Source organism: Pleurodeles waltl, chromosome 3_1, assembly GCF_031143425.1.
Source record: "Pleurodeles waltl isolate 20211129_DDA chromosome 3_1, aPleWal1.hap1.20221129, whole genome shotgun sequence".
Lineage (NCBI taxonomy): Eukaryota > Metazoa > Chordata > Amphibia > Caudata > Salamandridae > Pleurodeles > Pleurodeles waltl.
This window is the reverse complement of record NC_090440.1, coordinates 1,634,509,357-1,635,086,072: the sequence shown is the minus strand read 5'-3', so window position 1 is coordinate 1,635,086,072 and position 576,716 is coordinate 1,634,509,357. Positions and strand designations below refer to the sequence as shown.

Genomic DNA, 576,716 nt, shown 5'->3' with positions numbered 1-576,716 from the left:
AATGCAAGCAGGCATAATCGCATAATTATTGGTAATTCCATGTTATAGAGTAAAGTGGACTCACCAAAAATTACTCTGATTACACTGGCATGTTAGCTAATTTCTCTTCTACCTGCAAACACTGGTGGTCTTAAATTTTGTACAGTTTCTTGACTTGAGTTTCACCTACATTTCTCAATTGTGCATATTATTTTCTTGAGCCTATTGACGACTTGGTATTCAATATTTATGGCTTTTGGTATTCATATTTTCTTATGTAATGTCTATTTCTTTTGAAAAGCACTATAACCCTGTCAGCTAAAATTGTATAAATATATAAATCATTGAGGGTTTGTGTTCTTTGAAAGTGGTGGGGCATACTAATTGCCCTGAATCCAGTGAGTGAGTGGGCTCATCGTTTTTTAGAAGGGTGTGGGGAGTTCTCTCTACACTAACCGAATTTTGGAAAAAATAGGATGAAATGGTATATGTATTTTAAAGCACAATTTTCACATAAATTTGCTCAAAAACCATAAGCTCTCATTAAATACTGAAGTACTCTCATAGTACACCAAGTCAATTAATCCAGACACTCCAGGAGAATTGGCCCCATTGTTTTATAAAATGTGCTGGATGCCCCCATATCCCAGAGGTGCTCCTTTAGGCCAATATATATATATACAATATGCCAGTGCCAGCATTTTGCTAATAACTGCATTGATATACCATGGATGAGCCATATATATACAGGGAGTGCAGAATTATTAGGCAAGTTGTATTTTTGAGGATTAATTTTATTATTGAACAACAACCATGTTCTCAATGAACCCAAAAAGCTCATTAATATCAAAGCTGAATATTTTTGGAAGTAGTTTCTAGATTGTTTTTAGTTTTAGCTATGTTAGGGGGATATCTGTGTGTGCAGGTGACTATTACTGTGCATAATTATTAGGCAACTTAACAAAAAAAAATATATACCCATTTCAATTATTTATTATTACCAGTGAAACCAATATAACATCTCAACATTCACAAATATACATTTCTGACATTCAAAAACAAAACAAAAACAAATCAGTGACCAATATAGCCACCTTTCTTTGCAAGGACACTCAAAAGCCTGCCATCCATGGATTCTGTCAGTGTTTTGATCTGTTCACCATCAACATTGCGTGCAGCAGCAACCACAGCCTCCCAGACACTGTTCAGAGAGGTGTACTGTTTTCCCTCCTTGTAAATCTCACATTTGATGATGGACCACAGGTTCTCAATGGGGTTCAGATCAGGTGAACAAGGAGGCCATGTCATTAGATTTCCTTCTTTTATACCCTTTCTTGCCAGCCACGCTGTGGAGTACTTGGACGTGTGTGATGGAGCATTGTCCTGCATGAAAATCATGTTTTTCTTGAAGGATGCAGACTTCTTCCTGTACCACTGCTTGAAGAAGGTGTCTTCCAGGAACTGGCAGTAGGACTGGGAGTTGAGCTTGACTCCATCCTCAACCCGAAAAGGCCCCACAAGCTCATCTTTGATGATACCAGCCCAAACCAGTACTCCACCTCCACCTTGCTGGCGTCTGAGTCGGACTGGAGCTCTCTGCCCTTTACCAATCCAGCCACGGGCCCATCCATCTGGCCCATCAAGACTCACTCTCATTTCATCAGTCCATAAAACCTTAGAAAAATCAGTCTTGAGATATTTCTTGGCCCAGTCTTGACGTTTCAGCTTGTGTGTCTTGTTCAGTGGTGGTCGTCTTTCAGCCTTTCTTACCTTGGCCATGTCTCTGAGTATTGCACACCTTGTGCTTTTGGGCACTCCAGTGATGTTGCAGCTCTGAAATATGGCCAAACTGGTGGCAAGTGGCATCGTGGCAGCTGCACGCTTGACTTTTCTCAGTTCATGGGCAGTTATTTTGCGCCTTGGTTTTTCCACACGCTTCTTGCGACCCTGTTGACTATTTTGAATGAAACGCTTGATTGTTCGATGATCACGCTTCAGAAGCTTTGCAATTTTAAGAGTGCTGCATCCCTCTGCAAGATATCTCACTATTTTTGACTTTTCTGAGCCTGTCAAGTCCTTCTTTTGACCCATTTTGCCAAAGAAAAGGAAGTTGCCTAATAATTATGCACACCTGATATAGGGTGTTGATGTCATTAGACCACACCCCTTCTCATTACAGAGATGCACATCACCTAATATGCTTAATTGGTAGTAGGCTTTCGAGCCTATACAGCTTGGAGTAAGACAACATGCATAAAGAGGATGATGTGGTCAAAATACTCATTTGCCTAATAATTCTGCACTCCCTGTACACGTATATCTAGTATATCATGGTTGCCTGACCCCTACCCCAGTAGGCTGTTCTTCTTAATGCCAAGACTTATCTCCAGTATTTTAGAGCCAGCATTTTGCCAGAGGTGTAGCATATGTCGAAATTCACCTCTTGTGTGTCAGTGCCAGCGTTTTGCCATTGGTGCTCATTATTCCCACAAATTGTTTGCAGTATGTCAGCACCACCATGTTGCCACAACAACGCTCTAAACGTTAAGAATTACCTCATGTCCCAGTGCAAGCATGTTGCTATGGGTACCCCATATGCCAACAATTACCTTGAGTGTGCCACGTTAACATTTTATCATAAGTTTCCCCTGTCAAGAAATACGTCCAGTATGCCAAGTGTGAGCATTTCACAATGGAGTCCCATATGCCGAAAATGTTATGTAATGTGCCCATGTCAGCATGTTGACCAGGTGCTGCCTCCTATGCCAAGATTTATGCCCAATATGCCAGAACTTTGCTTTGACTGCCTTCATAAGCCACAAATCACTGTTTAGTTTGCACAGGCCGTAGACAGACTCAAAAGCATACAACGCTCACCTAACCACTCTTACTCACGGCCACTTACATTCGCTTACCCATTCACACTTATTTTCACTCCCACTCATTCTCACTAACTCACTCTCCCTCACTCTAATCCCTTCACACTCCTTCATATTGCCTCCCACTCATTCTCACTCACTCACTCACTCACTCACAATCACTGTTAATGTCATTCATCTTCATCAGGCTCACTCTCTCATTTTCTGTTCATCTCACTTATTCTCACTCACTCATCCTCACCCACAGTTAAATATACTCCACTTATTTTCACTGACTCTACTTTCCCTCTCTCACAATCACTTACATACAGAGACCCACTTGCTCATATGTGCACTCTCTCACTCACTTATGCTCACTTACATTCATTCACTCACACTCATTATCACTCACACTCCCTCTTCCCATTCATTCCCATGTATTCTGTCACTCACACCCACTTGCATTCACTCTTACTTGCTTTCACACTCACTCGCCCATTCTAACTCCCTCTTACTCACTCATTCTCAGTTACACTATCACTTATTCTCACTCATTCTCCCTGTTATTCACTCAATCATACACAGGCATGCACTCACACATACAGAAGCTCTTACACACACCCTCTCACACAACACTTCAGAGTTTGATTACATACTTTCAGCTGCCTTCTTGGGCCTGCTTCATCTAATGGTGCTCAGTAGATCCTACCATTGCAAACAGCTTTCTCCTCTTAGGGCAGAGGAAGATGATGTAGTGAAATCCTTTTCGTTAGCGCCACCTTTTTAGTAGGTTTTAAGTAGTATCACCTGTACACTTCTCACGATGAGAAATAAGGGAAAAGGGAATATTAAATGAAAACCAGAGCTTAGTACAACAGAAGGGACAAAGCAGCCAATTGGGTTGTTTTATTATCATTGCATGGCTGCAGATTGTGTGTATGGTCTGAAACTGACATCCTCATGATTAGGGAACGACTGGAAAGGTACATTATGTACTGCAATGGAATAGACAATGCAAGTGATACATGTAAAGAAATGGCAAAATAAAACTTTTGGTGAACAGTCAGTGGAATTATTCTGAGTGTTATTAAGAAATTGACCTGGCTAATGAGAAACTGGAAGTCGAACCTTACTTTAGTCTTTCCAAGTAATCAATTGAATGAGATATGGCTTATTAGACTATGACCTAATGGTGGCAATATCACCTGCAATCCCTTATCATCTGAATTTATGGCACCAAGAATGAACAAGCATTTGTAATGCAATGGGTCTCGCGTTTGCTCGAGCTAGATCAATTAGCATTGTAAACTCCTAACCAGACTTTTCTTACCACATAAATTGAAAGTGAAAAGTAAAACAGTTTCACATAACTAACTGGACTTTTCTTGCCATATAAACTGAAAAGTAAAAGTTTCACATAAGCGAGCTGACGGCCGCCAGCAACGAAAAGCAGACACACAAAGGGAAATAAAAGTTCGCTCATAATGAAACATATCGGCAAAAGTGCAATTACCATGTAACCGGCAAAAGTGCAATTAACTATGTAACAGGGTCGATGTCATGCAGAGTGCTCGACTTCTGCCCAGCGAGATCGCACTGTGAAAAAAGAGAAAAAGTAGTCCCGAAACCGGACAGAAAACAGCGAGCCTCGTATGTTCTCAGTACTTGGTCACTGTGCTCGAGGAGGGCTAAACACCAAAAAGGTATGATGTATGCATGCCTTTCACTAATGAAAGCAAGCAGATTTTAAAAGGCAAGCCCACAAACCAAGGAAAGACACTGACATGACATGGGCGTGGTTTGAAGCCCAAAGAGAGATTACAACACGGGACAGAGGGCTTTGCGCTCGCCCCTAGAAAGAGGAAGCCTGCCAAAGAGGAAAGTGATCACACAAGTTTATGCTGTTAGTGGCTTCTGGGTGTTATCCACAATAATGTTACTTGCTGGATGAAAATCACCCAAGATTGGAATGTTTGAAAGGAAAGGGATTATTTCAAAAGTGATATGGGCATACAATATTTTTTGAAGGGGGAGGCACATACGGAACGTGCACAATAAGGGAGAAAGTCCACTGCTGTTTCAAACTGCCTTTGCTCTGGGTCCACTCTCACTGCCATGATACTGATTCCTAAAACCGTCCAACGCCCTTTTCTGAACTAAATTATCTAACCCTTGGATTAGAAGAAGACTTCCTGACTGGGCCATAAAATAGCGCAACACTGCAGCTTACTCAGGATCCAAAAAATAACTTGCACCATTGAATAGAAGCATTCCTTGCCAGTGGTATGAAATGAAATAGAAGAAACGTGTATTTTGCATAACGTCGGCAGCATTTCTTTATGCAACATGATATAGGTGGTCAGAACACTCCCTTTTTAGTCATCAACAACCTGAATTGCAATCTCGAGGGAACAAAATCCCCTGAAACTCGGAGTATAATGTGCAACGATTATTCATAGTGGCAGACAAGGAAGAAATGTTATAAGGGCATCGTCAGGGGCAGTAGGCGATATACAAATTAAATTGTTCTGTATTGCTGGAATGTGTGTTAAGGTTAAGAAATAAATACTCAATAGCATCACTTTTTGCACCCTAAATTTGTGTAACACATTCATAATTTGCATCTTAATTCTTTTTTATAATAAGGTAACATATGTGTTGGATTTATTTGATGTTTGGTAAATTGCAGATAACATTGCCTGAGCCTAAAGATATAAAGTTTCTGATAATGTTGTGCTGAGTTATTTACACATTGCCAGAAATGAAATCTTGCACTTGTTTGTAAATTAATGTCAGAAAAGTTTCTGAAACAACCACTTTGAAACCTCAGCTACTGCACAATTTAGGAAGCAATACTATCATTAAATTGTGTAAAATAAACATTTTTCATTTACAGGACTCATAAACTGCCTCACTGTGATATGGCACGCTATTTAACATCTTACCATAAACGTCTTCCTTCTCTGCTTTTTCTTCTTGTCAAATATGATTACGTGCTATTTCACATGTTTATTCCCCAATAGGAAAGCCTTTGTGAGGAGACGAAGGGGTATCGTGATAATACCTCTGTTACGAAAACACGGTACAAACATTTCATGTTACATTTTATTTGATATATTTAGAAACATGGCTATTTTCCTCTTGACGTTCCCAGGCAATTGTGCACTGTGGCACGAGACCGGTTAGCGGCTCATTAACACTAATGTGATCTCGTGGCGCCGGCCCATTGCTCACTGTGTTGTGCAATATCCATGCATTTTACTCCACAGCATCTGAGCATTAACAAGTCATTAACGCCTTCCTGTGTCAGGGGGATGCCGCTGTGCCCTTATGCACCGCTCTTGCCAACTGGGAAGTATGGTTAATGGAGGCTACTTCATAAATCCTGCAAGCGCCTAATCGTGCTTATCGGACGTTAGGGGACCAGAAGTACAAGCCACAAACTCGTTAGTGTTCAAAATGTATTTTTTGGTGATTTTCAATTTTTTTTCTCTCTTGTCAACTCTTCCGCAGTTATTTTTTGTACCTTATTTGTACCTCTATTACATAACAAAAGCTTTTGAGGAAAGGCATATTTGACGAGTAAAGCTGTAACATATTTAGGTGTCGAGGGACATTTTTTACCTGAGTAATGCATATTGCGATTTCAGCATTTAAATGCACTCGTGCTTTTGAATAGGCTGATGCTACAAGACATTACCACGGCATGATTTCCCTTGGAGGTAGTCATAGTGTTGGAATACATTACACATCTTGCGCATGTACGTCATTCTTTACTCTAAGCTATCACGAGAGTCGATGCATGAATCAATATCAATGATGAATAATGTTATTATGCCTGTCATGGACTCCATTGCAAGGCAAGAATGGGACCCAAAATCAGCGGCAAAAATGTTAAAACCCGTCGTGATCCCTTCATTCGCCATCTCTCTCCCTCTGTCCCCATCTAACTCTACTCTCTGCCTGTCTCTGTCTCTTGAAGCCCCCAGCCCCAGCACCCCCCCCCCCCCCCACCGCCCCCTTCGCCCATCGTGCCTGCTGGAATTACCTAAGGAAGCTGCAGAAAGTGACAACGGCCCCCTGCCATAGAAAGCGACCTCTAATGGCTCCAGCCCAGAGGGTGACATGCCCAGTAAAAACAAGCATTGGCACAGTTAAAAAGTCTGGTTTTAAAGAAATGTTGTATGATCACGAAAAGTATTACAAGTTAATATCATGAGAAGCAAAGAACTGTAGGATAATATTGATGTATGTTAAAAGGTCAGGCGACTGTTGCACTGTCAAACCAGACCTAAACATCCATGTAGGTGCTTGCCCTCCTCCCATCTGTGCTGCTGCCAGAGAAAAACACTGTGGGCGCGATTCACAAAGAACCTCCATAGTCCTGGTGGAGTCTTTGCACTTGTGGCTGAATCTCCGCAATGAGAAATGCAGTGCGGAGATTCCGCCACAAGTGCAGGGACTCCACTATGACTTCAGAGCTTCCGGCAGACTGCAGTGGTTCTTTGTGAATCGGGCCCCACGAGTCTATCAGAGGCGCTTTACTAGCATTCTAATGTCGTGTGTGTGCCCCTGAAAGTTCAATCGCAGGCGGCTGGATAAAAAAACAAAATGATCACAGCTGTTTGGAGGGTATGCAATTTTTTTGTGGAAACACACAACTTCTGCCCAACAAAAACATGCTCTCCTGGCTCCCAATATGTTGGCAGAGCCAAAGCTCCTCTCTTGTGATGCTCAAATGATTGGTGACAGCTGCGCTGTCAAGTCAGACCATAAAAACAGGCAGCCCATAGCCTCGATTATGAGGGAGTCCATTCATTCCAATAGCCCTCTAATTAAATCAAAAACCTCAGGGTGAACCACAAGGGGAACACTTGCAGGAATCAGCACAATTACACAAACATCATGTTAATTCCTCAACAAAATGTAATCCTTGTTATTTACCAGTTCACAGAATTAAAGGGAATTCTAAAAGCAGTAATTTCGGGACAGGGAGACAACAGAGATTATTCCGGAGCCTACGACAGAAGACAATCTGCCATTTTGTGCAGGTGACGTGTACCAGCACTCATTTCTTTGGACTACGATTTATTTTTCATCCTCAGATTTCTACCCAAGGGAAGTGACGAAAAGGAGGAGAAAGGTAAAAAGGAAATGGAAGATGAGCACAAGAAAAGAGTCACAAAGTGGGAAAGCAGGGATGAAAAAGGGCACACTGAAGTGATATAAAGACACAGGAGGTGTTAGGCAGCGGATAAAAGAAACACTAGATGGATTCGAGACTATGCAGACTTAGCATTTGATAACTTAGGCAACAGGTTGCTCAGCAAAAATATTTCGACCCCTGCACATTTAAAAAAAATGTAGTACTACCAGTACCCAAATTGTATGTTCAAACTGAACAGTCTCTACAGTTTAGACAGTGTCGGTGCTTCCTAAACTGACTCAACTGCCTAGGAAGCTACAGTCCTATACGGCCTCCTTTAAGCTCTTTAAAACCTCATTAGTGTCACCAATTGACACAATTATTTGTGACGCATTTAGACACCCACCAACTGTGTTTGCACTATAACTACAATTGGAGTGCTATTCTTGTCACCTATAACTATGCGCTTCGTGCTTTATGTAACCTTGAACTTTTATACCTCTAGCTAAAGTAGACACACATCATCATATAATGCAGGGTAGTAGTGGCAAGCTCATTAATTTTGAATACGTTTATATTGACTTTTTGAATTATTGATTTTTTTTAAATGATTTTTAGTTCTACAATGAACCTGTAACCACCCCTCAACTTTTCCTCCCCTCTTCAACCACCCATTCACCCCAATCCTTTCATACTATGACTTACACCCCCCCCCCTTCACCATTCTGTAATTCGTATTGTTTTACAGTTTAATTCGGGCTTATCAGTCCTAGAAATTTTAATTCACAGAGGACTTTGTCTGTCTTCATTTCTTATAATGTTAATACACTTTGTATTCTTCTCGGATATGTCAGACTCATATTCTCTTGGGAAAGTGTTTCGGAAAATCCATAACTTTTGCTTTGGTGGTTTTTACCATTTTTTCCATGCCTAGTACCCACCACAATTTCACCACCTGCATTGTTTCTTTTGGGATCACCGTGGTTCCCCAGCACCCCAGGATTGTTTGTGTTGCAGCCAGTAGCATATGTGATATGATTTTTACCTTTTACTGTTATGTAATAGGTATGCTTCCTAATGGAGGCTTCCCAGTGATATCACTTTTGGAAATTCTACTTTGTGGGTTCCTGACACTTTTAATTTTATATTGAGTGTCCTTTCCCAAACTCAGTGCTGTCTTGTATAAGACCACAATATCTGTGCCATTAGCCTACTTCTCCTCCACTATGTGGATCTCCCTGGATGAACACTTAATCTTGGTTCAGAAGAGTCTCCCCTCCAGCATCAAAAACTGTAGTGTAGGTTGTTACCTGCATGTCATCTAATTGTTTTGTGTTCAGTGCTACTCACAATTCATGTTCCCTGGCCCTTTGGAAAGGTAGGTTCTCCCTCTGCAATTTAGTAATTAATATTTATATATGTGTGAAATCGCGTGTCTCTCTTTGTCATATTACAAAATATATTTTTCAAAAGCATACAAGCCATTGTGTTGCTACCTCTTGAACCTGGAATTGCTGATGCCAGTGTTGGACCTTGATGTTTCTGTAGCACCTTTTTGTGAGATCTCCAATTCCTACATCGTCTCTTTAAAAGATTTAACCTCTCCTTTGCTGAAAACATATCTTAGGGTTCTGAAGCCCTCATTTATTCATTTTTGAAATTGTTGTCTATTTCTCACTTCAGCAAAGGCCACCAGCACGGTCAGGGCAGGTCCAGTTAGAACTGATCACCTTGAAGTCTTCAGGAAACCCCTCTTGTAGTGTGTTGTGTCTCTCTAGCTTGAACAAGTCAGTCAGCAACACTGGAGTCCACTTCTTTGTTCTGGATACAAGGCTCTTCTCAGGCCTCAGACAGTAGTTTCAATCCTCTTCTAATGTTTCTCAGGTCCAGTAGTGTTCTGAGGAAAGGATTTATGCCTGGTGTCTTCTTGTAGATGGGAGTGACTCCTGGCTCCTCCCTAAGCAAAACACTGTAGGCCAGATTGTCAGGGCTTACTCTACCCACTTTCGCAGCATTTCCTGTGTGATCTACTAAAAACAACCCCACACTGCCCTCCTTTGACTAAATCCAAGATGGCAAAATGCTTCTTCTCTTGTGCAGAGACTGGGTGCTCACTGTGTGCTCAATCCTAAGATATGACCTGGGAAGTAAGAAACCCCTTCGATGTAGTGACTTCAGACAAGTTTGGGTGAATCTCCCTCATTACTGGGATTGGAGTCTGGCCAGATTCTGTGGGTACACCATGCAAAAGATGGCAATTTCTTATCATAATAAATATTTACATTGTGCCTTAAAAGCTCAATCAATCAAGTACTTGTAAAGCACGGCTATTCACTCGTTAGGGTCTCAGGGCGCTTGGGGAGGAGGAGCAGTAAGTGAAGGTCATAGGGGATCAGGTGAACAGCCAAGTTTTGAGGTCCTTTTTGTATGTATGGGACAGTGGAGAGGGCAAGGTCGACTGAGCGGAGGTGCCTGGTGGGCATGTAGAAGTGGAGTCTTTGGTTGAGATATTCTGGTCTGGCGGTGTGGAGGGCATTGTATGCATGAATGTAATTCTCATGTCTATTGGGAGCCAGTGCAGGTCTCTCAGTAGGGCGGAGGTGTGGCTGTGTTTGGGGGCATTCCTGAAGAGATGGCTGGACGCGTTGTAGTCTTTTTCGTACCTTGGTGGTGGTTCTGATGTAGAGTGCATTGCCATAGTCCAAGCAGCTGCTGATGAGGGCCTGGGTGACTGTTCTTTTGGTTTTGGTAGGGATCCATTTGAAGATCTTCTGAAGCATGCGCATGGTGTTGAAACAGGCAGAGGAGACTGCGCTGACTTGATGGTTCATCAAGAGTGATGAGTCCAGAATGAATCCGAGGTTGCGGGTGTGGTCGGTGGGGGCCAGAACCCTTCCAAGGGCCGTGAGCCACCAGAAAATGTCTCACACTGAGGGGTTGTTGCCGATGATGAGGACTTCTGTTTTTTCAGTATTTAGCTTGAGGCAGCTCTCCTTCATCCAGGCGGCAACGCCTTCATTTTGTTGTGAAAGTTGGCTTTGGCTGTGTGCGGGTCGTTGGTAAGGGAGATGATTAGCTGTGTGTCATCAGCGTATGAGATGATGTTGAGTGTGTGGTGTCTGGCTATGGTAGCTAGAGGGGCCATGTAGAGGTTGAAGAGAGTGGGGCCCAGAGAGGAGACTTGTGGGAACCCGCAGATGATCTTGGTGGCCCATGAGTAGAAGGGGGGGAGTTGGACTTTTTTGGTTCTGTTGGAGAGGAAGGAGGTGATCTATTCTAGTGCCTCCTCTCAGATGCCGGCATCATGGAGACAAGTCTGGAGAGTGCGGTGCAAGATGGTGTTGAAGGCGGCGGACAGGTCGGGAAGGATGAGAGCCGCAGTCTCACCCCTGTCTAGAAGGATGCCAATCTCGTCTGTGGCGTCGAGGAGGGTGGTCTCGGAGCTGTGGTTGCTCCGGAAGCCAGACTGAGAGGGGTCAATGATGCAGAGTTTGATGTGTTTGGTGATTTGTCTCTTGACAGCCTTTTCGATGACTTTGGCTGGGAAGGGGAGTAGAGAGATGGGCCAGAAGTTCTTGAGGTCGTCTGGGTCTGCAGTTGGTTTCTTCAGTAAGGGCTTGATTTCGGCGTGTTTCCAAATTTCTGGGAAGGTGGGGGTTTAAGAGGAGTTTAATATTAAAATGAATTCCTTTGAACCATTACAGAAACTGCTCAATGGAATCATGCAAGCAGGGGTAGAGTTAAAAAAACATAGTGAGTTAGAGTGCATATACCAACTAGGCACCCTAACCCTTCCCCTATAATTGAAATTGCACAGAATGTCACATCAGTGTTCGACGCTGGGAATGTGTTTGCTTTAAGTTTCTAGTTTTCTAATGTGGGAGGTGCTTGCTTACTTAACAGTTGCTTACACTTGTCATTCTAGTTATTTTATATTGTTCAAAAGGGTCACAGTCATATCCAGAGCCACATTTCTCTTCCAACACAACCCGGGCATTCTCAGCAGGCATCATAGTGGTCTTTATATTTTGGACATTGGATTCTGTAGCATAACATATTGCCTAAGTAGATGAATGATTGTGGTTCTGCCCACACATTGTGGCTAGAATGAGACTCTCACTAGTCCAACCCTCACCTCTTCAAAAAAGCTAATGTAAAATCAGTTTAATACAATTAAAAGTGAATACAACAGTGTCTGGTTGAGTGCACACCAGCTGTAATAAAACTGGGGTTCATTCCAGTATATCACAAATAAATAAGAAAGCAGAACTCGAGGCTAGAATTGGGTGCTTGACACTATAGTAGCATGGAGTGTCAGAAAAAAAGTAAGAGGGAAAACTGAGAATTAATTAAATTAATCACAGACTACATTTAATTTACTTATGTGTTGTAGTTGACCTTTGTGGGGAGAAAATCTACTCCCCTTCTGTCCTTTGCATGGGCCATTCTTCAAGTAAGTAAGGGCATCCCTTTTCGCTGGTTTATGCTCCTATTAGAAAGAATGTTAGGAGTGGTGTGCTTGGCTGACTCATGTTTCAAAGAGAGGAAGAGAGTGTAGACTATACAAGTTGTGGTCTACATTTTTTACTCACCCTCTGTAGACATGGAGCAGGGGCAAGCAGGATCCCAGGGGCTCCTTTGGGAACCACCACAGGGAGGATACAGACACACACTACACCTACTGGTGTCCTGGCCCACCCCCTAGCGCCATAAAAGGCATCATCTGCTGCAGAGGCAAGTAGGTCTGCGTGAGGATACTCTTGGTTCTGCCCTTTCAGAGGAGTGATGCAAGTGCAGTCAGGGACAGCAACCACGCTAATGTTTACCCCAGAACCACCTCCAGCATTGTCAGTGGGTCTCTACAGTACATTCTCACGAGCTGTTAGGTGAATCAGTCTGTGACAGGGCACCAGGAAAAAGCGTCATGCAGTTACACACAAAAACCAGTAGTTGTATTGCAGAAAATAGTGCCCACCCGGTAACACAGGACCCTACCTTAATGAGCAGTGGCACAATGTCAGTCCCCTTAGCTCTCACACATTACAACATGGCGCATTGCCTTGAACATGGTTTATTCAAGCAAACGTTTCAGAGTTGATTTTCCCACTGCTTAATTTGTGCAAACTGTTGCAGGGGTGGGCACCAGCACTTTTTCAGAGGTCAGGATTTGGCCAAAAGCAAGAAAGAGAAAGGCAGGAAAGGGGGAAATGAGGAGGAACATGAAGATAGGAAAACAATGAAAAGGGAAAAAACAAGGATGAAAAAATAATTCGCAAGAGTGAGATACAGAGGCGATAGGTGAAAGGTGGTTGAAGAATAAAACATGAGGTGGAATCAAAATTAGGCAGACTTGGTATTCTGGGACCCTGGCATTAGACAGCGACGGGAGGGGGGGGGGGGTGGTAAAGCCCGTCACTTATTTTTCTTTAACAAATTAAGCACAAGATGTTTCAATGCTACGTTTTAAGTCCTCCTTTTAGATTTTGACTGCCCTACACCTTTTTATCATCAATGATTGCCTTCTTGAGGACGTTCGCTGTTTGCTGAGAACCACTACTTTCAACATGACCATAAGAACAATAAAATAGCATGAAGGGAGAAAATCGCCTTTTATATATAGGTTCCCTAAATCCAGAATGATGTAGTGTCACTGTCTGCGCTCTGACAACTTGACAAGTGTTCTGTGTTTGCCCTTTTTACTGAATCACCTTTCAAGTCACATCAGGTGATCTTGTCAGCTGCTGCACTGCCTGACAAAACACAGCCCGCACAATACCCAGAGCAAAGTAAATTGTTTTCACCATCAAACCAAATTGCAGCTATTGATTCAGCAAGGACATTGTCAGAAGGGTGGTTTAGGAGAAGCGCTGGAAGATGTATTTAGACCATATCCATCGGATATGTTTTCTGTAATATGTTAAGACAGGAGATAATTTGACTTCCAAAACCCAGTCCTGTTTTGAGGGTCCAAGAACACTGCACTAAATTACCTAAAACTAAAAGCCACAGACAGTTGCAGTGTGAAAATCAGCAGTGATGCACGAGTGGTAAAAAAAAACTTGTGCAGTGCAGATTTAGTACGTGAGGGACGCTGAGGGTGTCATACCTTCCCCTGTGCTACAAAACCCACCTAGTGGTGCTCAGCATGAGCTTTGAACTGGATGTAAAATCCTCAAGTACAAATTTCCATCCGAGGATGATCTCCCACGTGAAGATACATGAAATGTGTAATTTCACAGTAACCACACATACGTGTAGGACCACCACACCGTATTCTGCTTACCCTTTGTTTCTGCTGATTTAGTTTAGTGTTACCGCCCCATTATGCCGGTTTTTCACTGGTTGTATGGTGTTGTCTCTCAGCGAAACAAAGCGATTATTACTATGTAGTTCCAGCAACTTTTAGCGCAATACAGTTTTTGTGTGCGAAAGTTGGTCAACGTTGCCGTTTGCCCGCTTTTCACTGCCATGCATTGCGTGAGTAGGGGGCAGTGGTTTTAGTCTGTGTTTAGGTGTTGTGCTGTTGTACGAAAAAACACTGTTTGTGGGCTACACCAAATTGCTACAAAAAGTGTTAAGAACAAATGTTAAGCAGCTAACATGGTTTACTGAAGTGTTCTGATTTTATTTTAAGCTGAATGGATACTCTGAGTCGCATTACACAAAGTGCCCCAGGGCACAACGGGTGTGTATGGCCCCATTCTGTGCCCTGAGGTCCTTTGGCATTACAGAAAGCATTACAGTCCCTTGTGCAGCTCCTTCTGTAACACAGATCCTGCTGGCTCACCTGTAGTGCTGATACAATCTCAAGGGTGCATTCCTTCATTAGCAAGGGTGGGTCACCCCAATGCAGATGAGAAGACACTTTGCCCTGCACCAGCGCTGTATTATAAAAGAGGGCATGGGACAAAGAGGCTGTGAGGGGGTGGGGGAGGAAGCCATGGGGACGCCCTAGCTATCCTCTGCAAGCAGGTGTAGTCACTCACTGAGCCCACCTGCACAGGGGTCTCTATCCCTCTTTCAAATGCAGGTCCCAGTGATGCCTGCATTTTGCCATTATTTGTAAGAGAGCACACGGACCAGGTCTCCATCCTGTAAAAGATGCATAGCTGTGGAGGCCAGGGCAGTGAGATTTACTATTTTAACTACATGTCCACTTAGCTTGGTGCCATGTTGGTAGTCATTTAACTTGGGGCATATTCAATGCTGTTCCTTTTCTTAGACTCAAAGACAGGTTGCAAGTCATTAAGTATCTGGATGGGAATCAGGATTAAGGGGACTAATGTTTTCGTGCCTTATTCTATCCATATTCCACCAAGGAAGCATAGACGTTAATTAACTAAAAAAGGCAGGGGTAGCGGAAAGGACATCAAACACACTTTGACCAGTATGACATCACAGGAGGTGACATCATAGGACCCCAGTGTCTTGCCAGGACATGGGATAGAGAAAGCATGGAACAATACTGATACACAGTGTCAAATGTCTGTAATGCACTGAGGCCTGAACTGATTTTCTCTCCAAAGCACGGTGTCTTCTGCAAAATTTATATTTTTCTTTTCATCTATTTCAAAATTGTTTCTGTAAATGTTATCATCAGTGCCACTCACAAATGGACACCTGCACACGTCCATGTGCATAAACAGATGGCCAATTCAATTGTTTTTGTACAATTTTATTACAAAAAATATTTGAACATATACACCTGTCAGTACACATGTGTGTATGCACATGCAGACATGTTTTTATTTGTTTTTATGATAATGTTTTACAAAAACAATTTCTAAAGAAAACAAGCAATGGTAAAGGCAAAATGTCAGCAGTCGAAGTTATGAATATTGGCCTTATAAATGCTTGTTGATTTTTATAGTGTGCATTACTGACTACATACTCCTTGGGGACTTAAACTTCCACCTCGAGAACACCAACGACAACACCACCACCACCCTGCTTGACAACCTCTCCAACCTCGGCCTCAAGCAGCTCGTCACAACACCGACCCACTCTGCAGGACACACACTCGACCCTATTTTCTCTGCCAGCAAACACGTCTCCTTCAGCCACACCACCGAACTCCACTGGACAGATAACTGCTGCATCCACTCCTCCTTCAGGAAACCCACAACACACCATCACCCACAAAGGATTCCCCACCACAGATGGAACAAGGTCACCGAAGACCAACTAATCACTACCCTCTCCGGGAACCCACCCATCAACACCACTGACACTGACACAGCTGCCTGCAACTTCAGGCAATGGATCGACACCTGTGCCAACACTCTCGCCTGATCAAAAATCCCTCCAACAGACGCACCCACAGAAAGGCCTCCTGGTTTACCTCCGACCTCCATGAATCTAAGCAGACATGCCGTAGACTCAAAAAGAAGTGGTGCCATAATCAGACACTGGACAACCAAACAGCCTTCATAAACGCCACCCGCAGACACCACCAACTCATCCGAACCACCAAGAGAACCGCCTTCAAAGAACGCATCAACAACAATGCACACAGTCACAAGGAGCTCTTCAACATCGTGAAGGAACTCTCCAACCCCAGCTCTAATTCCAACGACATCCCGCCATCACAAGACCTCTGCGACTCCCTAGCGTCCTACTTCCACCGCAAGACCGCAGACATCCACAACAGCTTCAGCACTCAGAACCCCCCGGCAACCACCACCACCACCGACTCACCACCAACCAGCCTCCTGCTCTCCTTGACCCCCGTCAACATCAACGACACCATCAAAATCATGAACACCATCCACTCCGGCTCATCCTCCGACCCCTGCCCTCACTACATCCTCAACAAAGGAAGCTCTGTCATTGCACCCCAACTCCAGGAGATCATCAACAGCTCCTTTGAGTCCGCCACCTTCCCGGAGAGCTGGAAACATGCTGATATCAACGCCCTCCTCAAAAAACCCAAGGCAGACCCAAAGGACCTTAAGAACTTCTGGCCTATCTCCCTGCTCCCCTTCCCGGCAAAAGTGATTCGAAAAGGCTGTCAACAGACAACTGACCCTCTTGCTCGAGGAGTACAGTACTCTGGACCCTTCCCAATCCAGATTCCGCAGCAACCACAGCACCGAAACTGCCCTCATCGCTGCCAAAGACGACATTAGAACCATACTGGACAATGGCAAACCCACCCTCATCCTCCTGGACCTCTCAGCCGCGTTTGACACCGTCTGCCACCACACCCTGCACACACGCTTCAGCAATGCAGGAACCCGCAACAGAGCCTTGGACTGGGTCACCTCCTTTCTCACCAGCAGAACTCAGAAAGTCTGCCTCCCTCCATTCCGCTCTGAAGCCACCAAAATCATCTGCGGCGTACTCCAGGGTTCGTCCCTCAGCCTGACCCTCTTCAACATCTACATGGCTCCGCTCACTAACATCGCCTTATCTCACAACCTCAACATCATCTCATATGCCGATGACACCCAGCTGATTCTCTCCATCACCAAGGACTCCGCCAAGACCAACCTCCACTAAGGAATGAAGGCCATCGCCGAATGGATGAAGAACAGCTGCCTCAAACTCAAGTCCGACAAGACTGAGGTCCTCATCTTCGGCTCCACACCCTCTGCATGGGATGACTCCTGGTGGCCTGCCACTCTCGGATTCGCTCCGACTCCCACTGACCACGCATGCAACCTAGGATTCATCCTGGACTCCTCACTATCCATGACCCAGAAAGTCAACTCCATCTCCTCCTCCTGCTTCAACACCCTCCGCATGCTCCGAAAGATCTACAAATGGATCCCCATGGAAACCAGAAGAACAGTCACCCAAGACCTCTTAAGCAGCAAACTGGACTACGGCAATGCCCTCTATGCAGGAACTATGGCCAAACTCCAGAAAAGGCTGAAACGCATCCAGAACGACTCCACATGCCTCATCCTGGACATCCCCCACCACAGCCACATCAGAGGCACCTGAGAGACATGCACTGGCTCCCCATCAACAAGGGAATCACCTTCAAACTCCTCACCCACGCTCACAAAGCACTGCACAACACCGGACCAGAATACCTCAACAGATGGCTCTCCTTCTACACCCTGACCCGACAGCTCTGCTCCGCCGACCTCGCAACCATCCCACGCATCCACAGAACTACAACTGGCGGCAGATCATTCTCGCACCTCGCTGCCAAGACATGGAACACTCTTCCTACCCATCTGCATCAGACCAAGGACCTCCTTACCTTCAGGAGACCTCTCAAGACCTGGCTGTTCGAGTAGTAGCAGTGCCCCTCCCTCCCACTCCCTCTTCAGTGCCTTGAGACCCTCACAGCTGAGTAGTATGCTCTACAAATTCCTTGATTGATTGATTGAGTAGGAGCCAGGGCTACCAACAAGGACTCTTGTTCAAACATGGCCACAAAAATGCAAAATTTACATTTAGCAGAAAGAGGCACAGGATTCTCGAGTAAGAGATCAGTCAGGTGCCCTTATGGCATTATATCAGGAAAGATCTAGACCTTGCACTGCATGTGCACGTTAAAGCAGGCAGAACCCACTGTGATCGAGGAGCATAAAAACAACAAAGTGATGGAAGGAATGCTTGAATTAATCTCAGCCACTGGCAATTGCTTGGGGTCGCATTTCAGACCATTGTTTTTCACCGACTCTGTCATTCTAGACAGAGACCTGCATTAAACGAATCAGTCTTAGACCTTGTCCAATAGGAACAGTCCAGCCCAAACTGCTAAGCCATGTCCCCTTTAAATGGGTAAACCCAGGCTGGTCTCAACCTACTTAATTCTCATCAGTGAAGTGTAGCTTGAGTCCAATGACACAGTGCGCACAGGACACAAGTCTGGGCATACCTACCTCACTTAGGGAGTCTCCTGCAAAAATCCTAAGGGTATCCAAGGAGGCCAATGACCACAAGAGCAGTGTCATGGGTAGCAAGGGAAAGCCAGGGGAAGCAACTGCAACCTCTGACAACCCATAAACGATACCCAGGCTGAAGCAAGACCCTCTCCACCCTAACCTATCCAGTTTCCTGTGTAACCATTTGCATATTATGCCTCACTTATACCTTGTGAGACTCCTGTTTTGGAGTCCTCAGCATACCCAATCATTTCCATGCAGCACACTGTGACTTCCTTTCTCTCACTGATCCAGTTACCTCACAATGGGGATGATTCCGCTCCAATAAAAAAATCTTTCTAAAGTGCTTTAACTCTCTGTGAAGCTAAATTTGCACTACAATAAATGTATAACAAGTATTAAAAAAAGACCAGCTATGACCAGCAGATTGGGACATCATCAGTCATCAAATGTCATACTGTACACATTCCATTTTGAAGTTTATTATGATTGGATAAAAATATAAATCATAATTATTTAAGTAGCCTGCCCTTTAAACTGCTAAGGATCAGGAACCGCCTCCCCTAGAAAATCTCGAATACCTTTGTGTTTTGCTTATTTGTTTTTGCTCGGGTGTTTGTACTTGGCCCACTTCTATTTGCCTCAGCACCATAAAGCTTGTATGGTGTCTGTGTGTTTTATAATGAAATGGATGAATGTGTATACAGTTCTTGCATCCAACATGCTTTGCCAACTCTCCTGCATGGATAACGTGGACCATTTATACAGGAAGGCTGCAAGAGATTTTGCCACCATGGAGAGAGTTCTTCTCTCTGGCAAGAGGGCGGACTTTACTGACTGTGTTGGTAATTTGCATTTAGATTTAGTCTACCTGTTGTGACTATATGCAATTCCCTCATCCATTCTCCCCAGTAGAATGATAATATTGTGCACTTTTACCTCTTTCCCCTAGAGTTATTCAGCAATAATGTTGCGCATTTTTCCTCTGAAAAGTGCCTCTGTCATGGCGGTCGACTGGTAATTTTTTTTTGATTTTCAGAAACCTCCTTGGCCAGGTGTTTGTTTCTAAAAAACAAATGTCTCTGGTCAGCAGAGAGTTTCCTCCAAACCTACAGGGGACATTTTGCTTCTTTTCTTTCCTGGGTCCACGGACCACTCTTGGCAGACTCAGGCTTCCCTTAAACAATTTGAGCCTTCCAGTTCATGTCAGCCGTCTGCCCTGTGGTTGATTGGCGACTGGCTTTAGGTTTTCAACGGAGGAACCAGCTTAGGCTTTGCTGTCAGAAACTCAATCAATCCTCCAACTTTAAATGAGGTAGGGAAATCATGGGTTAGCACAACAGGACATGTACTGGCTTAGGGCACATGCTCTGCATCTATTAACCTCATAATGATACAAGATTTCACTGCGCCATTTTTGGTGTCATTTTTAACGCCTGCTCAGAGCAGGCTTTAAAATGACACAGCCATATTAACCTATGGGCCTCCTAGCACTTTGCTCCACTAGCATCAAAATATTTGACACTAGTGGAGAAAAGCGCCACAATAGCGTCAAAATGTTGACGCTACTGGCCTAACGTGCACCATGGTGCACCGTATTATATACATGGCGCACCCATGGTGTTGTTAGGTGGGGCATGGGCGATGCAAGAAAACTGGTGAAACCAGTGCTGATGCGCCAGTTTCTTGTAAATCTGCCTCTCAGTGCTACAGCGCAGAGTACTGATGAACAAGTTGAAATTCAGATGAAAAGGGAACTGAAAATTTCAGGTAAACTGGAAAATCCATGCAGATGGAACTAAAAAAGAAGACATGAAACTGGGAAATAACAGGTGGATCTTAGTATAACTGGTAAATATAAATAAAGCAGACAGACAGTGGAAACCGGAATGACAATCAAAGTAAACTAGAAATAACAGAAATATGATTGTCGAAATAATAGCTGCAAGGATCTGCCAGTGACAGGTGGATGGATGTAGAAATGATAACCAGGGAAGACTTGAATGGTTTACCTGCTCTTCAGAAGTGTATATATAATAAATTGTACTCTATGTTTCAGTAGTCAGGAGACCTACTGCTCTTAGAAACATTTTACAGCACCCTTTCAAACGAACCAGCGTGGCCAGCATACTTTCGTTTTCTTTTAGGAAGATGGTAGGTGATAAAATACCCCAAAAAGACATTCTGAAATTGCTCCCTCGGCCTTATTTAGATGCCATTACAGTAGGTGTACAGCTTTGCAACCAGAATTCTTTCTAATTGCCTATAAATGAATAATGTTAAACTCTGCTAATTTCTTGCTTCCGTTGTACATAAAAGGTGGCAGTTTTCACTGAAATGAGGTGGAGGACCCAAAACTAGGCAGTAAGGCAGTGCCTGAACAACTGAAAAACTTAGAACTTGTTCCCATTGCTGGCTCCAGGTAAAACAGTAACATTTCTTCTAATTCAAGCTTCCACATAAAAGGCCCTTTATTAGGCACTGTCCTTAGCTCTCTGTGGAATGTGCATTCACAATACATTCCTGCGGCTACACTAGGTCAGGCAATGAAACACATTACCCAACTTCCAGCATAAGGCACAGGAAGGCAAAGACTTTCTGTAACAGGAGCCAACTTATGAACCACCAAGGATGCGCATGCACTGGCTTTACCTAGGATTCATGCTTCAACATGGTCGTCCAGGCAGTTCTCTTTAAAGAGACCTTCAACCAATTCATGAACATCACTCGAACCACCCCACTCCAAAGAGAGTACCAGATACTACTCCTCAAGCATATGACCACATTATACCACCCTTGTTTGAGGCCTTTTCACATTCTACATCAAGACATGGTTTGTTGTTACCCCATCAGCAGCCCCACCAAGCTTGGATACTGGTCACTCTATAGCTAGGAATTAGCCATTTCTCTGAGTTACCCTGACTTAATGCAGATATCCAGGATTTGGGAAAGGAGGTGCATTTGAACTATATTTTAACACAAAGTGAAAATACCCTAAGGCACTATGGGGGTCATTCTGACCCCGGCGGTCATGGACCGCCGGGGCCAGGGTTGGCGGGAGCACCGCCAACAGGCTGGCGGTGCCCCGCAGGGCATTCTGACCGCAGCGGTTTGGCCGCGGTCAGATGCGGAAAACCGGCGGTCTCCCACCGGTTTTCCGCTGCCCTTTAGAATCCTCCATGGCGGTGCAGCTCGCTGCGCCGCCATGGGGATTCTGACAGCCCATACCGCCATCCTGTTCCTGGCGGTTCTCCCGGCATGGGCACTGCAGGGGCCCCCGTAAGAGGGCCCCACTTTGTATTTCAGTGTCTGCTTTGCAGACACTGAAATACGCGACGGGTGCCACTGCACCCGTCGCACCTTCCCACTCCGCCGGCTCAATTCTGAGCCGGCGTCCTCGTGGGAAGGCTCTTTTGCACTGGGCTGGCGGGCGGCCTTTTGGCGGCCGCCCACCAGCCCAGTGCAAAAGCCAGAATCACCGCAGCGGTCTTATGACCGCGGAGCGGTGTTCTGGAGGGGGGAACTCTGGCGGGCGGCCTCCGCCGCCCGTCAGGGTTAGAATCACCCCCTATGTTGAATAGAATTAGTGCATTTCTGCTATCTATCAATAATACAAAAAGTCCCAACATACATTTGACAAATATCAAAGCTGCAGATACATCTACTGCACCCTTAAATGAATGCAGGGGTTGAACACATTTCCTTGGGGTAGAGACTTGTGGGTATTTGGTGCTACATTTCACTGGCTAGCGAGCTAACCATCACTGCTCTATAAATTGTTGTCCCCAAGCAATCCTTTGGGATGGATAGCACCTACCCTGTCTGTGGGGGCTTTCAAGCAACCTGAGCAAGGCAGAGAAAGAGTGTAGAGAACTTTAAATTAGTAGCCATAACCTGCTCTCCAAGAGTGTACTCTGGGTCTACTGCACCCCTGCTTTTGAGGAACTTGTGGTTTTTCCCATAGGTGAGAGTTCTACCTCAGCTTAAGCTGATGGACCAGCATCCTCACAGACATGGGTAGCCAAACAGAAAGATAGCCTACGCCTGACCCACACAAATCAATCTCATTTTACACTCCTGTGACGGATGGAGTTTTGTGGGTAGCACTGCCGTTTGCATTGTACCCCCTTCTAAGCAGTGGCATGTGCAGTCAATGTAACCCGGCCGCATGAGAGAAATAAAAACATGCAAAGCCTTATAGCTTCTAGCAATATTCATGGAGGAAATCCCTGGCCGTGCTAGGATCTGAAGTCCAATGGCATTTTGTTCCTTTAACATTCACACTCGTCCCACCCTACCGGGACCCAATAAATGAAAATATGCAGAATATGTCTTGAGGTCAGCTCTCAAGAAATATTCAGCAGAAGTACATCTCCAATGTAGAAATTACTAATTATACTAAATTCCTTCACCTAATTGGTCCTTTCCCTGAGAGATGTAGTTATCATGATTAATACTAAGCCTCCCGCTAATCAATTTTTCTTTCCCTTTATGACTTCAGCTGCTAGGTGACACCTTAGAGGGAGAGAAATATATTGTAACATCAGAAGGCGCAAACTGTTAATTGTGAATGTGTAGATATTTCTGGTACAGTAGCACTAATCATAAGCAACGATTAAGCATCTCGTGCAGCTTGTGTATACAGCAGGCTGAGCGGTGAAATAGATCAATGCCTTTCATTGGTCTGCTGAGATGTGATCAGCTGTGAATTACTCCGTTCTATCTTCCGCACTCTGGAGTTTTTTTTCTTCTATGCAAGGCCAAATAAACACAGTTCGTTCACACATACGCCAGAGGACAGGCTGTAATCTTGTGCACAACTAAGCGTGATTGTACGTTTTTGGAAAAAGAAGCTGTGCAGCAAATTGATTACTGGGGAACTTTATCCGGAAATACACTCATCTGCTAAATATGAGCAATAAAAATATTTAATTAGTATAGATTTCTGTATTTTAGTAGCAATCTGTCTCTTTACAACATACATTCAATATTACTGGCACTTACCAGGGCTCTGCATTCCCTTTCAGCCCTTTCTTCACTCTGGTTGATACCAAGACTCTTCCCTTGGGGATTTTGTTTCTATGGAGAATGTAGGCACCTCGGACATAGAATCTAGTTATTGATCTGTTTCTTGAGATTTCAGTCCCAATATTTATTGTTATGTTTTCATAGGTTCTATTCTACAGTGCACTCCCCGCTGTCCCTTGACTTCAGTCCTGATAATGAATCCTTGTCGTTATCTTACGGTGGGAACCCCGACACACTAAGACTTATGGGCTACTATTGTGTCTGTTTTTGAGACACCATGATTAAAAGGAACTACTATCAATACCTCTCTAATATTGTGTAGCAGCCACAAGCGATTGTTGTTTTAAGTGCATATTTTTTTACACAAATAGCACGTGTGTGTGTGTTTTTTTCTTTTTTACAAGTAACGAGCCGTTTTCATTGTTTTTAGATAAGGAGCATCCCTGTTTGACATTCTAAATGTACATATTTGCCAATATGGAATTTCAGAATGTATTCATAATGGCAAGCATTACTTTTTTACCATTGTTTCCTTGTTTCCCCACAGGTACCCCTTAAGTATTTAGTGCACGTGACGTGATTTTTCACTCTCGAGGGAGCCACTGTACTTTTTTTTGGTGCATTGCTGAGGTTTTTCGAGTTACGAGGTCATCCCCCCACTTTCTCTGCATTTACACACAGGGAAGGCTGTGGCATGGTTTGTGCAAAGCTGAAAGGGAAGAGGAGTTAGTACTCAAATCATATCAGGGTTTATAAAGCGCAACTACTCACCCATAAGGGTCTCAAGGCGCTAAATGGTACTGGGAACATGCATTGGCGCCACCAGTCCACAAGAAATGCTATTTGGGCTAGAAAGGAAGGGGTGTGGGTGGCTTGGTGGGGGACACTCAGGCTGTACTCCTGCAGGTGAGGGGCCAAAAGGTACTATATACCTGCCTTTCCATGACCATGGTCAGCTGTGAGTGCTGCTGGGAGGAGCCACCACTCAGATGTTGAACCGCAGTCCCCAGTCTTCCTCCACCAAAGGCAGCTGGCGCGCTACCTTAAACACAGGCAGTGGTGTCTCAGCTTGGCCAGGCGTAGAAAGTGGAAAACATTACATGCTCTGCTTTCTATGTACCTCACTGGTGGGTGGGCAAAGTGCTCCTGCCAGCCTAAATGAGAGTAAGAACAACCAGCAGAGTAAAGGAAAAAGGATGTGCATAGCAGAAACGAGATGGGAGTGATGTGGGAGAGCGATGCACACATATGGGCAAATGGGGAAATAAAAACTAGAAGAGAGGGGAAATAGGGAATTAAGAGGAGCAAATAAAAAGTATACAGAGTACAGAGGCGGAATATAGTAGGAGAGGGGAACTGGAGAAAAGGAAAGTGCAAGAGGGGAAAAAGTGCAGGGGATAAAGAGGCACTGACAGTACTTAATTTGAGCTGGTGGTTGCAGGTGGGTGCACCAGCACCTATTTTTGAGGACTGGCACTTATTTTTCTGCATCAGGCAATTGCTGCGAGCAAAAGACACAGAAGGGAAAGACGGAGGAAGAGAAAAATGAAAAATCGTCACAAAGGGAGAAAGCAAAAAGCTGCAAGAGTGAGCTGAAGGTGTAGGGAGTGGCTGTAAATGAATTGAAGAGGCTCGAGATGGCTTTAGGATTACGCTGTCAGTACTCTGTGCTTGCACATTTAATTGTAGCAGCTGCATGTTTCAGAGGAGAGCTTTGGGCACTGGCATGTTTTGATTTACAAACTAACCACTGGGCATTTAGGAGGTTATTAGAGAGCCAGGGAAGGTGTGGATGGAATGATAGAAGGAGAGGCGACGGAGAAAAGCAAGTACTGATGAAAGGGACAGGTTTGAAGAGGGTGAAGACAGGTATGCAAGGGGGACCGAGGTCAGGAAAGAGACAAAGTAGGAGGAGAAGGAAATGAGAGAGAAGCAAGAAACAGCGACAAAGTTAACAATAGAGAGAGGGAGAAGAAAAAGGGGAGTAGGGAAAAGGAAAAGCACAGAGTAGGTAGGAAGGGAAACAGACGTGCAAGAGATGGAAAGAGGTGGCAGAGAGGGGGAAAGATGGAGTAGAAAAGGAGTCAGGAAGAGAGATTAGGAAGGGGGGAAAAGAGGCAAGAAAGAGGTGGCGTTTGGGAAGAGACTCTACAGCATGGAGTAGGTGAGAGGAAAGGGCAATAATGCTTAGAAAAGAGGCAGGAGAGCATAAAAGCAGGAGGAGTTAGAGGCACAAGAGCTGCAAGAAAGTGAGGTGAGGGTAGTGTGGTGTACCCAGAGGGGACTCGGTTTACTTGGCAAATGGGTACTCACAAACACTTTCCCTGGGGCTGAAACGTTTGGTCAGTGGTAAGACTGAGGGCCGCACTGATGTGAGCAGGTGGGTGGAGGGTGGACGAAGGTGGGTATAGTGAAAGCTAAGCATGTACATCTAGTGTCTGAATTGAATTGGACTAGGTGGAATCCGAAAACCCTGGATTACACCAGGCTTTCACGCTTGACCAATTTGTGTGATCCTAGGCAGTTGTTCTATTTGACTTCATCTCCTTTACCACATCTAAGAGGACCTTGAAATACATGACTTCAGAATGGGTGCTGTACAAAAACTTCTCTGTGCTCGATTTAATAATGTAGATGTACATGTATAATAGCTACACCTGCCACCCAAAAGGTGCAAATAACAAATGACTTGGCTTTTAGTTCACTATTGGCAACATTGTCAGGGTTGGAGGGAAGCATGAATATTTCTAAATTAAAGTCTGAAAACGATCACTTAAACAAAAAAAAAAGCTTTTTAATGCGCAGACAATCTGATTTCCTAGGTGAAACACTTCTGCATGGAATATAGTTTTTTAATTTTTAAGACACATTCATATTTTTACACGCTTGCTGCAAGATATATTTATAAATTGGTGTGTTCCTAAAGTTACACTGCAGTGCAGGACACTCTCAATTACTCCACTTCTTTAACTGCGATTAACCTTTAAATAAATGTTTGAACGTTTATTTAACATATTTTTAATGTTAGTGCTGAGATGAGTAAACACAACCAAGTGCTGCTGTTGACCAAGGGGCCACAGGTAAAGCTCAGGAGGGCAGCATACGGCCCCCGGGCCGTACTTTGAGTATCACTGACTTAGCAGCACAATGGCCTATGGCAACTTTGCTACACCGGCTTTTTAGTCTTTGATGTCTGATGTCTGCTACAGAAGACAGAAACGCTACACATTAGGGTAACCAATCATCGCTTGTTCTTCTGGTCTGTCTCACTTTTGTGTGCCTGTTCCACTGCTCTCAATGAGCTGCTGCGAGATGCCCAATATCCCCTCTTTTTGCCACTCATAGAGCAAGCAAGGGTGGAGAATTGGAGCTGCCACAGAGGCCACCTTGAGCAGCCTGGCAGGAAACCTGACCCACTCTTTCAAACCTACATAAGCGGTAAACAAGGTACCTCTCTACGGTACATTCAGCATTAGAAATGCAAATACCTAATGCTGCCACCAAGGTTAACAGTCCTGAATGAGTCCATGAAAACATCTTGTGGTCTTGTACTAGGAACTAGCACTTGGTGTTTATTTCTTTCATTCAGCTTCTTTAAAAGTGTTCACATGTTGTGAGTAGCAGACAGACGCACCGGGAGTCTATCATTTGTCCAAGATGCAACAGTTTTAAAAAATAGGAGCCCTGAACTTTTAATGCATTCATTACATCCTGCTTTAACGGCCCAATATTTACCTCTATATTGCATTTTGGTAAATATACCAGCAGACTGAGCACTGTGCCCTTAACCTGTAATTTCCAGTCTATTTTTTAACTACACACTTACTAACAACTTCTAGATGTATTCTAAGTACTCCCAATCTTGCCAAAGAACATCCAATGTATCCAAATAGGGAGGGCAGGATAAAAAGATAAGTCTCCTTGTTCCATAGTTTCCAACTATGCCAGTAAATTACAACTGGGGTGGCTGTGATTCACACTGCAAGGCCAAGGGACTAACCTTCCCAGTGAACTGTGACTGTGCGGTGTGAGCCATACTCAGATTTCGTGTACAGTGTTTATTTCCAGCATATTTAACTGAAGAGGTAAAGCTGAGATTAGATGTTGTGTTCTGGTTCCATGTCTAAAGCATAACCACTGGACCACATATGGTTCTGTTGTTGCCCACCCCAGTGACTTGCCCACTTTGTTAGGTGTCGTGTCAAGACGTCTTCATGGCATTGCTTCCCGTATTGAGCCTGTTTCTAAGCTCCTCCAATATTTTCATATAATGGAAAAAGTATAATTAGGTTGTGATGTTTTTTCTTTTGGGTCCTGTGGCAGTAGATGATTACTGCTGGATACTGACATTTATTATTGGTGTTTTGTTTTAAGGCATAAAACTATTTAATTTAATTTGATAACAGTGTTTTGTCTTTTGTAAATTTGTCTCCTAAGAGCTTAAAAAGAGCAAACAGTTATTCCTTGTGCCAGAAAATGGTAAAGAGTGTGTGACTAGTAATCAAACGCAGTAAGTTAAATATTTGGCCTGGGTATAACTTTTACGATGGCCTGATTTAGAGATGAGGGGCATGGAATGAAACCCCCAACATGCGTTCTCTGACTCATAGACGAGTGTCTCTATACATGCAAAGTGTCCTGTGAATTGATAATGTAAAGTTGGCCGCCCCACAGTGGAGAGATCTGTCATTTTAGTTTTAAGTCATAATGTTTCGTTCACTTTTATTACGGGGCTGGTACAGACCCCGCTACTGGTTAATTTGAGCCCTTGGTTGCAGATGGGCCCCAATTGCACTAATTCTTGGGGTCCGTCACTTACTTTTTCTCATTAGACATTGACACAGATCAAGAAAGAGAAAAACCCTAAAGGAGTAAAAGAGGAGGAAGATAAAGGGAGAAATACAGCGACACAGGGAGAAGGCAGGGATGAAAAAGAACCCACAAGAATGGAATAATGGGGGTGGGAGTGTTTAGTGGCAGAAGAAAGAGACATGAGGTGGAAAGAACGCTATCAGTCTTGCCATTCCAGCAATCCCGGCATGCATGAGCGCTGGCTGTGGGCTTCTGAGAAACACTTAGGGCACCAGCACTTATTGTTTTGCAAATTAAGCGCTGCAGCCTGCTCATCATCAACAAACATAAACGTGTCTGATGTCACATCCGATCAATAACTGCTGTGACAAAAAAAATACTGGAAAGGACTAACAGGACAACCTTGCAAACCTAAGACAAATGGATCCAAGCCCACATTTCAGGTGACTGTGGTCCCTTTTCTCTGCTGTCTTTCCTTAAACTAATTTCAGCTCAGACAGGCATAGAAACCATTTCAGTTTCTATTTCCGCTGGTCCCGGGTATTCTAAAGGGCTTAATGAATAATATTAGCAGGCTAAGGTCAGATGAACCAGCACAGCGCCTCTCTCCCTTTTCTATTTGCTGGGTTTAAACAATGGGCGCCGACACATTTTACCGCAGTTGCTCCACAAATTGATTTGCACAATTCATCACAGAGGCTGAGGCGAGGCCAAAGCAGTATTTAAAAAGAAACGAGACATATTCACTCCGGACTCGTCCTCCCATCTTAGAGAGCTGCTTATCTCTGTTTCTGCAGACACGCAGGCACACAAGGATGCGGAAAGGCTGCACCGGGGCAAGATTTATACAAGACTAATACATTTCAAGCATGTCAAGCAGTGAGCCCCATTCTGGTTACCTAGGTGATAAACTAAAGCGAAAATTGCACATAATTGTTGCTGATGTCACTGCCGCCATATTGTTTCCAAGGCGACAAGGTGGTTTGGAGTAATGGTGATGTCGTGATGTTTCATTTGTACGCTGGATGCGAAGCTTACTTCCTTTCCTGGGTGTGTTTTGTCAGAGGCGCATCGAAGACATCTGCGGCAAGTCTATATTAGCGGTGTATAGTCACAAACTGACGGTTCAGCATTAGCCAAGTGTGTGTCACAGGTATTCTGCCATGTGCAAAGCTGCATGCTAATGGCTTCCCATATTGTAATATGCAGGTCTAGAAGCAACAGCAGAACACAACGATGCATGACTTTTATGTAGCTTTTACTAAATGGTGAATAATGCTGAAAAATGACTCATAATGCTTGCTTCCAGCTTATTCACCGTGGACATCACTTTGCCATGCAGCCGGCCACACTTTATCACATCTGTCAAATTAATATACGTTAATACTTGTACTTCTTTCAAATTGTGGGAAGAACTGACACGGATCCAGAGGTCTGAAGTATAAAATGTTTTTGCGCGTGGCGGCTTGAGACTTTTCAAAGTAGTGGGGCATAACGTTTTTGGGTGAGTTCGACTTAGCCAGTGTAGTGAGCAAGCCGAACTGACATAAGGGAGGTTGAGGGGTTATATTTTGAAAGAGAGGCAAACAGTGCATGTTACTGAAGTGTGGCAATTATGCACTCTTCAATCTGAAGAGCGCATTTGTGGTAAAAATACATCTATTTGTATTGTTAATTTGCGGGTTACGTCTACGAAAAAAGAATGTCTGCAGCAAAAACCTTGATTCCTCACCTACATTTTTTTTGTATACCTAAATGTTGGAGCAAGTCAGACTGACCAATAGGGCAATCAGGCAATGCCTGATGGGCTGGTCTGACAGATGAGTGTGTGGGCCGGTTTATGGCCTAGTTAGCTGTTTTTTTTCTGTTGTTTTCCCTGATATTGCCACTTTTTAGGATGAAGCCTACCAGACAGCACAGCTGTCTAGTTTGTTAAAGACATCTTGGAGACATTCAGAAAGCTGACCTAGGAATCAATTCCACCCATTTCTTACCATTAGTTTTGTGATTTGTAGCTCATATTTTCTAGCTTTCTATTTGCTGGTTTTATTTGTTTTAGGCTGTCCAGCTTGAGTTCCACCCTTCTTTTGCCCAAACCTTGTTTTCTGTATTCTTCCACAATCTCGCTTTCTGTAAACAGGCCTTTAAAAGTTGCTCTTAATTGTCACATTTGCTGTGCATTCGAAGACAGAGGTCAAATGTTAAGCTCTTTTGTCCGAGGGAGCTTGGTGTTTACTTTTTGTTCTGTATCTTCAAAGTGAGAGAATTTGTGACAATCCTGCTGATTATCCAAGTAAGAGAAGAGGGTGTAGAATGTGTTTTTTTCTAGCACACAACAACAACAAAAAAACTGTGCTGATGTGTCAGAATATATCAGAATTAGTATAAATGAAGCAATTTTTTTGTAATTCTGAAGTGTGGTGGAAACACATATTAGAATACGATCAAAACATATAAATACACTAGCTGATGACATTTACACACTATCATTTGTGTGCAGCAAAACTGTATTTCAGTGCAAATGTAATGGTAATTTCAATTGAAAATGTAGTATGTAATAGCAGTGTGCTGCCACACCATGCATATTCCACACTACGCTTTCCACTCCTCTATGCCATGCCACTCTAATTGACACTCCACGCTAAGACATAACACTCCACTCTTCGCCCTTCCAACCTAAGACACTCTACAACATGCCATTCAACTCCATGGTACTCCAATCTACAACACTCATTCCATAACACAGCAAGCCACTCCACTCGACTCTATGCCCTGCCACTCCACACCACTTACCCACACCACTCTACCCCACTCCAATGTACCCCACTCCACTTTAATCTATCCCACTCCAATGTACCCCAATCTACCTCACCCCACTCCACGTCACTCCAATCTACTCCACTCCAATCTATGCTACTCCATTTCACCCAATCTACACCACTCCACCCCATGCTACTCCACTCAAACCTACCGCACTTCAATCTACCCCACTACAATCTACCCCACTCTAACCCAGTCTATCCCATTCCACTCAAATCTACCCCAATCCCCTCTACTAGAATCCAATCTACCCCACTCCACTGCAATCTACCTTCACTCCAATGTACCCCCTCCACTCTATCCCAATCTACCCCCCTCCACTCCAAGCGACTCCAATCAACCCAACTCCAATCTACTCCACTCCACTCCAATCTACCTTACTCCACTCAATCTAACCCAATCAACCCCACTCCAATCTACCCCACCCCAATCTACCTCACTTCACTCAAATCTACTACACTCTCCTCCAATCTAACCCACTCCACTCCAATACACCCCACTCCAATGTATTCCAATCCAACTCCTCTCCACTCTAACGTACCCCACTCCACTCCAGCCTACACCACTCCCGCACAATCTACCCTACTCCAATCTACCACAATCTAACCCACTCCAATCCACCCCACCCACACCATGGCACTTTTAGCCATGCTGAACAGCAGTCACATTGGTGTATATAATGGCTAAAACACACCTTGCCAAAGCCAATAGCACTCGCATAGGTGGTTTGCCAATGCTTATTTAACTTTATGCTTTGTAATGTAGGCCAATTCTATTTTGGTGCCTGGGCCTTTTTTGTCCTTTTATGACCCTGGAACAATTTACTCTAAATCCATATCTAGTGCCCTACCTGCTGCATTCTTTAACCCCTTCACTGCCAGGCCTTTTCCCCCTCAGGTGCCAGGCCTTCTTTTGGCTATTTGGGGCAGTTCATGCATAAGCCCTCATAACGTTGTATCCACATTAGCTACTCATGCCAAATTTGCATCCTTTGTTCCAACATCCTAGAGATTCTAGAGGTATTCAGAGTTTTTGGGTTCCCCTGGAGGAGACCAAGAAATCTGCCAAAATATAGCAAAAGATTTGTTTTTCTTAAAAAAAAAAGGGGGAAAAGGGCTGCAGAAGAAGGCTTGTGGTATTTTCCCTGAAAATGGCATAAACAAAGGGGTTGCAGTGCTACAATCATCAACGTCTTAGCTTCCAGGAACAGGCAGACTTGGATCACAGACCACATTTTTCAATTCTGGCATTTTACTGTGACATACCCCATTTCTACTATTTTTTGTGCTTTTAGCCTCCTTCCAGTTAGTGACAGAAATGGGGGTGAAACCAATGCTGGATCCCAAACAGCTAAACATTTTAGAAAAGTAGACAAAATTCTGAATTCAGCAAGGGGTCATTTGTATAGATCCTATAAGGTTTGCCTACAGAAAATAACAGCTGAAATAAAATAATATTGAAATTGAGGTAAAAAAACAGCCATTTCTCTCCACGTTTTACTCTGTAACTTTTTCCTGCAATGACAGATTTTCAAAAGCAACATACCGTTATGTCTGCTGGACTCTTCTGGTTTCAGGGATATATAGTGCTTGTAGGTTCATCAACACCCCTAGGTACTCAGAGCCAATAAAGAAGCTGCACCTTGCAATGGGTTTTTATTGTATACCGGGTTTACAGCAATTCATTTGGCGAAATATAAAGACTGAAAAATAGGTATCAAGGAATCCTTTGTATTTCCAAAATGGGCACAAGATTATGTATTGAAAAGCAGTGGTTATTTAAACATCTCTGAATTCTGGGGATCCCCATACTAGTATGTGAATTACAGGGCATTTCTCAAATAGTCACCTTTTCACACACTGTCTTACATATGGAAGGAAAAAATGTAGAGAAAGACAAAGAGCAATAACACTTGTTCTTCTATTCTGTGTTCCCCCATGTCTCCTGATAAAAATGTCATCTCACTTGTGTGGGTAGGCCTAACGCCCGCAACAGGAAACGCAACATGGACACATCACATTTTTACAGTGAAATCTGATGTCTTTTTTGGAAAGTGCCTAGCTGTAGGTTTTGGCCTTTAGCTCAGCCCGGCACCCAGGGAGACCCAGCACACCTATACATTTTTTAAAACTAAAAACCTAGAGGAATTCAGAATGGGGTGACTTGTGGGGCTCTCACCAGGCTCTGTTACCCAGAATTCTCTGCAAATCTCAACATTTGGCAAAAAAACACTCTTTCTTCACGTTTCGGTGACAGAATGTTCTGGAATCTTAGAGGAGCCACAAATTGCTTTCCACCCAGCATTCCCTCAAGTCTCCCGAAACAAACGGTACCTCACTTGTGTGGGTAGGCCTAATGCAAGCGACAGGAAATGCCCCAAAACACAACATGGGCACATCATATTTTCCAAATGAAAACAGACCTGTTTTTAGCAAAGTGCCTAACTGTGGATTTTGGCCTCTAGCTCAGCCAGCACCTAGGGAATCCTACCAAACCTGCACATTTCTGAAAACTAGACACCTAGGGAATCCAAGATGGGGTGACTTGTGGGGCTCTCACCAGGTTCTGTTACCCAGAATCCTTTGCAAACCTCAAAATTTTACAAAAAAAACACTTTTTCCTCACATTTCGGTGACAGAAAGTGCTGGAATCTGAGAGGAGCCACAAATTTCCTCCCACCCTGCATTCCCCCAAGTCTCCCGATAAAAATAATACCTCACTTGTGTGGGTAGGTCTAGTGCCCGTGGCAGGAAATGCCCCAAAACACAACGTGGACACATCACATTTTCCCTAAGGAAACTGACCTTTTTTTTTACAAAGTGTCTAGCTGTGGATTTTGGCCTCTAGCTCATCCGACACCTAGGAAAACCTAGCAAACCTGGACATTGGTGAAAACTAGACCTCGATGGGGAATCAATGATGGGGTAACTTATGGTTCTCTCACCAGGTTCTGTTACCCAGAATCCTTAGCAAACCTAAAATGTGGCACAACAACACTTTTTCCTCATATTTCAGTGCTGCAAAGTTCTGGAATCTGAGGGCAACCACAAACTTCCATCTACCCAGCGTTCCCCCAGGTCTCCCAATTAAATTGGTACCTCACTTGTGTGGCTAGGCCTAGTGCCCGTGACAGGAAATGCCCCAAAACACTATGTGGACACATCAACATATCAACCTGTTTTTGCGAGTGGCAGGGGGACCTGCATTTTTGGTCCTGGGCTTAGCAGCCATCTAGGGAAACCTACCAAACTCAAACATTTCTGAAAACTAGACACCCAAGGAAGTCCAGAGAGATGTGACTTGCATGAATCCCCCAGTGTTTTCTTACCCAGAATCCTCGGCAAACCTCACATTTAGCTAAAAAAACAAAATTTTCCCACATTTGTGTGTGGGATCACCAAAACAGCACACATTTTCTACCACCCAACGTTCCTGTCAGTCTCCTGGTAAAAATTATACCTCACTTGTGTAGGTGGGCCAAATGCCTGTGACAGGGAAGAGCCAAAAACATGTCAAAAATGAGGGGGAACCAAAGCGGGTCCAAGAGGGCAGATGGAAAAAAATCGGTTTCGGGCTGACAAGTGGAGCAAAATGTTTATCTTTATAGATGCGACAGTGCTGGGTGGTAGGAATTTTGTGGATTCCTGCAGATTCCGGAAGGTTCCATCACAAAAATGTGGGAAAAATGTGTGATTTCAAGCAAAGTTGGAGGTTTGCCGGGCTTTGTGGGTAAGAAACTGGTGCGGGGTGCATGTGAAGCACACAACCCTGGACTCACACAGATGTTTAGTTTTCAGATGTGTCTAGGTCTTGTAGATTTTTCTTCATGGCAGCGTCCCAAAGTCCAAAAAGTGTAGCCCTCACCATACCAAGTGGGACGATTTTGGGAGTTAGACAAGCTCTCGTGGCCCAAATGTAAACCAAAACCCCAAATAATCAAATGTCCTCTTACCTGTCGTGGGACAAGATATTTTAGTATGCAGAGGGAGTGCTGAAAGACTGTTACCCCCTTCATTTGGGGTGGGGGCAAAACCATGTCCATACTGGTTGGTAGTCACCACCCCACTATTTTTGTTTTAATTCCCTGACATCCAGTAGGCTTTTTGCCCTCCTCCCGTGAGATGGATTGAGGGTAATTGCCCCATCTGCCCACTGGTGGGCAGAACAACTTTGTCCCCATTTATTTGGGGTGGCGGTATGGCCATACCCCCACCCACTTTTTTGAAAAAAAGTATTCCCTGGTCTTTGGTGCGCTTTCTGCCCCCTTGGGGGCAGATGGGCCTTACAAAAATAGGCCGATCTGCCCCCAAAGGGGGGCAGAAATAGCCAACAGTAATGTGCCCCCATGGGGAGTGATCCTTGCCCAAGGAGCTGTCCCCCAAACAAAACACATACACACACATACACCAATCCTTGGCGCCTAAGTGATTTGTGCCCCTCCTTGGGGCAGATAGGCCTAATATAAATAGCAGAAATGGTCTAAAATAAATTTGCACCCCAGGGGAGCGACCCTTGCCTAAGGGGTTGCTCCCCATCTGTAAAAAAAAAAAAAAATCCCTGATGCCCAGTGGTTTCTGCCCCCCTTGGGGGCAGATCGGCCTAATTAAAATAGGCCAATTCTGCCCCCAAAGGGGGCAGAATTGGCCTAAAATAAATTCGCCCCCCAGGGGAGCGACCCTTGCCCATGGATTCACTCCCCTTGCGTGAAATTGGCACAAAACAAAATCCCTGGTGTCTAGTGGTTTCTGCCCCCACTGGGGGCACATGGTCCTAAGAAAAATAGGCCGATCTGAGCCCAAGGTAGGCAGAAATGGCCCAAAATAAAATTGCCCCAAGGGGAGCGACCCTTGCCTAAGGGGTCCCGACCGATCTGTAAAAAAAAATAATAATAAAAAAACCCTGGTGCCTAGTGGTTTCTTCCTCACTTGGGGGCAGGTCGGCCTAATTAAAATAGGCTGATCTGCCCCCAAGGGGGCAGAAATGACCAAAAACAAAATTGCCTCACCAGCGGAGCTACCCTTGCCTAAGGGGTTGCTCCCCTTGCGTGAAATTGACCTAAAACAAATCCCTGGTGTCTAGTGGTTTCTGCTCCCCTTGGGGGCAGATTGGCCTAATTACAATAGTCCAATATGCCCCCGGGGGAGCAGAAAAGGCCTTAAAAAAATGCCCCCCGGTGGAATGACCTTTGCCAAAGGGGTCTCTCCCCTTTATTGTAAATATATAAAAAAAACAATTCCCTGGTGTCTAGTGGCCATTTCTGCAGCCCAATTGCTTCACGATCGGGCTGCAGAAATGCTCAGAGAGACATCAAAAGAAAAGAAAAGCCTTTCCTTCCCTTTGACGCCTCTCCCGCCCCTAGCCCATGATCAGAAGAGAAATGCAAAAGCATTGCGATTCCCCTTCCATCCCTGCCCGTGGGAGTGGGGTGCAAGGCCCTCAGGGGGAGCTCTAGCACTTCCCCGAGGGCCTTTACCAGGACGAGATGGTTATGTCCCTTGCACCTGAGCGCCACGGGCGGGGACAAGACCACCTCGTTCTGGGCCCCTGAGGGGTTAATATTAGTGTGGCCTATAGAAACACTACATTTCCTAGCATTATAACATAGAGGTGAGACACACACTAAAGGCTTGAGCCAGATGTCTGGATGTGGCTCAGCTCGAGGTTCTCTAAAGCTCAAAATGAGCTAAGCCTTCATGTGCTTCGAGCTGTCACTCAGGCTCTAACCTCATATGCTAATAAGTATAGACCGAGCATTAGCCTTTGATGTAAAATGGGAGAAAGGGATCCCATTTAGTGACTGATTGCACAATGTGAAACCAAGTTGCATATCCATTATACCAAAACAGTGTGGTTCTAGACAAATGTGTTATTTCACTGTCATTTTTTTCTTCATTATCACATATGAAAGAACCTTCAAATATACGAGTTGAAGATGTGCGCTGCACAAAAATCTCTTGTGCTTGATTTAACAAATTACAAGGATGTTCTATGTATAATATGAATTCAGACCACATATGTAGTGTGCACATAACAAGTGAATTGCCTATTAGTTAACTAATGGCATTGTTGTAAGATGGTGTCCTAAATGGCCGTAGCAAGCCCAGGTTTTAAAGCTATCATTTTTTTTGTAAATGCTACTTACTGCAGTGGTATAATTTGATGTACTAAGGTGAAACGCCTCCACAAGTTAAAAAAAGTAGACTTTTTAGAAATTTTGATAAGCCACCTTGATGTGTTTTGCATGATTTATGTTGCATTGTAATAGCGCTTACTTTCCTCTGCGGATATTCATGTGTAACCTTTTTTCTACACACAACTGCTAAATGTAAGAGAGCCTAAAAAGTTGTTGAAAACCATGTAAGTGTGGGTTGGTGCTTTTCAATAGACATATTAGTTTTAGTGCTTCATGGTCACTTAGCTTAGTGGCACCAGTGGGTGGCCTTTGTTTATGTAAAATCTTTAAATCTATAGAGATTTCAGAAGCGCCTACTACTTCAGTTTTAGATTTACTGTCCCACGGTTCAGAAACACAGGGTACTCTCTGAGAGAGCCATAAGACATGACAACGTTTATACACAGCAGGTCCAGTGTTAGCTAACAGGGAGGGAAGAGGAATGAGGAGAGAGGACAGGATATGGAAGGCTGGAAGTTGGAAGACAGAGTGAGACAGGGGATGGAAGGATAAAAAAGAGAAGGAGGGGAAAATATAGAAAGAGTGGGGGAGAGAGCAGAGAGATATGGAAATATATTGGGAATGAGGAACGCAGAGAGAGAAATGAGAGAAAGGAGCGCAATATTGTGAAGGCCATGGCTTAGGGAGACAAATACAGAGAAATAGGAAATGTGTAAATGAGAGAGCAAAGAGAGTAAGAGGGAGCCGAAGAGAGCTATTGTGGGTGAGCATGAAATCGTATAAGATAGAACTGACAACTCTGCTGTCTAGGTGCTTTTCACTTGAGAGTCTCAAAGATGTCTTAGGAGGCTGGCTTCGCAGAAATCCAAAGGGATGCCCCAGATACTATTTTTTCAGGGACCACGTGGTTACAGGTAAAAAGCAATCAATACATAGTTTATGATAGTGTCCGCCAACTAAGATCTGAAGGCCATTCTGCTACAGTATTCTGCAACCACAGATACTGTAGACCAGTGGTTCTAAACCTTCGGACTTCTGGAACCCCCACCAATATTAAATCATAACTTTAATCCGAGGACCCCCACTCCTCAGTTCTGGATGTTGGGGACCTCCACCCAAGCAATTTCTACAATTTCAACCTCAAAACAACACACACAAATACAGAAACAAGTATACATTAAACAAATATACAAATTATTAAATATTTTATTTATTTCTCAAATAAATGAAGACAAATCAAAAAAGAAATGTTAATTGGAAGGTGGAAGATTTTCTAAATTTGCTTATCAATTATAAAAGATGAAGCGATTTGCTAGACTCCCCTATATTACTCTGGCATTTTTATTTCTAATGCATGCGCTCTTTTTGATGGCGCTTTAATTGAGGCCACCAGTTGTCTAAGTATATTCTGTTTGTAGTACTTGTGCTGCTCCCACAAATCAACCTCGGGATCACAATTTCATTTTTAGCCTCCAATTTCAAATTCCTTCACATTTATGGAGCATTTTAACATTTCCAATTTTACATTTTGCATCTTTATTTATAATTGACTTTGTTCATCTGCTAATACTATTCAATTCAATAAATAGTTGCGGATCCCCAGAAAAGGTTTCACAGACTCCCAGCAGACGCTCAGCAGTTCTTAAACTGTGGTGATTGAATCCCCCCCCCAAAAGGTCTGCATACCACAGGTTAACAGCTACTGCGGTAGACTGAGACCATTTATAACAACAATGGTACAGCAAAGGAAAGAATTTATAGGGTGATCTCAGTTACCAGGAACGGTTCTGCAGTGAAATGCTACATGCCAGAAAACAGCTTTTATGAAAGCTTTCATTCGCCAGAGGACCAGTTTCTTGGGTCCAATCAGGTCAAGTTTTCCTGGAAACTGACGGGAAGGAGGCTTTGCTTAACTTGGCATAGAATGCCTTGCCTTTCTTGAATTAAATCGAGTCTTGTAGTGTCTTCTCTGAGAGAACATTAGGACTAAACTAATCATCAAATAACTGATGTTGTTCTCTTCCTTGATGAAAAGAGAGACTCTTAAATTGATGAGAACAATCAAATGTAGTTAAGCAAAAAGTTTTTTAAAACTGTTTTTGTAAGTTTTGAACAAAGGATAATCGTCTTTTCTAATTCATTTTTGTTGCTCTTTTTAAATCTGTGTGAGTTAATTGTGGAGTATAATTTAATGAATTTCTCTGACATTTAACTATCAAAACAGATAAGGTTTGCTTTTAGAGTTTGATACAATGTAGACACAGAAACTTCTTCCTTCGGTAGAAACTGTAACCCTTGAGATCTGGGCCAAACTGATGCAAAAAGTTTCAGTCAGAAAGAGCTGATGAGCAACTAAACTACTTTTATTCACAGCAGACAAATACTGTGCAATTTCTGTGCACAAGGAAAGATTTCTTAAATCATGTTAAATTGTGGGGTGGCATGAGCTGAGGTGTGGACAAACGGTCTGAATGAAAGATCTCTTTTTCTTAGGTACACTTTACCACAAACTAAACAAGTGCCCGATTTCTGGAGCATAAGGGGAATATAGGCCAGAGGGTTTGTAACTAGAAATAGCCAGTATGTCAGTTTGGCTCAAGCAACCACAGGATTTCTGTTGATTCTGATGCAAACCCGTTTTTACGGAGCAGGAACTGCTGCCCCCAAGATACTTCATGGAGATTACTAAAAGTTCTCAACCTCAGTCAACATTCTTAAGGCAACCAACCAAGGAAGAAGTGACACACCAATAATTAAGATTAGCACAAGCAAGTGTCATTTTTAAAGCATGGCATATACCCAATAGCCTCTTGATGCCTTTAGGTTTCTGTCCTATAATCATCTAAAACAGTGTTGTCTACTCATAGCATGGTTTTAAAGGCTTTTCAATGCGAACTGCAAATTCAACATGCCCAACCCTCTCAAAACCACTTCCTATGAATATGTTGCGCAACGTGCTTGCTTCTTAAAAGTCATTTATCAGAGAAGCTCTCTGACCCCTGCTTACCATCTCCATTACTCGAGGCTCACAAGACTTACCAGCGTTTCCACTCCTGAACAAACCCTTGATGGCTGGCCCAACATCCAGGTACTTTTCATAAGCATGGTCATCTAAAAAGAAGTCTATTCCCATCTCCAAGAAAACATCAATAGCAATTATATTTTAAATCACCATCAATCAGACATGAGATCAGGCATCAGTACTGAAACAGCCATGCTACAGGAGGTAAACAGTGCCGTCCTGACCGAAGACAGAGATTGTCCTTGCCTCCTGACACTTCTGCAACTCTTGCCTGCCTTTAAAACTGTTCGCCATCCAACCATCTTCCACACCCTGACATCTCAAATGAGATTTACTGGCAATGTACTGAAATGGATTTTCTCCCACCTGCTTCCTGGCACTAGATTGTCCAGATGGGAACCTCAAGAAAACAGAAGTTCCTCATCACCTGAATTTATCCAACAGCTTCATCCCATCACTTATCATCTTCAACCGCTACATGGAGCCCCCTGGAGCCTGACTCATTGAAAATCACATCAAAATTCACCAAGACAATTACAAAATACAATTACAAAACACACCTTTACATAAAAGTCCCCTCTGTACATGACATTCAGCATTTAAAGCATTGCCTCCACCACATTCAAATATGACTGTCCACCACCTGAACTGCATTCATTTAATCAAGTCCAAAATCCTACTACTTTCCAACAACAACAAATAAGAACTAAACCTGGCTTAACAACATAAACTTAGGTAGCAAGCTCGTTTTCAAGGAACACCTCATCAAGAAGACCAGGGCAGCATGATAATAGCTATCCCCCTTCATAAAGTGAAACTGCTTGTCCCTTTAATTTAATTTGGACATCCCTTTTAATGTGATGCAACTCCACTGGATTCCTTTGCATGTCTGCATCACCTTCAAGATAAGCTTCATCACATACAAGTCCACCATGAACAGCACCCCTGCCCATCTTGCTGACAAACTCATGAGTTAAAGTAGCTCTCAACACCCACAGTCATGTCATTTTCAGACTGTAGAGGAGGAAATGTATGAAAGGAAATAGGAAACAGAACGTCTTTATCTATACAATCAGGATGTGGCACACCATCTTTGTGCCCTTCAGAACAGGCCCTTCTCTTCTCCACTTCGGGAAAAAGCTGAGGACTCATCACATCAAAGAACAATAAAGCTCAATATCTTAGGTTGTTTCTTTTACTTTACTAACGAAACGTCAGAAACAGCCTCATTTTGTGCGGTCACTCCAATTATTTCCGAATTGTACTGCTGTTTATAGACTATGCACACTGAGGAACTGCTCTTCAGTGCCTGGTGTAAGTGCTCTGCCCCCTAAAACATGTAGAAATTGGACAATTCCTTACTTGCTTACTTAACCTTCTTATACAGTCATAGTATATGGTGCAGACAATACATCTATGGCATTAAAAGTTAAATGCCACCTGTGGACTGCAGCACGTATTGTGACATCCACAAGTGTGACTAGGAAATCATGGTGTCAGGCCTACCAGAATAGCCTGGCTGCTGCAGTTTAAACCCGGTGGCTGACCTTTGATCACATCACTACTAACAGGAGAAAAACCTTCCTTTTAAATATCAATAAGTCACAGCTACGAAGGACACATGGTAGGGTACATAGCATTTAAAAATGGAGCGTGTAGATATCTAATGTCAATATGTCCCTGCAAAGACCAGCCCCCAAAAGGTATTTTCAGTGTGAAGGCCCTAACTGTCCTACAAGCAATCCAGAGTATAGATTAAATTATTAATTCTGTATCTTGGGGTTGGGACAGCTAGAAAAATAATTCAATGCTGAAGTTTGAGTTTTTATTAATATTTAAGAAAAATAACTTTTAGAAAGTTACCTTTTCCCTGCCTTAAACTACTGGAGGCTAATAACCTTAGCTTTACAGCACTTCGAGTGCTTCTCCTTAAGAGGTGTGAAAACTGCTCCCAAAGCAGAGACAATGCCCTGGACGTGGGGAGGTGTTTTCTTCTTATAGTAGGAAAACCAGTTGGGGTGGCACAAAACCTTAATTAACTTCAAAGGAGACTAGCCTGTCACAAGTAAATGTCAGGTAACACCTGGAAAGCCCAGCATTTGTCCCCCTAGTCAGGCTTGTACCAAACCCAGTAAGAAGAGAGCCATCCCAGAACTGGTTTTACATGACTAGAAATGGGAACTACTCATCACCCTAGCCATGCCCTTAGGTGGTCACACAAGTTCTGTGCAAGGGAAGAAGGGATCCCCATTTTATGTATTCTGTGAATAAGGGACACTGTGGGATTGTTTGCAGTAGAGCAAACAGATACTGCTGCAAAAGTAGATAGGGTTGCCCATGGGAATTTTTACCCAGTTGGTTAGGAAAGAGTCAGGAGTCCTCTTCACCCACTAGATGGTGCCAGGCATTATCATGGCACCAAGACACCATCCTCAGAACACTTTAGGGCTCACCAGAAGAATGACTGTGCCTGACAGGAGACTTGAACTGCCAGACCAGTTGTACCTAGGACATGGAGGTGAACACCAAAGGCCGTTTGGCTGACCTCCTGTGTGGCAACAAGGAGACAACAAGGTGTAAAAGGAATTTTACCTGAAATGTCCAGCTGAACTATAGCAACTGGACCTTGACTGGACACTGCTGTTTGTCTCTGCCTGTCTCTGCCTGACACTCTGAGAGTCTAAGTGTCTTCTCCTGTGGTCCTGGTGGCCTTAGAAGGGTACTTATAGGGTTGTTTGGGCCACAGAAGAAGGTTTGGAAACTTCTAACAAAATTCCCTCCAGCGCTTCAGTGGGAACCAGCAGTTCCGCGGGTTAATTTCAGCACGGTCCCACTCAGAAATCCTCACACCTCCAAAAAAACAACTAATTTCCATTCTGAGTTAGGAGTTAAAAAATCTTCCATAAGAAATCTGCAAAGCTCCAGAGTGGTAGCTGGATCAACTTGCTTCAGGTATATTGCCTTCAGTTCATAACAATGGCTAGTTTCAGCAGTGACCTGAGCAGGGAGGATTTTTCTTATTAAAAAATGACAGTCTATTTTTTCTTTGGAACATTGAAGAAATTTTAATAGCTACAAAAGCCATTTCCGAAATGGGCCTTAGAAACTTTATTGAAACATTTTGACTTTCAGACTTTCACTGGGACACGTCCACTTGGTATATCCGTTTTGGGCTCCACCACCATCAGCCTGAATTTGAACCTTGGTCCCAGTCAACCCGACCATACACAATCATTCACTTTATTTTTCTTGGCTTTTTCACTTAAACCTTTAAAAATTCATATACCATGTTCCTCTAATTGGATTTTTGTCATTACGGAATACTATTGCTTATTACATTCATATCTGCTTTTATAAATTGGAGTGGAATTTTATTGTGTTGTGCCTTTGATTTTTTAAATTGTTTTGGTACTTCTAAATGTTATTCGCATTTTGTTAAGTTAAGTCTGTCTCTGCTATATCTAACAGGGGTTAAGCTCATGTTTAAATTACTGAAACCTATGACAGGACCTAACAGATTAGTGACTTTATTACTTGTACTGGACAAACATCCACTGTAATTAATAATTTACTTTCGTACACTAAAATATCCCCCTTCCACTTTGTAAATTAATGTGAATCATAATTTTGGCCCCTGGTTCTGCACACTTAGTTAGGTGAGTGTTACACAAATACACATGTTGTAAAACACAATATTAAGGACATAAATATTGGGTGGCCAAAATATCCTTGCAAAAATATCTGCAACCAAAATATAAAGAAGATAGGTGCAAAGAGGTAGCTATAGATTTATTCTTAACTTCAAATCTATGCACCTTAAAAATATATATAAATATTTTTTAAGAACATATATGTTGAGTTATATTTAGTACACCTATTCTTCCCTATAGAAACGTAACTTCACAATATTTCTGTTCTTTATATTTTTGCCATGATATTCTGGCCATGAGATAATTTGAAGCAATATTCAGGCAAAATACCTCAAACACATGTACATACATTCATGCAAACCACCACTGAATTCTTCTGTGGGTGTTAAACATACAGTGTATAATTTGTAGAAGAATGAGTGCTGGTGCCAAAGCTCTGCTCAGAAGCCCATGGCAGGTGCAAATTAAAGGTTGGGGCATGGAATACCAAGACTACATAGCTTTAAAACTACCTGATTCTTCTTTAATCCACCCCCTGCCACTTTATCTTGCTCTTGTTTTTACCTTTTGCAACTTTTTTCCGTCTTTCTCTTCCTCTATCCTTATGTTTTGTTTGTTTTTCTATCTCTGTTCCCTGGAAACGTCCAGTCAGAAAAGAAGTAAGTGCTGGTCTCTAAAAATAAGGTCCGGTGGCCCCCACCAGCTCAAATTAGGCACTGTAATATATGTATATACTAAATTCTCCCTCTATGCTCTATAATATTTAGTTAAAGAATTTATCAAACATTGGCAAGCCATTGTTGGAGAAAGGCAACACGTGCAGGGAAATAAAATATTCACTTGCATGTAAGCAAGATTGCTGTATTCATAGTCACCTCCCTTCCATTTGCCAAACTTTCTCTGTCTTTCCCTGTTTACCATACAAATATGTATAATGTCATTGTGCTCTCCCCTTCGTTCTCTTCTGTTGTCTCTTCTACTTATTTCCTTCTCTTTAGCTCTGCATATTCTTTCTCTCTCCTTTCTTTCTCACTCTCCTGCTCTCTCCCTAGCACTTTCAGATATGCTATATTTATGTTGCTGTATTGTACTGTATTGCCATTTATATAGTGCTTTCCATATCCATTGTAAGGCCTAATGTTAGCCCTGGTCCTGTAACCTTAGCAATACGTATGCTATACAAATACACCTGTACAGTAGAAAGGGTATACCATTGAGATGGAGTACACTTCTCGTCAGCATAATGGTCCACCCGCTCAATTTAAAAGCGACAGACCATACTTTGGCAATTGTGGAGACTACTCCATCTCTGTTATGGCCAAACTTCTCTGAAGGCCCAAAGTAGTGAGGGCCATCGGAGAACTGGCTATATGTCCTTCCATCCAATTTAGATGGATATAGCGTTTTTTGTACTACCCATCATCACCAGGAAAACCTTGGAAGTGTGGGGCAGTAAAATCTTAAAATGCCCCTGTCGCCATGGGAGAAGACTCTCATAACAAGAGTGCTGGAAACTGCCCTTTCTGCAGGGCTATCCACAAATGTTTGCCTTCCTCCTGCTATCTTTTCTGACCCTCTTTTTGTTGGTTTTAGGACTCTGGGCACTTTACCACTGCTAATCAGTAATTTACCTGCAAGTCCCTCATAAAGTGGTATACCATATACCCAGGGCCTGTACATTAAATGCACCTAGTGGGCCTGCAGTGCTGATTGCGCCACCCACAGAAATAGCCTTTTAAACCTTCCTCAGGCCTGCCACTGCAGTGCCTGCATGTGCAGTTTACTGCCACCTTGACTTGGCATTTCAAACTACTTGCCAAGGCCTAAACTCCCCTTTTACTACACCTAAGTCACCCCTAAGGTAGGCCCCAAGTAGTACTATGGGCAGGGCTATTTCTGTGGTGTAAGCCAATCATACCAAGTGTTAGAGGAGACGAGACAACTGCTCCATGTTGAATAAAACTAGCGCGTGGTGAGTGCTGGTTTTTCTCCTTTTTCTTTGTGCCTAGTGAGCACTGTTACTTGCTCAGCTTAGCCCGTGTTGCGCACCTTTTCCCCAGTGAGGAGGGCACAGGCTTCAGGGGCTGTGTGCTTCCCCCGTCCTGGTGCCGCACTCTGCAAGCAGGAAGGACTACCGCAGCGCCGGGGGAAGCTCTGGTTCGTGTTGACGTTGCCTGGCAACTGCAGTCATCCTTGGAACATGAGGCTTACCCTCTGACCTAGCAGACGTCCGCTGCGAGGATTCTCCTCTCCGTGTTGAGGGACACGTGGTATCTATGCTCTGCAGCTGCCGAGGTGAGAAAGGAAGACTGCTGCCTCAAGAGCCCTGACATCAGAGAGGTATTGCTCTTGGAGCAGACGCACCGAGTGCCGGAAGGACATGGGCAGCAGCCTCACCTCCTTTTTTTTTGGATTCCAGATGTGGGGGACCCCATGAGGACTCGCAGCTACCCTCTGCAGTGTGTGGTGCCTTTCCCTCCTAGTGGGGATGGGACCTATGGGCAGGCGTCTAAGCACTTGGTATACCGGGTTGGTAATCCATGAGGCCTCAAAAGAGCTCCAACCTCATCAGATCATGGGCAAAGTATTTCATCCACATCTGAGGAGGACACCAAGGGGAAAGCGAGACTGCCTCCCAAGTTGTGAAGTACTTCTAGCGACTGCCTGTTGTATGAGCAGGATGGTTGTTCTAACTTACTGTATTCACACAAGCCTTGGGGAATTACTGCATAATCACTAATGTGAGTGCAGGTGTGCTGCACCCTATGTTTTGGTGGGGACATTTCAAGTATGGTTTTAGGATGATCCATGTACCCTTTACCCTGAAATAATCATTGCAATTTTTGCTCTATGCACAAGGTTATCCCTAATATGAAAACACCCACGCTGCTCATATAATTCATATGATTGTTGCAAAATGATTGCATTAGACATGAGTGCCTGTAATGTATTGCATTATTTACCCAGCATTTATGGTGACATGTGGTCATTTATGTACTTAGGGTGATAGCTAGGGATTTATGTGTTCCCTAACCAAACTGCTGCATGTTCATAAACTAATGTTAGAATTTATGTTGTTTAGGTGCTTGCACTGATAGGATAATGGGTACTATTCAGTAGTGGCATAAAATGCACAATACCTATGATGTATGTTGTCTATGGTATATATTTACAATTTAAGATACATATTTTTATATAATCCTGTGTGGAGTCTCTTTTGCGGTGCATTTATTGTGTCACTGGGGTGAGTGTGTTGTCTAAACGCTTTAGACATTGCCTCTGGGAATAGGCCTGACTGCTCTACCCTGAGCTGCCAGGGGGTGAGCCCAGGTTATCTTTGGAGTGTTACTTACTTGCCCTGACTAGAGTGGTGGGTTCTGCCTGGCTTATGTGCATACCATAGCCAACCCGAAACCCATTTCTAATAAAGGGGAGAATTGTTTTTATTTTATTTTCTTTCAGAAACAAAATCCCACTTTGGAGTTTTATTTTTGAAAGTTAAAAAAAAGCTTTGTATCTTTACCATACAGCTCTGTCATGTTTGAAGAAGCTATACGTCAACGTTACAAAGCAGTCACAGGAAGCACCTTGATGGCGCTTCCTGTAAATACTAGAAACGCCTGTCGGACTGACAGACATTTCTAAATTTGGCTGTCGGGACCTCCGCCAGAGAGATGAAGTAAAGTCAATCACCCTGATGGACAAAGGCCCAACTGCCTATTTTTAATTTGGGCCTTCAGTTCTTGAGTGAGTGTTAAATATATATGCATACACTAAATTCTGCCTCTACGTTCTAAAATATGATTTAGTGAAAGTATCTATCTTAGATGGGAAGCCATCAATAGAGAGGAGCAACATATGCAGCAAAAAATGCTCACTTTTATGTAACCAAAACACTGTTGTCTTTATAGTCCTCTCCCTTGCATTTTCCAAACTTTCTCTGTCTTTCCCTATTTCTTAACTTTCCAAATATATATTGTTCCTCTATGCTTTCTCCTTTATCTTCTGTTGTCTCTTCCACTCATTTCCCTCTCTTCAGCTCTGCTTTTTCTCTCTCTCCTCTCTTTCTTACGCTTCTGAACTCTCCCTGGCACTTTTAGCGCTGCTATTTTTATGTTGATGTATTGTAGTATATTGCCATTTATATGGTACCATCCATACCCTTTGCAAGGCCCAGTGTTAAAGTTGTTAACAAGTTGTGGATGGTTGGTGCCGCTTCTGGTCAAGGCTGTTCCTACAAACAGAGGGTTTTATGTCTGTTTGCATTTGGGGGGTGGACCGTCTTGATTGGATGAGAGTAGACCAGAGGGTGCACAGATGGAGGTGGACAGGGGAGGTGAATTCCTAGGTGGATTTGAGTTAGAATTGGGTCACAAGGAGTTCTTTGCTGGACTATTCTAGCTTGCTGTATTCAGTGTTCTGCTGCCTTTTTTTCCTATTTGGGTTCTCCTTGTCACATCTGCTGCTCTATCCATCTCTGTTGCCAGAGAGGCACTTTTCTGGTTTCACGGTTCTTCAATCGCTTATGAGATGGTGCTCCAAGTCTTAGACACCCTGGACCCAGAGATGGCAGCTTGGTCTGGATGACCTAAGTGTTTCCAATAGGCTGGCAGTTCTCCTTGTGGTGCCACACTTCTCTGCAGTTACCTCTTGGTACAGCAGGGTGCGGTGGCTTCAGTCTATCATGTGCAGGGTCCACCCCATCTACACGAAGGTCTCTTTAATAGGTGGGGGGGCCACTGATTGGGAGAACCACTGAATTATAACCAGGGACTCTGCGTTATGGTCGAGTCTCCGTTTGCTTAACTCTCGGGCAGTCTAAGATGGCTGAAGGCCTCTGCGGCAGATGTTTCTGCCTGCCCCTCTGTGTTGATTGGGAGGTGGGCAAAGGTGTGGCGGAAGGAAGACATGGGTACTGACCTGGATGCTGGAGTCTGCTGCCTTGTTCCTGTGGGGTTGTAAGGCTATTTCTGGTCATTGGCGTCTAGCAGATTTCAGCTGCACGACATTCCCAATCATCTGGATTGCTGGGGGAGGGATAACTGTAGTGCTTAGAGGTGGCTACATTGGAACCACTCATATCACACATCGCTTGTGGCCATAATGTCTGTGGCCAATCTGTCAATTATTTCAATTTGTCTATAAAGGATAAGTAGGAGTGCTGGAAGTGAAACAAAGGGGTTACATACATGGGAGACAACGGATGTAAAGGGCCAGTACATGCAACTTTCACTCCTAGCTACCTGAGTCGAATGAAAACGTTCGGAATAAGGCAAGAGAATTGCGCTGCTCCATCAGCAGAAATTCCACCTGCCTTGGTAAACAAAACACATTGACCTCTGCGAACAAGCTTCAGCCCGTGAGTGCACTGTTTAAAACACCCTACCCTACGTTTTCTATGCAGTCGTAGGCATTGCTGGCCTGCTTCAACAGTAGTCCCGAGCAAAAAGCTGACATTGTAAACTATTTCATATTTAATACCGATCATCCTCTAAGTTAATTGAAATTGTATAGTAGAGTTGTACAACCGGAAATTAAACGGTTGTTCAAAATGTTAATATTTACAGACAAGAAAAGGTCTCAGATTCCTTAGATCGCAGACTAGGCCGTCTTTCTGCAGCGTGCTGCCATATTTCAGTATTTTAATTCAAACCTGAGACGTCACTATTGGGTGGAAAGAACAGTTCTTCAAATGGTTTGAAATATGTTATTACATTTTTAGATATGCACGATAAACCTTTCAGTCAGTCCTGATTTGAGTCGATCACCATTCCTAGAATGTGATTACTCCAATTAGATTACACTAATGAAACATGTTCTTACTATCAATACACTGGCAGTTTAAAGGCGCCTTTGGATAAAGGCAAGAATGAAGGATAGAGGTGTTTTCAATGATCTCGCCCTTTCCAGCAGTACTAATCATCCCACTAGGCTGCAAAAGTTAAAGAACATCTTTGGCTCAAGAAACCTGTACAGAAAAACCCGGGTTCTCAAACATGCACATGATGAATATTTTTCTCCTTTTTAAACAACGTTTTTTTTCCTCATTTTGGAGGGGTATTTTGCAGTTATGAATCCTTTAACTATAAACAAATGAATCTTGAAATGTAGTTTGGATAACTAAAAAGTAAATCTTATGAGAAGTTCACTAACAAAACTTTAATTCTAATGCAAAAGAAGATGTGTTCAGAGTGAGAAAAATGTTAATATTCTTAAGAAATCCTTACCCAATACGTAGGTGGATGTTTCAATATCAGTTCGAGCAGGGCCACTTTTCGGCACATACAATGTGAAGAAGGCAAGAAGAAGTAAAAAACTTTGGGTACAGAAGTGAAGGGAATACCCGTGGTCTTATCAACTCGAATTCCCTTGTAGCCTGTATTCCCCTTAACTAGGTTTAGAGTCCTTCAGTCAATTAAAGCAAACCTATACCAACTGTGAAATTTGTTTGCCTACTTCTTACTTCTAACACGAGACCTGTGACTTGAAGATGCGCCATTAATTCTGCAGAAACTGCTGTTTTGATAGGAATCGCTAGTTAACTCGATATAGGAAAGTCTGAAGGGAACAGAAACTAGCCCATTTTTTACTGGATTCATAAAGTTGGGCACCACAATAACCTCATCCCAGAATGAACAGGTCACTAGAAATATGTTCTCAAAATGTGAAGGAGATGTAAAGGAAGTACTGCGTTTAAATTAAATTTTACATTTAACCAGTGAACTACAAACAGACAGGTGACCTGGCTTTCAAGATGGTGAGCCTGTGATGAATCACAGCCAAGGGAAATGTATTTGTCCAGCGCAATGATTTTAGAACTGGACATCCACAACTCATGCAAGAAGTATTCAGCCTTGTGGAACACATGTCTGACAAAGCCTCCAGATTGTTTGCACTGGACTTTTTTAAATTCCATAAGTGTTTCCAAATGAGAACGTAAAATCAGTCATCAGGGCTAACCCAAACCTTTTATCTAACCACACATTCCCGAGTAGTGTACCTTATGGTAGTCACTTAGAAACCTTTCTCTCTATTTATTCCATCTTTTTTATTTATTCATAGAGATTTATGGTTATACTATTTTCTCTGTACCTTTTACAGAGGACTTTTTAAGCATGATTTATCACATTGATACTGTTGTTGTATTTTTACAATTAAAATGTAATTGGTGAATATGTTCACAACTTCAGGTTTTTCATTCATCAATGATGAAACACATGTTTAATATTTGTTTGTTGTTGATGTCATCTTTCATTATTTTTGGTTTTATCCTAACACTGGAAACAATAATCTTAATATTCTCTTTACAATCGGACACTGTAGGTTCTTTATTTCTTTCTGTGTTATAATAAGGTTTGATTTGTTATGCACATTTCTCTGAAGATTGCCTTGCTGCTCATGACAGACAACCAAGTGTAAGCCAAGGTGGCACTCACAGAAATTAGTTTACCACTCTTTACTGAATTGTGGGTCACTGTATAACCGGTTCATTTCTTAAAATACCACTCTCAAACTTGAAGTACATATTATTATTTTGTTTTAAAAAGAAGTCTGTACCCATGATCATTATCATCCATGGCCGCCCATTGAATTTCCTGATTGGGTAGGGGATTCTGGAACACAATGCCCTGGATTCTGCTTGCAGCAGTTTGTCGAACACGTTTGAGACCTCTCCTCAAGTCCCTAAGATTTTGATCTCTATTTCACTTTGATCTCACTTTGCAGGCTATTGGAAAAGCATCAAGACACAGCTATGTAGTACAGAGCTCTTTGAATGTGTCTCTATCTCTCATTCAACAATAAACTCTCCTTGAACGTTTTTAATTTATTTTTCTCAGATAACAAAATTAGGTGTCTCCCAGCGAAGCAGGTGCATAAATCATAATCAATCGACTCATATTTATAAAGCACATCTAATCACCTGAGAGAGTATCCAGGCGCTGCGTTCCTGATGTGCTCAGTCGAAAAGCCACGCCTTGAGTCCCTTTCTCAATTCCTGTGCGGAGTGTGCTGTTCAGTGGTAGATGGGGACATCATTCCAGGGCTTGGCGGCAAGGTAGGAGAAGGAATGACCTCCAATGTAGCTGCAGCAGATGCGGGGAGTGTGTGCGAGGGAAGCGGAGCGCAGGTGTCTGGTGAGTTGCTGGAAGTTCAGGCGGTGGTTGATGTATGCTGCTCCTATGTTGTGGAGGTCCCTCTAGGTGTATGTATGCATCTTGAAGTAGCATCTTTTATGGATGGGGAGCCAGTGAAGGTTCCTGAGGTGAGGGGAGATGTAGGTCTGTTTGGGGAGATCAAGGATAAGTCTAGCGGCTGCATTCTGAATAATCTGGAGTCTCTTCAGGAGTTGTGTGGTGATTCCTGCGTACCGCGTGTTGCCATAGTCCAGGCGGCTGGTAACTAGGGTTTGAGTGATGGTTTCCCTGGTGTTGATGGGGAGTACTTTGAAGATATTTCGGAGGAGGCAGAGGGTGTGGAAGTAGGCGGAGGAGATTGTGTTGATCTGGCATGTCATGGTGAGTTTGCGAGCAAAATAAATAGCTTCAAAGAGAGTATTAACTACAATTGTAAAATGAAGGGTAGATTTTAACTGCAAAAAGAAAAAATATCATAAATGTGACAAACTAAAAAGTATTAAGACTATTTAACAGTTGAATGAGAATCACTTGAAATCTATTCACTACAAGGTAAGGATATATGCCCCATTTTACAGTTTCAAACTTTTTATGAAAAATTAAAGCTATAATTTGGCACGCCTGAATCCCCCTTGCATAATCAAGATGTGGGCTTTTAGTAGCTTGTGGGTGCCTGCACCAGTGGTGTAACGAAACTGGAGGGGGGCCACCTGCAAAGAGCAGAGAGGGGGCCCCCTCTGAACTCACTAAGGCCAGTTGCTGTGCTGAGGGGGCCCCCCTGGAGCTAGGTTGTCCTCCGTACTGCAGGGTCTGCAGGGGTCTTTGTTACACCCCTTGCCTGCACCGCTTTCATTAGCGTGTACTTTCACTGGGCAGCCCATTGGAGGCTGGGGTTGTGCCTCCAATCATTGGAAAGAAATGGACTGTCAGCAGTTTGCGCACTAACGCAATTAATTAAATACACTTCAGGCAGCGCAACATACAAAAATATGGAAGGAAATTTATCCACAGATTCATGTTACCATGCATGTGTTGCCCAACCCTTGGATGGGTAGCCACCCAAGATCTTCAGGACTGCAGGAAAGTAAAACAAAGCACCCATTTATGGGGTCCTTTGGACACCCTCATGAGCCAGGGCGTATGACACAACTACAGAGACAGTGACAAGCATTCCTGCTGTGATGTCAGAGTCCGTACAAAGGCACTAACAGCCTTACTTTAGAGGTCACAATAGGCCTCACTATGAGGATTGCATTATTGATTTAAGGGTCACTGAGCCTTCCATTGCTCTTCCCAACGGACCACAGGGATTGGTGCACTAAAAATGTGTCACCTTTCTGGACGTGAAAGATAGTGTATCCCTCAATGGCTTTTTGGTTAGGGTGTCTGCGTCTTTACTTTGGCAGAGTCACAGAGACATATCATTTCCTCATTTGCATGCTGCCACACCACCATGTAAGTGAAGTAACATCCCCTTTGCATTCTTCTGGACTTAAATGTGTGACCATAATGCGTACTGAAGAAGGCCCTTCCACACATCAAGAGCCTCTTCTGTAATGCGAGGGAGTATGACAGGCAGTCCCCGTGATGCGCAGGCCCCTGAGCTCCAGGGGGCCCCAACACTGCCGGCACTCTGCATGGGCAGAGGGCCCTTGGCCTGAAAGCTCTTGACTGGGTCTGGGGGGGATGGGGGACTCCATCTACTTTGCAGGGGTGTCCCTCTCGTTTCGTTACTCCACTGGTGACAGGAGGGCAGGGATGGGCACAAATGCCCTTTGTTCTCCCGAAAACATTTGCTAATATAGCCCCTGAGCTACTTTTTAGTTTGAGGGTCTTGAGCACAGGGAAGTATAGCCAGAATATGTGATAACCCATTAATGCTTGAAACATTACACGTCATTTAATTGACGTTCTTCCAACATGAAATGTATGAATTGAAGAATTAAGAGAACCAAGCAGCAGCTTTGGAATCGTTCATCTTAAAAATAGAACTAATTTGTAGCCGGAAATGTACTAAACAGACACAAATGTCAAGTCATCCAGTGCTTAAGTTTCAGAGGCTCAGCCAGTTGGAAGCACGGAGTCTTAAAATGTGTCTATATAGTATTTTCTCTTTTGTTGGCCACGTCTTCCGTCATTCGACTGCTCCCGACAGCAGGCTCTAGCCTTGTCGGCTGGAAACGTTCCACTCCAGCAAGACAAAATGGCACTTACTGTTCCTTAGCAATCTGCTCCTGCTCACGGGCAACAGCACTGTGAGCCGTTTTAATTTACCTTCAGACCTCATTCGCTAAAACTATTTCATGTGACTGTGCGAGTGGAATGTCTGTGTGTCCAGTCAGAGGCTGGAGAATACACGCAGCACATAAATCATACCATACCTGGGCGTAGTGCCCGGGATAGGTGCACCTCGCTGCGACTCGAGAATACAAGCAGCGGTACGTACAGGAGCGTTTATTCCTGAAAATACCTGGCGTGGTGGGAGCAACATCACAACCCGTTTGACCGCGTCGTAAGATGATCTGAATTGAGTTTCTATTTGGAAAGCATGCAAAAAACACACTGACACGAGGATGACCAATTAACTCAATGTTAGCCCCTCAACATCCTCCTACGGGAGAGGAAAGGGTGAAGGACAAAGAGTGTGGGTAGATTCCGTTTCATTACTGGTCAGTGCGACCCCTGATACCGCAGCTATTCTGCTGGATGGAGGATACGCCTGGCTCCAGTAAAAAACAAGCATTTGCAATGCAATGGGTCTCACGTTTGCTCGAGTTAGAGCTATTAGCTTTGTAAATTCCTAACTGGACGTTTCTTGCCACGTAAACTGAAAATAAAAAGTAAAACAGTTGACATAAGCAAGCTGATTCAAAGTGCCACGGCCGCCATGAGCATGAGCCTGAAGGAGAGACACAAAAGGAAAAGGAAGTTCGCTCGCAGTCAAACGTATCAGCAAAAGTGCAATTATCCATGTAACAGGGTCGATGGTCAAGAGAGTAACAAAACTGCCCCAAGGAGGGACAAACGTAAAGCATTTACCAATGATAACAAAGGATTTTTGAAAGGCAAGCCCATGAACAAGTGATAGTGATGGGCGTGCGGTGGGCATGGTTAAAAGCCCACAGGTAGTTTACAACACATCAGAGCGCTTGCGCGTTCGACCTAATGATGAATTGGTCCCAGTATAATTTGCCAACACCGGGACACAATTCAGCAGCGCCTGCCCATTGACTGTTTTCTACTTGCAGCACCAATGTAGAGGCAGTGAGGGTTTAAGAAAAAAAAAATCCAGCTGGAACCCAAAATAAACGTCAAACATAATGGGACTTCGGCCCTCCTTTTGTTTTCATTTTAACCGTGGCAGGAAGCTATCTGCAGCCTAACACCTAGATGCAGACAGATTGGGGAAAACGGAGGCACAAAGCTTGTCATCACTTCACAAGTACTTAAGAGAAACTAAGATTAGGAGGCAGGTTTTTTAATTTGTGCAACCCCTATATACAGGGTCACTGCAATTACGTGGCACTGGGGTATCAAATTATGCAGCATCATTGACTAAACTATGCTGCAAAAAAGGCAAATTATACAGCATAATGTTTCACATTTTTTTATAGTATTACTTTATTATTTTTTCATGTTTACACACACTAATATTGTCTGGGCAAAGATTTCATCTCATTAGTATCAGTTTAACAACCAAATACAAAATAATCAACTGAAAAATGACCAGTTAACCTTTGGGAAGAGCCTTGCATATTGCATGAACACATAAAATGTTTAGTTACTTTTTATCTGTTTGAGCTAGAAGCAATGTTTTTGGTTGAAATTTGCAGATTATGTAGCAGATGATAGATTTTGAGGCAAATACTGCAAATCCATAATTATGTGAAAAAGAAGCAGCCACAGAATCTCAGAATTTAAGTTGCCTTGCCTATATGTAAGAAATATGCATGTACTGTACAAATGTCAGATGTATCAGTATGTACACATATTTACATGAATAACAATTAAATAGCACTTGCAATTGTTTTTATTTAATACTTTTATAGTGCTACTTATTCCACTGTAGGATGTCAGAGCAATTTACATCACATGCAAACATTCTACATTAACAACAAATCATACAAATGTGTAGTGGAAATTAATTGATATGATGTTACATAAGACAAAAAGTGTTGCAAGATGTAGGAGTCACACATCATCTTTACTGGTAGGGGTTATATGCTAAGGCGGAAGAGCTGGAAGAAACCCAAATTCAGGCTTTAAAACATAACACAGTGCTTAGGGTTGTCCCTAAAACCCCTTTTTAGAAGCCTTGTAATAAGAAATTGAGAAAAAACTATAAGATTCTAAACCCTTCTCTTACAGTTTGCATACAGGTCCTGGTGCCAGTTCATAGCTGACTGTGCTATATTAGAAGAACTGCAATATATGACCTGCAAGTAACAAAAAGGATCTCTAGGTCAAAAACAGTGACCCACTCACCTATGTACATAGCATAATAATCTGTCATTTGTATTTTACCCAATGTGCTTTGCAGGAGGCACATTAGCCCTATATGCTACTTTGAGTCAAAACTGTGACTAAAAAGCACAGCTCTCCCAGCAAGTGTTTTACCACCAGTTATCTTACTATTATAATTATTCCCTGAGATTTACTGGGCACACAAAGCTCTCTGCAGCAGGTGCTTTAACCCCATAATATATTTTAAAATGCAGACTTTGCAATCAATTACGCCAAAACAAATTTTCTGTCACATTTTTCCTTGGTGACAATTTGTTTGTGACAGTTTTTTTTAAGTAAATGTATACGTTGACTATCACACTGCATTCATGAGCCAGCCCCTTGTGACTCCACCCCCCTTTTCATTGTCCACCTTGATCCCCAATTTATGGGTTCCCAGAGTAAAGTTTTTCAATTCCAGTACTATTACTGTTGATTGTTGATGGCTATGATTGTAAAACATGGAACAGCAAAAAAAAACATAACCTCTCCTTTTAACAAAATGGAAACTCATGTAGAGTTGAATAGAATGCAACCTGTGTCCTAAGATGTCTACTGTGTTCCAAATATGCTGAAGGAAGTAAGACCTCAGTTATGAGTCAATGGGAGTGGTTTACAATGGAGGGGATACTGTACTGCCCCGGCTGATTCTGAGTTACCACTGTGTTCCCTCACCTGCAATTACTAGGTGTGAGAATAGAGGACCTTATTTACAGGGTGTATAAATGCATCAGTTAAAACCACAAGGCTCTGGAGATGACAGAAGGCACAGGTGCAGCTTGGCCCCCACTCAGGTGCCTCCAACAGCAAAGGGGAGATTGTACACGTCCCACCCGCCTTTCTGCTGACTCGTTTCCCAACTCACAGCCCTAGCTCAAAAAACTGCTGCTTCCCTATGCTCACGTTTACACTTGCTTATGTCAGGTTGTAAATGTGACAGTTAAAATTCTCCAGATCTGGGAAAATATGATTTTGTTGACCTGCTAAACGTATGTTAGATCTGAAAGCCATAGGGAGGTCTTCCCTGACTTTTTGCCTGCCTCCCTTCATTTTTCTGATCTTGTTTTTGCTGGTTTTAGGACTCTGCACACATTACCACTGCTGACCAGTACTAAAGTGCTTGTGCTCTCTCTCCTAAACATGGCTCTTACCCAATTGGCATATTTAATTTACCTATAAGTCCCTAGAAAAATACAGGGCCTGTAAATTACATGCTACTAGTGGGCCTGCAGCACTCATTCCCCATCCCACATTTATAGACCCTTAGCCATTTCTCAGGCCAGCCATTGTAAAGCCTTTGTTTGTTCTGTATTTACTGCCACTTCGACTTGGCATTAAAAACCCTTTGACAAGCCTTAGAACACCCCTTTTATTACATAAAAGTCCCCCATAAGGTAGGCCCTATGTGACCCACAGGGCACGCTGTACTGTATTTAAAATGCAGGACATGTGCTTTTAGGTTTTACATGTCCTGGTAGTGAAAAACTCCCCAAAGTCGTTTTTAACTAAGGTGAGGCCCCTCATAGGCCAGCATTGGGAATTCCTTCATAAACATTTACGCTGTAATTCCTGATCTGAAAGGAGTAGCTACTTCATGCTTCATATCTTTGGAACGGTACTGATAAATCCTCTTTACTAGTAAGGTCAAATTTAATATTACTAGCCTAGAAATGCCACTTTTAGAAAGTGGACATTTCTCTGCACTTACTGTACTGTGTGCCTTACAGCCTTTCTCCAATACACGTCTGATAAGTGACAGCTCCACTTTGTGCATTACCGCCAGATAGCCACAGACATAGGAAGGTTAGTTGTGGTAGAGCACCCATCCACACACATCTGCATTTTGATGGCCCTTTCTGAGCTGGTCAGCAGGAAGGGGTCCCACTGCACTTCAAAGAGGTAGTAGCCTTACCCCACACAAAGGACTGATAACCCCCCCACGGAGGGTCTGGCAGACAGGACTGGGTTGAAAGGGATACTTCTGTAGTTCAAAACCACTCTTTGAAGTCTCCCCCACTTCAAAGACATTTATGGGTATAAGTACTGGGTCCATGACCCATCAAAATTGAACACTTCTGGACCTGGAACTGAACCCCGTCAGAAGAACTGCTATGCTGTCCAAAGGACTCAACTGGACTGTTTTCCTGCAAGGACTGCTCTACTGCTTATTGCTCTGCTGCCTACTGCTCTCTAACCAACTGGAAGAACCTTGCCTTCTCTCCAAAAGTGATCTCTAAGGACTTGCTGGCCTTCCCCCTGTTCTCCTCGAGGTGTTGGGACATCAAAGACATTGCTACTGGCTTCATCTCCTTCAACCCTGCCAAAGTCTTCCTACGAACATCTGCGTTCTGCTTTGAGAGACTCGAGCTTGCTGTATGGTGCCTGACCGTGGTGGGCTCAGCACCCTTCAATAAGCCAAGATCTTGTTAGTGGCCTTTTGGGCCGGACTTACATTTAGCACCACTGTGACAAGTGTGAACAACCATCCTGAGCTGTGTGTTGAGCAAGGGCACCACCGACTGGGTCTTGTACATCGCTGTAGCTGCACAGGTAACCCCCCTCAACACGGCCCAAACTTGCAGCCACGCTTGGTTGCCAAGCGACACTGGGAAGCCAATGTCGATCCCCAGCTTTAGGTGAAAGATCCTGAATGCCCCTGATGCTGCCTCCCCAGGGACCACACATGACTCCAATTCTGCTGGTATCTTTACTTGGACCCTCCCATTGAGGTATCTTGTAATCACTCCCGACGAGGGTGGCCCGAGCCCCGCAGCAGTGCACAGAGGTACTTTATGATTCTTTGGGACCAGGCCGTGTGGTCCACCCTTTCATTGAAGCACAGCTCTTGTCTTAATCCATTGAACTGTGATCACTCATGATCTAGTGAGCAGAACCTTATTGTTTTGAGGGAAAGCACTGCTTTTATCTTAATCCATTAAACAGTGGTACCTCATAATCTATTAATTGGAATATTTTATTTTGGTCTCCTGCTATATAGATAACTACTTTCTATTTTTCCAACCTGGTGTGGAGTCTTTTTATGTTGTGTTCAATGTGTTGCTGTGTGAGTTACTGCACGAATACTTTACACATTTTCTTCTAGGTTAAGCTTGCCTGCTCTGTGCCAAGCTACTAGAGGGGGAGCACAGGTTATTTTAGGTTGTGTTGTTACCTACCTTGTCTAGGGTTGTGGTCCCTACTTGGACAGGGTGCATACATCTGTCAACTAGAAACCACGGTCACTAACGCTGTTTCTACTTGGTTATTTTCTATTCCAGGAACATTAATTTGTGATGCTGGTACTAGGGGTAGAAATCTCAGCTGGGATCAGTATCTCAAGCCTCGGTATCTCTACCTGTTAATTCATGGCATCTTATAATAAGATTTTTACTGAGTACACGTTGAAACCCAACTCTAAAACAGGGCTTTCTGCTCTGCAGAGGTCTGTACATTCCATACCAGCTCCACTAGAAGAGGGTGTTGAACTGACCAGTGCCATTCTATGGCAGAGCTAGCACATCTGCTGATCTGTCGTGTAATATGATAAAAGAACAGTGATGTTAGATTGGTGTGCCTCTTTAACGGCACGTGGACAACACTGACATACAAGCAAACTACTTTAGATTATTGATAATTCTAGCTGAAAGCTAAAAGCAATTAGTCCTTTTTATTTTCAAAACTATGCTTTTTAAAATAAAAAATACAGGAAATACAAAGCTCATGCTCGCTGCATGGATTAAGGTATGGAAAATCGCTCCCTTTAAGAGATGAAGGTTGCTCAAGGGCAGCAGTGTCGCCCTGCAAGTGCACTCACGTCATGATCATCCCTGCACGCGGCTTCAGACATGCTCGATGCCTGATGTTGTAAATAGCGGGTGTAGAAGTGATCCTGCCTTCTAGAAAGGTTTTTTTTTTTTAAACTTGAGTGGCGGTTCCGCTGCCCAGACATTCACTGTCTCGTCACTAGCCCTCCACAATGGGTAATTAACCACCCTCACTTAGGAATCCATGGTTTAATGATGCATACTGGGCCCTCCTGTGCTCACACAGCACTCAGTGGCTGCTGCGAGCTGACACACTGAGCATGCCAATGTTTCTTTCCGCTCTTGTCTGTTGCATTGTCACGTGGCCTGAGCCACAGGAGAGAGGGGGCGGGGAAGCGAGCGTGGGGAGCATGTAGGAACCTGGCATTTCACAGTACCACCGTCATTTTTGTGAATGCTGTATGAGGATTCAGGGGGTTCTCACCACTTCTGATGGAGAGTTGTGATGCACCTGTAACTTTGAAATCAGCATTGTAAAAAATGTTTGGCAATGCTTCTAAGCACTCGTGTACTCATAAACTGAGTATCAAACTTGAAAGCACACATTTATGCCCATGAATATTGCTTAACCTCCTGTTTATCTGAAGTACAGCACCACATGTATAAATGCAATAAAACATGTAATAAAGCATGGATTGGCTGCATAAAATTTTCAAAGTTTGTCGTTGCTTTATAATTTCAGCATACAAACTGTAGAAAACAAAGCCTTCCTTCCAGCATTAACTAACGTACAGGTAAATGGAAATACAAAATAGAACTTTAGCAACCAATGCAGAGCCATTACTTAGCACTAGAGAGAAGATCGCGAGGGTGGTGTAAGAAGAGTGGGAAACGCTGTGAGGGCACAGGTGTAGGCCCTGGTGGCATTTTCACTAGTAATTAACAGCATTTCATGGCGCACTTTTCATGGCAAATGCCTGAAATGACACCTTACACCAGTGGTTCCCAACCTTTTGACTCCTGAGGACCCCCACTTAATCACTTCTTGAAGCTGGGGACCCCCAAGCAATTTGTACAATTTAAATTTCAAACATTAAAACAGTAATTCTCACAAAATACATAAACAAGTACACACCAAACAAATACTCAAATTGTTAATGATATAATTATTTTATATTGAAAAAATATGCAACAATCTAAACATTTTAATGGGAAGGTTGGTGCTGCATCTTGGCAACTAACCTTTCAATATTTGGTTTTGTTTAGGAAGGCCGAATCCTCAGGTCAGACTCTACATCTCCCAGGCCATTTCTGTTTTTATTTTTTAGGTATATAAGATCTGAGAAACCTTTTTTCACATAAATGTGGTTGGGAATGGAAATAAAACCACAAGAGCCTCTCATATCGCCATAGCCTTTCTGTCACATGTAATTAATTTGTTATATAGCACCTCTCATACCACTGTAGGGTGTTGGTGCACTTTACTGGGGTCTACAAGGTGCAGGATTTACATGTCATCAACACTGGGAGGCATGTTCTAAGAGGGCTTGGTCTGGAAAAGCACAAACTCATGTTTCAGAACATAACAGTGGTTAGCGTTGACTTTAATAATAAGAATGTATTTCTACAAAAGAAAACCCCTTTTTTTAGCAGCATAAGGATAATGAGAGACTGGGAAAAACAAACTTTCTAATTTGTGCCATGCAATTTGCATGCAGCTCTTTGATGGCAGTTCATAGCTCACTTTGCTATGTTATGATTGTAATTTATAAACTGCATAGTAACAAAACAATCGCTGTAACAAAAGCAGTAACCCACTGTGCTATGCACATAAAATAATGTTCTTTGCAACAGGCATATTAACCATCTGCGCTACCTTAGATGAGTCAAAACTGCCAGTAGACAAAACTCCCAACTTGCTCCAGCAGGTACATTGATCACCAGAGTTATCTTGACGCTTTTATGTTCTCTGGAAAGCTGCTGGTTGTACACTAAACGTTGAGGGCTTTTACATTGCTGCACAAATGAAAACACGCATGTGTTGCTGTTAGAGGCCCCAGCTGGAGAAGTGCCTTTCTCCCGGCCCAGGCCTGCGGACCCCCTAGGAATGTGTCACGGACCCCTGGGGGTCTGCGGACCACAGGTTGGGAACCTCTGCCTTACACCATGTCGTGTAATTTTCCACGTGTTTGGGGGGAAATCCTATCACAGTAGCATAGAAACAAGGCAAACAAACTAAATGCAAGTGGCTGCTGTAAACATCATGTGCAATTTAGCTATTTTTAGCACAAAATGCGAACTCTCGTCCTTTGTGCTAAAAATAGCACTAAAATACTGCTGCTGGCTTTGCTTTTTTGCATAATTCACACCTTATTTTCCCAAACTTTCATGTAGCTAGCCATTGGGAAATTACCTGAATTTCACACACCTCTGGGAGGTTTAGAACTAGAAAGTAAATGGTAGAAGGACTCAATGCAGAAACAATAAATCACTGTGCTAGCACAGGTGTTTTAATAAAAATTATTAATGAGTGTTTATGTATTTTGAATAATAAGATTATGTAGAACATGGAATAACGTAGAAAAATAATGCACACTTTTGAAAATGTGTTCACGAAGAATGGCCACTAATGTTAACGAAGTGTACTAATCATTGATTAATATTTATGGAATATTAATTATATGTTGGACTAATGCAGTAATATATCATATTAAGGGTTATGCTGGAAATCCACGCATCGTCCCCAGGGCGTCTGAAAACCCCGCAACCCGAAGAGGATCCACGACCAAGCACCGGAAATCGATGCACAGCCGTCTCTGCGTGAAAACTAAATGCCACATCGCCGTGTGTGGCCCGAGAAATCAACACACACCCCTTTGTTTCCATGCATCTCCTCATCTGCGGTCCTTTGCGGAGATTTTTTCATGCAAACCAGGTACTTTGTGCTTGAAAGAGACTTTGTTTGCTTTAAAAAGACTTAAGACACTTTATATCACTTTTCAGTGATGTCTCAACCTACACATATTGCATTTTAATCATTTTGACCTGCAGTTATCCAGATAAATATTATATATTTTTCTAAACACTGTGTGGTGTAATTTTGTGGTGCTATATTGTGTTATTGTATGATTTATTGCACAAATACTTTACACATTACCTTCTAAGTTAAGCCTGACTGCTCAGTGCCAAGTTGCCAGAGGGTGGGCACAGGATAATTTGGATTGTGTGCGACTTACCCTGACTAGAGTGAGGGTCCTTGCTTGGACAAGGGGTACCCTGACTGCCAACCAAAGACCACATTTCTAACACCGGCAATAACGGAGGAGAATGAGAAGGAAGGAAAGAAAGCTACTAGGAAAACTAATAAGAGTCCGTCCGAGAGTAAGGAGGCTGGAAAGTCTTCAACTGTAGAGGAGGAATCGGGCGATGATGAGTTCCTTACACAGTTATTGAGAAATTGACCACCACCATATATAGTACATGAGAGTGGCCAAGTACCAGTGTTGATCCAACAGACCCGACACAGGTTAGTGGGACAGCGAGTCTGGTGCAGGTTAATGCTAACCTGACACAGAATGTGGTGCAAAGTGGTCCTAATGTGTCTACTAGTCCTGTAGTGCAGACCCAGATGCAACCGCCACAGGTGCAGAGAATGTATCCTTTATGGAAACGACTTTGAACTTAGTGGTGCCAACAGAGCAGGTCTTCCCGAGACCAGTACTGGTTCAGACTGAGCTGACTCCGATTTGTTGCTCCAAGTCCAGCCGTAGGTAATGCCAAGATTTACACCAGTGACAGGGACACAGTGAGAGATGACTCTGATGATGAATCAGAATATGGGAGTTACTCTCCCACAGAGCGTAGGTGCCAGAGCAGCCCCAGATGCTATACCGCTACCTATTACTGTTGGTCCAGCAGTACCATTATTTGCACAAAAGAAACCGACTGTAGGTGAACAGGGAGCAATGTCTCAGAGCCTAATGAGAGGAGGACATAATGAACATGGTCAGGTAGTCTCTCCTGTGGGACAGACTTTTGCGGGATCAAGATCATTGCTAGCCCTTAGTCCATTTGTAGCACTTCCAGATACTGTGGCAGGGCCAAGCGTTGGTCAGAGGTTGAAATTATTGACACCGCAGACTCCGAATGCAGTTGTACAGCAGTTGCCCCCGGTTCAAGTGAATAACATTTCATTACAAGGACTGACAGCTCAGCTGCTGACTGAATGGTTAGACAAGCTGAATACTCCACAGAGTGCCCCTAAAGGAGAGGAGTATTCGAATTGTGCTAGGCTAAGCATGGAAGCAGGTGAACTAATTGAATGAACTATGGGGGTGAGTAGGTTAGAATCCTACACAGAGGCAGAGTTGAGACATCTGTGCCCAAAGATTACAAGAGAAGTGAGCAAGGTGCATCAGAGATTAGCAGATTTGGCAGAGAAATACGGCATAGAGATTGAGAAAACAAAGCACTTGAAAAGGAGTTACAGACTAGATTTTGAGGCGAAAGATTTTTAACACGTGAGATCTGCCGGAATGAAGGCACAACTTAAGGAATTGCTTCAAAGTGCTCAGACCTGGGGAGCATTAGACAAATGGGAAGGCAGATGGGTAAAGAAAAGAGGCAAGAAAAAAAAGGGATTCTTTAGAGCTGATTGAAAATGTGCAACAGGATAAAGATCCAGTAAAGATTTTACCAATGACAGAGATTCCAGGGGGAAATTGTGTTCATGTCCCTTGGAGCAGAAGTGACATTCTATTATTTACAAATGATTATCCAAAATTGAGAGAGAAGCCAGTAGAGTGGTATCAGCAGACATACAGGTTTGTGAAACTTGCTAAGTGTTTGTGGGAGGACTTGAACAATTTACTAGAGATAGTGGTTCCAGCAGATCGAGTGTAAGAGGAGTGTAGACTGGCCAACAAGTGAACCGGAGGGAGAGATAAGAATACAGGTGCACCGTCTCCTGAGGTAATGAAATATTACTATAAGGTGATTGAGTTTCTGAAATCAAGGATTTCGCCCAAGAATATTGATTGGCAGAGGATTGACAGGACAGCTCAGGAAGTAAAGTAGTTGATACATGCGCATTATGAGAGATTGTTGCAGGCATTCAAGCATCACAGTGGTACAGAGACAATTGAGGCGAAAGACATGCTACATTTTGTGTTCAGATTTGTTAAAGGATTGAGACCTGAAATTAGCCAGATGATTAAGAGCAATTTGATTTGCTGGCGAGCAAAGCCGATTGATGAGGTGTTACAGTATGTGAAATACTGTAGTGATGAGATTGAATTGAAGCAGAAATAGTTGAAAGAGAAGGTGATGGTGATGCAGATTAAAGCAGCTCAACAGGAGTGCAAGGGAAGTTTTCACAGCAATTGCCATAGCAGCAGCAGGGAAACATCATGTTTCAGCCTCAGATGAGAGGTAGAGGTCATGGAGACAATATGAATCGTGGTCCAGATTTGAATACTTCAGGGGTTCAAAATGATGTGCAGGGAATGAAGAAGCTATTGCCATGTCACATTTGCAGAGCCGTGGGACATTGGAAATGGGAGTGTCCAATGATGGTGCAGGTAGGTGTTGTTCAGCAGAGGAATTATATCAATTCATTTCAGAATGTGAGAGGACCAAAAGTAAGGGGTCCAAATCCAAATTTTCAGAATACTGTGAATCAAGTGCAGATTTTTCAGCCGATGCAGCAGGTGCAAATACCCTGTGCACAAGTGTCACAATTGCAGCCGATGCAGCAGCAGGTTCCCATGGTACCTAGAGAGCAAATTGAAATACCTCAAGCCCCAATGGAGCAACAGATGATGCTTACTCAACAGGTCACAAAACAGAGGCAAAACAGGAATAGTAATACAGTGCACCGATTCCCGTTACACAGTGAGAATGGAATAAATGATGAATAGACGAGTGATAGTTCAGATGAGGAGCCATGTTTTTCTTCCAACTTCCCTAGAAGTAGATCAAAGAGGCCCCTATGTGAAGGGAAAGGTTATGGGTCACAAAGTTTCATTCTTGGTAGACACAGGAGCTACACGCTCTACAGTGAGAAGTGCAGAAGTTCCAAACGTGTGCCGTTTCATGTAGAACAGTTCGGGTTGTGGGAGTAGCAAACCAGTATTTACAAACCCGATTACAGATCCAGTTCAAGTTGAGATTGGCAACTTTCAGGGATTGCATAAATTTGTAGTCTGTGATTCAAGTCCGGTATCCCTACTGGGAAGAGACTTGTTGTGTAAAACAAAGTGTTTGATTACTTACTCAAATTATGGAATTGAGATTCAGACGAATAGTGATGATGAAGAAGACCAAGCCTCAGAAATAGAATGTGAAACTACAAATGAGGAGTACCCTTTGATAAAAAAGTTCCCGATGTTTACAGTTAAAGAGTTCCATCCTGATTTGCAGGGAACAGTGAAGGTGGGGAATTTGACAGGAAAAGAAGTAGATTTGATAAAGGGAGTCGAGCCAGTCAAAGTTACTATAAAACCGAATGCAGTTTACCCTCAACGTCCGCAATACCACATGCTGCAAGATGTCCTGATGAAAGTAGCCCAAATAATTGCAGATTTTGTAAAGCAAGGAGTTTTGAAGGAAGTATTGAGCAGCCCATGTAATTCACCAATAGTGGGTTTGAAGAAGCCCTGTGGGAAGTTTCGAACTGTTCAAGATCTGAGAAAAATAAATGAGATTGTGGTCAAATGTTGTCCCGTGGTGCCAAACCCAGCTGTGATGATGTTCCAAATTCCATGTGATGCAGAGTGGTTCCCTGTCATCGATTTGTCACAAGCATTCTTTTCTGTGCCTCTTCATGCGGATAGCCAGTATCTTTTTTGTGTTAAATTCCTGGATCAAGTCTATTGCTGGTGCAGAATTCCTCAAGGGTATTCAGAGTCACCTTCCATATTCAATCAGAATTTGAAAAAGAATTTGGAGTCGTTGGAATTGACTTTCTAATCGACCTTGGTGCAGTACATTGATGACTTACTGATTGCGTCCAAAACAATAGACGAGTGCAAGTATGATATGATTGCCCTGTTGAATCACTTCGGAAAGGAATGGTCACTAAGTGTCTCCACTGAAATTACAGTACTGTCAGAAAGTAGTGAAGTACTTGGGTCACCAGAATGAGAAGGGTTCAAGAAAGATATCTAGAGGAAGAATTACAACGATATTGCAGAAAAGTCCCCAGACTACACAGAGAGACGTCGGGATGTTTTTGGGAATGGTGGGTTATTGTCACCAATGGATGCCAAATTTGTCAGTCATTTCAAGACCATTGCAGAAGCTGACTCTTAAGGAAGTCACTGATCCCATAGTGTTAGACCAGGATGAAATGAAAGCGCTCACTGAATTGAGAGAGAGTTTGTGCAGGGCTCCAGCGTTGGGTATGCCTGATTACACAAAGCCTTTCACATTGTTTTGTCATGAGCATAATGCATGTTCTTTGTCTGTCTTGACACAGGTCCATGGAGGTGTAAACCGCCCAGTAGCCTATTTTTCTGCTACTTTGAACCCGGTTGCAGCAACCTTACCGGGTTGTTTGCAAGCAGTTGCCACAGTTGGTCAAAGCCTTACAAAGTGTGAGGGCACTGTGATGGGATGTCCCCTGACTGTAATGGTCCCTCACTCTATTGAGATTCTACTGACAAGGACGAACACCCAATACTTGACTGGTGCGAGGTTGACTAGATATGAAACGAGTATTCTGGGTTCACCAAATGTATCATTAAAAAGATGTACAGTGCTGAACTCAGCAACCTTACTTAGGAGTGAAAATGCTGAAATTTAAAAAGAGGAAGATGAGGAAGATGTTGAACATGATTGTCCGGAAGTAACTGATCTGTGCATAAAACCATGACCTGACATTAGAGATACCCAATTGGAAGAAAATGGCCAAATTATCTTTGTTGATGGTTCTTGTCTGAGAGACAATACAGGGACACTGAGAGCAGGATATGCTGTGTGCACAATTACAGGTACGTTGGAAGCTTCTTGGCTTCGAGGAGTGTATTGTGCTCAAGTAGCAGAACGGGTAGCCCTTACTAGAGGTTGCCATGTTTCTGCTCAGCTAAAAGTTACAATCTATATGGATAGCCAGTATGGATTTGGAATAGTCCATGATTTTGGTCAATTGAGGTCACAAAGAGGTTTCCTGACCTCTTCTGGTTCACCAGTGAGAAATGGTGAGAGAATTAAGGAACTGTTACATGCTATTCAAATGCCTGAAAAGATTTCTCTGGTGAAATGCAGTGCACATTTGAAGTCGTATGACTATGTGTCGTTGGGAAATGGATATATGGATCAAGTTGCAAGGTTTTGCGCATTGCACTGTATACCGTTCAAAGACAAGTGGGAACTGTTACCTGAAGAAGATGAAACTTGTACAAGCTATGCATTGAAAATAATTGACACTTTGGAAGAATTACAATTGTTGCAGAATAATGCTGACAGCGAAAAAAAACGTCCATGGAGCAAAATGAAATGTGTGCAAAGATAAGATGAATTGTGGGTTTCTGAGGAGGGTCAGTTGCTTTTGTCAAATATCATGTTTTCTCAGATTGAAAGGTACTATCATGGTCAAGCCATTTTCGGGGGGGATGCCATGGTTTGTCTGTTCAAACATGATTGATTTAATCCAAAGTTTAGACAAGGTGCTGAAGCAGTTTGCCATTGTTGTGTCATTTGCCAACAACTAAACGCAGGGAAATGGACAGTGGTTAATTTGAGCCACACTGGAAGAGCGAGAGGTCCATTCAGCAGAATGCAAATTAATTTTATTGAGATGCCTGTGTGTGGAGGTTTGAGATATGTGCTGGTGATTGTATGCATCTTTAGTCACTGGATGAAGCATACCCTACATGAAGGAATGATAGTCTCACAGTAGCGAAACTATTGCTTAGGGAATTTATACCGCTTTTTGGGTTTCCAATCTCTTTAGAATCAGATAGGGGAAGTCACTTCAACAATGAAGTTATTAAATTACTGTGTGCAGCCTTCAAAATTGAGCAGAGGTTGCATTGTAGTTACTGCCCGAAGCATCAGGACTATGGAACAGATGAATAGTACCTTGAAGTCAAGAGTTGCAAAAATGTGAACAGCTATGAATTTGAAATGGCCTGACGCATTGCCCTTAGTGTTGATCTCAATTAAAAACATACCTGACAGGAAGACAGGATTGTTGCCACATGAAATCCTCATGAGGAGAGCAATGAGGTTACCAGTGGTGCCAGCAAATGCACTTGTCAACATTACAGTAGATATGGTGTTGGATTACTGCAAAGGTCTGGCTGATGTGGTCCGCTCTTTTTCTCAGCAGGTGGAGGCCACCACACTGCCACCGATTCATGACCCAGGGCACAACCAGAGAGCTGGGGACTGGGTTGCCATGCGAAAGCACATGAGAAAGACGTGTTTGGAGCCTCATTGGAAGAGACCATACCAAGTGATCTTGACAATTACTACAGCTGTAAAGTGTGCTGGAATTCTGAACTGGATTCATGCAAGTCACACAAAGAAAGTGGCATGTCCACTGGATCATGAAGAAGCGTTGTTGAGAGTACCAACAACAGTGAGACAAGTCTCAGGGCCGGAAGGAGAACAAAGGGGTACTTAGACCGGATCTGAGCTCGTTGAGGACCATTCAGTCACTCCTGTGAGAGACTAGGGAGGAGATCTCCAGGAGGGTGACAGAGAACCTATATCAATTGAAGCAGCAGGAGAGCCTAGTCAGAGGAGGTCTTTCCCAGAAGCAGATGATCTTGAGAGACAAAAGAGAAATTGCCAGACCCAGAAGGGGAAAGAGTGGAGGTGGATTAAAGTCAAAGTGATCTGACTCCTCCTGAACTGGTTGCAGGTCCGTCAAGAGAAAACACCACAGAACAAGGAAAAGGTTCAAGTTTCATTCTGAAGAGAATACTGACAAAGGGTCCACTGAAAGGAGATAAGTGTCCGGAATCACAATTGGAGAAAGGAAGAAGTAGACACCACAAGGAAAGAAGATCTAAGTGAAGGAGACCTGAATGATGATTGAAAATTGAAAAGAAAGAGAATAGCAAGTCAAATATGCACAAGTCCTGAATGGGGGTATGCAACTACAAACAAATGGCAGCAAGATTTTATATATTTTTGTTTTGATAGAGAAATTCAGTATTTTGGCACGTGAAGGAAGCAAATGAACGGAACTGTTGAAACAACCTGAGAGAACATTTTTGATATAGAGACTGTTGAAAGTAACCGGAAAAGACAATAATAACCTGATTTGACTTTTGAAACCTGATTTTGACAAAGCTGCTAACCGATATTTTACAAGGGTTCTTGGAAGTGAAACTGAACTGCTGAAAGAAGTGTTGGCTATTTTTTTTTTTTTTTGGCTGAAAGTTTTTCTGATTTCTTCTGCTTTCTGATTATTTACAGATCATGAACTGAATAACATTAGTCAACAAGGTAGGGATGATAGGCGCTGTAAATATATGAGCATTGGTTTGGCAATTATGTGTGTGATATTGTTTGTGATGTTGATTGTGGGTATGTCTGTTCTTGATAAGAGAGAAGCCAATCATGCTTCAGCTTTTGAGACAACTACTGCGCTAACGGCATTAGAAAAGTTTAGGTTAGATGACAGATATTTGCATGAGGATACTGATGCGCAGGGAGAATTTTCTTCTAATGTTTTTCTGTCACTTATTAAGTGAGTATGTTGAGACAATGGATGCAAATAATTGTTTTGTGTGTACGCAGATTCCTTCATCAGTCGAGGAAGGAGTTACTTATCATAGTTTGCTTCTAAACTACAGGATAAATTGTAGTCTGTTACTAACAAGATTTTATAACCAGGAGTACATCCAGTATTTTTATTTTAAATATGATGTTGTGTTTTGTTTGTTCCTATAATTAGGTATTGGGGTAGAGTAGCTAAAGATAATGACATAGTAATAGTTAGAGGGTTCTTTGAAACTACATTGACGATTGGCACAGCTTATGCACATAGAATAATTTGACATGCTTGCTTACACCTTTAGAGAAAAGCTTCTTAGATCACACAGATGACAGAAGAAAGGCATTAAAAGAGAAATTTGAAAAAAGACTTACAAGAATGATTATGCTTATAGTGCAAAGATTAGCTTTAGATGCACAACACGTAGGGAAACTTTGTATATATAAACCTAAATCGCGCACTGACACTTTATTTGTGGGAACGAGTGAATGTAGGCATGTGTTTTTGTTTCAGAGTAAACGGATATTTATGTTGAATGGACAAGACCCTGCAATTCCAGAGATTTACTACATCTGTGGACTTAATGCTTATTACCGTCTTCCAAGAGGATGGTATGGGGATAGTTTTCCCAAAGATTTATCAAATGTAGGATCTGAAAAAGTTTCTGAAAGCGACTGAATTCCATCATGAGAGACAAAGGAGGGAGTCCTCTTCTGCTATAGTGGGAGATATATTTGGAGCAGTGATTCCTTCAGTGGGAGTCATTCTGAATTTGATAAAGATTCTGAAGTTGTCTACTATTGTGGACAACATGCTGACAAATTTTTCAGGGGCCATACTCCTGATAGGTACTGAATTAGCTGCTGAGAGAGCTATGACTCTTCAAAATCGTCTTGCTTTAGACCTTTTCTTAGCGAATGATGGTGGAGTCTGTAGAATGATTAATTCTAGGCATTGCTGTTCGTATATTCAGGATAACAGTAAAGAGGTAAGAGACTTGCTTACTAATCTGACTAATGTAAGTGCTGATTTGAAAAAACTGAAAGTACCAGGTGTTTAGGAAAAGGTTGGCAAAGGGTTTGCTTCAGTGGGAAATTGGCTCAGCAACATTTGGAATGGAATTCTATTGAAAATACTACAAGGGATATTAATTGTTGTGGTTTGTCTATTGGGGATATGGGGATTATGCTAATTATGCAAAAGAATTAAAATGAAAAGGTCAAAGAATAATCAGAGGAGGGAAGAAAAGAAAAGGGAAAAGATTTACAGGGTAAATTCAAAGGGGAAACACAATTATGAAGAAATTGAATTGTAGAAGTTTTAGCTGATGTGAAAATTTGTGGGTAATAGTTAGTGTGATGACATATTTAGTCATCAGAGGAGGGATTGCAAGCACAAGTGTTTTAATAAAAATTATTAATGAGTTTTCATGTATTTTTTATAATAAGTTTATGTAGAACATGAAATAACCTACAAAAATAATGTACGCATTTGGAAATCGATCACAAAGAATGGCCACCAATGTTAATGAAGTGTACTAATCAATTATTAATACTTATGAAATATTGAATATATGTTGGACTAATGCAGTAATATGTCATATTAAGGGTTATGAATTTAGCTCTAGCTTTATTAATTGTAGGCCTTAACTTAGCGAGCGTCTTGGCCTATTTTGCCAGGCCTCATGAAAAGCTGTATTTCTTAGCGTTTAATAAAAATGCTGACCAAGAGAATTAAACTGTGAAATGTCTATTGTATTGTTTAAATGTGCTCATAACGGAAGCTTTTCATGTGAACCGACTACTCGGAGATAATGTTCTTGCTAATGTAACATTGTGTGTGTAATGTGTGCGAAACTGACTTTTACAGGACAAGAACAATGAAGATACTGACAAGAGTAGAAACTGCAACAATATTGTTACCTGACAAGCCGGATGATGAAGACATCACAAGATGAACCAATCAACAATATGAGAAAGGAGAAATATTAGAATTCATAGATTTGGGATAGTAGTTTTATTGGACAGTGTGAACATACGATTAACTGACCAATAGGGAATTAGGGGATAGTTTAAGTAACTTTAATATAACAACGCTGTACAGTGAGAAGACAGCCATTCTGCCCTTGCCTTCATGCGGTCACTCATTCTGAGAGAAGCCAGTTTACTGCCCATATTTTCCTTACTGAATGGTTATTACTTTCTTATGCGTCTTTACTAGAGATGTGCTTAACTTTAATGCTTAATGATCTTGCCCATTTAGTTTCTGATGCTGAAGCCTGATGGTTTGTTGATCGACTGATGTCCTGAGGACGAAGACTGATTCTGCTTTTTCTTTCTAGGTACCAACTGCGCTGTTTTGTTACAACCATAGTTAGATGTTTTTGCAAATTTGTGTTACTAAATTGTTTTGCATGAAGCCCAACATGCTGATGTTAGTCCGATGTTAGTTAAGAATCCCGATTAATCTACATGATTTTAGCATTGTTAATATAGGGAAATAAACATTCTAAACTTTTACCAAAGGTGAGGTTATTCATGACTGAAAGATCATGGTGCGTGACAATTACTGACTCCATTGATTATTGATTAATGAATTATTAATGATTATTGATTATTGTGTATTGATTATTGATTAAGTACTGGATCTATAGTAAGAACATCTTAACTGCAAGTCAAAAGGTTCATTGACCTATTCTTGTCCCCTTGTAAGTTTACTTATTAATGTCAGGCGCGCTAACAATTGTAACGGTTGAATCCTACTTATTCTACTTACATTTCACTAACAGGCGTATGCAGCCTTTTACTTTTCACTTTTGCAATGGATCTCGGAATACACTTCCTGGTGTCACCTGGTTTTGCTTCCTGTTTTTAGAAATGGAAGACTGCTCTCAAAATGGAGCAGAGCTGAAATTACAAACATGCTTCTTAAGACGTAAATACTTAGAAAACATTTTGGCACATACACATTATCCCATGACTGTTTTCAGGGTTAAAGTCAGATAATCCATTGTGAGTGTGCCAAATAATGCTTCATGCTGAAAATAACTAGTATATGATCTGAATATGATATGGCCAGGGGACAATGTTGGAGTAGTTTCTGCAGTAAACTCGATTCTTCCTGAAACTTTTTTGAAAAATAAATTTACTGGGACCATGTTAAAGGGAAAAATATATACGTGCCGGGTAACTCATCAAAGCGCGAATATTATTCATAGCTTACCAATCCAATCTGACACAAAGACAGGTGTAGAACAGGGGTGTTTTTTTCAGGGACTTACAAAGGCCAATCCTCTAGCTTTGATTAATATCCTTGTTACTGTCATTCTACGCATATTACAAATGTGATGTAAAGCGTGTCCTGTGCTGCAGAAATAGTCCCTTCACATGTGAAATACGTTATCTGTCTGAAGATGATAAGAATGGAAAATGGAACTAGGGCAAAAAGTTCCTGACTCAGGTCCTAGTGTGATGCCACATTGGGAATATGACCTATGTATACATGTATGCAACATCACTGGGTAATGCTCCTCGCCAGGCCGGCAGTGCAATACCTGACGGGCTCCCCACAAGGAGGAGCACTGAACCGTAGTGTTCTGATAGTTGCAGGTGGAAACTAACTATCTAGGGAAAAAAAAGTGCTATCGTTTGAGCACCTAAACCCAGTGGAGAGAACAAAAAGCTAAAGAATAAAATTGGTAAAGCAGCCCTACATATATCATCATTTTAATCAATAGTCAGGGATGGAACCAAGATTAAAAACAAGAGAAAGTAATATAATGAGTATCAATGCTCAATTACTTTCGGTGAGAAATCAATTCGGAGAAAAAACCTACTAGGAATCCTCCTTAAACAAGGTCAACATGTTTCGCGTCGTGTGGTCCCTGTGGATCCAATGACGCTTCATCAGGACCAAAATGTTAATACGCTCTTCTCCAATCAAACAAAAATAATACTCACAAAGTCGATTCGCTTACATAGTAGAGTAATAGGTTAAGTCACAGTCAGGTCGCCCTAGAAAACATAATTAGAAACACAGCACCAAATTGTGCCCAAAAGTGGTCATAAATAATTCATGCAAACATTGTGCAATCAATCCAAAAAGGAAAGTATAACAGAGAAATATGAAAAATTATGATGACTATAAGGTAGGCTTACCACCCCTGAGTCGGGAACAGGCTCCTTGGTAAGTACGTCCCCAAGACTCGGCTATCTGCTAGACATAGTAGGTAGGTATCATTAATACATGTGTCCATCAATAATCTGGTATGAGGGTCTCCAAATCATTAGTAATCAACAAGTTGTTCTAACTAAAAGTCTCTTCAAGTGTGGTATAAACTAGAAACGTAGAAGCCGTTGTCTGTTCATCTAGATAATATAATGTCAATATCGTGTGAAATTTAGAGATATACTCGACATTATTGTAAATAAACAGCCAGTAACCATCATTAGTCGAAACAATTTTCATTAGTTGAAAAAAATATCATTACAGAAATGCACAACTAAATCAAAAACACCTCAAATAGTATCTCAATCATAAAGACAGTGCCATTCTGCTTGTGATGGCACTGCACATTCTTTAAAATCATTTAGAGGGAAAGAGACTCGTAAAAGGGGGAAGGGGAGCGGGAGCTCAATCGAATTAGCGCGAGCGCGAGTGAGCCCCTGCGCGTAGTGCAAGGTATAAAAATCAAGACCTGCAAAGGGGTCTTTCAGTTAACTTACTGCGCGTGCCGAAGGTCCAAACTCTGGACCTACCCTCCGGGACGTCGAACCGCATATGGACGCGGTGAGATGTTCACGGAGTATTTCTATGTGGCGACGACCCGGAAGTCAGATGCGGGCTCGTCAAACAGAGGAAGTCTTCCCACATTCGTGGAAATGTAATAGAAATAAAAGAGGGCCTAAAAACTTGGCGGCCATCTTTAATGAGGAAAATTCACCGTCAATACTGAAAAACAACTGTACAGTCCTGTCGAGACACTCCAAACATCTGTTTGCATGGACAGAAAATATCCTTTGCTGAGATAAGTTACCTAAAAGGAAAACTCACTTTCAAAAGGGCATTCTGTTGGTCCATCTACATTTAAAAGTTCATAAGTCTTAAGTAAAAGCTGTAGGGACATATATTTCTTCAAGGTGCAATATCAACAAGGAGTAACAGTGTGTGTATCTGTTATTCAGTTAATATAAGAGATCTCACAGGCACCTCTGAGTACCTATCAGTATTGTAGTAAAGTCAGGATAAATACATGTAATTTATGCTAATGATGTCCAAGGAATGTCATCGTTGAGACCCCGTATGTTGGTTCCCAATTTGAACACCCATCTTTGTTCTGTCCTAAAAAGGTGTCCTGGATCATTGGATTTTATTTTAGATACTTCCAAGACTATCCACCAAAGGTCATCAGGGGAATGTTTTGCCGCTAGGTAATGTGTACTCAGTTTAGTAGTGATCCTACTACACCTGATGTTACTGCGGTGTTCATTAATACGGTTTTTAACCGGTCTGGTCGTCATGCCAATGTAGCGCAGATCACAAGGGCAAGTGATCATGTAGACACAATTCTTAGTGTTACAATTGGTATGTTTCTTAAGGTGCCATGTACCTATCGGATCTAGGTTTACTGATGTTAAATTCCTAGTAAACACACACACATTGCAATTCCCACACGGGTGATGTCCTACAACCGGAGGGAGCCCCCATAATGTCTTCTGGGTGTCAGTATTGGTTGGTGGTCGTGGACGGGTGTGAATAACCATATCCTTGATATTAGTTGACCGCTTAAACGCAAAAAGAGGTCGAGAGAGTTCATAACCTCCACTGGTCAAAATCGACCATTGTTTGTTAATCAATTTTTTGATTGAATTAGATAAGGGAGTGAAGGTAGAGACACAAGTAATTCTTGACTGGGGTATTTTATCAAAAGTGGTGAGTAGAGATTCTCTGTTATTATTTCTTGCCCGTTTACGTGCTTGGTTCACAATTCTGGAGGGATAATGGCGTTCCAGAAGTTTCTTTTGTAGAACATCTGCTTGATGGTCAAATTCAAGAGAGGAACTGCAGTTCCGTCTAAGTCGTAAAAATTGACCAACCGGTAGGTTATCTCGTAATGTTTTTGGGTGGTGGCCTCTTGCGGACCATTTCACTACTTGGATCAATACTCTTGATCCATTTCTTAGATTTACATCCACTGTTTCTGCTACACAATTACCTTTTCTCGACTTGATGATTACTATTCATAATGGTAAATTGACCACCTCTATCTACCATAAACCCACTGACCGGAACTCTCTATTACTATTTGAAAGCCACAGAATTGTGAACCAAGCACGTAAACGGGCAAGAAATAATAACAGAGAATCTCTACTCACCACTTTTGATAAAATACCCCAGTCAAGAATTACTTGTGTCTCTACCTTCACTCCCTTATCTAATTCAATCAAAAAATTGATTAACAAACGATGGTCGATTTTGACCAGTGGAGGTTATGAACTCTCTCGACCTCTTTTTGCGTTTAAGCGTCAACTAATATCAAGGATATGGTTATTCACACCCGTCCACGACCACCAACCAATACTGACACCCAGAAGACATTATGGGGGCTCCCTCCGGTTGTAGGACATCACCCGTGTGGGAATTGCAATGTGTGTGTGTTTACTAGGAATTTAACATCAGTAAACCTAGATCCGATAGGTACATGGCACCTTAAGAAACATACCAATTGTAACACTAAGAATTGTGTCTACATGATCACTTGCCCTTGTGATCTGCGCTACATTGGCATGACGACCAGACCGGTTAAAAACCGTATTAATGAACACCGCAGTAACATCAGGTGTAGTAGGATCACTACTAAACTGAGTACACATTACCTAGCGGCAAAACATTCCCCTGATGACCTTTGGTGGATAGTCTTGGAAGTATCTAAAATAAAATCCAATGATCCAGGACACCTTTTTAGGACAGAACAAAGATGGGTGTTCAAATTGGGAACCAACATACGGGGTCTCAACGATGACATTCCTTGGACATCATTAGCATAAATTACATGTATTTATCCTGACTTTACTACAATACTGATAGGTACTCAGAGGTGCCTGTGAGATCTCTTATATTAACTGAATAACAGATACACACACTGTTACTCCTTGTTGATATTGCACCTTGAAGAAATATATGTCCCTACAGCTTTTACTTAAGACTTATGAACTTTTAAATGTAGATGGACCAACAGAATGCCCTTTTGAAAGTGAGTTTTCCTTTTAGGTAACTTATCTCAGCAAAGGATATTTTCTGTCCATGCAAACAGATGTTTGGAGTGTCTCGACAGGACTGTACAGTTGTTTTTCAGTATTAACGGTGAATTTTCCTCATTAAAGATGGCCGCCAAGTTTTTAGGCCCTCTTTTATTTCTATTACATTTCCACGAATGTGGGAAGACTTCCTCTGTTTGACGAGCCCGCATCTGACTTCCGGGTCGTCGCCACATAGAAATACTCCGTGAACATCTCACCGCGTCCATATGCGGTTCGACGTCCCGGAGGGTAGGTCCAGAGTTTGGACCTTCGGCACGCGCAGTAAGTTAACTGAAAGACCCCTTTGCAGGTCTTGATTTTTATACCTTGCACTACGCGCAGGGGCTCACTCGCGCTCGCGCTAATTCGATTGAGCTCCCGCTCCCCTTCCCCCTTTTACGAGTCTTTTTCCCTCTAAATGATTTTAAAGAATGTGCAGTGCCATCACAAGCAGAATGGCACTGTCTTTATGATTGAGATACTATTTGAGGTGTTTTTGATTTAGTTGTGCATTTCTGTAATGATATTTTTTTCAACTAATGAAAATTGTTTCGACTAAGGATGGTTACTGGCTGTTTATTTACAATAATGTCGAGTATATCTCTAAATTTCACACGATATTGACATTATATTATCTAGATGAACAGACAACGGCTTCTACGTTTCTAGTTTATACCACACTTGAAGAGACTTTTAGTTAGAACAACTTGTTGATTACTAATGATTTGGAGACCCTCATACCAGATTATTGATGGACACATGTATTAATGATACCTACCTACTATGTCTAGCAGATAGCCGAGTCTTGGGGACGTACTTACCAAGGAGCCTGTTCCCGACTCAGGGGTGGTAAGCCTACCTTATAGTCATCATAATTTTTCATATTTCTCTGTTATACTTTCCTTTTTGGATTGATTGCACAATGTTTGCATGAATTATTTATGACCACTTTTGGGCACAATTTGGTGCTGTGTTTCTAATTATGTTTTCTAGGGCGACCTGACTGTGACTTAACCTATTACTCTACTATGTAAGCGAATCGACTTTGTGAGTATTATTTTTGTTTGATTGGAGAAGAGCGTATTAACATTTTGGTCCTGATGAAGCGTCATTGGATCCACAGGGACCACACGACGCGAAACATGTTGACCTTGTTTAAGGAGGCTTCCTAGTAGGTTTTTTCTCCGAATTGATTTCTCACCGAAAGTAATTGAGCATTGATACTCATTATATTACTTTCTCTTGTTTTTAATCTTGGTTCCATCCCTGACTATTGATTAAAATGATGATATATGTAGGGCTGCTTTACCAATTTTATTCTTTAGCTTTTTGTTCTCTCCACTGGGTTTAGGTGCTCAAATGATAGCACTTTTTTTTCCCTAGATAGTTAGTTTCCACCTGCAACTATCAGAACACTACGGTTCAGTGCTCCTCCTTGTGGGGAGCCCGTCAGGTATTGCACTGCCGGCCTGGCGAGGAGCATTACCCAGTAATGATGCCAGACATCTATTATGATGCTTGAGGGTCTTTGCTCCTGATTTTTCAGGTCACTCTACTTTTTCTTTTTCTTTCTCTTTTCTGTATGGAACAGTGTACTTCAGTTGTATTGCATTACTATAGGGAGAGTGTACACTGGACCAATCAATCTGCCGGTCCCTCCCCCCTTTTTACATTATACATGTATGCAACATCATTTGGTAAAATGTCTATTTGTCTACTGTGGTCCATTTATACATTTTATATGGGCTAAATGAACAAGGTAAATATTGATCTATTGAAGAACTACTCTGGAACTCTATGTCTTGCTATCAATTTTTGTAATCAATCAATTTATTTTATTTATGATAACGAACTCCCATGGAGGTCCACATAAAACACAATATGAATACAAGAGAGACCATAAAATATATAACCTATAAACGTCCCAAACAGTTTACATACCCCAGTTCAATCAAATTAATTTGCTAATATAATACAATTTTAAAAAACACCTAAAAAATCTAAAAAATCTATAGCAAAACAATGCATTTGGAGGGACATAAAAGGCCTGCAATACTTCTGATACAGTAAGTAGGGAGAGTTGGAGGCAGATTTGTTGTAACCATCTTCGACGATATGACAAGGCCAGCAAACAAAAAGAACACGGTTCAGGTCTTGGATACCATTTAGACAAAACTTACAGATCGGCAAGTATCCTTGTTATCTTGCCCATAATACATTGAGCAGAAGCAGCCCCTGCCGTAATAGGAGCCAGAATCGTCTAATCCCATGTGGTAGGTTTCAAATAAGATAGGGTTGCATTTCCTTCAGTGATACAGAATCTAATGTGGATTGGAAGCCCTGCCTGTGTGAACAGGCCTTTCTATCTAAGCAAAAGCTTACAAACCAAGTTGCTTGCTTAAGGTTGGTTTTTAACTTTAACGGAGAAAGTGTAAAGATAAGATCAGGATCTAAATGTAACAGGTCTAGGGCATGTGTAAAATTCCTGCCAATAGTATACTTTGCCCTATTGCCAGCCAAGATTTCTTTTTTTTAAATGTATAGTGCATTACTAACGTGGCGGGAGGCAGATTGAAGGAACATGGTACACCAGTGTCAGTAGCACTTGACATAACTAACTACAGGTGGATGGATGCAGTGAAGGCAATGGACCAGGCTTATAGAATTGTTGTGTGCTCTGAGAATGGAACCCATATATGGGTTGTTACCATGGTTGCAAAAATGCAAGGACTTTGTATAGAGCAGAGAAAGCTGAGAAGATCCAATGTACCTTAGAACAAGAGAGTGAGAAAGCTTGCAAAAAATTGGCCGTTGTGTATGGATTCCATTGTAAGCCATTAGCATGAATAAAGAATTAGATATTTGGTCAATGATTGGTGTTGTTTCACAGCAGTGAAAATTGTTTGTTTTACAGCTGTGACATAATGGCCCGTATTTATACTTTTTTTGTGCCGCATTTGCGTCGTTTATTGATGCAAAAACGGCGCAAACTTGCAAAATGCCATTGTATTTTGTAGGTTTGCGCCGTTTTGCGTCAAAAAGCGGCGCAAATACGGCGCTAAAAAAAGTATAAATACGGGCCAATATGTGTAGGTCTGCCTCACTAAGGAGCCTAGGGAGTTATTAGAATTACTAATGCTGAATCTAAGCATGCCATGGCTCCCTAGAGACTACAAGGAGGCAGTGACAAGGCAGAGGATGGACAGTCATTTCCATACCTTCTAAGTGCCAACAGACATAAGGGATGTTGTGGGAAGTAATTTGACATCACCAAAGTGCGTTGACCACTCCTGTAGAGGGACACAATATACCAGCATCTGATAAAGGAATTCCCTATGTTTCTGGCAGTGGCTCTAGTACAGCTGTTGTCAGCATTGACCCTATCCGCATTCACTCAAAGCAGGCATGGTGCTGACTGTGGCTCTGCCAAAGCTGCTTCATTTACAGAAATAATTCCTATGACAGATATGGGTATACTCTGCCCTCTGGAGGCTAGGGCTTTGCAATGAGTGGTGGAAGGAAGGCCCAGAGGAATGCGTGAGAGGGTGGCAAGATAGCAGATGTAGTGCACATTTTTTTTAGATGGAGTAGGAGATGGAGTAGGTGGTGGACACCAGATATTTTCTTTCTAAGTTTATGGGAGCGGAGGTGGTGTGGGAGGGTGTGGAAGGCCATGTTGTGCATAGCTATCCATGACACCCCTTCACAGCTGATCCACAGGGTCAATTTACATGTGTGGTATTCTTGGAGGTGAGTATACAATAGAAAGAATTGTAGTTGTCAATAATGGCAGGTTTTACCACATATGGCTTCCAAAAGACACCATAGACACCTCAAGCTTTGTTCGTGTTGTCTATGATGCCATTGAAATGCCTCTATGAAAATCAACATCTGTTGGTAACATCTACCCATCTATGATTGTATATGTTTTGGACTGAGAGACCTATCTCGATTGGATTACATCTACGCTATCAGACTCCACAAATAGAGATTACAAGTATAACACACTGAGGACTGGCAGGACACCAACCCCTGCTCTATACACAACCCAAATAATCATATTGGTTTTGTAAAGTATGGGTTATATTTTGACTGGTGTGATTCTAACTAGTTACTCTGCTGATCAAATCCTCCTTGCGGGCAACATCACACTTTAATAATGGATTTAAAAGGGATTACTTGAATTAGTGTTTGTTTGTTTTGGTTTTAATTTTGTATGGTTTTTTTTTTTATCTTGAGTTTGTTGTAGCCGACACCTGTGCGTGGAAGGCCGTCATTTTGGAAGGAGAGTGGTCAGAGGGCAATGTTATAGCTTGGAAGGCTCTGCTCCGAGCATTTGTACAGTCCCCAACTCCTATATGAACTGAGCAGATGTGTGTCCACACACTTTGATTGGTGTGATTTTAGCTACAGTCACACTGCTAAAAGAAAACGCCCTTTCTGAACAACATTGCACTTTAATGAGGTATTTAAGAGGGATTAATTTATATGGTGTTCTGTGTTGTTTGAATTATTTAGTTAAAGCCAACACCTACGTGTGGCAGGCAGATATTTTCAGAGGAGAGTGTTCAGAGAGCAGCATTCTAGCTTAGTAACTGCCACTCAGAGCATGCGTGCTGCCCTCATCTACCATATGAATAGAGCAGGAATGTGTGCCCTTGCAGCACATGTACCAAAAATCACACCAAAGCTAAGGCTGCCTGTGCCCATCCACGACCGGGCAGTACCCGGGACAGGAATGCTGCTTCCTGGAAAATCTAAACATCTGTCAGGTAAGCCTGAACCTCCTATAATTTGATATACTACAGTTATTTCTTTATATGCGACAACAAACCAATGGACAGTAATACGAAAGACAATCCATCCTAAGCCCCATAGCGAGTCTTAATAAGCAGAAATCACAACTATCCAAGATTCCCCAACCGAAAGTGGTGTTCAAAATGTACGTTCTCTCAAGAGCCACGCAACAGATCATATGATAATAGAACATAAATAGCTACCAACACTTGGCCCAATAGCAAAAAGTTTACATTTATCATGTATTAAAAGTTACCAAAAGTTATGAATAGAATTAATGAAATTATTTTTTGAAAGTTACATTTTTTATTTAAAAAGAGATTATTAAAATATATAGTATAAAATAAAATATTAGTAGTTATTTATAATTTTTTTTTTACATTTTATCAACGTTATTTATATATTTAAAAAGTCAAAATAAATGATTTTAATGTGACATAATTTCCTCTGAAGTTCTATTTTAAGTACTTAACCCCATTATTTTCTATGGAGGGTATAGGATTACCAGTGGTTGGCTGTGTGTAGCACTGGACTTCTCCAAGTCTGAGCTGGAGTACATTTACCACTGTTTTGAGTGCTTTTTTTCGCTGCAATAACAATAGACATGCAGTTTGTGAATAGCACAGAGCTTACTTTTTTGTGGGTGGGTGCATGTCCCTCCTATAAACCACTCGTTATTCCTCTCATTTTATACTAAGTATCTCCCATTTTCCAGCCAATCCCTCTGTTGCTTCCACATTTACTACCAAAACATAGAATTACATTTGCCATGATCTCTTCAGTCAGGACAGAGATGTCTGCATTGTAAAAATAGGAGAGTAGTATGTGAGAAGTACTACTGTGGTACTGTTAAACATACTAGAAAATGAAGTTTGTGAATAGGCACCTAAGTGTGTATGTTGAAAATAAACAATATTTATGCTAGGTACCAGAACGGAGCAATCCATATTAGCTTCAGATGAACTAGAATCCAATTGGGATTGAGCTTGCACCTTGATTCTGGTAGACCTATCAGGCGTATTTGATATTATTGACCACAAAATTATGATCACTCGATTAGCTTCAAAAGGTATAAGAAATATGGTCCTTAGTTATTTTTCTCTTTTGCTTAGAAACATCCCCAGAAGGTTAAACTTGAAAAATGTTGGTTGAAGCCTCTATCCCTTCAAGGCATAGTGGCACAAGGATCCACTTTGTCACCATATTAATGCAATGTCTATATTCAATCACTGAAGAAAGTTGTTCAAGCTAATGTTAGCAGCCTATATATGTGTGCTGAGGATACACAAATAATACTTCTGCTTGATTTTAATATTGAATGTATGTCTAAAAATAATATCTGGATGAATGAACATGAGTTAAAAATGAATCTAGAAAAAACGGAGGTTTTAGTAACTGACACTTTCCACCACCTATTGAATGGTATATTTTGATCTTCTAATTTAGGCAGATGCCCGTTGTAGAGAAGGTGGTTAAAAGCCCAGGAGTAAATACTGATAACAACCTACAAATGTAATCTCAGGTGATATCTGTGGTCTCTTCATGCACCTATCAACATCACTGCCTTAAGCATTTTACTGGATTTTCACCTATCAGCTGTAAGCAGGTTGTCATGGCCATGTTTGGATCATGTCTTGATATTTTGCAATTCAGTATATCTAGGGATGAAAAGGTCTCTCCTTTACCATCTGCAATTAATCAACATCATACCTGGAGTTTCTTCTAAAAGCCATGAGCAGAATTAACTAAAATCAAAGCATTTGCTTCCCATTATTCATTTTAAAAGAATTTCCCTTCTTCATAAGCATGGTGCCTCTTTCCTTGAGTAAAAACTCCCCAAAGTATTGCCCTTAATGAACTTATGATTGGGTAACACTTCTTGATGTTCCTCGTAGCAGAGAAGGCCCCACTTTTTGCTTACACCCTCACTCTGAAATAATCTTCCTCTTCATTTGTGCATGATATTCTCTCATTTTGTATTCAGAAAAAAAAAAAAATACAAATTTAGTTTATAAACTAACCCCTATTACACCAGTAAAAGGTTTCCAGTTCCAGAAGACCTCCTCGAGGTGATAGTATGCTTAGTAAAATCCCCTTAACATTAACAATATTTGTTATTAATTTACGAAAAAACTGCTTAATTTCACATCAACACCATGCCTGTTAAACATCACCTGACAAGTAAATATACGATTGACAGAGACCCTAGAAAATCAAGTTACTTTATGTTTCATTAGAAACGTATTTATACTTGACAGAAACAAATTACATAAGCATTGCCTGAGCCCAGAATGTATCTCACAGTTATTTGTATGGCCAAGCTTAGATGTGTGACAGTTCGAAACCCACATTCATGAGCCTTACAAAATGATGGGCTAGGATCCTCATTAGAGTGGCCAAAAATGGCCCAGATGTCCCCACCCTCAGAGTTACCATATCATTAACTTTTTAACTTTTGAGGTGTGGGAAATCGGGACCAGTCCAAGTTGGACCCAGGGGGCTCCCTTAGAAATGAGGAATAACCAGGAGAATCTGTAATTCTGGGTCTGGATTCCACTAGCAATTGCTAATTTTCCCACAGACATTTTGGCTGTTTTTAGCAGTTAAAATGTCTGCATGAAAATAAACAGATCTGGAGAAACACCTTGGATCTCATCTTCATGATGTGGCTGGTAACTGCTGTTACCAGTTCCATCACAATTAGGAGGCCGGTCATAATTGCAGTCTAAAATGACAACTTTGTCAGGTGAATATCAGGTCTCGGAGGCACTCTAGGATCAGGCAGGTCAATCCCAAGTACCCCCATGCATCACAGGCCTTTGGACGTCCCCAAGATCAAAACTGACCTGGCATCTGAAAATGTACTGCCAACTCCCCATGCTTGAATGTGACGCGAAAGAAAAAATAGAAGAGGGATGGGAGCACGGTGCCTCACATCACAGCACAGTTCACTGCTTTGTGTTGTGATAAATGCAGTACGAAGTTTGCGCTTACTTGAATATTAGCTGTTGTTTTTCACCAGAGTTGGTGCAGATAGTGCTGTACATCTCTAGACACGTGTTTCCAGATTTTGGGGGTCTTTCTGACCCTGGCGGTTGAAAACCGCCAGGGCAGAGTGCCGCGGAAGCACCGCCAACAGGCTGGCGGTGCTTCATGGGCAATTCTGACCTCGGCAGTAAAGCCGCGGTCATAAAAGGGCAACCGGCGGTTTCCCGCCGGTTTACCCCTGCCCCAAAGAATCCTCCATGGCGGCGCTGCTCGCAGCACCGCCATGGGGATTCCGACCCCCTTCCCGCCATCCTGGTCCTGGCGGTAAAAACCGCCAGGAACAGGATGGCGGGAACGGGTGTCGTGGGGACCCTGGGGGCCCCTGCACTGCCCATGCCACAGGCATGGGCAGTGCAGGGGCCCCCTAACAGGGCCCCATAATGATTTTCAGTGTCTGCCTAGCAGACACTGAAAATCGCGACGGGTGCCACTGCACCCGTCGCACCCCTTCAACTCCGCCGGCTCCATTCGGAGCCGGCTTCATTGTTGAAGGGGCTTTCCCGCTGGGCCGGCGGGCGGCCTTCTGGTGGTCGCCCGCCGGCCCAGCGGGAAAGTCAGAATGACCGCCGCGGTCATTTGACCGCAGTGCGGTCTTCTGGCGGTTCCCGCCATGCGGGCGGCTTCTGCCGCCCGCCGGGGTCGGAATGACCCCCTTTGTCTTTTATCAGTTGAGATCAAAAAACGAATTTCATCAGGGGTTGCTAAGAATGCTTGACACAGTCCTCTCAGGTATCAGTACCTCTTACTGGTGTACATGTGCATCTCTAAAATCTTGTCAGCTTGTTGGCTTAAGGGAGCCTTTTTAAACGGAAGGCAACTAGAAGCTCTAAACAATGCCAAGGAGGTGAGATCTGCCTGCCTGCACAGCCTAATTGTGCCAAGCCCCACTCATGTTTTTTTGGATTGGGGACTGTACTACCATTGCTGCAGAGATCTAGGCCCATTTCTTTACAGCATTTAAATACATCATTCACTTGAAGACTGGCATGAACATCCCTCCCAGTAAGTACGCAATATCTTCCCAGTTGATGTTAACCCAGTGGAGAAGCTGGCAGTGCTTAATTTGTAAAAGAATAATTGCCAGGGCCCAAAGATTTGCTCAGAAGCCTGCAGTTGGCACTATGAAAGGTTGGGGTGCTGATTAGCAATGCTTTTGAAACTTGATTCCTCCTCATGCCTCTTTAATCCAGAAGACCTACTCTGCTTCTTTATTCCACTCTTGCAAGTTCTTGCTTTCTCCCTTTGTCACTAGTTCTCTATCTATTTTCTCTTCTTTCCCCCTTTTGTGTTTTTCTCACTCTTGCTCTAGATTAGAATCTTTTAAGAAAACATAAGTGCTGGTCCCCAAAAATGATTGCAAGTGAGCCTCACCAGTAACAACCACCTCAATTTAAGCACTGAATGAATGGCACAGCCATGTGCGTGTAGTCCTGCTAAACAGGAGACATCCTGGAGAATGATGTGGACCTAAAGTCGAGCGAGATCCTGCATTTTGTGGATGACCTTGTGAAACATGGGCCATCTCCAAGCGAGGCAGTCCCGATGTAAAAAGAGACATACAAGTGGAACAGCCATTTTAGGGTTAGGCTCACATTCAAGCCCTGACAAAATAATCTTGAAAACAAGTGCTAAAATGAGTACCCATGACCTTCACATCTCACTCTGCCATATTTTAATTTACTCTGATGTATTTTCCTGCTTTGCCCAACATGTAATATATTTAGTTTTGACAATGGTGTGTTTCCCACACCTTTTTTATGGGACTATACACAACCCTAATACCAACCACAGCACTTAAACCCAAAACCGCCACTGCATAGCTCAACAAATTTAGGTTGCACCACCGATACTCTCCGCATCTTGAAATCTCATCTGAAAACACTCCTCTGATCCCATTAATTTATGCAAATGGCTTCTCTTTGAAAGTAAACCCTCTTGTCTGTGTACATGAATTGATATTCCGGAATATATTGTCACTTTATTTTTTTATGCGATTGCCAAGTGTTTTCAGACCAATTGTTTTTGCAAAACGACTATGCAAACATAACTATATCTTGGACTGTATTGTATTAATCTGTTCTGCATCAAGCAGGCGGCCGCAAAGACTAGAGACGTGCAAAAGTAATAAGCTCTTTTTATCTATAACTGGAATATAATGTGTCCCTCAGTGCTTCTGATACCTACACCCATAATTCTCTGCCTCCAATGCAGGGCTTTATCTCCTCTCTGCCACATTACTTATCCTGGCCATTAGTTTCTTTTCAAAATTTCATAGAGCTGCTAGCTGCGAAGATTGTATCTGTATGATGCAATACTTTTCATGAGATAGCATAACCCAGAGGATTTATGGCTGATTTAACTTCTAAGTGATTCACTCTAAAGGCAGTCAACACCGGAGAGCGTCCTGCTTTATGATAGGGCGAAGAAAGAGGAAGTTGGAAGTACGAGCAGCAGATGGGCGAGGTCATAAGTATCAAATCCCCAACTACCAACTTCCTTTCCTAACTTAGGCCCTTCCGCCGGCGATTTGAAAATATATTCCAAACAGATGACATGTTAACAGAATCATTTCATGCTTCGCTGTCTTCCCGGTATGATTTATCTCTATCTGGCGGCAGTGAGGTCCCAATCTGGGAGATTTATGAGGTGGTTTTCAGAATACATTCTGACAAGGAAACGGTGCATTATAGAGTAATAAACCATTGAGATTTACCTTGTGTTCTGGCGTTTTTGGCCAAATACTAGTTTTAGGGATCTGTCTGCAGTTTTTTCTCATACAACAATTAAATTCCTCACTATGACACTTAAGAATAAAGAGAAACATTATTATACTAAAATAGATCTTTATTAAAATGTCTCAGTGTACGACGTAGTTGTTCTTATTGCCACCTTTGCTTGAACTCTACAACTAAAAACTGACTTTTAATACGTAGTAGGCCTGCAAGCAAATTTAGGAATGTTTGTCATCTTCAGAGTCGTAGCCCCCACTCCTCCCATCATAGAACAAGCTTTTGCAACGCAATGGGTCTCAGGTTTGCTCAAATTACTGCTATTAGTGCTGTACATTCCTAACTGGGATTTTATTGCCACACAAACTGAAAATAAAAAGTAAAACGGTTGAGATAAGTGAGCTAATTCAAAGCGCCGCCATGAGCACGCAGAGAGAGACAAAAAGAAAAAGAGGTTCGCTGGCAGTCAAAGTTATGGCAAAAGTGCAATTATACATGTAACAGGGTCGATGGCCAACACGGTAACAAAACCGCCCTAAGGAGGGAGAAATGTAAATCAGTTACAAACGAAAACAAATGATTTTTTAAAGGAAAGGCCATGAACGAGTAATAGTGATGGGCACACGATGGGTGTAGTTATAAGCCCAAATACATACCAACATGTCGGAAAAGCAACGATTTCGCGCTGCTATGCTCGACCTAAAAATAATAACGTACGCAATCTAAAATACACTGTGCTGAGTGTTAAGACTTAGCTTATAATTACTCATTATGCCATATTTATAACATTTTTATATCATTCTTTCTTTCTCTCTTTTCTAGAGCCCTATTATATTTGACTTAAATCCTTTACTTTCTTGCAGTATATCCTTATCCAGACGCAGCCCGTCCTTTATGGCGGAGGGGCCACGCCCCCCCACCATTTGCCCCTCATAAAGAGTGTCTGTCAGGCTGAACAAAGGTCAGCCTGACAGACACTCTTCATGTTCAGGTCAGGCTGCCTGAGCTGAACTTTGCTGGGCTGAGGAGGTCACAGCTCCTATGGGCGTGACCTCCTCGGCTCAGCAAAGGTGCCTCGAGGCCCTACCCAGGGAGACAAGGAAAGCGTCACCCATCGACTTCGACCTGGGCGCTTCAGGTTTAAGCCCTGAAGTGCACAGGGCAAGTGTCAATCAGTGACACTTCGTCACAGAGTGGGGTGGGGTCAGCAGTCCCACTGACCCCATCCCACTCTGTGACGGGGCTGGGACTGCTGCCTTCCCTCATTGGCTGACCTAATGGAAGGCAGCAGTCCCAACCATCCTGGGACCTCCGAGGCTGGAGGTAAATGTGTGTGTGTATGTGTGTGTGATCTTTTAAAATTAATGTTTGGTGCGTGCGTGCACGTTTGAACGTTATGAGTGTTGTTAATGGATGTGCATGCATGCATGCGTGTGTGTGTGTGAAGGAATTAGTGTGTGTGTTTGATCTTTTAAAATGAATGTTTGGTGCATGCGTGCATGTTTGAATGTTTTGTGTGTTGTTAATGGATGTGTGTGCGTGCGTGTATGTGTGAAAGAATGGGTGTGTGTGTGTTGTGATCTTTTAAAATGAATGTTTGGTGCGTGTTTGCATCTTTGAATGTTATGAGTGTTGTTAATGGATGTGTGTGCATGTGTGTGTGTGTGAAAGAATGAGTGTGTGTGTGCTTCCCGCCCGGATCCCTCCCTCCTAAAGCTGCTGGCCGCCACTGTCCTTATCTTTAAAATGGACACAGTTACAGTTTCAGATCTTTCTCTTAATTACGAGGTGTTTTAAACATGTTTTTGCAATATGATCCTCTGTATTACATATTTTTATCTAAGAAAGATTTTTTCTTAAGCTTAAAAAAAGACACCATGCTAGCAAAGGCAATGATACCAAAAGTTGTGATGAAACAATGTTTCTGTGAGACAGTCAGCGGTATTCAGGCATATAGGAAACAGCAGCAACACACCATTCGGCAACTGAAAAGTGAAGAGACTGGTGAATTTGGCCTTGTGGTCATAAAGCTCCTTTGAGGAGGATTCAATAAAAATGTAGCTCCGTTTCAGCTCTGGCTTGAAAATGAAGTGGAAAAATGTTGTTTTACCCTCAACCTGAGTATTTTCTGTTACGCTCTTTTAATGTTTTTTATGGCCAGTGAAAGACACCTCTCGTATTGCGGCTGCTGCTGATCCTACTCCCCATACTGTAAGGGTAACATGAATATTTTTTTCATGCAAGCACAATCTAACGTAATTTCTGTTTGTTGGGTTTCACATATTTAACAGAAATTCTTATTTAGACTGAGTTAAATAACTTTTGCATACCTGAGGGAAACTGTGGAAAATGTCACATGAATACATTGAAAAATAAAAAATAAATACTAAATTTATATAATTAGAATTCAATAAAATAATTGTCAATTAATAAATGTTTTCCAATTACTAATTAATTAACTTCCCACACTATACCCCTACAAACCTACCAGCCCACACCTAAACTATAGCCTAAAGAATAAGTATTCCATATTTTCCATATTTAAAAGCAATTAAATAATTAACAATTAACAACTGAGTGTTCATTAATTATTACTTGATTACCCTCCCAGCCTAGCCCCTACAAACCTAGCAGCCCACAACTAAAATATAATTAAAATAAATAAGTATTCCATAATTAAATAATTTAAAATTCAATTAAATAATTAACAAATATTAATAATGGATTAAATTACCACCCTACACCCCTGCAAACCTAGCATCCCAAAACTAAAATATCAGTTAAATAAATCTGTATTCCATATATTACACAATTACAATTTAATTACAAATATGAATACATTATTAATCATTATTTTTTTAACTCCCCACCCTATACTTCTGCAAACCTTGCAGCCTGCTACTAAAGTGTAAGCCAAATAAATAAGTATTCCATAAAATACATAATTAAAATCAATCAAATAATTAACTAACAATTAATAAAGAAGTGTTCACTATTACTTAATTAACTTCCTACCATATACCCCTGTAAACCTTACAATATATACTGGAAATAAATCAATATTACAAAATGTATCTAATAAATATCAATCATTTAATTAAATAAAATGTATTAAATAATTCATAATTATTATTAACTAATTAGCTTCCCACCCTATTCCCCAATAAACCCAACAACCCGCTACAACATTATAAATTGCTATACAAATTAAATACATATTTCTAAATCACTTAAAACTACAAGCTATATTTAGTAAAATAACCTTCATATAAACAGCAGTAACATATAAAAAACGTAATATATCAATTAAAACTCATTCAAATAATTGAAAAACAAGATTTTAACCACAATCTTACTGAAATCGATATTAAAAACATCATTATTATTTTTAATGAGCTTACCTAAAAAAAATATCATCACAATATTTCTACGTCACAATATTTATTTTCATATATTTCTGCCACCCTACATTTTTAAATTGATATTTTGTCCAAACACCTCCATGCCAGAACTAGAGACATCCTCTGCTAAAAAATTCCATCATGCCGTGGGTCAGTGAGTTTTACTTCATTTTAGGTCATGTTGAATGATGTGAGGAAGATACACGTGTACAGGGATATACAGCACTTGCTGCACCTACGGAGGTGAAATACTCTTTTTTACTTTTTGAACGGACTATTAATTGACTGCATTTACCATGATGCTTTGGGGTTATACTTTGTTACTGGAGTGCAGGCAGTGTGCTCCCTCTCTTTGAAACAGTCTTTTGACGGCTCCCTTGAGCCACGGCTGACGAGCCTTGGGTGGCACCTGTGCACCATGAGCGGTACTTAAACCTGAGAAGATAATTGGCAGCATTCCAAGCAAGCCCATAGTCCATGCTGCTCCCTGCTGATGACGGGCTAAACCCAGGAACACGTGTACAGGGATATACAGCACTTGCTGCGCCTACTGAGGTGAAATACTCTTTTTACTTTTTGAATGGACTACGAATCAACTGCATTTACCATGATGCTTTGGGGTTGTACTTTGTTGCTGGAGTGCAGGCAGTGTGCTCCCTTTCTTTAAAACAAGGTTTTCGGACTTTGACTAACTTTTTGGGTGAAGGGAAAATGTTCACCCATCTCTCATGTTTGAAAGCATCACACAAGTCCACATGCCTGCAGAGCACTTTTCTGGACACAGGTGGGGACTCAAAGTCCCAGACTGCACAGGCCCAAGGAGGAGTGGCTGAAAACTGATGCCATCCACGAGTCATGCTGTAAAGCAGCTGGAGGTATCCACGGTGCAGGACGTGCATGCAGAGCACCTTTCTGGACACAGGAGGGGACTCAAAGTCCCAGACTGCTCTGGCCCAATGAGGAGGAGTCAGACACTGATGGCACCCGTGAGCCGCACTATAAAACACCAGGAGGTATCCAGCAGTGTGGGACGTGCCTGTAGAGCACTTTTCTGGATACAGGTCGAAGTGCCAGACTTCACAGACTCAAGGAGGAGGGGCCAGACACTGACGCCACCCACGAGCCACGCTATAAGGCGCCTGGAGGTGTCCTGTGGTGCAAGCCAGTCCGTCTGCTCCCGTCCATGTCTGGATGAGGCTGGGCTGGGCCACCCCCTTGATTGCTCACAAAGGCACTGTTGCTGTCTGTTTAAATTGTGACAACTTGTAGGCACCTTGTTGGGTGATGTGATATGGTGATGTGATATGCTCGTTTTCTGCATTAGAAGGCCACGTAGTGGCAGGGATGGGTGCCCTAATAGGAATTAATTGACCTACCCCCAGTGTGTTATGGAAAATGTTCCCCCTTAACAAAAGGCTTAGAAGAGTCAACTATCCAGCTAAAGAATTAGGTACTGCATTGGCTCAAGACCAGGTCATTATTTACAACTTCAGCAGCTGATCAAATTTTACTGACCCGTCGAGTAGGGTGGATTGGACCATCCAATAAGCTCTCTTCAGGAGATTGTGTTTTCATAAATTTTAGGCACCCCAGGCATGCTGGGAGGATTGTGCATGACAGCTCCTACAGCTGCTTCCAGGAAGGAAACGTTTCTCTTCTTCCCCCTGGCTTTTTTACAGGCATTTTGCACAGCATCCCCGTAGTCCTTCACTCTCTTGTTCCCTCCACTGTGGAGAAGCGGACTACTCATTTTACACTTACAAACAGATTTGATCCCCTGAACGAGTTACAGAATATAGACTGACTCACTCTGTTTACAGTACTGAGGGTGGATCTGGCCACTTCCATTGCCGTCTCAAATAGTAGAAGGGGGTTGGACAGAGGTGCTAGTGAGGATGATATAAACACTGCCATGTCTCAGCAAGGCTATGAATGGTATGTACAATAGTTTTATGGAACATTGCTGCATTGAAGAGCAAGTTAAACACATGGAATGGCTAGAATTTACCCTTACCTCACATATTATTTGTATCCAGGAAACATAGCTGGTGACCCCCCTCCATACTGAGCGCTTTTCCTCTCTGTTTAGCCCCGCTACCCCGTCTTCGGTAGGCCGGGTAAAGGGTGGCATTCAGATTTTGATCTCTAATCTATTACCTGTAATATCTAGAAGAACTGCTTCGTCCTCCCCGTATTATCCCTGTGTGTCATTGAGATTCAAGGGAGGGTATAAACTTGTTATCATTTACTACTATAACAATGTGTTCAATTCAACCCGGGCTGACGTAGTCAGAACCTTACAAGCTGAGCTTGATACATTCATGAGAAAGCCAAGCCAGCCTGCTTGATAATACGGGTCGGAGATTTTAACATACAAAGATGTTGCTTTTCTGATGGGAGGGTATGTAGATTTATCAACTGGGGTGATGAGGACGTTTTACATTTCCGACATAGTGTGTATGCAGATTCTTTGAATACTATGCTTTACAAACATGATTTACAGTTGCTGGGAGATTGCAATAGCTTGAGTTCCCCTCGAATACATATGTATCTGGGAGGGGGTAACCCCTCCACGATTGATCATATTATGATTTCTTCAACTATGGAACAGTATATCACCAGCGTTGGAGTCAGGCAAACAGTAATAAGTGATCATAACCCATTAGTACTAGCCATCTTTAAAAAAGTTAACAACATTTCAACCCCTAGTAACAGAGATTGAGCCCTCTAGACCGAGTGGGGTGCGCATCAAGTGGACGGGAATTTACCCTGCAGTCATATTACAGGACCTTATGACCCTAGCTTCGAATGAATTTAACATATGCTTAGCTCTTGAGGTGGATAATGATGTATTGGTGTTGGCCTTTGAACACGTTATTGTGGCCCTTAATTCCCTTTTGGTACAACTGGTGAAAAAAGACTCTGGTATAAGACTTGGTTGGTTCAACCAAGAATGCACACAGGCTTTAAAACAACTGAAGGTTGCCCTTCACCACACTGCTAGAGACTGGGCCACTGTCAGTTATTAAGGAAGCACTATAAAGAGTCCTTGCTTGCTAGGAAGGCAGAACTGAGGGAGGAGGCATGGGGAAACCTAGTTCAGGAGTAATACAAATGATTCAACACTGTTTTGGAAGACTGTTAATACTCCTCTCCTGAGGGATGTGCTTCATCCGACCCTTACGTCTTTTGTTCCATCGCAGGCCTGAATCGATCATTTTGGGAGAATCTTTGATTCAGAACACATTCTGAAGCCTAGTGCTCCTCTATGTGCTTCAAACAATGGGACGGGGTTGAGAGCCTTTTCTCCGTAAGCACTCAGCCTTTGGCTTTGGTTTTTAAAATAGAGGAAGTATTGGACACAATGAGCAAATGTACCAATGGGAAAGCCCCGGGACCAGATTGGGTTCCGGCCAATGCCTTCTTAGACTCAGTGGAATTGGGGGCCCCAATTTTAACTTGTGTTTTTAACGCCGAGCCAGAGGGATTTATTCCCTTCTCCTGGGCTAAGTCCATTATAAACCCAATTTTTAGGAAAGCCGATAAGGCTGATCCGAAATGCTAACATCCTATCTCCTTTCTGGATTCTTCAACCAAATTATTGGGCAGTGTTCTTCAAAAGGGTCCTTATGTCAAGGACCGGGTTAGGGTTGCAGAGCATGATGAATCTCTTTGTAGGTTTCATGAACACAAGGAAACTTAGAATAAATAAGACCAAAACATTTATATTGACATGTGAGAAGCCCTCTAAATAAATACGGTCATTTCACCTCAAAGGTGTTCAGATGGACAAGGTCAAGTCTTTTTCTTACCTCAGAGTTCTTTTTTACTGGCAAGTGTTCGTGGCCTGAGCCCACTCATACTACTCGACTGAAGATGAAAAGGGTCACTGACCAATGGACCACTACCTACCCTGAAAAATACCAAAACAAAAGGTTTCGGTTTTATTTTCAAAGTGCAGCTCGTTTTCCTTTAAGGAAAACGGGTTGCACTTTGAAAAAAAAAAACTGCTTTATTTAAAAGCACTCACGGACATGGTGGTCTGCTGTTCCCAGCAGGCCACCATCCCCGTGAGTGCCCTGACTCTCTATGGGGTCGCAAATTGCGACCCACCTCATTAATATTAATGAGGTGGGTCTTTGCGACCCCATAGCGAGTCGCAGACGGTGTCTGAGACACTGTTCTGCATAGCAAATTGCGAGTTGCAATTTGCCACCTACCTACATCTGGCACACAGTTTGCAATTCCCAATGGGGTCGCAAATTACCTCTCTCATCAATATTCATGAGGCAGGTCGCAATTTGCTACTCCATTGGGAATGGCTGCACTCACAGAGCTAGTGGCATGCTTGGGACAGCAAACCACCATATCTGTGATTGTTTTTAAAAAAAAAGCATATTTATTTTTCTAATGCAGCCCGTTTTCCCTTAAGGAAAACGGGATGCACTAAAAGAAAGTTTTCTTTTCATTTTTTCAGAGTAGGCAGTAATCCATCGGACCACTGCCTGCTCTGAAAAACGTTTTGCACCCCCATTCAAAAAGGGGAAGGGGTGCCTGGGAAACCCTCCTGTTTGCGAATGGTTACCACCAGCTTGAAGTTGGTGGTAACTGTGAATGTTTGGCAACCGCATTCACGGTAGCAAAACATTCATATATGCCAGTGCTATTTGATTTTAGGAAGGGATGCCCTAAACACGCCCCTTCCTAATACCGAATAACAAAAGCAAAATGCGATTCGGTAAGAAGTTACTGAATCACATTTTGCCTTTTGTACATGGCAGGATGCATTTGGCCGGTTGCAAACGGCCCGGTAAAATGGTCCGTACATTTGGCCCTTTATATGATATGGGCCTTCATGTAATAACTTGGGGCCAGATGTAGCAAGATATGCTTTTGCGAGTCTGAAATTGCGAGTCGGTGCGACTCGCAATTTCAGACTTGCAAAAGCATATGCAGAATGGTGTCTCAGACACCTTCTGCGACTCGCTATGGGGTCGCAGAAGGGTCAACTCATTAATATTAATGAGGTGGGTCGCTTTTTGCGACCCCATAGCGAGTCCCTGCACTCACAAGGATGGTGGTCTGCTGAAGTCAGCAGACCTCCATGTCTGTGACTGCTTTTTAAATAAAGCTGTTTTTTTTTTCATTTTGCAGCCCGTTTTCCTTAAAGGAAAACGAGTTGCAAAATGAAAAAAATACCGAAACCATTTGGTTTCGTTTTTTCAGAGTAGGCAGTGGTCCATAGGACCACTGCCTGCTCTGAAAAAATATTTTTGTCGACATAAACAAAGGGGAAGGGGTCCCATGGGGACCCCTTCCCTTTTGCGAATGAGTTACCACCAGTGTGACACTGGTGGTAACTGTGAGTTGCTTTGCGACCGCATTCGCGGTCACAAAGCAAGTCTGAATTGCGATGCGAGTCGCAAATAGGAAGGGAACACCCCTTCCTATTTGCGAGTCGCATTCCCAAATTGCGAGTAGGTACCGACTCGCAATTTTGGAATGAGTATCGTGGGAGGCCGTTTGCATGGCGCAAACTGTGTTTTTCGCAGTTTGCGACATGCAAACGGCTTTCTACATCTGGCACTATGTACAGAGAAGTTACAGACGGGTTGCAAACCTATAAAGAGAAACGGTATTTTCTTTGTAGACAAGAAGTAGTGGTAGGAAAAAATTATATTTAGCCACAGCAGAGTTGGCATTGAAAACAGCATCCAGAGTTTGCAATGAGATCGCACGAAACAATGTGATGTATTTGCACAAGAATACGCATATGAAGCTCATGAATGTTCCAGAGACCTAACCAAATGTAGGAAAGTAATCATGACTGGGACTCAGAATTTCAATTCAGTTTTCCCATTATTCATTTCATGAAATTAAGAAATATGCATTTTTTCCAATCTAAACAGTTGCAACAATTTTACAGATAAATGTTTTGAGGAAACACAAAAATTTGCAGCAAAAAAAGACTGTTAGTGATATTTTGTGGCGGATTCAATTTTTAGCAATTCTTCTCACATTAATGAACGTCTGACATTTTGAAGCAAACCTTATGACCGGAGTATGTACCAGGAATTGAAATGCACCTCGTGCACTGTACATTAAAGCATTTCACAAAAATAAAGCAATAAGTCGTATTTGCAGAATTGTATATATGGAAGTGAGTTAAAAAAGACCGCCCTGAAATATGCAGTCTGATGCTTGCTACTGCTATTGGTTTACAAGCTTTCAACTGTCTATTTTCACCCCATTTTTTTACAAAAATATTTTGCAGAAGAATAAGTCACAAACGCTATAAGTTTGTACTTTTGTACATTTTGCAGTAGCATCCCTATTGAAGGTTATAGCAATAATATTGGTAATTTATTTTAAAATTGTTTTTGTATCAGGTTTTCCAATGATTCAAACTCGTAAACACGAGCGAAGCAGGTGGAAGCAGAGGATCTTTACCTCCTGACAGAGTATTGCTAACTACAAAATCTGAGGACTCCTTCAACAACTAAAAATTTGTCATATGCCAAACTAATTCGAAAGAAAAGCTTACATCAACTGTGACTGGACAGAAGAGAGTTTGAGATACTGCAGAGTCTTCTGACAAAGTGACAACAACAAAACCAAGAGCCCATCCACTTAGAAGATCGATGGCTACCCCTCGTCCACCTCCACAACCGATCTGAAAGCAGGGGATCTTCAATTTGTTATCTGTAGTCTAGCCAGAACAAGGGTCAAAGGTATTGGCTTCCGCAAAGCCTCCCAAAAGGGTATATCCGAGAGAGCGGCTGTATGCAGCCCCCCTGTCAGGATAGCTGGGTACTCATCAGTCAGTTGAAATAATAATAAAAGCAGGCTACGATCAGAGAGGGTGCAACCTAAATACTCTGTGTGGGTTGCAAAGTGGCACAGGCCTCTAGAGTAGACATAACGATCCAAACTCATATGGACCTGATACATACTAGAATAGAATAAGTAGTCCCTGACCATGCTGTGCCGTGTGTGCCTTATGTCTTCCAGTTCCCAATTTGCCATCCAGTCTCTTAGACCCTCAGATGTCTTGTAGGAGAGCCCTCCTGGCAGCAGTGGGGTAGAACGATCCAAGGTGGTGTCTAGCATGCTGTTAAAGTCACCCCCAAGGAGAAGGCCCACCTGTCAACTGTCCCAGCTGCATTGCGAGTGACCTCAAGAGGGATGCGTGAACTTCATTCAGTGTGTATATACTTCCCAGCACCACCTGTCGCCCCCACAGTTGTCCCTCCATCAGGACATATGGTCCCTCCTTATCTATTTTGACAACCTGACTCACATGAGTGCCCCGAACAAGTTCAGAATATCTCGTGCCGTGCACATGCCCATGCCCCCTAACGGCAATGCAGCTGTTCCACCTCTACCTTTGTGAAATGTGTCTCCTGTAGCATGGTGATGTCTACTCCACGCCTATTGAGGTACATATGAAGTTTTTGTTGTTTCACCGCTGACCCCACTCCCTGATGTTCCACATCATGAACGTGATGCTATGTTGTGTATGGGCCATGGTGCATAGTTTAATATACATTGACGTTCTTAGAAACTAAAAAGGTCCTAGAACTGTTCACACTCCAGGTTTTTCAAAACGGCACCGCTCAGATACAAAGTATGTTTTCAGCTAAGTTTTGTAAAGGTTTGGTTTCCTGATCCCCAAAGGGATGCATATGTATTTCGTGTATACAGTGGATAAGGCAAATAAATAGGCTTGAAGAGCTCTCATAACCATTCATTGATTACTAGTGTAGGGTCTGATATAGTCAACACCACATTTTAGGTCTGGTGTTAGTCAACACCATTTGAGTGTACTAAAATTATATGTATTATACACTTATTTACAGGGCTTTCAGCTAGCCCACTTCATCCATTGGTCTGTTTTAGTGTTAATCAAATAGAATTGTGTCCACTACAATTTACAGCATGGGGCAATGTGTCAAGCCACTACAACCATCGGATAGCTTGAATGCAAGTGACGGCATTGTTCCCTTTCACACAGAGCACATCCACACACAGAGTAGTTCTCACCAGGGCCCTGGACCAGTATGCCAATGTACAATCAAAATACATTTTGCTTTTAGCAAATGTTTTATATTTGCAAGGACTTAGTGGCTCCCCAAAAAATAATGCTTTACATAAATCATGTTGAAACAAATCTTACTTGACAAAGTCAATGGGCTGGCAGCAGGTGCGTAGCTTCGGGGGCTGGTATTTGGGGTGTTACACTCCAGTGATAAATGTATTTTCTGATAATGAGTATGGTGGGGTGCTTGTCAGAGTTCACCTAGGATTTTTGCATGCACACACTGACAAAAACACACACATTCTCTCTCGTTTCTGTTTTGAGAGCCCTAAAAATACTATTTTACAAAATATTGTGTTTCTCTCACTTAGAACTCCAACCAATCAGCATTCCTCTCCCTTTTCAGTGCCTCTTAAGCCCCTCTCATGCACCCTGCTTGTCCTGTACTGTATGTTAGCATTATATGTCAGCGTGAATGTCGGGAAATCTGAAGCTCACACCACTCCAGTGTTCCTGACCATGCTACGCCACCTGGTCATGCTATACCCATCAGCTTTACCAATGCCTTTTTATCTTTTTAGTGACATTATAAAAACACAAGCAGAAGCTCGGAAATAGAAATACCGTAGGCGGGAAAGAAGATTTCATAGCACACGGTGTGTGATAATGTAAAAGCACAGTCAATCAGAAGTCGTTCGTCAAGTGCTAGAACAAGAAAACGTGCCAGAAAAGGCTCGAGTCCGATAGCGGAGATCTGCTGATTCTGGCGCAAACCACCTGTTCCTAAACGTCCTCTTCATGGTCACGTCTTTTACTGGACAGATAGTATCCCGCTGATTGTCATTCTGTCATAAGACTGTTTGGTTGGATCATTAAGAAAGAGATTCAAAGACAGCTGACCCTGGGAAAACGGTGTAATGTCAAAATATTTTTTAGCGCTGACCCACACTTATAGGGTTATATTCGAGCACCAGTTATAAGAAGAGGGCAATATCCACGTAACAATCGAACCACATTCTGCATGTAGTAATAAAAGTGGAAAGAATACAGATTTACAAATATTCACTAACAGTAAGCCTAAGCAACTCCAAGTCAAATGAGAAGACACACAAAACAGAGATATTTTTAAAAAACTACAGCCAGACGAGTTTCTTTGTAGATATTGTTTTTATGTTCAATTTAAGTTTCAAAACAGTAGGGAAGAAAGCCTTAGTTGAATCCACAACTAGTATGGTTGTCAGTTCTAGCCTTAGTGCTTGTGAAGTGGCCCACATTCTGGTATTTCCTGACTTGCATGTATGTTTCTCTTCCTCCTGCCGTCCTTCAGGTTCAGTACCACATCAGTTATGTGAGGGTTAGTTTTTTAGTGAGAGAGTTTAATGTTTTGTGTGTGTGGCTGACGGTGCGTAAGTGAAAGTGCTTTGCAGGGAGCAGGCCATGCACTGGAATCCATGTGTGTCTCCTGAAAGGTTCACTTGTTTCATTTGCATTACAATCGCCTTCCCAATCAGAAATATATAGAGTAGAGCAGTCCTAGTTGCTGCCAGGAAGGGGTCGGAGGCAGCGTACAAAGCGGGGTGCGTGATCCACCACTCCCGCCGGTCACCTCATCTCTTGTACTTCCCTACCCAACCAATCAGATGCTTCTTACACAGCATGAAAGAAGTGCAGCGATTGACCTGAGCGGGCAGAAATGCCGCTCAGGGAGGAAGTGGGACACTGTGCTTGGTCTCCACATAGCTGTTAAATACAGCCGGGTAGAGAGTTTCGAAGTGCGCATGTCAGTTTGGCCGGCCTCAGACAGCCTACAAGGGTGGAAAAATAAAGGGATGATAAAATTATTTTATCAGTGTGGTGATGCTCCTACGCCTAGAGCCTATACAATATAAAGCTGCATTCTTGCTACACTATCAGTATGGTCTTGTCTGTTTGCATAGCATATTACACACAAGTATAGGTTAGAAGCATTCAGCCAGTCCATCCAGCTCTTGGAACAATCGCAAGGTAAGCACTGGTGGGTATCACATCTATGGGTAGAAATGGGTTGCCTTAACAAGTAGGTACAAATGGGGACAGGTTATACATATTAACCAGATAAAAAATATACAAAGCTACTGCATGTGGAGCTGCTGTCAATCATATCAAAAGGCCACCCAAAATCACTAGCACTAGCGCCGTACTGCCCAAGAACTTTGATAGGTGCATCAGAAAAAAGCAAATAAACTAGATTAAAGACACAAACTCGCGAGCCTTTGAAAGTGCTACAATCCAATGTTTTTGTCTATAATTTTTATCAGTGTATTCAAACCACTTCAAGTTCCTCCAAAGCCTATCCAGCACGGCAAATCACTAGCTTGTTACAACCACTACTAAAGAGGTGTGATCTTCATAAAAACCTCCAAATCTGATGGTCACTTTGTTCACCATTGGAAACCTCCATGCCCTATCTGGCTACCAGTACACCTTAGAGAACCTGAATTTTGCCTTTGTCGCACTAACAAGATGCAGATATTTTTTTAGGTCTCAATTGCCACAATAGACCTATTGCATCTACATTACGGTGTGAGCTGTGGGTCAGTCCACTACAACCTTCAGCATAATGTTTTTTTGTTATTTTAGGCATTGTCTTCAGATATTCATCTATATATTAGCTATGCCTACAGGGTCTTAGCTAGGAGCACAGGCGATTGGATTCCTCACCTTAATATTTGCATTGTTTTTCTAGAGCTGTTTGTGTCTTCTTCCAGCTCCTATGAAGTACTTGCATTGCAATGCACGACAAACAATTTTCTCTCCTGCCTCATACTTGCTACTGCAGCTTCTGTGCCCCCACGCTCTCTCTTCCCACTTCCCACCCCCAGCAGGTCTGATGTTCTAACATCCCTCCCCTCTTCTTGCCCCACTTTCCTTCGTTGGCTTTTTTGTTTTTGTGAGGACCCAAAAGCAGTACACTGTGACTGGTCCACTCGCTTCTAGGCATCTACGTAGCACACTTTAGTTCTTTACTTTACTATTACAAAATAGGTGTAGGTCATCTAGAAATGCTATATTAAAAATAAATTATAACAAAAGAATTTCAAGATAGTGGTGCAATATGTGTGCATGCATGAACACTCTCAGGCGGCCGTCTTGCCATACTTTTTCCCAATGACAAAAAACATTACAAAAGTGCTTGCATTGATGGCCATTTTGGAAATAATTTTGTCATAAACTACAACAAAAGGATTTCCAAGATTGCTGTCCATGCTAATGTATACACACTGATGCACCAGCATCCACTGGATTTATTTTTGTTATACTTGATTATTGATTTGCTGTACTATAATGGATGAAAGCCATTTTCAAATGATAAATCAAGAAATAAGGTATGCATGATGCCAAAGCCAATCTCACTGCACCTGGATATTACAACTGTGACCAATTGACTTTACCAAAGTTTGTTACAATTTACTGTGTATAACTTTGGCCTCCATTAGCCTCTCTTTGATGGCTACTCTAATAAAGGTTCACATAAACATTTAGAACTAATTTCCTTCTATTTTCCATTACTGATTTTACTTAAACATTGTAGTAAGTTGGCAATATACTTTATTTATTGTCATCAATGTGATATGGTCTTATGCCCCTTCATCTTTTAACTATATGACTGTTTCAGGTGTTTGATATTGTAGCAGCTCAGTTCTACTTTCATATCCTTGAACTCAGCCCATGCTACCAAAGCATGAAACAAGAAAGCTTTAGGAGTCTCTGGTTTCACAGAGTGGGGCGACTTAGGGCCTGATTATGACTTTGGCGGATGGGATTACTCTGTCCCAAATGTGACTAATATCCCGCCTGCTGTGTTACGAGCTCCATAGGAAATAATGGACTCGTAATTCGGCGGGCGGGATATCCATCACATTTGAGACAGAGTAATACCCTCCGCCGAATTCATAATCAGGCCCTTAATGCCTTGTAGAAACTTTATGTATCACACTTAAGGGTTTATTTCAACAAATTGATTACTCAAGATTAGCCATGAAGCTACATGTTCCCTTTTAAAGAGATGTTTAGTTTTAGAGACTACCCAAGCTAGACAACATAATTTTAACACATGTACATGTTATTTCACACATTCTAATTCTATTAGAAAACATTCCATTTAATGACTTGTTTGATTCCTTACTGTGTTTCTTTTGATTTTCTGGATTTACATATTAAATTTGGTTGTTAAATCCTTCACAATAAATTAAAAACAAACATGAATCTCACACATATTTATTCTAAGATAGGGTTTATTAGGTTAGCCCAAAATGTATTTGGTATGAATAGACCACTATGTACTCAAATTACAAACTGGAAAAGCTGTATTGAATACCCTATGGTTTACCCTAAAAAGAACATTGATACACAATTTTATTCACATTCAACCACTTAGAACATAATCAGTGCAATCTGAACCAATCTCCATACAGTTAGGAGCCAATTTACAAAATTGGTATAATTTATGACAATCATAAGTCACATCTGCATCAGTTCTTAAGCATCATCCTGCAGTTCACAAGGGAACGGGACATAATTTAAGAACATCTGAAGTTTGATACACAAATAGCTGGTATTTAAAAAAAGAGTCACTCTGCAATGACTATGGATGAAAATGTTTTTAATTTATGCCATGCATAATTTTCACCAGTGGCTGAAACAACAGTTGTGAATCACCTTCTCTTCCCCACCCACCCTGTGAAAACGGTGTTGACAGCAATTCCTTACACATGGTCACCCACAATCGTGCAATCAACTTGCACACTTAACTTACCATTGGCCAAGGTGACCAGATTTGGGGTGCAAAGGATACGTAAATGTCCTTAATGTTAAGAGCTTAGGACTGAGTCACAGCATTCAAGAGACACTAAATTTATTCTCCCTTCACGTAACCATAATTTCATTAAGCACCTCTCATGAACAGTAGGTGCATGCATTTGAAGAATGTCACTGTTACATTGTGATGTATCATTTGTATCTCAGAAATTACCTTCAATAAATCTCAACTACTTGTCTTACGCACACAAGCATTGAATGTGCATAAATTGCATGCAGATCCAGGACATGCTTATTTTCCATGCACATGCATAAGGGGTGCACTCTTGAACTGTAGGTGTAAGATGTCATGTGTGCAATTATTAGGCAAAGGGTTTTTCAGGTTTCCAAGAGAATGTACAGGTATGGGCATTGTCATTTTGGGCTAAATGTCTATGCATTACTGCTACTGTGTCTTGGTGCATAGGCATGGATTTGATTAGCATGAATTACTGGAAAGTAGATGCACAACTCGCATGTCATAATATTTTACTGCTTTGTGCAGGGTATTTTATAATGAATTATTTTCTGCTGAATACATTTAGGATGGCATAACATTCATGAGATCCACATTTTGGTAAAATAACTTCACATAATTGTACACCACTTTGCAAATTGCAACAAATAAAAACTTAAGTAAGATGTGGGCTTTTTCAAACTTAAGAGACCAGTAAATCAGCCTCTGCATCTTGTAAGTGACTGAATAGCTTTCTTTAATTGTATACATCTACATAGTTTATTGTTGTACTAGTTTGTCATAATAAGAAAGGTCATTTTAAGTGTACAGCCATGTTCAGGGTACAGTTTTGTGTAGATTGGTCAAGGGGAGAACTTGTTGGGTGTGGATGTGTGCAAAGGTTGCCTTTCCAATTCAAACTGCCTGCCATGGTATAATATATAGAAGCTGTAACAATTAACAGTGCAGATGGCATGAAGCTAGGGACTGGACAGAGGAAGAGACCTGCTTAGGTTTGACTTATTAAATGACCTTAGAATCACCTTTACATCAAAAGTCTTTGAACAGAGAAGAAATATCCAACCAGTTTTGCAAGTTAAGTTTCTGACTTCATGGCTAATGGAGCTGCTAGAATCATGCTGCTGGAACCACGTTAATCTATAGCATAATATAATTTCTTTGGAATCTGATATTATCAGTAGGTTCGCATTAAAAAGTACTGAAGGGCCTGATTTAGAGCTTGACGGACACAGTAACAGCAGGTGGTAGCATACGCCTCCTTTCCTTTACTTTCCCTTCCAAATTTAGAGTTCACTGCTGGCCCTGTGGTGAACTCTATGACTTTGTGTGAACCACCATCGCTGTGGTTCAAACAAAGTCATTTAAAAGTTTTGTGTCCGGGGGTGTGGCCAACCAACATTGGCGTCCAGACTTGATTACCGGAGGCTCTGCATAAAACCCCCCACAGACACGTAAAATTGGTGTCTTGGTGGGGGCCTTTCGCCAGTCATGCCCCGGGGATGTAGTCTGAGGGCCGGAGCACGGGCCGGAAGGCCTGAGGCCTGCGTTCCCGCTGCGGCCCGGAGAGGAAGAGGGGTTCCACAGGCCAGGGACGCAACGGCCCCCACTGTGGACTGGCAGGGGGCCGGGAGTCTCCCCGGGAGCATCGGGCAGCCACGCAGAGCAGATGAGGCACGGCCGTGACCAGAGCGACGCAGGAGGCCGGGGCAGTTCCGGCAGGGGGAGAGAGCCGGGAACTGCTGGAGGTGCCCCAACAGGGAGTCGGAACACGGCCCCATAGAAAGGAGTGGAGGGGCGAAGACGAGGAGCATGCCAACAGGGTCTTGTTATAATCTACAAAATTGTAAATAGAGAAAATGTAGCCTCATAAGAAAATGTAAATAGTTATCGCAAATACATAGTCAAAATGACAGTAAGAAATATCTATATAATGTTTTAGAAATAAGAATGGTATCTTCCGTGGTTCCTTAGAATGTAGTGGATTTGGTACACCCGGGAGCTCACAGTAGAATGTTGAGAATGTAGGTTGACAGTGTGAGAAAAGACGGAGCTCGGGAAGCGTTGAATAAATAATGACTGAACCAGTCATCTTGATTCCACTTTTCTTTCAAGACGATTACAACATTTTAAGTGGCGACGAGGAAGAAAACCTGTGCAGGGGACAGAGAACGCTTCCTGCCCTTGATGGTGTAAATCTCTGTCTACGTGCCAGAGGAAATAAAAACTTAATTGAAGCTTAAACAGCTGTTCTGGATCGGGGTAAGCAGGATTTCATATTAGACTACTGATTCCAATAATCAGAAACAAACGCGTGTTTTGTGGAGGCGGCAGTGAGAGACAGAGACGTTGCTTTAATGTGCGAGTAAAGAACAGCTGAGAATTACATGAGTCACACACTGGCATTAACGGCATTTTGCTGATGCATACTGTACAACACTCGCAGAACACTCTTTATATGTGCGTGCGTCCGGCACTGAAGTGAACCGGCACCGACATTGGAACGCACGTCTCTTAACGGTAACAGAAATCGAAGAACTCTTAAACAAAACATGCATCGTAAATGAAGTGCCGGTATTGGAAAGCATTGTGACACACGAAAAGCGGCATTTGAAGTGAAGTTTGAAGTGTATGTACATTGGAGGAAGAGAATATCAAAGACAGCGAGTGTAAAACAGAACAGCACAACAGAAAGTTCAGCACAACAGAGAATCCTTTAGTTAAATAAACATATTAAACGAAGACAAAGGCAAAAAGAACGTACTGTGAAAAGTGAAACGATCCTAATCCTGTAACAAGCTCTGCCTGGGGGATCAGTGAGTATTCTGGAACATTTTCATACAATCACATGACAAATAAGGCGGAGTCTCGTACGCTGAATTGAAGAAACAACTAGACAGCAAAACTACATTTAACTGTAGGTGAAATCTCAGAACCATTTTAGGTAATATAACAGGAAGGCATCAATTGTATATTAAATATATTGGTTATTTACAAGCATAGAACTCCACGCGCACAATGGCAGCAGCAAGTATGACACAGCCACCTCCTTTCCTTAGTGAGTTGGATGAACCAAATCTTCCATGGAAAGAGTGGATAAAATTGTTTGACTCTTATTTAATTGCTATAGGAGGGGAAAGATTCACAGCATTGAGAAGACAACATATCTTACTTCATAATTTAGGCATCCAAGGACGGAAGGTATACAAGAGCCTCACAGATGTGGGTGTGGAGGAGGACAATGGTGGGGAAGTGTTAGACGATTATGAAAAAACAATAAGAAAATTAGAAAAACATTTTGGGCATAAAGTTAATGTTGTGTTAGAAAGACACAAGATTTTTGTAGAACTCAAGGCAAAGATGAAAAAGTTGCTAGTTATATTGCATGCCTTAGAGGACTATCCAACACATGTGAATTTGGTATCTTAGAAGACTCATTAATAAGAGATCAGTTAGTAAGATGTACTAACAACCTTAAAATACAGGAGAAATTACTAGTTCACAACCCAGCACTGAAAGAGGTAATTGATATAGCCAAGGGCATAGAACACACGGTCGAGTGCATGAAAATAATTAAACAAACCCCAAATATAGAAGAAGTAAAGGAGGTCAATATATGTTCTAAGCTAGAAGACAAGGAATTGGATTCAGAAAAGGGGAGTAGAATACATGAAATAGCAGTAAAAAGGAATATCGCCAACAACATAGATCTGGGGAAAAGTAAATATTTCAGGTGCTGTAATAATAGACACTTTGCTAACAACCGAATGTGCCCTGCTAGAAATTGTGTATGTAGGAGATGTGGCATCAGAGGACATTTCGCAAGAGTGTGTAAAAATGAGAAAAGTGAAAATAATGAAAAAAAAACAATTCACAAAATTGAAGACTCCCAAGAATTTAGAAACAAGTATGTGCTACAATTAAAAGATACAGATGAAGGAAAACAATGTGACAATTCATATCCTACATGTGATATTGACCTGGAAGGAGTGAAGGTAAAAGTGTATGCAGATTCCTGTTCCCCGTTTACATTCATGGAATATAGAATATACAAAAATTATTTCCAAGGAAAAGGGTACAAGCTACAACCTGCCGATATCTCTCTGGGTGGGTACAATGACGATCCCATTCCCTTAAAGGGTAAATTAGAGCTACAAATGACATTTAAAGACAGACAGACGAAAGGTAGTGTGTACTTTACTAACAGAGGATCAAACTTACTGCGATGGAAACACCAAAAAGAATTGGGTATCAAATTAGATCCTAATAGTGAAGAGCAGGTTTTAGCAGTGGCCAAATCCAAAGAAGGGGAAAAAGTGTGCGAGGAATTTCCCACATTGTTTAGTGATAAATTGGGATTATTGAAAGATTACCAACATTTGATAAAGGTGAAAGAGGGTACCATGCCGGTAGTTCACAAAGCCAGAACCATCCCATTCTTGATGAGAGAATCTTTAAAAATGGAGTTGGAGAAACTAGAAAAATTAGGAGTGATAGAACCCATAGAAAGCTCGTTATGGTTGGCTCCCATAGTCATTACTAAAAAACCGGGGGGCAGAGGAATAAGAGTATGTGTGGACTTGAAAGATCTTAACTCCAGTATATGGGTAGACATGTTTCCCCTGCCCAGAATAAGTGAAATGCTGAGCACCATGGGACCAGCCAAATTCTTCAGCGTGATAGATTTGTCATCAGCATATCACCAAGTAGAGCTTCACCCCTCATCCAGGTCACTTACCTCTTTTATCACCCCATATGGGGCTTTCAGATACTGCAGAATGCCATTTGGGTTGGATTCTGCTGCTGCAGTTTTTCAGCGTATTATGCAAAGAGTATTACAGGGCATAGATAAAGCATTGTGCTTCCAAGATGACATTCTGATATATGGGTCTACAAAAGAAGAACACGATTTCACCTTGAGAGAAGTTTTCAGAGCTTTAAAGAATTCGAGCATGACTATTCGAAGAGATAAGTGCCAGATAGGAGTGAAATCAGTCGAATATCTGGGGCACAAAATAACAAAGGATGGTGTAGAGCCAAAATATGATCTAGTTGTGGCCGTAACGGAAGCTCAAGCTCCCACCAGTATGCAAGAACTCAAGTCGTTCTTAGGATTGGCTGAGTACATGGCTAAATTTGCACACAACTTTGCTGATGTGACAGCCCCTTTGAGATCATTACTAAAAAAAAATGCCATATTTGATTGGGATTGGAATTGTCAGGAAGCGTTTAAAAAAATAAAAGAAGCTATAGTTAAATCGCCTAATTTGAAAACTTGATTTCAGGAAAAAAAACATAGTGACCACAGATGCTAGTGGAAAGGGGTTAGGATCTACCCTATCCCAGAGTGCAAACGGACAAGAGGATATAATAGCTTTTGCCTCAAGGTCTCTTTCAGTTGCGGAAGCAAATTATTCCACCATTGAAAGAGAGACACTAGCATGTTATTGGGCCATAAAACATTTTAAGTTTTTCCTATGGGGTTTGCCTTTTGTTATCAGAACAGATCACAAACCTCTTACAGGAATGTTCACTACAAAGGGGAGAGAGCGAGCTACCCCTCGAATTGCAAAATGGATACAAGCTTTAGAAAATTTGAATTTTAAAGTAGAATATGTTTAAGGAAAAAGAAACATAATTGCAGATTTTTTGTCCAGGTCACCTAGGAAGGTCGAAGTTGAGGAAGAGACAGACATATTGGAGCCAGTATTATTTGTAGACCTCGCTGGGTTAACGAAGAGCGAATGGAACGAAGGTATCAGGAATGACCCAGTTTTAACAAAGTTGAAAGAAATTATTATCAAGGGGTGGCCGGAAAGATCAAAAGACTTAGAGGAAGAGATGAAGGGGTATTGGGAAGTGAGATCAGAACTAAACATTCAAGATAACATGGTGATGAGAGGTGAGAGAATTGTACCACCCAGAGTATTGTGGGACAAGCTGGTTACGTTGGCACATGAAGGACATCTAGGGAGAAGCCTCACAAAAAGTAAATTAAGAGCCACTTACTGATTTCCAACAATGGACAAACTGGTAGAAACCAATGTAAAAGAGTGTATTAAATGTGCCACCAGTGACAAGATAAACATCACGAGAAAAGCACCACTGTCACCAGTAGAAGCCCCAAGCAGACCATGGGACAAGTTAGGACTGGATATTTTAGGTCCGTTAGACCAGGTGGGAGTTGGTGGAATTTTTTAACTTTTGTTGGTAGATTACCACTCACACTGGATAATGACCAAACCGGTAAACCAAATAACCACTAAAGAAGTGATAGCGTTCCTAACGGAGGCGTTCATGATTGAAGGAATTCCCAGTAACTTAATAACCGACAATGGGGTACAATTCACTTCAGATGCCATGAAGGAATTCCTAAAGAAAGTTGTTGTCTGTCATTTTAGAACAGCCTTGTATCATCCACAAGCGAATGGTTTAGTTGAGAGAACCAATAGGATGATCAAGGAGTGTTTGCAAATGGCCAAGGTGGCTCGGGAGTCGGGTGACATAGCCTTAAAACAATTGCTATGGTCATAACACACCACACCTAATTTAGTAACAGGTATTTCTCCTTTCACATCACTAAGAGGTAGGTTGCCAGGTACTAAATTAAACCCCAACTGGTTGGGAGGTGGAAAACCCCAAATCGTACAACATGAAGAGATAAAGGTCCGTATTCAGCAAAACCAAAGTAAAAACAAAAGCTGGTATGACAACAAATACGGCACCAAGAATAGGCACTGGAAAGTAGGGCAGTGGGTAAAAGTCAGACTACTGGGAAAAAACAAAAGAGATGGTAGTAGGTTTTCATGCCCCAAGAGAATTGTTGAAGTACAAAGAAATGTGGTCAAGTTGGAGGACGGCAGAGTATGGAGTATGGACAAACTGGCTGGCTGTGAAAGACCAAGGATGGATCACGGAAACTCACAAGAGGAGGAAGAAGAAGATGAGACCCTTGATCCTACAAGACAAGAGAGGGAAACGAGGAACAGAAGACACCCAGTGTGGTACATGGACTATATGCTCAATTATTAAGGAAGGGAGATATGTTATAATCTACAAAATTGTAAACAGAGAAAATGTAGCCTCATAAGAAAATGTAAATAGTTATCGCAAATACATAGTCAAAATGACAGTAAGAAATATCTATATAATGTTTTAGAAATAAGAATGGTATCTTCCGTGGTTCCTTAGAATCTAATTCTTAGTAATTCTTTTTCAAGCACACAAATACGTTTTTTTACATTTTGAAATAGATTGCTAGAGACAACAAGAGACAGCAGGCCCACCCAGCCTTTGCTCAATGATCTTTTCTATTTTTGCCCAGAAGGAAACATTTTCTCAGACCACATCTTGCAGCACAGAAGGCAGGTGGCTTATCTAGACACAACACCAAATTAAATAGGAACGATGCACAAAGGGACCTATGTATAGCAAAGCTGAGTGAGGAGTCCCCACACTCGAGGTGGAATCTCCTCCCGGTGTTCCCTCTGCTGTGCGCTGTGCGAAGATTTCACCCGAGTGTGAAGACTCTGCCACAAGTGTGGAGACCCCGCACTTGTAACTTTATTACACATAAGTCTCTCATAGGGCCCATGGTTTTTAACGCAAGTTGAAGCAGTACTCGAGCCCAGTTTGAAGTTGTAATACACACAGAGAAAGAAATACCTCTTCAGGAAGTGAACAAAATTGGACAGTGTTAAAGTAGAGGTGGGTGAGCCACTGGAAGCTCGAGCCCGGCTTGAGCCTTAAGCCTAGCTCTGGCTCAGCTGGAGGTCCTGTTGGAACCTCGAGTCCTTAACAAGCTGAACTTTCATGTGGCTTCTGCCTGCTTCTCTCTACCCAGGATGTGGCGTTATGGTCAGAACTGCTTACCTGAGAACTGGGGAACCAGGTTCGAGGCGCGCTGTTGGATCAACCTACTGCAATTCGGGGCATATCATTTAAACTCCCCAGGCATATAAACAATGCATTTGACCTTGTGTAATGTAACTGGTGCTCCTGTACAGCCTTCGGACTGAGTTTGCGCCATTTTTAAAAGCTACACCAAAGTGCACTAAGAGGTAAAAACTAAGCCTTAACATAAGTAAAAACAAATAGATGCCCTTTTACAGGCTGTCTGAACAAAGTAAAACCTGGATAAATCATGGCTTTTTCGCATTCATTGTGTGATCTTAGACAAACCAAAACGTATTTTTTTCTTCATTATTTCATATAAAAACACTTTCAAATATGTTTGTCCAGACTACCAGTTGTACAGTACTATAACTTTTAATAAGTATTTCTAAGGGCAGTGCTATAATGGGCTCTAATAATACCAAAACTTCAACATGTTAAAGAAATACCGTCTTTTTAAAGAGACTTTATCATATTTTATGTGATGTTTGTTGTATGATTTACATAGCAAATATTTTCCGTGCTCAGCTCATGCATGGGCTCTAAGATCTGCGCCAGACCCCTGGCTCGGCTCTGGCTCAGCTCTCCTTGTTAATCTGTTGGCTTGCCCATCTCTATGTCAGAGTCACTGTGTAAGTGATGCAATTGTCGCGTGGGCTCTCATTATTCTAAATGAGACTACTGGATTTCTAGGTAGCAGGATCTATAACGGTGTGGGGGACTGAGTCTGACCCACGTGTAAAGAACTCTGCACCCTAAATCCGGTTTTTGCTCCGGCTAACTAGCAGTGCCTCATTTCTCCCATGTGGAAGGAATGATTTGGCAGCCGAGCGCATGACATCTTTGGAACTTCTCAGGGAAGTCGTGGTTACTCAGATCCAAACCAACTCTCTTATTTCCAATATGATCTCATATACAAATGACAAAGACAGTATAAGTTTTATATTATGTTTTAATAAAACGACTGTATTTTAGATATTAAGGCGTGAGCCGCAATAACCAGAACGATACAACACAGTAGGATTGAAATAGTCACCAGGAGAGTAAAACATAAGAACAAAGCTATCATATTGTCTAACAGTTTCTACTCTCCCTCTGCTTCTTCTATTTAGAGCACAGCATGTTAAGCTTCTAGCTTGCCTATTAGAATCACTGTGGAGACATCAGCCCTCATACCTGAGCAAAGACCTGTGATCTTGGTTCAGCATCTGCAACGAGGCAGTCAGCGTCTAGTTGTGGTTCCCTGGTCGGAATCTCCCTCTTGCATGTATTGGGACAAGGAAGTGATTTTATAACTAACATGTCATCGTGATCACAAAATGTCCCTAGGCAGGAATGCCAAGTCTAAACTCTTACCACGTCTATCGGCAATGTACCAGACTGTATCCTTGACTGAAGCACAGAGTAAATATGTTATGGAGAACTCAAGTGCTGAAGTAGGCAAAACAGTGTGATATGAATAAAAAAACAACACCGTCGAACTTGCTATTTGAAAAATAACAGTACGAAGCCTAATAAAAAGCATGTAGAGCAAAGTGCACAGAGGCTCTAAGCTTTCCGCAAATGAATAAAATATATTCAGGGCAAAGTGCACAAAGGCCTAAAGCCTGAAGCTAAAGCGCAATGAATACGTAAAACTAACCACACTACACCCTCCCCTTGTCGGTAGCAAGTGGTTCCAATAATATAAAAGGATGCCCCAAATATAAACATTACCGAAAACAATTATTTCGACAAGGCGAGTAGACAACAAAGTCATAAATTTAGGTAACATGTGATCATAAAGCCAAATTCAATATAGTGTCAATTTCGTAAAAATCCAATCGTTAGATAGAAGCAATAGAACGCAGGAGTTCCTCCACTTCGATATATGTCAATATCGGAAGATCCACGCCACAAAGTACCATGGAGCAGGTGTGATCCAAAGCCCCAAAACCATTTATGGCGGCACCCCGTGTAGGGCCTATGAAAGAGACAATACCATCTTCCTCCAGGAAGGGAATCTCATAAACTGCCTCACGAAGCAAGTGCATCCGTAGTGCACAAGTCTGGGAATGAGCCCTAATCGGGAACATCAACAGATCAGCATCGACCATTGGAGGGCGCTGCAATGAGAGACAGAGAGCCAGTGCATGTTCAAACGAGCACCAAAGGCATCGAAACACGGGTTGCACACAATCCAAAACCGGTCTGAATGACAGAGACCAGTCACACTCCAAATATCCCAGGAGTGTCGCTCCAAAATGCTGCATCATGCGTTCACGACACAGCTGCGCTGACGGGAGCAGCAATACAGGATCTCGTTGTGACGGGACAGCCATTGCGAAAAAATAGCAACAACAGCAAGACTCCAGCCAATAAAGCCAAAGTAATCGGGAAACCCCCAAAAATGCTTCCGAAAATAGAATGTATAGCCGAAGGTATCAAACCGAATATGGAAGAGAAGGTATGGGCAAAACCAACACCAACGACTTTGAAAAAATGTGCAATACCAGCAGTGCTGGATGCATTAAATATACGTCCCACAAGTTCACCGAAGTGATTTGGAAAGTTAGTATTCAAAAGGGACTGTATCTCCGCCGATGACCTTGCCACCTGAAGTGCGTAGGTCTCGCTAGCAGAGGTAAGGGCCACATGCTTTTGAAACAATAAAGCTTTTAGCTGACTCAACTTGTCGAAATCAACCTTGGAAGTAGCAATATGAGGCCAGATGTCCGCTACCTCCCTAAATTGAGTGGGGGGAAACAACACATTCCCGCAGCACGTAACGGCCTTGTTGACAACGACGATGTAAACTATTCCGGCACGCATGCCACAGCAGCGTTCGCTGTTAAGAACAATGTAACTGCCGTTAGAAAGCACCTGGAAAGTGTTTTTAATAACCGGGACTGGAACTCCCTTCAGATAACAAGCTAAGTTAGCAATCGAAGCGTTACACGCCCCGTGCAAGGACAGCTGTTTACAAACCATTGAATGGCTGACAGAAGCTTCGCATTCGCTGCCGCTAAGAAAAACCTCCTTCAAACCATTAACACATCTGTACTGAAAGGGAAGGTCCCACACCTCGTGTATGTAACTGTCTCCCAATAGTTCATATCTACCCACCGGAATGTGCTTCAAACACGAAGTAAATTGCAAAGTAGAGATAGGCAAATTAATAACCCCATGAATCAACCACTCAGCTGACGGAATCTCAGCTACCGTGAAAGGCAGTTTCTCTAATTTCTCAATATTTAACATAACATATGTCGCTTCCTTTTTAGCCATCAGTTGTTGTTGATGAGTCAAATTAAAAGAGATAAAGATCTCTCTGGCACGAACGTGCTGCCATGGAACGCTACCCGCCTTCAAGGTCTGAAGAGTCCAACCAGCTGCATGATGGACCGCGTCTGACTCTGCCCATGATATAAAGAAGACATGTCCGATTTAATAATGTCAATGGCAGAGGAAACAATGCTGTCAATCGTGTAAACACGGTCAGAAAGGGTATGCATGCCATTATCAACAACAGACAAAGTCTGCATCAGATTTTCTTGATCAATCTGCCTCAACCGGGCTGCAGCCTCTTGTTGTGAAAGCTTCCAAATCTCATTATAAACCTCGTATAAGAACCTTTTCTTCCGTGGTACTTTGGGACCTGACAAAAACTCTTGTAAATCAGTATCATTAGACAGTAACGTGAGATGTGACTTAACTGCATCCAGCGTGGATGACTTCAACCATTGCTGACAAAGCTTCCCCACACTGTATGTAGTTATAATATCAGCATGTTCTGGTGAAACGTAACGAGGGTCTGCCCTACTAGTCCTGAACCCCCCTGAAGAGGTGACAAAACGTTGATGACACATATTAGTGTCTACAGGCCATAATAACCACCGCCTGGATGTAACGATGAAGTGTTAAGCGTACCATTCTGGACCCAATGTGTAAAGTCACTGAAAGTAGCATTCACATAGTGCTGCCAATTTTTTAATTTAGAAGCGACAGGTATACTAGGCGAAGTCAACTCCCTAATCGTCGCTAAGCCCAAACAGCTAGTCTGTTGTACTGTGTCATTGAGGAAAATCATCTGCACAGGGATAATACATGCTCTAAATAATGTGTCCCTGCCTCGCATTTGCCAATTTTTCGAACCCCAAACACTTTTCAAGTCAACAGTTTTAAACCAGTATTCATATCCCTCGACCGAAAGTTTAGATACAAACAACTTGGAATACAGTAATTTAGTATCGGTCAATAACATTTGCTTATTAGAATAGGGTGCAACTTTAAAATAGTAGGACTTAGCATCACGTGGATCATGCCCAGAAAAATATGCAAATTTATCATAATACGTTTTTGAACTCCCTTGTGGAGGAGTCGAGCAATGTTCCCATTGCACATAATTAAACATGGACTTGGGGCTACTAGCTTTATGAATAAAGTGGTGTCCATAATATTTGTAACAAAACATGTCACCATGATTATCTCTAAACTGGTAAGCATCATCATCGTCATAGACAGTATAATTTTGCAAATCCGTAAGCATAGAATCTACTGTCTTCACATCCCAATCATCAGAAACAATGCCAGGTATAACAATATCATTCATCGATAATTTGAGGACATACGGTATTTGAATCAATTCAGTGGGACCATATATATCAAACATTACTTTATCCCACACAATTCCATCCGGAACTGGTATAGCAGAAATGTTCACTGTGGACAAGTCTCTTCGAACCATATGAGACGAAAAATGCGGTTTTAACACAGTCTCCACGTGCTCAATGTCAGATCGATCAGGAAGAAAATGACCATGTATTATCAGAAAAAAAGTAACCACAAATCCCAACCATAATAAAATAGTCATCACGGCCAAAAACAGCCAAAAATAGTTCCAAGGAAAAACAAAATATGTGCTTTTAAGCCAACCCAGCAGCCGTCGTGGACCGTGGACAGAAGACATCGAGGACGAGGAGCCGGACACATCATTATCAGCGTCGTTGAAGCAGCCAGAAGCAGTTCTAGCAAAAGGTGCAACTGTGAACAAAGAAGCAGATGGAGGCTGTCGCCGTGGCACGCTATAAACCACATGTTCAGAAACGTCAGTAGAACGTACAGCAATTTGATCACAAGATTCCATATTAATCGCCGTCGGTGGAACAATCACAAGATCATCATCCACCCTCCCCAAGCTCGGAGAGGAAACAGTGTCGGTGAAAATCACCTGCAGCGGGACTTCCTCCCCAGTAGTGAGAGGGATTCCGGAACTACTGGGTGTCCCTCTTGGTCTGCTGTGCAGAATCGGCCACATGTTGTAACTTGACATTATCAATGGAAACAAAGCGATTTCCTTTGGCCCCTCGCAGCGGCGGTAAAATCACAGTTCTCGTGCCGCTCACCCCTAACACAGGGACAGGTTCTCGATAAGAAGGACCAAATTCTTTTTTAACTGCGACCTTTTCACGCACCAGATCCCCAATCCTGGGTATCCAACCAGTAGGTGTTACTGGCTCATCCTTAATCCTGAGGAGGCAGCACTGGCAGAAGAGTTATCTTCACGGACTTGTTGTAAATCCTGCAAAACAGTGACACGATAATTTATGTCAAAGGGCGTATCTGCCACCTCCACACCAGGACCATCTAGATCAGGAACATACATTTGTGTTCCAAACAGGCACTCATATGAAGTACGACCCCCCAGTGACCTTCTAGGCAAGTTATTAAGTGCTCTCTGTACTCTATATAGGTGGGCTAGCCAACCACGACCCGTACCTATAACTCTGGCCGTTAAGGACTGCTTTAAATCACGATTTAAACGCTCCACGACAGAATTTCCCTCGGGATGAAATGGAGACGAGAATTGGAGTTGGACCCCCAACGAAGCCATGGTGTCCCTGAATGCCTTAGAGGCAAAAGCAGGGCCCTGGTCCGAATGAAAAGCCGCAACTGCAAATATATCGACAAAGATGCGCAAATCTTTAATAACAGTGCGAGCGTCAGCCGAGCGTTGTGGCTATACCCATACAAATCTGGAGCACGAATCTACAGCAACCAATATATATTTGTATGCACTATCTGGTGTCAGCGGACCACAATGATCCAAGTACACACACTGTAAAGGTTTATTTGAAATCAGAAGGGGCGTCTGCTGCGGGCGTCTAGCCGACGACGCTTTAATCTGTTGACAAACGTCACAACAAAGGACATATTGCTTTGTCTCTTTATAGAGACCAGGCCACCAGTAACGAGCCTGTAAAAGTGAAATCGTGGCAGCCACACCAGCATGTGCAGAAGCCACCCCCTCATGTGCTGCAGAAATTAATCGAGGTCTCTCAATTTTATTGGGAATTTCACGTACACCAATGCCTGGAATTGTAACAGTAGCATTCAGCGCACCATTCAAGCAGTAACTATAGTTTGAAGGAAATCCTTTAGGAAAGGGCGTGCCAGCAGCCGTAGCCTTTATGGCAGCCGAAATTTCTGTGTCGGGTTTGGAACTCGAACGAGTCACTGCGGCCACAGTGGCGACAGCCACTGCCGATTTCGCGGCTTCATCAGCCAAAGTATTCCCAGCAACATGTATTCCAACGCGCTGGTGTCCAAGTGTATGTACAACATGGACATTAGGAAGCGTTTCCTTCAGATCCGCAACCTTACCCCACAACATTTTATGTTTAATGGTGTTGCCTTTAGAATCTCTGAACCCATTCATCTTCCAATCGTGTAAATATTCGTTGAAAGACTGCACACAGTAGTAGGAGTCACAGACCAGCAAGGTTAAAAGTGCCGGAACCGCGTCCTCCAACGCTAACAATAGAGCTTTGAGCTCAGCCAGCTGTGCCGTGCAATCTCCCAAGGTTTTAGTATAAGTATGTCGGGGGCAGAACACTTCCCCCTCCATAGTGCCGCTCACCACCGCACATGCAGCAGAATACTGTTGTTTAGTACCAACCGCTGGTTGCGCAGAGCCATCGGTATACATGACCACTTGATATTGGTCAATAGGCAACGTACCAGCAGGAACAGGGTATTCTATTTCGTATTGAAGAAATTGTTGAGTCTGCAGTTTAGGGTCAAATACATAATCTAAATCAGTGGCTGTCAAAGACGTAGCCCATTGTATCCATCGCGGGTGTAAAGCTTTAGAATTAGGAACACTTGCTTTTGTAACGGCCTCTAAAGCCGGAACTGGGGAAACGACAACAATGCGATGACCCTGGGCCAGCGGTCTTTCTTTAATAACAGCCATCTGTACTGCAGTGAGAATTTTCTCAGTTTGTGCAAAACGTTGCTCTGCAGCAGAATACAAGTGAGACTTGTATGCAATCGGGACTGTCTCCCCTTCATTAAAGGTGACATAAGTAAACCCAACAGCCCCAGGTATCACCCTGATGACTAAATGTGTCTTATTGTCCCGTGTGTGTAAGTGTTTAACTGCTAAGAGATCACTCTGTAACTCTCGCAGTATGTGTGTATGTTCAATCGTCCAAAATCTACTCGAAAAATTCGGGCGAATCAACTCGTATAAGGGTTTTATACGCGTCGCATATTCAGGAATGTAAGTTCTGCCAAAATTCAGAAACCCCAACAATGACTGGAGCTTCCGAACCGTATTAGGAGGCTGCAATAAAGCACATTTCTCCAAAAAATGTGGCGCTGGGCTCTTGCCCTCACTTGACAACTCATATCCCAGGAAAATGACGCTGAGGAAGGCAATCTGTGATTTCTTAAAATTAAACTTATAGCCAATATCAGCAAACCCCACAACAATGCGCGATACACGCCTTAGATGTTGCAGAATCTCATCATCTGTCAGATATATGTCATCAACATATGATAATGCTTCAGGGTCGAACTCATGCAGCATTTCAGTTACACGAGCCGAAAACAGTCCTGGGCTATTCTTATACCCCTGAGGCAAACAACAAAATTTCTTCTGAGAGCCAAACGCACTGAAACAGGTATAGTCCAGACTCTCGGGCGCTATATTTTGGCAGAAAAATCCATTCGAGATATCTAATGTTGTCTTGTATTTTTTACGCACTATATTATTCATAAGCGCTGCGCTGTGTGAATTCTGTATTGCATATGTGCCTGTATGACTATTCAAATGTCGGTAATCCACCACTATCCTATATGAATGGTCCGGTTTAGCAACCGGAAACAAGGGATTATTCATCGGCGAGACACAGGGCTCAATTACACCATGATACTCCAATTGTGTAAGAATCTTTTTAACCGATGCCCTTGCTTCAAATTTGATAGGATACTGCGGTTGTGGCTGAGGTTCGCCCTTTATCGGAATTACATGATAAGGTGATTGTCTGTCCCACCCCACGTTATTTCTATACAAGGCGGGAGCCTGTGCTAGAGCCCATGATTTACTATAGGACTCCGCTAGTTCTTTCGGAACAAGTGGTGAGAAGGAAGGAGTAATAACCTCCTCCCCAACCGGACAGTCGCGAACAAAGTCAGGCGGCCAATCTTGTTCGGCCAGCAGAACATCATATGATTTTACCACATGGTCCCAAAAAATGGCGTTTATAATACGGTCAATGTCCCCTTCCAATCGCAGAGTCACTTCACATACTCTATCAGGATCAGAGACTCGCATATCCGCCGTCTCGACTTGTATGAAGTCATCAGTTGCTTTCACCTCCAGATGCTCTAGAAGACTCCGGCGAACTATTGTGACCTCTGCCGCGCTGTCTAACAGTGCTAACGCCCATGTCTTGTTCGTCAAGAGAACTCTCTTCTTGAGCGGCATGTCTGACTGAGACAGCTGCCACTTTCTTCTTTTTAAATTGCTGTTTTTGTTACAGCGGTTTCTCTTCTTGTTTAATAGAAACCTCCGCTGAGCGTTGTGAATCCTGTCTCGGTTTCACGTACTCCGTCCTCCGCTCTGACCGCCCACCTCTCTCACTTCTCTTTTCCGAGGAGTCCTGAAAGGAACAAGATTGGCGTGTATCAGTATATTGATATCTATCAGGCGTCTTCAAAGTATCCCTATTCCTGAGATTATACTTATTCTGTGGGGTCTCCGGTTGCGGAGACTGCCCACCATCTTTCTTAGGTGTTTGCTGTTTCTTTTCCCAGCGCTTTTTCGAACCCTCAGGTTGTTGCTGTTTAGCATTGTCTTTATTATTTTTACCCTGTAACTGGGGTTTTTGTGGTCTAGCCCCCAGGCTATCACGACCAATACTAGAATATGTTTCCGCTATTATTCTCAGAAGCTCCCGCTCCTGATTAAGCAGCGGAACATCCCGAAGACGCATTCGCACTGCTAGTGCTACTGCCTCTCCTTTGAGATTACTCAAAATAATAGAAGAAACTGTGGCAAAATTGCCCAGCAACTGCATGCCCAAATCCAAGGCAGGGGCAGCCCCATATTCATCCTGAATCTGTTTAAGTACGTCCGGTAAATTAGCTAATGTCGGTGTACCGTGTGCCGTAGTGTACAGCGCGGCAAACACCGTGTCCCAGGTATTACAAAGGTCCACCGGAGGAACCATCCCGTACGGCAAACACATCGTCAAAATTCTATGTTTATCCTGAGGTCCCGTATGGGGAAATACTGCTTCCAGCGTATTAATTTTTTGCGCCAGCCAAAATGGAGTCTCCTCTCGCTTAGCCGGTACTTTACCCATAACTGAGTGCACAGTGGCCGGATTAATACCCGGAACCACAGCCTGTGGGTGCGATGGAGCAGCACGCGCTGCATTCGTATTTAGTGTCTGCATGACAAACTGAACTAATCGTCTATATGTAGCCGTTAATTCTGTATATAAACGACGAACTTCAACCACTGCCAATTGAGCAACCGCAGGATGTGATGTATATGTAGCCAATAAAGGCCAGGTAGGACCATCATTACTCAGTGGACCTAACCTAACTTGTGCTACTGAGTGTGGGAGGGCGCCATCAAGCCAATTATGGTGTTCTTGATAAGATAGAGGTATTTCTAAATAAGCGTAAGCCCTGTATTGTCCAGGGACATTCGCAACAGTGTATTCGTGAAAAGTATTTGTTCGCCCATCCACTGCTGGAAATCCGGCCCAAGAATAAAAAAGTTCCGTTCTATAGGCTGCGTGGGCGTCCACCACAAAAGTGACTGGACCCCCCTGGACTGTCAGTCCATGTGTCAACAGATGTCCCGTGAGCGGATGAAGCATATTAATTGCTATATTCACTACATTAGGATTCGCCATTTTATATAAAAAAAAAAAATAGCTTCAGGTCAGAGAAGGCACACCAATATCGGGGTATTTCCTTTCAAAGTTCAAGCTTGAACAACCAACCACTAAGCAACAGGAAGCACCTATGCCGTGGCGGCGGAAACCCTCAGCCCCACGGACGTCTCCGTATACGGAACTGAGGAGTCAAAATATATATGAGACCAAGAGAGTCAGTCGTACCTAATCATTAGAGCCAGACCAAACGTTGGCGGCGCCATGTCGCGTGGGCTCTCATTATTCTAAATGAGACTACTGGATTTCTAGGTAGCAGGATCTATAATGGTGTGGGGGACTGAGTCTGACCCACGTGTAAAGAACTCTGTCACCCTAAATCCGGTTTTTGCTCCGGCTAACTAGCAGTGCCTCATTTCTCCCATGTGGAAGGAATGATTTGGCAGCCGAGCGCATGACATCTTTGGAACTTCTCAGGGAAGTCGTGGTTACTCAGATCCAAACCAACTCTCTTATTTCCAATATGATCTCATATACAAATGACAAAGACAGTATAAGTTTTATATTATGTTTTAATAAAACGACTGTATTTTATATATTAAGGCGTGAGCCGCAATAACCAGAACGATAGAACACAGTAGGATTGAAATAGTCACCAGGAGAGTAAAACATAAGAACAAAGCTATCATATTGTCTAACAGTTTCTACTCTCCCTCTGCTTGTTCTATTTAGAGCACAGCATGTTAAGCTTCTAGCTTGCCTATTAGAATCACTGTGGAGACACCAGCCCTCATACCTGAGCAAAGACCTGTGATCTTGGTTCAGCATCTGCAACGAGGCAGTCAGCGTCTAGTTGTGGTTCCCTGGTCGGAATCTCCCTCTTGCGTGTATTGGGACAAGGAAGTGATTTTATAACTAACATGTCATTGTGATCACAAAATGTCCCTACGCAGGAATGCCAAGTCTAAACTCTTACCACGTCTATCGGCAATGTACCAGACTGTATCCTTGACTGAAGCACAGAGTAAATATGTTATGGAGAACTCCAGTGCTGAAGTAGGCAAAACAGTGTGATATGAATAAAAACACAACACAGTAGAACTGGCTATTTGAAAAATAACAGTACGAAGCCTAATAAAAAGCATGTAGAGCAAAGTGCACAGAGGCTCTAAGCTTTCCACAAATGAATAAAATATATTCAGGGCAAAGTGCACAAAGGCCTAAAGCCTGAAGCTAAAGCGCAATGAATACGTAAAACTAACCACAATACACAATCAGATGTGTGTGTTATGACTTTGCCCTTCAAAGGCAGGGCCAGACTGGCCGTAGAGGGCATTGGACATTTTCCCTGTGGGCTGGAAGGGTGGGGGATGATTTTTCAATGGTGGAGGCCGGTTTTGTTACTAGCAGCCAGTTTTGCAGCAGTACTGCAATATCAGCCCCCACTAGCAAAAGGACAAAAGCCTCAAGCCCAGCGGCAGCCGTAAAACCAAAGGCGGCATTATGACTCGGCAAACTGCCTGGTTTTTTGTGGCAGTCGCACTATCACAAAAACCCTGGCGGTAACACACCCGGTGACAGGAACCCCATTACTGAAGCCAGCACACGCACCGCACAGGTCCACACACATACAGACACCTGCAGACATCCACCCCTACTCACACTTCCTGACGCAAACCCCCACCCGACTGCACGCGCCCACACAAACACCCACACAAGCATGCACACAGACATGCACCCCCACCCGTCGGCATACATTCACATCCCCACCCCCTCCAAGCATGCATACATACATCCTCACACCTTCCTTGCACGCATACATACACCCCCACACCCTCCACACATGCATACATACACCCCCACACCTTCCACACACACATACATACAACTCCACACCCTCCAGGCACACATACATAAATCCTCACACCCTCCATGCACGCGTATATACACTCCCCCCTCACGCACATCCATTCCAATACAAACACATACAAGCACACACCAAACACATTCAAACACCAACCTCTCTTTCGGTCAGTCCACCTACCTGTCTGGGTGAGGTGGTCGTCCAGGAGGGGATGGCTGTTGGCGTTTCCACCGCCAGTGCCGCACCGGTCAGGCTGACAGTGTTGGATTTCCACCCATAAATGGGCGGAAATCCTTAGGTGAGTCCCACAGTGGCGGTTCCACACTGGCTGTCTTTGGGTGCCCGCGACGATAGTGGTCTTTCCAAACGACTGTCGAAGTCGTAATGAGGACCTGAATGTAGACTCACTGGTGCATAACATTTACTCTTTTGTGCTCCTTCACAGTAAAACACACAAAACACTGCAGGGGCATCAAACAATGATAGACAACCCTGTTAGCGCCACTTGCCAGACCTCACAAAGCATGCTTCTCACACACTACAGAGACTGGTTAATAAATAAAACGATAGTGGGTTTATTCCAGACAAAAAAATTAAATGTATGCTAAAATTCAAACTGCAGTCCAATTTTAGTCAAAGCGTTTATTATATGGGTTAAAGGGGGATTACGATACTTCACTCAGCATACAATACAGCCACCAATCATAATCAAAATGATACTGTATCCATGCATCCCAGAGCACAAAAGCATATGAAACAATGCACAGAGCGGGAGATTAAAAATCACTTTAAAAAGTGTTCTTACAGACTGAAAAGCGCTCTTACACAGCTTTTACGGCCTTGAACGTATCAAGTGTAACTGTGGTCGCCCAGTATTGTGCAAGTTTCTGCTTTGCAGTCAGAAACTGTAGAGCGATCATAGGAAGTCATCAGATGCTGAAGGAACATGCAAATGGCAAGCATGACCTCAAAAAGCAATTAAAAATCTGAAGATTTGTGTCACATTTGACAAGACTCTGAATGCTGAAGGGCGCCATGCCCTCATTGTGACAGCTGACTGTACTTTATGGAAGTAGACAAGTACAAATTTGTCTAAGTGGCACTTGTACTTGCATAATGCAACACTAGTACAATCTGCTGTGAGGGTCCAAAATGATAATGGCATTTTCTATCAAATTGTCACTAACTTCAAGCTTGACAAAATCACCCTAAAACTATACGGCCAAATTCCATCAATGTCACATGCTGAATCTTTTTTAGAAGTCTGTGCCTAGGTTGTTTGCAGCATTCAAGGCCTTGCTACATTACAACCACATACATGACAGCCCAAAACCAGTGTAGATTCTTGCAACTTATATACAAAGAAAAGGATTGGTAGTGGTGGTGAACACGGTGCACTTCCCAAACATTGTAAAAGTATGAAAATGATGTTAAGACCGTAGCAAAGAGCTGTGGTGCAATGCAGTTGAATAGGCTCCACTACCCCAGAGCGTATTGTGGTGTTCCGGAGAAACACCACATAAAGTAAGTTGCAGATAGCGCAGCACTCGAAAAGGTTCGTCAACAAACAAGTCCTTCAATTAGATTCAGTTATAGTAGGTTCTTTTATTCAAAGACATCGGCATACATCCATCAAAGAATCATCATACCATAGCCACAACCATCATATTCAATTGGAAGAACATTGTTGCAAATAGGCCGAGGATGATTCCAGCATTTAGACGTATAATTTTTACATCTACACGTAGGCCAAGGATGATTCCATCCTCCTCTGCCTATTGTCCGAAGCATGAGACTTACCATGGTCTCCTATTATTTCAATCCCTTCTTCACACTACCATGAAATAGCCACCTAATGTATGTTCTAGGCATTCTATGCCTACCTTGGATGCATATCTGGTACCTCTCAGACAGTGCTTACTTCTATAAGCCTTGAAAAAGTCACTTGTCTTGACGAAACATGTGTTGGCTTGCCTTTGCAACTATGTTCTTCCAATTGAATATGATGGTTGTGGTTATGGTACAATGATTCTTTGATAGACGTATGCCGATGTCTTCGAATAAAAGAACCTACTATTACTGAACTTAATTGAATGACTTGTTTGTTGACGAACCTTTTTGAGTGCTGTGGTATCTGCAACTAGATTCTTGCAACTGTCAACACTGTCTCTCAGATAATCTATATTACGGGCATATCGCTGATGCAGGGTCGAGGACGGTGTTGTCCTAAAGAATGGATGAGGCAATGTGTCCCTAAGGATACGATTCAAAGCATCATTTCAAGAAAAGTTTAAAAAAAAGATTTACTCAAATTGGGAGTTCAAGATCAGTAGCTTAAGAAAACCATGAAGGTTTATTAAAATATTAAAGTGCAATAGAGAAGCAGAAAATATGTGAATTTCAATAAATCAGTCATAGAAAATAGAAATGTATTGCCATAAAGTCTCTTAAAATTCTTAACTAAAATCATCCGATGTGCCAGAACAAATCTTGTTACATAGATAATGGAAAGACTCATGAATGAGTAGCTTGCAGTGAGTGAGCAGGAAGAACTTTGAAAATAAACTAAAGGCTTCCTACAGAATTCTTCAAAGAACAACATGTCAGCACAAAACAACAGTGCACCTTCTACTGTATGCAGTGTCAATGAGAAAGATAAACAAAGATGAATATTATGGATGCTCCACGTACAAAATGGAGTCATAGGGGGTTATTCTAACTTTGGAGGAGGTGTTAATCCGTCCCAAAAGTGACGGAAAAGTGACGGATTTACCACCAGCCGTATTACGAGTCCATTATATCCTATGGAACTCGTAATACGGCTGGTGGTATATCCGTCACTTTACCGTCACTTTTGGGACGGATTAACACTCCTCCAAAGTTAGAATAACCCCCATAGTCTGTTTGAGGCCTAGTGTGGCACATGGTAGAAAAACATAGTTCTGCACATTAGAGCAGCATTGTTTCAACTGCAAAAGGTTCATATTAATAGGGACATAGAATTCTAATTAAAAATAGCTGGTGGCCATTACCAACCACCCCGAATGTCACTGAAAGAGTGATACTCTCCAGAGTCAGGCACTATTGACTATGAAATAGTTTAATCATATAGATGACAGCCATATAAACCCTAAAAAGATTATGATTCTTTCTCTTGACCAAGGTTTAGTCAGAAAGAAAATAATCAAATTAAGTCAACATCTTATACAAGCCACTGATGAGGCGTATATACATATGTGCTTGCATTTCTGAAGGGAAAGATAGCTGCCTTCACAGATCCACAATTTATTGATGAAAGTATACCTAATAGGCGTAGATTTGGGTTCTGACCTCAAGCTCTTGAGGAACATGCATTATCAATTTTCCCTGGTGGATAAAAGGCAAATACACAGATGTTGTTGATGCAAGGTCTAGATATAACGTGGCATTGCTGCGATCTCTGATATGCAATTGAAAGGACTTCCTTCCTCTGCCTGTGCATACTGTCAGTATCACTTTCAGCTGTGTTTCTTGGCCATGCAGCTCCCCTATCTCCTTCACGATGCTGAGTGGCCATGCAGTCAGCAACAAGACATGCTTTCGTTTTTCCAGCTACTGAGGACCTGAGTCACAAAAATGTAGCAAATCTGCACTTGCAGATTAACATTTAAGTGTAGGTACAGATTTCCTCTTTTCTAGATTTCACAAATGTTTCCAGGAATATGCATCCAGCCACAGGTTACCATGTGTGTTTCTGGAACGGTCATGTGGCATGACATCCTCCACATTCCAGCATATCTGGCAATGATCTATTCCTATTACCACTGTGGAAAGGGGTTAATGAAAGCCACTTGCTGGAGTAAATATGCCCCCTTCCCAAGGTGTTGAAGGGAAGAAGATGAGTTTCTGAATGCTGACAAATGTCTATATTTGGGGGAATTCACAAACTTGAGTGGGATTATGGATTCAGAGACCTTCATACTTGTGCTGGATATCTCCACACACATATAAATGGGTTTACACCTGTCAGAAATCCCTCTGGTTTTAGGAATAAACAAATTTACCTTTGTAATTCAGGCTGTGAATATCTAAAGTTCATGTCTGGATATTAAAATTGGGCCTAGTAATCATGGTATTAAAAGATGCTATGAGTGAAGGCAAAGATATGAGTCCTACACAGTTTGGTTCTAAGCATCTATCATCACTGAATATCATTTGGTAGTCGCTCGTTTCCTTCCAGATACACAATGTGGTATTAAGTATATTTCAAAGGATCTCCAATTATTTCATGCCCATTGCCTCTCCTCTGCCCCACTCCACCCGCTGATGCATTGGACTCCCACTCCCATCGATACTGCATAAATATAATAGAATAACCATATTCTGTATTGCAGAGGAAAGTCCTATTGAAGTTATAGCACTAGGAAAGGACTTATTTTTTGCATTGCAGTTGATAGTATTTTTACCATGTCTGATGTGCTATCAACATAATAGAAATATCATCCTTTGCAGTGCAAATGAAAATATTTCTATTATACCGTCAGTGGTAGAGGCATAATACAGAATTATTGCAGAAGACAGTCTTATATTATGTCCATAGCCCAAAAGACATAACAGATGAACTATCAGCTGCAATGCAACTTATAGTCTTTTTGTTATGTGTGCTGCAATGCTTATATGGCATGGGGCAGAAGTAGGTAGTGGTCAACTGCATTAGAGGAGAGGGTGTATGATAATGCACAGCTCTCCATGGGCCTTCTCTTTTTCTCTGCACAATTAAAAGCCAAATGACCTGCACAACTAAGTGGGTCATTGTCTCCCTAAGGAAGAATATAAAAATAATAATTACAAATATATATAATTAAAAAGGTCTGGCCAAAATGGCCGCAGAATTAGCAAAAGTCCAAAAGGGTGAAACACCTGTTTGCCTGTCCTATACCATTGAGAAACGACTCTGTCTATCAAAAGTATGTACGAAGTAACGCTGCCTGTAGACTGTACAAATATTCTAATATTTAGCGTGCCCAGACCATTTTGTTCTATCTTCGTAATGGTATGACAACCCTTGTACAAAAGATGCAGGGAGCAGATGAACGTGGTAATGTATCTGCAGGCAATTGAAGAGTAGAAGTCCTTTATTCCAATTATATATTCTCATACAGCAGTAATATAATAATAACTCCCAGCTTGCTTCTCACTCTCCAGCTTCCAGTCCCCTTCTGCTTTTCTCCTCAATCTAGAATCCTCATCCTCTCACATTCTATTCTCTCCCTACAAGCCTATCACTACACATCTTCCCCCTTACACAACCTAATAATTAATAAACACATGTAAATCTAAACATATATTATTTTCAATTGCCCAATATCAAATTTATTCAATAATCACATTCATCACTTACTTAACCTTGCACGAATTTCCCATACTCCATTCTCTTCCATCATCCAACTTAACTACAGTTTAAAATACTTTTACCACTTTATGTGGCTTAGAAAGCTTACTCTCACCTTTCTTTATTGCGCCAAACCTTTTCACTGTCACCCAATCACCTACTTTTACCCCAATGTCCTTCACCTTTTTCCTAGTATTATAACTCAACTTGTTACGCTCCTGAAAATCCAACACTCTTGCTCTCATTCTTTCACGATCCACCCACACTCGTCTCTTATCATGCAACCACCAAGGTGATTTCTTCGTCGCTGGTTCCCTTCCTTTAAGACCAACAAATGGTGACACTCCTGTTACCGAATGCGGTGTAACCCTATGTGCCCACAACATCCTGTTCAATTCCTCGTTCCAATTTAGCCCACTTGCTAAAGAGAGTTAAATATTCTCCATAATAATTCGATTCACCCTCTCTACCAACCCATTAGCCTGTGGTCGGAACAATGCAACTTTCTCATGCTTAATTCCCAATCCAGTGAGGAACTCCATCATATTTGCTGACACTAATTGCACCCCATTATCTGTAACCAAAGTATTTGGGACACCTTCCTCCAAAAATGCTTCCTCAAGAAACTCTATAACATTGCTAGTTGTGATGTGCTTCATAGCGTTAATCATAAACCATTTACTATGGTGATCTACTAAAACTACGAGAAATCGATTCCTCCTACCAAGTTTATCCACCAGACCTATAAAATCTAAAGCCAACTTCTCCCATGGCCTTGCTGGAAATTGTACACAACCCAAAGGTGGCTGCCTGACAGTTCGAGCTTCATCACTATTTCCACACGCTACACATTCACTCACTATCCGCTCTACATACCTATACATTCCAGGCCACCAATAAAATTGTCTTGGTCTCCTCTTAGTCAAACTTCTCCCTAGATGACTTTCATGTACTATTTTTATTAATCTCATCCTCAATTTTTTAGGTGGAACAACTTTCCCACATCTCAGTACCCTTTCTCCATAAATACTTAGTTCATCTTTTACTTCTAGATATTGTTTCAAACTTTCATGTAAGCCACCACCACCTTGATCTGGACCACTTCTAAACTTTTTTAATTCATCATGGGCCAGATGTAGCAAAGGTTTGCGACTCGCAAATGGGCCGAATCGCAATGTGCGACAGTGCAAAATCGGAAATGGGATGCAAAAAGCCCATTTCCGACTCGCAAAAAGCGATGGGACCCGTTTGCGAGTCGCATCCCTTGCGACCCCCTTTTGCGACCCGCAAATAGCAAGTCGCAATTTGCGAGTCGCAAACCTTATGCAATTGCAACTCGCAAATTGCGACTAGTCGCAAAAAGCCCAGTTTGCATGTCCCATTTACCACTAACTCAGAGCAGGTGGTAACCATTACCAAATTATAAAAGGGGACCCAGAAGCCATCTGGGTTACTCAAGATGGCGGAGATATACCTGATAGCAGTGAGGAGGAGAGTCTACGCAGCCCAGCAGAGGAGGAGGAGGGGCCACAAACAGGAGAAGATATATAGAACCAGGCAGACTCTTTTTCAGCAAACTGAAGAGGAGATCTATGACAAATACCGCCTTAGCAGGGCAGCCATTCTAGAATTAATAGATTTACTCAAACCACAGCTAGAACACCAGACTCTGCGTGGCTGCGCCATTCCTACGCATGTGCAAGTACTATGCTCACTGCACCTCTTGGCCTCAGGGAGCTATCAGGGGGTCATTGCTGTGGCAGGTGGGGTATCCCAAAGTGCAGTGTCAAGGTTCCTCAGGGCCTTCCTAGATGCCTTAGTCATGCACATGTCTCACTTCATATACTTACCAAGGAATGAGGCAGAAATGAACAGCACCAAGCTGGACTTTTACCGCATTGCCCACTTTCCCCATGTCATAGGGTGTGTAGATGGGACACACATTCAAATATGCCCCCCTGCAGATCTGGAACACATTTTCCGCAACAGGAAGTGTACCCACTCACTCAACATACAGGTTGTGTGCGATGCCCATTATGTCATCACGGACATCGTAGCTACGTTTCCAGGCAGTACCCATGACTCATAAATTTTTAGGCATAGTGAGATACATCAACGCCTGGAACGTGGGGAATTCGGAGACGGTTACCTCCTAGGTAGAGCCACAGACACTTGCAGACATACACACAGGTCACTGTGCACGACTATCTGGACTTCCTAACAGTGTACTTTTGTGCCCAACAGGTGACAGTGCCTATGCTCTCCGGCCTTGGATCATGACTCCGTTTTTAACACCCAGAACTGAATCTGAGAGGCAATACAACAGTGCGCATAAGAGGACCAGGAACCTGATAGAGCGCACCTTCGGACTCCTGAAGGCAAGATTCAGATGCCTCCACCGCAGTGGAGGCGCCCTCCAATACACCCCCATTACCGCATTCAAAATTGTGGTTGCATGCGCCATCCTCCACAACATAGCCACCCGACGTGGGCTACCTCTCACCCCTGCAGACCCAGATCCTGATGATGAAGAGCAAGAACAACCACATCGCCATCATGGGGATAGGAGTCTAGCTAATCAAGGCAGACTGAGACGGGAACACATTGCAACACAATATTTTGGACGGTACGTGTCAACTCCCACCATACTCACCTATTAACCAAAAGATCCATTTGTTAAGTGGAACAAAAATAACTGTTTTATTACTGTAATTAAGAACTATATACAAGTAGAAATTGTCCATGGGCAGGAAAATGCCAACCAGTCATGTGGCACATTAACGCCATGTGCCACAGTTAATGGTCCTGGGTGTTATCTATGTTCTCCTGCCCCTCCTGCCAGCCTGGCTAGTCCCTGCTGCGTCCATGGTGCTCTGTCTACCACTCCTCAGCACCCTGCTGTCAGTGGCAGAGACACTGCTCACTGTTGAGCCCTCTTCACTGTCTTGGGGTGTTTCCCCTGTGGCCCTTGACATTTCCCGTGTCTCCATAAGTTCTATTATGTGGGTGAGACGTCCCAGGCCCCTGGCAACATCCCCAGCAAAATGGCCCATCTCTATTTGCAGCCCAACTGTCCTCCTCAACAGGCCTGTTGTATTAATGGCGAGCCTGCCGATCGATGTGGCCATCCTGTCCAGTCGTTGCATTATTTGGCGATCTCTGCGCCGCCCAGCCTCTGCCTGGGCCAGCAGTCCTCCCGCCAGTTCCCTAATGGCAAGGGCAATGTCCCCAGTGTTCTGGCACATCATGTCCATGCGTCTGTTGAGGTGCTGCATGCTTGCATGGTTGGTTCTCACAAAGCGGTGCAGCACACCACTAATCCTGCCCAAAATTCTGTTCTGCAGGCGCTGACCCCGCAGCAGATGTGCCTCACTGTTGGTTGGAGGAAGTCTCCTGGATGCAGACAGCAGCCCAGATGGTCTTGCCCTGCGACGCCTGCGCAGCGGTGGCTGCCCTGTGCTCCCACCTGTGTCCTCCCTGCCTGTTGCTGGGGCAGCTTCTGGCGTGAAAGTTGCAGCAGGTGTTACTACTGCAGGGATGCTGCTGACGGTGCAGGTGGGGGTGCTGGCGGGTCCTGGGGTGTCCTCCTGGGCCTGGGTGCTTGGGGTGTTGGGGGTGCCTTGCTGGAGTCCTGTGGGACATGGGGAACAGACTGTCAGTGTCTACTATCTATTGCACACATCCTATTAAACATTTGTCTATGAACTGCCTATTTGACTACATTTCCCATAATGCATCATTCTGGCAATTTCTACCCTGAAATTGAGCTATTTTGGTTGTGCATGCACCTGTGTACATGGTGGGTGGGGGTTGACATTGATAGGGGTACAGGCTTATCACATGGTACTCACCGGTTGATGTGCTGGGCTCTGAGGTGTCCAGGTCCCCAAATCCACACACTGCCTCCTGGTCCAATGTTTCTTCCACCCTTTCTTCCAGGGGTGTGGGTGGTGGCACAGATGATGGTCCCCCTCCAGTGCCTCTCATCTCCCGGAGCCTTTCAGCCACCCTCTCCTTGGTCCGGGAGCGGAGGTCATACCACCTCCTCTTAATGTCCTCGATTGTCCTGTGGCTCACACCCAGGGAATTGATTTTATCTTGGATGTCCTGCCAGAGTTTTTTTTTGGTGGCCTCAGGAACATTGAGGGCTGCTCTCCCAAAAAGCTCATCATGGTGCTGACAGCATTCCTCTGTCAGCACCTCCAGCTCCCTCTCAGAAAATTTGAGTTTTCTTTTTCGTGGGGTTCACTCCATGGCAGCTGCTGTTTGTTCTGTGTGAAGACTGGCAGTTATAAAAGGGTGTGGTCCTCCCTCCTCCCAGGTGTATTAGTAAACTTCCTGGCTGTGATGTCATCATCATGTGCCAGGAAGTGTTTCCAGAGTGTTCTGGTGTGCTTTCTGGAGTGTTCTGCTGCACCTGCAAGCAATTTTCAAGGTAATCGCAATTTGCGACATCTACTTGCTAATTGCGAGTTCGTTTTTTGCACACTCGCAAAAAGCGACCTCGCAATCTGCGGACTCGCACAATGTGTTGCGAGTCCGGCTGCGAGTCGCAAAATCGGATCGTTTTTTTTTCTAGCATTCCAAATTGCGACTCGCATTTTGCGAGTCGCATCAACTCGCAAAATGCGAGTCGCAATTTTTATTTTTGCTACATCTGGCCCCATATTCCTTATTACCTATCATAGCATCCTCACATTCTTCTTGTCTTAAAGTTAGCTCACCATCTATCAGGAATGTCTCCACCTCCACCTCACTAATTTGTGAGACCTCCTCAGGACACTCATCAATTGGCATACATGACAGACAATCAGCCACAATGTTTTTCTTGCATCTCACAAATTCTACAACAAAATTGAAATCAATAACATTGATCAACCATCTGGAAATCCGAGGTGTCATACTTCCTTCCAAACCCCAACCACATTTGAAAACCTGTAGCAGAGGCTTATGGTCCGTTCGAAGTACAAAAGGCAATCCCCACAAATAGTATATAGAATGATTGATACCCCAGCAACAAGCTAATGCTTCTTTCTCAATGGCAGAGTATGACCGTTCTGCCCCTGTAGTCTACGAGATGCAAACCCAATGACCTTTTCTTCATTGTCCACCAACTGTATAAGAACCGCTCCCAGGCCTACACTACTAGCATCAGTCATCAAAATGGTTTTCTTCCTCACATCAAAATGTCCTAGTGAGGGAGCACTGACAATAGAAGTTTTAATTTTCTTGAAGGCTGTCTCACACTCCATTCCCCACTCAAATGCTGTCCCTTTTTTTAACAATAGCCTCATGGGTTCAACAACCTCTGTAAAGTCATGTACAAACTTTGAACAATACTCTGCTAAACCCAGAAATGATTTTAGTTGGTCCTTGTTACCTGGCCTCAGAGCTTCACTAATTGCCCTCACAATGCTCTTTTTGGGTTTTATCCCTTCAGCGGAAACTTCATGACCCAAATAATTCACTCAATTCTTTCTCAACTGACACTTCTCCCTTTTCACAGTCAAACCATGAGCTTCAATTCTCTCTAACACTTTTTCTATCAACTCATCATCTTCCTCCAATGACATCCCCACCACTATGATGTCATCCTGGAAACACAACACATTCTCTAAGCCAACAAAAATATTCTGCATAATCTGCTGAAACACAGCTGATGCAGACGCCAGCCCAAAAGGCATTCTGCAGTAACGATACGCACCCAAAGGAGTGACAAAAGAAGTCAACGGGTGCAAATCCAGGTGCAGGTTAACCTGATGGTAAGCTGCGGACATGTCTAAGACACTAAGGTGGTCATTCCAACCTTGGTGGTAAAAGCCGCTTACCGCTGTCAGAAGACCGCCAACATACCGCCGCGGCAAACCGCCACGGTCATTCTGACCCACAACAGGCAAACCGCCAAAATACAGACATCCACAAAAGTCCGCAACACCAAAGGGCAGCGAGAAACTGGCGATGACCAAACCTCCACCGTCACGCCAACAGAAATACGCCCACACTATCACGACACACGAATCCACGCGGCGGTCTTTCAACCGCGGTTTACCATTGGCGGTACACACCGCCTTGCTCAAAATACACACACACTTACAAAACGCAGCCACATTGGACAATTACAAATACACACACCTGATACACATACACACACCACTCCCACACACCCAACACAATATAAAACACACACCCACATCACCCTCAAAACCCCACTCCTACAGAATCGGGACCACGCACTGAGAAAAAGAGAACTGAGCACCCAGACGCGCATTTTACTTTCACCCAGCAATATTTCCAAGCACTTCACACAACACACCAATACACATCACCACACAATCCACCCCACACATCACCCACACCACCCCATGGCGCCACAAAGACACCCCAGGTTCTCGGAGGATGAACTCAGGGTCATGGTGGAGGAAATTGTACGGGTAGAGCCACAGCTCTTCGGAACACAGGTGCAGCACACCACCATTGCCAGGAAGATGGAGCTATGGAGCAGAATAGTCGATAGGGTCAACGCTGTGGGACAGCACCCAAGAAATAGGGACGATATCAGGAAGCGGTGGAACGACCTACGGGGGAAGGTGCATTCAATGGTATCCAGGCACAACATCGCGGTGCAGCGGACTGGCGGCGGACCCCCACCTCCTCCCCCAGAATTTACAACATGGGAGGAGCAGGTCTTGGCAATCCTGCATCCTGAGGGCCTCGCAGGAGTATCTGGAGGAATGGACTCTGGTAAGTCTCATCTTCACTACTTCATCCCCCCCACCCCACCAGCATGCCAACTCATACCCCCACCCTCACCCTCACCCCCATCACATCCTGCTCCTTGCAAATGTCTCACCATCACAGCCCACCCATCCGAACCCCAAGCCCTACATGCGACCACAAAGCATGGACACCCATCAACAAAGCATGCCCACTGCACATACCCATCCCCCCCCAAACCACCATCACAAAAGCCCCCACACGGGAATGCCAGCACTGGGGTACACGGGCACCCACCCATTACACGCTATGGCACACACAAATGCAATAACCATACTTTTATACCCCTGCAGGACCCGAACGCCACGTCACTGCGCAGGAGGGTCCACAAATGTCCACTCCACCCCCAGAAGAGGCCCACAGTGAGGACAGCAGCTCTGTCGACCTGGATCTAGATGACCAGCCCGGCCCATCGGGGACCTCTGGACAGTCAGTTCCCCTCAGACAGCCACAGCCCATAGCAGACCTTCCCCCCTCTGGGAACACCAGCACAGCACCCACCCAGCGGGCCCATACCTCTGTCCCCAGGACACGTCAATCAGTGGTGTGTCCACCACTACAGGGCACCCAGGTTAATCCACCACCCCAACAACAACAGGGACCTGGGGGCAGTGGTAGTGGGCACACGGTCCAGGGGACAGAGGCCCAGGGAAACAGGGGAACTGGGAGGGCTGCTGTGCGACAGGGGGGGACAGGCCCAGGGAACCCACTCTCCACGAGGCCCTCTCCTCCATCATGGGAGCCTACCACCACTCCCAGGAGACGATGGCGACGGTCCTGGCCAGGTTTCAGGAGATCCAGCTTCTGCAGGAGGAACAGTATTTGGGGTTCAGGGAGGAACTACGAAACATCAGTTCCGCCCTGGCCACCATTGTAGGGGCTCTGAATCAGGTAGTCACCACATTGCGGAACACTGTGGCACCACAAAGGGCCCCTGACACTAGCATGGACCAAGAACTGCCTACCACCTCTGCCGGCGCTAGTGGACAGGAGGCCCCGCCACAGGACCAACAGGCCACCAGCACCCCACTCCCTGCAGAAGGAGAACCACCCCGCAAGCGGGCCCTGAGATCCAGGAAGAAGACAGAGTAAGATGCCAAGACCCCCGCCAGGAAAGGATACCTCCCTGATTGTCATCCCACTGTCCCACATTGACACCCTGTCCATCCTTATACTGCCCATGCTCCACTTTCCACAGGCATTTGGACAATGCACCTGTGATACTAATAGTCTGGACTCTGCCATGGACAATCCTCCACCATCACCCCTCACCGATTTGCAATCACCCACCAATATAGAGCACTGAAATAAACACAGTTATTGCACAAAACAATCAGGAGTCTGGCTGTGAGTTTGTACAAATGTATTAGACATTACCGTGCCAAAAATGCATATTTACATTGTGATGCCAACATACCACTGTCACACAGCTGTAGTCCATGGGGAAACAAAGCAGATGTCACGCAGTGGGGCCCACATCTCTGAAATTGGAAGGGAAAGTCACAACTCAGTTACCATACACTGGGGGAAAAGGTCAGACAGTAGAGAGGTAGTAGGGGTTAAGTATATGTAAAATGCCGGGTTGGAATCTTACCTGTGTATCATTGAAAATACTGCTGTATTACTGCGTTCCTGTTGTCTATGTCGTCCTCTTCGGCTTCCTCGTCTTCACTCTCCACAGGCTCCACAGCTGCTACAACACCACCATCTGGACCATCCTCCTGCAGAAAAGGCACCTGGCGTCGCAAAGCCAGGTTGTGAAGCATACAGCAGGCCACGATGATCTGGCACACCTTCTTTGGTGAGTACAATAGGGATCCACCTGTCATATGGAGGCACCTGAACCTGGCCTTCAGGAGGCCGAAGGTCCGCTCGATCACCCTCCTAGTTCTCCCATGGGCCTCATTGTACCGTTTCTCTGCCCTTGTCCTGGGATTCCTCACTGGGGTCAGTAGCCATGACAGGTTGGGGTAACCCGAGTCACCAATTAGCCACACACGTTGCCTCTGGAGTTGACCCATCACGTAAGGGATGCTGCTATTCCGCATGATGTACGTGTCATGCACTGAGCCAGGGAATTTAGCATTAACATGGGAGATGTACTGGTCTGCCAAACACACCATCTGTACATTCATAGAATGATAACTCTTCCTGTTTCTGTACACTTGTTCACTCCTGCTGGGGGTTACTAAAGCCACATGGGTCCAATCAATGGCACCTATGATGTTGGGGATATGTCCAAGGGCATAGAAATCACCCTTCACTGTAGGCAAATCCCCCACCTCAGGGAAAACGATGTAGCTCCGCATGTGTTTCAGCAGGGCAGACAACACTCTGGACAACACCTTGGAAAACATAGGCTGGGACATCCCTGATGATATGGCCACTGTTGTTTGAAATGATCCACTTGCAAAGAAATGGAGTACTGACAGCACCTGCACTATAGGGGGGATCCCTGTGGGTTGGCAGATTGGTGACATCAGGTCTGGCTCCAGCTGGGCACACAGTTCATGAATGGTGGCTCGGTCAAGCCTGTATGTCAGTATGACATGTCTTTCCTCCATTGTCGACAGGTCTACCAGCGGTCTGTACACAGGAAGATTCCTCCATCTCCACGCATGTCCCAGCGGACGGTGCCTATGAAGGACAACAGCAAGCACAGAGTCAATCAACCCACAGGTATGTAACCACAGCTTTCACAAAACACGATTCCCAATGCATTGAATGGTTTGTATGAGTGTTGATGCAAGGCCTAGGTATGTGTGACGCAGTAAAAAGTAAGCCATGTGGGCCCTTGAAATGGCGGCTGCCTGACCTGTGAAGTGCGACAATGGGATGTGAGGTAAATGCGCTGGCGTGGCACACCGTGGCGGTAGGCGGTCAAAGACCGCAGCGCTAAGCAGCATTGGTTAACATTGAACCCTATGGGTCTCAGGAGCCAATGAGGATGTGCGCCGGCGGTCGCGGTACGCACCGCCGCGGTACGCACCGCTGCGGGCGTGACCGCCATTTTCTATCGGCTTAATCAATCGATACCTGATCTTCGACAGGAGAGGACCTACATTGCAAGTGCTGCTGTGACCTCGGTCTGGAAGAGACAATGGCTCATGCGACTGGGGAAAGGGCCCCTGCCTTCACTGCTCAGGAATTGGAGAAACTCGTGGATGGGGTCCTCCCCCAGTATGCGCTACTCTACGGTCCTCCAGACCAACAGGTAAGTACACTGGGGCCATGCTTAGTGGCCAATGCCTGTGTTGAGTGGGGTGGATGAAAGATGGTGGTGAGGGGAGCGATTGAGGCATGCATCAAACGACGGATGAGAGCATGTGCCACATGGCAAGGGTAGGGATGGGGGGCCACTCACATTGAGGGTGCAGAAGGTGATGACTCTTTTTCTCCCCCTATACATTTCACATAGGTCAGCGCCCACCAGAAGACTGATATTTGGCGTGCCATCGCCAAGGACGTCCGGACCCTGGGGGTCCACCACAGACGGGGCACCCACTGCCGGAAGAGATGGGAGGACATCTGACGCTGGAGCAGGAAGACTGCGGAGGCTCAGCTGGGGATGGCCTCCCAACGTGGGAGGGGTGCCAGTCGGACTTTGACCCCCCTGATGTTCCGGATCCTGGCGGTGGCCTCCCCCGATTTGGATGGGCGCGTGAGGACATCACAGCAGACACAAGGGGGTGAGTACACTCTTATTCTGGTGACTTTGCGCGCAGTGGAGGTGTCTGGGTGGCGGAGGAGGGCTGTGGGTATCCCTAGGCCAGGGCGATTTCTGTAGGCTAGGCCCCTCTGTAAGGCATGGCCCTGTGCCCCCGCCCCCCACCTCTGTAGGGTGCCAAGTACAGCTATTCATGGCCCTGTGTCATCTATGTGTGCAGATGTCGTCCATAGGCTTGTAGGCCATGTCCCACGGATTGAGTAGGGGACCCAAGTGCGCGGCGTAGTGCAGGGGGCTTCTGTGTCTGTCCTGTCCGCCAACGGTGTCGCCAATGCATGCACTCAACATGTCTTTATTTTCTCCCCCTCCCTTTTTTGTGGTTTTCCTGTTCATGTGTGCATTAGCATCATCAGGCGGAGGAGAAGTGGCATCGGAGCACGAGGGAGCTGCATCCCACATGGCCATGGAGGGCCATGCAACGGATTCCGATTTCACCAGTGGGACGGAGGGCGAGGAGAGCTCCACAGCGGGGACTCGGGCAGACATAAGTGACATGGACTCATCCTCTGAAGGGAGCTCCCTTGTGGTGGCGGCAACATCTGTGCCCCCCGCAACAACAGGTACAGCCGCCACCCTGAGCACCAGCACCGCCCTCCCAGCAGCCCTTCAGCGTTTGCCCCGTGCCCGCTCACCCAGGAAGGTGGGCATCTCCTTCGCTCCAGGCACCTCAGGCCCTGCCCCAGTCACCCCTGCTGCCCTCAGTGAGGAGATCATTGACCTCCTGAGGACGCTCACTGTTGGGCAGTCTACCATTTTGAATGTCATCCAGGGTGTCGAAAGAGAGGTGCACCAGAGTAATGCATACCTGGAGGGCATTCATTCTGGTCAGGCTGCCCTTCAGCGATCGTTCAACACTCTGGCCTCAGCACTGATGGCAGCCATTGTCCCTGTCTCTAGCCTCACCCTCCAACTTCCTCCACCCAGACCCTATCACCTGTACCTCTGCCTATCCCAGACACACCATCAGACCAGCCTGCACACACCTCAACACCCAAGGGAAGCTCAGGCAGACAAAAGCACCACACATCACACAGGCATTCACACAAGCAACATCCACATACAGACATACCAACACCCACTGCCTCCACTGTGTCCCCCTCCTCCTCGTCTCCCTCCTCCCTCCCTGTCACGTCTCCACTCACTGCATGCACTACATCTTCAGCCACTACGTCCATCACCAGCACACACACCAGCACCCCCGCACACGTGCAGTCACCACCCCCACTGCCATTTACACGTCCCCTGTGTCTCTCCCAGTGTGTCTGTGACCCCCTCTTCCAAGATACACAAACGCAGGCAGCCACCCACCCAACAGCCATCCACCTCACGACAGCCTCCAGCCCAAGCACCTGCACCCAAAGACACCAGACTTCAAACTCCTACAACCACATCCTCTTCCTCCACTCCCATACCCACTACACCTACCCCTCCCATTGCTCCTAAAAAGCTTTTCCTGTCCAAACTTAACCTCTTTCCACCAACTCCCCCACCCTGTCCATGTCATACGACTCCAGTCAGCACCTCAGCCACCACAAAACCGGGCCCTGTCATGACAGTCTGCCATGGACTATGGAGTCCCCCACCCTCCAGGGCAGCCAGTTCAGTACGGAGCCAAGGCACGGGCAGCCCACCCCCAGAGAAACAATCAAAGATAGTCAGTGGCCAACGCGAGAGGGTGAAGACACCAGGCACAAAAACCCCTACCATGGCTCCGGCAGGAGGTGTGGAGACAGCTGTCACACCGCCCAAGGTGGGGAAGGGCCACAGGCGATCAGGGAAGGCTGGGAAGGGCAGCACGCCCGACAACACCGCCATCAGCCCAGCTGGCCAGGAGGGCCCCGCCAGCCCCATCCCAGGTGGGCAGGAGGCCACCAACATGCCCGGCACTGCAGCCCAGGAGGGCCCCGCCAGCCACAGGACAGATGGGCAGGAAGGCACCGCCAGCCACAGGACAGGTGGCAAATGAGCTCCACGCCATGCCCAGATCCGCTGAACTGGGCTCTTCATCTCAAGCACCGCTGAACTGGGCCCTTCATCTCAAGCACCGCTGAACTGGGCACCGCCGTCTCAAGCACCGCTGAACTGGGCCCTTCATCTCAAGCACCGCTGAACTGGGCCCTTCATCTCAAGCACCGCTGAACTGGGCACTTCATCTCAAGCACCGCTGAACTGGGCACCGCCGTCTCGAGCACCGCTGAACTGGGCCCTTCATCTCAAGCACCGCTGAACTGGGCCCTTCATCTCAAGCACCGCTGAACTGGGCACCGCCGTCTCAAGCACCGCTGAACTGGGCACCGCCGTCTCAGGCACCGCTGAACTGGGCCCTTCATCTCAAGCACCGCGGAACTGGGCACCGCCGTCTCAAGCACCGCTGAACTGGGCCCTTCATCTCAAGCACCGCTGAACTGGGCTCTTCATCTCAAGCACCGCTGAACTGGGCCCTTCATCTCAAGCACCGCTGAACTGGGCCCTTCATCTCAAGCACCGCTGAACTGGGCACCGCCGTCTCAAGCACCGCTGAACTGGGCACCGCCGTCTCAAGCACCGCTGAACTGGACACCGCCGTCTCAAGCACCGCGGAACTGGGCACCGCCGTCTCAAGCACCGCTGAACTGGGCACCGCCGTCTCAAGCACCGCTGAACTGGGCCCTTCATCTCAAGCACCGCTGAACTGGGCCCTTCATCTCAAGCACCGCTGAACCGGGCACCGCCGTCTCAAGCACCGCTGAACCGGGCACCGCCGTCTCAAGCACCGCTGAACTGGGCACTGCCGTCTCAAGCACCGCGGAACTGGGCACCGCCGTCTCAAGCACCGTGGAACTGGGCACCGCCGTCTCAAGCACCGCTGAACGGGGCACCGCCGTCTCAAGCACCGCTGAACTGGGCCCTTCATCTCAAGCACCGCTGAACTGGGCCCTTCATCTCAAGCACCGCTGAACTGGGCCCTTCATCTCAAGCACCGCTGAACTGGGCACCGCCGTCTCAAGCACCGCTGAACTGGGCACCGCCGTCTCAAGCACCGCTGAACCATGAGCGCCAGGGGCTGGCCCGCATCTTAGTCGGGCAGGGCTGGGCACCAGGCCCCACCCAGAACCAGTGGAGACTGTTATCCACTTGTGAGACTGTGGCTTTGCACTCGCCAGGATTGAACAGTGGGAAACCCACCCACTTGTGAAACTTGAGAGACTGTGGCTTTGTACTCCCCAGGATGGAACAGTGGGCAACCCACCCACTTGTGAGACTTGAGAGGCTGTGGCTTTGCACTCCCCAGGATTGAACAGTGGACAACCCACCCACTGTCCGGACTTGAGAGACTGTGGCTTTGCACTCCCCAGGATGTAACAGTGAGCAACCCACCCACTGTAGAGACTTGAGAGACTGTGGCTTTGCACTCCCCAGGATGTAACAGTGGGCAACCCACCCACTGTCCGGACTTGAGAGACTGTGGCTTTGCACTCCCCAGGATTGAACAGTGGCCATGGAGGCCCCTCGTGGATCTGGCGTCGTGGACTCATCTGGCTGAGGTGCCCCCCCTTCCCTTCCCCCTGAGGTGCCTGTAGTTTTGCTATCTGATGCCCCTGCAGTGTTCTCTCCATTGGAGTCAGGTATCTTGTGTGGGCTTTGCCCATGTGATTTGGGCCCAGTGGTCCACGGACAATACATGCTACAATGCTCGGACTTGTACATTTATGTATATAACAGTTTTTTATGTAGAATTATATTTTTAAGCCAGTAATACAATATATTCCTATGTTTAGAATCATTTCCTTTTGTGTTTGCATTCTTCCGGGGGGTGTCACTCTGATGTGTTGCTACGCATTGATGTGTGTGTTGTAGTCGGTGAGGGTGAGGGTGGGTGTGTCGTGTGTGTGTGTACCCTTAATATTTTCTCCACCCCCCTCCCCTGTGTCGTAGGTGCAGTACTCACCGTTGTCTTCTGCACCGGCGTTCGTGCTCCTGGTAGAGGAGTAGGAACACAATCGCTGGGAGTATGTGGAGTTCGGGTTCCATGCTGTCCTTATTCCTCGTGGGCTATATGGAGGTGAGCGTTTTCCCTTCGAAATGGCTGTTTCCGCCCCGGAAAAGGTGGCGGATTGGTAGGTTGTGATACAGTGGGCGGTACATTGTCTCCCACCTGTCTGTTGGCGGTGACCGTTGCGCAGTTTGTTTGTGCCGCCGTGGCGGGCGGTGTGGTAATGTGGCGGTCTCTGTTGGCGGTTTCCGCCAGGGTCAGAATTCCATTTTTTTTCCCGCCAGCCTGTTTGCGGTTTGGCCGCAGCTTTAACACCGACCGCCAGGGTTGTAATGAGGGCCTAAATACCTTGCCACCCCCTATCATGCTCAGCATTTCCGTGATGTTCAGCAAGGGCTGCCTGTCCACCCAAATGTTTTTATTTAGGTCCCTTAAGTCAATGCACAAAAAAAATTTGTTTCCTTCTTTAGGTGCCACGACAATAGGTGCCAACCACTCCGAAGATTCTATTGGTTCAAGTATTTTCTCTTCCAATGATCTGTCAAGCTCTTGTTGAAGGGGTTTCCTCATCAAAAACGGTATAGGCCTTACCTTATGAACAACTGGAATTGCATTTTCTTTTAAAATTATCCAGTGTGTACATTTCTTTAATTTACCTTGTTTTTCAGTAAAGACTTTTGGGAACTTTTCCATTAATCTCTCACACCATTCCGTCTCAGACTTTTGAGTCTCCATATATCCTACATTCATTCTCTCCACAACCATAACTGGTTCAGTTGCATTCAGGTCTAACACAATGTTTAAATCCTTCTGATGTCGCCATCCTAATAAATTCGATCCTTCGTGACTTACATACACCTTCCCACGTACACCATTGCCCTTGAACACAATGTCCATCCATCTCATTCCCAAAATGTTGATCCTCTTGCCTCCATATCCAACTGCTTTCACATCTGCACATTGCAAATCCTCAACTTTTCCTTCAAAAATGTCCTCATACATGTCTCTAGATATTACAGTAAATAGACTACCAGAGTCTACTAATACTCTGACTGTCTTAGACTCCAGCATTATGTCACAGTGAGGTTTCTCCAGTTTACATTAGCTCTCCTTCTTCCAATTTGTTTCGTTTTATGACTCAACGTTACACTGGTAATCTTCCAACATACTATTAACAGTTATTACAATCTCCTCATCCTCCCCATGTATATTATCCACAGACTTGATACTGTTATTTAACATGTTTCCTTTTGATCTGCACATCTTAGCCAGATGACCCCTTCTTCCACACATTCTACATGTTAAAGTACGTGCGGCACACATGGGACTTGAAGCGATGTGTCCCGGACACCCACACCTATAACACAAGATGTTTTGATTCCTCTTATCCATGACCTTCACTCCATTACTTTCAACAATCTTCTCCTGCTTCTTCACTTTGAACTCCTTCACCTCAACTGTGTTTTCCTTGTCTGACTCCCTCATATAACCCTTGACCTCAATACCTTTTATCCATGCTTCAGCATGCTCCATACTCCTAGCTATTTGTATGGACTCCTCCAACGAAGGATCAATAGATAATAATTTCTCCTTCACCGTCTTATTGTTTGTGCAGCGCACAATCTGATCACGTATGAGAGAGTCGTTTAGGTCACGGAAATCACACGTCACTGCCAATCATCTTAATGCTGTGACATAAGTCATAACATCCTCATCCTGACCCTGAACACGAGAACATAATTGATGTTGTTCAAACACAATGTTTATTTTTGGTGTAAAGTGTTTCTCTAACATTTGTAAGGACACTTCATATAAATTCATGGGTTGTCCTTCACCCTTACCTAAAGATACCTCAGGCAAATCATCATGTATCCTCCTTCCTTCTGTGCCCAAATGATGTAGTAAAATTGCCTGTTTTCTGGCAGGACTATACTTGTCTCCACCTATTGCTAATAAGTATGTAGTAAAAATGCTCTTCCACCTCTTCCACGGGATCGTCGGCTCACCAGATAAAGGCAAGAAGAATGGTGGTGCTGAAATGCTCTGTTCAGCCATACCTGCAATAAGAATATAAAATAACAAACTACCAAAAAATATTGAAATAACAATCTAAATTAATAATCTAAAATAAACAGCTAAAACAACAATCTAAAATAACTATCTAAAATAATAATAATCCTTTGTAACCTTCCATAGTTCACAGATATATCAAATATTCATGTTGTTGTCCTTTTTTTGTTTTCATTGTGGCCAGTGTCTATAGTCCTTTGTTTGTTTTCATTGTAGCCAGTGTCTATGTTAGTCCTTCTCCTATTTGTATTGTATTCGGTGTTTACAAAATGCTCCAGTCGTCAGTGCTTCCCTCCACTGAAAGGAAAGGTCATATATAACGATTCTCTTTCCTCGCCCTTGACGTTTTTCAAAGTCGGGTCGCTTACAATGTGCGTCCCGCACACAGTACACGCGATTGAATAATTTATAGTTTTCAACGCGCGTCTGTGCACACGTGCCTCACGTGCCAGTACACGCGATTAGTTCTTGCTGCAGCGCACGTCGCGCATTTGTGCACGTGCACCTCGCGTGCCAGTACACGTGATTAGTTGCCGATGCAGCACGCGTCCGTCCGAGCAGCTCTCCAAGTTAATTGGCACGCATCAGGAACAACGGTTCCTTATTGTTTACTTTTAAGACGCATCGCACGCGCTCAGTCAACGCGCAAACCATCAAATTAATCCAAAATCCATGTTAAATCGGCACTTTCAATGATTATTGTGCCATTCATCGAAAGAAAAAGAGTGAAGATGGAAGAAAACGATCTTCCAGAACTACAACAATGTCTTTTCAATGCGACAGTGCACATTTACAGTAAACTCACGATTACCAGGATCCAAGTCTCCTCTACCACCAGTTTCCTCTTCTTTTCCTTATGTTTTTTTCCTCTTTTCTCCTCCTTTTTTCCTCCCTTTTAATTTTTTTTCCTCTTCTGCTTTATCTCTTCCTTTAGCTACTTACATCCGATCCATGGGTTGGAAGTTATTGAACCTTCTCTGCCCCCTGCGCAGAGTCCCTCCTCGCCAAATATGTACTAATTTTGCAGGCAATTGAAGAGTAGAAGTCCTTTATTCCAATTATATATTCTCATACAGCAGTAATATCATAATAACTCCCGGCTTGCTTCTCACTTTCCAGCTTCCAGTCCCCTTCTGCTTCTCTCCTCAATCTATAATCCTCATCCCCTCACATTATATTCTCTCCCTACAAGCCTATCACTTCAGTATCTTTCCAGCTGCACATCACAGTGCACCCCCCATGTTGTCCTCGCCATACAATGGAAATTCTTTGGTACTAGACATGAAAGTAGGACACCTCAAAAATCAGTACACAAAGTACCCAGAAGAGGGATGGTGGGCTAGAACATTTGGTACTTACTCAAATTTCATTAGAATATCAATAATTACTCGCTATATAAACCCTGATACTTTGGCCCTCATTCCAACCCTGGCGGTCGGTGTTAAAGCCGCGACCATACCGCCGACAGGCTGGCGGTCCAAAAAATGGAATTCTGACCCTGGCGGTTACCGCCAACAGAGACCGCCGCTTCAACACTCCGACCGCCACGGCGGTACAAACAAACAGCCTGGCGGTCACCGCCAACAGCCCGGCGGGAGACAATGTACCGCCTACCCGATAATGACCCACCAATCCGCCACCTTTTCCGGGGTGGGAGCCCCGCCGATAAAAACACGGCGGAAACAGACTACGAACGGGAAAACGCTCACCTCCACATACTCCACGCGAGATTCCGGCAGTATGGAACCCGAGTTACAGGTCATCCCCGCACTCCTATACCTGCTCCTGTACCAGGAGCACGCCCGGCGGCGCGGAAGACATCGGTGAGTACTGCACCTACGATACAGGTGAGGGAAAAGATTACCGGCACACACCCACCCACCCACACCCACTACAACACACACATCAATGCATTCCCACAGATCACTGTCACAACCCACAAACCCCCCCCTCCGAAATAATGCAAAGACCAAAAGAAGAGATCTTAAACGGGCAGATATATTGAAAAATGGACAGCAGTAATCCAAATAAATAAATAAACTATGTACAAAATATATACATCTACTATATGTAGTCCAACCACTGTCCGTGGACCACAGGGGTCCTGAGCAAAGGGGCAAGGCCCAGTCCCACGACAAGAACTCCACGGAGAGAACACTGCAGGGGCATCAGAAAGAAAAAAGGACAGGCACCTCAGGGGGAAGGGAAGGGGGGGCACCTCAGCCACTTGAGTACACGACGCCAGATCCACGAGGGGACTCCATGACCACTGGCCCATCCTGGGGAGAGCAAAGCCACAGTCCATACAGTCCATACAGTGGGTGGCCTGCCCACTGGGCCATCCTGGGGAGTGCAAAGCCACAGTCCATACAGTCCATACAGTGGGTGGCCTGCCCACTGGGCCATCCTGGGGAGAGCAAAGCCACAGTCCATACAGTCCATACAGTGGGTGGCCTGCCCACTGGGCCATCCTGGGGAGAGCAAAGCCACAGTCCATACAGTCCATACAGTGGGTGGCCTGCCCACTGGGCCATCCTGGGGAGTGCAAAGCCACAGTCCAAACAGTCCATAACAGACTCCACTGCCACTGGAGGAGGCATGTTGGCCAGAGGACATCCTGCAGCCCTGCCCGAGACAGATCCTGCCCTGCCACGTCTGCCAAAGGGCCAGCGGTTCTTGCCTGGAAGGACCCAGTTCAGCGGTTCTTGCCTTGAAGGGCCCAGTTCAGCGGTTCTTGCCTTGAAGGGCCCAGTTCAGCGGTTCTTGCCTGGAAGGGCCCAGTTCAGCGGTTCTTGCCTTGAAGGGCCCAGTTCAGCGGTTCTTGCCTTGAAGGGCCCAGTTCAGCGGTTCTTGCCTTGAAGGGCCCAGTTCAGCGGTTCTTGCCTTGAAGGGCCCAGTTCAGCGGTTCTTGCCTTGAAGGGCCCAGTTCAGCGGTTCTTGCCTGGAAGGGCCCAGTTCAGCGGTTCTTGCCTTGAAGGGCCCAGTTCAGCGGTTCTTGCCTTGAAGGGCCCAGTTCAGCGGTTCTTGCCTTGAAGGGCCCAGTTCAGCGGTTCTTGCCTTGAAGGGCCCAGTTCCGCGGTTCTTGAGACGGCGGTCCCCAGCAGAGCGGTGCTGGAGACGGCGGCCATTCTATGGCCAACTGCTCATTGCCTGGTGGTGCCCTCCTGGGCAGCGGGGATGGTGCTCCTTCAATGCCCACCTGGGCTGTGGGTGGTGGGGCCCTCCTGGCCAGCTGGGCTGGGTCCTCCCTGGGCAGCGGCTATGGGGGTGGTGGGCTCTCCCTGGGCAGCTGTGACGGTTCCTCCCTGGGCAGCGGCTATGGGGGTGGTGGGCTCTCCCTGGGCAGCTGTGACGGTTCCTCCCTGGGCAGCGGCTATGGGGGTTGTGGGCTCCTCCTGGGCAGCTGTGACGGGTCCTCCATGGGCAGCGGCTATGGGGGTGGTGGGCTCTCCCTGGGCAGCTGTGACGGTTCCTCCCTGGGCAGCGGCTATGGGGGTTGTGGGCTCCTCCTGGGCAGCTGTGACGGGTCCTCCATGGGCAGCAGGCCTGCTGCCTGACTTCTCCGCCTTGCTGCCCTTGCCCTCCTTAGTCGGGAGTCTGTGGCCCTTTCCTCCCTTTGGAGCTGTGGCTGTTGACGGTGGCTGGCTAGTGTCCTGGGGGGATATAGAACCCGGGCTCCTGCGGCGGCCCTTCCGCCTTCTGCTCCTCTTCCCAGGGGGTGGGCTGCCTGTCCCCTTGCTGCTGGGCGAAGATCCAGACATGCGGGCTGGTGGGCTCCAATACCCCTGCACCCTTGTCAAGGGGGCTGCAGGGCTGGTGGTGGCTGAGGTGCTCTTCTTACCCCGACGAGAAGGAGGGGGGGCTCAGGGTCAGGAAAGAAGTTAGCAGTAGCAAGAAAGATTTTCTTGGGACAATGGAGAGTGGTAGGTACAGTGGGAATGGGAGTGGAGGGAGAGGATGTGGTTGTAGGTGAGTCACGTTTGCTGTCTTTGGGTGCAGGTGCAGGAGGGATAGGCTGTCGTGAGGTGGATGGCTGTTGGGTGGGTGGGTGGCTGCGTTTGTGTGGTGTGGAAGAGGGGGAGACAGACACAGTGGGAGAGGACACAGGGGACGTGTAAATGGCAGTGGGGGTGGTGACTGCACGTGTGCGGACTGTACTGGAGGGTGTGCTGGTGATGGAAACACTGGCTGATGGTGAGGTGAATGAAGGTGTGAGTGTAGACGTCACAGGGAGGGAGGAGGGAGACGAGGAGGTGGGGGTCACAGAGGTGGTAGTGACTGTTGGCATGTCTGCATCGGAATGTTGCTTGTGTGAATGTCTGCGTGATCTGTGGTGCTTATGTTTGGATGAGCTGCTCTTGGGTGTTGAGGTGTGTGCAGGCTGGTCTGATGGTGTGGGTGGGACAGGCAGAGGAACAGGTGACTGGGAGGAGGGAGTTAGTAGAGGGAGGCAGGAGACAGGGACAATGGCTGCCGTCAGTGCTGAGGCCAGAGCCTGGAACGATCGCTGATGGGCAGCCTGACCCGAATGAATGCCCTCCAGGTACGCATTGCTGCGATGAACCTCCCTCTCCACCCCCTGGATGGCATTCAAAAGGGTAGACTGCCCAACAATGAGCGTTCGGAGGAGGTCAATGACCTCCTCACTGAGGGCAGCGGGGGTAACAGGGGCAGGGCCTGAGGTGCCTGGGGCGAAGGAGATGCCCGGCTTCCTGGCAGAGCGGGCACGGGGCGAACGCTGAGGGGCTGCTGGGAGGGCGGAGATGGTGCGCTGGGTGGTGGCTGTACCTGTAATGGCGGGGGGCACGGATGTTGCCACCACCGCAAGGGAGCTCCCTTCCGAGGACGTGTCCGTGTCGCTGCAGGCTCCAGTCGTCCCCGTTGTGGAGCTCCCCTCCGTCTCACTGGTCCAGTCAGACTCTGTGGCATGGCCCTCCTGGGCCATGTGAGATGCAGCTCCCTCCTGCCCCGATGCCACTTCTCCTCCGCCTGATGATGCTGATGCACACAAGCACAGAAAGACAAACAAAAAGGGGGGGGAGAGAGAAATAAAGAGATTTTGAGTACATGGATCACTGGTACAGTTAGCGGACATGACAGACACAGATGCCCCCTGCACTAAGTTGCGCACTTGGGGTCCGCTACGCATTCCGTGGAACATGCCCTACACGCCTAGAGTTGACAACTGCACCCATGGATGACACGGCCCAGGGATGGCTGTACTGGCACACTACTGAGGGTGGTGGCTGGGGACACAGGGGCTTACGGGGGTGCCCAGCCTACAGATATCGCCCTGGCCTAGGGGGACCCACAGCCCTCCTCCCCCACCCAGACACCTCCACTGCGCGACAACAGAGTAGATTATGCTTGTACTCACCCCCTTGTGTCTGCTGTGCTGCCCTCACGCGCCCATCCAAATCAGGGTAGGCCACCGCCAGGATCCGGAACATCAGGGGGGTCAGTTGACGGCAGGCACCCCGCCTACGTTGGGAGGCCATCCCCAGCAGAGACTCGGCGGTCTTCTTGGTCCCGCGGCGGATGTCCTCCCACCTCTTGCGGCAGTGGGTGCCCCGTCGATGGTGGACCCCCAGGGTCCGGACTTCCTTGGCGATGGCACGCCAAATCCCGATCTTCTCATGGGCGCGGACCTATGTGACACGTACAGGGAGGGAGAAATACCACGTTCAGGTTTGTCTGCATTTTCGTTGCCAGTGGCCCAACGCCCCCCATCCCCGCCAGGCCCCCCGCCAGGCCCCCGCCAGGCCCAACATGCCCCCCATCCCCGCCAGGCCGCCCGCCATGCCCCCCCGCCAGGCCCAACATGCCCCCCATCCCCGCCATGCCCCCCGCCAGGCCCAACATGCCCCCCATCCCCGCCATGCCCCCCGCCAGGCCCAACATGCCCCCCATCCCCGCCATGCCCCCCGCCAGGCCCCCCGCCAGGCCCAACATGCCCCCCATCCCCGCCAGGCCCCCCGCCAGGCCCAACATGCCCCCCGCCAGGCCCCCAAGCCAGCCAGTGGCCCCAAATCCATATTGAATTAAACTCACTTGTTGGTCTGGAGGACCGTAGAGTAACGCATACTGGGGGAGGACCCCATCCACAAGTTTCTCCAACTCTTCTCCAGTGAAGGCAGGGGCCCTTTCCCCAGTCGCAGCAGCCATTGTCCCTTCCAGACCGAGGTCACAGCAACACTTGCAGTATAGGTCCTCTCCTGTGAAAGTTCAAGTCGCGAGTGAATAAGTAGATAGAAAATGGCGGTCACGCCCGCGGCGGTGCGTACCGCGGCGGGGCGTACCGCCACCGCCGGCGCACTTCGCCATTGGCTCCTGATACCCATAGGCTTCAATGTTATCCAATGCGGCTTCGCGCCGCGGTCTTCGACCGCCTACCGCCACGGTGTGCCACGCCAGCGCATTGACCTCACATCCCATTGTCACACTTCACAGGTCAGGCAGCCGCCATTTCGAGGGTCCACATGGCTCAATTTCAACTGCGTCACACAGGCCTAGGCCTTGCATAGCCACTCATACACGCCATTCACTGCATAGAGAATCGTTTACTGTGCAAGCTGTGAGTACGTACCTGTGGGTTGCTTGACTGTGTGCTCCATGTTGTCCTTCCTAGGCACCGTCCGCTGGGTTTGGCGAGGAGAAGGAGGAATCCTCCCGTGTACAGACCGCTGGTGGACCTGTCGACAATGGAAGCACGCCACATTATCCTGACCTACCGGCTTGACCGTGCCACTATACATGAACTGTGTGCCCAGCTGGAGCCCGACCTGATGTCCCCCATCTGCCAACCCACAGGGATTCCCCCTCTGGTGCAGGTCCTGTCAGTACTCCATTTCTTGGCAAGTGGGTCATTTCAGACAACAGTGGGAATTGCTTCTGGGATGTCTCAGCCCATGTTTTCGAAGGTGTTATCCAGAGTGTTGTCTGCCCTGATGAAATACATGAGGAGCTACATCCTTTTCCCTGAGGTGGGCGAATTGGCTACAGTGAAGGGTGATTTCTATGCCCTTGGACATATTCCCAACGTCATTGGTGCCATTGATGGGACCCATGTGGCTTTGGTTCCCCCCCAAGAAAGTGAGCAGGTGTACAGGAACAGGAAAAGTTACCATTCTATGAACATCCAGGTGGTGTGTTTGGCTGACCAGTACATCTCACATGTCAATGCCAAATTCCCTGGGTCAGTGCATGACGCCTACATCCTAAGGAATAGCAGCATCCCTTACGTGATGGAACAGCTAGAGAGACACCGTGTATGGCTATTGGGGGACTCTGGGTACCCCAACCTGTCGTGGCTACTGACCCCAGTAAGGAATCCCCGGACCAGGGCAGAGGAACGGTACAATGAGGCCCATGGGCGTACTAGGAGGGTGATCGAACGCACCTTCGGCCTCCTAAAGGCCAGGTTTCGGTGCCTGCATATGACAGGTGGATCCCTAATGTACTCACCTAAGAAGGTGTGTCACATCATCGTGGCCTGCTGCATGCTTCACAACCTGGCTTTGCGCCGCCAGGTGCCTTTCCTGCAGGAGGATGGTCGAGACGGTGGTGTTGTGGCAGCTGTGGAACCTGTGGAGAGTGACGAGGAGGAAGACGACGGGGCTGAAACAGACAACAGGGACAGAATCATTGCACAGTACTTCCAATAGGACACAGGTAACAATTCAAACATAATTTAGTAAATGTAAACTACTCTCCTGCAGCTCTGCTGCCTGTCTATTTGCCCCAGTGTATGATGACTGAGTTGTGGCTTTTCCCTCCCTATTTCAGATCTGGGGTCCCCACTACGAGTCCTGTGCTTCGTTTCCCCATGGACTACAGCTTTGTGGCAGCGGTTTGTTGACTTCACTATGTACAAGGACATATTTGCACTGTCATGTCAATTACAATATTTTGAAATCACAGCCAGACTCCAGATAGTTTTGTGCAAAATAGGTGTTTATTTCAGTGCTCAAAATGGGATGGGTGGTTTCAAGTGGGTGGGGGCTATGGTGAAGGAATGTCCATGGCAGAGTCCAGAGTAACAGTCACACAGGTGCATTGTCCATAGGCCTGTGGAGAGATGGAGCATGGGCAGTTCAAGGATGGACAGGGTGACAATGTGGGACAGTGGGATGACATCAGGTGGTATCCTTTGCTGGCGGGGGTCTTGACATCCTACTCTGTCTTCTTGCGAGATCTCAGGGCCCTCTTGCGGGGTGGTTCTTCTCCTGCAGGAGGTGGGGGTCTGGTGGGCTGCTGTTGTGCGGGGGCCTCCTGTCCACTAGCGCCGGCGGAGGTGGTTGGCTGTTCTTGGTCCAGGCTAGTGGCAGGGGCCCTTTGTTGTTGTTGAGTGTCCGTCCTGGTGTTGATGAGTTCCTGCAGCAGCCCTACCATGGTAACCAGGGTGGAGGTGAGGGCTCTGATGTCCTCCCTGTACCCCCGATAGTGTTCCTCCTGCAGTACCTGGATCTCCTGGAACCTGGCCAGTACCGTCGCCATTGTCTCCTGGGAGCGGTTGTATGCTCCCATGATGGTGGTGAAGGCCTCGTGGAGAGTGGGTTCCCTGGGCCCGTCCCCCCCCTGTCGCACAGCTGCCCTCCCAGTTCCCCTGTTTCCCTGGGCCTCTGCCCCCTGGCCGGTGTGCCCACTACCACTGCCCCCAGGTCCCTGTTGTTGTTGGGGTGGTGGGTTATCCTGGGTGCCCTGTAGTGGTAGACACACCGCTGATTGACGCGCCCTGGAGACAGAGGCATGGGCCCGCTGGGTGGGAGCTGTGCTGGTGTTCCCAGAGGGGTTTGGGTCTGTAGTGGCCTGTGGCTGTCTGAGGGGAACCGACTGTCCAGAGGTCCCCGATGGTCCGGGCTGGTCATCAGTGTCCAGGTCGACAGAGCTGCTGTCATCGCTGACGGCCTCTTGGGTGGGGGGTGTGGAGAATTCTGGGCCCTCCGTGGCGGTGTGTTGGCGGTCGGGTCCTGCAGGGGTATAGAGGTATGGTTATAGTTTCAATGTGTGCCATATGGGTGTATCTGTGGGTTCCCGTGTCCCCAAGTGCTGGCATTCGTGTGTGGGGGCTTTGGTGAGGGTGGCTTGTGGGGGGGATGTGTATATGCATTGGGCATGCTTTGGTGATGGGTGTCCATGCTTAGTGGACGCATGCAGGCCTAGGTTTTGGGATGTGTGGGTTGTGATGGTGAGACATTGGCAGGGAATAGGTGTGCTGGGGGTGGGGGTGAGGATGGTGGTGGGGGTGAGGATGGTGGTGGGGGTGAGGGTGGGGGTGAGGATTGGGGTGGGGGTGAGGGTGGGGTTCGAGGGTGAGGGTTGGGGTATGATTTGGCATGCAGGTGGGGGGGAAGCAGTATTGAAGCTTCAACTTACCAGAATCCATTCCTCCGCCGACTCCTGCGAGGCCGTCAGGATGCAGGATGTTCAAGACTTCCTCCTCCCATGTTGTAAATTGTGGGGGTTGAGGTGGGGGTCCTCCGCCAGTCTTCTGCACGGCGATGTTGTGCCTGGATACCATGGAACGCACCTTCCCCCGTAGGTCGTTCCATCGCTTCCTGATGTCTTCCCGATTTCTGGGGTGCTGTCCCACAGCGTTGACCCTGTCGACAATCCTCTGCCATAGCTCCGTCCTCCGGGCAATGCTGGTGTATTGGACCTGTGTGCCGAAGAGCTGGGGCTCTACCCGAACGATTTCCTCCACCATGACCCTGAGTTCTTCGTCTGAGAAGCGGGGGTGTCTTTGGGGTGCCATGGAGTGGTGTGTATGATGTGTGGGGTGGAGTATGTGTAGTTAAGTGTGTTGAGTGTGGTGGTGTGTGTTGTTTTGTGTGTGGATATTGTGTGGGTGATGGTGTAGTGTGCCTCTGTGTGATGGTGTTCTATGATCGCTGCTGTGTCTCTCAGTGCTTCTTTTTGGATTTTGGTCGAAGGGGTTTGTGGGTGATGTGGGTGTGTGTTTTATATTGTATTGTGTGTGTGTGGGAGTGGTGTGTGTATGTGTATCAGGTGTGTGGAATTCAAATCGTCCAATGTTGCTGAGTTTTGTTCGTTTGTGTGTATTCTGACCGCGGCGGTGTGTACCGCCAATGGAAAACCACGTTTGAAAGACCGCCGCGTGGATTCGTGGGTCAGAATGGCATGGGCGTATTTCTGTTGCTGTGACGGTGGAGGTTTGGTCACCTCCACTTTTCCGCCGACCGCTGGTCTGGCGGTCTGTTGTGGCTGTCGGATTTTCGGCGGTTTGGCTGCTGCGGGTCAGAATGACCGTGGCGGATTACCGCGACCGCGGCGGAATTATGGAGGATTTCTGACCGGCGGTAAGCGCCTTTTACCGCCGAGGTCAGAATGACCACCTTAATGTTTACCATTTTGTAGAGCAGTAAATAACAGCTGTCACTACATTAAAATTCAAATGCACTCATTTTATTGGTCAAAATGCTAAAGCCTCACCCAACCTTAACCTCAATTTGGGAGAGACTGGCAGCACACAGACCACATCAGAAGTCATTTGGCTCATTGTTTCTATCTTTATTGAGTGATGTTCTCAGAACACCGTATTTAAATGTGCAATAGTAATTACAGTTGTACCACATTGCTGAAGTAGCAGACTGCAGTAAAAAGAGATGCCCACCTTGTCACTCCTTACCCTCAAAATGCAAGCCTGTACCACTAAAACCATGGAAGCTATTTAATTTTCTACCGTTCGCATAGCTGCAGGTGGATGGAATCCTTATCATAACGTAATAACATCTCAATAAAAAGGTCACATTATTCATTAGTTCATTTTTCCACAATACAATACAGACAACATTTTTATCAGAATGAGGTTCATAGTTTAATTCAGAATGCAAAGGGCCTCACTATGATAAATTATACCCCACCAAGCATTGCTATAAAAATAATCTGTACCTTATAAATGTCCATGTATATTGCCAGAAGCATGTACACAAATTAAGTATCTTTCTTGTGGTTAGATAGAAGCCCTAAAGAGACGAGCAGTTCAGAGCAGGAAATGAGCTAGACCAGACTCAGGCAGGAGAGCTTGGTTCAGAAGTTATTGGTGGGAGCCATGCCAGGTCAGGAACCAGGATAGCAAGAAACAAGCTGATGGGGGACAAAGGGCCTTATGTACAAACACATTTTCCCATAGAGACAGACTGGGTAAAACAGTTTGCTACATCTGGCCCAAAATGTGCAAAACTATTGGGTCATCACAAGAAGAGATGTCAGTACCTTATCTATCATTCACTTGAATGGGTCAATTTTGCAAACTGAGCCAAGGTACAAATGTTGCAAGATATTTAGAATATGTGCAAGTAAATATGTGCCTAGTATATAATGTACCTTGTTCGCCTACAAACAGACAATGGTGTCTATCAACTTTTTATCTTTCCCTCAAAGTACCACTGAATGATACAGATAATACAAGAACTAACGTGTAAAAATATGCTTTTTTAGATATTCAGTCGTAGCTGCCATGAAATAAAAAGAGATTAATGAATGCAAAGACAGCTTGGACAAACTGTGTGTTCCTCTGCTATTTTTATTTACATGTGGATCGCAACAAACAAGTGTAATTGATCACTACCATTTAAAATGTGCGAGTCTGTGACAAATTTAAAAGGTGTGCCATGGGGCATGATTGCAGCATTATCATGTTCTATATGTTACCCCTTGATTGTGTGAGCGCACTAGAAAAACAACAAATAGATTAGACATGTTAACACATAGAAATGTGAAACAAACTTTTAAAACGTATCCCTATTGGAAAATCAATAATTGCGTCTTTCCCATATATTATCTAAATATGGCCTTATATTAAACTAATTACAAAATATATGTTTTCCACTTATCAATGGTCAATTGAATTTTTCAGTGACAATGTGACAACATTTTAAACGTAAGAAGAAAAACCTTGGTTTGCATGTTTACACTGGGCTGATTTTTATGACTAAATCAGGTGATTTGGGCATACACTCATACATGAGTCTCCCCTGTAGTAATTTTAAGATGCTAATTTTCCCAATATCTTTCCAAGTTCTTTCAAGAAAACATTGCACGAGTGAGTCTAGCCTGAATTTGAAAGGGTTTCTTTTTGTTTTTCCTAACTGTAGCTCCCAGGGTTGGTCCTCTTTGACCCACATTGTCGAGGGACAGCATTGCTTCCCCCTCAGCCTCTGGCAGCTCTAGTCATATTTGAAAAGCCCCATATATGAATAGTTAATGAGGCACAGGCTCCACGGGCCATCATTGTGCACAGTGAATATAGCTTTAGATGTGGGGGAAAGTTCTATTTGAAACTCCCCAAGAGGCAGCTTTTGAGGGGATGGGATGAGACAGTTGCATCATGACAAGAACCATCTATCCGAATCAGCAGGCATGCACTGGGCACCCATGGTTACCCCAATGCACTTTACATAACAATACAGTGTTGAAAAATCTATCTATAATCTGAGGTGAAAGGGCAAAAGTGACAGGACTCACCTGACGCCAACTCTGGTTGAGCCGTGGGGACTGAAGGAATTGAGGGGCCTATTTGAGTTTGGAGGCTGGGACATGATTGTGAACACTATTCTGGGGGATGTATGGGTGATGCGTGGCCTAAAACCTGAAAGATGATGTTCAGATTCCAGACAGGGCACCATTGGAGCAAATAATGTTGGAGGACCCTGCTATATAAAACCAGGTGAGAGACAAAATTGGGAGACTTGGAGGATTTGGATTGGGACAAAGCACAGTAATACCTCAGGCTCGGGTTTGTTTAGGCAGGCACACATTAAAGTCCTACAAAGCATATATTTTGCATTCACTAGACTGGTTACTAGATAAAACAGCCACAGGAACATGCCTTAGAGGGTGTGGGCCAGAGGGCACCTTTATTCCCATTCTATTGCTCTGCCTCAGATACATGGATTCTGAAAAGGAGTGAATGATTATCTCAACTTGGCACTGGGTAGAAGTCACCATTCTGAGGCTAAACTAATGATGCATGGAATTTAGGATGATGATCCACCAAAGCCTCATAGCAAAATATTGTATATCCTAAAGTCGATAATTGCCTGTAGAAATATAGAAAGTCAATGGTGCAGCCCGGTGGCTCTAATGATGGTAAAAAGGCACTCAAAAATGGACTGGTGCAAGGTGACTAAAAGGCGGGGTGTGTATGAAAGTAGCAGATGTCCTAAAAAGGTTGAAAAGATCTAGAGAGCCAGGAGGAGATATTGGGAAGACACTACTAAACAATATTTGATATCAAGATGAGGGTGGAGAGCCCGAATTGTCGGGGTGTCCAGAAACCTAACACAGGCAGTGCTTACTCTGAAAATCAATGGTGAGAAGGTTTTGGTAAATAAGTAAATAAGGGCAGAATGAGGATGGCCCAGACGTCTAGGTGCAGGGAACTGAGAAGTCAACTGACCTGTAAGTTTTGACTTGATTTTTTTGCAGAGAAAGAGTAGATCTTTAGGTAATAATTATTAAGCCTGCAATGCTTTTCTCTGATTGATACAGAGTGTGACTATAGCTGCTGAAAAAATAATAACATTGTTTTATATATAAAAAAAAAAAGCATAAGGTGTATAATATCGTAGATAGAGCTTGTGTGTACCGCATGCTCCATCATAATAGTAATTTGATTTTCAAGAAGTATTCACAACTAATGGCAGGACACAATCTGAGGTGTCCCTGTTCATCCTCCACCATGCTCACCTCTCCCTAAAAGTGTCAACATCTACCACACAACCCATGGAGGATATGTTTACTGGGCCCTAAAAGTAAAGTATGGTGCTGTGTGTTTTGGCTCTACTCACTAGTATTAACTGCAACTACTGAATCAAGATTTGTTGTGTTTGCTATTGGAGTAGCGCAATATAGACTCCATCCTTAACAGTCATCATTGCTCCAATCACACATTTGCATTTGACATTAACTTTACTGTCTTCCTTAACAGAATTAAAATGTGCATACCAAGAAGCAATAATGTAATATAATCACAGAAACCGAAGTCTTATAACATTTGAATGTTCATATTAACTGCTTACATGTATTCATTATTTACGTTTTGCATTTATTCTTTAGGTTGGATTTATTGAATTAAAATGTATTCTGCTTCTTCACATTTATGTTTACTTGAAAGTTAACATGTGCATGTATAGCCATGTATTCGAAATGCGTACTAGAATATTTTGTTAAATTCAGTCTAGCTTAACTGACTGAAGGCCATGAGTCTAAAATGTGTTTTTCTTGGATAGTGTGTTTGTTTCCTTTGCAGAGCTGTCTCAAGGCTTCTTTAGTGACAAGGAGTAGTGCCTTATGTATTAGTTTTGCTGATAGTAAGGTCTGAGAGAAGAAATCTTGGCAAGAGACATGAATATTTAAGCTGAAGCCTCTTATTCATTGTGTACCAGTAATGTAAGATGTTAATGGTCACAGTAACTGTCCTAGTTCTGTGGGATGAGAAATTTAGATGGTGTTACAAATGTAGACGATGGATCCAAAGCCAATTGGTCCTTGGAGGGGAGGGAAAGGTAACATGCATGTTGGATGTTCTGTTTGTTTTAATTAATGCTGCTGTTAGAGGTTAAGGTAGACTTCCTTTAGACTTCTAGAGGTCCAGACCTCTCTGCTTCCCTTATTCTTCCAAGTGTGAAGCTTCATACTAAACACTTATTCCCTTTCTTTGGAGGACTTCTACTGAACCCTTTCCTATGCAGACACCTTCTTGCATTTCCAAAATTTCCCTAAACTCCATTCCAACCATACCTATTTCTGACTTAGAATTCTGATTAGGTGATTTTTTACTTTATTAGACTTTTTGGTGTGGGAATAAATGACAGCTGTACAGCAATTGGATTATGGTACTTTAGAAATTTTTATTTTTACTTTCGATATACGTTCCAGGACTCTAATATCTTTCTCCTTTCTTCCCAGGTTCACAATCTTGAGGTCCAGTGTTCTAATCCCCACGCCCACCACACCCCTGCCAAGGATCTTGGATTAAAACATATAAGCGCAGGAAAGTTACTGGTCTCTTTAATATAACATGGTCCTCCACCAATTTATCACCCGAGAGTGTTGGTGTATAGATTGGGTGAGCACTCAAAGCTACTACAACCGCTAGTGAGCAAAATGCAATAAACAAATAACAAAGGTGATACTCAAATAAATGTTGAACTTTGTTTCAATCTGTGCTTGTGAGACTTAAAGTGGAGAGTTTAGCTAATTTAATTAAACTGCAGCGTTAATTCCCCTGATTCTTACCCAGTAAACTGATAGCACTCCCCCATTCCCTCCACCCCCATATCTGGACTTTCTAATGCACCTGCTCTAGGCACGCTCTTCGAGAGCATCGTGCCTTGGACTTCGAATATTTCGGTGAGGTACTCTGCCCTTGAGTTCTTTTGTAGATTAGTTGGCACACGCAGTATCAGGCTCTGGTGGTTTTTTATAGTTCACAGATTTCTCTCCCGTCTCCGGGTCCAGCGAGCTTCCTCTTAGGAGCATTTCAGCTCCTCATCTCAAACCAACCCTCACATCTTAAGTAGATTTTTCTTTCCTCTACCTGACACACCTTCTGGGTCATGTGTCCTCCAATTGTAATAATTTCCTTCACAGGACCTGAGGGTAAACTCCGTCCCCTTCTCCTCCGCACAATGACGATTAAAGGGATAGTGCTCCTGAGCCTGTGAGTAAATGAAATGCACCTCATTTGTCATTGTCACGGAGGAAGACATAGTGGGCTATAATATATTCTTAAGTGAGTCCTCAACCTCCTCACAGACTCATTCATGTTTAGAGGAGAGAGCTGGGGTTTCTTTATGGTGCACCAATTTCTAATTCTCAGTTTCTGTTTTGCTGTGGTTGTTATTGCTTTGTATCTTAATTTGATGAAACTGAACCAATTGTGGTATTTCAGCTCGGCAGCTGTAATTCTGTATCCTTTCAACATTTCCATGACCTGCATATACATTGGATTAATTATTGATTAGAAATCAATCATTTAACTTTAATTTCTGATTTTTTGTCCTGATTGTGTGGCCAAATGGGCTTCACAGAAATCTAAATTGTTAATATTGCTGTCTCCATCAACATAAAAAGATCTGTCCAGTAATTACACTCCTGCATGCTCTCACTATGTAACATTTCTGACGCTATTGTTAGTGTGAGCAGGATAAAGAGCTCAACATAGCCTCTGAGACTTTCCACAAAAATGAAACCTAGTAATGATGTAATGAATGACAACCAGAGAACTGGGCACATGGCCATATCTGCAGTGTGTGAATAATACAACATATATGGCTGCCATCAGTTTACTTTTCTTCAAGTCTATCTATAATAGTCAGAAAAAGTTACAAACATTTCCAAAATTAGAGAATACTTCAAATAAAAAAACTGATAAGTACCAAAATTTTCCTTCCTCCCCAGTTTAACAGCAGCGATTGCCATTCCTGGAATATAAAAGAAGGTGGAAGCACTCAGGTATTCAGAACCCCGGTAAATAACTGATGTAGAAACTCACGCAAAGAAACGTACTGTACTGTGAGGCATCACAAGTCATTGAAAAAATAGGGTAAGTGCTGTGGTACATAAAAACAGTTATACAGAAAATATAAGAATCACAGGTCATCACCATTGCACAATGGCCCACAGATACAATGGACTGCTTGTTGAAAGGATGTCTGAATTGACCTGACACTTTTTTTTAGTTTTGAACTAAGCTCATTGTAGTCAAAATACAAACATGTAAGGGGGTTGACTTGAATTGGTTAAGAGGCCCATTAAGTCACTCAAATTGCTGGGCTACTAAGATATTGCAGCCTTCCGAACTTAGTTGACTTCACGCCACTAGATATCTTCTTTTTGCATCCCCTACCATCTAAAAATCGCTATTTCTTCTAACCCTTAGACTGAGGTAGTCATTAAGAGTTTGGCGGGTGACGGAGGCCGCCTGCCAAACTCTTCCTGCCCACAGACCTCCTGTGTGTCCTGAACCCCACTGGTCCCAATAGGACTTCACCACAGGGCTGGCGGGTGAAAACTGTTTCCGCCTGCCAGCCCTGCGGTGAACAGGGCCTTAACATTGACACTGGTACCTAATGGAGCCAGCGCCAATGTGGCGGTGCAGTGGGTGCAGCAGAACCCGTCCCGCATGCCAAGTGCACGGGCAGTGCAGGCCCCCCCCCCGAGATGCAAGCAGCGCTGCCCTGGTGGATGTGAAACCACCGGGACCGCCAGGCTGCCAGCTGGGGGTGTCGGTGGTCTGACCGCGGCAGCTCTGCCACAGACATAATGTGGCGGTCCTACCACCAGCCTGTTGGCGGTGAGGCCGCCACCGCAAGTCGGCAGGCATGCAACCGCCAGACTCGTAATGACCACTTATATGTTTTAAGTGACTAAAATGCCATTTATTCTTAACTTTCTTCCTGGGCTCAAGTCTCTGGCACTATATATTTAACTTAACACTTGCATCTACTTTTTGCTCCAATAATCTTCAATTAGACATTTTTCATACCAATGCGTCTTTTACAGGTAAAGCTACCTCTTATTCACCTTACATCCAAGCACAAGACAGAGTGTTAAAAGGTCAATCAAAATTTACTGAAAATGCAAACACAGCTGAGAGGAAAAAGAAGATAGATGGAGAGGGGTGCAAGGCAACTAATTATGAGTGCTTACAAGAACATCATTTAATCAATTAATTAAGGATTGAGTTTGGGCCATATTTGTAACCCAATACTATTTTAATAATTTATTTTCAAGTATTAACAAATTTGATTGATAAGTTACACCTTGCCAGGTCAATCACCACATCTGCACTCCATCAAGACCCATGCCACAGCTTTACCACTAAATCACAAAAAAGTTATTTTTTGTGAGTAGAGATTTCATTATTCAAAAACAGTGAGTAACAAGTGTAAGTCGCCCGTAATTGGCTGCCAGACATCGATATCAGTTAAGTTACCCTATTTGATCTTTTTGTAACTTTGTGTAGCCGTTCATACCACTGGCGTGGCTCCTCAATACTACCCTGACCCTTCAGATAAGCAGATACCCAATTTTCGCATAGTTGCTAGAGTACATGTTTATCTTGGGACCAACGTTTTTTCTTTGTTCTCAATGGCTGGGTCGTGCAATATCAATTTATAGGGCGGACATTGCCTATGCTGAAAAGTATCAATTAATGTTAGGTAGGCTGTCTCTGTTTTGTCTTACGCAATTCATTTTTTTTACGTATTCTTTAGTAGGTACCACGTGCTTCCACTTCAGAGTGTCTGAGAAGGAAAAGCTGATAGTGTAGGGAAAGAGGTGTTCAATGATGATAGGTAGCAGATAAAAAGGTAGTTACAACACCCAGAGTTAAGGGCATTGCAGTTCCTTGTGATCCATAGGAATAAAGTGATATTCTTCAAGCAGATATCAGCAGTCATTTAACCCATTGGAAACACTAAAAATCTATGGATGAATTATCTTGTGTACTTGAGTTTCTTGGGCTACTTAGTAGTCAGATTCACAGTTATCTTGGGGAAGGCCTGACAGAACAGGAAAGTCTTCAGTTTCTTTCTGAACTTGAATTGATCTTTTTGTTCTCCGAAGGCAAAGGTCAGACTATTACAGGCTTTTGGACCATTTGTTGTCACGGATTCCCTTAGCCCACTACTTTATGAAGCAGGCAAGAGTGATCCAGTTATGGGATGCTGATTTCAAATTGCCTGCCCCATTGAACTTGTAGACTACCTTGACTATGTATTCTGAGCTCCTAGCTCTTTATGCTCTGTCGGTAATATAGAGTAACATGAACGTTACTGTCAACTAGTGTAGAGCTTACTGGGCAGGATTGACATGGTCTCACTTAGTCCAGCCTAGGGCTACTTGTACAACTCAATTTTGAACCAGATGAAGATGATGTTTGGTTTTCTTCTCAAAACCCTATGTGCATGTAGTTGCAATTTGTTAATTGTGTTGGTACAGCTAGTGGATGATATCTACTTTATTATGAAAGTTTAACATTTGTCTCACTGTGTTTTTTAGGGGTGGACTGAAAATGCCATGCTGCTCGCAGAATTTGGTCACTCCTCTGTATTCTTGTAACGCAGAGTTCAAACCAAATTCTACAAATCGATGTGTGGTGGAATTTTGCTCCAGTTCAAGTAAAGTGATGACAATAGCGCTTTACAGTCATTAGAAAGCCTGCTGGAATCATTTCCTGAGCAGTCGCAAGAAGTCTCGTTTAGAAGGCTGCTTTTCCAGTAGATTTTTTACTCGAGAAGCAGCAAAATCAACACAAAAGTGCTTTTTCGAGTAACTGTTCTACCCGAACGGACGGTTCAGGTAGTTTTTTAACGTGAAACACATTTGTTTATTTTACATTTTTTTCCAAGAGGAAGTTAATGCCAGAGAGACTCCAACTTCCTCCTCCTGTCCAGAAGTCTACTCCCAGTGTTTTGTTCACCCCTTGGTCACTTTTCATTTGGATTTTGAGGGGAAATGATCACTCTTGTGTTTGTCTGCAGTCCCTGCTGCATATATCATTGGATTTTAAGGATATATTTGTGAGAAAACGAATAAGTTAAAAGAACTTTTGGAGAGTTTGTTGTTTGATGGAGAGCATGCATCAGTTTCTTTTTTTTACATTTTTGTACATCATAGGCCATTGGTGCACACCAGCAATAATTATTTTTTAAGAATTATTCAATTTTACCTTGCACCCCCTGCCTACCATAGGTGTCTTATAGGCCATAAGTGCACTGCACACCTGCAGTAATTTTGTTAACAATTGTTACATTTTCCCAAGAACCCCCTGCCACCCACCGGTGTTTCATAGGCCTTAAAGGCACATCAAGTCATTTTGTTAATATGCATGTTATTGAACTATTGTTTATGCATGGTTGGGAATGGATGCCCTATTATTATTTATGATGACCTCACTAGATTATATTGTCTGTAGACTGAAATATATTGTCTGTAGACTGAAATTGCAAATGCCATATTTCGCTGCTTTTTGTTTGTTTGTTTGCTTTTAGGTGCACAACAGACATCACACTCAGTACTACCAGGCAGAAGTATTCCTCTGCTTCTGCTTGTGCAGCTAAGTGGCAACTGTCAAGGCTAAGAATGAACTTGAAGATGGTCCTAAAGAATGGCGTTCCTGCCAAGACAGTGACCAGTGAGAAGAAAGAGAAGAAGGGTATTGCCGTCAATGGCATGTCAACCACCACCATTTCCATGAAATGTGGTGTGCCTGCTGCACCCTCCTCTGGGCAGCAGAAGACTGGGAACAGCACTCAGGCATCATCAACAGCACCATCCCAACCTAATTCTAAATCCAAGCACATGTCTCTCAGCGATGTAGCCACTACAGTCATGGCGGTGATCAGTGAGCCTGAACTGGATTTGTTTCAGCCAAAAGCTAGTACCTAACCATCGCAGGAAAGTGAACAACAGGAGATGCAGCCAGCCACAGTTCTTCCTGAAGTAGGAGCTGAACAGCAGGTTGATCTTCCTGCTGAGCCAGATGTTTCTCTACAACCATTGGCTTCACGATCTTGATCTTCCTGCTGAGCCAGATGTTTCTCTACAACCATTGGCTTCACGATCTCCAGTAAGAAATAAAGGTTATTCCATCATCTTCTACAAGCCCCTCTTCTGATGATCTGGGCATGGGCTGTATCCCGGCTGAGTCCAAGGAGACAAGGGAAACAGAATGTTCCTGAAATCCTTGGAATCATTGAAAGTGACAGTGATGATGATGAGTCAGTGATTGTCAGTATGGAGGGAGGCTCAAAGGACACCAACATGACCCCTCCTACTCAAACTTCCCAGAGGGATGTGGTTTCACCACCGTCAGCTTCTGTATTTATAAGAACCCCATTGAGACCTGCATATACCACTACATCCACTACATCCTACAGAGAGACAAATGAAACAGCTGCCTACCTACAATTCTTCAGTCATTGACAGTGGCACACTAAAAAACATTTCCTCCTGAGTTTGGGACTTCTTTAGAGTAAGCAAGCAGGAGGATAAATTATAATATGCTCCATGGTACTGGAGGCCAAAAATCCCACCAGAGAGAACATCACACAATTCAGTGGGAGGAGCGCCTTAAAAAAGATAGGTGGTGGTGGTGATAAAAGAGGGGAAGCAGCTCAGTGCTGTCAGGACCCATCAACTCTGCCTAACTTGTCAACATCCTCAGGGGCGTTGTTTTAATCATGTGCGTGTAGCACCACTGGGTTGCTTGTAACGTCATTGTACTGTCTGCATTTCAGATAGATATTGCCAATGTTTGATATGTACTTGATGTTACCAATGCTTGTTGCACCATATAGTTGTTTTCACCAATGCTTGTTGAACATATATGACTGTGTCAAGTACTTGTCTTCTAAATGTGTCAGGTTCACTTGTTTACTGGTTGTCAGACAACCACCACGCCCCCAAGTCTCCAGAGAGCAGCTGCCTCAGGTTTTCAAAAGCTTGAGTCACGTGGGCTATAAATACTCTTCCTGTGCACATGACTCTGCTTGGTTTTCTTCCTGTCTGGCAAGGAAAGTCTTCTGCACTCTGGAATTCTCTCCAGGCCCCACCCGCTGCCCTCTTGACTGGGCTGGCAGCAAACAGCCTAAGCAGAGATCTTCGGAAAGAACACACTTCTGTCAGCTAAGTAAAGCATGCTGTCTGGAATCTGTTTATGTAGAATTTTATTATGGTCGCTTTGTGTTTTTTGGTGAAAGCTGAAAACTGAGACTGATTGCACTTTAGGCTTCTTGAGACTTTGAAAGACCTCTTCTAAGGACACAGACATTATTTATGAGTGGGGGCCTTGATGAGGGTGGAATAACAGATTTAGCGCGGGCACCTTGACAACTTTTGTTTTATAACTGAGAACTGTGACAGAACTTCACTATCCTCCACTTGATTACTTTTGTACTAATAGTGATTACGCAATTCAGTGCTAGGATTACTTTCTGTGTGAGTTTATTTGCTTTTGGTATTGCAATTTTCTATATCTTAATAGTGATTAGTCATTTCAGTGCTAGGAATACTCTATATGTGAGTTTTCTTGCTTTTGGTATTGCAACTCATTTTATGGTGTAGTTTTACCGTAGAAAACCTAATGTGAAAGTCCAGATCCATGAAAGAGACTTGCAGAACTTCCTAGTTTGTTTAGAGACATTCAGATTTTGTCACCTTTTGTATATCTTAATCCGCGAGAAGGGAGAGAGGGCCACGTTGCTGATATTACCAGGTGAATGTGCCGTGAGAACCAAATTAGACGAAATTAATGAGATCAGTGCATGCCTTTTTGAATGCTATTTAGTGAGCCCAGTGCATGCTTTATTGAATGTTGTGAAACAGTCTCTTAATAGCACATAGCTTCACCAATAACGTAATTCATCAAAGAAAGGCAGCTTCCAGGGGCTCCACTGACAGTCTTCCATAACCCGAAGAACCACACCCGGCTGGACCTGGTGAAAAGGAGTAGTGTTTCTTTCTCTATTTTTCCAAATCCCCTTCCCTTTTGAGGCACCTTCCAGGGCCCCTGGTGCAATCAGCAGCACTGAGAGGTGCCTCAGGAGGTGGGGAGAACAATCATCGCCCCTGCAGACACCCTGGTTTTCAGGTGAGTGGTCGCGCCACAACAAGTGCACGGTGACAGAAGAAGGTGGTCATAGGATGAAGAGGATGACAGCATTAAACAAAACAATCCTGCCCCCTATATTGTGCCAGCATCACCTGTATCATCAAACAGCACAAGACTCAGATGCAAACAGCTCTGCCACATACAGTGATTCCCCTAAGATGAACATTGAATCTACTACCTCCTGGTTCTCTCCGGAAGTTGTCTGTGTCAGTGGCACCCCAAAAGAAATAAATGCAAGCTACTATGATAGCCATGTGTATGCAGGAGGGTCACTAGGAATGCAACCAACCAATTGCATGTTAGTACAAAGAGAAGCTGGCTTAAATATTAGAACTGGACCGCCTCCCCTTTTCTTTTGTGGAAGGAGTGGGAATTTGAGAATTTGTGGCAGCCATCTGTCTGAAATGGAAGGTTCCCAGATTAAATTATTTTTCCAGGGTTGCTATTCCAGCGCTCCATCATGATGTGCTGCAATTGGCTGGCAAAACTATGCAGCAGAGTGTTGTTCACACTATCACCTGACAACAGAAATGTGGACCAGTTGTCAAGCAGCTGATTGTGTGTACATCACTGCACATTGGATCTCTTTTGTGGGGGTTAGGCAGTAGCTATCTGAGGTCTCAGCACTGAAAAACATTTTACGGACATTCCGCGTCATGCAACAATAGTGATGTTTGCCATGGAGAAATCCCATAGAGCTGCAAACAGCTTGGGAGAGTTTAACAACACAGTGTTTGAATGGCTTTTACCCAGAGGTCTCAAAATTGGACTTGTTGCCACAGACACTGCCAGTAATTTAGTCAAGGCCATGGCAGATGGTGGCTATTTTAGGGTCCTGTGTTGTTGCACTGCATCAACATGATTGAGCAGGATTTTATCAAAAAGGAAAGCACAGTTAGCAACATACTGGCCACCTGCTGAGGAATCTGCACTTTTTTCAGTCATTCTTTTAAAGTCCGGAAGTAGATGAAGGTCATTCAGTGTGCTAACAAAATACTGGTAAACGCCCTCATACAGGAGGTACCAGCACATTGGAATTTGACCTACTACATGTTCCAACATCTGTTGAGCAGTAAGGATCAATCATTGACTAAGTCCTTCAGAAAGGAGGGGGTGCTACTGGGAAAGCATGACAACAGAGGGGGATAAATGGGAGCTAGTCAAGTGCTTGACACAAATACTACTCTGTTTTGAGGTTTTCACATGGGAAGTAAGCAAAGAGGACCGTACAATGAGCCAAGCAATCCCACTGTTATATCTGCTACAGGATCAGTTGAAAAAGGTGGAACAAATGTTTGATGGTGTGAACGAAGAAGCATATGAGTTAGTTCAGAGCTTAATCCTTTGCTTACTTGCTAATCCAAGGCTGTAAAGAGAGATTGTGTCCTCCAAAGAGTACATATGTGCCACGATACTTGATCCATTGTAAAAGAAAATACTGGCCACTTTCATTCAAGCAGAAGTTCTGGCTCGCAGCCTTCAATCTCCAGAGAGGGCAGAGCTGTTGTCTCACAGCTAACACCATCAGCAGCAGCAACACCAGCAACAAAGGAATCTGACCCAACGTCTGCAATAGCTTGGTTTCAAGTGCCAAGGCTTAAGTCAAGTGAAGAGGTGGAGGCAACTGAGATCGAGCAAGTTGCAGACAAATGACCGTTCACAGGATGGTCGAAGACTATATGACCCAAAAGAGGTCTATCGGGATAAAAACCCACTGGTGTTTTGTATGGAAAGATGCAACAATTGCCAGTGCTCAGCAGGCTGGCAATAAAGTATCTGGTTTAGCCGGTAGCCAGTTTGTCTTCTGATCATGTGTTTACTGCAGCTGGCACAGTTGCCATAGTGGGAAGGACCAGCCTCTCTCCTCAAAATGTTGAGCGATTGACCATGATAAAAATTAACAAACACTTCATGCCAGAAGATTACACTGTTTCTGAAACAGCACATGAGGATGATGAGGGCAATTAATCAGACACAAGTGTGTAAAATGATCAACTTGTGGGCGAACCACCTGTGTTTGAGGATTAAGTCTACTTCCCTGACTATGAAGGCCAGAACAGAACTTTCATACATTATTGTCTAACTGCTTTGCAAAAAACATATTTTGTGTCTGGCTTATGCTGCCCCATATAGACACACATATGGAGTGAAGTTGGACCAGTATGCACAGATTAATGCCTTCACGTTTGCTTAAATACATGAAGATAATGCCTCCCGTCCCTATCCTCCTTTTTTCAATCCCTAGCTGAGCTGCCAATAAAGATTATTAATTGTACAAGACTGCCAGATTAAGATACAAGAGACAAATATGTAAATTATTGAGGAGCTGATCTCATCTACCATTAATGCTTTTCAGTAGAACAAACTTAGTGGAAGTTGTGATGTTGTTGAATTTGTCTTTATATTTGATGCCATATGCCTATCCTTCAAAAAAGAGTGGATTGACAATAGAGAAGGGGCTATCTCCACCTTCATCTGAGCCAAAAGAGGGGTTGTGATTTTGTGGAAAAAAATTACGAAGGAAGAATGTCGAAGGAGGCCTAAGGTTACCCAATTTTCAATACTCTGCATGGCCTCACAGCTTAAAAAATTGCAGAGTTCTAGTGGGTGAATGGGAGGACCTACAAGAATCAGAAATAGGCTTGATGTTCTGTGCAATGTTGAAGGATGTAAGAGGGGGTAATTTGCACTTTCTCTACAAGTTTGTAGACAAACGTTTCTTTAAAAAAGTCAGGTTAAAAGTGCTACACGCAGCAGCCTGGCTATGGATGCAGATCAGGAAAGCCACTAGTCTGTCATATTACAGTGACCATGTCCCTAAATGGGATTAGTCTGGCACTCCAGAATGCCTAGAAGATAGGTTGGCCATGCCCATGAGATCATGAGGAGTAGAAAGATGGGGTCACTTCATGCGAGAAGGAAAACTGGTATCTTGGGATGACCTGATTAAGATCACTGGGGAAGACTTCTCATGGTATAAATATCATCAACTGAGAAGTTGGCCCAGCGAGTGGAAGATAAGAGGTCCTCAACATGTGAGCTAGAGGAACTGACTTCCATCAAAGTCCCAAAGAAAAAAGAGATGGCGGTATGGTATTGGTTGATGCTCGAACTTGTGTATGGGAACTTCAAATTACCGATGAATTTATGGGAAAATGACCTGCTAACAGCTACGTTACAGGACATATGGCAAGTATCAATGAGTATGCTTTATGGTACAGTCAGATGTGCTTTTTAAAAAAATAAATCATCTGTTAACTTTGCACAGGGCGTACAACACCCCATGGAGGTTAGAAATAATGGGCAAGAGAAATTCATCAATCTATGTAAAATGCGATGCAGAGAGAGCAGACGACAGCCACATGTTCTAAGAATGTCCTCCCATAAGGTCCTACTGAGAAGATGTGAGTAAGGTTTTCACTCACATTTTGCAGAAGGAGATATGGGTAAGCTTGATTGTGACTATTTTTTAGGACACGTGTGACCTGGATGGAATGAACATGGCCCAAGGCAAGCTTCTTTTTGACCTCGTTCTCACTAGAAGAGAGATCTGTAAAAAGTGGTTAATAAATACACCACCCACCATGAATGACTGGGTCAGTACTGTTGGAAATGTTATGGAGCTGGACACCACAGACAGATCAAACAAAAGAATAAAGATGTGGCAAGCTGTGAGAATCTGGGTGAACAAAACAACATAAGTATGATAGCTTCTTATACATTACTACTAAGAGCCCTTAATCCTTAATCCCAAGCACTGGAAGAATAAGATTTGTTTGATGATCACACCTACTTCCGATCTTAGCACTCAGCCTTGGTTGAGTGAATTTGATAAACACTGTTTAACACAATGGAACGTTGAATGTCCAGCACTCGCAGGTGTGGTATCAAATGATTAATGGTTTAGAGAGTGTGGTATTTAAGGTTGCGGTAAATGAGGACCAAACAAAATAGACAAATATGCAACACTCTTGGAACTGGCAACTATTCCACCAATGACTGATATATTGAGTGACTGGTGATTCATGTGCTAGCTGGGAGGGTGATGTTGTGACTAATTTACAAACTTGAATTGCAATGTTTGGGGCCCGATGCATGATTCTGCCTGAAGAACTGCCTTGCTTTGACACTTCACTAGAATTACTTAGATGGTCCACTCCCATCCTGCACTTTTTTTTAGGTTCTTCAGAGATAAGTTAGTTAGTTACCCAAACTACACAAAATGCTCAAATTATTTTGCTCTTCTTGTTCATCAACACTACAGGTCTATCTCAATCTCATTTGGGTCAGGACTCAATGATGGGACAACCCCAACAGCCAGAAAAAGGAAGTTAAGAAAAATGCCTATCTATTTTAATGGGAAAAAAGGCCTGTTGATTTGAGAAAGGCTGAGTAGTATGCTGGCACAATTGTCAAACTTCTCTAATTAAGTGGTTGTGGTCTGTGGGGGACTGTCATTGGACATGTCACATGATGGATGCACACAACTAAATGTTACGACAATTGACATTTGCGAGATTGATCAGACAGGTGCATGCTGTTGGTAAAAGATTGTTCTCACTTCTCAGTTAATCACACATGACCGCACCAGGTAATACGCTGTCTTTTGACCAGTGCTAAAGTGTGACATGCATTTTCCACCCATTTGTGCAACTCCGTGGAATCTCATTAAGTTTTTATGTAACTCCATGACACTCTGCCCTCTATAAATCTTCCCACACCCCTTGTAAAAGAATTGCTGTTTCTGTCTGCTGCCAATGTCCCTGGATGTTTTCACATCCCTTAATGTACATTGACTGCCAACAGCCTGCAAAGAAAAGCTTAAAAGTCACTTTGTGAAGTGGTTTCCAACTTGTCTTGCCTGTCACCATGTGATTTCAGCTCCTCACCGGGTGATCACATGAAGGGATCCGAAATTGTGTGACACAGGTTAGCACCATGTGAGTTGGGAGATCTGAAGAGATCGTATGGCATGTAAGGCATATTCTTTAGATTCTCGGCTAGAAGATATTATTAAAGTTGCAGACTGTCATCAAAATCATTGTTGAAAACCTCTTGCTATAAATCAATTGTTGATCCAACATCTGTGATTATAGGACACCTTTAAACAGCCATAATCTGAGCTTGTGGTCCTGGCATTGAATAAAAACGTTTCTAGCTGTCAAGTCAAGATATTCCAGTTTTATTAAAAGACACCCGTTGAAGCATGCTTTGTGATATGTTTATGATGTATTACCTCAGACAACACTGTTACTTATTTACTGTACTATATGATTGCTACAAATAGCTGATTTAAATTTTGAGAGGGATCATTTGCGCGTTGATTTCCCTTTCCTTATGTTGAGAACAGAAACAAAAGTCAGACGGAGATCTTTTAGGCTTTTCGAACTGTTCAGTTGATTCTGGCCCACACATACGCCCAGGAGTGGTGGTCCTGTTGGACGAGACAAAGTCCTGTTGTTGTTAATCTGAGAGTCAAGGAGGGATCAGCTAGAAACGTCGTTACTATGTTGGCTGCAGGGAAGTTGAACTGGTGTACATTAAATACTTGAACTTTTTTACAAAAAATTATGCAGTCATGATGGTGCTGACCATAGCTGGGGGGGTAAGAGTATGGTGATTGGTGGATTGTGATGATGTAAATGGGTTTATGGGAAATCCAGTTTACTTGAATAGCTTTTTCATTGTGAAATTCAGTAAATGATAGAGAAGCATAATTCTTGCCTCTGTGTTCTTCATAGAATTGAACATTCTTAACACTATAACTAGAATGTTTCTATTCTTTGTCAGCTACACTGATAAAGTAGCGCATGCACTACTCGTTTCATCAACATTCTTTAATAATGATAAACCTGCTGACAAATGTAAACTAGACACAGAATTTTTATTTTACACCTGCAATTGACTACACAATGACGATTTACAAGTCCAGGAGGCTCAACCCATTCTTGAATGATAGAAATAAACGCAGCCAACAGAAATGACTGATGAACAACAAACACAAACTGCAGGCAGCCTATCGACAGGACACGTAATGCTGTGCAAACCATCCAACAGAAATCAATAGCGCTTATCATTTACTTTCCCCCACATGGGTGTCCATTTGCGTTTCCAGCTGAGAGAGGCAGAGTCGCGGGGCCACACACGAGTCCAGCGGGTCGAAGCTGCCTTCATTCCTCATTCACAATTAACATTTTAGTCTCCCAGCCTACAGACACGCAGGCTCCCAGAACATGTCTAAATTTAATTAAAACCAATAGGACAATCGAAACATTGCAACTGAATAAAGACCAGCCGCGGTATAATTACCAGGATAATAAATACCCCAATCAAGATAAATTGAATGGCTTTAGAAAGGCTTTGTTAATTACTTTCCTACCGCCAAACCTCCCCATCTGCTTTGGAGCGCTATCCATTTTAACACCATTTACCTGTTTATCGCTTCAAAGTGATGGGAAGTAGGCCTCATTGCACAAACATCCTTAACAAGTACTTTTAGACCTATTTAAATATGTAAATACTAACCACGTAATTCAGATTGTGTTCAAATGGCAAAAGTAGCTCATCCCTTGCACAGCTGGATTAAATCAACTATTTTGGTCAGAAGGGACCTGATTGTGGTTCTATAAATGTGAAGAAACAATAGGTAGTGATGGTGATTTTCAGTTTTTTAACTGAATGTTTCAAAGCCTTCTTTTAACTCAAGAAACCAATAAAGAGATAAGCTTATGTGAATCACATTTAATTTAACAGCACAATTATTCTTATGCCTTATTTCCAGTGACAAAGGTCATTTTAGTGTGCCACTTACAGTAAATTGAACCACTTCCAATTGCATGTGGTCTTAGGCTGTCATATAAGTTCATAATGTTAGTCAGGGGGATTGCACTGGAGATTCAGCTACTCCAAAGCAGGGCGAGCGTCCTCAGACTGCCCATCCGTGAAGAGCAAACTGATTCTGGAGGAAGTGAAGGGCATTCACCCGATAGGCACTATTAGTCCTTGGCTCTCTGCGATTGTCTTTAAAGATACCATTCCAGAAGATGGCTTTCAGAGGAATGGCCTCGGGCTACAAGCCCATCTTAAACAACAAGCCAGCAGATAGTATTTAATTTATTTTTAAGATTAGGTATTAATTGAGTGAAATTCAAACCAGAAACAGAGCAGTGAGATTTGTAACTCTGTCAAAAAATTAGAGGCTTAGTTTCTCTGTTTAAAAAAACATGGACTCCTCATCACAGTTTCTGGCATAGTTCCTCTGGACTTCTGATATCACATGGTATACTATGTTTTCTGCACAATGCAACGTCACTAAACTTGCAAAGGGGCATTATGAATGCTTACTTCGCCCTGGAGGGCTATCAGTTGAGGGGTGATGTGATCCATTAATGTTCTTTCAAATGTTTTTAATGAATGGACGTTGCACAAAAGCAAAACGTTAAGTCAGTAGATAGTCTGACCATTAAAAAATTTAAAAATAAATAGAAAACTGGTGAAGAAATAAAACTACACTATCCCACAATAATTCCAACACATGCCACAATTACTGAAAAAAGGAAAGAAAAACAGCACACAATTTAATACAATAAGAGGGGAGGAGGTCATCAGGAGAAAATCTCTAGAAACACAAAAGACAGAATGCCCAAACAAGATGTGAAAAAATGCACACAACACAACGTAGCATAGATTGTTTTTAAAACACCCCACATCCTCTTGTAAGTCTCATCATTGGTGGCCAGTTAAAGATTTCTGTATCGGGGCACCACAAAACATTGGTGGATGCTCAGCACGTTAAGCTCTCAGTAGTTACCTCTCCTAATTTAGAAGTATGGGGACCACTGTGTTTCCATAGACAGTGGCTGCTGGGTCTCCCACCATGAACATCCTCACAGTGGGACAACTGCTAGTCTTTGTGACCTACACTTATTAGAAGACACACCCAACTTAGGGAAGGCCTACCAACACCAGTCCACCATCCTTTTTTATGTCACGGACTGCCATACACAGCATGGAGATCCTGGGCAGAAAAAAATGATCAGTTTGCCAGATCCTAAATTTGATAACTGGGCAATGACTGAGGCATTTTGAAGTTTAACTCAACAAACTCTTAATAGGCACAATATCATATTCATATGATGATAATGTGACCATTGAATATATAAAATCGCCAATTTTTAAACTCCCTCATATTTCCTTCATTGTGTAAACCAATCTTCTATGACATAATTGCTTTCCCTCATAAGGTAAGTAAAAAATATGACTAAACTTTGCAAGAATGCTAACATGTGAGACATCAGAACCTATTTAATTGTTATCAAATTCACAGTTTGATCAGAAGTTTTTAATTCTCAGGCATGATCAAAACATATGACTAAAGTCCCTATGGCAGTCTTTCAAGCCAACACAGTTCAACACAGAGCAAAATGTATCAGTGCATCTTAACAGTAGATCAATGATGACCAAATACAATACATTGTAACACAAATTGTATATTCAAATCCATTTTCTTCGATTTACTTCTTTATATTTACCTACTAGTATGCCTGTGAGGTCTACATTCATTTCCTGAACCCTGCCATTCCTAAGTGAGTTAAAGAAGAGTATAATATCTACTTTAGCACTTGCTTAGACAGACATATGTGAAAAAGTTGATAGGTATAGAAAGGTAGGAGATTCTGGTATTTTGTGACTCATAGTTTGTTTAACACGAGGATTCTTTTGGTTTCTTGTGTTTATCTTCTTCACTATATAGCATCCCTTATTTAAATCTTTAAAAATATAAAAGTGCATAGACATGTCCCTTTCACATGCCCTAAACCATGATAACTTTGGTAAAAACATTTTATTACTCATTTTAACAACTGCAGTAAACCTAAATTGACGCATTTGAAAGCAACAGGTAGTTAATTCTGCAGTCATTCATATATTCCATAAATTGTTATTTTATATGCAGGCTCATTTAATGACCCCAAGTTCCCCCACAAAGAATCACATTAAGGTGTTGTTGTCTATGACGAGTGGTCTCTTACATCCTACAGAATGTATTTTATACTAGTTGTCATAAACTGAGATGCATCAATTAACAAATCCCCAAGTGCTTCAAAACATTTTCAGACAACCTATGATCTCAATCTGTAAAACACACATTACAATAATACTGAGACAGGGAGAGAGTCTCAGCTATAGTACAATTACCTCTATGAAGTGACATTTCTACATAATTATTCGACACAAAACAGAAGGGGCCATTTGTAACTTCTGGATTAGTTATCTGTGTAATAGAGGATAGTGGTAGATGTTCAAACATCTAATGTTTGGGGAGACTGCAAAACCAAGATAATGGGTCAACTGGGGGGGGGGCGGTATTTGTTTGCCTTGTTTGAATAAATGCCAATTATATGTGGCCCAGTGCCAAAACTAACTGCATAGGATTGTTATCCTTGGTTTAGTATTGCCTTGAGGGAGGGCTAACCATCCATCCACTAAGCCCATGGGGGTGTCCCTCTGTAAACTGTCTTAACAAAGATAACCAAAATGCCTTCACCTACTGTGGATTTACAGAGAACCCACCTACCCAAGTGCGGTGCCACTTTTATTGGGAGACTTGGAGGAACACTGGGTGATAGGAAATTTGTGGGCGCCCCACAGATTCCACACCTTTCGCTTCACAGAAATGGGAGGAAAATGTATGTTTTCAGGCAAAGAGTGAAGTTTGCAAGGGTTTCTGGGTAAAAAAGAACTTGATGATCACCATGCAAGACATGCCACCCTACACTCCCCTAGTTGTCTAGTTTCCAGAAATATGCAGGTTTGGTAGGTTTCCTTAGGTGCCAGCTGAGGTAGGGCCCAAAATCAAAAGCTACCCAAATTACAAAACAGAGTTGATTTTGAAAGGAAAAATTTGATCTGTCCATGTTCAGGCCAGTCATGGGCACTAGATCCACCCACACAAGTGAGGTACTATTTTTATCAAGAGATGGGGAAGGACTGGGTGGTAGGAAATTCATGCTTCCTTGACGATTCCAGAACTTACCATCACTCAAATGTGAGGAAAATTAGTGTTTGTAGTCAAAGTTTGACATTTCTAAGGGCTTCTGGGTAAAAACCCTGGTGAGAGCACTCCCTTGGGTGTCTAGTTTTCATAAATGTGTGGGCTCGATTGGTTTCCCTTGGTGTCGGCTTAGGTAGGGACCAAAATCCACAACTACCCACATTCCAAAAAAGAGTCGCCTTTGAGAGGAAAAATGTGATATGCCCATGTTAGGTTCTAGGCCCAGACACACATTCAGATACCATTTTTATCAGGAGATGTGGGGGAACACTGGGTGGTAGGAAGTCTTTGGCTCCCTGTCGATTCCAGGACATTTGATCATAGAAATGTGAGGAAATTAATTTAGCCAAAGTTTGAGGTTTGCAAGGGCTTCTAGGGAAAAAACCTGGTGAGAGCCATGCTTCTCATGCCACGCTGCATTTCCCTGGATGTCTAGTTTTCAGAAACATGCAGGTTTGGTAGGTTTTCTTTGATGGGGACTCAGCTGTGTCTCAAAACCCACAGCTACTCAAACTGCAAAAAAACTGTACGTTTTCAGAGGAAAAATTTAATCTGACCATGTTGTATTTTCGTCTCTTTCCTGTCGCAGACACTAGGCCCAGCCACACAAGTGAGGTACCATTCTTATCGGGAAACGTGATGGAACGATGGGTGTTAGGAAAATCGTGGCTCCCCAGAGAGTGCAGTACATTTCCTTAAAGAAACATTAGAAAAATGTGTGCTTGTAGCAAATGTATGGGGTTTGCAAAGGCTTCTGGTTAAGAAACACTGGTGATAGCCACACAAGTTACCCCACCCGGAACTTCCCCTTGTCTCTACCTTTCAGAAATGTGCAGATTTGGTAGGTTATCATAGGTTCCGACTGAGCTAGGGCCCAAAATCCCCAGCTACCCAAATTGCAAAAAAGAGTCAGTTCAGAGAGGACAATTTAAATCTGTCCATGTTGGCTTTTGGGCCCTTTTCTGTTGTAGGCACTAGGTCCACCCACACAAGTAGAGGTAACATTTTTATTGTGAGATGAGGGGGAACGCTGGCTGTTAGGAAATCCGTAGACCCCCACAGATTGTGAGACATGTGTGTGCTCTTAACAAACATTTGAGGTTTTCATGGGTTTCTGGGTAAGAACATGTGGTGAGGCCACACAAGTTACCACACCCTAAACTACCCGGTGAATAATTTTCATAAATGTGTAAGCTTGGTAGGATTCCCTAGGTGCCGACTGAGCAAGATGCCCAAAATCCACAGCTACCCAAATTACAAAACTAGGGGAGCATACAAGAACATTGGGTGGTAAGACATTTCCTGCAAAATGTGTATTGTTAGCAAAGGTTTGAGGTTTGGAAGGGCTCCTGGAGAAGAAAACCTGCTGAAAGCCACACAAGTCACATCACCCTGGGAACCCCTCATTGTTACATTTTTGTAAATACCTGGGTATGGTAGGTTTAAGTGGGAGAGGGGTGAGCTACAGTACAACATATGCAGCTACCCACATTGTAAAAAAGAGGTAGATTCTGCTGGGTGAAATATGATATATCCAGGTTGAGTTTTGTGGCGTCTTGTGTCGGAGGCCCTAGGTCCAAGCATACAAGTGAGGTTCCATTTTTATTGGGAGACGTGGGAACACAGAATACCAGAACATGTGTTATTGCCAATTGGATTTCTCTGCATGTGTGGATTCCAAATGCAAGCCAGTGTGCAAGAAAGAGAACATTTTGAAAAATGCCCTCTAAATCACATTATAACACAGGCAAGCCCAAATTCAGAGATGTGCAAATATCCACTGCTCAAAAACTCAGTATCTGGTGTACAATTCAGAAATACATAGATTTCTTTCATACCCATGTTTTTACTCATATTATATTTACCATATGAATTGCCCTATACTCAGTACAAAATAAAAAATCGTTGCAAGGAGTAGCTCAGTTGTTGGCTCTGGGGAGCTTGGGTTCTTGGACAACCTACAAAACCCTTTATATCCCTACAACCAAATTGATCTAACAGACATAATGGTATATTGCCTTTGAAAATTAGCCATTGTGACAAGAAGTTACAGATGAAAACCCTGCCACAAATACCTACTCATTTTAATATTTTGTTTTTATTTGAACAGTTAGGTTTTTTAAGAAAACCTTGAGGGGTGTATATAAATTACCTAGTCCAGTTCATAATCTTTAGTCGGCTATACCAAAAATAAGCCATAAAAGTGCAGAATAGTATACAATAAAAAAATAACACATCAAACATTGTGTTCATAAAAGTTAAAAATGAACAGAATTTAGGTAGTTATAATACAACTGATACATAAAACAAAATTTAGAGTACGATAAGACTTTTCCTGAAATATATAGCTTTTATGATAAAGTTTGCTACCCTGTAGCATACATTCGGGTAGTCTAAGGTTAACAGGGGTGTCAATGCTTCCTGGTGAGTTCTTATATTAAATGCAAGGAAAAGTGGTTTAAGATAGGTGGCTCTAATATATTGCTAGAATTTACAGAAGAAAACGAAGTGCAAGGTGCTTTGTTTGCTAACTGCATCACAGGGGCATCTGTCTGACTCTAAAGGACAATGCCTAGTATAGGGAAATGCTACTAAGTGGTGAGCTATACCCAGCCTAAGTCTGGTTAACACGAACCTGTGCTGCATGTTGGTGACCATGGAAAGATAGCCAAACCTACTTACATCCAAAGAGAATGATAAATAAAAAACAACAATGGTTTTAGTAGATTCAGTTACCTTCCTTGTGTCCGCCTTAAATTTCATAAAAGTGTCCTTGATGGATTTTTTTGAAAATGACAGCACGTTCTCTGGGTTATGTTTTAAAGATCTATTAAAAACAGATCTAAAGGAGGATTCAATAAAAGCTCTCCAGGGTTTACACATGGCATTATCCAGTTTCATACAGTCCAGTATAAGATCTTTAGTAAAACCAGTCGCTTCCTTAGACCATATCCTATGCCATAAAAGTAGGGGTCTCACCTGTAGCACATCTTCCAAATATTGGAAACCCATTTCTTGGTGCGTAATCCAATTAAAGGCTGAAGTGGGTAGACATAACATGCATTTTAAGAAGCAAATCTCTTCTAATTGTAGGGGAGCCCTTTTGGTGTGGCCCCACACCCCGGCACCATACGCAACCGTAGAGACAACTCTGGCCCTGTAGATATCCATCATGGTGCCTATGGGATGACTCCCTAGTTTGCTAGCAAATCTGAATATAGCACCTAAGTTTCTTCTAAGTTTGTTCCTACCCGAACAAACCAGCTGGTCCCACTTACCATTGCTAGCGAATAATACCCCCAGATAATTAAAGCAGTCAACTGTACTAAGCTCCTTATTCTGAATGTAAAAGCTTCTGCATTTCTTAACCTTCTTGCCACAAGCCATAGTAAATGTTTTGGATTTATTATCATATCCTTAGGTGACATAAACTGTTCAAAACCACACATTAACTTTTGGAGCCCCATGGGTGTTCTAGAGATCATGACAACATCGTCTGAATAAAGAAGGGCACGCACTGGGCAACCGGCCACGTATGGGGGGGAGGGTCGGTCTATAAACTCTGCAAATGTTTATCTATCCCATTAATGTATAGAAAAAACAGTAACGGTGCAAGAACGCAACCTTGGCGGATACCTCTACCCATCTTGAAAGGGGTGGTGCATTCTCCAAGTGGGCCAAATCGGACTTTGCATGTCAAATCGCTATACAGGTCAGCCAAAAAGTTGATGATATACCTGGTGGCGCCTATCGCAATTGGGGTGGACAATAAAAGGGTGTGTTCAACAAGATCAAAAGCACTACTGAGGTCTGCAAAGCATAAATATAGAGCACCTTTCTTTGCCTTGGTATACTTTCCTATAATTAGGTCTATGTTAACACATTGCTCTATGGTTCCTAGGCCTTTCCTAAAACCAGACTGAACCGGTGATATGATGTTATTTTCTACGGCCCTAGTCATTTAATCTTTCCAATATTATTCTACTACATGTTTTCAAGGAGGAGTCCAGCAGTGAGACTGGTCGATAGTTTTTAGGGTCGGTCTTATCTCCCTTCTTATAAATTGGTATGATGATGGATGTATAACATGTCCGCGGGATATCGCCGGATAAGGACAAGTTGAATATTCTGGTCAAAATCGTACCCAGAAAGAGATGTTATATTTAAAAACATCCAATGGAACACCATCCGGCCCTGGGGACTTGCCTTCAGCTCCAACAAGGATAGAAGAGTGAACCTCATCTGTCGTGATCTCTAAAAAGTTAGGTTGGCCCTGTTTGATCTGCCTGATTATATCTACCCATTACATACAACAACGCCCTAATGGGGAAAGATCGACAACTCATTTATATATCATAAAACAACATAGGTGAAAACAAAAAAAAACAAAAAAACTATTTATTCATATAAATATATATATTCATTTATTTACTTATACATAAATTGCAATTTAATATATTCATCCGATATGGACAACCCATCTAGTAAAACAACACACCAAAGGACAGATAGTGTGAGAAAAAGTGCTTGTGATAGATAGAAAGAAGAATAATACATATTCCAATGAATCAAAAACCTATACAAAAAACATTAAAAACAGTCGGTTGGTTCTTTTCTGTTTGCTGCATTAACTCCATTCCAAATCCTCAGAGAGTCTAAATCAATTCCTTTAATCCTCCAAAGATCCTCTGCAGAAACCAATCCAGACTATGATATATCCGTCGACGTTTCGACCCCTCTATACCTTGGGCCAAATCCCAGCTCTACAATGGGTCTTCTTCAGGACTAGTACGATGGGAGTCCCGTAAATATATCCTCAGACTTCTTCACTTCTTTTACTTGTCTATTTATGAGGAGATCATATCTGATTTTAAAATATCACTCCTCCTCATATACCAGGTCACCAATCAATTCCAATGCACTCTTCATTCACGTGTGAGCCTTCTCAGTCTTCTGGGAGGTGTGGTTCAGCCCAGCCTTCCGCCCTGTGTCCAAGTGCAGAGTGATGCATGCAGCGCAAGCGCGAGTCCCAATTATGGTGCCTTTGGAGCTTTGGAGTGTTGTGGGCAGCCTCCTCCCTCTGGTTGAGCTGCGAGGTGTGGTTCAGCCCAGCCTTCCACCCCGTGTTCAATTTCTACTGATGCCTTTTATCTTGTCAGGAGGTGGTGGAACAGAGGAACCGGTTCTCCTGCTCTGCATAATTTTCTGTTGGTGAGACGAACTGTGGCACGTGGCATCCAACATCTCCAGTCCCTGCCGCCGTAGAGACTCCCCTTGAGCTGCTGGATCATTTGGCGCACTGCTGCTTACCCTGGCACCAGGATCTGTGTAGCTGCCAATGTCACAACTCTGAAATACCCTCATGTGGGATGTCATGGTGAAGGTACCTGGAGTGGAGTCCCATGAAGGACCATTCTTAGTAAGAGCATCATCTCTCAGACTGCGGAAGGACTGCTCTGACATACAACCCTTACTATAAATTACCCATTGATGAATTCAAATCAGAATTTTGATTACTTTTCTGAAATCTATAGCTTTCCTGGATCCCCCATGGGGTTCACACCTGTTTCCACCACAAACTAGAAGTAGGTTGAAAGCACAAAAATGGGGAAAAATTAGCTGCCTCTTGAAAAAATGCCAAAACTGTGGTAAAATGTGTTTTTGATCCAGCTCTGCTTGTTCCTGAATGCTGGGAAGATAGTGATTTTAGCAAAGCAAACCTTTTGTTGATATTATTTTTCAAGGAAAAAAAAAAAAACACTTTCTTGTAGCAGTTTTTTCCAATTTTTTCCCCTAAAACAAAATTTATTTCTTTTGGCTATTTTCTTGGTCCTGGGGAATCCACTAGAATTCCCTAGAATTAGAATTCCCATGATGTTGGGGAAAAAAGGGGCACACATTTGGTGAGGGTACCGTATGTGGAAAAAAGTTATAGAGGTCTAAGTACAAAGTACCCCAAATTGCCAAAAAAGGGCTCAGAACTTTGTTGGAAAAGCCTCTGCAGTTACAGGATTAAGCAACTAATAGATAAACAGGATCAAAAGGTTTTCATTTCTAAATACTCCATTCAAAGCAGACAAAGCAAGAGCATAATAACAAATAACTAGCCCATTCTACAGAATGAACAACATTTTAATGGTTTATACCAACAATTTCCATTATTTGCATAACAAGGAAGCCAAAACATGAAAGCTATGGTATGCAAAGCAACAAATATTAAACCACAATAACCATCTTCAGCCAAATCCAAAATTGGAAATATCTGTATCTGAAGTGCAACATCATCTTGAGAGGTGATGAAATCACGCATCCACTTAGTGGAAAAAAATAAAATAAGATATTTTACAACCTGTAACAGTGATTGTTGTATATGCTGTTTGAAATTCCCATGAGGAAAATCATAAGTGGGCAAAATGAAAAGAAAGATAAAAACCAGACTGAATGTACACAAATCCAATTTCATGAACAGCAATCACACATCTTAAACCAGTCTTCATTTCACTGACAGCAAACGCTCAGTGGCACAAATTGAGACATCTGGTATTAGCAAACCGCTCAATAAATTTTGAAGTGGGCAGGACAAGGAGAAGTTTCAAAGAGAACTACTCTGGATCAATAAACTCCAAACCCAGGAACCATCAGGATAGAATGATTGCATAGCCTAAAATTATTTTATATTTCCTGATGGACAAATATGATCATTAAGATGTAGTTTATGGATTACATATCTACCAACTTAACAAAACATTTTAACATGTGAGGAATAGCTTCCGTAAGATTAACTTCTGCCTCCCCCACACTTGATTCCAGATACTCCAAAAAACAAATGAAATAAGGACTGACAAAGCCAATAGGTCTTGGCAATCGAAGCTCTAGAGCTAGCACTGTGTACATATCAATAAAAACAGCCCCAGAGCCATACACAAATGCATTTACATTTCCAAGCCTATTGCTCTCAGATTGCTGAGACCTATTGGCTTTGCTAGTGCTTGCTTTACATTTCACATCCCATGGATGGGGGCCAGGGGGAATCGATAATTACCATTACCTTTCGCCTTGGTCTTTTGTTTTTTATTTGGATGACCATAAAATAGCCTGAGCAATGATGACTTTGGAAGAGGTTTCGGGCAGGTTTAATTGCAGACAAGGAGGAAACAAGGCTAGGACATAATGGCTGGGAGACACAGAACCTGCTTTCGGGACTAGGTGGAGGTCATCGCTGAAGACAGCACTCTAATTATAGTAGGGAGGGCTTTTCTGAGCAAGGAAGTAAATGCTTCACAATGGTGGTGGTAATGAAACGTAGAAACGACAAGGGTAAGTTTCATGGTATTTTAATGCTGCATAAGAAGAAATGCAAAGCATTTCAAGCCACAACAGACAGTGTGGGAACAATGTGACAAAGAGGATACATAAATATATGAATCTAGTGACCTGTGCTTAGCAATATTGAACCGCCAGCGGTTCACCTTCTCCTAACGGCCGCTCTAACGGCTGAAAGTGTGGCAGGACCGGTCATCCATTTTAAAAACTAAAAAAGTAGTCCTGTAACAATGCTTACAAAATGGCTGCTGAGTATGTTAACAATGGTTGGCCGATGATCTTCGGGAGGACTAAGCACCGGAAAAGGCATGACGTATGCATTCCTTTGACAAATCGGGAGAATGCAAAATGGAGAGATGATATTGCTAGCAAATGGGAAGCTATGGGCTGGCTGTGAGCCCACGAAGTATATACCGCATGTCTCCGTTCGAGAAAGTGCATGGGCGCCGTTTAGAGCCAAGACCAAAAAAAGAACAAAAGCTTGCTAAGGTTGCTGCCGCCGATGTCCTGGTGTGTTTCCACACTCCTTTATTGACATTGGCTACTCAGAGCCTCCAAAAACAGCCAAAAAGCCACTTTTGTACCATGATTTCCAGCTGTTTTCCCTATCACCATGTGACATCGGCTTCTCACCAGGTGTCCTTGTGAGAGGATCTGATATTGTGTGACACACTATGGCATTATGCGAGTTGACAGGTCGGGGACTAATCTTTCAATTTATAGAGTTATTATTCATGTGGTGGTATTATTTTGTATGTTAACATCAGAGAACTCAAAATCCAGCAACCTCTCGAGGTAATGATATAGATTAGAATAGTAACTCTGTGGTTGAAGGGTGCACCCATATATTGACCTCGAGTGCAGGGACGTACCTTTTAATTGCATGGTTACTACTTTTTCATGTTTCAATATCACAAAATGTTCGAGAATAGCTCGTACACCATACATCATTTTTGCCACCCAGATAAAATTATCGCAAGGATACACTGTTCCTATATGAAACACTCCTCCATTAACACTGTAAACACCAGGCAGCATAGTGTTTTTTTATGTTCACACTGTGCAAAACAGACTCAGCCCGCGGGTGATCTGTTCCAACAGGCACCCATCATGTTTTTACATTCTTAGTATAAATTCTATCACCAGGATTGTTTTGGTACAATATCACTCTTTTAGAATGTTGGCACACTTGTATTATGTTTCTTTATCCGGAGTGCAGACCTATCAGTCTGCATGCCCCAAAAGAGCAGTAAAATAAATGACATCCCTAACCAAACTACAATGTATACATTAGGCAGTCCCAGAGCTTTCAAATTGGTAAATGAGAAAAAGGTAATTCGACTCTGCACAAACAAACCACTTTCATGAACCCTTTCAATGTGTCGGACAGCTGGGAGCCTTCCAACATTATGGTGCTCGTGTGCATTGGACAGCCCCCAGCAGTCCTTGCATACGAGCCAGGAAATCCCTCTGGTGCGAGCATAAGAGGGATTCCCTGATGCAAAAAACAGCCTCAGGAGGTGGGAAACACCTTCCAATGCTGTTTTTGGTTTTCAGGGAAATGAGCATGTGCGGCACGCTGATGTAATTTCTCTGAAAATGAAAGTGAAATGAGTTTGAATATTTATAGAGTATATTTATCTTCAACAGGTGATCATATTATTGCTACAGATGCCTCCCCCCCGCACCCATGCCTATGTCTAGATGTATGCACTTGTGTTATTGTTCGAACAGGTAGTATATACAGTGTCTGCTTTCTGAATTTTATCAATCCACTTCCAGTGTTTATAGCATTCAATCACGCTTCAAAGGTACAAAGAATTGTGTTTATCACTGTTTCATCTTACAGAAGTCATGCAACATAAATAAATTATCTTAAATATATGTATTGTTCCCATAGGTTTCTGATACATGATATATCAGCATCATTATCAAGAGTATAAAATACTTGGAATACCTTTAGGTAATAAAAAAGATTTTTTAAATGATCTAAAAGTGTATTGACCTCACAGGCATAAATTGAAGTTTTGGTTATAAAGCAGATATCAGCTGTGAACGGTGTAAATAAATTAAAGCAAACCAAAATGTAAGAGATGTTGCGAAAATAAGCAAGACATATAAAAACAGAAAGTCATAAACAAGCCTTCAAAAATCATAGCTGAGAACAGGGTAACAGAGCACTCGGGAGCGACTGGTAAAAATTGACTTTTCATAACCACAAAATTAAACTAGTGAGTTTGACACCCTGGAGCACTCTTAATGAGAATATAGTCAAAATAGAAATCAAGACAGCACAACTAAAAAGTCTGATATCAAACAAGAGAGTGCAGTACACAGGGCCAATATTCAGTTCCCAAGGCTACATCTTCTGGAATGCATTGGGTTAATATGTATGCCAACATACATAAATGCTGCAGTGATCCTTGATAGAAAGCAAAGACTGATTGTAGTAAGACCTCATGATATGAGACTAGTTGGAGCGATGAAAGCAAGTACTGGGAAAGTCAATAGGGCTCCCTTATAAAACATGAGTGCTAAGCTATTGGTTTTGCCAAAAGTTCTTTGAAAAGCATTTTTTTTTTTTAGTAAAGTAAAAAAAATATTTCAGAATACTGGATAAAAAGCAAACACGAATCTTAAGGTATCTCAAAACTGTACTGTGAATGTAACATTTTCAATCTTTGCTAAATGCATAGTTTTTTTTTAAATACCTTTCACACAGGAAACACTGAAGATAATTTAAAAATATATGGAAGTGTTATAATTTAAAGGTAAATGCTTGCAAAAGTCCAATCTACTTTCAATAAGATTCAAAACTGAAACAAATGCTAAAGCCATTTGGTACTCAAATGCACCAAATCTCTGTAGCATTTGTTTCACTTCCGAAATAGCAAATTTGTGGGACTTTGGGAGAATAGATGTCTCCTTTACAGTCATTCTAAGTACATCTCCTGTCTCAAATGCTAGCTATTTGAGTGCAGCAATCTGCCACTACTCCAGTGCCGTGAATGCTGCCTTTGTGTGCCAAAGCCTCTGCTTTAATGTAACAAGTGGAACACAGGAGATAAAACAAAAACATCTCATTAAAGCCTATTCTTTAGTTAAATTCTGATTTTAAAAAATCCTGTTACTTTGCTTTTAGGGAGGAATGGGGAGCAACACTGAGAATGTGAGGTGTGGGGATGTGATGGGGAAGCAGCACATGGGGAAAGAGCAAGAAAACACATTCACACCCCTTGGATTACTCAAAGAAAAAGGTAGCATCCTGAAATTAGTTGTGCAAGGATACAATTCATCTGTTCCAAGTATTGGTAAAGAAGTTATGCTCCAAGGAGGTACAAACAAAAGAAGAGGAAGGAAAGCCATTGAATAAGAAGCAAGCAAATGAGATTGTCAAGAAAATCAGCCAATGATAATCAATGGGATGACCTAGAGCCCAAGTATTTGTACTGTATGTACATAATAGGTATTGACCCAAACAAGTATTGGCAAAGCCAACAGGCCTCATCTTTTAGACATACTGGCTTTGCGATGTTGTTTAGGGGTGCAGGGACTGTGTGGGGGAAAATACATATGAGGAAAAGCAACACAAAGAGTGGGGATGTTTTTGAGGTGGCAAAGCACACAAAAAATGGAGCTACATGGCTCACAGTGAGTTTGTGGGGAAGGCAGATAAAGGAGAGAGGTTCAGGGACCCCATGGAGGTTTTGGTGGAAAGCACAGAAGCGAGAGAGCAACAGAGACTGCAGATGCAGTGTTGTTTTCAGGGGCGGAGAGACACATGAGGGAAAGAGCAACACAAATAAGGTGGGGAAGCACACAAGGGAGAGAACAACATAGAGCATGGGATATTTTTCAGAGAAGAAGGCCATAATGGAGAGAGCAACGTGGGGGGCAGGGTTTGCAGGGGGAAGCACCTGTGGAGACAGCAACACAAAGAAGGGCGCAGGGAATTTGAAGGGGGAAAAGGAAACGAGAGGAAACTTCTAAACACATGCACTCACATGGAGCGCTTAACCAAAAGGAAAAAGAAACAAGCATTTGCAATGCAACAGGTCTTGCATTTTGTGCAGTTAGAACTATTGGGTGTTGTAAACTCCTAACCAGACTTTTCTTGCCACATTAAATGGAAAAATAAAAAACGGGCGCGATTGCGCTGTGAAATAAAGAGAAAAAGTAGTCCAGAAACCATACGGAAAACATGCAGCCTTGTATGTTTCCAGTAGTTGGTCGGTGCGCTCAAGGAGGGCTAAACACCGGAAAAGGCATAGACGTATGCATGCCTTACACTAATGAAAGCAAGCGGATCTTAAAAGGCAAGCCCACGAACGAATGTAAGGGACTAACGTGACATGGGTGTGGTTAGAAGCCCACAGGACGGAGCGATTTGCGCTCGCCCCTAAAAAGGAGTTCACAAAAAGTGAACAGTGAAAGAATACAACCCAGCTAAGCAAAAAGAAGGTAAAGAAGATTGCTCAAGAAGAGGGACGAACACAAGATTAACAAGACAGGACAAGGAAAGCCATCAAATAAGAAGCAACCAATGGTAAGCAGACTGTTGAGCGTAAGCCCACTGTAGGTACTTGGAAGCCCACAATAAGTATTTTACAACCAGACAGCATGTGATATCTGGTAGGTGAGGCCTAAAAAAGAGGACTGGGAGAGGACTCACTTACTGACATGGAAGAACCTCAAATCTCTGTCCTTTGCCTTTCTCCTTACATGACCTATCGCCCACTTGTAAACAGTACAGACTCGAGGCAGACAGGGAGAGGCTGTTGTACACAAATAGCAGGCAAGCCAGGCCGCTGACAAGTACAATTCAATCCGTCTTCCTAATTAATGCCTGCAGGTACTTTACACTGTCCTGCCTTGATTACTGTCCTTTGCAACCGTTTCGGGCATTTGTCTGCTAAAATTTATGGCTATTAGTTTAGAGATCTGACGCCTCCCGTGCTTCCTTAATTGCCATGACCTGTTTTACACTTGTGCATAGGCAACAAGATGAAGTGCCGCCTCCGCCCGCATCCTGCGGCGCCGGTGGCTGCTCACATCCGAGATAAGGCGGTGACGCAGGCCTGCAGACAGCCTCATCTGCATATAAATAGACCTAATCAGAAATGCAAATTGCAATCAGGAGCAGTTTTAAAAAGCCGGTGATAATTGTGCCGATAATAAAAGGTCAGCCACTCGTATTGTTAGAGCGTTTAAAAGGCTTTCAGCCAGCCTGGTTCTGTGGCCCTGCACATGAAATGTGGAGGAGATAAGCGCCTGCCAATCAGCAATTATTAGCCCAATCCCAGAAGCACTTCCGCGGTCCGCTTTCCTAACTACTGCCGTCATCACCCCCAGCTCCACTGTTACGACCTCTATGTCCAATTCGCATTAACCCATAATAAAAAATAAACACCATAACCCCAGAATACTCTGATAAAAATTCAGCCTGCAGCTCCTGGAAACCGCGGGCGCTCAGCTACGTAATATTTACGGCGTGCACGTTGTCGCCAAAGCTCTCAAAATCTTACGCAGATAGACATGTTTAAATGAATTTTGATGTCGTCACAAACGAAAGTAAATAACGGACGTTGTCCTCGCGGATGTTTGAAAGCACTATTGTGTATGTGTGCTCATCTTGAGATGCCAAGTTTCTGTCATGCTTGGGCACGCATTCCTATTTCTTTGGAACTCATGCTTCCATTCCTAGACGTTTGATGGGATGTCGGCAAAGCTTATGTGTTTGTCATTGAGCCTGGCTTCTTGAAGCATTGCTTGCTGCGTGTTCTTAATTTAAGATATTATTATAAGTCGAAACTCGAGCAGCATAACCGGCGCTACAAAAGTAATGCTAATTTGCTATTTCATGTGTATAGTATTACCTAATGATATTTAGAGCCGAAACGTATTAGCCCTTCACCATATTGTTGCAGACATGTCTGTGAGTTTAACTGGTTAGGAATGGCAATACCACATCTCTGTCCAAAGCAGTTTCCATTTGTTTTTATTTTACTTGCACGGTTATAAATAGACAACTAAGCGTGTCCTTTTTGTGGTGCAGTCTATTCGGTGCAAGCATATGAGTGAATTGCGAGCGCCATCTACTGTCCTACCTGGGAATTTTAAAGAGCGCTTTCACGGGATGCATGTCAGACAGCGGTGGATCTCCATCAGCTAGTTCAATCGCCGTAATCCCCAGGGACCAGACGTCACAGCGGGCGTCATAGGAGTAGTCATATTGCTGCTCACAGGCAATGACCTAGCAGACAAAATCGAGAGTGACAAAAACATATTAGCTTTCTTGTGAACCCACAGTACATACATCATGTGCGACACGACCTCATTTTTTCGACTCTACTTTTTTGTATTCATGATTAGTTTTTTTTTAAACGACCTCTAAAAGATTCAATTCCTTTCTGTCGCCATACAACAGAATTTCATGTTAATCAAAGCGAAAAATAAAATAAGAGTTAGTTTGGGCAAAAATATTTTTACTCAGACTTTGGCAGGTTGTGATTTATTTGTGCATTTCGGTTCTAACACGAAACCAATGTTGGCAAAATGCACATGTTTTAAACCACCAACAAATGGTGACAAAGCACATCTATAAATCATCACAAAATACTTTTGTAATTAGCAGATGTTTTATCATTAATTTATCGATTCTTGGAAACTTTTAGCACTCGCAAAAAGAGAGCCAGCGGTAAGAAAAAACTCATTTGATAAGCAATGCAGAGTTTGGGGTTGGAAGAGATCCATAATATTGTTGGTGAAAATACGATTTTGCCGTTCGTCTTAAGGTGCTCTGAAATGGATACATTTTGGTGCTAATTGTGCTGTTTAATAACCAGGCAGATCTGTGATGGAGAGGCATAAATAACCGATCACTTTATATATAAAAAATGTCAAACTCTAGTCAGTGTTTTCTTAAAACGGTAATATTGTTTCCTATTTGCTTAATTTATCCCTACAAATATTCTTCTATATTTGCTTTAGGTAGTTTCATAAATGGTGCTATTATGGGGATCATGCAAAAAAAAAGTTGGGACTGCAACTTAATTAATATATAAAACAGTGGGATGGAGGAAATGAGCTGCCAATACTGATCAAGAGGAATGTGACGCACCCCTAAATATTATTTACCAGATTACATTGAACAGTTTTCATATGTGACAAAAAGGCGGCAGTTGAATGGGCACGATGAACGGGGGCTTTCAAATATAGCGCCATTCCACAAAAATAAACGGCAGCGCCGGTGCAGCGTTGCACTAACAGGGCTGCTTTATAAAGGGTAAGGGGTGACACTGTAAAGCTTTGGTGCACATGTGCATGCGCTCAATGCTCGCGGGCTTCTACCCGCTGCATTGACAGGGATAGCAGCTCCTAACCAATGCCCCTGCCAAGCCCCAGCGCAGTCTTTGGTTTGGACCATAGTGTGGCTCATTTTATGCCTTCTGATCTGAACTGCGGTCTGCTAGCGCATAGAACCAGCAACCATGAAGACTCTTCCCAAATTCACATTAAGTATATCGACTCAGGCACACTGCAACGTAAAGTGGATTTCGTAATGGGACTTGGCCTTGTTAGGGATGTCATTAATACGGGGTTTCTTTGAAGGAAGTGGGGTCATAATTCTGCGTGCCACGCTAACCAGGGTTAAAATTTAGTGCTGGTGCAAAAACAGAGCAGGGGACGGGTTTTGCAATAAGGCTGGTTAAGTGTATCGTTTTCTTAGCCTAATGTATCTGCGAACCTGGTCGTGGATGGGTGTGTATTAATTTACTATGTCATTCGTCCTCGCTCTGGAAGAAATACGCTCGATATACGGACCCGGCAAGCTGCACAGCGACACGCCGGCCTGAAGTGTTTCATCTCTCCTTCGATGGCAACAAAGCAGGCGTTACGTCTCGTGATTTAAAACATTAAAATGCACTCTAGTATTTCAACATAAAATGCCAGGCTGCCAAGCAATTAACGTTAAAACGTTAAACATTAAACACGTAAAATGCACACAGAGTGATGCATACGGAACATAGCGAGTTAATGAACAGCACGAAATCCTATGGTCTTGATATAAATAAGAAATTTATAGCTACGTTCCGAGTATCCTCATGAATGGTGATGACAAGCTCAATACGTCATAGTTTAAAAGCGCCCACCTGCGAGCTCCCCACGAGCACGGCCCTTAAATGTGGCCATAAAACGAGCCTCCCTAAAGAGAGAGACTGGATCCTACAGGCCATTGGTGCACTCAAGTGACCGCACGCGGGAGCTAAAATGAGTTTTACAAGCTGCAGAAATAAAGGAAAGACAAAGTTCCAACCACATGAGCTCAAAAGTAGTATGTACAATTTCTAACACACAGCCGAAATATTAGCATTTGTCAGAAACGCGAAATGAACATTCCTACTGCAACCACTGGAGTCTAGATGCAAAAGATTTAAGGTTAATTTAAAAACAAAGAGCATGATGTGAAACAATGTAAACAATAACCATACATATTTTAGGCATCGTTCGGTATTACCTTTGCAGACCTTATACCACGTGCAGTAACAGTAGCAATGGCTCCTCTCTCCAAATATCCACTTTTGAGTAGTTCATGAAAGAGCATTTATAAATCAACGTTTTTCATGCTTCTACTCGTTCCAAGACATCGGCAGTAACAATCTGGTCCGCATTTGCTTTCTTGAGTTCTGTAGTGAGTTTTGAAGATTGTCATACTACCCAGGAAGCATAACATTTCAGGCTCTGACTGTAACACTCACTACTTGTTCATTCTTCAGGATGTTAATTGTCCTACATAAATCATTACTCTGTTCTAGGCAACACTGTGCCTCAGACGCTATAGGTAAATAATCCTAGCCCTGATGAGGATCTTCAAACTACTATGCTGGTGCGAAACATTTTTGACTTAACTCAAGTGTAATACTGAGACATCTGAGGAACAAATTACAAACGTCATCCTGCGGGGACAGTTTTGTTTAGACCAGTGCTTTAAATGGGCCGGTACTCTCCGGTACTGAGTACCGGCATTTTTTTATTTTGAGAGGAAGAGTACCGGCATATCTCAAGAAAAACGTAATACTTTTAATTGGAGAGTACCGGCACTTCTCAGAAACAAGCAGGTACTCTATTACAGAGTACCTGCACTTCTATTTTTCCATTTAAAGCACTGGTTTAGACCTTTATGTCGAGCCTATCAGAAAGCACAAGCTGTCTGTTTGTGAAAGACTATTTGGGGCTTAAGAACATACAGGATATTCCAGCCCGCCTATTGGTTACCATCGGTTAGTTTTCCTGTCCCTCGTTTGGCTGCTTGTTATTTGATGGCTTTTTTTTGTCAATCATGTATTTGTATCTCCCATGAAGCATGCATGGCCTCTTTACCATCTCTTCAAGCAATCCATGAGAGTGCATGAGTTTTCCAGCTGTCTCCCTCGTGTGTTTCTCTCTCACCCTCACTCTTTCACCCCAGGTGTATCTCCCCACACTGGCACCATGGGCGTCCGCAGACATTCTTTTGGAGGGGTTTGGGGGGGAACATAACTTTAACGTTATCCATCCTGAGGCAGCATAGCACTACAGCAGCAGTTGTGTTACGCTGCACTGTGAGCCTGCACACCAGGCTGTACCTAAGGGGGGGTGGGGGTGGGAGGGACAAGAGCTCTTCCCCTCCACCCCTGTTCCCCACCCCCCTGCGGACGCCCACGACTGGCACTGGTGTTGTTCTCTCTCGCCCATGTGCTGTGCCCCACTGCTCGCCAAGCTGCTCTCTCCCTCTCTTGCTTCTCCCTTGCCCGCCCACCCTGTTACTACACACTTCCCCAAATCACTCCCACAACCTGCTCATCCATTATTTATTTTATTTTTTAAAGCACCTTTGTGCTACGTTTCACACTACCTTTTTTACGGATCCATGTCAGATAAATATAAAACAAGTGTCCTTTTGTAGGTGTGCTATGTGTATTAAATGCAAGTGCACCTACAAAATGACACAGCGGCTCTGTTATGGCACCTTTTGTTCTAGGAATACTGCATAGCAGCCATTGCTATACAGCATGGCTAAAAAATCATTAGCAAAACCATTAGCTCTTATGGGCGAGAACTATTGGCTCTGCCAATGCTTGTTATCCTTTGAAAGCATTCTTGCCACGTTTTAACCCTTGAAAGGCTCATTTGGTTTTATTATAATTCAATGCACCATGTGTAGTGTGTGATTCTTAACTCACTTTATCAGATACTGCCCGAGTCACATTGTACCTGCTTTTTCAAGAGCAAATCTTCATTCATAAACCTTTCCAAACAATTCTAAAATTTGAGAGAAAAAATATTGTTTTCTGATCCATTGCAGATAAATATTACTGCGTTGACGGTAGGTGTTCACAGGCCTACAAAGCAATGAGTGGGGAAACAGCGGAAATGACGTACTCAAAATTATGGACAAGTAAAATCAGCCAGCCTAGAAGACTCATGTATTGAAAAACCTGACCATAAACTTCCGATGTTAGTTTAAACTTAAGGCAGAAGTGAGGCTGTCGGAGGCTGTACCAACTTCACTGAGGTCATTTCTTTCATCCAGGTTACCTAGGTGACCATATTGGTATGGTCATTGTGATTTATGAGAGCAATCGCGCTTTTTTCCCCTCACCTGCTTTATGTAAACATGCCTTCCTTACACTGAGACCCAGAGGTCAAAGATGGTGACCTTCCTGGAATGCTGTATCACAAGAGGTGAAGAGAAGGTGGTGAGAGAAAGGGGTGAGGATGCTCACGAGAGTCCTAATGTACCTTGTTAAGTCAGTATTCAGGGTAATTAAGTGACCCTAGATATAAAACCATCATTGGAGTAGCACCAATGACAAAAGCCAATGTTATTTGTTAAAATGTTAATGCCATGCTGATGTTGTTCTCCCTGGTAGCCATGGAAGAACCTGTACGAAGCAGACATCCCTCAGATGACGAGGAATCCCTTGGTTCCCCTACAGTACAGAGCCCAGAAAATCGAAGGGACCATGCATAGTAATCCTCAGGCTTGCTTTCTGTAATATACGTGAACATACATGAACATCCTCCCCCACCCCCGGAAAGAACCTGTACCTAGCAGACATCCCTCAGATCCTGAGGAAGCCCTTAGGTTCCCCTACAGTGCAGAGCCCAGAAAATCGAAGGGACCATGCATGGTAATCCTCAGGATAACTTTATGTAGTATACATGAACATTCCCCTCCCCCCCCCACGGGACTCTGGGAATCCGGGAGGGGAGTTATGGCATATTTGGGTTTTTGCTGGAGATGCTGCAGTATCCTCACATCTGCACCGCATTATAATAGTAGGTGGGCATCAGCTCCTTGGAGGATGGGGACTAATGCATCTCTCACCCCCAAGTCACCATAGGGACCATAATGCTTTGAGGGCAATCTGCATGCAGACTGAAAAGTGCACACCGCCATCCTCTGAGCTCTTCAGATCAGCACCTCTAGAGATGGTCTGATCATCCCCTACAAACCATGTTAATTGGAGAATGGACAGTGAGTGGCCCCTGTAGATGGAAAAGAGAGCTGATGGGTGTGACTCATACTGCCAGTCAATGCTACAAATCAATAGACTCTCCAAATGTATATATTTCAATAAGCCTTCAATTTCTCCTTATATGTTATAAATGAAGGCCTCACTCCCACAACAATTTCCACTCATCGCCTTTGTAGAATTTAGTACATGGCCAAGATTTCACCGGCTCCTGGACTCTGAACCAGCACAGCTCTATTGTAAATAATCAGTTCTTTTTATCTGAGAACTACCCTTCTTCCACCATCAACAAGGCTATTTTAACCACGTCAATAAAACGTGTGAAGGGGCAATAATCTCTTCGATTACATAGTCTTTAATAGTTTTATGTAGCACAGCTGTACCATTTACAGGGAGTGCAGAATTATTAGGCAAATGAGTATTTTGACCACATCATCCTCTTTATGCATGTTGTCTTACTCCAAGCTGTATAGGCTCGAAAGCCTACTACCAATTAAGCATAGTAGGTGATGTGCATCTCTGTAATGAGAAGGGGTGTGGTCTAATGACATCAACACCCTATATCAGGTGTGCATAATTATTAGGCAACTTCCTTTCCTTTGGCAAAATGGGTCAAAAGAAGGACTTGACAGGCTCAGAAAAGTCATAAATAGTGAGATATCTTGCAGAGGGATGCAGCACTCTTAAAATTGCAAAGCTTCTGAAGCGTGATCATCGAACAATCAAGCGTTTCATTAAAAATAGTCAACAGGGTCGCAAGAAGCGTGTGGAAAAACCAAGGCGCAAAATAACTGCCCATGAACTGAGAAAAGTCAAGCGTGCAGCTGCCACGATGCCACTTGCCACCAGTTTGGCCATATTTCAGAGCTGCAACATCACTGGAGTGCCCAAAAGCACAAGGTGTGCAATACTCAGAGACATGGCCAAGGTAAGAAAGGCTGAAAGACGACCACCACTGAACAAGACACACAAGCTGAAACGTCAAGACTGGGCCAAGAAATATCTCAAGACTGATTTTTCTAAGGTTTTATGGACTGATGAAATGAGAGTGAGTCTTGATGGGCCAGATGGATGGGCCCGTGGCTGGATTGGTAAAGGGCAGAGAGCTCCAGTCCGACTCAGACGCCAGCAAGGTGGAGGTGGAGTACTGGTTTGGGCTGGTATCATCAAAGATGAGCTTGTGGGGCCTTTTCGGGTTGAGGATGGAGTCAAGCTCAACTCCCAGTCCTACTGCCAGTTCCTGGAAGACACCTTCTTCAAGCAGTGGTACAGGAAGAAGTCTGCATCCTTCAAGAAAAACATGATTTTCATGCAGGACAATGCTCCATCACACGCGTCCAAGTACTCCACAGCGTGGCTGGCAAGAAAGGGTATAAAAGAAGGAAATCTAATGACATGGCCTCCTTGTTCACCTGATCTGAACCCCATTGAGAACCTGTGGTCCATCATCAAATGTGAGATTTACAAGGAGGGAAAACAGTACACCTCTCTGAACAGTGTCTGGGAGGCTGTGGTTGCTGCTGCACGCAATGTTGATGGTGAACAGATCAAAACACTGACAGAATCCATGGATGGCAGGCTTTTGAGTGTCCTTGCAAAGAAAGGTGGCTATATTGGTCACTGATTTGTTTTTGTTTTGTTTTTGAATGTCAGAAATGTATATTTGTGAATGTTGAGATGTTATATTGGTTTCACTGGTAATAATAAATAATTGAAATGGGTATATATTTTTTTTTGTTAAGTTGCCTAATAATTATGCACAGTGATAGTCACCTGCACACACAGATATCCCCCTAACATAGCTAAAACTAAAAACAAACTAAAAACTACTTCCAAAAATATTCAGCTTTGATATTAATGAGTTTTTTGGGTTCATTGAGAACATGGTTGTTGTTCAATAATAAAATTAATCCTCAAAAATACAACTTGCCTAATAATTCTGCACTCCCTGTAGCTTTAGAGCATTTTACATCATAACAACATGCAAGGGTAAAAGAAGAAAACATGAAGATGACTGACAGGGGCATGGGGTTCAGTCGTCTTGAAGGGAAACGGAAGCGTCAAGTAGACAATCATATCCCATCCGCTGGAAGAACATTGTCAGTAAACATGTGGAAGGAATGGAGTGAAACAGAGGAGGAAAGGAGCGATAAACAGCACCGCTTTCAGATCAGAGTTGGGAAGTGCCCACCTTAGTAAGTAAAGATTAATAGAGACGAGCTCAGATGCAGTTTGAACAAGTGACTTTTCAGTCCCTTTCTGAAAGACAGCTTTGTGGGCTGGTTCTTAGCTATCTGGCTAACTAGTTCTGTATACTAGTTGCTGCACCAGTGAGCGACTGTTCAAAGGATCGGGTGTGCTGAATGCTGGAGTTTCTAGCTGAAGAGAAGCTTCACTTCTTGAGGACTGTCTGCCACCAGATATTGTCAATAAGTTGGTCAGATACAGCGGTTTGTTCAATTGGATCGCCCGATGAATTCTTAACACTTGACATAAATGTACGGAGGAAAATGACTCTGATCTCAGGCAGAAATGCTGCTAAAGCCTCGTAGCTATGGTGTGCATAAAAAAGATGCTCTTTTATCAGTTATTGCCCGCAGATTGCCTGCTCATCAGCAGAGGCAGATAAGCCACTGAAAGCTCGAGCCAGACACTTGGCTCTGACTCAGCTCGAGGTCCTCTGGACCCTCGAGCCCAAAATGAGCTGAGCTTTCATTTGGCTTCTGCTTGCCACTTTTGCTCTAGCCTCATGTGCTAAGAATTATAATCAAAGCACACACCTTTGACGAGAGAAAGAGATACCCCTCTGGTGGCTAAATTGAATAATGTGAAAATGGAAAACCTAGGATCAGTCCTGGCTTCCCCGCTTGATAAAACTGTGTGATCCTAGTCAAATATTTTATTTGTTTGAGCCTCCTTTTTCCTCGCTATCACATAAGACAGCACCTTTAGGTATGTGCGTTTAGGATTTACAAAGTACAAAAACCTCTCTATTTGATTTACTAGAATAAATATTGCTCCATCTATAAAAATGAATTTAGTCCACATATAGGGTACAGCTGACAACTGACTTGCCTCTTGGGGGTACATTTACAAACCTTGTGCACCACTGGTGCGTCACATTTTGTGACGCATCAGTGACGCATAGTGCGGGCCTATATCTGCAAGGTCATGCAAAACCACTTTTTAAAGTCGCTGTGTTGCCTTACACTGCATCAGAAAGGTGTACCATAGGAATTGCAGTGGGGTTTCCCACACAACACCCATGGGTTTTGACACCTTCCCAGATTTACAAGAATCTGTACACCTGGGAATGCACCAAAACTGTACGCCTCCGCAGGGCAGGCGCAACGAGGTGAAATATCTTTATTTCTCCTCATTGTTTCCTCTTTCTATGGGTGCTCCATTTTGCAACACACATCGAAAGATGGAAATTGCCTCCCAGGATTGTTTTTGTGTGGAAGGTGCCCCTTGCTACACAAAAACAATTCTGCTGACAATGCAGACACCCTTGCACCATGGTGCAAGGGTGCCTGCATTGGTTCTAGGCAGCAATTTGTGCGTCAACGGGTGGAGAAAGGACAGAAATGCAGTATATCTTGTCGATAGGGTGCATTTCTGCTGTTTTCATGTGACGCAGGGCAGCGCAGCAAGGTCGCTTGCTGTGTTGCCCTACACCACAGGGCTTGGAAATATGCCCCCAAGTTCGCTAAACGCATTGTCGTAGGTTAATGGGCAGGATTGTTTCTAAGTTCATGGTTAAAAGGTATAATTTTTAGTAAATAGTTCTCACTTCAATGATGAACTAAGATAAAATGCTTCCATATATTATATTTTGAAGAGACTATGGGGGTTATTACAACTTTGGAGGAGGTGTTAATCCGTCCCAAAAGTGACGGTAAAGTGACGGATATACCACCAGCCGTATTACGAGTTCCATAGGATATAATGGACTCGTAATACGGCTGGTGGTATTTCCGTCACTTTACCGTCACTTTTGGGACAGAATAACACCTCCTCCAAAGTTGTAATAACCCCCTATATATTTGTACATGATTTTTGTTGCATGATTTTTATGCCAACTATTTTAATGGTTCGGCTCGTGCATGGGCCCTTAGAGCCAAGCCAGACCTTGGCTTGGCTTTGACTTGAATCTCCCTATTAATTTGTTGGCGAGCCCACCTCTAGCCATCAGTTACTGCACACTGAGCACCTGCTCATCATTAACTGTCCACAGAATGCATGCTCAGTGTCTAGGCCTAAAAGGCCGTATTTTCTCATCGACCACTCTCCCCACCCCTCTCCCCGCCTTTCTTTTGCACTCTTGCCTTACCTCCAGGCATCCCTTGCCGTTGACCCACTTCAGTAGCAAGTTATAGCTCTAGGGGAGTGATATATTTGTATAATTCCTTTTGCTCTGCACTGAAGGACACAGTGAAGTGTACGAGACATGCCTTAAGGCATGCATTAGTCAATGGTCTGCTAATATAACAGTGTGCTCCACGCGGCACGCGCACGCCACTGCAAACACAAACTAACCACACGTTGATATTCATGCCTTTAATTTCTACTGTTTACTTTCAGCCAGCTTGTCTTTTAAAAAAGACTCCCCACAAAACCCACATTTGCTTTCCTTCTCCCATATTGATAAGTGCAGAACTTTCCCTGCATTCATAGCAGTTAAGTGTTGTCAAACAAGTAAATAACCTACAGAATCAGGGCTTGCGATGCTCATTTAAAACTGTTAGAAAGGAAGACTATTGGGTGATAGCCTGATGCCGAGGGATATACTGGTTGTTAAATGCCCTGTACCTGAGTTATATGCCTGAGCCCCAAGGCATATAAAGCTTATAAAGAAGGAGAGGGCCTTTAACCACTGAATAGCCCAAGGTCAGAAGGGCAATAGTACTATTAAACCATTCCACCGATTCAGGGTAGAATGTTTTACATTAAGCAGGGAGAAACAGAAAGACAGGAATGATAGAGAAGAACGTCTATACAGTCATTATTCACCTTCCGCTCTATTGTCTTCATTGGTACGCTCAACATTCCAGTGTTCTAATATGGACCTACAGCCCTCTGCAGAGGGATGCACCGGCTGTTAAAGGCCCTGAATCTGGTATATAGGCCTGAACTGCAGGCAAGGCCTACAGTGGGGCAGAGGGGCAGTTACAACTGGTACAGCCCACGGGCCATACTGCTATTGTACTATTCCTTCCACTGAGCATAGAATGTTCTGAATTAAAAAGGGAGAAACAGAAAGACAAACATTGGAAAGATGGAGCAGAAGGCTGATACCAGCCATTATCAGCCCTGGGCCACATCACTGTCTTCGGTGGAGCTCCCAAGGTTCGGATGCTCTAATAATGTGCTACATCAGAAGAAGCCTACCCCTCACATAGCATCTGAAAGGTTAAATATGCGATGTATATCCAGACACCGATTGGCGCCCTTGAACAGTGGCTTCTAGTGATAATACCTTGGCATTTCTATTTCAAAGAAGGCCCATATTTGTTACTAGCACCCAGCTGCGCGCGCGCCTGGCCCGGATCCACCTGCGCGCATCTAGCCAGAGCCATTAGGATCACTGACCTGCCTGCTGGGGTGAATCCTACACTTGGGTGATTCGCAGCCGCACTTAAATGTTTCCACAAAGCATCTGGAACTCGCAGCAGCTCCTGAGGGGAGCTGAGCACATCATTCACACACATGGCTCCACGCCTGGGAGCCAGGCAGGACTGCTCCCCTGCCCTGTCCTATGGCCCTTATTGACCAAACATGCAGTTCTCTACCTTCAAAACCTCACGGCTGAGAAATGAGATGAAAACCAGAATCATCCCACGCCTTCCGCAGGAAACGCTGGTGTCTCTGAACGCCCTAGTTAGACGTCCATTTATCCATGTTTCTAGAAAACAAGCAGCTTTGGCGTTCCTTTTGAATCCTGCTGCTTCCTTTTTTGTAAATGAGGCTTAATTGATTGGGAGAGGGCGCTGGAGGGATTGCGCACAAGGCAGAAATAAAACGATACCCTATAATTAATAAATCGCCGTTGTAATATCACTTCACAATAATTAAACTGCATACGAAGTTGGGTGATCGCACTATCAGAACCGAGTTTCTATGCAGCATAAATTGTTATATTTTAAATTAATTAGATGTGTAAGTGGGTTGAGGGCACTCTTGGCCAATACAGCCGTTCATCCCTCTGAAGTCGATAAAACTAATACCATTCGGATGAGTTATTACAACTGGTGTCTTGTAAGCCAAATCTAAAGAGACAATTCACTGTGTGGCGTGGCTTTGTATATTACCATACCTATTACAACTTCCACTTTTGCTGTTTTAGATTTTTTAGACAACTTATTTCCCTGTCTGTGTTTCTTTATATTTATGGGGAAAACAAAGCATCATTTTTTGGACAGATTTTGAAAACAGCAAAACTTAAACAAATTCAGATGTGTTCATGTTTTCCTACGAACCTGCTGATATGTAGTTGACAGGTTAAACGTTTGAGAAAGGAAAATAAGGCACATAAGGTGATTTTCACAACCTCTCAACGTGTAATCTCAAATTTAAAAAGTACATTTTTCTTGGTAACTTGTGATTTTTATTGCTTACAGTTAGGGCCTCCGGTTTAATGCTTTTTTTTTTTTTTTACATTTTCGTTTCCATTTATTCATATCCATTTATATTTTACACACATTAGTGGTATTAACCTATACATAATTTGTGTTCCTTTCTAAAAATGAAATTGCAACTAATATATTTCCCCTTATATTAACTGCTGTATACACTCATGCTTAGGTGCCTGTTTAGTTTTGGTGTTACAATTAGCCATATCCAGTAAACACGTTTGATATTTTATAGCATTTAGTAGAAGTAAACCTATACATATAGCGAGTTTAGCATTACTGGGAATTCATATTCTTTTTTTCAACCCAGTTGCTGGCAATCTGTCCCGCTATTGTGCTGGGAGACATGACTGGAAGCCTGGAAAGACATTCAAAATAATTATTTTGTGTTTTTCTGCGTTAAAAAATAAACACAGACAGGTAATTATTTTGTTTACTATCTGAATGTAGCAAAATCAGCAAAAAAGTAAAACTGCGAGAATTACCTATAGTACTTGAGTGCATAATGTATCTATGAATCACTGGCTGAAATGAGAGAAGGAATAAATTATAAAATTTTAAACCGCACAACAACCTTGGGCTAGATGTCAATGTGTTTAATGTATTGCAACAGGATGTTTGAATGAGTGAAAATAGGAACCATGCAGAACTTTTTCACAGATGACCTGTTTCAAGGACTCTCGAAGAGGCCACATGGCCAGCAGAGAAGAGAAGACGTTGGGTCTGGTGGCTCAGTAGATCAAAACATTCACTTCCAGAATCTGTGTTTGAACTTATGGTCCATATTCGAATCTTGGTGGGTGCACTCACCCTTTCATCCTTCTGAGGTCCTTTTGCTTTTGTCGATTAAATGAATACCACTGAGTTGGATAAAAGTAGACATCTTTAATCAGCAGCAAGATGACCTAAGGGGTGTTATGTTATGCATAGTGGATGTCATATAACACGTAGCCACTTAAACTCTGCTTGGACTATTTGTCCTGGTTAATGTTCTTGCTTCTCATAGGATCAGTGTAGGTCCAGAGACAAACGATAACACCACGGAGGTGAAGTATTTATTACACTGCATTCATTAAATAGAGAAATTATTAGTCAGTGCAATATATGAGTGTTTCCAAAATCTCACGCCTTTGGTTTCAAATTGCAATTGATTGTGCCTCTCCTGCCATTGGTACGAGCTCACATCTCATTAATGAAGCTGTCAGATATCTGAAGGTGCATGCAGGCCTCCCTGCCGAGACTGTGGGCTGACAAAGTAAATGGCTCAATAGTATCATACCTGTCCTAGGAGTGCTCAGCATAGATACACTGGAGCCTGGCACCTCGGCCTGGGCTCAACTCAGACTGCTCAATAAAGGCATGTGGGCATTTTCCAGGCACGCTGACGCCTTTGAATCCAGCGCAGCTGGGTCACTCATCACAGCTCAGGTAGAGTTACTTTTATATCCTACCAAAATAACAGGAGAATTCGTCAACTACAGGAAGGAACATAATACTGCCCACAGGAGAATAATATGAAAAAGGAAAAAAAAACCTGAATCAAAATCGCAACTTATTCTATTTTCACACGTCTTCGGAGGTACACTCTGACCTTAGAGAAAAACAGTAGCTCCAGCCCCGGCTGGCTCCTTGTATTATTCAGGATCGGTGCTACTCATCATTCAGGCCCATATCGTGGATCACTTTAGATGATATTCCTATCTCCTAATATCCTCTCTGCTGAGGGATATTGCCTCTAACTTGGCCAGGTAGCTGCATCTGTCCTGAAGAAGATCCTTTCTAAATTACTTTTCACAGGGTTGAAACGTTTACTTTACATCAACCACAGGTTCATTTAATGAAAGGACTTTCCAGTATTGTGTAATTACATGATTTCATATTCTGGGATACGCAATTTATGTCCTGCTGGTTGATGACAGTACATTTTATATCCTTCGTGTGTTGTGCACTGTATATAATCCATTACATCATCGCACTTGATAACCTTTGCACTGTGCCGTCACTTGTAGCACCTTGATAAGTACTGGAATTATCACATGAGTGTTTAATATGATTGAGCTTGTCACACTGTTTATGAGCAAGTATTTTTTGTTCCATCCATGTTTATATATGATTTTGAATGGTTTCCTTTGGAACAGTTTTTCATTATAATAACTTTATCACCCTAGTTCCATTGGAGTATATGGTTTTCTCCATTGGGTTATTATCCTTTGGCAAAAACCAGTTTATAATTGAACACATTATAAAGTAATGGACATAGTCACCTCTAACAAACTATGTTTGGGCATTCATTCTGCACTAATAGTACATTTATTCAACTGCAAATGAATGGCACATGTCCTGTCACGTGTTATATGAGAAAATTGTGGCCATAGTCCTTACTTTATGATGCACATTCTTTTCATGGCTGTTTTTACATGGCACTTAATGCCACATGTTAGTCTTGTCAGCCTCAGGGTGGTCTTCCCCCAAATGTTTTGCCTTCATCCCTCCTATTTTCTTTATTTACTTTTTGTTGTGCACTTTACAACTGCTAACCAGTGGTAAAATATTTGTGCTCACTCTCTAAAACATGGAAAAATTGGCTGACACCTGATTGAAATATTTAATTTACTTGTAAGCCCCTAATAAAGTGGTATACGATATACCCAGGGCTGGTAAATTAAATCCTACTAGCGTGCCTAGACATGTATGTACCACCCAATTAAGTAGCCCTCAAAACATGTCCCCTGTCTGCCATTTTACCCTGTTGGCTTTTTTAAACTCCCCATTCAATTTTGCAACTAACACCCTTCCCAAGCATTAAGCTCCATTCTTATTACATATATGTCATCCTGAAAAAAGGCTCTAGACAGCTCATAGGGCAGGGTCATTGTAATTAAAACGTTGGACAAGCACTTTTAAGTTTTACATGTCCTGTTTGAGAAAAACTCAGAAATTTGTTTTTTGGTATGTGAGGCCTACCTCTTCTATATGATAACATTGGGTTTCCTTATCACATTTAATCAGTGACAATGTTTGATTGGGAGCAGGTAGGAAAGTCATGTTTGGTGTTTAAGGAAGTGTGATTTAAAATCCCGTTTAATGATAAAGTCAGATTTTAAGTCACAATTCTGAAAATGCCACATTTAGAAAGTTGACAGTTTCTTGTCCTAACCATTTGGTGCCTGCAGCCTGTTCCTGGGTCACTGACTGGGTGTAGTTGGCCTTGTGCATTCTTCTCAGTCAGCCACACAATAGAGAGATTAGGTGTGCCTGGATGGGCCACCTCAGGCAGAATGGGGAGGTGGGGCAGACCTGTGTACATCCACAGTTGCAGCTCAAAAGGTTGTGCCCTGCTTTCTTACAACAAACTTCACACTACCCTATTGTGCCTGTAGACAGACTGGGACCAGGGCACCTAAGAGGAAACTCCAGGCACTTCTGTGAGAAGAAGCCTTCAGAAGTTTTATCCACTTCAATGGAGGCAACAGGTATAAAAATAGGATCCCCAGACCCATTCTTCTATTCACTTTTGGACCTATGGAAGGAGTCTCAGAGGACTGCATGCTAGCTGTGGCCTGCTGTATACTTCAGAAGACTGTTTTGCTGCACCAAGAAGGACTGCTTTGCTGCTTGAAGCTTACTCTGAGCCCCTTGAGGTCAGCCCTGCTGCTTAATCCCTGCTATTCTATTTGACTACCAGAGTTGGTGGGCCTCTTGACCAGAGCCTCATTGACAGAAAAAGCTCCAATCATCGTAAACTCGCACCTAAACCCAGCCTGAGTGACTCCCGACCCTCCAAGTGGTGCCCTTCCAGTCCTGGGCCCTTGAAAGTTTTGGTAAAGTGCCCAAATCCAGAACTTGGGACATAATAGATTTTTAACTAGAAAGTGGTCTGAGAACTGAGAGGAGACTGGGACCTACCTGATTGTCAATCTGTCCAAAGTGCATTGCCAGTCAGCTGACTTTGTGGTAGCTCCCATTATGTTCTTCTCCACAGCAGCAAACCCTGTTCGGTGACTCCTTTCAGAAGGGCTATCCGTCCTCGTGGACCCGTTGTCGGCTACAGCCTGAAGCTTCCTCCCGCTAAAGATGTTCAACCTCCAAAAAAGATGCTAAGACTGAACAAAGGAATCTTCACTGTGACCTCTTCTAACAGCTTACTGATGACTACACCTCCTCTGCCACCTGTTTCGCCCCACTGAATATTACCATCTCAGACATTTTTCTTCAAAATGTCTTTGAAGTCCAAAGGTAAGTGGAGACCGGCCGGAATCCACTTCGTGCATCCAACCCACACTCCATCGCAGTCAGCCATAACTTTTGACTTTACCCCGTTCTTGTGTGACTAAATGTCCGCGGTTGGCTTTTTGATCTTTTAGGCGATATTTTTCAATCTAAACTTTAAAAAAAATCATAATTCTGATTCTACTGAATGGATTTTTGTCGTTCTGGTGGCAAATAATTTATTAAAATAATTTTTTTTCAAATTGATGTGGGATTTTTCTTGTGTTGTGTTTTCACTTTATTACTGTTTGTGTGCTGCATAAATACTTTACACATTGCCTCTAAGTTAAACATGACTGCTTTGGTGCCAAACTACCAGAGGGTAAAGCACAGGCTAATTCAGTGACTTTTTGTGGATCACCCTGACAAGGATTGTGGCTGTTGCTTGAGTAGGATTCCACACCCCCTCAACCAACAATCCAATTTCTCACACCAGACTTGTGAATCTAGGCAGTGAAAATACAAGATTGTACTAGTAGTTAAGTTTGATGGGACTCATTTGACAAACTTTGACTCCATTAAATGTTTGTATCTTAAGTCTGCCCCTAACCCTGTTCAACTCCTATGTCCACTGCTCATTTGGGTGGGTATCTGCACTCATTTGTTTCCCATTTAAAGCCTTGAAAATATTGAAAGGGAAATGCAAATAGAGAAGTATAGATTTACCATTCTTAACTACACAACTACGTACATAGATGTGGAATTAGTTATGGAAAAGCTATCCATACTTACCTGTCGATATTTTTTGCATTTATTTTTTGGCTACAATGTTAAGGTACCATAATAGTCCCTACTCGATATGTCGAACCAAAACCTCATTAGTCTCTCAGTACTTTAGGTTCTTGGCACTGATTGTTGCCTGTGACGGTGGGTTTCTCTGACTGAGGGTGTAATTTACAATGGAACATAGGTAGTAAAGGGCAACGTATTGAGAAGTCTGCAGGTGGTGCAGGGTGTAACCAAAGGCTGTAGAGGTGGTGAAGGGTCTAGCAAAGAGTCTAAAGTGGGTGCTGTGGTCATGTAAATGGGGAGGAGGTAATAAGGGGAGTGAAACACCGAGAGTGTAGTAACACAGTACCAGAAGTGCATTTTAGGAGATGACCTCCGCAGAGGGGACTTTAAGAACCGGAGCGGCCGCTCAGATTATTCATGGCTCCGCTCTATTAAGTAAGGCCTTGCACACATTGGTCCCGGGCGCTAATGGGATGAACGAGCATTAGGTAAAGTGGGGTTCTGGGGTCGGGGAGGGAGTTCAAAAGGCAATTTCAACATAACTTATTAATATGCAGCCCATAGTCTTGGAAGGAAAATATAGAAAGCTGCAGCCCTCCTGCCTTGAAATATGATTGTAAAATGTGCCTGGCTTTTGAGAAGATACACGGGTGGAACACACAGTAGTGCCTGAGGTTATTCCTGGCGACAACTTGGAACACGATAGTTTCTTCTGATTTTGTTTACTATATAGGGACACATTGGATGGGTGTTCAGCTCCGGTTTCAGACTCGGTTTCATAAGGTTGATTTGCACTAACTGAACTAAAGCACAAATGTGCACTTCTGGGTTACTTGGAATTAGCACGACAACGAGGAGATGGTAAGGAAATCACTGTGGAATAAAAACAGTTGAAATATGCAAATGAGAGCTGTGCATAGTATGGGGAGGAAAAAGGCGCAAAGTATAGTTCAGCAAAGTGCAGTTTCCATCCCTAGATAGACGAAGGAGCTCCAGCTTAGAACAATACTACTGGTCAGCGTAGCTAGAGTAGGTGGCTTGATTGGTGGCAGAACCCTGTGGATAAATGCTCAGGTACCTACAACCAGAACTATGACTGGGCTGTGACTGGGCTACTGTCGCGATACAGAACGGGAAACAAGGTGCCGTGCTGCTACAGGCTGTGAAGTATTACTGGCACCGAATACCATGCAGGACCACATCAACAACGGTCTATGAACCAGGGTTCCCGCTATGGTGGACACCAGAATAAGCAAGATTGCGTGAAGCATGATACAAGCAAATATGGATGGAAGCAGGGCTAGAAACCAAAGGGTACTTATATGATGGAACTGTACTAGATGCATTCAGTCACTGCACCAAAAGTATCCCATCTCCTACGAGCGATTCGTGACACATAACCCTTTACTGGAACATGGACAGGTGGCAGAGACATGTGGCAAACCATCCTTTCCTGACAGTATTATTGCATTTGGATATGGGCAGAAAGGTGGTTAAGAGTCTATATAAAGTGGTAAGAGGCATAAGCACCCAAAACCTGCAATTGTTGCGACACGCGTGGGAAGAGGACCAAGATGGCAGACACAGAATGGAAGTGAGTAATAGGCTATCCAAATACAATTTAACATATTGCTTGAAACATGCCTATCACCATGCCGAAAGAATAAGATGTACCCAGAAACACAGGATAAAAGCAGATCTGATGAACATGTTTTGGACCTGCACAGACCTGATAGGGTATTGGCAGGAGGTAATATCCTCTAATACAAGTGGTGGGCAAAAAGTTTGAATTCTGCCTCAAAACGTGTCTGTTAGACTTCTAATACTATACTATAAATAATAAGGTAGAGTACAAATTGTCAGATTCGACAATGGCAAAGGCAACGATATAGAAATACGAGAGGGTACCACAGACAACATACAGGAGAACAGAGCTACAGAAGCAGGCAGAGGATGACGGTACAGCAATGACAAACCAACAAATAAGGGGAGGCGCGGGCAACCACACATTGGTGGATCGGGTTACCGTATTACAAAAAAGCACGGCGATAATGATGGCAGGCCACCTTAAGATAAGAGTAAGTATCGAGAAAAGCAAAATACACAGTTACCCACGGATTCGCCCATTGCAAACATACCTAAAGAGAGACAACCGGTAAAGCAGTAAACGTACACGGTCTGAGTGTCATTTGGTAATTCACAAAAAGTAACGAACTACCCGCTTATAAGTAAGTCCTGAAAATAACAGAATGTGGCACTCAACAACAGACCAACTTGGACACTGAAAAAAATGGACTCTACTGTGTCTAGAGAGTAAAAGATTCTGTATATATTAAGTGTCAAATTTTATGTGATTAATCTTGTTTATTTTAAAGGTACATGTGTAAAAAGAGAAGATATGCAACGTCAAGCCTAGCAATGGACTTTTCATTCGTGAAATTTAAAAAAGTAATACAAAAATTAAAAAGGAGAGCTGGGCATATGAACAGGGCCATCACAAAGGGGAATATCTAGGACTCTTTGCTTAAGGCCCTGCTTTTTCTGGGCCCCACAGTTCTACTACTAAATGTATTTATATATCACAAGAGCAGGACTAGCATGGATTTGGATATATTCTTGATAAACATTAGTCACCAGTAGGCAGTGCCAAATACTGCAGTTGCCTCAAATATGTACCATGGCATTTTGTCTTTGTAATGAGAGGAGTCTGAATGATATTAGTGACTTTGTCCAATAACAGCTTCTGACAGGACTGACAATAAATGGCTAAAGAAATAATGTTAACGCTGCATGACCAAAATATATGTATGACTGATTTAAAAAAACATATCCTCCCTCTCAGACAAGCCCACCAACACAAAAAAGCTTATCACTTGCATGATTGAAGTCGACAACTGGGTGGCAGCCAAATGTCTCAAGCTCAAGTTCAACACTGACAAGACAGAAGTACTGATTTTTGGCAAGAACACCTTCCGATGTATCTCCAACTGGTGGCTGGCCAAACTTGGACCTACACCTAGCACCCATTCCAAGATCCTCAAAATCAACATTGACAGTAAAGTGGGTGTGGCGGCAAGAGTCAATGCAGTCACTGCATCTTGCTTTCAGATCCTAAAGATGCTGAGGAACATCCTCAAATGGCTATCAAGCAACACCAGAAAATTAGCCCTTTATGTCCAAGTCACCAGCAGTTTGAACTACAGGGACACTCTCTTTGCCAGGATTACTATTCAACTCATCAGAAGACCTCAAACCATCCAAAATTCAGCAGACGGACTTGTCCTCGACCTCCCTCACTGAGATCACATCATACCACACCCTAGAGAGTGCCACTGGATCCATATACAACTGTGCTAATTTCACACTCCTCACACACATATTCAAGGCACTACACAACATAGACCCCACGTACCTAAACAGTCACATCTCTTTCCACCAACCACCAGGACACCTCCGCTCTGCAGGACTCTTATTCGCACACATCCAACGCATACACATAACCAGATCAGGAGGATAAGCGTTATCTTACATCGCTGCTACAGCATGGAATGACCTCCCACTTCACATCAGCATCTTTTCCTCTCTTATTGAATTCTGCAAGAAGCCAAAGACCAGGCTTTTCAATTAAATAACCTACTCTATGCAGGACAAAGCACATAGCGCCAGGATATCTTCATGGGTGATAGTGCTCTTTACAAATACATAACATAATACAAAGAAAGGTTACAATATGCAAAATGAGAGCTTGAAATGAGTGATGTGTAATATGAAAAATGACAGTTTAGAATCAAATAAAAAATGTCCCATTTAAAACAGTTCTTGGTTAACTGAATAATGTGATCATGAGGGCCAGAAAGTCATTACTCAATAATAAATTTTTTATGCCCTGTAATGACATATCAAAATATATTAATCTTCCGGTTGAGGAGATATCCGTTCTGAGGATATCCTATCTTCCATTGACGCTAGAACCCTTGGTGGCCTGGAAGCTGTCAGTCAGGTACACTGGGCAGCTATTGTCAAAGACTTGAATACATTTTTAATTTGAGGTGTAAACGTAGAGTTAGTCATTGCAGTTCAAACTAAATTTGAGTAATGCATGCAAGTCTTTGTACACCAACCACCAGACATGTTCTGTTTTGAAGAATGGTTTTCAGGTGCAAGGTGGGCTGTGGGAGACGAAAGAGATGAATAACACACCATATTCCTCTACTCTGTATTGGGGAACCGTGTAAGCCACATGAAGGACTATAATAGTTTCAGCATGTGTTGAAGGAGGGCTCAATAAATAGAGTTACCAGTATGAGTGGAAGCGGCCTGCCACTGCTTGTTGCCACAAAATCCTGTCACTGTTTCCCTGCCAGATTTTCCTTTCCTTGAAAGTTCCTATTGTATTAAAAAAACATCATATCCAGAAGCCATTGCTACCCTCATTATGGTCTAGCTTGACAGCTCAGCTGTTGCCAGACAATCATGTGAGGAACACCAGAGAGACGTTTTGGGTCCACCCACATGTTGGGAGTAAGGAGTACATGTTTTGATTGAGCTGAAGTTGTGTGCTTCCATACAAAAGTGCTTGCCCTCCACCCAGCTGTGATCATTTTGTTTATTTATCGAACTGCCAGAGCTTGAACGTTTAGGGGCACACACATGACATTGTAAAGCTATTAAAACGTCTTAGATAACTCCAACATTTGTGGTCTTACCTCTGGCACCAGCACCGATGGGAGTAGGGGAGTTATTAACCTACATAGATGTTTAGGTCTGGCTTGAAAGTTCAACTGTCACCTGACCTTTTAACCTTATCCACGGAGGACTGAAAAGGGCAGCCAACGTCAGTTCTGATAGGAAAACCTTTTTTTTAAAGCAGCTCTTGGCAATTAAAGCAAGAGGTGCAGCTAAGAAATCTCATTTGGTAATATATCAGGGGAGCAGGCAGCGATCCTTTGGACTGCAGCCTGCTCTCCCTGAGTTTGCCCAACACAATTCCCAAATGTCAGACTGTCCCATAGAAACATCTTCCCCTTTGCAACTCAGTCACTATACTAACCTGGGGGTGAGTAACATATCTATTCTTTAAGACCACAATCGTACTTGCAAACCTTTGATACCTACATTTCCAACACATAAATATGCCCACTCCAATTTGGGCAAAGGGTAGCCAAAGATATTTTATGAGTCAGAACAGCTCGCAAAGGGGCTTTTGTACACTGCAACAATCCCTTTTGCTGTTGCAAATGCTGTTATTTTATGAATCACAGGGGTTGGGACTGAAAAAGGGCTTTCTACAACAGGCCTGTAGAGTTGTTGCTGACAGAGGGAGAGATGTATTTGTCACTGTAATTGTAAGTGCGTTTATATAGCACTTATTGCAATTGATGAGGCACTGAAGCACTGCAATGATCTCAGAAGTTCTGTGTAGTTTCCATGCCCTGTGAAGTGAGAGTTCTTTTTTTTCTAGGGGGATTTATGAATTCTACCTTTTTGAGTATAGCTAATTTCTTAGTCATTCCCAAGAGATGGAAGAAAAGCAGACACCCACAGTTGACACTGATTGGTGCTGTCAAGAGGGCTTAATGTCTTTTTTACTTTGAGAAGTTGTGGAACATGTTGAACAGTTCAATTGAAAGTGAGGATGAATAATTGCAATGGTAAAATATTTAATTTTAAAATAGACGAACAGGATAGACCTGTATAGCATGCCTTTCTTCAAGTGATTTCTTAATTTTAAATATGCCGTTTTTGATTGTGTAAAATAACTGTAATTTCATTTTATACCGTTTTGTATTAAATAGGACAGAACTCTCTACTTCATTGGACTAAGATAGAATTTAAAACTATATGAAGTACATGAACATCATTCGCTAACAAGGGACTAAAGGTGTGTCCGCCGGCTTGTAGGGATCATTTCCGCTAACCAACTTTAAATTAAACCTTAATACATATAAAACATTCTAGTGCTTTTTTAACTCCTAAGTCCAAAGCTTAGTTCAGGACAAAAGATTTTTCCCCAAAATCCACCTCTATCTATAAATGTTAAAATAATCCATCCTATTTAAGTTGCCATACTGTTGTGCATTTGAATGTAGTCACAACGCACACAGTGGCTGGAAGATCGCTACCCGATGTTGTACAAAACCATGCAGCTTCTTATCAATAGGTAAACAGTCCCTCTGGCACTTTACCAAGCATCCGCTCAATCAATTCACTGCACAAGAAGGTGCCCTGCACCCATACTCTCCACCTAGCCCCTCTCTCTGACAGAACAAATTATAAAGCTAATTAATGTTATGCATTCTCTAGGATCGCATTAAAATTGACTTGATACATCTAGGTAAAAGTAAAAATGATCTGGCTTGACACAGTATGCATGTTTTTCTATACGTGCTAGCCAAAACATAATGTATCTACCTCTTCCCTTTGTGCTACCACACTTACACCATCTCTTTATTTTTTCTCACTAGCACTGTAGAAAGCACCAAGTATATGTTAAATGCAATTTTAAATACTTTAATGCTTTTATGGACACTGTTCTTTTTTACTGTTTGTACTGTCCGCTGCATAACTTTGAGGCTCATTAACTATAACACAAATGTATTCAATTTGTTAACTTCTGAATAATTGGACTTGGTATTATGATAATATTTTGCCTTGAGAAAGCCCTAGGCAGAATTGCTGCACAGGATGAAACACGTGTTGGCTGAACCATTTATAACTGCATCATAAGCTTTGTCATCTGAAGAACGATTATAAAGATTGTACCCAAGCAAAATTAGCATTATGTATTATGTTCTAGAAGAGAAATTGTAACCTTTATGTTAATTCATGTTGGGGCGCTCAAACTAAACATCATCACTGTATAGAATAAAACGAAACTCCATTCCCTTCTACTTACACAGAGTACTTTACGATATAAGCCAATATCTTATAATTCTTAACAGCAATTAAAACGCTCCAAGAATGCAGTAGCTGATTGTGCACAAATAATTCACTCTTTGCAATAGAGAGGGATGATAATATAAAAATTAAATCTATATTAGGAAAGGATTTTTCCCATCTAGCAAACTGGGGAACGTCCAATTACCCTTCAGAACAGTTGCAATTCTACGGCGCAACAGTCAGTTCATTGCCTGATTCTAATTAGTATAGACATTAGTACATAAAATGTAAAATCAAGAATCCCCATTGACATGATTCGACAAATTTGGATGTATGGCCAAACATATGGAATAAAAAGAAAAACCACACATAGAAGAGTTTCCACTAGGAATAATACATATACTGCTCTAAGGAAAAAGATAGCTCAACATTAGTTGCTTAAGGGAAACAAATGAATGTTGATGTGACTTTGAAAAGGTGACAACTCCAGCTCTGTGAGACACTGGTTAAGAGAGCTAGTGCTATAAGTGAGAGATGCACCAATTCAACTAAGAGACAGGTAAAACATATCTTCTACAGTAGTTGAACTTTCTCAGACCTGTACACAGTAAAATATTTTTACCTTCCTTTTGTCTACAGTGTGTGTTTTCAGTTTTTTGGTCCATTCACCTGTATCTAATTTGAGTATTAAAACAGTATTTGAGTTATAAAATATATTTGACGTATGTTTGGTGATTGTCATAAAAAATCTTTCATTAAACTGTAATTTGATCCTTGAGGGCTTTCTAAAGCATGCATCCGATAGAATAGTCAGCGACTACTGCAATAGAGATGGTTAAGGGAAAACAAACTTATATTTGGGAGGTAACATTGTTTCCTTGGTATCTAGTTTCTACCAAAGTACAGTTGTTCAAAGAATATTGTTAACTGGTGAGTTCACTTGCCGCAGGTCTTTCATAATGTACAGAGATTGAAAGTGCTTTCCAAAAGGTCAAATGTAAATTTAAAGATTGTACCAAAAATTAAAAGAAATATGTAATTCTGATTGACCGAGGGGCCTTTTTCTCATGTTGGTCATTTTGTTACAGCAGTACCATTGGTGGTACCATGGTACTGTATAATCTGATTTGCCAGCACCAACAGTGAAGAAAATGGTCCCTCTATAATTACAGGTCTCAGGGATTGGCCACTCCCAGGAGGTTGGCCGCTCCCAAGAGGTTGGCCACTCCCAGGAGGTTGGCCGCTCCCAAGAGGTTGGCCACTCCCAGGAGGTTTGGTGCAGGGCCTGGCTGGAGAATATGATGAAAAGACTCAAACATTCACTAACAAAAGGTTAAAGTGTCGTTATAGTTATGTATTTGCAATAACATCTTAGTTCACATTAAAAAGAACATACATTCACTGAAAAAAACGAAGATTAAAATGGTTTTATAATTAGGCGTTGAAATGAGATAGGAACTAAGATTTAAAAAAACAAAAGACCACTGAAATTTGCCATGATTAGTGAACTAACTATAACTTGCACACAGGTCATGCACTGCTTATGACCGTACATGTTATGCAATTCATGATGTTAAATGGCATGGTTGGTGTCATTGATGACATTACTCCGTAAACCCTTACAACATTTAAAAAAAGAAAGCTGGTAGTAAAAGGCTTATAGTTATATACAGCATTTAACCTTTCGTTTTGCCAGTGAAGATCTATCTATCTATCTATCTATCTAGATATATGGATATATACTATATATCATCTATTTTTAAATTTAAATTAAAACACATTCCTCTAACTCCTGTTCACCTTTGACTGCAAGTGTAACAGATCATTTTTATTTAAGTTATTTTTTATTACATTAAATGTTCATTTTCCCTGACTCAACTCTTACAACATTATTTATGAAGAACGTGGCACTATCTAAGCTGCAAGTTATGTATTATTATATTTGTGATTTAAATGTACAAAATAAGTTGTGATTTTCAGTATAATATGTATTATATGTTATATTAAAATCGCATTATGTATATACAAAAAGTACCATTTAAAAATTATTTAATGAAAATTAATGTCATTGATGACTAATTTAAAATGTTAATTTCTTTTAATTTACTTCTTTCTCTGTGTGTTAGCCTTATCACTTGCCTCCACTGATTTCTGTGAGAGTGTGTTGCAGTATCAATTGTTGGCAATCGTGTCGCTTGATTTACACAAAGGCTGGTCTGTAGTACTTTTAATCCTGTTATGTCAGTGGTACTAAAGAACAAAATGTAGGAGTATATTTTGTGAACTGCAATTATCTTGCTCATTCTTGGGTGTGTTTTGTTATGCCATGTCCCTCCTTTAACCCCTCCTTCAATTCCTTTTAATCCCACACATTTTGTAGTAATTATTCCTCACGTGTCCAGCATGCCACCTTGTCCTTAACACACTTACTACTAAAATGTATACCTACATTTAAGGAGATTTCTGCCAACATTGCCGGAGATCTCTGTACAGAAAAGATAGGGAAGATGGAGGCAGAGATCTCCCACTGGAGTTTTGTGAATTGCATTTTGGAGTAGGTAACGGTCTACGTATTCCAAAATGGCTTTCGCGATTTGGCCCCACTGAGTTTACCTAACGCTTACAGGAAAGCAGTCTAAGATCCAACATCGCCTGGAAGCCTTGAGATTATTTATGGGATGCAAACAACTAGTTAATGAATCACTCTGGAGAATTTTTAAAATGGTATTAACAAGATAAAAATGCCTGATAGATAAATACAAAATGGCTGCAGTTACTGCTTTGAAGTAATAGAGGCCACTTAGCCTTTTTATTAAGATAAACCTTATAGTGACATATGAGGTAATACTTTTGGCACAGATGCTAGAGAAAAAATAGGTAGCAGTGAAGTTGTCTTTTGCTATGACTGCACATACTAAGTGTGTTTTCTTCCTATTTGTTTAAAGTATAATTTTGATCTTGATTACATGATATGCATGTGATTTATTTCTTTAATGTGAAACTCAAATAAACATTGTATATGAAATAATATCCTTTTAGGAGGCATGGTCTACCATGCATGAAGCCAGATGCGAGCTTCTGAAGCTCTGCGCCAGCGATTTTTGGAACGGCATTTAATATGGCACCTGGGGTACAGTGACTGGAGCCTCCACAGCCTGAGACCCCTAGACAGGGCACAACATCAGTGGGGAGCCTGACGGGCCCTGGTTGGGGTCCTGAAGGCGCCAAGTGGGTTGCTGGCAGTGACATATGGCATCCACAAAATGGCACCAGCCTGGAGAGTGGACTGCTCACCTCCTGACTGAAGCTTTTGCCCCTGATCAGACCCGGGGACGCAGTCAGCACCGGTGGCAGTACGTGGGTCCCAGAACACGTGGGGCAATCCACACCCCGACAGAGATGACAGCAGCGAACTAGTGACGGCAGAAGTCGCTCCTGATTGTGTGAAGGAGACCTGGAGGGCACAGGAGAGGCTGTGCTCATTAGCTGCAGTGGTTTAGGGTCCAGAGGTGCCTCAGGATGCCACTGTGTGCCTCCCTCACTGATACCACGGGGAACCTGAGTTGCAGACAAACCTTAGTGAGTGGGTGATGATCAGAGGTCCGAGAATGGCGGCTGAGGAAGTTGCCCCTTTCAGGACAACAATGTAAGGTGTGGCAGGAGCGACGCTGGTGTGATGGTCACAGAGCTACCTGCATGCCAGAATGGCAGAGGTGAGCTGGGGGCATTTGTGCCAGCTGGGGGGTGCGGCTGCCCTGCGGGGGCTGGCTATCAGGGTGGCACAAGTACTCCCTCCAGAGGACCGAGGAGTCAGCCCTGTACGGGTGGGAAACTGGAGCAGCACGTGAGCGGGCCTTCGGGGAGTGTCGTGAATCCCGGTGTCTGGGGCCCCCAGTCTCAGGGCTGAAGGAGCGACACACTTGCCCTACTCTCCATGATGGTGCGTATCAAATTAACACGACTTGGCTCACTGGCAGGAGCCAAGCAGGGCCAGGTGACCCTGGAAGATGCTGATCAGCTTGTGTTGGGCACACACAACTGCAGTGTTGGCGGTCATAGGGGACAGTAAGGCTGCATTGGAAAAAAACCCAGATGTGATGGCCTTGGACTTGGGGATTCTTCAAGCGGATCACAAAAAGTTGGTCAACAGAGTGGGTGAGACAGAGTCGGCGGTAGCACATTTGCAGCCCATCGCTCAGGACCATGAGCAACAAATCCAGTCCCTGTGGCAATCAGTGATGCGTCTGCAGGAGAGAGTAGAGAACACAGAGGATCGCTCCTGATGCAACAATCTGCAAGTGGTTGGCATGCCAGAAGAGGCAGATGGCCCCAGGGCAGAACTGTACCTGGAGGACTTGTTGCTGAAAGTGGTCATGGAGGGCAAAGCCTTGGACTTGGGGATTCTTCAAGCAGATCACAAAAAGTTGGTCAACAGAGTGGGTGAGACAGAGTCTGCGGTAGCACATTTGCAGCCCATCGCTCAGAACCATGAGCAACAAATCCAGTCCCTATGGCAATCAGTTATGTGTCTGCAGGAAAGAGTAGAGAACACGGAGGGTCCTGATGCAACAATTTGCAAGTGGTTGGCATGCCAGAAGGGGCAGATGGCCACAGGGCAGAACTGTACCTGGAGGACGGGTTGCTGAAAGTGGTCATGGAGGCCAAAGCCTCCAGGATCATTACGGTGGAGAGGGTCCATAGAGTATAGGGCGCCCCACCGTGGGCATGAGCTCCGCCTGAGGGTGATGGTGGTCAAACTCCTTAATTTGTATGATAGGGGTGATATCCTGCAGGATACCTGTATACATGGACAATAGCAAGTGGATGGAGGGTGGTCATTAAATATCTACCCAGACTACACCAAAGCGGTCCAATGCCAGAGGCAGACATTCCTGGCCGTGACACAACTAGGTACCTTGAATCTGAAATACGCGCTCCTTTTCCCGCCAGACTAAGGGTGATAGATCAAGGTTGCCCTCATTTCTTTAACACTGCTACAGATGTATGGACTTTGCTGGATTGCACGGGTGCTACAATGCTGGACACGCCAGACTCCCACAGCAGAGACAAGTGGCAACAACCCAAATTACAACATGGGCCACGCCGCAGGTCAAAGGCTGCTCCTATCAAAGCGAGAGGGGGAAGGTGGGAGCAACAGATGGGTGGACCTGGTGCAGTCTCCAGAGGGTTAGAGGTACAATGCGAGGGTTCCCAACGGAGCAGAGAAGAAGGGGATATGCCTGAGGTGACCCCTATGATGGAGGACTTGATGGGTTGAGGTTGAAGATAATTGGTCAGGCCTTAGGGATCATTCGGAGTTACTGCTCAATCAGATGAGTGAACTCCCAGGCACCTGCATCATGGGTCAAATGGTGGTCCAGAAGGCTGCTCCCCCAGCATCTGCAGGAGATCACAACTCTCACTTAGAGGCAAGTCTCCAATTCATTTATAATTATGCAGTTGGGGTGACAAGCATCTCAGGCATTGGGGAGGTGGGTAGCTTTGAGTCTGCAGCACAAGATGATTGCGTGGGGGAAGTTATGGAAGGGGTGAGTTTGTTTGAGGGTTTGTGAGATACAGGGTGGGTCCCGGACGAACTGGTCTGGTACTCTAGGAAGTAAGCCGGAAGTTACATGGGGAGTACGACACAAGTGGGCTCGAGTGGTAGCCTGACTCTGAAGATCCTGGTGGTCATTACAACCCTGGCGGACGGTGTTAAAGCTGCGGAAATACCGCAAACAGGCCGGCGGACCAAAAAAGGGAATTATGACCCTGGCGGAAACCGCCAACAAAGACAGCCACTTTAACACACCGCCCGCCACGGCGTTGCAAACAAGCAGCGCGGCGGTCACCGCCAACAGACAGGCGGAAGACAATGTACCGCCCACAGTATTACAACCCACCAATCCGCTACCTTTTCCGGGGCGGATTCTCCGTGGATAAAAACACAGCGGAAACAGCTTTTGCTATGGGAAAACGCTCACCTGAACACATCCCACGAGGAACGAGGACTCCATGGAGCCGGAACTACAAATACTACCCGCCCTTGTGTTTCTGCTCCTCTACGACCAACAGCTACGTAGGCACCGAAGACAACAGTGAGTACTGCACCTACGACATAGGGGAGGGGGGAGGCAAAAGTTAGGGGGACACCCACCAAACACCCCCACCCTCGCATATTAAAACATACACACCAATGCATTCACAAAAATCACAGTAACAACCCACAATCCCCCCGGAAGAATGAAAAGACAATGCGAATTTCGGTCAAACATTGTAATGTGGCAATATACATGTCATACAAAAATATACAGATATATATTTGAAAATCAGTCATAATTATATACAATACGAGAAGTAGTGCAGATATGTACACAACAATGTCCGTGCACCAACAGTCCAAAAATGCATGGGCGAGACCCACAAAGGATACCTGACCACAATCGGAGAGAACACTGCCGGGGCATCAGATAGAAATACTACAGGCACCTCAGGGGGAAGGGAAGGGGGGGCACCTCAGCCAGATGACTGCAAAGCCAGATCCACGATGGGGCTCCATGCCCATTGATGTATCCTGGGGAGTGCAAAGCCACAGTCTCTCAAGTCTCACAAGTGGGTGGGGTGCCCACTGTGCCATCCTGGGGAGTGCAAAGCCACAGTCTCTCAAGTCTCTACAGTGGGTGGGGTGCCCACTGTGCCATCCTGGGGAGTGCAAAGCCACAGTCTCTCAAGTCTCTACAGTGGGTGGGGTGCCCACGGTGCCATCCTGGGGAGTGCAAAGCCACAGTCACTCAAGTCTCTACAGTGGGTGGGGTGCCCACTGTGCCATCCTGGGGAGTGCAAAGCCACAGTCTCTCAAGTCTCTACAGTGGGTGGGGTGCCCACTGTGCCTTCCTGGGGAGTGCAAAGCCACAGTCTCTCAAGTCTCTACAGTGGGTGGGGTGCCCACTGTGCCATCCTGGGGAGTGCAAAGCCACAGTCACTCAAGTCTCTACAGTGGGTGGGGTGCCCACTGTGCCATCCTGGGGAGTGCAAAGCCACAGTCTCTCAAGTCTCTACAGTGGGTGGGGTGCCCACTGTGCCATCCTGGGGAGTGCAAAGCCACAGTCACTCAAGTAGATGCAGGTCTCTAGTGGTACTGGGGGGGACTGGTGCCCAGACTGGATGAGTCTCCCCGTGAAGGTTCCCGTGCTGTCACTGTCCCAGCTGCACATGGGATAAGGATGCCTGATGTGGCGGCCCATTCATTCCTACCCAGTGCTTGCCCTGTTCAACGGTGCTTTGCCATGGCGGTCTTTGCCCTGTTCAGCGGTGCTTTGCCATGGCGGTCTTTGCCCTGTTCAGCGGTGCATTGACATGGCGGTCTTTGCCCTGTTCAGCGGTGCTTTGCCATGGCGGTCTTTGCCCTGTTCAGCGGTGCTTTGCCATGGCGGTCTTTGCCCTGTTAAGCGGTGATTTGACATGGCAGTCTTTGCCCTGTTCAGCGGTGCTTTGACATGGCGGTTCTGCTACGGACATTGGTGTGTGGCATGACGTTCTCTACACTGGGCATTGGTGTGTGGCATGACGTTCCATCATTGCCCAGCGGGGCTGTGGCAGCCGGGGTCCTCCAGGGCACTGACTCTGGCGGTGGTCTCCTGACCAGTGACGATACTTGTGCCCTCCTGGGCACTGACTCCGGCGGTGGTCTCCTGACCAGTGACGATACTTGTGCCCTCCTGGGCTGTGACTCCGGCGGTGGTCTCCTGACCAGTGACGATACTTGGGCCCTCCTGGGCACTGACTCTGGCGGTGGTCTCCTGACCAGTGACGATACTTGGGCCCTCCTGGGCTGTGACTCCGGCGGTGGTCTCCTGACCAGTGACGATACTTGGGCCCTCCTGGGCACTGACTCCGGCGGTGGTCTCTGGACCAGTGACGATACTTGGGCCCTCCTGGGCTGTGACTCCGGCGGTGGTCTCCTGACCAGTGACGATACTTGGGCCCTCCTGGGCTGTGACTCTGGCGGTGGTCTCTGGACCAGTGACAATACTTGTGCCCTCCTGGGCTGTGACTCTGGCGGTGGTCTCCTGACCAGTGACGATACTTGGGCCCTCCTGGGCTGTGACTCTGGCGTGACTCTGGCGGTGGTCTCTGGACCAGTGATGATACTTGGTCCCTCCTGGGCTGTGACTCTGGCGGTGGTCTCCTGACCAGTGACGATACTTGGGCCCTCCTGGGCTGTGACTCTGGCGGTGGTCTCCTGACCAGTGACGATACTTGGGCCCTCCTGGGCTGTGACTCCGTCAGTGGTCTCCTGACCAGTGACGATACTTGGGCCCTCCTGGGCTGTGACTCTGGCGGTGGTCTCCTGACCAGTGACGACGGTGCTGGCGGTTGTGTGTCGACCGCCGGAAATGATGGCGCACTTCTCCGCCGTGACACTCACAACAGGCTGGGCAGACTTCCTCTGGCCCTTCCCCACCTTTGGTGGAGTCACAGCTGACTCTCCAATCCCCTTGGAACCCATGTCAGTTATTTTCCCACCAGGAGTCTTAACACGGTCCCGTCGTCCACTCTCCAATTTTAGAGCCTTTGCAGGGGGTGGGCTGCCAGTGCCTTGGCTACGGGTCCTACTGCCTGCCCTGGTGGCCGGTGCACTCCACAAACCTTGAACAGGCACCACTGGTATTGGAGGCTTTTTGGCTGAGGCGCTATGACGGGACTGATGAATTGGAGGGGGTGGGGTGGGGGCAAAAAGGTCAACTTTACAGAGGGACAGTTTCTGACAAACACTGGGATGGGTAGTTGGAGGGGGTCTGGGAGTGGAGGAAGAGGAGGTGGGTGTCGGAGGTGTCACTTTAGGTGTTTTGGGTGCAGGTGCAGGTGCTGGAGGCTGTCGTGAGGTGGATGGATGTTGGGTGAGTGATTGCCGGCGTTTGTGTACTTTGGGAGGGGGCGTCACAGACACACTGGGAGAGGACACAGGGGACGTGTAAATGGCAGTGGAGGTGATGAGTGCAGGTGAGCGGCTTGTGGTGCTGTGTGTCCTTGTGCAATTCATGGTGCATGCAGGTGTGTGTGTAGACGAGACTGGGAGGGAGGAGGGAAAAGAGGAGCAGGGGGACACAGTGGAGGCAGTGGATGTTGCTGTGTCTGTACGTGGGTGAGGCTTGCGTGAGTACCTGTGGTGTGTGTGGTGCCTATGTTTGCTTCAGTTACTTGGGTGTGTTGACTTGTGTGCATGCTGGTCTGTAGGTGTGCTTGGGATGGGCTGGGGTACAGGAGATTGGGTCAGGGTGGAGGAAGTTGGAGGGGGAGGCTAGAGACAGGGACAATGGCTGCCATCAGTGCTGAGGCCAGAGATTGCAGGGTTCGCTGAAGGACAGCCTGACCAGAATGAATGCCCTCCAGGAATGCATTACCGTGTTGCAACTCTCGTTCTACACCCTGGATGGCATTCACAATGGTAGACTGCCCAACAGTGAGTGACCTGAGGAGGTCAATGGCCTCCTCACTGAGGGCAGCAGGGGTGACTGGGGCAGGGCCTGAGGTGCCTGGGGCGAAGGTGATGCCCACCCTCCTGGGTGAGCGGGCACGGGGCGAACGCTGAGGGGCTGCTGGGAGGGCGGGGCTGGTAGGGGAGGTGGCGGCTGTACCTGTAGAGGTGTGGGGCACAGATGGTGCCGCCACCACAAGGGAGCCCCCATCGGCGGACGAGTCCATGTCGCTGCTTGGTGATCCGGTGGCCGACGTGAAGCTCACCTCGCCCTCAGTCCCGCTGGTGCATTCAGAGTCTGTGGTGTGGCCCTCCATGGCCATGTGGGATGCAGCTCCCTCGTGCTCCGGTGCCACTGTACCTCCGCCTGTTGATGCTGATGTACAAAAGGACAGGGAGAGCAGAAAAAGGGGGGGAGACAGAAGAAAGAGAGTTTTTAGTGCGTGGATTACCGCTACCATTGGCGGACAAGACAGACGCAGCAGCCCCCTGCATTACGCTGTGCTCCTGCCCTCTGCACATGCAATTTCTGGGATATGGCCTACATGGCAATGGTGGACATCTGCGCACATGTATGCCACAGGGACAACTGTACCTCGACTTGGCACTCTGCTGAGGTGGGGTAGAGTGCCACATGGCCTACATTACGGAGGGGCCTTGCCTACCTAACTCGCCCTGGCCTAGGGACACCCACAGCCCACCTCCCCCACCCAGACCCCTCCACTACGCGCAAAGTCAGCAGAATGAGGTTGTACTCACCCCCTTGTGTCTGCTGTGATGCCCTCAAGCGCCCATCCAACTCCGGGTAGGCCACCGCCAGGATCCGGAACATCAGGGGGGTCATGGTGCGACGGGCACCCCTCCCATGTTGGGAGGCCATCCTCAGCTGAGCCTCCGCCGTCTTCTTGCTGCAGCGGCGAATGTCCTCCCATCTCTTACGGCAGTGGGTGCCCTGTCTCTGGTGGGCCCCCAGGGTCCGGACCTCCTTGGCGATGGCACGCCCAATGTCCCTCTTCTGGTGGGCGCTGACCTACATGACATGCACAAGGGAAGAAGAGAAGCCATTACCAACTGCACCGTAGATGTAAGTGTCCCCCCTCCCTACCCTTGCCATTTGGCACATGCATTAATGTTCCCAGAACTCTTCCCCCTTCCCTCTTCCAACCAGCCCTCTCCACCCAGGCCTAGCCCATACAACGTGCTCCCTGTGTACTAACCTGTTGGTCTGGAGGACCGTAGAGTAGCGTGTACTGGGGGAGGACCCCGTCTACCAGTTTCTCCAATTCCTGAGCAGTGAAGGCAGGGGCCCTTTCCCCAGACGCAGCAGCCATCGTCGCTTCCAGACCGAGGTCACAGCATCACTTGCAGTGTAGGTCCTCTCCTGTCGAAGGTCAGGTATCTAGTGATTGAACAGATAGAAAATGGCAGTGACGTCCGCGGAGGTGACGTCCGCGGCGGGGCTCATCATCACCGCCGGCGCACCTGTTCATTGGCTCCTGGGACCCATAGGGTCCAATGTTAACCAATGCAGCATTGCGCCGCGGTCTACGACCGCCTACCGCGACGGTGTGCAACGCCAGCGCTGTTACCCCACAATCCAATTGTCCCAGTTTAGAGGTCAGGCAGCCGCCATTTCAGGGGCCCACATGGCTTCATTTACCTGTGGGTCACACATAGCTAGGCCTACACTCAACACACATACAGGAAGGGTTTTGTGAGGGTGTAGTCTTGTGTGTAACTGTGGGTACATACCTGGAGGAATAATGACTGGTTCGTCGCTGTTGTCCTTCGTAGGCACCGTCAGCTGGGACATATGAGAAGATGGCGGAATCCTCCGGTGTACCGACTGCTGGTGGACCTGTTGACAATGGAAGAGAGACATGTCATCGTCACCTACCGGTTTGACCGTGCCACAATCCAGGAACTATGTACCCAGTTGGAGGCAGACCTGATGTCACCAATCCGCCATCCGACTGGAATCCCCCCTGACGTGCAGGTGCTGTCAGTGCTCCATTTCCTTGCAAGTGGCTCTTTTCAGACAACAGTGGCCATGGCATCAGGGATGTCCCAGCCTATGTTTTCCAACGTGTTATCCAGAGTGTTGTCTGCCCTGCTGAAACACGTAAGGAGATACATAATTTTCCCTCAGATGGAGGATTTGCCTACAGTGAAAGGTGACTTCTATGCCCTTGGACATATCCCCAACGTCATCAGTGCCATTGATGGGACCCATGTAGCTCTGGTCCCCCCCCACAGGAGTGAACAGGTGTACAGGAACAGGAAGAGTTATCATTCCATTAATGTCCAGTTGGTCTGTTTGGCAGAACAGTACATCTCGCAGGTAAATGCTATGTTCCCTGGCTCAGTGCATGACGCCTACATCCTGCGGAATAGCAGCATCCCTGATATGATGGGTCAACTCCACAGGCACCGTGTATGGCTATTGGGGGACTCTGGTTACCCCAACCGGTCCTGGCTATTGACCCCAGTGAGGAATCCCAGGACCAGGGCAGAGGAACAGTACAATAAGGCCCATGGGCGGACTAGGAGGGTGATCGAACGCATCTTCGGCCTCCTGAAGGCCAGGTTCAGGTGCCTCCATATGACAGGTGGTTCCCTATTCTACTCACCGAAGAAGGTGTGCGACATCATCATCGCCTGCTCCATGCTCCATAATTTGGAATTGCGACACCAGGTGCCTTTTTTGCAGGAGGATGATCCAGATGACGGTGTTGTAGCAGCTGTGGAGTCTGCGGAGCCTGTGGACAGTAATGAGGATGATGCTGAGGAAGAAGACAACGACAACAGGGAGTCAGTCATACAGCAATATTTCCAGTGAGACACAGGTGAGAACATATTCATTTTTACCATTACATTAACTTTCACACGTCTACCTCTATCCTGTTTCTCGATTTCAATCACTATTTGGAAACTGAGTTGGACCTTTCCATTACGGTTTCACAGGTGTGGTTACCTACGTGTCAACTGCTTGCATCCTTCAAGTGCTTGTGATGTGTGACATAGGTATGTTAGCCTTACAATGGTAAACCCATTATGACACTCTATCATTGATAATACATATTTAGTAAATCACAGACTGACTCCAGATTGTTTTGTGTTTCAAGGGTGTTTATTGAAGTGCTCTGAGATGTGAGGGGTTTGTAAAATGAGGATGGGTGATGGCGGAGGAATGTCCATGGCAGAGTCCAGTCTATTAGTCTCACAGGTGCACTGCCCATCTGGGCATAGGAAGTGGAGCTGGTGCAGTTTAAGTATGGACAGGGTAACAAAGTGGGACAGTGGGGTGACAATCAGCGTGGTCTCATTTCCTGGCGGGGGTCTTGCCATCTTGCTCTGTCCTGTTCCTGGATCTCAGGGCCCGCTTGCGTGGTGGTTGTCCGTCTGCAGTGGGTGGGGTGCTGGTGTGTTGGTCCTGTGGCGGGGCGTCCTGTCCACTAGCGCCGGCGGAGGTGGTGGGCAGTTCATCGTCCTGGCTAGTGTCAGGGGCCCCTTGGAGTGCCACGGTGTCCCTCAAGGTCTGCTGTATGTCCTTCAGCACCCCTACGATGGTGCCCAGGGCGGAGCTGATGGTCCTGAGCTCCTCCCTGAACCCCAAATACAGTTCGTCCTGCAGGCGCAGGGTCTCCTGCAACTTGTCCAGGACCGTGGCCATCGTCTCCTGGGAGTGGTGGTATGCTCCCATGATGGAGGAGAGGGCCTCGTGGAGAGTGGGTTCCCTTGGCCTGTCCGCCCCCTGTCGCACAGCAGCCCTCCCAATTCCCCTGTGTTCCTGTGCCTCCGTCCCCTGGACCGTGTGCCCACTACCACTGCCCCCAGGTCCCTGTTGTTGTTGGGGTGGCGGGTTATCCTGGGTTCCCTGTAGTGGTGGACACACCACTGATTGACCTGTCCTGGGTAGGGAGGTTTGGGCCCGCTGGGTGGGTGCTGTGCTGGTGTTACCAGAGGGTGGAAGGTCAGTGTTGGGCTGTGCCTGTGCAAGGGGAACTGACTGTCCCGAGGCCCACGATGGTCCGGGCTGGTCATCAGGATCCAGTAGGGCAGAGCTGCTCTCGACACTGTGGGCCTCTTCTGGGGGTGGAGTGGTGTTGTCTGGACCCTCTGGTGTGGTGACGGTCCTTCGTGTTCCTGCAGGGGCATAAGAGCATAATTATTGCATGTGTGTGTGTAATGGTGTGCAATGGGTGGGTGAGCGTGTACCCCAGTGCAAGCATTCCTGTGTGTGGGTTTGTGTGATGATGGTTGAAGGTGTGTTCTGGGTATGTGCAGTGGGCATGCTTTAGTGAGGGGTGTCCATGCTTAGTTGTGTCATGCAGGGCTTGGTGTTGGGATGGGTGGTTTGTGTTATGGGTAGATTAGTGAGGATTTGGAGTGATAGGGGAGGGTGTGAGGGTGGGGGGGTGTGATATCATGCAGGTAGGGTGGGGGATATGATAGTTAAGATTTGACTTACCAGTGTCCCATCCTCCACCGACTCCTCCGAGGCCCTCTGGAATGTATGATGGTCAAGACTTGCTCCTCCCATGTTGTTAGTTGTGGGGGAGGAGGTGGGGGTCCGCCGCCAGTCCGCTGAACCGCGATGTTGTGCCTGGAGACCGTTGAACGCACCTTCCCCCGTAGGTCGTTCCACCTCTTCCTGATGTCCTCCCTATTTCTTGGGTGCTGTCCCACAGCGTTCACCCTGTCCACTATTCTGCACCATAACTCCATCTTCCTGGCTATTGATGTGTGCAAATAGCTGTGGCTCTACCTGGACGATTTCCTCCACCATGACCCTGAGCTCCTCCTGGGAGAAGTGGGGGTGTCTTTGGCGTGACATGGGGTGGTGTGTGTGATGTGGTGTATGTGGTGATGAGTGTGGTGGGTGTAGTGGTGTGTGGTGTTTTGTGCGTGGATGTTGTGTGGGTGATGGTGTTGTGTGCTTCTGTGTGATGGGGTTGTCTATTCTGTGCTCTCTCTCTGGCCTTCGTTCATGATATTTTGGTCGTAGGGGTTTGTGGGTGAGGTGGGTGTGTGTTTTATATTGTGTTGGGTGTGTGGGAGTGGTGTGTGTATGTGTATCAGGTGTGTGCATTTGTAATTGTCCAATGTGGCGGTGTTTTGGAGATGTGTGTGTATTTTGAGCGCAGCGGTGTGTACCGCCAATGGAATACCGCGGTTGAAAGACCGCCACGTGGATTCGTGGGTCGTAATAGCATGGGCATGTTTCTGTTGACGTGGAGGTGGAGGATTTGTTTCCGCCAGTTTATCACTGACCTTTGGTGTGGCAGTGTTGTGTGGGTGTCTGAATTTCGGCAGATTCCGGGATGTGTGTCATAATAGCTGTGGCGGAATACCGCCGCAGCGGCGGTGTATTGGCGGTCTTCTGCACGGCGGTAAGCGCCTTTTACCGCCAATGTTGTAATGACCCCCCCTGTCCTGGAATGTGAACGGCCTGGACGATAAACTCAAGAGAGAGGTGTAAATGAAATACCTCCTGCAACACAACCTCAACATAGTCACTGTTGCAAGAGACTCATCTATAAGGAAAAAACTTCAGGTGTTGGGGCCTCGGGAGATACATTCTGTTTGCACATACAGGATTTTACATGGGCTCCCAGTAGTGGTCTGTATATCCCTCCCATTAGAGGTTATGAATACGTGGGCCAGTGAGAATGGGTGCCAGGCAGAAATACATGGGTGATGATATGGTGAAGACTTGGTGCTGGGCTCATGGTGCTTTCTTCTAAGCCTATAGTCTGAGTGCCTGGAGCATTTGAGCTCCTGGGTGGCAGGGGCCCCAGATGCGCTGACCATCATTGGGGGTGATCTCAATCTGACACTACAGGGGGACCTACACAGAGTGATGAAAACAGGGGAGAACTCTAGGGCAGATACACGACTAGCCACCTTACTGGGGGCCATGTGGCTGGCTGATCTATGGCAAGAGACACATCCGAGGCAACTCCAATATTCTTATGCGGCCAAATCCATGGGCACCATGTTGAGGTTGGACTATCTCCAGGTACACAGACATTAAACAGATAGGTTCACTCATATGGCCTTTCTTCCCCGAGGGATATCGTACCAATCACACTTGACTACAGTGGTTCAGTTGGGTTCACCAAAGTTACAGGGGACATGATGACTTGATGCCTGGGAACTGATGGACAGAACCTCCGGACAGCTAATGGTCACGGCCAATAGTTGGTACTTTGTAGGGTCCGTCCAATCCAAGGCAGGCTTAAGGGGGGCCTATAAAGCAGTTCTTAGGTGCAAATAATAGCGCAAGTGATTTGTAAGAGATGAAAGACAGGGGCAGGACACTTGAAGAGAAATGTATTCACTCAGAGAGCGACTATGTTACCTTTCTCTCCAGTGACCTTGCACATAGACTTGATGTGGTGAGGCAGGAGTACATTAACCTGGCTCACCAAAAGGTTCGAGGCCAGGTCCAGACGATGCAGGGTGGACTCTATGAGGTAGGCAACTAGGCTGGAAAGCTCCTGTCCTAGTTAGTAAAAAAAGAAGAGGGGCAAAGTTGAGTGCAGGGTGTGAGATCAGGGGAGTCAGAGCTGAAGGAGAGCCCTTTGCAACATTGCACAGGTGTCTGCTGATCATGTGGAGGGGCTATAGCCTTCGGACCTCCTGATACCACCTTAACCAAAGGGACATGCTAGAGAAAGAGTACACTGAGCAGGAGGTGGCAGAGGCAATATCCTAGCTGTGTAGTGGTAAGACCCCTGGCCCCAATGGTTTTCTGCCGGAATTCTCCAAATGTGTCAGATTCAAGGTGGTGGAACCGTTGCTTAAAATATTCTCCAAGGCAAAGGAATAGGGGAGTTTGCCACCAGAGCTTGGAGAGGCGACAATTGTCCTGATACACAAGGTGGGAAAACCAGTAATTTATTGTGCCTCTTAAAGGCCAAATTAACTGATAAATGTGAATATGAAGGCCCTGGGGAAAATAATGGCAAATGGCCTCACATAAATGGTGGACTCACTGGTCGCCCCGGATGAGTCAGGGTTCATTGACCACAGGGCTACCCGACACAACCTGTGGTGACTAATGGGCTATTTGTTGCATAGTTCTAGGATTGAGAAACCTGGGGTCCTCCTGGCCCTAGATGCTGAGAAGGCCTTTGATTCTTTGGAATGGCCATATACGATGACGGTGCTTGATAAGGTGAGCTTTGGGCCATGCTTCCTTTCTTGGGTAAAGCTGTTGTATCAGGATCCCGTGGCGAGAGTCCAGGTTAATGGGGCACTGTCTGGCAGATTTGGGCTGTCCAGGGGTCCCAGACAAGGATGTCTGCCGTTACCGTTACTGTTTGTGGTGGCCTTGGAGCGCTGGCAACCAGGGTCTGCACGGATGTGCAGCTCAGAGGCCTTCGATGGGCCCTGGGGTGAGAAGATGTCATCTCATTATATACTGATGACATTCTTCTATATCTAGCGGACCCACCAACTTCCATATCAAGAGTCTTGTGTATTCTTGACATCTTTGTCTCGTATGCGAGATTCCAGATCAACTAGCACAAATCGGTGGCGTTCCCCATAGGGAAGGAAGGCTTAGGCCAAGAGTGACTACCCATTTCGGAGGGCAACTCGGGGATTCCAGTACTTAGATATTTTTGTGACCCTGGACCACGTTCTGTTTATGGATGAGAAGTTTTCGAAAGTTCTCAAGGCTCACCGCCATAATGTGGAGCAGTGGTGGAAACGCCCCCTGTCCTTTCCAGGGTGGGAGCCCCTTTAGAAAATGATTTATTTACCCACATTTTTATTCCTGCTGCAGAACACCCTCTTCTTGATCCCAGATAAATTATCTTGGATGGTGGATGGGACCTTCTGTGGCATGCTGGGGTGCTTCTGTGGCATGCTGGGGTTTCCAGAATTGCCTTGCGACTGATGACTAGATGCCAAATGGAATCTCTTCCGAATCTCCACCTCTACTACTGGGCAACACAGCTGGGGTGGTAAATGAAAGGGCCCTCTCAACCCAGCAAGACCCATCCTTGCGGGCGGACAGGGCAGCTGTGGCCCTGGAAAATTACCTGCGGCAATTCAATGGGTGGAGGTGCCCTCTGGCACTACGCCACGGGGACTGTGTTGACAGTATAGAAAAAGGCTACGTGGCCACAGGGGTGGCGAGCGAGGTTTATGCTGGAGACTGCTCTGTCGAACTCGGACCTCCTGAGTGGGTTGCAAAAAGTCGAGGGCCATAGAAAATGGCATTTGCTGGGCATCTCCAAGCTAGGACTTTTATAGAAGAAGGGAAGAGTGATCCATTTGCCAACTTGCAGACTGAATATGAGCTGACAATAGCCAGGTCTTAAGGTATTACCAGGTGAAGTATATGCTGGGTAAATGTGGGACCTTTCAAAACAACACAGAGGAGAATACCCACTGAAATATAGAGTGCAGGGTGCCCCGCTGACAAGCTACACTGTGTTCCATATTTATTCTACATTACGGAACAACAGTCTTCCACCAATTAATCCTCTCAGGGGAAAGAGGGACCTGGCCAGACTTGAGAATGATGACTGGAATGAGGCATGTCGATATCCGAGTGAGGTGGCAATGAGGGCAGGGTATCCACTGATCTAGCTAAAGTTGTTGCCTAAGGCATAATCTACACAGACTTGCCTGTTTCAAATGGGGAGAGTGGTTTACAATATCTGCTGCGAGGCTGCTGCATAAGTGACACCCTGATCCACACGATTTGGGAATGCCCGGAGTTTGGCCCTACTCGGAGTGGATAGGTAGACAACTGTTGGAGGCATTTAGTTATGGAGTACACCTTACGCCCCGGCTTATCTTCTTAGGCATCTGGGGGAACAATCCTTAGATCTGTATGCCCAACTGTTTAGCAACCTGGCCCTGATGACAGCCTGTCAGGATCTCCTTAAATACTGGGGAGCGAGGTCGTTACCAACCAGGCGTGAGTGGGAAGAAGGTATGGACTCGTGCATGGGGGCAGAGTGATTGATATATTGTGCAAGGGGATGCCCCCACAAATTCAAGAAGATTTGACGTCCATGAATTGAACTGAGGAAGGAGATGTGTTAGAGCTCCAGGAGGAAGGAGTGACAAGCTGGGAGGTCTGGTCTGAGTCAGGTCCTGGGTAAAACTCTATGAGCTCCAGGAACAATTGAAAGACCAATGTGGTGTCATAGCAAACAGAGGTCCAGTCAAAGATTGAAGAGTAGCATTGTCTGTAGATGGATGCATGCTTGCCACGTGCCTTCTGGAATCGAGGGGATTGTTTTGCTATCTTTCAGTCTGAAATACAATCAAAAGGTTTTTTTTAAATAATATCCTTTTACCATACGCTTAAAGAAACTTTTTAATGTGTGGCCTTCATAGCTGCCAAAAGGCTTCATCTTCTAAGTGACACTTTCAGTCATAGGTTTTTCGGTAAACTGCACTTGTTGGGCCCTGCCTACGATGGGATGTGTGAGTTTACAAGTCCTAGAAAGCAAAGTGGTGCTGGATTTAAAACAAGGGCTGGACAAAGGTGTCACACAAGAAACAAGGCCATTTGGCTTTTTTTTTTTTAATTGAACAGGTATAAAGATCAAAGTAAAACATGTAAAATGTAGATTTCTTTAAACTGCAATTGATTAACAATAGTACGTCATCCACCTTATTCCTAATGCACCAGTGTATTCTAACAGAAAGGATGCCATCTTTTCTTTTTTGCATTATTTTTGAAAGACATAGGAGGAAAGAAAACAGATAATATATTCAAATCATGTAAACCATTATATCCTTCCTCTCCCACCTCTATGTACTTCTCATTGTGCTCAAATTCAAATTCATTGATAGAAGAGGAAGAGGATGGAGATGGTAAATTGTCCATAACATACAATCCAGCATATCCTCACTCCCCCAGCTCAGTAAACTTGCCAGTATTTCACGCCACCTCCCAGTTTAAGGGGTTCCAAAATACTGCCAAATAGTTGTGTACCCCCCACACTCCCTACTCTCTTCGCATATGCTCTTCAGAATTTTTAGTTCTTAACATTTTCGTCCGCCAGCTTTGAAGCGTTGGGGCTAAGTGTGTCCTCCAATTCTGCAATATTAAGGAATGAGCTACTGTAAATGAAATTAAGATAAAATACTGTTCTTATTCTCTTAGGGCCAGATGTAGGAAGCCTTTTGCATGTCGCAAACTGTGAAAAACGCAGTTTGCGGCATACAAAAGGCCGAATGCGATGCTCATCCTCCGATTGCGAGTCGGTACCGACTCGCAATTTGGGGATGCGACTCGCAAATAGGAAGGGGTGTTCCCTTCCTATTTGCGACCGCATCGCCATGCTGAGTTGCTTTGTGACCACCAATGCGGTCGCAAACCAACTCGCAGTTACCACCAGTGTCACACTGGTGGTAACTCATTTGCAAAAGGGAAGGGGTCCCCAAGGGACCCCTTCCCCTTTGTGAATGCCGAAAAAAACATTTTTTCAGAACAGACAGTGGTCCTATGGACCACTGCCTACCCTGAAAAAAACGAAACCAAATGGTTTTGGAAGTTTTTTCATTTTGCAACTCGTATTCCTTTAAGGAAAACGGGCTGCAAAATGAAAAAAAAACTGCTTTATTGAAAAAGCAGTCACAGACATGGAGGTCTGCTGACTACAGCAGGCCACCATCCCTGTGAGTGCAGGGACTCGCTATGGGGTCGCAAACTGCGACCCACCTCATGAATATTGATGAGGTGGGTCTTTGCGACCCCATAGCGAGTCGCAGAAGGTGTCTGAGACACCTTTCTGCATACAATTTTGCGAGTTGCAAATTGCGAGTCGGTCAGACTCGCAATTGGCAAGTCGCAAAATTGTAGTTTCCTACATCTGGCCCCTAGTTCTTGTGCCTTTTTAGAAGTCCCCAATAACACTACTCGTGCCTCTATTTCAATCTCAGACTTTAGACTTCTATTTATGACAGTAATTAATTCATCCCAAAATCTAGGCAATTTTGGGCAGTCAAAAAATATATGAAGCTACTTCCCCTTCCCCTCATGATGACAACGAAAGCATTGGCCCGGTACTGAAGGGAAATTTTGAGTAGGGCTTCGGGAGTGTAGTATGCCATTCATTGGGACAAAAATGATATCCTTTTAAAGTTAGCTGCTCTCAAGATTTATGCCCCATTTCAGCAATTAGCTGCCAATCTTCTTTCAAGAGCCTACATTGTGTTTTCTCAAAGATTTCCCCTGAAACCAGTAGTCTTCCTGAGATGAGTGAATGCCAAGCAGCCTAAAAGAATTACAAGTGCCTATTAGCTTACTCCTTATTAGAGCACGCCAAACTGGATGTTCTTCTAAACTTGTTCCTTGTACATTAGTATCTACAAAGTGAATAATCTGTCCAAAATTAAAAAAGAGCTGACTACACTGTCCCTCAAACAAACCGTAGTAGGATCTCATCCCATGTCATACAGTTATCGCTCACTATGAAGTCATTCAACTTTCTAAAGCCTTCGGTATTCCATAATCCTATCACTGTCCTAGATAAATTTAATCCAAAAAAGTAACACTCCTGTAATTTAAGAAAGTCATAACCTGCTGACATTTGACGAGTTCTGAAAAGAAGCTCCATCCTATACCTCAGCTCATGAATGAACATATATTGAGTTTTTTTGGCAATTTGCGGTTTTTATAAAAGCTGGGAGATTTATTGCTGACTCCTGGATTATATTGTTTAACAAAAACGTTTCCTGCACTTCTTTGTCATTGACCAGATGTGTTAACATGTCCAGGAATGCTGCCTGATAATAGATTTGAAGATTTGGGAGCACTAAGCCTCCTTGAGTTTTATCAAGTTGTAAAATTGAATATTTCACCCTAGGGGTTTTATTCCTCCAAATAAAACTTCTCACCAAAGACTCTAGCTCCTGAAAATAAGAGCTAATAACTCTTATTGGTACATTAATAACCCAAAAAAAGAAATAATGGTATTGTGGACATCTTAATGGAAGAGACCCTCCCTATAAAGCTATTCTGGGCTGTGTTCCTTGATACAGTGCCCTGATTATTGTTATGAACTGCAAAGGAAATCCATATTGGTGTAAGCTATGTAGCAAGGCATCCCAATTAACTAAATCAAAAGCTTTCTCGGCATCCAACATTATCACTGCTGCAGCGGTTTTGTTAGACAAGAAAAAATAAACTGCCCGAATCAACAAGTTAGTATTTTACATCATTAATGTATTGGCCACAGATTCACTCTGGTGTTTATGTATTTATTAGCTGAGCAGTGGGATTAATCCTGTCTGCCCAGACCTAAGTTAGACTAATGGGGCAATATGAGTTGACTTTTAAGGAGCACATATCCTTTTTTTTAAAAACCAACTACCGTAGATTCTTAAACTTCGAGGGTACCTCTTCTCCCTCTAGTATAGTGTTAAATAATTCCACTAAAAAAGGCACCAATTCCTCTGGAAAACCAAAACTCTGAAGGGAACCATCATTCCCATAGGCCTTTGGACTTGGCATTTTTTCATAGCTTCTTCTATCTCAGAGGCAGTTATCTTTCTCATGATTGCCTCCTGATCAGTTGGTGACAACTCATGTAGATGAATGGAGCTATAATATTGCTCAATCTTAGAAGGTGTAGTTGAACAATTATTCTCATATATTCTACCTTAGTGATGCATAAATAACTGTGCGCAGCAACAGCATCTTCCTGAGAAACTTGCAAGTTAGTCTCTGGATCCTCAATTTGCCTGTATACTTGTTTATCTTGTTTTAGTCAAGTGGCCCAGGCAAGATGTTTTCCAATTTGTTGATTTTCCTCATACATTCTGGCTAGTCTTGAAAGAGATAATATATCCCCGGGCCATTAGTTTAAAAGCCTCCCATACTGCAAAGAGAGATGCCTTGGTACAGTTCACCTGGAGTAATTATCTTATAAATTCCTTAATATTTAATACACGCTCCTAGTTAGTAAGCAGAAACCTCTCAAGCTGCCATCTGGGCCTGTCCTTAGCACCAGTATCCAGCTCAATGGATACCGAAATTACAGAAAGATCTGAAAAGGTGTCTGCCCAGATATCAGAACCCCGCCTCTTCAATGCACGAGACACCATAAAAAATCTAAATGCGATGCCGTTTTGAAGCATTGTGAATAACAACTGTATTGGGGTACACCAGGGTGGTCTTGAGACCAGGGATGAACCAATTGAAAATTGGATTCTATAGTATTAAGGATTTTCTAAGTTTTAGGTCTGAGTTGTTTTATCGCACGATTTGATGTATCAATGGAGAGGGTCTGGATATATTTAAAGTCTCCTCCTAGAATAAAGGACCCCGCTGCACTCATAGCATTTTTATGTAGTTGTATTAGTGAATTAATCTCATCATAACAAGGTAGCAAAGTTTACTAGGATTCCTTAAAACAGTGCTTTTATCCATAGCCACCTTACCTTTGGGGTCTCTGATCACCTCCTTAATGTCCCAATTAATGCTATTACACAAATATATTGCCACCCCCTCATCGCAAGCCCAGAAGATGCAAATAGTGCTAGAGAGTACTGCTTTTGAATTTAGACTTTGGGGTTATTGCTTTTCGAGGATATAACCTTTAACTTTAACATTTCAGAAATTGAGTTTGTATTCTGTCAACTTTCCCCCTTCCTCCTATGAAACGGGAAAGCCAGGCTACCAGGATTAAGCTAGCAGGGCAGCCAGGACTAAACAGAATTAAGCTAGCAGCACAACTCTTCAGTCTATAACTCTGCTTTTTAATGCTGGTGCACTCTCAACCCATCCCCCCCAAAAACCCTAATACTTTTCCTTCAAATTAGCCTCCGCTCCGCCCTGGCTCCATCTGAGGAAGAAGAAGGCCCAGTTCTCTCTCCCTCAGCCCACCATTTACAATGTGGTGCCCTGACTTGGCACCTGGTTGGACACTAGCACCTCCGCTCCCTCACAATTTTGTCCCCCAAACTTCTGTAGAATATAATTCAATAAAGTGTTTTGTGCAAAGTGATAAGTACAAGATACAACTGGCGCTTCCAAGTACTATTTCAAGAAAATATATATGTATTTACTCTTTTTTCTCTCTCCTTTTTTTCATTCCCTTATTTATTTTCTACTTTCTTCTTCCTTCCTCCCCTTTACCACTTCCTTTTTCCCTTCCCTTCTCCTGTCTTCTTTCTCCTTCCCTTAGCTATAAGGAATACTATACCAATAAGAACTTTGCACTTATCCCTCCCCTTGTCTTTGATTATCATACTACAACTATTGCAGCAAAGGGTGAAAACAACTACTCCTAAATACAACCTATACAACTTCAATTTCTTTTCTCTTGCTTTACCAATATCTATATGCAGAGAGCTATTAAAACTGATATGTGCTTAGCAGCCTATACTAGTGAGTAAAGCAAGAAGAAGTGACTGGTGTAAAACATTTTGCAAGAAATACAGAGAATACAGTATGATAACTCAGTTTGTATTCTTCGAAGGCCCCTAACGATGTCCTTCTTTGAACACTTTCTGCAGAACCTCTTGGGCCTCCTCCAGGGTGACACAAAGAAAAAATTGCCACTTACTTAATATTTTGAGCTTTGATTAACAACAAGTTTGTATGGCCATTAATAAGTTCATGTCCCTCTGGGATTCCAGTAAAACACATATTTGATCTTCTCGAGTAGTGTTCCATATCATCCAGCTTGTTTTGCGAAGCCTGTAGTTTTTTCCGAAGAGCATCTATGCCCTGAGCCATACTTAGTGAGCGGTCCTCCAAATCAGACACTCTCTGTTCAATCTCTTTGATTCTCTCTGGGATTTGCTGCACCATTCCCTCGATCTTATCCAACCTATGCTATATTGAGGCAATTTCATTCACCTGAGAGGTCTTAAAATCTCAGATTTCAGCTAGAATGGTTTAAAAAAAGGCTGAAATGGATGGATTGTAGGTTGTGTAGGTTCAACTAGAGCAGTGTTTTGTAATGATCCCTGAGACACCAAATAGTCTGAAGGTTTTCGAGCTGTAGCACTTCAAAATTAGTAGACAGTTCCTGCCCAGTCTTACCCGGGAATAACTTTTCTGAAATTTTAGAGAGAGATATCAAAGGGCCAGGGGTGTCTAACATTCTATCACTAGAAACCAATGCACCATTTGAGAATGAACAAGCCGCTGCAGCTGCTGTTATGCCTGGATCAGGTGTCAGTGATGGTCTTGCTTCTGCGAGACCTTCTGATCATCCAATCATGCTCTTTGATTTTTTTATAAGAAGGGGTAGTCCTTAGGATCTTTACCAACTTCCTTTGTTATTTTTTAATGTTTCTTTTCTCCACTGACCCTTGATGGATCAAGTTGACCATTCGCTTCCTCAGAACCTCTGGTATCCTGTTGCGGGGAGTTAAGAATACTGTCCATATTGTCTATATTCTCAGCAGCAGTGGTACCAGACTCCGCAGTCCAAATAAGATGTGCAGTCACCCCAGAGGCGGCTGGTATAGCTGGAATAGCTGGAGATATTGAAGATACTAATTCTATTGCGGTGCCTGGTAAGTTACTTCTACTTAAGGATTTTTTCCCTTCTTGCCGCTAAAGCCCTTATTTGCTCTGCTTTCCTCTTTACCTTCTGATTTAGCAACTCAGAATTTAGGGTTGGAGCACCCGCAGCACGCAAACTCATCTACCACATGCTCTTCTTGCCGGGTTAGAGAAATCACTCATTCAGTAGGGGCTGGGCCTTATGTCCATTAGACCAGGAGCAATAATGTAATGACCTCTATTAACACAGAATATACATGAGAAGGAAGCAAGCCAATTGAGGGACCTTCTACTGGGAAGAGCTAGCCTGTCGCAATGACTCATCAATACCAAAGGCCCCTCCTTACCTCGGGTGGGGGGGCACATGTTGGCACCCCCACATTATCCCTGAAATCCGCGGTCTGCCTTCCTAAATGGAGTCTTCACCTGTCCTCTCATGCGCAGCCTCAAACACCATTCCGTCTTTCCGGCCTCACACAGGAGCGTTTATTCTATTCAAGCATGAGTTTTTCTCTGCAGTTGCTGCCGCTAGGGGAGGAAATATGCGGGGCCCCTTGCACTTCCACCCTAACCTGCGCTGCAACAGCAAGGTGACGGCATTCTTTAACCGCGTCTCCCCATCTCACAAGTGTGTTCCGACCTTCTGTTGGAGGCTGGACTGGCTTGTAGTGAGTACCTAGGGGTACTTGCACCTTGCACCAGGTCCAGTTATCCCTTATTAGTGTATAGGGTGTCTAGCAGCATAGGCTGATAGATAATGGTAGCTTAGCAGAGCAGCTTAGGCTGAACTAGGAGACGAGTGAAGCTCCTACAGTACCACTTAGTGTCATATGCACAATATCATAAGAAAACACAATACACAGTTATACTAAAAATAAAGGTACTTTATTTTTATGACAATATGCCAAAGTATCTCAGAGTGTACCCTCAGTGAGAGGATAGGAAATATACACAAGATATATATACACAATACCAGAAATATGCAGTATAGTCTTAGAAAACAGTGCAAACAATTTATAGTTACAATAGGATGCAATGGGGACACATAGGGATAGGGGCAACACAAACCATATACTCCAAAAGTGGAATGCGAACCACGAATTGACCCCAAACCTATGTGACCTTGTAGAGGGTCGCTGGGACTATTAGAAAATAGTGTGGGTTAGACAAATAGCCCACCCCAAGACCCTGAAAAGTGAGTGCAAAGTGCACTAAAGTTCCCCAAAGGACAAAGAAGTCGTGATAGGGGAATAAGGCAGGAAAGACACACACCAACAATGCAACAACGCTGGATTTCCAATCTGGGGTACCTGTGGAACAAGGGGACCAAGTCCAAAAGTCACAAGCAAGTCGGAGATGGGCAGATGCCCAGGAAATGCCAGCGGCGGGTGCAAAGAAGCTTCTACTGGACAGAAGAAGCTGCGGTTTCTGTAGGAACGCAAAGGGCTAGAGACTTCTCCTTTGGAAGACGGGTCCCTCTCGCCTCGTAGAGTCGTGCAGAAGTGTTTTCCCGCCGAAAAAATGCCAACAAGCCTTGCTAGCTGCAAATCGTGCGGTTAGTGTTTTTGGATGCTGCTGTGGCCCAGGAGGGACCAGGAGGTCGCAAATTGGATCAGGAGGTAGAGGGGACATCGAGCAAGACAAGGAGCCCTTTTAGCAGCAGATAGCACCCGGAGAAGTGCCAGAAACAGGCACTACAAGGATGCGTGAAATGGTGCTCACCCGAAGTTACACAAAGGAGTCCCACGTCGCCGGAGACCAACTTAGAAAGTCGTGCAATGCAGGTTAGAGTGCCGTGGACCCAGGCTTGGCTGTGCACAAAGGATTTCTGCCGGAAGTGCACAGGGGCCGGAGTAGCTGCAAAAGTCGCAGTTCCCAGCAATGCAGTCTAGCGAGGTGAGGCAAGGACTTACCTCCACCAAACTTGGACTGAAGAGTCACTGGACTGTGGGGGTCACTTGGACAGAGTTGTTGGATTCGAGGGACCTCGCTCGTCGTGCTGAGAGGAGACCCAAGGGACCGGTAATGCAGCTTTTTGGTGCCTGCGGTTGCAGGGGGACGATTCCGTCGACCCACGGGAGATTTCTTCGGAGCTTCTAGTGCAGAGAGGAGGCAGACTACCCCCACAGCATGCACCACCAGGAAAACAGTCGAGAAGGCGGCAGGATCAGCGTTATAGAGTTGCAGTAGTCGTCTTAGCTACTATGTTGCAGTTTTGCAGGCTTCCAGCGCGGTCAGCAGTCGATTCCTTGGCAGAAGGTGAAGAGAGAGATGCAGAGGAACTCGGATGAGCTCTTGCATTCGTTATCTAAAGTTTCCCCAGAGACAGAGACCCTAAATAGCCAGAAAAGAGGGTTTGGCTAGCTAGGAGAGAGGATAGGCTAGCAACACCTGAAGGAGCCTATCAGAAGGAGTCTCTGACGTCACCTGGTGGCACTGGCCACTCAGAGCAGTCCAGTGTGCCAGCAGCACCTCTGTTTCCAAGATGGCAGAGGTCTGGAGCACACTGGAGGAGCTCTGGACACCTCCCAGGGGAGGTGCAGGTCAGGGGAGTGGTCACTCCCCTTTCCTTTGTCCAGTTTCGCACCAGAGCAGGGCTAAGGGGTCCCCTGAACCGGTGTAGACTGGCTTATGCAGAATTGGGCACATCTGTGCCCAAGAAAGCATTTCCAGAGGCTGGGGGAGGCTACTCCTCCCCTGCCTTCACACCATTTTCCAAAGGGAGAGGGTGTAACACCCTCTCTCAGAGGAAGTTCTTTGTTCTGCCATCCTGGGCCAGGCCTGGCTGGACCCCCGGAGGGCAGATGCCTGTCTGAGGGGTTGGCAGCAGCAGCAGCTGCAGTGAAACCCCGGGAAAGGCAGTTTGGCAGTACCAGGGTCTGTGCTACAGACCACTGGGATCATGGGATTGTGCCAACTATGCCAGGATGGTATAGAGGGGGCAATTCCATGATCATAGACATGTTACATGGTCATATTCGGAGTTACCATTGTGAAGCTACATATAGGTAGTGACCTATATGTAGTGCACGCGTGTAATGGTGTCCCCGCACTCACAAAGTCCGGGGAATTGGCCCTGAACAATGTGGGGGCACCTTGGCTAGTGCCAGGGTGCCCACACACTAAGTAACTTTGCACCTAACCTTTACCAGGTAAAGGTTAGACATATAGGTGACTTATAAGTTACTTAAGTGCAGTGTAAAATGGCTGTGAAATAACGTGGACGTTATTTCACTCAGGCTGCAGTGGCAGGCCTGTGTAAGATTTGTCAGAGCTCCCTATGGGTGGCAAAAGAAATGCTGCAGCCCCTAGGGATCTCCTGGAACCCCAATACCCTGGGTACCTCAGTACCATATACTAGGTAATTATAAGGGTGTTCCAGTAAGCCAATGTAAATTGGTAAAATTGGTCACTAGCCTGTTAGTGACAATTTGAAAGAAATGAGAGAGCATAACCACTGAGGTTCTGATTAGCAGAGCCTCAGTGAGACAGTTAGGCACCACACAGGGAACACATACATATAGGCCACAAACTTATGAGCACTGGGGTCCTGACTAGCAGGGTCCCAGTGACACATAACAAACATACTGAAAACATAGGGTCTTCACTATGAGCACTGGGCCCTGGCTAGCAGGATCCCAGTGAGACAGTGAAAACACCCTGACATACACTCACAAACAGGCCAAAAGTGGGGGTAACAAGGCTAGAAAGAGGCTACTTTCTCACACAATCCCCCCCCCCAAACGAAGGACAATAAGGCTAACCTTGGCCAGTTGAGACTTTATTGTCTAAGTGGTGATAAGTAGAGAGTAGCTCTGCAATAGACTGGTTACTCCCTTTATCATCCACTATATGGTTACTTCCCTGTGGGGATGTAAACCACCCTGTTTGAAGTTTTTTAGCTAAGCAACAATGTGAAGATGTATTTTCAGAGTTTCTATCAGTAAGTTTTAGTTTAGAGCAGTGGGAATTGTCCACTGAACCTATTTGTAGTGATGGAAATGCCAGACAGGGATGCTGTCTCAGTAAAGCCATAGCTGGGCAAAAACTTTGTCCATATGGCTGGAAGAGAGAACAGGGATGCTGTTTCTCTTGAGTTGGAGCAGGGCAGGGGTGCTGTCCTATAAGCTCCACACTAGGGCAGGGATGCTGTCCTAAGTGTTGTGAGGCAGTGCAGAGTTTCTGCACTAAAGTTTCTCTGGGAGGGTTGGAGGGATGCTCCATGTTAACTAAAATGGTGCTCTTTTTCTCACCAATGTTAGTTATCCCACAGAGAGGTACTTCTACCTCAGGGAGTCCAGCTTTGCCAGCTGATGATTCCCTTGGAACAGGTGCCACCCCAGGAGAGGTTTCTCCCACCACAGGAATGGTATCCTGAATGGTAGGGTGGTTAGGGGATACTGTGATACCCTTTTTACCTGTTGATGGAGAGGGATCCTGAGTTTTCAGGCCTTCTCTCCTTTGCTTTTTCATTTCAGTAGAAATGAGAGGGAACAATTCCTCAGGGATGCCCAGCATGGCTGCATGGGCATACAACTCTACATCAGCCCAACCTGAGGCCTCTAGGTCATTACCTAAGAGACAGTCTACAGGTAAGCTAGGTGATACCACCACCTGCTTAGGGCCAGTAACTCCACCCCAACTAAACTGAATTATAGCTAAGGGAAGAAACTTAGTGGAGTTATGGACATCAATAATCGTATACTGTTGTCCAATGATGTGTTGATCAGGGTGCACTAGGTTTTCAGTTACCAAAGTGATACTGGCACCTGTGTCCCTGTAGGCCAAGGCCTCAACACCATTTATTGAAACTGTCTGCCTGTACTTATCCATTGTAAGGGGACAAGCAGCCAGTGTGGCAAGGCCAATGCCACTAGGTGTGACAGAAACTGTCTTGTGACTGACTACCCCAGTTTCTACTATGGACCCATAAGTGAACCCAACTACACCCTTAACTTGACTGTTGCCAGCAGTCCCACCACTAGTACCACTACTGCTAGGGGCACTAGAGCTTGATGTATTAGTGTTGGTAGGCTCAGGGGGTTTACCTGGACAGGACTTATCCCCTGGCCTATGGCCTCTATTTTTACACACAAAGCACCAAGGCTTTTCAAATTGTGTAGGTTGAGAAGAAGAGGAAGAATTTGTTTTATCCCCACCCCCTGAAGAGTGTTAAAGATTTGAAGTGGGATCTTTGGTTTTACCCTTCTCCCCATGCTTATCTTGAGATTTTTCACCCTCTTTCTTCTTAATGTTCTCTTTGTCACCCCCTGTATGAACTTTTCTGTTCACCCTTGTTCTGACCCATTTGTCTGTCTTCTTTCCCAATTCTTGGGGAGAGGTCAGATCAGAGTCCACCAAGTACTGGTGCAACAAATCAGACACACAATTATTAAGAATATGCTCTCTCAGGATCAAGTTATACAGGCTGTCATAATCAGTAACTTTACTGCCATGTAACCACCCCTCCAAGGCCTTCACTGAATGGTCAATTAAATCAACCCAGTCTTGTGAAGACTCCTTTTTGGTCTCTCTGAACTTTATCCTGTATTGTTCAGTGGTTAAGCCATAACCATCCAGGAGTGCATTCTTAAGAACTTTGTAATCATTTGCTTCATTTTCTTTTACAGTAAGGAGCTTATCCCTACCTTTTCCACTAAATGATAGCCATAGGATAGCAGCCCACTGCCTTTGAGGGGCATCCTGTACAACACAGGCCCTTTCAAGTGCAGCAAACCACTTGTTAATGTCATCCCCCTCCTTATAAGGGGGAACTATCTTGTGCAGATTCCTGGAATCATGCTCTTTTGCAGGATGACTATGGGGAATACTGCTGCTGCCACCATGGGTTTCTAAGCCCAGTTTCTGTCTCTCCTTCTCTACTTCTAAAGTCTGTCTATCCAAATCCAGCTGTTGCTTCTTGAGCTTCAGTCTGGTTTGTTCCACTCTCAATCTATTGAGCACCCTTTCTAACAATCTGTCATCAGGGTGGGTGGGAGGGACATGCCTTGAAACAGAAGTATGGTGAGAATGGACAGAAGGAGACCGGTCCCTTACAGAGGGCACCCTAACAGCTTGGCTAACAGTATAATGTGAGAGCACACCATCAGTATGGTGTGATTCAACATCTGTACCAACTATGCTAGACTGTCTAGTAATGGGCAGGCTGAGAAGTTTCTTTCCTGAATCTTTTCCTGGGGGAGTCCCTGGATCAGATTGGGAACCATTAGCTACTTTTTCAACAGATGGGGCACTTCTAGCCTTATCCTGTTCTCTAAGCATGTTAAGTAACAATTCCAAGGAAGGATTCTTCCCTACACTCAAACCTCTCTCTATGCAGAGACTCCTTGCTCCTTTCCAGCTAAGGTGATCATATGCAAGTTTGGACAGATCAACATTTTGGCCTGTGCCAGACATTTTTAGAGAGAGTTAAAGTGATAGAAAAAGAGAAAAAAGTTTGTCAGAGCTTTTAGAAAGACTGGAAAAAAAACTTTTAAAACTTTTTAGAACTTTTTAGAAAGTTAGAAGTACTTTTCAGCACTTAGAAAAGAGTGAAAAGAGGAAATGCAAACCTTTTTGGTTATGTGTATATACACTGAACTTGTTTTGTATATTTTTCTCTTATGAAAAGTACAATGACAAGAGTGGTAAGTAGTCTCAAAGCACTTATCCCACCGCTGCACAACCAATGTAGGAGGCTGGACTGGCTTGTAGTGAGTACCTAGGGGTACTTGCACCTTGCACCAGGCCCAGTTATCCCTTATTAGTGTATAGGGTGTCTAGCAGCATAGGCTGATAGATAATGGTAGCTTAGCAGAGCAGCTTAGGCTGAACTAGGAGACGAGTGAAGCTCCTACAGTACCACTTAGTGTCATATGCACAATATCATAAGAAAACACAATACACAGTTATACTAAAAATAAAGGTACTTTATTTTTATGACAATATGCCAAAGTATCTCAGAGTGTACCCTCAGTGAGAGGATAGGAAATATACACAAGATATATATACACAATACCAGAAATATGCAGTATAGTCTTAGAAAACAGTGCAAACAATGTATAGTTACAATAGGATGCAATGGGGACACATAGGGATAGGGGCAACACAAACCATATACTCCAAAAGTGATATGCGAACCACGAATGGACCCCAAACCTATGTGACCTTGTAGAGGGTCGCTGGGACTATTAGAAAATAGTGTGGGTTAGAAAAATAGCCCATCCCAAGACCCTGAAAAGTGAGTGCAAAGTGCACTAAAGTTCCCCAAAGGACAAAGAAGTCGTGATAGGGGAATAAGGCAGGAAAGACACACACCAACAATGCAACAACGCTAGATTTCCAATCTGGGGTACCTGTGGAATAAGGGGACCAAGTCCAAAAGTCACAAGCAAGTCGGAGATGGGCAGATGCCCAGGAAATGCCAGCGGCGGGTGCAAAGAAGCTTCTACTGGACAGAAGAAGCTGTGGTTTCTGTAGGAACGCAAAGGGCTAGAGACTTCTCCTTTGGAGGACGGGTCCCTCTTGCCTTGTAGAGTCGTGCAGAAGTGTTTTCCCGCCAAAAGAATGCCAAAAAGCCTTGCTAGCTGCAAATCGTGCGTTAAGCGTTTTTGGATGCTGCTGTAGCCCAGGAGGGACCAGGAGGTCGCAAATTGGACCAGGAGGTAGAGGGGACGTCGGGCAAGACAAAGATTCCTCTTAGTAGCAGGTAGCTCCCGGAGAAGTGCCAGAAACAGGCACTACGAGGATGCGTGAAACGGTGCTCACCCGAAGTTACACAAAGGAGTCCCACGTCGCCGGAGACCAACTTAGAAAGTCGTGCAATGCAGGTTAGAGTGCCGTGGACCCAGGCTTGGCTGTGCACAAAGGATTTCCGCCGGAAGTGCACAGGGGCCGGAGTAGCTGCAAAAGTCGCGGTTCCCAGCAATGCAGTCTAGCGAGGTGAGGCAAGGACTTACCTCCACCAAACTTGGACTGAAGAGTCACTGGACTGTGGGGGTCACCTGGACAGAGTTGCTGGATTCGAGGGACCTCGCTCGTCGTGCTGAGAGGAGACCCAAGGGACCGGTAATGCAGCTTTTTGGTGCCTGCGGTTGCAGGGGGACGATTCCGTCGACCCACAGGAGATTTCTTCGGAGCTTCTAGTGCAGAGAGGAGGCAGACTACCCCAACAGCATGCACCACCAGGAAAATAGTCGAGAAGGCGGCAGGATCAGCGTTACAGAGTTGCAGTAGTCGTCTTAGCTACTATGTTGCAGTTTTGCAGGCTTCCAGCGCGGTCAGCAGTCGATTCCTTGGCAGAAGGTGAAGAGAGAGATGCAGAGGAACTCGGATGAGCTCTTGCATTCGTTATCTAAAGTTTCCCCAGAGACAGAGACCCTAAATAGCCAGAAAAGAGGGTTTGGCTAGCTAGGAGAGAGGATAGGCTAGCAACACCTGAAGGAGCCTATCAGAAGGAGTCTCTGACGTCACCTGGTGGCACTGGCCACTCAGAGCAGTCCAGTGTGCCAGCAGCACCTCTGTTTCCAAGATGGCAGAGGTCTGGAGCACACTGGAGGAGCTCTGGACACCTCCCAGGGGAGGTGCAGGTCAGGGGAGTGGTCACTCCCCTTTCCTTTGTCCAGTTTCGCACCAGAGCAGGGCTAAGGGGTCCCCTGAACCGGTGTAGACTGGCTTATGCAGAATTGGGCACATCTGTGCCCAAGAAAGCATTTCCAGAGGCTGGGGGAGGCTACTCCTCCCCTGCCTTCACACCATTTTCCAAAGGGAGAGGGTGTAACACCCTCTCTCAGAGGAAGTTCTTTGTTCTGCCATCCTGGGCCAGGCCTGGCTGGACCCCAGGAGGGCAGATGCCTGTCTGAGGGGTTGGCAGCAGCAGCAGCTGCAGTGAAACCCCGGGAAAGGCAATTTGGCAGTACCAGGGTCTGTGCTACAGACCACTGGGATCATGGGATTGTGCCAACTATGCCAGGATGGTATAGAGGGGGCAATTCCATGATCATAGACATGTTACATGGCCATATTCGGAGTTACCATTGTGAAGCTACATATAGGTAGTGACCTATATGTAGTGCACGCGTGTAATGGTGTCCCCGCACTCACAAAGTCCGGGGAATTGGCCCTGAACAATGTGGGGGCACCTTGGCTAGTGCCAGGGTGCCCACACACTAAGTAACTTTGCACCTAACCTTTACCAGGTAAAGGTTAGACATATAGGTGACTTATAAGTTACTTAAGTGCAGTGTAAAATGGCTGTGAAATAACGTGGACGTTATTTCACTCAGGCTGCAGTGGCAGGCCTGTGTAAGATTTGTCAGAGCTCCCTATGGGTGGCAAAAGATATGCTGCAGCCCCTAGGGATCTCCTGGAACCCCAATACCCTGGGTACCTCAGTACCATATACTAGGGAATTATAAGGGTGTTCCAGTAAGCCAATGTAAATTGGTAAAATTGCTCACTAGCCTGTTAGTGACAATTTGAAAGAAATGAGAGAGCATAACCACTGAGGTTCTGATTAGCAGAGCCTCAGTGAGACAGTTAGGCACCACACAGGGAACACATACATATAGGCCACAAACTTATGAGCACTGGGGTCCTAGCTAGCAGGGTCCCAGTGACACATAACAAACATACTGAAAACATAGGGTCTTCACTATGAGCACTGGGCCCTGGCTAGCAGGATCCCAGTGAGACAGTGAAAACACCCTGACATACACTCACAAACAGGCCACAAGTGGGGGTAACAAGGCTAGAAAGAGGCTACTTTCTCACACCTTCACGTTCTGACCCAGAACTCAAGCGAGACGCAGCTACAGGTGAGGTAGGGGGAGCCCGAGAGCGATCAGCAGTGGTCATGGGGGCCTCTCCTTCACCACCAGCTCCCCCTCAGGTCACTTGGCATTAGGAAATAATTGGGTACAAGAGGGTAGGTGTCAGGATTTAATCTTAAGTGGTGTTACCCCTCATGTTTTTTTAATGAAACATGAGTTTCCAATGTTTAGGCATGAAAAAAATTGAAACTGCGAGACTGAAATTAATGTTCCTCATGTCTTTGAGATGTATAACGCAGCCCCATACCTCATCAGCAACTCATTCACATTCAAGCGCATGTGGGAGCCGGACCGATCTTGAAATGTCAAACAAAGACAAAAAACCTAATTCCGGCCTTTTTTTTTTCCATGGGCAAATTTTACGAGGTCTTGTCTGCAAATGTATACCTGGAACATCCTGGGGGTAATTATTAATGTCAAATTACTCCATGCAAAGTTGCGATGTCAGCCTTAATTGCTCTTTCAAGTGTTACCTCTGATACTAACCAACGGTGACTTTTGAATCGTGACTTCCAAAGCACTGATAACGAGGCTCTTGCTGGCAACTACAATGTTCTCAAGCTATTCTGGACCTTAATAATTACCTAGAGATGAACTGAGAACACTAACAGATGTGCTGTCTGGTTCTTTCAGTAAACTGTTTCCGTATTACGCATAAGCATTGCTCAGCACTCCCACACACTTCAAAACAATGTTTAGCGCTGCCTCAAGCACTTTTAAATTATATATCTGCCTGATCACTGACACCAGTTTTGAATCCAATTGTGTTATTGTGGCATACAAATATTAGATCACTGCAAAGAGATTTTCAAGGCCGAACAAATGTGGGTGAGAAAGGATCCCACAAATATATGTGACCGGAACTGTTCTCTTCCCGCAACGGAATGCATGGACATACTTTGTTACCAATACCAAGCATTACTCTTGGGAAAGCAAGCACTGACAAAGCCAATAGGTCTGGGTTTAATGTGGTAATGCACACATTGCTAGCACACGAGGGAGACACCTGAGTGGGAGCCAACAAGACTAGACAGAAAGTACACTTGTAAAGTAGTCCATCATGCAGCACAGTGCATGCATTTGCAGGCAGGCAGAAGGATACACCCAAACATCCAGTAGTATTAAGTGAAAGATGAATACTCCACTGGGGTGAGCCAAGACATTATAAGAAAAGTCCCAAGCCAATCGCTGAAGGAGACTGGGTAAAGAAAGCCAATGGTTGAAAGGTGTGGACCAAAAGCCCACCCTGCCTGTTAATAGTAATATGTCTCTTTGACAGCCAGCTGTGATGTCAAACCCCTGACCTAAAAAGAACACATATTTGCAATATAGTAGCATGTCTGAAAAATGCAACTCCGGGAAATATTGGTCTGGAACCCCCTCCTTTTAATTTGTTTCAACATCAGTATGGCCATCTTCATTCATGGGCAGCCATAGTTGGTACAGTTGGACAAAGGTGCCCAGGACTCCCACTTTGGACCTTCAACACTCACAGAGATATTACCATCTTCATTCATGGTTTTCAACCCACATCTTTTCTGCACATCCTCATCCACTATTCTAATACAAACCTGTTCCCTCCTTCGTCATGTTGGGATATTAATTGATCATGCCCCAGAATGTTCTATGTTAAAGTTATATTTCGAAAAAACTTTCAACCAAATGATTTAAACAATGCTAAAGATACAGCTTGTGTTAAAAAGCTTCAATCAAAAAGATAAAATTTTGTTAATAAAACCAAAACACCTAGATTAACTAACACCGCTATTTTGACTGCTACTATCAAAGTGACACTATTAAGCAGATTCTGACAAATCTACATGGATTTTCTACACATGGATACCTATCATTCCTTTTTCAGAACATAATAAAGGTCTTGAGATCCATGCATCTAAAGACCATACATGAGTAGGAAAATATGTTCATGACAAGAACCATTACAGTTACAAGAAATTAATGAAAAATGACAGGGTGAGTAACTTTATTAAATTATTGTTTAAAATTGTATTTCTAAATTATATTTTGTATTTAAATATTTTAATTTTTAACAGACATCTAATTTGATTAGTTAGCGTGCAAATTATTAAATTATTTCAGGTTAATAATACATATTTTATATTAATCTACATGTATATTATTCATTAAAACATATATATTTTAAAAAATGATAATCTCTATTAAATTGCTCTATATTTTTCTATAGGGAGGTCTCCCCCTAAACTACCACCCCACCCGTGGTAGCAGGGTTCTTCATCAGCAGGTGAGAAGTTACTAGTGCATATTGATAAATAACAAATTCAGATAATCTCCAAGTACATTAGATGTAATATTAAGATCTTAGGTTAGAACCTAAAGGAGAAACATCAGGGTAGAAACACAGGAAAAAAAATGAAATTCAGCTCAAGAGAAATTTAATATCAATATATCAAAAAGTTAAAAGTATTACTGAGGTTGCTTAGCTGAGATAGCAGGAAAATAAAAACAACTGGAACCACAATGCATCAGCACCACTAGTCTTGATGAGACATAATAACAAATTAGACTGACAACTCAAATCTCCAGATAATGGTGACAAAATGGTGCTCACTGCTTGCCTCCACCGTTGTCTTGCCTTTAGATAGCAGCCATATAAAGTATTGAAGAAGTGAATCGTGTGTCCTGCTACATGTAGAGTTATAAATGATATGACCTCTGGCTCACTGCGAAGCTCCAGTATATGGGATATAGAGTAGCAATAGGTGACATTTTTTTACTTCTAACACGGTTCCTGTATGCATCACAAACAGTATCCATAGACATGCTTTCAGGCAGAGGGTCTTTTAGGAACTGTGTGCTTGTTGGTTCGCCCTACGCTTCTCATCACCTTAAGTTCAGGGAAAGAAATGTGGCGTTACAGCCAAAAGCAACCGGCTATGAAATTGTGGAAACAGGTTTGAGTCTCAGCATCAGTTGAACATCCTGTGATTCTGGGCAAATTGCTTAATCTCACTCTGTCTAATAAAAAAATGAATGTGCCCTTGTATAAAGTATCTGGTGCTCATGTAAAGCATTCCAATACCTGTGGGTCGAGTTCACGTTACACTAACCCTAAAAGAACTATTACTAATGATTTTCCTATTGCATTATGGGTGCTGCTTTTTCTGGACACAGCATAGCTTTTACACTCAAGAGATAAAAGCCAATTTGTCTGGAATGGCATACAGTTCACTTCTGACATTATTTGAGTGCTGCTTCTATTATAGCGTGTGTAACTTGTAAGAGGACACTAGGAGAGTATCCATTGACCCCACATGCCATGCACCAAACTACCATGGGGGAAACTGCAGACTTCATGTATAAGAACCCACATTTAAGGTGTTAATTGTACAGGATATCTGAATGGGTGATCATCCACATCATCTCTGAGATGGTGATAACTACAAATTAAAGAGGAGGTCATTATTGAAATTTAACATTGGAGGCAAAGTTACTGTAATGATAACTTTGGAGGTGCTGATTTTTGGTACAATAGTTCTAAGATGGCCGTCTGACCTCTGTTCAGTTATCGAAATCATCTTTGTAGGGTTGGTTGAAGAAAATGCTTAAGCACATAAAGTTGGCCATAGTCTCATGATAGCACAAGTCACATGGAAGCGAGAAGCTCTGTGACTTTTCCCCAGATGTAGCTTTACTTTCACCCATCCCCATTCTCTGCAGCTGGATTTCCTCCCTCCAAGGGCAGGATACAGGCTGCAGCAAATATATTTATCCGGTCTCACTCCGTGCTGCCACAGTCCCAAGTGGCAGAGCGCAGTCTCCACAACACTGTCTGGCCAGGTCATTCCATAGTCATGCTTCCAAAAGTCCCACATTTGGACTTGTTGCATTGTGCAAATGATAGGTGCACAATGGCTTCGGGGCAAGCTCATAGTCCTGTGTAGTGGCAAGAATGTTTGTACTTCAGTGCCTGGGCACTTTTTTGTCCCTATAAATGTTGCTAGCTACGTGGTTTACCAAGCTGTTAAAATATAATAAAGAACTGAAAAAAAATAAAACCTGAGAGTCATATATGTATGACTTTAGACATAGCATTTGTTAAACGTTTTGCTTTTCAGTAATCTGACAGTATTCAGCAACTCACATTGATGCCCTATGCGTCTTGGACGGTCGTGGTCCACAAATAAAATGAGGGGGTTAAAACAATGTTAGAGTCACAAAATTAAAAGTTTTCAGGTATAGTGAGAACAGACAGAGCATACACCTTTGGTATTCACTTCCTATAAAAAAAAACTCCGAAGGACTTACATTGAGAAATAAAGATTTCACGTGTGCCAGGCACCGACCAAATGACATGCAATGTTTTGGAAAACAGGTATACTGTGTGAAGATGCCTTTATGGGCCTTGAATATTCACTATTCACATGAGCAAACATGCAACCAGGCTATCTCGTTTTTAAGGAAACTCTCAGCATTTAAATTGTTAATGGAAAGTTGAACTCTAGCCCTCTTCGCGAGGAAACTCCAAGCGTGCAGCAGACCTATTTACATTATTTCATGATGAAATACATGTTGGCATTTATGGGTAGCTCAATGCACCAGGGGGTAGCCTAGAAATAGTGCTGCGCAAAGGAAATTATGTCTTCATTTCAACTCCTAATAGATGTCGCTTGGGATTAGAATAATTATCAAAGGATCGAGCTTTATGAGCTTAACTGATTTTCCCAGCAGTATTATGAAACTATGTCAACGTATCAAGAAATACAGATAGTTTAAGGCATGTAGAATGAAGGCATAATTTCGATCTGCTTCACAGTATTTGCACCCTGGCAATGCACGGAGAAACAGAAGCATTGCCATGAGGTACGCAGAATTATTTTCAGTTTTAGAGTTTCTGATATTCACTGTTTGGGACATAAATAGGTCTTTGCCTACCACTGTTTCCACCCAGGTAAGCCTCAGTTAAAAGCAGCAATAAGCAGTCATACATATAGGTTAGCTCTAACAAAACAAATGTTAAAGTGGCTTTAGTATTAGGTTTAGTGCTAAGAGCTTAACTTTATGTTGAAAAAAAAGACATTCACTGAAGAAATAACGGTCAAAGTGACAATATAGTTAGTGATGGAATGAAACACAAGCTAATGTACAAAATAAACACTTAAATACGCCAGTTATAATGTAGCGAGCTAACTACACCTTGGACCTCCATCATGCGCTGCCTATGACCTTACATATTACATCTTTCAGGACGTGATAAATGGCATCATTGATGCCATCACTGATTCAATTTAAATAAACTACATACTTGAAATCACTAATGAGGTCAACCAATGACTCTCCCAGTGGGCAATAGGTTTTGTGAACTAATACACCAACCTAAATCGATGGTTTGACTCTTTAAACTTGTCTGTAAGCTTTTGAAAGGTGGTAAGAAATTGAATAGTTAAAAAATGAAACACTTTTGATGGATTTCACTGTCTTTTTACTTGCAAAGGATGGGTGCAACCGGCTCGGGGGGAATGGGTCATTGTGGAGAGCTGGACACTAAACATCACTGACAAACAGACCCATCTGTAAACCTGTGCTGTGAAGGGTGGTTGGTGGTGGTGGAGGGATGAGTGTAGAGCCAAGCAACAGGCAAGGGCCTGAGGTCAACCCCCACTGCGCATGGCCAAAGGTCATGCACAGGGCAGGTTAGCTACATGTAGAGGTTCTGGCCATAGGGCAGTCCACCGCCAAATCCCTATTGTATGCTGGATTCAGTGTCTGGTTTGACACCAGGCCTTGTAGATACATGTATGTTTAAAGTCTATGTATAGTGGGGTGTTGACTGCTGACTGCTTCTGAAGAGGTGGGCGCAGACACTGGCCACACGCTAAGCCCTGTGCCAAACTTGTTGTACGTACGGCAGAAAAGCACTTGCACTGGGGGTTTGATGCTTGCGAAGGGTTGGGTGTAGGGCCTTCCTTCAGCCTAGGCACCAAATAACAATCCTGATGCAGATTTGATACAGTGTCTGGGTAGAGGCTATGACTGAGATGACGTGAGATGACGTGAAACATGTTATTGATAATGTCATTTAACATGTCAAGAGTAACATGTGAAGTCATAAGCACTGCTTGACGGAGGCATAACTTATACTTAGTTCATTAAACTATAAGTGGCAAGAATAAGTGTTTTTTGGGGGTTTTAACATTAGCTTGTGTCTTTTTCCAACACACAACTATATGGTCACTTTAACCGCTGATGTTTTCAGTGAATTTCTGTGTTTTTCAACATGAGTTAAGATCTTAGCACCTAACATAACTATTTGCCTACTAGTCACATGTTATTATTTTAAAATTCGAGAGGTGAGAAGATGGAGAGGTTGAGCAAACAGATGTGGAAAGGTTATGCTGTACTTAAATAAACATCAACAGTCACTTCTCTTTTTAACTAATTTTAGCCCATTTAAAAATATGTTGTGCCTCAGATTACTAAAAACCCATTAAAAACATTCACATTAAAAACCCATACCTCCTCTCACATTTTCAACCTGCTGTTTTCATGTCTGTATTATCACCTCAATGTGCATGTACTTCTAACTATAACTCAGGCTTTAAATTCAACAGCTACTTTTAAAGCAAATAGCATTCAAATGTGCCTCAGTTTTGTCTTGAATACAAATGTTAGTACTCTAGTTGTTCACTGGAGTTAAATAACAGACTGCTGCTGCTCTTAGAAGTATGTTTTACTCAGAATGTCAGACCTTGTTCTCACATGGCTGAGAAAGAGAGTGTGAACGTTTACAAATTGTGCTCCTATGTTAGCTGCTGGAACACTTTCCATAACCTCTATGAGAAAATCATTCTAGAAAATGGTTTTCCCTCAAACATGGTTCACGAAATCCATGCAAAGCATTGGCATTTTTGAAAGTGTAAAATCCCCTAAGACTCACCAGAATTCCTGAAATGAGTTTAAGACCACTAACAAATGAGTTATAGTGTGACTAAAATCAGTTATCACTGTATAGATAGGCTCTCCTTTTCTGGCCCTCAACACCTGGCATTCACTACAATGTGTTTTAATGGGGACCATGCCACCGAGACCTGTAATGGCTGCCAAAACATGTTGTCCATGTTGTTGCCAGTCTATCAAGAGGGCAGGGCCCCTTTGTGACCCCACCCCCTACATTCCACTGGGGGTCATGGCATGCTTTCCCTGCTCTCTTATATTTTTTTCATTCAATTTCAGGATACAGAGGCCATGTCCCACTGTCCTGTAAAGGACATTTACGGTATGTTGTGGCCCACCGGTCAAGATTGTCTAGTTGTCTTTGAATTGGCAAATCAGAGCATATCTAGACACCAACAGACTAGATATAACTAACATTTTAACCCCACAAGCCAAACGCATGCCGCTTGTTAAACAATAATTTCTCAAAAACAGCTGAATGGACTAAAACTAAATCACAAAAAGCATACTTTTTGAGTAAAGTTCTAACTTTCTGCCAAATTTGAAGTCATTCTATTCAGCTGTTTTTTTTGTATAGGACAGCAAAGTTTCATATGGGGATGAAGATGGAATCGACGATTTGGGACCCCCATCTTTTTCTTGGTCCCGCTTGACAGATCAGCCGTAACTTTCCATGAAGAAGCTGAGGAGGCTCAACATTTGTTTGGAAATGTTTGTGCAAATTCGTCAAACAGTGTCAAATTTATTACCAAAACAAAAACCACTCTTCTTGTGGAAACTCTAACTACAGTATACTATAACTACAAAGTAGCAACCATTGTGTACTATATACATATGTTTACTATTTATGCTCATTAAAAAAGCCATAGTTAAAAACTGAGGGCCTGATTTAGATCTTGGCATTAACAGTCCCACCATTTAGTTTTTAACTGAAAACCTGTCCCCTGCCGCAATGGTTTGCCCATCGTATTTAGATGCTGGAGGGCCCATAGCCAAAATCCCATATTCAAACCACCATCTCCGCTAAGAAACAGCGCCAGCGTCAACAGTGGAAGAGAAAAAAGTGGATGCCGGTGGGATCCCAGACACCCTTACCACCGTGCAGATTTCGATGTGCCTTACCGCCAAGAAATTACTTCTGAGGGGAAGAAGGGTGCAAAATCAACCTTTTCCTGATTCTACTTCTGTTTTCCACTGGACACGACTGGACAACACCTGCCGTCGCTGCTGCTACCGACCCATGGAGAAAACACAACCGTTCTGTCACTGTACTCTAAGGGAGGGATGCAGCATAGCCAAGGTACATTGGATGGGCACTGCACAGTAGGTCAGGACCACTGCATGCATAACCATGTCACAGTAAGTTTTTTCATTACTGTGACATGCATATATCGCAGAGACAATTGTTTCACACATGGCTGGGGGCACACTGGCACAACATGCATATAGCACACATATACATGTCACTGTGGTGTCAGTATTTATTACAAACTTAATGTTGGCACCACAATGTTGGTACATTCACACTTGTCAACGGTGGCCATGTGTGCACATTGCAAGGGTACCTATATTGGTAGTTTTGTGCCATCTGTTGTGTATGTGAGTCAGTATGTGTCTGTGTGTAGATTGGCTGATTGAGGTGGAGGGAGCTAGAGTGGGTAGTATAATTGTGGCTGTATGTGTGTTACTCGCATGTGAGATCGATTTTGTTGTGTATATTGTGTTGCCGTGTGACAAATTCAGGTGAGTGTTGTTGTGTAGCAGACTCTGTTGTGCTGTGTGAAGCTGTGCATGTGTGTGAGTTTGTTTATGTAGCTGAGTGTGTAGTCGTGTTGATTGTTGTGGTTGTGTCGTATGTTAATGGTGTCTGTATGTTGTGTCATGGATGTATTGCAATGTGTGTTTCGGCATGTACGAGTTGTGTCATCTTGGAATTGTAAAGGATTATGGCGTGAATGCAGTGTGTTGTGTAGTGTGTAGAGCAGGGGGACACATATGGCTAGGAGACAGTGTGTGTGTCACCTCTATTACATAGCCCCTGCCATTGTACGAAGTCCATTGTGTTCCACCTACGTCTTCCTCCATCAGAAATCTGTCACAAGTCTACCGCTTGCAGAAGTGTAACATCTAAATATGGCGGGTGGAATATCGTTGACTTAACAGGGTTTTCAGGTCCTCCGGTGATGCGGGCTGGCGGTAATACCGCCATAATCTAACAAAGGCCCTGCGTTATGGTTCTGTCTTAAACCGGCAAAATCGCTGACATTTGACAGTGATGTTTACCTACACATACCCTAATTTATCCTATTGATAGCCTTTTCCTTTATTTCGAAACCCTTGGTAAACTGGTGCTTTGAACATATGAGGTGGCACGAGTTATGGTGTGTTGTCTGCCTTAGTTACCATAACTGGTGAATTTCAATGGTTTTCATTGTTTTGTTTTATGATGTACCTAATTTTCAAACTAGTCGGACAATGGGGTGATCAAAGTGCTGCAGATTTGGGCATCAGGATACAGCGTCTCCCTCAAAGCTACTAATTTGCTCATGCCCTAAGTATTTTATGCTGCGATATCAGGACATAAGGTTTTTTAAGCACAAACTGATTTATCACACACAAGTAGTATCTTATCAATTTAAGGCTGAACCAGAAGGAGAGTGCATAATCAATATAATAATTACATTCATAGTACTGGCACCATGACTATTCCCTCCCTTCAGCCTCACATTTCTCCTCTCTAGCATGCTAGGCCAGATCTTGATGATTGACGTGGGCCCACCCTGCAGACAGCTGGTGGCTTATCAACTGGAGGTGCTGGTGTTTGGCATGCAGATTAAAGCTACTCACACATTTACCATACCCCTTTCTGCCCCATAACTGATAACCCCCTGCCTTCCTTTATTCTTAGCCTCACACACTCTCCTATGCCACCCTCTCCATTACATGCCCTGACATTTCCCACATATCATTATAGAAACTATCAGGTCTTTTCAGTGAACCATTTCTCAGACTCATTGATATCCAGATTTTCAGATTCCATTACTGATAATTACACCAGCCCTGTCAATGTAGCACAGACCATTAACTTACGCTCTAACAATTACTCCTAACAAAATAGGAGGGCGGGTAATATCTTTGAATGGAAATTGTTTCTCAGACTTTGTTAAAAAAGAAAATATCTTGAACTACCTGGAAGCCAATGTCCTCATATAGTACGTGTCCAAGAGCCTTACTTGTCTCTAAAGGAGTCAGAGAAACTGAAGCAAGGCTAGGTGGTGCTGATAATTAGCAGCAGTCACATGAAACCTCTAAAACACCCTCCCCTTGTTGTGTAGCCATTTTAGTTAAAGCTTCATGGACATTATTTTAACATACTAGGTCTGTCGCTGTGCACTTTAACCTAGATATATTTTATTTGGCTTTATTTTATTATTGTTACAATAGCCACTTTTACGGTCTTGTTTTATTTATTTCTATCTAACTGTTTTCGCCTAGGCTAGCACTCTGTTCTCAAACAAGACATTCTTGCTCACTCTGTGCTTCTTCCAAGGCTGCAGTAAAATAGGTTGCCAGTGAACGTGGTATAAGTTTAGTCTCTGACATTCATAGAAAACACACATCCTTACGTAGGGAAATTTTCTCAGTACATCAGCCGTTTTATTATAAAAACATGTCCCTGTCCCTTACACATTAGATGGAGATTCCAGACAGAGAACCACAACTGTATGCTGATCGCTGAGTGCTTCGCTACAGCTGCTTTTGCAGACTTCAGGCCTTTGCTCAGGTATGGGGGATTATGTCTTCCCAGGGGAACCTGAAGGGCAGAATTAGAGCTTAACACGCTGTGCTCTGTTATAGCCTAGGTAGGAATTAGTCTATTGACTGTATTGACAATATGGTAGCGTTATTTTTGTGCTTCACTCTCCTTGTCACAATTTTAATCTTGTCATGCTGTATCGTCCTGGTTATTGCAGCCCACGCTTTGCTATCTAAGATGCAGTTGCTTCATTAAAAACATTACTGAAACATATACTGCCTCTGTTTGTCATTGTGCATATGTGACTCATGTAACTGAGAGAAACGGATAAGACCTGAGTGACTACGGCTTCCCTGAGAAACCAGTTATGTCATGCACTCGGCTGCCCAATCATCCCTGCCCTTGGGTAGAGATGAGGCACTGCTAGTTAGCCGGAGCAAAACCCGGATTAGGGTGACAGGTGTTGCCTGTAGTGGGTCAGACTCAGTCTCCCACACTGCGGGCGATTCTGCTGCTCGAAATCCAGTAGTCTCAATAGAATAATGAGAGCTTACTCAACACCATGACACCTCCAATAGCGTTTAGAAAATGTGCGTGCAGTAGCAATACTATACTGTAAGATATTCCCACATAAGATTCACAAATCTTGGACTGATTGCTATAGCAGGTATGCCCTGTATGAAAACAAGAACATTGCAACACATACAGGCAAGAAAGCTTTATTTTTCAACTTGTCTAGGTTACTTACAACATTTTGTAATGCTAAACTATGAAGCAACAGGATCCTGGTGGTTGATTCTCTTAATTACTGGACCAACTCAATAGAAAATTACAATAATAACATAGTTTTGTACTAGGAAACAATGGGCCAGTCGATGAATGGTGTTTGCTTCACCCAACAGATAAAGACCTCTCTTTTTATTCGTAAGCACACAATACATCACATAGAAATTAGTTTCTCATTCATGGCCCCTTATTGCCATAAATACTGTCCAGTGACAAAGTGGAGGGTGGTACCTTAGCCAACTCTCTAGCCCAACTGGATACAGATTTGGGTCATAAACCCAAATCTTCTAGAGAATATTGGCAGGCAGATAAAGACTCTTGGAAGAGAAGAAGGCACTTAGCACTTGATTACAAGTTCATCGTAATATTTCGACCCATGTGTAAACTCCTGTTCATGTCTGGTCAGAATTACAAATTTGAAAGTATTTAACGCATCTGATAGTTAAACCTGGCAACATTTAACAAAGGAACACATACGGTATTTACCATATCATGTGGATGGTACATTAATCACCAAAATCTGCATGCTAATCCCCATAAGCTCATAATAGGTGTTATTTATCACACCAGAAAACGTACTCCATAGTATCCTTATTGCGATAAATAACGCCTTAGCTCATAATCAGGGCCTCTGAGTTGAAGTCTAACTTTATCAGCTCATCAGCTCAGGCCTTTTGGGAAGTGGGGAAAGCCACATGGAGAGGTTTCCTAATGCAAGACTCTACTTTCATTAGTACCTACTTTTATTGGAAGGTGGATAAGCAGCAAAAAACATGGACTCAGGCTTTGGTACGATCCCTCACCACGGAGTAGTATGGAAATCCATCCATGGACCTTCAAGAACAGTTGGAAGGAGAGAGGTTTTCCCTCAATTCACTGTATAAGAATAAGGCTGAGAAACACTTAGTGAAACTCTATTAGTATCACTAGGAGTAGAGGAAGACAGCAGAATGTCCACTATCCTTCCAACTGCAACTAAGACAAGGGCAGATGGGCATATCAGCCATCCTTGACTCAGATGGTCAACTGTTCACCCATTCCACTGTTATTGTGGAAGCATTTGCTTCCTACTTCAAGAAGCTGTGTCACTCAGAGGCACATGAGTGTATCGTGGGACCCTACCTTCCTGTCACCAGGTGGTTGGACTTTGCTACAGTGGAAGTTCTCCATGGGAAAGATTGCTGAAGTTACAGTGGATCTCCCGAGGTTCAAAACGCTAGGCAGAGATGACTTCCCCAACAAATTAGTATGTAAGCCGTTAGTAGTACCTATGCAACATGTATTATTCAAACAATCAGAACAAACTGTTTCTCTCTAACAAGACTGACATTTCCCCTGATTAAAAGGATGGGAAAGACAATGTGATTGTGATAGTCACCAACTTCCCTCTCAAATTAATTTTTATTTGAAAATTTTAGTTAAGACCCAAGATAACTGGCCAAGAAAGGTCATCTTCTCCCTGATATTAGACTTGCAGGTAGGTATTGGACCAAGATGCTCTGCTCATAATTATATCAAAGTATTGGCACCCATGCTTTGGGTAACCAAAGACTAGAGGTTGTATTGGCTGTTTTACTCAAGGATAAAAAGGACAATGAAAATGTTTTATATCCTGGAATCATGCAGCCTAGAATAGAGTGTCATTTCTATGGCAAGGTGGTCCCATAAAGGTGCAATACCTACTAACAAAAGACAGTTATCCTAAACAATCATTTTGTATGCACACGTATTTCAAATTTCCAAAATGCACTGAATCCAGTTTATTGCTTGTAGGCACCACAAACCCACAAAAACCCATACATTCACAATGCCTCCATGCTCAGGAAAACCAAAGGAGCAAATCTGAAAATCAGGCCTACGTAGGAATATGTTCTGCATGAGAGCTATTAGAGGAAATTACAAAAGATCATAATCATATTTAGAGCAATCCCCTGGCCAATCACTCAGAGTTAGTGAGGTCTGGCACCCAGTGGTAGTAACTTTGAAATATGTAGATACTAAAACTATATGGTTATGGTATGCTTCCATGGAGCCTTGGCATGATATGACTGAGCAATGGCAGATAGATTCAACTGGTATTTCGCTTGCAGCTGCTTTCCCAATTTCCAAAATGTATTGCAGCCTGTTTATCACTTGTGGGCAACCTGAACCCTTAGAAAACCTATACATCACTGGTAGCCCCACACTCAGGAGACCAAGAGGAACAATGTTTGGGGTCAAGTCTTGGCACACATGTTTCTGTGTGAGGGACACTGGACGAGATTTTGGAAAAAAATGCTAAAAATGTGACAAAGGTCACATTCAGTTAGATCTCCTGGCTTGCCAATCCAGATGAGCACGGTCAGGCACCCAGCGATAGAAACCTTATGATGTGTAGATGTTCAAAATATGTGGTTATGGTATCTTTACATAGCGTCTATGGGTGGTATTTGCAATTAAAACACAGGTATGCTAAAACAGCATTGTATTTGAATCTCAAATACCAAATTATGCAAAATGTACCAAAGTCAGGTTATCGCCTTTTGGCACCTTAAACCTATAGAAAACCCATACATGTCTGGTACACTCAGGTTTAGGTAACCCAGGAAAGCAAAATTCTTATTCAAGCCTTATATGTTTTTCTGAAAAGGGGACTGGAGGAAAATATAATATTTTGGACAAGTATTGCTAAAAATCGGACAAAAGGTATGTTCGGAGTGTTCTACTGGCCAGTCAGTTAGGCAAGAGAGGTCTGTTTTATAGCAAAAGATTCCTTAAGACAAACAGAAATTATATATATATATATATATATATATATATATATATATATATATATATATATATATATATATATATATATATGTATATATATATAATTCACATAAACACTCGGACTGCAGGAACACCACACAGCGGTCCCGGGTGGGCTCCGAGAGGCCCTAATAAATCCTCCAACTCTCCTCCAAATAACAGGAGACCCAGGACACCTCCAAGGTGCAAATCAATTTATTTCAGCACACAAATCCAACGCGTTTCGGCAGCAGCCTTACTCATGGATACATGAGTAAGGCTGCTGCCGAAACGCGTTGGATTTGTGTGCTGAAATAAATTGATTTGCACCTTGGAGGTGTCCTGGGTCTCCTGTTATTTGGAGGAGAGTTGGAGGATGTATATATATATATGTATATATATTCACAGCAACAAACAAAGATTACAGGGACGTTATAGTTAAGTTGACATTATACCCATTTAAAACCATAGAAATTCAACAGTTATAGCTATACTTTTAGTTATACTTATGTTAGAAACTATAACTCGTTTCCTAAAGTTACTTTCCGGCACGAGTTATAGTTTCTTCAGATGGAACTATGGCTTTTGGCTCTGCTGCTTCACCACGATGGCTGCCTCTATATCATCTTCTCTTTAATAAACACTTGATGCAATAAAATAACACACTATTCGTGTATTACTCTTACTTTATTGAAAGTGTGCTTAGTAGGGGTAAACAAAGGGTAATTTTCTGTACCACTTTTATGGCAGATTATCTTTTTGTAAATGTTGATATAAGTGAAGGTGCATGAAAACTGTTACACTTGTTTCCATCCTCTAATAAGCAGCAAAATATGAACACACTTGGTAATAATGCCTTAGATTACTCTTTCAAGTACCGGCGTTCAAAAGTAATCAGCCAAGATAAATAATTGAGAAATAATTTTACACTGTTTTACTAATATAATATGTGATTGTTGAGATGTGTGCTTGCAGGAGGCACAGGAAGGGTTACAAACATGCTGCACAGGCTTAGACCGTGAATGTAGGACACAGAGCTGGTGCTTTGCATCAGCGACCTTCATCATGTCCTTTGTGTAGGAATAAAAAAAAAGGTTGAGTCTTGGAGCTCGTCGGTCCCAGATTTGTCAGTGCACTCCCCGACCTGGAGTGCAATCAAATTAGGAAACCCCAAACACAGAGGAGAGAGAAAGGATACAAAAAACGCATAACTCATTGCCTTTTCAGTACTTAGGCTGCTGTACTGAAGGTGTTACTCTTATTTTATCACTAATTCACTTCCTTAGCGCAAAAGAATGAACTCACGGGCTCGTGATTTGAATATAAATCTGGATCTGCTTGAAAAAGTCTCGACTCTGTCACTGAAGCAGCATGTCAGCCTGCAGGTATTAATCAGGGGCAGTGGTTGCCCCTGACACAGGACACTGGCAAATCTAGTTGTTTGGCTTTGGCAAAACGTCCGATGGTTGTTTTCTAATTATTTTTATTGTAAGCATATGTCATAAAAAAAGTCATCTCTTCACGTGAGCAATTTATGCTTGCAACAAAAATGTTACATTTACAAACAATAGCACATGACTGCTCAAATCACAGGAAGCGATTTACAATAAACTTTAAAAAGAAGTGCAGGCAAAGTAAAAAGGTGGCATTTAAGAGTAATACGAAAATAAATAAAATTAGGAACACATATTTTGAACAATCTTTGCAATTTAAGGGAAAGGAACTAGTTTGAAGCGGATATGAACAATGTCCATGGACTTTGTGGAGTCACTCAAACTGAAGGGAACCACTGGTTAAACTGTGTTGACTCATTGCCCCATGCTCTGTGCTGTGATGAGCAGACATAAAATGTGAATGACAGTTTAACAGGCAAACGGATGAAACTTGCTCATCAAAAGCTCATCTATGCAAAAATATACTAATATATATATATATTCTTAAGAAAAAACAATAGTGTGGCGAAACAGCCAAAGCAGTCTTAAATGTGCGACCTACAAAGGGCTATCAAAAACATGTCACTTTGTGTAGCACTCACTCCTTGCCCTTCACCTAACACTTCAGCAACACACAGACGTATGGAACAAGGTGTCAACCCTGTGATTTTAAGGGATGTCCAACACTGTGATGTTATGTTCTCACTTCTGCAACCTCTGTCGTTTTGGTGGATCAACATCCGGGTGTGATTTTGGGATAGATAATTTAGCACACATTACAGATAAGTTTGACTGCAGCAAAAAACAGATTCAAATGCGAACTTCTTGAACTTGCAAATGGTACATAAGTACTTTCAAGGAGGCAGTCAAACAGTGTAAGTGTTGAAAGATGCTCGCGAATATTTAGGGACTTTTCATTCTCGCTCAAGTCAAATTTAATCACTGGTCATGATATCACTTTAAGGGTTCGCTCTGGGAGACTTGTTTATTTAAGAAAATATACAATACAATGCCGCCTTCCCGATTGTCTTGGTTTGGGAATTTCTAGGTTTAGAAATCAATGAAACATTCACGGGGATTAAAAGTGCCTGCTATGTGCTTTGCAGCAAAAGCAGATATGAGCCTTGAAAATATTTTTTTTCATCATTTAGTATGTTCAGTTTCTGCTGTGGCACAGAACTGGCCTGTGTGGAAATCCACTGGCAGTTATTATAGGCAGACATCTGCCACAGCCTCTATAGATAGTCAGTAAGAATTACATTTTCTCACCTCGTGCTGAAATATTGTGTGAGACGTTTCAATACCAAGGAAACAATCGTCAGATAAATAAAAACGTATACTTCCACTACAAGTATAATAAAATCAGAACCACCTAAGAATTAAAAATAAACCATTAAGAATTTTAGGCACGGCGTTAAAAAGTTATGCAAAAAGAAACAGTGCCACGGTGAGTAGCAAATGCAAACAGATGATGTGTTGAAAGTCAAAGAAATAAAACATAACCAAAAATATCTGCCTGCCCCGATGTGTGACCAGCAACTAAAAGTAAGTATGACACTTTTCCACAAGAACCAGAGGATGTGACGCAAATTGCATACATCATAACCTCCTCTGGCCTAAAGCAATCAGTCTCAAAATTATATAAAATGTTCCTACCAACAGGGTCGCTAGAACCCCCTAGCTCCTAAACAAAATGAGAGCTACAGCTGAAAAGTCATCTTACCAGCACTAAATTGGAATTTTGCTGCTATCAGTCTAAAGAGACCCGACTTGATGGCAGGCACAAAGTAATCCACTATGTCTACACAAGATGTACCACACACCTAAAAACATGTAAGATTTGGTATTTCGACATGTGGATTATCTGGTGTTTGGAAATGGAAACTTAGCCCACTAACAGATGGTCTTATTGAGGCACACTCTCAAAATCTCTAAGCTTAGGTAGAAATACACAGCACTGGCATTACTGACAGCTGACAGTAGGACTGTAATCTGCTGGCACTGGTGCAGAGCCCTTCACCAAGCATAGCTGCATGGTATTAAAACCTCACAATGAATTAAAAGCCAATTTGATGCTAACAGCATCCAGATCCAAAAACATGTGGGACCCGCTACATTTCTGGCCAACTAGACATAACTCAATTCCCATGCAAATCAAACTCTGCACCATAAAACTATCACCACAAAAGGGAACACCACATAAGAAAACACAGTGTGCAGATTAAACGTACGACTTGGGGCTATACACAATTAACAACACAAAATAAAGATTTATGGCTAACATGTTAAGGCATCTATGATGTCAACATTGATATATATCTCGATGTGAGACTTTAATATTGTAGCAGTAACAGATGATGATTTTTAAATAAGGAATTAGTGCTCATGTATTGTATAATGAAGGACACAAGTTACGTGTGTGTAAATGACTGCTATCATTTTACTCACTTGTTATAATGTGAAAATGACAAATAATAGTCATAAGACAAAAACAAGGTTGTACCATAGCCAGATGGATGCTCTTGCTTCACCCTGATGCTCTGGGATTCTTAAAAACAAATTAATTGTCCTTCAAATCTAACAGACAGAGTCCACAACAAAATATTGGAGACCACATGTACTGTTTAATTATGTTTTCAAGCTACCTTATTCTGAACTGGTCTCAGGGTCGCAGCCATCTGGTAATCCATTGAAAGGGCTTTCACCACAATCGGATTTTAAGAAGAACTAGCAATCCATTCACAGTAGGTCCTAATCAAACCCTAAATATTTCCATAACTCGTCACTCTCACATTTTACATAGTGTGTTGTAGTTTCTGATCCAGGAGTGTACCTGGTAGCAATAAAATCACACAATAACCACGTGCAGGTGAAACTCCACCATGTCTAAGTAAGACATTGTGACTAGCAGTCTCGCTTATGTCTTCCAAATCCACCAGCTTTTAACAGGTTCAGCGCAGAAATTGGCACTTTCTTGAAAATAAGTCAGTAGTAGAAGGGCTGTTAGTGCATACTTCCAGGACAGCAACCTCAAGTCAGTGCATCTGCCATTTCCTGTCTATTGCGTTTGCTCTCTTTGAAGCTCTAGGTTGGCAATTGGTCTTGGCAGGGTTGTTAAGAGGTGCGACTCCAGTCACATGTGTGAATACTGTATTAACTAGTAACAGACTGAGGGGGCGTGGCCAACATGGCGACCAGAGCGGCAGCATAAACTGCAGCTCCACGCCCGGCCCTACTCAATTATCCTGATAGCGACGCCTTTGACTCTTTCCTAGGTAGGCGTCACCCATTCGGCTGCGCAGGACCTCAACCAGAAGCAGCGGCTTCACTTTGGAGTCCGTTGCTGCCCACCGCACCATGAAACATCCGAGGCCCTTCCGAGTTGCACGCCTCCGGTCGAGATCTGGGTGGGTCCTGGCCTGGGCCGTAGGCCGGCCCTGCCGACAACACACACAGACCCGGCACGGAACTGCAGAACACGACCGTGCACGTGAAATCCAGCACTGTGGAGGACCTGGGCTCGGAGCCCATGCAGAAGGTGAGCGCCGGTCCAGACTCCCTTCTCCGTGGTGCGGCGCGGGCTGAGCGTCGGTCCCGATCCAAGGTAGCGCTTGGCCCACCGCTGAAGATAGCCGCGGCCCGTGCACCAGAGCGTTATTGGGGTAAACCGGACCCTAACTCCCCCTATTAAAGGGCACACAGAATGAAACTGTAAAGCTACTGCAGCATCGAAACGCCGCGCTCGATCCGGGGGTGGAACGAGAGCGCTGTGACTATGTGATACGCTACGCGGCCTGGGCACAGGTGGGGTGCGGCTGCTGGGAATCCAGCACAGGTGGGAAAGCATTGGATCAGGGGCCCCCTGCCAGGCCAAGGGTCAGCGCTTCTCGGCAGCATAAATCGAGTCGCGGCGCGCACACGTGCCCCGAGCTTCTTCTCAGCCAGCATACACGGAGCTGCTAAGGGCCCCACAAAAGCAAAGTAACTACTATTTTAGATCCTTCTGATCTCCTAAATAAACTCTCTCCTGACTGATACTGCTTCCAGATGGGCAGAGAAACAGCACAGCCTTGCGCCCCTTGCTGTCTCTTTTTAGTTGGCCTGTCGATGCCCTAACCATCTGCAGCAGCAATGCTGATTTGTTCCTTCGTGCAAGTGTGACCCCATCCATTTCCACACACAGCACCCCCCACAGCCACGCTGCACCAGTGCTTCGTCATTGAGTAAGGAGACGCCGCCTGTGTGGCCCCGATCGCACTACGTTGTTGGCCCTTGCATTAGTATCCTGGATGCACAGTTGCGGAACGGGGCATCTGTACAATAAATTGCTAAGAACCTGGAACCAGATTGGCTGTCATATTAATATCAACAGCTCCGCCTTTCCCCGGGGCGGGTAGTAAACTGCCCCAACCGTTGCAGGACACAATACCACACTGGCGCGGCAACCTCATCCTTTGCCTGGCATTTATGGTCGTGTAAAAGAACCCTAATCAACATAGCTCTACAGTTATCCAAAATAGCGGCTCAGCCTACGGCACATCAAATCAGGCACACACTATTAATAACACTCGGGTGCCGCACACAACAAAGGGGCAAACCAAAAAACCCTCGAGCTCACTCGGGGAACATGAATTCAAGTGCCCACCCCTCTTCCGGTGAACACTCCGTTACTCACCAGGCTCACACAACGCAATTTGAAAAGATTCTACAAGCTATCCTTGAAACCAAGACTACCCTCGAAGCCAAAATAGGATCAGTTGCAAAAGATGTCAATTTATTGTGAACAGACCAACATGCACTAGCTGATAGGGTAACGGAACTTGAAAAAGACACCATGTCCCTTCCCTCGACTGTGAAGGATCTACAATCACAGATGACTCACCTGACCGCCGAAGTGGACGCCTTAAAACGTAGAGCTGAGGATGCAGAGAGAAGATCACGCAGCAACAACATCCGCCTAGTGGGGTTCCCTGAACGAGCCGAAGGCCCGTGTACAGAACTGTTTGTAGAACAATGGCTCATGGAAACAATTTTAAAAGATAATATCCCGAAGTTCTTCTCAATAGAACGCGCCCACAGGGTCCCGGGCAGACCACCTCCACCCGGTGCGCAACGTTGCCCACTAATAGCAAGACTCCTTAATTACCGTGACAGAGACCTCATCTTACAACTGTTCCATAAATCAGGTCCTATATGATTTGACAATGCAGAGATAACAGCCTACCCAGACTTTACCACGGAAGTGCAGAAGAAACGCAGCTCTTTCTACAGGGTTAAAGAACGCCTACGAGAGCATAACATCAAGTATGCGCTGCTGTTTCCGGCCACACTTAGCGTGCAGGACGAATCCCAAGCACTCTTCTTCACAACCCCAGAGGATGCATCGACTTGGTTGCATGCCAAGGGCCTGGCAGACCCGATAGACACAAGCAACCCTGCGGAAAAATGGTCCTCCCCCAAGACAAGACGCAGGCAACGCAAAAAACAAGGCATGAAACCCACACCCAAACAGTCTCAAATGGAGCGATCTCTCCTCCTGCAGGCTACATCTCAATTTATCAATACATCACCGATAACTCCATCCAGCCACACTGACGGAGAACTAGACCAAGACGCAAACTCCGACTCTGCGGATTCTCTCCGATGCCCTTCCCTCACGCCACGTACGGCAGACGACATTTGCTGAACAATCAGAACCTACACATTTCAGAGCCTCGTACTATGATGAATTTGTTATGTTAGGGCCCACTCTGGATACTCATTTAAGAACTGTCTGTGAGAACTTGCGGCCCTCTACCAACACACACCGCAGCAGGCCAGTCACCTGAGGTCCCCGGCGGCAAATTCAGCACTTAGAGCAACCCGGGCCGGGTATCCCCATGACTTGGAACCAACAACCCAAGCACCCCCCGCTCCATATGGACTGTTCCCCCAAGCTGGCAATCGCTGGTACCTCACCAGCCTTGTCGCCACCGCAATTAAAGTTATATACAGTTATTGTTTTTATTTTAATTCACAGTTTTTTCCCAAGTTGTGCAATAGGGACCATGTTTACAGTAACTCACGTCACATTTGTTTAACCATTAAGATTATGCTTAATTATATCATAGGCACAGTCTGGCTAACCTCGGCGGGCACGCAACACATCCTTAACATGAAAGTAGCTGGGACCACGTACCTTCCTCGGTCAATTAAACCCACAAATACCTCATGACCTCCAAAAACCAACAACATACCTCAAAATATAACGTACTCACATGGAACATAAGAGGTATGGCATCATTGCGCAAGAGGCAACAGGTTTACACATACCTCAGGAGACACCAGATACATTTAGCTATGCTGCAAGAGACACATTTATCCAAGTCCACACTGGAAAGCACACGCGTAAAATGGAAGGGGCAATTATACGGAACCACATATTCGTCATTCGCCCGGGGGGGTGGCGATCTGGGTCGCCCCAGGGGTCCCATTTATCACGTCCCGCACGCAAAATGATCCTAATGGTAGATACGTTATATTGGAGGGCTACCTTGATGGCTCCCCCATAGCATTGGTGGTGTTATATACTCCTAATACAAATCAACGCAACTTTCTGGGCACACTAACCACTGGTAACCTTAGCGACCCAACGGTAGAATGCATTTGGGGAGGTGACTTTAATTGCGTCCTAGACACCCATAAAGACTGCTCATTTCCCCAGCTCGACGCTGCTAAGTCCAATCGTGCTTCACTTGACCTGGCAAATTGGGCTTCCAATAATGGCCTGAGGGACATCTGGAGAACCGGACACCCCACACACCGCAAATACTCCTATTATTCCTCAGTGCACAGTTTACATACTAGAATAAACATGCTTTTCGCATCAACTGCTGTAATTCAGAAAATAGGCACATCCGAGTACCTTGCCCGCACCATCTCAGACCATAGCCCGTTATACGCAACACTGGTATGGGGCCACACACACACTTTCATCCCAACATGGCGACTGCAGACAGAGGCTCTCACAGACCCTCCTTTTCATGCAGAATTGGCCAAGTGCCTGTCTGACTATTTCTCCCTGAATCAGAATTCTACCTCGTCTCGCTCCACCGAATGTGACGCCCATAAAGCTGTGATACGCGGTCACTGCCTCGCAGACTCAGTTGGTGTAAAATGGATACTCACCAAAGAGCTGCAAGTACTTGAGATCAAACTATGCAGCGCTGAGGTAGCGGTCTCCAGAAATGAGTTACCGCTAGAGGAACTGAATTTGCTCAGAGCCAACCACAAGGAGGCAGAAGCCAGGCTAAGTAAACATGATTATAGACATTTCTTAGCGCAACAACATGCAGAGGGAGACAGATCGGGTAGATTATTGGCATGGCTAATTCGCCAACCAGCGCAATCCTCACCTATAGGAGCGATCGGATTGCAATCAGGCAACATCATTAATACCCAGGCAGAAATAAATGAGGCCTTCTTTATTTATTATCACTCCTTATATAGGCCTCCCTCCCCCCCTACTGAACAACAATTGGCTGACCTATTGTCATTAGTCGCCCAAAACTCACACATTACTGATAACGCAGACACACTAGATGGCCCTATCACCATAGAAGAAATACGTCTAGCTCTATCACAAATGGCACACACTAAAACCCCTGGCTCTGACGGCCTGCCAGTAGAGTACTATAATTCCTTTGCTATTCACCTCCTGAGACCACTTCTTGAGGTGTTCAATGAAGGGCGCAACAGGATGCGATTGCCTGATTCCATGCGCGAAGCCCTGATAGTCGTGCTCCCAAAGCCGGGCCGCGACCCTCTAGACGTTAAATCATACAGACCGCTCTCCTTCCTAAATTCGGACTGTAAACGCCTAGGGAAAATCCTAGCAAATAGGCTGCTCCCCTATCTCCCAAATTTAATACACTCTGATCAACCTGGATTCATCCCAGGTAGAAACACCTTCTTAAATATCAGAAGATTACTCCGTATAATGCACAATGTCACAGAGGCAGAAGTGGTGGCCCTCTCCCTAGACATAGAGAAAGCGTTTGATACGCTGAGTTGGGAGTACCTCCTGCGCACGCTTGGTGCATTTGGCTTTGGACATGGCTTCATCAGTTGGATCAAAACACTATACTCCAAACCCACAGCTCGTGTCAACATAGGACAAATTATCTCCGAAGCATTCTCTATAGGCAGAGGCACTAGGCAGGGCTGCCCGCTATCCCCCTTATTATTCGCAATAGCCATGGAACCTCTATCAGTCAAGCTCCGCAGCTACGCCCCTATATGGGGCATCCTGGACTCCAATACACATCATATTATATCCCTATATGCAGACGATGCTTTAATATACCTGCGCAATCACACTACTTCCATTGCGGGGTAATGTTAATCCTGGATAACCTCGCACTCGCCTCCGGCTTATGTGTTAACTGGTCCAAGTCAAGTATCTTTCCCCTTACCCCCGTATCAAACAATTTACATATGGCATCACACCAATACCAACTCGCATGGGCACACACAACATTTAAGTACTTAGGCATACAAATCTACCATACCATGGCTGACCTGAAAGAGGGCAATCTTGATAGAATACTCAGATCCACCCGAGGCTCACTTGCGTTCTGGAGCTCGCTCCCCTTATCTCCTATGGTTCGGGTAGCCATAGCCAAAATGCTCATCCTTCCGAGGTTTTTATACTACTTTACCGCAATCCCGAAACACCTGCCACGCTCGTTCTTTCACAAGCTGCACTCCCTACTAATGGACCTGCGTTGGGGCAGGGAAAGACGCAGAGTAGCTATATCTATAAGTCAATACCCACAAGAGGCTGGCGGTCTGGGCATGCCAATTTTCGAACTATATTATGCTGCTGCTCAGCTGCAATGGCTAACTATGTGGCTCTGCGAACCACCCCTGCCAGAATGTGAAGCGATACACGCGCAGATGGCACCACAAATGATCCTAACCTCTTTATTGGCAGGTCTTCCCCGACCGCCGAAAAAGTTTATACTGTTGGATGCAGTCCGATTCTGCTGGTGTAGATACGTCCAAGGTAGAGCATCTTCGCCTCCTTACTCCCCGCTGCTACTGTTGATTCAATTACCGGGAGTCCAGGTACTCTCACTACATCACGATACGCGGGACATGAGATAATTAAACGTGGGGGATTACTACTCTAACTCCACTACACGTACCCTCGAGGAACTAGTGACAGCCGGGGTCACGCACCCCGGGGCCTTCCTGTGGTATAGTGCCGTCAAAAGACTACTTACTAACCTATGGGGGCTTGGCAATACTGAACCACGTGAGTCTCATCTGCTCACTACAATCCTTACAATAGGCAACACAAAAGGCATCATAACTAAACTATACAAACTACTCCTAGCAGAGGTTTGCTCGGACATGACACATGCTAAGTCCCGCTGGGATGCTGTCCTTCCCACACCATTACAACAGAAAACCTGGGAAGCAGCTCTTACCATGATTAAAAACGTATCCCGCAATACTAGACTGCGGTACACCCAATTTAACTACATTTACCAGTCCTATTTGTCTCCAGCCCGCATCCACAAAATATATCTGAATACAAACCCAGTATGCCCCAGATGTTCCACCCCAGCAGCTGACTTCTATCATATGGTCTGGAGTTGTCGCCCAGTAAATATGGCCTGGCAACAAATCACAAATACCACAGCTGACATCGTCACCCATTCTCTTGCACCCACTCCGGAATCATGTTTACTCGGTATACACCATCGAGCTAAAGGTGACAAACACCTTCACAGATTTGTCGACCGTGCATTCGTTGTCTACAAGCGCTTGATTGCCACGCACTGGAAGGCCCCACACGCCCCACCATACTATCTTGGCTCCGCGACCTCCACAGTCGCTCACAGGCAGAGGCTCAGACACTACGCCAGCTACAACAAAAGGGACTGATACAGGGCGGTGCTGAAATATGGGATAACTGCGTAGTAAACATAGAAGCCAGAGATGATACGTGCCCTCCCGAACCAGTGGCTATCCGGAGATTGTCTCCCCACTTAGTTCTCACACCACATAACCCCAGCGGCCCGCCAAACACGCAGCCTTGATACCTTCAAACTCAACTACGCATGGTTGGGCATGGTAGTGGGAGTTTCTCCCGACAGTAACCCCAAGGAATTAGCATATGGTTTCCGTTTCCTTTATTCTTTGTGCCGAGTTCCCCCTGTCCCAGTTTCGTCCTCTGCTCCACAGCACATATGTACAGCAGAAGTGCCATCCCCAACCCCACAGGCAAGAGTTGCCTGTACCACCCCAAGGATCAGCATATCTAAGTTTGGAAGTCAGATGTGACGCTAATTATAAGTTGTATTGTTATAAGTTGCACTACAGTACATTAATAGGTAATTGCTTTGTGCATGATAACATATGCGTGCAGTCAGTATGCAAAATCTATAATAGTGAAATGTACTATTGTTTGTATATTATGTTTAATAAACAGATTTTTTTTAAAAACTAGTAACAGAGCGTTATCATATTCCACATCTAAAAAGCAAAAGCTGTAAAATTGACTCAGGTCTGATTGCAGATTAAATAATTTCAGGTCAAACTACCTGTTGGAGTTAATTTTCCCTAGATTTGCTTTCAATTGTTGGGGTAACTATCCCGCTCAACATTTCCATCAGTGACAGTTCCTTAGCTCACAGACAACAAATTTGCTTCTCCTCCAAATACATAGGAAACTGAAATAGAGGTAGCACAGGAAAAAAAGATACCTGAGGGTTGCCCCGCAATGCCTCCATTTTTAAGCAAGTTCTTTCCGTTAGATAACTGAAAAGAAACGTGAAGAAGAAATAGCAAGAAGGCAATGAAGAGAGATTTAGTTGGAGGAGACTGAGATTTAAAGGGAAATGGAGTCTACGGGGGAAAACACAGCCGGGCCAGAGTGACTTTAGGGAGGGGTTGAGGTTGCAGAGATAGACTTCAGTGGATGCAGAGACAGTTGTGGAAGCAGAGACTGCAAAGGAAGACAAAGATTACAACATTAGTAAGACTACAGGGGAGACATACTTCGACGTACAGAGCAAGCAGGATAGACTGCTTAAAGACAGGGATACGATAACGTATAGTACTATAGACGGTGGCGACTGCAGGCTGAGGCAGGTTGCTGCAGAGACACAGCAAGAATGCTGATCACACAGACTGTAGGGAGAATACAGCAGGAATGACGGAAGATGGTACCACAGGCGAGATGTTGTGGAAGAGAGTATGTAATGAAGTGACAAACTGCACTGGCAGAAACACAGCAGTGTGATAACAAACAACACCATGATTGTTGGCCACCAAGAGCAGAGTCAAGATATTTTTACCACCAGAAACTCTGAATAAAAAATATACTCCCAAAATTCCTTATTTTTTAATTAAATTGCATTCTTTACCACTGTTGCCCTGGTAATTTTTACTTATGTTCTAAATCTTCTTTTTCATATGCGGCTTAATCACTGTTTTCTTTTATTTTGATGAATGAAGATCAGTATAATGTTTTATTTTGCTTTCGATTTGCCTGATACTTAATTATTATTACTTCCTGCTATTTTGTTATTTGAATTATATTTTAGAGAGACAGCATGATGTAAGTATTTAAATGTACAATTTTTTGATTTGCAAACTTTTATAGGTCTAGGTTGCGCTGCATGAACTGTTTAGTCCATTGCACTGACACTAGCAGCCATCTGGACTACCTCTCTTCATGGGGAAATTGAATTCTAAAGAAAAATGAATAATTTTGCCTAAGTGTGTTAACTGTTTTTCTCAATCAGTAGGTTCTTCCCATCTCTACTTTGAAACACGGTGCAACAATTTTCATTCTATATTGCGAATGCAATACCAAATGCCAAATTTTGCAGTAATTTTCTTTAAAAGATGAAGCAATTCACTGTAATCAATGTCGTGTCAACCCTATGTGTTGCAGCATGATTACAACAAAAACGAATTTAAATCATTTGAAGAAAACAAATTGCCTGTGATATTTTTTGCACGCAGTTTGAGATAATGTGTCCTCAAAACTAAGTATGGCAACTTCTGGTATGTGCCACGATCTTTAAAAAGTTTTTCGGAAAGTTAAAAATAGTAGTCTATTTTGGCCTTTTATCATTATATCTTTGCCTCATTTCGAAGTTTGATGCATTTAAAAATGTATATGATGGTGTTACGGTTTCTGGGATTATATAATGGATGAGATCTGGGTCGTTGAAGCAGTATGTTTGGGTTGTATCCTGGCTACAACACTATTTACCATATTCATTAATAAGCTAGATTTCTTGAAATCTAACTCCACTGTGACCTTCCGCTTCACACATTTGAGGTGATGCTATTCTCATGCATTGAAACAATTTCTCAAAATCTTCCTGATAGACATTGAGCAGTTTTTTGATTAACAGGCTTTGTGGAAGGATACCTGAAAGCAAATTAATCACTTTTGTTACTAAGAGGAAAAATCATCCCTACTTTTTAGGGGCGAGCGAAAGCGCTCCGTCCCGTGTTGTAATCTCTCTTTGGGCTTCTAACCATGCCCATATCATGTCAGTCACTTCCATTGGTTCGTGGGCTTGCCTTTTAAAATCCACTTGCTTTCATTAGTGTAAGGCATGCATAAGTCATGCCTTTTCGGGTGTTTAGCCCTCCTCAAGCACACCGACCAACTACCGAAAACATACAAGGCTCAATGTTTTCCGTCCGGTTTCTGGACCACTTTTTCTCTTTATTTAGCAGCGCGATCTTGCTGGGCAGTAGTCGAGCGCTTTGCATAACATCGATCCTGTTACATAGGTAATTGCACTTTTGCCGTTCACATGGATAATTGCACTTTTGCTGATAGGTTTCACTACGAGTTTTATTTTATGTGCCTTTGTGACTGCATTGCGCTGATGGCGGCCGTTGGCTCGCTTATGTGAAACTTTTACTTTTCAGTTTATATAGCAAGAAAAGTCCGGTTAGTTATGGGAAACTGTACTCCTTTTCATTTTCAAATTATGTGTCAGGAAAAGTCCAGTTAGGAGTTTACAATGCTAATAGCTCTAACTCGAGAAAACGCAAGACCCATTGCATTGCAAATGCTTGTTTAGAATCTGGCTACATATAGCTTTAAGTGCCGGATACTCTTCATGCAATCAACACATAGAAAGACTCAGAGAGTTCCCTTTGGGTCAACCCCATTCAGCCATTGGCTCGTTTAGGTAAGCCTTCTTCAACCATTGCTTGCTGGCAGTGTCTTTCACACTTTGTATCATCCCACAACAGAAGGGTTCAGTTGCACATTTTTCAGCGGTCACTGGATACAACATCCATCCCTGTCATCTCATACATAATGCAAATTGAACAGATGTTGAACAATGTATTTAAAGTTGTCTCATAACAGTTTAAGCGGGGCTGACATTGAAAGCAGAAGCCACATTGCACATCCCATTTACCTGTCCACTCACATATTTTGAAACCCTTCATTCGTGGGGCTAAATGACAATATAAAGGAAGCAACCAGCCAGATTGCGGCATCCAACCTAAGAAATCAGCGGTATGGAAATGAACCCTAACGTGCCTGCTTTCTACAAGTGTGCGTTCTGGGAAGAAATGAAGCAAAGATATCTGTACTTAAGCCAGTGGGAAGCTTCAACATGCTGAACACTGGCAAAAATGTCTCACAAGTGGTTAGTTGCATCTGAGAACCAGGTCCATTGGCAGTTACTATTAAAAAGACAAAATATATGGGTGTTGTACTTGCTCTCGTGTTAAGAGCATAAAAAATGTTTCAGGTTCGTTGCTATTCACATTCATTTCATATTGTAAATTCACATATCAGCGCAAAGTGTACCAGCCCCTCACCACATCAATAGCCGAGTGCTTTGTTAGGATATTACTGATTGTCTGAGAAATCCGTGCTTTGCCCCAGGTAACAAAGGCACGAGTGTCAGGCTGACCAGCAGAGAATGGGTATTAAAGATAGTCAGTCACACAACAACACTTGAATCTAGGAACGACTTAGTAAAGCTACCACAACAATATAGTAAAATGAAAACGCATTTTACGCTTAAAATAAGACCAAAATGACAAAAATGGGTCAGATACGTCAGAGTTAGAGATTTATGTGAAATTCAATGTGCATTATTGGTTCCTGGAGGAGCCGTCTCTTTCTAAGAGAACTAGAACACTTTCTAGCTCGAGCCTGCCTTTCCCACTTTTACACAGGACAGAACAGCAGATTGGGATCAGTAACAGTACAGACGCTTGCAGTCCACATCTCACAGTCCTTACAGCGGTCCTGCGGGGCATCTGGTTTACGATTGTAAGGTGGGCGAGACTTAAATCTCGCTTCACCCATGCCAAAGCAAGTAGACAGGTCAGATCACCACTTTGCCACATGCAAGTTCAGAACTTGAAGCGTACACCAAGGTCTCTGCAGGGTCATCTGCGCAAAGTGGAGTTGTTTCACCACACCAAGCCAAGAGCCACCCAGTTATAACCGGTTAGTGATCCGTTCCGTTTGAAGAGTGCTTCATTTTGAGCCCTTGAGGTAACCAGGAGATCAGGTGTGCACATTCTTGTGAGAATCAAGTACAGCCTTGGCAAGTAGATTAAAGCAGATTCCTTCTTTCTGATCTGTCATACTACTGTATGATGTATGTTTAAGGGCTGGCATTCTTCATGACATGCAGATTCAAATGTATGATGCTAGGCACCATTGCTTATAGAGGATGACAACAGAGGTGGATGGATGTCCCTACATTGACCTAATCTTCTGACCACTTCGCGGTTTATTACTTTTTTCCTCACTTATAGTCAAAGCCCTTTCAAGTGAGAAAACTTTCATGAGCTTTTCATAAATGTCTCAACCCTTACCACCTAACTTGTTACATGAGGTTTCACATGAAGGGGCTATTTGCGATCTATACCAGCCCCGACAAAAGCAGAGGGAAACCCACCTGAACTGTCTAAGTTGCCTATGACTCTGACAACACAAGCAAGCTTCTGCAGTATATTTCCTTTCCCTGACCCCCTTTGAAGCCGAGTATAAAACTCACCATACCCTTTCCTCTGTGATATCATCTTCCCAGTGTCTGCAGGCAATGCCCTTCCACTAGCTTCTCGGTGTGATCAAGGGCTTTTGTGGGAGTCATGAAGAGGTGCATTTAGATTCAAATACCAGCAGCCCAGTTAAAAGAAATAAGGGAGTGGACCAATTCCAGAACGGAATAGTCCCCATTCACCAGAATCCATGGCTGAATCGTTTGTGTTTTGCAATAGAAAGCACTTGCTTTCCTAAAGGCTTTGTGACATAGCTCTCTGTGATGATGCGGCTAAGTATACATGGCTCAAAAGGTTAGTCACTCAGAGATCAGGTTGTCTACCATGAGGCCAACTCCCATGTGCTGGACCTTCGAGTGTAAACTCTCTTTGGTCTTGCAAACTCTTAATGGCTGATGTGTTAGTTGTACAGGACTCAATTGGGCTGATGCCAGTATGACAATATGGTAGTCTTAGATGAGAAACTCTTGGGCAGGTACGGACAGCTTTTCATGTGTCCCTCATAGCTTGTAGATTCTTTTCATTCTCTGTCGAGTAATGATATTGGTTCTCTAGGATGTTTAGCCACTTGTTCTTTCTCTGGGCTTTGTTGGTTCTCATCATGAGCAGTGCCTTGAAAATGGTATCTTGGATCATAGGCTTGGCATGCCTCTCAGTGCATCCACTTCATCACATTCTGCTACCATTACCAGCCCATTGTGATTAGACAGAATGAGCTTGGTTGTCACCCCTAGCCCAAAAGTCCACCATGAAGTTGTATTCTTGTAGCTTACTACAGACATCAGTAAACATACAAATGAAAATCGCAACATACTTATTGACCTGCTGCTACCTCCTTGGTGTATGTGACGTGGCCAAGCCAGCATTTGCCACAATTGTTATTTTTCATAACTATTGGTCCTACTGGAGTTGCACAGCTCTAGGACCACAGAGGTTTACATCGACCATGGACTCGATTTTTAAACAGAGGCTTGAAGAAGGCTTAGTTATGCCAGGTATCTTTACATTCTTGATGGCTTGGAAAGCTTTGTGTTGGCTTTTTGTTTATGGACAACTTATCTCACAAGATCTCTTTTAATTACTCTATAAATGAGATTATATGGAGGGTGAACCAAAAGCCATGCCAAGATAACCTTTTACTTTCGGAAGACTCAGAGGTGTCACTGTCACTTTTACATTGCTGGTCCTCACGGGGTCAGTAGAGACACTGTCTGCCATGAAGTTATGTCCAAAGAACACCATACTGGGCTCACAAACTTAAATTTGTCATGATGTATGATGATTCAATTTTCCTTGGAACCTTTTCAGCTTAGCCTTAGGCATTCTCTTGCAAGGCATATAGACCAAGATGTTGTTTCTGACATTGATAACACCTGTCATCTACAAACGGTGTCTCAGATTAGATTTTTGAAAACTTCAGTATCAAACAACATGCCAAATCTCAGCCTTCTATGCTGTCTCACGTCCACATGCATAAAAAAGGCTTCATATTGTGACAGCTGGTGGTACCCAGCACAGAAGTCCGACATTGACAACACATGGGCTCCGCTGAAGTCATCCATTGACGGTGAGTATTGCAGCTCCACTTATCTGTAGAGATAACAGTATATGAGAGACTTGTCCTGAGACTCATGTCATTTTCCAACCAACAAACTTAAAAAATGTTCCTCTGATTCCTTGTCATTGGCTGGCATCAGAGAATGAGGTTGGATTGCTGCTGATTAAATTAAGCTTCTGTACTTGCCTCGTGGCTTATCTTCACCTTTACAAATTTTAGAGTAGTAATTAAAGTTGCTGCAGGCCAAATATTTCTATTATTTTGCTGGCCGTTCATTAGGCAGTGTGACCCCATGCTGAGATGACAGATGAACTTCACATTACTTCACATTCTGATGGCCTTGACTTCTTTTGTGCAGCATCTCATGGCTGATAAGTTCCTTTACAAAGGCATTTTCCTTCCAGGTATTACTTGCACATGAAAGTTCCCCATAAACTTCATAAACACAAGTCATATCTTGGCAGATCGGCAACACTGACAAATCACTCATTTAAGCCACTGTATCAATGTAAGGCAGTTATTTTTCAAGGGAGCCATTACCAGACACCCTTCCTCCATTCACAACGCCTGCTTTAATTAGCATAATGTCAATAGTTTATAATTTGTATTCAATAGAGGGTCTAAAAGTGCATTAAGGGTCACTAATGCTGTCTTGTAGTTATCATTGAAACTAACGTGAGGTAAAAAGATTTTCTGTACCTCTTCAAGTAAAATGCAGAAATAGGGCGGGCCTTCCAGTCGTTGTAATCTCCTAGGTAACTACACAATAATGTGTGAGCCAAGCTAGCCACAGCTTCACACAAGATGGGGCCATATGAGGCTGAAAGCTGGGAACACAGAGCAGAAGGTGCAGACCATGCATGCTTTGAAGGGACTGCTAGAGTATCATCTGCAAACAAGGGCATAATCCTAGTCGCATCTTTGTTGCCAGTTTTATGTGTTTGGATTGAGGCACGAGGGGCAGATTTAAGAGCCCCTAGTGCCTCCTTGTACCACATTAGAGTCATTTTTTGTTACGCTAATGTGACCCAACGAGGCCAAAATCGCAGCAGCAAATTTACAAAGTAGCAAAATGAATGCATTGCCCCACTTTGTAACCCTTTGCACTACTTTGCGCTGTGCGCCAGCTATAAAGCATGCAAAGGGTGCATTCTTTCTGCCATTTGTTTCGGCACTTTTAACGCCTGCTCAGGGCAGGCGTTAAAAGGAGGCACACCATTGTTTACAATGGGTCTCAATGTGTTTTGCAGGAATATCATCAACATTTTTTACGCTAATCCCGCAGAGCTCCGAACTGGAATTAAAATTGATGATGCTAGTTCCCTAACTATTCCATGGTGCGCCGTGTCATAGATACAGCGCACACATTTAGGTGGCATTAGAGGGCGCAAAGGGGTGCAAAAAAAGTGGAGCTGCACTGGGTGCAGTGCCACTTTTCTTAAATCTGGCCCTTATGGTGGTATGCTGCAGGCAACCAGCACAAAGAGATTTTCTGGTGTTATTGAGTGGAATGCTTCCCCGAGCCCAGCAATTTCCATGTATATGACACTCACCAGCCACAGAGTCACGGGCTATATCACCTTTGTAAAAATTATTAAAATAATAAATAATTATTTATAGCATGTTTCTATGAAGCCAACTGCTGTCACAGCCGAATGTCGCTGTTGCAAAGTACAAAGGATGCATAGTCTTGATTCCATCCTATGACTCTTTCTTCCACAGCCCTACTCTTCGCCTTTAGCTCACTCTTCCTAGTTCTTTTAATTCCTGCTTTTCATTCTTTGCCACTACTTCCCAGTCTTTCATTCCCCCTACTATGTACCTTTTCTGCCCTGCTCATTCTTGCTCTGGGTCAAATGGATGATGAAAAAAAGTCACAGCCTCCAAAACTGAATGCCGGCGACCACCACCCGCAACCACAGCCACAAATTAAGCACTGGCCACTGTTGCGTGTAGGTCACATGTGTTTAATGTTACCTAAAGATAACAACTTGTTACTAATATTGACCATATGGATTAGGATAATATAGTGAATTTACAAAGGCTACCCGAATTCTGCGATTTGGCTGGTATAAGATTTCTTAGCATAAGTAACTTGATTTAACATGCCCTCTTGCTGTGTCTTTGGCATTCTTTCTTATGCTGCAGTACTTCACCTGCTTGGAACTGGGCTCCAAAAGTGTCATTTTAGTTTCACTTTCTGTAACATTGATACTTACACTTTAATTTCAATATCTTATGTTGCGACCAGGATTTTATTATCTCTGGTCAAGTGTTCTGCGGGGGATATGGCTGTGAAAACAGACTTTGAAATCATGAATAATACATATTTCATACCATTATGATGGGAATGAATATTATTACCACGAGCCATTTCACATGAAATTTATGATCCACGCTGCACAAAAATGCATCTTGGAGCTTTACCCACAGAGGGGACAGCTAGGGAGCACTCGCCTAATGAAATTCTCTAGATATTTCAAAAAGAAAGGCCTGTTCTACGTGCATGGTTGATTTTCAGTGGCTCCACGACATAAAAAATTAAAATGAAATTGTTTTTATACCTCCAGATTTTTCCCTTCCTCAAGTTGTGGCACTTCACTACATGAATGACTGTAGTTCATATTAGTGATCAGTATTTACTGCTCGAGTTTCTCATTTAAAGAGCGCTCAAGTGCACAGTCAAAAAGCCCAAACCATCAAAGCTAATTTTAGATAAATAGTGAGCTAAAGCAAACAGACCTGGAGCTATTAACCTGCAGCTGACCTTGAATCCCTTGATGCAAACTGTTGAATAAGACGGTTTGAAGGGTAGCCGGGGAGAACTGCTAATAACTCAATGGAAAGAGACTGGCGCAGAGCGCTGAAAACCTGAAAGCTGGGCACAAGCGGCTGCAGTAGATGTAGCCAGGCAGTTACAAATTGTAACGGACATTTGTTAAAACGTCACATTCCTCTTCCCAGCTAAACCTAGATTCATTAAATCGGATTTATACATTAAAAAAAGTTTACCTGCTGACTGAATGAAAATTGTACTCTTTCGGTCCCTCACAGAGCTCCAGCAAGTGGCGTTTGTTCGACCCCTGCTGGCATCCTCAGTCTAGGCCCCTCATCCCAAGTGGCGATGTCGGTAGTGCAGCAGGTGCAGTAGCGCTGAGGCACACGCCATGAAGGTCCCACTGCATCCAAATACAGGTTATCCTTTACTAACCAAAAGGGGGCTGGTCGGCACATTTTCCCTGCTTGCTCAAGGCCCGTGTGATCTGTGGTAAGCCACTGCAGTTCCAAATGGTTGAATTTGAGCAAGTCACAATTTTCGCCAGGCAACAGCGTGAAACACGCATTAGCAACGCCAATAGGTCTGGCTTTTTTGCTGACAGCACACACTATGTTATTAATATATGTCCACATTCCTCTTTTTTTCTAAATACAAAACAGCATCAAATGAACAATGCTACTATGCACACAAGTACATGACAACACAGGGGTGGTGATGGTTGTGGTGGTAATGATGGCAGACGTGTGAATGATGGGAGCACTAGTCATATTAGTGCTGATGGTACTGGTGGTGGTATAATTACATCTCTGTTGGTGTAAATGGTGGTGGTTATGGTGGAAGGAGTAGTTGTGATAATGGTTGTAGAGGTAGTGGATATGGCACTGTTGGCGTTAGTGGTAAATGTGATGGGGTAGTGGTGATGAACACGGTGATAATAATTGTGGTAGTTGTGATGGTGGCAGTAATGGTGGCGATAATGCAACTAGTAGTGTTAGTTGTGGTTATACTCTTGATGGTGGTGTGTTGGTGGTGAAAGTGGTGGCGGAGGTGGTTGACTATTGTGGTGATAGTAATGTTGGTGATTGTTGGTGTAATAGTGCTGGTGTTAGTTTTGGTGAGTGTGGTAATAGTAGTTTTGGTGGAGGTGCTGTAGTGCAGGATGGAGGGTTACTACTTAAGCCCAAGACCAGAAAAGCATTAGGTAGTGTATATCAGGATGGATGGGTGCTATGAAAGCCCCAGAAAGGAACAGGAGAAGGTGCTGCAGGGCTGGAATGATGTACATTTAGTAATCATGGCGGTACACCTAGGAAGAGAAACAAGTGCTTATTGTGCTGGTTCTCATTCTAACGGTATTATGAGGGTATGGCTGCCAGATAAACCACCTTTGCTTTTACTTCCAGCCAAATCTCAAGCACCTTCCTTAGAAGTTCCTTTGCATCATGGTGGACAGTGTCAAAATAAGTGCAGAATTGTCTTAGTGTGAGGATTTGAGTATATTATTTGGTATGGTGGTGGGGCCTCACAAAAACTGCCTTGAGCCTAGTCAGGTTAGTTTGTACAACATTTAGCTCGGCCCTGGGTAGCTGTGCCTTTCAGCAGCAAGGCTTAACAAAGGAACTTTGTGTAAAGCATTTAGAAGCACCAAACAATGAAATAAGAAAGTGCCACAACAAGAAAGAGACACAACAAACCTTTATAAAAATAGAGTATGTTTATGAATTTTAAGAGTCCTTGTTCATTAAAATATACTGGAGGGTTAGGCGATATGGATTTTTAATGCATTAAATAACTTCTAATTCAACCACAAAAAAGTACTGGTCAACAAAAAGTGAGTAAACATTTGAAAAGTATAAAAGAGTAGGTTCAGGAACTCCGACCCAGCTTGGGTGACCAAATCTAACAGGCCGGCAGGCTAGAAGGCCAGTAAGGTTACTTTGGACACTTACCTGACCACCAGTCTTTTCTAGTCCACTTCCAGCCTTTAGCAAACAACTGCCAAAGACAACAATTGAGTGGACCTGCTGCTGCGGATGTAGGATGAAAAGATGCTTCTGGTGTTATACGGTTGACAGGGTGGAGTTCCTGGTGGTCCCTCGGTCCACGGATGAGGTAGGGCAACTTTGGCCACGGAACTCAGGGTTTCACACTGTCCTCTTTTGACAGTAGAAGACCAGCTGATGCTGGGCTACCAATCTCGCTCCACAGAGGTCATGGTGCAATTCTTATGTTGGGAGACAAATCCAGAATCAGATAGCACTCAGGGGTCAAGCAGACTCGGTGCCACTTTTGGCTATCTCAGATTTGTCTCTTGGGGTGCCTGGTGCTGGACAGCAGTGATTCCTCAGAAGCAGCAACTGCTTTGCCGATTTAGGCTCATTCAGCTTTGATGTTCCCGGTGCAGTTCCCGGGGAACACATGACTGACCATTTGAATCACTGCTTCAATCTGCGGCTGGGGTGAACTTTTCCCCGAGCCAGGAACGGCAGGTACAGTCCAAACCTCAGTAGCCTGAACAGCAGCAGGTGCAGTTCTCCCAACGGTGCAGCCTCTCTTTGTGAAGTTTCAAGGGCAGCCCTTCTTCAGTCCGTTCTCCAAATCCAGGGCCTCATTTATAAAGTTTTGGCATAGGGCAGTGTTGCAAGCCTTTTTGTTCACTGCCCTGCATCAAAACAAAGGACAGGAATGTGCTGTATCTATAAGATATGGCTCATTCCTGTCCTTGTCCCCTGTGCTGACACACAAATTGCTGCCATGCGCCAACACAGGCACCCTTGCACCATGATGCACGGGTGCCTGTGTTGCAGGGATGATTGTTTTTGTGCAGGAAGGGACACCTTTCTGCACAAAAACAACCACAAGAGGCGTTTTCCTCTTTCTATGTGTGCCGCAGAATGCAACACACATAGAAAGAGGAAAAAAAGGGGAGAAATAATGTTATTTCTCTCCGTTGCATCACCATTAGGCTCGCGTAGGAAAACCATGCATTCCCAGGCTTACAAAACCTTGTAAATCTGGGAATGCGACATATTCCATGGGTGTTGCTGTGGGTGTTTGTTATTTTAATACATCTGCTTTTTTTAAATGCTACATTAAAATAAATATTTCAAGCAAACATAAGCAGGGAGGTCAGTGCCACAAGAAAGACAAAGAAGAAAACATTTTTAACAATTATTGACCCAAAGTTCCTAACATTACAGGGGACTAGTTTTTAGGTGGCTGTGCACATATGCACAGGCAAAGCCGTCACTCACAGTGATGAGACCTAGTGATAGAAGTAGACTACCCGCTGTCCAATGCTGTATACTCTAGTGGGTGGAAGCAAAATGTGAAGGACAAGTAAAAAGATCATTAGGTGAAGATTAATGGCCCAAAGCCCCTCTATGTATTTTTCTATGTATGCATGTTTTAAAGGTTTCTCTATATAAAGGTCTTGGCTAATTCCAGATCTAAAAATGGCATATGCCAAGGGCAGGAAGGTTACAAACCACGTTTTGCAGGTTGAAATGGGGGAACATGTCTCATGATGTACTATAACCTAAATAGCATACTCCCCCCAGTACAACTTGCAGAATGTGAAAGTAAAACCAACCAAAAAAAGTCCCAAATATTCGAGTTGCAGAAATATTGAGTTTTTAATAGCATGACACAGAAATATCATGTGTAAAAATATCACTGACAGAAATATCGATATTTTAAGGTAAGAAACATAGGGGGTCATTCTGACCCTGGCAGTCCAAGACCGCCAGGGCCACGAATGACGGAAGCACTGCCAACAGGCTGGCGGTGCTTCCAAGCCCATTCCGACCGCGGCGGTAAAGCCGCGGTCGGAAAACCGGGGCCGGCGGTTTCCTGCCATTTTTGCCCCGGCTGGGCGAATCCGCCAGGGCAGCGCTGACCTGGGGATTCTGACCCCCTTACCGCCAGCCTGTTTCTGGCGGTTTTCACCGCCAGGAAGAGGCTGGCGGTAAGGGGTGTCCTGGGGCCCCGGCCAGCTTTTCACTGTCTGCCTAGCAGACAGTGAAAAGCGCGACAGGTGCAACTGCACCCGTCGCACGGCCGCAACACTTCGGTGCCGGCTTCTGTGTTGCGGCCTCATTCCTGCTGGGCCGGCGGGCGCTAGCTTGGTTAGCGCCCGCCGGCCCAGCGGGAATGTTGGAATGCCGGCAGCGGTCTTTTGGCCGCATGGCGGCCGATTGGCGGTTCCCGCCTGGCGGGCGGCTACCACCGCCTGCCAAAGTTGGAATCAGGGCCATAGTTTTTTAAGTTTCGTTATGTGTTTAAATAATATTTTAATTGTCTATGTTTTCTATTGTTTGTGTAATTATCGTTAATGTTTTTAAATATAGTTTTTAATGCTAAGTTATTTATATTTTTAATTTAATTGTAAAACAGTAATTTTTTGTGTTGTAGCGGGTTGTGAGGTTTGTAGGGGTACAGGTTGTGAAGTTAAGTATAAGTAAGTTATATATTTTTTTATTAATAATAATTATTTATTTGATTATTAAGTATGTAAATTGTGTAAATAATATTTGAGTTATATTTTAGGTGCAGCTTGTCGGGTTTGTAGTGGTTTATGGTGGAAAGTTAATTAAATAATAATTGATTAATTATTAATAACTTATTAATTAAATTGTTAATTAATTATGCGAATTGAGTAATTATTATAATTTGGTAATTTATATCTTAGGGGTAGGTTGTTGGGTTTGTAGGGGTATAGGATGGGTTGTCAGTTAAACAATACATTTTGAATTATTATAAATTGATACATTATTATTTTATTAATTGTTAATTAGTTCTAAATTGTGTAATTATTCAAATTTTGTATTTACATGTTAGGTGCAGATTCTTGGCTGTGTAGGGGTATAGGGTGGGAAGGTAATTAATAATAATTGATTGATTATACATTATTTATAATTAATTATTTGCTAATTAACCCCTTAGCTGCTGGGCCTTTTCCCCCCCAGTGTTGAGCCCTTTTTTGGCTATTTGGGGTAGTTCGCGCTTAGGGCTTCATAACCTTTTGTCCACATAAGCTAACCACGCCAAATTTGCGTCCTTTTTTTCCAACATCCTAGGGATTCTAATGGCACCCAGAGTTTGTGGTTTCCCCTGGAGGAGACCAAGAAAATAGCCAAAATACAGTGAAAATATTGTTTTTTCCAAAAAAATGGGGAAAAAGGGCTGCCGAAGAAGGCTTGTGGTTTTTTCCCTGGAAATGCCATCAACAAAGGGTTTCTGGTGCTGAAATCACTATCTTCCCGCCTTTCAGGAACGGGCAGACTTGAATCAGAAAACCACATTTTCCAACACAAGTTTGTCATTTTACTGGGACATACCCCATTTTTACTATTTTTGGTGCTTTCAACCTCCTTCCAGTTAGTGACAGGAATGGGTGTGAAACCAATGCTGGATCCCAGAAAGCTAAACATTTCTGAAAACTAGACAAAATGCTGAATTCAGCAAGGGGTCATTTGTGTAGATCCTACAAGGTTTTCCTACAGAAAATAACAGCTGATATAAAAAGTTATTGAAATTGAGCTGAAAACAACAGCCATTTTTCTTTATGTTTTACTCTGTAACTTTTTCCTGCGATGTCAGATTTCTGAAAGCAATATACCGTTTTGTCTGCTGGACTCTTCTGGTTGCGGGGATATAAAGAGCTTGTAGGTTCATCAAGAACCCTAGGTACCCAGAGCCAATAAATGAGCTGCACCCTGCAGTTGGTTTTCATTCTATACTGGGTATACAGCAATTCATTTGCTGAAATATGAAGAGTGAAAAAGAGGTATCAAGAAAACCTTTGCATTTCCAAAATGGGATCAAGATAAGGTTTTGAGAAGCAGTGGTTATTTGCACATCTCTGAATTCCGAGGTGCCCATACTAGCATGTGAATTGCAGGGCATTTCTCAAATAGACGTCTTTTTTTACACACTCTCTTATATTTGGAAGGAAAAAATGTAGAGAAAGATAAGGGGCAATAACACTTGTTTTGCTATTCTATGTTCCCCCAAGCCTCCCAATAAAAATGATACCTTACTTGTGTGGGTAGGCCTAGCGCCCGCGACAGGAAATGCCCCAAAACACAACGTGGACACATCCCATTTTTTGACAAAATACAGAGCTGTTTTTTGCAAAGTGCCTACCTGTAGATTTTGGCCTCTAGCTCAGCCGGCACATAGGGAAACCTACCAAACCTGTGCATTTTTGAAAACTAAAGACCTAGGGGAATCCAAGATGGGGTGACTCGTGGGGCTCTGACCAGGTTCTGTTACCCAGAATCCTTTGCAAACCTCAAAAAGTGGCTAAAAAAACAAGTTTTCCTCACATTTCGGTGACAGAAAGTTCTGGAATCTGAAAGGAGCCACAAATTTCCTTCTACCCAGCGTTCCCCCAAGTCTCCCGATAAAAATGATACCTCACTTGTGTGGGTAGGCCTAGCGCCCGCCACAGGAAATGCCCCAAAACACAACGTGGACACATCCCATTTTTTGACAAAATACAGAGCTGTTTTTTGCAAAGTGCCTACCTGTAGATTTTGGCCTCTAGCTCAGCCGGCACATAGGGAAACCTACCAAACCTGTGCATTTTTGAAAACTAGAGACCTAGGGGAATCCAAGATGGGGTGACTCGTGGGGCTCTGACCAGGTTCTGTTACCCAGAATCCTTTGCAAACCTCAAAAAGTGGCTAAAAAAACAAGTTTTCCTCACATTTCGGTGACAGAAAGTTCTGGAATCTGAGAGGAGCCACAAATTTCCTTCCACCCAGCGTTCCCCCAAATCTCCCGATAAATATGATACCTCACTTGTGTGGTTAGGCCTGGTGCCCGTGACAGGAATAGATCACACAACGGTCAATGATGGTCCTTACGTGAGGCAGCTGTTGACCCTGGGGTGATCCATTCCTGACACAGGCACTAGGTGTAGGCACTCAAGTGGGGTAGTGTTTTTATCAGGACAGGTGAGGAGTCACTGGGTGGTAGGAATGTTGTGGATCCCAGCATATTCCTGTAGTTTGTGTGACAGAAATGCAAGAAAAATAGAGTTTTTTTTCCAACATTTCAGCTTTGCAGGGTATTCTGGGTAAGAAAACTTTGGGGAATCCACACAAGTCACACCTCTGTGGACTCCCCCGAATGTCTAGTTTCCAGAAATGTTTGGGTTTAGTGTGTTTCTCTATATGGCTGCCGAATCCAGGACCAAAAACACAGGTGCCTGCCTTACAAAACCAGTTTGTTTTGCCATAGATAATTTTGATGTCTCCACAATATGATTTGGGTGGTGGAATTTGGGGCTGAACTAAATTGGGGAGCTCCCAAGAGAGCACTCTCTCTCTCTCTCTCTCTCTCTCTCTCTGCTTGCCGCCGCATTCACCTGCTCTCTGGGTTGGCCTAACCCACTATTACCCAGTTGCACGAACAGCTTGCGAAGGGACAGCAGGACTGTCCTCATCACCTCCCTCATAATGTACTGGAAGAGGAGTTATCTAATGGGACTCCTCTGACTGAAAAATCACTCCCAGAGTCTGCGCCATTGTCCTATCCCTCAGATGCTGTCTCAGTATCTGATGTCTCAGTCTCTGATCCTATGTCAGAGCGGTCCTCTATAACCCGAGTGCAGGCAGCAGTCATCCATCAAGATGCCATCTCTGCTATTGGCTAAACTGTTGCTCTAAAACACTAGCCTACGTAGACAGTCACAAAATCGATGGTGTGTGTGAGATACGTGCAACAGTAGAGGCCACTTTACCTGCGCTTCTTCCCTCAATCAGCACGTACTTTCAAGACACTCAAAAAACACCTTGTCACATACCATTCGTCACAGTCTTTAGCACCTCCTGCGCCCAGTCCAACAATCCTTATTGGTGCTCCCACTCCCTCCTCCTCGGATTCCCTCATTACCACCCAGCAAAAGTGCCCTTCATCTCTCCATAGCCGCCCTCCACCCCGCACATACATTTCATTGGTATTATAGCGCAGGTAATGGCTGACTTTACTAATGTACTCAGCTATTTACATAAAATACAGATTTGCTCTTTGCAGTAGGCATATAAACCTTCTGCGCTTCTTTATGGCACTAAAACTGCCACTAGACAAGTCAGACCCTTTTCCCCCCAGGGAAACCACACACATATTGACAAAAGTGATATATATATGACAGCCAACCACCTGAAACTCAACTCAACCAAAACCGAAATAATCCTCTTTGGCCCACACAAAAACACCTGGGACCCCTCATGGTGGCCCACCACGCTAGGCCCTGCACCCATCCCCGCCAACCACGCACGCAACCTCAGCATCATCCTAGACTCCTCCCTCTCGATGACCCAACAAATCAACGCTCTCACCTCCTCATGCTTCAACACACTCCGTATACTGAAAAACATTCAAATGGATCCCCAGAGAGACCAGAAAAACTGTCACTCATGCACTCATCAGCAGCAGGCTTGATTACGGAAACGCCCTCTACGCAGGCACCACTCTAAAACTCAAGCGCAAACTACGCGCATCCAGAACTCAGCAGCACGACTCATCCTCGACCTCCCCCGACACGAACACATCTCTCCACACCTCAAATCCCTCCACTGGCTCCCCACTGACAAAAGGATCACCTTCAAGATCCTCATCCTCGCACACAAATCACTCCACAACACAGGCCCTGCCTACCTCAACGAGAGTCACCTTCCACACCCCCACACGAAACGTCCGCTCAGCTGACCTCTCTCTCGCCTCTGTCCCCCGCATCAAACACACCACCACCGGGGGCAGATCCTTCTCCTACCTTGCACCCAAAACCTGGAACGCCCTCACAACCCACCTTCACAAGACCCAAAACCTACTTCTTTTCAGGAAGGGCCTCAAAACCTGGCTTTTCGAACAGTGAACCTCCCAGCCCCTTTCCCTCCCTCCGTCCCCCACTCCAGTGCCTTGAGACCCTCACGGGTGAGTAGCGCGCTTTATAAATCTTTGATATATATATAGATCTACCTCTATATATATATATATATCTACCTACATAGATATATCTATAGATATATATCAATGTACATAGATAGATATATCTACATAGATATATATATATAGATCTCAAAAACGAAGTTGTCCTCATGTGAAAGCGCACTCCCAACAGGTTAATTAAACGGGAAGAAAAAGCAAAGCCAGCAACTCACAGTGAATTTCTTTAAGCTGTTTCATTATTCCAGGCCTTTGGTTATAAAATCATCTCTGGACACGTGTTTCTAGGTCAATCCTTTCTTCAGCAGAGAAAAATATAGAAGTGTTTCACCCTCGTAGGTGCAGCCAGTGCTGGAAGTGTTCCAGGCATTTCTTTCTTGTTGAAAAGACCGGCATGGCTTCAGCTTGTCTAATTGCAGGCACCTGATTAGTCTCTTTAAATACCAGTCCGCCCCAGTGGGCCTCTCAAGTGAGCAGTGCATGCTGGTTATGGTGGTCCTGCAATTTTTTAATTTTGCCCCAAGTGGGTTGCTGGAGCCAAACGAAATAATGAACCCAAATGCAAAACCTATGTAGGCGAATCCAAAGTAAAATTGACAGATTTGCTGTGAATAGCCCAACCTGATTGCTCTTATGTGACAATCCATTTTTAGTCACACAGACCTGCTTCGATGTGCAGTGGTGCTGCCTTCCCGACTGGACGGGCCGGTTAGTTATCAAAAACGAAGTTGTCCTCATGTGAAAGCGCACTCCCAACAGGTTAATTAAACGGGAAGAAAAAGCAAAGCCAGCAACTCACAGTGAATTTCTTTAAGCTGTTTCATTATTCCAGGCCTTTGGTTATAAAATCATCTCTGGACACGTGTTTCTAGGTCAATCCTTTCTTCAGCAGAGAAAAATATAGAAGTGTTTCACCCTCGTAGGTGCAGCCAGTGCTGGAAGTGTTCCAGGCATTTCTTTCTTGTTGAAAAGACCGGCATGGCTTCAGCTTGTCTAATTGCAGGCACCTGATTAGTCTCTTTAAATACCAGTCCGCCCCAGTGGGCCTCTCAAGTGAGCAGTGCATGCTGGTTATGGTGGTCCTGCAATTTTTTTATTTTGCCCCAAGTGGGTTGCTGGAGCCAAATGAAATAATGAACCCAAATGCAAAACCTATGTAGGCGAATCCAAAGTAAAATTGACAGATTTGCTGTGAATAGCCCAACCTGATTGCTCTTATGTGACAATCCATTTTTAGTCACACAGACCTGCTTCGATGTGCAGTGGTGCTGCCTTCCCGACTGGACGGGCCGGTTAGTTATCAAAAACGAAGTTGTCCTCATGTGAAAGCGCACTCCCAACAGGTTAATTAAACGGGAAGAAAAAGCAAAGCCAGCAACTCACAGTGAATTTCTTTAAGCTGTTTCATTATTCCAGGCCTTTGGTTATAAAATCATCTCTGGACACGTGTTTCTAGGTCAATCCTTTCTTCAGCAGAGAAAAATATAGAAGTGTTTCACCCTCGTAGGTGCAGCCAGTGCTGGAAGTGTTCCAGGCATTTCTTTCTTGTTGAAAAGACCGGCATGGCTTCAGCTTGTCTAATTGCAGGCACCTGATTAGTCTCTTTAAATACCAGTCCGCCACAGTGGGCCTCTCAAGTGAGCAGTGCATGCTGGTTATGGTGGTACTGCAATTTTTTAATTTTGCCCCAAGTGGGTTGCTGGAGCCAAACGAAATAATGAACCCAAATGCAAAACCTATGTAGGCGAATCCAAAGTAGAATTGACAGATTTGCTGTGAATAGCCCAACCTGATTGCTCTTATGTGACAATCCATTTTTAGTCACACAGACCTGCTTCGATGTGCAGTGGTGCTGCCTTCCCGACTGGACGGGCCGGTTAGTTATCAAAAACGAAGTTGTCCTCATGTGAAAGCGCACTCCCAACAGGTTAATTAAACGGGAAGAAAAAGCAAAGCCAGCAACTCACAGTGAATTTCTTTAAGCTGTTTCATTATTCCAGGCCTTTGGTTATAAAATCATCTCTGGACACGTGTTTCTAGGTCAAACCTTTCTTCAGCAGAGAAAAATATAGAAGTGTTTCAACCTCGTAGGTGCAGCCAGTGCTGGAAGTGTTCCAGGCATTTCTTTCTTGTTGAAAAGACCGGCATGGCTTCAGCTTGTCTAATTGCAGGCACCTGATTAGTCTCTTTAAATACCAGTCCGCCCCAGTGGGCCTCTCAAGTGAGCAGTGCATGCTGGTTATGGTGGTCCTGCAATTTTTAAATTTTGCCCCAAGTGGGTTGCTGGAGCCAAACGAAATAATGAACCCAAATGCAAAACCTATGTAGGCGAATCCAAAGTAAAATTGACAGATTTGCTGTGAATAGCCCAACCTGATTGCTCTTATGTGACAATCCATTTTTAGTCACACAGACCTGCTTCGATGTGCAGTGGTGCTGCCTTCCCGACTGGACGGGCCGGTTAGTTATCAAAAACGAAGTTGTCCTCATGTGAAAGCGCACTCCCAACAGGTTAATTAAACGGGAAGAAAAAGCAAAGCCAGCAACTCACAGTGAATTTCTTTAAGCTGTTTCATTATTCCAGGCCTTTGGTTATAAAATCATCTCTGGACACGTGTTTCTAGGTCAATCCTTTCTTCAGCAGAGAAAAATATAGAAGTGTTTCACCCTCGTAGGTGCAGCCAGTGCTGGAAGTGTTCCAGGCATTTCTTTCTTGTTGAAAAGACCGGCATGGCTTCAGCTTGTCTAATTGCAGGCACCTGATTAGTCTCTTTAAATACCAGTCCGCCCCAGTGGGCCTCTCAAGTGAGCAGTGCATGCTGGTTATGGTGGTCCTGCAATTTTTTAATTTTGCCCCAAGTGGGTTGCTGGAGCCAAACGAAATAATGAACCCAAATGCAAAACCTATGTAGGCGAATCCAAAGTAAAATTGACAGATTTGCTGTGAATAGCCCAACCTGATTGCTCTTATGTGACAATCCATTTTTAGTCACACAGACCTGCTTCGATGTGCAGTGGTGCTGCCTTCCCGACTGGACGGGCCGGTTAGTTATCAAAAACGAAGTTGTCCTCATGTGAAAGCGCACTCCCAACAGGTTAATTAAACGGGAAGAAAAAGCAAAGCCAGCAACTCACAGTGAATTTCTTTAAGCTGTTTCATTATTCCAGGCCTTTGGTTATAAAATCATCTCTGGACACGTGTTTCTAGGTCAATCCTTTCTTCAGCAGAGAAAAATATAGAAGTGTTTCACCCTTGTAGGTGCAGCCAGTGCTGGAAGTGTTCCAGGCATTTCTTTCTTGTTGAAAAGACCGGCATGGCTTCAGCTTGTCTAATTGCAGGCACCTGATTAGTCTCTTTAAATACCAGTCCGCCCCAGTGGGACTCTCAAGTGAGCAGTGCATGCTGGTTATGGTGGTCCTGCAATTTTTTAATTTTGCCCCAAGTGGGTTGCTGGAGCCAAACGAAATAATGAACCCAAATGCAAAACCTATGTAGGCGAATCCAAAGTAAAATTGACAGATTTGCTGTGAATAGCCCAACCTGATTGCTCTTATGTGACAATCCATTTTTAGTCACACAGACCTGCTTCGATGTGCAGTGGTGCTGCCTTCCCGACTGGACGGGCCGGTTAGTTATCAAAAACGAAGTTGTCCTCATGTGAAAGCGCACTCCCAACAGGTTAATTAAACAGGAAGAAAAAGCAAAGCCAGCAACTCACAGTGAATTTCTTTAAGCTGTTTCATTATTCCAGGCCTTTGGTTATAAAATCATCTCTGGACACGTGTTTCTAGGTCAATCCTTTCTTCAGCAGAGAAAAATATAGAAGTGTTTCACCCTCGTAGGTGCAGCCAGTGCTGGAAGTGTTCCAGGCATTTCTTTCTTGTTGAAAAGACCGGCATGGCTTCAGCTTGTCTAATTGCAGGCACCTGATTAGTCTCTTTAAATACCAGTACGCCCCAGTGGGCCTCTCAAGTGAGCAGTGCATGCTGGTTATGGTGGTCCTGCAATTTTTTAATTTTGCCCCAAGTGGGTTGCTGGAGCCAAACGAAATAATGAACCCAAATGCAAAACCTATGTAGGCGAATCTAAAGTAAAATTGACAGATTTGCTGTGAATAGCCCAACCTGATTGCTCTTATGTGACAATCCATTTTTAGTCACACAGACCTGCTTCGATGTGCAGTGGTGCTGCCTTCCCGACTGGACGGGCCGGTTAGTTATCAAAAACGAAGTTGTCCTCATGTGAAAGCGCACTCCCAACAGGTTAATTAAACGGGAAGAAAAAGCAAAGCCAGCAACTCACAGTGAATTTCTATAAGCTGTTTCATTATTCCAGGCCTTTGGTTATAAAATCATCTCTGGACACGTGTTTCTAGGTCAATCCTTTCTTCAGCAGAGAAAAATATAGAAGTGTTTCACCCTCGTAGGTGCAGCCAGTGCTGGAAGTGTTCCAGGCATTTCTTTCTTGTTGAAAAGACCGGCATGGCTTCAGCTTGTCTAATTGCAGGCACCTGATTAGTCTCTTTAAATACCAGTCCGCCCCAGTGGGCCTCTCAAGTGAGCAGTGCATGCTGGTTATGGTGGTCCTGCAATTTTTTAATTTTGCCCCAAGTGGGTTGCTGGAGCCAAACGAAATAATGAACCCAAATGCAAAACCTATGTAGGCGAATCCAAAGTAAAATTGACAGATTTGCTGTGAATAGCCCAACCTGATTGCTCTTATGTGACAATCCATTTTTAGTCACACAGACCTGCTTCGATGTGCAGTGGTGCTGCCTTCCCGACTGGACGGGCCGGTTAGTTATCAAAAACGAAGTTGTCCTCATGTGAAAGCGCACTCCCAACAGGTTAATTAAACAGGAAGAAAAAGCAAAGCCAGCAACTCACAGTGAATTTCTTTAAGCTGTTTCATTATTCCAGGCCTTTGGTTATAAAATCATCTCTGGACACGTGTTTCTAGGTCAATCCTTTCTTCAGCAGAGAAAAATATAGAAGTGTTTCACCCTCGTAGGTGCAGCCAGTGCTGGAAGTGTTCCAGGCATTTCTTTCTTGTTGAAAAGACCGGCATGGCTTCAGCTTGTCTAATTGCAGGCACCTGATTAGTCTCTTTAAATACCAGTCCGCCCCAGTGGGCCTCTCAAGTGAGCAGTGCATGCTGGTTATGGTGGTCCTGCAATTTTTTAATTTTGCCCCAAGTGGGTTGCTGGAGCCATACGAAATAATGAACCCAAATGCAAAACCTATGTAGGCGAATCCAAAGTAAAATTGACAGATTTGCTGTGAATAGCCCAACCTGATTGCTCTTATGTGACAATCCATTTTTAGTCACACAGACCTGCTTCGATGTGCAGTGGTGCTGCCTTCCCGACTGGACGGGCCGGTTAGTTATCAAAAACTAAGTTGTCCTCATGTGAAAGCGCACTCCCAACAGGTTAATTAAACAGGAAGAAAAAGCAAAGCCAGCAACTCACAGTGAATTTCTTTAAGCTGTTTCATTATTCCAGGCCTTTGGTTATAAAATCATCTCTGGACACGTGTTTCTAGGTCAATCCTTTCTTCAGCAGAGAAAAATATAGAAGTGTTTCACCCTCGTAGGTGCAGCCAGTGCTGGAAGTGTTCCAGGCATTTCTTTCTTGTTGAAAAGACCGGCATGGCTTCAGCTTGTCTAATTGCAGGCACCTGATTAGTCTCTTTAAATACCAGTCCGCCCCAGTGGGCTTCTCAAGTGAGCAGTGCATGCTGGTTATGGTGGTCCTGCAATTTTTTAATTTTGCCCCAAGTGGGTTGCTGGAGCCAAACGAAATAATGAACCCAAATGCAAAACCTATGTAGGCGAATCCAAAGTAAAATTGACAGATTTGCTGTGAATAACCCAACCTGATTGCTCTTATGTGACAATCCATTTTTAGTCACACAGACCTGCTTCGATGTGCAGTGGTGCTGCCTTCCCGACTGGACGGGCCGGTTAGTTATCAAAAACGAAGTTGTCCTCATGTGAAAGCGCACTCCCAACAGGTTAATTAAACGGGAAGAAAAAGCAAAGCCAGCAACTCACAGTGAATTTCTTTAAGCTGTTTCATTATTCCAGGCCTTTGGTTATAAAATCATCTCTGGACACGTGTTTCTAGGTCAATCCTTTCTTCAGCAGAGAAAAATATAGAAGTGTTTCACCCTCGTAGGTGCAGCCAGTGCTGGAAGTGTTCCAGGCATTTCTTTCTTGTTGAAAAGACCGGCATGGCTTCAGCTTGTCTAATTGCAGGCACCTGATTAGTCTCTTTAAATACCAGTCCGCCCCAGTGGGCCTCTCAAGTGAGCAGTGCATGCTGGTTATGGTGGTCCTGCAATTTTTTAATTTTGCCCCAAGTGGGTTGCTGGAGCCAAACGAAATAATGAACCCAAATGCAAAACCTATGTAGGCGAATCCAAAGTAAAATTGACAGATTTGCTGTGAATAGCCCAACCTGATTGCTCTTATGTGACAATCCATTTTTAGTCACACAGACCTGCTTCGATGTGCAGTGGTGCTGCCTTCCCGACTGGACGGGCCGGTTAGTTATCAAAAACGAAGTTGTCCTCATGTGAAAGCGCACTCCCAACAGGTTAATTAAACGGGAAGAAAAAGCAAAGCCAGCAACTCACAGTGAATTTCTTTAAGCTGTTTCATTATTCCAGGCCTTTGGTTATAAAATCATATCTGGACACGTGTTTCTAGGTCAATCCTTTCTTCAGCAGAGAAAAATATAGAAGTGTTTCACCCTCGTAGGTGCAGCCAGTGCTGGAAGTGTTCCAGGCATTTCTTTCTTGTTGAAAAGACCGGCATGGCTTCAGCTTGTCTAATTGCAGGCACCTGATTAGTCTCTTTAAATACCAGTCCGCCCCAGTGGGCCTCTCAAGTGAGCAGTGCATGCTGGTTATGGTGGTCCTGCAATTTTTTAATTTTGCCCCAAGTGGGTTGCTGGAGCCAAACGAAATAATGAACCCAAATGCAAAACCTATGTAGGCGAATCCAAAGTAGAATTGACAGATTTGCTGTGAATAGCCCAACCTGATTGCTCTTATGTGACAATCCATTTTTAGTCACACAGACCTGCTTCGATGTGCAGTGGTGCTGCCTTCCCGACTGGACGGGCCGGTTAGTTATCACAAACGAAGTTGTCCTCATGTGAAAGCGCACTCCCAACAGGTTAATTAAACGGGAAGAAAAAGCAAAGCCAGCAACTCACAGTGAATTTCTTTAAGCTGTTTCATTATTCCAGGCCTTTGGTTATAAAATCATCTCTGGACACGTGTTTCTAGGTCAATCCTTTCTTCAGCAGAGAAAAATATAGAAGTGTTTCACCCTCGTAGGTGCAGCCAGTGCTGGAAGTGTTCCAGGCATTTCTTTCTTGTTGAAAAGACTGGCATGGCTTCAGCTTGTCTAATTGCAGGCACCTGATTAGTCTCTTTAAATACCAGTCCGCCCCAGTGGGCCTCTCAAGTGAGCAGTGCATGCTGGTTATGGTGGTCCTGCAATTTTTAAATTTTGCCCCAAGTGGGTTGCTGGAGCCAAACGAAATAATGAACCCAAATGCAAAACCTATGTAGGCGAATCCAAAGTAAAATTGACAGATTTGCTGTGAATAGCCCAACCTGATTGCTCTTATGTGACAATCCATTTTTAGTCACACAGACCTGCTTCGATGTGCAGTGGTGCTGCCTTCCCGACTGGACGGGCCGGTTAGTTATCAAAAACGAAGTTGTCCTCATGTGAAAGCGCACTCCCAACAGGTTAATTAAACGGGAAGAAAAAGCAAAGCCAGCAACTCACAGTCAATTTCTTTAAGCTGTTTCATTATTCCAGGCCTTTGGTTATAAAATCATATCTGGACACGTGTTTCTAGGTCAATCCTTTCTTCAGCAGAGAAAAATATAGAAGTGTTTCACCCTCGTAGGTGCAGCCAGTGCTGGAAGTGTTCCAGGCATTTCTTTCTTGTTGAAAAGACCGGCATGGCTTCAGCTTGTCTAATTGCAGGCACCTGATTAGTCTCTTTAAATACCAGTCCGCCCCAGTGGGCCTCTCAAGTGAGCAGTGCATGCTGGTTATGGTGGTCCTGCAATTTTTTAATTTTGCCCCAAGTGGGTTGCTGGAGCCAAACGAAATAATGAACCCAAATGCAAAACCTATGTAGGCGAATCCAAAGTAGAATTGACAGATTTGCTGTGAATAGCCCAACCTGATTGCTCTTATGTGACAATCCATTTTTAGTCACACAGACCTGCTTCGATGTGCAGTGGTGCTGCCTTCCCGACTGGACGGGCCGGTTAGTTATCAAAAACTAAGTTGTCCTCATGTGAAAGCGCACTCCCAACAGGTTAATTAAACAGGAAGAAAAAGCAAAGCCAGCAACTCACAGTGAATTTCTTTAAGCTGTTTCATTATTCCAGGCCTTTGGTTATAAAATCATCTCTGGACACGTGTTTCTAGGTCAATCCTTTCTTCAGCAGAGAAAAATATAGGAGTGTTTCACCCTCGTAGGTGCAGCCAGTGCTGGAAGTGTTCCAGGCATTTCTTTCTTGTTGAAAAGACCGGCATGGCTTCAGCTTGTCTAATTGCAGGCACCTGATTAGTCTCTTTAAATACCAGTCCGCCCCAGTGGGCCTCTCAAGTGAGCAGTTCATGCTGGTTATGGTGGTCCTGCAATTTTTTAATTTTGCCCCAAGTGGGTTGCTGGAGCCAAACGAAATAATGAACCCAAATGCAAAACCTATGTAGGCGAATCCAAAGTAAAATTGACAGATTTGCTGTGAATAGCCCAACCTGATTGCTCTTATGTGACAATCCATTTTTAGTCACACAGACCTGCTTCGATGTGCAGTGGTGCTGCCTTCCCGACTGGACGGGCCGGTTAGTTATCAAAAACGAAGTTGTCCTCATGTGAAAGCGCACTCCCAACAGGTTAATTAAACAGGAAGAAAAAGCAAAGCCAGCAACTCACAGTGAATTTCTTTAAGCTGTTTCATTATTCCAGGCCTTTGGTTATAAAATCATCTCTGGACACGTGTTTCTAGGTCAATCCTTTCTTCAGCACAGAAAAATATAGAAGTGTTTCACCCTCGTAGGTGCAGCCAGTGCTGGAAGTGTTCCAGGCATTTCTTTCTTGTTGAAAAGACCGGCATGGCTTCAGCTTGTCTAATTGCAGGCACCTGATTAGTCTCTTTAAATACCAGTCCGCCCCAGTGGGCCTCTCAAGTGAGCAGTGCATGCTGGTTATGGTGGTCCTGCAATTTTTAAATTTTGCCCCAAGTGATAACTAACCGGCCCGTCCAGTCGGATGCCTGGAACACTTCCAGCACTGGCTGCACCTACGAGGGTGAAACACTTGTATATTTTTCTCTGCTGAAGAAAGGATTGACCTAGAAACACGTGTCCAGAGATGATTTTATAACCAAAGGCCTGGAATAATGAAACAGCTTAAAGAAATTCACTGTGAGTTGCTGGCTTTGCTTTTTCTTCCCGTTTAATTAACCTGTTGGGAGTGCGCTTTCACATGAGGACAACTTCGTTTTTGAGAACTAACCGGCCCGTCCAGTCGGGAAGGCAGCACCACTGCACATCGAAGCAGGTCTGTGTGACTAAAAATGGATTGTCACATAAGAGCAATCAGGTTGGGCTATTCACAGCAAATCTGTCAATTTTACTTTGGATTCGCCTACATAGGTTTTGCATTTGGGTTCATTATTTCGTTTGGCTCCAGCAACCCACTTGGGGCAAAATTAAAAAATTGCAGGACCACCATAACCAGCATGCACTGCTCACTTGAGAGGCCCACTGGGGCGGACTGGTATTTAAAGAGACTAATCAGGTGCCTGCAATTAGACAAGCTGAAGCCATGCCGGTCTTTTCAACAAGAAAGAAATGCCTGGAACACTTCCAGCACTGGCTGCACCTACGAGGGTGAAACACTTCTATATTTTTCTCTGCTGAAGAAAGGATTGACCTAGAAACACGTGTCCAGAGATGATTTTATAACCAAAGGCCTGGAATAATGAAACAGCTTAAAGAAATTCACTGTGAGTTGCTGGCTTTGCTTTTTCTTCCTGTTTAATTAACCTGTTGGGAGTGCGCTTTCACATGAGGACAACTTCGTTTTTGATAACTAACCGGCCCGTCCAGTCGGGAAGGCAGCACCACTGCACATCGAAGCAGGTCTGTGTGACTAAAAATGGATTGTCACATAAGAGCAATCAGGTTGGGCTATTCACAGCAAATCTGTCAATTTTACTTTGGATTCGCCTACATGGGTTGCCCACGGGTGACCCCCTGTAATTGTTATTTTATTACATTTAAAAAAAAAAAATTGGGGGGAAAAAAATAAAAAAATCCCCTGGGGGGGCGCGATCGTGCCCCCCCCAGGGGGCACCTTCCTTTTTTTTAAATAAAAAAATATGCCCGGGGGGGGGGCGGCCCGTTTTCCGAGGGGGCCGCCCCCCCAAAGTGAAATCCCTGGCGTCTAGTGGTGTTTCCGCTGCGATCGGGGGCCAGGAAACAGTTTCAGAAGGTCTCGTAAGAAAGGGGAGAGTCTCCCCTTTCTTACGAGGCCTTTTGAAAGTGTTTCCTGGCCCCCCCGATTGCAGCTGTGCTGCGATCGGGGGGCCAGGAAACCTGAAAGTGTTTCCTGGCCCCGGATCGCAGCACAGCTGCGACCGGGGGCCAGGAAACACTTTCAGGAAGGCCTCGTAAGAAAGGGGAGAGTCTCCCCTTTCTTACGAGGCCTTCCCGAACGTGGGAAAGGTCGTTTTCCCCATTAAAGCAGGAAGCGGCCGCAAGGCTGCTTCCTGCTTTGATGGGGAAAACACCTTTGAAACGAAAGGGGCGGGTGGGGGGCGGGGGGAGACACGGAAGCTTCCGTGTCTCCCGGGGGAAGGTTTAAAAAAAAAAAAATCCTCGGGTGCGACGCACCCGAGGATTTATTAATACCCTTCCTGGTGTCGCCCACTGGTCGTGACCCGCACCAGGGAGGGTGTGTGGGCGTCGGCCAGTGGCCGACGCCCGCCTCCAACAGGTTAATTTAGTAAATTGTGTAAATATTATTTTCATAGTTTAGATGTATGTTTAATGTGTGACTATAGTGTGGGAATTTAATGAAATAATTACTAAATAACATTTTTCCTTATATTATTTTAAAAATATGCAATTATTCTTATTGTTTAATTTTTGAATGTATACATTTAAGTTTTTGTTAATAGTTTCATAATTTTATGAAATTAATACTTGTGTTAAAATAAGGTATGTGTTTGTAGTGAAGTACTTTGCCTACTGTTGAACAGACTGAGCTGACAATATTAAATTCTACTCCTCCTGAGTCCAACGCTTTCTCTACTGTTGCACCGACTAGACTGGGAATAGTAAATGTTACCCCTGCTGAGTCCAACACTTTCTCTACTGTTGCAACGACTGGAGTGGGAATAGTAAATTTTACCTCTCCAGAGTCCAACACTTTCCTTACTGTTGCACCGACTGGAGTGGAAATAGTAAATTTCATCTCTCCTGAGTACAACGCTTTCCCTGTTGTTGCACAGACTGGAGTGGGAATAGTAAATATTACCCCTCCTGTGTCCAACGCTTTCCCTACTGTTGCACAGACTGGAGTGGGAATAGTAGATTTTACCCCTCCTGAGTCCAACGCTTTCCCTACTGATGCACAGACTGGACTGAGTAGAGTGCATTTTACCTCTCCTGAGTCCAACACTTTACCTACTGTTGCACAGACTGGAGTGGCAATAGTAAATGTTAACCCTCCTGGGTTCATTGCTTTCTCTACTGTTGCACAGACTGGAGTGGGAATAACAAATGTTACTCCTCTTGAGTCTAACGCTTTCCCTACTGTTGCACATATTGGAGTGGGAATATTATAGGTATTACTCCTAGAAATGTATAGTTTTGTTTATATTGTTTAAAAATATATTATTCTGTTTTTGTGTATTTTAAATTAAATTTTGTTTACTTAGTAATGTTTGTAATATATTATTTATTTTTAGTAAAAAATAGTTTTTATAATTTGTTTACTTGTTTATGTATAATTAAACTGGTATGTTTAAAAAAATGTCCACTTTATTTGTTTTTGTTTTTAATTGATTGTGTTTGTGTGTGTGTATACATATATATATATATATATATATATATATATATATACTTGCCATATTATTACTCTGAAAAATAATTAGTAAATTATACTATAAATTAAAATTATTATTTTAATCATAGTTTTACATTATGGGCCTGATTACGACTTCGGCGGTCCATTCACAGGACTGTCAAAGCCGCTGCAGGCAAAAGACCGCTAGTCCTGGAAGTCTTTTGCCCGCCCTAATAGGAGTGTTCTGCTGAGCCGGCTGCAATGTTGTGGTGCGTCGGGTGCGACAGCACCCGCCGCACATTTCACTGCCTGTAATTTGGGCAGTGAAATGCGCGATGGGCAGCTGCATGGGGTCCCTGGCACTGCCCATGCCAAGTGCATGGGCAGTGCAGGGGCCCCTAGGGGCCCCCCGACACCCCCATTCTGCCAGTCTTTCCATGGCGGTGTTTACCGCCATGGAAAGGCTGGCGGATGTGAACTCGTAATCCCCAGGGCAGCGCTGCCCCTGTAGATTATAACTGCTGGGGTTGGACCATGGCAGCTCCGCCACGGTCATAATGGGGCAGTTGGACTGCCCTGTCTGCTGCGGTCCAACGACCATCGTAGGCTCGTAAGACTGCCAGCCTCGTAATGAGGCGCTATACGTGTGTAAATAAACATACACATATGTATGTGTGTGTTTAAATAAGTATATACTTACATATATTTTTTATTACTTAAATATATTTAATTTACATTATATTATTGTTACATGTTAAATATTTAATGTTTACTATTTTTAACTATATATAGCTTAAAAACAATATTTTTGTATATATGTTTTGATAGTGTAATTCGAAAAAATATATTTTTGTATTTTCAATTATAAGTATAATAAAACAATATTTTTGTGCTTGATATTTTGGACACAATATATCTGTATCACTGTAATTATGGTTTTGATATTTTGTCCGTGAACCTGTTTATAACCTTGAAACACAGAACTCCTCGGAATAAGGGCAAAAGGTACGACAGACCTAACTTGATTTCATAACACAGAATGTTTGCATAATTGCATGACATATTGTCAATGACAATCCAAGGATGGCCTTCTAATGAAAATAACTCTCAAAAAGCCAGTTACTAGTGTAATCATTTTACTTCTAGTCTTGTGTCAATGTAATTTGCATTCTTTTGTATTATGAGCTTATGCATAGCACCTTCAAGCATCAGTATGATTACGCAACCAGATCTATATTGGTTCCACGCTTATTTTAATGTTACATTTATAATCAACAATACAATTCAATTAGCATAAAAAACTCAAGTCTAATTTGCAAGGAACATTGAAAGGTAAGATGCCAATGCAATCTTGACTCATCATTAGTTTGTGATATATTTTACTCTTATGGACTTAGGGTTGTTTCAACATGTGATATATTCCGGTAAAATAGTATGTCTGTGAAAAGTTATATAAAGATTATAGGTGATTTCAATGCACAAAACACAGTGGTTTAAAAACCCACAGGAAACAGTCAGATATGCGTTCTCTGTGAAATATGGGTTTCATCACTGTAATGAGAGCCCCCAAACCATTCTGCAGAGCTTTACCATTGTAAGGTGCACTAGGATTATGCAGAAAGGACAACTAAAGTACGTGGCCAGATCATATAAATGATTAGGCAAGGTTATTCAAATTATGCACTGAAAAGTCCAATCATAGTGCATATTCTCTAGCAGTATTATTTTAATCAATTGTAGCTAAAAACAAGATTTAAAAAAAAATCTGCAAATCAATATGCACATTGGCAAATATGGCAGATCCATAATTACTGGTAATTGTATAAGTCACAGAACTGCATAAATCCACTGGATCTCAGTCTTATCCATTGTTTTATCAAACTTTATTTATGATGGGTAAGCCTAAACAGTGCAATTCTAATCAGTGCACATGTTAGGAGCACATATAAGGAAACCATTTTTTTTACAAGCTAATTACTGTAAAATAAACATATGATATAAAAAAATACATACCAGGTGTGTTCTGTTGACATTTACTCAGCACTTAGCCTTGTGGTTTGTAATTCCACGAGAACCCCCTCAATTGCAGTAATGCACAATATTACACACATACCCATAATCTATCCATCAGTCTATTTATGGAGAGCAGATCCTTCATGAGGAACACTCCACAACACCACTGACACCCCAGATCTTGTTCACCTCAAATATCTGTCTTTCTAGCACAGTTTGATAGGATTAGAACAGTGACATCCAGAAAGTGACAAAGCCTTTTGCCATTTTTGCATAGGATTAGCATGTCATCCATGTTGATCTGAAAAATTACAAAAGCCTGTTACTATTCCAGTCACAGGATTACATATTTTGATTGGAATAGTACCATCCAAGCCAATCTACCAATCTGGAATGAATATAAGTAGCCCCTGTCATGTTTGGGATCAAGTATAAGTCAAAACAATGCCCTTTCAGGCTTACAGTGTGTATTTATGTGTGTGTGTGTATATATATATATATATATATATAAATATATATATATATAGTCACCACTAGGCAGTTATAGTTTGGACCTAGTTTCTTTGAAAAAGCGGGTTTTGTTTTGCTAATAACTTTGGTGCCGTTCGATGAATCTTCGCTAAATATTTCAGAAAAATACAACACTCACATCAGCTGCTGTCCAGAAAGTTTTGGGGTGATCTGTCCAGTGGGGGACGAGAAAAAGGGGGTCTCAAATGATTTTTTACCATGCAATTTTCTAAAGGGATTTTGAAAAGGAACAGCGTCCAAACTCACATATTGATTTACACCAAATTTAGCAGAAAGGTAGCTCTTGCTCCAGAAAGCGACCTTTTTGTTATTTGGTGTAAATCCATTCAGTAGTTTTTGAGAAATTAAAGAAAAAACTAATTTGTATATCTAGAGATGCGAAGGCTCATCAAAACCTCCCAATCTCATGCTGAGATATGATTGGCTGCCAACACTTCAACAACACTGCCAACACTTCACTTCAGTCAACTCCCAGAAAAAAAGGTAAAAAATAAGAAAAGGTGCAAGGTAGGGAAACCCTGATCCATTAGCTCTGGTGCTGGGGTACCAGAGGGACCCCCGCCCCAGGACAAAAAAATACATATTTTAAAAATTCCACTGGGAGTCGCAGCAGATCCAGCAAAAATTTAATTAAATATAAAAAACTAGTGCAGCCTCCCATGCTTGTTTTAACCCCTTTGCTGCCAGGCATTTCCCCCTCCTATGCCAAGACTTTTTTTGGCTATTTGGGGTAGTTTGCCCTTTTTGTCCACATACGCTACCCACACCAAATTTGCGCCCTTTTTTTCCAACATGCTAGGGATTCTAGAGGTACCCAGAGTTTGTGGGTTACGTCTGCTGGGCTCTTCTGGTTGCGGGGAAATATAAGGCTTGTAGGTTCGTCAAGAACCCTAGGTACCCAGAGCCAATAAATGAGCTGCACCTTGCAATGGGTTTTCATTGAATATCGGGTATACAGCAATTTATTTGGTGAAACATAAAGAGTGAAAAATAGGTATCAAGGAAACCTTTATATGGGCACAAGATAAGGTGTTGAGAAGCAGTGGTATTTTGCACATCTGTGAAATTCCGGGGTCCCCATACTAGCATGTGTATTACAGGGCATTTCTCAAATAGACGTCTTTTTTACACACTAGCTTACATTTTAAGAAAAAAATGTAGAGAAAAACAAGGGGCAATAACACTTGTTATTCTATTCTGTGTTCCCCCAAAAACTAGACACCTAGGGGAACCCAGGATGGGGTAATTTGTGGTGCTCTCACCAGGTTCAGTTACCCAGAATCCTTATCAAACCTCAACATTTGGCAAAAAAACACTTTTTCCTCACATTTCGGTGCTGCAAAGTTCTGGAATCTGAGGGCCTTCCCAATAAAAATTGTACCTCACTTGTGTGGGTAGGCCTAGTGCCCACGACAAGAAATGCTCCAAAACACAATGTAGGCACATCAAAATTATCAAATACAAAACTTCCTGTTTTTGCGGGGGCACCTGCATTTTTGGTCCTGACTCATCAGCTATCAAGGGAAACCTACCAAATCCAGACATTTCTGAAAACTAGAAACCAAAGGAGTCCAGGCAGGTGTGACTTGCTTGGATCCCCCAGGGTTTTCTTACCCAGAATCCTCAGCAAACCTCAAATTTAGCTAAGAAAACAAATTTTCCCCACATTTCTGCGTGGGATCACAGCACCAGCACAAATTTCCTACCAACCAAAGTTCCCCTCAGTCTCCCAATAAAAATGATGCCTCACCTTTGTAGGTGGGCCAAGTGCCTGTGACAGGGAAGAGCCAAAAATATTTCAAAATTGAGGGGGAACCAAAACGGGTCCAAAAGGGCAGTTTAAAAAAAAAAATGTAGGCTGACAAGTGTGGCAGAATTCTTATTGGTATAGGTGCGACAATGCTGGGTGATAGGAATTTTGTGGATTCCTGCCGATTCCGGAAGGTTCCATCACAAAAATGTGAGAAAAATGTATGATTTCAAGCAAAGTTGGAGGTTTGCAGGGAACTGTGGGTAAGAAAATGGTGTGGGGTGCATGAGAATCACACTACCCTGGACTCACCCAGATGTTCAGTTTTCAAATGTGTCTAGGGCTCGTAGATTTTTCTACATGGCAGCGTCCCAAAGTCCAAAAAGTGCAGCCCTCAACATTCCAAGTGGGACGATTTTGAGAGTTAGACAAGCTCTCATGGCCCAAATGTAAAACCGAAACACAAAATAATCAAATGTCCTCTTGCTTGCCATAGGGATAAGATATTTTAGTGTGTGGAGGAGAGCTGAAAGACTGTTACCCCCTTCAGTTGTGGTGGGGACATAACCACGCCCATACTGGTTGGTAGCCACCACCCCACTATTTGTTTTAATTCCCTGGCATCTAATAGGCTTTCTGCCCCTCCCCCACCCCCGGGAGTGCATCAGGGGTAATTGCCCTAGCTGCCTACCACTGGGCAGAACAACTTTGTCCCCATTTATTTGGGGTGGGGGTATGGCTATACCCCCACCCTCTTTTTTTGAAAAAAAACTTCTTCCCTGGTGTCTGTTGGGCTTCCTGCCCCCCTTGGGGACAGAGAGGCCTTACAAAAATAGGTCGATCTGCCCCCAAGGGGGGCAGAAATGGCCAACAGTAATGTGTCCCCATGGGGAGCGACCCTTGCCCAAGGGGCTGCTCCCCCAAACAAAAAACACACACACACCAATCCCTGGTGCCTAAGTGGTTTCTGCCCCCCAGAGGGCAGATCGGCCTAATAGAAATAGAAATAGGCTGATCTGCCCCCAAGGGGGGCAGAAATGGCCTAAAATAAATCCCCACCCAGGAGAGCGACCATTGCCTAAGAGGTCACTTCCCATCTGTAAAACAAAGAGAAAAAAATCCCTGGTGTCTTGTGACTTCTGCCCCCCTTGGGGGCAAATTGGCCTAATACAAATAGGTCTATCTGCCCCCGGTGAGGGTGGAAATGGTCTAGAAACAATTTGCCCCCCAGGGGAGCAACCCTTGCCTAAGGGGTCGCTCCCCCCTGTAAAAAAACACAGCCCTGGTGGCTAGTGGCTTTTGCCCCCTAGAGGCAGATCGGTCTTATTCAGTGGGGGCAGAAAAGGCCTAATAAAAAGTTCCCGCATAGGGGAGTGACCCTTGACCAGGGGGTGGCTTCCCTTCATTATTTAATTAAATAAATGTAATTTCATTAAATGCAGAGAAAGACATGAAAGGAAAGGCCTTTCCTTTCATGTCTCTCTGCCAGCCCCACCCCCTAATCAGAAGAGAAATGCAAGCATTTCTCTTCCGATAACGTTGGAAGCTGAGCTTCCAGCACAATGGTGGTGACCTCTCCAGAGGTCAGTGCGCAATCGTGTGCTGACGTCATCAAATGTCACCAGGGGATCGGGGGTCAAACAGGAAGTGATTTCCCCTCCATCCCTGCTCAGGAGAGGGGTGTGGGAGGCCCGCGGAGGAGCGCTTCCCCTGAAGGGCCGGTACCAGGACGTAATGGTTTGGCCCGTGGCGCCGCAGCGATGCACCACTGGATGTAACCACACCGTCTGTGCCATTCAGGGGCTTGATGAAGCTCCCACCAAGCAAAAACAAACATAACTCTTCTTTCTGCTGGCGGGAGCTGTCAAATAGTTCCTGATAGCAGAAAGTGGAGTTTTCATCTGTTTCCCTGCACACAAATATGCTTGCTGGGAAAAAGATGAAAACATTGCTCCCGCAAGCAGGGAGCTGCTATTTCAAGCAGCTCCCTGCTAGCAGGAGTAATGACGGCTTCTGCAGGAAATGGGGAGCCGGCTAGGACCGTGGGGGCTTTGAGGCTACCCCCGCTATCCTGTCACACCGCCTCTCTCTTCCATCCCATACAGGGAAAAGAGAGAGATTGTTATTGCAAAGGTCTCTCCATGCAATAACTTCAAAGTGTCAAACTGGCAACATGTTTGGTTCAAATGGGATAGTTCTGATTTGATGAACAACAGACCAGGGACATTTCTGGCTAATAGTAAAGCTCTTGAACTGTCACTCAGTAGGTTGAACGTTCAAATGCTAGTTTCTCAAGTCAGTGTGTCTGTTTATTTTCAATTGTTTTGACTGCTAAACATTTCTAGTAATGGATTTTCCCATCAAAATCTGTGGGTTGAATATCATAGGTAAGTCTGGAGAAAGCACAGTAAGGAGTCGCTTCTAGCTTAGTGGTTAAGGTTTCAGACCCTCACAGTGAAGATTGAGGGTTTCAGTCTTGGTGAGTCTGTGGTCATTTCCCTGCCTTAGTTTCTTTTCAACTTGAAATATTTAAGATACCCACTGAAAGGTGCTCTCACTCTTTTCATTGACAAATACATTTTTCTTTTCATTTTGTCCGGAAATACTTCTTTCTAGGTATGTCATTCTTCAAACACTAAAAAAATATTTATCTCTCTCACTTTCTCCGAAAGCCGTGCATGCCACACAATTGGGGGGTTATATGGGCTTAGCCACAGGCCCTGTGGCCAAACCCCGTTGTGCATGGCCAAAGGCCGAGCGAGGAGTTGGGCGGTCATAGTTGTTGGTCGCAGGGCGTGGCTGCAGACCAGGTCCTGGGGCCAACCCCTGGTGGGCACGACCAAAGGCCATGCACGGCACAGTGTCGGGTGGTTGCACGGCCGCGGGCCCTGGCTGCAGGTCAGACTCTGCAGTCAACCTCCACTGTGCAGGGCCAAAGGCCATGCATGGCGGTGGTTGGATTAATGTATTGTAATTTAAATGACTTTACGTTAAAAAAACATAGACAGACACTAAAAAAAACTAAGGTTAAGGGGATGTTAAAGTTAAGAAATGGAATTGAAAACATTTTAGAAATTCAGTTAAAAAACCCAAAGGTTACAGGGACGCTATAGTTAGGCTCTAAATTTATTCCCACAAAACCAGAGAAATTCAGCAGTTATTTCAAATAACTATAACTCACTCCCTAAGGCAACTATAACTCACACCATTGCCATGCAGTGCTAATTACCCCACAAATTACAGCACTCATGACATCTTTGATAACATCAATAATAATGGCACTGTAACATCTGCAATAACATTTTTGATCACATAAGTGTGCATGGCCAGGGCACGATTTATAATTTATAATTAGCTTAGGGCGAAAGTTACATTTACTTGTAATAATTCTAACTATAACTGATGAATTTCTCTAGTTTTGTGTGAGTAAATTCAGAACCTAACTAAAATGTCCCTGTAACCTTTGTTTTTTTAAATGAATTACCTAGTGGTGGTCACCACTAGGTAGTTATAGTTAGGGCCTGGATTCTTAAGAAAAAGTGATTTTTTGCTTGCCTATATATTTGGCACCGCTTGACGAATCTTCACAAAACTTTCCAAAACACTTCCACAGTCACATGAGCTGCTGTCCAGAAAGTTTCGGGGTGATCAATAAAGTGGAGGACAAGATAAAGGGGGGTAACATTTTGAGCATTTCCAGTGTTAATTCCCATAGGAAAAATTTACCAGCGATAGCACCAAATTCAATGGACAGAATTACACCAAATTTGGCAGAAAGGTAGTTCTTGGTCCTAAAAGAGCTTTTTGTTATGTGGTCTAAATCTGTTCAGTAGCTTTTGAGAAATTAAAGGAAAGCCAAATTTGTAAATATAGGGACGCAAAGGATTTGCGGCCCCTCCCAATCTCATGCTGAGATCCGATTGTCTGACAACACCTCAACAAGAAAATATTGGCAGCCATGTTGGGACTCGGCTTGAGCAGAGTTCGAGACAGAAATGTTAAGAAAGAAAAGGGGCAAGGGTACAGACACCCTGACCCTTTAGCTCTGGTGGTGGGGTTCCCACGCGGGCCCCAAGGGCTAAAAAGCATTTTTTTAAAAAAATTCTGGAGGAGTCGAGGTGGTTCTGCTGAAAATTCTAAAAAAAGTTATGAAGCACGGCCTCCCGCGCTTTGTTTTTTTTTTAAGCCCCCGGGTAGGCCAAGTCCCAGGGGCATTATTTTAAAGTATTTAACCCCTTCCCCGCCACGGACGTAATGGTTACGTCCATGGCAGCGCCCGTGTGGCGCCATGGACGTAACCATTACGTCCTGGGACTGGCTGTCGGGGGAAGCGCTAGCGCTTCCCCCGAAGGCCGCCCCCCCCCAGGCCAGGGCTGAAAGGGGAATCCCTTCCCCTTTCACCCCCACCACCCCGCCCCCCCCCCCCCCATGACGTCAGCGCGCGATCGCGCGCTGATTTCATGAAAGGGGGAAAGACTCGCTGGAAGCCATTTGCTTCCAGCGCGTCTAAGGGAGAAGGTGAGTTTTTCACCTTCGTGCGGGGGGGGATGCCTCTGAAAGAGGCATCGAGGGAAAGGAAAGGGTTTTCCTTTTCCTCAATGTCTCTTTGAGCATTCCTGCTGCCCACTAGACACCAGGGATTTGTGTATGTGTGTGCTTTTTTATTGTGTGGGGGAGCGACCCCTTGGGCAAGGGTCGCTCCCCTTTGGGGGCAAATGTATTTTTCGTCATTTCTGCCCCCCTTGGGGGCAGATTGGCCCTATTTTTAGGCCGATCTGCCCCCAAGGGGGGCAGAAAGCCACTAGACACCAGGGATTTTATTGTTGGTTTTTATTTTTTGTGTTGGGGGCGGCCCCTTGGGCAAGGGTCGCCCCCAGGGGCCCACATGTATTTTTGGGCAGTTCTGCCCCCCTTGGGGGCAGATAGGCCTATTTTTTTTAGGCCTTTCTGCCCTCAAGGGGGCAGAATCCCATTAGCGCCAAAAATATTATGTTTATATGTGAGCTTTGTGTTGGGGGGTGGCCCCTTGGGCAAGGGTTGCTCCCCCTGGGGGGGCAATGTATTTATCGTCGTTTCTGCCAACCTTGGGGGCAGATTGGCCTTATTTTTAGGCCAATTTGCCCCCAAGGGGGGCAGAAAGCCACTAGACACCAGGGATTTTATTGTTGTTTTTTTTTATTTGTGTTGGGGGGCGGCCCCTTGGGCAAGGGTCGCCCCTAGGGGCCCATATGTATTATTGGGCAGTTCTGCCCCCCTTGGGGGCAGATAGGCCTATTTTTTTAGGCCTTTCTGCCCCCCTTGGGGGCAGAATCCCAATAGCGCCAGGGATATTATATGTGTGTATGTGTGCTTTGTGTGGGGTGGTGGCCCCTTGGGCAAGGGTCGCTCCCCCTGGGGGGGCCAATGTATTTATTGCCATTTCTGCCCCCCTTGGGGGCAGATTGGCCTTATTTCTAGGCCGATCTGCCCCCAAGGGGGGCAGAAAGCCACTAGACACCAGGGATTTTATTGTTGTGTTTTTTTGTGTTGGGGGGGCGGCCCCTTGGGCAAGGGTCGCCACCAGGGCCCGTATGTATTATTGGGTAGTTCTGCCACCCTTGGGGGCAGATAGGCCTATTTTTTTTTTAGGCCTTTCTGCCCCCAAGGGGGGCAGAATCCCCATGCGGCAGGGATACTATATGTGTGTATGTGTGCTTTGTGTGGGGGGGCGGCCCCTTGGGCAAGGGTCGCCACCAGGGCCCGTATGTATTATTGGGTAGTTCTGCCCCCCTTGGGGGCAGATAGGCCTATTTTTTTTTTAGGCCTTTCTGCCCCCAAGGGGGGCAGAATCCCCATAGCGCCAGGGATACTATATGTGTGTATATGTGCTTTGTGTGGGGGTGTGGCCCCTTGGGCAAGGGTCGCTCCCCTTGGGGGGCCAATGTATTTATCGCCATTTCTGCCCCCGTTGGGGGCAGATTGCCATTATTTTTAGGCCGATCTGCCCCCAAGTGGGGCAGAAAGCCACTAGACACCAGGGATTTTATTGTTGTTGGTTTTTTTTTTGTGTTGGGGGGCGGCCCCTTGGGCAAGGGTCACCCCCAGGGGCCCGTATGTATTATTGGGTAGGGGCAGATAGGCCTATTTTTTTAGGCCTTTCTGCCCCCAAGGGGGGCAGAATCCCCATAGCGCCAGGGATACTATATGTGTGTGTGTGTGCTTTGTGTGGGGGTGTGGCCTTGGGCAAGGGTCACCCCCCCAAAGGGTGCAATGTAATCTGGGCGATTTCTGCCCCCCCCCCCCCCCCCCTTGGGGGTAGATTGGCCTATTTTTTTTTTAGGCCCATCTTCCCCCAAGCAGAGAACACTAGACACAAGGGAAAATAAAAAAATGGTTGGTGGCGGAGTGTTTGTCAACTGGCGAAGTATTTACTTTTATGATAATAACAGTTTTTCTCCTTTTTGTTCTAGTTCAAAGCTTTTGCTGACTTTGCTGTGGCTTGTTGCAGTTTTGGCAGTAGTTGTCCTGCGGTTTGCGTAGTTGCATGTATTAGGTAAGTAAATAAATTTACTCCAAGTGAGTATTGTTGCCATGCATTATAGACATGTTTGTAGGTGGTGTACTGAATGCAGGATTGTGTGTGAAATTGTCCTTAGATTTATGCACAATGATTTTTGTGTTGTCTTATGTCTAATTTGCTTTTTTTTTCTTCTCTTTTTAGTGGGATATCGTTGGTGATTGCTGTGGCTGTGCAGAGTAGTTGCTGGTGAGTCAAGCTTTTTCAGGCAAGTGAGCAGTATAGTTTTTGAGTTTATAACTCTTAGTGATAAAGCTATACTTTCTTACTTATCTTACACAGTGCTGGTTGTTGGTGGTGTATTTGTCCAGTTAATTTTTGTAGGAAGGATCATGGCTAGCCGTAGGATGACCGGTCAGCGGGTTGTTAGTGTGCTTTTTGAGTCATCTTCTGACCATAAATATGAGACTGACTCTGCATCTGAGGCAGAGAAGGAAGTGCAGGATTCTGGAAGTGAATTTTCTGTCAGAGATTAATCATCTGATGATGAAGCCACTCTCAGTGCTGATGAAGGGGCCTGTTTTAGAGGAGGATATTAATGTGCCAATGGTGCAGGAGCCAGCGGCTGAAAGGCTTCCCATTGGAAGTCCTGACACATGGGTTGCACCAAACATGGAGCAGCCACAGTTGCCTGCGTTTACTGGTTTTCCAGGGTGTCGAGTTAATACAGAAAACTTTTTGCCCGTCAACTTTTTTGAGTTGTTTATGGATGATATATTTTTGGAAGAGATTGTTGAGCAGACTAATTTGTATGCAGAGCAGTTTTTGAGGGACAACGCTGCCAGACTTAGGCCACACTCTAGAGCTAGCCGGTGGATTCCCACAAATCTGGAAGAGTTGAAAAAGTTCTTGGGTTTAACTTTTTTGATGGAGCTGATAAGGAAGCCATCGCTGTCTTCATATTGGTCTACTAGTCCCTTGATGGCAACTGCTATATTTCCTGCCATCATGAGTCGTAACCGGTATGAGCTTCTTCTTCGGATGTTGCATTTTGTAGATAATGCTTTAGCCTTGCCACGAGATCATCCTGATTCTGACCGTCTTTTTAAGATTAGACCTGTCCTTGATCATTTGGTAGATCGGTTTTCAGAGATCTATGTTCCAGGGAAAGAAATATCTGTAGATGAGTCTTTGGTCCTGTTCAAGGGTCGTTTGGTTTTTAGGCAGTACATTCCTAGCAAGAGGGCACGGTATGGAATTAAATTGTATATGCTGTCAGAAAGTAGTACAGGATATGTTTATAATTTCCGGGTCTACACTGGTAGGGATTCCAATATTGACCCCCCTGGTTGTCCACCCACTTTTGGAGTTAGTGAGAAAACTGTGTGGGAACTTGGTAGACGACTGTTTCACAAAGGTCACCATTTATATGTAGATAACTTCTACACTGGAGTTCGGTTGTTCGAGGAGTTGTTCAGAGTGGACACTGTTGCTTGTGGCACAATCCGCTCTAATCGGAAAGGCTATCCAAGAGAGCTTGTCTGTAAAAAACTTGAGAAGAGACAGTGCAGTGCCTTGCGGAATGATGAGCTGCTAGCTCTGAAATTTGTAGACAAGAGGGATGTATACATGCTAAGCACCATCCATGATGAGAGTACTTCACCTGTGGCTGTTTGGGGTCAGGTTGCCGAAGTGCGCAAACCTGTGTGCATCTTAGACTATAATAAGCACATGGGTGGTGTTGATAGAGTAGATCAGAGGTTAGAACCTTACACTGCTGCTCGTAAGTCTTATGTGCGTTATAAGAAATTAGCGGTTCACTTGTTCCACTTGGCAACTTTTAATGCTTTTGTTGTGTTCAAGGATAGTTCTCCAGAGTCAAGGATGACATTTGTGAAATTTCAGGAGTCTATCATAGCTAGCCTTGTGCTGGAACAGGCAAGAGTTCCTAGAGAAGCAGTAGTGGAGGATGTGGCTAGATTGAAGGATCGTCACTTTGCTGAGCACATTCCTCCCACGGCCAAAAAAAACTTTCCTGCTAAGAGATGTAGAGTCTGTGCTCGAAGAGGTATCAGGAAGGAGACTAGGATGTACTGCCCTGATTGTCCTTCAAAGCCTGGGCTGTGTGTGGGTGGCTGTTTCAGGAGCTACCACACACAGAAGAATTATTGGGAAATTCTGCAAGCGTAAACTGCTGTTTTATATTTTTATATGTTCGGTTTCACGGTTGGCATTAGTCATGTATTCAGTTAGAGCTTTTGTGTTTGTAGTTTTGTACTTATTTATGATTAGTGGTTTCTTTGTTGTTTAAAAACAAAAAGAAAGGGATGGTATGTGTAGGGTGGCGCTTGGCTGGTGGTGTGCGTGGGGTGGCGCTTGGCTGGCAGTGTGGGTGGGGTGGCGCTTGGCTGGCGGTGTGGGTGGGGTGGCGCTTGGCTGGCGGTGTGGGTGGGGTGGTGCTTGTCTGGCGGTGTGCGTGGGGCTTGGCTGGTGGTGTGCGTGGGGTGGCGCTTGGCAGGCGGTGTGGCGCTTGGCTGGCGGTGTGGGTGGGTTGGCGCTTGGCTGGCGGTGTGGGTGGGTGGGGTGGCGCTTGGCTGGCGGTGTGGGTGGGGTGGCGCTTGGCTGGCAGTGTGCGTGGGGCTTGGCTGGTGGTGTGGGTGGGGTGGCGCTTGGCTGGCGGTGCCAGCCAAACGCCAGTCCACACACTCATCAGCTCGTGTGATTGCTGTATCAGGCATGTGGACGTATGAAAGTGATGGCCCTTGACTGGCCCTGTCTGTGGATGCGAGTCTTGTAATGTGCTGGGCCCGTAGCTGGCGGCGTGAATGGTCTTGTGCATGTCATGTATGAAAGGTGTGTGAATGGACTGTAAAGCGGTTGGTGCCTTGTCGTGGCTTTACAGCTCACGAGCTGTGAGCCATTGGTTCAGTTTTTTGGCCTTTCAGTTATTACCAGTGCATTTCACTTTTGTGAAATCTCTTGTTAATAAAATTTGATCTACTGTACCATCACTCACCCTCGTGCCAAATCCAACCAGTATGTGTGGTACAAATGACAAAACCTGCTCCGCTGTAATCAGGCGTCGCAGCACACTTGAGACACGCTAGGTGTCTCAGGTGGGACCCCGATGATGAAGCATGCCACCAACTTGGTTGGTGGGTGAGGGGTCTTTTTCACATAACCTAAGTGTGTTTCTTTTCACAATTTTAGTGTTTGCCACATCACAGACGTATGTGGACACATCAAAATGATATATTACAAAACTACCTGTGTTTGGGGGGGAGGGGCCACCTGTGTTTTTGGTCCTGGGTGCGGCCTTCATCTAGGGAAACCTACCAAACCCAGACATTTTTTTAAACTAGACACCCCAAGGAGTGCAGGGAGATGTGGCTTGCGTGGATCCCCCAACATTTTCTTACCCAGACGCCTCTGCAAACCGCAAAATTTGCTTAAAAAAGCATATTTTCCTGACTTTTGTTTGTACGATCACCGCTCCAGCACAAAATTCCTACTCCCCAGTGTTCCCCTCAGTCTCCCAAGTAAAATGACACCTCACTTATGTGGGTCCCCAAAGCAGAGTCAGTCTAAAGATGTATAAAAGAATATGTCCTTATAAACTCGCTGTGCTATCCCCTCTATCTCTACAAGTTTTGGGCCTTATTCTGTTGCAGGCACCTGGCCCACCCACACAAGTAAGGTATCATTTTTACCGGGAGACTTGGGGGAACGCTGGGTGGAAGGAAATTTGTGGCTCCTCTCAGATTCCAGAACTTCCTGTCACCGAAATGTGAGGAAAATGTGTTTTTTTAGCCAAATTTTGAGGTTTGCAAAGGATTCTGAGTAACAGAACCTGGTCAGAGCCCCACAAGTCACCCCATCTTGGATTCCCCTAGGTCTCTAGTTTTTAAAAATGCACAGGTTTGGTAGGTTTCCCTAGGTGCCGGCTGAGCTAGCGGCCAAAATCTACAGGTAGGCACTTTGCAAAAAACAGCTCTGTTTTCTGTGATGTGTCCACGTTGTGTTTTGGGGCATATCCTGTCCCGGGCGCTAGGTCTACCCACAGAAGTGAGGTATCATTTTTTATCGGGAGACTTGGGGGAACATAGAATAGCAAAACAAGTGTTATTGCCCCTTGTCTTTCTCTACATTTTTCCCTTCCAAATGTAAGACAGTGTGTAAAAAAGACATCTATCTGAGAAAGGCCCTGTAGTTCACATGCTAGTATGGGCACCCCGGAATTCAGAGATGTGCAAATAACCACTGCTTCTCAACACCTTATCTTGTGCCCATTTTGGAAATACAAAGGTTTTCTTGATAGCTATTTTTTACTCTTTATATTTCAGCAAATTAATTGCTATATACCCGGTATAGAATGAAAACCCACTGCAGGGTGCAGGTCACTTATTGGCTCTGGGTACCTAGAGTTCTTGATGAACCTACAAGCCCTATATTTCCCCGCAACCAGAAGAGTCCAGCAGACGTAACAGTATATTGCTTTCGAAAATCTGACATTGCAGGAAAAAGTTACAAAGTAAAACGTAGAGGAAAATTTATGTTTTTTTCACCTCAATTTCAATATTTTTCTTTTTCAGTTGTTATTTTCTGTAGGAAACCCTTGTAGGATCTACACAAATTACCCCTTGCTGAATTCATAATTTTGTCTACTTTTCAGAAATGTTGCAGTTTCTGGGATCCAGCATTGGTTTCATGCCCATTTCTGTCACTGACTGGAAGGAGGCTGAAAGCACAAAAAATCATAAAAATGGGGTATGTCCCAGTAAAATGCCAAAATTGTGTTGAAAAATTGGGTTTTCTGATTCAAGTCTGCCTGTTCCTGAAAGCTGGGAAGCTGGTGATTTTAGCAACGCAAACCCTTTGTTGATGCCCTTTTCAGGGAAAAAAAACACAAGCCTTCTTCTGCAGCCCCTTTTCCCCATTTTTTTGAAAAAAACGAAATTTTCACTGTATTTTGGCTAATTTCTTGGCCTCCTTCTGGGGAACCCACAAAGTCTGGATACCTGTAGAATCCCTAGGATGTTGGAAAAAAAGGACGCAAATTTGGCGTGGGTAGCTTATGTGGACAAAAAGTTATGAGGGCCTAAGCGCGAACTGCTCCAAATAGCCAAAAAAAGGCTTGGCACCTGAGGAGGAAAAGGCCTGGCAGCGAAGGGGTTAAAGTAACAGGGTGCCCTGTGGACCACCACCTCCCGGGGGCTTCAAATTATTGGGATGTGGGGGGAACGTGGCCCTCTGCAGCCCCGGGGACTGCCACCTCCCCAGGGCTTTGATTAGAATGAATGCAGGGGAGCACCTACTCCTCTGCAGCCCCGGGGAACACCACCTCCCAGGGCTATATTAAAACTAATCAATAGGCCGACTGTAAAAAAAAATGGGATCACGACCACGGCGGAAACCGCCAACACAGACAGCCACTTTAACACACCGACCACCACGGTGGTAGCAACAAACACTGCAGCGGTCACCGCCAACAGACAGGCATAAGACAATGTACCGCCCACACTATTACAAGCCACCAATCTGCCAGCTTTTCCGGGGCAGTACCAACGACATCAAAAACTCGCCGGAAACAGTACTCTGAAGGGGAACCACTCACCTGTCGACACTCAACGAAGAACCAGGACACCATGGAGCCTGAACTACAGGTCCTGCCGATGCTGGTGTATCTGCCAATACACCAGGAATATTAAAGAAGGCGGCGGCAATGACCACAGTGAGTACTGCACCTAGCACACAGGGGAGGGGTGGAGGAAAAAGAGAGTGACACACACACGCAACTCGCAACACCCGCACCCCCACCCCCAACACCAAAACACAAATACATGCATCTACATTACATATACACCCCGTAACCCCATGGAAGAACACAAGGACAAAAGGAATTTAGTTAAATCAGTGATATTTTAGAAATAGGCAGAGATACTTAACGAATCGAAAAACAGAATATACAATTATTTACAATATGTACAAAAGGCCATACACTGTCCTTTGCAAATGTACGTGGCCCAGTGGGCACAAAAAACATGGGCGAAGCCCACACTTTACTCCTGCCTCAAAACGGAGAGAACACTGCAGGGGCATCAGGTCGAAAACACACAGGCACCTCAGGGGGAGTGGGAAGGGGGGCACCTCAGCCAGAAGATGGAATAACGCCACTGTTCCTGGAGGGGGCTCCATGCCCACAGCGATGTCCTGGGGAGTGCAAAGCCACAGTCTCTGAAGTCTCTCAAGTGGGTGGTTTGCCCACTGCTTGGTCCTGGGGAGTGCAAAGCCACAGTATCTCAAGTCTCTCAAGTGGGTGGTTTACCCACTGCTTGGTCCTGGGGAGTGCAAAGCCACAGTCTCACAAGTCTCTCAAGTGGGTGGTTTGCCCACTGCTTGGTCCTGGGGAGAGCAAAGCCACAGTCTCTCAAGTCTTTCAAGTGGGGGATTTGCTCACTGCTGGCTCCTGGGGAGTGCAAAGCCACAGTCTCTCAAGTCTCTCAAGTGGGTGGTTTGCCCACTGCTTGCTCCTGGGGAGTGTAAAGCCACAGTGTCTCAAGTGGGTGACATGTTCCACTGGTTCTGGAGGGTGCTTTGTGCCCAGTGTGCTTCAGGCTTTGTGCCCAGTGTGCTTTATCCTGCCAAGGACTGGGTGAGTGGATTCATGTCTTCACTGGTTCTGGAGAGGGCTTTGTGCCTAGTGTGCTTCATCTTGCCAAGGATTGGGTGAGTGGATGTATATCTCCACTGGTTCTGGAGGGGGCTTTGTGCCCAGTGTGCTTCATCCTGCCAAGGATTGGGTGAGCGGATGCATATCTCCACTGGTTCTGGAGGGGGCCCTGTGCCCAGTGTGCTTCATCCTGCCAAGGATAGGGTGAGTGGATGCCTTTCTCCACTGGTTCTGGAGGGGGCTTTGTGCCCAGTGTGCTTTATCCTGCCAAGGATAGGGTGAGTGGATGCATATCTCCACTGGTTCTGGAGGGGGCTTTGTGCCCAGTGTGCTTCATCCTGCCAAGGACTGGGTGAGTGGATGCCTTTCTCCACTGGTTCTGGAGGGGGCTTTGTGCCCAGTCTGCTTCATCCTGCCAAGGATTGGGTGAGTGGATGCATATCTCCACTGGTTCTGGAGGGGGCCCTGTGCCCAGTGATGCTGCACCTGGAGTGTGGCAGTTCCCATTCCCTCACCAGTCTGAGGCACGAGATGTGCAGGGAACAGGTAGCATGATGCTCCATGGAGGCAGAGCCAGACTCCATCCTGTGGCGACTTAGGCTGCAAACTGCTGGTAGTGCCAGTGCTGGAGGTGGTGCTTCAAGTGCTGGGTGGAGGGTCCTGGACATCTCCTGCAGCCTCGGACGGCTACCCACTGGGGATGCTGCTGCTGACCGATGTAGTGGCACCGGCTGGGCATGTGGCAGTGCAGATGGTGGTGCAGGTGGTGGTGCCTGCGGTGGTGTCTGTGGCGGAGATGCTGCCGGTGCTGGCCGTGGTGCATGTGCTGGTAGTAGTGGGAGGAGACACCAGGCCGGCTCCTGCAGCCTTTGATAGGCTGCCCACTGGGGATGATGCTGCTGATTGTTGCTGTGGCAGCAGCAGTGCAGGTGGCGGTGCAGATGGCGGTGCAGGTGGCGGTGCAGGTGGAGGTGCCTGCGGCGGTACTTGCCGCAGTACAGGTTGCTGGGCTGTCAGGACTAATGGTGGGGACCAGTCCCTCACCTGGAGGCTCCGGGTCCTGAAGTGCCTTGCCTGGGGTTTTCTTGCCCTTCCCCACCTTGGCAGACACTGCTGGGACCTAGGCACTGGCAGATGCAGTTCTTGAGGAGGCCTTGCTAGGTGGGTCGTGCTTCTTGGCCGTGCTGCATGCTGGTCCCTTCTTCACCTTGGCAGGTGGCGGAATCGGTTGGTCCTTTGCATTGGTCGGTGGCACACTTCCAGCCCAGACGGGTGCCCCCTTTCATCCCCTGGGACTTGCAGGTACCACAGCGGACACCGATTTGGTGGCTGAGGTGCTGGGCTGGGATCTTGACACCCTGGCCCTAGGAGAAGGACGGGGGGGAGACATGGGGAAGAGGTCAATGTTAGCCAGGAAAATCTTTTTCGACACACTGGGACGGGAAGATGGAGGGGGTTTGGGAGTGGGGGAAGAGGGAGTGGTTTTAGGAGGTGTCTGTCTGCTGAGTTTGGGTGAAGGCGCATGGGCTGGATGCTGTTGTGAGGTGGATGGCTGTTGGGTGGGTGGGTGCTTGCGTTTGTGTATTTTGGGAGGAGGGTTCACAGACACACTGGGAGAGGACACATGGGACGTGTGCATGGTTGTGGTGACTGCCCATGAGGGGTGAGTAGTGATGGGCGTGCTGGTGATGGAGGTAGTGGATGGGGATGTAGTGCATGCAGGTGTGAGTGGAATCAATACTGGGAGGGAGGTGGACAAAGAGGAGGAGGGGGACACAGTGGAGGCAGTGGAGGCAGTGGATGTTGGTATGTTTGCATGGGTATGGTGCTTGTGTGAGTGCTTGTGAGATGTATGGTGCTTATGTTTTCCTGAGCCACTTTTGTGTGTTGATTTGAGTGCATGCTGGTCTGAAGGTGTACTTGGGATAGGGTGAGGTAGAGGGGATTGGGTATGGGTAGTGGAAGTTGGAGGGGGGAGGCTGGACACAAGGACAATGGCTGCCATCAGTGCTGAGGCCAGAGCCTGAAATGCTCTCTGTTGGTCCGCCACGCCAGAATGAATGCCCTCCAGGTATGCATTTGTTTGGTGCAAATGCCTCTCGACACCCTGGATGGCATTCAGAATAGTTGACTGCGCAACAGAGAGGGATCTCAGGAGGTCAATAGCCTCCTCACTGAGGGCAGCAAGGCTGACTGGGGCAGGGCCTGAGGTGCCTGGGGCGAAGGAGATGCCCATCCTCCTGGGTGAGTTGGGGCGGGAAATACGCTGAGGGGCTGCTGGGAGGGGGTACTGGTAGGGGGGTGGCGGCTGAACCTGTTGTTGGGGTGGGCACAGAAGTGGCCGCCACCACCAGGGAGCTTCCATCAGAGGAGGAATCACTGTCACTGGTCTCCCCTCCTGTCCCTGCCGTGGAGCTCCCCTCACCCTCCGTCCCACTGGTGCCTTCACCCTCGGTGGATTCGGCCTCCAAGCCCATGTGGGATGCAGCTCCCTCCATCGCCGGTGCCTCTGCTCCTCTGCCAGATGATGCTAATGCACACAAGGACAGGGTGACAAAACAAAAAGGGGGGAGGGACAGAGGATACACTTGGTCAATTCCAGCAACAACTCTACCGTTGGCGTACACAACACACAGAGAGCTGCCCTATGCACTAGGCCATGCCCAACCAGTCACTAAGGTAGTCACCAGCCCATGGGGTACAATGCCTAACGCCAGCATCTTCACACCTGACACCCACAGGACCCTGCCCAGTACTAGTTGGTGACTTGTACCATTGGGGTAGGAGTGCTTCAGAGCCTGCACACAAGGGACCTACCCTGCCATGATCGCCCTGGCCTAGGGGCACCAACCACCCACATCCCCCACCCAGGTACCCCCTAACGAGTGCAAAGTCAGGTTTCAGATTCAGTACTCACCCCCTTGTGGATGCTGTGATGCCCTCAAGTGCCCATCCAACTCCAGATAGGCCACCGCCAGGATGCAGAACATCAGGGGGGTCATGGTGCGATGGGCACCCCTTCCGCGTTGGGTGGCCAGCCCCAGCTGGGCCTCCACCGTTGTCTTGGGTCCTCCCATCTCTTCCGGCAATGAGTGCTCTGCCTGTGATAGACCCCCAGGGTCCGCACCTCCTTGGCAAAGGCACGCCAAATACCCTTTTTCTGGTGAGCGCTGACCTAGAGGGAAAAGACAGCAAAAAAGGAAATTACACACCCGCCCGGACTGTCATACTCATTGCCCACCAGTTCCCCCCATGTCCTGACGCACATATACTGACCACCTCTCATGCAGCACTCAGGCCAGCTCGCCTCAGCACCCCCCAACATGTGGCTTACATCCACACCACTCCAAACATGCATTGCCCATGCATCATGCTCCCAGTGTACTCACCTGTTTGTCTGGAGGAACGAAGAGTAACGTGTACTGGGGTAGGACCCCATCCACCAGTTTCTCCAACTCCTCTGCAGTGAAGACAGGGGCCCTTTCCCCAGAAACTCTAGCCATTGTCGCTTCCAGACTCAGATCACAGCAGCACATGCAGTGTAGGTCGTCTCCTGTTGATGATCAGGTAGCAAGTGAGTGGATAGCTAGAAAATGGCGGTGATGTCTGCGGCAGTGCGTACCGTCACCGCTGGCGTACATCGCCATTGGCTCCTGGGACCCATAGGGCCCAATGATAACCAATGTGAAGTTGCGCGGCGGTCATCGACCACCTACCGCGACGCAGCACAACCCCAGAACACTTACCTCATTTCCCCTTGTCCCTCCTCACAGATCAGGCAGCCACCATTTCAGGGGGGCACATGGCATGGCACCTAACTGCGTCACAGCAGACATTAGCACATCGAATGACTCTTGACTTCACACACTGCTTCTGTGACGTAAATTCGACAACAGTTGTGCCATCTAAGTGGAAATATGACCTTCTACCACCATTCTCCTCCATAGGCTACAACCGCTGAGGCAGATGATGAGATGGCGGCATCCTCCGTTGTACAGACCCCTGGTGGACCTGTCGACAATGGAGGACAGACACATTATCATCACATACAGACTTGATCGTGCCACAATCCAAGAACTGAGTTCCCAATTGGAGCCAGACCTGATGTCAGCTATCCGTCAGCCCACAGGAGTACCCCCTTTAGTGCAGGTTCTGTCAGTGCTCCATTTCCTGGCAATTGGTTTCTTTCAAACTACAGTGGCCAAGGCATCAGGAATGTCTCAGCCAAAGTTCTCCAACATGTTAGCTAGAGTGTTGTCTGCCCTGCTGAAGCACATGTGCAGCTATATCGTTTTCCCCCAGGTGGAGGATTTGGCCACAGTGAAAGCTGACTTCTATGCCCTGGGACATATCTCCAACATCATTGGTGCCATTGATGGTACACATGTGGCATTTGTTCCCCTCCCCCAGAGGAAATGAACAGGTTTACAGGAATAGAAAAAGCTATCACTCGATGAATGTGCACATGGTGTGTTTGGCGGACTAGTACAACTCCCATGTGAATGCCAAATATCCTGGCTCTGTGCATGACGCCTTTATTTTGAGGAATAGCAGAATCCCTTATGTGATGGGCCACCTCCAGTGGCACTGGGTGTGGCTAATAGGTGAGCCCAAGGTCCCCACACAGTATAATTTGGGGTTGTCCCTAAGGTTTAGTGTGAGTCTAACAGTTGTCCCTCAATATTTTCAGGTGACTATTTCAGGATATTTTCAACCTCTCATGGCTACTGAGGAATCCCTCAGTAAGGAATCCCAAAACAAGGGCAGAGGAACGTTACAATGAGGCACATGGGTGTACAAGGAGGATTATTGAGAGAACTTTCGGCCTCCTGAAGGCCAGGTTGCGGTACCTCTATCTGACAGGTGGATCTCTGTACAACTCACCCAAGAAGGTGTGCCAGATCATCGTGGCATGCTGTATGTTGCACAACCTGGCCTTGAGACGCCAGGTGCCTTTTCTGCAGGAGGATGAACCTGAGATGGTCTTGTGGCAGCGGTGGAGCCTGTGGACAGTGATGAAGAGGAGGCAGATGAAGAAGATGTGGACAACAGAACAAACATTATACAGCAGTACTTCCAGTGACACACAGGTAAGAGACTGTAACTCAACTTTACATTACAGTAATCTTTTGGACATTGTACATGGCAGGCTCGAACCCTCTTTCTATGGACGCTGACTGTTCCCTTTGGATTCTCTATTTTCAGATCTGTGTACCCCATTCTGGCTCCTGCTATATGTACTGATGCCCACCAAAGGTCATCCTGTAGTATATTTCACTGAACATGAACGTTGCAATGCTTTGATAATGTTGTAATATCACATTCTTCTAATCATTACACTGACTCCAGTATGGTTTATGTTTCAAGGGTGTTTATTTTTGTGCAAATAAGTATGGGGTTAAGCGCAAGGGGCTGGGGTGATGGTGGAGGAATGTCCAGTAAGAGTCCAGTCTATTGGTATCACAGGTGCATTGGCCAAGGGGGCATTGGAAGTGGAGCAATGGCAGGTCAAGGTGGACTGGGTAACAGAGTGGGACAGAAGGGTGACTATCAGGAGAGTCCTATTTCCTGGCAGGGGTATTGGCAATGTTCTCTGTCTTCTGCCTGAATCGCAGGGACCATTGGGGTGGTTCTTCTTCTGCAGGGGATGGGCTGCTGGTGGCCTGGTGGTCCTGTGGCAGGGCCTCCTGTCCACTAGTGCCGGCGGAGGCGGAAGACTGTTCCTCGGTTAGGCTAGTGTCAGGGGCCATTTGTTGTGCCACCGCGTCCCTCATGATCTTGCCCATGTCAGCCAGCACCCCTGCAATGATGATTAGGATGGTGTATATTTTCGTTAGGTCCTCCCTGATCCCCAGGTACTGTCCCTCCTGCAGCCGCTGGGTCTCCTGTAACTTGGCCAGTACCTGGCCCATGGTCTCCTGGGAATGGTGGTATGCTTCCATGATGTTTGAGAGTGCCTCATGGAGGGTCGGTTCCCTGGGCCTGTCCTCCCCCTGTCGCACAGCAGTCCTCCCAGCTTCCCTGTTGTCCTGTGCCTCTGTCCCCTGAACCGTGTGGCCACTGCCACTGACTCCAGGTCCCTGATCGTCCTGTGTTTGTGGGGTTGCCTGGGGTCCCTGTAGTGGTGGACACACTGCTGATTGACGTGTTCTGGGAACAGAGGTATGGGCCCGCTGGGTGGGTACTGTGGTGGTGTTTGCTGAGGGGGGAGGCTCTGTGGTGGTTTGGGACTGTGGCAGGGTAACCGACTGTCCAGAGGTCCCTGATGGGCCAGGTTGGTCATTGTGATCCAGGCGTGCAGAGCTGCTGTCATCACTGTGGGCCTCTTCTGGGGGGGGGGGGGGATGTAGCTGGCACCTCCTCACCGGTGACGTTGTGTTGGGGTCCTGTTGGGATGCAACTGCATTGTTAATGTATCTGCGTGTGCCATCTTGTATATGGGTGTGTTTCCCTGTATGATTGTGCTTTCCCTGTCGGCTTGGCCTTGTGTGAGTGGTGATTTTGTGGGCTGGCTTAGTCTCTCTATTGGGCATGCTGGGGTGATGGGTGCCAATTCAGGTCTGTGATGGGGGTCCATGCATTGTTGTTGCATGCAAGGCTTGGTATTGGGATGGGTGGGTTGTGATGGTGGGATATATGTGAGTTGGTGGAGTGATGGGAGTGAGGGTAAGGGTGGGGGTATGTGATGGCATGCAGGTAGGGTGGGGGATATAGTAGTAAAGATTTGACTTACCGGAGTCCAGTCCTCCTGCTACTCCTGCGAGGCCCTTAGGATGCATGATCGCCAAGACTTGCTCCTCCCATGTTGTTAGTTGTGGGGGAGGAGGTGGGGTTCCACCTCCAGTCCTCTGTACAGCAATCTGGTGTCTTGAAACCATGGAATGCACCTTCCCCCGTAGGTCGTTCCACCTCTTCCTGATGTCACCCCTTGTCCTTGGGTGCTGTCCCACGGTGTTGACCCTGTCCACGATTTTCCGCCATAGCTCCATCTTCCTAGCAATGGACGTCTGCTGCACCAGTGATCCGAATAGCTGTGGCTCTACCCAGATAATTTCCTCCACCAGGACCCTTAGCTCCTCCTCAGAAAACGTGGGTGTCTTTGGGGTGCCATGGATGTGGTGTGCGTGATATGTGTGAGGATGTGTGGGGTGATGTGTTGGGGTGTGTGATGTAAGGTGTGTGAATAGTGTATGGGTGATGGTGTTCTGTGCCTCTGATTGAGTGGGTGCTCTTTGCTTGCCTCTCTGTGCTTGGTCTCTTTTTTTTCATTGTAAGGGGTTGTGGGTAAAGTGGGTGTGTATTTTATAGTGGTCTGAGTGTGAGAGTGTGGTGTGTGTATGTGTGTCAGGTGTGTGTATTTTGAATTGTCCAATGTGGTGTCGTTTTGTAAGTGTGTGTGTATTTTGAGCGCGGCGGTGTGTACCGCCAATGGTTTACCGCGGTTGAAAGACCGCTGCGTTGATTCGTGGGTCGTGATACTGTGGGCACATTCCTGTTGGCGTAAAGGTGTGGGTTTTGGTACCGCCGGTTTATCACTGACCTTTGGTGTGACAAACTTGTGTGGGTGTCTCTATTGTGGCGGAATTCTCTGTGTGGGTCATAATACCCGTGGCTGATTACCGCAGCGGTCCCGGTATGTTGGCTGCCGTCGGCATGGCAGTAGGCGGCATTTACTGCCAGGGTTGTAATAAGGGCCACACTGTTGTACTGTGGAGTGGAAAGGTATAGACAGGAGTAAAGTGTCAGAGAGTGGCATACAGTGTAGTAGAATGGAGTTGCATAAAGTACAGAGTGCGTGAAGCAGTGGAGCTGTGTAGAGTGGATTGTTGTATAGTAGCATAGGGTGAGGTAAAGTATCATACAGTGGAGTAGAGTCAAGTTAAGTGGCGTAACGTAGTGTGGAGTAAAGTATAATAGAGTGTATTGGTGTGTCGTAGAGAAGAGTGGCATGGAGTGGAGTGTACTGGTGTAGAGTAGGCCGTAAACTGTTATAAATTAGAATGGGGTTTCGTACAGTAGAGTGGAGTGTTGTGTGATATAGAAAAGTGTTGTATAGTGGAATAGAGTGTACGGGCATAAAGTGGAGTATAGAGTTGGACAGTGGAGTGCACGAGGATAGAGTGGAGTAGAATGCCATAAAGTGCCATGAAGTGTAGCAGACCATTAAAATGTGGTGTTATATAGAGTGAAGAAGAGTGTCATACATTGGAGCAGTGTAGTGTGGAGTGGCATACACTGTAGTGATGTAGAGTGGATTATCATAAAATGGAGTACCATACAGTGGCATAGCATACAGTGGAATACTGTACACTGAATTGGCATACAATGGAACAGTGTAGAGTGGAGTGGTGTACAGTGGTTTGGCATACAGTGGCATACATTTAAGTGGTGCAGCGTAGAGTCGAGGAAACTGTTATAAACTTGAGTAGCGTCTCATACAATAGAGTGGAGTGCTGAGTCATACAGTGCTGGAAACTATTGCAGAGTAGAATAGTAGTGTCATACAATAGAGGTATGGGCATAGAGTGGAGTGCAAATTTGAACAGTGGACTGTATGGGGACAGAGTGGAGAAGAGTCTAGTAGAGTGGCACAGAGTGTTGTACAGTTTTGTAAAGTGGACTTATATAGAGTGGAAAGAGTACACTGGAGTGGCATATAGTGTACTAGCGTACAGAGGGATGGAATAAAGTGTAATAGCATATAGTGTAGTAATGTACAGTGGAGGGGTGTACAGTGAAGTGGCTTAGACTGGCGTGGTGTATTGTGGGGTTGAGTACAGTAGTGTATAGTGGAGTGGCATACAGAGAAATAGCATAAAGTGGCATAGACTGGAATAGTGTATAGTGGAGTAGCGTACAGTGCAGTGGCGTACAGTTAAGTGATGTAGGCTGGGGTGGCTTATACTGGCGTACAGTAGAGTGGTATCCAATGGAATAGTGTAGAATGGAGTGGGGTAGAGGGGAGTGGTATAGAGAGGAGTATCATACAGCATACAGTGGAACAGCACACAGTCGAGCAGCACACAGTGGAAATGGGTAGAGTGGAATAGCATATTCTGGAGTAGCGTATAGCAGAGTGGCATACAATGGAGTGGCATAGACTGAAGAGGCGTAGAGTTGAGTTTCACACAGTGTAATAGAGTAGAGTGGACAGGGTAGAGTAGACTTGTGTCTAGTGTAGTAGCGTAAAGTAAAGTGGCATAGAGTGTAATAGTGCATAGTGGAGTAGCACACCACTATATAATGGAGTGGTGTAGACTGAAATAGCATAGTGGCAAGGGGCACAGTGTAATAGCATACAGTGGAGTGGCGTACATTGGAGTGGGGTGCATTCAAATAAGGTAGAATAAAGTGGTGTACAGAAGAGTGGAATACACTGGAATGGAGTAGAGTGGAATACCATACAGTGGAGTGGCATACGGTGAGAAAATATAGATTGGAATGGCATATGTTGGAATGGCATAGAGCGGACAAGTAGGGTATAGTGGAGTGGCATACAGTGGAGTGGTGTACACTGAAGAGGCATAGAGTGGAGGTGCATACAGTGTAATAGTGTAGAGTGAACTGGCGTACAGTGGTCTTGTGTACATTGTAATTGCATAGGGAGGAGTGATATACAGCAGAGTGTTGTACAGTGGAGTGGTGTAGAGTGTGAAAGTGTCTCATTGAGTACTGTACAGTGGAGTAGTGTATAATGGAGTGATGTAGAATGAAGTGGCTTACATTAAAGTGGGGTCCAATAGAATAGCATAGAACAAAGTGGTGTAGAGTACAGTGACATACAGCGGAGTAGTGTAGAGTGGAGTAGCATACAGTGGAGTGGCATACAGTGTAATAGTGTACAGTGGAGTCTTGTAGAGTGGAGTGCCATACAGTAAAATAGAGTAGAGTGAAGTGGCCTATAGCAGAATGGCATAGAGTGGAATAGAGTATAGTGGAGTATTGTCCAGAGGAGTGGTGTACAGTGGAGTGATGTAGACTGGAATGGCGCACAGTGGCATTGCATACAATGTAGTAGCGTAGAGTGAAGTAGCATAGAATGGAGTCTCGTAGAGTGAAGCGGCGTAGAGTGGAGTGGTGTAGACTGGAATAGAGCACAGTGCAGTGGCTACAGTGGCATGACATAAGGATGTATGTGAAATTTAGCAGCAATGTAGGTTTTGGTGTGCAGATTAGCACAAAACAGAGAATTGAGCTGCCTTGCGTTTCTTCAGAATTATCAATCAACGCTTGGCCATGCATGATGGCATTGCATTCCTTTGTAAATCTGACTTCAGTATTGCAGAACCCGTGTGACACCATGATGTTGCAAGGGTACTACAATCCAACAATACAGCTAGGCATTAGTTATGGTTTGAGCCATGGTCTACCATAATAACTTTGCAGTAACCGTTGTACACAGCTATAACAAGCCAGTATATAATTGGGTAATGGCTATTTTAAGTGAATTAAAAGGCAGCCATATTGTATTAACTACACTTTGGCTGTGTTCAGTGTTAGGCCCTTAGATATAGGTAAGTAGTAGGTCCCAACCTATTACCACTTTATTTAAGTGGTAATAGGTAGGTATTTTATTTTTATATATATATATTGTTTAGTAGGTTTGTGGCCATATATCACAGTAGTTTCACAAAATTTTATGAAATACCACTAAAGTACTGCAGTGACACATATGACTAAGTTTACATGCCTTTTTAAAAAATACTCACCTTAGTTAATTGTTGTACCCAAAAAGGATCATCTCTGTACCATAACGTATAATCATGGCCAATTTCATGTAAATCCATTCAGCATTTTAGCACTACATCAAATAACAGTCTACGAAAAATGCAATGATGGTAAAAGGCATTTTGGAACCCTTTTTTATCTTAAGGATTCACCACATAAATTTACGTCATCTCAAAATGCAGAAAATGCTATAGCTCTGAAAAGGTTTGTAGCGATTCGTCAAAAGGGTGGAAAGGTATTAGGGAGTTAATATCCAAGGAATTCCTATCTTTGGGAATACTAACTATAACCACAGTGTAGCAATCTGATTTAATGGTATTTCTTTTATTTTATCTATTATATTTGTTAGGTATTTGCTTATTGGTTTACATAATCATGTGACCATAAATGTGTCTTTTAGTTGTTCATATAGTAATTCTGAAACTTTACATGAGCAGTCTGGTTTATCTTTTGTGCTTCCTTACTACCTTTAGTAGGATTGTGCTACATATGAAGCCCAAAGTAAATAAAAGCCAATTATTATTGTTATAAAAATTAAGATTATTATTTTCTTCCTAATGACCAATTATCAAGCCCTCCATATAGATGTTTGTGTAGCTCACTGTTAGGTCACTTTTCCAGGACTTAAGGAAGATGGTTTTTGTTAGGCTTGTAGAATGAGCTATAATTAGAGGTTTCTGGTTAGTGAGCTGAAAAAAATGTGGAACAAGGTCCACTACTTATAATAATTTGACGGTGGTGGATAAATTGTAAATGAAAGTTATAACTATAACTTTAGAATTTTTAAAGTGTGTCTAGTTTAAACTTGGTGCAGTGGGAAAATACATTGTCCTAACCATAACTAAGTTTTAATCTTTGTTTTTTTTCATTGAATATATATACATGTATATTTACTGAAAAAACAAAGGCTAGAGGGGAGTTATATTTAGTTGAAAATGGCATACAGTTTTAAACAAACAAAACCACTGAAATTCACAATTATAGTAATCTCAAGTAACTATACCCGTAGCCTATAATATCCATAACTTGCACCCCACCAGTGATGGTATCAATGATGTCACTGAACATGCCATAAATTATGTAATATGTGAGGTCAGAAGCAGTGCATGGTGAGGGTGTGAGTTATAGTTACCTTAGGGCATGAGTTATAGTTACTTGAGATAATTTCAATAGTATGTTTTAACTGACATTGTTGCGTATAACATCCCTTTAAACTATGTTTTTTTCAGTGAATTTCTAAGCTTTTTTAAATGCAAAGTAAGATATATTAAGATACTATACCTGACCTTAACCTTTGTTTTTTTCAATGAATTCCAAGGGATTTTTTAGGGCACAGGGCCCGGCACCCAAACCCCTATGGGCACACATGGCTGACTATGTGATGTTACAATATACAGGATGTCATTTGTAATAAGGGAGACCTACTGATTTGTGAAAGGGTTAGAACACCAACATATAAAAAAGAGGGCTTATTGGCTTTATGAAGAGGTTAGCATATTGACATATATCAAGAACATCTATTGTCTTTATCAGAAAATCACCAATAATTATAATTAAATGTGCATTTGATTAATTCAACCAGGGCAATATTTAATAAAACTGATTGCCATAAAAAATAATGAAGTTTTATTAAAGAAACAGCACATCTTTGAGTCATTTTTTTCAAGCTACAAAGTGCAGCCATATGACCAACCACAAGTGGGCTCAACACTCAAACTGAAGATCATAGCTCTCCAGCTAGAAGTGCTTTAAAAATATAAATAGGGTAAGATCTCCTTAGGTCATGGATTTAATGACCCACAAGGCTTACTGTTTTTTTAATGTTGGTGGGGGGCTGCTGCCCAGCTTGCAGCCCCCCACAGCATTAAAAAACATGCTTGGTTATGCCCCTACCCCTTCTACAGTCAACGCTAAGGTCCCACAAATGCAAATAAGACCTTGGAAGGCATTATGGGAATCTCCTTGCTTGAAGCAGGGAATAATAATTGAGGGGTGCTGCCACTCATTTATAATTCATTTGTTTTTTTATTCATTTTTTGTGCACCCCAGTGCCCACCCCGTAAACCCCACATGTTTAATTTTCATTGGGGACCAAGTGGGGAGCCCGAAAGGTCCCCTCAGCGACACTGTCTCCCTGCAAGCAGCTCCATGGGCCACACAGGAGCTGGCAACCCTTTTTTTATATATGTTTTTATATTGAGTGCCCCTGTGCCCAACCTGGGCAACCTACATCATTTTGTATGTTTGAGACTAAGGCCCTCATTCTGACCCTGGCGGTCGGTGATAAAGCGGCGGCCAAGCCGCCAAGGCCGGCGGTCTAAAATATGCAATTCTGACCCTGGCGGGAACCGCCAACACAGCCCGCCAACTTAACACTCCGACCGCCACAGCGGTACAAACAAACAGCGCGGCGGTTCCCGCCAACAGCCCGGCGGCAGACAAAGTACCGCCCACCCTATTACGACCCACCAATCTGCCACCTTTTCCGGGGCGGGAGCACCGCCGATAAGAACACGGCGGAAACAGACTACGAACGGGAAAACGCTCACCTCTACGCACTCCACGCGAGATTCCGGCAGTATGGAGCCAGAGTTACAGGTCATCCCCGCACTCCTATTCCTCCTCATATACCAGGAGCACGCCCGGCGGCGCGGAAGACATCGGTGAGTACTGCACCTACGACACAGGGGAGGGAAAAGATTACCGGCACACACCCACCCACCCACACCCACTACAACACACACATCAATGCATTCCCACAGATCACTGTCACAACCCACAAACCACCCCCCTCCGAAATAATGCAAAGACCAAAAGAAGAGATCATAAACGGGCAGATATATTTAAATATGTACGCCATTAATCCCAATAAATAAATAAACTATGTACAAAATATATACAGCTACTAAATGTAGTCCAACCACTGTCCGTGGATCACAGGGGTCCTGTGCAAAGGGGCAAGGCCCAGTCCCACGACAAGAACTCCACGGAGAGAACACTGCAGGGGCATCAGAAAGAAAATAGGACAGGCACCTCAGGGGGAAGGGAAGGGGGGGCACCTCAGCCACTTGAGTACACGACGCCAGATCCACGAGGGGACTCCATGACCACTGGGCCATCCTGGGGAGAGCAAAGCCACAGTCCATACAGTCCATACAGTGGGTGGCCTGCCCACTGGGCCATCCTGGGGAGAGCAAAGCCACAGTCCATACAGTCCATACAGTGGGTGGCCTGCCCACTGGGCCATCCTGGGGAGAGCAAAGCCACAGTCCAAACAGTCCATACAGTGGGTGGCCTGCCCACTGGGCCATCCTGGGTAGAGCAAAGCCACAGTCCATACAGTCCATACAGTGGGTGGCCTGCCCACTGGGCCATCCTGGGGAGAGCAAAGCCACAGTCCATACAGTCCATACAGTGGGTGGCCTGCCCACTGGGCCATCCTGGGGAGAGCAAAGCCACAGTCCATACAGTCCATAACAGACCCCACTGCCACTGGAGGAGGCAAGTTGGCCAGAGGACATCCTGCAGCCCTGCCCGAGATAGATCCTGCCCTGCCACGTCTGCCAAAGGGCCAGCGGTTCTTGCCCTGAAGGGCCCAGTTCAGCGGTTCATGAGACGGCGGGGCCCAGTTCAGCGGTTCTTGAGACGGCGGGGCCCAGTTCAGCGGTTCTTGAGACGGCGGGGCCCAGTTCAGCGGTTCTTGCCTTGAAGGGCCCAGTTCAGCGGTTCTTGAGACGGCGGGGCCCAGTTCAGCGGTTCTTGAGACGGCGGGGCCCAGTTCAGCGGTTCTTGAGACGGCGGGGCCCAGTTCAGCGGTTCTTGAGACGGCGGGGCCCAGTTCAGCGGTTCTTGAGACGGCGGGGCCCAGTTCAGCGGTTCTTGCCTTGAAGGGCCCAGTTCAGCGGTTCTTGCCTTGAAGGGCCCAGTTCAGCGGTTCTTGAGACGGCGGGGCCCAGTTCAGCGGTTCTTGAGACGGCGGGGCCCAGTTCAGCGGTTCTTGAGACGGCGGGGCCCAGTTCAGCGGTTCTTGAGACGGCGGGGCCCAGTTCAGCGGTTCTTGCCTTGAAGGGCCCAGTTCAGCGGTTCTTGAGACGGCGGGGCCCAGTTCAGCGGTTCTTGAGACGGCGGGGCCCAGTTCAGCGGTTCTTGAGACGGCGGGGCCCAGTTCAGCGGTTCTTGAGACGGCGGGGCCCAGTTCAGCGGTTCTTGAGACGGCGGGGCCCAGTTCAGCGGTTCTTGCCTTGAAGGGCCCAGTTCAGCGGTTCTTGCCTTGAAGGGCCCAGTTCAGCGGTTCTTGAGACGGCGGGGCCCAGTTCAGCGGTTCTTGCCTTGAAGGGCCCAGTTCAGCGGTTCTTGCCTTGAAGGGCCCAGTTCAGCGGTTCTTGAGACGGCGGGGCCCAGTTCAGCGGTTCTTGCCTTGAAGGGCCCAGTTCAGCGGTTCTTGAGACGGCGGGGCCCAGTTCAGCGGTTCTTGCCTTGAAGGGCCCAGTTCAGCGATTCTTGCCTTGAAGGGCCCAGTTCAGCGGTTCTTGAGACGGCGGACGGTCTATGGCCAACTGCTAAATGCCTGGTGGTGCCCTCCTGGGCAGCGGGGATGGTGCTCCTTCACTGCCCACCTGGGCTGTGGGTGGTGGGGCCCTCCTGGCCAGCTGGGCTGGGTCCTCCCTGGGCAGCGGCTATGGGGCTGGTGGGCTCTCCCGGGGCAGCTGTGCCGGTTCCTCCCGGGGCAGCGGCTATGGGGGTTGTGGGCTCCTCCTGGGCAGCAGGCCTGCTGCCTGACCTCTCCAACTTGCTGCCCTTGCCCTCCTTAGTCGTCGGCCTGTGGCCCTTTCCTCCCTTTGGAGCTGTGGCTGGTGACTGTCTCTGGGTGGTGTCCGGGGGGGATGTAGAAGGCGGGCTCCTGCGGCGCCCCTTCCGCCTTCTGCTCCTCTTCCCAGGGGGTGGGCTGGCTGTCCCCTTGCTGCTGGGCGAAGATCCAGACATGCGGGCTGGCGGGCTCCAATACCCCTGCACCCTTGTCAAGGGGGCTGCAGGGCTGGTGGTGGCTGAGGTGCTCTTCTTACCCCGACGAGAAGGAGGGGGGGGCTCAGGGTCAGGAAAGAAGTTAGTAGTGGCGAGGAAGAGCTTCTTGGGACAATGGAGAGTGGTAGGTACAGTGGGAATGGGAGTGGAGGGAGAGGATGTGGTTGTAGGTGAGTCACGTTTGCTGTCTTTGGGTGCAGGTGCAGGAGGGATAGGCTGTCGTGAGGTGGATGGCTGTTGGGTGGGTGGGTGGCTGCGTTTGTGTAGTGTGGAAAAGGGGGTGACAGACACAGTGGGAGAGGACACAGGGGACGTGTAAATGGCAGTGGGGGTGGTGACTGCACGTGTGCGGACTGGAGTGGAGGGTGTGCTGGTGATGGAAACACTGGCTGATGGTGAGGTGAATGGAGGTGTGAGTGTAGACGTCACAGGGAGGGAGGAGGGAGACGAGGAGGTGGGGGTCACAGAGGTGGTAGTGACTGTTGGCATGTCTGCATCGGAATGTTGCGTGTGTGAATGTCTGCGTGATCTGTGGTGCTTATGTTTGGATGAGCTTCTCTTGGGTGTTGAGGTGTGTGCAGGCTGGTCTGATGGTGTGGGTGGGACAGGCAGAGGAACAGGAGACTGGGAGGAGGGAGTTAGTAGAGGCAGGCAGGAGACAGGGACAATGGCTGCCGTCAGTGCTGAGGCCAGAGCCTGGAACGATCGCTGATGGGCAGCCTGACCCGAATGAATGCCCTCCAGGTACGCATTGCTGCGATGAACCTCCCTCTCCACCCCCTGGATGGCATTCAAAAGGGTAGTCTGCCCAACAATGAGCGTTCGGAGGAGGTCAATGACCTCCTCACTGAGGGCAGCGGGGGTAACAGGGGCAGGGCCTGAGGTGCCTGGGGCGAAGGAGATGCCCGGCTTCCTGGCAGAGCGGGCACGGGGCGAACGCGGAGGGGCTGCTGGGAGGGCGGAGATGGTGCGCTGGGTGGCGGCTGTAGCTGTAATGGCGGGGGGCACGGATGGTGCCACCCCCGCAAGGGAGCCCCCTTCCGAGGACGTGTCCGTGTCGCTGCAGGCTCCAGTCGTCCCCGTCGTGGAGCTCCCCTCGCCCTCCGTCTCACTGGTCCAGTCTGACTCTGTGGCATGGCCCTCCTGGGCCATGTGAGATGCAGCTCCCTCCTGCCCCGATGCCACTTCTCCTCCGCCTGATGATGCTGATGCACACAAGCACAGAAAGACAAACAAAAAGGGGGGGGGAGAGAGAAATAAAGGGATATTGAGTACATGGATCTCCGGTACAGTTAGCGGACTTGACAGACACAGATGCCCCCTGCACTAAGTTGCGCACTTGGGGTACGCTACGCATTCCGTGGAACATGCCCTACACGCCTAGAGTTGACAACTGCACCCATGGATGACACGGCCCAGGGATGGCTGTACTGACAAACTACTGAGGGTGGTGGCTGGGGACACAGGGGCTTACGGGGGTGCCCAGCCTACAGATATCGCCCTGGCCTAGGGGGACCCCCAGCCCTCCTCCCCCACCCAGACACCTCCACTGCGCGACAACAGAGTAGATAATGCTTGTACTCACCCCCTTGTGTCTGCTGTGCTGCCCTCACGCGCCCATCCAAATCAGGGTAGGCCACCGCCAGGATCCGGAACATCAGGGGGCTCAGTTGACGGCAGGCACCCCGCCTACGTTGGGAGGCCATCCCCAGCAGAGACTCGGCGGTCTTCTTGGTCCCGCGGCGGATGTCATCCCACCTCTTGCGGCAGTGGGTGCCCCGTCGATGGTGGACCCCCAGGGCCCGGACTTCCTTGGCGATGGCACGCCAAATCCCGATATTCTCATGGGCGCGGACCTATGTGACACGTACAGGGAGGGAGAAATACCACGTTCAAGTTACTCAGCATTTTCCTTTCCAGTGGCCCAACGCCCCCCATCCCCGCCAGGCCCCCCGCCAGGCCCCCCGCCATGCCCAACATGCCCCCCATCCCCGCCAGGCCCCCCGCCATGCCCCCCGCCATGCCCAACATGCCCCCCATCCCCGCCAGGCCCCCCGCCATGCCCAACATGCCCCCCATCCCCGCCAGGCCCCCCGCCATGCCCAACATGCCCCCCATCCCCGCCAGGCCCCCCGCCAGGCCCAACATGCCCCCCATCCCCGCCAGGCCCCCCGCCAGGCCCAACATGCCCCCCATCCCCGCCAGGCCCCCCGCCATGCCCCCCGCCATGCCCCCCGCCATGCCCAACATGCCCCCCATCCCCGCCAGGCCCCCCGCCAGGCCCAACATGCCCCCCATCCCCGCCAGGCCCCCCGCCAGGCCCAACATGCCCCCCATCCCCGCCATGCCCCCCGCCATGCCCAACATGCCCCCCATCCCCGCCAGGCCCCCCGCCAGGCCCCCCGCCAGCCCCAACATGCCCCCCATCCCCGCCAGGCCCCCAAGCCAGCCAGTGGCCCCAAATCCATATTGAATTAAACTCACTTGTTGGTCTGGAGGACCGTAGAGTAGCGCATACTGGGGGAGGACCCCATCCACAAGTTTCTCCAACTCCTCTCCAGTGAAGGCAGGGGCCCTTTCCCCAGTCGCAGCAGCCATTGTCCCTTCCAGACCGAGGTCACAGCAACACTTGCAGTATAGGTCCTCTCCTGTGAAAGTTCAAGTCGCAAGTGGATAAGTAGATAGAAAATGGCGGTCACGTCCGCGGCGGTGCGTACCGCGGCGGTGCGTCCCGCCACCGCCGGCGCCCTTCGCCATTGGCTCCTGAAACCCATAGGCTTCAATGTTAACCAATGCGGCTTCGCGCCGCGGTCTTCGCCCGCCGCCCGCCGCGGTGTGCCACGCCAGCGCATTGACCTCACATCCCATTGTCACACTTCACAGGTCAGGCAGCCGCCATTTCCAGGGCCCACATGGCTCAATTTCAACTGCGTCACACAGGCCTAGGCCTTGCATAGCCACTCAGACACGCCATTCACTGCATAGAGAATCGTATACTGTGCTAGCTGTGAGTACGTACCTGTGGGTTGCCTGACTGTGTGCTCCATGTTGTCCTTCCTAGGCACCGTCCGCTGGGTTGGGCGAGGAGACGGATGAATCCTCCCGTGTACCGACCGCTGGTGGACCTGTCGACAATGGAAGAACGCCACATTATCCTGACCTACCGTCTTAACCGTGCCACTATCCATGAACTGTGTGCCCAGCTGGAGCCCGACCTGATGTCCCCCATCCGCCAACCCACAGGGATTCCCCCTCTGGTGCAGGTCATGTCAGTACTACATTTCTTGGCAAGTGGGTCATTTCAGACAACAGTGGGAATTGCTTCCGGGATGTCTCAGCCCATGTTTTCGAAGGTGTTATCCAGAGTGTTGTCTGCCCTGATGAAATCCGTGAGGAACTACATCATTTTCCCTGAGGTGGGCGAATTGGCTACAGTGAAGGGTGATTTCTACGCCCTTGGACATATTCCCAACGTAATTGGTGCCATTGATGGGACCCATGTGGCTTTGGTTCCCCCAAGAGACAGGGAGCAGGTGTACAGGAACAGAAAAAGTTACCATTCAATGAACATCCAGGTGCTGTGTTTGGCTGACCAGTACATCTCGCATGTAAATGCCAAATTCCCAGGGTCAGTGCATGACGCCTACATCCTCAGGAATAGCAGCATCCCTTACGTGATGGAACAGCTACAGAGACACCGTGTATGGCTAGTGGGGGACTCTGGGTACCCCAACCTGTCGTGGCTACTGACCCCAGTAAGGAATCCCCGGACCAGGGCAGAGGAACGGTACAATGAGGCCCATGGGCGTACTAGGAGGGTGATCGAACGCACCTTTGGCCTCCTAAAGGCCAGGTTTAGGTGCCTGCATATGACCGGTGGATCCCTAATGTACTCACCTAAGAAGGTGTGTCACATCATCGTGGCCTGCTGCATGCTTCACAACCTGGCTTTGCGCCGCCAGGTGCCTTTCCTGCAGGAGGATGGTCGAGACGGTGGTGTTGTGGCAGCGGTGGAACCTGAGGAGAGTGACGAGGAGGAAGACGACGGGGCTGAAACAGACAACAGGGACAGAATCATTGAACAGTACTTCCAATAGGACACAGGTAACATTTCAAAGATAATTTAGTAAATGTTAACTACTCTGCAGCATCTCTGCTGCCTGTCTATTTGCCCCAGTGTATGATGACTGAGTTTTGGCTTTTCCCTCCCTATTTCAGATCTGGGGTCCCCACTACGAGTCCTGTGCTTCGTTTCCCCATGGACTACAGCTTTGTGGCAGCTGTTTGTTGACTTCACCATGTACAAGGACATATTTGCACTGTCATGTCAATTACAATCTATTGAAATCACAGCCAGACTCCTGATATTTTGGTGCAAAATAGGTGTTTATTGAAGTGCTCAAAATGGGATGGGTGGTTTCAAGTGGGTGGGGGCTATGGTGAAGGAATGTCCATGGCAGAGTCCAGAGTAACAGTCACACAGGTGCATTGTCCAGAGGCCTGTGGAGAGATGGAGCATGGGCAGTTCAAGGATGGACAGGGTGACAATGTGGGACAGTGGGATGACATCAGGTGGTATCCTTTGCTGGCGGGGGTCTTGACATCCTACTCTGTCTTCTTGCGAGATCTCAGGGCCCTCTTGCGGGGTGGTTCTTCTCCTGCAGGAGGTGGGGGTCTGGTGGGCTGCTGCTGTGCGGGGGCCTCCTGTCCACTAGCGCCGGCGGAGGTGGATGGCTGTTCTTGGTCCAGGCTAGTGGCAGGGGCCCTTGGGTGTTGTTCAGTGTCCGCCCTGCTGTTTACGAGGTCCTGCAGCAGCCCTACCATGGTAACCAGGGTGGTGTTGATGGCTCTGATGTCCTCCCTGTACCCCCGATAGTGTTCCTCCTGCAGCACCTGGATCTCCTGGAACCGGGCCAGTACCGTCGCCATCGTCTCCTGGGAGCGGTTGTATGCTCCCATGATGGTGGTGAGGACCTCGTGGAGAGTGGGTTCCCTGGGCCTCTCCTCCCCCCCCTGTCGCACAGCTGCCCGCCGAGTTGCCCTGTTTCCCTGGGCCTCTGCCCCCTGGCCGGTGTGCCCACTACCACTGCCCCCAGGTCCCTGTTGTTGTTGGGGTGGTGGGTTATCCTGGGTGCCCTGTAGTGGTAGACACACCGCAGATTGACGCGCCCTGGAGACAGAGGCATGGGCCCGCTGGGTGGGAGCTGTGCTGGTGTTCCCAGAGGGGTTAGGGTCTATAGTGGCCTGTGCCTGTGTGAGGGGAACCGACTGTCCAGAGGTCCCCGATGGTCCGGGCTGGTCATCGGTGTCCAGATCGACAGAGCTGCTGTCATCGCTGACGGCCTCTTGGGTGGGGGGTGTGGATAATTCTGGCCCCTCCGCCGCGGTGTGTTGACGGTCGGGTCCTGCAGGGGTATAGAGGTAAGGTTATAGTTTCAATGTGTGGCATATGGGTGTATCTGTGGGTTCTCGTGTCCCCAAGTGCTGGCATTCGTGTGTGGGGGCTTTGGTGAGGGTGGCTTGTGGGGGGGATGTGTATATGCATTGGGCATGCTTTGGTGATGGGTGTCCATGCTTAGTGGACGCATGCAGGCCTAGGTTTTGGGATGTGTGGGTTGTGATGGTGAGACATTGGCGGGGAATAGGTGTGCTGGGGGTGGGGGTGAGGATGGTGGTGGGGGTGAGGATGGTGGTGGGGGTGAGGGTGGGGGTGAGGATGGGGGTGGGGGTGAGGGTGGGGTTCGAGGATGGGGGTGAGGGTTGGGGTCTGATTTGGCATGCAGGTGGGGGGGAAGCAGTATTGAAGCTTCAACTTACCAGTATCCATTCCTCCGCCGACTCCTGCGAGGCCGTCAGGATGCAGGATGTTCAAGACTTCCTCCTCCCATGATGTGAATTGTGGGGGTTGAGGTGGGGGTCCTCCGCCAGTCTTCTGCACGGCGATGTTGTGCCTGGATACCATGGAACGCACCTTCCCCCGTAGGTCGTTCCATCGCTTCCTGATGTCTTCCCGATTTCTGGGGTGCTGTCCCACTGCGTTCACCCTGTCGACAATCCTCTGCCATAGCTCCGTCCTCCGGGCAATGCTGGTGTATTGTATCTGTGTGCCGAACAGCTGGGGCTCTACCCGAACGATTTCCTCCACCATGACCCTGAGTTCTTCGTCTGTGAAGCGGGGTTGTCTTTGGGGTGCCATGGGGTGGTGTGTATGATGTGTGGGGTGGAGTATGTGTATTTAAGTGAGTTGAGTGTGGTGGTGTGTGTTGTTTTGTGTGTGGATAGTGTGTGGGTGATGGTGTTGAGTGGCTGTGGCTGTTATGTTTTGGATGCTGGTGTCTCGCTCTTGTCTTCTTTACGAATTTTTAAGCGTAGGGGTTTGTGGGTGATGTGGGTGTTTGTTTTATATTGTATTGTGTGTGTGGGAGTGGTGTGTGTATGTGTATCAGGTGTGTGGGATTCAAATCGTCCAATGTGGGTGAGTTTTGTTCGTTTGTGTGTATTCTGACCGCGCCGGTGTGTCCCGCCAATGGAATACCGCGTTTGAATGACCGCCGCGTGGATTCGTGGGTCGTAATGGCATGGGCGTATTTCTGTTGGCGTGGCGGTGGAGGTTTGGTCACCTCCACCTTTCCGCCGACCGCTGGTCTGGCGGTCTGTTGTGGCGGTCGGATTTTCGGAGGTTTGCCTTCTGCGGGTCAGAATGACCGTGGCGGGTTTCCGCGACCGCAGCGGGATTATGGAGGATTTCTGACCGGCGGTAGGCGCCTTTTACCGCCGAGGTCAGAATGACCACCTAAGTGGGACCCCCCCGTGGGTCCATCTGCTCCCTGCAAGTGTAGGAGCCGGCATCATTATTATTTTCTTTTTAAAATACTAGGGTGCCATGTGCTCAACCGGGGTACCCCACAGCATTTGACATATTGGAGGCAGGTGGGGAAGCCACGCGGCCCCCATAGCCTCTGATGGCTCCCTTCCCAGTACCCATCCTGTGCGCTAGTGGGAGCCAGCATTGATCCTATCCCACAGGAGCAGCTTTTCTTTGCTCTCAACAGGCAGGGGGTCTTTTCCTTCTTGATAGTGAGGTATTACTTCATAACCATAAACCTTCCCTCCTCCTAGAGTATATCACTTCATATTTGGCATAGGTTTAGTAGGAAGAATGTTACTCCTGTCAAGATTGAGGTACCAATTAGTCAATGTAGAACTGTGGAAAGGAATTTAGCTCTTCTATCTTAAGCTTCTTCTAGATAGATTTCTCTTCCTTGGGAATGAGAAAATGTGTGGTTATATGCTGCATCCATTCTCCAACCCCCTTGCCTCCCTCTAAACCCTTCTGACTGGTTCGCCATGAGCAACTTTCCTAGGTGTCACCTAGGAAAGAGAAAAGGCAGTGGTCACATTCTGAATCCAGCCCGCATGTTCCTCAACCCTGCATGGCAGGGAAGGTTCCATGCCAGGTATTTTTTCTACTGTACCTGGTAGCACAATGTCTAGCTGTGGCCATGACCCTTTTTCGAAAGAGCCCCACTCTCCCTCCTTGTTTTTGCTCTTTTCAGTAATAGGGCCTGATTCTAACTTTGGAGGACGGTGTTAAACCGTCCCAAAAGTGGCGGATATACCACCTACCGTATTACGAGTCCATTATATCCTATGGAACTCGTAATACGGTAGGTGGTATATCCGCCACTTTTGGGACGGTTTAACACCGTCCTCCAAAGTTAGAATCAGGCCCTTAGTGTCTTAGTGTCAGTGTGACATTTTGATCCTGGTTTAAGGAGTTCCAAGAACCCATGCTCCTCTATATAGGATGGTGAGAAAGTGGTTAGCTCCTGCGCTTGGCAACACAACCACCACCTCTCTAGCAGGATCCAGTTGCAGATGCTGGGTGGGTCATGCATCACATTTCAGTGCTTAGTGGATCCTGAGACATGATAAACAATTAGATAGGAATAAAGTAATGGACAACACACAGACACATTCCTAGATACGCTAAAGAAAATGGCTGAATTGTGTTTAATAAAACCTACACTTATTGTTATCCAGAAGGACAACAGCCTAAGGGCCTTATTATGAGTTTAGTGGTCCCATCGCGGGACCATCACACTCGCGGGGAGGATGCCACCGCCATGGCAGTATTACAATGTTGCTACTGTAATGGCAGTGGGAACATTGTAGTACGAGGTTCCTGCCAGGCTGCTCGGTGAGAACAGTGCTAAGATATTCTTCTTGGCTCCTTTAAGGGAACCAAGACCAGTATCATAGCACACAGCATCCTCGGCATGAGCACTGTCTGCAAACCAGACAGTATACATTCTGATCATGCTGGCAGGGGGGCCCATGCACTGCCCATGCCATTGTCCTGGGCCGAGCAGGGCCACTCTGTGGCCCCCGGCACTGGCTTTCTCATGGCCGGTACCCTGCCATGAGAAGGCTGGCAGAAAGCTGAGTTGCAATCAGTCAGGCGGCACTGAACTCAGTGCCACCCTGGCTAAGTGTAACTCAGACCGCCATCAGACTGTCAGGAACCACGTTCCCATCGGAGACGGAGGTCCTATGGCAGGTCGGCCCACCAGGGTTGTAAAGTGCCAGTTGGACCGCCTCAGTTTCGGCGGCTGGACCTTCACCGCGAGCCTCCAGCCTCATAATGAGGCAATAAGAGTAAGTTTTCTGTTCCAACTGTAAACCATTTGGTACATCAGATTAGCAAGGTGTGCATTGGGCCTAGTATTGACTGATGTGGACATATTATAGTACATATACTCAGTATCCTAGAGTTCCTGGTTCCTAATTAGAAGTTCAGGTACCCAGTATCCCAGAGAACGTGCTGCCTACTACGAAGTACAGGTACTCAGTACTTGGTTGCACCTCCCCATTTAAAGCTCTGGGACAAAGGAAGCACTGACACGTTTGCAAGAAAGATGTTCTTTCTCCCTAGATATAATTTCAGGGATTAGTGAAGTTAGTGGAATTTTACATCAAGTATTACCAAAAGTATTACCAAGCCCTTAAAATATTTTAATGAGAGAATCAACAAATAGAATTAATTTAGAATGCTTTTGCTCTTGTAAAAATGTAATCTGTTAAACTTCTTCATTAAAAAAACTGGTGATAATATGTCATAGCCTTTGCATTCAGCTCCTTAACACCTGCTCAGCAAAGGTATTCTGTCATTCAAAGGGAAGGTCCAGCATGTGTGTATGAGCTCTCACATTACTTCTAGAAGTGTGTGTTGGACTTTAAACATTGTCCTAAAAGAATGCTTCAACCACAATACCACAGAGCAGAGGGAATATTGTAGTGCTGACACATATTGCTAAGCTGTGAATGAGAATAAGGATGTTAATGCTTAACATGCTATGGCACCTATAGCTCAGAGAAATAATCTGGAGAAGATGTGTTTTTTTAAGAAACTGTGTACGAACATGGTCAATGGATGGCTAGACAAGTATGATCTGTCAGAAGAACAGAAGCCATTTTAGAATTGTGAAGCGAGCCATGTGATGGGGAAATATACACAATAAGAAAAGGTAGTCGTTTCTGACAACAGCATTTAGAAGAATATAATTAATACAATCCTGCAAAGGAAATATGTAGAATGAATTATAAAGAAAATGGTGCATTTTGCCGGCAGGGGATGCATCTCCACATTGACCAGGCACAGGATTATCCCCTGTTTAGCAATGCTGAAAAAATGCAGTGTACACTGAGACTACCTTCCTTGCCTGTGGCCTGGCACAGTACACAATGGTACAGAGTGGCAAGAAATATTGTGGGACGAGTACACATTCAGACTGTTACCAAAAAAATTATGTTGGTTAGCATGGGTAATGCTTCCAAGAAGACCGAACTGGGTTGGCAATTATTGAATCTATTAATATTATACAGTAATGAATTTCATGCCTACATGTTCCATTACAATCAAGACCATGTTCCATTAGTCAACATTACTGATGTTTAGTTCAGGGAAACAGTTTCTGCCTAGAAGAGGAATAAAGGACAAGTTGGACAGACTACTTGAGGGCACTGTGAAGTAGGGGCGTGTCCAACGTGGCAACCGGAGCACCAGCTTAAATCGGAGTTCCGCGCTCGGCCACAACAAATATACTGCCTCACGAAGCCTGCTGCGCCTTCCCGCTCGCTCACACATGCCCGACCCCCCCATGGACGATCACGGACCCGACAGACTACAATCAATCGCGCTGCAGAGCGTGTTGGAGCCGAGGCGCCATTCGGCTGGCGGTGCGGGCCTGGGCACATCTTTCCTACAGGGCTCATTGGCCTGCTCTGCGACGTCACGTCTCCCTTTCACCGCCTTTTTAATCCGGTGGATCGATGCGGGGCACCTCGAAGCACAGGGGATGGCGGCGTCACCGTCTATGCGCCTGGATTCCGGAGTCCCCTTGAGATGATGCCTAGTGGCCCCCACATGGTCTCCGGTGCCTGGACGGAGTGCAGGCACCAGCGCTGGATCCTGGAGGTGGGTGGCGGCGAGACTCCCCTTCGAGTAACGGAGCTTGCTGCCTATGAGTTTTTGCCCAGCCTGGGGACTTGCGTGTTCTTGGGTGCTCCGGCGATGGAGACTGCGCCACACAGGCGCGGAGCACGACGTTGCGGTCTAGCCCTGAGGCACATGTTTGTTTGATACCCGGTGCACATACAGCCTGCTTTCCCATGCCACTGTGCCCCTTGCCGCAATAAGATGGGCAAATTATAAGGAGCCAATTGCAGGACAAGTGAGTCGCCTAACAGTTTCACCCACTCCCGGGCTGTGCCATGGGCTGCCTCCATCCCTCTGGACTGAATCTTGATGCGCCTTGGACGAAAGTGAGATTGGAAGGGCCCCCGATGCTGGGGCAGTGTTTGGTTGTGCTGCGTTCCCCTGAGAGTGGCTGTTGACCTGTGCCCAAGAGATAATGCTCAAATTTATCAGCCTTCAAGTTACCTGCTGGGAGTGGCCCCCACCGCCAAGTAATCCGATGGGCAAACTGAAAGCGACCAGAACTCCTGCTACAGAGATGCCAACCCCGAACACTCCCAGGATAACAGACGGGACAGCAAATGCCTTGCAACAAATGGAAGGTACCCTTCGGAATCACTCCTCTCAATCTGATAAGGTGTTGCAGGCCATATTAGATGCTAAAATATCCCTAGAGTAAAAAAATGATGCTGTCACGAAAGACGTTAATTTACTACGAGCGGACCACCGTAAACTGCCCGAGAGGGTCGGAGATGCTGAATTGGATATAGCGGCATGTCGCCCAACGATCCGGGACCTGCAGGACCACATGCGACAACTGAGCATGGAGGTGACTTCATTACAGCATAGAGCCGAAGACATGGAAGGGAGATCAAGGCGCAATTATATCCTATTGGTGGGTTTTCGAGAGCGAGTGGAGGGGCCTAATGTTGAACTGTTCTTGGAAAAATGGATCATGGAAACGGTCTTGCGAGATAAAGTGCCGAAGTTCTTTTCCATCGAAAGGGCCCACAAAGTGCCAGGCAGACCACCTCCACCGGGTGCCCACCCGAGACCGTTGATAGCTCGCCTCCTTAATTATCACGACAGGGACCTGGTGTTCTAACTCTCCCGGTCACATGACCCATGGAACTTCGAAGGAGCGAACATTACTGCCTACTGCAATTTCACGGAGGACGTCCAAAATAAACACAGTTATTTCTTTGTGGCGAAACAACGTCTCCGTGAACACAATCTCAAGTATGCCCTTCTGAGTACAAGACGGTGTAAAAACTCACATATTCATGACCCCTGAAGCCGTCTGGACCTGGCTCCATGCCAAGGGCCTGGCTGAGCCACCGCATAAGGAAGACACTGTGGAGCAATGTCTGACTCCCAAGAGGAAACGCAAACGTCACACAGGGGCTGGAACGAAGGCCAATCCAGCGCAAGTTGAGGAGGAACAAACCCACGCACTTCTTGAGACCACACAGCTTACCTCCAATCCGTTTGCGTCACTGCGCGAGTCCCCAGATTCAGACTCTGAACTAAGAGCTCACAGTGATTTGGAGAGCTCTAAACAGGGGCCAACACTCACTCCGCGATCAGCCGATGACCTTCGAGAACACAGGCTCTTGTTTCTGTTCCAAGTTGGCTGGTGCCTGTATGCTCAACCTCACGGAAGAAAAGCATGGACCCTCAGATCGTCTGCGTTGAGATAAACTCTAGGGGAATGAAGATTCCCAAAGGTTGTTGGCGCTTTGTACCTGCTTTCCCGTGGACACCACTGAATTATCTCATAGTGGATGCTCTGTGACCTAGGGCCAATTCCCGTTAGCTGGCTGGTGTGTCCCAGGCTCCATAAATGAACATAGAGGGGCGGGATTGGCTAAGCTCATTATTCGTTGGTCGAGCGCTTGGGATAGTACGCAGGGCACTCACCCCCCAAACTACACCATATGGACCAGTTGACCCTTATGCCTGCTTCCAGGCCACAATGTTATAGTTCAATGTTGTCTTTGAAGTACTCTTTAGGGCCCTGGTTCGGCCGTCCTTTGTACTTATTTCACTCTGTTGCTTAAATTTTGTTATTGCAGCCACACATTGTACGTGAATTGAGAGAGGGGAGAGAGAGTAGACACACGTTGAGGGGTAACGCATCATGTCGAGTAAACTCCATCATTGTTAGAATTGAGCAGGGGAGGAAGCTGGTGAAATCAGGGTACCTCTGGATCATTATACACACATGGCTACACCAGCACAAACGTTCCCGACACGTTACAATGTGATGACATTGAACGTGCAGGGTATGGCAACACCATGTAAAAGACACCACATTCAGACATATCTGAAACGCAAACAGGTACATATAGCCATGCTGCAGGAAACACACACATCAGAGGCCACCCTCAGGAAGCTGCGCTCCAACTGAAAGGGGCAAATATCTGGCACTGCGACATCCTCCTTTGCACGGGGTGAAATAATATAGGTGTCACCTGGAGTACCATGTGTGGCGGACTGCACGCAAGTCGATCCTAATGGTCGGTATGTCGTAATTAAAGGCCATCTAGATGGTACACCCCTGACACTTGTAGGACTATACGTGCCCACTGTCAATCAGGGGAGCTTCCTAAACACACAGACACCCGGTGTGCACCGCGACCCTGCTGGGGACAGTCTATGGGGAGGGGACTTCAACTGTGTACCTAATTTTATGCTAGATCGTTCCTTCCCTCGGCTACTAAACGCTCTCAGTAGATATACCACTCAAAAGTTCACAGGCTTGAGGTCAGAAAGAGGATTATGGGGGTCATTACAACATTGGCGGTAAAAGCCGCTTACCGCCATGCAGAAGACCGCCAATACACCGCCGCGGCGGCGGGAGACCACCACAGCTATTATGACACACATCACGGGATCCGCCGAAATTCAGACACCCAAACAAGTCTGCCACACCAAAGGTCAGCGATAAATATGCGGAAACAAATCCTCCACGCCAACAGAAACACGCCCACGCTATTACGACCCACGAATCCACGCGGCGGTCTTTCAACCGCGGTATTCCATTGGCGGTACACACCGCCGCGCTCAAAATACACACACCTCTCCAAAACAACGAGACATAGGACAATTCAAAATACACGCACCTGATACACATACAAACACCACTCCCACACACCCAATACAATATAAAACACACACCCACATCACCCACAAACCCCTACGACCACAAATTAGAGACGAAGGCCAGAGAGAGACAGCACAGAATAGATAACACCATCACACAGAGGCACACTACACCATCACCCACACAATATCCACGCACAAAACACCACATACCACTACACTCACCACACTCATCAACACATACACCACCCCACACATCACACACACCACCCCATGTCACGCCAAAGACACCCCCGCTTCTCCGAGGAGGAGCTCAGGGTCATGGTGGAGGAAATCATCAGGGTAGAGCCACAGCTTTTTGGCGCACAGGTACAGTACACATCCGTAGCCAGGAAGATGGAGCTATGGCAAAGAATAGTCGACAGGGTCAACGCTGTGGGACAGCACCCAAGAAATAGGGAGGACATCAGGAAGAGGTGGAGCGACCTACGGGGGAAGGTGCGTTCAATGGTATCCAGGCACCACATCGCGGTACAGCGGACTGGCGGCGGACCCCCACCTCCTCCCCCACAACTAACAACATGGGAGGAGCAAGTCTTGTCCATCTTGCATCCTGAGGGCCTCGGAGGAGTCGTCGGAGGAACGGACACTGGTAAGTCTAATCTTCACTATCATATCCCCCACCCTACCTGCATGCTATCACACACCCCCACCCTCACACCCTCCCCTATCACCCTAACTCCTCACTAATCTACCCATAACACCAACCACCCATCCCAACCCCAAGACCTGTATGACACAACTAAGCATGGACACCCATCACTAAAGCATGCCGACTGCACATACCCACAACACCCCCCAACCATCACCACACAAGCCCCCACACAGGAATGCCTGCACTGGGGTTCACGCACACCCATCCACTGCACACCATGAAACACACACATGCAATAATCATGTTCTCATACCCCTGCAGGAACCCGAAGGACCGTCACCACACCAGAGGGTCCAGACAACACCACTCCACCCCCAGAAGAGGCCCACAGTGACTACAGCAGCTCTGCCCTACTGGATCTTGATGACCAGCCCAGACCATCGTGGGCCTCAGGACAGTCGGTTCCCTTTGCCCAGCCACAGCCCAACACCGAACTGCCACCCTCTGGGAACACCAACACAGCAGCCACCCAGCGGACCCATACCTCCCTACCCAGGACAGGTCAATCAGCGGTGTGTCCACCACTACAGGGCACCCAGGCTAACCCACCACCCCAACAACAACAGGGACCTGGGGGCAGTGGTAGTGGGCACACGGTCCAGGGGACGGAAGCACAGGAACACAGGGGAACTGGGAGGGCTGCTGTGCGACAGAGGGAGGACAGGCCAAGGGAACCCACTCTCCACGAGGCCCTATCCTCCATCATGGGAGCATACCACCACTCCCAGGAGACAATGGCAACGGTCCTGGACAAGTTGCAGGAGACCCTGTGCCTGCAGGAGGAGCAGTATTTTGGCTTCAAGGAGGAGCTCAGGACCATCGGCTCCGCCCAGGGCACCATCGTAGGGGTGCTGACGGACATTCAAAAGACCTTGAGGGACACCGTGGCACTCCAAGGGGCCCCTGACACTAGCCAGTACGACGAACTGCCCACCACCTCTGCCGGCGCTAGTGGACAGGACGCCCCACCACAGGACCACCACACCAGCACCCCACCCCCTGCAGACGGACAACCACTACGCAAGCGGGCCCTGAGATCCAGGAACAGGACAGAGCAAGATGGCAAGACCCCCGCCAGGAAATAAGACTACCTTGATTGTCCCCCCACTGTCCCACTTTGTTACCCTGTCCAGATTGGAACTGCCCCAGCTCCACTTCCAATGGCCAGATGTGCAATGTACCTGTGAGACTAATAGACTGGACTCTGCCATGGACATTATTCCACCATGACCTCTCCCCATTTCACAACCCCCCTACATTTTTATGCACTTCAATAAACACCCTTGAAACCTCAATAATATTGGAGTCAGTCAATGATTGTGAACTTTGTATTGTCAAGTACAGTGTTAAAAAAGGTTAGCCATTGGAAGGTCAACATACCAATGTCACACATCACAAGCCTTTCAAGGGTGCAAGCTGTTGACACGTAGGTCAACACATTAGTGAAACTGAAATGGAAGGGGACAACTCAGTTAACAAATAGGGAGTGAAATGTAGGTACAGGATAGAGGTAGACGTGTGAAATGTAATATAATGTGAAACATGAAATTGTACTCACCTGTGTCTCATTGAAAATATTGCTGTATGACTGACTCCCTGTTGTAATTTTCATCTTCATCAGCTTCCTCCTCATCACTGTCCACAGGCTCCCCAGGGTCCCCCGCTGCAACAACACCGTCATCTGGATCATCCTCCTGCAGAAAAGGCACCTGGCGTTGCAATGCCAAGTTATGGAGCATGGAGCAGGCGATGATGATGTCGCACACCTTCTTCGGTGAGTAGAATAGGGACCCACCTGTCATATGGAGGCACCTGAACCTGGCCTTCAGGAGGCCGAAGGTCCGCTCGATTACCCTCCTAGTCCGCCCATCTGCCTCATTATAGCGTTCCTCTGCCCTGGTCCTGGGATTCCTCACTGGGGTCAGTAGTCAGGACAGGTTGGGGTAACCAGAGTCCCCCAATAGCCATACACGGTGCCTCTGGAGTTCACCCATCATATCAGGGATGCTGCTATTCCGCAGGATGTAGGCGTCATGCACTGAGCCAGGGAACATTGCATTTACCTGCGAGATGTACTGGTCTGCCAAACAGACCATCTGGACATTCATCGAATGATAACTCTTCCGGTTCCTGTACACCTGTTCATTCCTGCGGGGGGGACCAGAGCTACATGGGTCCCATCAATGGCACCTATGACGTTGGGGATATGTCCGAGGGCATTGAAGTCACCTTTCACTGTAGGCAAATCCGCCACCTCAGGGAAAATGATGTATCTCCTTACGTGTTTCAGCAGGGCAGCCAACACTCTGGACAAGACGTTGGAAAACATAGGCTGGGACATCCCTGATGCCATGGCCACTGTTGTCTGAAAAGACCCACTTGCTAAGAAATGGAGCACTGACAGCACCTGCACGTCAGGGGGTATTCCAGTCGGATGGCGGATTGGTGACATCAGGTCAGGCTCCAACTGGATACATAGTTCCCGGATTGTGGCACGTCAAACTGGTAGGTCACGATGACATGTCGCTCTTCCATTGTCAACAGGTCCACCAGCAGTTGGTACACCGGCGGATTCCGCCATCTTCCAATATGTCCCAACTGACGGTGCCTAAGAAGGACAACAGAGAAAAAACTGTCAGCATTCCTCCAGGTATGTACCCACAGTCATACACAAGACTACACCAGACAATTAACCCATCGAGGAAAGGTTTTGAGTGTAGGCCTCGGTATGTGTGACGCAGTAGTAAATGAAGCCATGTGGGCCCCTGAAATGGCGGGTGCCTGACCTCTAAAATGGGACAATGGAATTGTGGGGTAACTGCGCTGGCGTTGCACACTGTCGTGGTAGGCGGTCGTAGAGCGCGGCCCAATGCTGCATTGGTTAACATTGGACCCTATGGGTCCCAGGAGCCAATGAACAGGTGCGCTGGTGGTGATGATGCGCACCGCCGCGGACGTCACCGCCGCGGACGTCACCACCATTTTCTATCTGTTCAATCACTAGATACCTGACCTTCGACAGGAGAGGACCTACACTGCTAGTGCTGTTGTGACCTCGGTCTGGAAGCGACGATGGCTGCTGCGTCTGGGGAAAGGGCCCCTGCCTTCACTGCACAGGAGTTGGAGAAACTTGTGGATGGGCCCCCCCTCAGTATACCCTACTCTACGGTCCTCCAGACCAACAGGTTAGTACACAGGGAGCACGTTGTATGGTCTAGGCCTGGGTGGAGAGTGCTGGGTGGATGAGGGAAGGGGGCAGAGTACATAGAACAGACATGCATGGGGATGAATGGGCCACAGGGATAGAGTTGGGAGGGGGCCAATTACAACGACGGTGCAGTAGGTAATGACTGTTCCTCTTTCCTTGTGCATGTCATGTAGGTCAGCGCCCACCAGAAGAGGGACATTTGGCGTGCCATCGCCAAGGAGGTCCGGACCCTGGGGGCCCACCATAGACGGGGCACCCACTGCCGGAAGAGATGGGAGGACATTCGCCGCTGCAGCAAGAAGACGGCGGAGGCTCAGCTGGGGATGGCCTCCCAACGTGGGAGGGGTGCCCGTCGCACCATGACCCCCCTGATGTTCCGGATCCTGGCGGTGGCCTACCCGGAGTTGGATGGGCGCTTAAGGACATCACAGCAGACACAAGGGGGTGAGTTCAACCTCATGCAATGGACTTTGCATGCTATGGAGCTGTCTGGGTGGGGGTGGTGGGCTGTGGGTGTCCCTAGGCCAGGGCGAGTCAGGTAGGCAAGGCCCCTCCGTTATGTAGGCCATGTGGCACTCTACCGCAGCTCAAAAAATAGGCAAATTGATGTATAGTTGCCCCTTTGCCATCCATGTGGGCAGATGTCTACCATTGCCATGTAGGCCATTTCCCAGGAATTGCATGTGCAGAGGGCAGGAGCACGGCGTAATGCAGGGGGCTGCTGCGTTTGTCTTGTCCGCCAACGGTAGCGGTATGCCATGCACTAAAACTCTCTTTCTTCTGTCTCCACCCTTTTTCTGCTCTCCCTGTCCTTCTGTACATCAGCATCCCACATGGCCATGGAGGGCCACACCACAGACTCTGATTTCACCAGTGGGACGGAGGGCGAGGGGAGCTTCACGTCGGCCACAGGATCACCAAACAGCGACACGGACTCGTCCGCCGATGGGAGCTCCCCTGTGGTGGCGGCACCATCTGTGCGCCCCACTTCTACAGGTACAGCCGCCACCTCCCCTACCAGCACCGCCGTCCCAGCAGCCCCTCAGCGCTCGCCCCGTGCCCGCTAACCCAGGAGGGTGGGCATCACCTTCACCCCAGGCACCTCAGGCCCTGCCCCTGTCACCCCTGCTGCCCTCAGTGAGGAGGCCATTGACCTCCTCAGGTCACTCACTGTTGGGCAGTCTACCATTGTGAATGCCATCCAGGGTGTAGAACGAGAGTTGAAACAAGGGAATGCATTCCTGGAAGGCATTCATTCTGGTCAGGCTGTCCTTCAGTGAACCCTGCAATCTCTGGCCTCAGCACTGATGGCAGCCATTGTCCCTGTGTCCAGCCTCCCCCCTCCAACCCAGACCCAATCCCCTGTACCCCAGCCCATCCCAAGCACACCTACAGACCAGCATGCACACAAGTCAACACCCAAAGGTAGCTCAAGCAAACATAGGCACCACACTCACCACAAGCACTCACACAAGCATCAGACCCATACAGACACAGCAACATCCACTGTCTCCACTGTGTCCCCCTCCTCCTCTTCTCCCTCCTCCCTCCCAGTCTCGTCTACACACACACCTGCATGCACCACATCTACAGGCACTAGGACTCGCACCAGGACACCCAGCACCACAAGCCGCTCACCTGCACTCACCACCTCCACTGCCATATACACGTCCCCTGTGTCCTCTCTCAGTGTGTCTGTGACGCCCCCTCCCAAAGTATACAAACGCCGGCAATCACTCACCCAACATCCATCCACCTCACGACAGCCTCCAGTACCTGCACCTGCACCCAAAACACCTAAAGTGACACCTCCTACAACCACCTCCTCTGCCTCCACTCCCAGAGCCCCTCCAACACCCATCCCAGTGTTCGTCAGAAACTGTCCCTATGTCAAATTGACCTTTTTGCCCCCACCCCCCTCCAATTCATCAGTCCCGTCGTAGCGCCTCAGCCAAAATGCCTCCAGTACCAGTGGTGTGTGTTCCAGGTTTTTGGAGTGCCCCGTCCACCAGGGCAGGCAGTAGGACCCGGAGCCAAGGCACTGTCAGCCCACCCCCTGTGAAGGCTCCGAAATTGGAGATTGGACGACGGGACCGTGTCAAGACTCCTGGTGGTACAAACAGTGAAATGGGATCCAAGGCGATTGGTGAGTCTTCTGTAACTCAAAAGAAGGTGGGGAAGGTCCCGAGGAAGACTCCCCAACCTGTTGTGAGTGTCACGGCGGAGAAGTGCGCCATCATTTCCGGCGGGCCAGACACAACCGCCAGCACCCTCGTTACTGGTCAGGAGACCACCGCCAGAGTCATAGCCCAGGAGGGCTCAAGTATCGTCACTGGTCCCGAGACCACCGCCAGAGTCATAGCCCAGGAGGGCTCAAGTATCGTTACTGGTCCGGAGACCACCGCCAGAGTCATAGCCCAGGAGGGCTCAAGTATCGTTACTGGTCCGGAGACCACCGCCAGAGTCATAGCCCAGGAGGGCTCAAGTATCGTTACTGGTCAGGAGACCACCGCAACCGCCGGAGTCATAGCCCAGGAGGGCTCAAGTATCATTACTGGTCAGGAGACCACCGCCAGAGTCATAGCCCAGGAGGGCTCAAGTATCGCCACTGGTCCAGAGACCACCGCCAGAGTCATAGCCCAGGAGGGCTCAAGTATCGTTACTGGTCCGGAGACCACCGCCAGAGTCATAGCCCAGGAGGGCTCAAGTATCGTTACTGGTCAGGAAACCACCGCAACCGCCGGAGTCATAGCCCAGGAGGGCTCAAGTATCGTTACTGGTCAGTAGACCACCTCAACCGCCGGAGTCACAGCCCAAGAGGGTCCAGAACCTCACAGCCCCACTGGGCAATGATGGAACGTCATGCCACACACCAATGTCCAGTGTGGAGATCTTCATGCCACACACCAATGTCCAGTGTGGAGATCGTCATGCCACACACCAATGTCAGTATCTGAACCGCCATCTTAGGCTACCGTTGAACAGTCCATAGGCAGCCATGGCAAAGCACCACTGAACAAGGCCAAGACCGCCATGGTGAAGACCGCTGAACAGGGCAAAGACCGCCATGGCAAGGCACCGCTGAACAGTCCATAGGCAGCCATGGCAAAGCACCGCTGAACAAGGCCAAGACCGCCATGGTGAAGACCGCTGAACAGGGCAAAGACCGCCATGGCAAGGCACCGCTGAACAGTCCATAGGCAGCCATGGCAAAGCACCGCTGAACAAGGCAAAGACCGCCATGGTGAAGACCGCTGAACAGGGCAAAGACCGTGTGGGTATGAGTAGTCCGGCACATCAGGCATCATTCTCCCATGTGCAGCTGGGACAGTGACAGGACAGGTACTTTCACGGGGAGACTCATCCAGTCTGGGCACCAGTCCCCCTCCAGAACCAGTGGAGACCTGCATCTACCTGAGAGACTGTGGCTTTGCACTCCCCAGGATATGGCAGTGAGCAATCCACCCACTGTTGAGACTTGAGAGACTGTGGCTTTGCACTCCCCAGGATATGGCAGTGGGCAATCGACCCACTGTAGAGACTTGAGAGACTGTGGCTTTGCACTCCCCAGGATATGGCACAGTGGGCAACCCACCCACTGTAGAGACTTGAGAGACTGTGGCTTTGCACTTCCCAGGATACATCAATGGGCATGGAGCCCCGTCGTGGATCTGGCTTCGCATTCATGTGGCTGAGGTGCCCCCCCTTCTCTTCCCCCTGAGGTGCCTGTAGTGTTTCTATCTGATGCCCCGGCAGTGTTCTCTCGGATTTTGGTCAGGTATCTATTGTGGGCGTCGCCCATGCATTTTTGGACTGTTGGTGCACGGACATTGTTGTGTACATATCTGCACTACTTTTTGTTTGGTACATTTATTTTTGACAGATTTCGTGATATATATCCGTATATTTTTTAATGAGTAGTATATTGCCGCAATACAAAGTTTGACCGCTATTCGCTTTGTCATTGCATTCTTCAGGGAGGGTTGTGGGTTGTTACTGTGATTTTTGTGACTGCATTGGTGTGTGTGTTGTAATATGCGAGGGTGGGGGTGGGGGTGTTTGGTGGGTGTCCCCGTAACTTTTGCCGCCCCCGTGTCGTAGGTGCAGTACTCACCGGTATGTTCTGCGCCTACGTCGCTGTTGGTCGTAGATGAGCAGGAATGCAAGGGCAGGTAAGATTTGTAGTTACGGGTCCATGGAGTCCTCGTTCCTCGTGGGATGTGTTGAGGTGAGCGTTTTCCCATAGCAAAAGCTGTTTCCGCCGTGTTTTTATCCACGGTGAATCCACCCCGGAAAGGTGGCGGATTGGTGTGTTGTGATAGTGTGGGCGGTACATTGTCTTCCGCCTGTCTGTTGGCGGTGACCGCCGCGCTGTTTGTCTGTACCGCCCTGGCGGGCGATGTGTTAGAGTGGCTGTCTTTGTTGGCGGTTTCCGCCAGGGTCGTAATTCAATTTTTTTGTCCGCCGGCCTGTTTGCGGTATTACCGCAGCTTTAACACCGTCCGCCAGGGTTGTAATGACCACCTATATGACTTATGGAGACAGGGACACCCAATGAGACATGAATACTCCTTTTACTCTCCGGTCCACGACCTCCACATTAGAATAGATTTATTGCTGGCATTGGCGCCTATGATCAGAGAGTACACTGCTTTGCTTATCTGGTTCGCATATTGTCTGATCACTGCCCCTTGAAGGTGACTTTCTGCTGGGGCCGACCGATTTAGAGAACACCGACTTGGCGCTTGCATGTGGAGATGTTGGCAGACCCTCCCATTTGCATGGAACTAGTCGAATATATATCCACATACTTTGCACAGAATAATAACTCAACGCGTCGCTGTGCCATTGAATGGGATGCACACAAGGTAGTGGTGAGCAGACACTGCATGGCTGCCTCCTTGGGCGTCAGACATGTATTGCTCCATGAGGTGTCTGCATTGGAGGTTAAGCTGCGCGACAAAGAGGTGGAAGTAGCCAGTGGAAAAGATGACCCTGAGGGTCATCGTGATATCTGTACTGCGTACAGGGAAGCAGATACTCGGCTGGGCGTATATGATTACAGACATTGTATAATGAGACAGAACACAGCGGGAGACAGATCGGGCCACCTACTGGCGTGGCTGCTGCGGGACACGCCACAGCGCTCCCCTATTGGGGCAATCAGACTGGACTCAGGCACAAAGGTTAATACAAAGGGGGCCATAAACACTGCCTTTTATATCTACTATCAATCATGATACGCTGCTACCCAACCACCCACACCGGGGCAATTGTCTGCATTTATAGATGTGCTACCCCTTTAACGTTTACAACCAGGGCAGGCACAGGCTCTGGATGAAACCATTAGCATGGAAGAACTCCGAACCACCTTAGCACAAATGGCTCGTAATGGCCTCCCGGTTTAATATTATGCAACAAATGCGAACCACCTTTTGAAGCCTATGCTTGATGTGTTCAGGGAGGCGCACGCACTGGGCTTCCTACCGGAGTCGATGCATGAGGCCCTCATAGTAGTTTTACCAAAGGCTGACCGTGATCCTCTGGACATGCGTTCTTATCACCCACTCTCCCTACTTAATATAGATTGCAAAATTCTGGGGAAAATACTGGCTAACAGACTTGTCCCCTTAATCCCTCATCTGATACATAAGGACCAATCTGGCTTCATACCTGGATGGAGCACCTTCCTGAATATCAGGAGACTGATTTGTCTTCTCCATGGCTCCACAGAGACGAACTACCACAGTGTGGCCATATCCCTAAATATCAAAAAAAGCTTTTGATACCCTAAACTGGAACTTTCTCACCACAATCTTACATAGAATGGGCTTCGTCTCAGGGTACATATCCTGATCACTACTCTATACTCTAACCCAATGGCTCGAGACAAGACAGGGCAAATTATATCGGACAGATTTTCAATACACAGGGGCACTAGACAGGGGTTCCCGCTCTCTGCCATACTGTTCGCAATAGTGATGGAACCCCCTGGCAGCCCGGTTGAGGCAAAGTGAATGTCAATGGGGAATATTGGAGCTACAAACATTCCATATTATCTCCTTATACGCGGACCATGTCTTAATATATTTGCGGGACCACGCTTCCTCAGTCCCGGCTGTTATGTCCTTGGTGGACTACTTTGTCGCAATCTCTGGGCTAAGAGTAAACTGAACTAAATCCTGTATATTCCCATTATCACCTGTCACAATAGATAGACAACCTACTCTGCCTGACTACAATCTACAGTGGTGTCACACCACCTTTAAATACTTAGGGATACAAGTATATCACTCCATTAAAGACCTTAAGGAGGGCAACATTTATCATGCCACCCGCTTTATACGCAGCTCGCTCGCGTTCTGGGGTTCGTTACCGTTGTCACCTATGGGCAGAGTAGCCATAGCCAAAATGCTGATCCTCCCTAGATTATTATACTACTTTAAGGCACTGCCCAGAGTACTCCCTCGTTCATTCTTTAAAACACTACAGAGCTTATTAACTGATCTTCTATGGGAGAAGGACAGACGACACGTGGCGTTTGCCACAATGCAGTGTCCACAGGATGGTGGTGGCCTGAGCATGCACAATTTTGGACTGTTATGCTACTGCACTGCTACAATGGCCGCTACAATGGTTGCAAGACTGTCGCACGGCTGAACAAAGTGTTACACACCATTCCCTGGCACACATACCGATATACACTTGGTTAACTGATAAGAAGTGGACCCACATTAGTGGCAACATCTTAATGGATGCCGCTAAAACGTGCTGGTTGAGATACGTACACAGCAATCAGCCCAACATACCTTATTCAACGCTAACAATAATATCCCATTTACCTACAGTCTGCGCTGTGCTCGAGCATCACAGTATGGTTCCGTGGCGGGCGGCCAACCTGGAGAGGGCGGGGGACTTCTTCTCAGCAAACATACTACTGACATTTGATGAGCTGAAGGATAACTCAGACTTACACACAGGTGCTTTTTTGCCATACTTCCCAATCAGACATCTCATACAGAATACATGGAACATGGGGGACACGGAACCACAATCCTCCCAGCTACTCACACTGATGCTATCCACAACTGAAACCAAACATGTGATATCTGAGCTATACAGTGGTCTGTTGACTGCAGCTTGCCCGAGCTTAGAGCAAGCTTGTGCTCGATGGGATGGCCTACTCACCACCGCCTTATCACAGAAGGCCTGGTCTGCAGCGCTCTCTACAGTTAAACATGTTTCATGTAACCCTAGGCTTCTCTACACCCAATTTAATTATTTACATCAATCCTATCTCTCTCCACTGAGAATTAAGCGCATGTTCCCCAAGACAGATCCTACATGCCCCCGATGTACAGCACCAGTAGTAAATTTTTATCACATGGTATGGGACTGCCCTTCACTGCACGCAGCTTGGCAACAAATAATTAAATGTACAACCGATCACGCCCTAATGCCCAGTCCATAGTCATGTCCATTAGGACTGCGCCAACGTGCTAAAGGCGACAAGCAAATTCACAGATTCATTGACCTTGCCTTTATCACATTTAAGCGCCTGATAGCCACCCACTGGAAAGCACCACACGCCCCAGCCCATGCTAAATGGCTTTGAGACTTGCTACAGTGATCTCAAGCGGAGGCACAAAAGCTGCGCCATTTGGAATCTAAAGGCTTAACCAGAGGGAGCTGTGAAACTTGGGACGCATTTGTTGTAAAAGTGGAAGCCAAAAACGACATGTGCCCTCCCTGAGCACATAAGCGCAATCACTACATATCCGCTAAATATTATAGTGATTTGGCTGGTCAGGCACACACGAGCCCTTGCCCTGCTATCTTAAGTACCCCCGCTGCTAGCAAGATACCCACTGCACAAGAACTAGATCCTCGAGGCACTGTTGCACACACTCCCCAAGAATAGTAAGTAACACAGGGCGCCTCCCAGGATTGTGCCTCCCAATGTGTACGAGGTCATACAGCTTTTAATATGCCCCAGATTCACACACTCACCTCTCCATGATCACATACTCCTATACTTCTGTGACAGTTCACTGATGATAATATTCTCTCTCGCCACAGCAGTCTAACCTTGGTGGCATTGTTCAATTGTATTGTTTGATGTATGTTTTTCCCCTGTCGTTGCCTATGTTTTGGCATGTCTCTATATGGATGCATTAAAACCAATAAAAATAGATTTACAAAAAAAAAGGGCACTGTGAAACTGCCTATAAAGGAACAGGTGTGCTGAAGGAATAAAAACCTGATCCCGCAGAACAGCAATTGGTGAAATCACAGGGTTTGTACCCTTTAGGCTCAAGAGTGGTTGATTACACAACTCTATAGTGGTTCCTGGTTGGAGGGTTATTTAGACAGATTTATGAGGAGATTAATGGGTCATTGACTGAGGCACTGATTTGTCACACACTGTATCATGTCCAAGTGAATGAGGTACTGGTTCCCAAGGGTCAGTGAGACAGTGACCTTGCCTAAAGAAAGTCAATGTAGCAAAAAGGTGAGGACAAGATTTTTGAACCAATGAGCGTTAAAGTGGGTATGTGCCATTTTGTGCAAGATCATACAAGGACAAGTCATTTGAGCTGTAGTTCTGCAAGAAAAGGCTTGCCCAGGAGGAATAAGTAAGATGTGTAAATGTAGGTGTAGTGTGTATGGAAAAAAAGTAATTAGTGAGTAGGAAGGGAAAGCTATGATTTAGGAGAACTTCAGTGCAACAGTGTCTTTGAGAACACTTGCAGCGATGAGGGTATTAAAATGATGGTTGGTGGTTTGTCTGGTTTGGTAGAAGTAGTCACTTTTTCAGATGTAAAGGCTTTTGAGGGTGCAGTTGAATAATGTTTAAACGTTGGCTGAGGAAAAGGGTGCTGGTGATTGGTGTGTCTGTAAGTTGAAATCAAGGATAAAATTGACATTTTGGAACAACTGTTGTTTCAAGAACTCAATTGTGCATTTCCCAATTCATTTTGGGCCAGTTTTGAAATTCAGGGCTGCGCCGTATTTACAAGAATAGAGAGAAGCCCTGCGTTTCCCCCTGCACCAGTGCCAAATTAAACTGCCTCTGCCAACAAAGGCATCCTTGCAACAAAGTGCAAGGGTGTCTGCCTTGAGGGGAGTGATTGTTTATGTGCAGGAAGGTATACCTTCCTGCACATAAACAATCTGCAATGGTGATTGGGCACGTCTATGTGTGTTGCAGAATGCAGCCCATGTAGCAGTACCAAAGCATTGATTTTGAATGTTTGTTTATGTGCAGGAAGGGACACTTTCCTGCACATAAACAATCATCCATGGCATTTTGCTTCTTCTATTTTTGCAGCACACATAGAAAAAGCAAAAAACGAGGAGGAATAAATGCATTCCTCCTTGTTTTGCCATGCTAACGCCACCCTTTTTAGTGCTGCCACAGATTCACGATTTCTTGTAAATCTGGGGCAGCGTAAAAAACAATGAGTTTTGCAAGGGAACTCCCCCTGCAACACCCATTGCAAAACCCATTGCACGCCCCTCTGATGATAAAAACTGCGTCAGAGGGGCTCATATTTACAATGAGGCTTAAAGCCACAAAAAGTGGCATTACACCGCCTTGTAAATATGGAGCATTGTTTTTTGCCACATGAGCATTGCAAAAAGTGACGCTGCGGTAGCGATAGGGCCTTGTATATCTAGCCCTTTGTTCATTACAGTCATTCATGTGCTAAACATTTAATCATATTTTGTATCAACGGATTCAAGATTATATACCAGGACCACAACATTAAACACAGAGGGGGCATCGCCATAATCTTCAAAGAAACCATCAGGTGCACCATCACAAATGACGACCCAATGCCCGACATGGAACACCTAAGCTTCCAACTCCAGAACGATGCCAAAACCACAACAAGGGCTACCCTCGCCTACAGACCCCCCAGGACCTTGCTAAGCCTTCTGTGGTGCAATCTCCAACCTCATCACACCCCTGGCCATCGACTCCCACCACTACGTCATGCTTGGCTATCTCAACTTCCACGCTGATGACCCAAACAACACCAACTCCATGGTCCTCCTAGAGACTCTGAACATCAACCTCACCCAGCTGGTCACCGAACCCACACACAAAGTTAGCCACACACTGGATGCCTTTTTTACCTCCAGCAACAGAATCAAATTCACCCACATTACTGAACTTACCTGGAATGACCACGCCATTGTACACTTCACCATCTCCAACAGCCAGCATACTACCATCAAGCAGCACAGAGCCACCCATTGCAGCTGCTGCAGGGTCACCAAGAACCAATAGACACAGGCCCTAAATGACATGCAACCCGAAGTTTCAGCAGACCCTCACCAGGCCGCCCAGAACTTCTTTACCTGGATCACCAAATGCACAAACAAAGTTGCCCTGCTGAAACCAGCAAAAGCCAACACCACCACCAAACAAGCCAGTTGGTACACGCCAGAGTTCAAAACACCAAAGCGCAACTGCTATCGACTTGAGAAGGGATGGTGAGTCACAGAAGGCCTCTTCGGCACAGCCACACACAAAGCTGCACTCAGCAACTACAATCACCCCATCAAGGAAGCCAAGAGAACAGCCATCACAATCCACATCGACACAGCAGCCAACCACACAAAAGAATTCTTTAAGATAGTCAAGGAGTTCTCCAACCCGACAACCACAGAAAACACCATTCACCCCTCCCAAGAACTTTGCGGCACCCTCTCGGACTACTTCCACATCAAAATTGCCAACATACACTACTTCACCTCCGAACCAAAAACTTTCAACCTCAACCTACCTGTGAATGTCAACCCAAGGATCACAGCTTGGTCTCCGCTCATCACGCAGAACACCACGGCGATCATGTCATCCACCCACTTTGGGGCACACACCGACCCCTGCCCCACCACCTCCTCAAACTTGGATCCAACCCAGTCAATGCAGAACTTACCAGCATCCTCAATACCTCCATCTCCACAGCAACCTTCCTTGCCAGTTGGAAACACGCAGAGGTCAGAATCCTCCTAAAGAAGCCCTCTGCCAGCACCAGCAACCTCAAGAACTACTACCCGATATCCCTGCTACCTTGCGCAGCCAAACGTTATGAGAAAGCCATCAACCAACACCTCACCAGATACCTGGAACAGAACCACGTACTTAATGCCTCACAATCAGGATTTCGAGCCAACCACAGCATGGAGTCCATACTGATTGCTGCAAGTGACGACATCAGAACCCTCCTCAACCCAAGAGAAACAGCAGCCCTGATCCTCCTCGACCTATCCGCATCGTTTGACATCCGTCTTCCAACTCACCCTCATCAACAGACTCCACAACATAGGTATCCAGGAAAAGCCCTCAAATTTACCATTTCTTTCCTTACAGGATGCACTCAAACCACCCAACTGCCACCCTTCACCTCTGCACTCAAGGTCATCATCTGCGGCATACCCCAGGGATCTTCCCTCAGCCCCACCCTATTCAACATATACATGACCTCCCTCGCTGACGTTTTCAAATCCCATGAACTCAATATAATCTCCTACGCAGACAACATGCAACTAAACCTCTCGCTCACCAAGAACCCCACCAACACCAAAACCAACCTCTGCAAGGCCATGACAAACATAGCCAATTGGATAACAGACAATTGCCTCAAACTCAATTCTGAAAAAACAGAAGTCCTGATCTTCAGAAAGAATCCCTCCATATGGAACCATAGCTGATGGATAACAGAACTTGGACCAACACTCACACCGACAGATCATGCATGCAACCTGGGCTTCATGCTAGATAGACAGCCGACCATTCAACAACAAGTCCACGCAGTCTCCAGCACCTGCTTCCACATCCTGCGCATGCTCCTTTTGCAGAATCTTTAGATGGATCTCAACCAACACCAGGAAGATCACCACCCAGGCCCTCATCAGCAGCTGCCTCAACTATGGCAATACCCTCTACACCGGAATATCCACAAGCTCCTCAGAAGACCACAGATCATATAGAACACCACGACCAGATTCATCCTGGACCGCCCCAAAAGGACCCACATCACCCCACCTCAGAGACCTCCACTAGCTCCCCATCCAAAGGAGATGTATGTTCAAGGTCCTCACGCTTGCATACAAAGTCCTCCACGATCAAGATCCATCCTACATCAACCATCAACTGAACTTCCACCTGGCCTCAAGATGCCTGTGGTCCGTCTCACTCGCCCTAGCACAAACTTCCTGCATTCATTGCAGCTGCAACGGCGGATGCTCCTTCTCCTACATCGTCACCAGGTCCTGGAACAGCCTACCCCTCTGCCTCCAAATAGCATCCTCCCTGACTAACCTCAGGAAACAACTCAAGACCTGGCTTTTTGATGGAGAACTCCGTACCAGACTTTTTGACAGAGACACAGCAGCCACAGATACCTCTAGGGAGGACAGTGCTGCACTATACAAATGCTGATTGATTGATATCAATTCCACATCAGGTTATCTTTTGCATGAAGTCTTGGTAGTGGATTAGAAAGGACAATGTGTGTAGAGTCTTACGTTCATGTTTTATTATGCTGGTATGTAGAGTTTGATTATCTGTACAATCTGCATCTTGCATAATTCTGCATTTAGCACAGTCTGTTCAGAGAAAGCCTGGCAGTCCTGAACGTAAGCATATAAAAAACGGTCCTCCCAGTCTAGGGGAAAGCTGACAAGGTTTCAGGGACATTAGGGTCTTCTTTTATAAAAAACAAACTCTCATTTAAACATGGCAGCTGGGAGGTGCCTGGTGGGGGCTCTTTTGAAGGAAAAGAGATGTCCACAGGGGCTCCATTGAAGGCACAGAGACGTCTGCCAGGCTAGCACAGATCTCTAAATATGGTAGGCAGTAGTTTGCTAGGAGAAGAGAGCTCATTATCTCTGCTGCCCTGGGGGTTCGTAGGACACCGACCCAACTCTAAATCAATCCCTAAAGGCCCCAAATACAAGTAGGGTGGATTTTTACATGGAGTTACTGGGTAGCCAGAATATTCGAATCCGAGTAGTATCACAGCATCTACATCCACATATTAGAAGTTAATCACAAAGAAATAGGGAATAACTGCAAACCTCTTTATTACAAGCAAATATCTGCTGAATCAAACTCCCAAAGTGGAGATTTATTCCTTCAAAACTAAAAAAAACTATGACCATGACCTCATGGCGTTTTCTCCCTCCAAGTGGAAGCTGTTGTTGCTGTTTTCCCTGCCTAGGTAGGAAAATAGGCTTTATTAAAGGCCCACACTAAATAGGTCCTTCCGAAACATTGAACACAACAGCCTTGTGGTGGATAGACTGTCGCCTATGAGTTTACAACAGTAGGGCCGTCCGAGGCTCCTTCATTTCTAAATAAGTTTGGTAGAGCAGAATGTATGCCAGCTGACAGCGGGTGCCATGCATCCACTAACGTCGAAATATGCCCCTAAAAGCTGGCAAGAAGCATTTCCTAACCAGAGACTAAGACATTCAGAAGTACAGTACAGTTTCGATGGAAGTTTAAAGTGATTGAAGTCTGACCTGTTTGCATATTCTGAAATATTTTTATTTCAATATTAGAGAACAAAAAAAAGCCTTCATGAATCGACGAATTTTATTTTTCATTTCAGAACGCGTCACGTGCACCTTTATCTGTTTTGCACAAGGTGTTTCATGAAGCATTGGCAACTTTATCCATTATTATCAGGGTAAACAACAGTAGAAATAGCATTCATGTTTTATGCGCAGATTGTTTCCACTCCCTCCGTCATTGTTTAGATGAATATCAGCAGTAACGGTGTTTTGTTCATTTTACAGGTGTCACTGCACAAGGTGATGCCATAATTAATGTGCATGTAGTGCCTGCCGAGGTGCCATGTATCACGTTTGTGACGTCTACTGGTTGTTATGGTGATGGCGCAAAATCTGCTTTCCTTTGTCAGACTGGATCAAATCAGTTTCTTCCTCTGTTGCAGGAGGTTTGTTGCCTTGCTCAATTGAGCGCACTTAACCAGAGAGAAAGAACAGATGGAAGCCAGCCTTTTCTTGAAAAACTGCTCAGGCCATTCTTTCTCAATTTTAAACCAGTGTTTGCTTGTTTAGGCGTGTATCTGTTTCAGTTAAATTATCGTTATCAAAATATATTTGGCATGAGTTATTTCACATTACCATGCTTCGCGGTTGAAAATTATGTTGCTTCCAGTTTGAAACTTTGTGCCAGAGTTCTGCTATTTTCCCAGAAACTATTAATAAGTTCATTAGTAATAAAGATTCTGCAGCACGCTTCTTCTGTTACAAAAACACATCACTGTTCCTGTGAATGTGTGTGTCCCCGCCTCTTGGTGAGAACCATTTTTGCTTATGATGCTGTTCTATTGGGGTGCAATTAGACCTGAACTTTGGGGTTGGGGGGCGCGGAGGCTAACATTTGAACAAATGCTGGCAGTGTTAACACTTAAAACAATGTGACAGACCTATCCTTAGAGCAGATACAGGAAAACATACTGGTCAAACCGGATACATTTACAAGAAACTTGTTTTAGTTCAATGTTGATCAGTTCTTTACAAAAGGAAGGAGTGATTTGACAACTGAAAAGTAGGTTCTACATATTTCAGTACAAAACAGTTTAGAACCAGTTTTCACAAAGCTATTTCAAGACAATAACCCTATTTAGAATAAATATTTATTGCTCATCAATAAAAATCAACTTGATGTACACAAACAATGTTAAAATATGCCAAAAGGCGTAAGATAAAATGACACCAAAGTCTTCATTAGGACATCTATAAAAGTGTGAGCAACTGTAAAACGAGTATAAAATCAATTAATTAATCAATTATATGAGCGATTTGCACCATAATGTTCATGATACTTGTAAAGCAGACGAGGCTTCTACTGGCTGGAGACAGTCATCAATTTTGTTTTAAGGGCCTGGCCGGTCTTTGATAACAGCCTTTTTATTGGGAGCAGGAAGCTAGTGGGCTTACAAGAGAGCTGGATACTATGGCCATTCATGAAGGTCATCATTGCAGGACAGCAGGACCTAATCTGAGGGGCCCTCGGTGCTGGGCATAGTTGTTTCTGTCTAAGATGTAGGACGGCTAGGCAAATACACAAAAAGTGAAGTAAGCTTTCTTGACTGTGGCCGCATAGACAACATTGAAGATCCGGCTAGGACTGCTTCCAAGCAGGAACCAGGTCTTTTGATGGTAACCCATACGAAATAGCAATAGTGAGTGTTGGGTGGGTGGGTGCTGAAATATGAGTTGTCAAGTAGGGATGAGGAATCCAAGAAGTATAGGTGTGCAGAACCGTCCATGTGTGCCTTTTCTGGGCAAAATCTGCCTTGTCGATGGTCCAAGATTGTAGTTTTATTGCCTTGTTAGTAATCTTTTCCTTTCCAGCATTTTCTAGGTTTAGGTTACTTAAGACCTGCTGAAGAACCATTGGCCACGAATGTTTGTGGTTAGGAGGCCTCCTCATTTCCGACCAACACAAAGTGGTGAGTGAAGCTCTAAGCTTCTAACACAGTGTGATAATGGTGCCCCACCTTGCCGGGATTTGATGGAACAGACCAAATTCTAATCTCACCTGTGAGTGAGATATATTTTGTGGGAGCCGGAAGATGCTTTGAACAAGGACGATTGTAGCTGACTTAATGTTTTGCATTGTTTTCCTTTAGCAAATCAGAGCCACACGTAAGTGATGGAAGAAACTTTGCCCTTATGACTCATAGCAAGTGGTGCTGTGATATACTTCTGATCTTTTTTTAAGCAAATTAAACGCGAACCATAGTTTGTTGGAGAGGGCTTTTCTTTGGTTTAGATGCTCCCTAAACGATAACCTGGCGTCCATTACGATGTCCAAGTGTTTGTATGTTTTAACAAGTTCTAAAGGTTTTCCTGCAGCATTACACTTGAAACTGGGATGGCTGCTTCTGGAATTGACTGAGAAGCACCAGGGTATCAATTAATCGCTGAAGGCTGATCAGGTTTGGCTTAATAAGACAATGTCGCTGGCATATTGAAGACATCTAAGTGGTTTGTCTGCTAGTTTACGATGGTTGCATGCCACTTCCAATAGATAACTGTTGTGATCAGCCATGTAAATATTAAATAAGCAGGGGGCTAATACGCACCCCTGCTTTAGGCCAGTACGGGTGGCAGTCTTGTGGGTGGTTCTGTGACCATTGCCGATTTGAACTTGGACACAGGTATCTGAGTACAGATTGATCACAGCTCCAGTAATTTTGGGGGTACTCCCCAGCTGGCCATTTTGGTCCATAGACGATCCCTTGGTACCCTGTCAAAAGCTGCTTTCAGTAGAGTTTTGAGCTTTTGATATTGGTCTTTTTGGGGAGGAGGCTGAGTTCAAGATGATTGGTCATCGTATTCATGCCCGCTCTAAAACCGTCTATGTTTCCAGGATGATGCTTGTAGAGGAGACCCAGGGCTAAGAGATTAGAGGTAAAGATCTAAATTTCAACATCAGTTAGGGCAATCAATCTGTAATTTGCTGGATCAGTCCACGAGCCTGATTTGAAGATAGTGTGCCGAATGCTGCCTCACCAGGATGCTGGAATGGAGTTGGAGAGAAAGGCGTGATTGAACAGTGGAGTAAGGTATGTAGCCCAAAATTGTTGGTCATGCTTAAATAAGGCATTTTGAAGTCCGTTCTGGACTAGTGCCCCTTCAGAGTTAAGTTGCCACTCATTCAGTCATGAGCAAACAGATGGATATGGTGACAGTGCCTCTGTTGGGGGATTTTGCTCATGGGACCTTGGCCTTTCAGAAGTGTTCCTCTAGGAGGGGCCAGGGGGGCCAGGGAGTAGGCAACTGTGATGTGCGCTAACCAATTTGCCTCAGTAATACCAACACTGTGGTGGTGATAGCTCACATTAGCAAGTTTGTTAATTTCAGCCCAGAATAATTTACTGCTCTTCAGTTTGATTGTGTGATGGAGCTTTAGCCACACTTTTCTCTGGTAAGATGTTTTGGCTGACCAGAGGGCTTTTCTGTATGCTGACCTCGGGGATGCCAATATCTTCCTTGTGTCTTGACTAATCTTCGGGTCTGATTTCAACAGTCTTCGAGTCTCCCGGTTAAGCTCTCTTTTTTCCAAAAGTCATGTTGTAGTGAACCGCGGCAGTAGCTCTATGTGTTGAGGATAGTGCTTGCTCTCCACTCCGGCTGTTATGTCACAATAGGTGGTCTTTGAAAACAACTCTGTGTCTACCAGAGTGTAGCAAGTATATCAAAATGTAGTCTAGGATTGGATTAGTTCTGTGTGTTAATCTGGTAAAAGCTGGGAAGGCAGCCATTTAATGTGAAAAGACCAATGTTCTCCAGGGCTGTAATACATGATTTTCCATATTGGTCAGTTCTTAAGTAGGTTGAAATTGCTGCTGGCGGTGTCTGTCTCAAGTATATTTGATACTCATGTGAGGATGGAAAATTGCTTTGCAGCAAGTTCATATAAAAATCTCCTGACAGTACCAAACATGCTTGTGGGAAAGTTAATTGAAGAGATTTAAGTAACGCAATGAGGGACTCTATTTTTCCAGCTTTGCTCTTGTCACCAGGTGGATATACAGGTTACAGATCAAGGCGCTGAAGTCAGTTTGTGTTGTATGAGGTGCTGAAAGTTTGACAGATTGCGCCCAGGTTAGACCCAAATCGACGTTTTCTGGGGACCACTGGAGGTGAGTTCCAATGTATATAGAGATGTCACCTGTGGCTCTTCCTGCCTGGCTTAGTTTGGTTGCTTCAAGATGGAATGCTTTAAATCCAGTAAGTGGTGTCAAAGTTTGAGATCCTTCTGTGAAATGAGTGAGCTCATGATATATTTTTTATTCCACCTTCAGGAAAAATCTTCCGACTTACTAATGAACAAAAGTAAGTTTTCAGTCTTATAATCAGGACATTGAAACATATGCTTATTTAAGGCTGCACACAGACATACGCTTCAGAATAGGAGCTTAGTGGGTTAACACATCTGATTTTCTGATTTCGCAATCTGTGACTGGCAAGTGATAGGTTTGATATTTTAATCCATATGTATTTCCTCCTGTGATTGAATGAGGGAGTGCCAATCAGTTGGCAATATTACAGCCTGTTCTCTGCCAGAAATCTGCGACATCCCAAATCAAAATAAAATAGTTGTTAACACACCACAGTGAGCACCTCTAATATGAGATGACTGAGCTACATCCATGCAGGAAGTCACCAGGCCTAAAGAAGTGGCAAAAAAGGCAATTGCCTTGAAACAAATAGTGTTGGTGCCAGTATTCTTTCAAGATCCAGAACATATAAAAATGTGTGGCTGATGGGCAACACCTTGCAAAGAGGTCACTCCCCCAGAAAATTAAATTGAGGCTTTTTTAAAATCCTGCAGGGACCATGTGCATTATAAAACGGCAAATAGTTTTTACAAATTTCTACAAAATTAATTTAAGAATAAATGTGTTTACTAACAATAGCAACTAACCAGGCCTACTGTAAAGAAAAGTACAACATTGAATAGAGCACCAGAGAGACATACCAGGCAGCCAACATGGTTACCAGTTTTTCATTGTAACAGTGGAACACGTAGTGCACAAGGTAGTGGTTTCATGTCGCAATGCTTTTGCATTGGTAGCATAATACATTCTCTACCAGAGTTTTGCTGCTGTTGATAGACTGAGGCTCAATTTGACAGCATAATAAGGTTTCATACACAGTTTGCTGCTAAAGTATACTAGTTTGACAAGGCAGGATACCGTGATGCAATGCTTACACAAACGGGTTGCTGGTGTACTTCCAGTGTACACACATCATCCCAGGGAAAAAACGCACAAGGCATACATAAAATAAATTCTATATCTGTCTAAAATACTCTTGGAGAAACTGGTCAGAGGCATTTGCGTTAGGTGGAAGAGGCATACCTCTGGGCAGACATAAGTTGGTTTAGGCTTCACATAGCTGAGCTATCTCTCAGTCTAGCCATAGGCCAGGAACCATACATCTAAAATATCCCTTAGGTGAAAATGCCCCATCACCAAAGGGCAAGAGCCAAAACCCATAATTTCTGCACAATTTCGTCTAAAATTGCCACAAGTCTGAGTTAATTGCCTGAAGCCACCCTCTAAATATATAGATAACATACGTGCAAAATATGAGTTGAGTTGTCACTTATAAAGTGCAACAAACATCCTAAGGCATCTTGGTGCTAACCTAACAATTGGTGTTTACCACAGCTATTTATGTTTTGTCAATCTGTTAAGAGAAATTTGCAGTGTGTGGTAATTTGTACACAACCCAGAATTCTAATCTGTGTGCAAACATCCATTTGCGCATGGATCGGAAATTAAAACGCAACTTTGAATCTGGGTCTAAGTAAAGTCTGTAAATTTATAGAAAGCAGGGATAGGTCATGTCAAAAGAGATTTGCTTACCTCTACAATGGCATTATCATGGCCTCACAGTGCTGTAGGGTTCGAGTATGTTGATTTTTGTATTGCAGTTACAGTTATACAGTGCTTCCTACTACTGATGAGGCACCAAAGTACCTTTGTTGAGTGGTAATATGCTACTCAATAGAGTGCCATAGATGGAACAGTGCATTTTTGTCATGCAGTCTATAGGGGCAACTTTATGATGTCATTCATCAGGACTAGAATTAGGATCAGAGTTATTTTTCATTACTAACCCTCTGCATGAATTTGAAGACAAATAACAGGTTGTTTAATCATTAAATTCTACCTGAGGGATGGAAGAACATGAGTGCAGCCTGGCCTATGTTTGAAATGTTTTGGTGCAGGAACATGGCTAAAACTGTGTCATAAACAAGCATTTTGCTGCACTTACTCATGGATGTAGGAGAGACATAAGGATAAACGTAGCTGCTCAAGCCAATACTTGCCATCTATATTGTGGTCTGTGCAAATACAGGTCAAACCACATAGAATACGGGGCTAGAAACTGTGCACAGGTGAAAAAAAAACAACCCTTGAAAGGTACAGGCTCAGGGATTCTGGCCGGTATGGGCCGAGAGTGCATCTAATCAACCGCCAAACTAGCCCGGAAGGTAAAATCCATATAAGTTCACAGTACCAAAGGCCTGACAGTACTCCTACTACCTCTGCTTAAGGCAACACCCGCGTTCAGGAAAGTGGTTAGACTTTGGAGGGCTTGGGCATTAATTAGAATCAGTGATAAAACCTGATGACAGAATATAATTTCTTAAATTCAGCTTCAGTTTTAATAGAGCCTGTCATTATGAATAGGTTAAACGCATTAAAAAAATGAAACAAAGTAACATTTCTGCCAGATCTGAGTTTTGGGCCTCCCAAAGGTTAGGAAACTGCTGTGCAATTGACAACACAATACAATGTAACTGCCACTTTCAATTACATTGTGATGGATTCTTGCATTCTCTGCCTTTTGTTGAATTTAAAGTGTGGAGAAGTACCCCCATACATATTTATAGATGTGGTGAGATCTGATAACTGTTCCCTTCATCACTGTTGATTTATGTTCAGGCACTTTAAGTAGCCCACTAAGGTCTTATTAATAGTTTAACAGCACAGGAGGGGGTACACTCCACACTAGTAGTTATATTATACTTGCAATAACAACCCACTAGTTAAAACCTACAGAATGGGGAATCACTTGCGGACACTGATTTACCAGTTGGGATTCCACATGGTATTCCCTTTTCCTGTGGGGTTTAAAACACACACTTACCACCTGCTTCGAATAGGTGGTAAAAGTGTGCAGGGGGTGTTGTAAGGAGGGGGGAGGTGGTGAAGGAAGGATTGGAGAATCTTGACTGGTGGGGCAGCATGTAATATTCCGCTGGCCTTGTCTGAGGTTTGGACAGGGGTTCTGGAACGGCTACAATGCAGTGTTTCCCAGAGTGATTTTACCTGCTGGATTTTCGTTGGTAAAATTTGAGTTTTTGTTCCTTCACTGAGTAAATTTGGATGCAGGAACACCTGACATCTTATAATTGTGTGGAATGAAATTCCACGCAGGAATTCCCCTCTGCACAGTTGCCAGTCAAACCCATGTCTTTTATGGGTATCTTGCAAGTCGTCTGATTAGGTAGAGAGAGAGAGCACAAACCATGACGCACAAGAAGCAATGATGTGCCTTCTACCTGTAAGTAGCTTTGTGGATGACCTTAGGGGTTGACGTGGGCAGGATCTGTTGTAAATGATGTTTCCAATCCTTTTTAATTTTAAAATGACAGTTTCCATTTTTTTTGTTCAAAAACAACTGTTCTGGAATGCATAATGCTGACCTTCATGTGCCTCTGGCTGAAAGGCAAGGGAAGGGGTCTCCTGTTGTTATAGGTGGGCGAGTGACTGACGCTCACCCTGGCTGGTTTTGGCTTAGCTTGAGGTCCTCTTCGACCCTCAAGTTGAAAGCAAGCTGAAACTGAGCTTTCGTGTAGTTTTTGCCTGCCACCCACACTCTAATCTTATGCACAAAGAATTAATAAAAACAAAGCAGTGACCTTTGTTGTAAAAAAAATGAGAGAGAGAAAGATACCCTTCTAGTGACTGAATTGCACAATGTGAAACCAGAAAAACTGGAATCAATTCTGGCTTCCTCACTTGACCAAATTGTTTGATCTTATGCAAATATTTTATTTCTCCGAGCCTCCTTTTTCTTTGTTATTGCATATGAGAGCATCTTCAAATATGTGTATTCAGGATGTGTGCCATACAAAAACCTCTTATGTTTGGTTTAATTGACTATTTTATTGATCCATGTGTAATAAGAATATAGGACATGTATAGGATGCACGTAGCAACTGACTTGCCTCTTTGTTCACTAGTGGCGTTGTCATAATGGTGGGGATATGAGGGACATGAATGTTTCCAAGTTCATGTTTAAAAACTATCACCATCACTTTTATTAAATGCCCCTCAATCAGTGATATAAGCTGAAGTACTAAAATGAAACACTTCGGCGTGTATAAGAAGTACATGATATCTGTCACTTGATTTAGTGAATGACAATGGCTCCTAGAGTCAAACCAGACCCTTAATTTGTCTCTCCCTATTAATTTGTTGACTTGTTTACCTCTACCTGTTCTTTGAAGGCAAGGGAGAGGCAGGCAGTGAAAGAAGAAGAAATAAGCGTTCTCGGAAGGATGCTTGCTGCCTGAAAGAAATGTATGCAGTTGGTTAATTTGTAAATCTTAACTTAGGAGCCAGTATATAACTTTATTTGATGGAGTCACATGAGACTTTATGGTAACAAACATTTATTCTTATTTGGTAGGTAATGTAAAGGAGTTATCAACTGGCTTCTGAAGTGTATCTTTCTAATGGAAACTTCGAATAAACAAAAAGGTTTGCCCTAGGTATAGTCAAAATGTGTATTAGGTAATATATATATTTTAACACACTTTTTGATTCTGAGTTTTGGGGGATCCAGGTGCTTTGCATTGCACCAGATAAATAATGATACCCCAAGCTATGGTATTTATTGGGTGTGATAAATAGCACCCACTAATGGTTGTTGTGAAAAAACACACAGAGATTTTGTTGCTTACCACACTAAAATCAGCATGGTGTGGTAAAGACCACACACTTTTCCCCTGTTGATCTACCGAAATTGAACCAAGGGTGAGATAGTTCATTCACCTGCTACTTACTGGATTATGTAAATACCACCCAACTCAAAATTCCAATCCTATGGAATTTACACAAGGGTTGGAAAATTCAAACAAATTCATAATCGGGACCTAAAACTCTCTGCACATTTTGAGGCAGCCTATCATATACTATGTGAAAAAAACTATTTTAAAATGATGACTTGAATATTAACACAGCTTTCAGCTGCGTGCTAGGAACTTGCAGCAGAATAAATACAAATGTAATTATTTTGCAGTCGACCAACCAGGATTAAGTTCTGTGACTCTCCGATTACACACACAGAGGCATGTACAGTAATGGCATTGGCCAATTTCTTCTTATCATAAATAAGTGCATTTCCCACTGATTACTTCAGCTTGCTTTTATTTTACATTTAAGGTGTGTGTGTTATATTTTATATGTATTTACCTGAAGGTGAGAGGTCTACAAAATAGCTGCAGAATAATTTGTACTTTTTAACCACTTCCCTGACCTGCCCCCAGTCTCCTACTTCCCTTTCCTGTCTCCGTTGCACTCAGGATCACTGTCCCCAAACATTTTTTACACATGTGAACCTCTGGATAAATTGCAAAATACTTTGCATGAGGATGTCTTTGAGGCCCCATCTCCAGAGAGTGTGTGTTGATGCCTTTTGAGTCCAATGGGCCTTGCATCCCTGTGTTATATTTTACCTCACTTGAGGCAGTGAGTATTTTTCTTTGGTAATAGATGGCTGATGAATAGCATCTGTACAAAAACATTATGTGTGACAATATTCAATTTTCCAAGACAAGTTAAAAATAGCCAGTGAATTTATCCAAGATTTTGAGTTCCTTTTGTTGCGTGACTCAGTGTGATATTTACATCATCCTGGCCTTTCAAGTGCTTCTTGCAGCTAGGTTGGGGCATGATTTAAATTAGGGATCCTTTACAATGCCTACATGGGTGGTGCAAAATGTGCCACGCCAATCTCACTGCTGACGTTTTGTACTTAAAATAACTGAGCAAATAATGTAATATCCTTCATGTTAAACAATGTTCAGAATTCCAAGGTGTCCAGGAGGCCAGATACATTCTCGCTGATGTCCCCCTCTGGCACTCAGTTTACTAGAACCATGGAGACCTGATTTCCGTGCATTTTGTCGCAAAGGGAAAAGTGCTCAGGATGGGAACCCACAGTCCCTGCGAGTCATGCCCTGCTTGCCCTAGATAAGATGCTCTGATAGGGCCTGTGGCAGAGCCCGGTGGGCTGAGGGTGGAACCCCTGGCTGTGGACCCTTTTCCATGGCCTTCTATCTCATTTGGAGCCTGGGACGGGAACATGCAGGCCCGGGGACGCCTCTCCTGCTTGCCAGGGGTAAGAATCTCTGACCGGGCAGTGGGCCAGTGTTCCAACTTACCCAGGGGTGAAATAACCTCGCTGTGGGCTCCCTTCTCTGACCCCCATATCAAACAGTGCCTGGGACAGGATCTTTCAGGCACAGGAAGGTCTTGCCTGCTTGTGTGGGTTCAGAAGCTCTGACCAGACCTGGGAGCAGAGGCCTAGTGTGCTCTGTGGAGGTTGCTCCAACTCCATTCCATGGCTCGCCATGTCTTCCTGTGCAGGTGATGAGATCTCAAAGTGCAGGCAATGAGGTTGCCCCTGCTTGTCTGGGTTCAGAAGCTCTTACTGGGTTCCTTGGTTGGTAAGCAGCTCAGGCCTCAGAGTCCCTGTCCCCACCAAGTGTGAGCAGAATCTGCTTTCAGAAGTCAATGCACAGCCAGATGACTAACCTTTGAGTCTCTGGATCTTGTTGCTCTGAACGTTCAGCCTCAATGAGGGCTAATTTGACTCTTCAATCCCAGCCAGGGCACCAGGAGGTCGGGTGCATTTTTTCCAATGCTCACCTCTAACTCACTGTGCATGGAAAACAAGAAAGGAAGGTAGACTTGCTCCACATTAGTAGGGGAAGGGTTCCCAGAACATCTATGTGACCCGGTCATTCTCACCCAGGAGCTGTCGGGGCCTGAGTCTGTGGCTGCCTTCCAGCCCTGGTCAATAGTCCTTTCCTCCAAGCCTTGCTTCCTGAAGAGCAGACAGGGATGTGAAGCTGACATCTCCGTGCTGGGTGGCCTGCTTGAGGGCATTTTAGCCAGCACTGTATTGTGACTGTGATGGCCAGGCTAGCCTGGAAGCCTTGATGATGGATCATTTGACTTTCTGACTGCCAAGCCCAAACACAGCTCCAGGAGGTCAGATGTGATCGCTCTGATGGCCCCATTTCACTCAGTGTGCATGGATTGCAAGAAAGACAGGTAGCCTTCTTCCAGATTATTAGGAAGAATGTATGAGAGACTCCATTGCAGAGAAGTTTTAATGCAAAGTGCACAATTGACCAGAGTCCCCTCCTTTCAAGGTACCCCCATGGAAACTGAACTTTTCTTCTAGTTTGGTGTTTCTTTGTATCTTAAGCTTTAATATTTAAACAATATTGTTAGGCAACATAGAGAGTGAATTAGCTGAAAAGGGTAATAAACTGCAAAGTGTTCCAAATAGGGGCCCCAAAATATTTCTTGCTGGGGGACCCCAAAATCCTTAGGATTTCACTGCCCCCCTCGTCTTCAGGTCTTTTTCCCCGGGTGCTGCAAGGGCCTCGGACAGCCACCCTGTGGTCACAGGAGCCTGAATCTGTGGTTAACTTCCAGCCCTGTCTAATGGAGGTTTCTTCACAGCCTTACTTCCTACACAGCAGGCAAGGATGCAAAGCTGACATCTCCATGCAGGGCAGCCTACTAGGGAACCATATAGCCAGCACTTTACTCTGATTGGGTTTAGAACCTCTGACAGGACCCTGGGTCAGAGGTCCAACTGGCCCTTGGGTGGAAGCCTCAGGCCCTAGGCTCTCTTCTCGGGCCCACTGTGTCACAAAGTGCCTGGGATGGGGCCCTGCAGGCCCAGGGAGGTTTCCCCTGCTTCTCTGAGTTTAGAAGCTCCAACTGGGACCTGGTTCAGAACTCGTGAGGGTCCCCTCCAGAGAACCTTGCCTGATACTCAGGCAGGACTCTAAGAACCCGGGCCTCAGAGTCCTTCTCCTGTTCAAGGAGGAGCAGAATCCTTTTTCATAAGACATGGCACAACCAGATGGCCATCTTTCAATTTCAGGCAACTGGTTGCATACCATGCATTCCTATCAGGCATCCAGATGGTTGGGGTGCAATGGAAGTCCTGAGGATGAAGCATTTGACTTTTCAGTCCCAGCCAGGGCTCCAGGAGATCAGGTTACTGGCCAACTAGATGACCAGTCGTGGCTGGCCAACCACATGATCGGTGGGCCAGCTGAAGCAGCTAACTTTACCTCTGGGTTCGTGAAGGATTAATAGTCAAGGAAAAATTGCTTTCTAGGCAGGCTCAACGGGAGTGGGGGATCGTTTGGGAGCCTAATCTGTCTTAACTTCTGTAGTGGGTGATTAGAATGGAAAGGTGAGGGATTAGAACGGTTGATGCCTGATGGTTGCCTAGTACTGGTGAGTTCCAGTCAGGCAGTTATTGTGAAGAGGTGGTTGGGACAGCACGGAGGGAGCGTTGGTGTGTTATACGTCATTGGAGAATAAGCAGAACGTAAACCTGAATCTTGTGTGGACCCTCTATCACAATTCCCCAGGCTTGGGCACCAGGAAGGCACCAACCCAGGCACCCTTAGCAGATGGATTGGAGTGACTGTCCCTACCAGGGGCATCATGACTGCAGAGTGGGGATGACTCTTGCGCACTCCGGGGTGTGGAGCAGCGGCAGAACCCAACATGAACACCCAGCCAAAAGACACATTCCAGGCAATGGAGTGTTAGACCAGGGAGAAGTCTAGGCCTTCTGCAGGCTGAACAGCTCCTGTGATCTCCCATGAGAGGCAGGTGAAGCCATGGCTGCGTCCTGGAGGCCTATTCCCCACAGGTCCGGGGTACAGGCACCAGGGAGGGCAGGATCATTACACAGCCTAGGGTGGCATCAGACCAGGGAAGAGTTTGGGGCTCCTGCGGGCTGGACATCCCCCGTAATAGCACGTTAGAGGGGATGAAGTCATTGCTTTTGCCTGGGAGGTGCAGTCCCTGCTGGCCAGGGCTCCAGGTACCTGGCATGGCCACCAGCCTCACCTGGGCCAGGGTTGTGTCAAACTAGGAAGGAGGCTGGGGCTCCTGTGGGCTGAACAGCTCCAATAATCCCCCATAAGAGGCTGGTGAAGCCATGGCTTTTGCCCAGGAGGCCCAGTCCCCATATGTCTTGGCTCAAGGCATTGGGCTGGGCCTCCATTCCAACCCGAGCCAGGGTGGAGTCAGTCCAGGAAGGAGCCTGGGGTTCCTGCAGGCTGAGCAGCTCCTATAATCACACTTAAGAGGCAGTGAAGCCATGGCTTATATCTGGGAGCCCCAGTCCCCACAGGACAGTGCTCCAAGCACTGGGCAGCGTGCCTGGAGCACTGGCCCATTGTACTGGGGTAAATAGTTTTTTGTTTTTTCAAAAACAAACTCCCACAATATGATTTTGTTTTAGAAAAATAAAAAGAATGTCAATAGTTTGGTGTACAGCCATCACACCCAACGACAGCCATAAACCAAACCTTAATTACACAGAAAGGAATCACTGTGATAGAAGTTTCTTTCAATGTACAGAGGTGATCACTGGGCTGGTGGTCATCTCCACATTTGGTGGGCGAAGTACCCTCTGGATGGCATAGGCAATGTCCATAGCCATTTTGTAGGCTCTGTTCCATCCACCAAACTTTAAATTAGGCCATAAGACTGGTGCAAAGTGCCCAGAACTAGAGCAACATTGACATGCACAGAGTCAAACTTCCTGCCACTGGTACAATTGCTCCCTGTCTAATATAAAAAATGGATACTTTGTTAATATTCAAGATCTTCAGTAGGTGGAATTTTCACCCTGGATTAACTGTGATTGTGAATTGTTTTATATAGCGCTTAGTAACCTTGACGAGGCATTAAAGTGCTTTGCAGAGAGCAGTATGCTACTCTGGAGCCCAAGATAAGAAGTTAATAGTAAATTAGTATTTCAACATCCATTAGTTGTGTTAGGTGTGGTGTGTGCTCTTGCTTTCTTGTGTGTTTAGTGGAGTTTAAAATAGGGATAGAATGATGGGACTGGATTTGAAAAGGAAAATTATAGGTCTTTGTAGGTAGAGGTGGTGTGTGATGTTAGCTGGTTGATATGGGTAAAACAAGAGGGAGAGTGTGGGAAGGATGTTTGGGGTTCTTAGTAAATTGTAAGGTTTGGGATGAGTCAGAGAGAAGAGGTGTACAGATGAAGAACTCCGCATGTAGGTTTAAAAGCACTTTATTCCCAACTCCGTTACAGCAAGGGAGAACAACCTTCAGCACCATTTTCTCTTCAGCATCTCCTCCCAAACGTCTCCACCCACAATCTTTACCACTGCACATTCCACTTACATCATACTGCAAGCAGCGACACCACACATCCTTCCCCTTTATATACAACTATTTACATAAAACTAGTACCTATAAAAATAGAATTATCTACCTAAAATGTATGTCCAAAATAGCTAACATATTACCATTTAATAACTAAACATTAAACTACTGCTCCTTTCAATACAACTTGTGAATTTATTGATTTTCATTCTAAAACAAAATCTTTGAATTTAGCTCGTGTGCGAATGAGCCTTTCCAGCCTTACTGTTCTATTCACACACTCTTCCTTCTTCGTCTGCGGACATTTCTCCATACCTCCACATCCAGCATCTACTTCCTCTTGCTCTAACATTAATTCATGTTCCCATAGCCAATCATCCTCTTTAGGTTCATCTTCATTTTTATCTTTTCCTGTTCACTCATTGTATTACATCTCGTTATGTGACTCATGTGCCATACCCGATTGTCACTGAGTCCGGCTGCATTTTTCAGAGATTTGAGTAATTTAAGAGAGTTAGAATAAGCACTCTCTACTTTAGGCACCTTCTCAGGTTTCTTGACTTTCACGCTCTCACCTACCTCAAGCTTCTCTTCCTTAGCTCCTTTCTTAACATCAAAATACTTTTTGTACACACTCTGAGCCCTCAAGATATTTTCCTTCACTGTCTCAGGCAACCATTCCACCTTCTGCTCTCTATCCATCCATCCAAGATTATCTTTAGCATATGGCTCTCTCCCTCACATAAACACGAAATGACTAAAACATGTGAGTGAAGAAGTTAACCTATATGCCCACAACATTTTCTTGACTTTCACATTCCATTTCTTTCATTACATGTAGTCATCTGAATTGTACTCTTGGTTACATTGTTAAAGCAATCAACTGCACCATTCCCTGCCGGGTGATAAACTGATGTTGCTAGATGTTTCACCCCATTCGTCTGCAAGAACTCTTCAACAACTGCAGACTTAAACTGTGGACAATTTTCCCTTTAAAGTTTCTTTGGTAAACTCTCTCTCATGAACACTACATCTAAAATGTTCACTACAGTTTCTGCACCCGCGTTTTGTACCACCTCTAGTTCCACCCACTTACTGAAATAATTAACTAAGACAATGATGTACTTACTGTCCCCCAACTCATTGCACACAGGACCAAAGAAATCAACTGCCAACATCTTCCAAACCATTTTGGGGCATTCCATTGGACATAACACTGGTCTCAAAGTCTTTAGACTCTTATCTGAACTTGCACATTTTAAACAATCCTTCACCATTCTCTCTATCTCTACATCTATCCCAGTCCATCAGTACACCCATTGCACTCTCCTCTTAGTTCTAACTACCCCAAACTGCCCTTCATGACAAAATTCCAAAAATCTAATTTCTTAGGTTTTCTGGAGGAATCATTTTACCTCACCCTACAACAAAATCCAAATCCACTGCCTTATCTACTCAGGACACATCTTTATGTCCCCCATCCGTCCTGAATGCACTGCTTCACCTGGTTCAACTTTTCATCAACACTATAAGCCTTCCTCCAATCCTCCTTTCCAATAGAACTCATAACATCATAATTCGTGTACGCTACTTTGAAGTCATCTGCTCAGACTTAATCCGTCCGCCTCCCTATTCTGCACTCCAGGTCTGTACTTAATCTGGTAGTTGAAATACTGCAATGTCATGGAACATTTTGCAGTTCTAGCAGATGCCTTAAGAAGCCCCTCCATGGTCAACAATTTTAGGAATGGTTTATGGTCCGTTCTTACATCAAATTATGTGCCCCTAAGAACCTACCTAAAATGCTCCATGCTCCATTTTCAGGCTAGCATTTCCTTCTCAGTCATAGCATATGCTTCCTCCCCAGGTGTTAAACGTTGTGAGGCAAAACCAATCACCTCTTCCTTTCCAAATCCATCCCTTTGTGTAAGCACCACACCTAAACCATTCTTATTTGCACCTTCTGTTAACATACTACGCAATGTTGGGTCAAAACCATGAAACGGTGCTGCAGTACACAATTCCTTTCTTATACTCTCGAACGTCTCCTCACATTCCCCAACCCACACTTATGTATTCCTGTTTTTTAACAACTGCCTTAAGATATGCATTTTGTTCTGCAAAATTCCTTACAAACTTGGAGTAGTACTTTGCAAGGCCCAAAAATTTGCATAATTCCCCCTTATGCGTTGGTGCAGGAGCTTCTATTATAGCTAACACCAACTCGTTTTTGGGTGAGATGCCATTACCACTAATGACATGACCTAAATATGTCACTGCTCCAATGTTTCTTCAGCATCTCCTCCCAACCATCTCTACCTAGAATCTTTACCACCCCACATTCCACTTACATCATACTCACCTTCAACACTTCACTGCCGGCAAGCAGAAACACCACAAAAGGGATGGGACAAATGCTGAAAGGAGACGTTTTTATCAAAAAACTGGAATTAGCTTAGACATAGATGCATGCACACAACACTTGATGAGGTTGTACTGGCTGGAGCAAACTGCCCTACATGAAATATCTATATGTGAACGGGAGCAGTAATATTTCACATGGTCTGATGTGCACAGTTATCTATTGGATATGTATGCACATTTTTCATAACAATTCTTAGAGTTTTAGTAGCAGGCATAAATTGTTCTATATATGTACATTGAAGCAGCAATTATGACTATCTGATATGCACGTCTCTTGAGGTATAACATGATGTACAAGTGATGAATTTTGGCAGTTCACCTGTGTCATTATTTGTTTTAACAACTTTGAACGTAGTGTTAAAACATGCAGGTTTAAATCTGCTTTGAGCTCTTGAAAGATACATCAGGGCTGAGTGCCCGCCGCCATTATTAAATGGCGGTGTTGGATTTTGTCTGCCACGGGCCACTATGATTAGATGAGTGCTTTTGCCTCTCCAACCCATATAAATAGCGGTGCTGGTGCAGGAAGCACTACTCCATGTTGCTCCTACCATCAATTATCTCACCGTTTTAGGCAGGCCCGTGTCTGCACATTTTGAGTTCGGTTAGCCAGACTCTAAAATAGTGTTGAATCAACTTGATCTGCGAAAGAACCAAAGGCAACACTTGTCATCAATGCGGGTGTGTTGCCACCATTTGCATCACCTCAGGCAACCCACGGGGTATGCCATGATTACGGGGGGTGCACACTTTTCACCAAATCCCAAAAATAAGAAAGCTGCACGTCGACAGATATTTTAAACTTGAATTTCAAGAGGAGCTATGGAAATAGTAAAGGGGATAGGTTTTAAAACTACATACGCAGACTATCTAGTATTTATAAATGTATTGCAGATTAAGGTAGAGATTTAGGGGTGCAAACAGACTAGTTAAGGAGATTTCCCCTCTTTCTAAATCTTACCAGTCATCTCCGGTAATTTCTCGATGGTCTGATTAGCAGACAGTTTGCGTCTTTTTGTTGTCACTCTGCAGACTAAGTCCTGTCCTCACTCTTCACCCTTCTTTATTTTCATCTCCCATTGCTTCTGACTGTGAAAGGTTGATGCTCTCCAGGGTGGAAAATCTAGAATCTTGGATTCTCTTCTCCTCCTGCTCCTCAGACATTTATATTAAAGGCAGTAAAAGAAATATGTGAGAGTTTGCACTGAGCCTAAATTCAAATATATGGGGAGGACTTGAAGAGCCAAGCTCGAGAGCACTTCCAAGTGATGCAGTCACAGATCCGCCACATAGTCCTTACAGAAAGCAATTATATAACTAATGCTTCCATGTCTCTAGGAAACCTTTGTGATGACATCATATGTAATCACTGCCCTCTGTGATATCACACCACATTCCACTTGCTTCAGCAAAGACCTGTATAAGAATGTTGCATTGCCCACATTTTTGAACCTTGATATACCTACCAGTGTTCAGTACAAAAGATGATGTTTTTTATGAGCTCAATGTATGGGTATGTGTGTTAAAAGTCTAATCAGCAATGTACCTGTTTACAGTTATCAAATAATAAATGCATGTGCAAAACTGCACCTTCTGATTGTTATTGCATTGTTACTGCATCAAGGTATTGCAGAATTCCAAAGGAGACTCTTAGGACCAGATTTACAAGGCCCTAGCACCTCTTAGCCCCACACTAGCATCATTTTTTTACGCTAATGCGGTGATAAGGAGGCCATTTTCCTTTCCCATATTTACAAAGTGGAGCAATGCTAGCATTGTGCCACTTTATAACCCCTTGCGCCACATTATACCTGTGCTAGGTATAATGTATGCAAGGGGAGCGTTCCCAAGCAGAGAGGCTGCAAAATATGGCGCAGTGACATCTACAAGATTTCATTGCAACATTTTTTCCATCATTTTTAATGCTTGTTCGGGAAAGCATTAAAGTGGCGGGCCCATAGTAGCCTAAGGGCCTCCCTAGTGCTTTGCTGGGCGCTAATCCAGCAAAGCACCACAGCAGCGCCACTAATTATGATACTATTGTGAAAACGAGCACCATGATGCACTGTATTTCAAATAGGGTGCGCACATGATGTAGTTGGGGGGACGCAAGAAAAGTGGCGCATCAAAGCTGATGCACCACTTTCTTGTAAATCTGGCCCTTAGTGTCACATCTACACATTCACCACACCACTGTCCAGGCCTCCACACCCTAGATTCCCAGACATATGCTGGATCTCATGTCAATGGCCGCCGCACTGTGTGAACAATTTGTCCCTACTCAACCATGCCACGCTTTTCAAGGACAGAAGAAACAGAGGACTGTTGTGACAACACACAGGAAAATAGTGCTACATGGTGTAGCTAGGGTTTGAGTTCTGGAAGAAACATAGGGAAGTGAATAGAAGTTTCCACTCCCGAGCCTCAATGGAGGTGGCTGACCACTGAGGTAGGAGGTGACCTAATGAAGGGAATGGAAATGAACAGTGGTGACCATAAGTGTTTTCAAAATGATTTAGATGTTGTTCAGATTCCTTGGTGGAAGTGTGCTAGGTATGCCATGCCTCAAGGCTCAGATCCTTTTGTGTGTTTGGGGGGGGGAGTATGATGGTATAGGGAACTTGCAGAGCACCTACCTAACAGGGGCTTGGAGCAACCTTGGAAAGACATAATTCCATTCACAACAGTCGTCCTATGACTAAAGAACAAACAGCATAAACCAGGGATAATGATCAAATCCTATTGCATTCACTAACCTGAAAAAGAGCTATGGTTATAGAAAACAGATAAGCAAATTATATGTACACATATTACTTGTCACTCACGTGTGCACACCTACCAAAAAGTTTATGCCTATGGCCATGAAGATGGGGCCTTTGGTGAAGATGATGGTACCGTTGGATCTTATAGAAAAACGATAAGCAACTGTTATGTACACATAATACTTGGCATTCACACGTACACACCCACCAGACAGTTTAAGCCTATGGCCATCCACATGGGCCCTTTGGTGAAGATGACGGTACCTTTGGACCTGAGCAATACTGAAGGTTGTGAAAGTCCTCATTGCCAAAGAGCCTTTAGGAATATTTTCAGATTGCTTGCTGGCAATGATAAGGTTGCTGGGGAGTCAGAAATGAAAGGGTGGACAGGTTTGCAAACCAAAATGGACGGACAAAGACTGAAGACGGAATTCCAAAAGTAAAACGAAGTTGGCACAACAATCTGAAAAAGTGCTGAGCTTCCAGTGTTGTGTGGGAAAAGTTTGACAGCGTCTAGGATCTGGGAGATGTGACTGAAATGGATTAATGTGTTCCATCCGGGTCCTCTCTGACAAGCAGAAATTATTCCGAATCATCTTTCAATCTCTGATAATCTACAAAGAGTGCAGGCAGGGTTATGTGGCAGTATATGCAGCAACCTGAACCCAGTGCTCAGAAACTCAACTGAAGGGGGTTCAGTGAAGACTGAAGGATTTGGGTGTGCCCAGAGCCTTCTAGTAGACCTGAAAGCTCCACACCCCAATATGCAGTTAGAGCAGTTAGAGAAGTTTAGGTCAGTACCAAAATGAATACTAGGGATTTAGCTAACATTGCTGAGAGAGCACCATAAATATTTGAGTGCATGAAGTGTGTCTAAAAATAATTTCATATAATTTCAAATAATTTCATATCATGCTGTATCAGACATTCCTCTCACTTGGCTTCCATGGCCCCTTACATTATTAATATCTCTAAATATATTTTTATGACATGGATATTGTAATCTTTGTAGCAGCAACAGTAAAGGAGAGCATCATAACATACTCACAACTTTGAAGGACAATCAGAAGTTTGATTTCCATTTTAAAATGCTAGAACGTCAGGTGCAAACGTAAAATGAGTCAGGAGGCACGTGATGGTCTTTGTCTCTGTCTTGGTATTTGAAATTGTATTTTGTGACTCTAAACCACTTTTCCAATTGACCCACTTAAGTACTTAGCCCCTCATTCCAAATTCGCTGTAATTCCTAGTTTGGCCAAAACAGGATCACTGCCTATACCGTACCACACAGATGAAAACGATTTGAATCCCAGTTTAATAGCAAATCTGAAATACACTCGATTCAGTAAAAACTGTAGCCTTTTACACTGCACCTTCTGTCCCAATTTCCAAAGCTGTAAATAGTTACCCCAAGACTGGAAATTCTACATTCTTTAATAGCATAAGTTCTGGGTGTATTTTTGTTGGGGGCCAATGTCATTACATATGTCTTGGAGTAATTAGGTTTGAACTCTAGATCACTTATAAAGGAGACAAAGCCCTCTATCATATCTGTCTATATTACCCCAAAGTAAGGTATAGTGTGCACAGAGTCCAGAGGATCCCCAGAGGCTTTCCAGATGCTATTGTAGACAATACTACTGCTCTCTTTTGTGGTAATATGGTTGAGCAGTTAGGCTGTAGAGAGCCCACTGGATGTTGCTGGACCATTGGTTGGGTTCCCCAAACCCAGGGGGCTGCGGGTGCAGGGGTACCTTTAGGCGTCAGGAAATCTTCCCCGGAACCGTTCACAGTCAGGGAGGTCCTTTGGATTTAGGCTGTAGGCATCGTTGTGTTGGTCAGAAGGGGTCAACCCAGGGTGGACTCAAGGTCGGAATCACCTGGGGACTCTCCCTGGACTAGTGGGCCACCTGGACTTGGGCCGTGGGCATCGAGGGCAGAGTGGGCAGGGGTCTTGGATCCGGGAGGTTATGGGGTCCTTCTTGGAGGTTTCTTTGTGGACAAGAGTGCTGTCCTCAGGAAATCTTGGTCATTGGGTAGGCAGGCAGTCCTCTGGGAGTTTGTAGAGGTCACTGGTCCTGCAGGATGCATTGCCTTTTTGTAGCAGGAGTCTTGAAGCTGCAGACAGGCCGGTAGGGCTGGGTCCAAGTCAGTTGTCATCTGGAGTCTTCTCTGCTGGAGCGGCACTTCAGACCTTCTTCTTCTTTCAGGTTGTCAGGAATCTAAAGAGCAAGGTTCAGGGGTGACCCTAAATACTAGATTCAGGAGCATTACAGGGGTCGGAGGGCAGTAGCCGATGGCTACTGACCCTGAGGGTGGCTAAACCCTTCCTGTGCCCACTCCCTTTGGAGGGGGCAGATTCCTAACCCTATTGGCTATCACCCTCCAAAACAAGATGGATGATTTTGCCAGGAGGGTTTCACCTCAGCTCTGGGTACCCTAGGGGTGGTCCCAGCTGGGGTGGACACGCCTCCTAGTGTTTACTAATTTTGCTTTCTGGCCTGCCACGAAAAGTGGGGTGTGGTCCAGGGGGCGGGCATCTCCACTAGCTGGAGTGCCCTGAGGCAGCAAAACAACACGCAGGAGCCTTAGAGGCTCACCGCCAAGAGTTGTGGTTCCTGCATGGGGAGGTGTGAAGCACCTCCAGCCAGAGCAGGCTTTGTCTCTGACTCCTGAGAGCACAAAGGCTCGCATCCCATAGGATCAGAAACCTGCCTGTTAGTGGAAGGGTGGCATAGACCAGTCAGCCGCTCTCTAGAGAGTTGGGTGAATTTTAGGGGCATCTCTAAGATTCCCTCTGTGTGCATTTTACAATAAATTAAACACTGGCATAAGTGTGGGTTTATTGAGATGAGAAGTTTGATATCAAACTTCCCAGCATTCAGTAAAGCCATCATGGAGCTGTGGAGTTCTTAATGACAAACTCCCAGCCCACATACTCAATATGGCTACACTGCACTTACAGGGTGTAAGAATGGACCTAGACATAGGGGTATGTTGCTCATGCAGCTATGCCCTCACCTGTGATATAGCGCACCCTGCCTTGCAACTGTAAGGCCTGCTAGAGGGGTGACTTACCTATGCCACAGGCAGTGGTTTGTGGGAATGACATCCATGTCGGCTTTACCTTTTTCTCCCCACCAACACACCCAATCTACAATGGCAATGTGCATGTGTTTGGTGAGAAGTCCCTTTGGGTGGCACAATACATGCTGCAGCCCATAGAGACCCTCCCTGGCCACACAGCCCTTGGTACCAATGGAACCTTTTACAAGGGACTTAGCTGTGTTCCAGAGGTGTGCCAATTTTGGAAGCTATGGTACAGTTTAGGGAAAGAACACAGGGGCTGGGCCTGGTTAGCAGGATCCCAGCACACACTCAGTCAAGTTAGCATCAGATATCAGGCAAAAATTTGGGGGTTAACCATGCCAAAAGGGGCACTTTCCTACATCTATTAGCCTAGGTAGTCCATTAGCATTAAAACTGTATGATCGGCAAACAGGTGAATTGGAAGATCTTGAGTTTCCATCCTTTAAGTGTCCTTACTGTTGTCCTTCAAGATTTTCTGTAGACCATCGGTGTACAAAATGAATAAGATGGGAGCTAAATCATATCTATGCCATACCCCTCTTGCCAATATAATTCCTCTGTACGCTCCCCATCCAGGTCAAACTTAACCTTTGATATGAAATCCATATTAAGGTATTGTAAAACTCGAGTATATCCTCATCAATGTCCAAAATAGACAGCATGGACCAATGCTTGGCTCTGTTAACACAATTAAATGTTAAGCTAAGGTCCATAAAAGAAAGGTGTTTGTGCCCTAGTATGCTTATGCATGATGAGATTTAAGTTGAGGAACTGCTCTCTGATACCAAGGTATCAATAGTTTGAGTCATTAAACATATACTATTAGATTATTTTCAAGTTTAAATGAGTGCTGCTTCATTGGCTCCTCCCATCCTTACAGACTTTCATTGAATCAAAACAGAACTGCTAGAAAATACTACTAGTTATAAAGCTCATATCACACTGCTGAGAAAAAAAAACTCTTGCACATTGTAACTGAGAAATATTTGATAGAGTTCAATTCCAGTTCACTCAGAAATGTCCAAGAAGACCATGGGCCTCATTACGAGGCTGTCAGTCTTCAGACCGCCAGTCTCGTGGTGGAGGTCAGGACAGCCACATTAAGACCACCAGGGTTCCGCAAGCACCACCAGGATCCATGATCCAGGCGGCCGGGCAGTGGCGGAGATAGTAATCCGCCAGGGCAGCCCTGCCCTGTGGGTTATGACCTTGTTCTCCGCCAGCCTTTTCATGGCGATAACACCACCATGTAAAGGCTGGTGGCAAACAGGTGCTGGCCCCTGCACTGCCCATGCACTTGGCTCCCCTGCCCAGCACAGTTGCAAAGTTCACTGTCTGCTTTGCAGACAGTGAACATTGCAAGGGTACTGATGAACCCTGTGGGCTACAACATTGCTGCCGGCTCAATTACGAACCAGAGACAATGCTGTAGTCTGTTTCCTGCTAGGCCTGCAGGCGGAAACTGAGATTTCCGCCTGCCAACCTAGCAGGAAACTATTAATAGCTCCGGCAGAGTGGTCGGCACGAAGGTGGCGGCCACCCTGTCAGGAGTTTGGCGGACGGTCTTTTGCATCCACCAAACTCTTAATTAGGCCCCACATGTGTACATATTAGCTATGGTTCATAAGTCATTGAATAATCCACCAAGATGACCATCATTTTCTTTATCAATTCAACCCATCAACCCATTGAAAGTGTTCTGAATTTATGGCTCCATTGTACATTCAGGACATTTCTGAATTTTGTTTCGTAGGCTTATATTACTTTAGTTTTCCAATGATACTATGCTAATTTTTTGTACATTTCACATAAACTCTGTACTTAATCTCTCATGGATAGGGTAAAGTTGCTATTAGCAGATCTTGGAGGAAGGCGCTATTGGCACAAACCCTGTTTATTTCTTGTCTGAATGTCTTCATTTTATGCTATATCACAATATTGTGAATGTGACAGCACATTTTTTCTTACTGATTGCATGAACAATGATGGGCATGTATGTGGCCCCTTCAAACCAAGCATTTTAGTATTAAAACGTGCTCAGTATAACATTATGGGATTCTCACTATTAAAACGTAGATAAAACATGTTTATAATAAAATATGATTACTTTTTTGGTGGGGACGGATTTAGAATATAATCTTTGTAACAATATTGAGGGGCTCTACAACTTAATAACAATTGTGTTGTTCTCATTACAAATGAGTACAGATACAATGGTATTATTTAAGGTAGATTTCATTTTCTCAGGAGGTAAGTGAATCACTGATTTTCTTAATCAAGGGCTTGTTGGATCATGTGGGGACAACAAACATTCTACTGTAAAGGGCTTTAGTATAGAGGGTTATTATTATTGTATACTGTTCTTTTTCACTGCAAAGGGCTATTTTTTTCAGTCTATGGGTGATTTATTTTCTTCATCTTTTCCTAGGTCTGAAATACCACCACTGCTTCACCTGATGTGGTCTTTGTTAGGGGCGGCATTCCTCACATAATTGAATGTAGCGTAATCATGAGGAATTACCTAAGAACTCAGCAAGATTATGCTTGAATTATGAAAGAAGAGTAATTCTATGTGTAGTGCTATTTCCTAGCATGAAAATGCCCCCTCACGTCCAACATGAACATGAGGATGCCTTTGCCCTAAGAAACAGCGCTAAATGCAGCAGAACACAAATAGCAAGCATGAGTGGCTGCTTGTTAAATGTGTTCTCATAGTAATATTTTTTCCCCCTAATTTATTTTATTTATGCAAGGAGGAGTAATTGCATAATTAACTGTAATTACATATCCAAAAGATTAACACAGAAGTACCAAAATTACTGTCTACACCAAGGTTTTGCACGGGATCGTGTTGTGTCTCTTAGTTACATAACAGTAGTCATCAATACAATATCTCATTTTAAATTTATGCCCCTTTCCCCATCAACAATCTCCATTATATACTGTGTCCCAGATCCGTAATGATGAACGGTAGGTCCAAGTTTCTTTCCCCACTCCCTCCACGTTGGCTCCAGCCCTCATCTATTCCTATAGGCCTCCAATTGAGACCACATTTTATTATACTTCTGGGGACACCGCCGGCTCAAGTAAATCACCTGTTCTGCTCGTTGGCACCAGTCCAAGTTATTTTCCCAGTCCTGTATCTCTGGTGGCTCGGCCGCTCCCCACACCCTTGCTATGTTTCTTCTTTCTACCCCTGCCGCTAGCATTAGCCATATCCGCTGGTATTGCTGCCATATCTCTTCTCCCGCTATATGCAGTATTAACCAATGAGCCTCCAGCGGAATCGTCTGGCCTGTGACCCGAGTCATGATGTGGACCACTTGCTGCCAGAAGTCCTGTATGCATGGGCAGCTCCACAGTATATGGAAAAAGGAGCCCTCCATACCACACCCCCTCTTACACAATGCCTACTCAGCTCTGCCCATACGGTATAGCAAAGAGCTAGAATGGTATGATCTATGTAGGATTCTAAGTTGTATTAGGCAAAGTCGAACCCTAATTCCCACCACTCTTGGACTCTGTAGGGCCTCCTGCCAGTCCTCCTCTTCTATGTCACCTAGGTCACCCTCCCAAGCCTCCAGCAGCGACCGTCCGGGGTCTGGGGCGTTGTTAATACGTTTTTTATAGGTCAGGGCGATTGCCTTCTCTGGCAGCGGCTCCGATAAAAGTCGGTCCTCGAGTGGAACCGACTTTGGGAGTTGTTCACCCACCTGTATGTGTTTCTTTAGTGCATGCTTCAGTTGAAGGTACTGGAAGTCCATCTTCACCCCTATTGAGTATTCCTGATATAGGTCCTCAAGGGCGATTTAACTCCCAGGTCTCCATATGTCCCCCAGATGGTCTAGTCCGATAAGACCCCAGCAGCCGAGCCCTTTTAAAATTACAGAGTTCGCTAAGCTGATCGATAGTCCAGAGGGGTTCATGTCAGCTAGTCTCCCCTCCCATCCCAGGAATATGGAGGCCTCTCTCCACGCTCTTGCCACTGACTCCGTGTGTCTCAGGAGTTGGCCCTCTTTCTTTTTCTCATACAGCACCGATAGGTGCCGTCCCACTCCCATGGCCGCTCGGTCTACTCTATAGGCTGGTTCTTCCCTGTCTGCGAATGCCCACCCGTTCACCGAGGTCAGTTGAGCCGCCCAGGAATATGCTTGGATGTTAGGTATCGCCAGACCCCCTTCAAATACCCCCCTCTGCAGGTTACCTAGTGCTATTCGGGGGTGCCCCCATCCCACAGCAGCGTGCTCAATTCCCTTTTAACCTGAGCAAAAAAGGTTGGTGGTATTTTATACAGTGTATTCTGGAGCATACAGTAGCCGCGATAGGGACATCATTTTAAAAAGAGCAACACAACCCATCAATGAAAGCGGCAGCTTCTGCCAATGCGACACATCTCTCTGGAGACGATCAAGTTGTGAGTACAAGTTCCTTTTATGGAATTCTTCTGGGTGCCTAGTCACATATATTTCCAAGTAGGAGAATCCCTGCATCTCCAGCGGGGCCACACTTTCTGCCGGGATGCTCAACTCTCCGTCCGTTAATGGATATATTTGATTTCTCCCAGTTTATTTGATACCCCGAATATGTTCCAAAGAGCTGGAAAATGTGCAACAATCTGGCTATGGAGCAACAGGTTTTCGTTACATATAGCAGGACGTCGTCTGCATACAGGGAGATCCTAGCCTCCCACCATCCACCTTCGGGAATACCCCACACAACAGGGTAAGGTTGTGTAAAAAGGTAGTCGATACATGAGAAACTCCTATGTGCCACAGATAGAAATGTCATGACCTTCAAGGGCTGCAGCCTGACTGTCGTCATTGTGTACCTGTTTGGGCCTTCGGGTCTGCGACTCCCTGTGACAAACCCCCCTCCTCCCACCTCCTAGGAGTCCTTTGATCGATTCCTGTAGTGTATGTAGTGAGCAAAACACAAAAGCCTTTACAACTGGCCTAAACATAGTGGGCCCTTGAATATCCCTACAATATACCTCCCTCCCTGCTATCCTGCCCAGTAGACCTGCAATTGCCCACCCCCCAACTTGCAGAGTACCAGTCACCCCAACTGTAACATAAATGCAGTACAGGTGGCCCAGCTCCACAGTGACGGCTCTTTAATGTATTCAATGGTCTCATATCTTAAGATAAGCATTAGTGTGGAAAGCTTCCCACTCTCCTCCAGTTGTAGTACTAAAGTTCCTCAACTCTTCTTCTCTCAAGGAGGGATTTGTAGTTTACCTCATATATGGCACCCTGTGCTCCCTCCCTAGCTCCGATCTCATCATCAGTATGCATATGCCATATGTGACATTCATCTTCTGTAGGTGGAGAAGACCACCCCCGATTTCAATCTGTGGTTTCCCTTGGTTCATTACCCCTCCCGAGCCCCAGTGTCAGAATGATCCAGTTCACTTTCTGGTGGCTTGTCCGGTCTCTGCACCTTCAGTCATCCTCTTGACTCTCCTCTCCTGTCTCGTAGGTCCACCTGGTGCAATCCCTCCATCTAGTCCCATGCCTCTTCTGGGAATGTGAAGAACCATGATTTGCCCTCTGCTAAGACACGTAGCTTTCCCGGGAAGAGCATCATATATTTCAGTTCATTCTCTCGGAGGGCTTTCTTTACTTCATCGAAGCTGCGCCTGTGCTTTTGCATCTGGAAAGTAAAGTCGGGGAAAAACCTCACTGTGGCATTGTCTAGGCGAACATCTCAGTGCATACGAGCAGCTTGTTATATAGGTTCCCGGTCTCTGTGGTTGAAAATTCTCGCTATGATTGTTCTCGGGGGGCCCCGGTTTTGGCAGAGGAAGCGGTGCCCTATGTGCCCTTTCTACAGAGAAGAATTAAGATAAGCGCTTCAGGCAGAGAGTGTTGACAATGGGGTCCTCCAGAAATAGATCAACTCTAGGGCCGTCTGTCCCTTCTGGAATCCCAACAACTCTGATGTTGTTTCTTCGTGCTCATCCTTCTTGGTCTTCCAGTCTGGCAGCCAGCACCCCAGTCTGCTTCGTGAGGTATTACACTTGCTCTTCAAGCTTCATAGACGTGCTTTGCAATGTTTTCATGTCTGATTCCACAGCTGACACTTTATCGGACATTTTTTGGAAGTCCGCGCCCAAAAAGGAGACATCCGCGCTTACGGTATCACCGCCATGATGACCCTCAGTGAAGGTTCTCCTTCCTCCGGCGTGGTCACTTCTGATCCATTGGACAAGAAAAACTGCTTCTGCACTATGTATTTGTCCATTTTGTTGGACTGTGTAGGGGCCTGGCCCTTTGGCTTCATCTTGGTCTCAACAGGGGGAGAGAAGCTCTCCGCCCGCCCCCTACGCCCTCAGGGGGTCTTCTCTACCCCGGGGTTCCTCCGGGAAGCCCTCAGCGGGGAGTCTTCCTTCCCTGCCTTCTTCTGTTGTGGCCAACCCCCACCTCCATCACTTCACAGCTGGGGGTTGGGGCTCTCACCCTCCTTACTTCACTGGTCTGACCTGTAGTACCCGCTGGCCCTTCTTCCTGCCGGGGCCCACCGTCTAGCCCGCTCACCTCCGGATACTAGCCTCTGTCACTGTCTCGTCTCCTGTCCTCCTCAGCTCCAGTCTGGCTGTGGATCTCTTGGCCTCCTCTCATACACGCAATTCAGGCAACAGAGTCTCACCGTGGGCCTGGACTCCCTCTGCACACTTGGTCTCAGCCCCGGGGATCTCAGGCTTGGCTCACTCGCCCCCGGGAACGCATTCTGTCTTGGCCTTGAAGTTCGGCAGGCTCCTCCCGCTTCCTCTTTTCTGCCCGCATCAGGCATGGTCTCGCCCTCCACCTGATTTCTTCCCGGGGCCCAGTTTGTGGGCTCCTCCACACTCCCGGGCCTGGCCTCCGGGGGTCCCGATCTCCAGCCACACTCACCTCCCGGGCCACTCTCCGCTGCACCAGTTGACTACAGGTGCCGCCAGCCTTCACACTGCCACTCCCTTCAGGGCCACGGCCCGGGTCGTTCGATCTTCTGGATCTGGGCACCGGCCACAAGTCTTCGCCTCGATTTTATGCCAAGTCATGGGGGTCCCTCACGGTCTTTCCAACGGGCTAGTACTACCTCCAGCTCCCACCCCGGTCGGATCTCTCGAGTAGTCCACTGCAGGAAATGGCGTTCCGCTCTTCCAATGCCCCGGGCCCGATTGGTTCCAGTCTCTGCAGTCCCGGCGGCTCGACTCTTGCTTTCCCTACTATTTCTATGTGGGAAGCTGCCGGATTATGCCGGATAAAGGATTTTAGGTGTTAAGGAGCCATGCAGCTCCTTTAGATGGCGGCCATCTCCACGTGAGCCTAGCCACGCCCCCGCCCAGGACTAGTCTTGATCCATGATGACTTTGGAATGAAGTGTACCTCAGGTAAGTATAAGTACAAAAACATAATTTCCTCTGCCCTGTTCTCCCCTTTTTCTGTGTATCATATCTGTTTCCTGTATGTTTTTCTTTATACTTCCCTCTTCCTTATGTTTCACTTTCTCCTTTCTAGATGCAGTGTCGAGACCAGGTCGACTATGGGTGCTCAGTGCTACTAGCACCCTGGCTATGTACAAAATTTGTGCATTATATGGTGTATCATAACAAATTACTCCATTATTCAAGCTTTTTGTAAGGAGTCAATAACAAATTACTTTCAATTTCTGTGACTTTAGTATACATGTTTATAAGATGGGAATTTAACAAGAAGACATTATAAAAGTGAAGCAAACCAATTGTGATACACTTCTAAGTACAAAGAAACCAAAAATACCCATGTTCACTACCAAGTATTCGATTCACTTTGAGATTATTAGACAGATTAACATTGTCAGGATAGAAAGAAATATCATGAGCTGATAAAGAGAGATATGATAGCTATTGAATGGTATCCTAGATTTAAGCCTCTATATAAAATGAGAAGGGGGCAGGCACAGAAACTGTGGAAAAGGAGATAAGGAAAGTAGTTTAATACAACATTGTGGTTTCACCGCAGGTTTGGTGGCGGAACTCCCAATGCATTTAGGGTAATAGCAGTATATGACTCTTACAGGCACTGGTTAGATGCCTAGCAAGCATTGCGCATTTCATTGGTATTTACTGTCCATCAGTTAATCACACAACTTGGCATCTTCACACTTTATTTTCTTCCTTTTCAGTTCCTGATTCCCTTTACTTCCATCTCTTCCATGGTTTTTGCTCACACTATTATTCCTGCAAACACATCTTCAGCTAGACTGACTCCTTCCCTACCTGATCTTCAGTCACAGCTCCTCCAAGTAATGTATCTTGGTAGGACTGGGGGTAGTTACAGTTTTCCCTTGCAGAGTGAGAGGTAAGCCACTAACTTACTTGCTCCATGCATTGTGTTACATTTTTTGTTTGTAAGCAGGAGTCCTAATTGTTTTCGTCTTGTATTGTTTTTGTCACAAATTTCCAAACAGTGGTTATGTGACAATCTAAGGTTGCTACTGACTCCATTCTGAACCAGTGCATCCGGTGTCCTACCCTTTGCTCCCATTTTCCTCTGGTTCCAAACTGAGGTATTACTATCCAGTACCTCAATGGGAATAGGCGGGCTATTCGGACTTTCAGCTTTATCCTTGTGAGGATCTACTCCTTTCAATAAATTCTGACAGTCATGACACATTTGATTCCTATCTGGATGGATAAAGAATTGAATGTATTATTTAAAGAGACTTCAATATTTGCTTATAAACACAGTAGGGATGTAATATACTTCATTATAGTTCTTAATAGATCAACGTGGAAGACAAACAACCAGCATTTAACATGAAAATGTGATGTGGAATTTTCCCATGTTTGACCTGCTGATATTACAGAAATATATTTAAAGGGCAATATTACAATTCATTTGATTACTGGAAAAAGGATAACCTAAAAACTGTGTGGCATGATAGTCTATATTTTGCAGGTGTGTGGGTGTGTACGTTTGTGTGTGTAAGTGTCTGTGTATAAGGGGGGCTAGTTTTTCATTGGTAAAATGAAACAGAAACTAAAAAGGAGACTAAAAATACACTGTAAAGTAATATATGTATGTAAGTAAGTCTGGTTATAAGACAGTGATGGTGGTATCTGGCAGTGAATGTATTGGGCAGAGGCAAAGAGCATTTTTACCAACTTTGACATGCACTATGTGCTATAAACTGGCATAGTCTAAAGGATCTAGTCAATGAAGGAGCACCCTGAAAGGAGAGACTGGGGCTCCTCATTCATCATTCACCTTTTGTAGACTAGAATTCTAGATAGGTGCTTTCTCATCTGTCTCCAATCTAGAAATCAGTAACAGCTGGAAAAAATTTAAATGATTCATTGTACAGTCCTTGTAAACTGGATGTTCATTAAGAATGGGCTGATGTCCTGTTTTCATCTTACTGGATCCTGGGCCAGTCATACTCAAATCTGGGCAGAATCTGGTTCCACATAGACCAATGCTAGAAGCCTTTCTTTAAACTTAGGATAGGCAATTTGGCTGTATCTCATATAAAGTTCTATTCTACAAGAGAATATGCCCTGGTACAAAATTCAGAGCTTTGAGATACAACAGAGATAATGTTTATGTATAGGATAAAGTACCCTCTGCCTTACATTATAAGGATATAGTAAGTCATTGAGGAGTTCCATGACCATATAGTGGAACAAGACAAAAGGTGGAGCTCCTTTATAAGATTGTGGTGCTCTGAGGCACCTTGCAATATCCTTATGTATGGCAAACCATACCTTTATTGTATCTCACAGCTCTGATTTTTGTAGAGGGAGAGCTGCAGCAAAATCATCATTTGTGCTTTCTTACAAAACATTGCAACTAGAAGGGTCCTCCACATTGATCAAGACAAAGATGACTCTGAGACTGAAGATTTCCACCAACAGGCACCCAAAGGCCTTGAAGCAATGGAAGCTGCAGAGGGAAGGTCACGTAAAACAGATATTACTGATGACCACTTTGAAGTTGAAACCATGCACATATTCCATTCTTAGGTAAGGCTTGTACTCCTTTTGTAAACTTAACAAAAATATCTGTTTATTCATAGGTTGAAGGAAAAACAGAAAGGTAAGAAAATTAAGGCTTGCCTTCTCCTTACTGATGACATGAACTTAGAGCACACCTAATGAGCAATGTAAACATAGAAATAGATTTAAAAAATGCTGTTTTCACTCCAATATTCCCTCATTCTACCAACTTCTATCCTCTCTCATTAAGTACTTGCATCTGTGATATCTGAAAATATTATTGTTTAAAAAATATTGATTGACACAAATATCATGTGAAAACATATAATGGGAAAGAATATTTCCGGTAAGATTAGTTTTTTTATCTACTTTATATGTTTTTTAAAATATAGTTGTATATAAAATTGTCTAATCATTTCAATACATTTTTTAAACATTAATTTAATGTTTAATATTTACAATGTGATATACTTATTGTAGGAAGTTGGCTCTGTATATATTATCTCAAAGTGAGAGATAGTGTGCACATAGTCCAAGGGTTCCCCTTAGAGGTTAATAGTGGCAAAAGTAGATAATACTAATGCTCTATTTTGTGGTAGTGTGGTCGAGCAGTAGGCTTATCAGAGGGTAGTGTTAAGCATTTATTGTTCACACACAGACAATAAATGAAAACACACACTCAAAGACTTAACTCCAGGCCAATAGGTTTTTATATAGAAAAATATTATTTTCTTAATTTATTTTAGAACCACAAGATTCAGAATTCAAGTAAGTACATAAATTGTAATGTACTTGGCATAGGTAAATATGGAAATTTGAATTAAAACAGTAATGTACACAGTTTTGGCAAAAATGGCAATAAGCTATTTTAAAAGTGGACACACTGCAAAAATCAACAGTTCCTGGGGGAGGTACGTACAAGTTAGTTTATCAGGTAAGTAAAGCACTTACAAATTCAGTCTCCGGGCCATAGGCAGCCCACCGTTGGGGGTTCAAGTCAACCCCAAACACCCAGCACCAGCAACACAGGGCCGGTCAGGTACAGAGGTCAAAGTAGGGCCCAAATAACATAGGCGTGTTTGGAGACTAGGGGTGCTCCGGTTCCAGTCTGCTAGCAGGTAAGTACCTGTGTCCTCTGGGAGCGGACCAGGGGAGTTTTGTAGAGCACTGGAGGGGTCACAAACAGGCACACAAAATACACCTTCAGCGTCACAGGGGCGGCTGGGTGCAGTGTGCAAAGTAGGTGTCGGGTTTTAGGTTGAAATCAATGGAGAGACCCGGGGGTCACTCTGGCGATGCAGGCAGGGCACAGGGGGGCTTCTTGGGTCAGCCACCGCCTGGGCAATGATGAGTGCTGCCTGCTGGTCACTCCTGCACTGGTAGTTGGTTTCTCTTGGGCCTGGGAGTTGCGGGTGCAGTGCTTCTTCCAGGCGTCGGGTTCTTTGTTACCGAGCAGTCACGGTCAGGGGGAGCCTATGGATTCTCCCTGCAGGCGTCGCTGTGGGGGTGCAGGGAGGTCGTCTCAGGGTATCCATGTCGTTGGAGTCACTTGGGGGTCCTCTCTGCAGTGTTGTTTCTTCTGGACACGAGCCGGGGGCGTCGGGTGCAGAGTGTTGGTGGCTCACGCTTCCGAAGTGAGGCTGGAGCCCCTTTAAAGATGGTTTCTTCTTTGTTGCTTGGACAGAGTCGCTCTCCACTGGAGTTTCTTGGTCCTTTGGGTGCAAGGCAGTCTTCTGAGTCAGCAGAGATCGCTGGTCCTGCTGGATCCATCACTGTTGCAGGTTCTTTGAGTCTGGAGACAGGCCGGTAGCGCTGGGGCCAAGTCAGTTGTTGTCTCCGTTGTCTCTGCAGGGCTTTCAGGTCAGCAGTACTTCTTCTTGTTTCAGGTCATCAGGAATCTGTTTTCCTGGTTTCATGGTTGCCCCTAATAACTCAATTTAGGGGTGTGTTTAGGGCTGGAGGGCAGTAGCCAATGGCTACTGTCCCTGACGGTGGCCACACCCTCCTGGTGCCTCATACCTGTGGGGAGGGGGGCATATCCCTAATCCTATTGGGGGAAATCCTCCAAAGCAAGATAGAGGATTTTCTAAGGCAAGGTTCACCTCAGCTCAGGACACCTTAGGGGCTGTCCTGGCTCTGGGATGACTCCTCCTTGTTATTCTCATTATCTCCGCCGGGCTTGCTGCCAAAAGTGGGGGATGTGCCCGGGGGGCGGGCATCTCCACTAGCTGGAGTGCCCTGGGGCGCTGTAACACCAGTCTTGAGCCTTTGAGGCTCACGGCCAGGTGTTACAGTTCCTGCAGGGGGAGGTGTGAAGCACCTCCACCCAGTACAGACTTTGTTCCTGGCCACAGAGGTGGCCAGAAACCCGTCTGGATGTGATTGACAAACTCACAGACCATGTACTCTTTGTGGCTACCCTGCACTTACAATGTCTAAGAATTGGCTTAGACATTGTAGGGGCATAGTGCTCATGCAGCTATGCCCTCACTTGTGGTACTGTGCACCCTGCTTTAGGGCTGTAAGGCCTCCTAGAGGGGTGACTTGCCTATGCCACAGGCAGTGGGTTGTGGGCATGGCACTCTGAGGGGAGTGTCATGTCGACTTTGTCTTTTTCTCCCCACCAGCACACACAAGCTGTGAGGCAGTGTGCATGTGCTGAGTGAGGGGTCCCCAGGGTGGCATAATACATGCTGCAGCCCTTAGAGATCTTCCCTGGCCACAGGACCCTTGGTACCAGGAGTTTCATTTACAAGGGACTTATCTGTGTGCCTTTGCTGTGCCAATTGTGGAAACAAAGGTACAGTTTAGGGGAAGAACACTGGTGCTGGGGCCTGGTTAGCAGGGTCCCAGCACACTTTCAATCATAACTAGCATCAACAAAAGGCAAAACGTTAGGGGGTAACCATGCCAACAGTGGCATTTTCCTACACTTGCCTAGTTTGGTACAATATTTGGGTCTTCTACAGTTTTGTTATTAATATCCTGCAATTTCCATACAGAGTGTGAAGGATCGATATTTATGTCATCGATATCTTGTGGGCAATATTTTGCACTGTGAGATTTCTGTCTGTGATATTCTGTCATACAGATTTACCTGTCCCTTTTTCTATTTGGCTTTCCTGTGTAAACAAGTGATGTCAGCCACATACTGCTGCAGCTTGAGATCCCCTCACATTCGGTAGGCTCTGTCTGTTCCTGGTTTGTAACCTGATTTTTTGCAGAAGTTCCAAGGTTGTCCCCTCATTTCAGTAGCCTCTTTCTGCACTACTCTTTGGTTGCAACCTGACTTGTTTGAAGAAGGAAGCCTGCTCCAAACACTCTGCAACATCACCACCAATGTGTCCCATTTCATTCTTCACAGTTCTACGGGACAAAAGTTCAATGACCATAGCCAGCTGTCACCAAACCTTCCAAACTCCTCTGTCCTCCACAGAAGATGTCTCTGCCTCTGTTTATGGCTTACTGATTCATCTTGGAGTGCACCACATAAAACTGTAACTAACTCCATTCGTATGGCCAAAGGTGTCTGTCCTTGAGTTACTGCCCTGAATCCCATTGTTAGCACAAGCGGAGAAATGGAGGATCACTCACTGTAGTGCTTTCTACAAATGGATTAACACACAGTGAGGAATTGATATAGGATGGTCACCACTACCCTATCCAAATCCATCATCTCAGGTGATTGGCCAGTGCAGATATATTGGATGAGGTGGTGTCAGTCACATAATGTGGCAGCTTCATCATTGGCCACCTCACCTGAAACCCATTCCCATGATATTTTTTGTAAGCCACCAACTTTCTTTCGCTTGATCCACACTGCCTTTAACCGCTTGTTTGAACAAGTATAGAACCATCCAAAGCAGAGAATCCCCTTGGTGATAGGGTGCTTCTTTTGTCTTATGTGTCTCAGATGCTGCAGACATGACTTTCATTTTGACTGGTTTGCTGCATGTGGTGGCTGTTGTTGTGTTTCTGATATTAGTGGTTTGCATATCAATCATATTGATGGTGGTGAGATGGATGCAGCAAATGGTTTTGTTGGGAGCAGTATAGTACTGGGATCTCCTATATCTCCTTTTTCCTTTTCAAGCTCTATGTAACTCACGTCTTCTTTGTGTTCTGTTGTTTCCTCTGTTGAAAAAAGCAATGCTATGTGTGTAATGCCTACCTTTTGCTTACTCTGAACTAGTGGCAACTACTGACGTATTATATACAATCCTCATCATGCATTTCATTGGTGTTTTCATAGGCATGATTTGGATTGTATGTTTACTGTGCTGTGAAGAATTGACATATATGTATACTGAACTAAACATGTAGTACCCCTGTGGCATGGTAACGTAACTCCCTAAACTGGTAACGTGTTTTGGGGCGTCACAGCACTGACACCTGTGTCTCTTGGTGTTTGTGCAGTCATGCCAATATTACTGACACCTGTCAGTGTTTCAGTCACCAGGTTTGACCCTATGTTGACTCTATCAGGTCCTCATCTGTTACTAGAGCTTGGTCGGGGATGGCCCTTCACAAGTACTGCCCACTTCTTACATTCTGATGGCTATTTTTATCTTGTTTCTTACCTGGGGGGTCAGAGTAGCAATACGTCTGTCAATTACACCAAGTGCATTCATTTTTTCCTGCATGCCTTGCCAGATTGTTCTGATGGGAGCTTCGAGCACCGAGAGGGACTGTTTATCAATCAGGTAATCATTTTAAACACACTACTCAATAAGAAAAATCTTGTTTCCATGTTTGCCTTCATTCTCTTTTGGCTTGCCAAGCTTGAAATGGTTTTTTACTGGTCCAGCAAATCACCTCTATGATATCTTCAGGCCAGCAACGTGCTCCCTCAACATGATTTCTGGTTGTGATGTCAGTTGCTCCCAAAGTGGCATTCGCAATTTCCAAATCCTTATTAATCACATTTAGAGAATCGCAATTTAAAGAATGCAAATCCTAAGAAATTGGTAATGGGGAGGAATTGTAGATATCATTTTGAAATGTGGAAGTTACGATTCAATATTTTTCGCAATTTACTAATCATAGTTTTGTACATACATCAGGCCCAATATCACACCAAACTTTCATAATATTGGTTGAAAAAATGATACCGCACACAATACACCTTTAGGCACCTCTTTTTTACATCGATCTGGAGCAGCAGTCTTTTTATAAATTGAAAAACATAAACTGACTAGAAAGATGAAGTGCATTCACAGTTTATAGAACTTGCCATGAATATGGCTCCTGGCAGATAGGCAAGGAAAGTACTTCAAAACGTAGGCTGGTGACCGAAGAAGGTGAACTATGCCTGTGCCCATACATATATAGCACATTTGATAGCAGAGAGGAATAATGACAGTCTTAAAATAATTGTAATCGCTTATACAGCGTACCACACCAACATCACAAACTCATCACATGCACTCTCACGCTCAGCCATTATACTGCAACTCACACACAGCGCATGCAGACGGAAATAAGTCAAAACACTTCAGAAACGAGTGCATGTCACAATATCGAGATCCGTGGTATTGGCTTTCACAAACATGGACTCGCAGTATCGATTACCATCACATAATCATGATAAGCATGTAGAGGTAAGGGTTGATTTACTATTCTGCCTCCACATTTACTTACTTGGACGATATGGTGGTACTTGATACTGAGGTCCGTTTTTAAATTTCATTAATTTTGCACCACACCGGAGCACTTTGAGACATGCTTCAGACATTCATAACAAATTATTTTGTCCGTAATAACCTTGAATCTCAAGTGGGAGTGTGACCTAGTTGCACAACCCTTTGAAATGTACCCAACAGCAAGGTTACATGTTCAGGGGATAGGACATGTGAGTTCCAGAACACACCACTGATGCTTAGGGGCAAATGTACTAACATTTCATGCACTGCAGCGCAGTATGGCAACTTGCTGTGCTGCGCTTCGTAAAAGGGAGACATCGGAAATGTGCCATATTTACAAATATATTGTGCATTTCTGCTGCATTCCTACACTGGTTGTACAGTGAGCTGCCTAGAGCCAATGCAGGCACTCTTGCACCATCTCCATTGTTATGCATGGCTCTGAGAGGTGTACCTTTTCAACGTATTTCCAGCCTTACAACTCTTTATAAATCTAGCAAAGCACCAAAGTCCATGGGTGGATGTGTGGGAACTCCCACACTCCACCCACGGAGCGCCTCCATGCCGCAAAGTAATGTAAAGCAGTGAAATGCACTGTCTTGCATTACACCTTGGAATTACTAAACCATGCCAAGACATGCAAGGTGCCTTTGACTGGCTTAGTAAATGCAGGTTAAGGGCTCGCGTTGCCTTGTGTCATCTTATGTGATGCATGGGCTACGCATGCCCTTAGTAAGTCTGTCCATTAGTGTCTGTCATGGTTGCACGAGCCTTAACCTATTTTCTGACATTGTGAAAAGGTAGGCTAAATGGAATCAGTAAACTCCACACACTTCAATCTCCCCCACAGTCAATGAAACACTTGAGTTAGAAACAACCCAGATGGAATCAGGTTTATGGGCAGGCACTTGCTCCATTGGTAAGTGATTTGTCAGTGACGGGACAACCCTCTTTGATGAAATAAGAAATAAATGCAATTAGACAGGAGTCCAATATGCACAATACACAGTTGTATACATTGTGGCACAAGGGTGGTGAAATAGTGTGCCAAACCACAAACAACACTGCAAGCATAATAGATCTGTTAGAGTAGAACAGCTAGTATATCCACTGACCAAATAAACAAGGGAGGTAAAGAAGGTGTGCGTGCTTACAGGTTTCACAGGAATGCCCACTTAAAATTCATACATTTAAAATATACCTTTGCAGTACTATACAGAAACCTGTTAAACCGGCAAGCATTTATTTACACATTGACTCAAGTAAAGGAAAAGAAACAAAGGTGTCTTGTACCACTTATCTTTAGGAACACCATTGTTTAAGGACATCACCCAACAAACATGTAAAATATGGTAAAGGTTCTTCAGAATTCCTGTTGGCGTGAGAGCTGGGTATTTGGTCATTGGTACCATTTAAAAGTATCAGCAGGGCTAAGTCAGTAGCTCGCTGGAGAGCAAGGGATTGCAAGACATAGGGCGATCTGGGTCCACACGAGCGATTCATTGCTTTTGAGGATGCTTGTACAAAGTTCTCAGTGGGGAATGGCCATTATCCTCAAGTACGCTAAAATTGGCCATACGGTCTGGGAGATTTGTATGAGGTTTCCCGGGGTCTCCTGGCAGTCACACACACACTGCAGCTGTCGTTTGCAGTCGGTAATGCTGGGGATTCGGTGTCTCTGTTTTATGGGGCACTCAAATAGGATAGAGCTAAGGGGAGCTTTCCTGCCAGGCAGGCCTGGTGGAACAATCTAAAGGGCCACATGATGGAGAAAGAATGGAAGGAGGCGTGTGCCCTTACTCAACAGGTGTCTTGTAATTCCAGGTATGAGCTGATACACTTCAATTATTTGCACCACACTAACCTGACACCCATCAAGCCGAGCAGAATGTATGCAAGTAGGTCACTGAGCTGCCCAAGGAGTGGGGCAGGAGGTGCCTCCTTTATGTACGGTGCACATGTTTTGAATCACTGTGAAGGCAAGACTGAAGAGGGTGGCTGGCATTTAGTCGTAGAGACCCCTAGACAATGTCACCTGGGTGTAATCAAGAAGCCAATGAGGGGAGAACTGCACTGGAAGTTTTTGCAGCTGGTGGTTGCCAAGCGTCATGTGTCAATAGGGTGGCTCTGCCTGAGGGCCCCGTTGGCTTCACTGAGGAGCAGGAATACAGTTGAATAGGCCCTGGCAGAAGAGGCGTACATTCAGTTGGCTAGGACAGATGATAAAATGAGGGAAGATTTAGATGTCTAGGTGGAGCTACTGGGGGTATTTCAGGAGGCTGCAGAGGGCACTGGAGACTCAGATGAGAGAGAGCAGACTGAGTGTAAAAGTGCACAAAGTTTGCAAATGGAGGGGAGAGAACAAGGGAATGGTGTTGGCAGGGCCTGCTGTGTTGTAGGAATGACGTGGCAGGTAGTGTTGGGGGGAGCAGTTTTGGGAAGTCATCTGGTAATTCCACAAATTAAGAAAAATGATTGCATATGTCGGTTCCTTGGTAGTGGAAAGGGGGCACGACCTACCTAAGGCATAAGGAATGGAGATAATGATGGCTGTTTTCGTTGTAACACTATCAACTTTGTTGTTGACTTTTGTATGTATCAGTGAAACAATAAAAACATACTTTAAAAAAAAGTCTCTGCAACACCATCAGCTTTGTTGTGGCTTTTTTAATGTATTAGTGATACAATAAATACATACTTTTAAAAAAAGTCTCTGCTAAATACAAAAAACATTCAGAAGCATTTTATCTTAGCACATCAGATTGGCCTCACTGCCTCTGCAGCTGTGCACTTCTAGGGACCGGAGCCTGGCGGGGCCTTTCATCACAGCAGAGCAGCTGGTCTCTGAGTCAGCAGGGGAGGAATCTGATACCTCAATGGGGGCTTCCCATTTGGCCTCCGAATCGTCAAACACCCCGCTACAGCCATTCAACAGCCAGGCCTGCCACGCCTCATGTCCCTATTGAGCAAGCCAAGGGCCAGTGGGTTCTACTTCCCACTATTGTGTGGGCGGTCAATTTGTCCCCCACCTCCATCATATATGGTCTTGCGCGCCCTCTTGAGGTCTCACAATTGAAATGCTACTGCATTGTAGGTTGGGGCTGGGGCCTTTCAGGTCCTAACTAGGAGGTCGAGCAGCCAGCCTCCAGCTACCTGGTGGGGAGGGTTGGGGGGGCAAGGATCAATGCCACATGTTGTGACTATCTAGTGGTAGGCTGCAACACCTGATATAACCTTCCTGTGCTGGTGGCCTAATGCTACACCTTGTAACCTCCTGGGGTCAGGACCACATATAGCTATTCTTCGCTGTAACACAACTGGCCCATCTGGCCCCATGCAGCACTCTTCCTCCCTTGTCGCGCCCCCTTCAATATTGCGGTGGGGACCCCATATGTCACATGGGTCCACAGATGTGACTACCATAATCATCAAGACTGGGTACCTCACCAAGGATCCCCTTTTAATCCTTAAAGAATTCCATGCTATGAGCACCTCTATGCCACCGGGATCATTCTCAACTCTCTGCATATTTAGACCATGTCAAATTGGCATAGTTGAACGGAGAGGCCAAGGGAATCCTCAACTCCCCAATTATAACTGAGGACATCAGAGGTGCCATTAAGAGTCTCCCTAGCAGAAAAGCTCTTGGCTCTGATGGCTTTCCAGTTGACTTTTATAAATCTTATGTGGATACCCTCGCTTCATGCTTTGTTGATATGAATAACTAGGCAATTGTCCGGGGGGCCCTCCTGCACTCTATTACTGTCCTCCTTAAGGCTAATATGGAACCAGCTGAGATAGCCTTGTACAGACACCTATCTCTGCTAAAAACTGACAATAAAATATTTGCCAAAATCCTAGCTCAAATGCTTCAACCTTTGATGCAATTCCTGGTGATGCCAGATCTATTCAGTTTCATCCTACAGCACTTCCCCTCTTTTAATCTTCATACACTAACGGCCATTCTCCATAGGGTTGAGCCACAGCTCCTATCTCTAGCTATTCTGCTGGATGAGGAGAAAGCAGTTGGCTCTTTGAATTGGGCATTTATTATGGAAGTGCACCACAGACTTGGTCTGGTTAAATATTTTTTGTCACTTATAAACTTACTATACACTGCCCCAAGGCTAGAGTTGTTGTGATTAAACTTTGTTCTACTGTATTTGAGTTGGCAGAGGCACACAACAATGGTGTCCCCTGCCCCCATTGATCTTTGCTCCGGCTATTGAACCTTTGTCCAGTTACATATGGAAATTTCACTCACTTGGGGGGCTGTGCCTCGGTAACCAATCATTGATATGTTCCCTGTATGTGGATTATGTCATTTAATGTGTTCAACACCCAGATACTAATCTTGCACCTATTATCTGTTATGTCATCCAATTCAGATGATACTCCTGGCTTTCCATCAAGTGAAATTTTTCCACTTACAGATGATTGCTTGGCTGTCTTTGGACATTCAAATATCTTGCTCAACCTTGGCCTACTCCTTCTGTAGTTTGTCCGCCTCTATTGCATAATGGCAATTAAGGGACAAAGGCATTGGAAGGACATGATTTGAATATTATGTAACAATGTCCAGAAGCAGATATACCAACAGTGTAGTGGATCCTCTTTAGTTTTAATGGGTTTAGCTTGCAGGCCTGTGCCCCTGTCACCCAGAGACTTTTAACCTACTAAGCTTGCTATGTTTTAGCACATTTATTGATGTGCTAAAAATTGTTATTATTAAAATTAAAATTATTAAATTATTTCTTCAAAGGTGGCTGCCATGTTAATAGTTAGGAAGATGGTTCAGTTTCATGTTATCAATGCCACTCTGTAAAGGCGTCATTATCAGCATCAAAGATAAATGCGATACATAGGTATTCACATTATGTACACTTTCGTGAGACACTAACATAATGTATCTTTTCAGGGAATTGTTTATATAATTGCCACCCCAAGCATGTCTTCTTATCTATTGTTTGGGAACATACCTGCGCCAGGGGTCCTACCAGATCTGTATAAATACATCTCACACAGACAAGATAATCAGAGGAATTCCTGCCAGATGCCATTGATGCTATCTATGTTACACATCGCCTTGATACTGACCCAGTCTTTGTGCCCCCACGGTGTCTGATCTAGAGATCTCATTCCAAGGTAACAAGGGTTGGGGGCTCTTCTCATGGACATGGTAATGGCAGATTAGGTTTAACATGCATAGCTCTCTTTATATTAGAGATTAGGTTCATCACGCTAAGGTATTAGGGCCTATTTCACATCTATTTCACATTACATGTTATTGCAAGTTGGTGGTGGTCTTTGTAGTCATGACTCTCATTTTTACCATTCTGTTTGTTGCATTGTTCATTATCCTAATCATTGCACCCCATGCAATTTACCATAGATTGCAGTCTTGTTAATAAAACCTATTGAAAACTTTACTGCATCTCTTTCATTGCCTATGTGTGACTGAGACATGTTGTTCATGTGAGAAATGGGTAATCTCCATTTAACCACGACCTTCTTGAGATCTCGCACTCTTAAGTCCATGCATAAAGGCTGCCACAGATCACTTTTTACTGTTTGGGTTTTTGGTGAGGTACTGCTTGTGAGCCGGGAGGGTTGGGATGACAGTGATGACTTGTTGTAGAATTGGCCTAGTCACCTACAAACATAAGTGCTGTCATCCTTAAATCAGCAGTCTTGCCTAGAGCAAGAGACAAAGTACGACATGGTATCACCAACGATGGTGTTTAGGCACTAATTTATGGATGCTCTGACTATCATTGTCTTACACACAACAGGTACCCTAAGTACCGTTATACAGAGTTGTCCATGGTCTTAGGGAAGATCCTCCTCAGCTGAACAGGGACCACCTAAATAGGCTGTAGGTTTCTCAAGCTTGAACTATTAAAAGGACCTTCTCCTCACTTGGTGTTCCATCTCTTTACCCATCACACAATATGCTAATGCCATAGACATTCCTGAGAAAGCCAGACAAGCATTAACAGTACACCTAGTAGCGCATGGCTTAACTTACGAGGGCAAGGATTTCACATTCATAGTAGAAGCTAGTGAAGCTTACCAAAAAGAAAAATTCTACTCCTGGGTCACCTTTCCACAGGAAGACCAGAGATCGTACCCATTCCACACCTACAGAATTGCAAATGTACCACAACTGTACCAAGTATACCAGTATCTCGAAATTCAGATTACTTATCAAGAACATCAGAACTGGTTTAGTGGCGCCCTATCACACATAATACAAACCATGAGATTAGGGGCCAGATGTAGGAACATTCTGAATTGCGACCCTCAAATTGAGAGTCAGACCAACTGGCAATTTGCGAGTCGCAATTCAGAATGTTGGATGGTGTCCCTGACACCATCTGCAATTCGGAGGGGGGTCGCAAAGGCCCACCTCATGAATATTAATGTGGTGGGTCACAATTTGCGACCCCCTTGGGAATGGCGGCCCTCAAAGGGATGGTGGCCTGCTGCGGACAGCAGACCACTATGTCTGTGACTGCTTTTTAATAAAGCATTTTTTGTTGTTGTAATGCAGCCTGTTTTCCTTAAAGGAAAACGAGATGCATTACAAAAACGAAAAACGAAATGTTTTTGTTTCATTTTTTCAGAGCAGGCAGTGGTCCACTGCCTGCTCTGAAAAAATGATTGCAGTGCCATTCTCAACAGGGAAGGGGTCCCATGAGGACCCCTTCCCTTTTGCGAATGGGTTACCACCCATTACAAAAGGGTGCAAACTGCGATTGGTTTGCGACCACATTCGCGGTCACAAAGCAATCTTGCATTGCACTGTGACTCGCAGTTGGGAAGGGAACACCCCTTCCTATTTGCGACTCGCAAACCCGTTTTGCGATTCGGTAACCAGGTTCCCAAATCGCAAAACGAGGTTTGTGCACTGCAAAGTGCATTTTGCACGTCGCAAACAGCGAAATTCACTGTTTGTGGAGTGCAAACTGCTTTGTACATCTGGCCCCTGGTCCCTTAGATAGTGAAGGACCAACGTGGCCTATGTTTGCCACTTATACACCTCACCCTGGTGTACAAAACATGCAGGCATCAGATCTGCACTATCTATACCTTGAGCTAGTAACAATATTTAGATGACTTGTTCAGTTCATAATGCGAACTCTGAACACTACACCAGTGTGTCCAGCACCACCAGCACCCGCTGGATACCAATTGGCTACTACTGGGATTAATCCACAAACAGTACATTCTATCATGGGTAAAGTGCCCACGGAATGAGAGAAAATCCGTTCTGGATAGCCCAGAAAACAAATCAGCTGGAAGCTGTGTTTCCCATACAGAACCACAGGAAAAACACAGAATTCCCACAATGTGCCTGCCCTTCGGGATGGTTCCCTCGGTAGATCACTGTACCACATGGGGTACAGTCTTCACTGCAATTTATACTACCACACATGGTATCCCGACACTTACCAATTTACCAGAAGTGTTCAAACAAATTCAGAATGAGCAGTGGGCTGCACGAGCCCTAGCTTTAGAGATGACATTAATGTGTAACATACCCAAGGGTCTCAGAGAGATTGTACATTTGGAACAGGATAAACAGTTACCGAAAATTATTTCCAATACCTATACCAGTATAGGACGGGATAGTTTGGGAGCCAGGCTGAAAAAGCCAGAAATACAAAGTACCACCCCAAAGGAATGTACTAAACAAGCACAGGGGTGTCCTAAAACACTCTAGGATAAACAGAAATAAATTAAAGACAGACAAAGCCAGAGAGCAGATTCCTCACACCCAGAGAACCCCCAAAGGAGATATAATCTCAGAAATAGAGAAAATATCTAAGCTCCTGACAGATATACTGATTCACATCCCTCTCGTTCCTTTCAGAATGCACTGGATAGACGTAGCAATAGAGTAGGCTGGTCAGAGCGATGTCCTGACTACGTAAAACAGAAGAAAGACGCACCACAGTCTTCAGACAAAAAAGATGATAAGTCCCCACAATAAAAGCCACAGTTTAAAAAGAAAAAGGTGGCAGCATTGTCAGTTAAAAATGCCAGTACACTTGAGAACATTGCTGAAGAACAAGACGTGGGCAGTGACAATGCTGGACAGCGCAGCAGAGGTCACGATATTTCTCCAGAGCCTGAAAGATCATCTGGATGCAACAGCAACTAGTGACTTTATTGAAGTTGAGACTGTGGACAGGCTCGTTCTCCCTCCCAACAGGGTAAATGAATTAAATATCCATAGAGACATAGTGCACACCATTAGTATGATATTCTGGGATAAACTTAGTTGCGATATTCTGTTGGCCGCGAGGGACTGGCCACCCGAGCACATCTATAAGCTCCCACATGGGGAAGATGTTGTTTTGCCTTCTTTCTCTGATCTTGTTCCAGAGGCGGTAAAACAAGCCTACGCTGTCAACTGGGCTTTAGCACAGGCACCTGCGCTATACTGCAATCATGTAGTTTGGGACAAGGATTCACCTTGCCATTAATACCTATTAGGTCTACACCCTAGCCTCAGCCACAATATCTTGTTAAACATGAAGCCAAAGCTCTAGTGAGGGGTATCCAGAAAGTAATTGAACCCTGTGTCTCTGCAATGAATAACCCGTCCATTCTTACAGAATAGTCTTAGATTACAGACTCCAAAACAGTCATACATGCACACGCAATACAAAATTCACGCAGCACTAATTAACAACATAGTGAGTAAAAAATACAAAACAAACTTGGATATCTCCAATGTTTTTTCTGCCAGAATTTAACACATGAAAGTCAGGACCTGAGTGCATTCTCATTTGGCTCACAAAAATGCTTCTGCCGTTTGCCCCAAAGCTACAAGAACAGCCCAGGGCTGTTCTCAGCCCGTGTAACATCAATATTGCATGATATTGATTCTGAGGCATTGTCTTACATGGATGACATCTATCTCACAGATGACAACCTCACCATTCAACTTGCCAGGGTCGTTCTCATTGTTCTAGGATTTGCAGCCCTTGGTTACAAATTCAATTTTAGGAAAACTAAAGTAGCCTTTTTCTGTGTATTGTTCCTGGGATAAGAGCTATCAAACAAGGGCAAGACCCTGGCTCTGCACTTTTTGGAGAAATGTGCTCAACTCCAGCCAGCGATTACAATCATGAAACTACAGTCTTTTCTTGTGTTTCTTTAACTTTGGCAGAACTTACATTCCTGACTATGCATAATGTATCAAGCCACTCTATGACTTCCTACGCCCTGATTTTTCTAGCAGACACTCGACAATAGAACACACACGCATCCTTAGTGGACTGCAACAGGACATGCTAGAAGCAAAACACTTACACACCCATGACAACAAAACAAATTTGGTCATCAGAATAATTGCTGGTGCCATTGGGTGCACTTATGTTACCTTTAACGAAGACAATACAGTGCCCATAGCTTATAAATCGCACCTATACTCCAAAGCAGAACAATGTTTTGCACCCACTTAAAAAATTCTGACTGCTGTACAGATGGCTGTCATTAAGGAGAGGTCACTTGCCCAGGGGAAACTCATTATTGTTGTTACCCCGCTTTCGGCTTATTCTTGTCCAGCAGTCTGTTAAAGTTCCAAGAGAGAACTTTTACCAGTCACACCATTTATGTGTGCACAAGTCGATGGAGCATTACGGCCGGGGACCATTCCACCCTCTTCGTCAATTGAGCATGTGGAACGTTCGTCTCCGTATCCATCCACGCTTACCACTAAACAATGTGAGTTTCTATGACCCCGTGTGTCAGAAGTGAAAGGAAAAAACAGATAAAGGAAAACAAATAACAATTCTCCACAACAGCTTTGGCTACCCCTTGTCAGGGAAAACCTTGAACCCCCCAACTCCCGCCCCACCCCACCCCACCCCACCCCACCCCATAATTCCCCCCAGAAGCATCAGTCACCCTCATACAACAGTGAACTCTTTTAAACCCTAGCCCAAACTTAAACTAACTATCAGTGGTCACCCCTCCATAGAGCAGGATGTGTTAAACAGAATTCAATAGACAGTTGCAAAACAAGAAATAAACAAGTGTTGAAATTAGCTCGCCCATCTCCATTCCTCCTTAACACTCAAAACGTCCGGCTCCTGAACAAGTCAGAGTCACTGGGGGACCCCCTGCTTCCCCTGCACCTCCCAGACCTGGTACTGCGTCGCTGGCTCTTTGGTTGGGAAGACAGATGATCCGAGCCCGGTGCCGGCTGCCCCCGCCACCCCCATGAGCTATCATCGGATGCTCCTCCATCAGCCTCGTCCAGGCCGCCTCTGGAGACTCGAACACTCCGGTGTGTAGCACCCTGAGGCGAGCTGGATAAAGAAGACAGTATGGTATTTCCATGGCCCTCAGTTTCTGCTTTACTTCAGTGTAGGAGCGATCTCCCTGGTGTAATCCGGGAACACAAGAACATTTGCTCCATTGCAGCGCAATTCACCCTGGGAACAGGCCGCCTGCAGCACCGCATCCCTGTCCTTACAGTTGAAGAATCTAAGTATCACTGGTCTCAGTGAAGACCCTGGGGGGGGGGGATCTGGCCCTCAGTGCTCTATGCGTTCTTTCTATTGTGAACCAGAGTGTGAGGGAACTTGGTGGCACCCAAGATTTAAACCAGTCATCTAAGTATGAGGCAGGGACGCCAATTGTATGAATGTTGTTGCGTCCTGAGCGGTTTTCAGCATCCTCTGCTCTGCGGTGTAACTCGGATGTCCTCACAAGAAGCTGGGTGACCTGCATTTTTAGGGTACTCATTTCATTGTCGATGCTGGACAGTCTGGATTCCACCCCTGTGATTCTTGCTGTGGCATTGCGCAGATCTTGACGTACCAGGGCAACGTCTACTCTGACCTTCCCAATTTCTGTCTCTACAGCTGTTTAGGAGGATTGAATGTCCTGGAGGATGGTGGTCACATCCCATGGGGGAGCGACTTCCCTCCCATCCCCCTGCTTGCCAGCAGAGGTCGAGCCCTCGCCCGTGGCAAACTGGTCTATGCGTGTTTGTGCCGTCATTGACCGGGGCCTGTTTGTCCTTTCCCATTGTGGCCCGCAGTTGATTTGCAACCTGCTACCACCAAAATAGACGCTGGAAGACTCCTACCTCTGTCGCTCCTGGGCCCCACATGAGTCAATCTGGGACTCCACCCCCATGCGTCTTACCTGCGCGGTTCGCGGACGTACTCCTTCTCTGTACTTGAAGTGGCCACCCACTTCACTGGGACCCTCTCCCACCTCCACCAGATTCCAGAAGGTCCGCACCACAGTGTCGCTTGCCCCTCCGTGTTTGTGTTGCCACCCCTCTTCCTCAGATTTGCCCCATAGGCCTCCCCAGTTCCTTTTTGGGTGCCACTAGCCTCCCGTGCGGGCCCCCTGATTTTGGGGGTCCCCCCGCCAGCTCCAGCCTGATCATTCAGAGGGGAAGGGACCACCACAGTCTTTCATTCGGGGGGGGGGGACATGTTAGTCCACTCCCCCAGCCCCAGTCCACAGTTCCAACCCCCCCACCACCATTGCCTTGGTAAGTCAGTAGTCCCCTGGGCCCCGGCTCCAGGCACTGCTGCTTTGTCTTCTGGTGGGCCCACCTCGCCGCCAATCCAGCCAACCGCCTCCCTTCGGCGCAGCAACCACGAGGCCAGTCCAGCTCCCGTCCTCAAATGGACTGTGTGACCACCAGACAGGGCCCTTCTCTTGGCCCAAGGCCACCACCTCCCTTAGCTCAGTCGAGCAGCAGCATCCCCAACATCTGCTCCTTCCTGAGCCAGTGGGAACAGCTACTTCAGACCCTGATCAGACCCCCAGGCACCTCTTTATGGGTGGCTGGGCCCCGGGAGGCCCCTCCTACCACCACAGCCACAGGGATGGCAGATCTCCTCCTTTAGGGCCCTCCCCAGGTGGCATCCAGGGCTTGGACACAGACAGAGCCCGCCGGTTGCCTCTCCCAGCCACCGCAACACACCGATCCCAGGCCTCCTCTCTTCACGTGCGGCCCGAACCTAATGGCTGCGCCTCAGTGCCCTGTTTGGCTGGTGGCGCCTCGATCCCCTGGTGTGGCCCCCATTACCGCCACAGCCACAGGGATAGCGGCACCCCCTCAATGGGGCCCCTCTCCTGGCCGCGCCCAGGCCCCGGACACAGCCGGTCACGCAGGTCACCTCTCCCAGCCACCACTACACACCACTCCTGCGCTTCCTTCCTTCATGCGTGGCATCTGCGCTTTGCTCGGCTGGCAGCCACCATTTTGCATGTGGTGCGTAAGTCCTCCGGTGCTGCCCCGCAAGGGGTTTGCTCACCTTGGGACTCTGAAGTCCGTGTCCCAGGCTGCCCCAGTCACGCGAGGTGGCAAAAACACCTGGTGGGATGGGGGTTTGCTGGGCTCAGACGAGGTTGGATGACGGAGGGGTCGGGAGCACTTCTAAAGGACAACCGACATCTTCATGCCTCGGCCACACCCCCCCCTTTTAACTAGTTTTTAATCAGATATTAGTTATATTTTAATATGACTTTATCTTGTTTTTAGTCCAGAGCATTTTACCTTGGGTTCATTCACTTTCTCTAGTGTCATTAGTATGGCATCATACTTGTTCCTGCAATAGGGAGGGTGTAATGGATCTTCTTTAGTTTTCATGGGAATCAGGAGTTTAGCTTAGCCTTTGGATTGCAGGCCTGTGTCCTCATCACCCAGTGACTTTTACCCTACTTATCTTGCTCTATTTTGGCACATTTATTTAATTATTTTTTCCAAGATGGCTGTCATGTTAGGAAGGTGTTTTAATTTCATGTTATCAATGACACTCTAAAAAGGCATCATTATCAGCGTCAAAGATAAATGAGATACGTAGGTATTCACATTATGTACTTTCCCACTTTCTTGTGACAGTAACATAATGTACCTTTTCAGGGAACTGTTATATAATTGCCGCCCTAAACATGCCTTCTTATCTATTGTTTGGGATCAAATCTGCATCAGGGGTCCTGCCACATCTGTATAAATACATCTCACACAGACAAAATAATCAGAGGGATTCCTACCAGATGCCATTGACGCTCTCTATACTACGCATCGCCTTGATGCTATCCCAGTCTTCATGTCCCCACGGAGTCTGATCTAGAGACCACATTCCTAGGTAAGAAGGGTTTGGGGACTCTTCTCATGGACATGGTACTGGCAGATTAAGTGTAACATGCCTAGCTCTCTTTAGGTTAGAGGTCAGGTTCATCACGCTAGAGTATTAGGGCCTATTTCACATCTATTTCACATTACATGTTATAGCAAGATGGTGGTGGGGGTCTTTGTATTCATGACTTTCGTTTTTACCATTCTGTTTGTTGCATTGTTCATTATCCTAATCATTGCAGCCCATGCAACTTACTGTAGATGGCAGTCTTGTTAATAAAACCGATTGAAAACTTTACTGCATCCCTTTCATTTCCTGTGTGTGAATGAGACATGTTGATCATGTGGGAAAGGTGTAATCTCCATTTAACAACAACCTCACTGAGATGTCGCACTCTTGAGTCCATGCGTAAAGGCTGCCACAAATCACCTTTTACTGTTTGGGTTTTTGGTGAGGTGCTGATTGTGAGCCGGGAGGGTTGGGACGACAGTTGTGACTTGTTGTAGGATTGGCCCAGTCACCTACAAATATAAGTGCTGTCATCCTTAAATCAGCAGTCTTGCCTAGAGCAAGAGACAAACTATGACATGGCACCACCAACGATGGTGTTTAGGCACTGATTTACCGGTACCCTTACTATCACTGTCTCAGACACAACAGGTACCCTAAGTACCGTTATACAGAGGTGACAACAGCACAGTACAGGACTCCTTGTTCCAAGTTTCATAACTTTCTCACTACACCATATTATGGTGAGTGGATTATGATATTTGGAGTTCTCTCCCCAATGTGTAAAATTAAAAGGTTGTTGGGTTACAGCAGTGTTTTCTTATCACATACAAGTGTTTAGTTTTATTTAAATGTGCCCTATCTCGTTTGGAAAAAGGAGCTGAGAAATATATTCAGAAAGTGATTCCCCAAGAACCCACACTTTGTCACAATAGCAGGCTGAGATTAATAAAAAAACATGCCTTGTGGTTCAATAGTTTCCATTTTGTTCATTGCACAACAACTGGGAAATGCGTACAGTACTGTGCAACCTGACCAGATTTTAAATAGAGTTCACATTCAGCATATTTTGTCAAAGGGGTAAAGTCAGGATTTAACGGCAAGTTGCCTACTGCCATGGCTAGAACTTTGCCTGCTGTCCCATGTTTGGGGGTGGAGGTTTTGTGTTTGTGTCTGCAAACCTCTGTGAACTGCACATCTTATTAGAAGGACTTTGTCATGGATTTTTTTAAATAGCAATCACTTCCTTAACTGAGCCTGCTTCTAATATTGACATGTAAGAGACTAGGGGCCAGATGTATCATCACGGCTCTTTGCGATTCGGAACTAGCGATTTTTAAGAAATCGCTATTTCTGACTCGCAAAGTGCCATGTATCACATTTGCAATTCGGTAATAGCGATTTCTTAAAAATCGCAAATGCTATTACCGAATCCCAAAATGCAATACCGGCCCCATTCGCAGCTATGGGCCTACTGGCCCATAGCTGCAAATTTTTTGCATTTCCAAATTTGCGATTTCTGAACCAGAAATCGCAATTTTGGAAATGCAAAACCCCAGGGTGCTGGGGGGCTAAGGCCCCGTCTGCTGCACCAAAAAAAGATTTGGGGGACATGTAAGGTGCACACATGCCAAAAGGGCCTGTGTGCTTTACATGTACAATTTAAAAATGCATTTTGAATGCATTTTTAAATTTTGCACATGGTTACCACCAAGTTCAACTTGGTGGTAATTAGCGATTCCTAAATGCCAAAATCGCATTTAGGAATTGCTTCATACATGTGCTACGAAATCAAAAAATAAGGAATCCTTATTTGCGATTTCTAATTTAGAGAGTCGCAATTTGCGACTCTCTAAACAGGGTCGCAATTTTAAGGAATCGCTATTTTAGCTTTATTTGCTTCCCCTATGCCCACCTTACACTCCCTGACTTCCACCATACTAACATAACACCTTTTGGCCCCTTGGAAAATGTTTGTGAGTACCTATCCTTTAGATCATACCTGAGGAACAGAGCCAAGCTGGTCCATCCTGATGATACTGCATCCTCCAAGGGTAATTTTCTTTCCACCAATGGTAATTTAAAACTTCATACTAAAACCAATGGGAGCCCCTCTGGCATATTTGGAGATCAACACACAGCTGGCACACAGCTGTAGACGAGGATCACATCGAGCTACATCCTCTTAAAGAGTCTTCATATTTTTCAACATTGTCCTTATTTTCTTATATTACTTCAACTTGTTTGAGGTGAACATGTAGGTGCTTTGCTTCCTAATGTATTGCTTGTTAAACATAACACTGTACAGAATGTTTTTGAGGACTTCCTTGCTGCTTATCCCAAACTACCCAACTTGAGCCAAAATTACCTTATTGAAATCTATTTACTTTTATAGGTCCTCCTTTTTGGGTAGCATGGTAGGTACATCGCAAATTCTAAAAAAAATTATCTTGAAACCTCGCTCCAGCATAGCATAACATAGTAGTCTAATTCCCTACGGAGTTTTAGAGGTTGCCTGCTTTCTCTTCAGGTTTGAGGTCTGTGGGTCCCTGTTTTTCTGATCCTCTTTGGGTTTCGCTACCACTGCTGACTAATCTGGTGCTACAGACTATAGAAGGATCTCAGTCAGTCAACGCAAATTGGGTCTTTGAATGAGTGAATCTTCTGTGCTTAGTATTGACAAGTAATGTTTCTGTAAGCAGGTAACAACTCATAATGCCACAGACATCCAGTCACCTAACTATGAGTTCTCCTCTACTTCCACCTACTTTTGGCCTCTAACACTACCACCAAGCTAATATACCTGCCACAGCTAAATAAATACACAACTAGCTGTGCCACCTGAATGAGTTCATTCACTCATTCCTTCGATAGGAGGCGATATCAGTCAAATCAGGACTTGCCTTTCTTTCACAGCTAGGCTATGTTATTTCATGCTTCCTACTATGCTTTTTTGGTGACCTCCAGAACTAAACATAAGCTGCAGGCTCATTTCTCATTGTCTTCATATAATTACTAGCTACCATGATTAGGGGACATTGATGTTCCATGGAAGGGGTGATTTATTTCCCTACTGTAAATAATCTGATCTGTAATATGCTCAAATTCTGGAACGTTTTCCTGTTGCCTCACTGCATATTAGCTATTCTAAGGTGCTGTCATGCTCAGCATCCTTTTGCGCAGACAGTGAGCTTTTTCAACAAAGGTGTTTTGAATTACTAATTGGTTAATAGGCAGGCATTCCTACCATTTCTTCTTTAGTAAGGCATTTTAATTGTCTTTTTGATCAATTGTCTAGTTTTTTTACACAACCTGATTTTTCTTTCAGTTATTTCTTCTTTGTTTGCTGTTATCTACCAATTAATATTTAATTGTTTGTGGAACTGATCATTTTTACCCATTCATCATATGTGGTTTTGGTATTTACTGTGTATTTTCACAACATGTTAATTTTGTGTATGCTTTTTCATGTTTATATTTTTATTCTCTATGTATATTAACTGTTGATGTCCTGATGAAGGTGGCCTCTAATTGTTTTAAAGATGAAACGTTAATTATTTGCAGAAGACTTTATCAGTTGATTTGTGAAATCTCTAGTCTGTTATTTAAAAACTATAAAATGATTGGCATGTTGTAATTATATTTTTCACATATGTTGAAATGTCTCAATCATGTTATCTAGAAGGAAACAAGCTCAACTAAAGTGTTCTCAGTAGACCCACATGTACATGTTAAATGCAAAACTCAAGAGGATTGACACTTGCAAGACGAGATTCAGAAAAGATCAGCTTAAAAGTCAGAAACTTGTTCTAGTAGCATTAGAGTTATTTTGGTAACATAGTTCTATCTTTCATGCCATTCACAAAGACACCCAATAGTACTTCTGGAAAACATTACTTTTTATAGACCAATAGGACTGAAAGGGGCAGAGGAGCGTATGGATGTGTGTAGAAATGTCTACATGTAAAAAGATGATATAAATATGCAAATTGTTATGCGTGAACCTACTTTTACAGTAGGCCCACCCAAAAAAATCCATAAATATTACTACTTATTATTCACAAAGGGGAATTGTTCTAATGTACTTGTATACTTTTCATCATATGCTACAATGGTAACTACAGATAGTATTGAGTTTAGACACAATGCAAAACAATTCTATCTGGATATTCCTGTAGGCTACTCAGTTAATTATCGCCAATTACAATATTAATTATTACAGACCATACATCTTACAAACATTTCTTGCATAAGAAGGATATAAAAATGTGACAAAATGTCATTTTACTCCATGCCCAATTCAACAGAAACATTAAAACTATGTTAAACATCGCTGAACACAATTCATATTTTGAGACTATGGGTGTGATTCTAACTCTGGCGGGCGGCGGAGGCCGCCCGCCAGAGTTCCCCCCTCCAGAATACCGCACCGCAGTCAGAAGACCGCTGCGGTTATTCTGGGTTTCCCACTGGGCTGGCGGGCGACTGCCAAAAGGCCGCCCGCCAGCCCAGTGGGAAACACCCTTCCCACAAGGAAGCCGGCTCCGAATGGAGCCGGCGGAGTGGGAAGGTGCGACGGGTGCAGTTGCACCCACTGAAATTATTTGTGGGGCCCTCTTACGGGGGCCCCTGCAGTGCCCATGCCATTGGCATGGGCACTGCAGGGGCCCCCAGGGGCCCCACGACACCCCATACCGCCATCCTGTTCCTGGCGGGCGAACCGCCAGGAACAGGATGGCGGTATGGGGTGTCTGATGGAGGATTCATCTGGGCAGCGGAAAACCGGCGGGAGACCGCCGGTTTTCCTCTTCTGACCGCGGCCAAACCGCCGCGGTCAGAATGCCCTGCGGGGCACCGCCAGCCTGTTGGCGGTGCTCCCGCTGACCCTGGCCCCGGCGGTCAAGGACCGCCGGGGTCAGAATGACCCCCTATGTTTGTATGGCTGGGTTACAATGTATGCATTCTTTTACACATAAAAGAATGTATTATTATATAATGTCATATAAAATTGGTCATTAACTTACTCACTGCTGTATATAGTTTCTTCATGGCTCCTTCTCAGGATAAAAACAAGGATTTGTCATGTGTATGATTATCAAATGAGTATGAAGCAAGTCCTATAACAATTTGCTTTTATGCAAAGACTTTTGGACAAATACTTTCATACAGGCAAGACCTAAATAACCTCTGATCTAACAATTTTTTTTATTTGTATTGCTCCTGGGTAAGTGTGAAGATTCTTAGGCATTGGAAATATTTAATTTGCCCCAATCTAAAAGACTTAAAATTCCTCCTTATATGTTATCAAAATATATTTATTACAGGATGCTCCAGAATACTTTTAAACTGATTAAGCAAAAACAAGCTTATTTGAGAATTCCTGTGTAACAATTTGTCAGAAACAGCAATTTCCTTACATGTGCACTGACCCCTATTTTCCAATCCAATGGTAAATGCCTAGCAGAGTAACCAGATATCACATATGTTGTCAGTATTCTCACAACCACTAATATGTGCAATATCTGTCGCCCAGACAGTTTGTAGAAAATTCTTCAATACAGATACCTATAAACCTTGGCATAAACAGAAATACTCTTCCTAGCATTTTGGAGATCTAAGATCAAACCTGATTCATATCATACTCACAAAAAAGAAAGTGGGCGTGTCACAGCCACTAGATTAACCTTCCTATATTCTCTAAATATATCAAAAAGGAAGAATAAGCACCCTTTTTCTCGGTCAAAACGTCTTTTGTATGTATAATCTCTCATAGCACCAGAGGAAAACCAGGTAATTACATGTTGTCAGTTTCACTTCCTTATACGTTTTTAGCTTCATTCCATGTGCTCAGCTTACAGTCAGCTAATAGCAAAGATCAGACAGTATATAGAAGGCACCTTTACAACAGGTCTGTCCACCTTAGAACCAGGAGAGCTGAATCCATGTCGTATTTTGAGTGTAATCATCATCTATGTAAATTATTTTAATTAAGATTCAGTGTGTGTGAACTTGTCCTCCGAGGATATCCTGAAAATCTGACAGATATCTCGAATGCTTGGACCTCCATTGAACTGCACTGCTTTATAATCATTACATGACTTGTTATGTTTTTTGAAGCCATCTGACATCAAGTGGACCTTTCTCAAACATTCCAAAATGTCTTACTTGTAGAATCCGAAATCTACAAGACTGACATAAGCACAAGGAAAGCATTAAAATGTGTGCAATACGGGCAGTGCAATAATTGAGATTTAGACAAGACTACTCATGCATAATAAAAAATTATGCAGAAGCCTAATTGCAGGTAAAACCTGAGTGAAAGTCTGCAAGCATATATGCTGGGCTGTTCATTAAAGCATCAAACATATATGCCCGCTACACACACCCTTTATACACACATCAGTAACTTCTGTCCACTCTTTCTGAATCAAGCCGGCGTGATCCGAGTTTTATGGATCCTCTTTTTTGTTACACAGTATTGCATACATCACATAGAAATCATTGAATACACATATGAGGACACAAACGGTACCCACCTCCGGTGCCATCCAAAATGGTGTACCAACAGAAGTGTTACGGCGCAACCGAGCACTGGTGAGTTGTGCAGAGACTCCTAAAATAAAAAATATTGGAAACACCAATCATTTATTTAATATTTTCCAACTTATTCTAGCTAGATCAAAAAGACATCTGTGTCTAAAGTAAACTAGCCTCCACCTAACCAAAACCATTTTTAACCTAAGGTTGTGGGAGAAAGTATCTGGTAACACAGCATCATTAACTGTTGCCTTTGCATTTGTTTGGAAAGTGCTTACTTAACAACAGTGGCATTTTGTGAATGAAACATGATACAAATGATTCTCCGCCCTCTGACCTCATACTGGGCAGGTTCTACACTCCCTTCGACCCCTGCATCAGTGATATGGTGGTGCAAGCAATATTTCAAATGGACCTTTAACCTGATCCCCAGGACCTTACCCAATACCCTGCACCATAAGTCCTAGAAACATTGTTGACAAAGGCCTCAGGTCACCAAAATGCTAGGGCAGTGTCAGTAAGATAACACACACCCTTGGATGACTGATAATAATATCACATGGATGACCACTTGTGTCACCCATAGCTCCTCAAATACTCTCTTATTCGTGGATTAAGGGATTATAAAGGCTTCACAACTAAAGGAATGAAGCAGAGCTCTCAGAGTCCACTACACATTTTGTTTCTACTGCTGACTTCGTGACACTTGAGACCATGGCTACTAAGAGCAGTGTTTTGGGCACAAAACGGATGCAGTTTCTTCCCCTTGTTCTCCTTAATGACGTGCGATGGACTTTGACTACACCCAGAAGCATTGTTTTATTTTGATTTATGAAAACAAAACTGATAAATACCTGAATCCATAATTGTTTATATTAAAAATGGGAGGTGCCTTGAATCTTCAGCAATATGTCGCACCTCATAATTGACCACAGCAAATCAACAAATACACAAAATAATAAAAAGAAAAAGACAGAAAAATATCATGGGGTGTAATTGGTGAAATAGGAAAAATATCAGTGCTTACTCACCTCTATAAGGAAGGAGCCCTATCTCTGAAAGGGTGACATTACTCCCCGACTCCCTTCAACTCTACGCTGGGACCAACCTCATGTGCATTGATCCGTTACTCGTCAACGCTGCCCACGCTACAGAAATGCCACACTATACAAACATAGGTACCTAAAAGAACACTGTCGCGTTATGCAGAGATTTTATCTGAAAAGCTGGAATAATTATTGCCATTTGTTACTCAGGTCGAACAATGGCTCCTGCTTCATTGATGAGAAAGCATATTTACAATTCATGGGAGAAAAACCTTCCCCATCTTGAAATATTTTCTCATTTGAGACTGCTCTTCTGTCGTTAATGTTGTGTTACGGCTTTGACGGAATCCGATTGTTTTTCCTTCGTGAAAAACAACATAATCACATAAATTCACCAAAAACATATACATCACAGTGCGAACAACTGAGTAAAATGAAAAAGCTTTCGAAAACACATTTCTACAATTCATTAGAAATGTGGAAAACAACATTTCTACAATTCATTAGAAATGTAGAGCTAAATCTTAGCTAGTGTCTTGTTGGTTGAACTATTGAGTAAAATGGGGAAAAAAGCTTTTTTTCTGGCGTTGGTGCCTGCCTGTCACTTGCTCTAAACCGGCTGACTGAAACCTATATTTCACTTTTCATTTAACCCTAGCCCTGCAGCTTCAATTCTCTTCAGTACCAGCACCGGGAGGTTAAAACATTCAGCGGTCCACCCTTCAACCTGCCACTAGCCAATCTGTTACCAATTCAATTTCGCATTTATTGCAAGTATTTTTCATCTTCAGACAATTCAATAATACATACAGAATTACCTACGGACAAAACAACTCTCTATTCATAAATCCTAAAATCTCAATTAACCTCTGGTGCGCTCAGGATGAGGTCAATGATCTGAAGTCACTTTCTTTTCATTGTGAGGACAGCCCTACCACGACAAGATGATGTTGCAAATTGAGTCGACCCCCTCTGCCTCCTCCCCCGCGAAATAACTAATTGAAGTTTGAATAGTGTGGTGTGTATGCAAGGGGCAGCAAGTGCAAGATGGGAGGCCGCGGGGATTCGAAATGAGCAGCCTATGTGCATGAAGTATTGATCACATTTTAAAATCATGTTTTTGTTTACATACGGATTAATCGTCCTTAACTGTTGCTAGAAGAGTGGAAGCGGACTTAAGCAAACGCTTTAAGTAAGCACTTTAACTGTGTGAGACTGAGGCCCATATTTATACTTTTTGACGCTAAACTGCGCTAACGCAGTTTAGCGTCAAAAAATTTAGCGCCGTCTAACGCCATTCTGAAGTGCCATGCGGGCGCCGTATTTATGGAATGGCGTTAGCCGGCGCAAGCAGACCGGCGCTGCCTGGTGTGCGTGGAAAAAAACCACGTAGACCAGGCAGCGCCGGCGTTGGGCAAAAATGACGTTAGGGCGTCTTAAAATGGGGCAAGTCAGGTTGAGGCAAAAAAATCGCCTCAACCCGATTTGCGCCATTTTTTTACGACGCCCAGACGCCATTTCATGACTCCTGTCTTAGTAAAGACAGGAGTCATGCCCCCTTGCCCAATGGCCATGCCCAGGGGACTTGTGTCCCCTGGGCATGGTCATTGGGCATAGTGGCATGTAGGGGGCCACAAATAAGGCCCCCCTATGCCACCCAAAAAAAATTAAAAAATATAAAAAATTATACTTACCTGAACTTACCTGAATGTCCCTGGGGTGGGTCCCTCCATCCTTGGGTGTCCTCCTGGGGTGGGCAGGGGTGGCAGGGGGGGTCCCTGGGGGCAGGGGAGGGCACCTGTGGGCTCATTTTGAGCCCACAGGCCCCTTAACGCCTACCCTGACCCAGGCGTTAAATAGTGGCGCAAATGCGGGGTTTTTTGACCCGCCACCTCCCGGGCGTGATTTTTGCCCGGGAGTATAAATACGACGCATTTGCGTCGCCGTCATTTTTTTAGACGGGAACGCCTTCCTTGCATCTCATTAACGCAAGGAAGGCGTTCACGCAAAAAAATGACGCTATTTGCCAATACTTTGGCGCTAGACGCGTCTAACGCCAAAGTATAAATATGGCGTTAGTTTTGCGCCGAATTTGCGTCGAAAAAAACGACGCAAATTCGGCGCAAACGGAGTATAAATACGGGCCTGAGTACCTGTACGTTTGCTTTTAAGTAATGGCATTAGTGTTACCTCACATCGCCACTAAAGTAAGATTCCATTTTCATCACTGTCTGTTAATATCACACTCTGAAATATGGACTTTTCTTTTAGTTACATTTGAAAAATGAATATGTTTTTGTAGTCAGTTGTGGGAGAAACACAAGTTGTGTGGATCTGGCTCTTCTCTGGATCAGGTAACTTTTTGTGGTGGGGGGAAAAGACACTGCCATAGAGTAAAGCAGAATGAGTGGCTCTATGCAGTGCAATACGCAACCCTTCGTGTTTTATGTCTGGCTAGAGACAACATAAGCTTTCTCCCCAACCTCATGTCAAAACAAGAGCCAGTCCTCTTATTTGTCCACTGGTCAGCACTCTTCTTTCACTGGTCTATTCAACTGTCATTCACCTTTTGCTTCTACCCACCACAACATACAGCAAGCAACGTTGGGTCAGCCTACCTCATTCATCACCTCTCTTGCACTGCGAGTGCCACCATTTTGTCAGCATGCGTGCACACCCACCAGAAAGGAAGGATGCTTAAGTATCAGTGCTGTTTAGCCAATACTTTACTTGTGTTTACATTTTTAGCCATGTCTTTAAATATGTCTTTAAGAATTCAAAGATAATAGTACTTTTTCTTTGCAGCAATGAGAACCATATTTTCCTGTGATGCGTGTTAAAACAAAAAAAAGTGTCTCTAAACCTATTCTGAGCACGCCTGCCAGCTAGAAAACACCCACAGTTCTATCTGATCTATATGCAATGGTTTTAGCATTTTTACTGTGAGTAAATCACTGCACCATGTTGTCTTTTTTTTTCTTTGTTATTTTTGAGGCGTATTCTTTCAATAAAAAATAACATGACTATCACACCAGGTTCACAAGCCCAGACCTATTAGCTTTGCCAACACTTGTTTCTGTTGGTGCAAGCTTTAAGTGATGGTATTTGTTATAGAGGGTACGTAGCCTTCACTCACGGTGTGGCAATACAAACAGGACTATTAACAGTTTCAAAGAGGCCTAAAACTAGAGGCTGTTTATCAGACGTCAGACGTCATCGCAGGCACTTTGGTACCAATTACTCAAGAAATCTGGTAGGGCAGTGGAAACAATACTGCAAGCCAGGGTCTAATGCACTTGGGCAAAACCAATCAAGTTCAGCCTTCATGACCTGCAGCAAGAGTTGGAGGTGGCTTTGAAGAAGAGCTTGTGAGGAAACACAGTGTTTAAAGACAATGTTAACAAAAAATACAATATCCGATGAATGTGACAAAGTTTACTGAGCCATCAAAGGACACGGGTAGATTGAACCTCCAGATAATAGAGGCAAGAGCAGAAGAATATGTTTTATGTTCAATACTATTGAAAGTTAATTTTGTCTATGTATTTTAAATGTAGAACAAAATAAAATAATTTAAATATATCAAATTAAATTACATTTATTTTGCTCATGTTTAAATCAAAAAGAAATAGCACCTAAAGTGAAAAAAATATATTTTAATCATGCATTAAAAATTATAAAAAATGAAGTAAAGAAGTAATTAAATGAATTTTGTTATATGTTACTAAAATGTAATGTTACATTATTTTTTAATTCAGAAAAAATCGCTAAACTATTTAATAATCACAAAATAAATATGATGTTTATATATATTTAACATTAAATTATATGTATTTATATTGCTAACTATTTTAAATAATGTAATTTGACATTATTTCATATTTGTTGTTCTTTTAGGTCCCTGCCTCCATTATTGTCCTCAGGAGGGTGTTGCAGTATCAGTATGTGTGGTCCACTGTTTATTTTTTGAAGTAGTAACTTAACATTTGTAATTTTAACGCCACCCTTCTATGTAATTATACACTTTTGAGCAACTTCACACTTGATTTTGTGAGTAGCTAAAAGTAGTAAAGTTACTCAAAAGTGTAAGAGTAAACGTACACATTAATTACTCACAAGTGTAAGTTATCTCTGTGAATATCCACGTTAGTGTTTGCTACTGTCTGTTATTGGGTTTGAAAGTTCACCATCTGACATTTGATTATTATCTTACAAAGTGATAGTTTCTCTGATTTTAGAAAATATTTTTAGAGTGAAAAATTCAATGAGTTTGATTCAGTTGTCAGGTGTTGCAATGCGATCATCTGATGCCTGCGTGTTAGCATTAGCAAACTGAATTTCGTTCAGGGTCTGTTTTTTGGTTTGTTTGCCTCAAAATCCCAAATAATAGGAAAACAGATATCCTATAAAACTCAGCTCCCTCATCATGACTGAATACCAGTGCTGTAAATGTGCTATCCACAAGCAGCAGCAAATGTTTAAACACTCCAATTTTATTTACACTGCTCATTAGCTAACATAAACTGCGATCACTTCTCAAGCTGTCGCACTTATAATGTCATTTAATGTTGGAGTTTAGCCTTCCTCACAGTGATTACAAATCAGTAAACAGGTGCATGGAAAACGTGCACGCTGTAAGCACAGGTTCACAGACATACGTAGCTAAAACCCAGAAAATAAGAGGCATTGGGGAACACGATCATTTGTCATGTGCTTTTAAATAAAGGACATACCAATGCCATTTTGTTTTGTCTCTGTCCTCAATGACAGGTTTCCGATTATATTTCGCCTAAGACTCAACCATCCTATGTTATTATCTTATTACACTTCCAGAATAATACAAAATCTAAACATAACACATTTGATGTTACCGTAGCATGCTTTGCACTGAAAGAAAAACGTACAAGTCAAAATTATAAAATGCATTTAAAGACTAGGGGCCATATGTACGAAGACTTTTTCCCGTAGACACAGAATGGGTAAAAACCTTTGCTACATCTGGCCCTAGGCTACTGTTGAAAGGAGAGTGTCCCCTGCATGGTGAACCGGTTTATACCCCTGCCCTGAGTGATTACAGGATGTGAAACTAGCATCCTCACTTTTATTTTGCCCCATGGCACCATGCTGTTCTAGTGCATGTGTAGAAACCTAGGCCTTACCCTGGAAATGGGAGGTCTAGAACCTGTTCTCTGATTTGGATGGGCCTACCAAGTGTCCCCACATAGTGAGCTTCAGTCTACCATCCACACCCTCGGTGCATCATATAAAGCAGTGGTGTTCTTTGATTCTATAATGTGTCCAGCTCATTTACTGTGCGAACGGGAGGCAGTCCTATTGGCCCCTCTCGTGTAAAATACACCTGTTGTGTGAAATCCAGACCCTTGTGCTGGCATCCTATATTTATATCAAGTGTGTGTATGTGCAGTGAGAGTATGGCAGTAGGACTATCTATGGTGTCTGAGAATGAGTACTGGGGCCAGTTGGATCCATTTTGGATGCCCCTGGTGTAGCATGGCACAAGATGAGGATGAGGACTGCTTTCTCAGAAAGTGTTACTGTATCACCTGCATTCTTGTGGCTAGAAGGTGGAAACCCCGACAATGAAGTGTAAAAGGGTGAGACAGAGTTACCTTTAGAAATTCAGTGAGTGCCTTGCTGATTAGCTCTTGCTAAGCACCACTATTTGGTAGATTGCCGTGGTGATGGATGTGACAGCACTTTCTGTTGCTGTGCTGGAGGTGAAGCAGGTTTTAAGCAGGAACTTCCTGTTTTTGTGTCCCTGATTACTACTTCAGGATGGCTGATGACAATCAGGTGCAGAGATTTCATAATCCATTGTGCTATGTTCTGTATACCTGCTCATAGCCAGTCCCATTGCTTCCTGCTTTGAGGAGCTTCACTTTGCACAAAGGCTGTGTCTGAGGAGCAGCCTAAAAATTACTTTTAAAAGAGAACTGACTCAAACTGTTCTGAAGCCCTAGACAGTGGATCCACATCCCCTGCCAGGACAAGATGTATAAAATAGGGATCCTGCATTGTTCCATTTCAAAGTTCTTCTTGACCAAAGAAGGGAGTGCTCTGCAGAATACTCGAAGAGCTGGATGTGACCAGGGATGATGTCTGCTTAACAGCCAGTCTCTCATAGATGAGAGGAACTCACCTGTAGTCTGCACCTTCTGCTGGTGAAGCTGATGGTCTGCCTGAAGTGCGTAGAAGACTGCATGCCTTCTGACAGAATTAAAGAGTGTGCCTGGCCCTGCAGCAGGAGAGACTGCCCGGTAGGGGAAGCCCAGCTTGTTTCTGGCATGGAAAGCACTCATAAAAAGCTGACTTTCCTACAGAGCAAATCTAGGAGTGACATATGCCAGGGAGCACTCTTGTTACTTTGAACAGTTTCTGTGAGAGCTGGATAAGACTGTACAAGCATCCCAGGTCACCTAGCAGTTTGACGCAGGCTTCAGAGGCTGGCGCAGTCACTGCCTAAGATGAGTGAAAATTGTTTCTCTGCTAAATAGGTTAGCTCTGATCAGCCCAGAGGCTGCAACTGCCAGAAATACACCACAGCAAGAAATTCCGCCTGAGGTCACAGCTGCCACACCAGAGTACCTGTCTGCAGCCGATGTAGAGAGCTACTGAAGTCAAGTGCTGTTGTGCAGATCCGCCTCACCGATCATCCCACTGAACATCATCCCAACCTAGGTTGCCAATGCAGGCCCTGCAGGAAATAAGCCTTAGCGATGAGAGAGAGTGGACAGTACACACCACACAACTTGAACTGCTACAATAACTGGCAGGTAATTCGCAGAGTTTAGCGTGCACTGGGGGCAAGAGTCTAAATGCATACAGAGGAGTCTGCAGTGGATGCTAAAACATTCTCCAAATGGGGGATAAAGACAGTGAACTGAGTTACACATCTGTGAGAGTATTTAAGCCATCAGCGCCTGTGCCTATTCCTGCCTAAATCATAGTGTGTGGATGACTGTAGGTACAGGATCCTGGTCTCCTGAATGGGATCTGATAGCAATTACAAAATATCATTAGCTGATCTTCTTCCTTCCAGAGGAAACATAAACCACATAGCTAAGGGTGTATTGTCAGTAAGTTATATAAAAGAATATGTAAATGGGTTTTGTTTAAGAAATACAGAGGCTGAAAATATAAGGAACACAAACTACTGTGAAGCTTTTAGGGCCTGATTTGCCTTATGTACAACATTTTTACTGGTGAGAAACCCTCCAATTTACTACATCAGATGGTCTGAGACTAGTAAAAAGCTCTTTATAGAGTAATAAACTCATTTGGTGATTCCAAAAAGTTTTTCTGAGTTACTAAATGGGTTTAGCAATGGTTTCTGAATGACTATTTACAAAGGGCGTGTTTTTAGCGTCCCTTCGAAATAGTGATTTTGGCTTGTGACCATAGTTCCGATTGTAAACTTTGACCACATACTAGCTCCAAACATGGGGTGGTAACTTATTAGCAAACGGGGAGGGACCCCCCTTGAAAGCAGTCACAGGAATGGTGGTCTGCTATCTATCAAGATCAGTCAGTAGTTCAGACCAATCGTCGAGGTGTATTCAGGCTCCAATAATTCCTGTTAGAATATTCTGGAAGCAAATTCAGGGGGTTTGGAGAATAGATGATCTGCCAGTAAGTTTAGAGACCTATGATCACTCCCTTAAAGGACCCCCTTTCGTATGATACTTTCTGATTGGTTAAGTGGATAGGACCATTAGGTCCGGGACCAACTGTCACTTCAAGCAGTGATATGTTATGTTATTTGAAACTGATTAAGCGCATGTTCACCAACAGCTTCTTGGCACTGAGCAGTCAAGGGAAATAAAGGAATTGTGGAGAAAGGGAAGGGAAATCAGCAGCAATAGGTTTGTTTGAAAAGCCCTAAGCTGTTTAAAATCAAGTCCATAACACAGGTGATTCAGAAGAGAAATTTTCAGGAAAGGAGCTCACACGGAGAAGCTCTGTCCTCCCACATATTTTTTTGTATGCCTGGGAATGACCAAGTAATTGAGCTGGAGGATCTTATGACTCGTGTTGGAATGTATTTCTAGAACCTCTTAGCCACAAGGCAGAGGGCCGTACCATTCAAGGCTCTGAAGGTAATAAAGCAGGTCTTGATCTGTATCCTTTGTCTTATTGGTAGCCAATGAAATGTCTTTATATAGGTGTTATATATGTATGCTAATTGTCCATACTGCAAGACTTGCTTCTCCCTCTGTCCAAATTCAAGTTGCTAGTGATTTGAAGACCTTATGATTACTATCTTGTATCCTTTTTGTGCTACAAGGTTATGATCTTTCTACACCAATCAATCTGTTGTATCATTGACCCACCTATGTGGACATGTATAGTATGCCAAATTGGGCATCATTGTGTAAGCATGGATTCACCCCTAAACGCCAGTGAGTTGAGGTCCAATGAATAAGCGTAGCTCTCTGGATTTGGCTTCATCTGCCAATTCCACGACTTTATGCTCTAGACTGGGCCATTGGATGAGATCTCTTTCATAATAGTTTCCCAAGAAACTTCAGTAATTTTTGATTAAGTCTTTCAATTTACCTGTTTCTTACCCAGGGAATTCCTCAGAAAACAAAGGTTGACGGGCCATTCATTTTAGGGACATCTGTTGCTTCTAGGAAATATGTAGGGCTGTGACTAGTGGTCAAAGACAACTGTATGTATGGTTATGTATGGATACAGTTGCCAACATCAAGCAATTTAGCCGTTGCGGCATGATAGCAAAGCCTGTGGTCTCAGTACTAGTAATTTCAGGTATGTTTAGGCTTTGGAAGTAGGGTAGACAATGTGCTCCTACATAAGCACAATCTTCTCATTAACCCATTTAGCCCCAATCAGCATTATATCAGCACACTACTCCTCCTGGTGGTATGGCTGCACTGCTCCAGTATAGCACCCTGTCAACTCAGCATCGAATGGGAAGTGCTGGCCGCACAACATCTGGAGATCATTCAGGGGCCTATGGGTCCTCTGGTTGTGTGGGAGCATTGATCTTTGCCTTCCCTAAATGGTTTTTCTGAGGCATCGCTGGACCTTGGAAGGGTTTCTTTGTAGCCAAAAAGGGACTCTGCTACCACATCTTAAACTCCAGGGTCCATCATCTAAATGGCTAAGCCCTGTCTCCATAAAAATAACAGATTGATATAAATCTTGGAAGGTCCCACTCTATTATCAGTGGAAACATGTCCTAATGATAATGATTACTCAGTTAACAGCTATACAAGAACATTTGTGAATACATTTGTTTTTTCTAGGTCTCTCTGAAATATGTACCAAATACAATTTCTTTAAAAAACTGCAGTGGCCCTTAAAAACCATGCTTTGAGTTCCTAGTAGTCATATGTCTTTACTAATATATATTTTCTAATTGTTGTAATCACTTGGCTGTTTTCAATGTAGTTCATACATTTTGTTTCCCAACTATTAGTCCCCTCTAGCAAAGTGATAGCTAGCAGAATCAGTATCTGACTGAATGCTGCATCTAGTGAAAAAGCCAAGGATCATTCAACAAAATTTGATGATTTTCAATTCACCTTATAATATCTCAGGTAGCCCCCAACATTTATGATCTGCATTGCATCTTATATTAATTTTATATCAAAAGCTCACTACTTCCACTTTTAGTGCAATAAACTAGAGCTCTACAGTCTCCAGTCCTGGTGTTTTCACCTACAAATCATTGATTTCAGTTGTGTTAGTCTAATTGGTTCAATGGAAGCAAAACAAGACTACACAACTAAGAATGCATTAAATTATCTCACAAAAGTCCAGGACAGAAGGTGTATTCGTAATGACCTGGAGGGCGGTGGATTTTTGCAGACCTCACTGTAAGCCTGTGGATCCAATGTAGGTACTGGATGGATAAAAGGAATTTCACATTTTCCGGCTGTCCACTTAAGATACATGTACAATGAAAATAAGCTGAACCCATCTATATAACTTAATGTTATACTCAAAACGTGGCGTCAGTATCGTCTTCCTGTACCACTGGCTAACCAGATCCTCCTCTACTTCGATCCATGCTAGGTTCGACATCTGCCGAGCCAACTTGATGCGTAACAAATTCCACCGTTCTAAACATCTCATATTGAAGAAAAACTCCACTATGAGACCGTAGTTATCACAAAGAAAAAGGCCGTTCCTTGAGCAGCAGTTGGTGACAAGTCAGTCAGTAAACATGCACAGAAATGGAGTTATCCTGAACTTGTGAAGTTCAAGTGTAAGGAGTGCTGCCTTGAGAATCGGCTAAAAATATAGGAAATCGGAACAATTTATGATCTAAAGTCAGGGCTGCAAACAAAAAACATGGAGGTAAAATGAAGGCTGTATATAAGACACATTATATTAGAGAGTCTTTTTGAATTGCCCACAAATATCTAGACCCTGCCCTGCCACTCACATGATCTAGTTGATGAAGCAGCTTGTTTCTTACTGGAAATGATTGCTTCACTTCATAGATATTTCCAGCCCCCTGAAACTATGAATGATTAATCCACAGGAATACACCATCAAAGGCATCATCAAAGGTATAATGTATATGATGTTAATTAGCGGTATTTGAAGACTGGTTCTTTTAGCATTACAAACGACTCCATCAGTAGGGTATGTTAACTCTTTCACTCAAAAAGATTAATAACACTATTGTTCACCCTTAAAACCTTCAAAAATTAAGCATTGGTAAAGCCAGTGGGCTTGGTCGTGGCAGGCTGGTTAATTGTTAAACCATTTGTTAAAATAGAGTCTCTATTCAGCAGTGGTTTGCACCCTGTCCAAGTAGAGACCCTCACTCTAGTCAGGGTCAGAGAGTCACATAGCTAAGAAAAACCCCTGCTCACCCCCTGGTAGCTTGGCACAAGCAGTCGGAGGCAATGTGTAGAGTATTTGTACCCACACACACAGTAACAGAGTGAAAACACTACAAAAGGACTTCACACTACTTTAAAAAAAAAAGAATATCTGAAAAAACAAGACTAAAACGACAAAAATATATCACTTTTTAAAGGTTGAAATGAGTCAATCCATAGAAATCAATGATTGTATCTTTTTAGGCACCAAGTACATGGAATGCATCAAAAACAAAGATGATGCGCGTCCGGGGAAGAGGTGAGGCATTGAAAAACAAAGCAATGTGTCCATTCCTTACTGTGCAGGGGAGGTGATGCCTTGATTATTTCCTCGCAGGAGAGGCAATGTGTCTGTTCCTTACTGGTAGGGGAGGTGATGCATCGATTCTTTCCTTGCAGGGAAGGAAATGCGTTGATTTCTGGACACGCAGCCTCGGTTCCCTACTGCAGTGGATGGTCAATGAGCAATTGATGCCCTGGGAACAATGCGTGGAAAATCCAGACGCACTGTGTTGATGGAGCCGCAGTGAAGCAGGAGCTGCATTGATTCTGCAGCTGCGAGACAGGCGCTGAGTTGATTCTCCACAGCATTGATTTTTCTGCTGCAGCGCATCTGTACATGGATTTTCTACTTCAGGTCACCAGCTTACACTTCCAAGGCCCCAGGGCCTGGAGTTGGCACCACTCAGCAAGTCAGGACTCTCAGCAGAAAAGCCCAGGCACTGGCAGATGAAGGCTTACATGTCCCTGAGACTTCTTAACAGGAGACAAGCTCAGTTTAAGCTCTTGGAGACCCTGGAAAGCAGTATGTAGAAAGCAAAGTCCAGTCCTATCACTCCCAGGATAGAAGCAGCAGGTAAGCACAACAAAGCAACAGGCAGAGTGGCAGAACCTTCTACTGTATCTAGCTCCTCTTCCTGGCAGAATGTCCTCAGTCAAGAAGTGTTCTAACTTTGTGGTGTCAGAGGTCCAGTATTTATACCCATTTCTACCTTTGAAGAAGGTGAACTTCAAAGAAAAGTTTTTGTAATGCACAAGACCCTGCCTTTCCTGCCCTGGCCCCAGACACACTCCAGGGGGTTTGGAGACTGTTTTGGGTAAGGACAGGCCCAGCCCTATTCAGGTGCAAGTGTCAGCTCCTCACACCACTGTAGCCCAGGAAGACCCATCAGGATATGCAGGGCACAACCTAGCTCCCTTTGTGTGACTGTCTAGAGTGAATTCACAAACAGCCCAACTGTCATCCTGACCCAGACGTGTATTCCACAGCCAGGCAGAGCCACAGAATGATTAAGCAAGAAAATGCCCAATTTCTAAGTGTGGCATTTTCAAACTAACAATTTAAAAACCAACTTCACCAAAAGATGTATTTTTACATTGTGAGTTCAGAGACCACAAACTCCATATCTCTATCAGCTCCCAATGGGAAATTACACGTGAAAGATATTTCAAGGCAACTCCCATGTTACTCCAAGTGAGAGATAAGCCTCACAATATTGAAAACAGAGATTAGCAGTATTTCACTATCGGGATCGGTAAAACACACCAGTACATGTCCTACCTTTTAAATACAGTACACACTGCCCACGCGGCTGCCTTGGACCTACCTTAGGGGTGACTTACATGTAGAAAAAGGGAAGGTCTGGGCCTGGCAAGTGAGTGCACTTGCCAGGTCAAAAAGGTAGTTTAAAACTTCACACACAGACACTGCAGTGACAGGTCTGAGACATGTTTACAGGGCTACTCATGTTGGTGGCACAATCAGTGTGGCAGGGTCACTAGTAGCATTTAAGGCCCTGGGTATACATGCTGCACTATTTTAGGGATGTACTAGCAAATTAAATATGCCAATCATGGCTAAACCAATCACCAATACCATTTAGCCAGAGAGCAATTGCACTTTAGCACTGGTCAGCAGTGGTAAAGTGTCCAGAGTCCTAAAGCCAGCAAAAACAAAATTTAATATAGGATCAAAACAGGTCAAAAGCCAAAAAGACAGCCTTGCAGACTGATCTAAACCAGAAATAAAATGGCACACTTTATTCATGTTAAGCAAACACATACAAACATTTCATCTACAATATTGCCATTCATAAATCTCATTTAACTCCACGTTACAGTAAAATATAAAACAAAAGAACTTAATAGGTCAGTAAATATGATGGAGAACTACATTTTTCACCATCAGCCTATAACATTAAATGCACATTAATCATAAAATTCTTATCGTTTCAAGTATAACTATTTTATAACGTCATAAGGAAACATATGAAATCAATATCAGTGGTTAATTTTCAATCTAGGTACCATACACCTATAAACCATAATCTACAGTGAATGCACCTTAATGTAGACTTCTAAGTGCACCACTTTATAATTAGCTTGTTATAAATTCACACAATATAATATCAGCATAGTCATGTATAGATATTGTTGTGACATCAAAGGTAGCAGCCAAATCCCCTGCTGCACAAGCCTCCTCTCTGATGGCAAACAAGCCATCACATCAGGTTACAATCCCTCATATCAATGAAACTGATCAGCATCTCTGCGGTCGTACCAGGTAAGATCTTCGGGACTCATCTAACTACTTAATTCACTGTAATAGATGTTTCATCTATTTTCAAGTTCTGTTTCCTCCTTTCTCCTCCCCTTCCCTGCTCTCTTCTTCAGAATATATTTGTATAGCTTGAAAGATCCAAAGGCAACTAATGCACACAAAGCTATCATGAGCATAGATCTCAGGATGCTACCAATTATTCTACTCCCTAGGATTCCAAACCAGTTTCCAACTGCTGAAAAACCACTCTCCATTGCTTCTCAGGTACCGGTTTCTTCTAATGTCTTCAAATCTTCTTTCACGTCAGTCAGGTTCTTAATGTACTTTCATAGCTTCTTACTATTATATGGAATAAAAGTGCAACATTGTTGAACTTTCAGCATCTTGCAAACTCCACCGTCTTGTGCGAGAAGGATGGCTAAAGCAAGACGGTTCTGCAAAACCATTGATCTTATGGCAACCGTTTCAGTATAGACTAACAAGAATGCACCTTCTCTATCTGTAGATAACTTATCTACAGTAGTTCCTTATATTCAAATCATTAAGGATCACTCCTAAAGATGGAATCATTACACCAAAAATATCTCCTACGATCTCTGAAGCACTGGCACCTCTCTTGACTCGGGCATTTGACTTCTCTTCCCATACAGGATCATTAAAATGTTCCATATGAAAAATCTTTGGAAAAACTATTCTTAAGTAACATGTACCATACCATCCTTTTGGCAATCTAAAATAATCATGTTTTCCACAAATGAAATAAGCTCATTGAATTGTGGAGTCTTGTCAATTTTACATAAATGTCCAACTACTCTGAAATTTAAACACGTCTACATTCACTGGTCCCTATAAACATTTTGTCAGTTCTCAACTTGGATATATATACACATAGTTTCCCTACATGTTGCCAATAAAGTTTCAAGGTAGCCTGATTTCCTGCTGCTGAATGGGCTTCTTCTCTTTTTTCCCCAACTTCTTACTACCATAGTTCTTTTAACCTTGATATTCATTTCTCTCCTATCTTCAACTTGTCCTAAACCATGCTTTACCACTGGGGTAAGAATACAGGTCAAATTATTTCTATGTGCATAAACTGTACCAAATGTTGAGGAAGGTTAAAAGAATCCTCCTAAGGTCTTTATATTGTTTCCTTTGGAAACATTATTCAGGTTTCTCATGATGGGAACCTCTGAAAAGACAAGAACTTAATTTGAAAAATAATACTGGACGTGTTCTTGTTTATACAGAAGACTCGTCAACAAATTACATGAAATACTATAAGTCAACGGAAGGCTGTGATAGGTAATTGCCTCTCTAACTGAAGCGGGTAATTAAATGCATACATAGCAATTCTTTGCAGCCATAGTATAGGCATACTAATAAAGCAACTGATAATAAGTGTTTGAAGAAAGATCTCCTCTGGAACTATCTACATGTAATTCTTTCTCATCTAATGTATGCTTTCCACCATCAATGGGAACTGTACAACTTGGGGCACTTGTGGATCTAATGTTTTCTACTTTAGAAGGTGTAGGTAAGCTTAATCTAACAAGCAATGCAATCATCACAATGACTCACAACTAACACTCCTACACAAATGTACCTGAGTTTACTGCTTCTGTTGCTAGTAGGCTCCATGAGTTCTCCAACTTCAAACCAATAATCAAAAATAAATGTAAAATTGGAAATTGAAAAATATAAAATACGGCAGCAAAAAGAGCAACCGTCTCTTCCAGTCTTTTTGTTATGAGCAAGCAAGTCTTTCCACAAAATCCAATGTTAATTGCAAAATCTTTGTTTGTCTTCTTTAACTCTACTCTGTTTCTACTAATGTTCAAATGGCTCTCGTAAATGCACCATTCAAAGTTAGTATCAATCACATCCAGAATATAATGTCTCAGTCTATCAAGTGGCAATGTATGTTCAAAGTTCAGGTCGGCCACAACAAAAAACTCAAAAATGTTCAATTAGATACGAATTGTTAAGATAAAATGTTCCAAAGTTTCTCTCCCAGTCGTTTTCTCCAAAATATGTCTATTCAGTTGCTGCATACTTTTGACAAGGTACTCTCTTTCGCTTTGATCTCTGGACTACTGGTCCTTCTGCATCACTATCACTTTGACCAGGTTCTTCAGTTTCTTCTGGAATCAATTGTGGCACTTGGACTAAGGGCACATTCTGCTCACTTGGCCACTGGTCTCTAGGCACAACTCTTTTTTCAACAGCACTAGGTCCTTTGCCAGTATCTGAGTTTCGTACTGTCAACCTTTCTTGTCTCGACCCTTCTGTACCAACTACTGCTGTTGACTCACTCAGACCATACATGTGGTGTCTCAGTCATTTTCTTATTCCCAACAGCTTGACTAACCTGCTCCTTTTGTCTCCCTGTAACCAGCCCTTCAGGGACAGGTGCTGTTTCGTCAAGAGGACCTGGAACCTTGCAAGTGTGTGCTGCATGAACACAATTGGGGAGACCGCCACACTTTACAGCTGCTTCTTTACCAGTATTACCTGGTAGGGTCCCTTCTATGAGGTTCCAAGCAGGATTTCCATACATGCTTTTTCACCATGACCCAGTCACCTGGACACAGGTCATGGCACTGCTCCTGCAATGGCTGGTCTGTAGCTTCTCCAACCTGATAGGACACAGAAAGAACTACATCAGCCAATCCTCTGCAATAATCAAGTACAATGTCATCTGCAGGCACAGCTGGTAATCTCATGGCACGGCCCGTGATTATTTAATTGGGCAATAATCATGTTTTCCTGTCTGGAGTACTGCATGAACTCATCAGCACAAGAGGTAAAGCATCAGGCCAGTTCAATGAGGTGAAAGCACAAACTTTTGGCAATCTGGATTTCAAAGTCCCATTTACTTGTTTCTTCCAATCCAGATGCTTCTGGTCTGTAACTGCAATGTAGTCTTGCTCAACTTGCAATGCTGCACACAATAACTTCAGGACATCACTATTAAAGTGAGTCCCTTGGTCTTACTCTAGAGAAGTCGGATAGCTGAAACAAGACATCAATTCCCTAAGCAACAACTTTGCTACTGTGAGACTGTCATTTCTCCTAGTCGGTTAAGCCTCAACCCAACGAGAGAAAACACATACAACAAATAAGCCGTATCTCAGTCCATTGCATATGGGTAACTCAGTAAAATCAAGCTGCATTCGGTTGAAAGATCCTCCTGATTTTCCTTTGTGACTCAGTGTAACTGCAGTTCGTTTACCTGTGTGCATCTGCTGACAAGTGGCACACCTGTGACAAAGAGCTTCTGCCATCATTTAAACTTGGGACTAAACCAAGTCTGCCAAAACACTCTGACCATAGTATCACGACCAACATGAGTTGGACCTTGGTAATGCCAAACAGTTAGGCATCACAACTCTTCTATCACTTGAATCCTAAGCATCATTTTCATTCTTTTTGACACACCCCAATATAATCCAACTATGCTGTTCTTCCTAATAGACTTCTTTTTGCAATCTTCTGACTTCCTCCCAGGTATCTGTAGCAGTTAACAAGAGATTGTAATTTGTCTCATCAATACCCTCCTTCATATAATTCCCATTAAAGGTGGCACAGTTCAGAGCACAATACCTAGCTACCGCATCAGCATAACTATTGCCAAGAGTGACATAATCAGTACCTTTGCATGCGTGGGAAACACTTCACAAACACAGTTTGGGCAGGCAACTATAATGCATTTAACAAATTGTAAACTTTGTTCTACATTATGAATAGGGGATATAGAAGAGGTCATAAACCCTCTCGGGGACCATGACTGGCCAAAATCATGAACAACACCAAAGCCATACTGACTATTGGTGTAAATGGTCACATTCAGCTGTTTAGAAACACAGCATGCTCTGTTGGAATGTAGTTATTATAATCAAAATTAACATGAAATGTTTGCAAATTAATGCCTAATGATGTCACATAGAAATTGTATTGCTGTGTTCTACTAAACGTGTGTTTGAAATGTGCCCACGGGGAGTGGCCACCAATGTATGCGATGATTAATGAAATTGACTAATCATGAATTATTAATGTACTAATGTATGATTTTGTATTAGCATTAAGAATTATATGTTAATGTTTTGCCAAATTAATTTCTAGGCTGTAGTTAGCATGAGTCGGGCCTAGCTGCCGGTCTCATATTAAATGTGTTTTTCTAACGTGCAATGTGCTGACTTGCTGAAGGACATGTAGCTGTACTTTTCCAGAAGCTAGAAGATGTGTGTAACCGTAGTAAATTCTTTCTCATGAGACTCGACTTGCTCAAGGAGACATTCTTGCTGAATGCAACAGTGTAAACTTGCAACACGTACAAGGTCACCTGAACTGGTAAAGACAACCACTGACTGAGCCTGAGAGACTAAAATTTGTACCTGACATTCTACCCGTTGGAGACATCAATTACAGGAGCCAATAAACTATGTGAGAACTGTTCAAAAGTGACAATTCTAATGAGGTGATTACCTGATCATTGGATGGAGATAATGGTGCACCAAATTTTGCCCAATTGGAAATTAGGGAACTGCACAACAAGTTTGATATAATCGTATGACACGAGGAGAAATTAGCCATTACGTGCCTTTGCTATTGCCTAGACACTTTGTCACTGTCTTAAAGACTTTGCGGTTTAATTCGTCGAACCATCCTAATCTTTGTCCTGCCCGATTCATAATTTTCCTCCTTATGAGGAAAGTGCCCCGAATTGCCTGTCTTGCTGAACTTTGCTGTGTTTCCTGGACGATGGCGAATCAAATGATGTCCTGAGGACGAAGACTGACTCTGTATGCTGACCCATAATGGAGGGTAACTATATGATAATGAAATTGTAATGGTCTGTTTGCCTTTCCTTTCTAGGTACCAACTGCTTCTTTTGATAGAGACCATAGATAGATGTTTTCTTAATTTGTGATGATAAATTGTTTTGCATGAAGCCCCACATGCTAATGCTAATTCGAGGTTAGTTAAGGAGTTCATTAAACGGACGCAAATAGACAAATGACTGAATCAATGCTTTGTTGAATAATGCGCTAATGATGCTCTGCTAAGATTAATCCATGTTGACGTCGTGCTTTGTTCTAATGTTTATGATCTTTGCCTTGATGAAATCTTATTCTATTTGCCATATTGTGACATTGCTGATGTGTTTTCTGGTTTTGAGATTAATAAACTTGCTAGCAGAGTGTAATCAATAGGGAATAAATATCATAAATCTTACAAATTTTGTGTGGTTATTCATGCCTGAAGGGTCAGGGTGTGTTTTGATTCTTGCCTCTGCCATTATCCGAATTGAATCGATTTGCTATAGTGAATATTGATGATGTTGTTGATCTATTGATCGCGATGTTGATTGATCCATTGATTGCTATGTTGATTGATTGTCTTGTCCTAAGGTGTCTTCAATCAGGGTCAAAAGATTCATTGGCCTAAAACGAGTCCCAGTCTAAGTAAATCATCTAGGAAGGGACGCGTTAGCAGTTCTGGTAGCAGAGGACAGGATCGGCCCTTTGGGGACCTAGGACGAGGGACCATTGTTTTAGAAGTATTTTTGAAATAATGCAAATTGGAGGTATAATGTGCCCTTAAGTCCCAAATGACTTTCCCGGAATCTCGGACCTTGCCGAAGTGAGTTGGGTATGTTCTCGGCGTTCTAGTGATAGCATGCGTGACGTAGAATTTGCGCTTGCTCAGCTTATGCATATCACATTCACAGGTGAATTGTGAGGTTTGTGAGAATTTAGGCCAGGTAATGTTTTAGTAGGAGTGGGCGTACTCCGCAGTATGAGAGTAGGGAAGACGGCGGACTTCATGTGAGTGTGGCGCTTTGTGCTAAAAAATTATCCACGTGGTTGTTGGTGATGTACGGACCCGGCATGGTCTAAGACTCCGGAGTATATTGATAAGTGTATGAGACACTTGGTTTATGTTGTCATTTGCGTGGTTTAATAGGTCAATCGGGCGTGGTTGACGAGCCGAGTTTGAGTCAAAGTGTGTGAGTGAAACCTTCGATGGAGATTTGGTAAGTTCTAAAGTGCACTGGAACGAACCATCGACAAGTCAAGAGTAGAATTTGCGGGTCGAATTCTGCTTGCGGGTGTGGGATCTGAGAAGGAGAGAGTAGCAGCTGAGGCTTCAAGTGAAATCTCTGTAAAGTTCTGAAGTGATTGTGTTACCCTTCCTGTAGTAAACCGGCAAATTTGAGTTCATTGTTAAGGGTGTGGGTGATGAGTAAGGAAGACATGCCGCAAGACTTTGTCAGCCACAGTGTGTGTGAGTGTGACGTCATTGGAGCCGCGCTGGGACAGGCCAGCTAGTAAGAAGGGTCATGCACGGATTGGCAGCCGTCCGTGAGAGGCAATTGGTTGAGAAGGTAGGCGTAGAGTGTTCTGGGAACTAAAGTCACTTCCTGATTCGATTCTAAACAAAATAAAAGACGCAAAAATTAAGTTTTTCAAGGCTTTAAAGAGTGCTTTGAGGGGAGATGCGTACATTACAGCGAGTGTGGGGGAGCCTACACCGCCAGAGGATACTCCGGCTTATGCCATAATGGAGGAGAAGGGAGTCGCGCCATGTCTTTGGCTAAAGCAATGGTGCAAGTTAACAGAGAAAGATGGGTGTTTGACGTTTCCTGAGAATGGAACCTTTAATATTTGTGGAAAGCATTAAATCAGCAAAAGCCGCCTCCGAGACCAGCTCAATTTGAAGCGTTGGCGATTTGGGAATTAATGGCCATACGACAGAGGCAACAGAAATTAGAGAGGAGAATGAGAAAAGCAGAAAAGACTCTAGCGGAAGCTAGATGGGATAGTGAGACCAAGATGTGGAGAAGGGAAATAATAGACGGAGTTAGGATGTTTCCGGCAATAACTCAAGAGGCCAAAACACAGGGAAGAAAGGCCACTTGCAAAACAGACAAGGGCTCTAGTAGGCAAAAGGAGACTCAGAAGTCCTGGGTAAACGCAGACGATTCGGATGATGATGAGTTTCTCAATCAGTTGTTACATGACCGACCGGCACCATATGCCATAAATGACAACGGACCGAGTACTAGTGCAGGTCCTGTAAGTTCACAGAATCAGGGGATCACGAATACAGTACAGACAAATAATACTACCACATCAGCTCCGGTACAGAATGGTGCTAGTGTATCCACTGCACCCGAGACGCAGATACGGTTGCGACCACCATCAGTTCAGAGGCTCTACCCTGATGTCCCAGTATTAGAGACGACTACGAGTTTGATGGTGCCGTCTGATCCATTGTACACAAGATCAAAGTTAGTGCAGATTGAGCCAACTCCACAATTGCTGCCCCAGCTGCAGCAACAGGTGGTTCCGAGTTACACTTCCGTCACAGGACCGCAGTCAGTTACAGCACCTGTGATGAATCAATCTATGGGAGTCAATGCTCCATTTGGATTAGGAAATGGACAGACGCCAGCTGCCATATCTTTGCCAATTACCATTGGTCCGCCAGTACCGCTCTATGCGCAGGCAAACCCCAGTGTGTGTGACCAAGGAGTAATGACTCAAGAGGTGATAAGAGGAGGGTTCACAGGAAGCTCACAAGGGTAGACACCGGGAGAGCAGACAGCGGAGAGATCTAGATCCTTGTTGGACTTCAGTCCGATTGGTGTTCCTTTAGAGGCAATGAGACAAGCAGGCTTGGGTCTACTAACCCCACAGGTAATGAGTGCAAACACCTCGCAAACCCCGATGGTGCAGGCTGGAAATATCTCGTTGCAAGGCTTAACTGTGCAACAGTTGACTGAGTGGTTAGACAAGCTTAACACTCCACAGACTACTCCTGCGACAGCAGAGCGATCAGAAAGAGAGGAATACCTGAATTTTGTGAGGTTGGGGGTGGAAGCAGCTGAGCTAGTAGAAGAAAGTATGGGAGTGAACAGATTAGAATCATACACTGAAGCAGAATTAAGATATCTGTGCACGAAAACAACCAAAGAAGTGAGTAAGGTGCACCAGAGGTTAGCGAAGGTGGCAGACAAATATGGCATAGACTTAGTCAATCCTAAGCATCTGAAGAGGAGTTATAGGTTAGACTTCGAACCTAAAGATTTTGATCATTTGAGATCCACTGGGATGAAGGCACACCTTAAAGAAATTCTACAGAGCGCGCAGGTTTGGGGAGCATTAGAGAAGTGGAAAGGCAGATGGATAAAGAAGAGAGATAAAAGGAAAAGTGACTGCCAGGAACCGCAGCAGACGAAAGCTGTGCCAGACACGGGAACAATAAAGATGTTACCAATGAGAGAAACAGCTGGAGGGGTCCTAGTTCATGTGCGCTGGTCTAGGGGAGACATTTTGTCACTCACGAATGACTATCCCAGGTTGAGGGAAAAGCCGAAAGAGTGGTATCAGCAGACAGACAGGTTTGTGAAGCTTGCGAAATGTCTTTGGGAAGACTTGAATACATTGTTTGAGATTATAGTTACAGCTCATTTGTGGCTTGAGTGCAAGAGGAGTGTGGATTGGCCGACAGCGGAACCGTCAAGGGACAGGACTACAGGAGCACCGTCTCCTGAGGTGATGAAGTATTACTATAAGGTGATTGAGTTTTTGAAGCAGAAAGTGTTGCCGAAGGTTACTAATTGGCAGAAAATTGATCGAACGGCACAAGAAGGCAAAGAGTAGATACATGCTTACTATGAGAGGTTGTTAAAAGCTTTCAAACACTATAGTGGCACAGAGGTCATAGAAACGAAAGACATGAATCACCTTGTGTTCAGGTTGGTTGGAGGACTGAGGCCAGAGATTAGCCAGATGATTAAGAATCATTTGATCTGTTGGCAAGCAAAACCGATTGATGAGGTGTTTGCAGTATGCAAAATACTGTATTGATGAGATTGAGTTGAAGCAGAGAAAGCTGAAGGAGAAGGTGATGGTGATGCAAATTAAGTCAGCTCAGGCAGGGATGCAAGGGAATGGAGTACAGCAGATGGTACAGCAGCAACCTCAAGGGAACGGAATGTTCCAGCCGCAAACAAGAGGCAGAGGCCGGGGAGGTTTTGTGAACTGTGGTCCAGACTTAAATACTGTTGTGGTTCAAAATGACATGCAAGGGGTGAAAAAGATGTCACCATGCCATGTGTGCGGGGGCGTGGGACTCTGGAAGCGGGAGTGGCGTTGTTAGAAAAAGCAATGATGTCGGTAAATTTCAAAATGTGAAGGGTCCAAGAATGAGGGGTCCCAACCCTAACTTCCAGAATAATATGGTCCAGATGCAGGGTCTCCAGCCTATGCAACAAGTGTAAATGCCACGTGTTCAGCCAGCGCAGTTGCAGCAAATACAACAGCAGATTCCCATGGTACCTAGACAGCAAATGCAGTTGCCTTGAGCTCCGATGGGACAGCAACAGGTGATGCTTCCTCAACAGGTCACAAGTCAAACAATGAGTCAAAATAATACAGTACAACAGTTCCCATTGCATGGTGAGAATGGAATAAACGACGAATGGCCGGATGATTGTTCAGATAGTGAGGAATGCAAGTTTGCAGCGTCCCTAGAAGTAGATCAGAGGGGCCCTTATGTGCAAAGGAAGGTGATGGGTCAGAAGGTTTAATTCCTGGTTGACACAGGAGCTACACGCTCTACAGTCAGAAGTGCAGAGGTTCCGAAATTTCCCCTTTCAGGACGTACAATAAAGGTAGTGGCAGTGGCGAATCAGCTCCTGACTAATCCAATAACAGATCCGGTTCAGGTTGAGATTGGTACCTTTCAGGGATTACATAGGTTTGTAGTCTGTGATTTAAGTCCTGTGCCCCTACTGGGAAGAGACTTGCTGTGTAAGACGAGGTGTTCGATCACCTGTTCCAATGAGGCAATTGAGGTGCAGACAAACAGTGATGATGAAGGGGACGATGGTCAGACCTCAGAGCCTGAGACGGAGCCCACAGATGAGGAGTACCCTTTGATAAGCTTCTTCCCGATGTTCACAGTGACCGAGTTGCCAACCAAATTACAGGGGACAGTCACCGAGAAGGTGTGGGACTTGACAGGAAAGGAAGTGGGACTGATAAAAGGAGTAGAACCAGTCAAGGTAGAGGTGAAGCCAAATGCTGCGTTTACCCAGGTACCGCAGTACCACATGGCACAAGACGTGCTTTTACAGGTGAAGCAGAAAATTGCAGACTTTGTGAAGCAAGGGGTCATAAAAGAAGTGATGAGCAGCCCATGTAATTCGCCAATAATGGGACTGAGAAAGCCTTGTGGGAAAGTTCAAATTGTCCAAGACCTGAGAAAAATGAATGAGATAGTGGTAAAATGTTGCCCCATAGAGCCCAATCCAGCCGTGATCATGTTTCAGGTTCCATGTGATGCAGAGTGGCTCACGGTTGTGGACTTGTCTCAAGCGTTCTTTTCTGTGCCTCTTCGTGAGTACAGCCAATTTCTCTTCAGTTTAAAATTCCTGGACAAGGTTTCCAGTTGGTGTCGAATTCCTCAAGGGTTTTCAGAATTGCCTTCCATCTTCAATCAGATATTGAAGAAGGATTTGGAGACATTGGAACTGCCTTTTAATTGGACTCTAGTACAGTTCATTGATGATTTGTTGATTGCATCCAAAATGAAAGATGACTGCAGGTATGATACTATTGCCTTACTGAATCATTTGGGAAGGAACGGACATTAAGTGTCCCCAAAGAAGCTACAGTACTGTCAGAAAGAGGTGAAGTAATTGGGCCACCTGATTGAGAAGGGGTCTAGGAAAATATCCAAAGAAAGAGTGACAGCCATATTACAAATGAGTCCCCCGACATCCAAAAGAGACGTGAGGATGTTTTGGGGAATGGTGGGCTACTGTCGCCAGTGGATTCCCAACTTCTCAATTATCTCTAAGCCTTTGGTGAGGTTGACTGTCAAGGAGGTTAAGGATGGCCCTGATACCCTAACTATGTCTGAGAAAGAGATGAGGGCATTTATTGAACCGAGAGAGTGCATGTGCAGGGCTCCAGCTTTAGGTATGCCTGACTACACAAAGCCTTTTGTACTGTTTTGTCATGAACGTGATGCTTGTTCTTTGTCTGTCCTGACACAGGTCTATGTGGGTGCAAATTGACCAGTAGCATATTTTTCAGCTACTTTGGACCCAGTCGCAGCAGCCTTACTGGGTTGTCTGCGTGCAGTTGCAGCAGTTGGTCAGAGCCTCACTCAGTGTGAAGACATAGTGATGGGACATCCCTTAACAGTAATGGTCCCACATTCAGTCAAAATACTACTCACCCGAACCAAGACCCTGCACATTACAAATGCTAGATTGACCAAGTATGAGACAATTATACTGGGGTCACCAAATGTGTCACTCAAGCGCTGTACCGGCAACTTTGCTTCCTAATGAAAACACAGATGTTGATGAGGCTGAGGAAGTAGAACATGATTGTCTTGAGGTAACAAAACTGTGCACCAAACCAAGACCTGACATTAAAGATACTCAATTGAAAGAGAATGATTACATTATCTTTGTTGATGGTTCATGCCTGAGAGACTCAGTAGGAGTACTTAGAGCCGGATACGCTGTGTGTACAATCACCGGTATCCTGGAAGCATCTTGGCTCGAGAGAGTGTATTCTGCTCAAGTGGCTGAATTGGTTGCTCTTACTAGGGCTTGCCATGCCGCTGACAAACTAAAAGTGACTGTCTATGCTGACAGCAGATACGGATTTGGAATTGTCCATGATTTTGGCCAGTTATGGTCACAGAGGGGTTTCATGACCTCTTCTGGTTCTCCAGTGAAAAATGGTGAAAGAATTAAGGAGTTGTTGCACGCGATTCAGTTACCTCTTGAAATTGCCGTGGTGAAATGCAGCGCTCATGTAAAATCACAAAACTTTGTGCCAATGGGAAACGGATATGCAGATCAAGTCGCAAGGTTTTGTGCATTGAACTGTATATCGCTCAAGGATCAGTGGAAATTGTTACCTGAAACTGAAAATGAAACATGCACAGGTTATGCATTGAGGGTGGTTGGCACAATGGAAGAGTAAAAATTGTTGCAGGAGCATGCCAGCAGAGAAGAGAAACGTTCTTGGCTTAAAATGCAAAGTGTACAAAGACCTCATGATTTGTGGGTTTCAGATGAAGGGAAATTGGTTTTGCCAAACAGTCTTTTGTCACAGTTTGCAAGGTTTTACCATGGGCAAGCACATATTGGGAGAGACGCCATGATCAGGTTGTTCAAAGTCGATTGGTTCAATCCAAAATTCAGACAAGCCACAGAAGTAGTCTGTCACAGGTGCATCATCTGTCAACAGATGAATGCGGGGAAAGGGACCGTGGTAAATTTGAGCCACATTGGGAGAGCTGGAGGTCCATTTAGCAGGATGCAGATGGATTTTATTGAGATGCCTGTGTGTGGAGGAGTAAGGTACGTGTTGGTGATTGTGTGCATCTTTGGATTGAAGCTTACCCTACACGTAGAAATGACAGTCTCACAGTAGTGAAGTTGCTGCTTAGGGAATTGATACCATGTTCTGGGTTCCCGATCTCTTTAGAATCAGATAGAGGAAGTCACTTCAACAATGAGGTGGTTAAACTCTTGTGTGCCGCACTGAACATTAAACAGAAGTTGCATTGTAGCTACCATCCTGAAGCCTCAGGACTAGTGGAGCAGATGAATGTTACCTTGAAGTCGAGAATGGCGAAAATGTGTGCAGCTACCAATTTGAAATGGCCATATGCATTGCCCTTAGTGCTAATGTCAATGAGAAATACACCCAACAAGAAAACAGGACTGTCTCCTCATGAAATTCTCATGGGCCGAGCTATGAGATTGCCCGCAGTGCCTGCAAATGCTCTTGTGAATATCACAGATTATATGGTGTTAGACTACTGCAAGGGTCTGGCTGACGTGGTCCGCTCTTTCTCTCACCAGGTGGAAGCAACCACACTGCCACTGATAAAGGATCTAGGTCACAATCTGAAAGCCGGTGACTGGGTTGTTGTCAAGAAACACGTGAGGAAGTCGTGTTTGGAGCCGCGTTGGAAGGGGCCGTATCAAGTGATACTGACAACTACTACTGCTGTGAAATGTTCGGAAATTCCAAACTGGATACAAGCAGTCACACAAAGAAGGTAACGTGTCCAACTGATGAGGAAATTGAGTTGTCAAAACTAACAGCTACAGAGAAGGAAGTCTCAGGGCCGGAGAGTAATCAAAGGGGAACTGAGACTGAAGGAGAGCTTGTTGAGGACGCCTTGGTCACTCAAACAGCAAACAAGATCCAGAAGGGTGACAGTGAGCCTATCTCAACTGAGGCACCAGGAGAACTGACCCAAAGAGAGGTTCTCCCAGAAGCAGACGGTTACGGGTTTGAAGTTGAACCCCTGACAGACCCGGAAGGCGAAGGAGGTGAAAAAGAGGGAAGTCAAAGTGTTCAGACTTCTCCTGAGCCACTTGCAGATCCATCAAGAGAAAACACCATAGCACAAGAGGAGGGCATTGAACAGCAACCTGAAAAGACAAACAGTAAAAGGACACTGAGAGGAGATAAGTGCCCAGAATCGCAAACTGAGAAAGGGAAAGTGGCCATTAATGATACAATAGAGGAAGAGGTTGATACCACAAGGAAAGAAGATCTGAGTGAAGGAGAATTGCAGGGTGACTGCAAGCTGAAAAGAAAGAGAATTGCAAACAGAAGATATGCAGGTCCTGAATGGGCTTATGCAACGACAGCCGAGTGGCAACAAGAGTTCTTGGCTTTCTGTTTTGATCGTGAAGTTCCAGGTCAATATTATGGTACCAGAAGTTGGCTATAAATAAAAGAGACTATATTAAGCTGAAATTGAATAAGGGGAACCTGAGAAAAGAGATTAATGAAAGTTACCGGATGTGACACTGTTAACCTGAATTGACTTTTGAAAAACCCGATTGTGACAAGCTGCTAACTGGATTGACAAAGGCCCTGGAGTGAATGATAGAGCTGTAAATACTTGCTGAAAAAAGACTTTTGCATCCGCTCTGTGCGAAAATGATTGATCATCCTCCTATTAGTTGATTACGTTCGTAGTACTTTGCTTTCTGATTCTTTACAGATCATGCCTAGGTCAGGAGATGACGTTGAGGGAAATAAGTGTTGTAAATATTTGAGCATTGCTTTGGGTGTTGTGTGTGTGATTTTCATTATAGCTCTGTTTGTGGAAATGCATTTGGTGGATGAGAGTGAAGCTAACAATGCTACAGTTTCTGAGACTGCCACACTAACACCGTGGGATAAGTTTGAGCAAGATACAAAGTACTTGCATGACGAAACTAATACAAAAGTTTAGCTGTCTACTAATGTTTTCTATTGCTTGCTGAGTGAGTATGTTGACACTATGGACGCAAAGGCTTATTATGTGTGTACACAAATTCCTCTTTCAGTCCAAGAGGGAGTTACCTATCACAGCTTGCCATTAACCTACGGGATTAGTTGTAGTTTGTTACTAACGCGTTTTTATAATCAAGAAGAAGTGCAATATTTCTACTCAAATTATGATTTAGTGTTCTCTTATGTGCCTATCATAGAAGAGTTGAATAGTGTAGCTAAGTATTATGCTATCAAGCTGATTAAGGGATTCTTTGAGCCCAGAACGACAATTAGTGCTTCATATGGGCACTGCAATAATTTGACATGCTTGCTTACACCTGTAGAAAAGAGCTTCTAGATCACACTGAAGATAGAAGGAGGGTTTTAAAGGGGAAATTAGAAAAGGGCTTGAAGCAACGATCATTCCTTAGTAATAGTAATAATGGGTTAGGGAACATGGGAAGCTAGCTTTAGATGCTAAACATGTAGGTAGGGTTTGCATAGCGCGACCAAAGTCTGATTATGACACTGTGTTTGTGAGGACGAGTGAGTGTAAGCATGTGTTTTTGTTTCAGAATAAATGGACTTTCATGCTAAATGGAATGGATCAAGCGATCCCAGTGGTCTATTATATTTGTAGACTTAGGGGGTTATTCCAACTTTGGAGGAGTGTTAATCCGTCCCAAAAGTGGCGGTAAAGTGACGGATATACCACCAGCCGTATTACGAGTTCCATAGGATATAATGGACTCGTAATACGGCTGGTGGTAAATCCGTCACTTTTCCGTCACTTTTGGGACGGATTAACACCTCCTCCAAAGTTGGAATAACCCCGTAGTGCTTACTACACTCTTCCAAAGGGATGGTATGGGACATGTTATTTGGGAATAGTTTTTCCAAAGATTTATCAACTAGATGATTTAAAGAAATTTCCGAAAGTGGCGGAATTACTTCGTGCTAGACAAAAGAAAGAAACTGCTGCTGGTGTAGTAAGAGACATATTTGGAGCAATAATTCCCTCAGTGGGAGTTGTTTTGAACTCCATAAAGATTTAAAAGTTGTCTACTATTGTGGATAACATGCTGACAAACTTCAAAGGGGCTATACTCCTGATGGATACTGAACTTGCTGCGGAGAGGGCTATGACTCTTCAAAATAGGTTTGCTTTAGACATTCTTTTAGCAAAAAGTGGCGGAGTCTGTAAGTTGCTCAATGAGCGCCACTGTTGTGCCCACATACCGGACAATAGTTATGAGATCAGAAGTATGCTTACTAACCTAACAAGAGATAGTGCAGATTTGAAGGAACTGAAAGAACCAGGAGTCTGGGAAAAGGTTGGAGAAGGATTTGCGCGTGTGGGAAGTTGGTTTAGTGGTCTTTGGCATGGGTTCTTTGGAAAATTGGTACAGGGAATAGTAATTGTTTTAGCTTGTTTATTTGGACTATGGTTATTGAACAAAATTTGCGAAAGAAGTAAAGTAAAATGTGCAAAATATAAAGCGAGGAGGGAAGAAAAGAAAAGGGAGAAAATGTTTAGAGCAAAATACGAAAAGGTGAAACAAAAGGAAGAAATTGAAATGAAGGAATTGAAACGGTAGAGGATTGTTAAAGAATGGATTTGTGTGATGAGAAGTGTCATCAGAGGAGGGATTGTTGGAGTGCAGTTATTATAATCAAAATTAACATGAAATGTTTGCAAATTAATGCCTAATGATGTCACATAGTATTGCTGTGATCTACTAAACGTGTGTTTGAAATGTGCCCATGGGGAGTGGCCATCAATGTATACGATGATTAATGAAACTGACTAATAACGAATTATTCATTTACTAATGCATGATTTTGTATTAGCATTAAGTATTATATGTTAAGGTTTTGCCAAATTAATTTCTAGGGTTTAGTTAGCATGAGTCGGGCCTAGCTGCCAGTCTCATATTAAATGTGTTTTTCTAACGTGCAATGTTCTGACTTGCTGAAGGACATGTAGCAGTACTTTTCCAGAAGCTAGAAGATGTGTGTAACCGTAGTAAATTCTTTCTCATGAGACTCGACTTGCTCAAGGAGACATTCTTGCTGAATGCAACAGTGTAAACTTGCAACAGGTACAAGGTCGCCTGAACTGGTAAAGACAATGGAACCACTGACTGAGCCTGAGAGACAAAGATTTGACAATTCTGATGAGGTGATTACCTGCTCATTGGATGGAGATAATGGTGCACCAAATTTTGCCCAATTGTAAATTAGGGGACTGCACAACAAGTTTGATATAATCATATGACACGAGGAGAAATTAGACATTACGTGCCTTTGCTATTGCCTAGACACTTTGTCACTCTGTCTTAAAGACTTTGCGCTTTAATTCTTCGAACCATCCCTATCGTTGTCCTGCCCGATTCATACTTTTCCTCCTTATGAGGGAAGTGCCCCGCATTGCCTGTCATGCTGAACTTTGCTGTGTTTCCCGGCCGATGGCGAATCAACTGATGTCCTGAGGACAAAGACTGACTCTGTATGCTGACCCATTATGGAGGGTAACTATATGATAATGAAATTGTAATTGTCTGTTTGCCTTTCCTTTCTAGGTACCAACTGCTTCTTTTGATAGAGACCACAGATAGATGTTTTCTAAATTTGTGATGATAAATTGTTTTGCATGAAGCCCAACATGCTAAGGCTAATTCGAGGTTAGTTAAGGAGTTCATTAAACGGACGCAAATAGACAAATGACTGAATTAATGATTTGTTGAATAATGCACTAATGATGCTCTGCTAAGATTAATCCATGTTGACGTCAAGTTTTGTTCTAATGTTTATGATCTTCGCCTTGATGAAATCTTATTCTAGTTGCCATATTGTGACATTGCTGATGTGTTTTCTGGTTTTGAGATTAATAAACTTGCTAGTAGAGTGTAATCAATAGGGAATAAATATCATAAATCTTACAAATGTTGTGTGGTTATTCATGCCTGAAGGGTCAGGGTGTGTTTTGATTCTTGCCTATGCCATTATCCGAATTGAATCGATTTGCTATAGTGAATATTGATGATGTTGTTGATCTATTGATTGATATGCTGATTGATTGTCTCGTCCTAAGGTGTCTTCAATCAGGGTCAAAAGATTCATTGGCCTAAAACGAGTCCCAGTCTAAGTAAATCATCTAGGAAGGGACGCGTTAGCACTCTTATAAGGGCAATGAATCCAGCTGCTTGGGCAGAAAGGACTCCTTAAAGCTAGGCTCTGACCACACCTGAGACAATACAAACTGCATAGGAAGCTCTCAGGGTACTTTCTTGGGCTCCCAAACAGGAGCCATTGATAAACATCACATGATCAGATTCAGAAAGTGGGGTATCTTAATATAGGGTCTTGGCTTGGTGCATTGTTCAGTGACATCTAGACAGTCATACTCAATTTTATCAACATCATCATCAATTTTATCATCAACAGGCAATGGTAACAAAGTGGCGGGATTCAGGTTGACACATTCTCCTCAGTGTAACATTAGGAGCAGCCAAAATGGTTTGCTCTTACCTGGTAAGTCTACCACTTGTCAAGTGCTAGGTTTTGCTATGGGTTAACAACATTTCCACTGAATGGGGCACAAAAACATTCAAAGATTGACCCTTGGCAATGCTTTTGCACTGCTCGATGATAAGACTGGCAACAGTGACTGATTTAAGACACCCGAACAATGCACAAGACACAGGGTCAAGAATGGCTGAAAAGTAAGCAACTGGTCTCTGTGCACTGCCATTTAACTCAGTCAAAACTGAGAGAGCACATCTTTCCCTCTCACAGCAGCACAAAGTATAATTTAATTGTAATCACGTATTTCCAGAGCAGAGGCACAACGGGGATTTTCTCTCAGCACTGTTAAGGCACGAAAGCAGTTGTCACCCAATGGTATCAGATAAGATACATTTTTGTGGGTCAGCCTCTGTACAGGATTGGCCAAAGGGAAAAGTTAAGAATACACTGGCAACAGCAGCCACCATTACCAAACAATATCCTGATTTCTTTCTGAGCTGTATGGGGATGCATTTTCAGAAATGCTGAGATTCTCTTTTGTGACACCTTCCTTGCATCTTTCTCAATGTGATGTCCTAGGTACAACACTCCATACTTAAAGTGCTGCAATTTAGTTGTGAAACTTCATGGCCATACTCAGCTAAGTAGTTCAATAGGGCAATTGTGTCTCTCCTGCAAGCTTCTTGAGTATTCAACACTACTACAAGATCATCAATATACTGTATCAAGACTGAGTGGTAAGGCATTTTAAGGGACGACAAATTCATTTTCAAGATCTGGTTAAAAATTGATGGGCTCTGAGCATACCCTTGTGGGACTCAGCACCATGCCAAAACATGATTGCCAAACATAAAAGCATAAAGAAATTAACTTTCCTAATGCAAAGGTATGGAGAAAAATGCTTGCCACATGTCAATCACAGTGAACCACTCCGCTTTACATGGAATTTGAAACAATATCACTGCTGGAATCAGTAACATGAGACAACAAGGAACAACTACTTTCTTTACCTTTCTAGGACCCTAGACACTGCAGTATTTTCCGTTGAGCTCCCACAGTCGCATAATGGGTGTGTTACATGGACTTCCCACCATCTCCTTCAAAATTCCCTGTTCAATAATTGACTCAATCACTGAATAATCCCTGTAATGGTTTCTGGTGGCATGTTGTACTGCAGGATCCTTGGGTACTCAGCATTTGACTTCACAGTTATTTTGAAAGACTCAAAACCTTTGATGAATCATATCTCTTTTCCTAAAAAGTCCCAGACTTCAAGGGACACAGTATCTCTCAAATCTGCAAGTAAGTCATTACATGTCAACATAGGGAAAAATGTGACATTTGGGGTTTGATTCACAATTGTAAATCCTACAGCCTCATCATTTGTAGGAATCTCTGTCTCTTGGAGTACAACATATGGATGGAACTATTCAACTTGCATAGCAAGTCACATCCAAGCAGACTCACAGGACTCGAATCACACACCATAAATTGGTGCTCATCTTCGAAGGGACCCATTTTTACAGGGACATCTTCAGTTACCCGGCTTGCAATTGCTGATTTGCAATTCCTACAACTTGGATCTTCTTTCCAGAAAATGGTAGGTTGGGAACCTCTGCTATTCTTACAGTAGAGTGGGTACCACCAGTGTCAACCAGAAAGGATACATGGTAGCCATTCCCATTACCATCAACATATGGGCCACTCTGGTCTACCTCTAAGGATGCACCACGTACGCATTCCTCCTCTCCCTGTGGGTATCATATGTGAAAAATATATGTAAACTCCTCATCACTAAGATCAATTAAGAGAAACTGAGTTGCCAACTGATTGAAAGTTACATTTGTTACTTGATTCAAATTGTGTTTGGAAACATTTGTCTAGTGTTGGGGCATCATGTCTTATGGAACCTACATCTGTTATCTCTGGGACAAGTTTGAGTTTTGTATTCAGGGTCTCTGAACTTGCTGCATCTGGACCTGATTTGTTCCCTGTCTTTGCACAAATCCTCCATTCTGCATCTGATTATTATTCACATTATCAATGGCCCAACCTGCTGCACATGTGACACAGATTAGTTCTCTTCAAAGCTATTACATCCACACTTGTATTGGGATCAAAAGGAACACCTCATTCTGTACCATGCTGCAGAAAACCATTTCCCCCTTGCATCATCGGGGCTTCCTGTTGATAAACTCAGTGCATTGCACCAGTATTCCCTGAAATCTGTGGATTCTGATTTCTCTGGAAAGCTTTCAATTGCATCATCATTAGCTTCTCCTTTAACCTTTTCTACTTTAAATTCAATTTGTCATTGCAGTACTTTGCATATCGCAGGATCTCATCAATCGGTTTGTTCTGCCAACAAGTCAAATGCTGCTGAATCATGGTATTCACTTCTGGCTTCAATCCCTGTACAAATCTAAACACAAAATGACCATAATCTTTTGCCTGCATAGTCTATGTACCACTGAAATGTTTGAAAGCCTGCAACAATCTGTCATAATAGGAATGTATCAACTCCTGGGTCATTCTGTCAATTTGCAACCAATCAATATCCTTATGGGACACCTTTTCTTTAAAAAATACCATCACCTTCTGATACTTTTTCATCACCTCTGCAGGTGATGCATTTGTCAAATTATCTCTTGGAGGTTCCTTGTCAGGCCAATAAACAACAATTTTCATTCACTCCACAAATCACCCAGATCCACAATGTCAAATAATGTGTTTAAATCCTCCCACAAACATTTGGAAAGTCTCACAAACCTCCCAGTCTTCCTATACCGTTTTGCATGTGTCTCTCAATTTCAGGAAATCATTTGTGAATGACAATATGTCAGTTTTACTCCAGGGTACATGAACATATCCTTCACCAGGAACTTCTCTCTTGGGAAGCATCTTTACATCTCTTTCACTCTGACCTGCTCCAGCCGGAGGCAGATCTACACTCACTTTCTTCTGATCCTTCTTCTTTACCTATCATCCCTCCCACTTGTCTAATGCACCCGATTTACGTATGTAACAAAATAATTCTCTAATCTGTAATTTCATTCTGGGAGATCTCATGTTCATGGTGTCCTTGTCACTAAATTCTAAGTGATAACTCTTCTTCAAGGATTTTTATTTCTCCAAATCAACTTCATATTTCTGGACTAACTCAGCTAATCTCTCGTAAGCTTGTCCTGCACATTTTGTAATGTCTTTACATATGAACTGCTATTTGTTATCCCCATGAGCAGTGGCGGCCGGCAGCTTTAGGAGGGAGGGGGGCAGGCGGGGCACACTCACACACACACTCATTCTTTCACACACAGACACGCATGCATGCACGCACATTCATTAAGAACACTCATACCATTCAAACATGCACGCACGCACCAAACATTCATTTTGAAACATCACACACACTCATTCTTTCACACACGCACACACCTCCATTAACAACATTCATATCATTCAAACATGCACGCATGCACCAAACATTCATTTTAAAAGATCGCACACACTCATTCTTTCACACACACATGCACGCACGCACATCCATTAACAACACTCATAACACTGAAACATGCACGCGCGCACCAAACATTCAATTTAACACATCACACACATGCACACACACACACACACACACACTTACCTTCAGCCTCCAGGTCCCAGGAAGGTTGGGACTGCTGCCTTTCCTCATTGGCTGACCTGAGGTGAGCCAATGAGGGAAGGCAGCAGTCCCAGCCTCGTCACAGAGTGGGATGGGGTCAGTGAGACTGCTGACCCCACCCCACTCTGTGACGAAGTGTCACTGATTGACACTCGCCCTGGGCGCTTCAGGGCTTAAACCTGAAGCACCCAGGGCGAGTGTCAATAGGTGACGCTTTCCTAGTCGCCCAGGGGAGGGCCTCGAGGCACCTTTGCTGAGCCGAGGAGGTCAGGCCCATAGGAGCTGTGACCTCCTCAGCGCAGCAAAGTTCAGCTCAGGCAGCCAGGAGTCTGCGTAAATCGCGCATGGATCACTCCTGGCTGTCTGAGCTGAAAATGAAGAGTGTCTGTCAGGCTGGCCTTTGTTCAGCCTGACAGACACTCTTCATGAGGGGCAAAAGGTGGGGGGCGTGGCCCCTCCGCCCTAAAAGACGGCCGCCACTGCCCATGAGTGTCTAACTGGGCTGCATCTAAAGTTACCAATATAATCTAATTTAACTCTAACTTCAATCTGGGCACACCCAATGATCTTTCTCTCTCTGGGGGCTGAATTGTTTTTCCACTACAACTTTAGCCTCCTGCTGCATTTGCAGCACTTTAACTATTTAACCAGTCACTTAACTCCTGGGCATTAAGATTTCATAAGCTCACTGGGGCATCAACTAATATCTCACCTCCTGTAGAATATGAACTTGCATGATATGGTGTATTTGCGACAGACATTTTTTCTTCCGAAGAGTTAAAAAGCAATCTCCTATTTGGGTACTACAATCAATATTCAGTGTAGGTTCTGGTATGGGAATGTAAAATGGTGAGGATCTCTGAGGAAACCGTGCTTCAGGAGTGAATCCTGTCTGACTTCCCGTCAAAGTTGGATCTGAAATGTTTGTAGGGGTCAACGGTCTCGGAAGAAATCTTATTCTGGGCATTTGTTGGTATAGGAACATTTTGAACAACTGAGGCATTTGAAACAGCGAGTGCATTTTTTCCTGTCATACCTGGACCATATAAACGAACAACTGAACCTATAGTTACTGGATGGTCAATGCATCCAGAGTAGTATAATTTGTTGGATTCTGTGAAATTGTCATCCCTTAACTCTATCCTGCCAGATTTGGATTTATATTCTGCCCTGTTAGATTCAAGCTTGGACTCTGTGCTGTCTGGTTAGGACTCTGGTCAACAGGTGAAGTAGGTGTATCAAAATTAGCATTTCTTGGCGTCTCACTTAGCTCTCCTGTCTGAATAGTGTTGTTTGGAGGTGGACAATTTACCAATAACTGATTTATGAACTCATTGTTTGAAACACTCTCATATAAGTTTCAGCTTTGTTCCCTGTGTCTGTTGTTTGTTTCTCCTTCTTCTCTTGCCAAAACAGAATATAGTTTAGTTCCATTGATTATGTCTGCTCTCCAAGCTTTCTGTTGATTATCATAGCTTGCTTCTGTGACAGCTCTTACTGCTTTCCTTACTCTTCCCTCATACTTCTCTTTCTGTCTCTGAAGAGCTATGCGTTTCAAATTCAAATTGTGCTAGTCTAGGAGGTGGCCTCATATTCTCAATAATTCTCTATTAAATATTCCGTAGCGTGGAAATTCTAATGCACCTTTTTGCTTTGTAACCTTATGCCATTGCTCAAGCCAAAAACATGCATGAAGACATACATTGGACAATACATAATGACCTAGAGTACCTTCGGGTAGAGTCTCTATTCCCTCTCTAACCAGAATAAAATAATCACCTTTTATCAACCTTGTCAATGCTTTAAAGAACTTCATTTTCAATCAAATTCAATAAAGATCAATTAACTTTTTATTAGCAATCAGGAAGTAATTCTGTACCCACAATCCTCTTTTTGGCATTCACAACCAATAGCAGCGCAGGACTCTGTGACGTAACCCAACAATACTAGTGCAGCTTTACCAATACCAAGTGCGAATCAAAAAAAAGTCAGTTTCATTCTTAGGAGCAGCTCACCCTCCTTTACAATTTTCCTCACTATCGCTCTTTTATGCAAAACTAAATGCAAAATAATGCAAGCAAAAACCAACAACTCTGTCTTTTTCACGAACGAATTGAGAAATCAAACACTTCAAAAGCAGTATTGAGACACACTTTCCGACTATGCTTTCCCAATTATACTGGGAATAAGACTTGACCAGCGGATCTCACTCGGATTGATACAGTTCCTTTCAGCGTGCACTCACAATTGACTAGTACCAACCTCTCGCACTCGCAACCACGAACACACAACCAGTCCATTACACTGCAGACAACAATAAATTAACCAAGTGTCTTTTACACTTGTGTGTTATCCCGAGATTGTAGCCCACAATGTACTCATTAACCAAAACAACGTCTTAGCAAAAATCGGCACATTCACCAAAAAACTTTGAAAACTCAGCAAAACACTTCACAAACATCACACTTCACTGCAATCTTGAGCCACTGCAACGCAGAGTTCAACTCTATCAGTACTCACACAACCGCATTAAGGAACAAAACTGACACTCCTTTAATCCTCCAAACAAACTATGGGATCAGAATTTGGGCTTAGTCTGGAAAATTCCATAATAGGATTCCCTAACACCTTAACGCTATCTCAGTATTACGATCTTACAATTCCCTCCATCGGAGAAACTATCCTCTGCTACCAGATTTGATGGAGCATTTCAGGGATGCTCTAAACAAGGTCAACAAATCTCAGCATCTCAGAAGCTCAGTCAAGAGGCAGGCTAAGAGACAAGCTTTAGGACATGAAGCCACCTCCTACACCTACACAATTTGAAGCACTAGGTGCTTAGGAGAAAATGGCTCGCTCTAAAGAAAGAGAGACATTTCAGAAATGAACAAAGAGAACTGTGATAAATTATGCAGATGAAATAAGGGGTGAGCAACAACAGAGATAGAGGAAAGCTACATTAGAGGAAGCTAGACTATATCCAACAATTACTATTGAGAATTCTGAGAAACCGAAAAGGCCAAAAGTTAAGGGAGAAAAAGATGAAAAGAAATCAGGCTCTGTTAGTGATTCTGGAGGTGATATCTTGGATGAATTATTAGCAGCACACCCAACAATTTATGCGGCTCCTGTGACAAATACTGAGGGAATGACAACCACTAATGTGACAGTAGCTACAGCCTCTGTTGACCCAAATGCAATTCAAATTGAGAGACCGTTACAGATGACACAGCCTGTTGTACCTATTAATGTGCCTGCCTGAGTTGAAACTGCACCAGCAGTGATGCCCTCAGGTGTTACTGCTTCTATAGTAGCTGTACCAGCACTCGTTTTAGCACAGCCAATAGAGATTTGTACAACAACTGCTGCGTTTAATATTGTCCAAATGCTGTAGCTCAAGGAGCTCTTTGAATAAGCACCTGCAACAGTGTTCATCTCGACTGCAGAATTCACAGATTGTTGCCTGGACACCACCACAAACTATTCAATCATTAAGGGAAGGGAGAAGGTTTGTCTTTACAACACAAACACAAAGTGAGACAAATGTATTTGAAAATGGGAGTTTCCCCCCATTTTTTGAGGAAACTGTCAAACAAAATGCAAAGACAGAGAATGAAGGAAGTCCAGAATCCCCTCATAGTACAGGGAAAGTAAGACCAATAAATGTCCCAAGATTATAAGTGGAATTAGAAGAAATAACTAGTGGATGTTTAGATCTTGAACATGTGAATCAATACCATGAGAAAGAATTAATCTATTTGAGAAAAGAAATTACTAAGAGTGCAGCAGTTACACCTGATAAATCTAATTGAATTGTCCAGAAAATATGTAGTTGATCTTTTGAAAAGTGTCCCATTGCAGAAAACTATTGTTGTACCTTTTTGTTGTACAGTTAGACAAAGAAGCAATTAAACCAATGTGAGCTTCAGTAATTATATTACACATTACTGAATTAGTAAAATGCATTTGTAAATTAGTCAAATGAATTCGTAAATGATGTGGTTTTGAGAAATTAGAGAGCAAATTGACAAAATAAAATGAAAAGAAAAAGAAACAATCTGAGTCTGTTGAAGTAAAAAAGAAAGCTACCTCCAGGTCCCCTAGGTGATGGAGAGCTTCAGCTTATCTATTGAGACAGACACCAAGTGGATGGTAAGTGCATATGCCATGGAGTAGGGGAGAACTTGCAGCATTTATAAACAACTTCCCAAAATTGAGAGATAAAACCCTATGCAGTGATTCACACAGGTTGAAAGATTTGTTAAAACATCAAAAGTGCTGTGGATTGATTTGAATACATTCTTTAATATTGTTGTTCCAAATGATTTGAGGGCTGATTTCAAAATTGTTGTACATTGGCCAAACTCACAGCCACCTTGAGATGACCACACTAATGCACCATCTCATGTCATGATGGATTAATACAATGAGATGATTACTTTCTAGAAAGGCAAAGTTCCTCCAAAATATTTGGATTATGTGAGGCTGAATAGAATTCAACATAAGGTGAAACAATCAGTGCATGTCTTTTATGAACAGCTGCTGAAGGTATTCCAGCAACATACTGGTCAGTCACACCTTGAGCCAAGGAATATGGGTTCTTTCTCACAGTTTAATAATGGGTTCAGATCAGAGATTAGTCAGCATATAGAACAGAGAACGTACACATTTATCAAATGCCAATGCCAATGCATAGACAGGTTCAAATTATGCTAGTCCCACAATGACTTCACAAATGTGGGTAACCCTAGATTTAACATGAATCAGATGCCCAGAGAAAATAAAAACCCATTCAAGTCCTAGAACCAGACCCCATTTCAACAGTTCCCTACATTAGACAGTTAGAGCTTTGGCACTGACAATTTGCAAAGATTGTGCGTGAGGGGGAAGGAAGATGACGTACTAGGCGCTGTCTTAGAAGCAGGCCAGAGTGGACCATTTGTAGAAAGCGAGATAAAGGGCCAAGTGCAATTTCTTATTGGCACCGGAACTACCTATTCCGCTATTAGAACAGCACAAGTCCCTGACCAACCCCTTTTGGGAAAGAAGATCCAAGTTGCAGGAGTTACAAATAAACAGATTACTAATCCAGTTTCAGAAGAGGTTCTTGTAAAAGCAGGTTCATTTGAACAGACACACCAGTTTTTTGTGTGTGACTTGAGTCCTGGAAACCTGGTAGGAAGAAATCTGTTGTGCAAGTTAAATTGTACAATCTATTGTACACCAAATGGTGTTGAATTCCAAACACATGAAGAGGATGTAGAATTTAAGTTAGTCCAACAAGAAACAGTAGGACTGTATCCATTGAGGACAGTAGAAGAGTTGGCCACTGATTTGAGAGAGACTGAGAGTATGGGACTATACAGGACGAAACATGGGACTAATCCCAAGTGTAGAACCACTCCGTATCACAGTAAAGCCCAATGCGTTTTTTCCAAGAACACCACCATACAATTTAATTCCAGAGACAGAGGCAGGAATAACACCAATAATTGGAGATGTGATGAGAAAAGGAATTCTGAAGAAGATCATTGAGAGCCCTTGTAACTCATCTATTATGAGTTTGCAGACACCCAATGAAAATTACAGAATTGTACAGGATCCTTGGACAATTAATGACATTGTTGTTCCATGTTGCCCCAGTATACCAAATCCAGCCACCATCCTTTCCCAAAATCTGTGCACTGCAGAATGGTTTACCATTGTGGACCTTTGCCAGGCCTTTTTCTCCATCCCATTGCATGAATACAGTCAAATCTTGCTCTCTTTCATGTTTCAAGATAGTACGTAGTTCCACAAAGGTATACTAAAAGTCCTCCTATTTTCAATCAGAATTTGAAGAAAAATCTTGAGTCTCTACAGATGCCTTGTGATTCAATTCTTCTACAGTACATCGATGAGCTACTATTGGCATCGAGCACTGGAAAAGCTTGCAAACAGGATACCACTGTCTTATTCAATCCCCTAGCTGAGAATGGACATAAAGTATCTCCAAGCAAACTGCAATAGTGTCAAAAATAAAGTCCAATAATTGGTACATATCATTGAAAAAGGAACGAGAAAGGTGAAAAAGAAATAATTGCCACCACATTCATGAGTCAATCCAAAACACAGAGAGAAGTCAAAGTGTTCTTGGGAATTGTGGGCTACTAGAGACAGCGGATACCAAATTTTTCCCTAGTGGCTAAGCCTTTACTGAGGCTGGCATATATAGATGTGCCTAATCCACATCCATGTGATAATGAGAGCTTGAAAAAATTTCTAGAGATGAGAGAAAGTCTTTGTCGTGTCCCAGCACTAGGGATGCCAAATCACAGTAATGTGTTCACATTATTTTGCAGCAAGTGACCTGTGTTATACTTTTCAATTAACCTTGACCCCGTAGCCGCAGGACTGCCCAGTTGTCTTAAATCTATGGCAGCTGTTCGTGTCAGCATAGAGAAGTGTGAAAGCATAGTGATGGAACATCCTTTAACTGCTTTGGTCCCACACTCTGTGGAGATTCTGCTTACCAGAACAAACACCCAGTACATGGCAAATTCCAGACTTAAAAGATATGAGCAGCAAATCCCCGCTTCAACAAATATTGTTTTAAAACAATGTTTGATTTTAAACCCATCCACTTTACTCCCTTTGAAAGGTGTAAATAATGATGATTTTGAGCATGGTTGTCTAGATGTCACGGATTTGTGCACCAAGCCAAGGCCAGGCTTAAAAGATGAACCATGGACTGATACTGATTATGTAATTTTTAAGGATAGCTCATGTCTAAAAATCAAATGAACACCGTTCAAGAAGTTATAAAAGCTTCATGGTTTTGAGGTGTTACCTCAGCCCAGGTTGCAGAACTGACTGCCCTTACCAGAGCTTGCAGTCTAACAGCTCAAATGAGAGTGACTATGTTTAGTTAGTAAATATGGCTTTGGTGTGGTTCATGGCATTGGACATTTATGATCACAAAGAGGTTTCATGACTTCATCTGGCCTGCCTATCCGAAATGGTGAACATGTAAAAAGATTGCTAGAAGCTGTTCAGCTTCCAGCTGTAGTTGCAGTTTCTAAATGTGCAGCTCACAATAGTAGCAATAGATAAGTCCAGTTGGAAACAGATACGCGATGAAGTTGCACATTATTGTGCACTTGTGACCTGCACAATTAATGGGACTTACACGTGTGAGTCTGAAGAGGACACTATCTTTTCAATGCAGGAAAATGTTTCAAAAGCAGAACAGCAGGGTTGGATCAGAGCAGGATGTGAGAAAGATGCAAATAACCTTTGGATTTCAGCAGATAGGAGACCGGTGTTTATTGTCCTCATGACACAACATTTCTATGTTCATTTAGGGAGAGACGTGATGGTGAGATTATTTACCCAAAACTGAATTAACCCTAGATTCAGGATGCTTGCAGAAGAATTGTGCCACGGTGTGTATCATGCCAACAGATGAACATAGGGAAAAGAACACCAGTCACACAGAGTCATGCCCGTTTCTCTGGAGTCAGATCATGGGACTCATTTCAATAATGAGATCCTTCGGATGTTGTGTGCAGCATTACAAGTGGAGCAGAAACTGCATTGTAGCTATCGTCCAGAGGCATCTGAGATTGTAGAGCAACTCAATGGAACTATTAAGTCCCAGTTGGTGAAAGTATATGCATCCACTTCACTGAAATGACCTGATGCTTTGCCCTTGGTGTTGATGAGTCTTTCAAGAACACCTGAGAAGAAGACAGAATTATCACTGCATAAAATCTTGACTGGGAATGTAATGTGATTGACTACTGTACCTGCAAATGCACATGTGAACATCACAGATGACATGATACTTGATTACTGCAAAGGATTACTTGATAACTACAAAGGATTGGCTGATGTGGTGCGCCCTGTTCATGGACAGGTTGAAGCTGTCACTGCAAATCCACATCGAGCAGTGCCATGACCTCAGACTCGGTGATGGGTGCTGATAAAAGGGCATGTAATGAAGTCCTGCTTGGAGCCGAGGTGGAAAGGCCTCTACCTGGTGATTTTAATCAGGAAAACTGCTGTTAAATGTGCCGGAGTACCAAACTGGATGCATGCATCACATTCCCAGAGAACAAGAGCTGCGTAGGAGCTCTCGTCATGCTCCGCGGCTAGCCACAGACTCTGAGGAAAGGACACGCATCAGGAATCGGACGCGTTATAGCCGCACCACGTCTCTGAACGCGGAAAAGAGTTTGGAACCGCCAAGTTCTCCAAGGGGGCTCCCACTCCCCCCTTCCTGCCAAGAAAGGATTGAAATGCTGCCCCTTCACCCCTTTGCCGCTTCGCCTCATTTGGAAATTCGACACTGCTGTTGAAGAAGCTCTACAGATGCCTGTCTTGCCTGTCTTGCTCTGACAGAGGAGACCGGTTCCCTATAAAAGAAAAGGGAAGTGAGGCAGGGCCTACGGAGTACAATAGACTTTGCCAGTGGGGGCAGTCTTGTTATGGTCCTGCTTTTTAAATTTTTTATTTTGACCAGTCTATACTACTTTGGTCACTTTCTAGTGCACTCTATGTGCAGTATACTTTGATTTCTGGAAATCTCCTGTTAAAAGACAGTTCCCCTGGTGTAACTTCAGCGCAAGTCTGGCACGCGACAAGTATTTTTCAACTAAAGTCAGAGTCAGTTGCGCAGGGAGGGAAGAGAAAGGGGGCTGGGTGTCTTCTGTCAGGGCAAGGGCAAGGAGCAACGTTATATAATGCGGTGATCTCCACATAATTTTCAGGGAAAAGGACGCCCTGCCTCTAGGGCACCTAAAACAGCACGCATTGTTAAAGCAAAGCGTCCAGCCCCCTCTGACATCATTTAAATATGGATTCACCTTCAAATATTGCCCTTCCGCTGACCACTGACTTATCTCTCAGCGCTATTTCCCCTCTTAACTTATCACCTTCTATGACTAGCATGGTGGATCAGCATCTTGGCTCTGACTCTGACCCGGACCTGGACTTAAATCTGCAATCAGTTAACAAAGTCTGAACCAATTAACCTCCAGTTGTAACTCTGAGGCTAATCACAGTCAAGCTCTGGATATGGGCTCAGCACCCAAGCTGCTGTATCCCTTGTTTGGCAGTGGAGTGGGAAAGGGTCAAAAAGATGTTGCTCCCTCACTGACTAGTGACTCCATCTCTGCTCCCCAGGCAAACAACTCCCTACTCGATATACTTTGCGAGCCAATTTGTGTATCAGGGATCAGTACTGCAATCGGGCCCCCTCCAAATTCCTCTGTCAATGGACCCCCCGAGCTGGCCCAAGATCAGTTGAACCTACAAGCGGGGGTTTCCTCTCATGAACTTAGAGACAAGGCAAGCACTGGCATCCCATCAGAAGTTTGCTCCTTCAGATTTTAACTGAGTTAAAAACTTTTAAAATTTTGCAAGATGAAGCAAACCAGAGAACGGAATCGCAATCAAATTTAATTTGTAGTAATATACAGCAACTTAAATCACGTATCAAAAAGGTTGAACAGCGAGTGTCAGATCTGGAGGGTGTACACATTACTTTGGAGCCATCAGTGGCAAAATGTCAAGCAGACCTGTGAGACTTACAGATTCGGCTAAATGATGCTGAGAATCGTTCAAGCAGGTCTAATCTGAGATTTATAGGAATCCCTGAAGGGCGTGAAAATGGGCAGACTGTTACAGATTTAATTACCGATCTTATTTTACATCATGTTCTCTTGGAACCAACGGATAAACATTTGGATCCGATTTCTGGCATTGAAGTGTCTGGTGAAAAAGAAGAAAGGGAAACAAGAAAGTAACCTGAAGTGGCAGTTGAGTCATTACCACAACAACTAGAAGATCCATGTGAAGGAATGAGTACTGGATCAAGAAGACTCACTTACAATGATGAATGGCCAAGAACCTAAAGTCAAAAGAAATCAAGATTGTGTGTCAGTTGAACGCATACCACTACTAACTGCTGAGGAGACCGAGTCAAGCAGTATAAGTGACACAGAAAGATGAAGATCAGCAGAGACCCAGGAGATCAAAAAGAGGACAAGCACCTTGTTGAGGTATTCTTCACCTGAATGGACTTACTACATGAACCAAGTGCTGAATGTTCCAATATCAGACTTGCTTGATCTGAGTACAGACCTGCTTGAACCACCTTGACGTCATACTGAGTCTGAGACAGGGAAAAGGTGCTGAAGAAGATTTCGGAAAGAAACAAAAGTTGTCTGAAAAACGTTATTGAATGAGACATGCAATAGATTGAAATAAAGATTGGTAGGGTTCTAAATAAAAAGAATTAAAAAAATCTCCCTAGGCCAAAGGCTGCAGTAGAGGAGTAGGGATAACATTTTAGAAGAAGACAGAGAAGGGTTAGGTACGACTATACAAATAATGATCTAAATAAAGCTGAAAGGACTAACTGAACTGAAAAGAAAAGAATTGAAAAGCTGTTTGTGCAATGATTAACTCTGAAAACAAACTTAATAACATTTTGATGCTACAATTTCTGTATGAGAAATTCTGACTTTAGACAAACGTGCTACTTGAACAGAGCTAGATGCAAGATTATTATGGGTGTTGCATTTTTAGGTTTGTAGTAGTTGTATTAGTAGCCACAGCATTATTGTTAGTGATACACTTTAATCCAGAGAAAGGAAAATCAGTTTTTTCACTTACTAACATGATATCTGCATTCTATAAATGAGGATAAATTGAAAGCTTCATTTGCTGATTACATGAAAAGTGTTTCCACAACAAATGTTTATTCTAGGTCCGTTCAAGAATACACACAAGCTTTAGATGCAAAGGATTATTACATTTATGGGTGTTTACCTTCATCAGCAACAGAGGTAGGGACATACCATCACATACCTTTGTAATATGCTAATACATGTAGTATTTTGCTTGGTTTAGTATATAGGCAGGAACGTTTTGAATATTATTATTCTAACTTTGACAAGATTATTTCAAAAGGACCTTTACATAAAAGTATGGATTTGCATCCACAGGCAAAAGAAATTGAAACAGCTTGGCATTGCTTTAGACCTTTCCTTCAGATAGACACTGTTAAGGCATACAAAAATAATTTGACTTGTTTAAGAGCCCATCAGAGAAAATATTTATCATGATGGTAGAGTAAAGGGGATCACATATTTCAAACAATAAAAGTAGAATTTAAAATGCATTGAAAAATGTTTATAAAAAGGAAGAAGATGAATACGAGAAGAGAATGATTTATCCAAAATTGAAATTTGCTAAAAGGGAAAAATGAGTGTTTTTAGAAGAAGAAACCAACTTAGAAAAAGACCAGCAGAGAACAGTAATCAAGAGATGCATGACAAATTTTGCAAGGTGATGAACCAGTGATTCCAGGACTTAATTTCATTTGTGGACAAGATGCATATTTCGAATTACCTGCTGATTGGAAGGGTATTTGTTATTTGGCTTTCTTTTTCCAAAGATTTATCATTTATATAGTATAGATACTTTGACAATGACACCAGCACATAGACATACACATACTATTAGTGAAGTAACACAGTTAGTGGAAAATATTTCTGGTGGAATTATCGCACTAGTAGGAGTAATTTTAAATGATGAAGAGATTAGAAAGCTTTTAACAGCAGTGGACAGGCTGGCAAAACATACTTCTGGAGTTTTATTAGTGGTTAACACTGAAATAGTAGCTATTCGATCAATGGTTTTGCAAAATCGATTATCATTAGACATCTTACTCGTAGAGTAAGGAGGAGTCATAAGATGTTGAAAGCTCAACACTGCTGCATATACATTCACGATGAGAGTTAGAACATTTTAGAAGACACAAAGAATGTTACTGACCTGAAACCTGAATTATAATCCTTAGAAAAAACTAGTGTTTTAGAAAGTTTTGCAAGGAGTTTCTTGAATTGGCAATTGGTTTACAAGAGTCGGAGGAGGAATTCTCAAAGCAATACTGGTACCTATACTAATATATGGTGTTTGCTTCTTTACCTCATTAGGATTTTACAAAGCTAAGAGATGTTATCTTGTGAAAAGAAAGAAGAGAGAGAAACAGGCAGATAATGAGAGAATTACAAAAAATTATCACATCAATAGAGAATATAAAATGTTGAAAGAATCTGAGAGTTTAAAAAGAAAGAGAAAAGACTCGACTGAAGATGAGAGTGACCTCTAAAGATTCAGCTGTGAATAATTTATGATGATTAGAAACCATAAGAGGGGGGGAGGTTGAGCAAGTGTTTAAAATAATGAAAATGAATGCAATAAATTGTAGAATTACCATACAGGCCTTAGACAAAAAATAATGTTTTTTAATTTCAAATAAATGTAGTTGGCTGCCACATTTATATGTATTAGGCTTGAATAGCTGCACTATACTTTTCTTGCAAAACTGACCTTGTTTAAGAATGTGAAATGTTAATTTCTGACAAGCTAACATATGGTGAAAAAAATGATTTATGTATAAGAAGTTGATTTAGACATTCACATAAGCAAATTTTCCTAGAATACAATAATGTATTAAAATGTTTTAGTTTAACTCTGCAAAATGTTTCTAATTACACAAAGGTTGAGTGCATTGCATGAGTGAGTAGCTTGTGTTTTAGTAAAATAATGTAGAAGCTTAAACATGAAGCTGCAGTTTTCTTAAGGAAAAATAAATGATGAGAGCCCTTGTAGATTTATACAAAGTAGTTGATAAAAATGATTCACTTAAACATTGTTGTCTGTGGACTCTTGTTTTCTCAGTGACAAAATGATGAAATGTTCCTATTCCCATGAGTGCACTGAAAGCTGATTGGCTGACAGGAAGAAGAAGAAGAAGAAACATATTGCAAAAGCTTAGATATGCTAGTTTATATTAGTGTGTGTTCCTACAATAGGTTAGCCACTTTGCCTCATTCCAGTTTCCACCTCCGTACCTGAATCTATGCTGCTCTGAGACTCTACTGAGTTTCTTGGACCTCTCTTTATGGGAAGTTCTGCTTTGATTGTTAAACTTTTATTTGACTCTGAAGCTGTATGTTTTAAGCTCTCTTTTTGGAGCCCTTTATGGTTCTGACTGACCTTTATCTCATTCTTCCAAAAACCAACCTTAATCTTAGAATAGGGTTTCTTTCCTTTACGGAACGTGCTTAATACATTCATTCTGACATATTGAACGATTATCTTGAGTAACTGATTAATAATTGACATTGACATTGATGATATCATATGAAGATTTCCATAAAGATGGGTAATTAAAATGTCTGATAAATAAAACTTTTGAACCCACACCAACTCCTGTTATTGGCTGAAAACAAATTTGAAATTGTGATGACTATTTAATTGATGTAGACGTCCTGGTTAATCCTATCTTACCTTCAAAGGTCCATTTGCCTGAAACACAGGGATTTCTCCCTGATGAGGATATATGTCATACCTTGTAACACAATATTTAACTGAGATCCCCGCTCCTGCAGGTCGTTGGTAATGTTGTTTCAAATAAGGAATCTCAGTCAAGGGAAGCCGTTTGTCCCATTGCATTAGGCTTCAGAAATTTTTAACATAAGTGAGGGAGACATAGTTTATGCTCGATAATGAATTATAATGTGAAACATGTTACTAAAGGTTTATAGCAACACAAAGAATGATGGACGGAGTGTTGAACAATGCAAACACTCACCCCCAGTCACAGATCTGGGTTTAATCCATTGTTCTTTTGCTCACCATGCCACCCAAGTTTGAGGAATAGGGTCAAGACTGATTTGCATATGGATGGGTCCAAACTGGGGTGGCATAGTGAGCAAAAGAACGAAGGATTAAACCCAGATCTGTGACTGGGGGTTAGTGTTTGCATTGTTTAGCACTCCATCCATCATCCTTTTGTGTTACTAAAGGTTTATAGCCTTTTACTGAAATAAATGTATGCATTGTCTAAATATCTTTTATGAATGTGTTATGAGTTCAATAAGATCTTTTGTGATTTAGTGCAATGATAAATTGAAAGTGTGTTACTTCAGCTGAAAACTCCAAACACTGCATCAAAGCCTGGAGGTGTAGAGCTTCTTTCTCAAGATCAATAGTTCCCTAAAAATAAGTCACTTTCAATGACAGAACACGGGAATTGCCAATGTTTTCAATTAGCATTTAAAAAACGCCATTGTCTTAATTTTTGCTTAGCATTCCTGTGTTTTTTTCATTCGCACTGTGGTTACAAAGAAAGAAGCTGGAACTTTATATTTTATCTTCAGGTCCTAATAAAAATTCAAAACTATTTTAAAAATCAAATTAAAAATATTATTCTAAAACTTAGAGGTAAAGAAATCACATTTGGTTTCAGCTAAAACGTTGATATATTTTTTTTTTAATGCCAACCGTTTTTGACAGTTATAATCTTCAGCCAACCTTTATATGGTTTAAAATCTATGCAGGGTACGAGGAATGCAGCATTTACTCTGAGGGTGTTAATAAAACCTCACTCTGAGCTCCCATTGCCGGTTTCAGAGAGTGGGAACAGACTGTTTTTTTTTACATTAATCCCATAAGAAATTTGGCTACGGTGACGACCTGGGCAGCATTTGCACAGTCAGTGCATTTCTGGCTGTGCTGTTCTTCCATTTCCACCCCCTGCTTCTGTTTCCGAATTATTCAGCCTTATATCCACAACAATGATCACAAGTTAAATGGATCTGTTAGTTCTCGGACCCACAGGACCACTTTACCGTCTGCTCAGAGGGAATAGATGTGCTTCAGGCCATTAAAGCAATTTGAGAGGAAAGGCGGCTTCCCTTTGATATGCAAACGAGGGAATATTGAAATTTAAATGAGACAAGTGCCTTTAGATATGGGATGCTAGGTCGAAGGCAGAACTGTTTGTAAATAACATGTCTCTTTTGCATGTTTCTTTTAAAATAGAGGGCAGACTTGAAGAGGGGGATTTGAAAAAGAAGCATTTGTGAGAAACCCGAAATAGATTATCTGACAGAAACTCATAGGGCTTCCATCTGCTAAGCCAAAAATACATCAGCATTCCTGCAGGGATCATTGACGCGACTGTGGCGTTGCAATGCACGCAAGGAAATTGGCGCCCCGGGCTATACCACGCACGTCAAGTTTATAAATGACAAGCGCTTCATTACCAAAGTCAACGAGCTTGACTCCTCCTTCTGTTGTCAGAAGAATGTTGTTCCCCTTGACGTCACGATGAATGATTCTGTTGTTGTGCAAATGCTGAAGGCCCTGGAAGGCAAAACGAGAGGGAAAAAAATCAATACAAATACATTTCCAATCCTTTATTCAAAAATAATTACTCGACTATTAAAGAGCCTAATGAAAGCAATCTGCAGTTGCGCTATTGAAACATCTGTCCGTGATACGCTGGGCCTGATCCGCCCATGCTGCGTGAACAGCAGGCCCTCTATTCTTCAGCGCTATCACCGCCTATTATACGCACAATGGGCCAAGTGCACCTCTGCTGTCATTATCAGTCTGATGAGCATGCTTACCAAGAGGGCACCATACAAGATGTAGGAAATTATGGCTTCATCCAACCGTTGCGCGCTCTTCTGCATGCTTTTGACAAGATCGGTGACAGACCCTCCATTGCAGAGCTGTAGCGGGGGCGGGGAGAGGTAGGAGAGAGAGACAGAAAACTGACATCACCAGGCTTCTTCTGCATCACAAATGTCCATTAGTTAAAGCAATTGAAAGTCTGTTCTATTTAAGAAATGCTAATAAAAAGATTTTTTGGGTAGTAGAATAAGCAGATATATAGCTTGCTTCCTTCTAAAAATATGGAGGGGGTGGAACCCCGTTCTTTTTCAACCTGAAATGGCTTCCATGTTTAGGATAACTTTAATGTGTCTGGACATTTTGGATACTGCTAAAATACTTCACATGTTATGCTAGCAATCAGTTGTGTGGTGAGAAAATACTCCATACTTTGCAGTTTGCTTTTGATGTCAGAAGAATCTAGTGCAATGCTGCTGCTCTGTTGTATTTCTCTGCATTATCACGATTTGCAAATGTTTAAGTTGTGGTGCATCACAAATGTACAATACAATATAATGAAGGACAATGTCGTCGATTTCATGAGATATGTACAAAATGTCATCCTGTATGGGGAAAGAAACATATTTTTTTATTTTGAACAGTTCATATGCATTTGGTTCCCTGAACCAGTGCCTTCTCATGACAACTAGGCCAGCAAACACAAAGGCAAGATTGATGCACTCGATAACCGGAAGGCAACAAATTACAGTCATTTCAAACCTTCATTCAATCAGTGCTCTTGCTGGCAGGCAATATAAGAAGACAGCCGCCATATCTCACCACTCTCACTTGATTTCAGCACTGCCAGAAACTGAGATGAAACACTTTGATCCATTGATATGATATATCAAAATGAGATATATCTTGTGCAAACAGTCCAGGGGATCCCTTACTGGTGAACAGAGGCTTACCCCAGCAATGCCAAGATGCTTTATTTTTTAGGGGGTTGTGTGGTCGAGTAGCCTTAGGCTTAGCAGAGAGGACTGTGAGGCATATGAAAATACACACAGTCAATAAATGAGACACACAACTCAAGGAGATCCACACCAATTTACAAAAATAACAAGCACCAGAATCAATTTGTTCAGGTAAGTATGATTTGAAGAAAAATCTTTATAGTTTCGAATATTTCAGATAGTGCAATTTCTAGAAGCTGCAATGCTATCCTATTGAGGGAAAACAAAGACTGCATTCAGGTATAGTACAGCAACATAAAGGACCAATTTCCTGGACTTAAGGTGAGTACTGGTACAAGGGTCAGGACCACATTAGCAGGTTGCACTGGGCTGCACTGGGGCAGCTATGTACAGAGGTGAAGCATGGCACCGGGTGACCAATGTTGGTCAATGAGGATCGGTCTGGTCAAAGAGATGCTGCAGATGAGGACTGGGGATCCAGTCAGGAAGACCAACAAGTGGGCTCCAATTTTGAGATATCCGGGGACATGGAAACACCTTGGGTCCTCTTCTCCATGGGACGGGGTGACGGGTGCAGAGGTGTCTTAAGGAGTCAGTTTTTCTCCACCGAAACACTTGTGGTTTAGGGTGCCTGCATGCAGAGGCTGCAAGCGGCACCTAGGGGACCACAGTGAGCAAGTCCAAGATGGGCCTTGTCTCTGGAGGGCTGGAGAACCACACTGGCACCGTTCGTCCACTTCAACACAGGCTGTGCACCACAGGTGCAGTGGTTCTTTCAGGTGTTGGGTTTTAGGTAGTCCAGAGTCCTCGTGGTTTGTCTTGGGGTGCCTGCAAGATGCAGGGAAGCAGATCCACTTTTCCATGGGAGTTCCTAGGTCTTTGTTGAAGGCAGTCAGGCCTTCCAGGCTTTTGGAGGCACAGCAGCTTGCAGGACAGGTTGACTTTGGTGCAAATCGCCAGAAACAGCAGACAGGCTGGCAAGGCTAAGGCAAAGTCAGGTGCTTTTTCTTCAGACTTTGCTTTTGCGGCTCTTAGGTGTCCTTCTTTGTAGGTCAGCAGGAATCTGCTTTCCTGGTGCAAGCACCTCCCCTAAAAACTGAATTTAGGAGTGTTTCTGGGAGTGTGGGATAGCAGCCAGTGGGCTATTTAGCCCTGGGGTCACTACACCCCGTATGACCACTTCCCGTGGGAAGTGGGCATAACCTGTCCCAGAGTTCCTAAATCTGCCAACACCAAGATGGCAGATTTCTAAAAGTTGGGTCCACATCAGGCAGCTCACCTTAGGGGTGGGCTTGGGTTATCACTACATCACTACCCCAAGAGCAAAGGCTCTCACCCTTGGGAAGGTCAGATTTGTGTCTGGTGGTGGCAAGGCTGGCTGAAACTTGTCAGTCCGCACATGGGTATATGGTAGGTTTTCAGGGGGTACCTCTAAGGTGCCCTCTGGGAGCATATATTAATAAATCCATCACTGGTATCAGTGAGGATTTATTAATATGAGATGTTTTATACCAAACATCCCTGTTTTCAGTGAAGCCATCATGTAGCTGGGGAACTCGTATTGATCAGTGTCCAGCACATATATTTATAATGGATTCCCTGTTCACTCACTAAGTTTCTGAATCGACAAAGACATAGGCGGGCATATTTGCTCATGCAGATATGTCCTAACACGTAACATAATGCAGCCTGCCTTAGGGCAGTAAGGCCTGCTGTTGGGGTGTCTTACCTATATTGCCCACGTTGTTAGGAAACATGACACACAGGCTGTATCATGTTGTTGTTTTCACTTTTAGCTGCACCAAGCCATGCAGCCTGCAATGGCAGTCTGTATGTGCTAGGTGAGGGGTCCTTGAGGATTGCACAATACATGCTGCCACCCTTGGGGTCCCTTTCGGGTACTCAGGCCCTAGGTAATAGGGGTATCAGTTTACTAGGAACTTAGAGGGGGCCAAAGTATTGTCCATTTAGTAACAATAGCAGTTTTAGGGAAAGAGATCTGGCATTGGAGACCTGGTTGGCAAGAACCCAGTGCACTTTCAGTCAAAATTGTATTGAATACCAGGCAAAAAGTGGGGGGTGACAATGTCAAAAAGGGGCACTTTCCTACAACGCTCCATTTGTGCACCCACATAAATCTCTGAGGCGGATACAAAAAGTTAAAATTAGAACCATTCAGGAATTCATATTTCTGCCCCACCAATCATTAGTTTACAGTCCACGCCTTCTTGGTCAGCCTTGTGCCCTGACCAGTAGCTTATATAACGGTTAAAAGGAGAAATAAATCCATTCCTTCTGAGTCACTTTGGACAGTGACGAAAACACTTTCATAGTTTATGAACTATTGTGTGCGAAAAACAGTAATCTTTGAATTTGGATCCTCTCTCAGGCTTCAGTTATCAGTTTAGAATATAGGCTTCATGGGACAAAATATATTTTGATAAATCAAAATTTTCTTTGCTGTAAAAATCTTTTAGGTTTACATTTTGTTAGATCCGAAACTTTGCAACGCAACATCAGCTGCAGTCACTCCAAATCCTACTCACTTCTTTGAAGACTAGACATTCTATTACTAGAGCAACACTTGCTCTGTGGTAGTGAAATACCAAACCTTATATGTATTGTAGGAAAGTGCCACTGTTGGCATGGTTACCTCCCCCCCCCAATTTCTGACTAGTGTTACTGCCAACTTTGATTGAAAGTGTGCTGGGATCCTCCTAACCAGGACCCACAACCAGTGTTCTTTCCCTAAAATCTGTGCCTTTGTTAAGACAATTGGCACAATCCTGGCACACAGCTAAGTCCCTTGTAAAAGGAACCCATGGTACCAAGGGCCCTGTGGCCAGGGAAGGTCCCCAAAGGTGCATCATGCCACCCTAGCGGACCCCTCACCAAGCACATGTACACTGCCCTTGCAGTTTGTGTGTGCTGGTGGGGAGAAAAAAGCAAAGACATGGGCGCCATGCCCACAAACCACTGCCTGTGGCATAGATAAGTAACCCCTCTAGCAGGCCTTAAAGCCCTACAGCAGGGTGCACTATACCACAGGTGAGGGCATAGCTGCATGAGCAATATGCCCCTATCTTGTCTAAGTCCATTCTTAGACATTGTAAGTGCAGTGTAGCCATATTGAGTTTATGGTTTGGGAGTTTGTAATTACGAACTCCACAGCTCCATGATGGCCTCACTGAATACTGGGAAGTTTGATATCAAACTTATCAGCACAATAAACCCACACTGATGCCAGTGTGGGATTTATTCAAAAATGCATACAGAGGGCATCTTAGAGATGCCCCCTGTATGTTAGCCAGACTGCTAGTGTAGGACTGACTGGTCTGTTCCAGCTTGCCACTTTCAGACAAGTTTCTGACCACATGGGGTGAGAGCCTTTGTTCTCTCGGTGGTCAGAAACAACAAAGCCTGTCCTGGGTGGAGGTGCTTCACACCTCCTCCCTGCAGGAACTGAAACACCTGAAAGTGAGCCTCAAAGGATCAAGCCTCATGGTATAGTGCCTCATGGCACACCAGCTAATGGAGTTGCCCACCCCCCTGGACAAAGCACCACTTTTGGCAGCCAGTCTGGTGGAACAATTAAGGAAAACAGGGAGGAGTGGCCACCCCAGCCAGGACCCCAACTAAGGTGTCCAGAACTGAGGTGACCCCCTCCCTTCAGAACCCTCCATCTTGGTTTGGAGGACAGGGACCAATAGGATTAGGTTTGTGCCCCCCTCCCCAGAGGGAGTAGGCACAAGGAGGGTGGCTACTGCCCTCTGACCCATAAAACGTCCCTATATCAAGGATTTAAGGGCGTCCCTGAATTCAGCTCACCAGATTCCTGGCAACTTGACAAGAAGAAGACGAAGGACTGCTTAGCTGAAACCCCGAGCAGAGAAGAAGGAAGAATACAAGTGCTTTGGCCCCAGCTCTACTGGCCTGTCGCCTGCTTCCAAGAACCTGTGAAAGAACAGCGAAGTGACCAGCATGTCCAGCCACCTCTGCTCAGCTCCAGAGGACTGGCATGCACCCAAAAAGACCAAGAACTCCCGAGGACAGTGGCTCTGTTCCAGAAAAACCAACAACCAAGGACTCCAGCCTCACTTCAAATGTGTGAGTCCTGACCACTCTGCACACCACGCCCACGGCCCATGCCCAGGTGGTCCAAATAGGTAGACAGGGTTCCCTGACAATTGTAAGCAAGTGCCAACCCTGGATTGACCTCTCCACCCCTCCATGACAATGCCTGCACAGGAAATCCTGAGGACCGCCCCTGACCGCGAAGCTCCAGACGAAGATTTCCAACACCTAAAGACACACAGCACCCGCAGATCACAGGCCTTGGAGAAGCTGACCTTCAGTGTAGCAATGTTCATCAGGCAGCCCTCCTCCCTTTCCACCCGGTGATGTGCCCGAAACACCCTCCTGGATCTTGCCTCTGAGTGACCCAAGATTCCCCTCATAGACCAGCATTGGAAGCCCGAAGTCCTGTTTGCACCTTGCATCTGGCCGCCCCTGTGCCGCCAAGGGTGTGTTTTTGGTGCCTACTTGTGGCCCCTCCAGTGCTCCTCTAAACCTCCCGGTCTGCCCTCCGAGTTGCGGTACTTACCTGCAAGCAGACCTGATTCCGAGTACCCCCATCTCCATAGGAGCCTATGTTAAAATTGCTCATCTTTGACCTCTGCACCCCGACCGGCCCCATGTTGCTGGTGGTGGGTGTTTGGGGTTAACTTGAACCCCAACTGGTGGACTTCCTAAAACCCGGAGACTAAAAATGCAAGTTTTGTACTTAACTGCAAATGGAACCAACATTTCTTCCCCCCAGGAACTGTTTCTGAAAATTGCAGTGTCCATTTTTAAAACAGATTATTGCCAATAAGTCAAGAACTGTATAACCTATCGATTTCAAACAAAGTACTGTTGATACATGTGTGAAGTAGGAAACTATTGAAGTATTTACCTGCAACTTGAATCTTGTGGTTCCAAAAATAAATTAGGAAAATATATTTTTGCTATATAAATACCATTGGTCTCGAGTTAAGTCATTGATTGTGTGCTTCTTTCATTGTCTGTGTGTGTACAACAAATGCTTTGCACTACTCTCTGATAGACCTAACTACTCAACCACACTACCACAAAAGAAAGCATTAGTATTATCTACTTTAGCCTCTGTTAAGCCTCTGGGAACGCTTAAACTCTGTGCACACTGTATCTCATTTTTATATTGTATATACAGAGCCAGCTTCCTACCTGTATAAATAAGATACACTTGCAGCAGCACAGAGAAGGGAGAGCCCCTGGTTGTATTCTTGTTTCGACTTAGGTTGTTAGAAATTGGGTCTTTAGTTGGCAGTGGTTTGCACCCTGTCCAAGCAGGCACACTCACGCTAGTCAGGGTAAGGGAGATACACAGCTCAGATAACCCCTGCTTACCCCCTTGGTAGGTTGGCACACGCAGTCAGGTTTATCCCAGAGGCAATGTGTAAAGTATTTGCAGAAACACATACAGTAACACAGTGAAAACACCACAAAAGGACTCTATACCAGTTTAGAAAGATAGCCATTTCTAAATCAAACAAGTCCAAAATGACAAAAATCCAACATACACAAGCAAAGATATGATTTATTAAAGTCAAAAGAGTCTTAATCCATAGAGATCAGTGGATGTGTTGTTTTAGCACAAAGTGCTGGTATGCTTTAAAAATAAAGCTGCACGGTCAAGTGTGCATCAGAAAAGCAAGCGATGCATTGATTCCTTACTCGCAAGTGAGGCCGTGTGTCGATTCTTTCTCCGTCGGGTAAGCGATGCGTCGATTTCTGGACAAGCAGCCTCGGGACTGCGCAGTGATGTTGAAGATTTTGGCGCCCAGGGAAGATGCGTGAAAATCCGGATGCACGGCAGCGATGAAGTCACGCCAAGCTGGCAATGTGTCATTTTTACCAGTGCTGCATTGATTTTTCACCGTGGTGCAGGAGCTGCAGTGATTATTCTGCCGCTTGGCTCCAGTGGGTGAATTTTCACTCTGGTTCTGCCAGATTCTCCTACCAGGGGCCCAGGGACTGGATGTGGCACCACTTGGCAAGTGAGGGGGTCTCAGCAAAGCAGCACAGGTGCTGGCAGATGAAGTCTTTGATGTCCCTGAGACTTCTTAACAGGAGGCAAGCTCAGCCCAAGCCCTTGGAGAATCTTCACAAGGAGGATGCACAGCAAAGTCCAGTCTTTGTCCTCTCTAAGGCAGAAGCAGCAACTGCAGGCCAACCCAGCAAAGCACACACAGCAAAGGGGCAGTACTCCTCCTCACAGCTATTCAGCTCCTCTCCTTGACAGGGGTTCCTCTTGATCCAGAAGTGTTCTAAAGTTGTGTGGTCAGCAGTCCAATACTTATACTCATTCGGCCCTTAAAATAGGCAAGCTTCAAAGAAAAGTCTTTGCAGTGCACAATACCCTGCCTCTTCCATGCCCTGCCCCAGGCACACTCTAGGGGGTTGGAGTCTGTATTGTGTGAGAGCAGGCACATCCCTTTCAAGTGCAGGTAAAAGCCCCTCCCTCCCACTGTAGCTCAGGAAGACTCATCAAGATATGCAGGACACACTTCAGCTCCCTTTGTGTCGCTGTCTAGAGTGAATTCACAAACAGCCCAAACGTCAGTCTGACCCAGACATGTATTCAGCAGCCAAGCAGAGGCACAGAATGGTTAAGCAAGAAAATGCTCACTTTTTAAAAGTGGAATTTTCAAAAAGACAATCTAAAAACCAACTTTACCAAAAGATGTAATTTAAAATTTTAAGTTTAGAGACCCCAAACTCCAGATCTCGATCTGCTCCCAATGGGAAACTGCACTTAAAAGATATTTAAAGGCAATCCCCATGTTAACCTTCGGGAGAGATAGGCCTTGCAAAAGTGAAACACGAATTTGGCAGTATTTCCCTATCAGGACATGTAAAACACACCAGTACATGCCCTTCCTTTTAAATACACTGCACCCTGCCCATGGGGCTACCTATGGCCTACTTTAGGGGTGACTTATAAGTAGAAAAAGGGAAGGTCTGGGCCTGGCAAGTGGGTACAATTGCCAGGTCGAAATGTCAGTGCAAAACTGCACACACAAGTAGCATTTGATTTACAGGCCCTGGGCACCTCTAGTGCACTTTACTAGCACCTTACTGGTAAATCAAACATGCCAATCAGGGATAATCAATCATAATCACAATTTACACAGGGAGCACTTGCACTTTAGCACTGGTCAGCAGTGATAAAGTGCCCAGAGTACCAAAACCCAGCAAAAACAAAGTCCAGCACACAGTCAAAAATACAGGAAGTCACGGCAAAAAGACAGGGCAAACCACGCCAAGGATGCCAGGTGTACAGGTGGCATTTAGATGCCTGCAAGAATGACATCCTGGTATCAGGACACTGAGACATCATAGATTCACTTGGCGTTATAGAAGAAAAAGAAGCAAACAAAAATGAATTACAGAATGTGAATCTGGCCTATGTTGAAATGTGGTAAAGGAGACCTGGATTTACATGTTTCTGCGGTGGGGCCTAGGAGGTAGTGGCACACTACAGGAGTAGCAAGTGCAAGCTCCTTTGAGGAGCAATAGGAACTGTCTGATTCAAGGTAGATTCTCAAAAAGTTGAACCTGGCTTCAAGGTCGGCTACTGAAATGTCAATTGCCTGCTTCAAGGTTGGCTGATAGAACAGCTATCACTTGTTTTTCCAGGTCAACTTCTTGAGCAGCCAATCCCTGCTGGAAGAGTCAAATCCTTGGTTCAAAGTCAACTGATAGAACAACCAATCCTTGATTCAGGGTTGCCTTCTCAGACAACCAATCCCTGATTAAAGATTAACTGCCTGACCAACCAATCCTTGCTTTAAGGTCCACCCATGAAACGCTTAATCCTTGGTTCAGTTAAACTCTCATACAGCCAATCTCTGACTGCTTTTTAACGTTCAAACAGCCATTATTCACTTCAAAAGTACTTTTTGGATTACACAATACTTTCCTCAAGATCAATCCCATGCAGTCACAGAGTAGCACTCGTGATTTTGCCTCTTAAAAGACAATTACCATAGACCTCATTGCAAACATGTAACCCTATCTAAAGTAAGAGAGACTGAATATTGTATATGGCCATGGCCCCACGCCTGCTGCAAATTATTTTTATGTAAATGGTATTAGGTCGATGCTGCCAGTCTGGCTTCGCGTCACTCCGATCAAAGAACGGCGAGGGTGAGAGGTACAGAAGTGCAAAAAACATACTTGTCTCAGCAAGTGCATTGCCTTTCGCAGTCTCCATGCCACACGTATGTAAGTTAATACAGGGAACTACACATTGAAGCACCTGGCATATTAAGAAAGTCGAGTGTGAATGCGAATTTCAAGGGCACAGCAAGTATCTAGCACGTACGATTAACCTGTGTGAGCTAATTGATATACCAAGTATTTATCCATGTTCAGAACACTATTGTAGGGGGCGAAGGAAACCAACCAGGAGTAATCCTGGAAAAAAATCTGAGACTTAGTGCCTTATTGACGCCCCGACCGACTCCAGGCACGTTTTACTGGGTGCAGAAACGCACACATTAAACTCTAACCCGTTTCCATAGGAGCAAAATGGATGCGGGAAAAGACATGGAATTGGAGAAAATAAGTGAAACTGGACCGGAGTGTTTTCCCTTGGCGAGTAACTGGGACGAAGACACCGCCCAGAACCAGAATATCCACCTACAATTACAGAACAGATATATATTTTCAATTAAGAAATCTCAGTGTGCATCACATGTCCTGGGACAGGCAACATTGAAAATTGACGAGTTTTTAAAACTTTTGCATGTCAGATTTAATATTATTTATAGATTTAGCATTTTGATTCAGAGACGCCCGAGCTTCAACTGAATTGTGTTAATCAAAACTATTAAATTACAGAGCTAGCCTGCAGCACTGGCATTCTTTCCTGACAATTGCAATAGTGTTTCTAGTGATGCTGTGGTTGATAGCTTGTACCTTGGGAAATGTATTATCTGACTGCCTTGGGCAAAAAGTGGCTGTTGGCAACCTAAGCATGTACAGGGGGGTAATAAAGGACATTGAGTGCCTCCCTGTTATTTGCCAGAAGCCTTATACTGCCAGAAATGAAGGACTATTTTAAGAGAGACTGAAACATAATGGAAAGGCAAAGACATAAAATACATTTTTATTTTACAAGTTAACACAATGAGAAGTCTCAGAAACAAAGGTCAGGCCTTTTGTTAATAAATTCCCGCCGTTGCAAGCCGCTTGGAAGCAGAACTAGTATATTTTAAAAACTACTAAAGCGGATCGCAAAGAATGCCTTTGCTTGAAGCGTAATTAACTTGGTCCAGCACATTTTGTTCTATCGTATTTATTGAATTTTTGTCTTTTTCACTGTTACCATTTTGTCATTGACTTTAGTATCCATTTTCGGGAGTCGAGGCTTCAAATTTACGCTGTACTCGAGTACAGGCGCTGGGCCATGTGCTGTGTGTTTATTTATTTCAGCCCCTTCCTGATCCTCAGCCTTTATTAGCAGGAATAGACAGCCTCATATTTGTTGCCTTATTTTTCTCACTGGATCTTATGTTGACATAAAATCCCCATCTAGCATTCCAATAATTCATTTTAAGTTATAGCCCAATACAAACGGAACAAGCATTGGCAAAGTCAAAAAGACTGGTCTTGCCAAGCTGGCGCAATCGTTATCTTTTTTGTTGCAGGCATATGCCGAAAATAAAAAGAAGCAAAAATGGGAAAAATACCGCTTAAACATGGTGGCCAAATACCTGCAAAAGAAAATGTTAATACAAATAAACAAGACACATAACTTTACTATAACAGTATGGGTACTTCCCAGAAGGCAGGTGTACTTCTAACAGGTAGAAAAACCCTTGTAGTTTTATGCACAGAGGAAAATAGGATTCTTACTGCTGAAAACAAAATATGCTATTGGCTTTGTTTATTGTTATCTGAAGACATAGTTTAAACACACAAGGATGGAAAAAATAAAAAAATAAAACATGGTACAAAAAAGGCATTGGCAAAGTAAAGTAGTGCTCTGCTAGCGCTAAAGTGCACTTCTTTTAAGGCAGATGTGCACATGTGATCTTGAAAAATGCTGCTCAAGAGAGTTAGTGGATGACCCTTTGTCCCCATGCTCTGTATTGTTGTAGGAAAGCACCCTTTTGGCATGGTTAGCCCCGACTTTTTGCCTGGTATCTAATGTGATTTTCACTGAAAGTGCACTGGGTTTCTCCTAACCAGATCCTCAGTGCCAGATCCCTATCCCCAAACTGTACAGTTGTTGCACCCAGTTAGCACAACCTTTAGCACTCTCTGTATGTCCCTAGTAAATAGTACCCCTGGTACCTGGGGTACTAAAGAAGGTCCCAAAGAGCTGCCTGACGAATTGTGCCACCCTCTGGGACCCCTCACCAAACTCACGTAGTGCTGCTATCGCAGGCTCCGTGTCTTGGTGCAGACAAAAGTGAAAAAACATGACCTGTCACACATCCCAGTGTGTCAGGTCCTCTACCACTGCATATGATATCTGTAAGTCACCTCCACAGCAGGACTATAGCTTTAAGGCAGGGTGCATTATATCACAAGAGGACATATCTGCATGTGGAGTTATGCCCCTACTAAATCTTAGTCAATTCTTAGACACAGTAAGTGGACAGGGAAGCCGTTTTAAGTACATGTTCTGGACACTGGTCAATACAATTTTCCCAACTACATGATGGCTTCTCTGAATATAGGGATGTTTGTTATCAAACATCTCATATTAATAAACCCTCACTAAATCCAGTGATGGATTTAATAATACATGCACCCACAGGGCACCTTAGCGGTGCCCCCTGAAAACCTGCTAGTGTGTTGACTGACTGGTCTAAACCAGCACAACCACCCTAGACAGTTTTTTGACATCCTGAGGTGACAGCCAGGGCTCTCAGAGATCAGAAACAAAGCCTGCTCTGGGCAGAGATGCTATCACCTCTTCCAGGTAGTATGGGCATTCCAGGGCGGGACGCTTCAAAGGACCAGCCATCATTGTTATGCGACCCTAGTCTCTCCAGATGGCAGAGAAGACCACCCCCCTGTCCTAACCTACTTCTTGACGGCAAGATAGGCAGGAAAATTTGTAAGATTAAGAGGTGTGCCCACTTCATGCCAGTCGCACTCCTAAGGTGGACCAGCTGAAGTGGACACCACTTTTCAAATTCCTCAACATTTGTTTGGATGGAATTAGTATTCTAGGGTCTGGGTCATTCCCACTTCCCAGCAGAAGTGGTCATATAGAGGGTGTAGTCACCCTAAATGTAAGCAACCCATTGGCTGCTGCATTGGCACTCCCTGTAACACCCCTAAATTGAGTATTAAGGTGGCACCTATGAATCCAAGAACTCATATTTGATAGATTAAGAGAAGGATGAAGAAGAGTCACTACCTGACGAGAACAGTAGAAGAGCTGTGGACTTTTTGGCATAAAACCCCGTCTGCCCACACCTCTCTTGACAATCATGACAGAGTGACTCGTCCTGCAAAGCAGGAGAACTACCAATGCCTCTGGTAGCCTGCTAGCATTTCAAAAATCACATCCAGTCCCCCGTGGAGTAGAGGAGCTTCTTCCTTGAAGCCCACAGGTACAGAAAAGCAGATTTCGGTCCACCCCCTTGCAGCTCTCCAGCCCGACCAGCACCACAAATGACCAGGAGGAGGTACTCGCACTCTGGAGGATCAGGACTGTCTCCTCACCAAGTGTGACAGCACCAGGACCAGCCAGAGCCATGCAGCCCCAATCTGGATGTCATGCACCAAGCACAACAGTGAGAGTCCATTCTGAACTCCCATTGCACCAGGACCACACGGCCAACGAGGGACGTCAGCACCACTGAGACCCACTCCATGAGTGGCCCAACAGTTTTGATTTTGCCCCTGCCAGCTATTGGCCCCTAACTGGGAAGAGCATCTTGTGCACATAGCCAAGCCACCCTAGCAACTCCGCATCCAAGCCGCCCGGTGTGGATCCTGAAGAACCAGCTGTGTCCCCCTTGTTCTAAGGCCCCTTGTGACCTAAGCCCCCATTTGGGAGCTCTTGGACATGATCCCAAGTTCCCCTTTGCAGCCTGTTTCCAGGTGGTACTCCTCTGCTGCGCATCCAGCTACAATCTCACCAGCAGTCTGCTCCCGGTGGAATTCGGGGAGCTCTTGATGAACTGATGGTAGTACTTTGGAACTTAGGCTCCCACATCTCTAAACCCAGAAGGTGAACCACTGAATCCGACTGTACTTACCTTTATGCATTATATATTTTCCCTCCCTTAGGACTGCATTGTGTGTAAAGGCACACAAGTTTGGACTCTTAACTTACTTGCCAGAAATAATAAGGAAAGCAGTACTTACTCTCTTACAAAGTTCTTGGTTGCAAAACAAAAGAAGTGTTATTTTTCTAAATTGGTCTTGGATTTATTCTTTGAGTGTGTGTCTCATTTCGTCTCTGTGAGTACAACAAATGCTTTGAACTGCCCTAAGATAAGCCTAACTTCTCGCCTACACTACTACAAAAAAGAGCATAAGTATTATCTACTTTTGCCTCTGTTGACCAATTGGGGATCCAATGGAGACTCTCTGCAAGATGTACTTCTTTTTAGTGCACCAAATAGAGAGACAGTTGTAGTGAGTGGCATTTCAGATACCAAAGTATGAAAAGGCAGGCCTAATACCACACTATGGGCTGATACGTTTTCTGGATCTTCCAGGACATGACCCAGAAAGAGGCTTTTTAGTCTGAGTTTGTCAATATGCAACATGACACAGAAAGCCAGTTGGATTGCAACCACCCTACAATCTACTAAGCAGTATTTGAGTGAGATACTTTTCAGGTAGTGATCAACTCTATGAGACACAACAGGGATCATTAGTGGAACTGAAGCCCTCCTTTATAACAGAAAGACACACTCAAGAACACACTAGGATGAAATGTATATATTTTAAAGAGTTTTTTTAAATCAAAGCCAGATCCTAATGAATAAAAGGTGAGTATTAACTATGAAAAACAAACAGAATACCAGCTGCCATATTAAGAGACATGCAAACAAAAAACAATATTGCAATATATTGATGGTATACTTTTTTATCAATCCCACTCTCACATTTTTGGCTTACTAAACTAAACTCAGCATCAACAGAAAAGCATAATTTGAGTTTTGAAGATTGTTCACACCAGCATACGTACTTTGAACAATGAGGCTTATGTTCAATATAATATCATTAGCTGCTATTCTCATCTGCAGACAGGCCGATAAGCCTAGCAAGTGAAGACTAAATTTCAACAAAAATAGGTGAAGGGATTCTGCATGGCATGTCTCAGTCTCTTGGCATGAAGTTCTTCTGGAACGTGTCACATTCTGTTCTTAACTTATAAACAGTATCTGGTCATTGTTGAATCTTTTAGAATAAACAGTTAGCAGAAAAAGGCTTTGGTGTCCTTCCACTTGTTTTCCTTCTGTGAAACCATGCCCTTTATTGAAGAAGAATAAATGGCAATTAAAATATCAACTTCCATGAACCCATGTTCATAACCCAAAATTAAGTATTTAAAGCAGTGAGTTCAATTCAGATTAAATATTGTGAATATATTTGAGCAGGTTTATCATGTTGGAAAGGAATAATGACATTAAATACATGCCTTCTATATTTGGCACATATTTTATAATCAACATATGTAGCTGAAAAAAGAAGACACCTAAAAGGGAAAAAATATAATAATCATAACAGGGCCTGAATCATGAACTGCATTTTGGTGTATGTAAACAGAGACTCCAGAGGTACTATTTACCTAGTACAAAATGCAGTTCACAAGCCTATAGTTGGAAATATCCACCTCCTTCTCACCTATCTTTCTTTACAGAGATCTCTGCACAGTGACGGAGAACTCCACGCAAGAAGGTATGCCTTCTATATTTGGCACATATTTTATAATCAACATATGTAGCTGAAAAAAGAAGACACCTAAAAGGGAAAAAATATAATAATCATAACAGGGCCTGAATCATGAACTGCATTTTGGTGTATGTAAACAGAGACTCCAGAGGTACTATTTACCTAGTACAAAATGCAGTTCACGAGCCTATAGTTGGAAATATCCACCTCCTCCTCACCTATCTTTCTTTACAGAGATCTCTGCACAGTGACGGAGAACTCCACGCAAGAAGGTATATGTTTTTTTTAGTAAATATGGGCAGGACCTAAGGGAAATTGGGAACCTGGGAAATAATAATACAAAATGTGTAGGGTTAAGGAAACATTGAGGTGGAATTTAGGGAGAGCCATGAGAATGCACCCACAAAAGAGTATGAAAATTGCACTTCACAAAATGTAATACATTTCTACGTTTATTAGAACCTCAATAGTGTAAATAGTTTTACATTTTCTCCATCCCAGTCTTGAAGTAAATCAAGCACCACATATGGCCAACCATTGGTACAGCAACACACTTGCATACAAAAATCAACACACTTGTATACAACAAAATTGCCCCCATTTGCATCCAAAAACCGCCACCCAAGCGCTCGCCTATTCTGACTGCATCCTACTCGGTGACCTCAACTTCCACCTTGATATCCACGATGACCCCAACACCACAAACCTCTTGGACAACCTCACAACACTTGGCCTCAAACAACATGTCAACGTCCCCACCCACAGAGCTGGACACATCCTCAACCCCGTCTTCTCATCAGGGAACAAAATCACTATCTCTCACACCTCCGAACACCATTGGACTGACCACAAGTGCGTCCACTTTACCTTCATGAAGAATATAGCATGCCACTATACCCCCGCTCCCTGGCAGACGCTGGGGCAAAGTTACAGAAGCGCAACTCCCCAACGCTCTCACCCATTTCCCCCATCAGATGCAGCAAACGATATTGAAGCAGCACGTACTCTACACTGCTAATTATTGGAATGCCCCAACAGCGCAGCCTCACTCAGAAAACCTGTAGGAAATCGACATAGCAAAACACCAAAATGGTTCACGACAGACCTAAAAGAGTCCAAAAGCTCCTGCAGATGACTGGAACGGAAATGGAGGACCAGCAAATCAACTGAAGACTGCATAGCCTACAGGAACATTAGGGAGCTGCCAAAAAAGCTGCCTTTCAAGAATGCCTCAGTACCAGTGCTCACAACAGCAAAGAGCTCTTCATCATAATCAAAGAGTTCACGAATCCTGGAACAGACACCTCATCCATCCCTCCCTCCCAAGACCTCTGCAATGACTTTGCCACCTTCTTTCACCTAAAAATCCAGAGCATTTACAAAGGCTTCAAGAACCAAAACCCGCCCTTACCGCCCACAAATACCACCACAAACCCAGCACCGCACCAAATCCTGAACTCCTGGACCCCCATCACCATAAAGGACACTCAAAGACTCATGAACTCTATCCACTCGGGAGCACCCTCGGATCCATGCTCTCATCACATCTTCAACCCGGCCAGTGCTACCATAGTACCTGAGCTCTGTCGAGCTATCAACGATCATTTGAGACCTTCACCTTCGCTTCAGACTGGAAGCACTCTGAGATCAACCCCCTGCTCAAGAAACCCACTGTCGACCCAAGGGAGTTGAAAAACTACAGACCCCTCTCTCTGCTCCCTTTCCCAGCTGTAGTAGCTAAAAAAGGCTGTCAACCAGCAACTCACCTAAATTCCTCAAGACACACCAAATCCTAGACCCACCACAATCTGGATTCAGGAGCAACCGCAGCAGCGAAACAGCACTTCTATCAGTCACCAATGACATGCGTGCCATCCTAGACCATGGAGGCACGGCCGCATTCATCCTCCTCGACCTCTCCGCCTCATCCAACTTCTCCCACTCCACCCTCTGCACCAGACTCCATGACCCCAGCATCTGCGATGAAACACTGGAATCGATTAGGTCCATCCTCACCAGAAGAACACTGAGTGTCAGACTGCCACCGTTCACATCAGAACCCAAAGATACATGCTGCAAAGTGCCCCAAGGATCATCACTAAGGCTGACGCTTTTCAACATCTACATGGCCCACTAGCCAGGATCATCAAACAACACAGGCTAAACATTGTTTCCTGTGCCTGACAAAACCCAACTGATCCTCTCCCTCTATGATGACCCTGTAAAGGCCAAGAGAAATTTCCACAATGGGATGACAGCAGTCGCCACCTGAATGGAAGCCAGCTGCCTCAAACTCAACTCGGAAAAGACGGAGCTTCTCATAATCGGTTCCACCTCTTCTGCCTGGAATGACTCCTGGAGGCCTACCGCACTGGGAAATGCCCCCGCTCCCAAGGACAACGCACGCAATCTGGGCATCATCCTGGACTCCTCTCCATCCATGACTCACCAAGTCAACGCCGTCTCGTCGTCATGATTCCACACCCTTCGACTCCTTTGAAAGATCTTCAAGTGGATCCCCTCCGACACAAGAAAGACAATCACTCATGCATTTGTCACTAGCAAACGGTACTACAGAAAAGCACTTTATGCCAGCATCAACAAGAAAGAGCAATCAAGACTACAAAGAATCCAGAATTCAGCAGCCAGAGTCAAACCGGATATCCCCGACACAGCCACATCTCCTCCCACCTCAGAGACCTACACTGGCTCACAGTCAACAAGCGCATCACATACAAACTCCTGATCCACACCTACAAGGCACTACACGACATAGGACCGGCATACCTCAACCACAATCTCGCCATCTACGTACACAACAGACAACTCAGCTCTTCCCAGCTCACCCTCACAGCCGTTCCCAAGATCTGTTAAGAGCACAGTAGGAGGAAGATCCTTCTCCCATCTTGCAGTCCAGGCATGGAAGATGCTACCTCTCATACGCAGACAGACCACATCACTGAAGCAGTTCAGGAAGGACCTCAAGACCTGGGTTTTCAATTGTGCAACACACCCACAAAAAGCATCTTGAGACCCTACTGGTGATTAGCTACACTTTAGAAATTACTGATTGATTGATTGAGGGAATTAAAATACGACCACACAGGGATTAACTAAATTAAATCTACATTTAAATTATTCATACATATTGATTTTTAGTGATAAAAAACAAAAGTATAATTATTGATTTTTTAATTATTTTTAATACTCAATGTAAAGTAAATAAACTTTAACTTATTTTTTAAAACATAAAAAGTAATAAATTGCATAACGTTTAACTATGTTTGCTACAATTAAAGAAAAGTACAAATATTAGTGAGTGAGGGTAATTTTATTTTTAAATTGTTAACAAATTAATATTAATAAATTACACCACTATACATAAAATACTTTATTATTTAATAAAAAATAATTTGTGTTTTGCATTGTAACTTGTTTATTTTATTAGCTTTAGGTTAATATAAATTATTTAAAGTTATTTTTACTTTTATATTTTAACTAACTTCTTGATTCCTTTAGTCCTGGCACCTTGATATACCTCCGTAAATAAATTGTTATCCAGAGATTTTCATTTTTTATTTGGGTTTTTGTATCATTAGAGAAGCAATTTAGTTTGGGTAGACATTGCTAATCTGGGGCCTTTTTTTCTGGACGACATTTTTAAAAATGGCAGATGAGTTGCAGTGATGATGTCATATTTCAGGAACCATGAGACATATACACTTCATTTTGGTGTCAAAAAATAGGTTTTGGGGGTCAAGTAGTCTTATAGAGACAGAAAATAACTCCTCAGAGCAATCTTTCTGCCATTTTCCAAAATGTGTGCTATAATAGAGGAAGAAGAGACATATATAGAAATGAAACAAATAACAATGGGTTTTAATCATTTTATGTATACACCAAACAATGTTTATGATCTGAATATGAAAAAAATTATGTTTATCGTTCCTGTTTTAGACACATTTTCATAGTTCACTTAATTTAATTGTCTCCGCAATCACTTGTGGTACATTTGCAGAATGCTGAACATTTGAGAAGAGCATAATGACAGGGACATATTTTTGTAGCACAAGTTTTGGAAGTACATGTATGTGTTATTTCTGTGGGTAGAGGCTTTAAAAACCTTGTAGTTTTTTGCACCCCATCAATATCTTCCCAATATCTTTTTTTATGGAGGTATGTCAGGGGGCCGGAATTACTTGTCTTCATACACCTTTTCATCTCAGGTTCCCAACAGTAAGCCTCCAACAAGCAACGTCTCCCCTCTACTCAGGTGATGGTTTAATACTAAGGCTCCAAGTTTAACGGTATTTTTTATTTTTTTACATTTTCGTCTGTATTTATCCATATTTATTTTTTGGGCCCTTGCATTGGCATTTATCAGTGGTGTAACAAACGTCCCTGTAGTCCTGCGGTGCGGGGGCAGGGCTCCAGGGGCCCCCCTCAGCACAGCACCAGGCCTGAGTGAGTCTGGAATGGAGGGGGCCCCCTCCATGTTATTCGCAGGGGGGAGCCCTCCGGTTTCCTTATGCCACTGGTATTTATCCATATATATTTAATGTTTTGAGAATATATGGAATTGCAAAATGGTACATTTCCACAATTACTTAACTGATAAACATGCACACATACTATGATGCCTGCTGTGTTTTAGAAAATTAAGCATACAAATATTACAAAAACTCCACACATAGGTAAGTATTAGCATTATGTACAAATATATGTCAACATATACCTGTAATTCAGGGAATTGCATCTTGTTTTTAAATCCCAATAGCACCTATCTGCTTAGCAGTTGGTCTGGAATTCATCATGGACAAAAAGGAGAGTTATTCATAAGACACACAATTATCTGTATTTGTCAACTTTTAAAAATAAATACAGATAGGAAATAGATTATTTTGTATCTGTATTTATTTGTAAAACTCAATAAAATGGCAAACTAGAAGCCTTATTTATTGCAAAATCAAGCATGGAAGGACTTCACCAACTGGGGAGTATGTACATCAAGAGCAAGTTACCAAGATCTACCAGAGGCATTGTACCCCTTCAACAAGATTAGATAGTAAATAATCACCTTCTATCTACGGAATCACATATCACTCTGACCACAAGCTTACCACTGGGGGAGGGTGAGTTAACTCTCAGAAATACTACAGCTGGCTTTACCTTAGACACATGAAAAACATGGAAAACCTTCCATTTGTCAGGAGGTAGACTTTTACAGGTGCAGAGCCCACTAACTCTTGAATGGTGAATTTACACACAAAAAGGTGCACACTAGGAACAGGACCCAGGGATGTTCAAGTAGGCTATGGATAACCAAAGCCTGTCTACTTTTTAATAATTGGGTAAGGAATGTTGATGGTGAGCTGCAAATCATTTATATGCAGATTTAGACTTCAGCGGATTTCAAACTGCTGTTTTATGAAGAGTGGAAATGGGGTGTAATAATGACTGCACTGAAGGGACATTAACTAATGTAAATGTATAAAGCCACACATGAGGATAATAACCATACTGCACAAAAGGGTGAGCAATCAAAACAAAATGCTGTGCAGAAAGTTATTATATACAGATTCAGCAACTGGTATCTCTAAAATCCATTCATGCAGAAATAAAACAATAAAACATTGAAGATGTTGCTCAATGGTTCTAAAATGATAATCAGTTGACTTAAAAGGAATAGTTCCAAGTGACTCTACGAGGGTGTTCTAGAAAATCTATGTGTTATGATGAATTTAGGAAGTCCACGGAGTTGAATTACTGCTTCAGAAAAAAATGTGTAATCTATTTACAGTAGGACGCTTTTGTAGAGGGACAACATGGGCTAATTTCATGAAATAACTAATCACACCCACAAAACTGTAAATCCCTGAAAAAGAGGAAATTCCAGAATAAAGTTCATTAATATTTGGAACCAAGTTTGGTGTGTGTATGGAGGGTTTCTAATATCCATTTAATTTTTGAGGATTTGTCTTATTCTGTAGGAAACAGCACACTTGCTGCAAAAGCCAGATTGGGAGGCATTGAGTAGCTAGTTCTGCTCCAGGTATGGTATTAGTAGCTTGTTGAAGATCTTTTCCAGTACCTTTACTGGGAATATGAATACGGAGAATGGCCAGTAGTTTTTGGGTTCGCTGGGGTGGTGGTGGGTTTTTTGAGTAGTGGTCTGACTTCGGCATGTTTTCAGGTGTCTGGAAATATTGTGGTGATGATAGAGGTGTTGAGCAGGCTGGTGAGTTCCTGGCTGATCAATTGGTTTCCACTGTTAAAGATGTGGTGCGGGCATGGGTCTGCAGGAGTTCTCAAGTGGATGGATTTCATGGTGGAGGTGATGTCCTGCATGGAGAGGATGTTCCAGGTGGTCAGTGTGTTGTTTGTGTCAGTTGGCGTATCTGTCGAGAAAGTTCATAGGTGTCGGTTGGGGTTAGAAATGTTTATTTGGTTGCAATCTTGTGGAAGAAGTGGGAGAGGTTGTTGCACAGCTCCTGTGAAGGGGTGATGTTGTTTCTACTGGCAGCTGGGTTGGAGAATTCCCTAAAGATCCTTGGTGTTGTGGAAGCTGGTTTCGATATGTGGGGCAAGGGCTGTCTTCTTTGTTGCCCTCACCAGTGAGTGGTAGAGGTTGAGGGGATTCTTGAAAGCTGCTCCATCGAAGGTTTCCCTGCTAGCATATCATCTCCTCTTGAGTGGCTTGCTGTCTCGTTTCACTGTTCTGAGTTCTTGGATGTACCAGCTGGCCATTTTCAGAGGATCTTCTCTGGATGTTGCTCTTGATGGGGACAATTATGTAGGCACAATTGGTGTTCCTGGCATTGTTGTTTTTCACTCCATGTTCAAAGTTGTTGGAGGTAATGGGTCTGAAGGTGTTGAGGGCATCCGCCCAGTTGATCTCTGAGATTTTGTTCCACCTCTGATGGGGGGCGATGGTCATCTTGGGGGTGGCGGTGCAGGGGCTGGAGATGTTGAAGTGGACGATGGAGTGATAGGTCCTTGTGAGTTCTGTGACATGGCTGCATTTGCATGGTTGCTGGAGATGAAAATGGGGTCCAGTGTGTGTCCCGCGGTGTGTGTAGGGTCATGGACGATCTGGGTCAATCCAAGGCTGTTCATACTGTTGAGGAAGTGTGCAGTGTTGTTGTCAATGGGGTCGAACATGTGGAAATTTAGGTCACTGATGAAGACGTAGTCCTTGAAATCTAAGGATAGGGGCAAAATTAAGTCTGCAATGGTGTTGTAGAAGCTGTAGCTCAGGCCTGGGGTTCAATATGCAAGGGTGCCTCTGATGGTTGTTTTGTCATCCATGTGGTTGAGATGTTCCATGGAGGTGGTGGTGTTGCTGGTGGTAATGGTGCACTGTATGGCCCCTTTGTGGATGATGGCTATTGAAATTCATGATACTGAAATTATAAGATCATGAATTCCTCCTGCTAACTGATTCTGAAGTCACATGGTGGTTCTGAAGCCACATGGTACCAAGAACAACATGGAAGATCAGTGAGGTAAGGACATCAAAAGAAAATGACTATAGGTGACAGTTCTCTAGTGCAAACAATAGAGGACGCATTTCTAAACATAAATTCCCAGAGCTTAAGGGCATTTCATCAATCCCCAAAATGTTTTCTGCCACAGTCTTTATTTGTAGACCAATAACAAGGTGTTCTCAAAATGTTGACTCAGTAAGGCATCTGGAGGCACCATAGTCACTCATCACTGTAGTTGTCACATTGCCTTTTGGTGCGGTGATGTGAACTTGTAAAGGAAAATAATTCCAGAATCTGAAGGACAGCTTACTTGGGGTTTGCTGATCAAAGGCAGGCTTGCTAGTTTACCTACAAAGGAAGGAAAATGGCAAACAAAGATCAATCTTTCCGAAATACAGTCAAAGACCTTCCTTTCATCTATGTTACTTTTCATCCTGGGAAAAAGTCTTCTTCATAGACCAACTCTGCATTGTACTGTTTTCCAATTTAGGAGTCTCTAGCTGATACGATGGAACAGATTGTCCAACCACCCACAGCTTTTCATTCCTTTGAGTTATTTGCTGAGCTTACATTTTTCAGTCCTAGCTCTATTAAGGAATCACTCATTGTTGGACCATCTGACACATATGGAAAGGCATCCTTTATCTCTTCCTTCAATACATTATTAAAAAACAGTTGCTGCTGAGTCATCTATCCATTATGCCTCTACTTCAAAGAAAAGATACAATTTAAAAAACTTAGGGCCCTATTACAAATCTGGCAGTTACAGGACCACGGCTGTGACGGTTCGACTGCCACATTACGGCCCTGGCAGTCGGACCGTGAAAAGACCACTGTCTCCACCAGGATCTCTGATCCCCACGGAATGACGGCGCACGTGGTTGTAATCAGCCAAGGCGGCACTGAAGTCAGTGCCACCGTGCTGATTACAACCATGTTCTCCACTAGCCTTTTCATGGCAGTTCAACAGCTATGAAACGGCTGGCGAAGAACAAGTGCAGGGGGCCTTTGCACTGCCCATGCCAAGTGCCAAGGGCATGGGCATTACAGGGGCCCCCCTCCCTAGCACCGTCGCATTCCAAGGGTACTAGGAAGGCCCCCTGTGTGTGGGCATTGGACTCGGCTCTATGTGGAACCAAGTCCAATGCCCCCACACATTTTCCACTAGGCTGATCAGGACCAGTGGAAAACTTGTATTGCGGCCAGTGGGGGAGACCACTAGCACTGTGGCGGTCTCCTCATTGGGAGTTTGGCGGATGGGTTTTTCTGACTGCCAAACTCATAATCAGCCCCTTGACCTTGAATTAAGTTGTAAATTAATTTAAATGTCAGTTAATTTGTTTAAACATTATTTTTGAACAACAATTAAGTAAAATCATAAACCGCCACTATTGTTATTATTTTTAATTTGCAACAAATCTAGTTATAAGTGATGCTTTTAATTACATTTACAGATTTTTAGACTCTTTAAATTAATTTACAATTGTGTTTTTTTAACTATATATTTAAAAAATATTTTTTTTATTTAGGTTTATTTGGAGTGGAAACATTACTAACTCTGGGTGTGTTGACATCAGCGGACGTTATGGCAGTAGACAGATTCATACCTGTGGTCCCAGGTTTATAAGTTTCTCAATTACTTGTCAGTTCCTTTACCGTGTGTAGAAATGATATCCATAGAGGAGAGTATCATAAAGCTTTTTATTAAGTCCAAGATTGATATCTCATCCACAAAGATTGATCCAACAGCTCTCATCACATCATCTTCCTTCCAGCTCTCCTCCAGTCTGCCCCTCTAACTAGAATCCCATGACACTAACATTCCATGTTCTAAGAGACATTCCATAACTAGAGATGGAAGGGATGCATACACTATAGATGAAGATACCACATCGTGCTTAACAGAAAGGTGCACTTCCTTCAAGACACCTCAAGATCTCAAATGTTTGCAATGGCGTGGCCCACTGCATGTGCAAGATTAACATCAGAATGGACTTAACAATGATTTATGAGCCTTACAAGGTGTCACAAAGCAAATGTTTTAGGGAAAGTTGTCTGAAACATTACCAACAATTATCAACCTATCTCTTATCTGAAAGGAGAGGTAATGCAGAAGAGAGGGTAGTATTGCAGCATTCTCACTCTAGGAAAAAATGGTTTGCGAGAGAGAGAAAAAAGAAATACTGGGTATGGCCCCACTGCTGAATCATAACACAACTCCCATTAGTCACTCAGTAACTCCACCATGAGTATAGAGTTCAAGCTCTAAAACTGAAATTAATAATATTGCCCACTTAATGTGAGCATTCTAATAATACTTCTCTAAATTTCCTCATCTGTTTACCTGATGCTCCGGTCAAGTTCCAGGAATCCTCCTCAGACTCAGGAGCACCAGCAGTCAACACAGATGCAGAATACCAACGAGGAGCAGATATACAAGGAAGAAGACCATTTTTAAGACAACAGTTATGAAGAGGAGAGATGGAAACAGGTATAAGGGAAACACAAGTCATGTGCAGAGGAATGCAAACTGTAAATAGATAAATGGCTTTTTATTGCCATACAACTTAAGATGTTGTGAGACAACTTCTTCTATTCAGCGGATTCTACTTAAACTACCTTGGAATTGTTCAGATGACTTTTTCTGGACTTCTGGTAGTTTTCTTCCTGCTAATGATCCAGAAGTCCCTCCTACTGCTCTGCATCCGAGTCATTACAGGTTTGGTTGCCACCTTCTCCATTCATTCAATGCTCACCTCTGTAAAACTTCAACTCTCTACTAAGTAGTCCGATGTACCCCAAAATCATTGACTCCCTGTTCCCTCACAGCCTTTAGTCACAGGTTCCTAACACTCTGGTCTGTCACTCTATTTGTGATTTTCCAATTCTCCATTCTATCTCTTCTCTATGCCATGGGCTCAAAAGACCTCCTGTTAGGTAGTCCAATACAGCCACAAGTTGTGTGCAAAGGGCCTCTCATACCGCAAGGGCCCAAGGTCTCTCTTCCTGCTGTATTAATTATTTCTATGCCTCTGTTTCAGGCTCTAGTTCTGTGTGCCTCACACGGATTTCCTTTACTGTGGCAACTTTTATAATTTTATCTTTCCTTGCCTTTTCTGTTGGTAACTGCATGCCTTCTCCTTCACTGTTATATCATCTATCACAACCCAATTTCCACCATACCCACTACAAATTCTTCCTTTGTTTTCTTCTCTGACAAGTAAATATTGTCCTCCACTATTTTATAGCACCTCTGAGGATTCCTGAGCACACTGTGTGTGGCACACTGACTCCTTCCCTTTGTCCCTCTCCTCTTAGAACAGTGTGTGAGGGTACACCAAAAGAATGGAAATCCAAATATAACGAATATTCAGACACGTCCTCCCCACACATGATTTTAGGCTGAGACAGACTGAGAAAAAGAGAGTTTTGGTAACTGCACTGACCTTGCGCAGGTAGGGAGAGTGAGAAAAAGAGCAATACTGGTTACTTCACCAATATTGTGTGTAGAGAGAGAGAGTGAGAAAGAAAAATAGAGAGAAAGTGAGAGACAGAGATTGGTGCTGACTACTAAGCCGACTGGGTGCAGGGAGAGAAAGGGAGTATGGGTTCCCTATATGTTCTTTCTTTCTGTTCATGAGGTCAATGCAGTACTGGTTTGGTGGTCAATGCTGACCTCATGCAGCAATAGAAAATATGTGCCCCATGTGAATTACCTGAGCCAAGTATATCAACTGAGAGTGGGAAAAGACCAAAGGAGAATGGCAGGCTATGTTAGAGATATCCCTGTCCGAAGGCTGGTGGAGAAAGCCTGAAGGTCACCTGAGGTTGAGATAGCAGAAGTAGAGATCTCTTAGCTCTAATCAAGTAAAAATAAAACAAGAAGTCTCTGGCTTCAAACAGTTTCCCATCCAATTTCTTTAAATGCATAAAGCACTGAAATGTTGGCCCCCTGCAAGCCATGTTCAGTGAGGCCACTGAGTAGGGCATTCTACAGAGACCTGAGACAGGCTAACATTGTTCTTACCCACTGAGAAGGGAAATTGCCAGAGGAATGTGCCTATTATAGGCCAAACGCCCTTCTCAACATAAAAACCAAAAATGGAGCTTAAGTACTGGCGAATTGACTGATGCTGGTGGTGGACACTATAATTGCCCCAGACCAGTCCGGCTTTATGCCGTACAGAGAAACAAGATAACATTTGAGGCATCTGTTTGCCTGTGTAGCCTGAAGACACCAATTTGGGGAACAATTAATACTGTTAGCACTATATGGTGAAGAGAGTAGCCATATTTGATGGCAATCATTCAAAAGATGAGTTAAGCCCGTCCTTTCGAGCACTGGTTTGGTTGCTGTACAAGGTACCCCCCTAGCCCTAGTTAGGATCAATGGCATGCTGTGGAGGGAATTTCGGCTGGGCAAAGGTGCAGGTCAAGGGTCTCCTTTATCTCCACTGCTGTTTGCCATGGTGTTTTGCTTCACTAATGACTGAGCTGAAAAACTCATGCACTGACAGAAATCTCTGGAGTGTGCTTCTTAGTCTAAAGAAGACATTTATTAATTCACTTTGCAAGGTTCGTAAAGGAGATTAGCATGCTGAAAGTACACGTTTAAAAATGGTCACAGCAATGAAATGAAAACGTGTACAAATGATTCTCTACTACATTATACACAGCAAATATATGTATATATATATATATATATATATATATATGTATATATATATATATATATCACAATGCAAAGCAGACAACAAGAATTAAAAAATATGCATCACCATGAGGCACGGGCACATCTGCTTCATCTTCTTCCAACAGCATCAGATCGCCAGATCCCAGAATCGATCGTGGAGAGAGAGAGATCAATTATCCTTACAGGAAGGATGACACAGCTCAGCGCCCTGAGCATGTCTGAGATCTGAATCACTCCCCGGTCCATCTGGTCTCGGCCTCTTATACTTTGAACAAACAAGAGAGAAGAATTCTAGAAATTCCCTCCTTATAAGTTTATTATTCAAAAAATGCTGATTACTTTAGGCCAGCTTTGAAAAGAACACGTCGGGACTTGGCCAAAATCCCAAGGTGCCCTTAAGCAAAACAAAACCATTCCCTGCCGTCCTAGTACATTCTTATCAGCCTAAGCCCTTGGTAAGAAAAGAACATGCAAAAAATGCAAAAAAATGAGCACATTGTATAATGTGAGCATGGAAAATTACTTGCAGCTTTTAACGTGGCGCTGGGTAATGCTAAAATAAAGTCAATAGGCAAAATGAAGCCGGTGGTCACTAATGTAACGGTGTGCTGCTAGGCTAAGTGCAACGTGGAGTCAGTGGTCAAAACACAAATATCATTACACATAGCCATAGAGCCCCTGGTGATATGGATATGGGGTGACAGGTTGATCTGTGGCTGAAATGGGATCCGGACTGGGAGGACGTGATTTCACTATATGCTGACATCTTGTTATGCTGTGCAGAGACAGAGATATTGATCCTAAGAATCCTGTGGTTCCTCAAAATGTTTGGTACGTATATGGGGATCCGAAGTAACTGGAATAAATCTACTACATATCCACAGACAGACTGGGCACCAAAGAGACTGGGGCTGTCCTTTGAAATTAGAATTGATAGGTTTCATATATATGGGTATTGATGCCACCACCTATCAAGAAATATTATTCTTGTAAAATCTAAGGATGACACTGGATGATTATAAGAGGGAGGCAGGATACTGACAAACGTGTCCCCTATCCATTTTGGGCTGGGCTGCCCTGTATAAAATGATATATCTGTCCAGGATTCGCTACATTTTACCAATTCTCCCCTGCAAGGTGCTAGACAGGTTATTTGAAGAAGTAGATGCAGTGACAAGACTATTGTTGTGGGATGGGGCACGTTAAGGATAGCCCTCTCTGCCCTGACTTTATGGGGGGGGGTAGGAAGCATCAGCTGTCGACTGCTGTGATAGTAAGGATCTGGCAACGGGCGATGAGTGAACTGGGATGAAGGATAGAGTAACACTCAAGACACCACTCCCTGAGTCTGAGACATTGACAAAGCTTCGGATGGTGGAGGGTTACAGGAAATGGCACTTCCTGGGCATTTTGAAAATAAGAGACGTGTGGCGAGACAGTTGATGATACCATTTCCCAAACTACAGGAACAATTTGAGCTGACAAGAAGTAAATTCCTTTGGTACATGCAGGTGAAGCATGTCCTAAAGGGCTGCAAGGATTTCCTGCGAGATATCATGCAGAAAACACTGCTAGAGTTTAGAATTCTAGGGCCCCTCAAAAAACATGCAGTCTTTGCCACATTACTTACTATCAATCTGCCACCCTGGGGAGATTGGAAAATGGCACTTTGGGGAGGCCTGTTGAAATCCTCAAGAGGAGGCCATGCGCACAGGGGTTCGACTGGTTCAGCTGAAGATAATACATAGAGAATATTTCATGAGAACCAGGCCACGCAAGATGGGCAAGTTAGAAGATGACTGATGTCTCAGGAGATTCCATTAGCGGGGCACACCATTTCATTCCTGGTGGAGCTGTCTGCAGATATGAGGATGTTGAGAGATAGAACATGGCCAAATATCCTCAGTCACAGAGTACTCAATAGTCCTCACCCTTCTACTGGTACAGATGGCATCTGGGGACAACAGACTTTAGACAGGCATATCCTTCTCTTATGTAACATTGCACTGATAGTGGCAAGGAAACAAATGGTGAGATATTGGGAGGCATCATTACTACGGATGATGGCCGAATGGGAATCAAATTTAAAGTGGTGCATAAAAGCAGAAGAAATGGTCTACAGGCCCCTTGGTTGCCCATCAAATTTGAAAGAGCATGGGTCCCTGGAGAAGCTCCAAAGAGAACCTGGAATGAGAAGTGATTGAAATCCAGGGTGGCACATAAAAGTACTGGTTATGAAGGAGACACTGGGACAGGGTTAGTAGTTAGTTGTGAGTAACTTATGGGAGTACCTGTTTGGGTCTAATCAATGAGTGTATGGTGGGCCATTAGATACAGAGAATGTTGAAACTGTCATTATGGGCCTCAATGTTACAGTTTAGCTACTGTATGTTGCTATAAAATCCAATAAACAGATTTTAAAAAACAAACAAAAGAAAATAAGCACATCAGCCAAGGATGGTGAAGAAGGAATAACTCCTTTCTCTAAATTCACATTCATATACTTCTTTAAAGTGCCATTTTACCAAACGCAGCACAGGTCTTCATCAGGTTCAAGCTCCATTTAATAAATGTATCAGCCTGTCCATAGTCTAAGAGACATGTGCATAGGTTTGATTTGCTTTTGGTATAAAGATGGGACTTGCATGTATCAATCTTTCATCAATATTGAGCATTAATGCACAACGATAGGCGAAGAACGGAAAGGAAGGAAGGGTACCACAACTGTTAATACAGCCAATAATTATTCTGCATTGTTTGATTTCCCACTCTCTCTCTCATGATAATGATGCAGAGATTATGACATTCTGATGGCACATGAAAATTGGGTAGCTGCAATATTAAAGAAATATCCCTTTGAAGGTGGACATTACCAGTTACCTGCATTAGGTGTGACATCTGCGTAAGCTAAGTGGAAAGGAGTCCAAAGCCAATAACATATTGAATTGTTTCCACATAGTCTTTCTTTTCTGTGACATATTTGGTATCTAGAAAATTATGGATAGCTCCACATGAATAGGACACCTTACTGATAAAATAGAATAATCACCGCACTGTAATAGTTTGAATACATTCAAGTGAGGGAGAATGGATGCTTATAACATAGCAAGAAGAAGGAGTCAATGGCTCCTTGTGTGCTCTCTTATCACAAGAGAGCCTGATCATTTACTGCTTCTTCAAGGTTCATAGGTTCGGCCACTTCCTAACAACATCACTTCCATCTCCATGCTACAAGCATACTTTGACCTTTGCGGTTTTTCTCTTTATGTCTTTAACCAAGAGCTCCAAATTAAGCTGACTAGCACATCCAGGCCTTCGGGTAGATAAAGCACCAGGGACACTATGGGCCTCATCATGATTCTGGTGGTCACCAGACCGACAGGGTCACCGTCGGACCGCCGCCAAAGTGGCTGTCCTACCGTGACATTACGACCATGGCGAAAGCGCTACGGAAAGACTGTCGGCACCGCCAGTCGACAGCCTGGCAGTCTCGGCGGTTGTAATCCGCCGGGGCAGCGCTTCCCTGGGGATTAAGAGTCCCCTTTCTGATAGCCTTTGCATGGCGGTAGCCCCGCCATGCAAAGGCTTACGGAAAGAGGGTGCCGGGGGCCCGATTGGGGCCCCTGCACTGCCCATGCACTTGCCATGGGCAGTGCAGTGGCCCTGATGGACAGCCCTGTCACACTTCCCACTGCCCAAATTACGGGCAATGGAAAACACGACAGGTGCTGCTGCACCCGTTACATTGCCACATTGGCGCCAACTCAATTACGAGCCAGTATCAATGTTAAGGCCCTGTTCACCACAGGGCCAGAGGACTGATACGCTGTTTCCACCCGCCGGCCCTGCAGTGAACACCTAATAGCCTGATGGCAGTATGCCACCGCCCGCCAAACTAGTAATGAGGGCCTATATCTTCAATAGCCTCCCTTAACCCTGAATAATGAATAATGAGTTAAATATCATCAGTCCATCCATCCTCAGAAGCTAGCTTCTTGAAATAGGCTGCTGAATTAATACACTGGTAACTCTTGCTGAATGTCCAGGAATTCTTGAAGTACTGATTTCTCACAAAAACTATTGGGAACACATTTTCCCAAGATGGGGGTCATTAGAGTCATTAGAAGATGTAGCCTAATGCTTTCCTGCCTAAATTAATTAGGATATATGTCACTTTCACTCTATGAGGCACAGGCAGGCGTGTGTAAGTTCACCCAAACTCATGTATCACTTCAATGATTCATAAGGAGTTGTGTACCCTTCCCTTATCAAAGCCTTCCAAGTTTATTTACTGTTAAGTAGATGCCCCACAACTTGACGTTTAAGAGTATCTTTACCCACTCCAGCCTCAGGGTAACTGCCAGTCTGCAGAACCCTCCAGCAGGTAGCACTCTCCACATTGGAATTCTCAGCATGCTCTGCATACCGAGATTTCTATATTCATAAGTAAGTACAACACATCCATTCCCTATATATAAAAACAAGCAAAATTGTTTCTAAAAACAAATCGATAAGGAGAGTAAAAGGAAACAAAAAAAACATATGCCACAGTCATAACACATGTTGAAACACATACTACTGTAACCACTATCTGGCAAAACAAGTGGCATAAATGTAATGCATCATACTACTGTAAATATTATCGAGCACCCTTATGTCACATAATCTTGTAGATTCTCTAGAGACCTCAGACACCTTGAAACTCTCTCCCTCCTTTGGATATCGGGAACAGCACTTTGTGCTCCACTGCCGCTGTCCCCTCAATCCCTCCTTGCTACAAAACTTTCCGTAACATTGTATATGGCCAACAAATCCTTATCAGTCATGAGCACAAAACTACTGCACTGGTCTCATTCTGCAGTGATTATGTTGCCATTTTTACTGTTATAAGTCACTCTCCTTTTGTTCTTTCTTTTGACATTTTCCAAAATCATATGAAAGTCATACACTTCTTTTATCCTATATGGTCCACAAATTCTTGTAAGGCACCCTTCCGCTCGTCCAGATCTTATTTTTACCAAAACGCCTTTCTTTATGCCTCCATCAATGTTTGTCTCTCAGATGTCGTTATCGGCACTCCTTCACTGCTCAACAGCAAAGACATCCAAGCAATATACAGCTCTGTGCCCGCTCTTCTTCCTCTCATCACTTTAATAAGTATCATCTCCATCACACCACTTTTTGTAGTGCGTTGAGCCCACACCAAATCATTCCCCATGGTGTAGACATCTTTCCCACTTCTCAACACTATTTGTGTGACACCATTTACCATGCGATTGCACCTTTCAACTCTACCATTGGCCTGACGGATGTATACTGATGTACAAGAATGACATATGCCACACGATTTTAGAAACTTTCCCATCTCCTTCGACACAAACTTTGTCCTGATATCCATAATCAGCTTTGTAGGAAAACCTTCTTCCCTGAATATTTCCTGCAATGTTTTTTATGTTATTCTTGGTAGAGATTTCCCTTAAAAACTTAACAGTCAGCTATTTCCAGTGGACAGCCACCATAACTAGTGCACACTTCAACTCACTACCAACACCACCTAATGGGCCAATAAAATCCATGCATATGCAATGCTATACCGTTCCAGGTTCAGATATTTCTCACAATGTGGCCTGCTTCCCTACCTTTTATCTTTTTTTTCAACTTCTCTACAGTCCACACACCTTTCAACCTAACCATCCACATCACCTTCTATGTGAGGCCACCAAAAGTTTTCCCTTACTCTCCTTTTTGTTAAAGTCTGACCTATGTGTTCTTTGTGTGCCAGTTTAAACATTTTGTACCTCAAACGCTCTGGAGGAATAAACTTATCTTCCATCATCACTACAATTTTGCAACCAGTGACATCTCCTCCAAGATTCTTACAAACGGTCTGGCAGTTACGTGCCATGATTTCCTTTGTTCCACCTTTCAAGATCAGCATCATTACTTCTTTCAAAATTTCATCAGCTCCCATACTATGCATTATTCTTCTTGTGATACTGTACCTTGAGTCCATTTTATTACATCATCCATGCTTGCCACAGCACCTTCTTTCTCACCCATCTACACATGTTCTCAGTCTATTTCCTGTCACTATTGAGGCAAACCGGATAATCAATCTGCTTGGACGTTGCCCCAAACTGGAAAGTACTCAACACCATACTGATATTCTTGTAATCGTGAAGTCAATCTGGCCAAACGTGCTGAACCATTAGCCGCACCACTCGGCAACAACCCTTATCAAAGGTTTGTGGTGTGTGTGAAGTGTTATTTCCTGACCCCAGACATATGTCCTGAAGTATTCATTACCCCTCCCCCACAGCCACTAGAGTCTCTCTCTCTCGATTACAGAGTAATTCCTTGTAGTTTGAGTTAATGATTGTGACGCAAATGCAACTGTCCTTTTACTATTCCCATGAACTTGAGATAAAATTACCCCAACCCAATCCCACTTGCATCCACTGTGACAATGTTTTTATAATTTACATCAAAGGGTAGTAACAATTTTGCCTCACACATCTCTTTTTTATGTTCTGAAATGCAAACATTTGTTCTTCCTCCCAACTGAAACCACAACCTTACCTTAATAACTTCCTCAAACATTAGGTTTTGTCCACAAAGGTTTTGATAAACTTCGAATAATACTTGATCAGTCCTAGGAATGATCATAACTGGTCCTTGTCTTGGGGCAAAGGAGCCATTCTTATGGCTTCTAATCAATCCCTTTTTGGTTTAACCCCCACTCTGATAACATATATAGAAGGTACTCGATTTCCTCGACCAGAGATTTGCATTTCTCTTTTTTAATATCAGACCTGCCCTACCAAGTCTGTACAATACACACCTCAATATGTTGTTATGGTTTTCCATGTATCACTGAAGACCAGGATATCATCCTGGAAGTAAATGACGTTATTATCCTTTGGAAAACCCCTGAAGCAGAGGCAAAGCCAAAAGACATTCATGTGAATTGGAAAATACCTTCCATTGTAAGAAAAGCAGTAAGTGCTTTGGAGTCTTCATGTAACCTAGGGCCAGATGTAGCAAAGGGTTTTTCCCATTCTGTTTCAATGGGAAAATGTGTTCGTACATATGGCCCTTAATCTGGTGGTAAGCACTCCAAAGATCTAATTTGGTGAAGTACTTTACACCCTTCGGTAACAGAAGACCTTGTTTATGTTGTGTAATGGGTATTTATCAATCATGATGTTTGTGTTGACAGTGGGAAGGTCAACACAGAACATCAAGCTCTCATCTGATTTCTCAGTGATCACTACTGGAGAAATCCAACCAGGTGTTTCAGTTTGCTCACTCACACCTTCCTCCATCATATCCCAAATCATTTTATGAACTTCCTCAGGTGCAGAAATGGGTGCCTTTCTCAGCCTGTGCTCAACAGGAACTACATAACTGACCATATTATTGGGTACATAGCCTTTGAGTTCTTCCAATTTACTACTGAACACCCCTTTATTTGTTTCTAAAATCTCATCAAGTGTAGGATCTTCAACCACCATGACCTGATTTTGTATCCTCAGATCAACCTTAATATGCAAACATATTAGTGATGCCAACCCAAATGAAGTGGACCACTCACTGCCATATACACTTTCCCCTCCAGCTGTTTCTGCCAAAATTAAATTTTTGCAAGCATATACCCACTTATGCCTATTTTCTCCTCCTGATATCTGCCTGGATTGATATGTTTTGGTAGGAGACATATGTGTGGTCATTCTCGTAAAAACATCTCTTGGGGTATGATCATATAGAGCGACCCTGAATTTACCATTACCTTCATGTTTCTCCCACTTACTCTAAAATTGGCCTGTTGTCTGGGCCGGCAGGTGTATTCACTGATATTGTTGCAAATGCATAAGACTTTATCCACCCCTTCCTCATACTCATAATGTTTCTTGTGTACAATTCCTACCCTGTACTTACATCCAGTTGTGCACATGCGTGCAAAATACCCCTTCCTTCCACATTTTTACACTCCTTCCTCAAGGCAAAACAAGCCTTTGTTTCTGCACCATGGAATGCACTACCACATCTGGTAAATACTCTGCTGTTGGACTTGTTATTGTTGCTGTATGTACATTTGTTAGACTTATATAACCCCTTAGTACCTGACTACACTCTGTCATCTTTGTCAACACAACTAACATCATCATCAGTTCTTTTATCCTTCTTTTCCATTTCCTTCAAACAATATTCAGATTGTTCGACCACTTTCACTATCTCAACAGCATCTTTCAACAACGAGTTCTTAGCTGCCCAGAGTTTCTGGTGCATGTTTTTGCTACGCCATTGAACAATCACTTGGTCACGTATCAATTTGTGTGTCATTGTTCCAAACTGGCACTTCATGCATAGTTAATGTAGTCTGGAAACAAATTCATCCACACTTTTGCCTATTATTTTTGTGGCTGCATATAAAATTAGTACCTTGTCATACCCACATTAGTGTCTTTCACAAACTTTCTCTCCAGCCTTATCTTTGCTTCCTTGCATACCTTCCATCTGTTGACCATCCTGTTCCAACATGGCTGGTAAGTATTTAAAGACATGCTGACCTTCTTGGCCCTAGGCACTGAGAAGGATCTCTTTCTTTCCAGCAGATCTAAAACCCTGGCCATCAAATGCTTATACATTAATTTCGAATATGTCCACTTACTTTCCACCCAGGGAATAGGTGGAATGCCTGCTTGAGTTAAGAATAAAGGTGGTCGTATAATCCTTTGGCAACTACATGTTCCCATGGTATGAACTTACTGTATTCCAAATAATAAACAACGTACGTGCATTTTTGAACCTTGTTTGTAACTTCTTTTTGCTATTTGTCACTTTCCTTGCCTTTGTAGTGATTTGTTCTAGACCTGTCTTTGTTTTATTGTCCCTGCTGATGGCTGGTAGACCTTCCTTTATTGTACCACCTTTTACGTTTTTTGCTGACCATGCTGGTGACAGGCAGTCCGCCCTTAGTTTGTCCTCTTCCATGGGCATGGCTACGAGAGGGGGAAAGTTCAGTGGCACCAGCTTGCTGAAAGCAATGCAGCACAGACATCCTGGAGCCCTGAGAGCTGCCTGCACTGAAACGGTGAGCTCTTTCCTCTTCGGCAGTGTGCTGAACAATGCTTCACTCGTGGAGTATGGAGGGCTTTGCACACTCAGACAATGAGGGCAGTGGGCTTCCTCCACGTGAAGCTTCAGGAGAGCGAGACTACGCACATATAAGCCTTACCGCGTGGTTGGCCATCTGTGAGTTCCTGCAGGGCCTGAGGTTATACGCAGGGAGCCGCTTGTGGCTGGCAACCAGTAACAAAAGTTTAAGTCAATAAAAATTATGATACACCGAGCGCTTGGCTCACTGGCAATCGCTTGTAATAAAAACTGAAATTTCTGCTTCTCCTCTCTTCTGACCAAAGGAAGTCATGTTCTCTTTAACTCTGGATTCTTTAATTCTCCAATATTTTCCGTGTCCTCCCTTAAACCTAAGTGCTGCAAATTGTCACCAATATTATGAAGAAGATGCCGTCAGAACTTGATGTTGAACAGTATCTTTATTGGCACACAGGAACACAGATAAAGCAACGGAGCTCCCACACCAGCCTCAGGGTAACTGACAGTCCCCAGAACCCCACAGCAGGTAGCGCACTCCACAATGGAATTCTCGGCATGCTCCGCATACTGAGAATTCTACATACATAAGTAAGTACAATATGCTTCCTCCTGGCTCCAACACTGGAAGCATTAGGAACAGGTTAAGCTCCTCTTACAAGTTTTAATAAAAGCAAAACAACATCATATCAGGATATTCCCTCAGTGAAAATTGAACTAGTGGTTCAAATAAACAGAGTTTAATTAAACATGATCAATATTTTAATGCTTAAATGAAAACAGAACAGGAAAATGAAAATTGGCAGCACTACCACAATCATAGTGCTATCAGGGCATACTGAAGACACACAGGTGAGATAGATGTCTGTGCTGATTTGTTCAGTGCTACTACAATATGCATTGATGTTTACGGTAGATGGTTTTGCTCAATTATAAGGGACCCACATATTGAATTTATTGCCTCTTCAGACCATACACCTTTCCACACCACTGCCCTCAAAGAGCCATTTGTAAAAGGGCATCTTCTTGTCCTGTTTCTAAAATTGCTATCATTATGATATTAACTCCAAGTCATGTGATGAAAGATTTTCATTTGTATAGTGCTACCCTGGTATCTCCAGGAGACTTCAGGGCACGTGGATTATCAGATAGATAGTGTGACGGAAGAGAGAGTGGTCTGTCAACGCCATAGAAAAAGAGGATGTCGGCAGAAGGGTAAGTTGAAGAAGTGAGTTGCTAGCCTTTTCCAGGCCAGGGCTGCAGCTGTTATAGCGTGTGAGGGTGGAGTAGCGAATGAAGGGGAGTGTCAAAGCTGAGTGTCATTCGCAGCCAGACTGCTACCTACTCTTGAGGGAGTAGTCTCAAAGGAAGCAGGTCGCAGCCATTGTTTGCAGTAGAGAAATGGCCACCATCTCCTCTTGCTTGATCAAAAAATAATGTCCTGCAAACGCTAAGGTCCCCGTTGACCCACACACAAAGAATTCTAGATAGAGGGAGTCTCTCAGTATCAGTTGTAAAACTGCAATTTCTTACATAGGGAAGTTAGAGTTCAATGCGGAATGTAAGAGAAGCTGATTTGGAGAAAAAGTCACACTCTATTGTCAAATTATTGTGTCTCTCCGGTTTAACGTCAAGTCAAAAATGCATCCAAGACGCAGTTGATGGAAAAATGTATTTGTACTTGGAGCGCATGCATTTTCATCAACGGCCCTTGGTTCTGCCCTGGTGAAGGAAGCACAGATTTTAGTAGTCACATTGACACCACACTCATTTTATTACTACGGGAAAAGCTTACCTCTAGAACGAGCCAAAGCTGTCCTCCCACAAATTGATCTGCTTTGTAAAACATTCCATAAAACTTAACAACATTCGGATGATTGGGAAGCGAATGTAAAATGTTGTACTCAGCCTCAATTTCTTCGTCCACATCCTGAATTAAAACAATCCACTGGTCAAAGAAGACTAGAAGAGCAGAACACAAAATACATCATGCTGCTGAAAATAAACTAACATTCATTTAATAACGTTCTTATTTTTGACGTATATAGTTTTATTTAAAGCATTTCATTGTAAATATTTGACCTAATCAATCGGCCCAGCTCACTGTGAGAAATGTCACTGCTCAGGGTCTGCACTTCAGTTAAGCACAGTTCAAAACTATGGTGGGTAAAGAAAATGAAGAAATTAGTCCAGTGGAAGACAAACACACCAAATTACCATTTACCAAATGCCTCACAAAGCGCTTTTTGGAGGTGTTCAGCCCATTATTAAGATTTGCTTCCAAATTCCATTCCTCAATGAAAATGTACATATTAATTCTTACTCCTTTTGCCTTAACTTAGAAAAGATGTTTTATAAAAAGGCACCTATCGGCAGTATGTGTGATTGAACTATTTTCTACTGTGCTGCAGACCAGAAGGACAATTTGTTTTAGTAATACAACTTTTATGAACTTGGGACTGAAACTTTTGCAACAACCATTCTTTAATTTACTTTTACTCTCCATCTAATTAGTATTTGAATCATCTTCAAACCCAGAGGCATTAGTTTTGTATTTAGTGTACTGGCGCAAACAATCAAATACTTAGCAGACATAATCACATTGCTTGACCTCATGAACTTCCATTGATCCACCATCATTGATTGTCCTTCAAGGTGTGTGTTTTTTCATTGCAGTGCATACCATTGGCTCTGAAAACCATCAGTTAGATTTCAACATCCATCACACATTTATTTTATAAACGAAGGCTCCTGGATTAGGAGATGTTCTGAAGGCAGCCAAAATCACTGGATGAAAAGCCAGGAAGTGTAGTTCCGGGATATAGAGTAGGATGTATAGTGGTACCTTAATATCATAGCAAAATTATGATGGATAAAAATATTGAGAGGTAAGCATGCATAGATTTTCAATACTAACTCCATATCTATGCACATTGAAGATATACATATCAACAAGGTACATGGATGTGGATTTAATAGTAAATATATATTTCCTTAAATGCACTTACCATTTGATATTTTGGTCCTTGACATTTTGGCCACCATATTAACATATCAAGATATTCCCTACTTAAATGTACTACAAACAAAACCAGACAAAAATGTGGAAATCGGAGCAGCAACATTGATTTTTGCATGTTATTCCCAAAAATCATGAAATTGGAATTAGAACTTTGGAATGTTGGGTACCCCATTGCAGACAATGGAGTGCTCCGGGCTTCTACTGGCTGATAAAAGCCCGGAGCGTCAGCATTGCAACGTTCTCTTTGTTCACAGCAACAGCTGTGAACAAAGCCTCACGGAGCCTGAAGAGATTTTAATCCTCTGGAGCGTTGTGAGGAATTTGTTTTATTTGATAGAACATTCTGCCCTCGAGTGGCCTTCGGCTCGGGCCTTTAACACGGGAGTGGGCCTTTAATGGCCGGTAGAGCCCCCTACAGCGGGTTCTAAGGCTATAATATTCCCAGTGGGTTACAGTGAGTTACATTTTTTAAAGTGCTATACATTTTCACTGAAATGATCTGCTGCTGCTAGATATGCATTGTCAATTATTTAAGTGGGGTGGGTAGAATATTTTGAAAAAGCTGAAGGCAAAGATGGATTCTCTGTTTTCATCGAATAAATGTTGCACAACTGTCATTCACACTATCAAAAATAATGTGTATTAAAATGGCTAATAGGCTACAAAAAGCAGAGACAAACTGAGCCAGACCATTCAAGAGAGGGTAGGTTGTAAGCATCCTGGCAAGGAAAACCCCTCCATCACTGTCCATTGGAAGGTAACACCCTGAAATTTATGATGATGTGAGGGTTCAATTTCTGATTTACCAAACCTCTAGCACTCAGTTTGGGTCCTACTAAATTAGTTTATTTTGTTCTTCAATATTTCTAAAAACTATAAATACAACGTTAATTATAAAATTAATCATGCATTGTGTTTAGAAAAAAAAGTTAAGAAGTCATAATGCAACAGCTTTGGACATTTTAAACATACTTTAAATAAAACCATCATGTTCATTACCACCCGTTGACCTTCAAAGAAGCACATCTGTAGAAAGCTTGGTGATAACATAATTGAGGCGAATATCTCATCCACCACTAAATGTATTGTGTCTACCTTTCGGTATTAGAATATTTAGGACCCGAAAGGAATTGAGGTTAGGATCTTCTATATTCCAAGTCTACCTTCATATTTAAACCAAAATAGTCTAACAGACCACCTCCTGGATTGGTGTCATAATTGCACAGCATTGATCCGGTTATTCTGCAAAAACACATTAAAGGCAGACTGTTCTAGAGAACAATTACCAGAGGTATCTGTTTTCTACAATTTCCCCAAACAAATGGTATTATCAGGAAGTCCATGCCATTCCAGTTTATGCCCTTAATGTCGCATAAATAATAGAAATATGTTTTTTTAAGGATCATAAACACATCTTGTTTCTTTCTACTGTGGAAACCCACACTTTGTGCCCTCCTGCTTCCATCTCCTTATCCCATCTCTCAGTCTACTCTTTTCTTTCTTTATCACTGTTCATGTACCCCATTCTCCTTCAAATGTTTTCTTTAAGCCTTTCCTCAACTGTTTTCTGCACCCTACTACCTCTATCTCAACCTATACACTGGTAGTTCTATCCTTACCAATACCATAGCACCTCTACTCTAACCTTTACCAACATACATTATCTACACTTGCCGGCAGCCTAGCCAGTTCAGTGGTAATCTCATTGTAGAAAACAAGGGGCCTAAAAGTGTATGCACTGTCTAAGCTGATACTGCAGTGAATTTGCCGGGCCTCAAACACATGATGATATTTGCAGAGGCCTCCAATAAAGTGGACTCTCATGCTCTATAGATTTTACAGGTTCCCTCTGCAATTTCTTTCAACTGTTAACAGTCATTCATGGCGAAGATGGTCATTTAAGGTTAGGTGGACTGTCCTCCATCCCACTAGGACTGTGAAGGCATGGCAGACGAGCAACATCTTAGGGCTAGATTTATACTTTGGATGCCTGGCTGTCCTTCGCCAGGACGATGGAGTATTTTACTCCATCACCATTGGAGAAGCCCTGACAACCAAATTTAGAAATGTCCTTCACGCAGACGGACATTTCTATCTTTCATAGGAACCGCTTTTAAGGTTAGTAGGACATTTTCACTAGAAATGTTATTAGTGTTTTATTTGGTAAATTATGTTTAAATTGGTACTTTTTAATAAGTATTAGTAATTTGCTTAAGTAAATGGTACAAACATTTGGTTGTTTATGGAAATTGGTGCATTTTAGGCATATTTTATTTAATATTTTCTCTATTTACTTTTAATGTGATTAAAAAAAAAATTGTATCATGTTTATATATTTTTTCCAACTTTGTTCCTATTGTTGCTTAGTTTGCTGTGGAAATATTGAATCTGACATCTCCAAAATCCAACACTTTCAATAAAGTTGCTTATACTGGAGTGGAAATAGTAAACCCTACCCTCTCAAGTCCAACACATTCCTTACTGTTGCTTAAATTGTAGTGGGAATAGTAAATCTGGCCCCTCCAAAGTCCAGCGCTTTCCCTACTGTTGCTTAGATTGAAATAGGAATAGTAAATATGACCCTCCAAAACCCATTGCTTTCTCTATGTTGTTATACTTTCACTAATGTTGCTTAGGTTGGAGTAGCATTAGTAAATATGCCTCCCCTTCCCCAAGTCCGCTTTCCCTACTGTTAGTTAGAATTAGATAGTGAATCTTATATCAGACCTCTCCAGAGTCCAACACTTTCCCCACTATTGCTCAGGTTGGAATGGGAATTGTAATTCCCACCCCTCCAACATCCAGTGCTTTCCACACTATTGCTTAGGTTGGAGTGGAAATAGTAAATCCCAACCCTTCAAAGTTCAAAACTTTCCCTACCTCTCCATAGTCCAATACTTTCACCAAGGTTGCTCGGATTGGAGTAGGAAAAGTACATCTGACCCTCTAAAATCTAACCAATTCCCTATTACTGCTTAAATTGTAGTGGGAATAGTAAATCTTGTCCCTCCAAAGTCCAGCGCTTTCCCTACAGTTGCTTAGGTTGGATTGGAAATAGTAAACCTGACCCCTCCAAAGCCCAATACATTCACCAATGTTGCTTATGCTGGAGTGAGAATAGTAAACCTGACCCCTCCAAAGTCAAATGCATTCCATACTGTCACTTATATTGAAATGGAAATAGTAAATCGTATCCTTGCAAAGCCTAAAACTTTACCAGCTGTTGCTTGGATTCAAGTGGGAATAGTAAATATGATCCCTTCTCATTCACTTTCCTTACTGTCACTTACGTTGTTCCCTCCAAAGTCCAGCCCCTTCCTCACAGTAGGTTATACTTAGGACCAACTTTTCCCTAGATTAAACATTTATTGTTTTGCTAATAACTTTGGCGTCGTTTGACAAATCCTCACGAAGTTTTCAAAAGTAGTTTGCCACTCATTCTAGCTGTTGTTTGCAAATTTTCAGGGTGATTTGTTAAGTAGGGCAGAGAAAAACAGGGGTCCCAAAACACTTTTTCCCCATGCAATGTCTAAGGCGATTTTGCAGTATTTAGACTACACTACAGTTCTAACCACTGAACAGAATTACAACAAATTTAGCAGAAAGCTGTATCCTGGTCCAGAAAGAGTGTTTGTTGTTTTTTATTGTAAATCTGTTAAGTAGTTTTGAAGTTATAAAACAAAGAAATATTTGTATGTATAGTAACGCAAATCGTTCGCGAATCCACTCGGGGGGGCATCTGTGGATCAGGGGGCAAAAAGCAAGACTGTGGTTGACTGGCCACAACCTGAAAGGAAAGTTGCAGCCACCATTTTGTTTCTCGGCTGGGCCTCAGGGAGGATATAAGAATAAAAACACACATAAGGGGTTAGGATAGAGGTATCCTGATGCCACAGGACACATGGGCAAAAAAATGACCAAATATTTTTATTTTTGACTCAGCGCAGACCCCAGTGTAAGACTGCAATGGATCCCTCAATCTGTAGGCCAATAAAAAAAAATACATCCACTCAAAAGGCAATCCGCCGCCCTGCATGGCCAAAGACCATGTGCAGCATGTGCCTGGGTGCACGCGGGAAGCCGTGTTGGTGCTTGTATTAATGTACGGAAATTATATATTACTTTATGTTACAAGGTTACAGGGTTTTTATAGTTAAGTTAATGTTTTAAACACACAAAAACAAACTAATTTATCAGTGATAGTTTTACTTATCGGTATAATTATCTGAAGAAACTATAATTCGTGTCATTAAGTAACTTTAGGTCACATGTTATAGTTTCTTAACATAAGTATAAGTATAATTATAACTGCATAATTTCTATGGTTTTGTGTGTGTAAAACATGAACCTAACAATAACATGCCTGTAACCTTTGTTTTTTTTCAGTGAATATATATATATATATATATATATATATTCATAGATATATATATATATATCCAATATATATATGTATCCAATATGGTAAGGAAATGCCTCTTTTTTTGACTGATGCAGGCTAACTAGACCTCAGTTCCAGTCCCCTGACCCTAGAAGTGTATGTCGAATTGGCTATACCCAATGGGAAGTCCCCCAGTCTGCTACTGCAAACTGGTAGCGCAGTCATGCACTGCTAGCCTGACTTTGCCATTGTAAGCAATTGCAAAGGCACCATTTCCCCTGGACATGTGTGTAAGTCACTCCTCTGGCAAGCCTACCGAGCCCTAACGGCAGGGTTCTACATATGACACCGCCAGGATATGTACTTTACATGTCCTGACAATAAAACACACAAAACAGCCATTTTATTGTGGAAAGACTTGGTCACCCAATTGGCAAGTACAGGGTTACATGCTGAAACCCTGAGCTGTGCTAACTCTGGAATGGTGTGACCAAAGGAGGCACCCAAGGTATCAAACAACTTGCATCACATTAAGCCCGGCCTGTATCTCAAGTCAAAATTAATATAATTAATGTTACTGTGCAGCTTTAGCTAAGTTGTCACTATCTTGCCTATAAAACTCTTGTGCCTTCCCGGACACACATAGAACCTGCTCTACGAATCAGCCTACTCCCTTACTGGAGAGACAAGCTAACAACCCTCAGGAAGGAAAACAATGAGGAATTGCAGGCCAGAGAAGTGCCACTTCCCTTCTGCAGGAAGCCACTTAGGTGTTAGGCCCAAAGGCAGGCTTCAAATGTGAAGCCACCTTTGAAGCGCAGATGTGGGACACCGTGGCGAGTGCCACCCCATTGTTCAGGTAGACAGGCTGGCACAGGAGGCAGAGAGAGGAAATCATTTACCAAAATGATTTCCTTAGGGGCGTGTAGCCCTAAGGTAGTCACACCCCGGGAGTAGGCTTGGGAGGTCTGCACACCAAGAGACGTGTCTCGCCATCTTGGAAGTGGCCAGAATGGTGTATCCTAAGATATCTAGATGCCACACTCCACCGGAAGTGGTCACTAAGTGGGAGGGAATGTTGTAGCCCATTGGCTACGAACCACTTCCTGCCCTGAAGGCTTTCTCTGAGAGTAAGAGGGGGCACCCGGCATCTAAATCTCACATCTTGACCGTTTTGGAAGAAAAACCAAAGAAGGACTGCCCTGCTGCACTGAGCAACCAGCAAAGAGAGGCTGCACAGATGAGGATTGCACCTGTTGCACCTGATGGCTGGAGAAGAAAAGATTGTGCCTGCTGTATCCGCCTCAAAGAAGGAGTTGACTCCAGAGCCCAGTCTGCAAGGGGCAGCTAATGGACCTCCTGTTCACAGCACAGGGACACAACAGTTAAAGAAGCCTGATGGGGGAAGTTGGTGGGCCAAAGTTTTCAAGTCTCCACCACCTCTGACGGGCCACACTGAGGACCAAGACCCGATGCACAGGGTTGCTCCTGAGTTCGCTGAACTTGAGAGTGCTGTTGGAGAGTTGTTGGAACCCTCAGAAGGTGAGTTTTTACTCAGGAAGGATTGGGCTGTGACAAGGGGCAACTGGACTTTGTGGGATGTCGATCCAGCAAATAGGACCCCCTCACCATCTTTGTGGACCGAGGAATCCTTGTAGGAAGACCCCCGTCTACTGCATCGCATCTACAGCATCCTTACAGTATCTTCGGCATTCTTCATCCTTTGCATCAGGACCACTCCATAAGAATCATTTGCAAAGTGCCTGGAACTGTTGAAAGACTAATTCTCCTGTGAAGATAACCGTTTTTGAGGACTTTGCAGGTCCCCTGATTAGGTCCCTGCCGGAGTTGGTCGCCCAACGTCCTTGTAATTCACTGCATTGACAATTACCCAACTTTGCTTTGAAAAAGTTTCTAAAGCTCCAATTTGTTCACTTTGCTCAGGCTTGTTTGTGGTAAGTGAAATTGTTTTCATTTATTATTCCTTGTAAAATCTAAATCTCTGAAAGTTTTTGTTCTATTGTCTAAATTCCCATAAAAATACAGTCTATTTTTGTAAATTGGCGGTGTACATTCTTGAGTGTTGTGTTGATTTCTTTTTCAGTTGTTTTGGTGCTGTTTAAATGCTTAACACTTGTTCCTCTGTGTAAGCTTAGCTGCTCAGTGACACAGCTACCCAGGATTGATGTGGGTGTTTGACAGGAGAAATACAAGGGTCCTAACGGGGTTGGTAAGTGTATTATACAGTGAGGTTGCCCTATCATACCGTATGAAAAATAACCATTTCGATATTTTTAAATATGCATTCACCTATGTAATCTCAATATTTACTACCACAGTATTTTGAGACAATTTTGAGACAAAATGTTTGCAGTTTGCACTGTAAATATGTAAACTTGTTTAGAGAACCATGATATTTTTACTGAGATATTTTTATATCACAATATTTTTGATGTCGATATTATGTCATAGAAGCAACAGTACCTATGGCATCACACAAGGCAGCACAGGTGGCTTCATAAAACATGCCAACAAAAGATTTACAGCTGCAGTTGATATTTGTAGGTATAGCTGTAAAACAAAATGAAACCATAGAATCTTTATTTCAATATATAATGGATGGGAGGTCACCTAGTTGCTGAATGTGATACTAACCTTTAGTCTTCATACAATATCAATGTATTTTGTTTGTGTTATGAACCAAGACATCCATTTGCTTAGATACAATTTGTTTGAGCGAATCTCTTGACTGTCAGCATAACAGGCACCTTGGTGTTCTAAAAAATAGGCCTGGACATGGCCTGAAGTTGTCTCCAAAGAGTACTGGGCCTAAACCCTGAAGGCAGTATGCTTGACCACACCATCATCTTAAGCTGTGCTCCAGCGGTGTCGCGTATGCTCTCATTATTCTAATGAGACTACTGGATTTGAACAGCAGAATCGCCTGCGGTGTGGGGGACTGAGTCTGAACCCTCTACAGGTGACACCTGTTGGCCTAATTCGGGTCTTGCTCCAGCTAACTAGCAGTGCCTCATCTTCACCCTGGAGCAGCAGGGGTGATTGGGCAGCTGAGCGCATGACATAATTGACTCTTCAGGGAAATGGTTGTCACTCAGATCGCATCAGTTTCTCCCAGTTACATTAGTCTCACGTATACAAGGACAATCAGAGGCAGTATATGTTTCAATAAGATTTTTAATGAAGCAACTGCATCTTAGATACTAAAGAATGTACTGCAATAACCAGGACGATGAAGCATGAATTAAAATTGTGACAAGGAGAGTAAGGCATAAAAATAACGCTATCATATTGTCACTAGAGTCAGTAAACTAATTCCTACCTAGGCTATATTAGAGCACAGCATGTTAAGCTCTAGTTCTAGCAAGAGGCCTGAAGTCTGCATAAGCAGCTGTAGCGATGCGTTTAGCAATCAGCATACAGTCATAATCATCTGGCTGGAATCACCCTTTAACGTGTATGGGGCAGAGAAGTGTTTTCATAATAAAGCAGCTGATGTTTTAAGAAAATGTCCCTACATAAGGATGTGTATGTTTCTATGAATACCAGAGACAAAGCGTTACCACGTTTACTGGCAACCTATCTTACTGCACCCTTGAGAAAAGCACATAGTGCTAAAATAACGTGCATGGAGCTATAACTAAAATGGCTACACAACACCCTCTCCTTGCCGGTTCAAAGCCTAATTATTTATAAAGCTAATCAAATTTAACCTAATTTATACATAAGAATGTCAATAATGACAAGTTAAAAGACACTTGAGCATATATAAAAAGACAATTCTAAAATGTTAACTGTGGCGTAAAAAAGGCCAAATTTCAAGAGTCAGAGTAATTTTGGAAGTTGCCAATCAAATCCGGGATAATTGAAGACAAGAAATCTTCCACTAAGGCAGGTGGTAAAGTAGTAAACTCATCGCCAAGAAGAACCAAGGAGCATTTGTGTTCCAAAGCCTGAGCGTCAGCCAAGGCAGCAGCATTCCGTGGAGTGCCCAATAATGAGTTCAGAGCTGCATCCTCCATGGAGGGCAACTCATAAGCAGCTTCCCGCAGCAAATGCATCCTCAACACTCATGTCAGTTAATGAGCCTTCAGCGAGAACATCAACAGATCAGCGTCCAATGAAAGTAAGCGTTGTGTAGAAAGACAAACTTTCAGTGTATGTTTGAACGAGCACCAGAGGCACCGAAACACAGGCTGCACACAATGCCAAACCAGTCTGAATGACAGAGACCAGTCACACTCCAATTGCTCCAGGAGTGTTGCTCCGAAGTACTGCATCATGTGTTCATGACACAGCTGCGCTGGTGGGAGTGCTTTTATCCCTTCTTGTTGCGGTGGGACAGCCATTGCGCAGAAAAATTGGCAATAGCAAAATGCCACCTATTATAGCCAAAGTTATTGGAAATCCCCCGAAAATACTAGAGAATATTGAGTGGATGGCTGATGGTTTTAAACCGAATATAGAGGAGAAGGTGTGAATGAAACCAGAACCAACAGCCTTAAAGAAATTTGTGATTCCAGTACTACTGGAAGCATTAAATATTCGTCCCACGAGCTCACCAAAGTGTCTCGGAAAGTTTGTACTTAAAAGGGACTGTATCTCTGCTGATGACCTTGCCACCTGAAGTGCGTAGGTCTTTCATGCATATGTGAGCACCACATGTTTTTGGAACAATAAATCTTTGAGTCTGCTCAACCTGTCAAAATTGACATTAGAAGTAGCAATATGGGGTCAAATCTCAGCTACTTCTCTTTGTCTTGTGGAAGGAAAAAGTACGTTCCCTCAGCATGTAACAATCTTAGAAATTGAAACAACATAAACTATTCCAGCTCACATCCCACAACAGTTTTCATTATTGAGGAGAACATAGCTGCCATATAAAAGCACCTGGAACGCAGGTCTAGCCAAGTTTGCTGCCAAAGCGTCATACGTCCCATGCAAGGACAGCTGTTTGCAAACCATCGAATGGCTGACAGAAGTCTTGCATTCACTACCGTTAAGAAAGACCTCTTTCATGCCACTGAGACATTTGTACGAGAAGGGCAGCTCACACACCTCATGGATGTAACTATCTCCCAGCCTTTCATATCTGCCCACTGGAATATGTTTTAAGCAAGACGTAAATTGGAGTGTGGAAATAGGCAGATTAATGCAACTTTTCTAACTTTTCTATGTTTAGCGTCATGCATAAGTCGCTTCTTTCTTAGCCATTAGTTGTTGTTGTCGTGTTAAATTAAATGTAGAAAATATGTCCCTTTTGCTAACGTGTTGCCAGGGAACGCGACCTGCCTTCAATGTCTAAGCCTAAACAACTAGTTTATTGTACAGTTTCATTTAAAAATATAATTTGAACAGGTATCAGGCATGCTCTATACAAAGCTTCCTTCCCCTTTAATTGCCAATTTCTAGTTCGCCACACACTCTTTAAGTCAATCGACTGCAGCCAATTTTCATAGCCTTCTATGGCCAACCAGGAAACAAAGGAATCCAAACAAATGAATTTCGTATCTGTCAACATTATACATTTTCCATTGATGGTAATTTAAAATAATATGACTCAGATTTTTTTTTATATTGTGCCCAGAAAAATATGCAAACTTTTCAGAGTATGTTTTAGAACTCCCATGTGGTGGAGTTGGACAATGTTACCATTGTGTGTAATTAAAAATAGTCTTTGGGGTACTTGCTCTGTGAATGAAATGGTGCCCATAATAATTATAGCAAAACATATCACCATAATTCTCTTTAGATTGCTTAACATCTTCACTTTCAAATACAGTATAATACTGCAATTCAGTCATGATAGAATCAACTGTTTTCACATCCTACTTATCAGAAACAACTCTGGGTATTATTACATTGTTCATTGAAAGTTTAAACACATAGGGCCTGATTACAACTTTGGAGGAGGGTGTTAATCCATCCCAAATGTGACGGATATTACGAGGTCCATATAATATAATGGACTCGTAATACGGCAGGTGGTATATCCGTCACATTTGGGATGGATTAACACCCTCCTCCAAAGTTGTAATCAGGCCCATAATGTATTTGAATGACCTCTATCGGGCCGTATATATCAAATGTAACTTTATCCCAAACAATCCCAACAGGAATTAGTATAGCGGAAATGTTCACGAAAGCCAAGTCTCTGCAGACCTTGTGAGAAGAAAAATGGGGTTTTAGGACTTCATCCACCAGTTCAACTGTTGATATTTCAAGAAGAAAATGACCATGTATTAATAGAAAGAATGTTATGACAAAGCCAATCTAAAGGAGGAAACCTAATACAGTCAAGGAAAGCTACAGATAGTTCCATGGGAAAATAAAGTAATTTGTTTTAAGCCAGTTTATCAGCTTACGTGTTTTTGGCAGTTCTGATGTAGAAGAAGCAAATGAGTCCGAACAAATGTAATTGATGTCGGCGAAGTATCCTCCTGCGGTGGTTCATAGTAAATGACACAATCCGTCTGTGTTGAAGTTGTGTGAAATCGATCAGTACTTTTAATATTGTTTGTTGTAACAGATGTTAGTGGAACTAATGCAAGATCATTTTGCCACCCTCGCCAAGCTCAGAGAGGTGTCAGCGTTGCTGCTCACAACTTGTAGAGGGACTTCTTGACCAGTAGTGAGAGGGATTCTGGAACTACTGGCTGCTCCTCTTGGTCTGCTGTGCAGGGTCGGCGCCATGGTGTAACTTGACATTGTCGATAGATACAAAGTGGTTTTCTTTAGCACCAGCCAACGGTGGTAGAATGACAGTTCTGCCACAGTGTATTACCAAGACTGGGACCGGTGCACAATAAGAAGGACTGAAATCCTTTTTCACAGCAAACTTTTCACGTACTAGATCCCCAACCTTAGGAATCCAGCTGATAGATGTTACTGGTACATCATTAATTCCTGTGGAAGCAGCACTGGCAGAAGTGTTGTAATTCCTGCAAGACAGTGACACGTTCGATTATGTGAAAAGGTGTTTCTCCCGCCTCCACGCCAGGACCATCAAGATCTGGAACATACATTTGGGTTCTGAACAGGCACTCGTGTGAAGTATGACCCCCCAGGGACCTTCTAGGCAGATTGTTTAGTGCTTTCTGGACTCCATACAGGTGGTTAAGCCAACTACAACCCATACCTAAGACTCTGGCTGTTAATGACTGCTTTAAATCACGGTTTTGTCACTCCACAACACTATTTCCCTCAGGATGAAATGGAGACGATTAATGGAGTTGGACCCCTAACGAAGCCATGGTGTCCTTGAATGCTCTTGGGGCGAAAGCAGAGCCCTGGTCCGAGTGGAAAGCCGTAACTGCATATGTACTGATAAAGACTTGCAAATCTTTAATAACAGTCCCAGCATTAGCCGAGCGCTGTGGCCACACCCATAGAAATCTGGAGCAAGAATCAACAGCGCCTAAGATGTATTTGTATGCACTGTTCAGCATTAGGGGACCACAATGGTCCAAGTACACACATTGTAATGGTTTGCTGCAAATTAGGAGGGGTGTCTGCGGTGGGCATTTGACGGTGGAACCCTTAATTTGTTGGCAGATGTCACAACAAAGGACGTACTGCTTGGCCTGTTTGTTTAGACCTGGCCACCAATAACGTGCTTGCAACAATGATATTGTAGCCGCCACACCAGCATGGGCAGATGCAACCCCCTCATGCGCTGTTTTAATAAACTGTGATCTTATGTCTTTGTTGGGAATTACTCAAACCCCCACGCCTGGTATTTTTACTTCAGTGTCTAGGCAGCCTCCCATTCAGTAGGAATATTTAGCAGAAAATGCTTTTGGATAGGGCGTGCCTTCAGCCGTGGCTTTCAAGCCAGCCCATATGTCATCATCCGGTTTCGTTCCAGAAAGGGTTACTGCAGCAACAGCAGCTGTACCTACCTCTGATTTGGCGGCTTCATCATCCAGTGTATTTCCAGCAATGTGTATTCCAATGCGCTGGTGTCCAAGTGTATGTACAACATGGGCGTTTGGTAGCGTTTTCTTCAGATCTGCTACTTTCCCCCACAGAAGTCTGTGTTTGATGGTTTTGCCTTTAGAATCTCTGAACCCATTCTGATGCCAGTAATGCAGGTATTCTTCGAAGGACTGGACACAGTAGTACGAATCACAAACAATCAGTGTTAACTTTGCAGGATCCGTATGTTCCAGTGCCATCACCAGAGTCTTTAGCTCTGCTAATTGTGCTGTGCAATCCCCTAGCGTTTGGGTATATGTATGTTGGGGACAAAATGTATTATCCTCCATATAGCCACTTACGACTGCGCAAGCAGCGGAGTATTGATGTTTTGTGCCAATTGCAGGTTGCGCTGAGGCATCAGTGTACATGACTCTTTGATATTGATCAATAGGGCGTGTATTTTCTGAAACTGGGTAGTCTAATTCATGTTGCAAAAATTCTTGAGTTTGTAATTTTGGGTCAAAAATGTAGTCTACATCAGTGGCTGTCAAAGACATTTCCTATTGAATCCAACGTGGATTTAATGCTTTAGTGTTTGGAACGCTGGCTTTGGTAACAGCGTCAAGGGCTGGGATTAGAGTGCGTTTCCCCATGGCTAGTGGTCTTTCTTTAATGACGCCCATCTGATCAGCAGTGAGAATTTTCTTGGTGGGAGCAAAGCATTGTTCTGCTGCTGAATACAAATGCGATCGGGACTGTCTCACCCTCATTAAAAGTTACATAGGTGAAACCAATGGCACCAGCAATTACTCTGATGGCCAGATTTTGTTGTTGTTTCTTGTGTGTAAGTGTTGTGCTGCAAGCATGTCTGTTCGCAAAGCTCTGAGAATGCGCGTGTGTTCAACTGTCCAAAATGTACTTGAAAAGTCAGGACGTATTAAGTCATATAAAGGTTTTATGCGTGATGCATAATCTGGAATGTAGGTTATGCCAAAATGTAGGAAACCCAATTGGGGTTAGCTGACACCACCTGCAAATCTTTCCATAGTCTGGATGAGGAACAGTAGTCACTCTCTATTTTGGGTGGTGGTACACTTTGAGTAGATCTATCATAAAAGGAGCATCCACCCGAGGTCTTTAGATGTGTGGCCATGAGACAGAGAAAGAAATCAAAGGAAAACAATGCACAGATAGGGTCAGGATGTTGTAGTCTACAATCCATGAGGAACTTTCACACACACAACCACCAATGACACTGGCTGTGATTTGTAGGAATACAAGATGGGGAAGCATGAGGATGAGGGTGGCTAAATGTAGAAGGCATGGAGGAGATGGCATTTAAGCCTAGTGCACGATGTCTGGGGAAGCTGGTTTGTTGGTTTCCAGAGGTGTGATGGCCTACAGGGCTATAGTGGGCAATGGCTTGGGCTAAAGAAGTTGGGTGCTCACAGATGATGACTTTGAGATGAATTAAAATACAGTAGTGGAAGGGGCAACTACTGGAATATTCTAGTAAAGGATATAATTTCGCACAGGTCTTCCCTTCCTACTGATATGTACCTGGCTGAATTTCTGCTTAAGAAATCAGAAGTTTCACAGAACTTCCAACGGGCTAAACAAATCTTTCCATTTACTCAGGCATAGTGCCATTGCAGAACTGGAGTTGTGAGATGTACAGCAGTGCCTTGATATGACTGGATGAATGCTGCCTATCTTTTCAACTTCAGTACGTGCTCTAGATTTACTTTCAACATGGAATCAGTATTTATTTGCTCTGGTAATATACAGGGTCTTTGCAAGAGGATACAAAATATATGCTCAGTGCATTGCTTCCAATGCTCGTCATAATCGTCTTCTAGGGCTTGAAATTATTAGGCAGACACTTATGACATAATCTTCAAGGGAGACGTGGCCTAACGAATAGATAAGAGAATAGCGCTCTGCACAAGATGGCAAAGGGTGACGCACCAACCAAGGTCTGGCTGGCATATAAGGCAATCACACAGTTCTCAATGGGCTGGCCTGGCTGATCAGTGTGTGAGCCGGTGTTTTTTTAGAAGTTTGTGGGCCTTACAGGCTCAAAACTTGTCTAATTTACAAATGTTGGCCAATTTCCAGCTATCTGGTTTGTTAATGGGGGCCATTTTAATTTTGGTGCATGGGTCTCATTTTTGCCAACGCACGACCTTGGTGCAAACTCTGAATCATGTTACACAGAGCCAGGCAAAAGCAGTACTTATAAACGCTGAATTTACAAGATAGGATCATGGGAATGTTGTTAACACATTGGCATTGCAAGACTGGGCAGTCTCGGGACAATAGACCACAACCTTATGGAGTACAAGAAAAAGTACATCTATATCGCAGTAACTGCAAAGTCACCAATGAACAGTAACACTGAAATCTGAGTGGGTCTTAGTAACACTCTAACGTGTTTATCACATGTATTTTACTGTCCACGAGTACGACCTGCATGTACAGTCTGAAATACTTTAGACCTAGTTAATAGTTGAGAAGAAATACAAATGGCTCCATCTCACTATGAGGATTGTTTTCCCAAAAGTTTCATTAATAGATTGATGCACGTTTTTGTACACTGCCCTGTTAGGTAGGACCAACCTGACCAATAAAATCGATCTCTTGCAAACATGTGTTGGTTCAGATTGCCAGCTACCTAGGAGGTATGAGATAGCATTATCGCTGCCTGACATGAATTTTAAAATAAACTCCTAGTCTGGCAGCAGATGGCAAGACTTTATAAATTAATATCATAGCCTTCATAGCTCGATGCATCATATGAAGGTCAGACTGGTTCCTGCAAATCCACTAAAAAAACGTAGAAATAATGCACATGCTAACTTTCTGCTCTAATGGGATGGAGACGTTTCTTAGTTGGCACTGTGGCCCAGAGATTCTGGTTCTGGGTCTTGGGATAGCAGTGAAGTAGTATTGTAATCAGCAACTTCTTTATCTTGAGATGATTATACTTGTGATTAGGGTAATAAAGAATATATGTTCCTACATTCTTGGAAAGGATGGTGAAGAGCTGCTGAAAAACAAGTTGTTGTATGAGATTGAAAAGTAACCAAAAAAAGGAAATAAAAACATCACCTTTGCAAGGACACTAGCTTACTACCCCGCTGAAAACATGGTCAGGAGAACCAAGTCCCAGCATAAAACCAGTGTTGTGGGTTTAAAGAGTTATCAGTCAGTCCAGCATAAGTTGAGGCTCCTCAAAGTGAGCTTTCGCGCTCCCTGTCTGTGTTTCAACCTGGTCCAATGCTGCAGCGCAGCGTAACTTTCATGAGCCCTAGGGTTCATATTTCAAGCTGATCAGAAGATGGATTCTTCTGAGACATCTTTGTCTTGTTGTCCAGACATTGAATCAAGGAAGTTGGCATATGAAAGTGAAACATAACATTGACTATTAGTGGGAATACGTTCTGAGTTGATGTAGTAATTTAGAAGTTTTGAGTTGCACAACGAGGTCTAAGAGGTATCTAGATACCCACCACATCCTATCAAAAGTAAGGGGGTCATTCCGACCCCGGCGGTCATTGACCGCCGGGGCCGGGGTCGGCGGGAGCACCGCCAACAGGCTGGCGGTGCTCCACAGGGTATTCTGACCGCGGCGGTTCAGCCGCGGCCAGAAAGGGAAAACCAGCGGTCTCCCGCCGGTTTTCCGCTGCCCTGTAGAATCCTCCATGGCGGCGCAGCTTGCTGCGCCGCCATGGGGATTCTGACCCCCATACCGCCATCCTGTTCCTGGCGGGTTCGGCCGCCAGGAACAGGATGGCGGTATGGGGTGTCGTGGGGCCCCTGGGGGCCCCTGCAGTGCCCATGCCAATGGCATGGGCACTGCAGGGGCCCCCGTAAGAGGGCCCCACCCTGAATTTCAGTGTCTGCTTAGCAGACACTGAAATTTGCGACGGGTGCTACTGCACCCGTCGCACATCCTCCACTCCGCCGGCTCCATTCGGAGCCGGCATCCTCATGGAGGGGTGTTTCCCACTGGGCTGGCGGGCGGCCTTTTGGCGGTCGCCCGCCAGCCCAGTGGGAAACCCAGAATACCCGCGGCGGTCTTTTGACCGCGCAGCGGTATTCTGGAGGTTCCCTCCAGGCGGGCGGCTCCCGCCGCCCGCCGGGGTCAGAATGACCCCCTAAGTCTTTTTTGGTTCTGCTCCGGTACATACCAACGCAGTACCATCAGTAATGGCACACTGACAAGACACAGGACAAAAAACAAGAGCTGTTTAGACTGTAACTATAGTAAATGCCGGAGTAAACTGTTGTAACACACAATGAGTAGAAACATGCCACTCTACCTGTTGCCTTTATTATGTTACTTGTGTTGCCTACATTTCACTCTCTAGGTTATTTCCTTGTGGGGTGAGAATTACCAGACGTTCACCCATGCTTATTAAAGAATACTTACACACACTCAATGTATTGTGCATAAGCGTTCCATGCCTCTCATCCGAATACAGCATAAGTACATCACTAGGACTTTCACAAATACAAACAGGCAAATAGGGATTTTACTTCTATTCCCTCATTATAGCTCTTGAAATAAAGACAGTGATTTGTAGAAGACTCTCCCTTTGCATCCTATTGATTAATAACTAATGTATATTTTACTTCAGTGATTCTTTAGCCCCAGGGCACAACATGGCCTTTGTAAATAGATATCCTCTTCTGACATGCTGCTGTGTATATCTGGCAAGTATTGAGTAATTTCAAAAACACCTAAACCTTGTTCCACCTGAAACAATCACATCACAAGTCAGTCATAAATGTATTTCACAGTTCCCAGTTCCCATAACTATACTAATCCCAAACGGATTCTCCCTAAAGGGAATAACCTTGATTCTAACCTCATGTCCTTGAAGACACATTTTCAGCATTCGCTTTTTCATAAATTTGGTGGTGACTTCAGAACATGCATAAGCTGTTTTAGTTGAAACTCATTTCACCTAAGTGCATTACTCAGCTCATCACTTGAAAAACACCTGTCCCTGAAAAGGATGTGTAGTAAAAGAAATACAGAGCTGATTCTGAGGTTAGGGGAACCTGTAATAGATGGTAGTGTCTTGTGGGTATGTATAATGGAACCTCAAAGACTCCATAGAATGATGACATAAGTTTTAGAACCTGGTGAAGTTAATGCAAGTTGAAAACGTTGAGTTTGTGGTTACATGCTGAAGAATAAAGATGTGTACTACATAACTCCGTGAGTGGCGTAGTCATTGGTGGGTACCCAGGTAGGGGAGGATGCTACAACTGCCAACGAGATAGGGGATAAGTAACCCAATGATCAACAGTGCTCTTTCAGAGTTTTCCTTGGTCCAAGCACACTGCTCGTGCGTGCCACGTGTGCTTTCGCTGAAGTGCTGAATCGATAGTTGGCGTATGTGGTGTCAAAGAGCAACTCTAGCCGATGTGAAGCATATGATGATAAAGAAATCTTTATTGCGAAGTCTGCACATCATTGGCCAAGAAACTACAAACAAGACCATGCAGAAATGTACCACTCTACTACATAATATTAAGCTATACAGTATACGTAGCGCTACTGCTGAAGACAGATACAACCAGGTTTTGAAAGCGCAGCAATTAGCAATGGCAGACTACGCAATAAACGCTGTGATCAGAAGCACTGTAAGGCAGAGATGAACCAGTTTCAAGCGCAAAAAGAAAGACTGAAAACACAACCACTAAGATGCATGAAAGGGTCATCTGCTTACCAGAACTGAACAAATAAAATCAAATTGCTGCCGAAGGTGACTCCACGAGAAGTGCCAGGTGTTGTGCTTGTGGAGCCATCCATACCTGCAGCCACTAGAGGCCCAGCAGAAAGCCATTCTGCCAATGGAGACCATAAAAGATGACCTCCAGGCCGGCACATTGCAGGGCCAGGGTAAGGGCACGAGGGGAACAGCTACGGATTTCTGGCAGAGGGAGTCAGAGAGAGCTCCAGCCACAGTATTAGTCAGTCCTGTGAACAGTTACAATGTTGCTGCCTTCCTGAAACCACCACCACCCTTCAATACCGCCAAGAAGCAGAATATTGGTGATGGATGGACTACATGGATAGAGACAATTCATGATTTTATTGACACACTAGAAGAGACAGGTAACAAAAAAATGACCAAATACCTCAAAAATCTTGCTGGTGGCGGTGTAAAAGAAGTCATAAGAAAAATGCTGCAAATTGATGAAGTTATGTACTGTCAAATTAAAGAAGCCTTGAATCGCAAGTTCATCTCAGTGCCTATTGTAGATTATAAAAGGTACATTTTCAGTCAAGAACAACAAAGAGTTGGTGAAACCACAGATGAAGTTGAGAGATGGGACACACTTATAAAAGACTGCAGTTTCAATGAGTTCAATGACGAAGAAGAAATACGTCTCATAGTCACTGACGGATGCTTATCAGATTCATTCAGACGACGAATGCTGACAGCAGCTTCTGGTCTGTATTGAGTTCTCATGGCTGCCAGAGCTGAAGAGCGTGTTGATCAACACGCTGCTAACATGGAAGCCAGAGGTGCCCAAAGTGAGTCAGTCATTAACATGAAAAGTAAGAAGAAACACAAAGCTGAAGGACACAAGGTTATGTTTCCATGGAAAAGTAGTTACGATTCGGATGTGGATTGTCGTTTCCACACAAAGGTAAATGTCCCGCCACTCGAGAAATATGCCAAGGCTGTGGTAAAGAAAACCAATTTGTGATGGTTTGCAAGGTGAAAGAAAAAGTAAGTGTGTCCTGGCATGAAGACAAAATGGCCAAACGTTTCCGAAGCGACATATGACACTTGCCAACAAGGCCAAACAGCAAATCATTTGAGACAAATCAACACCAAACGAAGTCGACAATCTTTGAAATGATCGTCAGCAATTTTGTCATTATCAGTATTGAGTAAAAGTGAAGAAGATGATTGTGCAATATCAGTGTTTACCTCAGAGAAATGCACACACATTGGACTGGCAGGATGTGAAGAGGAGTATCAGTCACAGAAAAGGCAACAGGAAAAAGCACCCAAGTCATTCAAACATTGTCCAAAGATTACACTGAAAATAAATGATTGTGCAATATCTTTTATCATCGACAGCAGTGCGTCGATAAAACAAAGTGTACACATGGATTGCATTGATGCCTTTGAAAAGTAAAGGTTCATTCGTAGCGACTTTGAAGCACAAGAAAACAAAAGTGCAAGTGCCTATTCAGATATTTCAAGGTACAGTTTCAAGTGCCTGTCTGCTCAGTTTCAGCACATCTGCTGATATGGGACTGATATTACAATATGAATGCTCATAACAAAATAGCAAGTCAGTTCACTTCATTATTTCATGGGTTAGGAAAGCTTAAGACCATGAAAGTACAGTTGCATATCAATGAGGGTGTTTATCCTGTTGCTCAAAGGCACAGAAGAATTGCATTTCATTCACAAGAAGCTGTTGAAAAGGAAGTCAAATCATTACTTAAGTATGATATCATTGAGCATTCAACTGGTCCTATGCCATGGGTTTCTCCCATAGTGGTGGTGCCCAAAAAGGACAGTGAAACAGCTATATGCATCTGGGTGGATATGCGTCAAGCAAACAAGGCAACTGAAAGAGAACCATATCCAGGTCTGCACATTGCTATCATGATAACACAATTGAATAGTGCGAAAGTCTTCAATAAATTGCAGCTACATTACAACCTGTTCTACACATATCGATCTATTTCAATACAAAAGACTAGGGGCCTGATTTAGTGTTTAGGGATGGGGTTACTCCGTCACAAACATGATCGATGTCCCATTCGCCATATTATCATTCCATTATAGCCTATGGAGATCATAATACTGCAGGCGGGATTTCCATCATGTTTGTGACGGAGTAACCCACCTGCCAAACTCTAAATCAGGCCCTAAGTTCTGGTGTGTCATCAGCTGCTGAAATTTTTCAAGATGTCTTTAGACATTTCATACAAATTGTTCTAAATGCTTTTAATTATAGCTATGACATATTGGTTTTCGGAGCCACAAAGAAGAAATAGACAAAGCTTTAAGACAAGAGTGTGCAGGTTTAACACTAAATGCTGAGAAATGTGCGTTCAATAAGAAAAAGCTAAAGTTCTTTGGCCATATCTTTTATGAAAGGGACATGACACCCGATCCAGCTAAGGTAAAAGTGTTTTCAACTGCCAAGCCCCCACAAGATGTTTTCATGTTATGCTCACTCGTTGGCATGGCTAGTTACTGTTACAGATACACACAAGACTTTGCCACCATGAGTGCTGTATTGAGAGAGTTGACAAAAATAATATTTCATTTCATTTCACATGAATACGAGCAAAGTTTCAAGAGAATTAAACAAGTAATTGAAAAAGTTACTGAAATGGCATATTTTGATTCAAAGCTACATATTGAATTTGTTGTTGATGCTTGCCCAGCAGGGTTAGGCGCTATCCTAGCAGAACACAGCGGACAGCCAAATGCTCGAAGACATATTGCAGCCTACGCAAGTAGAAGTTTTCCCCAGACTGAAGGTGCTTATTCACAACCAGAAAAGGAAAGTTTAGCAGTGGTGTTGGCTTGTGAATATGTCCATGTGCTCCTGTATGGAAAGTCTTTTACACTTGTGACAGATCATCAAGCATTGCTGACTAACTTCAGCATTCTAAAAGCCAAGATCCCTCCACAAACTGAAAGTTGGGATCTACGATTGCCAGAGTACAACTACACAATTGCGTATCGTCCAGGAAAAGACAAAAACACTGCAGACTACTTCTCAAGAGTGCCTATACAATGTCAAGGTAGCCCATTTAAGACTGCCAAAGCCTACACACATTTCATTGTGAAATTAAACACACCTGCTGCCATTTCATTGGAATAAACTGTCACTGCCATTGAGTCAAAATAGTGACATGTTAAAATTAAAAGACATTATTACACAACAGTCATGGAATCAACATACTAGACCTCTTACCAGTGACAGCGAGTATCAGAAGTGCAAAAATGTCAACAGGTGAACTGTCTGTGACACAAGAAGGAATTATCCAGAGGGTTTCAAGAATTGTCATTCTGGAGAGTCCGCAGCAGGAAGTAACTGAAGTGGCCGATGAAGGACATTGTGGAATTGTTGCCACTAAATGAGCACTCTGCGATTGAGCCTGATTTCCTAATCTCGATGAATGAGTTGAAAAGGAGCTGAAAACCTGTCATCCATGTAACTGCCTGTCATCGAAAACTACTTGACACCCTTTAAACATGTCAGAGTTGCCAAAGCATGCCTGGGAAAGGATTGCTGTTGACTTTTTCGGTCTACTTGACAATGGACATCACCTAATGGTGATTGTGGATGAATACTCTTGCTTCCCATTAACTGAAGATCTCTTGTCTATCACTAAGGACTAAGACATTGAAAGATTAGATGGCATCTTTGTGACATGGGGCATTCCTACAATATTGAAAACTGAGAATGTCTCACCTTTTAATATCAGAGATTTCAGAGGCTTCCTCAACCTGCCTAATGTGAAGCATCTGAAGAGCACTTCTCTTGGCCACAGGCTAACGGCCTCATTAAATGTTTCATGAGAAAGCTGTTCTGCATGCTACAGTAGAGAAGCTCAACTTCAAGACTGTCTTGAATTCTACTTTAAGAGCTTACCGTTCGACTGCTCACTCGACCATAGGTGAAAGACCTGCAACACTGTTCAGGTGAGCAATAACAACCATGTTACCTCAGCGGACCAACACATGATCAAAAGCTGATACCGAGACACGTACAAAAGACTTGAGTCATAAACAGAAAATGAAAGCCTATGCTGACAAACGGCGACATGCAAAGAACATTATCTTCACACGAGGAAACTGATTGCTCATTTGTTAGCTATGACAACATAAATCTGACGCTCCTTTTGATGCCGAGCCACTTCACGCTGTAAACGGCAATTCCCAACATCCAGGAAAATCTATAACGCAATATTCCTTGCACTTCAAACATGTGGCTCAACACTCGTCAGACAGTAATGCCAATGAAGAGACTGGCTCAGAGAGGACAGTTGGAGAATCTCAGACTGCCATTGCTCCTACATCACCAAAGCAACTCATTGACACTCTTTACTGATTCCCAGTTTCCAAGGACACAATCCGGACGAGTCATCAAAGCACCAAGAAGGCTCATTGAAGACTTATATTGTGTATATGTTGTAAAAAACTATAATTTTCTATTTAACAGAGGGTAAGATGTCATGTTTTGTGAGAATGTATGGTGGAACCTTTTTGGATCCTGAAAGACTCTGTAGAATGATGACATAAGTTTTAGAACGTGGTGAACTGAATGCAGGTTTAGAATGTTAAGTCTGTGGCTATAAGCTGAAGAATAAAGACGTGTTATACATAGTTCCATGTGTGTCAAAGTCATTAGGTGGTACCCAGGCTGGGAAGGACGTTACAGATGACTACCTATGTAACAACATGAGCGATCTTACTTTATCTGCTAACATCCCCATTTACCATCCTGTACCCTCCTGATCAGTGGTTGGGTTACACATTTAAAGAAGGAGGGTGCTCACTCTTCAATCACGTCTCTGGACGGTCATTTTGCTTTTACCAGTCATTTTCATTCCTGAAACTTGTCATTGCTAACAGTTAATGTTACTGTGTTTAAGAGGGACTTACATTCTAACTCATGTTAACCCTTTCACTTCCGGGGTGTGTACCAGTGTGCCTTAGCATTTTTTACATAAATTGACATCAATTGTCCAAATACATGTGCTTCTTCAGTTTCTTTACACATCTATGACAATCATGCAAACTATGGGGGTCATTCTGACCTTGGCGGTCTTTTCGCAAGACCGCCAAGTTACCGCCGCGGTGAAGACCGCCGACCGCGGCGGTATGCCGCTGTGCGCATTCTGACCTCTGGGAGCGTTCCGCCGGAAAACCGCCAGCAGCCACACTGGCAGTCGGCGGGAAAGTGGAGACTGGTCAACCTCCACCGCCACGCCAGCAGAACACCGCCCACAGAATTACGACCCACATTTCTGTGTGGCGGTCTTCTGTTGGCGGTCTTCTGTTGGCGGTCACCTCCCCATGGCTCCTGTCACCTCCCGGAGGACCAACGTACAAGGTAAGTTGATCGTCCGTGAGGGGAGGGGGTGGGGGGGTGTTGTGTGATGTGTGCGTGCATGGGGGTGTGCGTGTGAGTGTGTAGAGGGGGTGTGTGAGTGCGTGCATGCGGGCGGGGAGTGCTGCTGTGCCTATGGGCACTGTGTGTAGTTCGGCGGGTGCGCATGTCGGCATGTATGTGTGCGGGTACGTGTCCCCGTTGTGTATGTGTGTGTGTAGGGGGTGTGTATATGTGCATGTTGGGGGTGTGTGCATGTCGGGGTGCGTGTATGTGCATGTCGGGGTGGGGGTGGGGAGGGGGTTCGTACCACCTCTGGGGGGTGGCAGGGGGGTGGAGGGTGTGGGGGAGGACTCGGGGGGGGCAGTGGGGGGTGGGGGAGACCCCTATCAGTGCCAGGGAAGGAATTCCCTGGCCCCGATAATGCCTACCGCCATGGTTCGCATGGCGGTTCCCGAACGCCAGAAACCGCGGCGGTAAGCAGGGTCATGATACCGTTGGCGGTCTTGGGTCGACCGCCGGACCGGAGTGCGCAGACTCCAGCCCGTCGGTCATGACCGCCGTGGCTGTCAGAGTGGGGAAGTGGCGGTCGGTCGCGGCGGTGACCGCCGCGGTCAGAATGCCATTTTTAATACCGCCGGTCTGTTCGCGGTCCGACCGCCGCCTCTCCGCCGACCGCCAAGGTCAGAATGAGGGCCTATATGTTTTAGGCACAACTAGGTCAATATTTTATTGCATTTATTCAAATGGATAAGCATAAGTGCCTGAATGTTAACTAAGAAACTGGTGCCCTGAATGTCTGTAGTCTGGCAAAAGCCAATATCTGTGGGTTTTACCAGGGAATGTAATTTGCACTACCAATTATGTCATATTAGCACTGATCATTAAACTGTGAAAGAATTACTGTTTGTGATATATGGTTCATGTGATCAGACAGATCAAGCTCAGTACTAGATAGAAAGTGTAAAAATGATAAGACTCTGGCAGACAAGTTACTTGGGCACAAAGTGATGGGTATCTCATCCACCTTATTACAAATGTAGTATAATATAATGCATTTCAAATAAGGCGGAAGGGGTATAGCATTGGGATCTGACAACCTTGTAATGAGTTGGATGGGTTATTCTTCACATTTGTCACAAACTACCTGTCCTCCAAACTCTAAATCATGCACTATATCTTTTATAATTCTATACCACATTAGGAATAAATTAGTGAAATACTAGACCTCCATATCCCTGAGTAGGTGGCAGGTCTAATGCACTGAATATGACTTGTGTCACAATCTTAGCAATATTTTTTAAAACAAGGTAATTTATTCTTGGCTCTATCATGTGGAACATATCCCTGCCAAGACTGGAACCTCAACTTTGTTCCTATGGAATTCTTGCATGGATATTCTATGGATTCAGTGTACCCACAGGTGATGGAAGGTTTAGAAAGCAACTGCAACCAAATGTCTTTCAATGACTCACTGACATCACTCCTGAGCTCTATGGAAATATGCCACTGCTATACATTTCTAGCACCTACATATTCTAAGGTTTCAATCACTATGCACCAGACCTCCCTCACCCTGATTGGTGGGAAGGTAGATCACTCTAAAATTTACATTTGTCAGATTTTCTAGCATTTGTTCCTTAAAGGATGGCTTGTATGTCTAGTCTTCCTAATGCTGGTACACACCCCTGCCAAGGCTTGATACCCAGTTTTAATTCTCTGTACCTTCTAAGCACAGAGCTAACAGACATGTATGGGTTTTCGGTGTGTGCAGTGTGTAGTTTTGGAAATTTACAAAGCAACTGCAAGCTAAATGACAGTTTAGGTCACCAGTCTTTTGGTCACGGGTGATACCCCTAGGATGATTGTAACTACAGTATAATCATATATCTTGAACATCTATACATTGTAAAGTTGTTATCTCAGCAAGCCAGGTGCCATTTACCCTGATTGGCTGTCTGGGAAATAACCCTCAACATGGTGTTTGTCAGATTGTTAGCATCTATTTCCCAAAACTCTGTAATTCCCTTATATTTCACTTGTGCAAAAACATATCCCTACCGGGGCGTACATCTCCACTTTATTTTATCTGGGTCTCCTATTTGTGAGGCTACCAGACATGTATGGGTTTTTATGGATTCAGTGTGTCCATCGATGATAAACTGGGTTGAGTATGTTTTGGAAATTTGGAAGGCAACTGCAAACAAAGTTCAATTTTAAGGAACCTGTGCGTTTGTCACAGATGTTACCCCTTACCTAGAAAACAAATCACAACCATTAATTTTTTAACTCTACACATCCTAAGGTTTCTATCAATGGGTGCCAAACCTCACTCAGCCTGATAAGCTAGCTGCAACAATACATGGGACAACACTTTTGGCAGACCTTTACCATTTGTTTCTGAAACATGGCATTTCCCTTTAGTCTACCTCACACAGGAACATACCCCTTCCAAGGCCTGACCCAAATCTGTGTTCCTTTAGGTCTTCTGAGTGTGGAGTTATCAGTCGCGTCAGGGTTTTCCATGGGTTTGAGCAAGAATACAAAAAATAGACACCATGGAATATTTATGTGGGGAAACGTTGCATGGGTGATGTCTGCATTTTTAAGTACTCGGTCTACAAGGACCCAAATGAACCTATCTATCCCAGCGTTTTGGAAAGCTAGAGACACAAGGGAATCCACAGTGATGTGAATTGGCAAGAATCCCAATATTATGTATTACCTAGAATCCTCTACAAGTGTCAAAGTATGGTTAAAACAATCAGAATGTCTTCATTTTTTGTGGCAGAAAATTCAAGACTTTCATGCAAATGGTAAAAGTCCAACCATTCAATATTCCAACACTTCTCCTAATAAAAATGATACCCCCATATGCTGGGAGGGCTTATTGCGTGCATCAGGAATAGGCCAAAATTATGGCTATGTGAAGATCACATTGACACTATGTTAACTTCAGACTGTCACCTATATGGCCTGTTCTTGTCAGTTATGAAAGGTCCACCCACACACGTAAAGTGCTGTTTTTATTGGTAGAATGGTAGAAGTGTGTAAATACTGGGAGGTAGGAGTATTGCTATTCCACACAAACCCCGGAACTGTCAAAGAAATAGATGAGATTTCTTTTTTGTTTGATCTGTGCAAGGAATTATGGATAGAGGAAAGTGGTGGCATCCACAGAAACCAGATCACTCAAGATTCCTCCAGGTGTCCTTCTTGTGCTCAGAGATGTCTGGTGTTTATGATGTGTGTTTCTATGATCCAGCAAGAATTGAAATGCTTTTGGATTTTTTCTAAGCCTCAGAAAAAATCCAAACAGCAACTGTCTCCTCGCAGAAGCACCGACGTGTGTTTCTGTGTACCATAGCAATAAGCCAGATGTTCCTGACCTATTTTGGCCAGGTAATACACTCCCCACGCGCACAGCACCACCAAGCCGTGCCCGTGTCTCCCTCTCCCCACCCTCTCTGCTTCTAGGGATCGAGGCCCTCCGGGACCCGATCCGCTAGAGTGTCTCTCTGGTCTCTCTGCCTTTTTCAACCTTTGACTCTTTGCCTTTCTTCAGCCTTTACTCTTTGCCTTTTTTTCAACCTTTGACTCTTTTGCCTTTTTTCAGCCTTTACTCTTTGCATTTTTTTCAGCCTTTGATTCGTTGCCTTTTTTCAACCTTTACTCTTTGCCTTTTTCCAGCCTTTGACTCTTTTGCCTCTTTCTTCAACTTTTTCTAATCTCAGGCCTTTTTTGCCCTCTTTTGATTTTGTGCCTTTTTTCCCACTCCTTTTCCCGCTCCCCACGCCCCGCACCCCCATTCACCCACTCCTCCCACCTCCACGCTGCTCCTCCCTCCCCTTCCCTTCTTAATGGCAGTCGCAAGCCCGTCTGCGCCCGTCCGCGCCTGGACCTCACCCAGCGCCAGAAGTCCTGGACCTCACAACAGCCACATCCCCAGCCTCCGCTACGACGCCGACACCCTCCGCGCACTCAACACTGGCCGAGACACCACCTGCTTCCAGACCTCTCTGAAGAGCACACACGGGCCTTTCTCCTGCCACAACTGCAGCTTCACCTGCACCAGAGCCCACAAACCTCCCAGGACCAAGACCAACCACCTTCGCTGCATACTCCTCAACACCCGCCCAGCACACAAGCACGCCATTGATCTCTGGGACCTGCTCAACTCCACCACCCCGGACGTGGCCTTTCTAACCGAAACCTGGTGGAATGACTCCTCAGCACCTGACATCACCATAGCCATTCCTGATGGGTACAAGGTCTCTCGCAGAGACCGCACCAACAGAACCAGAGGAGGCATAGCCATCATCCACAAAGCCACCCTCGAAGTCAAGACCCTCCTGGACGACTCCCTCAGCTCTGCCGAACTCCTGCACTTTCAAATCCACACTGACCCCAACACCACCCTCAGAGGAACGCTCATCTATAGACCTCCTAGACCCAGGGCACCGTTCAGCAACGCCATCGTCGACCTTGCCAGCACCCACGCACTCGCCTCCACGGACAACATCCTCCTCGGGGACCTGAACTTTCGCCTCAAAAACAACATCAACTCCACCACCCTGACCGACAACCTTGCCAACCTCGGCTTCAGACAGTTCATCAACGCACCCACCCACTCAGCCGGCCACACTCTAGACCCCATCTTCTCCACAAGCGACCACGTCACCTTCAATCACACCACCGAACTCTACTGGACCGACCACCACTGCATCCATTTCACCTTCAAGAAACAAACCGAACACCACCTCACCAAGCAACCACCCCGCCGACGTTGGGGCAAAGTCACCGAAGATCAGCTAACCAACGCCCTAACCCAGAAACCACCCACCAACCCCACCAACCCTGACATCGCCGCCCACAACCTCAAGCTATGGATCAACGACTGCGCCAACCGCCTTGCACCACTCAGGAAACCCTCCAACAACCAAATCAACAAAAAGCCCCCTGGTTCACCAACGACCTCCAAGCCTCCAAACGCGACTGCCGTAAACTGAAGCAAAAGTGGCTACTCGAACGCACACCAAACAACCACACGGCAATCAAGGACGCCACACACAGCCATCACCAACTCATCAGGCTAGCAAAAAGATCCTCCTTCAAAACTCGCCCAGAAAACAACGCTTACGACTGCAAATAACTTTTTAACATCGTAAAGGAGCTCTCCAGCCCAAGCGCCACCGTCAACAACATCACCCCCTCCCAAGAACTATGTGACGGCCTAGCCACCACCTTCCACCAAAAAATCACAGACATCCCCGACAGCTTCAACACCCCTCACACCTCGGACACACCTACCCCACCCTCCACCCGCTCCAGCCACCTGACCTCCTGGACCAGCATCAACGACAACAAAACTCGCAAGACCATGAATTCCATCCACTCCGGATCACCACCAGACCCCTGCCCACACAACATATTCACAAAAGCAGACGCAGCCATCGCACCACACCTACGGAAGGTCATCAACATCTCCTTCGAAACTGCAAGATTCCCGGAAAGCTGGAAATACGCTAAAATCAACGCTCTACTCAAAAAACCAAAGGCGGACCCCAAAGACCTGAAGAACTTCCGGCCCATCTCCCTGCTCCCATTCCCAGTGAAGGTCATTGAGAAAATCGTCAACACACAGCTCACCCGGTACCTCGAAGACAACAACATCCTCGACCCCTCCCAGTCCAGCTTCAGACGAAACCACAGCACAGAGACCGCCCTCCTCGCCGCCACAGACGACATCAGAAGCCATCTCGACAATGGAGAAACATCAGCCCTCATCCTCCTAGACCTGTCGGCCGCCTTCAACGCTGTCTGCCACCACACTCTGAAAATCCGCCTCCTCGAAACAGGGATCCAAGACCAGGCCCTCGACTGGACCACATTATCCAGTCCCGAACCCAGAGAGACCGCCTCCCCCGTTCCAATCCAAAGCCTCCAACATCATCTGCGGCGTACCCCAGGGCTCATCCCTTAAACCGACGCTGTTCAACATCTACATGGCCCCCCTCGCACAAGTGGCCCATCAACACAACCTCAACATCATCTCCTACGCCGACGACACCCAACTCATCCTCTCCCTCACCATGGACCCACACACCACCAAAACCAACCTCCACGAGGGCTTGAAAGCCGTCGCCCACTGGATGAGAAGCAGCCGCTGAAACTAAACTCGGACAAAACAGAGGTTCTCATCCTTGGGCCCACCCCATCTGCTTGGGACGACTCGTGGTGGCCAGCCTCGCTGGGTACCCCACCGACACCAACCGACCACGCACGAAACCTCAGCTTCATCCTCGACTCATCCCTCTCCATGTCAAAACAAGTCAACGCTGTCTCTGCTTCCTGCTACAACACCCCCTGCATGCTTCGCAGAATCTACAAATGGATCCCAATCGAAACAAGAAAAACAGTAACTCAGGCCCTCGTCAGCAGCAGGCTCGACTACGGCAATGTACTCTACGCTGGCATCCCATCCAAACACCTGCAACACCTTCAACGCATCCAAAACACCACAGCCACATCACCCCCCAACTAAGAGTCCTTCACTGGCTTCCCGTCGACAAGAGGATCACCTTCAAGCTCCTCACCCACGCACACAAAGCACTTCAAAACACCGGACCAAGCTGAACAGCAGACTCAGCTTCTACACCCCCAACTGGCAACTCCGCCCTGCCAACCTCGCCCTCGCCTCCATCCACTGCATCCGGCGCAGATCCTCCGGCAGCAGATCCTTCTCTTACCTCACCGCCAAGACCTGGAACACCCTCCCGTCTGACCTAAGACAGATCCAGGACCTGCTCTCCTTCAGAAGACACCTCAAGACCTGACTCTTCGAGCAGTAGCAGCACCCTCTCCCCCCCCCCCCCCAGCGCCTTGAAATCCTCACAGGTATGTAGTGCGCTTTAGAAATAGACTGATTGATTGATTGATTGATGCTGTGTGGATTTCATCTTAGCCTGTTATGTGACATGGGTTTTTGTCCTAGCAAGGACCCAGGCACTGTTTGGATTTTCCTTGTTTCTATGAAACAAAATTAAACAGCATGCAGCTCCTCGATGGGGTTTCAGATTTATGTGTCAGTGCCCCAGCAAGAAACCAAAAGCCGTTTGGGATGTTCTAAGAAAAAATCCAATACCACAAGGCCTGGTTCCTTGCTGGGATATATGAAACACGTCACATTATAGATGATGATCTGTTTTTAGGGTGGGAGGGTTGGTGTGAAGGAGAGTGGAAGAGACTGGGATGCTCATCTTGTCATCGTCTCCCAACTTCTTCCCACCAAATGAAATAAATAGTGGATTGGGCTGGTTGGGAATGGCTAGGGAGGAGCTGGGTGCTGTAATAGCTGCTCCTAACCTACCCCTTAGCCCCAACCATCGGCCTGATACTTGGATGAGCCTTGGAAAGGCTAGGAAATCCCTTCCAGGCCCATCTGATATGTGTGACATCAATAGTGCCATCACACTCACATTAATGAGACATTCTGGAAGTGAGCAAGGGCTGCTGCATTCAGGAATTTAGCAGTGCACTGAAAGAATCAGGTGCTGACAGACTTCTGCCAAGGATCCCAGGAAGCAAAGGCTCTGCTCATTGCCGGGGCAAGTAAAAAAATAACGATGCTGACCTGTATTCACAATAAAGCATGAAATAAGTGTATCATGATGATACCTTTCATGACATATATCTACATATCTATTTATATTGATCTATCTGTTTCTAAATATTAATATATATTTAATTATATATATATATATATGTATATATATATATATATATATATATATATATATATATATATATTTTTTTTTTTTTTTCAATCATGAGGGCAGCCAAGGGGTTAAGACAAAGCATTATTCATTACTCAAGAGAATTGAGAGGGTGGGACCGTCAGCAGTGACTGAGAAAGGAGCCTCCAAGAAGTTTCAGAATTGAAGCCTGTGAAGGAGTCTTTGTCTTCACAACTTCTCAACTTCTGAATAATGGACTCCTCAAAGTCTGAGATACTGCAGCCTTTCTCATTATTCTTTATTCCTTTCTTCTCTCACTCAACGGACAAAAACAGCCAGTTTCAATATTTTAAAATGGCTCTGACTAGCAGATTGCAAACATATCATTAGAACTCTACCTGCTGTCTTTCAATGGTACAGTCAGACTTCTTACCAACATCTACGGATAGTACTACATGGAATTTAAGATACGTATCAGCACAGCTAAATCAGTCAATGTAAGATGATGTCACAAGAAAAACTCAGTGAGTAGAAAGCCTCTTTAAAATACCTTGATGATACCAAAAACATCACCGATGGGGCATGAAAATATGACAACAATTTCTGTTTGAGTAGAAATAAAAAGCAGAATGAAAATAACAGCAACATGATAGCATAGACTTGCATTTTCCTTAAATTGTCTTTTACAAACATTATTTATGTAAAAAAACACATTGTTTTACTTACACTAACAGGATCCAAAATCTTTACTGCTGCTTGGCTCCCGTCTTTCTTGCTATTTACCTTGTAGACCTTGCCATATGTGCCTTTGCCAATTGTTTCAACAATTTCCCATGAATCAGAGGGGTCAGCCAAGGATTCCAGCCCAATCATATTGCAATTATATGGAAACAATTCATAGAATGCCTTCCTGTAAAATAAAAGTTGTGGGAATGAATCTCTTTTCCAAAATATATATATATATAAATATATATATATATATATATATATATATATATATATATATATATATATATACATATATGTGTACAGATATATATATATGTATATCATAAACTATATGGTATTTCTATAGCATGATCCTATTCAACTGACAGCAGAGAGCTGTACAAGTTCAAAGACAAGCATAAAGATAGGAGAGGAAGCTGGTTTGTGAACTTGTGATGCATTGTTCTTAAAGAAGTGGACCTTCATCACTTTCCTAAATTGGAACAGCATTGGGGGTACAGATGTGGAGATGCTGTACTAGATCTTGGGTGCATTGCTTTTTAATTTTTCACATTTCTTATCCTGCAGTCTGATGGTGCTTTGGCTACAGGTGTGCTGAGAACTACCAAAGATGGTGAGTTTGTCTGCTAGATAGGCAGGAGTGCTAGTCATAATGGCTTTATAATAATGCAGCTTGATCTGAAGATGGTGTAGATAGACCCTCATCAGCCAGACTTGTTTAAATCTGGTGGCATAGTGAGCACAGGATCCACGTCTGAGCATACCCTTCCCACTTAGGGTGACAAATGGAAAAAGAACAGATGATGGATGGAATGTGGAACAAATCAAACATTCACTCCAATTCACAGATATGGGTTTAATCCATTAGTTTTTTTGCTCACCAGGTCATTTCAGTTTGGAGCCAGCCTTATGCAAATCAGTCTTGACCCTGCTCCTGATGGGAACAGTCCAGCCTGAACTCCCAGGTCATGTCCTGCCTGGACCAGAAACAAGCATCCTGGGACCGGTTTCGGGGTATCACCCCTCATCAGCCAGGCTAGCTTGAAACTGGTGGCATTGCGAGCACAGGGTCCCCGTCTGGGCATACCCTTCCCTCTTAGGGTAACAAATACAAAAAGAAAGGATGACGATGGGAATGCAGAGCAAATCAAGCTTTCACCCTCAATCACACTTATGGGTTTAATCCATCAGTTTTCTCCTTGCCATGGCATTCCAATTTGGGTTTGCAGGTAGCATTGTGAGCAGATGGTGCATTAGACCCAGCTCTGTGACTGGGGGCAGCGCTTAATTTGTGCTGTTGGTTTCCGGTGCAGGGCACCAGCACTTATTTTTGTGCCTCAAGTATTTGCTGTGAGCAAAAGACACATTTGGAAAAGATCGAGGAGGAGAAAGCCAAAAGCTGCAGGAGTGATCTGAAGGGCCGGTGAGTGGCTGTAAATAGACTAACGAGGCCGGAGATGGCGTCAGGATTACCTGCCTCAGTATTACATGCTCGCATATTTAATTGCATCAGCCGTGTGTTTCAGAGGAGAGCTTTGGGCAGCGGCACATTTTTATTTACAAATTAAGCACTGACTGGGGTGAATGTTTAATTTCCCCCTCATTCCGTCCATCATCTGTCCTTTTTGCTGTTGTCTGTGAACACAGCACCAGCAGGTGATAGGGATCTTTTGTGACCTTGAGATTCCCATAAGAACAAACTGGTGTCAGTTGCATAGACAGAAGGAGCACTAGTGAAGGACATTGTCAGTGAATCCCAATCGATACTCCAAGGTGCTTATGAGGATAAGATTGTTTACTGTGTCGTAATCAGCTGAGAGGTCCAGCAATATCACGAGGCACGAGGAAACAATTACATGGTAAAGGAATGAAATGGGGGAAGGTATGCTATAGGAAGGAAATCTAAAGAAAAGATGAAATAAAAGGATAACCTATGGAATAGAAAGGAACTGATAATAACACCAAAGATAAAAAATATGAACAAAAAAAGGAGTAACGAGATTAAGAAAATAAAGGAGCAATGCGGAAACAGAAAACAGCAACTAAAGACAATGTATAATAAAACACAGAAATAAGGAAAACGAAGGAAAAACGAAGATAAAGGTGTAACGTGGCATCGGAATAACATGCTAACAGAGGAAAGAACAAGTAGGAAAAAAATTACATAGCCCTTTTATACTCATGTCTAAGATCACACACCATTTCTATCACGCATGGTGTTGTGTCATTAGTGCCAACATGTATATTCTACAAAATGAGTTGATTTGGATGAGTAGGAGCAGGTTTGTTTTGGTGGATGTATATGCATGTTTTACACCATAACGTATTCATTATGACAGTATTCCTAATACTAAGAGGGGGGCTAAAAGAAGCCGTCTTGCTAGCTACAAGGAAAATCAATACATGCACATACACTTTCCTACAATTGTCGCACAGTTTGGTATGTGGAACATGTATCATTCATTACTGAGTCACTAACATCACTGTCAGACATACCAGGTTGTAGCACCATTCTCAATACCCTTATGTTCCAGGTAGTTTACCCGAAGAGGACCAGTGCACAGTAATCTACAGGGATGTTTCTCATTTTATTAATAAGAGGGCAGAAAAAAAGCTGAAGGATACACAAGGTCGTGTCTAGTGGTATGATGTCGAACCATACTTTTTCAGAAAAATGTGTGTAAGCCTAGAGATGTGTCCTATTCCTGTTGTGGCCTGAATATGTCCTTCCTACATCCCTTTACATCCTTTCAGGATGGTAGCCCTACAGCGATGACCACCATGCATCATTAGTTACTACATTGCTCTGAGTCAGCAGAATATGAGGTTGTGGTGTCTCTTCAACAGCCCCCAGAAAGAAGAGTGTATGTGAGAGAACAGGGCCCTATTAGTTGGGCTAAAACTAAAAAGAACTCAAAGCAAAGGGAAGACTCTTCATTCAGGACCAGAAAACAAATGTCATTTTGTGAATTATTATGACCACATTCGACCATTTGGCTCATTGCTAATCATAATTTTTTTAAATGTGAAATATTTATGTAATGTGAAATGTAAGTTACCTCTTCCTAAATATCGCAAAACACCATTGGAAAATCACCTCAAAGGCGAACAAAATTAAAGCCCTCATTTCGAGCTTGGGGGTCGGACGAGCTGACCGCTAAACTCACGGAGATGAGACCCCCATCAATCCGGTTGGCCTCACCCCCAGTCATATTACGATGTTCCCACCGGACTGACCGGCAGGAACATTGCATTACAATGTTCTCGCCAGTCACCCAGGCGGGAACAGTGCTACGGTATTGATCTGTGTTCCCTTTAGGGAACCAAGGCCAATACCATAGCAAAACAGCACACTCAGAATGTGCACTAGCAGACAGTGCGCATTCCAAGGGTGCTGGGCTGGGGGGGCGGGCACTGCCCACGACATAGTCATGGTCAGTTCAGGGGCCCCCCTGCAGCCCCACCACTTCCTTTCTGACAGCCTTTTCAAGGTGTTTAAACTGCCATGAAAAGGATAGTGGAAGGGGGACTCATGATTAGCATGGCAGTGCCGAATTCAGCGCCGCCGTTGCTGACCATGAGTCCAACTGCCATCAGCCTGTCAGGAACAACGCTCCTGGCGGGAACAGCGGTCCCCTGGCAGTCCATCAGCCAGGGTCGTAATGTGGTGGTCAGACTGCCTGGAGTGCAGCGATCCGACAGCCACCGCGAGGCTGACAAGGCCCTAAGTGTGCTGTTTAATAGCACAGAAACACGTATGTTATGGGGGATATTGTTGAATTAAATTAATTGCAAATTAGTAAAATTGTTTCAGACAACATTGTCTATGAGCATATTCTTTTAGGGGTTCTCCTATGCCACATTCTCTTGCACTTCCAGCCAGGACTTTGGCTTAAGAAGCAGCCCTTGACCAGTGAAGCCTCATAGTCCATCCACCTGTGATTAAAGCCAGGCTAACACTGTCCTGCCCAGGGTCCTGTCCCATCTACTAGATGATGCCATTTTGGTGCTAGGATCCTCTATGATTAATATCACAGCCTGCCCCCAATTCACCTTGGTAGCATGGTGGAAGACATACTACTGAACACCTCTCTCAGTGACTTTTTACAACTTGGAGGACAAACTAACTCAAATTTTCTGTCTTGAAACACACATTGGTCACTACCTTGCTAGTACTCACCCAATGAGTCACTGTTGCCACCATCAGTCACCTCAGTCTCTCCCACTATATACTGATCATGCCACTCACAGAGCAAATGATATCCCTCCTTCTGGCACGGCTATCGAACTATGTCCCAAAAAGGGCTTGTAGTAATACCGTAGACCACACTCTGGCACAATAGAAGACCTGGGCCCAAATTTACTGACATTTTGTGTTGGGTTTGCATTACTTTTGCGCAAACTCTTTGCAAAGTGTTGTGGTGGTATTTACTTTCCAGTGCAAGTCAGGATTTGGATTAAAAATATGGCAAAGCAATGCAAAGTAGCATTACCTGCTACTTTACGTCAAGGAGGCTTTTCATGGGTGGTACATACGCGTTCCTCTGGAACCACACATGGGTTTTGATGCAAATCCCTTTCTAGTAACAGTTATAGACAGAAATTTGTGATTAAACTGTTGGCCTCCTCAAGGCAGGCGTAACGGAGGAAAAGTGTTTTAATTTATCACACTTTAAAAAAAATTAATGTGTGCTGCATTGAACACAACACACTCAAAGTAGGAAATGTAATAACACATAATTTTTGTACTTGAAAGCTCTATTTCCAGTACAATCGCTATGCTTGACAGAATGCACGCCGTTGCACTATGGTAAGAGTGGGTGTGTCTTAGTACATGGCAGCCTAAAGTGCAGCAGCACTTGAAGATAGAAACAAAGGGGGTCATTTTGACCTCGGCAGTCTTTTTTGAAGACCGCCGAGGGACCACCAAGGCGGAAGATCGCCATTGGTGGCGGTTTGCCGCTCTGCCTATTATGACCGTTGGCAGCTCTCTGTCCTTTTACGGACGGAAAGCCGCCAACAGCCATACTGGCGGGAGGTGGGGAAGTGGAGGTTGCTCCACCTCCACCGCCACGCCAACAGAACACCGCCCAGCGAATCACATCCTGTGATTCGCCGTGGCGGTGTTCTGTTGGCGGTGTGGTGTCGGTGGAGCTGCCCCCATGGCTCCCGTCCCCTCCCGGAGGATCGTCGGACCAGGTAAGTCGATCGTCCGTGAGGGGAGGGGGGTGGCTAAGGTGTTGTGTGTTGTGTGGGTGCATGGGGGTGTGCGTGTGTGTATGTAGAGGGGGGGTGTGAGTGCGTGTATGCCTGCGGGGGTGCTGTCTGTATGGGAATGAGTGCGTGTATGTCTGTGGGTATGTCTGTATGGATGTGTGCGTGTATGTTTGAATGTGGGTGTGCGTGTATGACTGTGTGTGTGGATGTAGGCATGTATGTCGGCCTGTGTGCGTGTAAGTATGTAGGTGGTGCCTGCGTGCGTGTCGTGTGGGTATGGGTGAAGTGATGTTGGGGGTTGGGGTGGGGAGGAGGGCCCTGTCACCTTTGGGGAGTGGCAGGGGTGGTGGGGGGTGTAGGGGAGGGAGTTGGGGTGGGGGGGAGACCCCTATCAGTGCCAGGGAAGGAATTCCCTGGCACTGATAGTGCTTACCACCATGGATTTCATGGCGGTTCAAACCGCTGGAAATCCACGGCGGTAAGACGGGTCCAAATACCGCCTGGCGGGCGGAACGGAGAACCGGCGGATGACCATGGCGGTAACCGCCATGGTCATAATTCCACAGATTAAGACCGCCAGCCTGTTGGCGGTCTTACCGCCGCTTCTCCGCCTTCCGCCAGGGTCGTAATGACCCCCATAGTGCCATATCTTAGCAGATATTGAGCTGTTTTCACTCTACCTTTCACCCAATGCAGTTGTCTCAAAAAATAGTAAATTTCACTTACACTTATAGGCACATAGTATGAGCACTCAGAAAAGTATCAGATAAAAAAATAGTAAGACAAGATGAAGATAATTTAAAGGGGATTACAAGAATACTGAAGATGAATAAAGATGTAGAAGGCAGGGAACAACAGAAGAAAACATTAAGGACAAGCGATAAGTGAAAGAAGAAAAAATATGATTTTCAGACACACAGTCCGTTTAATGGTTAACTTGCAAACATTATTTGTCATATAGGTGTCACAACAGAGTCACAAATTAACTTTTGTTGTCATGTAAAGAAATAATCAATAAAGTACACAACAAAAGAAAGTATAATTTAGTACACAGTTGCTTGTATTTATGGCCATTTATACACTCTAAATTCAATTGTCTTTATTGTTTGGAGGTTACTGCTTAGTAATGTTAAATCATGTAGCGATGTGGGAGCTATTTTTTGTGTTTATATTTTTCACGTTGCAAGTAATATTGAGTAATAATAATTTTTATGATGGCTTATACATACATAAACAATTAAATGATATGTATGCAATTAAAACAAGTTTGATATATGATTTAGAAGTGTGATTATTAACAAGTTTTGGCTAGGCCACATTTAATTGAAACTCTCATACTAGTTAAAGCTCTTTAACTTTTACTCTTTCTGTGTCTTTGCTCCTGTATTAACCCCTCCGTTCAGGTCCCTCTGTGCTTCTTCTCTCCTCAAAGGCTCCACAGACCAAGACACAGAGTTATATCATTTTTTTTATTTTTTATTTCTTCATTGGCATTTTATTGTATATATATATATATATATATACATATATATATATATACATATATATATATACAAAGGATCCATACAAAGGCCATGATGTATGTTTAGAATGTCATTGCAAATGTCATAGGTTACACTCTGCAACGCATCAGATGTTGAACATAGATCTAAAATTGCAGCTATTAAATGGCGGCATGTGTATCTGGGGAAAGAGAGGTCTCAGCGCAGCAGTTTAGTCAGAAGATCTGCTAGTCAAAGAAATAACATTACCACATTAGTGTTTTCAATTAACATTGTAACTTTGCACACAGAATGATATCATAAAGTATTTGTTCAATATGTACTCGTATTGTGATTCTACTGGCGGGTGTTGCAAAGAACCCAAAGTATTTTTCACTGCAATTAAACATTCCTGTAGTGGTGTATAGCACTTTGTTTAGAAATGTTACATTTCAGCTGAACACCCTATGATGATGTGTTATGGGGCAGCTCAAAGCTTTCTTGGAAATGGTTAGTGTTAGAAGCCTCAATGTGATGTTACAACCTCTGACTTGTTAAATATTGGTTAATTTTAGTCATGACCTTTAGTCATACTACACTCGAGCCGGAACAGACCTATGCACCACTTCATATACAACTTCGGAAGAGCCATCATCTCCCCCACACTCTCCACTATCATCTAAACCTCCACAACCACTGCCAACTTCCTTGCTTGCTGGAAAAATACATAAGTCAATGCCCTATTGAAGAAACCAACAGGGGAACCAAGCACCATAAGTAGCTACAGACCCATCTCGCTACTGGCTTTCCCAGTTAAAGTCATGGAGAAAGCCACCCATTCTTCAATTGCAGACCACCTAGAACTCAATCAACTCCTAGACAGCTCTCACTGTGGCTTCCTCACTAACCACAGCACTGAAACAGCCCTCACTGTGGCCACTGATGACATCAAAAGCAACCTTGACCGAGGAGGAATGTCTGTACTCATCCTCCTTGACCTCTCCACAGCTTTTGATATGGTCTCCCACTCACCAGAAAGCTTCAACACTTGAGTATCTGTGGGTCGGCCCTCAGGTGGATATCCTCCTTCCTCATGGACAGAACTCAATCAGTTAGACTATCCTCCTACCCCACAGAACCCAAGCAACTCATCTGCAGAGTCCTTCAAGGATCGTAGCTTAAGCCCAATACTCTTCAATGACAGACAAAACCAAAGTCCTTGTCTTCGGAAACAACCACTCCCCTTTGAAAGCCTTTTGGCCCTCTGAACTTGGCCCCCAAGCCTCCCCTATGGACCATGCCAAGAACCACAGGATCATCTTGGGCACCAACCTCTCCAAGAGCAGACAAATCAATTCTGTTGCCTCATCATGCTTTAACATCCTGTGAATGCTATGCAAGACTTTCAAGTGGATACCACTTAACACCAGACGAACAGTCATCTAGGCTCTTATCACAAGTAGACTTGACTACAGAAACGCTGTCTACTTTGGAATCCCAGCCCATGTTCTACACTGACTCCAAACCACCCAGAATGTCGCCACTGGACTCATCCTGAACATCTCGCGAAATAACCACATCTCTCCACACCTCAACAATCTCAACTGGCTTCAAGTCCAGGAAAGATAAAAGTTCAAGCTATTTACCTATGCTTACAAAGCTCTCCTCAAAACTGGTACAGTGCACCTCAATCACTGCCTCAAATTCTACCAACCCACCAGACACCTTCGATCTGCGTCCCAGGAAAGAGAACACCTCCCTCACATCAATAAGGCCAGAAGCGGAGGACACCCCTTCCCATACTTCGCAGTCAAGAACTGGAAAGACCTCCCTCGACACCTCAGAACCTCCCCATCCATCATGGCCTTGCAATGGAACCTCACAACATGGCTCTTCCAGATGAAACAGGCATGATCTCCTCCTCCCTTTCGGGCTTGCTCTACTAAACATCTGGATATCCTCATGGGTGATTAGCCACAATCTACAAATCCACATAATATACCATAATATGCCATGTTGAATCTGTGCCTCTAGCTAATTTCATATGCAGAGAATTGAGTTTAAGAACCCCTTGCTTTTGGGAGTGAGTCAGAGACTTTCCTTTTTCTCCCAGACATGCTGTTTGCTACTGCATTGTGATGTTTTGCTCTTTAAATAAGTGTATCATCAACTCTTTCCTAAATTGGAGCAGCACTGGGGTGGTCCTTATGGATATGGAAATGTAGTTGTTTGGTTTATCAGTTTTCTACTCCTGGAAGGTATCTTTTACAGCTTTAATACAGAACAGTTGCAGCAGGTGCTACCTAAGGACCGCATTAGGAGACTGAGATGCCCAGTAACTAGAAGAGCTGATATCAGGACCCGAGTGAATGATTCTGGCTGGTATTTATCACCTTCTCCCCTCTTTCACCCAACCACCCTATTATCAGGCATCAATAACTTTCTGGCATGGAAGGAACTGCGATTACTGGGTTCATTTCCAGCCCATTGTCCTCCTGTTCTGTGCATGGCAATACGCTGGTTTTACCAGGTACAATCTTCGACCCAGTGAAACTTGTAATCAAGCAAGACGTTAATCCACAAGATGATACCTCTCTGCCTGACTCATATAGGAGCCACAGGAGAGTTGTCTGTTTTACATCTGCCCCAGGTTAAGCCTGTCAGGCTCTTTTCTCTGACTGCTGGCACTCACAATAGCCAGGTGTCAACAGAGTTCATAAAGTACTGAAGTAGTAGGGTAATTGGTGTTTTAGCCCTTCCTGAAAACTACCATTATATTCTCAAGTACCCCTATCAAGGTGTCCGTCTATTAAACACAATCCACCTAGTACCTCAGTTTCACTTTTGGCGATGTGTCATCGACTGCCATTTAGGCTAGACGTCTTCTGTGCAATTTTGATCTACTGGAAGTACTGAATATATGATAATATTCCTCTGCATGTACATGCTGCAGCAACGAATTTACATGGAATATGTGTATGTTCCACTTCCTACTCTGCTCTGAAAAGGTACCTGCCTTTTGAAGGAGTTTGAGTTGTGCTTTCGCGTTTGCAATCAACCTGCGTGCTTTTTGTGAACAGCCCAAAGCAATCATTTGTGAATGTTCACCACATTTTCCAAGCCATGATCTATGTAATACCCTCGTTCCCCTTTCCACCCATCAACTTATAATATCACCAAGCCATAATATACAGTTTATAAAGCATTTCCTTGCCTTAAATAGTGAGGCAATGTACAATTAAATTACACCAGAACAGCATTCACAAGTTTTTGACATCAAATTAAAAAGTAATACAATGGAAAACTTATAAACGCAATATATCCCCAAAATATAAAAAGCATGATACAATCACACAAAACTCTAAGATATACTGCTTTGAAACGAAGTCTTGAGCAGGAAAGCTATTTTTGACTCAGCTTGTTTAACCTCAGTAGATTCAAGAGAAAGGTGGTTCCAGGTGGGGAAAGGCAATGAATTCCATGCTTTGGTGTTGTAGTGGACGAAGCTTGATTTAGTCATTTAAAAATGTCCATGCTTGAGAATTTCTTACCTTAACAGCATCCTACTTAGAGGAAATATGAATCTTCTTGCAAATCAGAGATTTGAGCCTGCATAAGCAAGATTGTCCTAAGAGGCAGCCTTGTATGTAATACATGCTACCTTAAATAAGGAACCAAAGCCCAAAGAAAACTAGAATAAAGAATTTAACTAGCAAAAGCCCAAAGATCTTGATTGTGTGAAAACTAAAGTTCAATTTTTTGTGAAACTAAGTGAAACGTCAGTGAGCAAAATGTGTGTGGATGAGACCAAGAGTGAAGAGGTGTGAGTATTACAGTTTTGTTTCATTTCATTAGCTGTGTTTTACCTTAAACAGTAGAGTTGAGACAGTTGTTATCCACTGTACGTTTTCTGGCATCACCACAGGTGGCTGGCTGTGACTATTGTTTATGACTTACAAAGGCATTTTTGCTCATAGGACCTACCACTGCCACGTTGACTTAGTCACAAAAGAGAGCAACTTCAACTCTATGGGCCTTTTTTCTCTGCATCTTAACAGCACTTACGGCCTGAGTACGAGTATAGGTGATGTTTACCGCACCTGATATTTAAAAATATCGCAGAGTATGTTATTTATTGGGTGCGATACATAGCACCTATTGCAGATTTGGTGTTTAGCGCACCAAAATCTGCATGTTTTTTAAATACGGTACACATTTCCCCTGTTATAATTCAGCTGGTTCGAACTGCCAAAATGTAAGGAAGGTTGAGGTATTTAACGCATGCGATAATTATCGAACATGTTGAATACCTTCTGACTTGTAATTCTGCCCCTCCCTGCTTAAACAGGGGTTTACCCAGAGGTTGCAAAACACCAACCTACTCGTAATTAGCCCATTAGTTTCCTTACCTAACTCTGCAGTCTAATCCAACACATTCACCAGAGTCAAGACAATAGAGTCCACCATTCAACCTCCTCTTGACACTTAACTCCACTTGAACCCTGTCCCATCAGAGCTCCTACCAGAGCCACCCAAAGTGCTCAATAGACTTCTTTAAAAGAACCAAACTCCTCAGTTTCACATCCCAGATGCAAGCCTCTAAGTTGGCTTTTATTAACAGAAACCTAGAATCACATACCTATCCTGAGTCACAATGTTTCATCTTCCTGTCTCCAAGAACAACACCCAGGACGCCTTGTGGCTCCAACACAAAATCTCTCATTCTATTTAAGTAAATCATGCCGGGGGATAGCGTGCTTTACAAATACAAATAACATACCATAACACCCCTGAACTTCACCGCATCAGACACGCTCAGCTTCAGACCTCTATAAAGCACATCATATCGTCCTCACACTGTACTGCTTCTTCACCTAACATCTTGGAGGCCCCCATCCTTAGCCACTAATGCCCCCTCCCTTCAATCCCCGAAAAAACACTCCAACCACCATCTTGTTTGTCATACTTTCTGTACGTTCCATGGTAGCGTTTTGTAAACAGTGGGTGCCCTGAACCTGAACTACTTAGGGGACTAGCTGTCTAAAATTAGACTTAAAAGAGACAGTTTTCCGATGCAATTTGTTAATTGACTAACATGAATACAAAACAGAGACAGGGAATAAATTACATGTGGGGATCAGGTTATATGTCAGGTATCAACACATAAGCAAATGTATATTGCAATATTTCAAAAGAAACTCTGTTGTGTAGCACACATATGCAGCGGCGTTGTTCTGTATGATGGTGTTTTTATGAGATTGACAGCCGAGGAAGAGATTTCAGCTGTACTTCAAAAGGCTAAAATAAGCCTGCACATCCAACAAGAGTGAGACAAGATGTGATCGACAGTACAGCGGTTCCAACTACTCAGTACATATGAACTCCAAGGCAAACTCAGAGGATCCAGCTGGACCTGATGTGACTGGGACGGTAAGGAATGCCAAACAGGGAGCAGAAATTAGGACTTAAGACGCACAGGAAAGCTTTTCCTTTTCAGCCCACAAATCTGCAAGAGGAGGAGCTATCTCCTAGGTGCTTGTCCCAAACTAGGTTATTGTAGTCAGGGTTGATGCCAGTGTTAGTTTCTAAAAAATAAATAAATTCCAGGGCTCAAGATGTCGCTAAGCTTGTAACTAGAGCTTGCACCACCCACTGTACCTGCCAGTGCTGTAAAATACCAAGACCAATGGCCTGTTGACACACTGCTTTTACCATATTTTTAATTCATATCCCGTTGCTAAAGTGACGTGGTCTGCTGAAAATAGGCACATTGTGCCACCATGTGGTGGACGTCATAAAAACATGGCAGTGCTAAGAATTAAGTGCCAGTGTTGAGCACGGGCAAACACGGCACAAATGAAGCACTGGTGGTGGGCCTTGCATTACATTTTCGTGCTTCATTTTTGACTTCCAAACTGGATTGTCAAAGTGATCGTCGCTAAGACTGGGTGACAGCATTGCTCTCTGCAAGCCTATGGTTGCCACGATTTTTTTTAAATTATATACAGAATGGGCTTTGGATGCACTCAGAGGAGTATTTCTCTCTGCCTTCATGCTATAGGTTGTTTGGTGTAACTTTCGGCCTCCTATTGACTTCCTGTAATGCCGGAAGGACTAATTTACATCTCAAAAACAGAATGAATCAAATTACATTTATGTCAAGCGCGCATTGTATACAAAAAGTTGTTTTGCATTTTTACAGCAGTAGGAAATATGTAAATATTTTAGTCAGACTCACATATTCTCTCCAGGACCAACCGATATACACGAATTAACATGCATTTGCAAAGCTAACAAGACTGGCTTTGATATGCCAACCGAGGCATGCACACACAAATCTACTGATTGCATACTTACGCTCATTAAGGCCAGACCGGCAGGCTTTGCCAATGCATTTTCCAAAAGGGCCCAAAACATTCCGGAATATCGTTGATTCAGAGATACATTTGTACTCTTCTAATAAAGCTGAAGATGTATATTTTCTTTCTCTTAACATCTTCACTGGCCAGTCACGGGTAGGAATCAACCACACTTCGCAACGTGCTCTTTAGTACCAATGCGTTTTAATGCTTTGAGCTTTGACATTTACTCACGCATGCTTTATCTTTAGTTAACAGCCTCTCAGTTCTGAGTTACATTGATTGTGTATCTTGCTGACCTGATAGTTCAAGTGCAGGTGATCCTACAAGTACTGGGAAACAGGACACCCTTGCAAATGAAACAAACAGTCAAATGACACCATCACTCGTCTCAGTAACTTGAGGATATAGGTTCTGTCTAGCTGCCCTATTACAAGCACACACACATCACTCAAGTTTGGAAGTACTGAACTGGATGGCAGACAAGGACCACTGAGAAATCTAGATTGCCTGTTAAAATAACTATTCCAATATCATCTATAAACCTGGCTCACGGACTTTATCCCATCATGAATCCAAAGCTAGGGCTGGTGGCAGTCCTGAATGGCCTGCATTGTGGTATAAAACTCCTCGCCCACAGGATCATGTGCATTATTTACTTATGCATTACGCCACAGGAACTGGGGCTTCTTTCAATCTCCCAGCGTAAACTAAGAGCATAATGACTATCTACTGTTGTTTCGTTCGCAATGTTGTCTGTTTATCAAGTTTGTTGCTTGATATGTAAATAATTTACTAAAGCAATACATAAAGTGTAAAACTACTGGGAGACCATTAGATGCAAATGGAGAGGGTAGCTGGGGTAGCTGGAAGGGGCAGCCTTGTGAGGGACGGAGTTAGTGACCGCCAACCAATTACTTGCATTATAGTTACAAATTACCCTTTGAAAAAATTAACCAGAAGAAAGCATAAAAAATAATTTTCTGTTTAACTTTGTTGGTCCCCAGTAGACCATACAGTAAGACAACACAGGCTGCTGCAGAGATCTATATGAATGCAGGAAAGAGCGCAGGTGTTTAATGCACCTTGCAAGGGGCGTACCTTGTCAGTAAGATTAGGGGGTTGTGGTAACGCGTCCAGCCCTTATAAATTACCTGTACCTGGACACGTTGGAGGTCGGTGAATCTTTTAACCGAGTCGGGCTCTCCTCATCCTCAATAGTCGAGTCACTCAGATCAATAATCAATAACTGTTGTAATCGTAATCAGCACTCAATTAATAGATCAATATAACACATTAGAAATCAATAACAGTTGGTATTTCGGCGCACCATGACCTTTCAGTCATGAATAACCACACCAGTTTATTAAAAGTTAGTGAATTTATTTCTCTATATTAACAAAGCTAGCACGATATATATGTGTCTCAAAACCAATTGATATATGTATATGAACATTACTAGCTGTCCATAACGGCGGAAGAAACGCAATCTACGTAAAATTTGAATAATGATACACTCTGTTATAGCAATGCAAATCACTAATGTGACTAACTGTATTTGACTAATTGCATAGATTCGGTCAGCATAACAAGATTTCAATTCTTCATGGTACATTGAATGAATACCTCGACTAACCTCTAATTAGCATTGGCATGTGGGACTTCATGCAAAACGAATTTAGTCAACACAAATTTGGAAAACTTCTAGCTAGGATCCTATCAAAATAGCAGTTGGTACCTAAAAGGAAAAACACAATGCATAATACTTTTATACTGTACTTTCATATTTACCAAATACAATCAGCATTCAAGAAAAGTCTTCGTCCTTCAGGTACCGGTTGATCAGCATGGGGCAAATTTCAAAAGGGGCAAAGTTAAGGGCAGGCTTCCTTGCAGCGGCAAGGAGAATAGGGCAAAGTTACTGCATGGGCAAGACGGGGCAAATTAAAGTTAAAGTCTCTAGGGTGAGAATTCTTAAAGTCTCTTTCTCTCAGATAGAGAAAAGGGCATCAGGGTGTCGTCCAAAATGGAGTCTGGCATCAGGCTTCAAACTGGCATCGAGGAAAATGGCTGACTTCTCTTTGTCCGGTGGGTTTAAGTAAGAAACATTCCAAATTCTGTAGGGTCTTCCATTGGAGGGTTCATAGGTTGGCTTCAAATTGTCCAATCAAAAATTGTCTTTTACTAGCGCCCATTTATGCATACACTGTCCTTGGCGCCTTGGAACACAAATTGTATCATGGTTTGCCAATTATTTTACTATCTGTACCTTCATTGTCCGCACCTGCAGAGACTGACCTTGTATCAAAGGGGATGTAACCGGCCTAGCATGAAACCTTGGAGATAAGTGTACCAGCCAGTTTCTACTGGAAAAATACAACTTCAAGCAAGAATATATTTCATTAATTCAAGGAAAAAAAGAATCACGCAGTTAGAATTTGAAACCAAGCGACTAGGCCAAAGCCTGTACTAAATTTATGCTAAGCAAAACAGTTTTCAAACAAGAAATCATGGCATACATTTGTGATTATGACGGATTAATACATTTTTAATACTTCATGATTAATAAAGCTTGTCTATAATGATGGCGAACTGCCCCGAGGGCACAATTTCCCTCGTACATTATTTCTTTTACTTAAAATCACACTTCAATATATATGTTGGTTACACAGTATACATGAATATATGTCGAACCCTCTTTTTCTGCGTCATCAATCCCTCCTCTGATGACTAATTATGTCATCACATCAAATCTACCCACAAATTTTATTCCATTAAAATTCTGTATAGTAATTTGGCACTTCAGTCAATTCCCTTTTTCTTTTAGTCCCTTTTGACTTCTCCCTATAAATTTCCACCATTTTGTTCTCTATTTTCTCTTCTCTTTTTCTTTTGTTCCTTGCTTTTAACATTTTGAAAGCTTTCCATATTCCCCAAGAACCTAATAGACAAATTAATATTATTAATATTCCCTTTACTATTTTTAGTAACAATCCGTTCCAAACGTTGCTGAGCCAATTTCCCACAGAAGCAAATCCTTTTCCAATTTTCTCCCAAACTCCGGGTTCTTTCAATTCCTTTAAATCTACACTTTCTCTAGTTAAATTTGTAAGCATTGTTCTCATTTTTCCACTGTTGTCGGGTATATAGGTACAACAGTGACGCGTGCCAAGCATTTTGCAAACGCCGCCATCCTTTGCTAAAAGAATGTCTAAGGCAAGCCGATTTTGAAGAGTCATAGCTCTTTCTGCAGCGAGTTCAGCATCCATCAGGATTATAGCTCCCGAAAACTTTGTCAACATGTTATCCACAATAGTAGACAACTTTCGTATTTTGATTGAATTCAATATGACTCCTACTGAAGGAATCATAGCTCCAAATATATCTCCTACCACGCCAGCAGCTGTCTCCCTTTTCTGAACATGATGTGATTCAGACAGCCTTGGAAATTTCTTTAAGTCATCTAACTGGTAAACCTTTGGGAACAATATTCCCAAATAACACCTCCCATACCATCCTTTAGGAAGACGATAATAGGCGTTGAGTCCACAAATATAATATACTCCAGGAATAACTGGGTCTTGTCCATTCAGCATGAACGTCCACTTTTGTTGAAATGCGTATGTGTGTTTACATTCACTCGTTCCCACAAAAACTGTGTCATAATATGATGGAAATCTATGTATACAAAATCTTCCCACATGCAATGTATCTAAGGCTATTTTCCCTTGTGTCTTTATTGCGGCAAAAGCATAATTATCTACAGACGTCCTTTCGTGCAACTCCTTCTCTAATTTCTCCTTCATTTCGTTCTTTCTGTCGTCAGTGCGGTCTAAAAATTCTATTTCTATTGGTGAAAGCAAGCATGTAAGGTTCTCCCTATGTGCGTGAGCTGTGTGAAAAGGGGACATTGGTTCGAAAAATTCCCTCATTAATTTGGCAGACCAATCTCTAGCTATCTTACTTAGGTGCCCTATTATGGGGACATATGCAAATGTAACATCGTAATTAGTATAGAAATAATGAATGTCTTTTTGAGCATAAAATCTGGAAGCTACTGTACTACATGTAATTCCATACGTAAGAGGCATGCTGTGATACGTTACCCCCTCCACTACTGAGGTAGGTATTTGTGTACACACATAACAATCTTTCGCATCCATGGTCTCAACATACTCACTCAGTAAGCGATAGAAAACGTTAGATGAAAGTTCCTTCTTATCATGCAAGTGTCTCTCGTCTTGCTCGAGTCTCTTCAGAGCTGTTAGTTCAGTAACGATAATAGGTTTAGAAGTAGAAGCATCATTCGTCTCACTCTCACTTTTGCCATGCTTTCCAAGAATTATTTCTACAATTATTAGTACGCATGCGGTCAGTAAGCCTATACACATGTATTTACAATACTTCATTTTACGCCCATGTGTAGTGAAGCCAGTCATGATCTGTATAGAATCAGAAACCTGAAGACACTTTATCAAAGCGTATTTGCAGGTGTTTTTTTTTTTTTTTTTTTCTAAGTTGCAGGTATTTACAAAGCTGAACGAGTTCAATGTTCACACAGTTTCTTTAGCAGCTTAGTCTCTTATCGGTTAGCAGCGTTGTCTCAAAATCGGTTTCAAAGTCAATCAAGTTAGCAATGTCTTAGCCGGTTGAAAAGTCAATCAGGTTAGCAATGTCAAGTTAGCAATGTCTTAGCCGGTAAAAGAAAATCAATCAAGTGATCAATGGTTTCAATCAACAGATTCCATAAAGTTTTTATTTCCAAAATGAAGTTCTGCCTCTTCGTTCTCAAGGCTGAGGGATACGAATTTGTCTGACCAATCATTATTGGCTACGTATGCCCACTCCGGACCGGAATACCTCCTGCTCGGTATCCTTTTTCTTTTCAGTTTTGCATCTCTCTTTGATTCTGTCTCACTGGTACTTTCCTCTTTGGCCAAGTCCTTTTCTTCACTTGATGTTGGTACCACGACAGACACTTCCTTTCTTTTCTCTTTCACTCTTGGCCCTTCACTGTCGTTCAACGTTTCTCTAGTTCTCAGTTTCACTGGTGATATACTTGGTCTTCTTTTTGCACTAGGTCCACTTGATGGGCCTGCGATCTCTTCTGAAGAAGTTTGAGCAGTTTCGTTCTGTTCTGCCTTGTCCTCTCCTTCTGGGGAGTCAATCAGGTTTTCCTTTTCTTTTTCTGTACCGTCTGCTTCTGGGAAAGCCCTCCTCTGATCAGGCTCTCCTGCTTCTTCACCTCTTTCGAGCCCTTTGTCACCGTTACTTTCTTCAGGTCCTTTGTCACTTTCAGCTGCTTCAGGCTCTTTGTTACCTTCAGCTGCTTCGTCGCTGTCTGAGGCTCCTCCTTGGTCTTCCCCAAGTGAATCGGTTGCTTCGTCCTCAGAGAATATTTCTCCCTCCTCTATTTCTGCCTGTTCGCTTCTAGTTCTGTTTTGCTCTGCCTCAGCGCTCGGTACTTTGTTATCAGGTACTGGCAGTTTCAGCGCTTAAACTTCCTCATCTGTGGGACACAACACCCTCTTTGTGTGACTGGCGTGAAGTTGGGAACTCCCGCACACTTTACAGCGGTGGTAGTCGTCAAAATCACTTGGAAAGGTCCTTTCCAACGGGGTTCCAAACACGACTTCCTCACGTGCTTCTTTATCACGACCCAGTCACCTGCTTTCAGGGTGTGTCCTGGACCTTGGATCGGGGGCAAGGTGGTTGCCTCCACCTGGTGAGAGAAAGATCGAACCACATCAGCTAGACCTTTGCAGTAGTCTAACACCATATCATCTGTAATATTCAAAAGCGCATTTGCAGGAACTGCTGGAAGTCTCATAGCTCTGCCCATGAGAATCTCGTGTGGGGACAGTCCAGTCTTCCTGTCAGGGGTGTTTCTCATTGACATTAGTACCAAAGGCAATGCGTCAGGCCATTTCAAATTTGTCGATGCACATATTTTCGCCATTCTCGATTTCAATGTGCCATTCATTTGCTCCACTAGACCTGATGCTTCAGGGCGGTAGCTACAATGCAGCTTTTGCTCAATGTTCAGTGCTGCACAAAGCAATTTTATTACTTCATTATTGAAGTGACTTCCCCTATCTGATTCTAAAGAGATCGGGAATCCGAAACGTGGTATTAACTCTCTCAAGAGTAGTTTTGCAACTGTGAGACTGTCGTTTCTGCGTGTAGGGTATGCTTCAATCCAGTGACTAAAAATGCACACAACCACCAACACATACTTCAAGCCTCCATGCACAGGCATCTCAATGAAGTCCATTTGCATCCTGCTGAAAGGACCCCCTGCTCCTCCAATGTGGCTCAAATTTACAACGGTTCCCTTCCCTGCGTTCATCTGTTGGCAAATGACGCAACGGTGGCAAACTGCTTCAGCAACTTGACGGAATTTGGGGTTAAACCAATCAGTTTTGAACAACCTAATCATGGCATCCCTCCCAAGATGAGCTTGTCCATGGTAAAACCTGGCTATCTGTGTCAAAAGGCTATTTGGAAGAACGAATTTCCCTTCACTTGAAACCCATAATTCATCTAGTCTCTTTACACATTGTGATTTGGTCCACGAGAGTTTCTCATCCTCACTGACATCATTCTGTAAGGATTTCAATTCGTCCATCGTATCTATCACCTTTAGAGCAAATATTTCGCTTGGTTCGAGTTCTGGTTCACTTATCGAATTCCATTCATCCCTAAGCAATATACAGTTCAATGCGCAAAACCTTGCGACTTGATCCGCATATCCATTTCCCAGAGAAACATAATCCTGTCCCTTCGAATGTGCACTGCATTTTACCACTGCTACTTCTCCTGGTAGTTGGATGGCATGTAACAATTCTTTTATTCTTTCACCATTTTTCACTGGTGATCCTGAAGAGGTCATGAAGCCTCTCTGTGACCACAATTGTCCGAAATCATGCACTATTCCAAACCCATACTGGCTGTCAGTGTAAATGGTAACTTTCATCAATGCAGAGAGTTGGCAAGCTCTAGTAAGGGCTACCAATTCTGCTACCTGTGCAGAGTAAACTCCTTGAAGCCAAGATGCTTCCAAAACACCTGTTACTGTGCATACAGCGTACCATGCTTTCAATACACCCACTGCATCTCTTAAACATGAACCATCAACAAAAATAATTTGATCATTTTCTTCCAATCGGGTATCTTTGATATCAGGTCTTGGTTTGGTGCAAAATTCAGTCACCTGAAGACAGTCGTGCTCGATGTCTTCAGCGTTCTCAATTTCAGCATTTTCACTGGGAAACAAGGTTGCTGGATTCAACGTAGTGCACCTTTTCAGCTGCACATTAGGTGATCCCAGAATTATTGTTTCGTACCTTGTGAGTCTAGCACCAGTCATGTGCTGTGTTCGGGAACGTGTCAAAAGTATCTCGACTGAGTGAGGGACCATGACTGTTAAAGGGTGTCCCATCACTATTCCTTCACTCTGTGTGAGGCTGATACCAACTGCGGCTACGGCGCGCAAGCACCCTGGCAGTGCTGCTGCGACCGGATCCAAAGTAGCTGAAAAATACGCTACTGGTCTGTTTATGCCACCATGGGCTTGGGTCAAGACAGACAAGGAACATGCATCACGTTCATGACAAAACAATGTGAAAGGCTTTGTGTAGTCAGGCATACCTAAAGCTGGAGCCCTGCACATGCATTCTTTCAATTCAATAAAAGCATCCATCTCATCTCCTTTCAGCTCAATTTCATCCAATGCATCCTTCTGGGTCATTTTCAGTAAAGGTTTTGCGAGGGTGGAGAAGTTGGGAATCCATTGGCGACAGTAACTCACCATTCCCAAAAACTTCCTCACCTCCCTCCTCGTCTTTGGTGGACTCATTTGAAGTACACTTGTTATTCTTTCCTTCATTATTCTCCGTGACCCTTTCTCTATTTGGTGACCCAAATATTTCACTTTCTTCTGACAGAACTGTAATTTTGAAGGAGACACCTTGTGTCCATTCCTTCCCAAATGGTTCAATAGGGCAATGGTGTCGGCTGTGCAGTCACTTTCTGTCTTCGATGCAATCAGTAAGTCATCAATGTACTGTACTAGGGTTGACTCGAATGGCAATTCTAACGCTTCCAAGTCTTTCTTTAGAATCTGATTGAAAATTGACGGTGACTCCGAAAACCCTTGAGGAATTCGACACCAACTGTAAACTCTGTCTAAGAATTTGAAACAAAAGAGAAATTGGCTGTCCTCATGAAGAGGCACCGAAAAGAATGCTTGTGACAAATCGATGACTGAGAACCACTCGGCATCGCAAGGGACTTGAAACATTATCACAGCTGGATTTGGTACTACAGGGCAGCATTTAATTATTATGTCATTTATTTTCCTCAAGTCCTGCACAATTCGGACCTTTCCACTTGGCTTTATTAGTCCCATGATTGGTGAATTACATGGACTGCTTAACACTTCTTTCAGTACTCCCTGTTTTACAAACTCGTCAATGAGTTGGGCGACTTTTTTTGCTGAGGGTGTCTTGTGCCATATGGTATTGTGGGGTCTGGGGAAAGGTTACATTGGGTTTTACGGTCACTTTCACTTGTTCCACTCCTTTCACCAATCCCACCTCTTTTCCTGTCATATCCCACACTTCTTTTCCGACTGTTTCCCGTAATTCAGCTGGAATATCTGCTTCAGTGATCATCGGAAAAAGGGTAATCAGAGGATATTCTTCATCGACAGTTTCCATCTCATCCCCTTCTACACTGTCCTCTTCTTCCCCATCACTGCTCGTCTGAATTCTAATTCCATCGTTCGAACACATAATCGAACATCCCAATTTGCACAATAGGTCTCTCCCTAACAGTGATATCGGGCTTGAGTCACATACCACAAAATTATGTGACCCTTGATAGTTACCAATTCTGACTTGTACTGGATCTGTGATTGGGTTCGTCAGGTACCTGTTTGCTACTCCCACTACTTGAACTGTTCTCCCTGAAAGTGGCAGATGTGGTACTTCAATGCTCCTAACAGTGGAACGTGTAGCTCCTGTGTCAACCAAGAATGAAACACGATGGCCCATAACTCTTCCCTCCACATACGGGCCCTTTTGATCAACTTCCAAGGATGCTGCAAGCACACAATTTCCCTCCTCATCTGAACTTTCACTCTCCCATGCATCGTTTATTCCATTCTCACTGTGTAACGGGAACTGATGTACTGTGTCATTTTGATTCATTCCTTGACCCGTGACCTGTTGAGGAAGCATTGCTTGCTGCTGATTCATTGGTGCTAAGGGTATTTGCCTTTGCTGATTAGGTACCATAGGAAACTGCTGTTGCATTGGCTGCAATTGTGTCATTTGCACACGAGGCATTTGCACCTGTTGCGGTTGCATGGGTTGTAGACCCTGCATCTGGTTTATATTGTTTTGAAAATTTGGGTTCGGACCTCTCAGTTTCGGTCCTCTCATAGTCTGAAATGCATTGACATCATTGTTTTGCTGAGCTACACCTTCCTGCACCATCATTGGGCACTCCCGTTTCCAATGCCCGACGATTCCGCACGTGTGACATGGCATCACCTTCTTCATTGCCTGTATACCATTTGGAATCATAACGGTATTCAAATCAGGACCATTATTCACAAAACCTCCTCGACCTCTGCCTCTCATCTGCGGCTGAAACATAGCATTTCCTTGTTGCTGCTGCTGCGGCATCTGTTGTTGAAAACCTTGCAAACCTTGTAAACCTGTCTGAGCTGCTCTGAGCTGCATCACCATCACCTTTTCCTTCAATCTTTTCTGCTTTGTCTCAATCTTATCACTGCAGTATTTTGCATAATTCAACACTTCATCGATCGACTTTGACTGCCAACAAATCAAATGCGATTTAATCATCTTGCTAATTTCGGGTCTCAGCCCTTCCACAAACCTGAACACAAAATGGAGCATGTCCTTTGGCTCAATCGTTTCCGTGCCACTGTAATTTTTAAACGCTTTCAACAACCTCTCATAATACGCATGTATAGATTCTTTAATCTCTTGAGCGGTCCTGTCAATCCTTTGCCAATCCACATTTTTCGACGCAACCTTGGTTTTCAAGTGCTCGATCACCTTGTGGTACAAACTCATTACCATAGGTGATGGCGCACCTGTGTCCCTATCTCTCTCTGGTTCACTCGTCGGCCAACCTACAGCCCTTTTACAATCTTCCCACAAATCTGCCGGAACCACAATTTCAAATAAGGTATTCAGGTCTTCCCAGAGACACTTCGCGAGTTTCACAAATCTATCCGTTTGTTGATACCACTCAATCGGCTTCTCTCTTAATTTGGGAAAGTCATCCGTAAAGGATTGAATATCGCACCTGTGCCATGGTACATGCACAAGTTT

The 576,716-nt window shown here is 44.2% G+C and overlaps 1 protein-coding gene across 1 annotated transcript; it reads right to left on the bottom strand.

The window, feature by feature from the left end:
* Positions 1 to 193,507: 193,507 nt before the first annotated feature.
* On the bottom strand, positions 193,508 to 553,436 carry LOC138283606 (myosin-IIIb-like). The gene is made up of 6 exons (XM_069221544.1): positions 553,290 to 553,436; positions 520,164 to 520,298; positions 482,156 to 482,260; positions 481,790 to 481,889; positions 430,692 to 430,768; positions 193,508 to 193,657 (listed from the first exon to the last, which is right to left on the bottom strand). The coding sequence occupies exons 1-6, from the start codon at positions 553,434 to 553,436 to the stop codon at positions 193,508 to 193,510; spliced, it is 714 nt and encodes a 237-aa protein (XP_069077645.1).
* Positions 553,437 to 576,716: the final 23,280 nt, after the last annotated feature.

Coding starts and splice junctions, on each gene's coding strand:
- LOC138283606 (XM_069221544.1), bottom strand. CDS start 553,436: ATGATTGGGCTGGAATCCTTGGCTGACCCCTCTGATTCATGGGAAATT. Junction 482,261..520,163: donor AGCTTTGGCTCGTTCTAGAG/GTAAGCTTTTCC, acceptor CCCCCGCTACAG/CTCTGCAATGGAGGGTCTGT. Junction 481,890..482,155: donor TCTTGTATGGTGCCCTCTTG/GTAAGCATGCTC, acceptor TTTGCCTTCCAG/GGCCTTCAGCATTTGCACAA.